The following is a 558931-nucleotide window of genomic DNA, read 5'->3' as shown; positions in this document are numbered from 1 at the left end:
AAGAAGATAACAGGTTTTCAGTCAGTACAAAGTGCTAGTTGCCATTAATCACAAAAAACAAACCAGAACAAAATAAAATTTCAAGCAATCATAGAATCATACAATAATTAAGGTTGGAAGAGGGCCTCCAGAGATCGTCTAATCCAACCCCGCTGACACTGTGTGAATGTATCAGACACTGTTACTGCTGACATACCATCAAGTGTTAGAATAACTCATTTAACATTTTCCTTCTGAAAACACCTTTGTGATGAACTTTCAAGGCAATGGGAAAGCAAACAGCTGCTACAGATAATACGCAACTCGGAATTTTTTTTAACCAAGTTGTTTATATAGCCTGGATCCAAGGTCCATCTAAACTGGGGTTTTTTTAGGCACTTGTGCATATAAAAAAAATTATCCCACAATTACACAAGTTTTCCATTGGTATCAGAATAGCACTGCATTTTGAGTCATGTGTCCCAGAGATAAACGATAACATATAAAATGGCTTGCAAAGCAGAGCCTGCAGCATACAGCTAACCGGCATCATGCTTGGAGTCCTCTTTGCTGTGCTGACTCTGGCAGCTGCAGGTACGTACCCAAATTCAGCATTAGTTTTAAAGGAAAAAGGAATTAAAATCTAACCGCAACTTTCCTTTTTTAGGGAAATTGGACATTCTGCAGCAAAGCAGAAAGAGATACAGCATAGGCAGTTAATGAAAAACTTCTCTCAAAACAGTAACTAGGTGCTGTGCTATTCTGTTCTTATTACAGGGGCTCGATTAGCGTTACTGCTTTTAGCCTTTAGCAAATTCAAAGTTATTTTATTTAGCTTGAATACACTGAAATACAGTTAATCCACATCAAATTGTTGCATTGGCTAAGAGCTGCATCTCAGCTGACACATAAGAATTTGGTTAAGCCAATTTGATTTGATTATCTGTCAGAAAAATGAAACCGTTCAAACAAACTTTATATAACATTGGTCAGTTTTGACTGATGGCTGTATCTTCACTTGTATCACATTAAATCGCAGTCTATATTTGTATTTTGCAATGTTCTGTACAAACACAGTCTATATTTAAAAAAAAAAACCCTCTCTTACAGACATTTTTTTAAACCTCCTACTTCTAAAACACACATCCTATTTTGTATGTCTCCTAGCCTTTGGCTGCGGGGTTCCTGCCTACCCACCCGCTGTGTCTAGAGTTGTTGGAGGGGAAGACGCAAGACCTTACAGCTGGCCCTGGCAGGTTAGTCATTTTGTGCTTTCCCTGGAACAGTTAGGGTTGCGCTACCCCCACACAACGTAGCTGAACCAGGCCTTATTTCATTTGATGCATCTTGCCTGTCATGCCTTAGGTTTTGAATATTACATTCCGATCAATCCCAAAGTTTCCAATCTTTTAAGAAAGCTCTGAATGTGCCAACTTTTGCTGGTTATGCAGGCTTTCATGTTCTTTCAGTAGTCTTGGGCACCATCCCATATTTAAGCAAAACAACTGAAATTCAGTGGAGCATACAATGCCTACTGGAGCATGGTTGTACATGCAGTGAAAAAATACATTTGTGAAGCAAATGAAGTGCTCTATTTGGGCCAGGCTTAGTGAGAGCTTTGGAAGAAACAACGTTAAAAAAAAAAAAAAATCAAGCTTTTGGATGATAGGGAAGGAGGGAAACCTTTTCTGTGGTCATGAGTTGGAAACTTCTTGCTTAAAAGCCTCCCACCATCTTCCAGCAGCAAGTTGCGTTCTGGGTGCAGGAAGAAAGTGCAACAATGGAAAATCAGTAAGCAAAAATCTGAGACTTACTTGACATGTTGATCCTAGGCCTCCCTTCAATACAGTTCAAATGGCAAATGGTATCACACCTGTGGAGGAACCCTCATTGCAACCAACTGGGTGATGACAGCTGCACACTGCATCAGGTAAATAATGGAGTTAAAGCCTGTACCCAGGGAGCAGTGCATGACCAGAGATAGATGAAGCAAAACCATATTAATGCCAGTTCTCCCTTTCCCAAGTAAGAGCTCCAAGTTTCACATTATATCTTTTGATTATAACTAATAGGTCAGAAGAAGAATGACACCTTTTCATTTTCTTAAAATAAAAGTAGAGGGGGGGAAAAACTCTCATACAATTACCTGAATTATATACTCTTCATTTTCTGTAAATAACTACAAACATCATTATGTTTTCAAGTTGCTATCAAAATTCAGCTGTGCTGCCTGTTCCTATAATATATGTGGCAGTGAGATCCACAGATTAACTAATCAATCCACTCCTTGAAGAAATAATCACAAATGCTTTGAATATACCAGTCATTTTCAATAAGCTCTTCCTAGTATGGGGCAGTATAACAAAGAAATGCTCAGGTACAGCTATGCCCTTTCATCATCAAAACTGTTTCCACAAAGACAACCCTATTTTGGTTTGGTAGCATATGTCCTTGAATATGTACTTACAGTTCTTGGTTATTATAACACTAAGTTGTAGAAAATGTTATAATATGAAATAAGAAGGATTGGCTACATGTTATTATTATAAATCCTATATATTATATCTATCGCACAGCTGTTTATCAGTGAAGCTGTTTATTGCTGTCAAAAAAGCAGTCCAAATTGTTTACTTCATTGAAGAATACGAGCGGAGTCCTGCAGGCATCTTGAGTTTGTTAATGAAGTCTTAAGCAGGAGTTGACAGGATGGCTCGGAGATGAAATGATTATTAAGCCTAGCACACAATGCTTTGTCCTGAGCAAATCAGTCAGACGTTGGTTCAGCTCCAGACAAATCATGCGTGTGATGGGAGATTACAGTCTTGCAGGTATTCTTACTGAATATCTCAGGTGGCAAAGATGCAGATGCCTAAGCAGCAAGCCAGCAGCTGCATAACTGAGTGTTATCCTTTTCTTGCCCAGTTCTTCTAAGAATTATCAAGTATTTCTTGGAAAATACAACCTAGCAGCTGTGGAAGAAGGATCAATTGCACTTCCTCCAGAAAAAATCATTGTCCATGAGAACTGGGATCCACAGAATGTTGCAAATGGGTAAGTTGGTGGCAAGTATTTTTTTAGTTATTAGATGCAGGGCAAAAATCAAACTGTCTGAATCCCACCCACCCTGAGTTGTGGCAGCTAAATGCATAAATGTTTAGAGCCTCCTGTTACAGTTTACAGTGGTACTTCTAAATGTTTGTTCATAGATGAGAGTTGAGTCTCCAGTTTGTACTGCTCCCCCTCAAGAGAAGATAAAGGTCTTTCAATATTAATTGCTTATTGATTAATTGTGTTTTCAGATGCCATTTTGCATGTTCATGCTTGGGTGGGAAGCTGTTCTATACAATGATTTCTTTCATATAGCGGAAGGGAATGAATTGATTTATACAACACTCTTTGAAGGCCCCTATGAACGGCATAAACACAGAATATTATTGATCAATGGTATTGATATCTTTGTTGCTGAAGGACGCCTATGTTCTGCTGCAAGTTAAGGGCATTAGCAAAGAAATCCCCTCAGTTTCCAGGTCCTTGGAGTTAGTCATAACACATGCTTCGTTTTGGTGAAAAGAACCTATAAAAGGCAATTTCCAGAAAGCTGCCAGCAGGAAAGTGGACAGTTCTGCAGGGAATAGTCTTCCAGTCCATGGACTTCCCCATTGCTTTGAAGGTGGAGGAATCTTTACTGCTTATGTACTGGCCTCTTCGCTCCCTTGCATCTCTTTTGAATAGGCCAAGTGCTGTATAACTGCTAAGTATTCATGCTACTGCGTCTTAATCCATTTGCAAACCTCTTCACCCCTTCCCTTTCTCCTCCCCACTCTCAAACATGTGCATATGACCACAGGTACGACATTGCTTTGATCAAACTCACTGAACACGTCACCTTAAGTAACCACATTAGGCTGGCCTGCCTCCCCCCTGCACAAAGCATCCTATCATCCGACACTGCCTGCTATGTGACAGGATGGGGAAGACTGCAGAGTAAGTACTTGGGCATTTGCAAAATCGTGGAACAAGATCTTTCAGTATTGCCTTCTCCTTTGAGATTGATTGGAAAATGGCTGTTGATGGTGCTCAAGATCCCCTCAACCTCAATGTAGTGAGGTAGTTTTTCAGGCCCCACTTCACTCGCACAGTATAATTTTTCCCTGCCTTTCAAGTTTATTTTGCTTGTAATGGGGCTAATAATGCACTAGAGGGCCCTGTACTAAGCTTTTAGAAGCTATTGTAACACAAATGTTAACAGTGAGGACTGGTGAATTTGCTAATCCTAACACACCCCGCTTAATAACTGAAAAGACACATAAGGGAATAGATGTAAAGTGAAGAAAATCTCAGAGACTTCAGCAGAAGTGTCAGCTTGGCTCAAGAGGCAATTGCTAGAGTGATAAGTAAATTGCAAACTCCTGAACAAAGAACAGCCTTTTATTTCTCTAACAATGAGACATTTTTAAATGGAATGCAAATTATTAGTAAGTTAAGGCCTTTTTTTTTTTAACACATATAAAAGAATGGAGCTAAGGAATGGATTGTACAGCTTCTCCTTTAATACAGCCCCTGTGGAGTTTCTTACCTGGAGGGATAGTACCCAGATCCTGGCAGAAACTTAACAATGCAGTTTTGTTCTTTCTTCAGTGCCAGCTGGCACCATGACTCCTTTGTTTCTATTCCCTCCCAGCAAACGGAGCTCTTCCAGATGACCTGCAGCAAGGCCTTTTGCTGGTGGTGGATTATGCAACTTGTTCCAAGCCTAGCTGGTGGGGAAGCACAGTGAAACCCACCATGGTTTGTGCTGGCGGGGACGGAGTCACCTCCAGTTGTAATGTGAGTCCAGAGAACACCGCTCCTAGGGCTTGGTTTCAGACACAAACAGGCCTGATGGGAAGGAAAGCTTAAAAAAAAACAAGGAGGAGCTATTCACACTATGACTGCCATTAACTGTGTTCCCCCTTCCTCCCAGGGGGACTCTGGTGGCCCACTGAACTGCAAAGGTGCTGACGGCAGGTGGGAAGTGCATGGTATCGTCAGCTTTGGCTCTGCTTTTAGCTGCAACTATTATCACAAGCCTTCTGTCTTCACTCGGGTCTCTGCTTACAATAGCTGGATCCAGCAGGTAAGGTTCTAGGTATTGCTGCTAAAGCAGACAGACACTTAGCTATTTCTGAGGTTCTCTCTGAGATTTCTGCCACCTACTCAGGGAGCTGTATCACTTTTGATCCAAATGCTACTTTACGTACAACTAACCCCTGTGGACAAAGCCCTTATCAGTGCAAAAGCAATCTCTGCAGCAAAAATGAAGTATCCTCCTCTTAAATAGTTATCCAAATTATTTTCACTTTTAAATAAGTCTCAATGTTTAGGAATGCATTCTCTCTTCATACTAGAGCTATATAAAATACTTAACGTCATTAAAATTTTACTGGTATGACTTCAGAAGTGCTTACTCAAATTTGTACTCATCAATAACACTGATTGTTGCAATTGCATCCTAGAAGGCAGTGCATACTGCTTAAGTCTGGAACATCAATTATTTTTTAATTTAATATAAACTTTAATTTAAAAAGTGACTGAGAAACAAAAATCTTATTTCAGTTATTTAAATCCTGCATCTTGGATGCATCATATACTATTCACAAATTCCTGGGTCTCATGAGCTGATTTTTCATTTGTTTTATGTTTTTGTAGGTTATAGAAACCAACTAAGCCAAAGAGAACTGGATGATGAATGCCAAGAAGGAAAACAGTTTGAATAAAGTCATAATCATGACACTTTTGATCACAAAGAGCCTGGAAACCATGCTTTTAACAACACAAGTATTATACCTACCCATACTGCAATAAATGCTATTTTTTGCAACATGAAAAAAAAAAAACGTGTCCCTCTCACTTCTTCCTGCGTATTGTCAGGACCAGAGCCCGTATTTAGTGATAATGCTGGAGACCTTTTATAGCCTTTCCCCTGCCTTGGGCTGGAGCTTGCTAACCTCACCTGGGGGAAGATGTGAGCCTGCTGTGAAGAGGCTGGGCAGTAGGAAGAGTTAGAGAGCCACAGAACAACTCCGGGGGGCAGGGGGTGAGGAAGCGAGGCGCTGGCAGGGCTGAAGGCAGCAGGCAGGCAGCTGTCGGACCCCTGAGTCTGCGAGCGGGACTCACCAGAGCAAGCAGTGGCAATGCCCAGCGGGAAGGCAGCACGGGCGCAAGCAGGTCCACGCAGGTGAGTGTGGGAGCGCTGCAAAATGCTTTTACAGAGAGGTTTTTAACATCTTGGGACTTAGCAAGGGGAAGGGTAAAATCCTGCAGTGAGTGCCGGCAGGACTCTGCAGAGCTACCTCCTTCACGTCGCCGTCGCTCGTTTTTAAGTCATTCAGATGCCAGGTGAAGACCTCTGAACTGTCACTGTCGGCTGGCACACAGACACAAATGGGGACTTTTTGCAAAGCACAAGCAGAATCACCACCTTTTAGCCTGGTACTACATTAAAGCCCCTATTTATATTTCTTTCATTGTAATAAAAGGCAGGCGGTATAAAATCAAGGTGGATTTTTGTTGTGTTTTTCTTCTCCCTCCTGCCACATATATTGGCGGATTCAAAAGTAAAATGATTGATTAAAAACCGAGGACAAGCGACTCAAAGGTAAACAGTAGATAGAATAAGGAAAAGATTGTAAGTTTGTTGTGAGAACAGAAATGCATCTGGGTTCAGAGACAAATTTTTCCAGGTTTGCGGTTCCGTTCAGTCAGACATTTTGCAGTTGTTACCTTTGGATTGAAAATAAATAAATAAATAAAATTTTAAACATAAATTGTATTAAATAAATAAGAGAAAACATGGCTGTTTATCATCTTTGGCGACTGTACTTTTATTCCTTTTCTTCTACTTTACAACCATTGACCACCATTCTGCTGCAAAGAGCCCAGCAGGAACTTGTTTTGCCTAATATCAGCCTCTGCTGAGAAATAGCAGGCTTTATTGGGTTTTTATTTATCTTATTAAAAATGTAATTTCACCTATCTGAAAGAGCAGGGGATCTGAGGAGGGCTTTTTTCAATCACCTCTACTATGTTCCGGGCGGGGGGGGAAAGACTGAGCTGAATAGACTGATCAACCCAGTCCCCTGGTTTGTTCTTTATCAGTGGAAATAAGGGTTGCCCAGCTATTCAGGAGTCACCAGCTTCAGCATAACATCCTGAGTTGTTTTCATGAGTATCATTAATGTAAAATTGTGAATGATTGATTAATAGTTCTGAAAATGAAAGTCGTTAGAGGTTACTTTTCTGTATGGAGCATGGATGTAAATTATGTGCAGCGTGAAAGAGAAGGACAGAAAAGGTAATCATGAAGCTCAAACAGTAAAAATTGGATATGTATATACTTCTGTAAAAACTGAAACAAACCAAATTTGATTCATTTTCCTTTTGAAATATTTAGACAATATTGTGGAAATGTCTAAGCTTATTTGAACGTATCAACACAAATTACCAATCATCTGGAAATTCCTATTAAGAACAAATTCTAAAAGTTTGACTAAAACAATTCAACAGTTCCAGTTGTGATCACTGAAATAAGTAAGGCGTCTTTTCATGGGCTTCTTTAAGATTTGGATAGAAGTACCACAGAGAATAAAACCTACAGCAAATGATTTTCTCAATCTTAATACTCTCAGAAAAACTGTATGATTTCATTCATATGTTTTTGCAGCTCTGAGTGTGTCATGGAAACAGTCTTTTTATTACACCTTTTAAAATAAAATGTCGGGTGGAACAAAATACAATAAAATATGTCTTTCAATAACATTCAGCTAATGCATGATCCCCGTACTCTGTTTCAGAACGTATGTGTATTGTTAAATAGCTCCAGTTATGTTTTCAGGAGCTGCAAGAAACACCCCTTTCTTCTTCCTTCCCTTTTTTTAGATGTTCTCCCCCGTCCAATGCTGGCAGTAGAAAAACAGTTCAAAGGATTTTGGCAGCATGCATGGTCTCCCTCTGCAGCCTCCTTGGGGCCATTTCTTTTGATTTGAGCAACAGCTTGGAAATATGGAGAAACACAGGAAAAGCCCTTCAGGAACTTGCCTCCTGTGAAAACCTTTGGGCTGTTCGCTTCATCTATCTCCTGCAGGAGGAAAGGCACAGCTGGCTCTTTCCAGCAGCAGACAAGAGGAAGAGATCGTTTCATGCTCAGCTATTGGGGAATTTAAACTCCCTCTGTAAGGCAAGTGAAGCAGAACTGTATTGTGAGAATTGCCGATGCAAGAAGGAGAAAATCTCCATTTGTAGATTTTACATCATTGATATGAGACAAAAATTAAATAGCACAGGGGATACTGAAGCCAGCCAGGTGCTATCCAGAGTGATCTCTGAACTGCTGGAGCATTTTAGTAGTCCCCACAAAGACCTCAAAGCTATGAGATACAATCCTGACTGGGCTGACATAGTAGCTTTTAAACTCATCCTTCAAATAAGAGAAGCCATGCTTAAAGCTCATTTAATGCCAGCATCTACAAGCTTTCAAACAACACTGCATCAATTTTTTGCCATTCTGAACTATGCTATCTTCTCATCAGAGAGCGTACGTAAGTGCTGGATGGATAACGTCAATCTATCACTTCATTTCACCCACTATGAAGGAATTTCTTTTTTCATCCCATTCCTGCGCTCAGATGAATTTGTGCCCATTGAAGCCTTGGTAAAGGGACTGCATTACGTACAGAGCTGCCTACTGCAGAAGGGACAGGAAAAGCTCATCAAGAAATCTAAAGAAATCCTGTCCACAATGAGCCTTAAGATTGGTCTGGTAGTGATAGCCTGCCTCATTTACCCCATAATCCTGACGTCCTTCAAGCAAATGACAGATTGGATACACAATTATGCCAGGAACCTCAAGGAAAAGACAGAGGACTTGAAAAGGGAGAGACGGCTAGCTGAGGATCTCTTACACCAGATGTTGCCAAAATCTGTGGCCAAGCAGCTACGGAAATGCCAAAAAGTTGAGGCAGAAAACTATGATCAGGTTAGCAAATAGAAAGGATGCTGTCACCAAGGATAGAAAAGTATTCACCTAAAAAAGCACCTACCTTGCCTCCATTTTGAGGAACCTGGTTTTGCACCCATAGTTGAGTGTGAATGGAAATCCAAATATTCACGATGGGTATTGGAAAGAGCTGTGCAATGTGCCATGAAGCACTTAGGCTGATGAGGAAGGAAGAAGAGCTGAAATTTCCAGAAGCGTAGCTTTAGATGTCAAAGATCCTATATTGGCAAGTTGTCTTCTTTGGGTATAAGAGCCTACTCATGAGAACCAGCCAGCATCGTTAGATCATGAGTACATACGAGCAAGAACCGAGTTTCCTCCTTGTAAAATGGGAAGAATCACGAAAAAAAAACGTAGGACAAATCCTGCCTGTACTTGTCAGTATGATTCCATAAACATAACTGAAAGGAGAACATGGGACTTAGAGAAGCATGAGAGGGATGGATGATCTCGTAGCCTCAAGGGCGTAACTGTAACGAAGCCTGTCGACATAAAAACAAGGGCAGAGTTTGGCCAGGCACCCATTTATTTGCAGCTCTGCCTCACAGCATGCATGCTGCTGTCAATGCTGAGTTTAGCAGCTGTGCTGCATAGCCCACAGCCAAAATCCTCGTGCTAAAGTAATTGCAATTCTATTCACTCTTTTTCCCCTCTGTTACTTTCAGCTGTGAAACACAATAATAAATGTTTGCATTTCATTTGTAGGTGTCATTATCGAAACAGCAACCTGTAATTGCACAATTAATTATAATTCACAATAGTCATGACATCAAAAGTAGCTGAACCAAGGCATGGAGTGAAAAGGTGGCTCTTCTGGATTAATTGGTATTACCAAGGATGAATAAAAGAACAATTTTCGTTTAAACACTGACAAAGTTCAGGCAGCACAGAGGAGAAACACTTAATTCTTTGCCAACAGCTATAACACGCATTTCCCTTCCTCAATTCAGTTATTAGGGTTTCTGTTGTTCTTTCTGTTATAAATCTGATTTTTTTTAAAAGCGAATTCTCTGTAAATTACTTGATCGTAACAAAGATCAATATCATTTGAAGAGAAACAAAATCCAGTTAATATTTCCTAATTCAACAAGAGCAGAGACAGCAGTTGAGTTTTTATTTTGCAGTTTGTTCAGATACCTAGTTTTGATCTCTAACACAGCTTAAATCGCTTTAAAAGAAAAATCAGGCCCTACTTCTATAAGAAGTCTGTTGATCACTGCTCGCAAGATTCAAAGCATTTGACTTGCAGTCTCCCATCTAGCACAAAGTATTCAGAGAAGCGCAGATGATAAACTTTGGAGATAAACTAATTTTATCTGTCAGAGTAATAGAGAACAATTCAGAACCAGAGCTTGTTAATTTAGGATTGTATCTATTCAGTTCTGCCACACTGGTTCTATGTGCAGCCTGTGCCTTAGGCTGTTCTGCTCAGAATTTCACAAATCCCTGAACTCTTGAAAGGCTCTGCCACTGTTGCCTGGAGACCTTAGCTTCACACTTTCCTTCTCCCTGTGACAGGTGACTATCTTTTTCTCGGACATCGTGGGGTTCACAAGCATTGCTGCCTCCTGTACTCCCTTGCAAGTTGTTGAGATGCTCAACAATCTGTACGTCTGCTTTGACAGCAGGATTGAGTCTTACGATGTTTACAAGGTGAGTACAAACCGGCGGGCAAGGAATCTGGAAGTCGCTTACTTACTTTGTTCCTTAATGAATATCAAATATACCAGGCCAGCTGGCCAAAAAGCCATGAAATCCAAGACCTGCCATTGCACAGGGACAACCGCAGCTTGGCAAGAGGGGGACAGCTAAGATATATTTTATTCTGATCTCCTTTTGAAAGAAAAGCTTGGTTCCTGCCAGTTAATGGTATGTGCCCCTTCCCATCAGGTGGAAACCATTGGTGATGCCTACATGGTAGTGAGCGGCCTGCCAGAGAGGAATGGCACCAAACATGCTGACGAGATTGCCAAAATGTCTCTGGATCTGGTGGCAGCAGTTCGTCAGGTTGTGATCCCTCATACGCCAATGGGCAAACTGCAGCTGCGGGCTGGGATACACACAGGTACATGGGCTGAGGTGGAGGCGTGAGGAAAAGAGAATAGGACCCACTCTAATTGTGTGAGGAGAAAAGAATTCGGCGTTTCTGAGCCATTGACTCTCCGCAGGCCCCCGGGATGAGTATTTCTCCTGGTTCCAGTAGTAACAGTGGGGTGAAATGACTTTTGCTTGCATCAGTGTGGAAAGGGCTCTGAAACAATTTAGTGTCAGCAAAGCGCATCTTCCCCTGATGCAGCAATTAGCTACAGCTAATCAAACTGTGACTTCTCTCCTTAAGTAAATACTGTGCAGCCAGGCCCTAGGTGCACTGAGTATTCCCAATTCCCATTGCCCTCTGAGGATCCGGAGTCACTGGCAAAGGTGTCTGCATTTGGCACCTCCCTGCACTTTTTCCACTTGTTTCTTATTGGGTTCTCTCTGCCTTGTATTTTCTCAGGACCCTGCGTAGCTGGAGTTGTGGGGTACAAAATGCCTCGGTATTGCCTTTTTGGGGACACTGTAAACACAGCCTCCCGCATGGAGTCCACCAGCTTGCGTAAGTGACTCGGGCACAATCTGTGCGTTCCCTACACACCAGTCAGGCTCACACCAGCACTCTACGTCTCTCAGGTACTGCAGTGAAAGGAAAACCCCCAACACCCCCTCACGTTGGGCATGGCCAAGTGTGAAATAAGGTTTGTACAGGAGAAGGAGCATTCTCTGCGGCACATCCCAGGCTAGAGAACTAATTACCACAGATCTAAAGAACCAGCACATGCATGACCTGAAGTCCCCACTATCCCAGTGCATACACTAGTTATCAAATAAGCAAGAGAAACTCTCGTATATTCACGTGGGCAGTTAGAGTCACATCCCTTATACCATTTCTGGAAAGCGATTGGAAATAAGAGGACAAAGAGGGTGACAAAAGCCAAATAGCACAAGGTAAGCAGAGCTTGATTTTAAGGACTTTAACACAAAGGCATTAGGTAGAAACACCATGACTACATAGAAGAGGGCAGTGCATGTTTTCTTGGTCCAGCCTTTTATGCTGCCTTTGCTACCAATACCACCTATTTTTACTGCTGTACAATGCCGTTGTGCAGACACCCAGTGCAGCACTGCACAGTCAGGTCAGTGGGCCAGTTAACCCGCTGAACTGCTGCTATGTTTTAGCCGATACCTGTGTACAGTGTCGCGGAGTCCTCAACTAAAATGTTTAAGGCGTCTTCTCCTTCTTTGTGCTTCTTCCTCAACCTGACATTTTCCAAAGAGGAGGTGGAAATACTGGGCTGATAAATGCAGGATGGCTGGTGTGTGGTCTCTGGCAATAGGGGAATCATTCATTTCTAATGCTCTGTTCTGAATCCTAGCGCAGAAGATCCATATCAGTTCTGCTACATATGATGCCCTTCTCACAGATGATGCATATGAAATTGAACTGAGAGGAGAAATTGAAGTCAAGGTAACAGCTTTTCTGTAACTTTGCAACAGTAAAGGAGTTTAATGAGATAGGAAGGAGATATGATAGATTTGGCCATTGATCTTCTGTGAATTGCAAGTCAATTTTTAACTGTGGCCCCAAGGTTCTTTTGCTAATTCAGTTGGAAGTGGCTACACATTACTCCTCCTAATCGACACAAAAGTGTTACTGCATGCTTTGAAATACAGCTGCTATGTCTGCACCTGCATGGAACCAAATGAATATGGGTGAAAGTGTTAGGACTCAGTTACAAAGACACACAGGTGTAATTTTAAATCCTTAGCAATACCGCCAGTGACCAGGAAGGCCTTTTTCTGAACTGAAAGAATTATTAGCACCCAAACTGCATATAAATTACAATTCTTTCCCAAAACATCAGCCACTTATGAGAGAAGGAGAGATAACAAATGCATTACAGGTAGTAGCCCTGGCCATAGCGATTCTCTGCTCTGCTTCATACTCCATGAAAATAGCTGTTTTCTGCTCTCTCCTTTTTCTTGTCCCAGGGCAAAGGGAAAATGAAAACCTACTGGCTTCTTGGTAACAAGAACTACAGTGTCCAAAATGACAGCTTGGTGTGTCACTGGAATCCAGCAACCTCCAAGAAAAAGCAGATGGAAAGTAGCCAGGGATCTGTCCAACAAGTAAGGAGGTGAACATTTAGCAGAGTGAGACTTCCTAGATAGTGAGCCATTCGCTGAGGGCCGAGACATGTAGAACTTGCATCTTTGGCCTACAAGTAGAGGGCTCTGCTGTGTACAAATACAAGCTCTAATGTGTGTTCCTCTCTGTCAATAGCGTAGTGCAGGCGCTGCGGGAGCAGCACTGGCTGAGCAGAGCCCTGCAATGCCCTGGGATGAGCTGAGCCCTGACAGTCACACTCAAGGGAATTCCAGACCAGCCTGGACCCCTGAGGGTGCCACCCATGGCACGAGCCAGAAGCAGAGGAATGGCTTTCACCAAAGCTCCCACCAGAGCCTCCAGGAGAACCTCACTTCCTTGGGCTCGCCTGCTTTGGGGGAAGGTGACAAAGGTACCAGTTTAGAACACAGGTCACAGCTTGGAGACTGTGTTATTAAAGCAATGCAGAAAAATGAGTTTCTCCCAGGTTTTGTAGATGAGGTGTGACAGGATAAGACGTGACTGGGACTGCCCCAGGCACAGACATTTCTTTTAAATAACATTCTTTTTGTTCTTAGCCATAATTCACATTTTTAAGTAGTATCTTTACTTGGGAAGCTAAAACACCAACAGAAATTTAGAAAGATGTCTCTAAACAAGGAGAAGCTATGAAAGTGCAGGTGGAGTTCCATCAGGAGCATGAATGGTAGATAAAAGATGTACAGCAAGGTGACTCCTTTCACTCCAGTAAAGCTATTCTAGATTTATATTTGTAGGTGACACAGAATCTAACTACCAAAGTCCAGACATATTGAGGATGCTTTCAGAACCTGAGCCAGCTAGCCTGTACATCTCTCCAGTAAACTACCGCTTGAAGGCATGTATAACTGTAGATAGTAGGAGAGGGAGTAGTGAGACCCTGATGGAGAAGAGAACAGGTAAATAACTCTTTTTGATCATTGTTTCAGAGATACAAATGAAGTGGGAACAATATTAAATTACTTCTATTAAGTCTCTGCAGCACTTTGTCTTTCCAGCTCCTCTCCACTACAAAGGAATCTCCTCTCCATATGTGTATTTTTTCCCTTATCTAATCACCAAGGGAGTAGATGGTGAGACAGAGATGCGGTCTAGCTGTATGGAAGACATTAGAAGGACAAGCTATTTCTCCCATCAAATTGTAATTTGCTTTTCTTTCCTTGTTGGAGGAAAAGACGCCTCTGCAGTGACGAGCAGAGGATACTAAATTCCTCTTCTACGTATGACTCAGAGAAATCAAACCAAACTGAATTACTTCCTGACATTGACAATTAGTAACTCTACACAGAGTTCAATTCATTTGTAAGTGGGCTGCACATACTATTAACCCTATCCTGCTAGACGCCTTCTTTGAGCAACTCCAGAGTGAGGGAACCATTCTGATGGGAACAGAAGCACAACTGTGGGGGAGAGGGTTTGGCCTGTCTCCTCTTCCAATGAACAGGTTCATGTAGAGCATTACTGCTGCATAAGAGAAAGATCTTAGCAGATTAAGGTTCTTTTTAAGGGAGACAAGGCAGTGCTTAATGGTTGCAAAAGGCAACAAAAATAAAGGTATGTATTTAAGAGGAAGTCAAGCTTGGAAAGCTGCAATGGTCTTTGGTTTTAATTTTTTTTTTTTTCTAAAATAAAAGTAGCTGTATGAACTTCAAAGGAAGCTGGTCAAGGTATCTCTTTGTCATTCACTTGGCTAATAAGAACAACTGAAAAACCTCATATAAGTTGTCTCCTTACACAATGAAAGCCAAGAGCTGCTCCTTTCAGTCAGCTCAGAGAAAGTCACTGTAGGAGTGTCTGTGTGCCTATATGTAAAGCAAGCTTAGCCTGAGGTGATGAGGTCAACTTGCTCTCAAGGGCTGGGGATCTCTGAAGGTCAGCTAAAGAACTATTTGGACTTGCAGATAAGTAAGCAAAAATTGGAGGCTGAAATATGCACGATAAATGTAATATGCATGTTTCTACATGAAAAGGAATGAACCACAGAACTAACTCTATCACTAGTATCTTATGAATCAACATCAGGTGTTGTTCTAAAAATATATTCACCAGTTCAAGCAAGAATTATTTCAAGCAAATTCAGTGGTTCTACTCATGCAGGGTTTTGCTTCAATCATCACAATGGTCACTCCTGTCTCACAACTTATAAAAACCTAACAAGATATTTTGCCCATCTCAAGCACAACTTCCCTTCCCACCTTCCCAGATCTCAGAACTTTTCTACATGGAATATTTACATGGGTGCAAATACAATTTCATTTCTGCTAAAAGATATCTGCCTGGGGTTAAGATTTTCCCATTAAGGTAGCTGGTAAGTTGCTCTGATACTTTCATACCAAAGAAAACAAATGTAAATCATATTACAGCAAACTATCATAGAAAGCCACGAGGAATACAAATCAAACACTTCAAAAAAATAACTCTTTTTAAAGTCAGCCTCTTGAACCCAAGGGGATGGTGGTGTGTTGTTTTTTTTAAATGCTTGACGATGGTATTACTGGAGATGTGTGGAAGCTGCACAGGCATGCTCACACAGCATTAAACAAACACACAATCACATGTACTCAAAAACACATGTATAAATCTAGGCTGATGCCCCGTGCGGATACTGAAAGGCTGGAATCCTTTCATCTGGTTCCTGTCAGTACTCAGCAAATGGGATCAAATGCAGAAAAAAAAACAGGAAAGGGAGGACAGAGATAAATGGGGTTGAAGAGTCATGACTTCCAAGTCAGTGAAGGAAAATGTCTCAGGTGCACATATCCCCTCACAAGCAGGCATGAAAGGAGCACCACCGGGGAGAGGGAGAGGGACAGCTGGGTACCGCAGGGCAGTTCAGAGCCACAGGAGCCCCACGCGGTCTCTAATTGTTATGAAAATCCTGGGTCAAGATCAGAGGCAAATTATTTGCATGGAAAATTGAGCCTGTTCTGATCTTCATCTCTTCAGAGGCTTCAGTGTGGATTTTTAATTTAGAAAATAGTAGAAAATGGCCCTGTGTGCTTGATGATAGACGGCAATTAGTGTTTATTAACGAGACATGCTTTGGTTCAACTCTGAACAATCCCTCTCCAGAGAGGAAGGAGGAAGTGATGAGCTGCTTTCTATGCATATGGCTGATGCTTTGATATGGTGGCTTGGTTTCCAAAGATTTTTGGGTTGTCTACGCTGAACATACAACAAAGCTTGGAGTGGATGAAGGCTGAGGCTGTACAGGTTGGCTGGCCTAACTCTGAGACTGACTTTTGGTAAGATGAAACATTTTCTGGACTGAAAACCTGGGTCTGGATCAGACTAACACAAAGTCTCAAGTTTACTCTATGATGGGGTAGTGGATTTCAACCTAGGCAAAGGCACAGAGATATACCTTCGACTAGACAAATCCTATAGGGATAAAACTAGTGTCCATTTTTGAGTTAGACACACGAAGTCAGTTTCTCTACAGCCTTCCCCGAGTATCACTCAAAGGTAACGCCTCATTTCCATAAATATCATAAAACAGTCAAACAGGATTGTTTTAGCCATCCTGCACCAGTCATACTGCTGAGTTACATGGGACGCAGAGTCTGGAAAATAAGCTGTCCCGGTCCTCTCAGCAAATCTAGAAACAAGAATCTCTGCTTCCCCCTTCAGCCAGCCTGTTTACATTCGAATTCTCACAAGGCCAGAGCAGGGCGGTACAATAATCAGCATTTTCCTAGACTGAACGCCAGGTGTCATTACAGGCCTGCCTGATAAATTGTGCATTCACGGTCCTTCAAGCATCCTTTTCGGCTGCTGAGAGAAGACTGGATCTAGTCCGACACACGCTTTGGCACAAGCAGTGAAAGGAGAAGAAGGGAATGTCATTGAGTTGCCACAGCATTTTCCTTTTGAGATGGAGAAGGCCAGAGAAGCTAGAAGGGCAAAACAAGTCTTTTAAGACAAGGCGTTAAATGGCAACATGCCCTTGAAACCAGAGAGCAGGTAAAAAGGGAGGCAAGATTAATAAGATGAAATAGAAAAGAGCACATATCCTGGAGTATTTGTCAGCTTCTAGCTGGTCCTGATTCCCAAACCCACCCTGGCAATGACTGTTCCCCACTCTCACATATTCCAGGACAGTTGGGATGATCTCTATGGCCCAGAAGCAGAAATGGAAACCAAAAAAATCAAGGCTGACTCTGCTAACAATTTGTTCAATGACCTCCAGTAAATTGCCTAACCTGTGGGCTCTGCACTGCTTTTCAGGGTGTTAAGAAGTTTGTTATTAAAGATGTGTCAAAATGAGAGGGTGGTGGGAAGCTGGAAACAAAAATAGTTAATTGAAATTAATCAGTTTGACAAAGTTCTTGCCAGCGACATTTCAAAGATCCTGGATGATACTGCTAGAGAAAGAGAGCAAAAGCTATCCCAGACTGTGCGGTAGTTGGGGTAATTCCAGTGCTCACCCAGAATGGAAAAGTCCTGTCCCCCAAGTCCCTTCTGTCCTTCCATTAATGTGCTGGCACACTCCAGCTCCTGCTGGGATGCTCAGCGTACAAAGCCCTACTGCCACTTTTGTCCCATCCATCAAAGCCCAGCCGGATCCAGGTGCCAGGCGCTCGGCCTTTAGAGTATTCAGTAACACCAGCCACTTTGCACTCACCTTACGTGAGCCAACAGTATTTTTAGGCCTCAGCTGAATGATGGCAAGCCGGGAAGCTCCCCTGGCTAATAGCCTCACACCCTGCAGAGGTTAGGCCATATACCCAATGACCCTGGCAAACCCCAGGGTAACAACTATTGTTCTTTGTCCTATGTGCCTGCTTTCAGTACTGCTCAGAAAAGGCCCCACGGACAAGTCAGCCTGGGATCCAGTTGGATTCCCAGGGGCTTTTTGCCTTTTCCTATTTATCCTTCAGGACATGGTGCATTGGAGGCTGCAGGGAGTCCATTAGCTGATCAACTGACCTGCAGATACAAGGAGCTGCTTAATTAGCAGGTCTAAAGGAACATAAGGGGGGCGTGTGTCATTCCCAACAGAGCGACATAAAGACAACAGCTGCCTGAAAACATTTCTTCCTTTCCTATTTAGAGAGTTCTTTAAAGATGTGGCTTTTTACTCCCTGCTAATTAAAAACAGCAGTTCAGGCTTGCATTGATTCTTCAGTACAACAGCTCACATATTGAAGCTCATGGAAAAAGCAAAAGGCAGGAATATAAAAGCCCAGTGATTTTGTAGAGTTTGTGCTCCTTTAATTCTTCTAGAAGTGCTTTTTACTTGTTCTCAAAGCAGGTCATGCTGCACATGCCCTTCAAGGATAGCACAGACAGATACGAACTGACTTTGCTATGGGATTAGAACCACAGTTTATTGACTCCCAGGCCAGTACTCATCTAGTTAGGCCCCAAAAAGAAAGGGTGGTGATTAGAGCACTTGTCCTAGGCAAACCACAGAGGACACCGAGTAAGTCCATTCACTATACTTCTAAATGTGATATCTGGCTGCAAACCAGTCCAGAAAACAAGAAGTTCTTTCTATTGCAAAGTCCTTGAAATACAGAACAACTCATCCAGATTGGATAAGATCCATACAACTCTGTGACGTGCCATCACCTGAGTTCCTGCCTCTCTGGAACATTCCTGTCCTTGCTCAGCTCAGTATGGGTCTAACAGTGACAGCAGTTTCCCCGCTGCACTGCTCAGTATTTCTTACTGCCCAAATTTAGGCTGACAGAGGCCTTAGCTGTGGACCCTAAGGACTAGGGATTTTGTTTTTAAACTCTCAAGAACATGCACAAGGCAGGAGAGAGTCAGAGTCTATTTCAGGAAGGTGTTTGTGGCAGTCAGGCTAAAATTAGACCATTTGTTCCTAAAAAGACCGTGTAGAACGACAAGGATTTGGCAAGAGGCTCTTCAGTTGGGAATGTGACACAGGAAGCGCCTACACGGCTGTTGGCAGTGATGTCACCCGGCTGCCCAACGGTGCCGCGCTGCGGGGTCCTGGGAAGCTCCGAGAGCGAGCACTGGAACTTGTTCAAGCCACTCTGTATCTGCAGGCGGCTGAATGCAGAGCAGGGCGCGAGGCAGAAGTGTCGACAGGCTCCACCGCTTAATGCTCCCAGATAAGGGAATCTGTAGCCATGACAGAGAACTGTTATTCTTGCACTATTCGTGATGGGCTCTTCAGCGAAGTATCAGTCCCCTCTTCCTGTCATGCCCCTCTCCTCTTGCTGCTCCAGGAATTCCTGCCTTCTGAACTTTCTGCCTTCCACACATGGCTCACCAACACTTGTGCTTAGCAGCCTCAAGCTGGCAGGATCATTAGGGAACGAATCGGTGGGCACTGGGCCTAGAAGCTCAGCCTGGAGGGACGGGACATTTTGTTGTCTCAATGAAGGTACTTGCTTTGAAGCTAAGTTAAGGGGTACCAAATCAAGCTCTCAGACCTGTATAAGTAGGGATCTGTTTTGAGGTTTAAAGTACAGTAGTATCATGATTAGGGATATGCAAAAAATAGCTCTGGAAAGCCACACAGTGTTACAGTTAGGAGGTATAGAAGTTTTAAATGCAGCCTCTCTCCTCCAGTAGAAGCTTTCTGGTCACCAGGCAATTACTGAGTATCTGCAAAAGCTCTCATTCATTCTTGCCTCTACAATTGCAAAGCTGCAGAGACAGCAACCTAGTTTCATAACACCCGTGTGAAACAGGGGAGCATCATACACACTTCATGCAGGGGGGAAATACAGAGACAAACAGTTGCTTAGACTGCAGACAAGACCATGAAAGTGATGCACATTTCCACTTCTCAAAGCAAGACTTTACTCACTGGCCAATCCTGTGCCCCATACAATTACAGAATAAAAGACCCATAAGCAGCTAAGTCTTAATCTAAATCATCCTGCTCTCAAAGCTTGACACAAGGAAACAAGGAGCGAGAACTACATAGAGAGAGAAATGTGCTCTAGCAATTTGGACAACAGATTATTTACAAAACCAGCAGCAAGACAGCATGACATCTGTCTGCGAGTCAAGCCTGTTTGGACTTTAATGAAGGCCTCCTGCGCTGTGGGCAAAAGGAGACTGACATCACCCAGTCCGAAGGTTTGTCTTGGCTCTGACTTCAGTGATAAGCCCCACGGCTGTTGGAATCTTGGACTAAAACAAGCCCTCAGCTTTGTAACCCACTGAGCAAGACCTCAGAGATAATTTACCTTACAAACTTCCTGCCCCCCCCGCCTTTTTTTTTTTTAACCTGACTAACCCCCTCTAGTTTACATCAGTTCAAAAATAGTGGAAACTATTCAGTTTATGAACCAACACTTATAGTAATTTCTTTTTGCAAAAAACATTAAATTTTCTAGAAAATGTAGTTTGCTGGTTTTCTCCTATTACCACCTTCCTTCCCTTCCACCCCCTCAAAACAGCCATAGCCATTAATATACATATGTGCCTTTCCTCACTGGTCGTTTTGATGTGTCTGGAGGGAATTATTGTTCCAGCTGTGGTTAGAGATTGGGACCCAGAATTAATTTTAAGCCTCCCAGAGTTAAAGAAAGGTCAGATTCGGAGCACTCTAGCTGTTGAGGTCCATATCCCCTTTACTCTTTATTGTCTAAGGGCAGCTCTGATTTATTAGCATGTCATCTAGTGGATTTGCACCCTAGTTCACCTCTGCCTCTCAAAAGCCATCTCTCTGCACTAAAATATCATCATGTGCTAAAGTGTCAAAGATCTCTTGGTCCTAGTACACTTGTCAGGTGCATCTGACCTATCTAGGCTAAAGAATGTTGCTGTATCATATCCCTTCTCTCCTCCATCCATTCTTCCCATGGCCAATATTTTAGGCCTTCTCGGTCATTTCCTGATCTGCTCTGGCCTGAGATATGATGTCATGGCTCACAATGGTCTTCACACTTCAACACTAGGCAAAAAATGTGCTGTTATCCTCAGGGAGGTGACATGGTAAAACAAATCCTCTTGGTCAAACAATGTAGAAGTTATGTGAAGAATCTCCAGCGGGCAAGGGACACTAAAAGGATTCTCTGCCTCCAAAGTTTTGTGGCATCTATCAGCTGTGCAAAGAGGAGCCGTACTAGCTTGTTGGTTTTAACTGATCACGGTTAAGGGTTTACAGCATGGACACCTGTTCACAAGATGAGTTTTTCAATGATGGGTTTTGAGTGCTCAAATGAAGACCCTTTGGAGGGTCCTCCCATGTTTCAGAAAGCACTATTTCCTGTAAAAAGGACTAGTAATGTGTCCAACTCAGACAGATCGTGTGGCTGTATTCTTATCCTACCTGTCTGTTACTGCTTACTATTGCATAGCTTTTCCATCTAGCTTTCAAAGCAGAGCAGACAGAGACCAGTCTTGGGGGAGAGAGTGAGTGGATACACAGAAGAAATTGCTCCCAGATCAGGAAGTTCAGATAGACACGGATCAAACTTACTCTTGGACATCCTACTTACTGCAGTGGGGCACAGCAATGTAAGCAGGGTGTTAAAGTTCAGGCTTAAAGGCGGCCTTTTAACAGGCCACGGAGCTAAATCACTGACAGGAAAGTGTGGCCAACATTTCCTATAGCCTATCAGGCGTGCACAGACATCTGCACAACCCCTCCATGTGCAGCTGCTACTCAAGCCTGACTGCTCCACTGAGTGCAAGCAAATTGTGTCAAAATGCTATTTGCTGACTGGCATACATGAAGCTGTCTGTGCACACATGGAGCTGTAAGCCAATTTTTTTTTATTTGTGAAAATGGCCCAAACCTTCCCTACATCAATAGAACTGTATCATTTATGAGAGTAAAGAATTTAGGCCTATATAGGTTGAAAATCCTTCAAGGTCTGGACTGAAACACCTAGAGGGAGAGAGAACTGAAGCTGTATCCGTCCAGCTGATCAACAGCGACCAGTTTCATGGCTTCTCAATCTGGTTGACAGTTATATTAATTAAGTAGTAACCTCGACTCTCCAATCACTTAGTGAACAGAGGATCTCTTCAGCTTGGTGAAAAATCCTGTTCATTTCCCCGTCCATATAAGCCCATCGGGTATGATACAACTTGCCTTTACAAGGAGCACTCTTTTGTGAGCTGAAGCTGACACCATCCATGTAGGAGGAAACCTTTGAACTCCATATTGTTCTCATCCTGAAGCTAGGTTTAAACTCTGTTTTTGCAGTGATTAAACTATTTTGGTTAGAGGAATGATTCTTTTACCCATTGGCACAGCCCCAAGGGTTTCAGCTTTCTAGCAGCATTCAGTTGCTTAACACAACTGTCTTTTGTCCCTGTAAATTAATTAAATGGAATCCTGTAATTCCAGAATAACTCTGTCCAGCCCATAGCCACTAAACATTTGACTCAAAATTAACTTTTACAGAGAGAGTAACCTGGAGTGAAATCATTGCTTTCCTCAGCATCCACAGGCAGATTTAACCGCCTTTCCCCAGGCAGTGCATTTGGTGTTTGCATTCACACGGGGAAGCAGCCCTGCTACTGTACATCCCCTAACTCACACCACAAGCCCTGACATATAGCTAGTCCACCCATTTCTCTTTTGTCCAGACAGCAATGGCTAGACAGTGCATCCCAAGGGGAAGTGGCTGAGTCCAAAGTTCAGGATGGCAATCCTCAGTGACAAATCTATTCCAATGCACAGTATTTCCTCTAGTCACCTCAATGTCACCACAAGGGCACACGGAGCAATGCAGCCCCTGGGGACTCTGCAGATGAAGGCACAGGGCCTGATACCCCTGAGCTGAGGCTTTGCAGCAAGTGACTAGTGGGAAAGGCAGGACCATGGGGTGCCTAATGTGACAGGGGAGGCGTGAATGTGGCGCCGACAGTGGAGTTTATCTCAAGCATGAACACAGGCTCCAACCCTGTAGCCTGAGCACCTTATCGTAGCTTTAGAAGTGTTACTTTTTGAAACGCTACTCGCCCATCTCACTGTGCTGACAAGCAACAGCTAAAATATCCTGCCGCTCTGGCCCACGGCCATGCCATCCTCCACCACAAAAGGATGGAGCTATTTCCAGAAGCTTGGCGAACACAGTGAGTATTTTCTGGGAAAACAAAGAAGAGTTGTCAAATCAAGAACAGTGGGTGATAAGAGTCACCATAGCTACACGGAGTTACTAAGAAAGAGCAGCTTAGCTAAGCTCTGGATGAGGCTGCATTCCTCCCACTGCGGCTCACCCACCCGAGGCAGGAAGGAGCTCTTCCTGTTCACACGTAGCCTGATGTGCATCCACTGCGGACTTCCAGGATGGTCTCCCCGGCACAACCAACCGCTTGCCACTCTGTGACATGCAGGATTTGCCTTCTAATCCTAGTGAGCAAGCGTGGGCACAGGCAAGTATCCAATTGTGCCTGAACTGATGAAAAGCATCAATGAAGAGGACTGAAAATGTAAGAAGGAGGAAGAATAATATGCACATGAATTATCTGCCAAACAAAAATTGAGACAGTTTACCTCCCTGTTCTCAAAAAGCAGGGACCTACCTACACAACTCTCTAGTCAAGGAAAGTCCATGGGTCTGAGATGTGTCAAAACTAATGGATAATTGGGATCCTGCTCTGGGAATACAAAATTGAGGTTATGCACAGCACCACTCTCTCACAGGCTGAAGAAAATCTACAGAGTGTTTAGTGGAGGACAGGCTTTATGTAATGGCTACATTTTTAGTTAGTCAAGTTATTCTTAGATTCATCACCAGTCCGTTACAGGAGGGAGAGGGGAAGTAAACAACCACGGCAACTTCTAGGACAGCTGCCATTTCATTCCAGTAGCTGTTTAGCCATTTCTAGAAATGGCTTCTCCTTCTGCACGCTCTATACTGACAAATGGCATGCAGCAATAAATAGCACAATGGGATAGTGTGACCTCTTGCCCCTTTATTTGGCTTCTTGGCTATCAAACCTTCTAGATCAATGGGCACTGTTGACACCACTCCGAGCTATTCCAGGATGCGCTAGGTTGCAAAGAAAAACCCAGCAAATGTTACCCCAGACAAAATGTTTAAGAAACGTCCTCCCCAGTCCCATCTCTTCTTACAGAAACTTACATTCTGCAAAATCCATTATAAGAGTCCAGATCAACACATCTAGTGGTGCATCTAAACTTAGCCACCCACCAGAACATCTGACACTCTGCTGTACGCACAGACTTTTAAATATCATGCACACACATTCATATATCACAGACATACCATGTGCCTTCCCAAGACATAACCACTCACACATTCTTATATGGCTACTAGAGTCTAAAGCCTGCAAAAGAGCCACTCAGCCCCTTCTCGTACTGTACGTATCATGTTCTTGAATCAAAGATTGAAGTGGTCATTTTATCAAAACTTCTCTCAGTGTCTGATCTGTTTTCATTTTTTTAACCAGAACTTGTTCTAACCGAACTTGGAATCATATTTTCTATTCACCAGGAGAGGTCACCACACACCTCATTAACGAGAAAGGCAGCCAACCCGAAGTAAAGAGGCTGGGTGGGATCTCACAGGAATGACTTTCTAGTTTTGCTGGGGAAATCTCTCTCAGCTCAAAACAATGGGGGATATGTAACCTCCGTGCTGCCCAGGAATGGTTCTCTTTCTTCCTCCCGTCAGAGGTTATCAACTGCAGACTAATGTAGCAGCCTTTCTGCTTTCACCCGCTAATTAGCTGAGGCCTGACCTAGCTCCCACTGAAAGTCCAATCTTTCTGTACTAAGGCAATAATATGTAGACCAGTTAGACCTCAGTCGAAATACCAAAGGTATCTAATACAACACAGAGAATGAAAGACTTGGATTCTGAACAGCTTAATGCGAGATCAGCCTACGAATTTCTGAGGACCAACTTAAAGATTGGGGAGAAGGAAGACTGGCTGCCACAGGATTAAAAAGACCTACATGGTTTAAAACCATGCACAGCTAATCCATGTTTTCAGTTGCATTTTCAGAATACCTACAATTTGCCTGTGTAGACATTCCCACCTTTGCAAACAACTGGGCAGCAAGATGGTGTTCACCTTGCTAGAGATGACGCTTAGCCAAAAATATAGTTTCAGGTGGGGATTTATGGAATGTGAGTACTTCTTTTATCCTCTGCCTTTCACCAGGCACTGACCAGAAGTCTTGTGCCATTGCTCCGAACACCTCAGCTTGACTCCTATTTGTTTCAGGATCCATTTTACTAGGGTCTCCAAAAATCCTCAATTATGTTTCAGCTGATCCTACAATGTTTGCCTAGCCTTCATTCCCCGCTTGCTTCTCACATTTGTCTAATACAAAACCCCGCCTTTCTTCCCATCATCCTGCCATGATTAATCCAAGAATCTTCCCCAGTACTACAGCCTGTAAAAGCCGTCTGTGTTTTTCATACCAGCTCTCCAGCAGTTTTCACATTTCATCTGCTTTACACTGCTCTACAATTATTATTTACATCTATAACTTGATCCATTCCCTCTCCATTTTTTCCTTTGAGAGCTGAGGATACCATTTGCTGAAGAGTGCTGAACCACAGGCAGTGGGACTCTGTGTGCTTAAAGTACCTTGGGAAAAGCAGCTTGCCTCTAGATGTCAAAAGAATTTACAGCAAAATTGTTATCAACATCAGCAAGACTAGCACAGAGCAAAGCCAGGGGTCTTTAGCACCAAACCACACAGCAGGACCACTGAAACTAAAAATGCCCTCATGCATGAAAAAAACGCTCCTTTGGGAGACGAATCATTGAAAGGGGGCCAGAAACACCCACCAATGAATCAGTGGATGTCGCACTTCTCTCCCTAATGCCATCCAAGTGCCAGCACTGAGGGATAATGAGAGAAGTCAGACTGATCTTGGCTGCTACTGGCCAAATGCAGAAGTCCCACGTGGCTTCTTTGTTTCCACCCCTGCTGCAGCAGAGATCAGAATTGGGCCCAACTCCTCTCCCAGCGAGCAACAGTGAGCCACAGAGCGTACCAAGACAGCCATTTGACTAGCACTGAGCACCATCTCCAGCTATTTCATCCCCGCCTTCACTGCTGCTTCCCTGCTGGGCTTCATTAGCGTCAGCGGAATGTGGTAAATGTGCCTGACAAACCTAATATTAAAATTTTGCCATCAAAACCCAATGCTCCAGAACCACCTACGACCTCCTACTAAATGCCAGCCTGCTGTCCTCCTTGTCCTCTGGTGGCCTATGCCCCTTCTTGTTCCAAAGGGCTATAGAGGAATATATTCCCTCTTCACCCCTATCAAAGAGATCAGTGAATATTAGTGAGAGCAGAACAGATCAGGCAAAGGCAAAAAGCATTCTTGAGACCCCAGAGAAGAGTGGCGACAGCACTGAATCTATCCTCTTACTGGCCTTTACAGTCCCACAGAAGGTGCTGTTGGACAGGAGGAGAAAGGAAATGTGTGCAATGGCCCACTGGGGGATGACCAGCCCACAAGAGAAGCTCCTTCTGAGTCCCCCAATAGCGAAAGTTTGGTTTATTCCCCACAGATGGGCTCTCACAGACACTAGGAGATCAGAGTTCCTCCCAGTACACAGTCCCAGCCATCCCTGAGGTAGGGACCAAATTCTTCTCTGGATTGTGCTGGTGCAGATCCAGTGGATACACGCCAGCTTTACACCAGGTAAGCGAACTCAGCAGTCTCTGTGCCAAGTCCCTTTTCTGTAGAGGGCTGCTGCTGCAGATCCCCCTGCACCCCCTCCTGCAATAAGGCCTTGCTGTCAGCACCTAACCTAAGGTGAAGGCAATAAAGTGCCAGAAGGGCAAGCAGAGCACCTGCAGCTGGGTAATTACGAGGCAAGCCTGGGCTCATGATGATGCTGTGCACTGAATCCTGCCTCAGCTCAGCCGCTAGACCACTCGGGAGAGGGCAAGGGAGGGGGACAACCGGGCAAATGCTTGGATATCACAGCTAAATGTTAATGTCTCATAATGAAGGGCCCCTGGTGCCAGCTTCCATCAAGGACTTGGCGATCCTACTTTGACGAAAGCGCTACAAACACGTCACTGCCCTTTCAGCCAGCTGCAGTGAGCCAGGAAATGCTGGCCTGAGCAATTGGGAAGGAGAGGGAGGCCGAAAGGGGTCACTGAGCTGGGAAGGAGAAGGATAATGAGTTACTGCGGCAGTGCTCTAATGGTACCTATCTAAGCATGCCACACGCTATCAACTTCCGAGCTCGGCTTCCTCGTGGCAGCCTGTAGAGATGAGGCAGGAATACTATGCCCTAACCCTACTCTTTTAATAAGAAATAAGCTCTCTGCTGGTACAGGAGGAATATCTCAGTAAGCTGGGAAACAATTTAATGTTGAAGATGAGCAACACACGCCAAGCTGCCTTCTTCTTGATAGTTCCTTCCACGCTATACGGAGGATTTGCCATACAAAGGAACACTCAAATCACTTCAGAAATGGGCACGAAGCCATTTCTTGTCTCCCAAATATTTTCTACTGTCTGCAGGGGTTCCTCCCTTCTTATAGACTGACGTTTGTTGATGAAGTCTCCATCTTAACAACCCAGAAAACCCTCAAAACCAAAAAACCCACCAAACACATATTCTGATCCTGCAGCTTTCTAATGTCCCTGTAACTGTACATGTGGTAAGAAAGATGTTGGAGCTGTGCTCCTTTCAGACTAATCTCAGATTTAATACAAATTGTGTATGCTAAACATGAGAAAGAACGCATAAAGGAAATGTTTCAAGCTGGATCCAGGGGAAAAGAGGAATTTATTTTTCAAGTCATATAGAAGCTTTCTGTGCATGTGTCAGCCTGGTTTCAGCCACACTCCCTGACACTCAGGCCAGTAATTAATGCAACTTACTTGCCATATTTTTAGGACTTGGATTTCCCTTCTTCTCCAAATCACACTCTTTTGTCTCATAGGTTACTAATGCCATATTATTATGTTAGGTAATAACACTTAGTTCTTACATAGCGTGTTTTATGAGACCCTTGTCCCTCTGATTTGGTACTTCACAGTGACAAAGGAGCCAGGTGAATGTGTAGTGGAAACAATTTGCTTCCTGTCTCACTTTCTACTTCTCTCACAATTATTTTTCTCTGGATGGAAAGGAAAGGTTTAGCAGTCAACCCAAGGAACACTGAGCTAAGCAAACTGACATATGTAAGTGGCACCAAGACAGCAGGCTGCAGATACCTTCAGATTCACAGCAACAGAATGATGCTGCATTGCCGAAGTGTAAAATGCTCCTTTTATTCGCCATCAGAAAAGAGAACTATTTCCTCCCTCCTCCTCCTGGGAGAATGAAAACAGATGAGAACCTCAAACCAATCCTTGCACTGGCAGGAACTCAAAAGGTAGACTTGGGAGGGGTTGGAGGAAGATATAAAGGCTGGTAGCTGGAGACACAGCAACACTGAACTGGAGAGACTCAAAGGGAGGAGGAATCAGAGACACCAAAACATGAAGATGAACGTGAAACTTCGTTTTTGCCCTGGATTCCTTCTGCTGCTTATTGTCAGTCAAAACCAGGCAAGGGCCAGGCCCATTTCCAGCTTACAGGTAAGTGACCGGCTGCTCGATAGAACTGAAAGAAGCTGATACTTCTTTAGGACTTAGACACTTCAGATTAGCTCCATTTCTTCCAACCCCAGCTAAAGCAGTAGGAGACACTCAAAGAGATCATGACAGCAGGAACCCTGAGTGGGCAGACACAGAGTTATTAAATGGAGGGAAACGAAAGTAATCGATTACTGGATTTAAATTTCTGATCACATGAGGCAATTGAAAGGAAAATGTTTTTTCCTGTGGAGCCAATTTGGGGATTGCAAATTTAGAGTAATCCTGTGACTAAGTGAAGCAGTAAACTTTTGGAGTAAAAGTAGTTTTCCTGGAAGGACTCTGATCTAGACCCCTAGAGCAGTCACCTGCATGCTCCTCCCTAATCTCCTGGTTTAAGCTGAAAAAAGAATTAATGGGATTAATGGGTTGTACCTGCATGATCTCCTCCTCAGCTCAGTAGTGCAGTAATGCAGTCCCTGCTTGAGGGTCCCAGAGGTAGAACGTGAGAAAAAGAGAAAGTGCATGTGTGTGTCTGTGTGTATTTGTGTGCGCAGGAATTCCAAGTCATTTTAGGAAAACACATTTCAGCTACCTGACTAGGGATCTGGTATTCCCAAATATGAAGTAACCTCCCAATCTGTACAGAAATATATAATCCTTCTAGCACCAATTTCAGCATGTCTCCTGTCATTGCATTGCATCGCTTCTCGTATTATTCCAAGGTATCAACAATTTTTTCCTGTTCCTTATTCACTCTTGACCAAGCCTCTTTCATAGTCTTTCACAATTTATCCTATACCCCAGATCCCCAGCTCCAGGAAAGACTTAACTGGCAGTTTGTCGGCTCAGAACTATAGAACACGGTAACAGCATAGAGCCTTAGAGCATTTTAAGACAGCATACAGTTTAGCTTAGAGCAGCTTGGTGAGCTAGAAGAAACTAAAGATAACCATCACCAGCTTCAGCAGTCACTTCAGTACTTTCATCTTTTGATAAACGTTCAAAATAAGTTTCTAGCACTGAGCATGGCTTAGACGAAAATAATGACAGAGTTCCCAGAACCCCTGCTTTTTCTCCTCTCCTCCCTCTCCACCATCTCCCTTTCCCTTTTTTCAGAGTCTGTCCAAACTGTTAGATGGGGACCTGGAGCATCCCCTGGTCTCCGAAGAGAGGGACCGTGAGCAAGACGACATGATCCCAACAGGTGCCTTCGATCAGCAAGATGCTGAATTCCGGTGGACCCGAAACACCAAGGATCAGCCTGAGAGCATGTCCATGGGTGACAGTGCTGTCCAGAGGTTCTTCAGTGACCTCTTAAGTTTACCCCGTAGATACCGAGGCAGAAGCAAAAAGGGCGTCTCCGGGGGCTGTTTTGGTGTCAAGCTGGACAGAATTGGGTCACTGAGTGGACTGGGATGCTAACTGCTTACTACGGTAAGAGAAAGCCAGAGGCAGGTGGTCTGTGCATTCATGTATAACTTGCATAAATATGCAGAAGAGCAGATTTAATTCAACTTTAAGGAAATGGTGCCTTAAAGTAACTTTTACCCTCCTCAGAATTCACTGTCATCAAATGCATACTTAAAACCTGTGAATGCCACATCTCTGCTTTACCTGCTTTCACTCCTTTCTTCAAGTCAGCTGTATGCATTTCATCTTGTCACAGAAGCCAGATCAGAGAGGTTTTCACCAGCTCCCCAGGGATGCTTGTGTCAATCCAAAGAAACTCTGAGCAGAACAGTGGAGCTGAACCTGGCCCTAGAACAGTAAGAAATCAGTTAATTTCCATGCGTGAAATCCTGTCCACTTCTCTTTCTTTTACTCATTCCTCTGCTTTCTTGACAGGACTGACTTTGTGGTTTCAAAGGACCTGTTGCCTTCCAGTGAGATATTCAGCCCTTATTCACATTGGCTCCACCAATCCATCTACTACATGATGTACTGAGCAAATTGCTCTCCACCTCTCCCCTGAATTACTTGGCCAATAGAATACACCATTGATGTGCTGCCTATTTGTATCATTTGTGCACATCTATCAGAAATTTAATTACAAAAAATACTTGTACTGTTTGTGTACTAAATGTATAAATAAACAAGTCTCATTATGTCACAGATAATAAACTGGTTTCCCATAATTTGGTGAATTTGCTTCAAGCCTTTGCTGTGATTCTTTCATGTATCATTCCTGAAACTGAAACAGTGCCCCAGTTTGCAGTTAGACACAATCCACTAGAATTCAGAAGCATTTCAGAGAGCTGCTTTCTGGCAAAAAGGACTTTTTAGCTGCTCTTAAAAAAAGAAAAAAAAAAAAAGACATGCAATCAAACAAGCCCTTCTTTTTACCAAAAGAACCTTTCTGAAGTTAAGATATTACTGTCTAAACATAAGTATAATGGTAACAAGACTGACATAGCCATCTTCACAAGAGAGTCATCAGAAACCAGGACACAAAGCCCCACATCTTTGACCACCACAATTTGAACTAAAAGGGTAGCTGTCTTAGCTGACATCAGTAGAAAGCTGTTACTCTGCATTTGGATCTGCCACTGACAGAGGAATGAGAGCTACATTTTACGAAAAAAACCCACAATTGTTTCTTACTAGTATATCTCATCTTGTCCAAAAAAAAAAAATGCTACCCTTCTTTAAAGAAAGTTCAAGGGCACCCTACTCTTCCATAGACAGATCCAGATATCGCAAAGCATTTTTCTAACAAAAAAGTAAAGTCAAGATTCTACAAAAAATGTATCTGACCAGTTCTATTTTTTAAGCAAACCAAGTATTCACTGAATCTAACTATGAGCAAATCAGAGAACAGCTACTTGGCAAAATCCTGAGCGAAAGGAATTCTGTATGAAGGCTGGTTTGCCAAGATCATGACTGTGCTATCCCGATGTTGATGAGAGCTGAACTCTGCAAGCAGCCCCACGGAAATCAGTAAGGCTGCTCACACAAATCTCTACACTGACGGTCACAAATGAAGGCACAGCTGTTCACTTCCAGCCTTTTGCTTGGAGCAGGCAGATGGGCTGTGCAGTTGTACTCCTCCCATTTTCTTGCCCACAAGACACAATCTCCTGGAAGAAAATATTCTGGTAATAAGCCTATTCCTAACAGGACCCCTGGGTATAAACTGCAACATGGACCACAAACATATATGCAGAGCAAGTTCATCAGCAACCCTCCAGCTGCATGTGCTCTGAATCTCTGGCAGTTCAGCTCTCATGAAGAAAGCCTGTTTGCATGGAGCAGCTAGAGGTCTAGTTTCTGGGCCTGCCTCAATCACTTAAACTCTATGATTTGGTCCTGCTCCTTCTAACCACAGTTCCCACAGGATGAAGGCAATCCAGGACTCACTGGAGAGCTATTCAGAGCCAAACTAGAGGAAACTTTGTTCTTCTCTCATGCTATTTTCAACATACAGTTTTCCACCCAGAAACTACAGACTTGCTCTAGGAAGGACATCAGTACAACAAGCTCATAAACATATGTTTCAACACTTAAGAGCTGACTATCAGAGACCAGAAAGCACAGAAGGATTTGTTAATGGAGATACAGCTTCTCTCTCTATTTTCTTGTAATCTTTTACACTTTCAATGTTTTCACATTTAGAAATTACCATTAATTCTATCTCTCTATGGCTATTCCATCCTCCAAATCTTACTCTCCTCAGACCAGTAGTTACGAAGTTATCAACACAAATCCCGAGCAGAAAATTCAACACATATCCTGAAGGCTTCTCTAGTTAACAGTTTTTGTTAGGCCTTATGCTGTTTGCTACTTACTCTGTTTAAGTTAACTTTTATAATAAAGCAGCAGCAACAGTGAAAATGCCCTAAACAGACGCTCGCTGGCAAGGAATGCTCTCATCACTTACATACACAGCCCTGAGTACAAGCTCTTGAGCAATGGAATAGTCCATATAATGAATTTATTGTACTCTGTGTTGCCTTTCCTAAGCAAAACAACAAGAAAATGAAGCATTTCACCAGTCAGATGAAGAATCAAAGTGGGGAATGGAGGATGAAAGAATAAATCAGTTTTCAGCATAATTCACATATCAATAGACAGGCTATGCATGTCTTAAAATTAATACTGTGGTTACTGATCAGCGTGAACACCTTTTCTAGATGGAGCCCCGTAGACTGCACAGTAATTCATGGGCAAATTCTCCTGGAGGTCTGGAGTCTTGTTGCGCCATACAGATAACACTCTCCCTTGCTGTAGCTTCCATCATACAAAGACCTCTGCCCTGCACAAACCCGAGCAAAGAGACTTCTGACTCATTTTTTTAACTTAACACACCTTCATACAGTCAGGAAGAGATTTTCACTTCTTTTCCCCCAATACACAACAACTTATGCTAAGAAGAAGCAGACATGCTTACTTGTGGGAACCTGACATGAAGCATTCAGCTTTCTTAAACAGAGTCCCTCTTCGGGTATGCTAGCCCTAGGGCTGGCCCAGGTGCAACCTATATGGTGGAAAGGTTAATCCACACAGCCCACGGACATTATGGTGTCAAACAATGAAAAGCTAGTATCTTGTGACAGTTGGTGCTAATGGGAAGGTTACAGCCTCCTTCCTAATAATCCTGGGTCTGATAGCTTGCTCCCAGCTCTCAGTAACCTTAGGAGCAGGCACATTCTCATAGGCATAAAAGCTTCCTGATGTTGAAATTTCAACACTGAAAATCCAATGAAGGGTAAGTGCTACTGGAGTTTGTTTCCTGGACATCCTCAGCCTGTTTCCAAACTCAGCTACTCTAACATAATCTTTGGGTGATTGAAATTATTTGTGGATAAAATAACAGAGGTCAGAGGAGGTTGAAGACTGAGCTGTGAGCACTTGTGAAGAGAACCCTACAGAAGATGAATAAGAAACAGATAAGAGCTCCAATTCCACAGAGGCTGAGCTGGTAATGTGCCATCCCATCACCTGGCATTTTGTGTGAACATTTTAAAAAGCCACTTTTAAGAAAGCAAGAACAATTTATTTCACATAAAAGGCTGCATAATTAGATCCGTAGGACTGAAGCCAGGTGTGTTTGTACTTTAGGTAATTTGCTGAGTTCTATTAGCATTTAAATAATCAAAGCTAACCTTTGAAGTTAGCATGCCAGTCAGATGGGGGAAGCTCATCTCTAGCTGTGTCATTTCCATCTCCACTAAGCAGCAGTGCATGAATTTACAGACTAGGATTACAGAAGTTGCCAAGAAGAAAAGCCTGCAATAAAATTATTTCTACGCAGAAAGAAACATACAGATATCTTTCTCAAATATGTCTGCTTTTGGGGTACCTGTTTATAAGTGATGTTAGGCAGCAATCAAGATTTGGTCTCATCCAAGACTCAAGTCTGCCTAGTTTATTATGAGAGGGCTAAGTTGTATTTATTTCCCTTGGTCATCACGCAGATTCTATATACTCTCACTGCTTTATCCCTTTCCACTCCCATCTGTCTTTACTACACACAAAATCGAGGATGATGCACATCCTCACCTTAGCTATCTGCCTTTATTCTGTATAAATATAACACTCCCACCTGATGCGAGCTTCCTTCATTCATGTACCGTACTTTCAAAACACGCACCTTATTTCTCTGCCAGATTCTTTGTTGCTGTGATGCTTTAAACAAAACCACTTGCCAACTGTTAAGACTGCTGGATGCAGAGATCATTGTCCTGCACCAGCTGATATTGCTAGCTTGCTTTCAATCTAAGATAAATTATGTCAGCCGTAGGTAGATTTGTGGAACAGAAGGACAAGAAAATGGGGGAAGGAGATGTAAAAAAATAATGTATATTGTTGCCTGTTCATACAGCACCTAGCAGTAATAAGTCCACAACAGCTTGGTTCAAAACCGTCTGAACTCAGACGAAAGGCTTTCTTTGGCTTTGCTGAGCTTTAGAATAGTCTCTGAAACAAAAGGCCAAGCAGAAATCACTGCATAACAAGTGAAATCAGAGAGATTTATGAGTGTGCTGGCTAAGCAAACGCAGAGGGCAGAAGGCAGAGACTTAGTGTAATTGCTTTAATATTACCCAGACGGTGATTGAAAGGACCCTGTCTGCTGCTCTACCCACTGGATAGCATGAGTTCTGCCTTTCATTCTCTAAGGATCTAACAGGGTCATCTTGATTTGCACCCCGGGACCAGTGGAAATTGTACTCATTTATAGCTGAAATTTGCCACTTACACAGGCGAGACGCCAAAAGTTTTACTGAAAGTTAATAAGAAACTGCTGTAAAGCTCTGAGGCAAAATAAGAGAAAGTTTCATACAAACAGGCTGCCTGTTACAGTCACCAAATTGGTAATTCAGACACTTTTATCTGAGAAGCCTAAATCCAAAGATCTACAAAATCTCTTTCTTCGGGTAAGGGCCCTGAGCTTTCTGGAAAGAACATTTGTTCCACAGAAATTTCTCACTCCCACCCAAGCTGTGGGGGACAGAACACACCATCATTTATGGGAAAGATGGTGGGATACGAGGAGAGGGTGGTGACTGATTTGCTGCCATAGCCAAGGCATGGCTGGAGAGCAAGTAACATTTATAGCAAAGTGGTCAGTTATATCATCGCTCAAGGCAGACATAAGCCACTAAAACGTTAGTGCCTCTTAGCTATAGAGGGAAGGGTTTGCCGACAATGCCAGAGGAAGGCAAGAACCATCATCACATGAATTTGCAAGGAAGGGAAATCTCCTAAACCCAAATCTCCAGATGTGGTCTATTCACATAGCACAAAAATATGTATACAGAGAACAAAAAGCTACTGGGAGCTGCTGCAGACAGAGGAAAATTTCCGATCCCCCCCACTTCTCTCCCCCATGGAGGAGAAATGATCCATCCCTCATCCCCTTGGAGAGAAAATCAACCCCCTGCTTGGGCCAGCTCACAGCTCCTGCGTGCCTGCAGATGTCAGGCAGAGCAAACAGGCAGAAAGTGCAAGGTCCTTTCACTGCATCAACTCCTACCTAACAGTGATGGAGAGTGGAAGGGGGAGGAAATCACTGGGAAAAAGGAGGGGAGGAGATGACTTGGGGCAGTTCTCTCCCTCTGGAGGATTTGCTCTGCTCAGAGTACCCTCCTCTCCTGGAGGGTCACCTGTGGGGCCAGTTGCAACCAGTTCCCTTATCGAAGCCGGGGGGCAGAGTGCGGCACTCTGGCTCCTGCGGGGATCTGGCAGGAGGCAGCTGAGCTCCCTCCGGGCACAAAGTGGGGATATAAGGAGAGGCATCCATGGGCAAAGCAGCGACACGGTGCCGAGCTGGGTTGGGATAGGATAGGATAGGATAGGATAGGATAGGATAGGATAGGATAGGATAGGATAGGATAGGATGCAGCTCTCGGCTCTGTGCTGCGGGGCCTCCCTGCTGCTGCTCGTCCTGCCGTGGGCAGGAGCGCAGCCGGCCGGCGGCGAGCACGGTGCGGAGCTGCGGTCCCTGCAGGTATCGGGGCCGGGGCGGGCCGGGGCTCCCGGGGCGCCCCATCCGGCCGGGGCGAAGCGGGCAGGAGCGGGGCTCCCCGTCCCCCCACCGCGACCGTCGTTCCTCTCCTCCCCTCTCCAGGACCTCCTGGAGGCGCTGGGGCAGCTCCGGGAGGAGGAAGGGGAACGGGGCCTGGAAGACGAGCCGGTGGCCGGGGCTGAGGACGGCGGCTCTGAGTGGGACCTCCCGGGGGCGGAGAGCGGCCCGCCGGCTGCCCCGCTCCCGGCGCCCAGCCCTCCCCAGCCGGCGGAGGGGCAGAGCCCGTGGAGGAGCCTCCTCTCCTCCTACAGACGGAGGCACTTCTCCGGCTGCTTTGGGACGAGGATGGAGAGGATCGGCGCGCAGACGGGGCTGGGATGCAACCAGTACAAAGCCCGTAGGTCCCGGGTCGGAGCCCGCGGCTCCCCGCGGCACAGAAAAGCGCGGGGGGCCGGAGCTTGCCCCTGCCCGCCCAAGCGGAGGCGGCCGGGGCAGCCGCTGAGAGCGGCCGCTGTCCCCGGCTGAAAGCCTCGGAGCGGCTCCCCCAGCAGCTCTCTGCCCTTCTCTCCCAGGTTTCTGGAGGAGAGGGAGAAGCTGAAGCCGGGACCGGCTCCCAAGCGCTTCCTGAGCCTCCAGGCCGGTGTCCAGCAGCCAGACATCAGGCTCCCCCCGGAGCCTCCGCGGGGGTGGGGTATGGAGCAATAAACTTTTGTACAAAGTCTGCATTGCCTTTTGTGGGTGTTTTTTCGGTCACGGCTTAGCACGCGGTCAGAAGATGCAGAAATGCCCTCCAGAGCGCTCCTCTCCCTCTGCCCTAAGAGCTCAGTCCCGACCCTGACCAGAGCATCCCACCGGGTCTGGACACGCCTTTGCCGGAGGGTTGCAGCAGGAGGTTGCATCCTTCCAGGACAATGATCAGTCCAGACGCTCCACGCTGCACTGGAGAGGAACTGACAGGCACTGATGCCAGCTCTGGGACCGTGGCCGTGAGCTGGGATGCCTTCCCCAACAGCTTCACGGCTGCTAGCTGTGAATCCTCCCAGGAGGTGGGCACTGGGCTTGGGGTTAATTCCAGTAGTGTCCCACATGCGTCCCTGTCCCATGGGCTAAGCCGCTGGTATCAGTGCCAAATTTGGCTCGGCGGACCGGCATGGGGTGCCACTAAGGACAGAAGGGCTACATCGCTTTAAAAATACCTTTGGCAGCGGCTGCTGAAGGGCAGCCGCTGCGGGCGACGGGCCGCGAGGCGTTCAGGACCCGGGACAGACGCCAGTCGCCCCGCAGGCCGAGCGCCGGCCCGCCGGGCTCCCGCCGCCTGCCCGGGGCTCCCGTCGCCTGCCCGGGGCTCCCCCCGCCTGCCCGGGGCTCGGCCCCGCGGCTCCCCCGCCGAGAAGCGCTGCCTCCCCCCTACCCGGGCCCGGAGCGCAGCCAAGCCCAGCTCAGCCGGCCCGGCGCAGCTCGCATGGGCGCTTTTCCCCAAGCTCACGTCACTGGGCTTCAGCGAAGCCCCCTCACTCTTCTGCCCGGGTTCTGTGCAAAGCCGCCTCCGGCCTCTCAAGACAAGGCTGTGAAGCACAGGGAGCCCGAAGCAGCTTATAAAAAGCATACTGTGACCAGTTTTAGGGTCATCAGCACATTTCCCCAGCATCCCAGCGTATGGGAATATCTCTGGACCCAGGTTACTGAATACAATCCTGGAATATTAGATTGTTTCACAGGGACAGGTCACTCAAAGCTAAATATTTCACACCTGTGACTGATATTGTGTTCCTTCGTTTCTTGCTGCTGGGTTTGTGCCCCAGAAGTTGCTTTGCAGATGTGCTAAGCTCTCGGGCAAAACTCAGATCAAACGACAGAATGTTTTTGCACAGAGACAGCACTAGAGAATACTTAGCGGGTCGGGGTGGGGGGGTGAAAGGAAAGAAACAAACAAAAAAACCAGTATCAGATCCTAGTTATCTTAAATTGGACACTCAATATTAATGAATAATTCTGGTTTATCTTCTCAAGCTTCCTCAGTTTAGAAAACGAAGTTATGCCCTGGCGCAAACACACACATACACACCCAAGAGCAGCAGTAAGAGATTACTTGTAACTAATTAGTGAATTATACAGACACTGCAGTACGGAGAGTTAATTAAAAAAAAAGCTATCAGGATCTTAGTTCTTTCTTAATAGCACAAAATAAGAATGTGTTGGGACACGCAATAATACAAAAAACAAGTACTGCCTCCATGTACTGAAAAAAGAAAGCGTTGGGGAAAAATAGGGAGTGCTCTTATAATAAAGGGCTTAATCAGAATACATGCAGAGTTGGGCTGACTTCAGGCTATATTAGGAAAAAGTAGCATTTGAGCTTGACTTCACAACCTTGAGAATGTCCTTTCTAGTATAATTTTGGTAGCTGATCATGTGAACAGTGTGTGCACATATTTGTACACAAACACCATATGAAGACATTTAAGACATGAGAAATATTTTATCATTCCATTATTATTTAGAAACTGTACTCACGAGATTCTTTCAAGATCTACATTCGTATTAAAAGTCAACAAATTATTACTAGACTGACATATTCAATATATTGCTCATATATTCAGTCTTGTTTCAATTTAGAATAACAAGAAACGTTAGGAAAATGCAGGATAAGTAATATGCTTCACGATTTAGAACTCTCCTGCAGTTCTGTTAAAAAAGATTAATTTTTAGTTGCGCTATACACACAGACAACGCTGAAAGAGGAATTTGCAGCAAATCTGCATTTTTGTAATTTCTCATTTAAGCATACACCGTTTTTAGCTAATCTTGAAAACTTCAGCTCTCAAAGAAACATATAAATACTTTTTGTTTTTAATATATTAAACTAAACATTTCATTTTAACCCCTCCCAAACACACATATACACAAATTCACTCATTCTTCCTTGGGGCCAGATTCTGATACCTTTGCTGAATAACACCGAAAGCCATCTATCTAAAGTTCTCGTTAGGCAAGTTGCTTTCTTGTATGACGGTACAAGAAGATTATTCCTGAATCTGACCATCTCTTCTTTAAATTTTATTGATGTAGGGTCAAGCCTTACCATTGACGTTTAAAGAAATCCCATTGATTTAAACATTTAGCTGTTAATAAAGACTAGTGTTTTTCAGTGGTGCCGAAGTCAGTTGTCGTGGGGGGCTGGAGGTACTCGGTGTCCCTGCAGAGTCAGTCTAGAGGTTATCGTCTGTATTGAGGCGCAGATCAGGGTGCCTCTGTTGGTGGCAACATACAAATACAAAGTCTCAACGGTGATATCACCTCAACAGCAATGGGAAAAGAGAAGTGGCCCAAACCTGGGATTTTCAGCACACTCCATGGTATGCGGTGGCTGTGCATATTCCATATATAGAAGGAAAGTGTGCACGATACTTTAGGTATCCTAAAAGTAGATTTGTCTTCAGCCTTTATTCTCCACCAAATACTCATCTGAAAAGCCTATTGTTTTCCCTGTAAAAGGTAATTTCCCTATGGAAACCTTCTGAGCAGAGTTTAGAGCAGTTTCAGGGTTGTTTCCCATCTGTGTAAATCTGACTATAGGGGTCTCTTGAAAGAAAATTGCTAAGAATTTCCAACTGGACTATGTAATCACAGCGCCTGGTATCAAGAGGAGGGGGAGTGACATGAAATCACTGACTTGTGACATACATTCCTCAGCAGCAGCAGCTGCTGCCTAATGACAGCTAATAAAGGGAATCTTCCCTTGACAGAGCTGCATGCCTGCAGTGGGACTGGAATGTGCCCCAGATAAATCCACTGATAACCTAGGAAGCAGAGATCACACCCAAAGAGTATAAAAGACAAGCTTCGGAAGAGAGAGGCTAGGACAAGGAAGAGAGAGACCTGAAGAGACATCTCAGAAGGAACAGCTTGAACTTCCCTATTCCCAACGAACCCAGCGCCATGGACACTAAAGGCTCATTTTCCTGTGGCTTCCTCTTGCTGCTGCTCATCCAACTCCAGTCCAGCAGAACCAACCCTATCTACAGCCTCAGCCCTGCCAAAGAACTGGCCAGCATGGAGGTGAGGACTCTCTCCTTTTGCAGGGTTAAACTTTTGGGGTGCTTAGCAGAGCATGAAGTGGTGTTTTTGCCTTTCTTTTGCACGATCGGATAGCCACATCAGTGATCACATGCCGGGGGACAAAGGCTCAGTTCTCCACAGGGGTTCAGAGAAGCTCTATAGAGCAATATCCTCCAGTGCTGGGTTCACTTGAGCTCCTGGGTAGCAGGGGGAAAATTCTTATGTTGTGGGATGTCTGCTTTGGGTTTTTGGTTCTTTTTCTCATAAAGATCCACTTTTCTGGGAGCAAAGTCCCAGAAACTGAAAAAAGCATCACAGTAGGTCTATAAGAACAAATAGAAAACTTTCAGGTGGGCTCCTGTTTATCCCACTAAATGGCAGGAACAGTGAAGCAGGACAGCCATACGGCTCTAGCTTTGTGGATTTAGGAGGCTGCATATGGATGGGAGATGAGGAGGAAGTGGAACATCCAAAGTCAAACTTTTAGAAAAGTTGCTAGAGAAATAGTATGATCATTTAGTGTGACTCGCCCAGAAAAGCTTCTAGAGCTATGAAATTACCAGGTGCATATTTTAATGAATGATAGAGAACATCCGTTGTGGCAGCACAATACAAGCTTAAGACTCAGTCTTGCAAGATGAAGTCTGAAAGCTCAAACCTTTCCTTGGACTGGTACCAGTGACCAGCTTCTCACAGCACCAGACCCTGAGAAAAACTCCCTAAGATGATTAGGACAGTGTCAGCCAAAGCTAAAACTGCCCCATGCCTCTAGGCTGTTTCCAGCAGCTAGCCGAGAAGAGTGGCTTCCAAATGCATTCACTGTCAAGCAAGCCATAAGGCTCACTCCTCTCCACTCTACTTCTAGAGATGGACAATTAGATTCCTCTAATTGGATGAGCTGCCCCTGAGGAGGTTATCTTATCCCTGTTATACAAAGCTTTAAAAATTGTAGAGAATGGCACCCAGGAAGAAGTCACATAGCAGACATAAATTTAGCATACAGGTATTTTCAGGGAGATGCATGTTACTTTAAGGAGCAGCAATCCTGTAACTCCTGGGGCAGAGATTAGTGAAAACACCAAGAGCTTCTCCAAGTGATGTCCATTGAAATAGCCAGGGGTGACAAGCAAACAAAAAAAAAAAAAGAAGAGAAAGCCAAGTGCTGGCAAGCAGCATTGCAGGCAACTTCTGAGAACAGGGGAGTGGACTATGGATTCAGAGGTACTTTGAGATTGTGTACCATTGGTGGGTTGAACAGTATCTCCCTGTGCAACTCAGACCTTGCTTTTTTTCTCTGCCAAGAGCTCTTCTAACCTTGCCACACTTTGGCGGCAAGCAGCTTCAATCAGCTCTCAGCTAGAGCTACCCATAGGTGGAATTAATGAACAGGGATTTACTGCAGTGGACAGAGCTCAAGTACCACCAGCAACCCTAGGATCCAACCTGACAGTCTCCCTAGGGCTGGCTATGGGACCATTGACGAATGCAGAATTGGATGACCGGAAGAGATAGCAAATGACCACAAAACTAGGAGTTTAATGAAATTAATCCTTCTCTTGTAGGCTCTGCTGGAGAGACTGGAGGATAAGTTTGCAATCATTGAAGCCCTGGAGTCCAATCCTGACCTGCAAGAACCCAAAACCCAGGAGGAAATCCCACCAGAACTCATAGATGACAGTGATGACCAGAAGGCTGAACCCAGGCTAGCACCCAGCACCCCTCTGTCCTACAGGAACCCCTTCCTCAAGAGACTGAGGGGGCTGCAGATGCCCAGGATGATGAGAGATTCTGGCTGCTTCGGGAGGAGAATTGATAGAATCGGCTCCCTGAGTGGAATGGGTTGCAACGGTGAGTCCTGCCTAAGACATTTAGCTGAATAGAGCAGACTGCATCTGTGTCATGCCACAAGGGAGGAGCAGGTTCTCATTTAAGTCTTTAATAAGACACAATTTGAGAGAGGAATTCATTTTAGCCTAATATTTAAGCTAGTATTGTTTTTTCAAAATAAATCCTGTGTCTATTAATTTGGTAGGTAAAAGCACTGCTGACAATGGTGGCATATACTGAGAGAGAAACAGATTCTAGTAACATTTATTTCATGTTTGGCTTGCAGGTTCCAGGAAGAATTAGGACAACCTCTCTATACCCTACTCTGAAGAATGCTTTACAGTACCCGTTCCTCCCAAGATGAAAGCCGGATGCTTTCTAAGGTCTTCAACAGAAAGTTATTCCTATTTTTATTTATTTATTTATTTATTTATTTGATGTTTTTTAAAGAACATTTCTTATTCTAGCACCAAAAGACCATCTTTAAATAAAACTAACACGCTAGACATCTATGCTGGACCTCTCTCCTGTCTGTTACATTAAAATTTCTTGTATTTTCCTAAAGTCAAAAGCCTATGTTTTATTGGTACTCTGGTACCCACAAGGCTGGATCTTTCTTACACAAGACGGAGAAAGTATGAACTTGGTAGAAAAAAAAATGAGTTATTCCCGCTGCACTAAGAAATTATAACAGATTAGCAGGAAAAAAAAAAAGCTTGCTCAACATTGAAAGACGAACATGAGTCCTCCTATAGACAGGGTTTCAGTAACAAAAGAGTCCTTTTGCTGGTATAGATTATTCAGTCAAGGGAACTGCCACTCCACTGCCACAAATCCCTCATGTAAGCAAAATTTACATTAAAAGAAATAAGAAAAATCGTACCACTCCACAAGTTTCAAGATAACCAGAGGGAGGAAAGGGAATTCATTGTATATGCTTTCTAGCACTGACCAAATAAAGGTTACAAGCGTCAACAGAAAGATACATCATTAACTGTGTCTTGTCTCACTCTGCATGTGGCTGAGGTGCTGATCCCCAGTGTTTCTTGATGGATCCTCAACGGGCTTGAATCATATCATGGTATTTCTCATGTGAGGGCAGGTGCGATCACTTCAATTACGAAGCAGCTAGTACATAACATTTATCATTTTTTGGGAATGGCCCCTCATAAAGTTGTTCTAAACGTGGCTAATGGAAACATTGCAAGTCTGATAAAGGTTTCATTTAAGCCTTTGTAGCTAGATTGTAGCTATGATCTGAACCCAAACCACACTCTCCCCCCCGCCCAAATAGGGTTATATTGCCAAGACCATATTCAGTTAGCACCCCAAGGACCAAATAGTTTGGATTCCCAAGTCAGCCACAGCAATGGCATTAGGCCCAGGCTCAACGTAACTGTCCTGTGATTGCACATACCACTAGAAGCTGCGTTATTTTCAGCATCTAATTTTGGGTCTCATTCCCAGCATCCGTTACTCGAGCATCCCGGAAAGCTCGTTCGGGGCCTAAGAACACAGCAGCACCAGGATGGACTCAACTGCAGAAGTCTAATTCTGACTTTGCTTATGCATATGCGCATAGGGAGAGGAACGACACTCCGTCAAGATAGGCAACGGGGAGGCAGATGTGCCAGAGCCATGACAGTTGCTGACAACAGCTCTCAGGAACCATAGCTACAGTGAAACTGTAAGTTTGAGTGGTGAATGGCACACCACTCCTGCACATGCCTGTTTACAGCTAAGGCTGCTGTACCACTTTAATAGTCACACATCACATCACATCACTTATGTCACACATCACATTTCTGACAAGCTGCCCTCCCAGTCACTCCCCGTACTGCTGACACGGCCTCTGAGAGGCACCTGCATGCTCCCTGCCACGCTGGGCCTTGTGATTCTTCCCTAGGGAAGAAGAGCAGAAGCCTACTCTGAGGCAATCACTTTGCTCCACTCCAATGGGAAACAACACCTAGTGTGATACAAATCACATGTCAGAGCCTCTGCTTCCAGCAGCACCAGCCAAAGATAAAATACTCCGTGCAATAGTGCCCAGATAGGTTTCCCTGGCAGGAGAACTGATTCCCAGGTCAAGACTCCCAGCAGCTACCATGAGACATCTCTGCAGCGAAAAGCTACAGTGACTTTGCATTTACTCAGAGGCAGTTTCACAAATCAAGGTGGTGTGAAGTCACCCTTTGGGAAGCCTCTGTGGGGACAATGGGGCTTTGTCTTCTCAAACAGCCTTTCCAAATACACCCCTGCAGCCACCTGTTTCCCACTGCAGCGAGATGGGAACACGCAGGTGGATCCCTCCACAGTAGCAACGGGCAACAGCCCGACTTCCCATGCGCTGCTATAAAGGAGAGTAAAAACAATCCTTGTACTCTAACAATAACAGCCTTTGCTGGAGCTGAGTTTTACCCAGTCAAGCGAAACCTGCATAGACACATCAAGGCCCTGTAAATTGTCCCTCCCTGTCATCCCCCCAAGGCACAAAACACTAATGAGTTCAGTGGAATGTGCTAAAAATGGCAAGAAGAGTTGGCACTCCCTGACCCAAAGCCAGGTGGGTCCAGTATTAACAGCAAGCCAGTTCCCGGTGGAACAAGTCTGTATTGGCTTGCAGACAGTATGTTAATAGACCCTGCGGTCTGGGAGAACCTAATTGAGAGTAGGCAATCTAGGAAAAAAGCATCTCCGTGGCTGGATTTTTACTGCTACTCCCATAAACACACTGAGCTGTAAAGCTCCCCCAGGGAAATCTCACAGTCAGGTCAGAATAGGACTGCACACAGAAACAAGCACTTGGAAAAGCTGAGTGAGAGAAACTTTGCCTGTAGAGCTGATCAGTGCTAAGAGCATCACCCCCAAGGACAAGCAAAGCTACCACTGTTGCTGTGAGAGCTGGATCAGAGAGAGCAGGGAACAGCCAGTCCCAAACAAGTTCACAGACAAAAGCAGCCCACTGCTTATGGAGAAAGGAAGGACATCTGAAAGCTAAACGTCTCTCTAGAGCTGTATTGATTGCTTTCTAAAGAGGGTACAGAAAGACTGTGGCCAAGAGGGTGCATACAGAAAGCGTAAAAGGCTCCACTAGGAACTTGCTTTCAGCGAGGCCAGGAATTTCAGCCTGTAGCTGCAGAAATGAAGGATCCTGGAGAGAGTTAGCAAGTGAATTAATCTATCATCTGTTTCACAGAACAGCCATATACACTGTGACCCAGCAGTATCAATGGCAAGTGTCACACCTCTGTTCTTCACCGAAGGTCAGCAGGCCGATCTTCACAGCAGGGGAAGAAAAGAGGCACAAGCAGCTACCACAGCATGGGATGCATGCTCTACCTTACTTTGCAGCAACTTGGACTTGTGTTGATGGCTCAAAGATTCAAAGGACAGTCCTGTCATCCCATATACACATCAGGTGCTAACCTCACAGCCTTTTATTTCTTCTGCTGCTGCTGTCACTGCAAGGGATTTGCACAGCTGCACGTTATCCATGAAAGGATGCAGGTATTCCTTTTAACTAGGCCTTGCTCTCTTCCAGCATTAGCCAGTTCTGCACAGACCCACGTCTAAATGTAAGGTAGCTTCCTTCCTTTGTAGCGGGTCCGCCCTTGGTGCCTGTAAATTTTGGAAACTAATCCTGGTAGAACTTTTTGGAGGAAAATAGGGATTGGACTGGAGGAGAAACAAGCAGTACCAGACTCTTGTGAGGGCATGAACTGAAGATATGTTAATCTTCAGTTCTACATTAATTCCTACTAAGTCTTCACACCTATCCAAGATACATCTCAAGTCTTCCAGAGAAACTTCCCCTAAGGGAAGGTAGGGTTGGTGACGTGTCAATAATAGTGTAGGAAAAAAGGCTAGTGGCCATGCAACCAAACAAGCACTTCAGAGTTTTGCTTTAGAAACTGTGCTGTGAGTTAGTCCCAAAACAGGGAATCAGTGTAGCTTGTAATTGTAAACAATGCAGAAACAGTCTAACCACAGGATGCCTTTGGGACAAAGCTATCACTGCAAAGCAAGAGCTGATGTCAAAAGCAGCTAAGGCAGGTTAGGTTCCAAGTAACTATTCAGCACTGAGCATGGGGCAGGGTCCTGAAATCCTGCCCTCCTCCACCCTATCAGGCACCAGAGTGCTTTATAAATCTTAATCAACCCCCCCACAACACAGCACCTAGGATGCATCCAAGTGCTACCATGCTCATTGTGCAAAGGAAGAAATATCCCAGTGGGATCAGAGAAGGACCAGGCTAACACCCTCCACCCAGCCTCTAATGACATTTGCCACCTCCTGCAATGCCAGACTTCATACTCACTTCCTAATAGCTTCTGGCAGTAACCCTGACTGGTAGTGCATAATTCAGCAGCTTTCTTTCCTTTGAACTTTGAAATACAGTAATTACACTAGCATGCTTCATGCACGCTATAAGGCATGAGCCTCATTTGGAAAAGTGGTCTGGTTCGCGTGGGGTTTTTTTGCAAATTAGATTTGAGGGTTTCTTTCCCCCTCAGACGCTGCACTATCCCTTTCCAGCTTCCCACTAGGTGAAATGTTTCACTGAAATCTCAATCTGCAGGCAAAAATGCCAAGAGGAACTGTCACCACTGCTTTGTTTCTCTAAGAAATCATGTGTGAAGTATAGGGTACACATCCTCCGCTGCTGCAGCAAGTGTGGAGCTGTGCCAATTTGCATAACAATCTGGCCATATCCAGCTTGCTTGATTTACTTTCACTGAAGCTTGGCCCCCTAAGGCCTTTGCTGATTGACATCTGCTTGATAAGTGTGTCCCAGTCATCCCAGGCAGCAACTCTTTACAGACGATAGTACGCTGGCACCATGCCCAAAGACAGAGGCTACCAGCAGTATGGTCATACAGTTCGGAATTTAGCAGAAAGCCTGTTGACAACTCTGCTGTGTTGAGAACAGCCTCTCCCCAAGTCTCTTCCTTACCCAGAAGTACAGCTCCCGTTAGACGGCTGGCACCCAGTTGTCCAACGCTTGTCTCAATTTTCACACCGAAGAAGGAAGAGTCCAGAGGCATTGCTGAGAGATAAAGGAAGGGGGATCTTTTCTGGTGCTTTTCTCATACCTTTGAAGTGTGAAACGTCTTGAAACAAATCAAGAACGTTTTTTGCAGCAGATGTCCCTGTGCTGTCATTCCCTGCTGGAGCTGAACCATTGCCACTCCAGTGACAACTGCTATGGACAAACAACTTTAAAAGGGAATCTTCTGCTGGCTCCACTCCCCAACCCTTTACTGGAGGAAGTGACAGAATGCAGTGGGCTTTGTTCTTTGAGTCTTATTCCTGCCATCATTGCAAGTATAAAGAGAAGAGGTCTCAAGATCAGTCTCACAGTGAGGAGAAGGAAAACACCAGAGTGAAACAAAAAGGCAGGAAGAAACTTTAAGACCACAGGATGGGCTCTTGTACCTCACTGCTGGCAACCAGAAAACAGCTGCTGCCTTTGGTCCTTTTCATTGATCACCTCTAACAGTTTCTGAGACCAGCCTTCCTATCATCCTACCTGAACAAAACAAAAGGAATTAGTATGGCTGGGCTTCCTAGTTCAAAGAATCCTGCGCATATCAGTTCCCCTCTCAACAGTACAACTCGCCCTTTGTAAACAGAAGGTTATATCATTTTGTTTTCCTAGGAGCAGATTCTATCCCTGAGTGATATACTTCCACAAAAAAGACAAAAATAAGGCTTACAGTTGTAATCACAGTTTGGTGTCTTTTATGTGGGAAGGAAGGAACGAGGATTTGTAAGACCTTCCCATCTCCTGAATGCTCTCTTGGAAAACCAGCAGAATCCCATATAGAAAAAGAAGCAGAGTTGGGAGGAGGGGAAGTTTTAAGAAAACAGAAGGTAGTGAGAAGGCAGCTAGGGTTAGGCCTGCTATGCTGGGAATTGGGAAGAAGCAAAAGAAAGATAAAATCAATGTGTAAAGTCAGCCATCCCACAGAGATATTCTCTAGTATAAGCATCAAGGAGCTGCTGGGGGAGTCAGCAAGGGTCTCAGGGTTGTCCTGTCTTCTGTTAGGGTCATGAGTTCTTCAACACAGTATTGTTTTCTATGTTCATCTATTCAAACTGGTATACAGGGGTTCCAGTCTCCTGCTTCTAGATGCTTAAGAATCACTAAGATGTGTGTTAAACCATACATGGCCCATATAGCGACTTGTGCTTTTATTTCTGCAATTTTGAAACAGCCTGGAGAAAGAGACATCCTGCTTATTTTTAAACAGTAATCTCAACATCTAAACCTCACAAACTGGTAGCCCTCACTTCCCAGACGGTGGTGGAACTCACTGCCATCTCATTCCAGCTATGAACAAGCTTTTTCACACGCTGCATTTGAAAAGCTACAGTGGATGCTGAAGAGGCTGAGTGCATCCCACTGCCGCTGAAAAGCGCTTCAGCACCCTGGACAGGAAGAGCAGCTTCATTCTCTCATCTTACACACAAGCGCAGCCAAAGCTCAGGGCGGCCATCCTCTGTTTCTTCCTGTGTGTGCTGCAGGATACACACCTGTATGTGTATGCACACATGCTAAAGTAGGCAGCTTGTATCCTGCCAGCAAAGCAAAGCAAAAATAAAAAAAAAAATCTCACCAAACACCACTAAATTCTTCTGCTAGATACACAGTTCACAGGTACAGGGATCATGACACATGGTTGGATTTAATGAGTCTATTAATCCTCTGTAGAAAAGGATTTTAATCTAAACGTGAAGTTGGTTGCTTTAAGCATAAATGTATTACACAGCTTTTCTAGTAACCACCTCTATCACCCGTGATAAAATGCAAGAGAAACCACCACTTATAACTGGTTTTGATCCCTCCTTCAGGCAAGAAACTTTACTGCATTTACTCTCAGCAATAGGCATCACCTTGCATACAATCTTGACACCCGAAGTAGCCCTAAAGCTGACAAAGGCTCTAACCAAGTGTCTCGTATCTGCATCAGTCCAGCTGACTGCTTTAGTAGGTTTGGCTGCAAGGAAGCTGCCATTACACCAAATTGTCAAGCTGTGTCTGTAAGCATGGACAGACACACCTCTCCCACCCCTTTTTTTCAGGGGCGGGAGGTGAGAAAGTAGACAAAAGACAGTCTATTTCCTCCTTTACTGTTATGCTAAAGTGGCAGTGGATGTACCTCAATTTTAGGAAGGAAATGCTTCTCTCATTCTCTCCTACATTACTGCATTTACGACTGAAGGCAGTAGCAGAGTTGAAGCAGAGTTCCCCCCACTCTTTTCTCCTGATGACTCTCTTCTACCCTGATTCCTTGCTAGGAGCACAGCTTAATTAAGACCACCATGGCACTTCTTATTTAGCTCCCAAACACAGATTTTCCGCCACTCCCTCCCAACAGATGTTTTTATCTATTTCAGGCTCTCCCTGTCATTACATACACACCAAGTGAGAGACTGAGGGTAGGAGCCAGATGAGCTGCCAGCTAACTTCGTATTAGAGTGCATCAGAGAGCTACTACGTGCATCCTGTACAACGCCGCTACCTGATCCAGGAAAACAGCACAAACATGGAAAGGCAGTGAGCTTTTGGGTCAGATATTTCTGCAGTGCTCAAAGACTGTACTTACTCACATTTTTGGCCTGCAAGTATGTGATAAAAGATCAAAAATTGTCACAAGTTCTTTTCTGTAAGGTAGACAGCAGGATAAAGCAGGAAAGATAGCCACAAACTAAATAAAGAGCTAAAGATGAAATTAAGATTTTTCACATCCTGGAGAAGCCACCTGTAAAACTAGAGATGCAACACTGCACTCTAAATGCCTTTCATTAGCTTACTGAGAGGAAGGTGGAAAGCAGGAGTTCTCAGGTAAGAAAAGCAGCAGTCGTCGCTAGCACAATGTGTACAATTCAGCTCCTTATCAAACATTTGGTAATTCCCCCCTTTTAAACAGCTGTTGTGAGAGAACATGGGACTAGAGTGACCGCAACCTAAAGGATTACACTAATTCCTACCTTTGCCCAGCCTCAGAGCACCTTCTGCACAACCTGTTAGATCCAGACAGCTCATAAATAGCAACTACTCATCTACCTCAAATCATGTTCTTGGATATTGCCATGTTCTACTAGTTTTATTATAATAAAGGGCAAAAATAAGACAACACTAGAAACATCAAAAGGCCTTGAAAGTGCTGAAGGAGACACACAAACATTTTACTCTCAGACATGTTATGGTTACATGAATACTTCCCAAGTGCCATAGTTCAAATAAAAATATATTCATACAAATTTAAAAAAAATACAATTTATATACACTGTGGAATTAGCTTACATCATTTCATAACAAAAAACAGTGCAAAAAAACCAAATGGAAAGGTAAGTTGCTACCATTGGAATGGCTCACAGTAAGTTAACAATTCAGAACCGCATAATTAACACTGCACAGGAAACCATGAGGCAGCGGAGAATGCCCCACACTACCCCCTAACTTTTGCCATCAATACTAATCCAGTTCTTGGTTACTATTCCTTTAGTGTTGCTCTGAGTAAAAGGTTACAGGCACCTATGTTAGAGTAAGTTTCTTGGTAAATCACTAAGCAACCAGAGCCAGAGTAGAAGCAGTTAGTGTGTTGTAAGAAAGGAATTAAGTGAGCAAAGTGTGAGAACAAGACTGATTCAACACAAGCCCCTTTGCATCAGTCCTTAGCAGAAGGGAAATGTTGCATCTCCAAATGTCAGATGAACTTGCAATTCCCTTTCTGCAGACTACATAACAGTGATTGCACACAGATATTTCCCTTTAAAGCAGCTGACAGGGTCACGCACCATCCTCATTTAAAACTTCTTTACTGAAGGAGTGAAAGGGGTGTGTTTTCCAGCTGAAACATTTGAATAAGACAGATGCATAGGCAGAGCAGACAGTGCTGACAGCAGGCTGAAGGCAAGTGGCCTTCTCATGGGGAAGCGCAGCTGGTGCTGAGACACATTGACAAGATTTTTCAGTCTGTCTTGTCTGGATTGCCTAACTCCAGGCCTCAGTAGCAATGACAAGACATCCTGCAGCAAAATATACTGCTGTAGTTTGTGTACAGAAATAAGACAGGACATGATCAGCTCAAGGCAAACAATCTAAGGAGCCCTATTCATGTGCAGGAAGAGAAGGAACCTACCACACACAATCACTCAACGTGAGCAAGAGGAAAAAGATTTGTCATGGAGAGACATAGGGCATTCCTGACAAGGTGCTCTGACAATACGGGATTGCTAATTCCACATTAGAGTGATCTGAAATCCCATCAAAACAGGATTCCTGTGATTCGTAACTGCCCACAAGCACAAATCTTTTGAATGAAAGGTAGGTTAACAGAAGCGTATTTCAAACCTACAGTCCAGCTTCAGGGAGTGCAAAAGGGTGCTGGAAATTTCTTGGGATAGCTCAGGGCAAGACCAGAGCTCAGGAAACACAAGCATTTTAGAAATCATCTGCAGAGACTATCCAGAGAGAACAAACATCCTTACTCTACTTACAGGGAAAGAACTTGCAAGTCAAGAGCAGTAGCCTATGCCAACTCATATGTTCTAAGGAACATGCCACACCTGTCCCAGCTAAGGAGTCCAGGCTGAAGGCACAAGATGGATACTGGCTGTAGGAAAACATCTTTGCTTTACTCTTGGAAGTTTAAGAGCTTGCATGCCTTATTTGAAATGGAGCTGAGATATTCAGAAGCCAGCAAAACTATTTTAGTGGAGGAGACAAGAGCTGTCGCTGCAAGTTGTCCCTGCTCACTGCAGGGGGGTTGGACTAGATGACCTTTAAAGGTCCCTTCCAACCCAAACTATTCTATGATTCTAAGTTGCAGACTAAGAAAGGGAAAAGAATGAACGTATTCCCTGCTTTCACTTCCCAAGCAGCCCTGGAGAGTGGCCATAATTAACAAAGGGTCCTGGGACACACGCAGCTTCCTTTGCAACAACTGCCATCACATGTACCACAGCCCACTCTTTCCTTTGTGGAAATGGTATAAATCCATTCTTGAAAACAAAGATCTACCCTTCCTCTCTTAATGAGGCAGCAGGTGGGAAAGAACACTAAGTGAAAAAAAGGCCTCCAGATGTGAATGGAGAGGAATAAAAATTAAGATCTAAGTGCTTACAGCTTTGCTAAAACCAAACTTTCCAGCTGAGCCATGCCATGCACTGTATGACAAGGACAAATTCTACCCTAAAACTTGGCCTCAGGAACCACTTGTAAGACCAAGTTTTCTCTCATCTGTTGGACAAAATTCAAGAGCCTCCCATGACTCAGCTGTCTTTACTGCAAGCACAGCCAGAGAATACATCTGTCTACCAACTATCTGGACTGCAAAGGCTCCATGAACATCTAAGAGTTCCAGTGACTTAAAAAGCCCTACATCAAGACCACGGCTGGTGACCTGGGCACAAAACCTCCTCCTAACCCTAACTGTAGTAAGGCTCAGGAGCCAGTAGTTTGCAGAGCAGTGCCCTGGAACAATCAGCTTCCACAAAGACAGTCAAAGAGGCTGTTTTAACAGATTTAGTGTTTTGACACACTTAAGGAAAGGGCACAACTTCTTCAGGTTTAGTCAGGAAAATCTTCAGCATAGATGAATTCCTGAATTCAGAAAATACAATAATGTCTGATTTCCTTCTGCCACAACTCTCATCTAGCTAGCTCCTTATGGCAGACAACAGGTTAACTGGAGTGCTCAGAGGCTGTGCAGAAGCTTTTCCGGGATACATTCCCCATGTTACTTGGCCCAGTCTCTTGGCTGGGAGAATGCTCTGTGCTTTATCAAGCCAATCAGCTCTGCAGCCCCTGGAGGCACAATGCTGGCTTCCCACTGAGTGTTATCTGTATGCAAAACTCAGGAGGGCAGGTGCCTGCTGGAACAATACAGGTGCTGGCCAGGATGGTACCTGCTAAAGCAGTGAACTGGCTGCAACTGGCTTCTAAGTGCTGATTTTACCCTTACAGATATTCAGCTGTTGCAGTTGCAAACATTATCCCAAGCATTTTTAGAGCACAGACAGCCCCACTTATCACTCTGCAGCAGATCCTGCCTGTTAGTCACCAGCACCAAGTATCCCTCCTGTATGGCAGCCTAAAGTTACACCAGCTCCTCTCATGACACAGAGAGAATTCAACCAACCCCCGAGACAGGGCATAGTTCTATTTGCCTCCAGAAAGCAACACTTCACCATGCTCTAAGGACGTGGGGTTCCCTGGTCTCCAACCCTAGCTGGAAAGGTGTCCCAGGCTCTCACTGTTGGATCAGTACAAAGACAAAGTGCCTACAAATGCCAAGAAATGCAGGAGTGTCAGGGTAGTGACAAAGTGGAGTGCCACAAGGTGCCTTAGAAGAGTCTCTTACAGGGAGATAATAGCAACAGCTAAGAAGGAAAAGAGATCTCCCTTCTCTGAGATGCTCTGCAAATGTATTAAATATTTATCATCCCAAACAGTAACTGGAATTGAACTGTTTTGAACTCCTGATTTACTGAGCTGCTCTCAAAAGTCAGCTGCTGTCAAAAACATCACAGCAGGAACGCTTCCCCATGAAAAAAGGAGAGAAATTAAGGAACAAATGAAGCTGGAGTGGAAAAACATGGGCAACTGGGAGCACCCGCAAAGAGAGGCGCATTTCCAAAGAGTTGGGTTTTTTAATACTGCTTTTGAGAAAACCCATCTTCCAGAGCAGCTATTTGATAACTGCAAACTTCAGTATCTCCTCTCAGCCTTGACAGGGACCCCCTTCTCACACAAATAAGGCAACAGTTGCAGGAACAAGGGAGGAAGAGGAAAAGGGAGACATACAGGCGGACAGGGAAAAGATGCTGCAGTTCTCTGCACAGGACACAGTGGAGCTAGATGGTTCTTTTTTCCAACCCTTAAAAAAGCCCAAACCAAAACAAAATAGCAGAACATACAGTGTCAGGACAACAAATGATGAAAGGAGATAACTGGGGCACAGGAAGAGAAAAAACCTGGATAAAGACTGGTCAAACCAAGTGCCTGAGACCAATCAACAGCTCTGGGCTCAGGCAGCTCCTCTAATTCTCTGGCTAGCAAGGTGTTTTCCAGCTCCCCAGGCTTGATATGCATGTGAGAAGCCAAACGGCAAGTCTTGGGCCTTGTGGGGTCCAAGCAGAATGCGAGCGCGTGTGCAGGCCTGGAAGTGGGAGGTAGCCACACCGACAGTGGGGCAGGGTGGGCAGGGGCATCAAATGGTCTGATAGTGTTGTCTCAGTCTTGCCTGCAGAAATTCGTGGGTCAGGTTGTGCCGAGTGATTATCCCAACAATCTTAAAGAGGAAGAAAAGAGGAAAAAAGATACAAGTCAGTATCACAGATGTGCCACTAAGACGTGCATGGTAGAGCTGTTGTTCTTTCCAACCCCCACAAAAGAGGGAACCTGCAAGCAGTTCTTGACCAATGCTGAATTAGAGTGGGTTCAAGTTCACATCTTGCCAAAACAACGCCCCTCCCTCTCCCAGCACTTATCTACAGGCAAGACACTGCTTTAACTATACCCAAACAGACAGCTTAACTGCTGCTATCGTGTCTGGACACAGCAGTAGTTACCCCTGCCTAGGAAGGGAAATCCTGTCCATGTTGGACAGCATACGGATGTAACTAAATCCTTTGGAAAGCGAAAACTGTAATGGGAAATAACAAAGCTGTCTCTTATGACTTCATTAGAGACATTTCTGGTATGCCACATGACATGACTGCAGATAGCTCGTATCAGATACATTCTAGGAAGCTCTAAAGACCAAAACAGAGAAATGGTAAAGACTAGCTAAGTGGTGACTGCACACTGGCCATCACTAGGTGGCAGGTCACAAAAGGGACCCTCTCCCAGCCTGCTGGGGAAACAGTCAAACCACACATTTCAGCTGATGAAACACCTCAGTGATTTTACACATTGAAAGAGTTTAGAACTAGGCTGCTCTCTAGTACTGCAAGAGCACCTTGTACTAAACATGGAACGCATCAACATCTCTTGTTTTCAACCAACAGGCTCTGCAGAGTAGCTATTACGAACCTCAAGAAGCAGAAAAAGCACTGCTGTCTCACAGGGACAGACCAGTTCAGGCTTAAGGGAAACAGTTTCTCATTATGTTTATAGGAAGTTACTGACACCTACTGACTATTCCTGAGCATTGTAGATGGCAAAGAGACAAGTACAGTGAATCAAGCATAAACGATTCAAAGAGTCCTTTATTTTGCTGTTCCTCTGAGTAGGAACAGAATGCAAGTTCCCTTCCAGCAGAAAAACCTCCTGCCCCAATACACAGGAAATTCTGCTCTTGGCCTTGAATAAAGCTGTCAAAGAGGAAGCCAAATTAGTGGCCTCTGATGAGCTCAAGGCCTCTCAACAGGTACAAGACTGTAAGAGCTTCCACATGCTGCCAACCTGAGACAGGAGAGAGACTGCATGTCCTGCCCTTTCCAGGGAAAGTGGGAAGCAGGCTTGGACACTAGAGATCGTAACAAAGTCACAGTAATCAACAATGCTTCAGGGCCTTGAGAAGATCACATTCTCATCTCTTAAAAGCATTTCTGTTTGATGTTAAAAGAGATCTTAATTCTCCCAAAGGTGGAAAGCATTGCAAAAAACACAGTGGCTTCCTTGCTCAGCCAAGACAAAATGGAGCTAAGGACTCACCTCTCCAACTGCGTTCACAACCGGTAAATGTCTGAGTCCCATTGTCCTAAAGAGGTTGAAGACTTGTGACACATGAGTGTTTGGAGAGACAGCAAAGGGTGATGGGTTCATGTACGGGGTGACATCCTAAGAAAGAAAAACAATTCTATTATTTACAAGAGGCTGGGAATCACTAACAAGCAACTCCTACAACTCCTCTAATGCACTGATCTCTGGACGGGGTATTGGACTGTGGGCATCTTCTATTTCTCCACAAATAGGAAATTATTTCAGAAACCTGAATTAGTCACAGTTTGTTTGAAGACTGTAACCCATGATCTTAAGAGGCCAATGCTGCAGAAAGCCTCTGAGCAGGACAAATGCAGGTCCATAAAAATAAGAATGTATATTAAAAAAAAGCACTTTGGCCTACACAGCAACCTTCCTGTCACAGAGACAATGATAGGCCTGCCACTGACGGAGCTGCCAGCACACAGAGTTCCAGATACCAGCAGTATGCCTGTCCAATTTCACTCAGGCAGGAGTCTAATCTAGAAGGAAGTTAAACTAGACAGGCAACATCTTATTCTGAAAGTAAAGCACCTGTGTGCAATGTTACCTCATAGCAGGTATCAGGATTGATTCCACATGCAGACAAGGCTGACTGAATGCACGAGAAGTACAGAATGTTGGTTACTGCAGCCAAGGGTGGACTTAAACATGCTCTCAGCTTTTTTTAAAGGCTTGGGACAGTCCTAAGCATGTATCAGGAAACACTGTCACACTGCCGTGCATCTCTTACCACTATCATGCGAGGGTTCAGCAACGTGAGGTCCAGGTCATGGATATCTGGATAGCGGGGGTAATCCTCTGACATCTCTGCATGGGACAGACGAGGCTGACTTGCACTCTGCAATTAAAATAAATCCCACTGAACCGATGTGTCACCATCCCAGACAGTACATGGGCTGCATGTACTGCACAGCAGCACAGCAAACAATGCCTCCCAATCGCTCACCCAGATCTCCTCCTCCCATGCCCACACATACAACTTCCGCAGAGGTGCTCCTAGCAGCTCATCTCAGAACGCAGCAGTGCAAGCCCAAACCTATACAGGCGTTTAGCTGAAAGCGCAACAGATCTGCTCGCCAACCTCTGACAGATCTACACTCAACGCTGGAGGGCAGCAACAAATCAGCCTTGTGGAAGACGGGCCTCAAACACAAATGCTCATACTGATCTCAGTGATACAGCTGACACACTCCTGGTACGACCTTGGCACGCAGCAGTAAAAACACACAGTATACACTGCTGGTTGCTCTATTTGTATTTAATATCTGCCCTCCATTCTCCAGTTCTGACAGGATTCCACCTGTATGCAACAAATGGGTCTGTTGGTTTATTTTTGAAACAGGAGCTGTCCTCTTTTCCTGCGGATGCTTAAACAGTAATTAAATTCTCTTTATTCTAGAGCTGCAAGGGAGAATTCACGTTATCCGTCTGCAGCTTTACAACACAGATGCATTCCTTAAAGTGTAAAAATAGGTAAATTCTTTTCGGCAGCCCATAAATACTGTTCCCAACCTTCTCAGCCAAGAAGGTAGGGATGTCTCTGCTACAATTCCTGATTAGGAAAACTCACCGACTGGCTCTCAGAGTAACAAACACCCCTGACAAGGAGGGTGACGAGCTGTGAGCGCAAGATCAAGCCATGGAAGGTCAAAGGTCTGAAGCGTTCCTCCATGGTCCACTCTTCACTGGGAGACTGGTCAGGGTACAGGTTGGGGTAGGGAGTATATCTGTGACAGATTTAACATGTTATAAGTTGCATGAACTTAAGGAGAGACACACACACCTGCCTCCAAAACAACAACAGCTACTTCAGCTCTTTGCAACCTTCTCCCGAATATTTCAGGGACTCCGAATGTCTAGAGACAAGCAAGTCTTTTCTCCACCAAACAAAATAGCAGAGAGGGGTCAAGAGCTGTTACCATGGGCAGAGTATGACAACAGCAGCAGAATGGAGACAGTCTCCTAACCCTCAATTTTAAATCACTTGCTACTAAAGCAACTTTCAGTGCCAAATTATTCAGATTCTAATAAAAGCTGAAGCATCTGGCAAAACACCAGGGGTCAGGACTCCACTCATAAGAGTCGCAATCACTAGGTTAGAAACTGATTCACTAAACTGGGCTTCTGCTGGGAAGCAATCGCAATACAAGTCTGGTGACTCAGCCCAGTTACCGGACAGGTGGTACCAGTATTATGGCACCAAGCCATTAGCTCCTTTCTTGGGAGAAGTGAGCTTTGCAGAGCCCTCAGGTTTTTGCAGACAAGAGGGCATCGATTTCTACAGACAAGATATTTCGCCAGGTATTCCATCCTCTCCAGGAAATATTTCTGCATAGGTGTTTAAAGGAAATTTAAGTTAACAGGTTGGACACCATCAAGCCAATAGCCTAGGACTCGGTCACAGGTGTGAGCCTCAGCACTGGCTGATGAGACCTGACCAGTCACTTCTCCTAAAACGTGGATACTAGCACTGTTTCCTCTGACATACGGAATGACCCGGACTGTATGAAGCATCACAACACATCTCAACATATGGAAACACTCTGTTTCCATACATTTGTGCCTACCAGGATCTCACCTTCTCTCTAGCATCTGTTGCAGCAGATCCTCCTTTTCTGGTGGCTCCTCCGTTGCTATGTGCTCATCACACATGTTGCGCAATTCACTTGAAGGGTAGGATTTCATGGACTGACTACGCTTGCGCTGCTCTCCAGCTCGGGTGAGGATGCTAGATTTCTGGATACAACAAACAATTTTCAGATACCCCCCTAAGCAGGTCAACAGTTATCCAAGAGCAACTATGAACTATTTGATCATAGCTTTATGTCACCAGAAAAGGTGTTCCTCAGTCAGTGCTGCTGCAGTACTTATAAGAATAGCCAATAGGACTGTACTCTCCTTGGACAGAGAACCTGGAGTTTAGGAAATCAGGCATCCTTTTTTGCTGGAGCATGAGCATGCCACAAGCACATTCACTATTCATTCTGACCTTAAATTTTAAGTTTCCCAAGAGACTAAAGCATCTGGCCCACTCCCCTCCTACAAAGGAGAGAAGCATTTAGGCACCTACTACTGAATTCAATTGTGGGTTCAGTACATCAGTGCCAAATCCAAACTTTTTCCATGTCTATCCTAAACAGGTTACTTAGTCCTCTTAACTTTTGCCTCTAGGAATGTAGCCCACTCTTCTGCCTTTACCATGACCCAGAGAATGGAATGAAATTGAGTCCTTGAAAATTTTGTAGTGTAGTAGGTGCTTATCTCTGACCTAAATTCTGCACTGACAAAAGCCTAGATAACAAAAGAAAAGGCCTTCCACCTGCAAAACAAAGCTCTTTACCCTTCAACTTATCAAACAAGCAACTTCTTACCTTGAATTTGATGTTGTTACTTATCAGTTGATTTCCCTTCATGAACTCCCTCTCATTGCCCCGGTTCTCAGTCACTACAGGGAAGGCATGATGGACAGTTGTGCGCAGGATGCTAACAAGGGACTGGATCCTGGTGTGTGGGTAGACATATGTCAAGTTGGGTTCCATGATGTCGCTGGCTCGTAGTCTGAAGAAACAGAAATCCAAGATTGCTGCATGCACCATGTCAGCGACAGAAGGCTGGTGATGGACAAACAAGGAAACAAACCAGTCCCAAAACGAGATCCTGAAGGAGTCTGCTGCCGTTTAGTTCTGTCAGCTCCTTGTACCTGTGTGCTCAGCTTCACTGAATTATTAGTCATGCTGGCACAATTGATTTTTTTAATTTTTTTTTTTTAACACAACATTGCATCAATGATCACTATAGGCAAGGAAAAAGGTTCCAACTTATAACATCGAAAGTGTTTAAATACTACTGGGAAAAGACGACAGGTGGGAAGAAGATGAAATTCTGCAAGAAGCAAAGCCCAGTGGAACATTTTCACAGAGCTCTTGGTGAACCTCGTAAATCTGCTCCTCAGATCTCCACCTGTCCACCCTCCTCAGAAAGGGCTCCAGCACCTCTTTCCTGCCACAGGCCTGATGCACAACTCCCAACTCCTCTCACAGCAGTCCTCACAGCTGCTCCTCTCAGAGCAGCCAGATTCATTGGAGATGAAGCATCATCCCCCCACATTACAGCATTCCTTTTTGAGCAAGAACCCTACCACAAACTCTAATCCACAGCCCTGCCAAGAGAAGCAGCCTTACTTATCCATTTCCACCTCTGTTTCCCACTCCAGAAGAGGCACCCCTCGCAAGTTCACATGGATGTCATAGATGCCTTTGTTGAAAAAGTCTCCTGTCCATTTGGCTACCTGCAGAGCAAACGGAAGGTCTACTGAGTTGTTGCTCCAAGTAAAAGACTCCTTGGCTTATCATAGCCCTGGAAGGAACAGAGATTCAGGGCCAGCACATGTTCAAGCAGTCTGCAAGAAGCCAGAGCTAAGACCCTGCACTCACCATGAGGGTGATCATTATTGGGAGCCCATAGGTGATCTCGTTGGTGGATTCAATCAGAATGACGGTCAGGCTAATTGTCATGCGGACCACTCCTCCCAGGAATGCTGCTGCCCCAATCAGTGCAAAGGTTCCTGAGTAGATGTGATCCAGGCCGATGTAGCTAGGGCAAAACACAGAGCCCGAGATTAGAATAACCTGACTGAGAGCTCAGCGTGCGTCTGGAGCACATCTCGCGCGCGCACACACACACTCAATGCACCTTTTGAGGAGGTTGGCGACCAGGCGTCCGAAGGCAGCCCCACAAAGCAGTGATGGCACAAAAAGACCACTGGGCACAGAGATCCCGTATGTCCAGCAGGAGAGTAAGAAATAGAGAAGGAAGAACAAGGACAGTGTGACTGGGCTGAAAGTACCTGCAACACAAGAAGAATCATGACTAAAGGGACACAGCTCTGTCAGACAAAGACAGAAGTCTTGCACCATCCACCCCTCAGCTCACAGCAGGCTCATCTCACAACAGCTACTTAGTCTCCCAGTCCAAACACAGACGAAGACAATGAATAAGTGAAAAAGAGGGGAAAAGCAGGCCTTTCTTCCCATGGAGGAGGCTTTCACCTGTTGTACTAGCAGTCCCCCAGAGCCATGACAGCCTGAGCCTTGTGGTTCTTATGACAAGGCTATTTCAAGCAAGATGAAGCTCTGAAGCCTAAGCATGGAATGGGGCACTGTCTCTTAGCTACTCACCGTCCTGGTGGAAAAGCTGCAAGATAGCGGACTCCTGAGGGTTGAAGAAGAGCGTGGCCATGTCATTGTAGGTTTCATTCGGGCAGAAAAAAGTTTTGATGCTTGAATTCACATCCTCTGACATACCCTAATGCAGGACACAAAAGACACGAACAGTTAAAATCCACTCTTTCCTACATTAGCCTTTGTGCAGAATGGGAGTAACCCTTCTGTATAGGGCTGCCAGCCCACACTTTGGGAAGCTCAGACCAAACATCAATAGTAGAGATGGGGCCTGCAACATCAATGGGCTCCCTGATTCACAGCTTGAGCTGCTTTGCCTAAGTACGAAAGCACAAAGGGCAGCTTTCGTTATTACCCTAAGCTCCTGCAACGGTCCGTAGGCTTTCACTGAAGTTCTGTATGTACTGCATGCTATCAAAAGCTCATTATGTGCCTGTGCTTCTCTGAAGGGTGAACAATATGATGGGGACATGTAATCTTCACATAAGATCTCTCACCTGCAGGCTCAGAGTGTCATTGCCACTATGACTGGTGGAAGACATCTGCCGGCACTCCCCCAGAACCATGGAGGCTACAAAGACCACGACTGTGGTAGTCAACGACAGCAGCAGGCTCTCCAAGACCCTGCAAGTACACAATAGAAACCATACACTGAAGCCACACTCAGCCCTGTAACCCAGTCCCAGCTTTGCACACAACTTTGATAAGGTTGCAAGAAGACGCAGTCACCACCGCCTAACATCAGAAGCAGGGGACTCTGCAAGTCAAGCTGAATTATGACTCGGTTGCCTTAACTCCCCTTTTTAATTGCCTGTCCCAAAAAGGAGCTATTTCTGCCCAGAGAACACATAGTAGTCATGTATAAAAAGCCACAGGGAAGGGTTCAGTGATGAGGCTGTTCACATGGGAACAATGTTCTGTAGATCCTTACAGGGTAAAAGTCTAGACAAGACTGGACAGGTTGATGCATAGTCTCTCATAATCTCTTTTCTTTTCTAACTGCTGAAGTACACTTTTTTTTTTAAACCTGGGCTTCTTATTTAGGAATTGTCTAGAGCAAACAAACAGCTATTTTCCAGAATTATATGGCAATTCCCTCTCTAAATAGCACAGATATTAGCTCAGTTGTGGATTTAATTAACCAAGATAATTATAACAAAAAAAAAAAAAAGAAAGAAAGAGTGGAATCAGCTATTCCTTCCACATCCGTTTGGACAAGACATAAAAAAATACTGCATGGAGACAAAGCTCTGGTTTGTTCAGCTACAGCCTTTATTATAAAGAGCTCCCTTCATAGCCCTTGTAAGAGGGGGTTGCCGCTCTCTCTGTACCACCAGAATAATTACAAAATGCAGAAGGACTGTAACATCTGATTTCTGGTGTTCACTTTTAAGTTCTATGGAGGCTTCATTTTGTGATTTCAAAAATAGTATGTCTGGGATTTCCTCCAATGCCTCTCACTGCGTCTTCTAGATTGATGCTTTTGCTTTGGGACACCAAATACAGATCAGAGATCCCTGCACAAACTCAAGAGAGCCCAGATACCTGACCAGCTTTGGCTTGGGATGCACATTCCGCATGCGGTACTTCGCAAGTCTCTTGTTCAGGCAGTTGAAGGTGGCTCCGAGAAGGCCTCCTACAATTCCCATCAGAATGAAGAAGCCCAAGTCCACAGCCGTCCAGAGGTGGCATTTCTTATCAGACTCAGAGCACTACGTGCAGAAAAGCATTAAAAAAGCATTAGATAAGTTGCTGCAGTTTTCTATCAACGCTTCTGTCTCCATAGCAGGAGATTTTCAGCAGCTATGACCAAAGGAAAACAATTCTGTCTTAGGCTATCAATGTATTGCAGCTAAATATCAACTGCCCTTCACTGAAATAAAAGCATGTATTGAAAAAAACAAAAGAAGCACTGAATTAACAAGAGACTGGAGTGGGGGGGCAGAAATAACAGCACTAAATCTTACCTTAAACTCCCCAAAGTTCAGCAGCCCAGGGAGCTGGAAAGATCCCCAACTTCCAAACTGAATCCCAGAGCGGAAAAAATTCAGGGTGAAGGTGGCAGCCATGGAACAGAAAAGCTGAGGAAGTAAAAAAAAAAAGGAAGAACTAAACACTCCCAAAACTAAGATTGGCACAGTCAGCTCTTCTTTCAGACTTATGCCTGGAGAAGGGAAACTCAGAGCCTTCTCAAGCTTTAGGAAAACAGTCCTACTGAGGTTTAACGCTCATTCCCTGCTGCAAAAGAGAATAGGGCTAGAATGCACTACTATAATCATCTGATTCGGTTTCCCACACAAGAAGTTGGGAATTTCACCTCGTAATTCTTGCAGCAAAAGCTTTTTTTTTGTCAAAGATGCTAATTTTCAGTTGCATCAATTACAAGGTACTAAGACAGCTTATTTAGAGTTGGAATTGAGGTCTTCATTCGCTCTGAGAGAGTTGCTATCCTGGCAAATCCCCTGGCTCCTTTTATCCCCACTGAAAAAGGGCAGACTAACTGAATCCCATCAACAGGACATTTGGCATAAAATACGCAAAACACATAATGAAATCCAATACATTTTTAGAATACTGTCAACTTCATGAAAGTAGACATTAGAGACCAAGAAATCGGCAACCTGAAGGCACATGGCATTGCTGCAATACAGCTCCCCGAGGCAGAGAAAAGCAGAAAGAAATCCAGCACCTGCCTACTCTGTCTGCTCCCACAGGATTGGGCTGCAAAGAGTCCAGGCACAAAAGCCTTTTCTCCCAGGTACAGTAAATCTGCTGCCTACAGACTCATCTCTGCTGTTGATCTGTAGCAATTTTGGAGCACTCAGAGCAGGCAATCTCTCTCCTGCCAGGAGAGCTCAGGAGGAGACACGGGATAATCCGAATGCTCTCACAGACAAGCCCTCCCCCAAAGGTCCAGCTCAAGGCAGAGACACACAGAAAGAGCCAAAGTCATTACTCACCACTTTCCATGTCAGTCCCTGATTCCAGAAGGAGGAACCTTCTTCCAAGCTGAAGAGAGTGCCTCCAATTGGGGCTCCAAAGGCAGCCGCAACCCCTGCAGCAGCTCCAGCAGATACAAAATCCCTTTTATCCCTGAAATGAAGAGGAAAACAATCTCAGTTTAACAAAGTAGAGCTCTGGAGGTGCTTAGGTTCTGCGAAGTACCTGACCATTCCCGTTTATGGATATAGCCCAGGGATACAGGAGTGACAGCTGGGAGAAGTGCTGGCCATGGCAGGCAACACCACTTATTCAGCAAGTCGTTGCAGCATCATACTCCTTCTCTAGAGCACCAATACAGAGCAAAACTCTGGCCCAGTATATGAGGAACCATCCCAAACCGTGGGGCTCCAGCATCACTTGAAAGAACTACAGAGAGGGAAGGACAAGATTTTGTTCGCATTCAGGTGGACCAGCCTTCTCTGGAGTATATCTTGGTCATAAGGGATGAGTAACTGAGCTTGTTCCCAACAACGAAGCCATTTAACCACTCAGATTAAAAGTTTTAAATGGATAGAGATTTGCTGAGTAGTACAAGAGAACATCATCGAACATGGAGACCAGAGCAGAGCAACATAGAAGAATCAAGTCCTGATGTTGTCTTGCTGCAGAATGAAACTGCAGGGCAGCAGACAGAAACTGAAAAACCAACTGACTGATTCATCCCAGCCTGCCACCCTTCTCCCAAGGAACTCTGCTCACTCATCCTCCTCTCCCCTTCTCCACATCCTGGGTACAGTACCTGTCACTGCGGAAATAGGGAAAGTTAAATTGGATCTTCCTCAAAGAGATGCTCTGGAACTACAAACAAAGTAAAGATTTAGAAACATAGGAGATGGAAACTTACTCCTTACAGTACTCTTACAAAGCAGAGGTGTGACCAGGTCAGCGACCCAGGCCAGCACTAACCTGTGGCAAACCCGCACCCACGACAGCACCACTGTGAATCATTGGACCCTCCTTCCCGACAAAAAGACCTGGAAAAACAGGACTGATGAGGCAACACACTCCCGCCGCCCCTCTCCCTTGCTGACAATGCCAGGAGAGATCATCTCACCGCTCCCATGCCATGGCACAGTCCCCTGTGCCAAGCCTGCAGCTCCTCCCTCTTCCCCCAAGGTGAAGGAAGGTGCTGACCCCTGCCCTCTCAAGTCCCCAAATGTTTGTGAAAACTTGCACAGACTTGGCAAGCCAAGCGGATGGAACCATTGAAAGACAGCTGATACAAGGGCTCTGAACTCTCCAAGTTACTCTGCCCTGCTGCCAAGAACACAGCCTCCTTCAGGCTGCTCTAGACAATGTGTTCTGGAGAATTCTCAGGTCTCCATCTTGGACTGAGCCACAAAAAGCCACTTCTGACTAGCCCACCCAGAATGTACCTGTTCCTACAATAGTCCTGATCCTTCTATTTTCTACTCTATATATGCATTCAGGGCTCATCACTTTGCTCCAGCCCATCAAAATAATTTTATTGGAAAGGCAGGAGAAGCCTTTTGTGCCCTATGTACAGCAGGGACAGCATTTTTCCCCCTTCAGTGATTCCTTACCCCAACAAGATCAAGACACCACATCCCTTCTTACCTCCTGCCACACTGAAGAGCACTCCCATAGCTTTGCACACCACCGTCCGGAGACGCACAACTCCTGGAACCTTTACCCCATTGAGGTAGCACTTAATTTCAGGAATTCCCGATCCAGCTGCTACAGGCTGCAGAAGAGAAACACTGATGCTGTGCTGCATCGATTTCATAGCTGACCAACAATATCTCACCAGAGAGCACAGCAAGGGACCAAGAGACTCTGCTTAGCTAAACCAATTAGCACTGTGAAGCTAGTTTGATGTCTTGGGGCAGAAAGTGCTTCCGGCAAGCAGGAAACTTCTTACCCAGGACCTGTGTGAGAGCAAAGGGAGGCTGTGTAAGGAGCAGTGGACCTAAGTCTTACTTGGATCAGGACCAGAAGACTGGCAAGAAAAACAAAGGTCAGGTTGAACCCCAACAGCTCCAGCAAGGACAAGGCAAGACAGCCTTTCTCAGTGCATTCTTCCACTGCTGCAGGGACGGTCAAGGAAAACAACAACGTTCCCTCCACCAACATACAATCATTTGGTACTGTCTCGGGGTCCCACTGGTATCAGAAGCCAAGCCTGCGCTTCCTCATCCAGCCAGGGCAGCTGACACAACCATCAGGAAGCCAGGGTTCCTTTTCAGAGCTCAAGACTGAGCTACAAGGAAGTGAAGCCACTCATTCTTTCAGGGATTAGCCTTTGCCTACGTACATGATACTGGAACCATTTCTTGGTTTCAAGGACTGAATTACATTAGCAGGTTGAAAACTTGATTAATCATCAACAACATGACTGATAGAAGTCTCAGTGTCAGCTGTTCTAAGCCAAACATGGCAACAGAAAGGAAAAGGTCACTTGAGTCTAACAGGAACCCACACACTAGGTAAAAGATACAGCTTTGTACCACCCGGAACTTGAGCTGAGTAAAGAGCCGTACGAAGAAATCCACAAAGAGGCCTACCTACGAAAAAAAAGACAGATCTGCCATCAGAAATTACTACATACAAGTAACAAAGACCACCCTCTAGGAAGTCCTACCAGAAGTATGGACACATGGGAGGATGAAGGCAGCAAAGGAAGCGTTGCTCAGAGTAAAGTAATTTCAGAAGCTCAGATTTGCTGCCTCCCTCGTTCTCACTGGGACAGATCCATCTTAGAATTATTCCTGAAGAGACACACTTCAGAGTACTAATCTGTAGCATTTTTAACAGCCACCAGGGTACAAAAGAAAGCTGGTGTTTAACTGAGGCATACAGTCAGCAAAGCTAATTTTCAAACACTCTGGAAAGTACATACAGTGAAGCTAGTACTGCCGAACGTTAAAAAAATACAGTTCAACTGTAAATGGGCATCCTTTTTTATTAAGTGCTCACTTAGGACAAGTTTTCCTGTATTAAAGGATTTGCCAGAATACTTTGCAAAGAGAGCACAGCAAGGTCTGAAAGAAAAAAAGGCTTCCTGGAAAATAATCTAGCAACAACATGCTATAATTCCCAAAAGACAACTCCCGCTACTAAGCTCTCCACTTCATGAAAGAGAATGTTTCCTCCTCTTTACTCCTCAGCCATTGACTTCTAAATTATTCCTCCTTAGTCTCCTGAATTTTCCTCATTCCCCAAACAGCATGACCCTTACCAGTCCTGTGCAGACTCCAATAGCAAAAACCATCACCCACTTCACTGCTTCGTATCTCTGGGCTTTCTGTTTAGGAATAAAATTAAAAAAAAAAAATAAGCCAAGTCAAAGCAACATAGAAATGGGGATCAGAAAAAGGCAGTTTTGGGCTCCACAGTTCAATTACAGCTAGAGTGATAAATCAACAGAAGATGGTGACAACAGCAAACTGAAAATAGGGAACTGAAAGTGCTGAACAACTTGCTCACTTTAGACCTGAGGATCAGAACAGATGCTGGGAACTATAATCTCCACACATATTTTTATTCTTTTCATAGAGAAACCAAGAGAGCACATAGAATTTCTTTCATAAAGAAGAAAAAAACCCACAAAACTTCCCACAGTGGAGACTTTAGAATCATAAAATGGTTTGTGTTGGAAGGGACCTTTAAAGGTCAGGTAGTCCAACCGCCCTGCCACAGGCAGGGACATCTTTCACTAGATCAGGTTGCTCAAAGCCCCATTCAACCTGACCTTGAATATTTCCAATAATGGCGCATCCACAACTTCTCTGGGCAAATTTCTCTGGGCAATTTCCAAGTTCTAGCTCCCAAGCTAGTGAAAAAGAAAGAACAAGGTCCTACCTTGTTGTCCATGCTCTCCAAAACTTCCAAGTATGGGTCATTGATACAGCGATCATAATCCAAGCTCTGAAAGAATGCCAAAAGGTCAATTTAAGAGAATCAGCTGCAACAAATTGTGCAAAAAACCTATGGATAGAAAACCTTGTTAAAAATTACAGAAGTCATCACCACCCCCGCAGTAGGTTCTGCAAACAACAGTAGCAGAAAAAAACTCCTGGAAACAACTTCATTTATATATTTCCAGCAGAGCCAGACCCTGAGGATCAGGAAGTGAAAGAACAGACCAATTTCACTGCCCAAGCTAAGGGAGATAGCGAACCAAACAGGAACACGACTGATTAATACAACTTAAAATTAAGGAAGTCACATTGTTCAGAGTTAGACTTTACTTCTTTAAGTGCCTCCAATTTGACAGTGCAGGGGATAACATCAGATCTTTCTATTTAACCTCTCACTACAACAGGAACACTAGATAGGAATTCCTCTCCAGATGAACAGCATCAATTCTTAAGCTTATCACAGCAGGGAGTTAAAAGCAATACAGAGTTGCCCAGTCGTACTCACAAAGTACCACTAGCTTCTATCTACATCAACTTCATCTCTTCAAGCCAAACAGGCTGAGCTGGTGACACCCATGCTGACAGCAACTGCTCTAAATAGCTCAGGGCCACCATACAGACATGCAAAAATCCCCTGTAAGAAGCAGGATCCGATAGCTGGGAAGATCTGCTGTGAGCCAGCACGACAACAGAGACAGCAGTAAGGCAACAGTGACCAAGAAGCTACAGATGCTTTCTACAGTCATAAGGAAACAAGACCACTAGAGCCTGTAAATTAAAAAAGCGCAACAATGCAGCAGACTCTGAAAATGAATTTTCTCAACAAGAGTCTGACTTGAGCAGCGGATGTTCAAGCTCTACTCACAGGGCTTTAACCCAGAAATGTATAAAGATGAAAAGCAGTTCTTTGCAAGCACAGCAACTCTTGGTATTTCTGCTGATACCAATGCAATCTAACTACTGATGCATTGTGAGTACCTGCCCCATTACAAACTCAAACAGATCGAAACTTGTCTGCACTTCTTTTCACATTAATTTCACAAGCTGCTATTTCCCACCTCATAATCTTTCCGTGGAAGGATCTCATCCTCCTCTTCATGAGTTTCTCCTAGGATTGTCTGCAAAACAAACGTGGGAAAGGAAAATCATCAGGGGAATGAATGCATGTACAGGTGCTCATGAACACTGGTAGCAAAGCCAAAATTAGGGAAGGCCTATGCCACTACTGCTTATAAAGACAGAGTATGGATTACCAGACCACCACTTAGTTTGGGGTAACCATATAGGGTCTTATTTAAAGCTTGCCCCTTCAGCAAGAATACACTACATTCCTTCTATATGGGAGGTCCCCGCAGCATAGTAAAGCAGAGCACTAAACCCACATCCCAGCTTCCTTCACAGCAACAGGTTACAGGGAAGCACAGGACAAGAAACTTGCACAGACAGCACCCTCCTACGCCGGGCAGCTGGAGAGAGCCCCTGCCCGAGCCACTCCCCTCTAATGGCTGCAAGGGGTGCCGTACCCGGGAGGAGCAGCAGCGCAGGCTGAGGCACCGGCCACAGGGGCTGGGATACCAGGCCCAGCCAAAGCAAACGTCGTCTGGGGTACCGGGACAGTGCGGGCCGACGCACTGGCAACAGCGGCTGAGGCACCAGGCCCGACACGAGGCAAAAGGGCGGGAAGGGGCTGAGGCGCCGGGCCGAGAGTCGGCGGAGCTGCCGGGCCCTGAGGTGCCAGCTGAGGTACCGGGCCCTGAGGCGCCGGACCGAGCGCGGGCTGAGGTACCCGGCCCTGAGGCGCCAGCACCTGGGGCGGAGGCACCCGGCCCAGCGCCATAGCAACGCTCAACGCCCCCAACAGCCGCCCGCCCTCAGGCACTCCCCAGAGCCGGCGGGGCCGGGCCGAGGCCCGGTGTCGGGGCGCCGCCGGCAGGAACGAGGCCGGGGGCGGCCGGGGGTGCGCGGGGCCGCGGCCGTACCAGCTCCTCGGGGGTGCGGCTCTCCCGCTCGCCGCAGCAGCGCGGGCAGCAGCAGCAGCACAGCCCGGACCCGCACCCCGCCATCTTCCGCCGCCGCCGCCCCTTGCCGGCCCCACCCGCCGCGCCGCGCGTGACCCCGCCGCCTGGCCCCGCCCCCCGCCGGCGCGGCGTGGGGGGAACTGAGGTCGCGGCGCCATGTCGGAGAAGGGAAAGCGCGGGGTACCACGTGACCCGCCTCGCCCCGCCCGGCCTTAAAGCGCCGCGGGCGGGGGCCGCCTGCGGTGCGCAGCGCCTGGCACCGCCGGCAGGTGAGCGGGGCCCTGGGAGGGAGGCCCGATCGCAGCCCCCGCCGCGGGGGGCTCCCCAGCCATACCGGGCTAGGCTGCCGCTGCGCCGCGGCCCGGTCTGCCCGCTGGCTGCTTCGGGCCGAACCGCGCTCCCGGCGGGTTGAGCTGAGGTGAAGGAGCGATCGGGCTGCGACTTGATCCCCGCTTGGCCCCGAGCCCGGCTGCGGCAGCCGGGACCCCCCGGCAGCCGGGACCCTGCTGGCGCGCCTTCTCCCCCGGCAGCCCGCGGGCGTACCGGGCTTCCCCCTGGCCGTTTCCCACCGGCCTTTCCGTGGCCGTGGCGCTGCCCCATCAGCTGCCCCGCCGGCCAGGCAGTAGAGCCAGCCGCGGGCCGCTTCTCTGCCCCGCAGGGCTGTCAGCTCGGTGCCGCGGCCCCGGACAAGTCCCCTGCAGGCGTGCGCGGCCCCTGTGAAGGGTACATCTGTGCAGCCGAGTTTAGCTTGGGTGGCAAAACTAAGCTTAGGAGTTTGCAGACCTCCACACTGCCTGTGTGGGTGTCAGCTCAGGCCTGGGAGCAGTAAAAATACCCTATAGCGAAGCAAACGGGCACGAGCAGCATCACATAAACACAACGGGCACGTGCACGTTGATCAGCATCAATGTGCTGGGCCACAGATCTTTGCTCTGAGCTCTGCAGCGCGGCAGAGACAGAGGAGCAGGAGTGCTGACCCAACAGAGCTGATGGGTGTTTAAGGTTGTCTTATTTTGCAACTGGTTTTGTTGTTTAGAAAATCTTTTTTCTCTTTGCAAGAATTGCAAGCTTCTGCAGCAGATCTGTGATGCATCTGATGGTAAGGAAACTGTTGCAAATGCTGCTTGTAGACAAAATTTAAAGGCCTTTCTCCTGTCTTTGTGGTTCTAGATTGCCAGAAAGATAAGAACCCTTTGTCAACAGCAATTTGCATCCTATAGAGACATCAATACATGAACCCTCCCCTTGTGATGGGTGTAAATCTCAAGCGGGAAAACAGAGGTCCTTTGATTTGCCTACAGTGCTGTGGCGTGCTTGGTAGAAGTGAGATATTGGGAGCTGACTGCACGTGATTTTGCGCTGCTAGCGTGATTACCAACATATGCTTTGGGATAATTCTCCCAGATTAGTGCCACGTGGATGTCAGGCAAAGTCCTGTGAGAGAGCTTGGGTAGGGCTGTTACTGTGTAGCCGGTTTCTTTTGCTTCACTTGTCAACAGATCTTTGCTGCTGATTTTTGCCATGGCCTGCTATGTTGGTACACAAGATTTAAGACTCCCAGTTCCTCTTGGCAGCAGAAGGCTGCTCGTATCTCCTGCCAGCTGGAGAAGTCCCCAGGTGGTAAAAGTAGACTTTCTCCCAAAGGGTTTTGCTTGATTGGCAACTCAGTGTAAACAGTAGAAGATGAGTTCAAAGTCTTCTTGGATGACCTAAACCCACAGAACTTATGATAAGGACAAAGCGCGTGCAACCATTTCCTCCAAACCAGGCTCCAATGTTATGTAATGCTCAGACAACATGCTGCTTCCCAGTGACAATTTTAAGTTTTGGCAGGTACATAAGCAAATAACGCAGATCCAAATTTTATGGTAGCTGTTCCGTAATTATCTGTAATCACTACCTAATTTTAAAGGCATAGGGTGAAACACTTTTGGGAGCTAAGTGGAGTTGGGCATCCTAGACCCACCTGTACCACTGACTTGCAGTGCTTGTTCTCCTTTCTGCGAAGCCAAGCAAGCGCAGCTGATCACGTTGCAAGGCAGGGAGAAGGGGATGGTCTCTGCTGACCTTGCTTCCAAGCAGCCACAGTTGGTGAGGAAAGGAACAGGAACAGCATGTCTGGTAAAGGGAAGAGCTGAGTGTGTGCAGTGGTATTGGCGCAGGGGACAGTTGTCTGTGGAGATGGTATGCCTTGTGGAAGAAGGCTAATGGTTAGAAATGCAACTGTCTGATGCCAGCAAAGACAAAACAAAGGATGGTATTTGTGGGGATGGCCTGATCAGAGGGGATTCTTCACTTTTTTTCTGCCATAGGAATAGTTTGTGCATTCTTGTGTACCTGTCCTCTTAGTATTTGCTCTCCTACCTACACTGTAAAGAAGCACTGCTGTTTGGGGAAAAAACAGAATAGAAACTCTGAAGATAGATACAGTCCAAGAAGCAGCTACTATAGGAAAAAAAAAAATCTCCTGCCACGCCCAAGGGAACAAGATCAAAGAGGCCCTCACTTGATGCACGGGGGTATCATGGCTTGCTAAATTGTAGTCGGGGCAAAAGTGATGTTGACCTGACTCTTCTGAGAGCCAAATTTGACCCAGCAGGCACAGAAGAGCTGCATCAAAGTGGCATGAAGCCATCTGCTGTGTTATTTCTCTCAACACTATCTAAATACGTGCTTTTTATTGTGTTTTCACAATCCCCCACTACAGCTTACAGTGAGGCCTGGCAAAAGGGACTGCTTGATGATGATTAATGTTGGGTCTTGGCACAGGCTTCTTTTTCATCATCTGCTGCCCACCCCAGCCGCAACCGATTCTTGCTGAGATCTGTGTCCTGTCTTGTATCCACTGTGCTCCTTCTGTTCCCCTCTTCCAGAGAGCTCACCATGGTCAATGAGACCCAGCATACCTGCAGTGCCAGCTCCAGCTCCAAGTCTGATGGTGGCAGCAGTAGTGGGAGCGAGAGCTCCAAGGACAGCTCACGCTGCTCCACCCCTGTCCTCGATGCTGACCGTCATGAGCGACTGCGGGAGAAGATGCGCCGACGGCAGGACTCTGGAGACAACTGGTTCTCCTTGGAGTTCTTCCCTCCACGCACAGCCAATGCTGCTGTCAATCTCATCTCCAGGTGAGGGCTGCAGGGTGGGAGAAGGGAGAGATGAAGTGTCTTTGGTGGAGGGCTGGGAAATAGCTAATGAGGCAGGCTCTGCCCCATGCTCTGTCTCCCCTTCCAGGTGACGAAGCAGGTAATGGGGCTGTGCTTTCCTGCTGAGGAGGGTAATGGACACCAGGTAACTTGTCTTCCTTGGAGGCCCTGAAGAGTTAAGTGTCATGGTGGGGTTACTGAGGCGGCCAGACTGTTTCCCCTCTCCCATGCTCTGTGAAGATGGAGCAACTCCACTGTCACGCTCTGGGGCTGAAGCAGAGTGCTGAGGGACAATAGAGCAGAAAAGTACCTATTAAAAGCAGAAAATATTACTTGATGGGCAGTGTGCCAAAGTCTCTGGAACAGAGACTCCCCCTTGCTTTCAGAATCATCCAGCCACTATGGCTTGTGCCTCTGTATTACTGAGGACTACAGTTTTAGCCTCTGAGATGGGTGTCCCCATCTACATGCTAAATGAAAGATGATAGTTCTCAGCAGAGCTAAAGGTTATCCTGGAGCCCAGTGGGGACCCCCAGGAGCTACCAAGTACTCACCTGGAGGAGAAGAGGGAGTTTCATAACTCTTTTTGTAACTGCTGTCTGCCTGTGCCAGGTTTACTTTAAAAAAAGGGCCTGTTCCAACCCAGAGCAGGAGAGAGACAAGTTAGGGGAGCCTTTGTCTCTTCTGTAAGGCACACTTGGGAACACAACAGAGATCCAGTCCACCTTTTCATATTTGTGGCCTCTACAGTCAAAGCTGGGAGCAGGGGGTTACAGCATAGTCTTCCATTTCAAAAGGAATGGGACTTGCATTGCTGTCTATCAGAAGACGTATCAGTCTCATAGAGCATGCTGGGAGGAAGTTTATTCTACACAGAACACTTAAGTTTCCTCCTCTTCAAAGAGATTGTAAGCTCTTCCTCGTACAGCCTTAAAGGATGACTTTCCTTATTTACATTGGCCACTTGCTAAACTCCTAGTTCAACACTTTTTTTGGTCTCTCCTGCTTCTGTCATCCAAGCTCTCTCTGCCTGTTGCTGGCATTCCAGCAGTGAGCAAGATATCCCAGTATAGAGAGGGGAGTTGGCTACATGGTAGGCTAACAGAGCTCTCAAATCCACAGGTTTGACCGCATGGGAGCAGGTGGTCCACTCTTCATCGATGTGACGTGGCACCCTGCAGGGGACCCAGGATCTGACAAGGAAACCTCTTCCATGATTATTGCCAACACTGCAGTCAACTACTGTGGCCTGGAGACCATCCTGCACATGACATGCTGCAATCAGACCAAGGACGACATCACAGGGCATCTGCAGAAAGCCAAGCGGCTTGGGTTGAAGAACATCATGGCACTGCGTGGAGGTGAATCCTTTTGTCCTATGACGTGTAGGGCTGAGGCTGTATTGCTATTGCGTTCAATTCCAGGGTAAAAATGGAGAAATAAGATTTAGAGGCTCCTTTCCGCTGAAAGTTGAGACTGTATTTCACCTAATCCCTTTGTTAGCAGTCCCTCCAGCTCAAGGGGTAGACAAAAGCAGTCCATGGGCGAAACTGCAAAATTGGGGGTTTCATCTTTGACTTACTTTTGATAGCAGGAGGCTTTTACAAACTAGCAGATCTGAGTCCAGCAAACAGTTGGAGAGAGCTGTGGGTTTATCCTCTTTTCAGATCCTGTCGGTGAGGAATGGGAAGAAGAAGTAGATGGTTTCAACTATGCTGTTGACCTGGTTAAGCACATTCGCAATGAATTTGATGATTACTTTGACATCTGTGTGGCAGGTAATTGTCTTTCATTGCAGAGTGTGGGGTAAGGTCTGACATAGCTCAGCGATCCCTCTCTGGACCTGGGCTGTAAGTGACAGTACAATCAGATTGGCTGCTTTCTAATTTCTAGTGTGTTGTCCTGACCATCAGAGTTTCACTTTTTTTCCCACCCCACCCCTCTCTTCCCCAAAGGCTACCCCAAAGGTCATCCTGACGCAGAGAGCTATGAGGCAGACCTGAGGTACCTGAAGGAGAAAGTCTCTGCTGGGGCAGACTTCATCATTACGCAGCTTTTCTTCCGATCAGAAACCTTTCTCAAGTTCATGAAGGACTGTCAAGCCATTGGCATCACCTGCCCCATTATTCCTGGCATCTTCCCCATACAGGTGAAATCCAGTAATTCTGGTTCGGGGAGGGAATAAGGATCCAGGATATTAGGTGTTTGTGGGTCAGGGCCTGAGAGAGATCTGTAAATATCTTCCACAAAATTTCTGGGAAGTGAGGGTGCTAAACGTGATAAATCTGTAGGTGGTTTGCCAAATTAAACTCTTAGGCATGTAATAATAAGCTTAAAAGGTTTGCTGTGCCCATATGGCATAAAGGACAATGGTCTACCAGTCCTAAGGCGTTAGTCATCACTGTGAGTATGCTGGGCTCAGGCAACAAGTAAAGAAACAGGAAGAAATCACCTAAAGTGACATGACCAGGACTGCGTTACCATCCTAGAGATGGGGCCTAGGAGTAGAATCCAGGAGCCCCAATTCTAAATTTCCTGCCACAAAATCGAGATCAAGTACCTGTGTTACTGGGATGTCAAAAAAGGGCCTTGGAAAAATGAAAATCCCCTGCATCCTCATCCAGGGTTACCACTCCCTGCGCCAGCTGGTGAAGCTCTCCAAGCTGGAAGTGCCTCAAGAAATCAAAGATGTGATTGAACCCATCAAGGACAATGATGCAGCTATCCGGAACTATGGGGTGGAGCTGGCAGCGTCCATGTGCCGGGAGCTGTTGGATAGCGGCATGGTGCATGGGCTCCACTTTTACACCCTCAATCGGGAAGTGGCTACTACCGAAGTCCTTAAGCGCCTGGGCATATGGAAGGAGGACCCCAGGTGAGCAGAATATTCTGGCTTCTGTTAGTTCCTCTTTCACACACATCCATCCCATCTACTGAAGGCTCAAGCAATGGATGGGTTGGCACCTCTCCTCTGCTGCTTTGTTCTTCTTTTTTTTTTTTAGCACCTTTCTGCATTTAGAAGTTCACCCTTCCTGCAGGTCTCTGACAAAAGCTGGGAGGAATAGAGGGGACAGCTGAAGGAGGAATTTATTTTAGTTGAGTGGCTTTAAAGTAGCCTGTTCTGGGACTTTAAAAATGTAAATTCCTAGAGCTGTCACTTGGAAGAAACACGTTTTTTGAGGTCTGTCACAACACCTTTTACAGGCTAGGTGCTATGTAAGCTCCCACTGTGGATTTCTAGGGTTCTCTGCAACTGATAAAGGGAATGTGGATTTCTCCCAGAGTCCACGGGCTTCAGCATAGACAAGAGGAAGCAAAGGAAAATGAATAGCTGTTTTTTCTTTGTCTTAAAAATAGCTTCACACAGTGCTTTTCTCTTACCTCATCCAATTTCAGGGGTCAGTCCTGTACTTAAAGATTTAATAGACACCTACTGAGCATCCTGTGAGGGAACTGAGTGGGAAAAGATTTTCCATAAAGGAAGAAGAGTTTTCTGTCCTACTTCTTGAGAAATAGAACTCTTCTCAGTCCCTGTTACTTGCTCTCCTCAGAGGCAAAGTTCTCCAGGGGAAGGGCTTCCAGCCTCTAGTGAAAAGTCAGCAGAGGAACTGTGTTAACGTCTGCTCCTCCCATGCAGGCGGCCTCTGCCCTGGGCAGTCAGCGCTCACCCCAAGAGAAGAGTTGAAGATGTTCGGCCAATCTTCTGGGCCTCTAGGCCAAAGAGTTACATCTATCGAACTCAAGAATGGGATGATTTCCCCAATGGCCGATGGTAAGCTGTCAGCCTGCAATGGTAGTGAGGTGGAGGTATGGTATGAAAGCCTGCTCCACAGTTGGTCTCTGTTGTTAGTGGGTGTCCTGGGCACACTCTGGGCTTGACAGAACAGGTGGCTTCTTAACAAAGTGGTCCCCAGTTGCTTGGATTTGAATGAGGTGAGGAGAACGGCACCAAGACATTGAGGCTTTTGGTCTCTAGGTGGATTTTGTTGGATGCTTCTCTTCCCGGGTGGCTGTCTTCCTGCATCACCAAATCACTCATCTTCCTCAGTGGCCTGTTAATCCTGTGTCTGCTCCCCTTACAGGGGTAACTCCTCCTCTCCAGCCTTTGGGGAACTGAAGGACTATTACCTCTTCTACCTGAAGAGCAAGTCTCCCCGTGAGGAGCTCTTGAAGATGTGGGGAGAAGAGCTGACTGGTGAGGAAAGCGTCTTCGAGGTGTTCACGTGTTACATCACTGGAGAACCCAACAAGAATGGGCACAAGGTGAGTGATGGCCCAGGAAGGGATGGTCAGTGTGGCACAGACAGTAGCGCATATTTCCTCTTGCTCCTGGTACTACATAGCTCTTCTAAACAAGAATTGGCACTTCCCTATCCAAAAGGACTTGCTGATATAGTGGCTGAAGGGAATTCAGCAGCCACAGCTAGGGCTCGACACAAAAGGAGAGCTGCTACAGTATGACAGGACCAGTACTGATAGACTTCAGCAGTCATCCTTAGAGTTGAGGATATCCTGCCCCTTGAACCAAACCTGGGAATTCTCTCCTGAAGCAGGTGTGTTTGAGACCATTAGGGTACTTCTGCGTTCCTTCAACATCCAGATGGTAACCAAAGGGTTGTTACATCCATTGTGAGCCATCCTTTCTCCTCATGGTAGGTTACGTGTATGCCTTGGAACGATGACCCTCTTGCTACTGAAACCAACCTTCTGAAGGAGCAGCTGGAGAAGGTTAACAGACGAGGAATCCTGACCATCAACTCCCAGCCAAACATCAATGGCAAACCATCCACAGACCCCATTGTAGGCTGGGGGCCCAGCGGGGGTTATGTTTTCCAAAAGGTACTGCACTACTCTGGGCTAGGCAGCAAAGAGTTATGACCCAATTTGGTCTCTTGTTGGGTAGGGCGGTCCTTGGCTTTCAGCCGGGTAATCCTTCTGCCTGCTCCTTATCTTAATGCCTTCTTGCTTAGATGAGGCAAAGCTCCTTTGGTGTCTTAAGAGACAGACTATGATGTCATCTTTATGGTTTACTTCATAGCTGTTTTCCCCCACCTCAAAAGGTCTATTGAACATCTATAGAGTTTCTTGTTTTTACTCTCAGCAAGTAATTATTGGTAACCTCTTTCTATAGGGCCATGAAGTTTAATACAAACATGTGCCTGCCCACTGCATCTGATCCCATTCAGTGATGCAGGAAGCACCTAGGTTTTTCATAAAACGGGAATCAATGAGGTCGTACCACCCAGCTTCTCATGGCAATAACTGCGCATTTAAAAATTCCCCTATCGGTCCTTCTCTAAGGCAGGGTTCTCCGCCAATTGCCCCCACCTCACAGCACTTCTGCTGTGCTGTTCAGACAGCTGCCAGGTTCCTTCTCTGGCCTGCAAGCAGTCTTCTCTGCCATGCCTGCTTCCTACTGTCGCGCATTTTCAGGCCCTAGAGCCTTGCCACAAATGGCTGTGATAGGAATCTCCCATCAAGGTAAATGCCAAGCAAGTGGCTTATACTAGGAAACAAAGCAGCCTTGTTCAAAAGGGATCCAAACCGCTAAAGCCATGAGACAAGCAGATGGCAAATGCAGTTATGTTTTCAAAGGAAGAAATTCCCCCGAGGTGAGGGGAAATCCATCATCTCACACAATAGCCAGGAAATGGGGGGAGGGGAAGCATTGTTGGGAGCAGCCAAGCACAGAGCTGCAGTAGATGGAGGAAGTACAGAATTAGTTTGTATAAGCACACGGGGAGAATTGTGAACAAAAGATGAGGACAGGGCATGGTAGGGTGCTTGGAAGAGCCCAGCTGAGACCCCCGACTTCTGCTCCCACCAGACTGGGCTGCCTTGGCAGGACACTGCTGTTCATAGGGTACCACGTAGAATAGAGGTCAAGCTCAGGCCTCTTCCAAGCACTCTACTCTGTCTGGCACAGACTGCTTCCCAGGCACAGCAGTTCTGGTTACACTGTCTGGAGCTTATTCCAGCCTGTCTTACGTGGGTGCAAACCAGGACGCTTGTAGCTTTCCTGAGGTGGCTGCTCCTAGGTCTTACTTCTGCTCTCACCAATTTTTTTCTTCCCCCCCCCCCCCCCCCCCCAGCTCTTTTAGTAATTTGCTCTGCCCTTTGCTCAAGCCTCCTCTGTAGTACATGTTTCTGGGAATGGACAGACAAGTCTTAGGCTGCCTGGTTTCCAAGCAGCCCAGACTCTACAGCTGTCCTCTTCATTGTCTGTATTTGTCCCAGCCCTGCCATGAGTTAAGGCTCTTACTCTTTCCCCTTCCCCATCCCTCCCTGTAGGCATACCTAGAGTTCTTCACCTCCAGTGAGATCGTCACGGCACTGCTCAAAGTGCTGAAGAAGTATGAGTTGCGAGTGAACTACCACATTGTCAATGTCAAGGTAGGCTGTTGTTTACAGGACACTTTACTTTCATCACCTTGAGAGAGAAACAAATATCAAAGATTCAGATATCACTATGAACAAAGTGGGACATGAAGGCTGACAAAGGGAAGGGAAAGTGAAGCAGGTCAGCTGTGATGTGCAGCAGCTGTCTGATCTCTTAACAAGGAGAGAGTAAATGTACTTGTTCCAACTCACTCAATCCCTCCTCCAGCAGTTGCCTGAGAAAGGTTTTCCTTCCTTTGGCAGGGCCAGAATATCACCAATGCTCCAGATCTGCAACCCAATGCTGTCACCTGGGGCATCTTCCCAGGCAGAGAGATCATCCAGCCCACTGTAGTGGATCCTGTAAGCTTCCTCTCCTGGAAGGTGAGTCCTCCCTCCTGCCGGATGCATTGCTGGGAAGTCCTGGAAGTTCAGAGTATCTGGTTTGTTTTTAGTCCGTGACACTTCTCGCAGTTGAGTACTGTTGTGATATTAGCTTGCAGAGGTCCAGATATTGCTCCTCCAGCTCCCTCAGTGCAAGGAGAACTTTGCTCTGGCAAGAGCTCTTCACAGACACCAAGAGCCCAGTAGCAGGAGGCTTGGGAGCTACCACGCTCACTGTACTGGCCCCCAGAGCTCTGGGCAGTAGCTCTCCCTCCCCTCTTACACGCACAGGGGCAGCATTGAGCCATTTTACTGCAAACGTGTCTCCTCTCAGCTCTGAACAGTTGTGTTCAGGGCACTTCCCACTGACTGGAAAGCACAAGGCTCCTTGCCCAGCTCTTGCAATTTTTACTGAGAAGAAACAGGCCACAGGCTGGCTAGGCATGTGTGACACTGGTTGTCCTAAATGAGGTAGTATGAAAATGCAGCTCTTTAACATGTGCATTACACCACTACAAACTCTTTTTTTTTTTTCCCCCCCCTTGGCAGGATGAGGCCTTTGCATTGTGGATCGAGCAATGGGCCAAGCTCTATGAAGAGGAGTCACCCTCTCGCATGATCATCCAGTACATCCATGACAACTACTACTTGGTCAACCTAGTGGACAATGACTTCCCACTTGAAAACTGCCTCTGGCAGGTTGTGGATGATACTTTTGAGCTGTTGAACTCTCCGACTCAGCAGTGAAAATTCCTCTTCTAACCTCTTATTTCCTCCTTCCGTCCGCTGACTGCTGGGAGAGAAAAAGCAGCTCCTGTGCTGATGGTGGACCACGCACTCCTAAACCTAGTGACCAGGCTAGCGCTCTGCTCTACCCACACTACATGTCTTCTATCCCCAACACAAAGGCTCCCTGACCCCTTCTCACTGAACAACAGCCAGAACTACCTGAACCTCTGAGCTGAGGCTCTAGACTGAGCTTGAAGGCCAGCTCTGCAGGATGAAGAGGTGCTAGTCATGGCTGTGTTGATTACAGTAACAGGACAACTCTTGTGCATCAATGTGATAAAGCTCTGTGGGATTCTGTAACTTTCTCACACCAGAAATGGTGCCTTGGGGACAGAAACACTCCTGTCAGCAGTGCCTATGCAAGGAGACTATTTCAGCAATTACCAACCCTGAAAAGAAGCTCAAGTTGCCTTTACATTGCACTCCTAAGATTTATTTCTTCATAAATGATCATATCAAGCTCTCTTTTGCACTCACTCCAGAAGGTGGTTCAAATTTTCTCCCTAACTTTTCTCCTTTTATTATATTTCCTGTTTTTAATAGGAACATGTGAATTTCACTTCTGGATGAGACTGAGTAGGAATTGCTCTATTTCTTAAATTAAGTACAATAAAATACACAAATACAAATGCCTCTTGTATTAGGCCATACTCTTGTAAGTAGCAAAGGCTCATGTTGTTTGCAAACTAATCAGCCTGGCACAAGGGAAAGCTTTACGGAAACCAATTGTTTAGGGGGCAGTTCTGCCTTCACTTTCAACACATGCCCTAAGTAAATTATGGACAAAGCTCCATGGTAAAGCAAAGAAAGCTTAAATCCTAGAATTTACCAAAAGCAACCAGCTACAACCTTTGACTCAGTTCTGCAAGGACAGAGGAGTTGTGGTGGTCCTTTTCCAGTGCCTATAGGGAAAGATAGCCATCCTTCCCGACCTAATGACTCTTAACAGCCTTAGGCCCCACAGCATTGAAATAAGGAGTTAGGGGAGCTATGGAGGCTGCTTTGTGTACTTAACAATCCTGCAAAGCTACCACAGGCTAGGAAAACAAGACCTTGGGGCAGTTCCCAGTGGGATTTTGAGATCCCTGCCACGCTGTGAGCATCTCTTTCAAACAAGCAAGGAAGAAAAGCCTTTTCCAGATTCTTCAGACCCTCTCATTACAGCTGTCTGAGATTGGGCTCATATATCCAGGGTAATTACAGGGCATCAATCACAGAAGCAAGTAATGGGAAGGTTGGAGGTCAGACACGCCTGTCTTGCCTCGGCAAAGCTTTTGGTGCTCAGCTGTTCCCAGCAGGTTTCTTCATCCCTAGCCCATTCAGCACAGAAAGGAACCAGCAGGAAGCAGTCAAGAGGTTGGCCACCCACTGAAAGGCTTAATGAAGAGCTGATGGACCTAGACAGGGGGAGGAGGTGGGAGCCATGAGGGAATCTGTCCCAGGGGAAAAGCCAAATCTGAAAATAAAGACCTGTGTTCACACCTACCAAGGACAGTCCAGACTTTGGAATCAACAGGATGTAGCGTTTGCGCACGCAGACTCCTGCTCATCACTCATCTCTTCAAGACGGAGGTATTTGCTTACTCCCCTAAACTAAACTTCTGTCCAGGGAAAAACACTGAGTAAAGGGAGAGCCTATAAGGTGTTTTTTTGACCTTTAATCAGAACTCCAGCAAAATCAGGGTCCAGAGGAGAAGGAAATGCAACCTCACAACAAAAGGGAATAACTTCTCAATTTGCGCTCTACAGAGGTAGCATATCAGTCCTTTAAAGAGGACCTTTCACTAGGTACCATATCTTCCTGGTTGTCCTTTGGCTATCGTGCTTCTGGCCTGCAGCACCGCTTTTATCACGTGAACAGTGTTCGCTTTCTTGATTGCGCAGGACCAGCTCTTTGTTGTGACAGCCAGCTGTATCCTCCACGTGTCCTGAAATGAGCAGCAGCTGCAGGCAGGCCCCCCACCATTCAGCAGCATCCTTTGTCCTTGAGCTGGAATGCTGTTAGCTGGCGCCACCTTCCAAAGGCCTTAAATAGTAAAGTGGACAAATCAAATACTCGGTTACCCTTGAGGGGTTGCAGCCACCCTCACAGTACCTGTAAACAAAGCTTTTCCTCTAGCAATGGCTATGCCAACTGCCTCAGCCTTCACTCAGAGCCCCTCCCTGTCTCCCCTATGTTCCTATGGCAAATAAGTGAAGTGCAGAGTACAAATCAATGTGAGAAAAAGACGACCAATGCCCCCTCTGCCCTCTAATTTCAGTACTTGCTCACATCTCATTAAAGGAGGACCTAATCCTGCATGGATCTTTGGGAGGCAGGCAGAGGAGCGAACTGGCTATTTGAGCTCTAAGGCTTTACCTGCTCACTCAAATTTACAGCAATTTGCCTGCCCCTGGGTGCACAGTCCTCCTCCACCAATGTGGAGCCTGTTTCTTCCCTGAGTGGGCTCCTGAGAGGCAGGGGATTAGTGGATTAACATCTCTGATAACGCTGGGGAAGGGGGCACACGTCAGGGAAATTGACTGCTGACACAAAGCTTTGAAAAACACCCAAAGATGAACCCATATAAAGCTGGAAGCTATTTCCCTTTGTTATGGGCAAGTCCCATTCCCTTCTCCCTAAGCAAGTGCTTTGCGCAGGGAGAGAGATACAGGAAGCACCAGTTGTCCCTTTGGGGTGCTTTTTGGTCCACTGAGGTCCAAAGAATTAAAGCAGTCATAAATGCTTACCTGAGCTAGTAGGCTCCTGGCTTCCTCCTCCAAAAAATTCTGCACAACACAGCTTTGCAAATGTCGTCGTCTCCACACCCTCCAGGCCTTTTCCATCAGCCGCTGCTGGTCCTGCCAGGAAAAGAGGCAGTGCACAGATTAGCTGGGCTCTGGCAGGCAAACTACCTCACTTCCCTCTAGTCCACCTTGCTTCCAGTTGCTTTCCCGGGTCTCTCTTGAATGACTTTGCATTGGTAACGAACAAAGCTAAGTACTAACAAAACTCCTGCTGAACTACTGTCTCCTGCAAATATTGTGGCTAATTAAGTCACAGTACCCTAGGGAAAGGGTGCCCCATCAGTGCTCCAGCACAGCTCCTCAGTGACAATGGATGCGCTTGCTATACATGCGTCCTCTGGGCAGGTCAGAGCACATCTCACACAGCTAATGCCCAGGACGCCAGACAGAACATGGGTTTGTTCCATAGATGGCTAGGGAGAGAGCAGAAGGGGAGGCCAAATGACAGCCCTTGGTAGGCCGTGGACACCAGAGGGATGCATCAGGAACACAGACAAGGACAGAGTGTAATACTTGCTGTGAACTTTTTGCACAGGGTACAGACAATCTATTCAAATCGCCCTGCCTCAGCTTCCTATCTGTAAGATGGGACAAAGCACAACTAAATATATGGATATGCCAGTCTGCCATGCTGGCATTTCAAAGAGAAAGATGGAAAAAGTAGCCACAGCAGCAAACCAGGATTTCTGGTGCACTCTGGTACTTGTTAAATCCCCGGGTCTCATCTCCCAGGATGTATGTGGGGCTGCAAGCAGAGCAGGCTTGCCCAGTAACACCCACGACTGCCACCCTGGTAGTAGTACCAGACACTCACCAACACCTGAGCCAGTATCACCACCCTGCTGGCTTCTTTCCACTGATGCCATCCCCTTGCCAGACAGCGCAGTCTCCTGTCACGCTGGCAGTGGCGAAGTATCACCCTGTGATGCCACCACCTCAGATACTTCCTCCTATAGGCAAGGGGGGAATATAAACTTTATCAGCCCAGCAGCCCTACAAGGGAGTCCTTCCCTGATGGCAGCAACAAGAGGAAGCCCAGAGCCCTCCACCCCACTTACCCAAGCCACTTCTCATTCCACTCCTCTGAGTCCACCTCTGCTTTGTTCTCCTGGATCCTTGCGTGTGCAGGAGAGGGTCCTACCAGACCAGGTCTCTCTACCAGGTGAGGGAGCAGCAGCTTTTCAGCCCTGTTTTGATTTCTGTAGATCACCAGCCAGCGGCGAATGGCACTGGGAAAAAGTCCAAGAGGGGCAGCTGGTGCTGAACCCTTTTCTCTGCCTCTTCTGCTTTCTAGGAAAGAAAAGAGGAATCACACAGGAGCTAATCTTGGAGCTAGAGAGGGAGAGATCAGAGCTGCCATGAGCTCTTAGTCCTTTGGCTCCTGAACACAGAAGCAACCCACAGTCAGAGTTTGACTGCCACGAGCACCTACTCCACAGCGGAATCCCAGTCATCTGGCTGGCAAACACTACTCCCCTTCCCTCCTCACTCACACTCCCCACATGGCCCCATGAAAGGAAGAAAGGAGGGGGCATCGTCTTACTCAGGGACCAAGACAGAGACATCTTCCTGCTCTTCCTAGCACCTATCAGGGTACTGCACTGCCGTAAGCACTGGGAAAAGGCAGCTGCTTTTGTCCAGTAGTTGCAGGCCTGCAAACAGAAATAACACAGCTGCAGCCAAGACTAAACACAATGTGCACAGACAGCACACACACGAACTAGCCTTAGAGATACATTTATGTTCATATCCCTGCAGGTAGTTTAATATGCTAGACCCCAGGCTGGAAGCTGCACAGATGAGATCCCAGCAGGACTGGCTCAGCCCTTCCAAATCAATCAACCTCTTTGTGGTTTGCTAGCTGTGAGTCTTTTGAAAAAAGTTGCAACTCTGACAGCTCGCTCTGCTCTGCAGGGACAGTGATTATCCCATCTCATCTTTGAGCAGAAAGGAAGGATTGCTCTCGTCTCTCTGGTTAAAATGTCCCCATTCCTTATTGCTGTGCTCCAGATGGTTGCTGCAATCAGTGCCAGCTAACGGTGATGAAGCTGCGTGCACAGTCAGTAAAGAATTTCAAGGCAGGGGCTAGGCAGTCACTACAAGTCAAACCAGGTTTTTATACAAGCCTGTCGCTGTATCTCAGTGCCTAGTGACCCAACTGGGGTCTTCACCTGAGAACAGGCAGTTAAGAATAACTGTCTCATAGGGACCTTCATCTTCTCTTACCTGTTTTACGGTTGCCACAGATCCTAGGCGCAGGGCTTGCTGTCCTCTTGAGGCCAATCGCCAGCGGTGACAGGCTTTACCCTGAGAGGGTCCCTGCCACTTGTGATTTCTCTCTCCCAGCACCCGCTGTTCAGCTCTCAAGAATTTCACCCTCCACTCAGTAAAGCTCATAAGTAGGAGATGGTGCTCTCTGACCCTTTTAAAGCAAGAGAGGGCTTCGTACTGCCTCAGCCTACAAGCAGTGACCTGGGCCCAGGTAACTAAGCACCTGAAAAACAATACAAGACCAGAAAAGTGGCAGATGCCTAAAGTCACATTTCCATGTCAGCACCGAACAGGCTATAGACCAAATTCCACCTTCTCACCCCACCCTGCAGTGTCACATATAAGTGGTCAAAGCAAGCGAAAGAGTATTCAACAAGAAAAAAAGGCTGTTCCTATTATTCCTTCTGCAGTCAACATTTATAGGTCTTTCTCCGTGTTACTTATTTTTCCAGTGCCTTGTATTTGGGAGGTGTAAGTTCAGACTCCTCACTATAGTTTCTTTCTGCTAAAAACTTGCCCTCATTTTACTTCAGATTCCCAGCACGTTACCTCTCAACTTCTCAAAGCCCAGGAGTATATTTGTTTCCTTCTGGTCATTTTAGCACTTCTTCCTCTTCAAAGGCCTCTACAAACTGAATGCAATGTTATACTATGTTTTTCCTCTGCCTACAAAACAAATGCTTTTCCTAGGCTGCCCTGCCACTACACATAGTGGATCCCTCAAAAGAAAGGAAGGAATTAAATTAGTCAGTCTCCAATCTTTCTCTGTGCCAGCAGCTGACCTTTAGGATGATGCCTGAGGAAGGCTTTTTCCTTATGGGATGAGAATAAAACTGCTAAAATCTCCTTCAGCATGGAACCAGCAGACTCCTTAAGTCTGCTTGCTGCAGAACCAGGCTGGATTTAAGACAGCACCTTGTCAAAATTCAGATTTTAATTTTTTTCTCGACTGTCACAAACTAAGGGCCTGCGTATATGGGATGTAAAACTAGAATAATACAGCATCTTTATGGAGACAATTTTATTAAAAAAAAATCACCGTTTACAGGAGTTAACAGCACTGTAAATCTGCACCCACAATAATCTCTCTATATCTTGCAGGCTGATGCACAGGAGGCCTGTCTTCGTCTGCTGCCCCAGAAGCCAATCTGCTTTTAACTCCTGGCTTATCCTTTTGGTTCCTTGTTCCACTTGGACTTTCATTATGCAAATCACCCCACTGCACCATAGGGCAGAGGTGAAAATATCCTCTGCCTGGCAGGCTTGTCTGAAGATCAAGAGATTCTATTGCAGGTTATCCTAGCATGAAAAATGCCCCCCTCAGAAGAGACAGGGCTCAGCCTGTACCATATCCAGGTGAGAAATTAGAAGCTCTCTCTCATCAAAGGAGAACTCAGAAGGAAGATTAATGGTGGAGACACACTCTACAGGAAGGAGCAACATTAAGGACTTCTCTCAAACACACTTCCCACTGGGGTGCCACCACACAGTTGATTTGCAGAAGAAAATGCAATTGGGTGGGGGGCGAGTGCAGCGCCTAAGCATCACAGCCACTAAGGTTTTACTGGGCTTTTAGTTGCTTCTTCCTCTGCAGATCTTTGTCTCCTCTCAGCCTGAACCTGCAATTCAAAAGGAAATCTGCTAGGGCCAAACCTGCAATTCTCATGCCTTAAATGAATTCTTGGCATAAGTAATCTTATTCATTCTTATCCTCCTGAATTATCTCAAAGAGAACCACCTGAACGATTCCTGGTTCACTGCAGCTGGACACTTTGCTGCATTTCAGACAGACAGTAGCCTCACACAACATAAACCACAAACAAAACAGATTTCAATGAGAAAGCCACTGAACAACAGCTAAGAGAGAAAAGAAGTTGTTAATGATTGGCAGCAGACACCTTGCTCTTCAGATTAAATTCTTGTGTTTTCAGGATCTGCACCGTAACGTAAGACTCAATTTTTCACATTAGTTTAAATTAAAATCAACATGCTGTGTCCCAAATCTAAAAGATTCAGGTTTGTAAACATCAGATCTCTGTAAGACTTCTGCCCAGTATTCCTTTCAGCAAATAATGAATAATTCGAGTGGAAACGAGGCTTTCACTTTTTTAAACTACACAAATTTGTTTGCATCTCCCTTGCTTAGTTTACAAATACCATGCTGCATAACTAAGACTGAACAGAAGTTCTGGAAAGAAAAGAAGTTCTGAACGAGAAGAACAAGATGGGGAGTGTGAGGCTATGGGTAACAGACCCCTTAATGTAGGAGCATCCCCAGGGGAGCACTCCTACAGAACTTCCATTTACATACAAGTTAGCTGTACTTTCAAACCCAAGCTTTGGTCTGAATACATTGGATTCTCTACTACGTAAATTGCTCTTCACTCAAAGCTTCCCTTGGAAATGCTTTGAGGGCAGGAAACAAACCTGTGCAGGAGAAGACGTTCCCAGAATAAAGCAGCGTATTTCTGCTTCCTTGTTTGGCAATACCATGTCCGCAGGACCAACCTCTTCTTCTCCTGGCAGCTGTGCTGAGCCCATTGCTGCTGCAGCTCTCTCACAGCACGATTCCCTGTGAGGGAACACAAGAGCTTGCTGAGCTGAGCCCAAGGATTTTTTTTGCACCACAGAGTCCAGAAAAGAGCAGAGAATACATCTGCTGCAAATACCAAACGGGACCAGCCTTCCTAAGATTTCCTGTCCTCTCTTTAGCAGCTGAAGAGACTTTTCAGTTCACCTCCTAGTTTTTTGTCTGCAAGGCAGTCAGACCTTCTTTTTTTTTTCCTGCCCTTCCCCAAGCAAGGGATCACAGATCACTTCCACTCTCATCTGCAAGGCAGTTTTCCATCAAAAATCGGGAGTGTTCCTTCCTTGGCACAGTGTAAGTAGTTAGCACTTAAAGCACTTGGAACCCCTTGAGGGACAGGATCAGGACTGTTAAGCATCCCCAAAAGACACACCCTGCTCCCACTGAAGCAAAGCCTGACTGTTGGGTCTGATGAGACATGTTCAAGCTGGGAATGCTGCATCTGAACTCCATTTAACTCCCCAGCTGCTAAAATGCACTGCTTGAACACTCCTTCGGTAGTGCAGGTAAAGTGAGATCCACCCTTTTTCCAATCAGCTGCCAAAGGAGCATCTCCCCTAGCATAAAGCACTACAAAACAGCAGGGCACGTGTCCTGCTTGTAACCACAAGAAGGCAGTGACACAGACGCTTACTGACCCCTGGACTAGTATGTGCCACTCCAGAGGAGCAGTGCACAGAGTTACAACCAGAAGCGGGACTTTCTCCATCCCAACCATTCCCACAGCATCCCTCTCCTACAGACACAAGTGCTGCTGTAGGATGTGGTAACTCACTTTGCCAGCAGGAATGCCAGCGCCGCAGAGCATCAGCAGTCATCTGGTGAATGTGACACCTGAATCTCTGGTCAGCTTCCATTTTCTGGGCCAGTCTCTTCTTCCACAGGCTGAAAGCCATCTGGCAGCAATGAATTTGATGTTTTAGTGCTGCTGCTGCTTTTCGGTTCTTATTTTCCACAACGCAGTGGCGCCAGCTGAGAAAGGCTCTGAGAAAGACAAAGGTCTTTGGACCAACGTAGGAGCAACTCACACAGATTCACACCCTTGTAACTGAAACCTTAACAATAAACATACACGTGAGGGAGTTCAGGAAATACATCTGATCTGTTAACATCCTTTCCCCATTAACTGTCAGGGGAAATGATGGACAGCCCAAGTTGTTGGGAGTAAGGTGTTCTGTCCTGGCTGTGCCAAGCCTGTTGTTCTCTTCAACTTCCCATTGAGTAGAGAGCAAGGCCAGTTCAGTGGACAGGAAGTTACAAGGGCTTATTATCAGCAGTGCTGGGCTTGCTCTAATTTGTGAGGCATCCCATCAAACCAGAAATTATTGTGTTCAGATAAAATAATTTTGAAGCAGGAAAAAAAAAACAAAATAATGGGCTGCAAAACTCCTACTAGAGACAGAAAAAGATAGCTAGAAGAAGAATTTTTTTTAAAAGCAAGTGTAGAGCTTCAAAACAGACAGCTTTAGGAAACTTCTGGAAAGCACAATACCTACCGAGACAGCTGAATGAGCCTGCAGTACTGCTGGGCCTTTACAAGTTGCTGAGTCCGAGCTGACCAGACAATGAAGTACCTCTGCAGGCAGCATTTCTCTGCTTGGTGCCAGCAACTCTTCACCTCCTTGTCAGAACTGCAGTCCTGTAATCCAGAAAAGCAAAAAAGGGCCTTGAACTGCTGCTGTAACACAGTCACTCCATGCAGCTCAGCGCTTTCTCCTTGCTGCTGTGACTTCTATGATTGCCTAATCCCCTGTTGCTAACCCACACACACCACATGAACACCCAGACATGAGGGTCTAACACATCCCTTTTACATCCTTGACACATGGCCGATTTCCAACTCAGCTGGCAAATGGCAGGGAAGAGTTACCCTGAGAAATGCCTCAATCTCCCAAACCTTCTGTCTGAGAGAGAAGAGAGAAGAACAAAGAACAGCAGTGAGACCTTCCATATGCTGATACTGAAACCCAAAGGCTCTTCGCTAAATTGGGCTATGCAGAAAACACTTGTACATTTACATGCATTGCACTGCTTTTCAGCCTTACCTCTTCCCACATAGAGTAACTGGTGAGAGGCTGGATGTTCTTGTCTGGACTCTGCAGTGCCAAACACTGTAACTGACCTCTCACAAACCAATTTCTTCTGCAAGACAAAAGCGTCAGGGGAAAAGAGAAAGAAAGAAGAGGATAAAGTATCCAGAAAGATGCTGTGAGATGACATGAGGAAATAGCCAGAAGGAAGGATTTCAGCCAGACCAAACAAGGGGCCAGTGCTACCAGCATCCCAAGGAACCAGTCTGCAACTCACCCAGATCCAGTACTCAGTGGAGGAAAGGAGGCCTGCAAGGACAGCTCCCCACCCAGCTCAGCTGGCAGCTCTGCGCATTGGTGCAGTTGCAGGAAAGAACTATAATACGGCATGGGAGTGACATCCTCAGAAGTCATAACGGAGGAGAAGCTCTGCTGGCTGCTGTCACTAAAACTGTATTCCTGCAGGTACGGAGGGAAGAACATGCTGTGAGGTAAGTGTCCTCACAAGGGAATCACTTAGCTAACAGTTCTGACCATGCCATTTACTCCTCTTTTTGGCAAGGATTCAGGGAAATCCAGGATGCATCCAAAGGAACTGCAGGCTAGCAAGCACAGCTCTGGAGTGCAAACATATAAGTGACGGGAAAGTTATTTCTATACTAGTTATTTCTATACTGAATAGTTATACAGTTATTTCTATATTGAGAAAAGGGCAAATGGGCATATGCACTTTCTCAGTGATGAGGCTCTTTGTACCTCATCCCTTCCACCTCACAGCCACAAACAGGAGCAAGTGCACAAGAGAACCTCATTAGCTCAGCACCTCCCCATATCACTAAATGATGAACCAGGAAGGGCACAGAGAGAAGCGACTTTACAGTGATTTCTGATTACATTTAAACTCCAGGACCCTACAGGCTCAGTGCACTTCATGCCTAAATACTAAGCACAGTTTGCTGATGACAGTATCATGTTAAAGCAGAAATTTTCCCCTGAAAAATCCCAGCAATTTAATACCTCAGGGCAGTCTGGGTGAATCAAGACCTCCTCACCTTTTCCAAAGAGCTTTGAGAGGCCAGAGTAGCTGGAGCACTGCTGTCAAAGCCAGAAGATGTTGAGAGGTCCTCAGAAAACTGCATGGCAAGAGGTTCTTCATAGACAGTCCTGTGCGAGTGCTTAGAACTTTGTTCAATTGTCTTCAGCATGAGACACTTTTGGTGCCATAATTTCAGAGCTTTTCTGAGTCTACACTGCTCCAAAGCCTGAGAGAAAGAACTGAGACAGAATATATTGAGACAGCAAAGTGACTGAAAAGGGATACCAGAGGGGGACACTGGTACAGATATGATGGATGATAGATGGTAAAAGGGGTTCTTCCAGAAAGACCAGAAAGGCAAGTGGACACTACTAATGAGGGCAGGGCTCCAGGAACTGGCTCTTCTTTACTCACTCAGCTCTGTGATGCTCGCACAGCCTTGCTTTCCACAGCACATATACTCTCTGGAGCTTCACCTTTTGGCAGAAGTCATCAAGACAGTAGCCTGTTTTCTCAGGAAACCGTCTCTCTGCAGTCCACAATGGTTGATCTTCATGCCTTTTTGTCGCAGTCTTGTCAGCTACGGAGCTTATAACTGGTCCTTAACCAGTTACAGAGAGTGACAAGAGACAATGTTTGTCAGAAGGCATTCTTAAGAAACTCAGCCCAGCCCAGCTCTCACACTGCTTCTTTTCAGCAAGGTTTAAGACTTTCTCCTAGGTTTATGAAGCAGAGCAACAAATCTCCCTGTAACTTCACAGACACGTCCAGAATAACTAGTCCTCTGCCCGCTCTGGTTTGTTCATACCGTGTATCATCTGAGCCTCTCTGTTATCAGGCTGTTTTCAGCTGTTTTTCTCCATATAAGAAGAGGAGGAAGGAGCCTAAGCACCTCCAAATCTTAGATTCTGCACAGGCCCCAAGCTGCTCACCATAATGCTGCCTCCATCGTAGGAGGAAGAAGTTCACCATTGCCTGCTTATCGCCTTCTCTGACCTGCAGCATCTGAACCCACTGCTGGAAGTATTTCCTCAGTGATACTGCTCTGAGACGGGACAGGTTGCACCTGTAAAGCACCTTCTGCTCAACAGTCTCCTTCCATGCACTGAAGCACCTGAGAAAACAAAGGAAAATAAAACCACATAGAAAACCATGTGAACAGTGTACAAGCTTGTGTCTCCTCCTGAGACTGGGCTTAGTTCAGGAAAGACAGACAGAAGCTGTCGTCTTCTGAGCTTCTATTCGTTTATTTCATTAAAAAGTCACTGTCCTGCTTAGAGCACAGCAGCACGGCGGGTGCTTTCAGGTTTGGTCTTTCAGGACACCAAAGGTCAGGACCGAAAAGCTTTGGCAGTGCACAGGAGGCAAGTCATAACATCTCTGGCCACAGTAGTTCCTTTTCATGTTTCTATCTCTACTTTCATCTTTATTAACTCGTAAAACAAAAGAATAGATGGCTTTAAGATGAAACAACACATCACTGCCTGGGTTGGCTCTGTCATTCCTTGGACTTTCACAGTGAACAGACTTTTCACATGAAAAATAGACCTCATCAACTTACCGAGAGACCAAGTTTCTTTGGATCCGAGTTGTCAGTGCTAAAATCTGTTCCCTTTCCAAGCATCGGGAACGCCACACCCAGAAAATGTTTCGTAGCTGCTTCTTCTTCAGCAGAGCACGGGCTTCCAAAAGTTTGGCTTCCTCTTTGCTCAGCAGCTCCTTCTGCAGGCGCCACAGTCTGAAAGCTGCTGTGTTGCAGGGCAGGAAGAGATTGACAGGAAGAAAAGTAACTTAGAAGAACTTCAAACAACTTAGTTTCACCCAACAAACATCCCCTGGCTGAATTCCAGCTGTCTGAGAAAGGGCACTTAAGGGAGGCAGCTCACAGTGCTGGAGCATCTGCTGCACCTGAATTAATACAAGGAACAAGGCAAAAGATGTATGACATGGTGAGTGGGCCACCCTCCACCATCACAGACACTGGCCCAGCTATTTGCAGGTTCAGGTTCTGAAAGAGTCTGGTCAAAGCAACAACTAGACACAAACCAAGAAAGATGGTGGACAGTGTTTACCTCCAAGCTGTGCAAAGCTACGGAATGCGTGCTTACCAGCTAGCTGTCTCATATCTCTGATTGCTTGAGCTCTCCAGCAGAACTCATCTCCCCTCTGCCTACGATGAAGCTGCGTCCACAGTCCTCTCTCCACCCTGAAAGAGTCACAAGCATGTTTTAGCATCCATTTGTCAAGAGAGGCACTCAGAAAGCAGAACCCAGAACCCTAGGTAGCTCTCTCTTTTTGTCTGGACTTGTTCTTCTGCCTTCAGAATCAGAACGCACAACAAAAGGTTTTTCTTTTGACACCTCTACTGTCCTGCTAGAGACTGTAGTATTGCCTCGCTCCAATCTCATTTACACCTGTATCACGTACGCAGGAGATAGCTGAACTCAAGAAATAGTACAGGAGTATTTCTGTCAGACACTCAGACTGAAAACACTAGTGCAAAGAAGCTCTGGAATAGGATTGTTTAGTTCTTAAAACTAAGTTACTAATTCTTGCAGTGCTTATCTGCAGCAATACATCCAAAGTCCTGGAAACAATTTTCCCACCATTTGAGAAAAACTCCTCCCTGTGTTTTTAAACCTCCACTTGTCCAAGACAACAGAAAGAGAATGCTCTCAGCTTACCTACAAGTCTCCTCAGCTTCCTTTGAGTAGCCTACTGTAAGCTGGTGCTGAGCTGAGGTTGTCATAGTTGCTAATCTTCCTACTCCAAAAAAACCCACCGATGAACTTTGGGTATAAGAATATGGCTCAGGCTGCCGAGCTTGCTTCTTGCTCCGTTTTGCCACAGCTTCCTTCCACTGAATGAGAAACCACATGATTAGAACAAACTGCAGGAAGAGTATCAGTATCAGGGTCCACATCACTGAATTTCACACAGGGTACCCCTTCCTCCTCCCTATGCAAATAGCATTTCTGCCTTCTCTGACTGCACAACAGAAGACTCATGGCACCACTTCTACTGTCCCTAGCCCATCCTCACCCTGCGGAAGCTGGCAGCTCGCAGAGCCGAGGCATGTCTCTGCTGGGCTACCTCCAGCCGCATCCTCCTCTGGTGCACAGCCCACTGCAAAGCACCAAGGCCCTTCCGAAGCAGTTGCTGTCTGTAATGCTGCCTGGCTGCAGCCGCTTTCCAGAGGACGTGTCCCCTCCAGGCTTGGAAACACCTAGTTAGCATTTGTCTGTCACACAAGGGCTGGAAACTTAAAGAGAAAAAACAAAAGTGAGCTCCAGTTAACAGAAGGGAAAGTTAAACACAGCCAGGAGGTGGCAATCAGAGTTCAGCCATCAAGCTGAAAAGAGGTATTTCAAATAATTCTCCCTAAAGAGTGAAAAACCTGCAGCCTCACACCAAATTAAGGTATCACTGTTACTAAATTGGTAGCAATCTCACACACATCTTATCCACAGGTCACAAATTTGAATCCCATTTCATGGATAAGCCCAGTTCTTGATCTTCGCTAACTATGCAGTGAGCATGTCGGAATTTGCTGCACTGAAAAGCAGCATACATGGTACCAATGCTTTTTCACTGCTAGCAACAACCAAGGTTGAATTTAGAAGCTAGAATCTGAAAGATACAGAAATTATTTTTTAGAGCATGCTCCATTCTAGATGGCAACCCTTTGAAAAGAAATGGATGCAGTCCCTGAGCCAATCATGGCAGAATAATGTAGGTTAAGCCTTAAAACCAAACGTTCCCAGGAACATGGCTCCTTAGCCACTTTCCAGCAGTTTTCCTCCCCTGTTAACTACCAGCACACTCACACATAAACAGAGCCTTTTTACCTTTGCTCATTCACCTTCAACAACCAGAAGCTTTTCTCCAAGAGCTGCAAACAGACAAAAGACAGTAACTCATATGATTATTGACACTACTCTACTCTGTTGAAGAATTTGTCTATGCCCAGCATGGCAAGTCATTTTGGATGCAGACCAGAACAGTGCTGCCTCAGGGTAGTGTATTATGTCAGATGCCTTTGACACTGCCCCCACCATTGCTCTGTGAATACTCTTACTCACTTCAGACACGGAAAAGCACAATAAAACTGAAATCTCAGGGCCCTGCAACTATGCACAGAGAAAAAAATCAGTTTAATGCTTTCCCTCTACATGTAGATCCAGAGAATATAAACAGGTGTTTACATTCCCAAGAACAACCAAGTTAACAAGCTGGTCTTTAGGAAGAAGCATGTGAGACAGAAAGATGCGTATGTTGGGATGGAACAGGACCATAAGAGAGGAGATTCTGGCCATTCAGTGCCAGAAAAAACTATAGGACAAGCATCCTCATCACTATTGTACCTCAACTTTGCACCTCTAGCAAGAAGCAGAAACAAGCACAAGCAGTATCTGTGAACAAGGATGCTACACAGTGAGCACACCCTCACCTCTCTGGACAGAGTTTCCTGTGGCTGGCTCCCTTCTTCACAGCACTGTGGTTCTTTGGCACTCCTCTCCATAGAAGGTTCTTCAGACTGGTCGAGATTGGCATCAGCTTCCCAATTCCTCCAGCTGCTTTGGTGAGAGTATTTGTTTCTCCTTCCTTTTCTGCTCACGTTCATACAATCCATGTCAGAATATTCACCAAAGCCTTCTTTAACCTGAATACCAAAAGGGCTGGACTGGCTGCTGCCCACCTCAGCCATTCCTTTGGCTGCTCTTGATCTAGAGTCACATACCTGTTCTGACTCTTTGCTGGACCTAACATGAGGTTCAGAGTTGTTGACTTCTACGGATTTAATACTAAGATGCTGGACTGGTCTAAACTCTTTATCTCCAGGAGGAGAAGTGACTCTCACGCACACTTCCCTTGGAGTCCCATACATGGCTACACCGACGTTCATCTGACACCCCCCCAAATCTGTCTCCAGTGACACCTGCAGACCCTCTGGATACAGACTGGCTGGAAGGTCTTTCTTCCAAGATACAGCACACAGGGATGCCCCATTAGATGTCTCTTCTCCTTTAAGAACCTTTTCAGGGGAATGACTTTTTGTGTGAACAGAAAGACTACCAATTTCCAGAGTTGGCTTTGCCTGTGACTGGCACCTGAAATAAGGGGAGCAATTGTAGGAGGAATCTGCTTCTGTATCCAACAGCCCGCCAGAGCCCACCCCAGAATCGAGGGCTTCTGGCTGGATGTCACCTGAAATTTTGGTTCTCCATGTCTTTGAATCAATGTATCCACATCTGTGAGAGACAGAGAGAGGTTCTGCACAACTGAAGTCCCTTGTCGCTGCACTAAGGCTCCAGTCTTTAGCAAATGGGACACCCCATTTCAATCTAGCCTGAGCAGCACTGGTCTTTACTCCAGCTAGCTGTTCTCCTGTGCTCAGGATACTGGGAGCTGAATCACCAGGAGCAAAGCATAAACTGCCACTGACTAGAGAAGACCTGGGCTCCAGAGGAAGGGATCCCCATATCCCCATCAAAGCACTTTCTTGCTTAAGCCTCTGGAGTGAACAGTACAAGCTAGCAGAAATCTGTGAGGATTGCAAAAGAGACTGAAGGGACTCCAAACTAGATGGATCGAGATCCCCCAAAGTCAGGGCCGAACTACGACAAGCGTTCACACTTTCACTTGACCTCCTTGAAGAGGGACACACTGCTAATTTGTGCCTAAGAGGGGAATCTACAGTACGAGATGACAAACGTGCATCGACCAGCGAAGGGTTCACAGGATCCATACAAGAAGCAGCAGGAGGCTGATGCTGTTGTTTTTCCACTGGATAGTCACTAGTCTTGTTCCTACTTTCTAAACAGCGATGGCGAGCAGTATGTATGGAGCAGCTACCAGCTGCCTTTGCTTCCTGACAGTGCTGTTGAGGAAAGTCAATACTCTCATTCCTTCTCCCTTCTAAACTATAAGCTTCAAGGCGTGAGTGCCTCTGAGGGAGATTCACAGCAGGGAGCACTGACAAAGCAAGATGGGGAATCCTATGAGCCACACACTTAGAGCTGTGCTGCTGCTGCTGCAGCCTAGAGCAGAGATTATTCTGCCGCAGGAAGCAGGAACTGGAAAACTGACTGGTGGTGTCCCGGAATGGCTGAGGAGGGCAGGAGAGATTAGTCTGTCTCAGACTGGGATCTCTCTTCCCGGCTGACAGAGGTGCAGTACGCAGCTGGTCTCGTTCTGCTCTCTGGCTGGGAGTTACACTGAATGCCGCAGCCTCAAGCCAGTGATGAGAAATCTCTACTCGACTTCTAGTGCCCAAATACAGATCAACATTCACGTTCTTCTTTGCTCTGAAGAAAAATAAGAAGAAATATAAACAAAGGAGCATACATATTTCTCTAGTTTGCCAAAGGCTTTGGGTACTTTCCTTACAAATTTATCTTCAATCCACCAGAGTCAGTTCTGAAAGTATTACAGACACTACTCTCTTCCTGTTTCTCAGCAGACAATCATGTCTGGCAGAGTAGGAATGATTGAAGGGGACAGACTCAGTTCTCAACAGAAAACCTGGAAAACAAAGACTTCCAACACTATGCATGCACCTGCAGCTTCAAAAAGAACTTGTTGCTAGCAAGGATGAATTATCCTCCTGCCAAGACAGGGTAATCTGTAGCTGCTTTTACAGAATGCTTTACAGTTCTACGTGACACCAAACAAGAACAGGTCTAAAAGAAAATGTTTTTACAGAAGTCAGAGCAACGCGGTTCCAGCTGGAGTACAATGCTTACCCCTCTTCATTGATTGGGAATCCAGCTCAGATCTCCTCCACACTTGTATTTTCTCCAGGGCTGGTAGGAGAGGTAGCGTCTCGACTTAAGGTACTGTTTAACTGCTTGACAAGTGAAAATTTGTTCATGTATCACGCTACAGCCCTGCAAAGGTTCAAGGCTATGCAGGCCATTTTCTTCTTGTCCACACTAAAGGATGAAACCATATTTACACATCCAGAGAATCTACATTGTCCCCTAACCTGGAAGAGTTACAGCATAGATGGAAGACCTAATTTGCAGTTTAGCCACTAAGTCAGATGGTTATACATATAAGTCTCATGCAGAGCACAGATTCGTAAGTTGCTCCTAACAGGTAAGTGCAATTCGATGGGACTGTGCTTTCATTCCCTCAAATTTTGAAAGCAAGCTGTCAATCACTCTGTCATTCTAATCACCATTCTTTTCCACTCCCCTTTTAAAAAATTAAAATGGTATTGTGAAAAGACACGCACACCTATATCATCTTAAAAAAACCCTAGTCAATCTGAAAAGATTGACACAGCACAGCCTATGAAATCAATGCCCATTGTCTTTTTCAAATACATTCAAATACCAGAAAGCCTCCTGTCAAATTGCACCCTGTTTCCAAACTATGTTTATCTCATTCTCTTCTAAGAAAGCACCTGAGCCTCAGTCATCCCTGCTTGCAAACAGCCCGCTCGTCCTTCTCACATGCAAACTCCTTCAGTAATCACCATAAACTGAGGAGTAAACTCAATTACTAAAGCAACAGGAGATAATCATGCAGTGTTGCAATTATCCTTGGGAACTGCCGTTACTGTCTTTCATACATCACCAAGCATTCCATGAACGGAAAGATCCTGTTATTTTTTCCAGACAAGTAGCAATTGGCAACTACAGAGTGAACAGACAAAGCATGGCTGCCTTCTTTAGGGTGCCTATCGCTGCATGAAGTATAACCACAGAATGCAGCGGACTGGTGTTCTGTAGAAGCACTCCTTATATGCCAGGAATATCCAGCTAACTATTAATGTATCATAAAAGGGTGTTATAAAGGATTTGAATTGTGAAAGGACATGAAACCATCATGTTTATCACTGCTGTTTTTCTCCATGAACACCTGCACTGGACTCCTTTTATGCTCAAGAACCTAGACATAATCAATTTGCTTGATAATTCATGAGACTTTTTTAGTTCTCCATTTCAGTTCTTTCTGCCAGGTACCAGGTTCTCAACACATTGCCACGATTATTTTAGGTGGTGTTCTTCACCTCACTCATTCCTAATTGCAGTCTCATTGAGATCAGGAAGAGATAGCACCCTTTAAAAATCATGTTTGCCTGCCTTCCCAAAATTGCCATTCAGGACTTTTAATGTAACCACTTTTAAGCAGTAGTTAATCTCACTCAAAAGACAAGAAGATTTTGTTGTTCTTCTCCAAAGATAGTATCTCTAAAAGAGATACTCAAGGCAAGCCACAGATTTTGCGAACTGCAAAATCCATGACCAATGGATTTCATATCAGTTTTGATGTTTCCAACTAAAACATTTAACGCATGCTTACTACATACACTTTGCAGCAACACACTAACGCATTAAAACCTGAAACAAATCCAATTAAGCAAACAAAAATTAAGCTGATCAATGTACTTCTGTTGTTATAAGCAAAAGGCAGTAAATAGCACAGTTCATGAAAAGTAAATCAAGCTCTTTCAAGTGAATGCCATTTTAGCATTACGATGACAATGACAGACCCATAATAAACACATAAGCACCACACAGACAATGCTAATTTTCCCATCCGTGCAGACCAAGGCTGATCCACTTCATGTTGCAAGCTGGGACCAATGACCGGTCCAAGATCATGCTTCGCGTGCCTTAGAAACAAAGCTTTTCCCCCACTGCTCAGTCTTACGGACCGAACCATCACTGTCATCGCATAAGCCTCTTGTGGCCCCTTCGAGATCGACAGGCACACACAAGTGCTCTTCCCTTAACCAGAGAGAGGGCAGTCACTGCTCCAGCAGCTGAGGAAGAGCCGCGCAGCAGCGCCCTTCGCATCTTGCCATCCAAGAACCAGCCGGTGTCCCAAGATGCGGTGGCGGGAGAGCCGTCACCCACAGCCCCAGCCATGGGGAGCCATTTCAGGCCTGCTCTCAGCCGGCACAGCCATGGCGCACGCCCCAGGCCCCCCGCTCAGCATCCCCGATGGCTCCCAGCACCTTCCGCGAGTGCGGAGGCCCCGCTCCTCGTAGGCACTTACTCACTCTGATGGCCACCACCAGACATGCCGCTGGGCCTCGCCAGCACCTCAGGGACGGGACACGCCTCTCCGTGCCTGCGCCTCCGAGCGCGGGGGCAAACCTGCAGCTTTGTCCCCCCTTAATGCCCAAACCTCGGCAGCGAGCGCGCTCCAGCTGGGTCGCTGTAAGCAGCTTATCCCCCGCGATTAGCAACGCCGCCTGTCACCGGGGCTGCAGATGGCCACGGGAAAGCCGCTTTGGCCCGCGGCTAATTAAAGCTGCGCCCTGAAGGCGGCCCAGAGGAGGCGGGGCCCGGCAGGCCGGGGCGGCTCACCCAGGGGAGGCGAGGCGTACCTGCCCGAGGCGCCGCTCACCTCCCCCGGGGCAGCGCCTCAGGAGAGGGGGCATGTTCTCCTCCTCCTCCGAGCCCGCGAGGTGCCCCGAGCCCGCCACGTCCCGGCCCCTGTCAGCAGCGCTGGGCGGCATCGCTGGGCCCCGCGGGCACCCCCAAGAGACCGTGGGCGAGCCCAGCCCGCGCTGGCGGCGGTGCCGCGGTGCGAGGCGGGGCGGGCAGGGCCGCCCCGTCGCTTGAGGCCGGCCGTTCGCCACGCGGGCAGGCCCCGCCCGCCCCCTCGGGCCGCCTGCGAGACGATGCCGCTGAGGGAGGCACCTGCACCGGCCAGGTTGTCGTCAATCCTAGAGAGCTGCTAGCTCATCACCAAAAAAAACCCGGCACATCAGGACCCGAGGATTAAAAAAAAAAACAAAAAAACCACCAAACAAAAACAAAGCAAAAAAACCTGAGTGGAGTATCACACCTGCTGCACGTCTGGCTGAGGAGACCCCGCTGACAAGCTACGAGGAGCCCCGCGGTGAAGCCAGGCTGCCGGGATCAGCAAGGCTGGGCTCCAGCACAACAGGCTCGATGAATCCCCCCGCGCCCTCCTAAACCAGGTATTGATCCAAGAGCGCGTTGGTGCTTACTGCAAGCACTGTCGAAACAAACGCCCCCCTCCTCAGAAGCCAGGAGAGGGGCCTCGTTTTTATCATCGCCTCTCTGATTTACTGCCCAAAATAGGTATCCTTGAGGCACAGTAAGCCTAGCATAACTCCTGCCTTGCTCTGCTCCCCTGAGCTCCCAGATGTGCCAAATTCTCCACAGAAAAGCGCACAGCAGGTCAGCTAGATGGGTATCAATAGATTTTGTGGCATCTTTCGCAATGGAGAATGGCTGTGAAGGCCTTGCCAGATGTAACTCTTTGTTCGTGCAAATACACAAAGCGCCTCGCATTTAAAATAGTTGCTTTCAGTCTGTGCTTCACAGGTCTAGGGAAGAAAAAACCTGAGCCTTTAAATGTGTTATTCAGGGATCCGTGCTGTCGCTGTACAGTTCTCAAGAGCTGAAAAAAACATTAACTGAATATAAAGGCCTGCTCTGCAGCTCCACAAGCCCCAGAAATTTCTGCCTACCTATTCTTTTTTCTTCCCCATCTGATCACAAGAGTAGACTGATTCCTATTCCTATGCTCTGTTGCATGGCAGCCTGCAAATGAATGCATAACACTCACCTTGGGAGATTAAACCAGACTATTGCACTTTTATGGCATTTACCATGTGCTTAGTCCAAGCAAAAACGATGATGGTCTAGGTGCAGCAGCAGGTCACCGTAGTGCTTGTGCAGGATAGTGGAAGAAGCATCTGCTTATGTTTAAAGTGATCAAACTTGGGAGAAAATTGCTTGGTTTTAAAAATACAAATGGCATGGTTCTAGAGGTTAGAGCAAAGTTAACAGGGCTCTTGGTCACTGAAGAATCAATGCAGCAGCAGGTCTTGTCAAGACAAATGCAATTGTAGAATAACAGATAGAAACTTTGAAAATTAAACTGCTTCAGAAAAACACAGATCTTCCTAGCACTACTATTTTCATTAGCTGACATACATACTCTTTTTCCTCTGAAAAAGAATCCTGTTGAACTTTTTTTTTTTTTTAGAATTTTACCTGAAAGCCACAGCAGGGCAGATTTATTGTGCATAAGGTTAGAGTTTAGTTTGTCACACCCCATAGAGCTCACCACTGCAGTGTAAATAAACCCATCTTTTCCTTTCCCCAATCCTCATTTATTAGCCCACCTTCCCACCCACACATTTACAAGCAGTACCCGCTACCTGTCTGAGTAAAGCTTAGGCTAAAAGCCATCGAAGCTCTGTAGACCTTCACCCATAATGACTCTCCCAGACTGTCTGGCTAGTCCCAAACCCTGAGGAATACCTACATTTTCAAATGAGACATAGGTGACCAGAGTAACTTTTTCTAACACAGAGAAACTGTGTTCATTTTATAGTTTTCTTAGAAAAATGTAACATTGCAAGTTCTGTTAAGATAGGCGGCTGAAGGCAAAAGGACATTTCAAGGCACAGAGTATCTATAACCTACGTTCAACACCCATTTTAAGGATCCTGAAGGACATTCAACTTGCATAAAAGCATCAGTAAATAAAACCCAAGACTAGATACTGGGAGCACAAGCGGCTCCCTGGCCCAGTAAGAGCATTTTATACCAACCCCAGCTTTGTGCAAACCACCACAGCTAGCATAGGGAGTTATGGTCATAAATCTTAGTTAAATAACACCATCAAAAATAGCCCGCAGGAACTCCCAGATGTTTCCTGGAAATGTATCTGCATAAAAACAGGCTAAACTGTCTTGTTTAAAGGCAGTCTGTAAGCCTTTTAAAGATAGCTTGTCCAGGAATATTTTGAGTGGTTCCCTTCCTTACAATAGAGAGGATGCACAATACAAGACTTGGAAGACTGCAGAAGGTGCATCCATTCACACATACAGAGGAGGGATTTAGGGGGAGGGAGTACTGGGATTACAGAGTCACAGTGCTTAACATGACATCGAGATCTTCTGGACTTACGGCAGGAACCCATCTGCCTAACCTTCAGGGAGGCAAAAGAAATGAAAAATCAGATCCTCTCCTGTTTGCTTAGTAGTAGGTCTTGCTCCATCAGAACGGACACGGGAAGAGCGGAAGGCTAGACTGGGCGAGGGAAGCGTCCGTTCTCTGTTGCAGAGAGGGCCTCAGTACGGCTGCTGGGCTGTCTTGCTCAAGTCAGGCCACTGTGGAGGGCCATCCTGTTGATCAATTGGCTCATAGGTGCTGCGATCCCGGCCTGCACGGGTGACACCTGAATGGAGATGGAAGAGAACAAGCTTGGGAAAAAAACAAAAGCACAAGAACTGAATCCCCTAGAAGAAACCAACAGCTCAGGAGCACACCACATTAGCTGCTCTACCAGCTCCCCAGCACTTGCGTTCTGTGATCCTCACTACACAGGCAGGAGGTAAGAAAACTCATCCTTCCAACAAAGGCAAAATAACTGAGACGCATTTGAACATGCGTCTTCATTCCCTGAGAACTGTTCTCTTAGTAGCCACATGGCTGTGTGGAAAGCAAGACCCACAGCACTGCATAGCAGCATAACAGGCTCCTGTAATAGCATATTTCAGCAAGATCAAGTTTATGAGATCTAGTAGAAAAATGAACAGACAAAACCAGAAGCAGCAGGAACCACAGCTAGCTGACAGCATAGATTTAAGGGCGTGATTCATCCATGAACCACTCTTCCCAACAACGCAGCTATGCCTCAAGTGTGCCACACCATGGCACTAAATTTGAATCCAGCAGTGCTCCCAATTGCACTATGAACAATTCGCCCGTGGTACAAGAATGTTACAAAATCATGTTACTGTCCAGGGGATGAGCAGGGAAAGGAGACAGACAGAGAATATGCATGGAAAGCTCTTTATCTATAGGTCAGGCATCTGCCATGGCTAGAAAGCAATCTGAATCAAAGGTGGGCACCAAACCATATCAGAGGCTTGTTCTATGCAGCAAGGATGCTGCCAAGCAACAACAACGGATTTTGTGTGGAAAGAAAACGAGACAGAGAAGACCAGGAAAAATGCAACACTGTTAGGTTCAAAAGGAAAATGCCAGACAGCAGGAAAATGAGAGAGGAAATTTGTCAACCACATTCGACAAAACAACAGCACACAGTTTGTGCTGAAAACCTTGTGAGAAAGACAGTTCAGGAGAGGATATGAAACGACAAAGTGTCTGAATTCCAGCCTGTGCCTGAGAGGAGACTGTGTTGCCTGTTCCTGTGTTGGGATAGTGTGGTTGAAAAGAAGGAGTGCTCCCAAATTCCAAGCAAAGGGATGAACTCCTCAATGATACCTACACTTCCCACGGGATACAACTGTCAAATCCCAGTTACAAGCACAGTGAGCAGCTAATAAAAATTGGCACAAATATGGCCCACAGCTAGGCAATGCAGTTGACTCACAGACCTTCTGACCCATTTAAGACAGATCTGTCTGGCATTTGCACAAGTAGCTGATGGAGAAGACATCGACATCCCACTAGCAGAGAGATGCAAATAGCACATAGCACCCCCAAACCATGGTTTCCTCCCATGGCCTCTCCTCCTCTGCAGGTATTCACCTCTTTTCACAGGAAGCGTTATCTTCTTTGCTAGCACCAAACCAGCACAAGCGACAGCTTTCAAACACTGTAATGTAGTTATACCATCCTTTGTCCTGCACAGCCTTCTTAGGAAGGCAAAAAGGTAACTGTGCCAGGCCGCTGGTTTTGCCAGGGTGAACTCCCACACAGCAAACAATCCCTGGCAGCTGCCCCAGCATCAACTAGCACCAGGCATGCTTGGCAAAGCTGACTGAGACCCAGAACATCCAGCCACAGCCCCTTCTCTCTGGCAAGGCTGCCACATTATCATTAGCAAGTACAACCAGGAGAAAAATGAGTGCCTCCAGGCAAAGTCGCAGGAGGTAAACACCAGTCCCATTTTCCAGTTGAGGAAATGGAGGTCCAAAGCAATCAAGGGAGGTAGGACATGAGGCCCAGAAAAAGCACGGAGTTAGAAATCCAGCTTCTTTCCCTCTCATGCATAATCCATCCCCAGAGGGGATGCTGCCTCTATTTCCCCCCAGAAGGAAAAGAAAAGGTTGGCAAAGAGAGAAGGACACCCAAAGGCTTCCAACAAGCACACACAAATGCAGGAGGAGGAAGAGAGGAAAAGCCTCTCAGTTATATTGAGTAAGAGAGACAGCAGTGGTATCAGTACCATTGTGGGCAAAATGGCTGTCAGACGAGGACTCCAGGTCTGCAAGGGAAGAGAGGAAGAATGTAAATTTAAGGCCTAAGACACACCAGAACCACAAAATGGGACAACAGACATGAACAAGAGAGAGACAGAGAGCACCCCCCTCCCTGGGAAGGGGGGCAGAATCCAGCTGCACAGAGCTGAGGCTGAAGGGTCCAAAGTGCAAGGCGGTCTCCCTAACACCAGAGGAGGTGGCCCACACTGACGTGAAGGCAGAGGAAGCATCCTACCTATGTTAAAGGTGTACTCTCCTCCACGCTCCCGATACATTCGATACACCAAATAGCAGGACACAGGTTTGAGGAGGAGGCTGAAGATGGCCATGCCTATACTGAAACGGTTCGCATCAGTGAGATAGTTGTTTGGAGGGTAGAAGATAGAGATGTGAATGATGTCTGTGAGGACTGTAAGCAGCAGGCCAGTCAGGAACTGGAAACAGAGAATGGGACATGAACTGAACAGGGGATTAACCACTAGGAGTAAGTCAGTTATAGCATCTATTTCCTGCAAGATCTGTGTTCACACAGTCATGCCTTCACCCCAGTATCACACATTACTAACCCTCGACACGGCTCCATGTAGACAGACATTCCTAAATGAACGATCTTGTATTTCGTGCATTTTCTTCACATCTGTCAGACACCTTCTCGTGATATGCTCCAGGATTGTTTATTTTTTCTTGCCAATCTCTTTAATGTTCAGAGAAGGGTTTTATAAAGCCCCTCCAACTCAAGCATATTAAACGCTTTGAGTCCTCCTCTGGCATTACAAGTCACAACAGCAGGTAAAAAAAGTAAGAATCGAGTATGCCTCACCTCTGAGAAGCAAAATAAGTGATAGTGAATGCTTCTCACCATGGTTTACAGTGCTTACAGATTTATGTGCGCTCTTAAAAAAAACCCAAAACAACTCAACAAACTGTTGAGTTGTACTGGGAACTGTTCACTGCTGTACTGGGAACAGCTGAAAATCATCACTGACTCAAAGAGGCAGTCTCTGCCCTCCACCCTCTCCCTGAGCAGCCTGATGGAGGCAAATACCCTCAAACTCACCATCATGACGGCATCAAGGGAATCTCGCTGCACAATGGCCCAGATCCCCACTGCCAGGACGCTGAAATTTCCCCAGGCATAGGAGGCTGGCAACATATAATTCATGCATCCCCTGCCAAACAAGACAAAAAAAACCCCAGTCGACATTCACAATAAGCCTGCAAAAGTTTGTTTGCATTCATCCCTGTTCCCATACAAACTCTTAGATTTAGGACCTTCTTACACGCAGACAGACACAAACAGGGAGTGCTGACTCCCCGAGAATGTCCCATTCCTAGTTTGAAGGAATACCCTCTTCTCACCCAGGCCAGGCCAGGCCAGTTACCACTCACTCACCACACTGTGAGCAGCCAGTGTACCAGAATGATGGCCTATGAAAAAAAAAACAGAGAGGAAGACAGGTTAGCAAGTTGGGAGAACTGTGGGAGGATCAACATGAAATGACACTATCTTGTTTCCAAGGGACGGGTGGAAGAGTGCCCTGGACCCATGAACCAGTGCAGAAAGCTGGTGCAGTAACTGGGACAGTGAAGACACAAACCCATTTTTCTCTGCTTCTCTTGCTGAGTATTTCCTGTGGAGCTACACTGCAGTCATTCATTATTGTTGTCATCTCTGCCGACAGTTGATTCAGGGCCCACTTAGTCTTTTCTAAATGGGTTATTGATTTTGGAACTCCAGAAGAGTTTCTACAGAAAGCCGAGCAATCTGATTCACACTATGCTAGCACAGTTTATACATGACCAATCTGGCATCCCATCACCAAGAAGTCCATGGAAAGTCATGCTTGCAGCTCCCAGCAATCTCACTCCAGTCCTCAGTAAATCCTTTTACCTCCTTCCTGTCTGTTCAGAGCAGTGGTTCAACCTCACTGCAATATTAACAGACCTGAAGGCATCTTCTAGGTACCTGAGAACCTGATTCTGCCAGTACACAGCTCTTTTCATTCCCAGTGAAGCCACCAGGACGCAATGCCAGCAGCGCCCTAAGTAGCAATAAGATAATGTTGTCACAGATTCTGTACTTTGCAAATGTCCTTAATGATCCTGATCCTTGTACTCAAGGGGACAAATCCAAGAAGAAAGCATCTTACTGTAACAAGTGACACAAGGATTCTCTTCACCAGCACCTGACATTCCTGTAACCAAGGAGACATACTCTACATGTTTAGTAAGACAGCAAATGGGAACAAGAATATACCACTTCAGTCTTTTTCCAGACATATATCCATGCGCTCACTTGCTTTTGAGCCTGCTGGCCAATCTCAACAAAGGGAGATCACTCATACTTACTCTCTAAACATTTATGAAAACAAGAATATGGAAGACAGACTCTGTTAGCAGCCTCATAAAAGAAAGGCTGAAGCTTGGACATATCAGAGGACCCATGGGAAACAGGCACTCTTCCATTTTTTCTAGGTGTGAGAAAGGCTCCAACTGGCATTTAGACTGACCTCGGTATTTAAAAAAAAAAAAAAAAAAATACCACCACCAAAATCCCTCTGAAGCACACTCCCCCAACATGCTCCCACAAAAAAAAAAAAAAAAAAGAAAAAGAAAATTGGGAAATGAGCAAGTAACAAAAGGCTAAATTACTCAGCGGACACAGGAAAGCTGAATGCAGATAGGAGCATTAAGACACTAAAAAAAAAAAGAATTAAGATCTACTGACATCCTGCTATGTTCACTGACTTAAAACATCTATCCATGCTCTAACTTAATACAAAACTAGCGGCTTGAGAAGAGAGTTAATAACCAATGAAGCTGTGACATGAGTGAAGCGCAGCGGGAAATCAGCAGGAGTGACGCATCTGCTGTGGCTCATACCGCTCTGCCAAGATAGCACAATGTAGATGTCTCATAAGACAGAGCTCTTGCTTCACTGCAGTATCCTAGCACATCTGTTGAGCATTCATCCTGAGTCGCCTAGACTTTGTCGTAACTTCAAACACCGCTTAAACAGATTTTTATTAATGATTTTTTTTTAATTGTTCATGAAAGCCTACAAAATGCTTCACCACCACCTCCCGCTTTCCCCTCTCCCCAGTTGTACCACGGAGAACAGGCAGAAACTGCTAATCAGTAAAATACAAGATGTTCTTGGATAAGAATGTAGACATGCAAATAGCATTTACTCGAGAGACTATCACAACATCAGGGAAATTCTTAATTAGGTAGTATTTAATTGCGAATTACATGCCCACAAGACCCCTCAAGGCTCACCAGTTAACATAAATAGGCAGGGTGGCTTTTTTTTTTTGCTGTCTAGATCAATATTGCAGTTATTAAATTACGAAGCAAGCTTAGTCATCAGCATAAAGTCAGGTAAACTAGGGCTGATAGTATGAGGGACTGCTGAAATAAAAACAAGGCATTCCCTTCCTCGTTATTAGTCCAATTTACCTGACAGTTCTTCAGGGCACTACAGAATTAGCTGGTGGTCTTAGTATGCTTTAACGTAGAAAATATAATGTTAATGAAAAACATTCTTTAAAGCTACACTCACTATGTGAGATTAGATAATTTGCAGGCAGTCTCCTGATGAGACAGCAGAAGAATTCAAATTTTTTCCATCTGTTCAAGGACTTAAGTCTGTACCTAAGAAAGGCATACATTTCTTCTTTTGAGAAAATAACTCCTCAGACTTGAACTAGTGCTGAAAGCAGAAAATAAGAAAGGTGGAACCTTGTCCCCATCCCTTCTGGGCAGAAGGATGACCATGTGATTAAAAGCATCCCATTGGAAATTGGGGAGAGCTAAGGGGAGTTCCTCACTCCTCTGCAAATCCCAGCATGTGATAGAACTAATTGCCAAGCATAAAAAGAGCCTGGGTCTGCCTTGGTCTTGTTAGATGGGAAACTCTTTGGAACAGGAACTCACTCCTTTAAATATGCTTCAGCACAGAACCTAGCACAAGGCTGAATTTTGAAGTTAAAAATTGCATGGTTCCAAATTACAATTATTTTCTTGTAGTATCTAACTTTTTAAATTTTACTTACTTTTCCCCCCTCCCCCTGAGTGAGCTCATCTACTCTGTGAGTGACATATTCACCTGAGGATATACTAACCAAAATATAGATCCAAGTGGGCACCTGTGAGTGAGCCACCTGTGAGGATGCTCCTCATTATTATAACAGAGTGATAATAATGACAGCAGTTAGGCAGTGGAACAGGCTATCCAGCAGGGCTCTCGTGGCTCTATCCTTAGAGCTTTTTAAAAGTCAGCTGAATTTTGAGTTGAGCTATTTGATCTAACTTTGAAGTTAGCTTTGCTTTGAGCAGGAAGTTGGACTAGAAGACATACAGAGGTCTCTTTTAATCTAACGTATTCTACGATTCTGTGACCTAGCATTTAAAAACGCCCAAGCACAAAACGTATGTTTCCAGGCACGTGGATTGTAGGGCATTGTCCAGGCTTGATCAAACTCAAACTTTGTATTTTGAGGCTCTGCATAGTTATTGCAGTAATCCTAGGTGTCAAGCATTCACTGCAAAAATATGGCTATGCTGCTTCCCACATGCTTTGCTGAGCATTACTATTAGAGCTGAGCCAGTAGATGCTGTTTCATGAGCGTGTTCCTCATCCACTCTAGGGCAAAGCCTGCTACATTAATTTTATAGCTCTGCAAGTAGCTTAAAGAGAGACCTCAAGGCTAAGACATTGCTATGTTCTGGCACAAACACAGCTCAGTCATGCAGTTTTCTTGGAGCTACTTCTATCACGAGGCTCATCTTTTTTAATCTCACAGAAACTGTAAGCAGATCATGCCAATGAATAGCAGTAGTGTGTGTTATTTCCAGTCCCTTTCTGAATAACACTTTCCCACCTTCGCGATATGTTTCAGGGAAGCGGGCCTTATAGCTTAGGAACAGTACAAAGATGCAGGTACAATTATCAGCTCCCTATTCCCCAGCTCTTCAGCCCCAGAGCTGTACTGGCAGACTTGACAACAAGGAATTTTTTAATGATGAAAACAGTTTGCCCAGGACAAGCTCACTCTTACCTAGGAAGAGATTTGGGAATGGTTGTCTGGAACCAGAGAAGAAAGGCAACATTTTAGTTGTGTTGTCATGGTGACTCATTCATTCAAGTAGTCTGTGTTTTTCAGCTCCCCTATCTCCACCTCCCGTGGTAGAACATGTATTTCATGTTGGCAAACTTATTTAATTAAATGTCCTTATTTGTCACTGTTGTTTTAGCGGGGGGGGGGGGGGGGGGGGGGGGGGGGGGCGGAAATCAAACCAAGTTGAAAAACAAAGCAGAAGGCAAGATCTTTTAATCTTCCTAGTGCCCTGGGAATCACGTAATAGTCCAAACTTGTCAGAGCAAAGTATCAGCTACTTTCCAGAATGTAATATAATCCACATGCCAGGCCTTGAAAAATCCATTTGCTTACTTGCCTCTAACAAGGGAAGTTGCTTTTCTTGGTGAACTAGTAAGAGAGGGAAACATCATGGCTGCTTTTACTTAGCACAGCCACATGAAAGCCTTCCTGTACAAAACTGAACTCGTAACGGTAGCTGAGATAATACTATCGTCCCACCCAGCCTGTAGGCAGCCTGCTCCAAGGCCACTGCTCACAGCTTTATGAATCAATAGCAGAAAAAAACTGATCAGTGATGCTTTCATTCTCTGGGCAAAGTTTTAACCACAGAAAGCACCTGAAACTTGCCGTACCAAACAAGATACGCAAAGTAGTGAAGCCAGAAAAAGCCACACACACCTTGGCATCTCAGGGCTCTGAAAATATGAAAGACAAAAAAATAGAGGAAAATTTCATCTGTCTGGGTATCAGGGAAGGCTTCAATATCAAACACCAACATCAAAAGCAAAAAAGTGATTTTAGCATCCTCCAGCTTCTCCCAAAGATGTGCTTCTTCCCAAAGGGAAAAGCATAACATAACTGTGATAAGTCCCTTATTTCTCATTTCTCTGGTTACCAGATACTCACCGAAATTTTCAAATTGCCCCCAGTTGAAGCCCCCCGCAACAGAGAAGCAATTTCAATTATCTACCAGATGATAACCCCAAAGTAAGTGGGATCATCTTTCCCAGACATTTTGCTTGATAAGCAAAAACTTTGCCTCTTCAGGACCTTGTGCAGTGTTTATCCTGGATTAGCTCTGGTCAGCTGAGCTGGAAACCTCCACGGACACAAGTTAATAACCAGCTGTTGTCCCAACCCAGTCCTTGGCCACTTCACCGACTGCCCTGAAGTAAGAGAGAACCTGGGAGTCATCGCCTGCCGGTCTGCATGACCAAGAGCTTTTGCAACGTTTGCCCACGCGATGAAGAAGGTTTAGAAACACCAGTCTTTCCTCCTCGGTGGCCTCCACATCTCCTGCCTAGGCCCGCAGCCAGGTCCTGGACCAGGCGCAAAGCTGGCCACCATGCGAGAGGAGAGGGCAGGCCGGGCCAAGCGCCCGCTCCCCGGGCCGCCACCCCGCCGCCTCACGCCTCTGCCTGCCCCGGGCCGCGGCCGAGGAAAAGCGCTGCCGCCCCGGCAGCAACCTCCTCACACCCCTCCCGCTCCTCACGGCGGGGCCTCGACCAGCGCCGCGGGCAACCTGCTCTCTCCGAGCCCGCTTCCCGCCGGGGAAGCCCGGGAGCGGGCTCGGCCCCGCGGCCCCTACCTTGAGGTTGACGGCAGGCAGCTCCATGGCAGCGGCCCACCCGCCCCGTGACTCCCGGCGGCGGGGCCGCCTTACGTGAGGCTGGGCCGGGCCCCGCCGCCGCCACGGGCTGGCCCCGGGCCGCCCAGGGGAGGGCGGCGGGGCGGGAGGAGCCGGGACACCGCCCCGCCGCGCCCCACGGGGGCGTCCCTCCGCGCCCGGCCGGCCCCGGCCCCGCGGCAGCCCCTCCGCCGCGGTGGGTCCTCGGGCGCTGGCGGCACGGCGTCGGGTCGGGAGCGGTGGGGAGGCTCGGCCCCTGCCCTGCACCGTGCCCTGCGCCACATCCCTTGATGCCCGGTGGTTCTGGAGTGAGCCTGTGTGGACTGAGCGGCAAGTGGCGGTTTCTTGTCAGGCGGCCGTATTCCAGACGAGGAGAGAGCCCGGGTACGTTAGCTGCCTGATGTGGATCGCACAGCGCCTGTTTCCAAAACAGAAAGCCACCACTAGGTTAAAAGTGTACCTGGATGAGTTGTTGACTCCAAATACCCGGCCAAACTGTTCTTCCTGTTACTTACACACGTAATGCAGCTGAGGGAAGGCTGGACAGGATACTTGGACTGTATTCAGACTCCAGGAAGGCTAATGCGTGTATACGACTTAGCAGCTTTCTGGAGGGAGAGAAAGCTTTTGTGCACACATCAGTACTGCGGCAAAAAGGTGAGGAGTGACAAAGAGACTCTTGATAAACACCAATAAAGAAGCAATTGCAAGGCGCTAGCTGGGCTCAGCTGTATCACACAATAACCGAGTCAAGTTCAGGTCAGTCTTTGTGGATGAGCGCTGGAGTCTCTAGCCACATAGCTAGGATGGCTTGCAGATACTTAGTTGTTTCCTTTGGCCCTAGATTTTTCCCTAGAACTAGATGACTGAAATCTTTGCCTAAAAGCCTGGTACAAATCATGAGTTCTTCATCTCTCATTCTGAAAGAAAGCTTCTCCCATTTTAGAGCTAGGGAAGTGATCAACCCAACTCCACACAGTACAGCTATAACTTCCCATTTCCTGTCCAGTTCATCATAGCAGCCTTCTCCCCAAGTATGGCAAATGAGCTAACAGAACCAAGAAGTCAGGATGACCCCCCTGAAACCCTCCTTTCCTTGCCCAATGTATGCTTTACCTGTCTGCAGTGTAAGACTACAATGTTTTACTGGGTCAGTTCCTTTATTGTCATCATTTATTCTTGCAGAAAAGATGGGGCATCTAAGGAATGAGCAAGGAGTCAGAAGTTCATTGCGGAAGCTGAATGTGGAAATGTATGAGTCATCCTTCAATCTTATTTCCAGTTCCAGGAGTGCAGTGCAAGGTTATGCATGAGAATCATGCAGTGCTGAACCTACACTCAGACATTCTCAGACAAGCCACAAATGTAGCCCTATCTAGCCTGTCCTTCACTGCTAATATGCAGCACGCTTGAAGATTTCCCAAGGCAAAGTATTAAATGCCAAAATGAAACAACCTAGAAAATGCTAACCAGAAGCGGCAGAACAAAACTGACTGGCTGCATAGCTTTAGAACAGCAGTAAAAAAAAAAGGCTGTGAAAGTCCCCCCCTGGAATCTCTGAATGTGCCACTTTACCAGATGAAAGATTGAAATATAACTCAGCTATTGCCACATACCACATCAGCTGTGACTTCATTTCTATTTCTGTGTCTTGCAGGGAAGCCCTGCCTCTGTTTGCAGGAGTAGTGGCATCAAATGGGATCAATGCTAGTGGTCCCAGTAATGTCAAGGGCTGGATTTTACCCTAAATAACAAAAAGATGTGACACCTGGGGTTGGGGGGGAAGATAAAGAGAGAGTTTGAATAGCCATATTGCTGGCTCAGTGTTTGGGTGCAAAGTGCAATAGGGATGCCCTTCCACCAGGATAGGTATCTATCAAAGGAGAACTGTTTCTTACAAAGACAAATTCCACTGTCCCAGTTTAAGTGTAAACACTGTTTAGATGCAGCAGTATGTGGGCGTCTTTGCTCCTTTAGGCGTTTTCACTCAGTCTGAATGAGACAGAGTCTCATTATCATTTATGCAGCATGAGCCATAATTTGGATTGATGTGACTGCTGTTTAATGCAAAGCATTCGTTTCCCCTTGTACAATAAAAGTGCTTTACTTCATTTTGTTCATCAATGTATCGTGCAATTAATTCAGCCCCGCTTATTATATCCTGGGCTTGCATGTCATGGGCTCAAGGGACTTAGAAATGTCTTAATGATCTCATGGATATGAAAACAATGAAAGCTATGATAGACATTATGCATTTGCACGTCTCTCACACCTATCTGGTCTGGGGCTTGGTTGTTTTTTATCTCTGCTTTGCTTGTACCTTGTAAATTGCCTGTCTGTATAACCTGCTGTCTCTGTTCCCTTCCCTAGGCTTGATAACTCAAAGCAACATAAACATGGTGAGAAAGATAAGCAGCAAGTTAAAGAATACCTGGAGGGAGAAGCAGACCCAGGAGACTAGAAACAGGATACGGAGATTTTCCTCACTAGAAGGCTGGTCCAGGTGAGTTCAGCTCACTGCAACTAATATCCAGCAATTAGCTGCTTTATGTCAAATATATTGGTAGTATGTTTTGTGCAAACTGAGTAAAAACCTAATACACAGCTGGCTCCCTTCCTGACAGCATAAGGCTAATAAGGCAGAAATGCTTTCCTTTGCATTTTCCGGATGCTGTACCCTTCGTCGGCAAGGTGATAGCAATTCTGTGGGGAAGTAGAGGAGCTAATACAATTGCTCCTGCTGTCCTTATCTGGCCCATTGGGATGGAGACATCACCCCTCATAGTTCTGCCCTTCTCGTCCCTCACTTGGGGTCTAGTCTGAAGGTAACTAAAGGCTGCAGCTGACACCCGTGTCTTTGAGTTGTGCCCCTGGCTGGGGAGCTGAGAGCAATGAAGGCATCAGCTCGGCACAAATGCATATATTATCAATAGAGCCTTTCTGAAAAAGCAGTGAGGAAGGGCATATAGAAGTTGTCCTAGCTCTACAAACTCTCTTTTAAATCCCAATGGGAAATCAGCAAGCAGAAACATTATTTGGATTGGAGGGGAACCTGAAGGCATTTTGTAATGCTGGTGGGGAGCCTCCTCCTGCAACTTCAGTGCAAAATAGTCTATGGCAAGATGATTTGAGGAGTGGAGAGGGTTACACTAATGTGGTATCTTGACAAGCACACTTGAAAGTCCTTTCCAATCTCAGCAAGGAAGAGCTGCTCCTATGTTTTTCTAAAATCTAACTAGAGCTTTGAGATATAATTGAGGGACTACTCTTCAAGATTCACTGGCACTCTAGGAAATGAAGTGACATACCAGAAATGGGTTTATGGGGTACATATGATCACTCAGAACATTCCAAGAAAACAGCAGCCCTCATTTTTTTCTGATAAAAAAATATGAAAGCAATGCTTTTTCCAGGCTTGATGTAGCAGAGAGTGACTGGCATGGACTTGAACAATTTAGTATAGCATGGGTTTGAAATTGAAGCACTTTCACATACTGTGGATTGACAACAGGGTAATTACTGGGGGGATGGGGGGAGGGAGGAGAGAGGGTTTCAATAAAACACCCCCAAGCTAAAATGAATGCAGACTATTAGAGACCTGAGACAGAATGATTCCCAAGTGTTTTAATTTGTGCTTCCACTCCTCATCTCCCTTACAGTCATCATTTTGGCAACTGCCAGCAACATCCCTGAGATTCAACAGCATTTGCAGAGCAGGCAGCTGCTGAGATGATTATGTCAAATCAGCACGCTGTCCTCTCTTTTCCATGTCTAATGATTCTCACCCTTGGAGAAGTGGTTTAAAATGATGCATACCCCTTGGATTCATTGTGAGGCTGCTAACAGCAGTAGTGGTAGAGCAGGAGTTTGGGTGGGACTGTGTCACTCACCTTTCTTGCTTGCATGCCCTGCAATTAACTTTAAAAATTACTCCACAGAGCCCTGCTATGGCTGGTTCGGGCCTGATCCAAAGTCCTTTCAAGAGAATAGAAAATCTTGCAAGAGCTCTGGCTTAAGCTCTCTGGGGGCAGCAGAAAAGCTGAGCTTGTGTGAATTCTTAATTTGAGTTTCTCAAACAATCAGTTGAGAAGAACATATAAATCAAGACTTGCTCGACATTTGTCTCCCTTTCTCTTGTTCAGACCTAATGCCCCCAAAGGCAGAACTGTCACCGACTGCACTGCGACTGGGAGATACTGGGAAGGAAGGGGAAAGTTGCTAAATGTAACCCAGTGATACTATTGCTCTGCAGCTGCTCCCATGCCCTTGAGACAGCACAGAGCGGCACTAAAAATCTTTGCTACACTCAGAAGTGGGTTCGACTTGTTGTACAAATGTTCCCCGGGGATTTTATATCAGAGACTGGTCTTGCATTCCACACCTTGGCATATTATTTACTCAACAGCTTTCCTTTGCACTGGAATTGTGAAGTCAGTAGTTGATCTGGCTGATACATGGAGCGGGTTGTCTGATGCATTTCACACTGCTGTGGCTGTGCAGCATGTGCCTGTGCCGCTGCTCACCCTTTCTGTGCAACATCACAGTTTGATTCAGAAAGAATGAGTCTCGGTCATGGGCTCTCTTTCTGAAACTCCAGTGTGAGCAATAAATCCAATAATCCTGTGACTTGATTTATAATAATTAATCAATTTTCACTGACCTTAGACATTTAACTAATCCCACCAGTTAAGAATAATCTGTCCTTTATATTCAGAGTTAATAGTAGACTGAAAGCTGAAAAAGCAAGAGCTGAAGAAGCAGGTCTGCTTTTGGAGTCTAAAAGCTCTGGCTTCAAATCCGGACTTGCTGTTTAAGCCTGCTTGTATTTCACATGATTTGCAAAACAGCCTTGTCCAAAATACTGCCCAGGATCCTCCAAGGATTCTGTATGTAGTATGGGGCAATTAATATCTTCTTTATCACCAAGGATAAAGACACCTGCAAAATTTCCTGCTTTCTTTCAATTGCACTGTTCCAACACAGATCTCAGCTCCTATATTGGAAAGCAGTGTGGTATCAAAACCTGGCTTTGATAATGGCTATATGCATGTGATTCTCATCGGTGTCACACAGATCAGGGTTTGAGAGCTCTGCAATTGACTGTGATCAATTAAGGGCTTTTTCCCTTTATGCTTTCACCGACAATAGCACTGGCAGCACCACCCACTATTCTGCATCTAGGCTGAGGGAGGGGCTGCATTTCACTCTCTGGGTTAACAAATTGCATCCCTGCTGCCGTGGCATAGAGCTGGCGCCAAACCACCTTTCTTTACTCCTGCCTTTTGGGCTAAGACTGTATGCTGTAAGCAGAAATCTAAATAAGCTACATCCAACTGAGTGGTAGGTTTTGCCTAAAAGCTCCTTTACAAATTCCTTCTTTAGCGTACCTCCTAGCAGCGCAGGTGCATGTGGGTCAGAACTAATATTGAATTTATAGCATATCTCTGTAGTCATGACTGGGCACTCATCATATTAGAGGTGTAAACTATTATGCTAGCAGCATTTGAGTGAATACACAATGCAGAGTGACACTACAACAGAAACAGGAGTGCAAAATGGAGATTTGCCTACCTAAATGAAACACAGGAGTGTTTAGGGAAGCAGCATAAAGAGGATTCTGACCACAGCACCAGGATTAATATTCCTATTCCTACAAGAAGTGCTGTACATCTTCAGGTTCTTGAATTTAACATTTAGAAGGTTTCAGAGCTGTCTCCCACCAGAAGCCAGGGTACTGGGATGTTAGCGGTAGAAAAGAACATCTTTACCAACTAACACTGCTCCTGTTTAACACAGGTAGCCTGTGGTGCTCCAACATATCACATAGTCAGTAACTAATAGTAATATAGAGAAGTTTTACACATCTGGATGGCCACACCAGGCAGAAACTGACTGTTATCTGCAATTTGAGTGAGGATACAGGGAAGCTTGGATCCCCAATTTGGGTAGAGAAATTTTTCTACCAAGTGGCACAATTGCTTTGTGTGATTACCTGAAGTCATCAGAGCTACCTGCTGGCCAGCTCCCTTATAGGCCTTTCTGGCTCCTGCCACATCCTTAGGTGCAGTCAAAGCAGCAGAAGAGTTGCACAAAGGATATCTATCATATCTTTATTTACATATCATGGAAACACACATGCAACATGTCACAGGATTTACTACAACGGAACAGCCTGTCCCTATCTCCTGTTACCAAAAACTTTATTTTTGGCTCACTAGGAAAACTATCACTTCCCCAGAAAGCTCCTAAAAATAATCATTAAAAATAACAGACTTGGCAGGATAACTAAATGAGTGAGAGCTGCAGGCTGGGACGTCTTGCCACATCCTTGCAGAAACCAGGTGGTTCTCTGGAAGCAAGGAAGGAAGGAAGGAAGGAGTGGGATTGGATGGTCCCAAAGAAGACAGGTAGGAAGTGGTAGTGTGTGTAACAGCTAGGGAATATCTGTCTATAGCAGCCAAGGGAGAGAGCAAGAGCTGTGTCAGAGGGTCCCCTCTCACCTAGGCAGCAGGCTTCCTGCTGATCCATTTCCCATCTTTGATTCCGCCTGGAGGTTACAAGCTTCCTATCCTCTAGGAAGCTCTGATCCTTAAGGAGGATCTACCTTTCTTCTCAAGCAATAGCTAAAGGGTAAAGTTTAAGCTCATATCCCCTTTGGCTTGAAGGATCTTTCATCTCTTGCCTCTGTTGAGAGGAGGAGATGAAACTGCAGAGCCTTTTCCTGTCAGGACCATCAGAACGGTAGTCATGATCATCTCTTACTAACCAGGAGAGGGGATCCAGCTCAATGGCAGGAATGTGCTGAGGGGAAGGAGGGGGAATGCAGTCCTGGTATGGAAAAGGCTGAGGCCACTCTATTTATAAGTAACATGAGCTTCAGTCTTGTTGGAACCTTGGCACGTTCAGAGCCTGCAGCTTCAGTCTTTTGCTTGACTTTTTCATCTAATTCCCATTGCTAGGTATAAACAGTTTGACCCCAGCTCCTGACCATCCAGGCAGGACTCCCACCCTCCTAAACATTAATGAATGATCCCTGCTCTCCGTTGGCCGATTCGGGCTCCACGCAGCGCCCTTTCCTCCGGGTCACTCTTCGGTTCCGGTGGAATTTGGCATAACAGCGTAGCCCTATGGAAAAGACATGCATAAGTGAGCAAGAGGGACCAGGGCTCACTACATCAAACAATTAGTTCTCGGCCTCAGTTCATGACAGAGCCTGCAGCAGTGGAGACAGTCCCAGGACTGGGAAGCCCAGGCTGTGTCAAATGAGGTGGCCGAGAAACGCCTCACATGGGCAGGGTGTATTGCTTTCTGGGCCCTGCTATTCTGTTTGGCTCACTGTTCTGGTTTGGGATTCATTGGCTCAGGCAGAAGGTTTCACTGGCTTCTTGAAATACCAATGAATTATCTTGATTGTTTCCAGTGATTTTATGGAAGCCCTGCTTGGTTTCCTCCTATTACTTCCCATTACTGTCTAAGTGATCTCTCCATTGGGAAATTACTGTAGACTTAATGTGCAGCAGCAATGGCTAGGGAGCTCTCCTTGCTATTTATTTCCCTGAAGCTTCAGGAGAGGAGGGAAGAGACTTAGAAGCATTATTACTGGGAGGTCTGATCCAAAGCTCGCTGCTGATCTCCTTCAGTTTCTCTGTTTTGGATGCTTGAAGTGCAGGGTCTGATGGAAGCTATCTGATACAGCATTGATTAATACTAAGCGGGGGGAAAAGGCATTTTGTTTGTCAAAAACATCAGTACATATTCTCCCATGGAAGTGAAAGGCAGTGGGAGCCTCTGGTCAGGGTAACTCATCGGTTTCTGGCACTGATAGATTTATCTTTTGGTGTCTATTGTCTTACTTTGTTACAACAGAACGTGTAGCTCATTGGGCCAGAGATGGTACAGCCTACATGTAAACAATTCTCATGAAAGCCCTGATTTTCAGTAGCCCAGGATCTGGTCATTGGGGTTAGCAGGAGCTGATTTGATCATCCTAGAAACTGCAACTCTTTTTACTTCCAGAGCAGGCAGCACATAGCAACAGTGCCAGCACCCCCAGAGTGGGAAAGGCTGAGGATTTATAGCTTTTATAATGAGTACTTGTCCAGGGGAGACGCAGATGATGTCACAGGTCACTGTGCAGCCTTTTGGAGTGTATGTCCCTGGGCTATGTTGAGACCAGCTACCTTCAAGTTGGGTTTCTGCTCCTCATTACCAATCCCCCCAGGGCAGTCTGGCCTCCCAGAAGGAGAGCACACAAGATCAGAGCTCTGCTCTTATCTAAGCATCTTGTCTATCTATCTGGACCTTACATCTCTGGGGATCTTTTTAATGCTACAGCGGATGCACATTTGGCATCAGCTTATAACTAGCTTAAGTATAAAGCAGGGCCAGGGGCAACCCTCAGTTAGGCTTGCGGAAACACTTTTCTAGGCTAATGTATCAGAACATCACCTCTGATGAGGACCTTCAAGTGTTACAGGACACACCCAAGGTGAAGACTATCATTTAACATTGCAAGTCCAGGAAAGCAGTGTGTTTAACTGGGTAAGAAGTAGGTGAATGACCTGGTCAAAGTCACTAGGTACCTAACACAGGTCACAAAATTTGGCAACCAGAGTTTTGTTCTGGCAGACAAGACCCAGTACCTGGAGCTGAGCCTGAACATGTTCAGACTAGAAGAGTGCCTTTCAACATCTTCGTAACACAACTATCTATTAAGGGCTGCTGTGGATTCTTCAGAAATAGTTTTAAGAAAGAAAAGTCTGTGTCCTGCCCACACCTACTAAATTGCAACAGGTTCAGTTGAAATTAACTCAGGAAAGCCATATTAGGCATAAGGTCATGTAAAACAAGGACAATAGTCTGTTTTTATAACCTGTGATACTTGAAAGCACCATTGAAGTGTTAATATATTGTGGCTTCTTCTGTTAGGTTTGTAGATATCAGGATTTTTGTTTTCAAGAGGGAAAACAAGATATCCTAGATGACTCAATGGTCACACTGTGAGTCAGTAGCAGAGAAAGGCTAAGAGCAGCAGAGCTTGGCTCCTATTTCCACATGCAAACCACCATTCCAAGTCAACGCAGCCAACTACGAAGCCAGCTGGAAGGGAGAGAGCAAAGAGCTGAACTCACCTTCAGTGCACATACAGTCATCATAACATTTGTTGTTAAGGCCTCGATTGTGTGGTTTGCAGAGGTGTTCACGCAAGTCGCAGCAAGAGCCTGCAACACAGGAACCAGGGTCAGCACAGCTCATTTATCCCCTTCCCTTGTAGGGCTACTGACACCCACGACAGCTCTATGGTACAGACATCATCTGTTCCCACAACACACCTGGAGAGCCTCTGCCCTTCCCTCTGCATACCACTTTCTATCAGTATTAAAAATCAGGATACTGGTATTAGAACTTGGGCTGGATTTCAAACAATCTCATGTTTGGAGAAATGACTCTACCAAGCTGATCCTGACCTGGGAGGCAGTCAAGGTGATGATCACATGGCTCTCCTTCAGCCGTCACGGTTTCATTTCCACTGTTAGGGCTCTTACTGCGGCGTTTCTCTATGGAAAAAAACAGATGCTGATACAAAATTTCATGCTAGTGTTTTTGTTTTGGAGACTGTATTGTTCCAGGGTAAAAACAGCCTCGGACTTCAAAAGTTTGAACTCTTAAACCTTCATAGTCCAATCTCCTCCCTATTTCTCAACCCTCCATCTATCATTTTTTCTCTGTCCTCAAACTATGCGTCCAAAATGAGAAACATTCTGAAACTGAGCACAAAACACAACCCACATTATGCTTTTTCTCTCTTTCCCCACCACTACGATCTCACATCCTTCAGCACATCTGTGAACACTAACCATGGGACAAGACTTACAGAATGACTTTTGGGAAAAAGGACAGGGAGGTTTAGCACCTTTCTTTTTAGCAGATGGCCACATTTCTGGTTTGAGATCCTCATAATCTGTCCAGTCAAAGAGTGCCATATCGAGGGTGGGCATCACATCCCCATCTTGCCTGAGGCGGGCCTGCAAACCACAAGAAATCACAAAGACAATGGATTACACTTCTGTAGCGACAATGAAGTCTTTGCAAATTTTCCTGGTTCTTTTAGACCTTAAAAAGGCTTTATGATTTCCCCCCCCCCCCGCCCTCCACCCCTGTCTTGTCCACTGGGGATTCTTGGCATCTCATTTTCAGAAGGGAAGAGCTTTCCCTTGTTGCAGCTGAAGCCAATAGGGAAGTTTCCACTGCTTCTATGTAAGGACAAAAGGTGAGCAAGGAGCATTAGGAATTGCTCCCTCTCCAGCCAAGTGCTCCTACTGCCTCTCTGGTCCTTGAAGCTGAATGAAGATAGCTAGCTAAGGGAGAGGTAGGGCAGGGAAGAGAAGCAGCTAAAGGAACTGTTTATGAAGAGGTGTTTAGATGTCTCCAAGACAGAGAGCTGCTTTTGAGGAAGGGCTTTGGTGTTAAGCAAGCACTTACCTCTAACTGAAAAAAAAGGAAACTGGACCTCAGCTGCAGATTTCTGTCTGCATCAGAGGTGCGGTGCAGTTACCAGCTAGCTCTTTACCTGTGACCGTGGTGATGTGGCTGGAAGAACAGGAGGCTCTTCTGTGGAAACAGCTAGTTCCAGTGCAGTGAAGAGAAGCACAGTGGGAGTCAGACTTGTAGCTTCCTCTGCCTGGAGGTTTTGAAACTGTTCTTCAAAGCTTTCAGGTTTCTTGTACAGGGAGCTTGGCCCAGCATCAGGAATCTTCCCTGCAGAGGGCAACAGGTACAGTAGCATTAGCTTTCTCATCCCTTTTCTCTCCATAGACTTGAGTCAAAGGAATTCAAATTTCATCCAGCCACTGGCCAGTGTTCTACCACCCTGAGCTGCTGTTTAGACCAGTGTAAAACAAAGTCATGTGCTATTAAGTGATAGATCAGGTCCAGAGTATATGCATCTTGGTTTTTACACACTTAAGTCATACACAATCACACCTTCTTGAAGATATGTCTATCTCTTGCTTAAGAAGCAAAAGGTTTCTTCTTCTGGTCTAAAGAGTACAAAATGTACCTGTTTAAGCATTTTTAAACCAATGGATTAAGCTGCTGCAAATACCTGTGGACGCATTCTTATTTGATTTTAATAGTGGGTTAATTTCAATTTAGCTCAACTCAGGACCTACCTAACTTGAAATAAGAATATCTTCACAGCCTGATCCCTGCTTTTTCTAAGTATTAATTTAAATATAGACCTTAAGTTAAACCAAAGAAACAAGGCCTGTTTTGTAGTCTGCAAATATTGCTTCAAACCAGCTTTGTGGCATACTCTTCTATACTGCTTGACATGAGTTGTTTAACCAGTCCCCCGAGAAAACAATAGAGCTCTTCTTACTGATGGAGGGACGAGTGATAGCTGGAACTCAGGGATACTGACACCCAGCTTGTCAAATAGTGTAGGTTGACATAAATTGCCTGGCTTTAAGAGAACTAAAGATTTACCACAGTGAGCACACCGTACCACAGAGACACATACCCACAACTTGACCTGCAAAGGAAAGTAGTCCCAGTCAAAAACAAGCAACATTTTAAAGTAATTAGTGCAATTTCACACAAGCAAAATTTATGCGTTTTGTAGTTCGGCATAAATATAGAAGAATACAAGCTCTGATGAGAAGAAACTGATCTTCAAGCTAAGTAGGGGTTTTATTTCTAGTTATCTTTCGAAGTCAGTGGAGAGATTGAGCATGGCTTGGACATGATTGTTCATAAATTGAACCATTTGCTAAAAAAGAAAAAAAACAAAGCAGGCCACTCCAAAACAACCCCTCAAGTCCTAGGAACTTTCTGAGCTCCCCCTGTAAGGCAAACCAGGTCATTTTCACCAAATTGCATCCAGCAGTAAAAACCTCTGGTTCTGGAGTTCCCCTTTTTTCTTGTGCCTCTTTTGTTTGGCAGATTTCTCCCCAGAGCAAGCACACATCCCACACCCTCCACATACCCATGTGGCTCAACCACAGCTGCATCTTCTTGCCCTTACACAAGTGACACTCATTTCCACTGACCCAACAGCCTCAGCTTCCCTTGGAGCTCAAATACCTCTGTGGTGTTTCAGTCTGTCCCTGCGGCTGTGTCGCCGATGCTCTCGGTTCTGTTTCTTTCCTCTCTCAGACCCAGGAGACTGGTTCTCCCTCTCAGGATATGGGAACTCAAAACCCAGGAACACATCCTTATTCTGTTTCAGGGCTGCTGGCTGTCCCTCTGCTGCCAGCTCTTCCACAGCTGGAGCTCCGCTACCCATTCTGAGGGCCTCTTCCCCAGCCGGCCGCCCTCTAGAAGGCATAGCATGGACCTTCTTGGCCAAGCCATGCTTGTGGTGGTGCCCACTTCTGGGCTGCTGCAGCCACATCTCTTGATTTTGAAGATGATTGTTGTTCTCTGGGACATTTTTGAGCTTTGTGGCAGGGTCCAGGGAGACTGCAAGACTGATGTCAGAAAGAACCAGCACGCACAGGAAAAGGAAGGGAGAGAAGAAGGTGGAAGAAATTGCCATAATGCTGGGTGCTTTGCCTCACCTGCAATTAAAAAAAAAAAAAAAAGAAAGAAAAAATAAGCAACAAACTTCTAGGAACTGTAAAGGCAAGCAAGATTCAGACCTAGGACACTTAGATGAAAACAGTTATGGTGTCCAGTGCTGGAAGTGATTTTTTTCCCCTCCTTGGTTACCTCCTCCTCTCCCAGCCCTGGTTACAGCAGCTGAGACACACGTGCAGGGCCTGCAGGGCTGAGAGGTCCCAGTTTCATGTGCAAATGAGGGCCATCAATCAGTAGGACATTTCCCTTTGATTCCTGACTAGCCCCCCTACCCTCCCATTCACAGCTTACCATCTGAGGGGCTGGGGAGGCTGGCTCCTGCAGGCCACAGCTCCCGAGCCGCCTGCACAGCACCAGCTGTCTGGCTAGGGCTGTTTGCTGCCAGGTTGGCATCCTGGGCCTGGCTGGCACTGGCCCCCCCTCACAGCTGGTTTCCTTGCAATGAAGATGTCAAGATGAGCAGAACTGGAGGCAGATGGTGGCCTCGCAGGACCAGCAACAGCCCTGAGTAGCTCAAGACAGAGGGACATGCACACACATGCTGCTTCAGGGTGGCTGAAAATGGTCAAGGGAAGAAAAAACACTGGAAATCTTATGCTGATACAGCATAGCAGAGAAACAAATCTTCTGCTGTCAGCAGAGCAGGGAATGCTGGTCTAAAGGGGATGCTGGGCTAAAGACCAAGGGGCAGGGAGGCAGACTGAGCTTTCTCCAGCTTGTCCCACTTTCCCTCCTTGACCCTGCATAGGTCACTTCACCTCACCCCACCAGGTGAGGCTGTCACTGGGAGGGTAATTTAAGTCCAAAGAACACTGAGACCGAGTCCCTCAGCACAGTGGCTGCAGAGTATTCTCATTCATTCTGCTTCACTGTAATATTTTTTTTTGAGGGTCTTCCTTCACCCCTGTGTTTGTGTTATGAGACATGGCTTTGGGGCATTGCACAAGTCGGACACTTCTCCAATTAGGTCATTCTCCCCTGTCCTTTCCCACAAAAGGGGGAAAGGGATTTTCAGCATTTCCAGTGCAGCCTTTCACTTTGGGGTAGCTTTCTCAGACTGTCCCTCTCAAGCTGGGCAGCATGAAGGCATGCTTAAAGCCGGAGTTCCCTGTGACACTGACTGTCAGAAAACCAGACCTATGCTTACATTTGTGAAATACTGTCACAAAGGTACAGCCACAGCTCTTCACTCAACCTCCTCCCCATCTTTCCTGCACCCCAGCCCCCAGCTGCATCTGATTTCCATCTGTCTGTTCATCAGGTGAACCACTTTGCTGCATAATTACAATGGCTTGTACTCCCTCCTCCAGATGCTTTGCTGCTTGACCAGCCAATGTCACCTGCGAAGGGCAGCAGGTAACATCCATTGAGGCCAATCTCAGTGCCTTTTTGTGGAGCTGACAGGAGGCACCCTAAGAATGGCCTTGGTTCCTCCTTTCCTCTTTTCTTTCAACCTATGAGACAGATGTGAAATGTTTTGAGTCAGTGAAACCTCTGCCATCATAGGAGCCCCAGCCTCATGGAGCATCTGGGGAGTTTAGAGGGAGATGTCTTCATCCTCTTAACTGAAAAGCCTGCTCACTCATTCACCAGCTGATTCTGCCTTTCCAAGATTCATCTCTGTTATTGCTCAGAGCCCGGGAGCAAATTTTCAGTTCAGACCTCCCCTGGAAAGAGGTAGGCAGCACAGGGGCCTTCTCTTTAATACAGTGTCTGAAAAGCTGATCTTTCTACTGGCCACAAAGGACAACAAACTGCTACTTGAGGACTGATTTAGGAGGTGCTGGGTAGTTCATTTGCTGAAGGCATAACACTATGAAACAGTATTTTATTGGCAGCTACCTGAGACAAAGGAAAACCAGACGAACAGCTAAATCTATTAACAAAGCACTTGAAGTCCTGCTTCAAAACCAGTGGAACAAATAGCAACCAAGCAAAACCCAAGCTCTGCATCCGCAGTCTTTGTTTTTTCCTAGGATTTTCTCTTTAAGAACCAGCGCAAATCAGCTGGATCAAGGCACCACTCAGAATAACTCAAAGAGCTGGAAACAGCATCTTACCTTTTCATCTGTAGGCAAAATGCCAAGAGGAGAGAACAAGTGCAAAGAGAATGCGAGGCAGGTGTCTCCAGTCTCACTCACACAGACATGGGCCCTTTGATGGTGAACCCGACAGCCACATTAGCTGCGGATTCTGGTTTTCAGCAGGAGCTAGAAAGCAGCTAAATGCTGCAGGGCAGTTAAAGAGAAGGTCTGCTTCAAAGTGTAGGGGGCATTTTTTAAGCTGCCCAGCTGTCTTGTTGGCATGACACAGGATGAAAGTGCAGCTAGAGCACATGGGTTGCCTCACCTCTGCACTGGCTGAGAGAGCAGGCTAAGATGCTGTGTTACTGTGTCACTGGGAATCTTGCACTGATAATGCAGATAAATACCTGTACTGCACTGTATCAGGGGAGGTCTGAGCTGTTTGCCAAACCAAAACAGTGCATGGACAGGTTTTGGTACCTTGGGTTAATGCAACACTGCTGTGCTAGAGGCACAGAAGTCCCAGCCTTCTCTTAACCACTTGTTTCCATGCCCTGATCTATCTTTAACTTCAGAAACCTCTTCCTACCTTCTCCATTTTTCTTACCCTACAGAAGCTGTAAAATTCAAACTTCCAAAAGGCAGCTAGAAAACACAACGGCATCCCTAATTCTCCTCAGTGCTCAGGTTCCTCAATGTCTGAGCACCAAAGTAAATTCCACCCTCTCCTCTGTCAGGAGCACAGCCCATAGAAGTCGTCTGTGCTAGACCCGGGCTTGTTGGTGTAGGTGACCGCAATGTTCTCACACTGCTGATGCACCTTTTCTGCCCTGAAAATATGCCAGGCAGAAAGAAGTCTGGTCTTGTAAGGAGATGCCTTTCCTGAATTGCTCTAAAACAAATACACGTTACAAGTCCAGAACTCATCCTCTTCTTAGGGTTTGCATATTAATAAAGGAAATAGCTAAAGTACTTGCCAAGTTAAGCTGCCCCTGGAGTTCTTCGCAACACCAGACCTACATCCTCCTTACTCCACCCGCTGCCTTGCACTTCCTTTATATACCCTCAGGATTACGAGCCACCTGCCTCTTGAGGTAGCAAATCTGCCTACTAACAAGAAAATGTGTAAAGCAAAGATAAGGCCTTAGAGCTACCCAGGGTGCAGGCTCAGGGCTGATGAATGAGTTGCAGTGCTGTCTCTCAGCCACTATTTTTGATCCATTTCGGGTTAGTAGTGAATGGTCACAACCCCGTAAGGGAAATTTTTCTGCATCTTGAGTAAGGGTTTTTTTTTGCATCTTGAGTAACTTTCCCTGTGGGCAGTCTCTCTCTCTGGACTCACCGATACCATTGCTATTACTCTGCTCTCTGCCTGTAATCCTGCAAGGCAGCCATGGACTGAGTAGGTACACAGAAACTCAGGCATGTTTTTCTCCTATAAATACAGCTATGTCACCGTGGTGGGGAAATAGGCTCTGAAACTGCCCCTGCTCTATTTGTTTTGTATTTGACAAAGCAGGAACATCAGATCATCTACGTTCATTCGCACATCTGACTTAAAACATGATACATGACAGTCCTAGCTTTAACTTTTCACATATGTTCTTCATGTCACAGCCAAGAGGAAAAAAAATCTTGAACCAAGAAGTAGAGAATATCAAGATCCTTTATTCACCCCAGACCACAAATGATGCAGTTTGTATGCTCAAGGGCTGAACCAAGATAGACCCAAGCACGTACTCTCGGCCAGATTTCTCTTTGGCTCTGATAAGCTCAGACTTTGGCAGGAGTGCGTAAAGATTTCCTGGACTCCAGACAATCCCAAGCTGCAGCAATAGACAAAGTGTATGTGCATCTACATGGGTGTTGTGTGTATGTGCATGTGTGGCAGGGATGATAGACAATAAACCCAGCTTCGTGTGCCAGGGTCCTTGTAAATAAGAAGCCATGGGGTGATGGATGGGCTTGGGAAGGCCTGGAGCAGAATGGACGGGGTAGACTCTATGGTAGCTGACATGCAGAGAGCTGGCTGGAGCCAGGAGAATGGTATTGTGCAGATAAATGAGATTTCACTTCCCTGCTGGGTGTCTTTCCATCTGTTTTTCTGTTTCTGGAGGCAAATGCTGGGAAGCTTCATATACAATCTGCCAAGAGACCTTCCCATTTCAAAGGGATCTCTCCCAGCTTTCTAGGGTCCCCAAAAGTAGACAGGCAATCTTATATGCACTCTTCTCTTTTCCTCCCCAGGGCAAAAGTAATAACATTTTTATTCTCTCCAACATTTCTTGCACACTCACTTTGTAAAGAATGTTTTTTTCGCTGCTGGCCCAGACATCCTTGGGATGACAGAGCAGCAGAGTCCCCTGCTCACAGATCTCTAGTCCTTTTGGGTCCCTCTTCGGAGCTGCCCTCCTCCTTTCTTAGGTTTGCTGTATCCATCCTCACCTTTCCTCCCTACCTTGCCTTTCATATATATCTGACTCCACAGTTTCCTTGTCCCTCATGACTGTGTTTGGTGTGAGAGATTTCCCCTCTGCAGATATTTAGGCTAGGATACTTGAATCCCATCACCACCCTTTGAAACATCTGCTTTCCTTTTGCTTGTGTTGTTTTCTCTCACTTTCTGCCCTCACCAAACAGCACTCCACTGTAGAAAGGGCCAAATTCACTAATCGCAGTAGTGGCACAAGAGACAGGACATAGAGATTCAGGCTTGCAGGGGGTTGACTAGTAGCTGTAGTTGCCCCTCTGCCTCCGCAAAGCATCCTCCTGGGGCAACTCGTATCCAGTGACCACTTGAAATGTGACTCATTCAACATCAGTTGAAGGGCTGGAACTGGGACTCTGTTCTTGCTGACCCACTGGGCCAGGCAATCCCTTCCCTTCGCCAGTCAGCTCTGGCTGACAGACTGCGCTCTGTCCCCCTAACCACTGAGGACAGAAGTGGCTTGTTCACACAGCGCGACCCAGCAAATACCCTCTCCTGCAGCCCAGACTTGTGAGTAAGCTGGCAGTTTTGTACTTGTCACTAAGTCACTGCTAAGCTGCAGCACCCTCGCTCTGATGAACACTGGACACCTTGCAAATCCTTCAAGTCACCGCGTGCCTCTCGCCTTCAGCCACAGCCCTTTCTCCTGTGCCTACCCTGACCTGCACAGAGAGCTTCGCTGCTCTCAGTGTCAGTGCACGAGCAGGGAGGGTGCAGCACCGACATCCTCCAGGGACAGAGCAGCCCAGCAAGTCACTGTATTGAAGTGGAAGAGGGACACATGAATGAATATGCAGTACCCTCTGCTCTGCTTCCCTCTGGGACTTCACGGAGTGGCTGACACAGCCATCATAGGCGACCTGCTATCAAACAGAGTCTACTCTACCCAATAATGAGATTAAAATAGCAATGAGTCTGAGATTAGCATCCAAGATACAGTCGCTTGCTGTCAGCACAGTAGAGAAGACTCTCCAGTTTAATGCACAATGCCTAGTGACAAACGAGACACAATCAATAGCAAAGGTCATCGCTCACCCTGCTGGAAAGCACCTGCCAGTGTGACAGGGAAGAATGGGGGCAGATTTGGCCCGATCTTCACTGGGGGCAGAAGTGGATCTGTCCTGACTGGCAGAACAGTTAGGGTGTGCTTTCAACATTTTTCCTTGCATGTCATTCTCACTTTGAACCAAAATGTGTAGGATTAATGCCTCCTTCTGCAAGGGAGAGGAGATGGGAACACAAAACCATTTCCATTAAACCCTCTGGTTGACGGAAGACTTCAGGTGTGAATTGGATAAATGTCACTTAAATCCTACATGATGAATTACTGGCTGTAATAAGCCATTAACTGATGCCAAATTGATTTAATTCAGAAATGAGATCTCACTTTTATCAACAGAGGAAGAGCAGAGAATAACCCGTGGGTACTCAGGGGCTCGGTGCTTGGCAGCGCACGGCTCTGCAAATACAATGACTCGGTGGGAAAAGCTTCCTTCACCCCTCGGCCACTTTCCACAGCAGCTCCGGCTCAGAGCTGGAACGTATACCCCTGGGGTGCGCAAGGGGCTCAGCAGCAACCTGCGAGAGGGCCGATGCCTCTGTCCGAGGTGACTTTGCTTCCAGGGAAGGGGAGAGCCATCTCGGGAAGGAGCTTGCAGTAGCCCCTGAAGTAGCAGGGACTTGCAGTAGGGTGGTGGGGCGCAAGCCCCAAAGCCCACGCTGCGCACCCCTGCAAGGTGCACGGCGCTGCACATCGCGCCGAGGGCGAGCCGGGTGGCAGAACCGCGGCGGGAGCGGGAGAGCCTGGAGCCTGCTCCCCGGCACGGGTGACAATAGGGCTGGCTGAAGGCACCGCGCACCGGCGCTGTCCAAGCTCGGTGCTCGGCTCCCACCACTCAGCGATGCCGCCGCGACCCGAGGCACCGCGCACCGAGCGCGTCCCGGTGGCGGCAGCCTAGAGGCGGCGGTGCTGGGGGTCCCCGTCCCCCCCAGCCTTTGTCTCCTCCGGGGCGCACGGAAAGTGGGAAAGTGCCCCCCACTCCTCCCCAATCCCTGCGAAAGCAGAAGGAAATCAGCTCGGAGGAGCATGCACCCCCGGTCCCCCCGCGGCCCGGCCCCGGGCTGCGTGCAGGGTGAGCGCGATGCGGGCAGCGCTGCCTACCTGTCCGCAGCTCCTCGGTGTGGGCTGAGCCCGGCAGGCAGGGCAGGGCAGCGGCTGTGCATGCAGCGGGAGGGGAGGCAGGTCTGCCGGGGGGGCAGAGGGGTGTTCAAACCCGAGAGGAGGAGGAGGAGGAGGAGGAGACAGGGGGAAGGCAGTGGGGGAATGTGGAGAGGAACTGGGGACGCCGGGAATCCCGGGGGACTGGGGTGCATGGTGCGGGGGGAGGTGGGGCTGGGAGGGGCTCAGGGTGTGCTGGGCGTGGGGGGTGCAGAGGGTGCTGAAGGGGGTGCACGGGGCGCATGGTGCGGGGGTGCCCGGTGCGAAGGAGGAGGAGGGGTGCGGGAGCGCAGGGTGTGCTGGTGGCAGGAGCATTCCCTGCCCGGGCCGGGGACCGGGGCAGACAAAGGACGGAGACAAAGGCGGGGCGGCCCGGCCCGGGAGGGGTGGCGGCCGGGCCCCCGCTCACCTGCACGGCATGCGGGGCGGGCCGGGCACGGTGCCCCCGCTCCCCGCAGGGGCTCCCCCGCGTTACGGTAACAGGGTGGGAAACCGGGCCGGGGGACCAGCGTCCCCCGCTGCAACGGAGGGAGCTGCGGCTGCGGCGCGGGGGGTGCCGGCCGGCAGCCCGCGGGGGGCGCGGGGGCTGCGGGCAGCGCCGAGGACCGTGGACCGGCCCCTCCCGCGCCTGCTCCTCCCGCCGCCGGGGGGCGCTCGGGGCGACCGCCGCCGCCCTGACGTCACACGCCCGCGCCGCCGCCCGGCCACCCGCGCTGGGCGCCGCGCCTGTGCGGCGGTGTCGGTCAGCGGCGGTCGGTGTGGTGCGGTGCGGACGGTGGTAAGGGGCACCGGGGGTCCCCGCGGGCCGGGGCGGGTGGGGGACGAGTCACAGGGTGTCCCCACGGGTGACGGTGGCGGTCACCGGCGGTCCTCTGGGCGGGCGGGAGCCTGGGCGGGCAGCGGGGGAATGGAGGGCTGTGCTGAGGGGGCTCTGCGGGGCCGGGAGCCCTGTTTCGGAAGGGAGCAGCGCTGAAGGCCTGGCAGCACGGGCTCGGAAATGCAGGCGGGAACACCGGAGCGAAGGCAGCGCTTGTCTGCTGAGGAGCGGCGGGAGCGGGGCACCCGCGCTCTCCCTGTCCCGAAAGCTGTGGTCTGTCCTTCCGTGTGTCCAGTCGTCAGAGAAACCGGCGTCTGAAGCGGCGAAGCAGCGCTTGGTGGTTCTCCTTTCTCTCCTTTGAAGCCGTGAGGCAGGCAGGGCGCAGGGCAGGCTGATGCGGGGGCCCTGTGCTCGTTATTCTGGGCTAGCCCAGGAGCCCATGTAGTAGACGTGAGCGCTTTGAAGATGATGGATTACAAATTACGTGATATCCCTGCCTCCTTTGCTTCCCTTTTCTTTTGAAATTTCTTCAGTAAGGGATTGGGTGCTTCCAGAAAGCACCACGAAGGAAGTGCAGGCTTTCTTCTTCCTGATGCCTGCTTCTCCTCGCTTCCCCCAGCCATCCCCCAGCGCTGTCTGTTGTGCTGGGAAGGTGGGATGACTTTTTCTGACCTCATACATATAGGACAGCAAATTGAAATGAATAGATGAAAGGCTATTAACTGCAGCATTGCTCCAATCAGTAACTCCAAAACCTTAAGCTGAGGGAGTATTAAATGTGTGGTTCTTAGGCGTAACCTTGTGACTGTGTTTAAGGGTGGGTCTCTTGGGATGCTGTTGCCTCACTGGGGCCTCGGTTTAATAAGGGGGGATGTTTAGGTGAGGATGTGAACCTAAACCTCTAAAAACACAGATTCTTTGTGCTACTCTGACACAGATCTTTTATACAAATTTGAGAGTCACTGCAGCTGGGGTGCTAAAGAGATGCTTAAGTATCTTAATTCTATTTATTGTAGCAGATCACTGATATTCCAGGGAGTCTTTGATACAATGGTGAGATTCTGATTTAAAAAGGGAGAGGAGTGTAGCTTCCTATTCTGTGAAGGTTGAAGTAATTCTTTGTAGGTCTGAAAAACATAGTTTGTTGCAGCTGAAGCAGCTTGAAAATCAGTGGCTAAGCAACTGATTGGAATGCCTGTGGGTTATCAGAGGTCTGTGTAAGACACCTGTGTTACTGGTGGAGCCACAGTGCTCCTGGAGGCATTTAGACACATACAGTTTATGAAAAATGGTGCTGCTGTTAGTGGTTAGAGTTTGCATGCATGCAAAGAGTATGGATAAAATAGTGAAACAAATTAAAATTTGCAACAGAAAATTGTGTACACTGTAGCTTAAAACTGTAAGGCACATACTCCACTATATAAGGAAAGCTGCTGGAAAGTTGAGCCCCAGCATCTGCTGTTTGGTTGTTGGTACATGGTATTCAATTTGGCAAATTTCAGGCTCTCAGGGAAGTGGTCATGGCACCAAGAGTTCAAGGAGCATCTGGATGATGCTCTTAGTCATATGGTTTAGTTTTAGGTAGTCCTGCAAGGAGCAGGGAGTTGGACTCCATGATCCATATGGGTCCCTTCCACCTTGAGATATTCTGTGATTCTGTGTGACAAATTCCATGTTAATTATGCAGCTCTGCAGGGTTTGGTTTCCTTGGGACTAGAGAGAGACAGACACTCTGAAGCTGTTGGTAGTGGACAGCAGATGAGTACCTGTGTTGTGTAGTGTCAATGGAAAATGCAGATCCTAGCCTGAACAAGCAATGTTTCATGGTGGTGTTGTGCGAATAAACCCATAAAACTGAAAAGTTCTTGTGTTATAATAGGATATAGGGGTTAGAAAAGAAAAGGGGTATGTTCTAGTATGTTACGACAACATTTGTGTGGCTTTAAAAAATAATAGTGTTCCTTGTGCTACTAAAAAGTGACTGTCTAAACTTTCCTGTGTCTTAGGAATCATGAATTCTCCAGTCCTAGCAAAATGCATCAAAAAGGGAGGGAGACAGCGAAGAACTGTGAATGGGACAGATATTTTTTTTTTTTTAATAAAACCCAATTAAAAAAATTATGAGTAATCTATCAATCTGCGGTGTGAGCCAGAACACAGCAATGATGCCGTCTTCGGTTTTTGCACCACTGGTGATTTCTGATGACATGTTATTGGTTATGGAGAGTGCTTAAACCTTTCATAGTGGGCCCTTGGATTTGTCGTGGCAGTGTTCATATGCTTGTGACTAAGCGCAGAGGACAGTTTGTTGGATCTGAGCTCAGCGGCACTAGGGAAGTGGATGGCTCCATGAGCTGACTATATTAATAATAATATAGGAGCCAGAGGATAAACATTCTTTTTGTGATTACTTCCAGGTTCTGAGAAAGATGACCACTCTCACACGGCAGGACCTTAACTTTGGGCAAGGTAATGTGTTGTGCTGCGCTGCAAACTGGTATGCTTGCAAGGCTTCTTGTTGGCACATGAGCTTGTGGAATTGCTGTTGGAAGGTTGCTCTATACCTAAACTTCCTGTAGCTAAGGGGAAGCAGGTGAAATTTATGCAGGGAAAAATACCTTTGAAAAATTTTCCTATGAATATATGGTATTGCTCTGCATGCTTCCCCACTCCCTACTTCAGCATCCTTTACTTTTGTTTTTCAGTTGTTGCGGATGTTCTTTCAGAATTTCTGGAAGTGGCTGTTCACCTTATCTTATATGTCAGAGAAGTTTACCCTATTGGCATCTTTCAGAAGAGGAAAAAATACAATGTACCTGTCCAGGTAGGAGATTTTCGTGGAAGCTGACAGCCACGTGGACAAGCAAAATAGCGGGTATCAGTCAACACTCACCAGAACAAACTAAATCACTTCCAGAGTTTGTTTTAATGTGCAAACTCATTTTTGAAGAGAACTTAGTTCCTGTCAAAAGGGAAAACAGCCCTGTAGCTGAGGATACAGCAGTACTCATGGAACAAGCAGGTCATGGACAACAGTAGTAGAAGGCTTCCCCAGCTATGTGCAGTAAGGTAACATGAAAGCATGCTTCCTAGGAAGTAGAGACAGTTGGAATATACTATTCCCAATATGCTATTGTGGGTATATATTCCCAATATACTACAGCTGTGTGGGTATAGTGATCTGCCTCAGCTAATTAACCCTTCCATGAAAGAATTACTGGTTTGAATTGGCAACTTAGTGGTGAAAAATTCTAGTTGAAGCATGACTCAAGTGCCTTGTAACGCATTGGTGCTTCTGTTTAAGTCTTCCCATTTAGCATTGTCCTGGTTCACATCAGAACACAGCTCTCACTATTCACTGTATTTGCTGCAGATGTCCTGCCACCCGGAGCTGAATCAGTATATCCAGGACACACTGCACTGCGTAAAGCCACTGCTTGAGAAGGTAGGATTGTATCGGGGACCTGCGAGTGGTTTTGATAGAAAGTAGGAGAACATAAATACTGTCTTCATTGCGAAATTTATTTACAAATTTACCATCCACAATACATTAGCTGATAAAGCTACTAACAAAAATAAACATCCATAACCTTTCCTTGCAGTTAAGGCCCAGCCTTGCTGCTGATCGTTGGCATTTAGTTACATCTAATGCATGCACATGGGGATATACAGCTATGTATTTTCAGTTACATCATCCTACACATTAACTTAACATTCTGCTTTTGAATACATTTAAGTTTAAGCACCTATCTGGCAGAAGAGTTTGAATGCTTTGCTGTAAGCCAGCAAGCAAAGGTAGGTTTGAACTCTAGGTTTTGTGAGAGAAAGGTGTGACCACATGAAACATTTCAGATGCTGGCAGATTTTGCATTGTCTGCTTTTTACAGACAACCTAATGCACATGTAGAGACTGGAAATAGGTCAGTTTTACATTGCAGTAGTACAAAGCTGCTATATTTGGCTAATGGTCTAAGCATATCTTAACTTCCTCATCACTGTCCTTTCCTGAGTGCTGCAATGAGATAGCTGTAATTTCCTCCTTTATTCCAAAACAGTATCTGCAGAAATGTACTATTTAGTGCACTTTATCCCCCTGGGCCTTAGCGATAAGCTATCAGTTTAATACCTAGGAAGAAATGGCTTTGCAAAAGCATTTTTTTCTGATTGGTAATAATAATCTGACAGCGCTCAAGCTTTGGATAACTGCTAGTGCTGGGAGCCACAACAAATATGCATACTCCCACTTTATCAGAAGTATGTGAAGCACACTGGGGGCAGAAGACAGCTTGTTTTGAGGAAGGGATTTTTCTATCTTTGTTCTTGCAGAATGATGTGGAGAAGGTTGTAGTTGTAATCCTGGATAAAGAGCACCACCCTGTGGAGAGATTTGTCTTTGAGATCACCCAGCCACCTCTTCTTTCCATTAGGTAAAGTTTCCATTTCTGGAAACTTATCCATACTCTTTGCATGCATCCAACACCTGCCCCCGCAGAGGTGTTCTGGAAGCAGCCCCAGGCCCCGGTACTTTGCTGCATGCCAGTAACAACAATCTCCTCAACAGCTCAGAGTCCCTGCTGTCCCATGTGGAGCAGTTGCTGCGTGCCTTCATCCTGAAGATCAGCGTGTGCGATGCTGTGCTTGACAACAATCCCCCAGGTAAAGACATCCATACAGCCTAACAGCATGGCATTGCTTGACTTGAGACGACAATAAGTAGTGTCCAATCCCTTGTTAGTTGTCCCCTGATCTGGAGCCTACCCTTTCTCTTGCAGGCTGCACCTTCACAGTTCTGGTTCACACACGGGAGGCTGCCACACGGAACATGGAAAAGATCCAGGTGATAAAGGTGAGTGATATCTTTGGCTACCTGATTGCGTGTGTGAGCAACCTGCAGAGCAAAGACTGGAAATTAAGGAGTTTTGGCATCTCTAAGGTTAAGGCTGCTAGATATTTTGAACATGTATGTTAGCTTTACATGACACACTTCACAACGTTGCTTTGAAAGTGTTAAAATGGTTTACCCCGGTGAGGTGACCAAGCACGTTCACCACACATCAGCCACAATTGCAGACAAAAGCTGCTTCAATGCCTGAATTAGATTGTAACAATACTTACACTGCATAAATGCTTGCTCAGTCACTTAAAAGTACTCTGACATAGAGAATAGGTACTTGAATTTAAGTAACAAAAAGCCCCCCTTCTCATCCCACATCCACTATGTGTGGATGACTGATTCTTTCTAAAAATAGCAAGGAAGACTAAGGTTCAAGTAACTAGTGGGTTTTGGGTGCACAAATACACTGTATCTTGCAGGAAAGCATGTGCATATCACTTTTTAAAGCAAGATTTTGCTTTTTTTTAAGAATCCTTGCGTAGGTACAGGGAAACTTTTTTCCCTCGAGCCAAGTTATTTTGGGTGTCCTAAGGCACAATAAATAAAGCTGGTGAAGTATAAAATTGTTTCAAAATGGAAGTCTGCTCTCTACTGCTTAGTAATGGAAACTGGTAGTATCGTAGGCCAACCGCTAGAACTTGCAAGGCAGGACAGCAATCCGTGCCCTGAGCATTTTGAAGTTGCAGTTAAATGCTGGTGTAACTAATACAATATGCTAGCTCAGGACAGCTAAGAATATATCTTTTAAAGAAGTGAGATGTCACCTTTGGAATAAGTAAAATGGGTTAACGTTATAGTTTGATGCTGGAATTGAAGATAATTACGCCAACTGTGTAAGCGTTACATTTTGCTGTTATGAAAGGTTTGAGTTACCTGTTTCCTCCCCCAGCCACTAGATCTCTCATTCACTTAATGCTGACCTAGTGCCGAGAAAGAGACCTTACCTTAGAGTCTGCCAGCCTCTCTGCAAATAAAGCACCTTGTGTTCCTGCCCCTAGGATTTCCCGTGGATCCTCGCTGATGAACAAGACGTGCACATGCATGACCCCCGGCTTATTCCCCTGAAAACTATGACATCTGATATCTTAAAGGTGAGCAGAGCATTCTGGCCCAAGAGGTGGCTGGAACTGCATGTAGTTCTAAGCTTTGTCTACCCTAATGCCAGCTCTGCAGTTTTCTATAGGATAGCAGTTTTAATATTGCTAAGCAGTATTATTGCTTAGTATTGCAGATGCCTGTGCCAGTCATGAAAACAGGGCAAGACTCCTCATAATAAAATAGGAAACCTGGTTATGGGGGAAGGTACAAACCCTTCCTATTTAGCCTGCTGCAGACTTTTTTTCCATTCACCTACCTGCATATCAAACAGAACTGATGCTTGTTTCTCTTCTCCAGATGCAGCTATATGTAGAAGAACGAGCCCACAAAGGCACCTGATTTCAAATCTTCCTTGCCTTCAAGCCTCATCTGATCTTCCAGTGGAATATCTCACAAACCATACCTTGATAACCGTCTCTTCAGCTGGCCTTCTGGGTGAATGTAGAGCAGCTGCTGCCTCTTTATTTCAAGTGCTCTTACCACTGTATATAGAACTGACTTGGAATGTGGAGCCAGAGCCTGTTCCCATGTACACTCGCGTGTGAGAGTGAGTACAGGTTTTGTTACAGCAAATCCCTGGGGGCAGGATATAGCCAACTGCAGTATGCAGTCAGCGCTTTGTACAAATCCAGTTCTCACCTTAACAGGGCATCGCCATTGCACATTGGTAGTGACACACAGCGATCTGTTACATGCTCCACTAGAGCAACGGACTCATAGCAAGGGTGAGTGAGGCCTTATGTAGTGTCTGTCCACTGTGACTGTCCCAAGTAGTCTTCAATAAATACTAAGTTTTACTCCAGTTGAACTAGGCCGAGTTCTGTCCAAACCAGCCTCCCCCCTTAAGTGAGGAAGTATTTTTATTTTGTATGGACCTTCGTATTTTATGTGGAGCTTCCACCACCTTTCCACGCCTTTTCTGGAGCATACTTGGGATATGTTAATTCCTATGAGAGGCTATACAACCTTGGTCTCTCCCCTTTCACCCGTGGGTGAAAGTGGGAGAGCTTTCACCCACAAGTGGCATTAGCAAGGTGGAATTTGTCCAGCAAGGACACTTGCCAAATGTCCTACTCCTAACAGAGAACAGACAAGGGAAACGGTGTTAATCCTACACCTATCAAAGGAGATGGAAGAAGGCCTTAGTATTGGCTCATGCATACAGGGGGAGAAGACACAGTTCATAGTATATGAGCTGAGCTTGTTGGTCAGACAATTTGATAAGACAGCCAGTGTAGTACCTCCCTGCTTCCTCCAAGTAAAAAGTGCAAGAATGCTATAGATCCAGGTTGTGCACTGCTTTAACATTTTATATAGGGTTAGACTGTTCAGTACAAACCAAGTACTTTGGTAGTACAAAGGTAGTATGGAAAAAGCCCGGCACAATCAAAAGGCACTTGGTGTTGTAAGGTAGCCACCTTAAGGGATTATCATCTCCTCTGTTTCTCTAGCTGTTTATTCAAACAATGATGGGCTGCATTTGGGCGGGGAAGGTATGTACCATTTTGATCATATACACTTACAGAAAGGGTAAGGAATTAAGTACTAGTGACACAGCATGTATGAAAAAGGGTTGACAGCTTCCTTATGCTATGAAAGGTCTGATGTGAAAGATAACAGGTTTTTATACATAATTAAACAGGGAAGTACTATACGAAACAAGTCTCTCTGTAGCACAGCCCTCGAGGACAGCATTGATAATCTGAAATGAAACATTTTAGCCTTATCTTTCAGAAGTTCCATAAACAAACAAGAAATGGTTTCTATTTAAGACAGCATTTGGCTGTAGCACAAGGACATATTAACTAGAAAAGACAGATGTCATATTTAATTGTCCTAGTCTTCCTCCCATGGAAGGGCACTAGTAATTGCAGTAACATCCACAGGAGTTGGATGAAAGACAAAGACAGAAGTCCCTCCAAAGGGCTGGGCCTGCAGCAGTTCTGCTGTGAACAAGGAGAACCAGCTGCTTGTATTTGAGATCAGCTGCACAAGACAAAGCCAGGACACTCACCCAGAGAGTACAGACAAATAAGTGCACCTGAGACCACCTGGTTACAGTCCTGAGGTAAAAGCAAATGCTTATATTGTGCCTTCATAACAATGTCAGGGGCCCAATGGTGATGCTGCTGTTTGTCACTCGGATGCCATACCATCCTGCCCAGAATTGGGTGTCTTGGCCTCCATGCTGAAACCAGATGTAACGAACTCCAGCTGGGTAATTCTGGAAGGTGTGAGAAATCTGGAGAAAGAATAAAATTCCTCTTAATTTGCTTAAATAAACCAGCACTGACCTAGAAGCTAGGACAACTACAGTATGCAAGTCTTGGTCTCGGGAAAAGCTCATTCTAAGATATCTTTCATTGAAAGTGCATCATACCCCTTTTTGAAGGACAGGGAAGAAAGCCTCCCTTATTCAGCCTTCTGCCCTGAAATCCTCTTGAAGTCAAACATAACATTAAGCTTGATTCTTAGGTATGTTTGTCATGTAAGCAACAACATAATGGGGAATCTACAGCCAATCAAACCAGTTAAACACGTTTAGCAGTTTAAGAAAAGTAAAGTCTGCAGTACTTTAAATTACATCCATGCAGTAGTTTTAAAACAAAGCATTTTGATCCCATAAAACTAAGAACTGCGCTCTTGTAACATAAGTTATTTAGACAAAAAACGTAAGTGAAAAACAGAAACAATTATTAAAGAGACTGAGCTAAAATAATACAGAAGCCCGGGGGATACTCTTTAGAAAATGCTGCACGCTTACAAACCAAACCTAGCTCTTTCATGGCACTACTGCTTCTTCAGCATTGTCAACAGCAAGGGCTTGCCTACCTTTTGTATTGAGTAGAGGAGGCTGAAGAGCAGAGAAAGTAGGTCCACTTGGGACTTTTGGCCAGGTAAGACTTGCAAGATTCAAGTGTCACAATACTGATGTAAAGCTACTGCCCACAGGGCTGCTGCTCACCTCTCTCCACACTGCATCATTCCACTGCTCTATAACCACTGGCTCAGGGCGGAACTCCTCAAGGACAATGTAGTCTTCGGAGAGCAGCCTCACTGTAAGTTCATAGCGACACCCACAGTCAAATCTGGCGGCATACCTAGAGAGGCAGGGAGTAATCAAGGAGCAGGGTTGTATATACAGCGTTCAGTTTTCTTTAGTGTTCAAAAACAATCTCCAAGGGGATCCCTGTCTGCAGAAGAAAAGGAATGTCATCCCCATAGCTATCAAGAAGTTCTAAAACTTCCAGCTATCCTGCTCTTCACAGGATTGTCACCTCCTTACAGCCCATTGAATAAACTGAGATTTAGCTTATGCTTTACTCAAGAGCTACACCTCCCAAAGGATAAAGAACTAATTTTATAGCACGAAAAGCTTCAGAGGCTTAGCTTATCTCTAGGCCAATACCAGAAATTCTAGTTTTCAGTGCATACACTTACCAGTCCTTGACTACAATTTCAGGCCGTTTCTCATCCATCAACTGATTCCAGTATCCTTCTTTCTGCAGGGTAATGAGTTGAGACTTGAAGCACGGCCTGCAACAGCAATAGAAATATTCACAACTTCACAAAACACAATCTCCTCCCTCTCAACATCCCCACTTTGCTGACAGCTTTATTCTTACTAAAAGCCCATCCAGACCTTGAAGGCCTGTAAGGCTGACGTGGCTAAGGCACGTCTTTTTCCATAGCCAGAACTAGACAAGGAAGTGAATTGATTAGCTTCACTCCCAGATAGAAGAAATAGTTACCTACAAGCTGGGTTAAGAGGGCTCCCTGTGTTTGTATAGCATATATTGGTAACAGGAAACTACTGTTTAATGGATGTAAAAGCAGCTAATCCTCCTCCGTTGACAGCTTTTTTGCAAGCTGTTAGCATGACAAATGCACCCACCACTCTTAGAAGTTACAGAGCTTTGACCCTGTCAGGCAAGTGCATCTGATTAGCTTGCCAAACCTTAACCTTTGCCCACCACTTCTGGTAGAAGAGAAGCAGAGATCCCATGTGGATTAGCATGACTATAAAAAAGTTACAGGAAATTCCTGGTAGGGACAGAGAAATTTAGCACATGCTGGGATTAATTCTCTCAGCAGTACACTTGTCTCCTTAGACTAACTAGTATAACCTTCCTTTTCCCACACATGGGCTAAGGGTCAGTGACCTGCCTCAAGCCTTCTAACCACAGTGCCTTTGCGGACAGACAGGAGGAAGCAGGTCTCCCAGCTCCAGATTACTGGAATCCAGTTCTTACCCATATGAAGTGACAAAGTATTTCTGTACTTCAGGGTCTGGCATCCCTTTTCCATGAGGTCCAGGCAGAACCTCAATCTTCCATTTATCTCCATCATTATTATCGAGTTTCCAGTGCTGAAAGTTCTCTAAAAACATAGGTATCAAAGATGAATGTTACGTTCATACAATTTATAGCGGTGTCTTCGCTTTTGTTAAAGAATCAGTTACAGAAGAATACTAGGAACCTACTTCGATGAGTTTTCAGATACACTGTATTTTTTTCTACAGCTGAAAGCGACTCCTGCCTTTACGTTGCCATGACTTTTAATGTGGGTGTCAGCAGCTAGGACGCTAGGTAGCAACTTCCTGACCACATCAGAAACTCATAATCAGAAATAAAGTAGAACTACCGTAGTCATATTAATCAAGTCTTCAACAACAAAAATTCCCCAGCTGCCCAAATGTTTAATCCCAATACCTGATAGTTTCATTACCACATTGTACTGGCTGTGCAAATTAACCATCACCATCCGCAGTGCTGGGGCCTTAGCGACTCCAGGTATTTTTCTGGTCGCAACCACAGGTGCATATTTACCAATGCTTTATCTACCCACGGTAGTTTGCTGATGTTTACTTGTGGATCTGACCCAGCAGAGATCCATCAGTAGCTGGACAGTCCCACGCCACCAGCAGTACTTGAGTAATGCAGGACACTGACTCATTCTGACTCTTGGGAAACTCTCAGCTCTCTACTATAAATAATTAAACAAACCTTCAGCACGGGGGTTTTTGATTAAGTTTCTCTTCAAGTTGCAGAGCATATAGAAGATCTTCCAGTCTGAGACGCTTCTGTCCAAACTCTGAACATAAAACCCCTCGCGCTGGCACTTGCGTTTCCACAGGGTGGTCAGATCCACCACGTACCGCCACTGCGTGCAGACCAGTCTGCAGGTGCGGATCAGCTCCCGGGCTGGCAGCAGCGAAAGCAGCTCCACCAGGACGTCTTCGGGGAGGTCGCAAATGGTTGTCATCACAGACCGACGGCGTCAGCGAGGGGCCGCAGGGCTACGCGATGGAAAATCCCCGAGCACCGCCAGCACAGCGCTTCGGGAAGCAAGCAGAGTTTTCACTAGTTACTGACAAACCGCCTGCCCCAGCCTGCCGGGGGCCCGGCCGGCACGGAGCCGCGGCCCCCGGCCCCGACGAGCCCCGGGACAGCGCGCTGCCCGCCGCGCCCCCCGCCCGGCCGCGGCCCCGGCCCCACCTGGGCTCCGCCCGCCTGCGCGCTCCGGACCCGGATGTGAGGCGGAGGCGGCGGCGGCCGCGGCCCTTCCGCAGCGGGCGGAGCGCGGGGCGGGCAGCGGGGCAGGGAGGCGGCGCCGAGCGGGGCCGCGGCCCCCCCGCCCCGCGGACACTGCCCTTTATCAGGGCGGCCCGGCCCGCCCCGGCCCGGCCCGCCACGGACCCAGCGCCTAAGGTAGGAGCGCCCGGCACCGCCGGCTGGCCTCCCCCGGGCCAGCCCTGCCGGGAGGGGGCACCCCGGGCCGCGGGGCAGCGCGCTGAGACCCCGCAGGTTTCTCCCAGGCTGTCTCCCAGCACGGGCGGGAGGGCGGAGGGGAAAGGGGGTTAGGTGGGGGCAGATGGGGAAGCAGGGCGCGCCCCAAGCACGGCAAGGGGTGGGAGCTGCCGCGGGGGGTCTGCCGCTGTCAGTCCAGTTTTAGGATACTGTGGGTCGGAGTGGAAAAGTCAGGCAGGGACCTGCACCCCTTCCCTGAGCGCGTGGGGAGTCCTTGCTAAGCAAGGAGAGCGGTGACGCTCCGTCACCAGGCAGAGCGGGCGAGGCACGTGAAATTCCTGCAGGAGATGAAACCAGCAGGATCCCTCTTTCTTCTTTTAAAAAAAAAAAAAAAAATTTACCCTTCAGGACTATGGTTGAGGGTCGGAAAGGGGGGGGGGGGGAAACCCAGGAAATCCCCAATGCTACCCCCATAAAAGCCAGGGAATTTTAAATGACAGTTTCCTCCTGCGGTCTGCAGTGCCGATAGAGGACACATGATAGCTCTGCACCTGGAGCATCTAGATCTAGGATGCTGTTACAGTAGTGACTCCTTATTTCTTCCCTCCCTCACCAGATCTGGCACTGCCACATTTCATCAAGTAGCATGTCAGGATATTTCACCTGCTTTGTTCCTAGTGCTCTCCTAGGCTTAATGACTCACTCCTGAGGAGTTTGGCTGCACCAGTGCAGTTCGCTGCAGTCTCAGCAGCTTCTCCAGCATCAGGACCCAGCTGAGATAAAAGCTGTGTCACAGCGCAACCCACACTGATGACATGGGGCTCTCAATCTGCACACTCATCTTTCCTTATTCCTGCAGCACCCGGCCCTAGAACTCGGGGCAGCAGAGAGCTGTTGGGAGTCAGAGTGCAGAATTAGCACATGAAGTTAAAGCACACACTTTGACTTAATTGCTCAGGTTATAAGGACATAGAAAAAGGAATATTAGAGAATATCAACTGGGTTATTTTCAGTTATCCTCAGACCTATACTTTCTACAGGCTCATGACTAAGGAGATTAAGTGCCAGCCCCTTGAGGGAAAGAAAGCCTTTCAGATATAGAGCGAACCACTACAAGTATGCTTGGCAAGATGCTCACCACTGATATTTAGGTACTGCTCTGCAGCATTTGTTACCAGTGATGTTCTTAAAGGCAGAACAAACACCCAGATGCTTCCCTCTGCAGAGAAGGTCATTACTAAGAAGCTGATTTTGGCAGCAGCAGAGATTTCTGGAAGGACTAATTCTAGCCTGGGAAACTGTCCGCAACTGCAATGTCAACTACTTACACTTGGAACATAAAATACTAATCTGCTCATATGCTTCAGGGTATTAACTTAATAGGGGACAGGAGGCCTTGAGGTTAGGAAGCAATCTATGCCCCCAAAATCATGCTTTCGGATAACATGCTTATTGTGCCTTTTTTCTAAAGCATCAGTGTTCGACATCACTGAGGGTGGGGAACCCCATGTCTGAAGGACCACTGTGTCACCACTCCTTTCCCCCTTCTTTCTCAGAAAGTTCCATCCAGCCTGGCCCAAGGATGGAGTCCCTCCCTGAAGCAGTCCTGATCAGAATCCTGGCTTCCATACCTGCGGTGGATTTGGTGCTGGCGTGCCGCCTGGTCTGCTGCCAGTGGAAGAACCTGATCGATGGAGCTGCGCTTTGGATCCTGAAGTGTCAGCAGGAAGGCCTCACTGGAGCAGAGTCACAGGAGAATGCAGAGAACTGGCAAAACTTCTACTTCCTGAGTAAGAAAAGGAAGAATCTCATCAAGAACCCATGTGGTGAAGGTGAGAGACAAGCATAACAAGCCCTAAGATTCAAAGAGATAACCAGTCACTGGGAAATGGCCATCTCCAGTCTTTGAAAAAAGATTTTAGTTGCCATCAGGTTGCAGCATTTTCTTCTTGCCGGGGTCAAATCATTTAATGCATGCAGTCAAATCATTCAAGGGGCATGAAGGCCTTTGAAAATCAGCCTTTGCAAAGGGCTCTACTTGACATCAACTTTATATAAGCCCCTGCAGGGATCAGAATCACATTTGAGAGACAAAAATGTCCTTTGCAGAACCCCTGTCCAGTGCAATAATGGTAGTGGCATCTGGGTTTCCAGATTGCTTCTTGCCAAACTATGACAGGAAAAAAATCAAGGCTTTCACCGCTCAGGAGCTAGTCTGCCCTTAGCTCACCAGGCACTTCAGCCTTCCTTCCTTGAAGCAGCTCAGGCAAATCTTGTTTGTACCCTCCTTACTACAGCCCACATTACAGAGCTGTTCACGTATCCCATTTGCTATTACTCTGATAATCTATGAACTTCGCTTGCCAAATCTACAAGATGCTTAGCAATAAGCAGCAGTAACCAAGCCTCATAACCCAAGCAGCAACAAGTACATTTCACACATCATAGACCAAAGCAATATCAACACAGCTTCTCCATTTTGTTTACAGATTATTTTTCTGCAAGCTTTTCCAACATCCACATTCCCTCTGGCTAAGACCAGAAAAGCCCAATGTTTAGGGCCATACTGCTTCTAGAAATACCACTTAGCAATTTGGAAAATTTAGAAATAAAGCAATCAGCATTTCTCCCTGGGCTGTTCCTATGTTATGACACTGAAAGTGCTGACACACAGTTCAGAATACTTAAATAATTTCACCGGAGTACTTTCTTAAACAAACCCACGTGTACATAGCCATTTTGGTGGGGAATGTTAAAGTTTGTTAATACTATGTTCAACCAGACTAAAGGTTTTTGCCTGACCTCTAGTTAACAAACATCTCCATAGTCTACATACAAAATCAGTGTTGCACCTAACAGCATACCTTTCACAAGCCAGAGAAAGGTTCCAGTGGGAGGAGGTCAGGTTCCCCAGGCCCACAGAAGTCAAAACTCATCCAAGTCTCTTTTCTGCCATTTGCAGAAGACTTGCAGCACTGGGGAGAGGTAGAGAATGGAGGTGATGGCTGGAAAATTGAAGAGCTCCCTGGGGACTTTGGAAAAGAATTCCCTAGTGAAGAAGTCCATAAATACTTTGTTACATCTTATGAGTAAGGCTGCTTTCTTCTCTTATTCAGGGAAGGGGACATTTTTAGTTCCCCCAGTCCCAGGAGAGACTGTGATACCAATTAACATCTCGCATTTCAGGTGGTGTCGAAAGGCTCAGGTCGTTGACCTTAGGGCTGAGGGCTACTGGGAAGAGCTGATGGACACAACCCAGCCTAAACTTGTGGTAAAAGACTGGTAAGTAGCAAGGGTGCCTCAGAAAGCAGGCAGAGTCAAGAAAGAGAAGGAAGGGCAGGGAGGGCTTATACCTGCACTGATGCCCTAGATGCGGAACAGGGCTCAGTCCCGGCTTACAGAGCCACCGGCAGCTCCCACAAGCTTCAAACTCTTGTTGCATACGGCCTCTAAAGACCAGGTTCCTGCTGTGAACGAGGGGAGGTGGTGGGTTGGGGTCAGAACCATTACATATTTCCACCTCAAACCACGGCCCCGGTAACTTGATGAGATTGGTCGAGCCCGCATTCAGCCAGATGCAGTTGCGTGCTCTGGCTGTTTGCCGAGTTCACACAGGTAAGACAAGCAGCTTGGATCTCCTTGCAGGTATGCAGGACGCAGTGATGCCGGCTGCCTCTATGAGCTCTGTGTGAAGCTGCTGTCAGAGAATGAGGATGTTCTGGCTGAGTACAGAAGTGAGACTATTGCCATCCCACAGGAAAACGACGCCAACTGGACTGAGGTGAGTTACAGCTGTGGACTCAGCAGGTGACACCCAACCTGCATGAATCGGGAATATTTTCAAGCAGAGAGAAGCAGGAGGGTTCTCCTGGAGGAGGAGGAGGCGGCTCTGTCATGTGTTCTGTGGAACCATGACCCTGTGATTGAACAAAGGGATTATACTGGAAGGTTACCTTACATAAAACTTGGAAACTTGCTGAGCCGCTACTGCAGGTGTAAGATGAAGGAGGTACCCGACTGGGAGAGGTTCAATGGCCTCTGAACAACAATGGGATCAAAGCTCCTCCCAGTAACTCCCACTGTAAATGTCCTCATTGTTACCCAACCTGGTAGGTATGACTCGGGCAGGTGGGGTTGAAGGCTCTGTGCACTAAAGAAGGGTGCATGGTGGTTTGATGCTTACCAACAACCGTTTTGTCTCTCGTCCCAAAGATCTCCCACACCTTTTCCAACTACGGGCCTGGGGTCCGCTTTGTCCGCTTCGAACACGGTGGCCAGGACACACTATTCTGGAAGGGATGGTATGGCGTACGTGTTACCAACAGCAGTGTGACAGTGGAGCCATAGCCTGAGCTGGGACCTGCATGCTGGAGCTGACTTCCCTCAGGGCATCCCATGGCCTTTGGATGGTTTCTGCATGGTGCTGCTTCCAGGCTGTAGAGCGTACCACCTTTTGTGTATGAATGTGTGTGCAAGATGCCAGGGGCCACCATCCATCTTTCCTCAAGGGGACTATGCAAAGAATGCGAATAGATTTGTGAATGCACCACATTAGACTCAGCCTCACCGCTTGCACCGATGTTCTCCGTCAGACATGAGATCACCTAAAAATCCTCCAGACCTTACTTCTCTCCTAAGCCACTAACCACTAGCACCCAGCCCAAGCTACACACCCCTCCTGCCTGCTTCCCAGACTTGGGCACCCCTTAACTTTAAGCGGTACTTTGGGCATATTTTCTGGAAGTTAGAGTGGAAAAAGAGGAAGAAAAGCGTAGACTTTGTGGCTGAGAACATACCAGGGAAACCCAGAGCCCTGTCACATCTCTGTCACCAACTGCTTCCATGTCCTGCAGTGAGAACCTTAGCTTCTCCCATTTACAAACAATAGATGTCATTGCTTGCCTCACAGGAGCTCTAGCTTGGCTGCCAAGTACTTAATTTTTAGTGACAATAATGCAAAGTAATAGGGATTGGATCCTTTTTTGTTACACTGTTCCCAGCATCCATTTATCAAAGAAGGTGTTGGGAGCTGAAACCTCTCTGGTGTCCAACCCTGGGACTTCATTTGGCTCCCTCAAACAGACAACAACTGAGAGTAATTGCTGGGAGAGAGATGACAAGGTCTTAGGGAAATGGGTTAGAAGCAAATTGAGGAGGGCGTCCAGGAACAAATGAAAACACACTCATGTACCCCTTCCTGGCCTCCGCACGCTTCATGCAACAAGCACCCTGGGCATCCAATACGACTCTGCAGGCAGGAGATATTCTTCACAGAGAAAGCTGTTGTTAGCCCACTTGATCTCAGTTCTTCCTGCTACTAACGCTGTCTGCAAAAAGTACATGTCTGCCTCCACTCCATATGCTCACTGACAAGGCAGCACTTGGTACGTACTCCCACTAGTGCCTCTCGATATCACTCAGGGCTGTGAGCCACCATCCTGAACAAAGACACCTAAGCTTCCCTGAGCCAAGCCTGTCCCTGCTAGTCAGTCCTCTCGGAAGAGCATCCCCTTCATTGAGCTGGTGTTGCTTAGAGAGATAGGCACTTACATTTTTGTGTCCGTCTGTCTTCCCTTCCTGGGCAGCCAGCGCATACATACTTGAATGCCACTTTGCATCAAAGTGCACCATTACAAATGCAGCGTACTACTATTACCTGTAGCCAAAGGAGAGAGCTTCTGAGCTACTTTGTGCACACTCTGCTTCATCGGGCTTTCTGCACTGCTGCACCTGGATGCCTGGGCACATTGGCCTTCCAAACCTCAGCCATGCCGAGCCAGAGTCCAGGCAAACATAATAAAATGACACAATTGTGTGTGGATCTTCCCTTGTGTGCTGGGTATTTGTGTCCTGTCCTTAAGCATGCTTTTTTGTTCAGTTATGTGGAGCAATGTCAACCAGTCCTATCCAAAAAACAGGAGTGATTGTGTCTTGTATAATACCACGAGTCTCCCAGAAAGAGGTACACGCTCTGTTCCCTGACCCAGCAGCCTGAACCTGTCAGAAGCACTTGATGGGCAGTGGGTTTGCAGAGCAGCAGCAGGCAGAGGTGCACTTAAAACATAGTGGGAATTCATACAAGGCACAGAGGAGGTCCAGGAAGGCTCCTACACAGCCCAGCCCTGACAGATCACCCTCCAGGTCATCTGTTACTGTAGCTCTGCTGTGAGCTCAGCCTTGGTTCTGACCCAGGAAAGACCAGAACCAGTTCAGAATTTAACTCTTTCCTCTCCATTACCTCTGCACACTGTCACACATGCAGCTTTATTCACCCCAGCCTTTAATGCAGCTGACAAAGTTGCTAGTTAACATTCGCTGCCAATTCTCTGCCCCACAGAAGAAACGAGGCCTCCATCTGTCCCTAAGGAATCAGTACGGCCAGGGGATCAATATTCCATATCGTGATACAATTGTTAAACTGAACCTTTCCTAAGTCACCATCTCCCAGTCAGGATAAACCCCAGGATTAAGCCTTCAGATATTGTGTCCCTTTTAAATACAGGATAGGGCCATGGTCCCCACTTTAGGCTTATCTAGGCTGAACACTAGATGCACACAGCCTCCCCAGCAGCTCTGTTACAAGGAGCTTTCCCGCTCCACACTTCTCCCCCTCATGCCAGCAGGCCTGATGTACACATCGGCTGTCAGAGGCATCCTGCAAAGCTGTCCTGACCTTCCCGCTCACCTCCACAAGGTGCCTTCCAAGACACTCAATGCCTGGCAGCTTCACTGCAGAGAATAGCTACCTTGCTCCACAGAGCTGCTTGCAAAAGCTGCTGCTGACCTCAGGGGAGCGATTACTCCTTGTGTGCAGCCACGTCAGTGCTAGAGTCCCAATGCAGGTGAGTGCCTGGGTACTTGGGGGGGGGGGGGGGGGGGAATCTTGCTCGCATTATATATATTTTGTTGCAAATGCCTTTTGAATTTTGATCAAATACCAGAAGTCTGAACACACTGAAATCTGCACCATACACATACATCCACTTCCAAGACTATGTCAATTCATCTGTCTGAGACGAACAGAGCGCGTGAGGTTAATGGGTTCTCACGTGTTACAGACTTCATGGAAATTGAGACAATGCAATTTCATAGGATTACAGAAAGGCAGTGCAACTGTGACAAAAGGATTTAGATGTATTAAAGCTCCCAGCCGCTGAAGGGCTCTATCACATACAGCTTCAAATGGGGGTTCCTTCTGCTTCCCGTTGTGCCAGCACCAGCAAGCAGCTGTGTGATACTACACAGTAGCTTTTGGGAACACTGATGACCAGCGCAGACGTGTGCTGTACAGACAGAGAGACATCTGTCCCCAAGTACTTTATAACAGATATTCTCATCACCCAGACTCACAGTATTTAGAAATCTGAGCATTAAAACACAAAAATGGAGTGTTGCTGGAGCAACAAAAAAAAAAAACCCAAACAAACAAACAAAAAAACCCAAAACCACACAAAAGGGTCTCCTCCCAGTCCTGAACACAGCAACAAGAGCTGTAGAAAGGGCTCCTATTTCCTTTGCACATCAAACCCACAGCGCGCCACAGCCATCTCTGGGGCAGAGCACCGCTGAGCTTAGCAGTGAGATACGCCCAACAAAGAATGGAGACGTCCTCCGAAACACCCCACACTGGAACAAAACAGCTGGATGATGAGAACTGGAGAGACAGAGAGAGTTTAAGGTGTGAACTACTCAGTTTTGGCAAAGACACCGGCATGAACACACCTCTTACCCTGGCAGCTTTTATACTCGGAGGCACTACGAGAAGCCCTAGATACAGCACTCCACACAGCCCTTTCCTGCTCTTTGCAGCTCGCATCCGATGTCCTGGGTAGCCAATTGCATCTTGGTGGCTGCAGTTGTACGAGATCCCACTGTAATTTTCTTTTCTACAAAGCCCACCACAGCCAGTCCTGGCTATAAATGCCATTATACTTACAAGGGTTTTTCTTTCCATAATAGCTTCTACAGCAAGTCTCTTGCAGAGGAACAGAACAGAGCAAGATGGAGCCCTGGCAAGGAAGCACTTGCATACATCTCTTGTCAAGTCTAATTGAATTTTTCTATATGAAACATCTATTATTACCCACCTGGGGGTTTGAGGACAGATGGAGGAGTTTGTTCCCCCACCAGGCATTCAAGACTGGGGATGGGAGGGATGGGGGAGGGGGGGGGGGAATCTATCTGACAATTCCCTGTTGCTTGCAGCCCAGCTGTTCTAGCCAGCTGTAAAAGGGAGGATAGTTTAGGAGATTGATTCCCCCTAAATCAAACAGCTTGTAGAGGCTGGGAATGGCACCTCCTGAAAGCCAGGATAGCAGGGCATCAACCACACCTCCAGCAGAGACTTCCAGCCTAAAGCTGCAGCCGAGATGAGTATGGTCACAAACGGGATGGAAAGCCAGTGACTTATCCTTGCATTTGGGCCCACAAGCCTGTCAGGAGTAGAAAACCTCCGAAGAACTGGAAAACACTGGGCTAGTGAAGAAAGATTCCCCGGGCACACACCTCCCTTTGCAGCTCTGACACAGCCATTCCCACACCTCCTTCATCGCTGCCCCACACCATACAGATATTTCAGGGAAAAACAAAGTCCACAGGTGAGCAGCGTTGGCACTGAGCTAACCAATTCCTGCTTCTCCTTCCATCCATCCAGTTCCTCCTGATGTCCTCAGGGCAGTGACCGCCCTGTCCTTCTCGTTCTCCTTACCCATTAGGAAAAAAAGGGCTTGAAGATGCTTTCCTGCTGGGGAGACACTTTGGAGTTAGAGAGAGAGCAGCTATAGTGAGTTCAACTGGGAAGTCTCATGGAAGCTGGAAAGCATATCTACTGCCTGAGACAGCTGCACGAGAGAGCTGAGCCCCTTACACAGCAGCCTGCATGTAAAGCAAAGGTACCCAGACAAACCAGAACAGGATAGACAAGGTACGTGGTCAAGATTGGCACGTAAGGAAGAGATGTCACAGGAACCGAAAAGCGTCATACAGCCAAGCAAGCACACAACATGCTTCTGGGCTGAGTGTCAGGCTCCCTCATTTCTCGAGGAAGAGTTTTGTCTCATGCAAAGAAAGACTGCAGCGGAGGTGCCCGACTGTCTCCTTTATCTTCCCAGCAGCTCTGGGCTCCAGCTAGCTGGCAGCATGCAAAGGATAGTGCTCTGAACGCAGCCCTGTTTGCGGTCCGTGCGGGGGCAATGTCAAAAGCCCCCTGTGACTATCGGCCCTGATCCCTCCCCGAGGAAGGGTGCACTCGCCCCCCGCGCTGCCGGGACCCCCAGCGCTCTCTGGAGCCGAAGCCGCTGCAGAGCCGCAGCGACATGGTTTAGTGGGCATGGTGGTGTTGGGTTGATGGCTGGACTTCATGATCTTGGAGGTCTTTTCCAACCTTAATGATTCTATGATTCTGTGACAGCAGAGGGCACTCGGGCTGCAGGCAGCGAGCCCCGGGGAGCCACGCCGGCCTCGGGTGTTTCTGGCTCCCGCTTTGGGAGCCCACGCCGAGATATAATGTGGAATAGTTGCAAGTGTACCACTCCAAGTGTTGCATTTGTGGGCCTATTTGTGCTCACTGCACCTTGTTTCTTCTGGGTGCAGCTAAGGTTCAAGTTAGTGTGTTCTCTTCTTCTTATCCTGTTTAAATGCCTGCTGTCGAGGTCTGCAGAGCAGCTTTTGCTATACAGACCCTAATGCTTATCCCTATCCGGGACACCCCATGCATTTTGGAAGTACAGTTCCCTCTTGGGCAACAGACACTCGCAGCATACTTGTCTTGGGTGCAGGCAGTCTTTTAAACTGTAATGCGCTAATCAGAGAGCAGTGAAAGCTTCCTTGAACACAGATCAAGACCTGCCTTTCAAATTTGATTGGAAGCAGCACAACTTGCCCAACACTACCCTAGGGCATTGATTTATTAAGAGTATCACTCAAATCAGTAACATTCCTTTCCCTGCAGAGTATCTTCTTACCTTAATCCAGCCCATGAGAATCAGAAGAATCGCACCGAGAGCAGTAGGGCTGTCTGCATCCCCATCTACATCGTGCCCAGATGCACGCAGCCACTTTGCTACCTTCCTTGCATGCAAAGTTCAAGAGCCCTCCCCAGCAAGGCAAGAGTCCCAGCTATATTACACCTGCCCTCGGCTAACCTCCCTTGCAGGCACTTAGAGCAACTCATCTGGAGCTGCTCTCTGCGCAGACCCATTAAGCACAGCGCAATCCGTGTTCCCAGAAAGGCAGAGAGGCCACAATAAAGTCTTAAGAGTGCTCGCTGGACTGATGGATCATGGGGGAACACACCTAACTGCAGCAGGAACAGGAGCTCAGCACTAACCAGGGAGGGGAGCAAGCTTTGGCGGCGAGATGCCTCCCGTGAGCGTGTGGCAGATGTAGGTACCATGTTCAGAAGAACCAGGGGAAAGGGAAGATGCTGTGAACTGCTCTGTGAGCCAGCTGCCTGGCAGGGACAGGGTAGAAGGGGAGCCTGGTTAGCGGGATGGGGTGTCTGAGCACTCACAGGTTAAGTGCACTGAAATGCATAGGGGTAGATAAACCCACAGGCATGTGCGCATGTCCACAGCCATGCGGAGCATTTCAGAAACCACCAATTTGGCCTTCCTGCACTGCCAGGACTGGGATGTCCTCACACACTGACCACCATAGGGAACTGGCATAGCCTGGCTTCAAACGAGCCCGCCTCTGGCTGGTACTGCCGTGGACCCCACAACATTTCCCTTCCCTTCTCCCATAGCTCTTTTCCACGTGTATACCCAGGGTTGCTATTGCATATGGAGCGAAGAGCATCATGGCCCACTGCCCTGCGGGAAGAGGCTAGTTTTCCTGAGCACAAAGCTGCTTCTCTGAGGAGGGGCAGGAGATGGGGGTAGAGGAAGGATAATATCAGAGCTCTGCTACTTGCAATCCTTCCAAAAGGTCCTGAAGTCAAGCAGTGCCATTTCCACCTCACCACACAGCTCCTCTCGTTAATATTGACACATGAAGCATTGCAAAACGAAGCAGATAAAATCCCGATCCAGATATGAGTAATGACTTTGCATTTTTTTGTAAATTAAACCTAATCTTGTGTTGACTGTGCTATACAAGGAGAAATAATGAAACAGATTAAGATGAGATCTTGTTCACTCTTGCTGAACAAAAGCCAATTAATTGTCAGCAGGATTATTGTGAAGTCTTTTTCGTCTTCGACAAATACAATCAGATAGAGTCTAGGTGCTGGTGGAGGAGCCCTGCTTATTGGAGCGATAACTCTGCCTGGACAGATGAATACAGTGCAAAGACTCAGTTAAACACATGGAAACTCCTGCCTTGCTATTTTCCCCAGTCTCTCTTGCCAATTTGCGCACAGGAGAGATGCTTTAAAATCAACACACCCCCCCTCTCCCCAACCACACAACCCAGGCTTGCCTACTGTAGGTCCTCTTCTCCTCTCTACGGCAGACCCCTCCCCACCTGTACATCACTCCTGACACAGATTCATCTAGGTTTTTTTCAAAGCTTTCTGGCTATGAAGGCTTTACCCCCTGCAAATCCTTTCTTACAGTCCTTCACCATGCTGAGATGTTTCCTCTCTGTTACCAAGCTAAATCTCTGCTGTAGTCTCTCTACTACTTGCCTGGTCCACTGCAGGGCCACCTTCTACCTATCTGTCTGCCATGATGACAAGCAAAGAGATCACTCCTGCCTCTTCTCATCCGTCCTGTTCCTGATATAAAGTAGAAATTTGGGAAAAAGCAGGGATTGTAGGAGAAGGATCCAATGTCATTGCTCTCCCAGGAAATTGAGAAAAGGCTTGGCACAAGGACTGACCTCGGGATTTGATGAAAGAACTTCAGCAGTGCAAGGCACATCACTTGGGAGAAATTAATGCACTGCTGGGTACATTCACCACCGTACGGGAGTCCTCAGCCACCACCAGCCTGTGGGACACAAGGAAAGGTGCCACAGATGTTATGGCACTGAAGGGTGGTGGTACATCACAAAAACAGTTGGCACGGAGAAGCAAATCCTAGTTCTAGCTGGGAAGCTTCAGGGTAGGAACAGAAGCCAACACCAGCATGCCTGGAAAAAGCGCAACAGCTGCCCCACTCCAACAGCAGAGTGAAGCTAAAAGCTACCCTACCCTGCCAGTTCATGACAATCCCCACTTTTCTGGCAGTACCGAGAGCTCCTCACATCCCACCAGGGAAGGAATCTGTAGTAACAGCTAGAAATAAAAAGCGTTGAGTGAATTTGTGGACAATTTACTTGCAGAAAATACTTCTTACTTTCATACCAGGTTAAAAAAAATAAAAAGTAAAATTAAACCCTGTCAAAGCCTGCAGCACTGGCATTGACAGACAAAAATGACTTAACAGGAAAAAAAAATGGGCAGGGAAAGCGATTTTCTTTGCCTGCATTGCCAGGGGAATTAAATCTTGTTTTTTTCCCCATCACCACCAAGTGGAATAATCCAATATATTAAAGCTAATGTGCTTCTTGTATTTATTGCTGTGTATTTGACCTAACAGAGTTTTATTCCTACATTAAGAATAAAACCATTCCGGAAGGCAAGCTGCAAAGCTCTAGATCAATTACTACCTTCTCCAACAGCTGAAAAGTGAGTTATTTCTTGTAAAGGGAAAAAAGTAGAAAATAATAATAAAAATAAAAAACCTCCTTTCCCCTTGTGCAATGAGTTCTGCACTGCAGATCTGGTGGAGTTAGGTAATATTGAGTTTGGTTTCTAGGCAACATTTTAAAAAAAAAAGAAAAAAATCAGGCAGCAGCCCCAGTCGCCCTTTTCAGATGCTTGTGTCCCCCACCCTGCACAGCGCAAACTCGCAGCCAGTGGAAACCAGGGCTGGGGAGAGAAGAGAGCACAGCTCCAGCCCACGCTTCCCACTGCGCCCTTGGGGACCGTGTCGGGTTCAAGTGCACCCAGCAGCGAGAGGATGCATAACAACCCCTACAAGGCAGCACTTGTTGGTAAGCAAACAAAACCGTGGGCACAAAGCCAAGAAACACAGCACTCAAGCGTGAGAGTGCTAGGTAGAAGCGGACAGAGGCAGGGGGATAAGTCACTGATCCAAAACCACTGCAACAAATATCAAAACGCTCCTTCTCGTATCCAGGCTTGGGGCGAGCCCGCAGTTGTGCCAGGCACAGGATGCCGCCCTCTCTGGGAGGGGTTCGGACCCGCACACACAGGGTGACCCTTCTTTCTTACTTGCAAGGCTCTGACACTTCGCTTGGGGCGATTAACTGGCACACCTGGTTCTGGGGATCCCCAGAGGCGACACCACCGCTCACAGAGGCACCGCTGGGGACTGCTCACTGGAATGTCTGAGCTGAGACCCCTCAAATCAGCCTTTCACAGAGAGCAAGGAACACGAGTACTTGCCGATGCCACTGTTTCTCATGGCATGGGCTACACTCAGGGCAGGCGGGGTGCTGAAAAGGTATCATGGTACATTTGAAGAAGCAGAGGACTTCTTTCTTTTCTAGAAGTTTTAATGGTAGCAGTGATTATGAGGAAAACCAGACAAACCAAAGAAAGTTACACTGATTTGTTGCCATTGAGTGTTTCAGCTCAAAGAAAGGAGAAGCTGCTGTACTTATGGTTTGACACACTCCTTACAGAAAAGGAGATGCTGCTGATGGACAATTATGAAGGTCAGTGCTTCTGTTCTTAGCAGAGAGTTTTGTATTCAGTATGGATGGAAAAGAGGCTTTGATACAGGGAGGCAAGCCTAAAAGGCAAGATCATCTTTACAAAAAAAAAAAAGCATGGGACGCATTAATTCCTGATCTGTATCTAGACCGTGCTTGCTCCAGGAATGAGAGCCATGATACACCTATGTGATTCTGAACTATCAGCACATTTTATTACCTTCCATGAGCTATTATCCCTATTTTAGCACAGGGATGGCAGAGGCATAAGCCTGCCTTAGCTAGGAGTCATACAGGAAGCCTGCGAGTACAGCCAGGAATTCCAAGCCCACAGCCCTGTTTTCTGAACGACGTTGCCTCCCCAGCCAAGCCTCATTCACGGCTTTGCACAGCCTCCAACACAGCACGTGCCATGCAGAATAAAAGTTTGGACGCAATCAGCGTACATTAAGAAAAAGCATTTGAATTGTTATGATTTCAGTAAGACAAAGCCATTCCTCTAAGTGGACAGGGCTATCTTAGGTTTTTTGTTCTCCCTTACGCTATCATGATATGGACAGAGTTTAAGGCAATTTGAATAGAACTATGAATTCCTATACAGGCGTAAGTTCCAGTTACATTTAACTGCAACCTTCGGCTCAAGTGCAACCCGTAAATCTGAACAAACTAGTCTTTTTAATAGCTTCTTGGAAGGTTTTTTTGCTGCTGCTTTTTTTTTTTTTTTAAAGCCTCAAATAACTGTTTTGTACATGCAGCCGTAACTCTCACTTGCCTGGGAATTTTTAAATTATTGATCAGGGCAAGAGCTCTCCTTTCACGCATACTCCATCTAATCCTTTCATTTACTGTGCTTTTTGCCTGCATGCAAAATGAATGGCATTTCATCTCATTTCCAAGCCCCGTCAGTGTCAAGGTCTACCTCACTCAATAACAATACCCAGTTGGTGTCAGGTGGGAATCCACACAAGCTCTCCCTCCCTGAGCACATCACTGCTGTACATCTGTGTGGCAGAAAGCAGCTGAAAGGGTCGTTATGTCCAGCAGGTAGAGAAACAGCCAGGAAATACCCCGGGGTGTCTGGAGAGTGTCCACCACGAGGCGAAAAAAGGGACCACACTGCCTCTTGTCAGAGCGTGGTGCAGTGCTGGGCAGTGACATCTGTCTTGCAAGACACTGGAAGCCTGTCCTGCCGAGCCCCTGGATGCCAGTGCCAACCAGTGACACCCCTGAGCCAAGAACTGCCAGGCTTCAGCAACTCTGGATCGCCTCCCTTACGGGTTACACTCGTTAGCTACAACCTTCCCCTACGCATACGCAAGGAGCAGCTGCCTGCAGAGACCTTTGAACTGCCTGAATAATTTAACCATGCCTACTTCCCATTTCCATCTCCCCACACTGCAGCCTGGCCAGACAGCCAGCCTGCATCTCCAGAGAGCGTTAGAGTTAACTGAGAGGCAGAGGTGCTGCTGTTTTCGTAATGACTTGTGTACTACGACCCAGAAAATCCAGCCAAGCTTTTCCAGGCTGCTTTCAAACCCTTCCTTTGCATTTGCTCCTTCATAAGTCTAATGATCTTGGATAGGAGAAGGTGGGAATAGCCAAGGTGGGAGCAATTCCTGTCCAGATGAACTGCTACCTTCCTTTGGACTGCGACTAATTATGAGTTTCATGCCTCAATTCACTTTGCTCCTCTGGTCTTTCAAACGTCTCCAGGAGGCTTTCCTAGGAACTAGAGTCCTGCTGAGTTGTGCACCTTACCAAGAGGCAGGCAGACCTTGCACAGCAAGCACAAGCAAAAGCAGACAGAGCACAACACAGGGGATATAACATACAACAGTCCAAGCGTGCCAACAGAAACCCATATGAAGAGCCACAGTGTCTTCTCGCTGTCCACAGTGTCCCAGAGAGAGGGGGCTTTGCTCCAGCTCCAGCCGACTGCCCTGCTTGCAAGAACGATGCTGCAGGGCCTGTTTCACAGCCACATCTGCACTGATGCCCGCTGTGTGATTCACACCCTCTGATCCATTCTTCCCCTGACACCAGCGATCACTCCCCTCTCTGGGTCTTACCTTCAGCTCTGCTCATAGCCCCCAAAGCCTGGCAGGCCCCCACAGAGAGCCTGCCTTCATCAACATGCACAGCAGCAATTCCCTGGCTCATCTGCACAGATAATCAGGAGTCTGAAGCTGGCCTCAGAGACCACATAGCCCAGTTAACTACTTTACACTATCACAGTCCCTCCTGGAAACAGACCTGGAGAAATTACCCCATGTGTATCTGCAAATCACTAGATAAGGATGAATAGCACCTTTAGAAAACAGCAAATGCCCCATAAAAAAAATAGGCAGAGCTTGCAACATCTGTTTGTACAAAGTGCTAGGGCTGAAGAAAAAGACAAAAAAGAGCAAAACTCCAGTGAGAAGCAAACTCAGCATGTCTCCTGGCACGCACAGGAATGTGTGTGAATGCCATCATGTGTGGGACTGTAGGTAGGAGCCGTGTCACTGTCTCATTCAGGCACCCAACCCCAGGACAGACAGGACATGCTGGCACAGACCAGCCTCTCTGATTATCAGAGAGCCCACGATGCAGAGGCGATAGGAACGTGACACAGATTTTGTCTGATGAACAAGGAGCGACACTTCTACAGGACATGGATCCCACATACCACAGCCTTGACCAAAAAAATCCAAAGGTATTACCCCAATATCCTTGGTCCTTTGGGGATTGGTAACCTCAAGAGACCTAGTCCCAGGCCAAACTGCTGGACTCCTTCCCAGCATAGTCACCAGGGCTTTTGTGCATCCCACTGCAGTCTTTTCATCCCATGGTCACAGCCAGGGAGGGAACCAAATGGTAGGCATCAAGGACAGCTTCGATATGAGATTAGACACCATCAGTCAATCACATCATGAGTCAATTGACACAGAGTCCACTGAGGCATTCATTTGCCACTTGGAAATCTTTTAACCACAGCTCTGAAGACTGTTTAATGACAGGGATGTTTCTTTACACTGTCTTTCTTAGGAATTAATTCTAGCAGCTTCATTATAAAGAATAAATAACAAAGGCACATGGCAAAGGACTCCTTGGAAGCCCAGGGGGACAAGCTTCTCCTGCTCCTAAAGAGATCCCAGAAAAAAAAAAAACAACCAGAAAAAAAAGAAAAAAGTGTAATGCTTCTGAAGAGATCAGTAAGTAATGAACAAGAAATCCTTTCCCCAGCACTAAGTCAGTGGAGTTCCATGAATAATTCACAGCTGCTCAGGGGGGGAAAAAAAAAAAAGGGAAAAAGAAAAGAATAGAAATGCATTCCCGCCTCCTGGGCTCTCCCTCCAGGACTAGCACAGCTGAGCTTGGAGGTTTCTCTCCTAGAAGTGAAGAAACTCCAGAGCATTCCTGAACACCTCTGTGCTGCTGGGTTCAACGCGTTGCTCTGCACGGTCTCCCTGCGTGGCTGTTGAACACATCACTTCATTTCCAAGGTCTCAGATGCCCACTTACAGACCTTGAGACAACTCTACCGCCTGATCCTATCCAGACCAAGCACTGGGGGAAATAAATCCATCCGAAGGGATGGTCATGGAGTACAGTGAGGGGTCCGGGGCAGACAGCTGGCTGCTGACATCTTTCTCCCACCGTGTGCCAGGCACCTCCTCTCTCCAGCTCAGCCAGCCAGGTCTTTTTAGTGAGAGCTCCCACCCTGTCAGATAGGTCTGAAAGCTCCATTTAACTGAGCTGCATCTCTCTGTGGTTTATTCTTAACGAACAACAACACGCTATCCTCTATAGCCCCTTTCATTCCCACAGCTCAGAATGGCTTAAGCTTCCCAACAAGCATAAATGAGGTAATTAAAACACAATGCTCCTTTGAGGTAAGAGAAGGATATTAGGAGATCCTTCAGACCCCACTGAAACGCGTCCACCTCTAGACAGTATTAGGAGCTGGGAGGGTAACACAAACCAGTTATGCAGACACATTTTGCTTCCTAGGACCCCTCTAAGATTTGACCCGGTCAGGATTTTCTCAAATTATGCTATTTGAAATTAAGTTTCCACCATAAATACTACAAACAATTTTTGTAATGCAGTTGCAGGAATTAGAACTCCTGGCTATTCTGACAGCAGGTAAAAGGAGACTTTCCAAGCCCTGGGGATTAGATTCACCAAAGCCCATAGATGTTAGCTGACAATGGAGCTGGTGTTCTCTCTTGGCAACTCTTAGGACAGCCTGGCTTCATATTCTTCATTTAATCACATGTCCCTATAGGTTAACTCATCCCTCCAAAGTTAAAAATCAAAGCAGTGCTCTTAGACATAGAACAATTTACCACTATCAGAAGTTGTTCAAATGCTTTTTCTACAGCAAGCTAGTTGCACAGGAATACGACGCATAGGGGCTAACTTTACAGTTTACTTCTGCTCCCCCGGCACCCTCGCCCACTCACGCTCCCAGCACGCCCCTGCGCACGCCAGCAGGCTGTAAGAGACCGATAGCCTCGGGCAGGCAGTGCCTCACCTTCCCTCATCACCACTCTCCGCTTTCTCCTGGAATGACTGCAGGCAAATCCGGCTCACCCTGCACCACAGACCAGAGCGCCGAGACCCAGGACAGACAGCAGGCAACAGGGATCTTCTGGAGTCCAGCTGCTAGGGTCAGCCCAGCCCCTGTGCCAGGGGAAGCATCAGCCTTTCAACACAAATGATCGACTGTGCAAAGCAGCTTCCACAGGGAAGGGGGAAATGAATTCCTCCCTGATCCCCCTCCTGAGCTCAGCTTATCCCTGAAGCATGAGATTCAATTACCCTTATCATTATTGTAGCTGGCCTCTCTAGAAATGTTATTAGCGGTGATGAAATTATCCAGCCCTGTTTTACACTGGAGAGAAACGCAGGAGGCTCCTGACGACAGCTGCGAGGAAGGCACTCTCCTCGGCGGGAGGGAAAGGCTCTTCTCCAAGCGCCACAGCAGCCCCCCCAAAGGAAGGCCTGGGACCGTGGCCTTAATTTATGCAACACACCTCTGTCGCCGAAGTCACCAGCTGAGGACCATAAGCCCACACAATGGCTGAGTCCTCCCGAGCTACACCCTCACACGAGCTGCGACTTCCAGGTCTTTGTAGCAACACAGCACGCAGAGCCAGCTATGGACATTGCAATTCCCAATCCCATCCCCTTTTTGAGCTCTGGCCCCAGCAGGACTTTCCCAAGTTGTACTACTTGAAATGAGTTTCCTTCATCAGTATCACAAGTAGTCCTTGACCTGTAATTGTGCTGGGCAGAACTCCAGCTGTTTCACCTGGGCACAGAGGTAACAGGAGACATTTCTGACCTAGGGGATCAGGAGCTCTGCCATGGAGGATTGGAAACACACATGCCTTAAGAAAAATCAGGCAGGATTTCATTCCTGGAGATCTGGAAGTGATCTGGAAGCAGACACCCTATAGCTTCGTCCTCTGAAAGCACCAGGTACCCAGACTGGCTGCCATAACGAGAGAGGAGAAAAGCAGGAGCTGAGCATGCAGGGCCACAAGGACCCGGAGACTCGTGCACTGCATGCAGAGGGACAGGCGAGGGCAAACACAGCCGACTTTCCAGGGCTGCTTACCAGGCATTATCTGTACCGAGTAAAGAGCAGCTGTGTCCACCTCACAAGCAAGGCAGCAGACTAGCTTCAGGCACACAGAAGTTGGGGTTGCCCCAGCTTCACCCCTGCCTCAATTAGAGAGCAATTTCCACGCAGGTATCATTCTGCCTGCAGGCCACTGAGATTCAGAGAGCCAAGCGACACAGGCTTTCGAGAGCCGCTGAACCCCAGCGGAACGACACAACCAGCATGCTGCTTCCCTCCCTTCACTGCTCCCTGCCTCCTCTTGGGAGAGACCTGGAGGCGCTTCTCAGCAGAGGCAGCCCCGAGCAACAGCAGCTCCCAGGCCCGTAAGGGCTTGCAAACCAAGCTCAGTGTGTCAGCAGCCAGCACATCCAGTAACTAATAAGGAAAGCAAGCCAGAGCCATCAGGGAGACAATTAAGTTTGAACCAAACCAATAATTCCCACCGTGCCCCTTAAGGTCTTCTCTTGTTAGGTTCAGGTTTAAGCAGAGCTGGAAACAGCCTCAGCCTTGCATGGAAGAAGAACAAACAGCGCAAGGGAAAGCTCATGTGTGTAAGTGGATTTGGGGTGCCCTGGTAAAATGGAAGCACACACGTGTAAAAAAGTATAAAGGACAGCTGTGGGCTGTAGGTGAAGGCAGCTGCGCATAGGCAGCTCCACAGGCTGCTGTGCTGTGGGACAGCGCATCACGCATGGGCAGAAGCAGGACAGCAGTGAAACACAGGTGGAATAACACTGCAGGAGCGCAGCACAGATGCAGAGGGGAGAACGGGGCTCCTGCCAGAGAAAGTGTCAGTGCACAGGCACAGATACCCGCTCCAGAGCTGGAGTGCAACCAGGCACAAGGCTGGCAACACCCTGCTGTACACACCAAGGTGCATGCAAATTGGTTATGTCAGCCAGGCATGTTTTCTAAGATCGCACATAAGGTATTGCCATCAGAAGGACGGTATGGAGCAGAGGAGTGAAAGCAGGCAGGCATGCGCGCAGGCACCTGATCAGCCACAGAATAGATGGGGTGCTCGAGTCCAGCTGTCGCTGCATTTGGAAGCATGGTGTTGTGACTGTGTATGCACACACGTAGGCACACAAAGTAACATTTGAGAAGAGCAGTGTGTCGGGGATCCTGTGCACACATCTGTGCTGGGAGAGTTGAATGTCTCATCTCCTCAGTCTCTGGCTTCCATTTGCACACTCAGCATCCCCTGAAGGGGCTTCCCCTTCGCCAGCCAACTCCAATCCCTCCTCAGCTCCTTATCCCTTTGGAGCAAGTTTTAAATTCATCACTGTTTTAAAGAAAGCACTTAAAGAACAGAGCAGAACTGATAGCTAAATTAAACCTGCTGAGAGTGCCTGTTTAATTGAAAATGCCATCTGTAATTTAAATGTCAGAGCTGGGATGGTTATTACAACCCTCCTTGATTACTGCGCCTCATTTCACAGTTTCAAAACAGACAAGAAAAAGCTGCAAATGGGCCATGTAACACAGCACCACCAAGCAATTAATAAGCCTCCCCGCCACACACCAGTGGGGGCCAGCTCAGTCCTGCCCCACAGCCATTGCTCCTTCTTTCCTTGGCCCCCACGGCAGGGCTGGCTCTTGTCTCTGCCCAGCGCCAAGGTGCCGGGAGAGCAGCAGATCCTCTTTTCTCTCGGAGGCTGCACGGCAGAGACAGGCAGAGCAGCTGGGGAATGCATTTCATCTCTGCCAGGCCCAGCAGGCAAGAAGCCCTCCGAACGCTGGGCAGAGCGGGGTCCCCTCCCGAGGTGCAGCTGCAGGCTGGAGTGGCAGCTCAGTCCCTGCGCTGGCTCTGCCCAGCTGGCAGACATGTGCTGCTTGCTGCCCGCTCCCCACTCCTGCCCGCAGCAAACCCACCGGCACCCACGGGGTGCTGCCCCGTTGTCACCGGCCATCCACCCATGGCTTTCCTGCTTCTGTGCGCAGTGCTCTCTGCCCTGTACGCAGCTCTTACCAAAGCAAGGGGGAGAGGTGGCGGCTCGTGGAGCAGGAGGAAAAGGGACAAGCTCATGCCCGTATCAAAGTCAAAGAAAAGAGTGCCTTATCCTCATCCCAGCTAGGTTACTACCAGCTCTGATGCAGAGGAGAGAAGAAAACAAAGCAGCAGCTGCTGAAGTAGCAGCACCGAAGGCAGGTTTGCATTAAACAAGCACCATCCATCATTCTAAGACCACAGTTAATAAACCACGGGGCCTCAGTAAATTACAGCAGGAGCCAGAGGAGCATGCAGGCCACCAGAAACACATGCTGCAAGTCGTCTCCTACCTGCTCCCCCTCTCCTGGGGCAGGACAGCAGCTGGCATCCCCCACTGCTCGCTGCCAGGGAGGAGGCTTGTAGCGGCGGAGCTGACTTCACAGATGCCCAGACAATCCCGACACCACCCTTGGGTACAACAGCACACCCGTCTCCTTGGCCACTGGTCAGGCTGGGAGTGCCCCAGTGTCATCAGGGCATCTGCATGCCGTGTAGACCCCCCTTTTCTGTATGGGTACCACGTGCAGTGGAGAGGCTTGTTAAATTAATCAGTACTGCAGTGGGGGCACTGGGAGCACAACTAATTAGTCACTAATGGTCATTGTGAGAGTTGGAGGAGACTTTAATGAGTACCTGGCCACAGCGCTATTGCCAGCTGCCTCTTTCCATCTCCCCTACTTGCTCACTTTACCATTAGGTTTAGTCTGGGGTGGTGGTGGGGGGTGAAATCCATCACTCCTCTAGCGTCCGGAGTGGAAAGAGATCAGGGAGCAGGCAAACCAGTGCCCAGAGCGCTACGCTCCGGCTCTGGATTTCCTGACGCAGGCTGCCACGTTCAGCTGCAGCAGTGCAGACCAACAGTGCAGAAAAGCAGTTGATGAGATTTTACATACAAGTCCCCCTGCCCCAAACCTTGACCTTCCTAGTTGTTTTTATTTTGTTCCTTAGCTTCACAATGCAAAGAACATAAAAAGAAATAATTAGGAAATTAGAAAATGCATCAAAAGACGAGCTAAGACAAAGGGTAATTAATATTGCCCCTCAGCTAACCCTATACACTGTAATTAGATGGTAAAGCACTCTCCTTTACGTAAAGAAAAAAGTAAGTGCAAACAGATTCATATTACAGAAAACTCAGCCCACATTAAAAAAATGCAGTAATTAAAACCGTAATAAGCTGTAACAATCAATGAAAATTTTCAACAACATCTTCAGGCTGTAACATTAGAAATGATAATTTTTAAAGGCAAACTTAACAGGATATTATAAAAGGAGAAAAAGATCACTGGGGAAGGATCTGGTGGCAGCCAGTGCCAGGAGCTGATCTCATCCATCGACGACTTGCCAGTCACCAGTGACGGTCAAACCTCTCAGCAGTCTCCCAGCGAGCACGAGGTGTGCAGGCAGCAAGATCCTCCAGGAGCTTGGCACACCAGTCTCACCAAAACAGACACCGAGCCCTTGCAAAGGCCATACCTGAACAGCCCGAGTACCGCCACGCTGGCAGAGCCCCAACTATAGCATCCCAAACACACAACCCCACGACTGCTTACACAGGGTTTAGAATCAGGCACTCAAAAGTAATTTCTCTGTATCAGAGCTTAGTGGGGGAGTACGAGAACCTTGTAAGAGAACTACAGCACTATCAACCTGGCTTAAAACAGAGCACCTACAGACAGGTATATTGTTTAGGAGAAAAAGGGCTGTCAGGGAGAAAGGAGGTACCTCCCCCTGCATGCTGATCTCTATTCTGCCCATGCTCAGATATTTGACCTTTTTTTTTTATTTTTAAACTTGGGGACTGTGGCTGGTGGCAACTTGTAACGTGCAGCATGTGCTCAGTCGCTCATGGATTTAATGAGAGTAGGGTTCACACAAGCTCAGCCTGGACTAGAAGCATGCAAAGTTCTTCCAAGGTACATGCAACCTTTCGGCTCTAGTATCTCTTGGTTTGTTGCACATCACATCAAAGCAGAGAGATAACTCAGCATCTCAGACAAAGGCTACCACATACACAGGATTCACCTGCAAATACTTGGGCTGAGGATACAACTTTCCTCCTGCTAGTTTGACAAGGAGCAACTTGCCATCTTCTGTGGCACATAGCAATTAATGAATCTGCAGGAAAATGGGCATGGGAGAAAAAAGTTTTGCCCCTTTTCTATGCATTTCTTGACTCATTGCTTTACAAAATATGCTCCCTTTGTTCTGAGTTAAAAAGTCCTTTCCCTTTCGGTAGGCAGACTATGGAGAGTTGTAGCCATAAAATCCCAGATTTCTTTCCACATCAGCTATTCCATGCAACATTAAATTAGGATAGTTGTTAACACTCCAGAATAATTGTCTCCTCCTTTCCAAGAAGTTAAATAGTGGCATGCAATGAAAGCAGAATAGATTCTATTAATAGGGCCAGGATAGGAGTCTGCAAGTTTTCCTAACTTGGCTTAGAGCTGAGAAAGGCTCACTTCCAGCTGTAATACTGAATATCCCCCTCCCCTGGCACCCAGTAATCTGGAGGAAGTGTATTCTGCGTAGCAGCAGGAGGATTTGAGAAGCAAGTTTGACTTTGAGTGTGATTGAGTGCCCTGGCATCAGTCCAATGAAGCACTTACAGCCCTGATTAACTGTAATCACAGGTATGTCCCAGAGACATACCCTAGTGTTATTTTAAGATTCACTACTAACATTTTCGAGTAGAAAAATGCTAAACTAAACACTCAAAACAGTAATAAATGCTAGGTTCTGCAGTCAGAGAAATTACAGTACGAGGCAGGAAACCAGAACTGCTTGTTCAAGGCTACCCGTGAGTCAGCATCAGAGCCAACGATGGGCACGCAAATCAGCCTCCTCCTGAGAGCCTACCAGACCCAACGCCTCCCCTAGACCAGAGGCAACTCATTCATTGCCATCATCTCTCCTGGCAGAGCGCAGAAGTGCTCACACGGAGGAAGAAAGGAAGGTCTGACCGACCAGGGGAACAGCCACAAACCCCAACCCTCACTGCAAGCCGCCCCGACAGCAGTTGCCTACAGACTCTCCTCCAGAGTCTGAACCCTCTCAAGTACCAACTTCCCCAACTGCAGAAACGCAGCAGAACTGGGCCAGTGGCACGCATCAGGCACCAGGCGTTTGGGGACTACAGGGAGGTCTACAGTGCTGACAAGAGTGCGCGTATCAGAGTCCAGTAAGACTCAGTAATTCCACAGCCAATATTCCCTGTCTAGCTCAAGGACCTGGATTTCTACCAGAGAAACCGAGGCACAGGAAAGTAGCAGTTTCCCCACAGTCATGCAGTACGTGACTTGCAGAGCTCAGATTAATAAAAAGGACTCAGGATTCACAATTTCTCCTCCAGGCCACAGCTGCCAACATGCACAAGATGACATTCCTCCTCCTATCTCGCCACCATCCGATTGCCATCTGGAGAGCCGCTTCTGCGGGTCAGCAGGCTGGTGAGCGCACCTCGCTTTACCTGCAACACGCCGAGCCTCACCTCAGACACTGAAGACTGGCTTCCTTCCCCACAGCTTGGCTTCAGGGTCGTGTGTCCCCCCACTGCCACCCCCCAGTCAGAGCACTGGGACAACTTCAGCCAGCCCAGCATCTTCAGAAAGTCTTTACTCCATGTTCCATGGCAAAACTAGAAGTGCAAAACTGGTTAAGTCTTACCAAAGGAGAAAAGAGACCAGATAGCAAGAAATTTCAGATTCAGGCATCTCAAACACCATTTCTTGTATCAGTAACTGAATTTTTTGGTTTTGTATTTGGAAGACACCCTTTTGGAAGATGTGCTCTTCAGACTCTGATCTCAGCAGCATAGGTGAGTTAGTCCTTAAGTTCTTTTAACATGAACCAAGTTGCAGAGATAAGAGAAAGACCCTGCTTGCCTGAGGAGCACCAGTATGCTTTTGATAAAGAAGAAACATCCATTAAGTGATCTGTGCATCGTATATAGTTAAATAACTTTTACTATCACTTTTGAGAGAAGCCAAGCTACCCAAGGAACATCCCCCTAATAATCCTAAAAAATACCCTAAGGATTTTTCCATTCTGCACCTGAGCATGTATTTACATGATGGAGTCATTACACCTCATTGAGTGAAGGATGGCGCATTTTTAAGAACACTTATAAATATGTATTCACCTGATAGACTGGAGGAACTAATCTAGGTTTGAAAAGGTCCATAATTATGAATTTACAAGCTCTTCTCTAATTGTCCCTAAGGGATGGGGTAGGGATGGAAGAAAAGAAAATGAGCATCTGGAGCTACAGGGGGATTGTACACAACATTAGAGATGCTTCTGCTTCTGAGCACAGCAGCTCAGTAGAAACACCAGGTTTTCAGAGTGTGTGGAAAGAGCCGCATTAATACAGGAATCGGGCCGATACTTTGGGCATAGAAATAGTCCACATGCATACAACAGATACAAATAAAACAACCCAAGTTTCCAAGACTGTTCCCTCCCTCCCTCTCCCCACCATCTCTGAGCAATGCCACCTTCTCCTAGAAACGACACAAACAAAACCACAGCCCAGCTCTCCTGCTAAGCAAGCCACATAATTAGCAGAGCATTTCTATACTTCTAAGTGTTCTCCCCCTAATTTGTTTTAATTAGAGATTCTGCTGCTGGCAGGGGATACCAGACTGACAGCCCTGAGACCAAGAAAAAAAGCCCGTTACACACAAGAGCATTGCACGTTTCTCCCAACCTGCCCCTTTTCAAAGGGGAGAGGGGATTTTGGCCCACTAGTCTCAGCTCTGTGTCTCCAAGGGGAGTTGCCCAGTTCTGCTCCTGCTTCCTTCCAAGCACCTCTCCCACATTTCACAAGCAGCTCACCAAAGGCAGACCAAGCAGATCAGTGCCGGGAGAAAGCTCCAGAGCTGTACGGCATTACCAGCAAAAGGGACTTCTTGCTCTTTCAGATCAGAAGCTGATCTGGCCATTCCTCTCCCTTTTTCCTTCTTGGAGCACACCCATCTATCTTTCTCTCCTGAGAGAAAGCAGTCAGGAGGTGGGGAAACACCCTGGATATCCAGCAACTCTACCTCCTGGCATGCTCCATGCTCCCTGCAGCGAGATCGTTAGCCTGCACACGAGGACTGGACCCTTAGGATCAAGCATTTTGAAATTTCTGCAGAAATTACATTACCCTTCCTTTTGATTTGTGCTTTATGTTTGTGCACCTCAGTCAAACCCAGATTTTCTTCCCTTCCAAATTTCCCTGAGATGCTGAAGTTTCTAATTAACCAGAAAGGCTTTTTATTCCTTACAACTCTCCAGTTATGAATAATGATACTAGCTCATAAATGAAAATTGTCTTTCTATTTAAATTCTGTAATTTTGGGTGGGTAAATGGGGAAAAAAGCAAGCATGAAGCAGTGGCCCTTGGGTCATTTGCAACTTATTAATTTCAAGCAGAGCTCTTAGCTAGCTTATTAACACTGAGTATACTACAGTGGAATTTAATGGCTAGGATATTAATTACCTCGTAGGCTTTCATATATAGAAAATGTTTTATTTTCATGTTACACAGCAGTAGTAGCAAAGGGATCATTCACCAACCTCAACTCTGGGTTGTGCTGGTCCTTCCAAGGCTGGTTCTAGCAACAATCAGATGGGGGATGCTCTGAGCCCTCAGCCTGGCCCTATGCCTAAGCAGGAACCCTGTGACACTGAATTGCCTCTGACGGGCTCGTCCTGGTGCCTTTTCCCAAACCAAGGCAGCCTGGAAGAAACCCACAGCTCCACACTTCAGAACTGAAGCTGGCATGGACATAAACCACACTTGACATGTCTATGGCAGTGCCTTCTGCCCCTGCTGAGAATCTGGAATCACTCTGCAGCGGAATACTGCAGATGCACAAGCTGTTCCGGTACAGAAACAGGACAACACGGGAGGGAGCCCTCAGGAGATACAGCCACTGCTGCATCTTCCACCCACACCAGCTCCGGTCCCAGAAGATCCTGGAGCGACAAGGTGCTTGTACGGGTGAGCATTAACAGCCACAGGGGCAGCTGCAGAGCATTTTTAAATGCCAGCGTACTTTGGGTATTATCTATTCACGTCAATTTTAACATAATTCACAATTCACATAAATGGGCCTTTCACCCATGCTTAGAGGAGGCACCTGGCTCTATCCCACATGCCGTTGACTCATTAAGCTCAAATCACATGGCTGTCTATGCAGAATGCAGGTCAGTCAATCGACTGTAAATGGAAGCAAATAAAATGCAACAGCACTTTACAGTCACTGCTCAGTGCTCTGCAGTAATAGCAAAGCTGTGATGTGGCTTGTCCTGGTATTTCTCTTGAGGAGGATTCCACCTGCTTTGGGATTCAATACAAGAGCAGCAGTAATTTGCATGTCTGTTAAAGCAGCCTGACCCCTTGCAAACCACGCTGCTGCCAAGTGACTACTTTCATAGCTGCACTTGCTATAAAAGCTAGTCACCCTCCTACATAGTCATTAAAAGAACTGATAAACAAAAGTAGAATTCGCCAACAGATCTCAATGGAGAAAACGGAACTATAAAATAATTTCTATATACAACCAAAGCACTGGAAAAGAAATGCAGTCTCACTGCTAAACCAGCAACTATTATCACAAGTGGGGTATTCATAGGTGCCCCCAAATCTAAGCACAGTCGCTCCTCTTCACCCATCGAAAGCCATAGCTATTTGCTTGGTAACGTAATGCATATTTTTTCAGATGGCATAAGCATCTGTTAAAGGATGGAGAGACAGACACGATTCCAAATGCTGGTATCTGACACACAACTTGGGGCCATCATCAGAGGAAAAGAGCACAAGGTGGAGACTGCATGATTATTCCAAATTATTCTGAACAAAGGAGGATGCATTAAAGGCACAATATTGAAGGTAAAAGGAGAGAAGTGAAGTCAGCAGAGGAACCATCTGCCTGTACCAAGGTCTTTGTCTAAACAACCTCTGTTGTGGGACCAGAGGGGACACCTCAAACACCACACAGTGCCTGCAATGTTTGTTCGCTCAAGGCTGAAGCAGAACCATCACAGCAAAGAGGTGGCTGAAGACCCATGGACCAAGAGGGATGGGAGAAAAAAAAAAAAACCAAAACCAAAACCCACAGAGGTAGCTACAGCTTTGTGCTGGCATGACCCATACACTAGGAACATAACAGCAAGGCCAGGTCTCCTCCCATGGCTGCACCTCACTCTTCGGCAGGGAATAAAAGGGAGGAGAGCAGAGGAGACAAAGCAGCATCATGCCCAAAGACTGCATTTAAGAGTGGGGGCAACAGCGAGAAAGCCTGAGGAGTCACAGCACAAGGAACTGCCTCTGGACTAGGAAAATGAATATGAAGAGGACAATTACAGGTTAAAATTGTGTTTCCCTTCCCTCCTCCCCTTTCTCTCTTGAATTTTTAAACCCTGCTACCCCCCCCTTCCCCCCAGCTTTTAAAATAAAAAACATTCTTTCATATGCTCAGTTCTTCAAAGAAGTTAAAGGATCTGGCACTCTCTCTCCCCTTTGTACCTTCTTCAGATGCATCTGTTGAATATGGAGGAGCACTCCTTTTATATTCACAGCTCAAAAGGATCAAAACAAGGATCTGGAGACTGGTGTCTGAATTGTTACTAGGGCAGAAACCCAAAAGCATTGATGCTAATCTGATCCTGCCTCTGTTCTCTCTCAGATACTCCCCAGCTCCTTCAGCCCTGTGCATCTGTCCTTATCTCCACTACTTCATTGGGGATGAGCGGGGAAATCATGACCAAGGTGGCTAGATATTTCTCCTCTGTTATTTTTCTTCAAGTGAAAAATGTCATTTCAGCTAAGCTAAAGTCTCAGAGATGGGGGAGGATTTTATTTTTAAAAAGAACCCATATATTTACTAGAGAAAGAAGGGGATGTGGATAAAAATCAAAGTTGTTCCAATGAAAAGAACATGTTCTGATTGTTATAGCTCCAAAGAAACCAAAGTTTCTCGTCCCACCTTAGGCGAATGTCTCTGCCTATACCCAGGTCTCTGCAAACTCCTTTTCCCCAGCTCTGCTGGAGCCTCCCCTCTCGGGCCCCAGGTCACAGCAGCTCACATTTGTGTTCAGGGAGGTGGGGACAGGTCTGGGGACCACGGGAAAGCCACGTGATACAGCACATCACACAGCACTGCCTTCATCCTCCTCCCCGCAGTCGGCTGGGAATTGAGGTGACGATTATCTTGGTTTAATGAGAGGTCATTAATTCCTCTAGGCAGAGATTCCCCAAGCAAGGACAACCCAAGGGTCAAAGTACTTTTTACACTGAAAACCATCAAAGCAAGACCATGTGGCTGAGTCTTCCCCAGTTTTAACGGCTGCTCACAGGGCATTTCAGGAGTCTCTTGTTTTGTGACATCTGGAATCACGGGCAGTTCTACTAAAAGGACCTTTTTATGGTACAGATAGATACTTTAATCTGTTTTAATGGCTTTTCCAGCAAAGCCTTTGACACATTCTCATTACAGTAATGCTTTAATGCAGAAAGCATTCATACGATTAGGATAAAGTCTTCAAGATCTCCTCTTTATGGAGGTTTGTTTTTTTATTATTTTATTTTTTATTTCAACAGTTTTTCGGCTCACACAGCAGGACCAGCTTTAAAAAGCTGCTTTGTACAGACCGAATTGGGCCAATGCCATCCTTTAACAAAAAAGCTACTTCCTAGTTACTATGTCAGCACCTCAGCTGGTATAAACACGCATCACCCTCCCCACAATCCAGGCCAAGTCAGAGAAGCGTGTTTTGCAGCCAAGGGGTGCCAGTTCAGGATATTATCCAGTTTCCATAGACAGCAAAATGCACTGTGCTCTTACCCAGGAGCGCGCTGAGCACAGAGCCCCTTGCTCCTGCACACACCCAGACCTCCGTCCCCTCCAGCTCTGAGGGGAGGACAGGGTAACGATTGCCTCATCGCATGCTAGTTACATGCCCAGACCCCCATTTCTTCCAGCTCCACCAGTTACCCAGAGGTAACCCCTGCCTCTTGCTGGGCATGACTGACAAACAGCACCTTTGGGTGCTAGCAAAGAAGGAAAAGCCTGTATAGCCCATATGACCAGTAAGCAGCTAATTCCCAGTCTCAGGGAACTGGTTTAAAGTGACAATGTAGCATAGAGCAAAGATGAGACAATTTTTCTGAGCTAAATCAGTTAACCACAAGGTCTTTGCTCTCCTGTCAGTGCCAAGGAGCATGAATGGATCAGAAACACAGTTTTCAAACCTGGGAAACTTCAACTCGGTGTTATTAGGAGGGGATAAGGGCTGGCCATCCCCACTGACCACAGCACATGCTGGGAAATCACCTTCTCTGCAGGTGGAGTGGTTTCCTTCAACACTGTTACATGAGCCCAAGAGTGGCTTGTGCGTGTGGGCCATGGGAGGCCACCTAGAAAGCCCGGGCTATGGCAGGTCTGACAGCACTGACCTGCTCCCTCAGGGTATGCCCTGGTCAGGCACAAATGGCAGATCTGGTTGCTGAGTGTCACTGTGCAGCACACCTAGCTCTGCAGAACCTCCATCCAGCAGAGGTGAGGCAGCGGAAAGACAAATTAGACATAATCTCTGGTTTTCTCGAGTCTAAGCCCTCAGCATCAGAGCAGGCAGCTGCTTCGGCCCGTACACCAGAGCCCATCAGAGTCAACCCAGGCGGGCTCTGCATTGCGTGGTGCAAGACTGAACAGTCAAAGAAAGAGCTGCCCGTGCCAGCCCAGACCAAATCACATCACCTCTGAGCCTTGCCCCGCGGAGGGCTCCACGGCATCACCCTCTCTTCGCTCAGGGCCACCTGAGCTGTGGGACAGAGACAACAACTGCATTACCGCTACGCACAGAGCAAAGGTCTTGCCATGGAACAGCCCCACGCTGCGAGATATAATTACATTTCTGGCTCTATTACCCTCTTCCTTCACCTATAAAACAGATCCAGTGAAAAGAAGCAAGCAGCTCCTCATTTAGAGAGGCTTGGAAGATTCTTTCATCTCACTGCCAAAGCAAGCTAAAAATAACCCGAAGGAATAAGGTATCTCAAATAAACTCTGAGATTCCAAAGTTTCTCTTAAAAAAAAAAAACCCTACACCCCAAACCCCAGCTTGTCACAGTGCAGAGGAGGAGGATGGGAAGTGCTCCCAGCTCAGACCTCATGCTGCTGGCTACCTCCCCCCTCAGCTAATGCACAAATTAGTCCAACCCCCAATCTCAAGGGCCCTTAGCTTAATTAGCAGAATAACCTTCTTCACTAAAACAGCAAAAAGAAAATTCTTTTGGAATTCTCAGCTAGTTTCTACGTTGAGTTCTAGCATCATCCGGCTGCCCCAGCCAAACAAAACTCCCACTGTCAGCAGCAGAGCTGAAATACAGCCAGTCCCAGGGGAGGGAGTCCCAGCAGCCCTGCACAGGCGACTCGGGAGCATTTCCCACCCCTTGCAGGAGGAACAGAAGGACAAGAGGGTGCTCAGCAAGCATGGCTTATTCTGCAGAGCAGGCAGTGATCCCACTTCAGACAGCACAGGCTCATTAAAGGATGTAAACAGGCTGTCTCAGAGGGCAGATTTATTCTTAATGGGAAAAGCAAGGAAAACCCTTGCCTCCTCATTTCACACTGATAATGATGTGAATGAATTTTATATTGGCTTGAAATAATATTTCAACTGGAGATGACTGCCAGTAGAGGGGGTCATGGGTTTTCTATTTGCCCTGCTGAGAATAAAGGGCTCTCGTGAAAGGCAGAGAGCAGGCAGCGACCCACTGTCAGCAACTTCTGCTCCAGGCCCAGGAAAACAGGCAGCACCTCAGCTCCACTGGAGCAAGGGAGACCTCTGTTCCCACAGCTGCTGAGGGAATGGTGCACCGTGATGGTGTGGAGGATGGGGTCTGGACAGAGCCTCAAGTCAGGGGCAAAGACCACTCTGATGGAAGTGAAGCGACAGCTCGCTACCCAGATGGCACAACGAGGGCAGCATATGTCTTTGCAGGGAGAGGCTCAGTGCCTCATGTCCACTTAGCTCTGATGGGAGACGGAGAAGTGCGGTTTCCTGGACATCCCTGTACTCCAGAGCCTGCTGAAGTCTCAGGTTTCCATGAACTTCAGTGGCTTGGCAGGAGACCCACCACTGCAGCAGTCCAGCTACCAACGCTGCAGAACTATGTTCTGCATCCAAGGGCAAAACGACCCCTGCCTGAATAGCATTTTCACCAGCACTGAGATTTAGTTGGACAGGTCAGGACCACCACATACACAGACAGCACACTCTGGCCGCACACAGAGGGAATACACTAAAAACCTACCAACTAGTAGATGAGACAAGCGGTGTGGCTGTGCTTAAGAGTGTGATTCCCCAGCTTGCAGCAGGGGCCAGTTCACTTATCTCTCCATGTTTGCCACGTCCCCATTGTGCTCACAGGCTGCACCCTCTGCCATCTGCAAGCGGTGACCTTTCCTCAGAAGCAACAAGAGCTCTTCACCCCACCTTTGGAGCACAGCAGCATTGCTATTACTCACTGGAAACTGGGGTCAAAGGGACCCATCTATGCCCCAGCCTCCTCCCAGCAGGGCAGAGCATCCTGATCTGCAGGGTCTGTGCAGTTTCCTGGCAGAAAGCAGTTGTTACTGTGTTAATTAGTTACTGCCAAGCATTAAGTTTGCAGCGTGACAGTGGGACATGAGTACGGAGCCAGCAGCGCATCTGCTTGAGGCAGCAGCACCATCCCGGTCTGGAGTCTCGCTCTTCCCTTCCCCATCACTGCTCAGCTCCCTGGTCCTGCAGCCACAAACACCAGTGTCTGTGCAGGGGTTTCCCCCCCAAACATTAGCTGATCAGAGGGCACCGCAGGAACAAGCCAAACCGGGTTCCCCAGGTTAATGGGAAATCTGTCACTTGAAATGTCACCAGTGATGTTGCAATGATTAAATCCCAGCCTGAAGTCCCCAGCCCATTTCTTATTGACTAAATCAAGTACCTTATATTGACAGGGCTTCTGTAAAACGTGCCAAGGCGCAGAGAAATCAATTCATTATTAGACTAGACAGGCCACGGAGGTAAATTTGAAAGGTTTCCTGATAAAAAACAAGAAATCTGGTGTTTTTCCAGCCATAACTCAACCCTCTCCTTCACATCTTACCCCCACCCTCAAAGGTCTGACGGCTGCTATTGACTGACAGGCACCGAGGAGAGGAGATGTGTTCGGGTCGGCTCCATCCCTACCCGCTGTCCCCAGCGCGTTGCCGCTCCGTGCCTGCCAGGGCTCTGCTCTCCGCAGCCTCGCTCCAGCCAGCACCCGCTGGGGCAAAAGAGGCAAAGCCTCTTCCCAAGCAACAGCACCCTGGGGAGCTTGAAGCCTCCGTCGGGGGAGTCAGACCTCAGCTCGAAGAAGGGGCCGGGAGGGGAGGACGCCACCGCGGCACCACGAGACAGGCATGCCAAACCCCAGATTACTTGGCCCTGGGGTAATTTGGCAGTGCTGGGAAGCACCCTATTGATAAAAAGGGAAAGAACTGAGACAAAACGAGCCAGCTCTACAACGCGACAGCCTAAGCTGACCAAATATCCATTTTCCTTAGACATCTCATTTTTTTTTAGTACTCAACTGCAGGTAACCAATGGTGCAATTATCAGATGCCCTAAGCCCCTGCATCTTCTACGAGAGCTCATGGGTGTCCAAAGCCTTACTATTGCCATCTCTATGTCACCCCCCATCTCCTCTAGAAGTGGGATCATCCAAAATTAAATGAGCATTTTTGGAGTGTGGGGCTGGACTAACAGGCATGTCTCATGCTAAATGGGACCGCAAAACTAACCCTATCGGAGGGGGGACGGGGGGACAGCAACATCCCTCTGAGACAGACTGCAAAAATATGGAGGGAAACAGCTATACAGCTGTGCAAAGTACTAAACTGTAGTTCTGCTCCCACCTTTTTTTTTTTTAAAGAAACAAACTAGTGTTATCCAACATACTGTGATAGCAAAATCAATTCCTTTGCACCAAATTACCTCTATTTAAATAGATTTATTTTACGCCGATTGCCAGAGAAATGCATCTTCTATTGGCAGTAAAGCAAGGCTCTTTGCTCCTTTTAAAAGGAAAGGAAGCTTTTCACAACGTGTTACCAGCAGGGAAGATGTTGAGGGGCTCTATTTTCTACTTAGTGCTCTCAGTAATATGCCTGCTTATGCAGCTTCAACAGAAGCAAGAGTTTTTACAGTTAAAGAGGTACAAGGAGCTTTGCAACATCAAACAGCCACCCCAACCAGCACATAGCCTACGGAATTGAGTGAAGGTTGCTCCTTGCTTTCCCAACCTGCCTGGGAACACTGAGTTTTGGGGAAAACTAGCCTAAAGCAAGTGCTCGCCTGCAGCACTGTCAGTGATTTAGACCTGCACTCCCTGGCTATCAGAGGGACACCAGCTGCTACGTCTGTGTCAGTCATGGTTATGCTCACCTTATGGGGCCAGAGTAAGGAGCTTAAGCCTCTAAATTTATCCAGCTTCCCTGGCAGCAGTCCCCTCATCACCTTCACTGCTCTCCCAGTCACAGGAGGATGCAAGAGATGCTGCTTGGCAGGGACGCTGCCATACAACCTCCGGAGCCAGTCTGAGGGATTGTTATTGGATCTCTGTACCATTAACTGCTTGTTAATGGGTGAAAGGAGCATTTGCAGGAATAACCTCTATTAGTCATCCCATGCTCAGCTGAAGGCAGGGCCAGAAGTGCTCAGCAGGGCTCCAGAGCCTTTCCTCTGGCAGGATCTAACCAGGCAGGACTTAACTCCTCCACCAAACACCTACTGACGGAATGACACTCCTCCCCATTGCACCCCAAAGAGCCGGGGTGCGGGGAGATGCATGGGAGACCCTGCTCAGCCCGTTGTGTTTCTCAGCACAGCCACCCTGCTCTGGGACAGGTGCTGATCGAGAGATTCGGCAATCCTCCCTGGCATCAGCAGGGCAGCAGAGGAAACACTGACCTTGAAAGGGGAGGACGAGGCCAAAATTTAACTGGGCTCCTCCCTAGAGCCTGCCGGGAGGATGGAAGAGACATGCAGGTGATCCATTTCCTCTAGCAGGATGCATACCACTGTTTTTCCCAATTAATCTCCAACTAAACACTGACATAGAGGAATCGGGAGAGCAAAATTAAGAAAAATGCTAGGATACAAATTCAGTTAGAGCCAAGTCAAGAGTACTTAAGTATCCACAAATAAACATGCCCGACATCCGGTTGGAAAATTACGCTTTCCGAGCCATTGTTCACAAGAACGAGTACTGAGCACTCGGCCACCCCATTCCTCCCTGCACTGAGGAAGTGCAAACCAGGCACATCCCTCCCCATCAGCAAGGGAGGTTTCCTCCCCAGTGAGGGCACAGAAGCTCGACCCAGACCCCAGGAAAAGGGAAGACTCCCAGGGAACAGCACCAGAGCGAGTCGCTCACGTTTTAGGTGCTTTTGCAATCGCTCATACTGCAGCCATGTCCGAAAGACCCTGTTTCAGCCCACGTTCCTCTCAGCACAAAGTGCTGTGCAAAGCAGGACTGAAAGGCGCTCCTTGCTTCAAGCAGCTTACAGTGTAAGCACACATCAGGAGGCAGCTGGCTTGTTCGGGCAACTCACCCACCCCATAGCCTCAGCCAGCACAGACAGGGCCTTGCTGACCTAGACGGGGGAGGTGAGACCATGGAAGACCCCCAGTTGGACCAGACTGGCTTGCAGAGCCATCTGCCCCTCGTAGAATAGCACCCCATAACATCTATTAGCTTCTGCCCGGGATATTAGTAATTATCAGATGAGACAGACTGAGCAGTGGAGACATGCGGGCAAGGGAGCACAGCCTGACTACGGTCACTACTAACAGCACCCAAGACTTCTTAGTACGGCTACATGAGTATTGGCCTGGCCAGATTGAGCTTACTTCACAGAGATGGCGAGGCAGATCCAAGAAAGCTTTTTCCAGCCCTGTAAAACACTGACTTACAAAACATGCCCTTGATTGCCTGGGCTGAGAAGGGTGGGAAAATACTGTATCCAGGAAAAGCATCTCAGAAAAAAGCCAAACAGGTCTACCCCATCCAACTCTCACGCTGCCAGGGAAGTTCACTGGAAGCAGCAGACAATAACTCAGCCCAGCAAATAGGAGCAATCTCATACTGCTGATCTCAGGCTGGGCAAAGCAGAAAATCAATGAGGCGCTTTGGATTTGTGTCAGAGTCAGGGAAAGTGTCAAAGACAAACCCAGTGGATTTTTTGCTGGTTGCTCTCATTGAGCTGAGAGCCTGCTCAGCTTATATTCCACCAAGAAATGAGCCTGAAGATTGAAATCCCCCTTTGTATCCTCCGAATTCCTCCTCTTGCTCTTTCTAGTGCCTGCCAGTGTCTCTGGCCTTTTGTGAATTTCCTTAACAAGTCTTCTCTCCAGCACAGAAGAGCTGCTCTTCAGCTGGATAATAAAGGGGCAATGTGCAGGGCCTCTGGTTCCCAGCAGCTCACAGGGCAGCTGAGAAATAGCACAGAGCGCTCAATTGGCAGATAAAGAACTAATCCAGACAGCAAATTGGTTTTCCATAATATTGTGTGTTCTGCAAAAGGAAGGAGAAAGGGGCACACAGCGATCTCGGTAGCCAGGCAAACATACAAGCACAATAACCTGTTTGCAAGGAGCTGATCTGCGAGCTCAGCCACCTGGACCTACAGCAGTCAGCAAGACCTAATCCAGGCGAGGGGACACCGCAGGAGCCTGGGACATTACTAGCTGGAGCAGAGCGCTGGTCTGCCTTCCCCGGCACCAACCCAGGACAAAAACAAGAGCAAGAAAAAGAAGAGCTAGAAACAGCAACCTAAGGACAGTCCCTCACTGAGGACCGTTTCATCCTAACCTCATTAAAACAGAAGGCTGATTTATACCCCAAACAGCGTATTCTTTCCAACATTTTTATTTTGCAGCCTTTGCTCTCAGTACTCCAACAGCACATCCACACACATGCCCACACGCCATAAGGGACGCTACGCACCTCTGAACTGCCGTGATGTATTTCGGCACAAGTTGCACAGCGTAATTTGTCCTTTGACATTGACCGGAGAGGCAGGGGAGTGAGCGAAGAGAAAAAATATTTCCTTCTTGTCACAGCTGAATCAGCAACAGCAGCTGTGGGATTACACAGCCTGGTTCCCTTCCCTCCCCGAATACTGGGTCAGGTCCCTCAGTCCTGCAAGCGAACAGTTGAACCGTGGGCCTGACGATTAACATGCAAGAGAGAGGAGGGAACCAGGGCTCATTTTCAACTTGTCAGGGCCCACAAAATAAATTACAGAATAAAATCCCAGAATGACAGAATAATGAGCAATTCATTTGAAATGTAAAATAAATAGGTAAATCTCTAGTGAGCTAGCAGAATAAATGGGATTCAGCTGACATTTGGTGATTAAATTAAACAGTAATGACCTCATGAATAATGGGCTACAGGATTGAATTTGGAGGGCAATATTTTCTTAAGTGGGGGCAGAGGGACAACATATAGGCAAGGTATACTTTTTGCATTATTTTTCACTGCTCTGCACAAACCCCCCCACTTCTGAAGAGCTGCACAGTCCTGAGGACACAGACCTCCTCTGCAGAGGCTAACCAAAGCCCTGTCGCCTCCAACAGCCTTAGACAAGGTCTTCATCAGCAAGAGGATTCGCAGCCCCGAACAGCTGGTAGTTCTGGCACAGAGTGGCCAAGGGGCAACCAAAGGGGATTCCTCCTCCTGGCAGGCAGCTGCAGCATTAGTTCAGGGCACAAGCAGGAGCACAACTCCCTTTGGGGTGGGGAAAAAGAAGTTAAAACCAACAACAAAATAATCATTGGGGCATGCAGCAGAGCATCTTTCCTAGCAAAGCCACCTCCTGTGCTCAGAGACTCCCACTTTCCCGTGTTGTGCTCCAGCCCTCCTGTGCCCCAGCACCTGGGCACACGTCCTCCTCTCCCACGCCACTCCACACCAAATGCAGGGCCAGGTTTTCTAGTTCCCCCCCCTCCCCTGCCAGTATTATGTTGGTATTATTAAAGGATTATGTTATCAGGGCTTCTAGGGTAATGACAGCTGCTGTTTCTTGACCTGCAGTTCTGAGCTTGTTCTTTTACGTATCAGCTACAGACAGAGCTGTCACTGACCCCTGCTGTTATTACGAGCTAAATTCACTGGTGTCCCAAGATGCCTCCCCAGCCTGCTGCTGGCCAGCCTCTTCTCTAAAAAGCAGGATCCCTGAGGATATGAGGCCAATCTCTCCTTTCCCAGCCAAAACCTTGGCAGCCTGGGGATGCAGTTGATTAAGGGAGTTCATTTGTTTGCTTTAACTTAGTCACTGACCAAGGAAGACGCGAGAAGTGAAATTTCACCTTGGCTCAAGTCCAGAAAATCCTGTTTTGTATCAAACAGAACAAAAACAAACACTTTGTTTCAAAACATACTTAAGTGTTTCAGAAAATCACTAATACTGAAACTTAAAATATTTATCTTCCTGCCTCACTTCACCCTCCAGTCACCAACTTTGACTCAAAATTCCATTTCGCAGCTCTGCTTGGAAAAGGTCTTCTCCAGCTCCTCAGACTTAGTAGCAGCAACCCCTCCCACCATGCAAGGACAGTAAGCGGCACTTAGCCACAGCAAAGCCACCGTCCCCTTCCTGCCTACAGCCCCCCACTGTCCACAACACCAGGGAGGTGAAGACACCAAAGGCAGCAGGGAACCCCAAATCCTGTGCCGTTTTTGTTGTGGCAGCCACTGCTGGGCTACAGGGTGTGCAGAGACAGATGCCTCCTGCCTTGTGAAGCTCAGCCCGAGGTCAGGCAAGCCAAGAGAGGCCCTGCTGTCACATTGGGGAAGGGAGATGTGGTACAACCGAGACCAGGCTGCAAATCTACAGTCTTAGTAGTTACTTGTGCAGACATCTGCTATGAAATGAAGTCCCCCTTGACTTCATACAGCCTGCCTGGATCTGCATCTCCTTGAGACCCAAGGCAGCCTTACAGCTGAGGCTGTATTTGAGAAAGGAGGGATAGCAAGACTGAAATATGCAATACTGAGGGACAGAGGCCATTCCAAGATGGGAAAGGAGAATAATTAACTCATCAAGATAACATCCAGTGCATCCAGTGTGATAAGTATTGCCATAGCAATGTTTCACTTAAAATCTGCAGCACAAAACAGAGATGATTTGGTTAAGAACTGGTCCCTTTGCTGATGCAGAACAAACTTGCTGGTCTAATAACTTTTTCCCCTCCTGCAAATCAAAGCTAAGCAGAAGTGTTGCCACAGGCCAATAGATTGAGAGCTGGGAAATAAATCAAGCTCTACAGAGATATAAAACCTAATAATTCTATTAAGACCAAGTTAAGACAATTAAATACTGGTGAGACATCAAAAAGCTAAGTAGCCTGGAGAAGTTGATTTTATAAATGAACCGATTCATTTAAATCTATGCCCTCATAAATCGCATTTCATTCCTGCTCCACATCTCAAGCCCCAAACCTCTCTTGCCGAGAGCCATACAGTCCCATGCCCTGCTAAGGGAGTCACCTGGGAGCCACGCTCCTCTCAGTTACTCTTCACCCAGTATCAGTAAGGAGTGAGCTGCACGTATGTGGGAAGTTTGTAAAGGCACAGATAATTCAGCATTTCTGATTGTCCTTCAGAGACAGAAGGAATTTAAGTTTCAAAATACTTTGCTGGTCTGTATTACCATTCTCCATGCATCTCTCCTCTTGACCTTAGCCTCTCTGTGCCACAAAGCTCCTGTCTATAAACTGGGGAATTATATTACTCCACAGGGATGTGACGAAAAAGGCAGGTAATTAAGGCTTGTAAAGGCTCTGGGACTTTGACATGGAAGATGCTATGCAGAGACAAAGGACTGTCAGGAGAAATACTAAGTTTGGTTAGAGCAAGCATCAATCCTGGGGGCACGGATGCCCCATTTGCCCTAAATACCAGCAGAGGTCTGATCCATCCCTGGATAACAATCATTTAGATGGAGTTTACATGCATGTAGACGAAGAAACTGGGCCTTGTGTTGCATGGCTGGTGCATTTCGCAGTGCTCAGTGACATCCCTCCAGATGTACACCAGGCAGGAAGCACTTGCGAGGCTGACTGAGCCCAGGATGTTTTCAGCTTTTATGTCCAGGCAATCCATCTCATCCCACTGGGCCACAGGCACAGCTCTGCCCCAGCAACTCAGTCAGGGTGCATGGTTGAGGAGCCTCAAAAGGCATCCCCCCATGTACCCACCTAGCCCACAGCCTCTGGACCTGCCAGGAACTGGAGACCAGTTCTTCCAGTTCAGATCCAGACCACCACCACTGGTTTTGGCACTAGGGTAAGCAGCTGCAAGCCCCCTTCCCCCTGCAGTCCGAATGCCTTCAGAATAACCAGCAAAGGCAGATGCATTAGCCCTCAACACCCTGCGAAGCAAAGGGCATTCCTCTCTCCTATCACACTAGGACCAGAGCTATCTCTAGCAGAAGAGAAAGTAACTCACATGAGCAGCACCAGTCATAAAGAAGCTGAAGAGGATTTAACTACACAGCTCTGTCCAAAGCAAAATCCCTGCAACATACTTGTCATAAAGCCTGAAACAGCCATGCAGCTGATCCCCACGCATCTCCTGCTCACTCTGGGTAATGCTAAAACTGTTGCCTTGCAGGTCTCTCAGTAAAGCTATTCCAAGCTAAACCCCAGCCACAGTGCAGTGGAAAATAAAATAATAAAAAAATCATATGGCTAAATCCCTGTACCTCATCTCCTGATGCTTCTTCTGGGAGATCAGCAAGTTTCTGCTGACCCAGTCTGTTCCAATTCACAAAAGCTTGGGAGAATAGGACAAATAACACAAATGAACAATGTGACATAACTCACCCTCTCCTAACCTCTCTCTCCCTTTCCACTTCCCTCCCACTACTCTTTCTTCAGCCTCCTTCTCTCTGCCTGACTAGCTGCATGCTCCTTCTCTCCTGTCTTTCCAGGTCTGTAGGTATATCTACACAGCCTCAGAGATTAAGACCCCTGACAAAGAACATCTCTCATCTTGATGACAAAAAGAAAACCTTTATCCAGCCAGCAGAATGAAACAGATGAAAAGCAAAGCCATTAGGAAATATTTGGGGTCAGCTCTATACCTTTCTGGGAGGCAATTCCAGGGGCGAGTCTGGGGTTTCCCAGAGCATCCTTCCCAGAGGCCCCACCATCTCCCACCCAGGCAGAGAGCCTACAAGCCACAGCCAAGGCGTAGGTAGTTAAAGATGCCCTGGGATTTCCAGCACGTGCTGGATTCGCTGGGGTTGCAGATGCCAGCGGAGAAGCAGAGCTTTTAAGACAGCCATGGCCTTGGCAAATGCCCAACAGCAGAGTCCCACACGTTCCCAAAGGTTAAGAGCAGGCAATGCTTTCAGAAGCCTTTCTGCCAAAATGTCAGCAAATTCTGCATTGCTAGCAGCCTCAACAACGGATAATAACCCTAATAAAATAAAGAGGCTAATACACCTGAACCAACATCTAGTAAAAAAAGGGAAATTTAATTGGAAATGTTGTCTGCAATTTAAATGTCAAAGGTGAAATCGCTCCTGTGCTCCCTGCTGTTCACAGCCATAAACCAGCAGTTTCAGTGGCTGAGGGGTGACAAGGAAACGTCAAGGAGGTGCTTGGTGTTTCACCTCCCTGCACTTACTGATCCCTGCTCTGTGGAGTGGACAGACGCTGCTCCGATAACCCTGTTCAAGTCTGCGTTCCCAGATACTCAGCCAACAGCGTTTTCCACAGGGTGACCAGAGTGCTGCCAAGGACAAAACCAGGCTGGGGGCTCCCAGCACGCGGTTTGCAGCACTCCAGCTCCTGGGCCTATCTATACCTCACTCCCGCCACGCTACTGGGCACATCACGCCTTTGCTCTAAATGCACAGCTTCACCCACAGCTCTTCTTCTCTGCAGACGGACTCTCAGTAGAGGCAACGCAGCCACGCGCTTCGAATTGCGTGCGGGGCCACAACATCCACAAGAACTTTCCAAAACCTGCAAAAACCTGACAGACCCCAGGAAGGGTGGATGCATGTGGAGGGAGCTGGGCAGAAGCAGAGCCAGCTCTGCAACGACTCACACAGCGGCCGCTTCCACAGCCAGCTCCAGCCAAGTCCCTTTCCCCGGGGACCCGTGTTCTGTGCTCACGCAAACATGCTGGAGCCAGCAAAGTTCAGGGCTGGGGCAGCTCCACTAACACAACCGTGTTCTGCTACTTAGTGAAGGTTAAATCAAAACATTGAGGTCCCCTTGAAGAAATGTCACATCCTGAGTGGTTTTTATTTACTTGCCTGGGAGCAATCCGTTGTTGAGACAGACACCCAGCTTCATTTGTTTACAGTGGTACAACCAGAGGCATATTTGTTTTGTACCGATGACTTAAGTTAAGCCTCTTATTTCTTGGACTTTCTCTTTTGTGTAAAGAAAATGACACTTGCTACATTAATACACAGAATGAATTCAATTTTGTGATCGCACAGAAGCACATTCCCCCTTCCTCCCCCCGCACCACTGTAAGACTCCCACGCAGCAATCGCAGCGACAGAGGAATAAGAGCCTTTTGTTCCCACAGACAAACTTCACAAAGGGGTTTGTACACTGGGCCCCAACTCAGAAAGCACCCGAACCACGCGCCCGAGGGCATGTATTTGAAAGCAACATGGCATGGAGATGAATGCTGGTGGAAAGGTTGGCTGCGCGATTACCAAGGTCACAGCACTGCATTTGTTTTTAAAGTGATTGACTTGCATTCATGCTCGTTCTTGAGGGCAACAGAACTGAATTGCCTGTTAAAAGTGAGTAACTCTTCAAATGCCCTGTTGAATGATCACATGTATTTCAACTTAGAAATGAGCTTAAATTGCATCCGTTTGGAACAGCTCCCACCCAAATCTACTGGAGATAAATGTTTTGATTAAACTGAAGGTTTGGGTGATTACTTTCATGGTGGAAGGGATTCATTTTTTAGGTTCTGTTCTAGAAAACCTGAGTTTCAAAAAAAAAAAAGAGATGATTTGAATTCATTTTGGAACAAGATCACTTAAAATACATGTCTCTGTTTCCTGTGAAATTCTCTTTCCCACTTTTGACCTACTTGAATTTGAACACCTTGCTGGCTTTGCTCACATTCACCCACACGCTGCCTGCAAATCCTTGTGCTCTATTTGAAATCTTTTGCCAGGAAAGCTAAATAGGTTACAGCTATTTAGCTGCAGATTTCAGCTGCAGGGGTACAGCAGTGGAAGTCTGAGGGGCCCTGGTGCAGCAGCAAGGGGGACCACACACAAATATAGCTCAGCCTACTCACAGTAACACTCAACATTTAGAGTAAGCTCACATTCAGTCCAGGAATAAAACCTGACTCCTTTAAATCACATCTGGGGTTGGAGGGGATGGACGAAGATTTTCTCCCCTTCGGGTCATTCTGACCGATTGCCAAGAGCCAGCATTACTGGGGGACCCCATCTCCCACCTGGCCTCTCCATACACTGAATTTTCACAGCAACACACACATGCTCTAGCCTGGTGACTGCAGCAGAGCACTGACTGAAGCCTTTGCCTCCCTCACCCCGTAACAGAGCAACCCGTGATCCAGCAGCAGAGACGAGGTGCTCCGGCTCCGCTCAGACAGGAGGTCAGGCCCCGGCTCCCCCAGCAGCAGAGCTGCCAGCCAGGTCCCCCTCCGAGAGAGCCACTCCTGTGCTCTGCTGTTGTTCTCACCCCTTTTCGCATCTGTTCCTCTTGAAGCAGGGTCAGACTCCACACCTCCCAGGGAGACCTTTCCTCTCCCCCTCCTGGAAGCGGTCACCGTTAGCCCTTCCAGGGCTGCCACACAAGGCTCCAGGCCACTGAAGGGAAAGAGCACATTGTCTACCTGAAAGCCTGGCTCAACCTTACAGCTTTTGATCACTTTCAACAGGCTACAGAGTTTTTCCCCCTTTAAAAGAGTAGCTGTTGCAATAGGAGTCACCTGAGCTGACTCCGAGCCAAATGAAGCAGGCGATGTGCTTAAAGGTCCGGTTCCCACCAGCCCCACTTCGCACCGTATCAGATCTCAGACTGGCTCTCCAGCAACACTCACTGTAGCACTAGGCATATGCCAACCTCGGCATTTACACCAAAGCTCCTTACAGTGCTCAGGTTCTTTCCAGGAGCTGGGCTTGGGCAAGAGACAGTGCTTTCCGTACGGCTCCCACCAGCCCTCTCCATGCGCTGAAGGGGAAGACCACAGGACAAACTTTCCCGTCCCTACCTGCTTCATCTTAGCACTCCAAGGAAGGGCCAAAAGCATTTTGATTATACAGAGCATTTACAAAGCTCAAAGCATTGTTATTACCTATAATTAAAGTGTCCCGTTCAGCCCACAAGGACATTCTCTTACACGCTTCTAACCAGTGAAAGTGTGTTTGTAGAGGTGTCTCTTACCCTACTAGATAAGGACCTTTTAAAAGCTGTTATTTGCCGAATTCTCAATCAGCACATCATTCCCTTCCAAAGCCTTGCTGGAGCAAAGCAAAGCCCAGTCCAAACAGTATATCAAGAGCTACCACAAACAACCTTTCCAGCTATTATAATGCAGGTTTACATTCTGCACATTCAGCAGAAACTGCATTTGCTGTGAAGGTTACAGTTATTAAAATACACATACATTGTCTATTTAGAGCCCTGAAAGCTACAGCCTTGACAATTCGCACGCAGTCAGATTCTTATCTCTGCTACACCAGCACCGTGCTGGTGCCACCCTAAATTTTAGTGGAAAGCTTCCCCGGTTTGCCCTGGAGTAACAGAGATCAGCCCCTCGTGAAGGGAGACAGAACAGACGCAGGTATTTTATTTATAAAGCCTCCCATTCTCTGCCTCCCTACAAATCACATATCCTGCCAAGTCACTGCACACTGAAGCCAGAATTAAAATACAATAAATTATCTTAAGAAAAAAGTGCTGAAACCTCATCCTCATAACATTTCCACAGATGAAGACAATTGAGTACAGAGGATCCAATTAAGAATAAAGTGAGAAAGGCTCAGAAGAACGATAGCACTCAGGGAAGCAAAGTGGCCTTTTAAAGGGCTACATTTGCACGCAGAGCATGGAACCTGCAGGACGGGGGAGCGGCCTCTGAAGGTGGGACTGTCACCACGAGAAGCAGCAGGTTTTGGCCGACCTACAAGTGCTGGGGCAAGGGGGAAAGGAGGGGAGCTTAAGCCTAGCTAGGGTCATTCCAGCAAAGCCTGGACATCTGGACATCCCCCAAGCAAACGGGGGAGTTGCTTCACCACTGACTTCCCTGGGTGCAGGATGAGACCACGCCAGGTCAGGGCTCTGGGCCAAGACTCCGGAGCAGCTCATTCCCAGCTCTTCCATCAATCCTCAGGACAAGCTCAAGACCAATGAAAGGCAGAAACCTTCTCAAGGCACCTCCTTATGGTGACAAATACCACATAACGGTATCTTGGCAAATTAACAAAGCAGATGCCCAGCATCTCGCTTCCCCTGCACAATGAGGTTTATACCTCTGTCCCCGGCCAGTCGCATCCACTTTGGGTGTAATCCTTCAAACCAACTGCATCCGTCCCCTTCACAAGGGCAGCGGGCGGCACAGGGGAGCCCTCAGCCCAGCCAGGCCAGAGGGGTTTCCAGAACAAGTAATAACACTGTAGTCACAAAGCATATTGCTCTAGCAGCAGATGAAACCCCACATTAAAAAACCTCTTGCCCAGAACCACACCAGGGGAACGTGAGTGCCCTTGAAAAGTCTGTGATCCACCTTGCACTTACATCGCTCTGGAAGGCTATTCCTCACCCAAGATAAATAGCCCTCTGCTCAGCAGGGCATCAGAGTGTTTACAGATTAATTTTTTTCCCTAAAGAACATCTACTCCATAAAACAACAATTAGCTGCACTCTGAATTTATGAGTGTAATTTGCAATGCTGTTAAAGCATGGGCAGCCATGGCTTTCACGCAACGGTAATTGTTTGCATTGCTGTGAAGGAGCCAGAACAAGGCACGCTGCTGGCTTTTTGGAGAGTTGCTGGAAAAAGGAGATTGTTGTCCTTCATAGGAGAAAACTTCCACCACCTTCACAGGGGCACAGGGCATGCACTGATACCATTATTGCCTGCAATGATGCAGTGACCACACCAAAAACATTTGATTTGATTTCCAACACAGAGAGTGGTGGGAAGGATTTTGTTGTGGGTTTTGGCTACCACATTAGTCAGCTTGGGTTCCATCAGCAAGAACCAGATGAGGCAACAAGGACCAAGCAAAGGTGGAAGCTAAACATTTCAGAGAAGCAATAATAATTAAAAGACTTCACATCATTTAGAAATGAAGGAAAAACATTACAAGCGGTGTCTCCCCCATCAAGCTACTTTAAGTAAAAGCCACCAGAGTCTGATAAAAAATTATTAGCTTAGAAACTTAGATGTCTCCAGGGGAAACACAGGTATTAAAAGAGATGAGCCTTGATGGAGTTAATGGTGTTTTCACATAGCCAAGATCCCTAATGAAAGTGAACTCATTTACATATCCAACCACTCAGCACTAGCCTGTGCCAACTAACCAGCAGCCTCCTACAAGAGGTAAAAAGAGCAGAAGCACCAAGTTTCCTTTCCATTTTTATCTCTCCCCCCGCCAGGTCTCCCAGCCATCGCTGCTCTGCCCGTGACCCGACCCAGTGCAGGCGACCACATGCAGCTGAGGGCCAGCTCCAGGGTACCAGCGGGTGGCTGGAGCGCTGGCAGATGAAAGAGGCAGTTTTAACATTAGCCAGAGAGCTTGTGAAGCCAAGAGGCTGTTTTCAAAAGGAAGGGAAAAAAGGCTTTCTAATTCATAGCTGCGAGGTATTTACCTTAATGTTAAATGACAATTGCTTGCAAAACAATATTGCAGAAACTCCCTGGAGGCATTAATCAGAGGTTGTATCTCCCACTCTCACTAAGCGTGGAGAGCGACAGATACTTGCAGATAGCACCGCGGGGCAGGGGCTTTCATTCACAGCAGCAAAAGCATCAAACTCCCATTTGGGTTCCTAAATTGGGAGTCTCAGGGCCTTTGTGGGTCTAGACCCAAAGCCTTTCCGTGGGTTTCTGAAGGCGATGACCAAGGCTCCAACCACTAGAAATCAGAGGGGTCTGTTATCAAAGCCCTTCCAAAGCTGGGCGCTCCCAGGTCTGTCCCCCGGGTCCCTGTATGCGTGGTCTGCCACGCCAGCAAAAGGCCCTGCAGCTGCTGAAGAAAACAGCACTGCCTGCCAGATCGCTCCCGTGACCAAGGGAGGGCTTCCGATGCAGAGAGGAAACAAGTCGCTCCTCCCAGCCTCTCCATCTGCGGGGAGAAATGATCAGTCTGACTCCACTACAGCTGCCCAGCGTAATGGCAGGGTTTTTTTGTTTGGTTGGTTTTTGGTTTTGTTTTTTTTTTTTCCCCATTTCAAAGTACCAAGACAGCAAGGAGGCATGGGGAACAGCAGCATATGGGAGCTGAAGCCCTCGTCCCCGGCCCCCACCACCCCTCCTGCCTGCCGGGAGGCTGCACCCACAGAAACAGATGGTCCCTGCAGGTCACGGCTCTTCCAGACTCAGTGTGCAGCCAAAGCCAAGAAGGCAGAAACAAATAGCGTGCAATTTAATGGGAAAAAAGAATTTCATGCAGAAGCAGCCAAGCCCCGTCTGGCCAGAGGAAACACCAACAAGTCATGGACTTGCTACAGCCAGCCTGCACCAATGTGCCTTTCTGCAAGGAGGGCTGGGGCTCCCTCCACGCCACGAGGGCAGCATTGTTGCTCCTTGCTTATAACGGACTTCTCCAGCAGCAGCACTAAGCCTGTGCTTAGAGTCCTGCATCCCTCCTGCCCCATGCACGATACACAGCACTGGTGGTGGCTACTTCAGGAAGATCACGTTCGCTGTGATGCCAAAGACCTCACCTTGAGATCTTTCCAGCCTCCTCCTGTCTTGCCACCCTCTCATCCCCACCGTTTTGGATCTCTACGTCGAGCTGCTGCTCGCCTCCGCTATCACCATCAGCCCGCTTCCCCTCTCATTTCCCACCCCCCATTCCACCTTCTCTCCCCAAACTCCTCTCAAGATGTGCCGCTGTCGGTGCTTTCCTGCAAAATATATACAAAATAAAGTGTATTCTACCAAGATGGGGCTTTAAATCCTTTTCCCCTTCATTGTACGCATCTTAAGGCATCATTTTTAAATGGTAGAAGCATATCTACAGATTTATGTGTGTCTTTAAGGTCTAATTTACATAAAAAACAAGCACAGAGTGGTTCTTAGCCCCAGGGCACAGCAGATACGAGGAGAACACCTAATGAATTAAAAAATGTTTGGATAAAACTTATATAAACTCTTACATACGCTAATAAGATGAAAGGCTATAATTATGAGCTGAATTGTGTACTGACACAAGTAGCTCTGTGCAATAAACGACAGAATTTCAGTGTCCTTGAATCCAAAATAACATATTGTGAGAAGACGCTTTCTCATAAATCTATCTCTGTAGGTTCTTTTCAACACCTCTGGAGCACAGGCGAAGCTAAGGGATGCAATAACAACTTCTCAATTGGCATAAATTTCATCTTTATAGGGATCACCCCCTATTTAAGAGCACCTTTCCACTTCCTAAAGAGCACTGATAGAAGGTAATTATAAACCTTATCTCGCATGATTTGGATCATCAGCTGGCATTCATAGGAAAGGTACATCTAAATGAGGTGTGTATGTGCATGGAGGGTGATATTCTCACCAAGTTTCAATATACTGATCTTTTCATCCAACATAAATTTTTAATGCAGGAGGAATTTAATTTTGCAATACAAAGCTTGGAAGCAATAGAGTTTGTGTAAACAGCCAGCCACAGGGAGACTGCACTCCACAAACATGTACTGCCAACAAAATCCATTTCCACAGCCGTTTAATTCATGAGTTACTGTCCGTCGTGCTCAAAACATAATCCTTCACGGCACTCAGCCTCCCCACCCGTGGCACCGAATAACAACGCCCAGGGCACCGCTCAGGGTGTTGCCAATTTAGACGGTAATCTCTGTACAGCGCTGTCCTGCCGCGATAGCCTCGTGCTGCAAAGCACAGCTGCGTAAAGCGGGGCTTGCAGAAAGCAGCACTGCATCAACAGGAGGGAAGCCCCTTCTTCCCTCTCATGACCTCGGGTGGGCATCTCTCCCCAACCCAGTTACTCCGCTGCAGGGGAGGGACGATAACTCCTCATCTCCCAGAGGACGAATTCATTAGCATTTCTTATGCCTCATGCATTAGGGTGATGAGACACAAAAAGCCCAGATCATCAAATTATTAATGCCAGTGCAAGCCTACAGAAATGCTAACCAAGCCAGTGGAGTTGCTCCAGATTTGCTCCAACATGACACCAGGCTGGACCTCCTGGCAACTAACAGTTGACCAAGCTAAGATATCAATTGCTGACCTTCTGCTAGCACCTCTGGGCACCAACCTTAGCTCCCTGTGCTAATATACACGAGCCAGTCAGGTCATCCCCTAAAGTATTTACAACCTTTGCAGGCAGGATGAAATGACAGAAAAAGAAAAACGAAGGGAAAGAAAGTCATGCAAAGACAGAAGCTGACACCAGAGCGGTGACAAGGCTGGAGACTGGCTCCCGGGCCAGGCTTGCAGCACGCAGCCCAGCCATCGCAGCAGCAACGGGAGCACCTCATACCCCCCTTGGGTTGGTCTCAGATGCCATGCAATCATCACCCCACTTTTAATCAATTTGGGGACATACTGTTCCCTTACAGCTATAATTAAAACTCAGCTGAATATTTTTTCCAGTACTATGAACTGCAAGGTCATTTAACAATACCAAACCAATCGGCTACCTTGACGTACCACCTGGAGTTAACGTGTACCAAAAGAAAGTTATTATACAAGAAATATGCAAAGACTGCAGTCTTTCCCAGAGTCCTTTCCCACCCCCTCTTTGCCACAGTGATGAAGACAGTCAGCACTTTTTTTGCAGATCAATACCGCACTTGAATGTGACCACCACTCCAATTATTGCCTCAATTACAGAGGCAGGAGTTTGCTCCTGCACACCTACCCCTTTATTGAAAAAGCACCATGCATATGCTGCCCATTGAAATGATACCTGTGGGAAATCATTAACCCACTAATTTGAAATCAATTTAAAGTCCATTTGCCTAATGACATGAGCATTGTAAATTATCTATAAATTGTTAATTTATGAGAAAATGACATCAGAATTTTTGTTTTATTAATTGGCTTTTCCAGATGCAAGTTATTTCTAAAGCTTTATAATCCATATCTCTTGGTGAGCAAACATTAAAACCCGCTTAATAAGATGCCTTTTATGCCAAGAAAAAGAGTAAAACGAGTAAACCCGCTCTCGTGAACACTTCAGTATAAGGGTTTATGCATTCATCCTAGCAATTAGAGAAGGAGAAGTCATGGGGAGAGTGAAAAAAGGTCCTTTGAGTGTCTGTTCACGTTCTTGAACAAAATTGGTTCCAACCACATTTGCATTTTTCAGAGGCAAAATTCCTCTGAGTGCAGAAACCAACACCAGCCCAGGTCACCTCTCCCATCATCCTTGTGCCTCCTTGGCAAGGGCTCAGCAGGCACAGACTGAGCCGAGAACCTCACCTCTCAGCAAATATTTGAGTGACAGACTCGCTGGCCAAAGCATTAGCAGGAAATGATTGTCAAAGTCTGCATCCAGGGACCGGGTTGTGATTTCTTTCCTGATAGGGAGGCATTAGAGACTACTCCTAACAACTTCAGTACATCTGCTTCTAGTGTGGGAGCGCAGACACCTTCTTCAGATTATTTTCTTGTAATATCATGTACCCAGGTCCACAAAAGTTAAGTATCTTGTCAATTAACTCCTATTTCAGACTCTCACTCCAGTTGGATCTGTATCCTTGATCTCTCATGCAACACTCCAGGTCCTGAATTTCCCTCCTACCCCATGCAGCTGCTTCAGAATTGCTTGCACACCCATCCGCAGCCACCCATGCAATTTCTCTACCCCATGGTAATTAGGCAACATGACTGTAATTTTCAAATATTGATATCTACCAACAAAGATACAAGTGTGAAGAAATCGGGGTTTGATCGACCCAAAGAGCAAACGGACCTGAGGAAACTGCAGCCTGCTCCCAGACAGTCACTGGGCACAGATTTATTGCAGATGAGTTTCTTGGTCCCAGCATTCACCTTTACTGAACAGTCAGAAATAAACTCTCCCAGTGCACCATGACCTTGACAGGAATAAGAAAGGGAGCACAACGATTTTGGCTGCAGTCTGATGTCCAGCAAATCTTTCAGCACTGGATTCCCCAGTTTCAGTACAATTTTAAGGGAAAAGACAGCACAGGAGCAAGGTGACGGGAGCTCAGCAGAGCTTTGCTTCAAAGCCCAAATTTCCACCTGGGGAGAAAGGCAAAGCCACGAGGTCTTTCCCAGATCAAGAGTCCAGCAGCAACTTGCAGGTCGCCAGGCCAGGCTGCTTTCAGTTATGTCTGGAGAAAGGCAAGCGAGCCCCAAGGCTGGCAGCAATACTGCTCATTCCACCATGGCGCACACACACAAGGCATGGGGTAAGTCAGCTCCACTCCCTCTTTTCTCCTCCTGATCTTTTTAGGACCTGATCCAAAAATCCCCCAAACAGCAAGGAGACTCTCAGGAGCGCTTGTGTGCACATAAATGAAAGCTCCTCCATGCAGGGACCAGCCAGCCCTGCGCTCGAGCGGCAGCCGGCACGCACAGAAAGCTCTGTTTTTGCCAAAATAGAAAGCTGCAATCTCAAACCTTCCCTCTTCCATTAATGCTCTATTTAAGTCTATCTTTGAATCTGTCTGGATTACAAACCCACCCCCTCTCAGCAAACCCCCTTCCCAGACAGCCCTCCCCTCTTCTCTGCTAAATATAAATATATACCGGGGAGAACTTTTTGGGAAAGAGAGGACTGGGATTTTTAAAAGCTTCCCCCTCCTTCATCTACTCCGCAAACACACACACCAAAACAGAGCTGCTTTGTTGTTTGCTTTCATGGCTCCCAACCAAGAGCTCGTCCCTCCGCCGCCATTCGTTGCCACAGCTCCTGCTGCAAGAGCGCGATGCTGGGAATACCCTTCCCTGGGGATACGCCGAGCCCCTCTGCTGCTCTTCCCCAGCAGATCCCAGCAACGCCCCGGCAGGTCAGGTGATGAAAGCAAGCGTGCTGAAAAAAAACCTGGCAGCTGAATGCTGGCCCTATTCCCCGATCCCCTAGTGAGACCAATCCAGTCGGAAGAATTCCTGCCTGCTGATATGCTAATATTTTAAATGAGCTTTAATTGGTTTCCCAACACTACCTGTGTCACTCGCACACCCATGCCAGTCCTCATTGCTGTCATCTGCACCCTGCACCCCCACCCATACTGCCCAAGGAGAGGAGACACTGGCTCCCATGGGTCTGTTCTGCTTGCCCCATTTCTGCTCTGAATATATTTATTCTGGTGTGAAATCGCAGCACCACCTGTTCTGATCATTTCAGAGTTCCCATTTAAAAGAAAACACCCTTAGGGTTGGGGAGAGCAGATACGAAAATCCCGCAGCCCTTGTGCGGGCTCCTCTTAGAAACAGCACGAGGGAAGGGTGCGTGGGTGAAGGTATGTGTAGGGGATTAGTGAGTCACACACCATCTTTAGCCAGCCAGCACTCCTCTGCAGCTCTTGCAGAGCTCGGTCCAAGAGTCCATTAATATCTCTGCCGCAACCCAGTTGTAGGTAACGTACCTGCGCAGGGTTGAGCTTTGCTGCTGCAGCTGCTCAGAAGCAGAGGTAGCTGATCAGACTAGCTCGCCTCCTTTCCGTCGAACACAATTCCTCCAATTTCATGCTGGCATTAAATAAGCATATCATTTGTTCCAGCTCTCTGCTCAGAGAGGCTATGGCTTACAGTCCTCGACGCAAGTCACTTGAAGCAGCAGGATGACGTGCCTGGCCCTCAGGAGGACCCTGTCCCCCCCGTAACCGTCATTTTCCTCCATGGCTCTTTGGAGGACCTTGTCCCACTTCCTCCCACCCCCCCTTCAAGCCATAAGCCCCCCCAATAAGAGAGCCCTGCTTCAGGCTGGAGCAAAATGATACTGTTCGACCCGTACTGCCTTGTAATCAGACAACAGGTAACATTACCAAGGACAAGAGCTCCGCAGTGTACCCAGGGAAGAGACCAGTTGTCTTCAGCTCTTGCTACCCCCCATGTTTTTGACCAGCACCTCCTCCTCTCTCTCTCTCTGCCTGAATTTTCTCCCCCAACCGCCACATCCCTCCCAGCTTACCCCTCCGGGAGAGAAGGCAGCATAACCTATAGTCTGATACAAAGGCTCTTGCAGTTAAGGCACCAGAGAACCTCAACGCTGTCTCTTCCCAGGTACAATGCGAGGCCCTGCCTAGATCCCTGGGAACCTCTTTGGTTTTATGTTTACTTTTCAGTGTGATCATCAAGCAAGACAGCAAAGAGACTCGTCACCATCCATCACTGGCTTCATTGTTTAGTAATAAGATGTATTGCCCCCTTGCAGCAAAATAACACTCCAGCCAGAGCTCCCATTTGTTATGATCTGGCTGACTGGGACAGCTGTTCGTGTCAATGCTGTAAACACTCCATTTGGAGCAGAGACAGCAAATTTTAAGTGCTAATAAATGGGACTGCAGGCTGCCGAGCGCAAGCGAGGTTAGCAGCTGGTCACCACCAGCCTTCCCCTGCCAGGATCCTTGAGCAGCTCTGGTCCAGCGCTGCCTGCCCACTCCAATCCCCTTCAAACGCAGCACAGGGAGCGTGGTCCTGCCTGTCGAGCAGTCCCAGCTCCGTCCCACGTGTCCCGTGCCCCCCACCCCAGCACCCAGTTAACCCTGCTGGGAGCTGCCACAGCACAGCTACCATTGCAGAGTGCCCCCAAAAACCAGCTGCGAGGTGGGCAGGGGGGGTTTGTTATCAGAGCCAGCGGGGCAAGGTGGCTTTCTCAGCTCAGCAGGAATGGGGTCAGAGCAGCAGGGCTGGAGGAAGAACTTACTTGTCTTTCTGTGTCAGGAGGGAGCTGAATCTGCTTTTCTGTAGTTAGCTTTATTAGAAACGGCCTCAGCAGATCAAAGAGCAGAGAGAGGGCTTTCTGGAGAGCACTGGTAGACTTTTCCGGTAGCACACGATGATAACCTGCGGAGGACAGTATTAATGCTTAGCTGAGTGTCTCTGACCTGGTGTCCTCTGTGTTCTTCAGGGTCAGAGGCATGCTCTTACTCAGGTTTATTACCAGCTGCACAGACTGCTCAGCCCTAAAGCTCCAAAGCAGCAAAGGGCCAGCAAAACTCAGCCTCTGGCATCAGCTATAAGATGATAACTGCGTACTGGGAGGTCAGAGATGATCTGTCACCACACCAGATGCCTAAACCCACACTGGGGCAGTTCAGAGCATGCTTTCTCTCCCCACATGAGCTCCACTATGGCCAGCGTAAGCCAGGCCCTGAGTAAACAGCAGCCCTCCTGTATTCCCAGCTAGCGGCAAGAGCCCCAGGACACTGGGAGGGTGCCTGCGCAACAGCCGGCTCAGCAAGAGCAGAGCCTCTGCAGAGCAGCCTTAGATGATGCATGAGGGCCTTCTGGCAGCATCCATCAGTGGATTTCACTGAGGTCACAGCCTCACACATTAGACACAGATGTCACTTCCATTTTTACATCAGGAAAAATAAAGCTTAAAGATATACAGACAAAAGCACTGGCAAGATTTCATGATTTATCATCACTGTCATTCCAGGCATTCACAACAGCCTGGGTTTACCCTTTGGCTCCCTTATAGCAGCTCCTCTGCGAGGTACATGAATACCAGAGGCAGGGGACAGGTCTGCTGCTCATTCACACCTATGTCTCTCACAAACTAGAACCCTCAGGAAGACTGCAAAGGTTTTAAAAAAAAATAAAAAATCAGCCCACCACCCTGAGAAACTGTCACCAGGAGCAGCTTACCCCCAAAGAGCACACAGTGGGAGCACTATGCACCATCCAGAGCTAGTCAACAGCACTTGCAGGAAAAATAAAAAGCTTGTCTAGTTTTCACAGAATTCAGTCAGACCCCCAGACTGTTTCAGCTGTCTGCAGGCAGCACTGCGTCACCGAGCCAGAGGGCATGGACTGAGTCTAAAGACAGGAACGGGTAAAGGCAGCAAACATGACCAAAGCAGCACCTCACCACTGCCTTCCCTTGAGCAGCCTTGCAGCTTAAGAGTGAGTTTCTCTTGCCAGAAACTTCCCCCTCTCCAAACAAAGAGCTGGAAAGAAAATCCCACAGGCAGCAGATCCTTCAGCACTCTTGGGCTGCGTCTCATTCAGGAAACAACCACAAGCCCAGGTGACAGTCAAGGAGATGAACCGCCACTGCTCACCCTCTAGTGACAAAACTATATTGTCCATCAAACAAAAACTCCTTGAAGCAAAGCGGAGTAGCTGTGGCAGGCAGCAACGAACTCATCATGCTCTTGAATGCCACCAAGGGACAGCTCACGGCTCTCATCACTCCCTATAGCACGGAGCTGTTCTGACAGGCAGTGCTCAATGCTGAGATAACAAACTTTGGTCCAGACGCAGCCAGCCATTTGTGGGCAATTAGCTTATGCACTGACTGCTTGATCAGCTCATGTCCTCATTTTTCCAACTCCTTTGTTAGTCTGAAAAAAGCTCAGGGGAAGCCCAGGCCATTACATCTTAGAAAAGGCTCCCAGGAGCCTGCACAAGACAATGGGTTTGGGAATGGGTTCAAGAGAACACTGAAGTCCTTGTTGCCTCTTCACATGCCTCTGTCCAACACAACACAGCCCTGGGAAGCTCAGCAGGACAGAGGCCACCAGCTAGAAAAGATTAAAAGTCCTAGTGCAGACGGGCAACCTTCCCTTGCAGTCACCTTACACTTTTCACCCAGCACCAAGAGATTCAATTGAAAAGGTTATTAAAGGTTAAGGAAAAAAAAAAAAAAGCACCTCCTCACAGCTGTTTTAAAAGCTCACCCTGAGTTTGTCCCACCCCAGGCTGTAAAGGGTCCCATCCCTTCTGCATCTGCACTCTCTGGGTTCAGTCTGGTTAGGGAAATAATCTCAGATCACCTCATTTCATGTGGGAACTTCTTAATCACCCAACACCCATCACCTGCAGTGCTCTGACAAGGCTGCAGAGCTCTTTGGTGATGGGGAATAAGACACCAGAGCCCACACCAATAGCTAAGATGAGCCTAACACAGAACATAAGCTAACAAGCATTAAAGTAAAGCAGTCATGAGGTAGCAAGAGCTGCTTGCTTTCCTGCCCAAACCAGCTGAGCCACAATGCTCTCAGTGCCACATTTCAGCTCACCCCTTCAGCGACTGGATGTCCTCACCCCCACACCTCACCCTCTGAGACTGCCACGTCTTCCACTGGAGGGGTACATGACCCAGCCTCCCTGCCCACACGCTACTAGATCAGCTACCCAAAGCAGCACCACAACCCTTCCTCCAAGACATACCCCCTCTTGGCTAGTCCACAGGCAGGAGTTACCCATACCACCTCCTCCTCCCTGCCCTTACTCACCCCTTAGCAGCCCTTATTGTTGCCTCACAACCTCCTTTTCCAGAAGCAGAACCTTTCACGTTTAAGATGGAGGACAATTCTACTGTCTGCCTAAATCACAACCTATTTGCAATGCAATTCAACCTCCTCCACTTCCCATCACAAGCGGTTGTTTACGGTGCTGTTTACCAGCTGCTGCCTTTCAGCCCAGCCATGCCCGCACTTCACTGGCAGATTAATCGATCCCCCCAGACTGACACACGCACAACCCCACCTGGCAAAATGGCTTCTCCGCTTCAAATCTGGGTTTGAAACCAAGTCTTTGGCAACCTTTCTCACCCCAGCCCAATGCACTTCAGGCCTTATTCCTGTCCAGGCTCCTTCACTGCTTTTCTCCCTGCCAAAATGCCCATCAAGGTGCTACCAAATTCCCTGGCCCTTCCTACTACTTGTTGCATGCAGCAGTCTGAAACATCTTTTTATGCTGAGCTCCTGGGGCAATAAACTTGCTCTAACTTGAAAGGGAAAAAAAAAAAGGCAACAAGAAATAGGCATCGTGGGCCAACACTCAGAGAAACGTGATCCACAAACCTTCCAAGTTCTCACTCTTTTGGGCTCACTTCAGCTCCTGCGCTGGCTTATAGCAAAGGAAAGCCTGGCACCCAGCCTCTCTGGCTTCTGCTCATCACCACCCTCAGGCCTTAGGGAGCACATAATAGCTGAATAAACAGCCACGAGGATAAAAAAAGAGCATCCCAGAGGCACAGCTCCCACAGGTCTGCCAGAGCTCTGTTCACCGCTTGACGAACCACTAAGTTGTGTCATCTGCAGGGTGACAAATTGCCAGGGAAGGGAAGAGAGTGAGTCATCCTCTTTGATTGACCTTTGTGTCAATCATCAGAGGGAGAAGACTGTTCCCGAGCTACTCAGAAATGGATAACGAGCCACGCGGGGCTGCACAGAAACCGGCCATGTGCCAAGCCCCAGCCCTGCTCAACACAGGGCAATGCCCCACCGGCACCGTGCACGGGGCAGGGCGCTCAGAGAGGGCAGGTGAGACGCAGCAAGCAAAAACCATGCTCAAGACTGTGAGGAAAAAAAAAAAATTAAAAACCCAGAAGAGCCTTGTTTTCATCAGCGTGGCTGAGTCAGACGTTTAAAAGGTTTAAAGGCTCCCTATTTCTGTGCTGAGCCGCCTGCAGCAGCGGGGAGGAGGGACGGGGGATGGCGTTAACGACGGAGCGGCGGGGACGGGACGGGGAGCGGGACCGGCGCCGCTCCGAGGCGGGGCGAGCTGGGCTGCCGCCCCCACCCCGCTCCCGGCATCGGCGGCTGAATCCCTCTCGTAAAGCGCCCCAGGGCAGCACCGAGAAGCCGAGGCCGCCCCGCAGCTCAGGGGCCCTGAGAGGACACACACCCCCCTCGCCCCCCGCCTGGCTCCCCAAGCACCGCTCAGCGCGGCCGCGGCCCCCCCACGCGGGAACCACTCACCGAGGGGACACCACGGCGCGTCCCGTCCCGCCGCGGCGGAGGCAGCCGGCTCCCCTCAGCGCCCCCCCCGCAGTTGCGTCTTAATGGCGCCCTGACGACGGAACGGCTGCACCTGGGCCCGCCCGCACCCGCGGCTCGTGCCAATGCCTCGTGCAACGGCCTCGTGCAACGGCGGGAGGGCCGCGTGCCGCCCCCGTGCACACACCCCGCCCCGGGAGTTTCACCCGTTTTAGCAGCTTCCCCCCACCGAAATAAGGGGCACTAACGAGCCCGGCCCCGCTGGCGCTAAAGGGGGGCACGTTTCCGTCTCCCCAAAAAGTCTCGCAGGGACGGGAGGCGATGGAGGGGCGAAGGTGCAGCGACAGCATCCTGCGTAAGCGGAAAGGGCAGGCTCTGACACACACTTTTTTCAGCGAGAAGGTGGCTTTTCCCTTTCAAAGCCACAAAATCGGGGCTCTGGGTTTGGTTTCGGAGTGGGAAGAAGCCTGTGGGAGAAGGGGCGCAGGGTGCACCTGCTGCAGCACCCCAGGGTGCACAGGCGGAGCCCCTAAATGCTGGTGGGGCGCCGGGGAGGCAATGGAGACCTCGCTGTGCCACTGCTTGACAGAAGACCGGGGGGAATTTGCTGCGTATAATGAAGACTTCACACCAGACTCACCTGGCAGGAGAGATGGGGCTCTGCCAAATCGCAGGCAGCAGGTTTCAGAGCGTGGACCATCCGTGTTAGCACAGGGGCTGAGCCAGCAGCCCTGCATGGACAGGCTCCCACAGACGGAAATGCAATTCCTTCCCGCCTCTGCCAGCTTGAAATGAATAGTGAGCAGCTGCCGCCCCGCGTAATTCATCCTCTGAGCCCCTTCCCCTGTCCCAAACCCTTCCCCAGCCCAGCAGCCGTTTTCTGAAGAGCTATGGAAACCCTGCCCTGCTGCCTGTGTCTGCAGCTGCTGTACCCCAGGGTACCCCTTTCCTGTGCCCCCATCCCCACATTTGGCAGTCCTGGGCACTCACCACTGCCAGGTGGTCCCACAATCCTGCAAACTCAGAGAAACACGTGCCTCTTCCGTGGTCCACAGTCTGCACGCAGCTCCCCGCCAGCATGCAAGGGAGAGCCCGTTGCGCCTGCTCTTGGGGCAAGGGGCTGAATTTGTAGCCAAAACCAACCCCCTTCCAGCCTTGCTTGGCAATTTCCCAGCAGCAGGATTGAGCATAAACCCTCCCCTACCTGCAATTCTCAACTTCTCATTAAAGGGACCACATTCCTCCTTCCTGTGGATACCGCATTTTTTTCTTATTCATCAGACTGTGACCTTGAGCCTTCCTGGTATCTATTACACCAGGGGTTTCACCAGTAACTTTGGCCTCATCCGTAGAAGTGAGGGCCTGAAAACACGGGAGGCTTCTGCTGCAATGCGCTGTTGGTGCTGTCCTTCCCAGCAGCGTCGTCACTGGGTGCAGCGTGAGCACACCCAAATGAGAGGGCGTGGGGAGCAAACCTCGCTCAGCACGGCTGCAAAGTCAGGTAAACGCCTGGGTCCTCCTCCTATCCTGCTGCTGGCCCCTGCGTGCATCGGTTCAGCGTGGTCCTGGGAGGTGCTGAGTAGCACTTTGCTGCTGCAGCACAGGACACACAGACAAAACCTTGACCAAAAGTTCATGCCAGGCGTTGTGAGAAACTGTGGTGCTGCAGGAGCGGGCAGATGGATCTCCTTCTTACGGGATCAGACAGAGGTGCTATCTTCATACACTGTGAGTAACACAGTACGGAGTGGAGGAGTAAAAAGCCTCCATAAAACTTGGATAAAGCTCCCACTCGAGCCAGCCCTCTAGCAGACCTGCGTGGGATCCTGAGCCAGCTTTTCTGGACTGTCAGCTTTTCTGGATGTGGTAAGTTGGTTTCAAGGGGCCTGATTTCAGCAATCCTGTGCACGTTGGGAACCAGTGCTGTGGCCTCATCCTCACTGCATTACTTACACACACAACACATAACATGTCAGTCCCACTCTGGCCAGCGCTACGCTTACATGCGACAGTGACACAGTGATGAGTTAAGGATCCAAAGGTGCGAATGTCAAAATTTTTTATTTACAAGTCTCCAAAAATCAAGGAACACTGAAAATAGTGAGGGTAGGAGACGACTTACAAAAGTAACACATGTACGTTACATCAGGAATTGTGCTACATCACTCTGAGAACCGACACTCTAAGGTCTGCACATGACGTGGTGAAACGGCAGTGCCCTCCCTCCTTGGGGTGCTCACACCTCTTCTTCCCTTGGCTTCTGAACCATCCTCCCTCCCCTTGTTCTCTTCTGCTTCCCCCTGCAAACCTTTCTGCTCATCTGCTTGTTGCTCTGCCTCTGCTCCTGGCCATTGCCCTCCCATCTCCTCCAGCAACTGCCCAAAGAAGGAGCGGAGGGGAGGATGTCAAACAGCCGAACAACTACGTCCTCAGGATGGAGACAGGCCTTGAAAGACTTTTAGCTCTGGGACCTGGGAACTAAGCCAGGGCACAGCAGTTAGCAGAGGCCTTTGAAAAAGCTAACCTGTGAACTATGGCTTGCGTGCTATCTGGGGCAAGGAGTGATTTCGGAAGAAATAACCAAGAGACTGTGAGTTTGTCCTGCCTGGCTGCAAATCAATCAGCACAGCTTCCTTGGTGGACAGCGTGGGAGGATTTATACATGTCACAGGGTTAAATAAAAAGCCTTTTATAACCTTCCAGGAGGGCAGGCTGCTCTGGTAAGAAAATTCAGTGCAGGACAAGCTAAAAGAATTAGATGCCATGACATAAAGCAACATCCCAGTTTGCTCCAGCAGAGACAAAGTCTCTGAAGACCATTGCATCCAGACTACTGTATCAGTGGTCTCAGTAACTCTGTAAGCATGCCACATGTCCTTCTCCTTGCGGATATTTCCCAGGCTGGCTTTGCTCTGGCATAGTTTCAGATCCAGCAGGGATCGAGAAACACAGCCCAGCTCAGCCACTCATCCCCTTTCAGCACCTGCAGGCTTTGAAATTGCCAAGCTCGGTGGCCAAACCTGATGCCCCAGTTGCCTGTACAGACCCCACACGAACCCAGCACCTCAAGAGGCACCGCGCCATAAGGAAACAGAGTGAGGAGACCTGGATCTATTCCTTCCGCTGACACTGATCTTTGCAAATCACATCAGCTCTGTTGCTCCTCGCTCCACAGCTGATTTTGACAGCGCTGTTGTGAGCAGAGACTCTCTCCCTGAGTGTCCACAGCCATGGAGAGCCTTAAGCTCACTCAGCAGCTCCACTGAAGGCAAGGAGCAGCAACACCAGCTCTGTGCATATATCACATATATCAACACCGGGGAGCAGTGCCCTTCTGTGACGGCCCTGGGCTGGCAGGGAGAGAGCTTCTGGTCAGGACAGGACCCACTCCATTTTCTAGGAGACTGCAGTTTCAGAATGACCCCCATCCTGAAACATTAACATCAACTTTTCAGAATGTAACCCTCAAAACAGGATTTACTAGAAATACAGGAGTGCGCAGTTAACAGAAATATTCCACTGCAGTGTGCTATAACTGAGAGCTCGTGTACATTTCTTTTTAATTGCAGCAAGATTGTTTTGAAATGGAAAATAGGAGCATTCTCTTCCAAGTAAGAATCATAGAATCGTTTAGGTTGGAAAAGACCTTTAAGATCATGGAGTCCAACCGTTAACCTAGCACTGCCAAGTCCACCACCAAACCATGTCCCTAAGCACCACGTCTACACGTCTTTTAAATACCTCCAGAGATGGTGACTCAACCACTTCCCTGGGCAGCCTGTTCCAATGCTTGACAACCCTTTCGGAGAAGAAGGCTGGTCTGCTCTGTTCTACTGTTTAAAAACATCAAAACTGACAGCTTCGTATGAAGCATTTTAACTCCCTAGCTTCCTCCGCCTGAGAAATTCTCCCTGAGACAATCTCCAGACACTTTTAGTCCAGACTCTGTGAGCACCTTAGGCACGAGCAGCTACCACAGAGAAGGCTGAACCTTGCTCAGCAAGATGACGGGGCCCAAGAGATGGTCTGGGAAACAGAGGAGTCATTAGAGAAAGAAGATAGGCAGAGATAGGGGAGGAATTAATTCAGGGCGAGCATCTGCTCCCGCAACAGCATCAGACAGGTGAGGTCTTGCTTTTTATTGCTACAAGCATCTGCCTCGGAGCACCGATTCCCAGCAGGGCTGTCAGCCCCACCTTCGCATTTGCTCAGATAAACCCATCCGTTTTCTTACCTCTATAATTTTATGAATATTTTCTAATCCCAGGGAGGACGCTGCCTACATGGAGATGGATGTACACAGCTGCTACTGATTTATTGTCTCCACAGACTCTTGTGGTGCTGTAAGCATTTTAGGGAAGGCTGGGCCCCACCTCTAAGCCTCTTTCACTCCACAGCACATAGAGAAAGCACCGGTCACCCTGACCACAGACCTGTGCAGGGTGAAATGGTGATGGGGCAAACATCTAGTTAGATCTTAAGTGTCATGACTATGTTTAATCAAGTTTTCAGCTTACCAACATCCAGTGGGTCCTTGCAGTGAAAAGCATTACCTAGGATCATCTCCTGGCTCTTCTGCCATCCTACTACCTCTAGAGTAAGTTCCTCCTCCTCTCCTTGCCTCAGTTTCCTTCTGGAAGAGCGCAATCTCCTCAATATGCCTTTGTGAATCATCTGCTACAGCTCTGCACTCATCTCGGTCTCTCATTTTCCTTTCTGAATCGCTTCAGCCATTGCTCTCCCAGTACCATGTCGGAAAAACAAGGGCAAAGTGATGCCCTGCTCCTGCTAGTGCCAGTCAGCCCTTCTGCACTGAGTGAGCCTGGGCTGGCCAGAGAGGAGGATGGAAAATGATAGCTTGTCCTTTCCCCTGCCTGCTTCAGAAAACAGGACAGATCCTGTCAGGTGCCAAGAACTCTGTTATTTTTGTCTGCAGATCAGACACTGCCAGATCAGACCCAAGAGACATAAAAAGGTTTTCCACTACTTTGAAATTAATCTTTGCCTTCCAAGAGTGGCTGAATGAATGGCCCCTGCATGGTGCGTCCAGAATCACTCTGGAGGTGGGGGGCTTACACAGCCTCTTTTTAGTGAGCACAAACATAGAACACATAGGCTTAAATGAGCTTTAAACATTGCAGGATTCAAAGCACATCTATGCCTTGTCTTAAAGACCTTTCAAGGTTTCTTCATGCTCGTAGAAGCTCAGCACCTTATTCTCAGCTGGTGATCTGGAAATATCCATCAGCTTTAATCACCCCAAGGAGTTCAAAGCATTAGCTAAATTCAGGTCAAGCCACCAGCCAGAGCATCCTTGGCAGCAGCACTAGGGCTACCTTGCTCTTCCCTGCAGCACCCACATGGGTCTCATGGGGCTGTATATCATCAGCACACTGCCCTCTCCGCTTGCTGCCACCTACGAGTGCTCAAGGCACCACTAGTAATTAAATTTGGAGAACAGACATAGGGAAAGGCATGGCTTACAGAACAATGTTGGGGCTGAACTGTGCACAGCAGCCATCAAAGCAGCACAGCGTAAGGACAGTCAAAAATCTTTTCCAGAACCACTTATTCATGGGCACAGTGTTCATTATGAAGGAACTGGTGCAGATCAGAAGTAGGTGCCAAGGAACATTTAACACTTTGCAGAAAGGGGTAACTCGGCTGCACCATGAGATGGCAAGGAAGAAACCAGGTCTGGTTCTGCTCATGCTTTCACCACCCTCACTGACTGCAGCAGGATTGCTCTGGATTTCCCCTGGCATCAGCAAGAGTCCTGTCCTGGCACTCCTCTCTCCAGCTGACACCTTGGGGAACCTACTTTAAGAACAAACATTTGATCCAGCTTCACAGGGATGACACGATGTGAAGGTGTAAGACTGGCAGGGATCAGAGCAGGGATACACTGAGCCAAGCAGAAGCAGCTGCTGGTCTGTCTCAGCAGCGCAGTCCCCAGAACTTGGCTGGCAATGGGGATGGGCTTCCTGGAATTTCCATCTTAAAAAGGGGGTCAATCCAGACAGAGAACACAAAACCACCAGGGACATGGTATCTGCAAACAAATGGAGTCAGGCTGCTTTCCGGCCACCCCCCTCTATTGGCATCCCTGTAAATAATGTTTAATGCATCTCCCAGTGGGCCCAACCCCTCCTCTTCTGCCGGGGACCAGATGTGCTGCATATCAATGCACACACTTAGCTATTTCAATTTTAAAAATATGATAGAATCAGTGATGCTTAAAATGTACTTGTTAATGGCACCAGTTTGCGATTTCATTTTACTTTAATATAAACCATCTGCTCTGAGCAGGCAGCAGCCGCAGGCTGAAGCTCCGCTGCCCTGGTGTCTCCACAAAGGAGGGCATCTCTAAGCTGCCACAGAGGATGCACCACTGTTTATTCGTGCATGCCACCAGGCATGGGCTCTACCTGGCCCCAGTAGTTAGCTTGTCCTCAGGCTAAGAGCTGACTGCCATGACCAAAAGGCTCTGCAGGGACCTCAAGGCTGTCTGTTTTCTCTCTGCCATGAAGAGTGGAGGCAGTGACTGGTGAGGTCACACACTGAGCCGGAGGTGGGACTGGGCATCGATACTGCCTTGGCCTCACTACTGCGATGAGGGAGAGGAGGGCAGGCCACTGAGGGCACCGATTGTGTTCCTGATGGCTGTTCACAGACCCAAGAGATCCCAGTGAAAGGTGCGCTGTCCCTTCAAAAAGAAGGGGAAAGCCATGCACCCTGATGCCCCCCGCGAGTGATGAAAGCAGGTCACTGCAGGTGGTGCCACCCAACATTTCTAGTTTGGATCCCCCAATAACACCCGTAAGAGCTCCTGTGCAGTGAGTTCACTGCTGGTCTAGCTTGGGCACAGGGCATGGCAAAGGGGTCCAGACAACGCTATTTCCAGGCCTGTCCAACAGCTCACTGCTGTTTTCAAAGGCTCAGGTAGTGAGGCACAGGCTTGGCATGGGGGTAGGACATCACCTCAAGAGCCATCGTTGCAATGTTGACCCTGGCCAAGGGGAGGGGAGGGCAGAGGGAAGGGTTTTGAAAGGAATCAGATGGCCTTCCCAGCTTCTCCCCTTTTAGCTTTGCGGTTCCAGAAAGCTGTGTTCATTTAAGGAAAAAAAAAAAAGGAAGAAAAAAGAAAAAGAAAAGCAGAAAGAAAATTGAGAGAAGGAGACCTCCTCCCCTCCTACTCACGGGCTGAGGTATTCCCTGGGCAGCCCTCACTGTCCGTCATCCATCCATCACTACCGAAATAAATACAAGTTTAGAGCAAAACCCATTAGAAAATAAAGTGCATCTGGAGTTGAAAAACTTCTGGAAAAAGGGGATTTTTTTCCTCTTTTTTTTTCTTACAAAAAATATCCTTTAAAAAAAAGAAAAAAAGAAAGGGAACAAGAGGACAGAGCATGTGGCTCTTGGTATAGGGTCTACAGGGCTGTCCCGTTAGGCAGAGGGATCTTAAATCCGCTCTTCAGCAGGGTGAGGCAGATGCATAGACCCAGCAGGCCGGCAAGAAGCACCCCCACCACAGCCTTGAGGCAGGAAGTCCTGCTGCGGATGAAGGTGCCAGGCCCCATGATGCTCAGCAGGGCTGTGCTCACAGTTAATGTGTACAGGATGGAGACTCCCGTGTTGAGGGCCACAATCTTCCCAAACTTGGCAAAAGGGGCAATGATGCAGAAGAACAGCGGGACGGTGGCAATCACTGTGGTGACGGCGCTCGAGACAATTGCCACACCCACGTGACGGACCGCTTCAATTGTCCTCCACTGGCGGCACGCTGTGGGGTCCTGGCAGAAGGGACAGCAGTGTTAAGGGGGAGTGGGGACAAGCACATGGGGCTGCACTAATGTTTTAGCCTTTGAGAGGGTGGCTTAGCTCATGGGGTCCTGGTCCAGGACAAAGATGTGCTGCGTGAGTGCAGATCGGACAGTTCATGCAGTCTCTGAGCGCACTGGGCAAACAGCCATGAGGTTTAAACCCAGTAGAGGCAAAATCTGCTCAATTTTGTGCCTCTTTTCAGCCACATCAGACAGACTGCTGGGCCTACACAAGAGAGGCACTGCATGCAGACACTATACCTGGGATCAGAGATCCCCAAGCTTTTGTGGTCTCCTTCTTCCCAAAGCGGGAAAAGATGTTAACAAGCCTGGAGAAGACCTGGAAGTCCAGCACAGCGCAGCAAAGCCATTTACAGGTTACAGAAAAAGTGAAGGACCATCCCAGCATAAGACTGTCTTCACTGGGGCATGAAAGGGGGTTGCTTTGGACACAGCTGTGGCCAGTAAGAAAGGGACAACCATGTGGGTTGGACCCTCAGCTGGGTTTACTGTATTCAGGTACACAACTCATGTCAGCTGGACAAGCAGCAAGCATCCCAGGCATGCTGTGAGGGTGGCAAGATGCATCCCCCCTTGCCCATCATCCCTTAGGTCCTGCATCACAGCCGAGTGGCACGGAGGGCATGAGGGGAATGGACACAAGGCTACTGGAAGGATAGAGCTCACCTCTGCCTGGTGTAGTGGCAGGTTTTCCCCTGCCAGCAGGTAGCCCTCCACCAAGTGCACGCAGTAATCGACAGAGGAGCCAACGAGGATGGAGAGGGAAATGGCTTCCACAGCTCCCATTTCCCAGCCAGACCAGTACATGATGGTCACCACCAAGCAGACCACCCCTGTGTGAAGAAGGTCATGTTAGGCAAATTTAAAGGACTCTGGGACTGCTGCCCAGGCCTACTGATACGAGTCAATCACTGGGGAGTTTGGGATCGTACCCCTGCAGATCTGCACGCTAGCCAGTCTGAATCTTGTACACACTCCCTCCTGCCCGCAGAGGAAAACACTTCCCTTACCTTCCGCTGGCCACAAGGACCATTCAATCAGGTAATCACACTTGCTGGGGACAGTGAAGCACCTGATTAAATATTAGTCAAACTGACAGACTGATGCCAATCTAGACTAATGCTTGCTAAATGAATCCAAGCCCAGGCAAGTGTGCCTGTGTGCACACATGCACTACAGGAAAGAGGACCCTTTGTTTTGGTTGCTGGAGCTACACACAGGCTGAGCGCATGCACAGGTTTTTCTTAAAGGCAAGAGTGATGTTTGTTTGTGAGTCATGTGTGGGAGACTAAGTGGTTTTAAAATGATAGATTTGATTTTTAAACTGAGAAGTTTAGCAAAACATAGTCCACAATATCATCAAATCACCAGCCAGGGAAAGGGAGCTATTTACAAATTTGCTTCAAATACTAACAAAACCACTAAAATATTCAGCTTTTAAAATCTCCCACTGCTTGGAAACAGCAGCCGTGGTGCAGATCCTTGGGAAGTAGTGCAATTGTTATTCAGAGCATGTGGGACTTAATCACATTATTATACATAACAGGCAGGGATGGCATTTGTGTAGCTAAAACCCTTATTTAAACAAATAGAAGGGATTGTGTAGATAAAACACACTGGGAATTAGACACACAAATCTACTTTCCCAATGAGGTTCCTGTGCATTTGTTGAGAGTTTCTCCCATTCACCTAGGTATATCAGGACTGGTTCCTGGAAAGCCAAAAGGGTTTACACACAGTAGGAGCAATTCAGTTCAAATCACCAGAGACTCAGCAGTGCCACAACTCACCCATTTCAGATAAAGGGAGAGCTTGACACATTGGAATGTTGGTTTTTTTTTTTTTTTTTTACCTAAAATGCTGAGCAGCACTGGCAGCAGGAGAAGGATGTGAGTGGTAAACACCGCCACTGCAGCCACACAAATAACCAGCGAGAGGACGAGACCGTACAGGGCACTCTGCACTCCTGGAAGAAAAGAACCAGCTAATTTGACTCCTGGAAGGTGACATCTGGGATGAGAAAGGCACTGTATCTCTGCTGGCAACAAGGCAGGCAGGGACTCACACTGGGGGAGACGGGAAGGGGAGGATGAAAGTGGAAAGCGGGTGATCAACTTCTTGCCTCTCACATCAGCAGGGCAGAGTCCCTTGCCTTCTCTATTTCCCTGGGCTCTGCTTAGGATTTTGACAGCATACACTGCTGGGGGCAGAAACAGGCTTTAGGAGTTTGCACAGCAATGGTAAGGGACTGACGATATAACACGTGCCCATCAGATGGGACAGAGTGTGCTGTGAAGATGCATCAGAGAGCGTGGGCTCCTCAGGGAGAGAAACACAGTAGTCACTTGCCTATAATCTCCATGAAGATCTGCTTCCAGTGCTCACAGGTCTGGAAACCATGCCGGAGAGCAGAGCCCTCTGGGAAGAGCTGGAGTTGCTGCTGCAGGAATGTCTCCCATTTCAGGTAGTCAGCGTATGTCTGGAAGGAAGATTTCCCTTTGTAGGTTGTCTGTAAGGAGATGAACATGTTATTCTCATGTCCTGCTCTTTGGGGCAGGGTATGCATGGCAAGGGAAGAGGTAGAACCAGCCAGCTGGATTTCCAGCACCAGGTAGAACTGGCAGCGGCAGATGGGCAAATCTGCCACCAGCTCTTTGCCTGAGCTCTCACAGTAAGAGCAAGTTGTGGCATAAGCAGCCATTTCTAGTAATTTGTGAGCACAAGGCATCTCTCTGCAACAAGGCACAAACACCAGCAAACACTGAATTATGGCTGCAAATGAAAGCGGCCAGTGCAGAAAGAGCAGAGCTAAACCCCCAGAAGTCTTGGCCTAGACAGGTACACTCTTCGCTGGGTAAAAAACTGGCTGGACGGCCGAGCCCAGAGAGTTGTGGTGAACGGAGTTAAATCCAGTTGGCGGCCGGTCACGAGCGGTGTTCCCCAGGGCTCAGTTTTGGGGCCAGTCCTGTTTAATCTCTTTTATCAGTGACCTGGATGAGGGGATCGAGTGCTCCCTCAGTAAATCTGCAGACGACACCAAGCTGGGCGGGAGTGTTGATCTGCTGGAGGGTAGGAAGGCTCTGCAGAGGGACCTGGACAGGCTGGATCGATGGGCCGAGGCCAACTGTATGAGGTTCAACAAGGCCAAGTGCCGGGTCCTGCACTTCAGCCACAACCACCTCATGCAACGCTACAGGCTTGGAGAGGAGTTGCTGGAAAGCTGCCCAGAGGAAAAGGACCTGGGGGTGCTGATTGACAGCCGGCTGAACATGAGCCGGCAGTGTGCCCAGGTGGCCAAGAAGGCCAACGGCATCCTGGCCTGTATCAGAACTAGTGTGGCCAGCAGGAGCAGGGAGGTGATCGTGCCCCTGTACTCGGCACTGGTGAGGCCGCACCTCGAATCCTGTGTTCAGTTTTGGGCCCCTTAGGACAAGAAGGACATTGAGGTGCTGGAGCGTGTCCAGAGGAGGGCAACGAAACTGGTGAAGGGCCTGGAGCACAAGTCTGATGGGGAGCGGCTGAGGGAACTGGGGGTGTTCAGCCTGGAGAAGAGGAGGCTGAGGGGAGACCTCATCGCGCTCTACAACTACCTGAAAGGAGGTTGTAGCGAGGTGGGGGTTGGTCTCTTCTCCCAAGTAAGAGCGATAGAACGAGAGGAAACGGCCTCAAGTTGCACCAGGGGAGGTTTAGACTGGACATTAGGAAAAATTTCTTTACTGAAAGAGTGATCAGGCCTTGGAACAGGCTGCCCAGGGAAGTGGTGGAGTCACCATCCCTGGAAGTATTTAAAAGACGTGTAGATGAGGCGCTTGGGGACATGGTGTAGTGGGCATGGTGGTGTTGGGTTGACGGTTGGACTCGATGATCTTAAAGGTCTTTTCCAACCTTAATGATTCTATGATTCTACGATTCTAAGTCACAAGAAGAAACTGTCACAAGGATAGACGACGATGCCATGTACTCACCGATTCAAATGCCATGGAGATCCACTGCACCTTTCCCTCCTTCACCCCCACTGCCCCATGAGAGAGCTGTCCAGGCAGCAGGTTTGGCTCAGGGATGTTCTTGCACTCAGGGTGCAACATCTGCAGAAAGGAGGAGATGCTGTAACCTGGAGAAAAAGAAAGAGCAAGGGATGGAGGACAGGACAGGGAAAGGAAGCACACTGGAGCAAGGGGGGGGAAAAAAAAACCAAGAGAAAGTTGCAGGCCCCATTTGTCAGCAGCTGCTTCCCCTTGCAACTCTGACTTGCCAAAGCCCTTGAGGTCTCAGCACCAGAGCCCTCAGCTGCTGCTAGCTTGAAAGGGCGCTCTGTGCCATCAGCACTGGACAGGACACTACCACTGCTGTTTGTTCCCAGCTGTCGGGAAGCAGTACAAACAGCAAGCACTGAGGAGCTGTCTGCCTGGCCTGGCAGGGATTTTCTCCAGGCATGAGACTGGCTTTTGGCCTGAAGCCAATATACACTTCCTAGACTCAGCTCCATAACCTTGTGACCTCTCAAGTTGGAAGAGACAGTCACTGGTTAGGTATGTGAAGCCACAGGGGCAGTGAGTAGCCTCATCACAACGAGATCAGGTGTGATTTGCTGGTTATTCAGGAGCTACTAAGAAGATATTTACTTGCCCAAAAGATTGAAAGTGTATCACAAGCAATACCCATGACTGGAAAGAATGGATGCAGTTCTGTTCTTATCTTCACCAGATTAAATCCCAAAGAATATGCCCAGTGTCTTATTTCTTTCTCATCTCCCAGAAAGCATGACCAGGGGCATGTTCTAAAAGGGTAAAGCTACCTTGGGAAGAAAAGGAGGCAGCAAGATGCAGCCACCCTTTCTGGTTTGCTGTTGAGGACCCCAGCTCAAACAAACACTGCTGCAAGTAGAGCTGCAGAACAGGAGTCTGATCTCGTCCCACTCGCTGTGTACTTCTCATCCCCAAAACAGCTGGCACAACACATGGAAGCATGAGGTGAATGGCCCATGGAGATGGAAGCTGCAGCTTAAGCCAGGTGGAAACAGGCCAAGCTGTGCTGCAGCCAGGTCAGGAGAGCTGACTGCTGAGAGACACCTCTCCTCCCTGCACTGCCTGCATTTATCATTGACTGGTACCTCCCTTTCCTTTCCCTGCTTCATCAAGCTGGGATCTCAAAGTTTAAAAGCCCCTAGCAGCCACACTCCTCAGACTGGAGGGTGAGAACCAGCCTCCACCCAGGGACCCAGGATCTCCCCAAGGACTCTGTGGCTGGCGTTAGTCCTACCTACCAGAGGGCAGGCACTGAGCCCCTCCTGGCTTCACCAGCTCGGTGTTGCTGGCGATGGCTTTGCAGAGGCGGCACAGATTGCCAATCTCTTTGAAGAGGTCGAAGCTGTCATCATAGATAACGCTGCCCTTTCACAAGGAGACACAACAATAAGAGCACCACACGTGAGGCATATACATAGCAAATGGCACAAGGAGGCAGAAGCTGAGTCTTCTCCTGGTACACAGCCTGGGACTAGCTTATACAGACCACAGGTTATATGGTGGAAAAACTCAGACATCTTTGCCTCACCAGATAACCCAGGAAGAAACTACGTGCCTCCCCACCCCTCCAAAAAAACAAAAGTCAGGCAGTATGACAGAACCACTGTTAAATAAATAGCCACCACGCCATGCCCAAACCCATTAGGGTCTGCCTAAGGAGCAGCTCGGAATCCCTAGCAGTGCCCAGCACGAAGCTGCAGCTTTCTGCCAACTCCACTGCCTGCATTTCGCACTGCCCCCTCCAGAGGAAACAGGCAAAAGCTGATTCTGCACAATGCCCCCAAATCGGAAGGCAGGAAGAACAGCAGAAAGCTGAAGTGCATCTGCCAAGTGATCAGAGCTAAGCGTAATTTTTCTAGGGAAAGGCTGTGAATGTATCAAGGTATCAGATCTGGGAGATAAGCTGCTCCTGGAAAAGTCACATTTAGTAACCTTTCCCCAGAGTAATTGATTTGTATTTTTTCATGTTAATATCTCATAACAAGATAAACAATTATAGAAAAATATCAGTTCCCTGGATCTTGAATTTGTAGTGAGATTTTCATACTGAGCTCAAGGTGGGTTTGCTTCTAAAATCCTCAGGAAAGCCAGATTCAGACTCAAAATTAGAAGGTTAGCTATTGCACTCAGAAAGGGATTTTCTGAAAAGTCATTTCAGTAAGGGCTTCCTGATCTCCATTATTTGTGAATTTGCTAAAACAGAAGTGTACTTTTGGCTCGTCACAATGCTACCATCTCTGCTATTCCATCTGTCTAGACCGCTGGACCACGCTGCCTGGGCTGTGGGGATTAACTAAACACCATCCAGGGAGACCGTCCCTCACTCATCAGCCCTGACTGTGCCTGTCCAGCATGCCAGAATGTGTGTACCATGTCTCCGATGACGTGGTTGTCCGGGCGTCTTGTGCGATTAACACCTCTGATACCAAACACTACAAACACCATGGCTCCCGTGTCTACCAGCGGCCGCACTGCTGGCTTTCCGCAGCCCGTGTTCATGCAAGGATTAAATCCAGAAGTGGCCGACAGCTTTGCTTTGGGTGCTGCTGTCAAATACAGAAGAAAGGTTGGTTACATCAGAAGGGGGCAAAAAAAGGTCTGACACTCTGGCGCAGACAGCCAGACATGGCTGAACAGGTCCTCATCAGCTTACCTTTCTCATTGGGAACATAAAGGATGCCTTTGGTGGGTCCATCTGGGCTAGAGCTGAGAAGACAGCCAGGAGGTGCTACACACACTCGGCCATGGTAAGGGGGCTTGTGCGACTGGGCAAAATACAGTTTCCTGTGCAGCAAAGAAAGTTTGTTATGGGGGACCAGAGGTAATAAAGATGTGTCCAATGCATTACACAGAAACAGATGTTCTCAGGGACAGAAGGAAAGGAAGAGGTGAGCAACTCCAGACCTGGATCCCTAGCTATTGCATATTCTGTGCTGCCTGTTCAGCCCAAGAGTTCAGATGCGTAAGGGCAAAACCAAGATCAGCAATGTCTTTTTGCCACCCAAAGAAGCCTCCAGTCACAGTCCTGCACCTGTCAAGCCTTTGGCACATTAATGATGCTATAGGCCTGCAAAATAACTTTGCAAAGATGGGGCACATTTGCAGCAAAGCAAGTCCTAGGGCCGTGGATGTCACCAACTGAGGGCAGGACTGGCACTGGACATTAGGCACCCCGTATCAGCCACTCAGCTGTGCTGGTTTTGCTGCCTGGCCCTGAGTGGGTTTTGGAAGGTTACCGTGTTCGCTGCTGCTCCTTGGCGGCCACGTAGAAACTGAAGTCGAACTTCCAGCCTCTCTTGGTGTCACAGGACAAGGTGGTCATCATCCACTTCCTGGGGCTCGTCTGCTTAAGCAGCCCTACTGTGGACACACAAGCTGTCAGCTTCCTGGTGAAGTTACCGAAAGGCACTCTATACACCTAAGCAATGGATTAATGAAAACAGACACTTAACTCCACAGGGTTGCAGCCTGTTGCACATTAGCATCACACACTCCCCTCCTCCCTGAGCACTGGCACAGCCGCACAGAATGAGCACTGCAGCCACAAACCCAGCCAGCCCCAGCCTGCCTCCTTCCCAGGGTTGGCCAGCGTGTGATGGGGCCCCTCACCACCCCCATTCTCTGTGGCCTGGGCTGAATGGTGGCTGCTCTGTCCAGGGTGAGGGACAGCTGAAAGCAAGTCCCCTTGGGGGTGTGTGTCCAATATGGCCTGTGCACAAGCACTGTTGCCTGCTCATCTGTGTCTGTGGATGGACAGAAGGAGGCAGTGGGAATCCAGCTGTCTCAGTAGCAGTTTCTACTAGAATGAGCTCAGCCGATGATGCCAGGCCTCATCTGATCTCCACAGACACCCACACTTCTGCTCCCATTGCTGACAGCAACAGAGAAGCATTGTGGCACTGCAAGACGTAATCTCTAACGATGCCAGGCACAATGCCCTCCGTGTTAGCTACGTTACTGCGATGCCCTGCAAATTTCACCCTGAGCTACTAAGACCCCGTGGAGAAACAGGAGGAGGCTCTTGTGCTCACCTGTTGAGTGCTGCACTCTTGATAGAGGGGTCCAACATCCCTGGACTGACTCACCTGGAATGAAGGCACCTCCCCGTCTCCCGGTGACACCATCTGCCAGGGGGCAGGGACACTGGCATTGAGTGAGAATCTGTAGATGGCTGGCCTTCCCTTGCTTCTGGACTTGGAGATATACACGGTCCCCTGGAGATCTGAAGAAAACAGAGGGCATAAGGGTTAGTGGTACTTCTCAATCTGCAAATCCTACAGACATGGGCAGCAGCAAAGGAGGGTTCTTCTGGTCTGCTGTCTCCTCTGGGGCAGCAGGCACAGTCTCTGCCTTCTAGCAGCACAGCACACCTTTCAAAGGTTTTCACAAATATATCCTGAGCTGCAGTAATTCCTGATGGCTTATTGATTCATGTCATCTCAGGACCTGGCCCAATAACTCTTTTATCCTCAAAATCCCTTGCAAAGCACGGTGAATTTACTCTCCTCACAGCCTGCCAACAAGGTTGTGACACAGGACCGGGATGCAAAAGCTCTGAGCTCCTAGCCCTGTACTCAGACCAGGCAGACCAGAGGGATTTGTCACTAGACTGTACTGTCACCTGGATTATGGGACCATGTCCTAGAGGACAGTAGGCATTCAGGGGAAGGGGGATTGTAATGATGCCCCTTACATCCAGCGCCAAGCTGGGGCTCAGTGGGGCAGCTGAAGAGAATTGTTCCCCATCCAGCTATTCAGAGATCATATGGTTTAGTTTTTATCTGAGAGAAGGCCCTGGACCCAAATGTGGTCAGAGTCATCATGGCCCACTTACCTTGCTGCCCTGTATCACTTATGCTCCCTTTGCTTCCCCAAGTTGACCCTGAGCCCCTCTTCTTTTTTTCCAAGGATGTTCGGATGTTGTTCTGCAAACTGTGGGGCTTTTCCTGAAACAAACCTGTCCCACAAGGTTAGTCAGGGAGGAAAGAGTGAATGGCATGACAAGAGACCCACCAGCCCTGCTATTGAACACCAAACCCTCAGCAGGGAACACAAAGCCACAGACCCCCAGCTGGTCACTGGCATGTGACCAGCACTTACGAGTAAAAGTAGTCAGTTTTCAGGGACTATAAAGGAATTGCGCCAGCAGAAACACTCAGGCAGTTCCTGGCTAAAGCAGGAAATACTTTTCAAAATACTCCACTCCTACAGGCAACTCAACCATCCCACTCCCAATGTGCGCCTCCCTTCAGTGGGGTCCCTCCAATGTCCAATGAGACATTTGAACAATGTCAGCCTCTACCTGACATTTCGGCTCCTCCAGCCCAGGGCTTAGGCCAGGCTGCACCCCCCGTGGTCTGGGGACCAGCACTCTCACCTGAGCAGGTAATGCAGGAGATGCCTTCAGCACTCAGGTTGTATTTCAGGTCTAGCAGCACCTGGATGTTAGTGTCTGGCCGGAACAAGACTGGAGCACGGCTAGCTGGATGGAGGCGGCTAGCAAAGAATACGGACAGGAGCAAAACAAGGAGAAAGAGCCCTGCAAGGAGAAGCCCAGGTAAGTGTGTGGGACCCTACATGCATCTTGCACTTAGGACTTAGTCAGACAGCAGGGGTGTGGCAGAAAGATGGTATTTTCAACAGGAAAAAGGAACAGCCCCAAAACCACACTGGCAGCTGGGCTTTCTTGTAATGACCCCCATGCCTGGATAACCCCATCAGGACTTGCCATTTCAGATCTCAGTGAAAGGAGAGGGATGGAAAAGTCTTAGAGTTCCTCATGCAGTTTCCTTAGGGACTGACTGTTCTGGCAACATCGAGTTAGAAGCCATCTATTATGTCCCTTTTCTCAATCTCTTGTCACTAAAAATCTGGGCTTGGGGACTGATTGAGATGCTGTCAAACCCTCTAAAATCCATGCAGATGGAATACCCACCCCTCCTTCCTTACCCACAATCACCCATCTGCTCTTCACTGCAGACCACAGCACCCAGTGTTCCAGCAGCTCCTGCAGATGAGTTATCAAGTGACCCCGGCTGCTCTTCTCTGCAGGGAGCTGCAGATTTTCTGGCATCACAGATACCAAGGGGACATCCCCCATTTCCAGGGAGACTAGAAAGAGAGAGAAATCAAAGGCAGTCTCAGTGCTGAGTGTCATGAGTGTCTCTCATAGTTTCTGCTCTCCTTTACAGAACCTGCAAGGTGCTGTACAACTCACTCAGGCTAAGGAGATGGAGTAAGACCCAGGTAGAGGCAGTGACTTGCCCAGAACGTCATAGAAAGCATCTTTTTCAAGTCACTGCCATGTGACAGCTACACTTCTAAATCCATAGTTCAGTCCAAAGCCTATGCTTCAGGCTATTCTTCCTCTGCCAGATCCCCCTAACATTGTCCATATGGTCACAGGGACACTGCATGCTTCTTGGGCCAAGCAAAATTTGTCCCTGTCCCACTAAGTATGGCTTGCAGCTAATTACACACAGCTGACTGCTTCCTGACTCCTATCTGATCTCTTTACCCCAGCTCAGGGATGCCTAGGGAACTGCCCTCTTGTCTACGGGTGAGAAGTGGGCACTTGCTGTAGCGGGGTCAAAGTGTGCCTGGCATGCTGTACAGCTGACCCACAAACCATGCTTGGTCACCAACTGGAACAAGCTGCTTTGCTTCTTCACAAGTTACCTGATGCCCAGGGGCCCCTGGAGAAAAGAATCCTGCTGTTTACTCTGCTCAAGGGAAGGGAAGGAGTTATTTCCATATATTACCATTGCATGTGGCTCTGGCATACTAAGGAGACAGCTCTTGCAGTGCCAAAGCTTAGTTGTCTGCCTATCAAAGGCAGGGAGGGGGCCTGCATACTGCTGTGGGATTGATGGGCTCTCAACCATTGATCCATTTGCCTCCAGCTCCAGTTTGCTGCTAGACCTGAAGGCTACTCACTTGCCCAGACCACTCCTGTTGTGGGTTTTAAAAGAAAGGAGATCCCAGCAAGTTTTAAAAGCCAAGTACAACAGAGCATGACCCCGTAAGCACCCTTATCTTTGATCAGGGCTAGAAGGATTATATCCTGCTAATAAGATATAGGGAATTTCTGGGCTCTTTTTCTAGATTGCTTATGTGGTCAAAGGCAAGTCATTGCCCTCTTCTTGCTGTGACAGAGGACATGATCTGAGGAGGCGATGCTGGAGAATAATAAAGTGTTCTCTCGCCTGCTTCCCAAAGGCAGCACTCTGAATGGCAGGGAAGAGGTGAAAACTCTTTACTCAAAGGTGAGCTGCCCCAGTGCTATGGATTAGATGTTTCATGCCTACATCCGTGTCACAATCAGTGATTCCAGCCAGAAAGTACAATCCACATTAGACCCAAGAGGATTAGCAAAGTAGTTAGAAAGCACTGAAGATCTCAAAGCAATTTACAACCATTAGTGAGTTCAGACTCCTACAACCTCCTGTGACAGCACCATCTCCAGCTTAAAAGTAGGGAAACTGAGGCATGAACCAGTGACAGGGACAGGAAGAACTGCAGGATGAACAGGGCAGTGTGGTCCCCCTGAAGGCACTACACAACAGGCACATACCGGGCTCCTCCTCCACACTGAGCAGTGGGATGTCATCATCGAGATAGGGCAGCGTCTCTCTGCCTGCTCTGGACGTGGCCTCCGAAGCAATGAAGAGGTCTTCAGCCAGGTGCAAGGCACTCTTTTTGGTGCACTTCTGACTACAGCTGGATTGGAGCAGGCAAGGAGACAAAGGCATGAGTTTTAAGCCACATACCCTGCAAAGAGTTACCAGTTGGCTCCTTCAGTGACAAGGAGAGCAGCAACAGCCTGCTCCAATTACTTGGAAAGACAACAGGCAGTGCCATGAGCAATTTCCATTGCTAAGTGCTGAGAGGTGAGGGGCTGAGCTGCTATGGCAAAGCAGTAGCAGGCTGGGCTGGGTACCCAGAGCAGGGCTGAGCCATGAAGACTGGGCGCTGAGTGATGGAACTTTCAGCAGTTCATCTCCCTGCTAATAAATTAAATCAGGCCAGGTCATCTGCACTGCTAAAGAGCAGGGGAAGGGGAAATATGCTGACTTTCAAATACAAATCTGCATGCACTGCTTGTGCTCACGGGCAGGAGCAATGTTGATTTGTCTGCCTTGCAGGGCCTGTGTCTCCACAGCTTGAGGATTTAGCTGTGCAGTAAGTGCTCTGAGGACACAAATGGCTCCAATACTCCGTGGGATTCAATGAAGAGGTATGACTAGCACTGCAGAGTCTGGCTCCTGGGAGGCACCTATGTGTACACCAGAGGGAATAAGACTGGGACCTGGCCCTTCCATTGTGTTCCAATCTGGAATGGCAGAAGTTAAATTTCCTTTCTGTTAGAGACTAACAGGGAATGGCGAAGCCAAGCTGCCTGAGGGGGATGAGGATAACTGAGAAGGATGAGGATAACTGAGAGGATAGGGCAGGGATTTGCACACTGCCTTGGCCATGAGTTCCACAACAACTTCGCACCCACACAAGGAGGCTCCAGGGCTCACCTGGTTTGGCAGGAGCTCTCTAGTGGGGACAAATAAAGGGTCCATATTCCAAGAGCAGCTGGCATGGTGAAGAGCACAGCTACCCAGCAGCAGGACACAATCAGCGACATGAAGAGTCCAAAGTCATGCACGGCTGGGATCTACATGAAGAGAGAGAACATGGAGTTGGGATCAACTGGGGCAGGAGACCTGAACAGACATCAAGAACAAGATATCTGGAGGAACCTGAGAATAACACATGCTGACCTCAGTCATGGTAGTCAGCAAACCTGGTAGGTATAGAGCTGAGCTAATCAGTGGCACAGGAAATATTGCCTTGGATGCTGATACAGGGAGAGCGTCCACTGCCTTAGATCAGGTAAGTGACAGCCCTCTAGGGCAAGCAAGTCCAGTATGCCACTGTGCTGGAGGAGAGGGCAGAAAGATGGTGCTGGCAGCTTCCCTCTCTATTAGGGCCTCTGGCAGAAACAGAAAGCCCCAAATCCCAAAGCTGCAGTATACCTGAGAGAAGATGTTGGCAGCATATGCTGCAGCTGTGGTCAGGGAAGTGAAGAAGGTGGCCTTCCCTGCTGTCTGGATAGTATGGATCATGCGAAGTCGCAGGTCCTTGAGGTGCGTGGCTTGGCGGTAGGTGTTGATGAAAACAAAGACATCATCAACCCCTGGGAAAAGAGGGAGAAGATTTTGATATTTTGCTCACAGTAGGGACACATGCTAAAAATCTAATTTCTCCTCAACATCTCACCTGCAAATATTTCACTTACAGGTAATGGAGGGAAAGGGCTTGAAAATTCAGTCTGCATTTGCCACCATCACCTTTTTCTCTCCTGCAGGCAGGAGTTATGGCAAGGCAGCACAGATAGGTTTTGAGTAAGGACGTGCTTACCAATCCCCACAATGACAAAGGCAGCCACACCATTGAGAATACCCAGGTACTGGATCCCAAATACGACGTGGTACAGGAACAGAGCCACCAGGCAGCTTAGCCCAATACTGGCAATGCCAAAGAATGACAGGAACACTACAGGAGGAAAGGAACATGGAAAAAATAGTACTGCTGGCTGCCCCCTGGGAAAACAGACACCTCCCACCCGCCCTGTCGGAATACTGGTTCCCAGGAGTGTGTTGGTGACAGAGAATAGCTCAGGGCTGCAAGAGTACTGCTTCCAGACCCCTTCCCATGAGGCCCATCCATGAAATTACATCAACTTTATATCAGCGTTAGTAAGATGGGAATTTGCATCTTATTCCTGTTCTTCTGTGAGCCTTCCCCCCATCCTGCCCACAGACCTCTGCTCTGGAGAATCAGACTTGCATGACCTTCTGCATGCTGCTGTGCCACAAAGTCAGGCTGGTGTCAGGGCATCAGAGCCTCTCCTGGGGCTTGCACAGACACAGGGAGTCACAGCATATTTGGCTTTGTGTGAGAGCAGGGCAGCCGTGACTGCAGCCTACCTGAGCAGGAGGTAAGGATGTAGACCAAGACAGCTATGCAGCTACTGCTGATGAAGGCCAGCAACATGTCATTGTTGAAGGTCCTCCTCACTTCGTAGTCAAACAAATCCGTCCCTCCATACAGCACCTGGACTTTGCTAGGGTGGGAAGATATGAGGGAAGGAAGAGGAGTAGGCAGAGTTGAGTGTAAAGGGAGCAGAGCCAGGGGATTTAACAAAGCAGGGGATTTAACAAAGCACAATGTCTCCCCCAGAGCCAAAGGGCGTCACTGCTCTAATAAACTTGGCAATTCTCTGAGGAAACAGCTCAGAGTGGTGGGAGCAGGTTCAACAAAGTTGCTGCTGGAGGTGAAGTTCACACAAGAAGGGAGAAAAATAAAAGAGCATGTCTAATATTTTTAAAATTCCTCCAGTACATGGTGGGTCTTTGGCACTAATAGACTTCTTGCTGTCAGCAAACAGCTCCTGAAGCCTCCAAAGCCAATTCCATCTGGAATCCTAATCATTGCTTATTATATTAAGCACAAAAGTAATAACCAGCAGATGCAGGCAGAGTGAGAGCTTATCAGAAACCGTATGACTTACCAGCTTCTGCTTCTGGAAGCAGGCTCTGAGCAGAAGTAATCCAAGATAATTTAACCAGGAGTACAATAACACTGCACCATAGGAGGCTATCAGGGATCCAAGCTTCAGAACCGAGCCTTGGCCGCAATTCCCTTTCAGCTTCCCATAACTGCAACCCACTCTGCCAGCCCATTGTGAGAACGCCCTGCGGCTGCCTGCTTTCGGGGCTGACAAGGGCTGGCTGCATTCCACTCTGCTTTTGACGACTGGTATCCCTTCATTCTGGGAGCTATTGAGATTCAGAGCAGTAGAGAGCTGGAGACTGAGAAGGTACACTGGGACTCAATGCCTTCCCTCAGCTGTCTGGATACTGGGCTACTCTTTTAGCCCTTTTCACTCTATTTTACCATCTCCCTCTCACCAGCACTGAGCAAAGCCCTATTCAACCAAAGTCATACAGACCTGGCAGTGAAAAAAGCCTGCATTTCCTGAAACTTATCCTGCCCTGAAACTCCCCTCCTCATCTCTCTGTACAAAGAGCAAACACTTCTGGAAGGAATTACACTGGCATGAGCAAAAGCAGAATCAGATGCACAGGTTGATGCCTTGAGTAAGGACCATTTCTCCCCCTGCATCAGACCAATTGGGGCCAAATTCAGACCAGGAAGGCAGAGCAGCAGCTCTGTTGGAGCCAGTGGAATTGGACTTGTGAGATGGAAGCAAACAGATCCAATGCCAGACAGGGGCTGAGTGGAAAGGCAGGCACTGGATTCAATCTTTGGCTCCCTTTCATTGTCTCTATTGATGTCTCTGGCGCCTTGCTGCAGTAGGAAGTGGCATTAAGGGGAAGCATATGAGTGGTTTTCTGCCATATGCTCCCCACCCTCATTCACAGCACTGTGCCTGAGCCCAACTTCAAAGGAGATGCTTTTTCTCCTTCGTCTGGAGCATTACGCCATGGCCACTGTTCGAGACTGACCAGCAGTCTGAGCTGGCACACCAAGCCTTCTGTGCCTTCCAGGTGAGACTGAATGCTGCAGGGCTATCCGAGCGGAGCAGGCATGTCTGCCCTGCGTAAACCTTAAGACAGAACTTTTACACCCTGAAGGGCCTATTCCATCTACTCCTTTAGTCCAACAGAAAGCACCATCCTCTCCAACCTCTGCCTTTCCCTGCTCTCGCCCACTCCCAGCAAGGCACCTGCCCTATCTGCACAGACCCTCACCTTGTGGATTGCTTGGCCAGCATGGCCACGTAGGTGATGACAAAGTTCTGGAACTTGCGGCGCTGTTCCTCCCAGCGATCCTCCACCGAGTAGTAGTTCGGCAGTGGTGCCCCAAAAAGGATTTCACTCCGCAGCAGGGAGCTTTTCATGTTCTCAGCAGACAAGCCCTCATCCACATACCAGTAGAATTCGGGGTGAGTCATGGCCAGCTCCAGGGACCCTGCAGGAGAAAGCAGCGCCACTTTTGTTAGGTCCTGCTTAGCTGACTTGGCAAGGCTCAGGGTCTAGCCTGACAAAGGGGAACTGGGAGTGATTCTGTCTTTCATCAGTGATGCTGACTGCTGCTGCCTTGCAGAGAGCATGGAGGGCTGGGGAGAGCTGAATTGCAAAGACTTACGTTCCACTTCTGCTCTGCGACTCTGCTTGCGATGTGGCCTACATGCAGTTCCCCATCAGGGACGCATCTTCCACCCAACTGTGATCTGAACTACAGCTCCCCCAAGCAGCAATGCACACAACATCCCCATCAATACTCCCGCTGCTGGGTGCACTTAGTTCTCGTACATTGGGCCAATATTTGCTCCATTACACTGGGAAGCACAAGAGCCAAACAATGCCCATGGAAGATGAGGAGTCCTGGCTCTGCTGTGACCTGGTATCTCTGCCACCCGACGGTGTGAGGGATGCAGAGATGAAGGCACTCAGCTAGTTCTGAGTAAGACACACGACCTGTCTACCCCCAAAATCCAAGTTCCCTTGAGTTCACACCAGAAAGACCCAGAAACTAGGCTTGTTCCTGTTTTGGTAGCAGAACTGTTACTCACACTGGAGCAGATGGAGTTAATTCTTTGCCTGCTCCCTCTATGGCTCCTGGACAACCATCATCTGCAGCCTGTGCTTGAGAGACAGATGGAGGCTTCATCCCGCACCCACAGACTCCTTATGATTCACCTCTTTTTCACCATCCAGAGCCTCTGCTCTGCCAGAGGGGCATAGTACAGGGTACAGAGCTGGGAGGAGGAGGCAGGGCCTTCCTCCTTCTCTCCATATAGAAGCCTTTCCAGTTGGTGACTCACAAGCTGCCTTTCAAGCTCCAGAGCAGCCCACAGACCTCTTTCATCTGCTCCGGGGTGCAGGGAAGCTCATCCCTACTCTCTGTCCAAGAGCTGACATTCCTCTAGTTAACCACAGTCTTTCACAGGGGACAAGGGTCAGTAGAAGGCATCCGTACAATGCAGAACTTCCCCTCATTTGTCCCCCTCGCTCGCCTGTTGGGGCCTGTGTGACCCACAACTGGGGTTGCAGAGGCTTTGCTGAAAGGGTAGAAGACTGAAAGGGTAGAAGAGTGGCCCTAGCGCAGAAAAGACGATTCCTCAAGGCACAACATGGCAGCATCTTCCTCTCTGCACAAGGCAGTCACCCCTCTTAGCTGCACACCAGTAAGTGACTGCCTGAACTTGCAGGAGATGCATGCCTTAAACATGCCAGCCCTTGCCCACGGCCCTCAGCTCACCTTGGATGTCAGCAAGGTCTTGTCCCATGCCGTCATAGTAAATCTTCCCTCCTCTCTCAGTGGGGAAAAAGTAGGTCATGAGGGAGCTGGGAGGGGAGCAGTAGGAGTAAGAGCCCAGAGGCAGGTCCTTCAAGACCTCGTGGGGCTTCCAGCAGAACTCCCGGAAGCGAGGGTGGTCCATGATCTTGCGCTCGACCTCATGGATGGTAACCAGGCGCTCAGTGGTGAAGATGTTGTTTTCAGAGTCGCCCCGAGCCAGAAAAATGAGCTCGATGCGCCAGTGGGCATGCGTCTGCGTGTTGGCACTGATGTAAGTGCTGGAGTAGTCCCAGCGTGGGGCACCCCTCCCAACTCGGGAAGTCCGGTTTCCTGGGTTCAGGTGGGCATGGGGCTTGGGGGAGCTCGTCCTGCCCTCCAGGGTGCTGCGTTTGACCCGCGTGCTGACCCCGAGATGGGAAGCATTGAGGTGAAGCTGCTGGAGCTGCTCAAAGATGAGCCTCTGCAGGGTTTCAGAGGTGAAGTCAGCCAGGTCCCGACGGTTCCTCCCCCATGACCCAAACTGGGACTTGAGGGCCAAGGCAAGCGCATCAAAGCGCTGAGAGGACTCGTGGTTGCGGATCTCAAAAGCATTGTAGGAGATGTCAATATCCAGGGCTGGGTAGTGGAGGAACATGACAACAGCAAGCACAGCTGGGATGGCACAGCCCAGGAAAAGGATTAAGCCAGCGCAGTACGGGTTGGTAAATACCCAGCCAACAATATTCCAGAAGCCAGATGTGGGCAGCGTGACACGCAGGGGCCTGACTCTGCATGGGCTTTTCCCACACAACAGAGCACCCTCCCGCCTCTTCCAGGAGCTGAAGGCTACCTCTTCATCTTCCTCATCTAGCCAGCCATCCTGTAACAAGGGGTCATCCTCTGTGTCCATGTCCAGCACCTGCACAAAGGGGTAGAGAAAAGCAGTCAGCAAGGCCCAGCACTGGGTGTCACCAGGCACAGCCATGATCCACAGCAGTTGCCAAAGGGTCTCACCAGCAGAGCCGGGGAGGGAGGCACACTCTAGCTCTCAGCCCTGTGCCCTCAGCAGCAAAGCATGACTCCTTTCAAACCCTACAGATTTGCTACAGCCACTGAAAGGACACGCTCGGCATGGGGTATCCCACACCCTGCCTGGCAGAGGAACCAGAGAGGGGAGAAGTTCAAACTACAGTCCCAGAGCTTAGTGCTCTAGCAGAAGGGGGCTCTGCATGGCTCCAGGAACACCAGGCATGGAGATGACAGGGGATTCACAGTATGCTGCTCAGACTGCAGCAGCAGGAACATTTAATTAGCTAACCTGGTTCTCATGTCCAGGAACAGTTCATGCTACCAGATGAAAAGTGCAAGGGACCATATCTTCCTCTCCTTAAAACTGACAATAGATTTTCCCCCAGCTATTTCCCCATGAAGCGTGCACGTGCGTGCACACGCAGAACCAGAAGCACATGCACCCATGCCTGCAGACAGACACATATACATGTACTTGCACATACCGACCCCCACAGAGAACTCACTGTAACCCTGCTCTACTCCCTGAAGAGCTATCCACCACCAGCGTGGGAAGGGAAAGGGCTGGACAGCCCTGCTTTCCTTCCACCCCTGCGGGATATTGTTTATGGAGTGAGTTTTCCCGGTTCCTATGGAAAAACCAGGAAGCAAAAGCAGTCACTGCTCCCATGGAATGACAAGGAGGAAACTCTCCCTGGTCAGCGCACAGTTGGGCAGGACAGAAGGAAAGGGAGACTCCCCAGGAGGTGTGCTCCGTTGCAGGGGGCTGCCAGCACACACAGGTTCTTGGACTTTCCCATGTGCCCCTCCTGGGTGTTGCATGAAAGCCTCTCAAGCCAGGAAGCCACAGGTGGTGGTCCCTGAGAGCAAAGCCCAGAAAGCCCAGACCCTATAAGTGTTACTCCCTTTCCCGGCTCCCAGCAGCAGAGCCTGCAGCACCCCCCCCCCACTGAATGAATGCACAGATTCAGTTCCTTGCTTGACCCTGATAGTTGCAAGCAATTTACACACAGGCCAGAAGCAATTTATAAGCTTTGCTCCCAACCAGTGTTTCTATTTTAACAGGACTTCTATCAGCAGGAAGATGAATTGCCAGCACCCCTTAACTCTAGGTCCTCGGAAGACCTGGGAGCTGCCTGAACTTGGACCAAGAGGAAAAGCAATGGGGCAGAAATGCTCCCTGGCAGAAGAGGGATATGCAAAGGAACAAGGGTCACAGCAATCTCCCTGGCTCTGGTCAGCCTGGGTGATGCCTGTGGGTTTGCCCACAGGGAGTTCATGGGAGCTACAGCAGCTCCCATGGGATTCACTCTGGTCTGGAGAGCATCTGTGCTGGCAGGCAGGGCAGAGCGCTCCCAGCGTTGCAGAGCCTGTGGAGAACAGGGAACCGCTGAGCTCCGGCCTCCCTGCTCCTGCCCACACCAATGAAAGCACAAATGTTGATCAGTGGTTTTAATCTGCAACTGATGTTGTCTCAAAACATCCCACCCTTCCTGTCAGCGTGAGAGCAGGGTCTCTCCCACTCCCTCGCCGTGGTTAGGCTCATGCAGCTGCCTCACCACCTCAGCCAGGCTGCAGAGACCTGTGCAGGAGGGCACGTGTAAGCCTGTGCTGAATCCTCCTCCGGCTCTGCAATTTCACAGTCCAAAAAACAGATGGGCACCACTGATGGCAGATGGCCACAGTCCCTCTTCTGCCAGACCTCCACATCCTCAGGAGGCTAAGAAATAGGATGAGGAGAGGGCGGCTCACAAAACTCTGCTGTGTTGTTTCCCCCTTCACATGCAGGGCTGTTAGACAGCAAGAACAAAGCAAAGAGAGAGTCTTTTCAAGTCTCTGGAAAGGTTGGGAGAAATCTAGCTGGTTTTAGTCTCCATTAAGATTTCTTTAATATTCAAGATGCATAATTCTAAACAGCCAGGGAGCATCTGAAAATTTCCGTGAACAGCCACGCATCACTGCGTGAGCCTTGGGCCCTGGGGCAAGGCCAAGAGCATACAAACAACACTGCCCAAGACAGCTACCTGCGCGCAGGTGGTCACCTGCCTCAACTTCACAGGCATGCATACCCACGTGCTCTTCCGTTGTTGCTTACGGAGAGCCTCACTTGCATCGTGACAGGGAGGAGGCTTTCCCAAGTCCCTGAACCTGCATATAAATCCTCTCCCAGCTGCTCCTTACTGCAGTTTTGCCTTCTCTCCCACACTCCCAAACTCTCCCCACAGAGCAGCCAAAATCCCATCAACGCTGACAAAGCAGTGGAGGGCAGCGACATCCCCCTATGTGTCCAAAGCCTGCTGGCACCAGCCCCCCCAAACACAGCACGGTGCCAGCCCCAGCTCACATGTTGCCCCACACTGCTCGCCTTTGCAGACAGACATCCTCAGCACATGCAAGCCCTTGGCCAGTGTACAACTCCCATCCGTCACTGGGCTGACAAGTACTATCACCCTTCTGCCTCTAAGAGACAACCAAGCTACAACTTCAGCTCACGTTAGCAGTGCAGGTTGGTGCTGCATGAACGTAGGTGCAAACCTCACTCATCCCATCTGGGCAGGTTGGTGTGTACATGCAATTACCTCCACTCCACCCAGCTCTCCTTTCTCCTGTTGGCCTGGGCTCTCCTTCAAGAGAATGGCGTTACTGCAAGACCTAATCAAGCATATGTATTGTCTCTTTAGAAAGAGAGGTAAAGAGCCATAATAATTTCCCATTTATTGAGCTACTGAAGAGAAAGAGGGAAAAGATTCTAATCGTGAAACAGAAGAGCCTGCACGTGACAAGAAAGGGAAACGAGAGAGACTGAGATAGTAATAAGCCAGCAGAAAAAGGATCATACCATCTCCTTTTTCAACCAAGAGCTAAATCCTCAACTTAAGGAAGGGATCAGACCTCAGGCATTTCCCTCTGGCTCTTCCATCCACTCTCATGGTGACTGCAAAATCCAGCTTATAACAGATGGGCACCCATAATGTATGAAGGCCAACGCATGCTACCCTCTAGCCAAAGACTAGTACAAACTCTGATGCTGGTCTAAACCCCAGCACAGCAAATGCTGGAAAAGCCCCAAAATTATATGCACTCGCACAAGAACTGAGTCAGGGAAGGCTCAAGATTTGGTCCAGGCAGAAGGGCAAGGGCAGGGAAGGAGGCACGTGGGTTGTGCTCTCCCTGACGGTGACAGCCTCCCTCTGCATGCAGGGTAAGCACACGCGTGCATCCTGCCCTAGTTCCACCACAGCTCTGAACTCCCTTCAAAAGAGAGTTTACATGATTCGGCTGCAAAGCCAGACACAGCTCACTTAGCATTGCCCTTGGGACTCGCCTGGCTTTACCGCCTTCGTCAGATCCTGCCTGGGTCAGGATGAAAGCTTATCCAACCCAAAACATGGCAAACTGAATCGGCGGGGGAGACAAACCCTGAAATCAGCCAGAAGGGGAGTGAAATGCATTTTTCCTGCTTGAATTCTACTTGGGGGCTGGCCTGTTTTCCCTCCACCACTTCCCATACTACCCAGGGACTCCCAGCATTGAAGCATGGCCCAGTTACTTTTTCAATTCCAGGATATGCACAGTGGACCTAATCCTGCAGCCCTAATCAAAGCTCTGCCTCACTTCTGTGAAAGCTTAGCCTGCTCCAGGTTGGAAGGAGCAGTGGATATGAGCACTCCTAGGAGCCCTGGATCCGTTTCTATGGAGAAGAGGCACCGATTCAGCCTGTTGAGGTAGGCATTCAGATTTCTTGGGCTTCCTTCTGCCCCTTCCAAGGCAAACAGGCTTCCTCCTGGTTCAAAACCAGTCAGGACTCTGCAGGGTGGCAGAACCTCCTGTAAATCTGCTCCTGGCTCAGATTTAAGGTGCTGCTACAGGCATAGTGTCCATTAAGTCAGAAAGGTAAAGGAAACTGCACGAAATATTTAGCAAATAAATACTTGAAGTGAAAACCTCCACCAACACCCCATGGCAGGTCTGCCTCACAAAATACCCTCTGCTTCCCAAGTTGCACGCTTGGCCACACGAAGCCAGATCTTGCAGGAACCTACAATGCCACATTACGGCCAGCCCTGATCCAGACTGCAAGCAGGAAGCAAGAGCCACAGCTGCAGTCACCACGGGGTGCCTCACGTCGGGGACCCCATCCCACTGTCCTGATGCTTTCAGGTTTCTCCACCAGGAACATACAAGCATTGAACAGACGCGTGGTGAGAAGGGCCTAGGCTGCCACCAGACACCCAGTGAAGGACAGACCCTGAACCAGCTGCTTGAGCAAAACGAGCTCCTCAAGCCTACCCACACAGCCTGCGGCAGCTCCTGTTTTCTGCACAGCCATGCAAGGGCAGACTGGGGCAGACTGTGCACACTGGACAGCCAGCTCACAGAGCAAGACAGGGGCAAAGCAAGGGGCAGGTCTCCCCACGGTACCCGACACAAGGAAGATGTGGGGTGTGGGGCCCTCTCCCTTCCCCACACTACCACGGTATGGATGAAGTTCAACAGCAGGGTTGCAGAGCTGTGCTGCATAGCTCTGCTCTGCAGAGCTGCTTACAGAGAGTATGCTGCAAAGTGGGGACAATCTCAAGCCTTTTGCCTAATGGCTGCAGAACCTGCATTCCTCTGGCAAAGCTGGCCTGCACAGTTCATGTCCAGCTCACCCACCCCCTAACCTGGCGTCGGCACACGTTCATCTGCGCTGCCTCGTTCATTCAGCCAGCCAAGAACCCCTCGGGGATGGGGAAAGGGGAAGGGGGGGAGGCAAGCAAGCTGCTGACTCAGCAGCACAGCTGAGCTTGGAGGGACCTTGTAGAAAACTAACTGAGCTGGAAAGGGAGGGTAGGAGGGGGATTCAAGAGGGGAAGGAAAGGAGGAGTCTGTAGTACAGTACATAAAAAACCCTCCTCCCTTCACATTCAGCCTTCAGATGCCAGGCAGTTTCAGCATCCTCCCAGGATGAAGATCCTTCCTGATCTGAAGATGTGAGTTCAGAAAATCCATCACAGCAGAGAGACATGTGGCCATGAAGAGACTCACATCTTCCAACCCTGTGCTGGTACAAAGACACACAGCTTTATGGAAGGTACCAATAATACCAGGATCCAGCTGATGATCAGATTTGCCTCTTCATGGCCATAGCAGCAGTGTGGAGACATGACTGGGGGGAAGACAAGGAAGGTCTCCTTGCCAAGGCTATTTTTTCAGTGTCAATGGGCACTTCTGTCTAGAGGAGCCTAGAGGCTACCTCACATCAGATCTGAGCCACCTCCCCAGCCCTGCACACCAGACAACCTGCAGCTGAACCTCAGCACCACAGCCATGAATGATACCAGAGCCCAATGGAAGAGGCTCACCCCTTTCCCCCCTGGATGACTGTCACAGATGAACCACTGACTGGCAGACTGGGCATCCAAGCCCCTTGATATCTGCAGCCCCATTCAGCAATTTAACCTGGGCATCCTCCATGTCTTGCTGTAACTTACCAGTCTGCCCTGAGTAATGAATTAAGCATTTAAAGCACTACAGGGCTATGGAGCACAGGGTAGGAATAATTATGACTCCTGTAAGCCTGATACACAGCAGAAAAGAAGGGACAAAGCCAAACCTAGGAGACCTTAAGATCAGCAAGAGTTTTGCCCTTGACTGCAGCAGGTGGGATCCAGCTCAGACCCCAATAGCCCTGCAGGTATTGTCACTCACTTGCACCCCAGGCAGGAAAAACACTGATGCAGCTCCCATGTGACAGAGTTCGTTCTTTTCGGTGAAATCTAGGATAGAAGAAAGTCATTGACAAGTTGGGGAGAGGCAGTGACAGATGAGGAAGCTAATTACACTCGACCTGACTAATTAATGCTGACTTTCAGATTAAAAAATCCTCACTAGTGTTCATTTCAATTACTCAGTTGTTCCTTCTTACAGCAGAAAGGAAGCCTTGTGCATCAGCAAGCTAGAAAGATAAAAGGAAAGAAAGCACAAGGCTAGAAGGGGAGGGAAAGACAATTTCTGTAATATGGAAGATTCCTATCGACAAAATAATTAAACTTCACATTTGTTTCTCCCATGGGCAAAGCTCTCGGAGCAGAGCTTGCAGTTTTGCGGTCCTATTTGTATTCCTGAAAAGTCTTGGAGTTGCTACCAAAGGCAGCTTTAGGCCTCTTTGTTAGCTATATAAAGTTCCTCTAAGAGGAAGAGAAATGGGCTTTGTGCTTGCAAAATCATTCTAAGAGCATCCAGCTCCTGCAAGAAGCCACCTCTGTAACGATGCAGAGTCGATAGCAGGGATGGACATGGTGCCTCCCAGGCCCCGTTACGCTGAAGAACACTGTACACAGCTCTGGCTGTGTAAAACAACTGGCAGGCATCATTAATGTCTACCCCCTCTAAAGCAGGGCTCCACAGTGACCCTGACACTCAGGACCAGAGTTTTGCTCTGCACTTGAATCACTGAGACCGGGTTAGAAGTATCATTTTAAAAAACAACCAAGAAGGGCTTTCTCAGGTCCCTGCTCTCCCTTTATCAACACCGCTGTAACTGAGTGCATGGAGTAAGCCGTGTGCTGCCCTTTGCCAGTGCAGACAAGTTTTACTACCTTTCACGAGTGGGAAAAATGAAAGAAGGAATTAGATAGAATTTCTGGGCCCCTAATTGGAGGTCTGACTTTCAGAGGTGCTGCACTCCTGGAAAAGCAAAGCAGGCCCAGGAAACCTCAGACTGGGCACCTGACCCTGAATCTCCTGAAATTCTTCCCAAAACACTGGCTTAATTCAGCCATTGACCAGAACCCATGCTTGAAGATACAACCCAGAATGTATTTCAGTGGAATATAAACCCAGAGATGCACATGGTGCTTAATGTCACTGATTTAAACTGCTGGCTGGGCTGGCTCCACCATTATTAATCAAGCAGGTCTACTTTCCCAGCTGTACAGCACAATGCAGAAACAAGGCTTTAATCTGTTTTCTTTCTGGGCCCTTTGCATTTCCCTTCCCACTTGCTTTAAATCCTTTTTTGGAAAGATGCACAAAAACATTGCCAGACCCCAGGCACTTTGCAGATCAGAATGACATCAAAACGCTCCAGCAGCACAGTGCTGTTGGAATTGCAGCACAATGATGTAAATATGTGCTTGCTGGGAAAAAAGTTCAACAAAATAATTTTAAAAATATATATATATATATATATATTTAAAGCTCTGTCGTCTGCAATTCCACTTACCCACGGAGGCAAGAAAATAGATAGGGCTGTATACAGGATGGAGGATTGTCTGATCTCCCAAGCTTTATGAAATCAAGTACATGCATGCACACTCACTCCTAACGGAGGAGTCCTCTTTCACTGCTGACTGTCCTACCCTTCTTTCCCCTTACAGGCACTTTTACACCTGTGTGTAAGGTGTAAGATAAGACCAGCTGGAAATGGAAGGAACCAGTCAGATCTATCGACCTGCTTTCAGAATGGACAAAGGCTGGTTGGAGCACTCTCAGCCTATGACATCGAGGATCTCCTGCTGCACCTGCCTGCTATTCCAGGTGTCTGACAAGCACTGATTAGATCTACTCATGATTGCATGCCAAAAACAGCATGGAAAGATTAGCTGCAAAGTCAAGCACTCACCAGTCAGGAAATGCCAAATTCAGGGCTGACACAGCATCCTTAATTTGCCCCCCTCCTGTAAATGCTTCGCAGTGCAGTTTTTCTTCCAAGCCCAGTGTACAAAGGCAAGGACTCTGGCCTCCACCAGTGCATGCGATGGATGATGCTCCCTGAACCCAGCAGCTATTCCCTACCTTGTTCTCTCCTCATTGTTCAGCATGTGGTCTCACGCCTCACTTCCTGCACGCTGCTCAGGCCTGGCAGAATTATTAATTTTCTCATGAGCTTTTCAACACTGCCTGTCATGACAGAGTCTGAGGGCTGAACAAACATGACTGAACTGAACCTTCTCCTAGCACTCTGAGAAGGAGGGGGTGGTGTAGTCCGCATCCGACAGATGCGGGAGCTCAGATCAGAAGGAAAAAATAGACACTTATTTTGGGTGCCTAGTTTAAGACACACAAGATACCCAATTTCTTAGAGTGCACAGAACAGCACAAATGGGGGCTGTATGCAACAAACTGCAAACTCCGCTCTGTTCTGTGAGCATAATTTGAGCTGCAACATCAAGCTATGCTATGTGAGAAGCCATACCTGCACACAGAACAGGCCAAGAAGAAAGTGGACAGAAGGACTAGGTAACCTTACAGCAGTGATCCACACAAAGATGTACAGCAAAAGCTTTTGCTTTTGTTTGTTGCTTTCAGAAATCGGCAGCTCTACTGTGTTTTGCTAGGAGTAATATGCTTGCAAATAAGAACTAGGCTCAGCCATCTGAGTTTCCTACTTTAACACAACACTTTTCCTGAATGTTTCCTTAATTAGGAAAAAGAGTGATCCCACAGCCTTGGATCAGAGGAGGCCTTCATATGGCACCAGTCTGGGAAATTGAGGCAGCCCCACCACGGCTCCAGCAGGTACCAGCTGTGAGGGTGCTACTTCCTAAGTGATTCCAGGAAGAATCTGTATCCTGACAGATTTAAAAAAAATCCAAAAGGACACAATAAATTGCCCCAAAATACTTGCTTCAAAGTCCTGACACTGGCACTTTTCAAAGAGAAAGGTCACCAGGATTTGTTGGCATCAAACCATGCATGTTTGGTGCCCTGCCATCCCAGGATTGCTGCAGAGGTAAATCTACACAAGAACTTTGCTAACATGCATGTCATTGCCAAAGAAATTAATTTCCTGATACAGTAATTTGCTCCTGGTTACTGTAACTAATGATTGTGGGTGTTGGAAGACAGCTCCTCGGTTATAATCTCACGAAACATGCCTTGCAGTCTTGCGCCATGTTTACCACTTGAGTTACTTGCTTGTGTTAATGATAAGGCCCCGCTGTCACTCAGGCATGTGGCACCTACACGTTTCTGCATACAGGCGCCAAGCAAGCTGAGACTCTGATATGCTTCAGAAATGACTTACCTAGCCACTACAAAAATTACTTAGATTTTGTCTGAGCCCCATCCACTTGCTGTTGCTAAGTAAAGGGTTTGCTTCTGGATCAGCTGTGTGCCTTTGGGTGCCTTGACACAGACTTCAAAAGCACCCTGTATCCCACCTACCAGGGGCCCAAGATAACAAGCTTGTTAAAGGTGTGTGGATTTCCACTCAGCAGTGTCTACCCCTGAGCACCTGGGTTCATAGCAAAGCCTTTACAGGTCATTAAATACAGATGGCTGCCACAAACCAGGGCCTTGTATTATTATCCCAAGAAGTGTCATTCACTCCAGGAACGAATCTCAGACCGCAGAGAAGATTCACCAATTCCTAAGCCCCTGGAATAAAGTCATCCCCAAAGCTTGTGTGCTGCTCTTTTATAGACAAACTCAAGCTTCCCACACCACTGTCACCCTGAAAAGGAAAGCCAAGTCTTGCTGTCAGCCCCTGCCAGTCATTTATTATTCCAGCCTGTGCTCAGGCTCCCCGGTTTACGTCACTGTGGGCACGGATACCACTCTAGGCTCAGCTGCATGATTCCCAGCTCTGACCCTGCTCCCCACACCTGCTCCTTGCAGCAGGAAGAAGTATGAAGACAAGGGCTGGCTGTGCACTCTCCTCCATCTGCAGCTCCCCAGCAATAGCCTGCTTGTGTGCACACTGTGCTTCTGGGACTAATCAAAACACCCTCTCCTAAAGGCCCCTCTCCAGAGTCTCCCCATAAGCTCCTAGTTCATTACTGAGAAGGAGGAGGGCAATTTCCTCCTCACCGTGCATGTGAGCTGCTTTCTCGCCTAAGTGGCAGTTTGTGCTGAGGGGACTTTGCTGGTTGTGGTTCTGGGTGCAACAATATGAAAGGTAACGCAGGAATGCCAACCTATGCTGCCAGTCCTTCTTGCCAACCACAGCACAGGCAGCTATTTCGTCTCCACTTCTTGCCACTCCAACATAAAAAGTACAATTAAAGTTAAAAGGAAATGTTGCGAGTAATCCCCTTCGCCCGAGGTGCCTGTATTCAGCCAGCTCTGCTCACCATGCTCTGACCTTCCAGGAAAAGGAGGTGCAGGTAGAAAGTCCCATCTGCACATGTGTTGGAGTCATATGGGTCAGAGTGTCTTACTCCAGATGCTACCTAGCCTCACCGTCATGGATCTAAAGGTCTTGCCTTTTTGCTGCTATAATTTACTGACATCAGAAAATGCCAGATTCACAACAGGAAGGCTGTAAGGACTGCAATCTGTGGTGGGGACATAGCTCCCACGGCATTTCAGTCATACTCAGTTCTTCAGCAGCGCTTTCCACATACCAGTATGAAAGAGGACCGGGTGATGCTGTAGTTCTCTCATAAATGAGGGAGCAGAAGACGTACCCAAGGTCATCCATGCACCATTCCAGCTCCATGCACCATTCCAGCTTCATGAGCTGAGCTCATCTGTGGCATAGACATGGCCTCTTATTTCTGAGAACGTGACGGCCTGAATTTTTGAGGAGAATTCATCCTGACAGTCCCTAGAGCTGAGTGGGAATAACTGCAGCAAACCATGCTCTATTGTCACCCATGGAAAACTTACTACTGGATCAGGAGGGAGTCACAAAGTAGCTTGTAGCTAAGTGGCTCTCAGCAGCCTATAAAGTGGGATCTGAGCAGGTATGTCTTTCTTACCTCCCACACTTCTCTCTCCCTGAAACATACGCAGCTAGCTGCTCTTCTCCCATGAAAACCTGGTGCTTCTGGAATTAGATTAATTAGCACTGCTTTTTCATGTTCCCAGGATCAGTGAGAAATCTGGAAGCAGAGGTGTAAAACCCAGAGGCTGGAGAGTCTCTAGTGCCACAGCTGACTGCTCCAGAGCAGAACCTGGGTGAACACAAGGTTTTTCAGAACAGAAGGAAAACTTCCTGAGGGGAAGGGGAGGGTGTGGAGACGAGACAAGATGCCTCAGTGCCTGAACAGCACGTCAGCAGATCCCCTGCCAGTACAAGGACTTAAAGCTTACTGCCAGCCGCACCAACCATGCAGAAACTCACATTAAATGTTACCACAGCTCAATGAGCACAGTCCTGCAGACTGTTAGCAGAGGAGTGGGCAGGGTCTCAGAATAAGCCAACAGGCTTTAATGACACATTAATCTCAGGGAGAGTCCAGGATGCGTCCTAATACAGACAAGAGCCACTAAGAGCTGGTTCCTGTTAGTCCCTGGGCAAGGGAGGGAAATGTTGCTGGCAGCAGCTCCCAGAAGCTCCCAGTGAAGCCATGTCTATAGGATACAGATTTAGGCCACCGGGACTGAGCTGAGACAGCAGCAGCGTCCCTTCTCTCTCTCCTCTCTTCTCTCTTCCAGCACAGATCCAGAGGACCATGATCTAAGCCTAGCACAGGAGCAGTTCAGTAAGAGGCACACACCACCCTTGTCCCTATTCCCCTTCTACCACCAGAGATTCAGAGATTATCAGCCACGCAAGCTGCAGGAGCTCAGGAGCTTGTGAATGGCAATCATCCAACCCAAGGGATACCAAGGGACTGCCATCTGGCAAAGGGTCAAGGCATTTCAGGCAATGGTTCCCAGTTCCTTACCGCATCCCACACTTCCCAGCCAGGCATTCACAGGCTGAGATGCTACTTGGGCTAACTGCAGTACCAAGTCCTGCAGTTAGAACACAAACAAAAGTGAAGGGAAGATTCGTGGCTCTGCTGTTAGTGTTTCTAGCTTTCCTGGGGCAAATCACATCGTCTGCTTCTGAACGGTTCTCATATTCTGGAGTCTGAGACCCCATCTTCCATCCTTTCACAACATGCTTTGTCCCAAAACCTCCTGGGATCCCCCTCCACAAGCAAACAGGCTATTCTTGCACAGACATTTGTAAACTGATTTTCAAAGGGACTTACTCCACTGCCCTATGCTGAACGGGAACTGTGTCTGGCCCTCTGGAAACCAGGCCCAGGTGGCTGAGTAAGGGAGCAAACTCACTGCAGGCACTCCCCAAATCAGCCAGAGGAATGGAAATGCAAACAGTACCAGGATCTGCAACATAGCCGAATAGATGGGAACGTAGGCAGGTGGTGTACATGCAGGAATGAATTTGGTCGCATGTGTGCCAAGATTGGGATCCAGAAGGAATGATCTCCCCCACAACACATCAGAAATACAGGAGAAATACAAGAAACAGCAAGAAGTCTGTAAAAGAAATGTCATCACAGTCTTAACTTAATCTGTCTCTGCTACTTACAGTATAGCTCTCTGTTATTGGAACCTAAATAAGGTCAAATGCTTTACTGTACCACTTACACAGAAACCTATGCTATGAACTCTGCAGTTAGTGTGAGGTAACTTCCACCAAGGAATTGGTTCCATGTAGCAGATTTACAGGAATGAAGCTTCTTTTCTTCAGCTTAAGCATTGCCACAAGGGATGAAACATTTACCTGCTGATATATCTTGTTTCCAGTTGTCATAGGCTGGCATGTTATAGCTCCCTATGATGCTGCGGCATTTCTACCATGCTCTGTGCACAAGTATTGACATCAGTGACAAAAATGAAAGGGACCAAAGAACACCAAAGACCACAGCTCAGTTGTCCAGTTGTTGCATGTCTCAAAGACCCCCATGTGAAGTGACAGAGCTGAGATGCAAGGGTTAGGATTGGGAGAAAGAGAAGGGGTGGCCTTGGAAGTAAAATTCAGTTTGGATGTGGAAAAAAATGGCTCGAAGCATATACATCAGATTCTGAGACACTCCATTTAAAAGCATGTCTATAGATTTGACACTCAGGCGAGTCCAAGGCACTGACAAGTGCTCAGTGGGTCCTGAAGAACCACAGCTTGCAGGCCTGGAATCTGGAAATTGCAACTGTGGGCAGGAAGCACCAGAAGGAGCAGCTTTCTGCATGGTTCAAGAACCAGCCCAAGCTTTCCAGCAAAATAGATTTAGCTTTCAAAACAAGCTGTTGTCTATATTGTCCAGACTCACAGCCCTCAGTTTAAAAGGAGCCCACTGTTTTATTGAGTCACTTTCATGCTCTTGTGGGCCTGTCCACCTTTCCATTTCAACTCAGCCATAAAAATTGGCTTGGAGATTAAACTTGGCGCATGAGTTGTTAGCTGGAGAGCAAGTAGGAGGGAGGACGTGGAAGGAAAGAGGTGGCAGAGGAAATATGAAGACAGAGGATTTGGTCAGGTTTGATTTACAAGCAGGAGCCAGGGTTGCTTTGGGCTTTTCTCAGACACATTTAAAATGCCCCTTTGGGCTCTAGTTCAAATCTGAGTTTGCAGCCTCATCTTCTTCAGGAATTCATTTGCCTTGTTAAAAGGAGGAAGAAAAAGACAAATTATTTGATTCAGGGAATCAAGTGTGCTGCATGTTCAGCAGTTCCCCAAGCAGCAGAAAGGATTAGGATTTTTTTTTTTCCCAAAATTGTCTCCACAGACCTTAATACAGCACTCAAAAGCAATTCATTCTCAGCTCCTGGGTGTAAAACAGAGCCAAGAAACAAGTCAACATATAGCACATCCCCCTAAGAGCAAAGAACACTTTGCATTTGTGCATCATATCAGCTTCTATCACAGACCACATAAACCCTCTGCAAACACCTACCAGATCCAATTCCCTTATTCCTCTAGGGAAATAGGTCGGATTACACGCAAGATTACAAATGAATTAAACAAGGCTCCACAGTCTAGCTTCAGCTCTGCTGGAATTCAGCCATTACTTTTGCTGACTTTAATAGAAGCTAACTAGAACAGAATCATAGAATCATTTAGGTTGGAAAAGACCTTTAAGATCATCAAGTCCAACCGTTAACCTAGCACTGCCAACTCCACCACTAAACCATGTCCCTAAGCACCACGTCTACACGTCTTTTAAATACCTCCAGGGATGGTGACTCAACCACTTCCCTGGGCAGCCTGTTCCAATGCTTGACAACCCTTTCGGTGAAGAAATTTTTCCTAATATCCAACCTAAACCTCCCCTGGTGCAACTCGAGGCCGTTTCCTCTCGTCTATCACTTGTTACTTGGCAGAAGAGACCAACCCCCACCTCGCTACAACCTCCTTTCAGGTAGTTGTAGAGCGCGATGAGGTCTCCCCTCAGCCTCCTCTTCTCCAGGCTAAACAACCCCAGTTCCCTCAACTGCCTCTCATCAGACTTGTGCTCCAGGCCCTTCACCAGTTTCGTTGCCCTTCTCTGGACATGCTCCAGCACCTCAGTGTCCTTCTTGTAGTGAGGGGCCCAAAACTGAACACAGTATTCCAGGCGTAGCTTCACCAGTGCATGTTACAACTAATAGCGTTAAGTGGACTCTGGGTTTAGTTGCAGTTTGGGGAGCAGCAGTGGTACCTACAAGTCCAGTTAACAGTGACACAAACTGGGTGCCCAGAAACTGAGGCATCCAAAACCCAGTCTTTTTTCCTACAGCGACCTTCCAGATCTGCTCAAAATCACAAGATCTGTGGCAGAGCAACAACAGGACCCAACTCTTCCCAATCCTCTGCTTTGATTACCAGATGCCCCAGATCCTCCCATGCTCAATATCATAAAGCAGAAAGAAGTTAATACCCAGCAGAAGCCTGTGATGCTAACACGGGAATTTCTTTCTCTGCTATTGGTCTGCAAACACACAAATCCGTTAAGAACATGGGAAGGCAGGGGGAAAACAGGGCTCCTATGATACATTTTTGTAGATAGACTGTGAAAGAAACAATGTATTGAGCCAAATGATCCTGGAAATGAAAGTGCCAATTTAATGCAGGGTGTTATTATTATTTATTAAATATATATCACCACATACAGATAAAGAAACAGAGACTCTGTGACTTGCTAGCCCAACATCAGACAGCCAAATGAGCTCAGAGTAAAACTAGAGATCTCCTAGAACCCTACTCTGTGTTCAAGTCAAAGAAATTACTGCTATGCAAAAGATGGGCAGAAAATCTGTGGCAGCATCAGACAGGGTGCCGTGAAGCTCGTACAAGCTCGTCCATGTAGTCATCTTAGCAGGTAGATCCTGAGCTCACATTCCCAGTAATAAATCCAAAGTGACTTCACTGACGTGACTGCATTTACACAGAGTGAGTGAGATCGCAGCTGCAGAACCAGGCCCCAGAAGCAATAGCATCCACATCCTGAAGTCCAGGCAGAAAATAAATGATTCTCACCTCTGACTCTCCCCCATAAAGAAGCAGAGAGTCAATACCAACAGCAGTTTAAGAACCAGACAACTGCCAGTATGTCTTTCACCCCCTGCAAACACATTGGCCTTTCCCCCTTCTCCACTATTTATGTAACATGAACAGCCTTCTATTCAGGAGGAGTTGTTCTCTATTAACAGAGCTTGGCAAAGATCAGGAATTAACTGTGCCAACTTTCAAGCCTGCTGCCTTAAGGCAGATGGCAGGGAAAGTATCCCAGCCTTGTTCTACAAACGTCTTCTCCCAGAAAGCAGAGATAACTCAAAACAGGAAAAAGGGTCAGGTATCTGTGAAACCCCAATTTCAGTGCAGGAGACAGCCTATGTCTGGGGTGCCCTGCTCTGCAATGGGCATGCTTGCCTCCCCACGGATGGGCAAAGCCTGCTGCACTGCCAGGGTCTGCAGGCTGAGAGCAAGGGCACAGGTTTCACTGGAAGTTTTATACTTCCAGAGTACAAGAAAGAGGAGACGCTCTGCCCCTCCAAGTCAATGATGCTGCTGTCATCAAAAAATCAGCACTGCTTATGACTAGCACTGAACTGTACCTTTATGGGAAAGCAAATCCCTCTGGGCCAGCTGGAGGGACAAGATTCCCACAGTTAGTGCAGACCCGCAGCACAAAACAAGAGCTGCGGGTGCAGAGCATCCTCTGCTTCCCATCAGCAGAAGAGAGCTGCTCTGCCATCCCCACCACAATGGGTCTCCCAGGAGAAGTTCCAGTGCCTGGGGGTTCAATCTACCCCCATGAAGGCGGATCGCACTCAGCCACTGGCAGGAATAGACACAAGTGGACTCCTGAGCTGTGAAGTGCTGAGTGTCCAGTTCTGGTGAAATCCATATGACATGAAAGTGCCTTGTTCTTGCACAAAGAGGGCATCATCCCCAGCTCTAAGCAACCAAAATTAAATCTTTGTAGCTTGTTTTGCCAAACTTTGTGTCTGTATTTTCTCCCGTTAATGGTGTGGCTCTCCAGTTATTAATCTTTTCTGTTTTTCAGTACTACAAAAGCATGACTCAATAGCAATGCTGAGACCTCAGAAAACTTCTCTCATGGTGCTGCAAAGGACAGTTCATGACAGTATGACAGGCAAGAGGATCGTAAATAATATTCTACTGGGTGCTAATTCAGACAGTGGTAGCTCATGCCTGAAGCACACTGCCATCAATGGGATGACTTACAAACTCACAGTTAAGCTCATGCTGAAACATATTCTGGACCGGGGTCAATGGAAAGTCTCTTGCTGACTTCACCTAGAGCTGGATTAAGCACTTAACTCATACACTATCTCCTCCATGTTCCTGAATTATTCATTAAGGGCCAGACACTGCAATCCATACTCATACTGTGCTTAATCTGTCCTTTAAATTGACTTGCATTAGTCTGAGTCACAGGCACCACAACACCTTACTCTTTAAACAGTCTCACTGAATGCAGCAGAGCTCTTCGTGAAATAAGGTACTCCTCTGCAAGAGGAAAGGAGGCAGGATCCAGCCCTTCGAAAAGGCATAAGTAAGGCTAGACCTCAGAGAAAATTCACCCTGGTAAAGCTGCATCAAGATGAATGAACTCAACTAAATCTGTGTGAAATCAATCATTTAAAGAGATAGCCTGTTCTGTGGTATCACAGGGGACACACAAGGGAGTGCTAGAAACTAATATTTCATTGTTCAACTTCATCACAAGGTCTGGAAACACATAAACGCATTCCCCTGCCCCTGGCCACACATTAACAGAGCCGAATGGCAGCTTGCGCACCACCTCGTGAGGACTGTTTTATCTCTCTATATAGAGATAAATATAGATATACAGGGAGGTGTGTGGAAAGGAGAAAGGCAAAGGACATGTTCCACTCCTCTTGACTGGCACAAAAGGAACAAAAAGTAAACGGGACTGCTTGTCACCAAGGAGGTAACAAATACCCGCACTTACCAGCAACTCCTTCCTCTGCCAACCTTGCAACTTCCAGTAACCAAGCCTCCCAGACCACATTACTGGCTCTGATCCTGAAATGCCCTGAGGCTACTTAAGCAGCAGATAAACTCACCTCACAGGAGAGCCAATTACCTTTCACCACTGAGCCCAAATCTGTAGTCGGATACTTTTAAACAAACAATGGATAAAAACATAAGGTAAGTGAAAGGAGAAATCCTGTGCACTACATTGAGAAATATAACAGGGTTTGATTTTTTAGAATGAATTAATCTGTTCAGTTCTCATTTATGTCAGTGCTTGATAAGATTAGAGGATTAAACCAACTGTATGCTAAATGCTTCGTGCTAAAGAGAGCCTTGCCAGGATTTACTGCATGTTGGCATGCACAGAGACCATGGCGGCATCACCCAGAGACCCGGGGACTCACAGTAGGACCTGTTCAAACTTCAGAAATGAAAATCACAGCTTATCCAGATTTTCCATATGCCGTCAGGGTATGAACTCCTATCCCTCTCCAGTTTCAGTCAAGCTTACTTATTAAGTACTTGTACCCAACAGGCAAGTCTTTGTATAAGCAGCACTTATCTCAGAGCAGTGGCATCACAAGAGGATTTCAGATGTGCTGTGGTTTTTTGAATGCAAAAAGTTAACACCGTATTCATACCCTCCCCCAGTATCATACCAAAATGCACACATCCTATCACTCTCATGCTATACAGTTACACATACATACACACACATCGCAGCTACCCCCATAAACTCCTGCACAATACAGCTTGTTAAAAACACTTCTCATTGACAGTTCAGAAATGACAGATACAGAAGTGGTCAAAGTTCTCCTGTAACTTAACCACTTTTTCTATTGGCCTGACAAAAGCACTTGTGATGTTTAATTCATTAATGCTGAAAAAGTACAAGATCTTGGGAGGCGTGGCCAAGGACATATTAGGTATTAAGAGAATTTTTAGCACCTAGCAAAGGCATTCTCCCAAAACACCTGAAAACTAACAGAGATTTCACCAGTGTGAAATCCCTCATTTCTGTGCCCCCAAATTACACAAAGCCAGTCAGATATTGTCACCTGGACTCCCTACAAGTGCCTTACTCCACTACTGTAAAGAGACAGTATGCACAACTGGGTATTTGTCAATATAGCTAAGAACACTAGAATATAGCCAGTGAGGTAAATCTAGATGGAGTGTCAGTGACTTCAGGTGGTGGGGTTTTTTTCACCCCTGAGGATGAATTTGGCCCTGTACGTTGCAGAAACTGAATCACAATCTTCACCACAGTGGGTGATTGGAACGATGCTGATGCTACTTCCCAAACGCTAGTCTGGTTCTCACATATTATACTCTTACATATTGCTCTGGGCCATTTGTCCCTTAGCTTTTCCCCTTGTGTGTCTAGGTGAAACAGTCACAAATACTGATGGCTAGTTTCCCCTTGAATCATTTTTCTATTAGATGGGCATTCTCCCTCCCTAGTGGAGTATTTTCCCCATGGGAATACAGCAGGTATTCACAGGGGCAGCAGGAAGAAAAGAGGAATGGATCTTTTATCGTATTAAGCATTTCCATTCCATCTTTGTTGTCTTTTTCACTAGCTCAGGTCTGTTTTATTCCAGGCTTAGGGAATCAAACTATAAGGCTCCAAAGGGGTAAAGAGATTGGCTTGATGAGTCTAACCTCTGAAGATGCATCCAGTGTGATAAAAAGAAGTGTAGCTATTGAAACATCTCCCTTCCATATAGTTATTGTGTTGCTAGGTTTCCATCTAGACACACAGCCTAAAAGAGCAATCAAAGGAAGCTGATGCTGTGAATAATATCTTTATCAACACTTCACAAGGTTGTTGGGGAGGAAGAGGGAAAAATATCATCCCCGAGCAAAGTTTTACTGGTGAGAATAGAAAGCTAATTTCAAAAGTTCACCCCAATCTTCATGGGAAAATTGTTTTAAAAAATTGAGCTTTTAGGGTAGCAGATTTTATGTGTATGCACATGTGGCTTTGTGAGCACAAAGTCTGTGTGTTTACTCTGTCATTTGAATTGTAAATACATCTTGCAATACATAAGTCCTCATCCCACTTACCTTGAGTCATGTCTTGCAGCCACAAAAGAGGGCATGCATCAGCCTTGTTTCAAAGGAACTTATTTGCTTGCATATTACATTAAACCCTAACAGACTCAGCACAGCTGTCAAAATACTATCCTAATAATTGCATAAGCTGAGGTTGCTAGCCAGCACCCTGCTGTGCCTGTGCACAAAACAAAAGTGGAAGCGACACAGGATGCAGTGGCAAAGGCAGATGCAAGGTCCTACAAATGCCTGAGGAACCTGCCACTTTCATCTTACTCCCCCTGTCCCGGTGGTTTTCAGTTCTACTCAACTCCCACCCACTCCCACCCTTATCAAGTGCTTTCAAATACCTGGGCAGGGGCAACCAACCCCAACTCTTTTGGTTTGATCATCACATCACCAAATAGGAAAAAACATGAAATAGTTCATTTTCTCCAGGACACAGGCTGTTTTGCTAGTGTGTCTTTGGAGACCACCTGCAATAGTAAGGGCCCAGGACTGGGCTGCAGCTGGGACTGTTGCTAAGCAATGTAATGCCCTTACTAAGTGACTTGGGGTTTTTTATGGAGGAAAAGCGAATTTCCACACAAGCCAGCATAAAACAGGAAGGTTACCTTACATGTACCAGGTACATGATTCTCTTTACATCTTCTAGACAAACATCTGACATCAGCTGCTGTCAGAGATAAGGATCCTGTCTGTCTGGACCTGCTAACATCCCTGAGCATGGAGAATGCCTCTGCTGGCTCTCCTCCTCCTGAGGGAGGCAGGCCAACCCTCTGTGAAGTCGGGGACACAAAGCTGCTCAGTTCTGGTGCCCAACTTTTCCCCCAGGAGAACAGCCCTGCTGCAGGCACAGCTCAATCAGCTCATTATAGAGGCAGCCTCCCCGGGAAACGCTCTCCTCTGTGCATATTCATGAACTCTCCAGAGCTTCCAGGGAGAGTTGGCTAAACACACAACCGAGGGATTTATCTGTTGTATTCGCAGCAAAAAAAATGAGGGGGGGAGAGAGAAGAGGGGGGTGGAGGGCTTAAAAAAAAAAGTAAACAGCGGAGCGCGGTGAGGGGGAGCGATTGCAAGCTGCGCTCTCCTGTAACCACCGCCTGCCACAGCGGGACCTGGGAGTCCGACCTACTCCGCTGGGCCACCTTCCCAGGCAGAGCCCGGCGCCTGGGGGCTGGCAGCGAGGAGACGGTACAACGGGAGATGGCTGTGCCCGGCAGCCCCCCCACATCCCCCCCCGGGGCCGCTTCGCGGAGCGGAGCGCAGCACTCACCTCCGCCCGACCGGGCGGCTGCAGCCGTGTGCTCGTAGCGATGCCGGGGCAGAGCCGGGTACCGCGGTATGGGATGCCCGCCCTGCAGCAGCGGCGGCGTGCACCGGTCCCGCAGCCCTCAGCCGGCCCCGCCGCCGGGTGCCAGCTCGGCGAGCCGCCGCCGCCGCCTTTTAATGCCGCTCCGCCGTGCGCCGCGGCCGACTCCTAGCACGGCCCGCCGGCCCCCCGGGGGCGGAGGGGCGGGCGGCCGCCAGCCCCCGCCGCTGCGGTGCGGAGCGGTGCGGTGCTCCGCGCCCGGGCGCGGCCGCTGCCCGCTGCCGCCGCCGCCCCGCCGGGCTGCGGGCGGCGCTGCGGCCGCGCTATAAACCCTGCCCCGTGCGCGGCCCCCGCCCGTGCCGAGCCCCGGTGCGGCGGCGCCGGGAAGGCAGCCCCGCCGAGGCAGACCCGCCGCGGGGCCCGGCCCCCAGCGGAAGGGCGCCCGCGGCATAGGGCGCTGGGGAGGGGTCCCCGGTGCGCGCCCTCCCCGTGCAACCCCTTACCGGAGAGGGCAGGTGACGGGAGAGGCCGCCGAGGCCAGGAGCTTAGGGTCCCTCCGGGGATGCGGGCCCGTCCCGGGATTGCCCTGCCCACCCTCAGAGGGAGCCTGTGGTTTACAGGCTGCCGTCTGAAGAGGGAAGGCAATGCCCTGCGTAGCTCCGGGCTAGGGGAGTGGGAATCCGGCTCTGCCAGGGCAGGCGATACTACCGCCCTGGTACCAGGCAGATCTTGGAACAGAAACTGCCAGGAACTTTCGCAGCAGCTGGCCAGTGCTGCGGGTCCACCCCGTGTGGACCAGGGCTCTGGGAAAGACTCACCTGGCTTCCTTGCTGGTACTCCCACCGCTAGACAAATGCTCCGTATAGGAGACATCTATACTCGTTCAGTGGCAGAGGTATGCAGCAACAATCCCTGAATTAAGTAGGAGTCATTAAATGGGAGGTGGCAAGGCTATTAACTAGGGTGGCAGAGAAAATCTTTTTTATGTTGATGCTTGCTCCTTAGGCATTCTGCACAGCTGGCCATCTGACTTGACCACGGACCCTTGCCTTGGCTTTCAGGAGTTGAAAGAATCCTGTTTATGATAAAGACATCCCTGAGTACAGGGGCTTTGCTTAGTGTTGACAGGAGTCTCTAATGACTGTGCTGGATACAGCGGTCTCGTATTTATTTATTGTGCGCTCTTCTGTGACTCACTGCAGTTTTGGAGGCAGGGAGAGAACAACATTCACCCCATCCTTGGCCTGTTTACTGGAGTGACCTGTTACTACCATGTGGACTCCTGCAAGAGCAGGATTATGTCAGTAAATTGCTGAACCACTACCTGATGGGAATGGCTTACAGAGGTGACCTAAGCATGCTTTTCCCAATATTCCTGTTTATTTTGGACATTAGGAGAAATTTCTTTACTGAAAGAGTGATCAGGCCTTGGAACAGGCTGCCCAGGGAAGTGGTGGAGTCACCAACCCTGGAAGTATTTAAAAGATGTGTAGATGAGGCCCTTAGGGACATGGTTTAGTGGACATGGTGTGTTGGGTTGACGGTTGGACACGATAATCTTAGAGGTCTTTTCCAACCTGTATGATTCTATGATTCTATGATTCTATGATTCTATTTGAGTGTTGATGGTGCCTAGGAAACATATCCCCCACCCCAGTTTTTAGATAGATTTGTCAAGTCAATAACAAATAGAGAGCAGCACAGTAAAATAGGCCCCTCACCTGAGTCTGTCTCCAGGCAGGCGGCTGTGTCAGAGACATTGCGCTCTTTCTGATGCATCACCCAAAGTGAATAGGAAGCCAGGCAGGCAAAGCCAGACCATCATCTTCCTTGTGGGGCTCCAAGGAATGTAAATTTAATGAGGCTCCCAAAATAAATTGCATTCCACCAGCTTTGCGTATTTCTGCCAGTGATGGAGGTTTCTGCAGAGAAGGTGATGGTGAGGGGTTAGCAATTTTGTGGAAAACTGCAAGTGTACAGCAAAGGGAAAAATCACTTTTTCTAACTTTGCCGGTGATGCGAGCGGAGCCCACACTGATGTGAGGGACAGCGCTCAATCAATCACACAGCAAACTGCAGGGAGTTATCAGTCAGCGCTGCGTACGAGCACTCAGACAATAACACAATTCTCCTTGGCAGCGTTTCCAACAGCCCTCCAGGCACAGACAGGCACACGCGTGTGAGCCCATCATTGGTCCCCTGCTCCCCTCTTCGCACAAGCGTGCAGTGCACCAAGTCCTGCAATGCACACACGGGCAAGCAGACACAAAGTGATGCTGACACACCTGCTCACGGACGAACTGTACCCATCTCCTCTCCGCACGCAGAAGTACATCAACTTGACAGCTTTAGCTTTTAAAACTTGTATGTGGTTTTCCAACAGCATGAACACACATGACACCTTCCTTTGCCACACACACGCCACAGAGCTATGCTAGCCCTTAGTTGAACTAGAAGTGTCTCTTGCTATGTTAGCACCTACAATATATACATGAAGAATATGCCGTTCCCTGTCAATACAGAGACACTCAGACTGCCACATTCATCTCTTAAATATCACTCCATGAACACACAAGGGTCTGCATAGCACTTGAAAAGCCCTGTAATGGAATACTCACATGGCTGGGAAGGGGTGACTGCAGGGTTGACAGTCCTGCTCCATGGCAACTTCTGTGATTTCAGTCTCTTTTCATTCTGCATTGGAAGGAAATAAAACATTTCAAATATTTGGGGATGGGAGGGGTAGGATAGTGCATAGTGGAAATCTTCACACATGGCTTAACATTTCCTTCCATGCCCCTCTGTGCTCAGAGCATCAGCCTCTGACTGCTATCATTTCCCTCCCTCAGGCCTCACAAAAGTGTTCAACAAAATAGCATATGTTGCCAAAATGAATAAATAGTTCATTACTAGTTTAAATCAGCAACACTGAGCATGTTTTAGTCAGACACAGGTTAGAACTGTCTACATAAGCAGCAATATCCGTACACATAAACTGTATCAAGCTGTAGCTACATTACTTGCACATGCCCATACACAAAGGTTTCAGTGCTTTATTGCAGACTCCGCTAACAATGCAAATGCGTCTACAAAGAATTAGCATTATTTGTGGCCTTTATTAACCCCACACGTGCACAGGCAAACAGCTAGCACGTAGGCTGATGTGCTGCACACTGCCGTTGTCCTCATTAACCACGCAGGTACACAAACACATGTGTGACACCATGAGACATTAGCACTGTACTGCAGTCTTCGTTAGTAAGCTGCTTATTCACAAACGCCTGGCCACATGCACAGAGGCACACAGTCACAAGCAGGCAGGAAAAGGATTGCTGCTGCACCTAAAGCCATTCCCGGCTAAAGGATGCCTTTTGGAGTTGGGAAGCTGAAGGAAAACATCTTCCCCTTTATTCATGCTCTCTAACCTTCTCACAGTCTCAGCACGAGCTGCCTTCCATGCCCAAATCAGGTACCATCAGCCATTCCACATGCTTGTATTTATGGCCCCTCTTTGAAATTCTGACTGCTCATCTATGCAGAATAAAACTACCCAAGCAATCTTTCCTGTTCAGGTGCTTATTACTAAAGCGTTAAATAATGCCAGGCGGGCTCTCTTAGGCCTTGTAAATTTTATCTAGGGGACTTTCAGCTTCCAGAAAGTCCTGCCTGATGGTCTGAAAGGCTTTCAAGTTTGTACCAGACAGCAAGCCATACAGCAGAGAAGGCTGGGTAGCAACTGAGCACTGAACTTCTATTGAACACCGTTGCTGGCATGGGAGCCAGGCTTGGGAAGGTGAAATGCATACATGTGAGTGCGTACGCATGAGTGCATGCAGAGTCTGCCAGCGTGTCCCTGGAGAATACACAAGGCTACCAGTGTTTGCGTAAATGAATGTGTGTGCTTGGTTGTTAGAGAGAAGCGTCTGCATCGAAGGGTGACACCGTGCATGAGTGAGTCCAAGATCGTGGGTGCACGAAAAAGGAGTGGACTTATGCCTGCGGGCCTGATCTCAGCTACACAAATGTCACTGCAGAGTAAGTGCTTAGGAGTCAGCGGGGTTTATGGCAGCACAGCTGAGAACAGAATCAGGCTCTGTGAGTTCAGACCTTTCCTATTTGAGCAGCTTTCTCCAAGTGCTTGCTGTTAGCCAGGGCTCAAAGCAAGGCTGTTTGAATACACCAGTAAGCTTAATGAAGTGGAGAGAAAATAATGGAGAAACCCAGGAAGAAAGGGCAATAGCAAAACCAAAAGCCAGAGCGATTCTGCTTCATCAGTTGCCAACTAAGTGTCCCAGGAGAATCTGCAGGTACATACAACACCCCTCAGCTCCTGGGGGCAATCCCTAAAGGATACTGAGCTGCAGATAAAGCATATTTTCAGAGGAAAAGAATGGGGAGTGGGGACAAAATGCTCTGTTTAGAAACATCCCTTAGCTTTTTTGAAGTTGTGCTCTGTTTCCTAGTGTCTTCCTGTCAGAGAACTCAGACCTTTCCTCCTCGTCTTTCCTAACCCAAACATCCTGCTTGACGGAACATCAAGTAAAGGGATATTTCCTATCTGTCCACAAAACTAACAAAGCCACGTCACAAGCTATTTCTATGTGCCGTGTATTTATAAACCTCAGCCCTGACCTGAACAAGCAAAACAGCTTCTAGTTACCACTGACTCAGACCTGAATTCAAGCTGCCAGCCCATTATTTCTTAGTCAGGCAACACTAGTACTCAAAAATTATGTTATGTTAAACATTTCCCAGACGCAGAAACAATCCCTTCCCCAAAGAGCACAGAGGTGAAGGCACACAGCCAGCCAGCCCCCTCTTTTATTGGATAACATTTCTCATATATTTCATGAGAGCCAGATGGCACCATCTGAACAGCAGTGAGGCTGGAAGCCTTCAGCCACACCAGCGAAAGGGAAGCGTGACCCAGCCCTGTGCGCAGAGCAGCTCAGCGCTGGAGCCCGCTCCGGCTCAGGCAGGGTGCAGCCGCAGGACCACGCTGCCTGCGGGCAGCTGCCTCCGTTCGAGCACAGGACAGCGCAGGAGGGGTAGGCTTTTTTGCATTCAGGCAACAGCGTAAATTTGCAGACTCTGGGGCTTACAGGTATAATCCTACACTTTTGAGGACAGGAGGAGTTTCCCCAGTCTTGAAGCTCTCTGGGAAAGAGAGGCCCATCCGCAGATTGCCTGAGAAAAAGAAACAGATGTAAAGAGAGACAGAGTGTATTCTAAACCCCCGCTGCATGTGGGGCCTTTTCCTTGCAATTAGGTGAAGCTAATGGAAGTTGTTTGTTCAAAAGGGCTTCACTGCACTGTTTAATGGAGTGTCACCAGCATTCCCCAAAGGCTTCCAGACTGCATTAGTATCCCACAGCTCACGTTCCTAACCAAACAAGCCTTCTCACCCTGACGACTCTACCCGGTATGTATGGAGTGTAAGAGTATCAGGGCTGCCATGCCTCCTGTGCTCGCCTTTCCACTGGAGTCTTGAAGCCCCAGGATGTCATGAATATTCATGACATAAGCATTAGCAATAAGTATTGTGCAATTTGGACAAAAAGATATTTTAGGCAAAAGAACTGCGAGAGAACAACTGAGAGAGAATCTTTACTCCCCAGCTCCGGGAACTACTGAATAGCATTTTCCTGAGCTGTAACTGGTGGTTTTAAAATGCAAATCAGTCTTGGGTTTTTGAGAGACATTGTAAAAAAAAAAAAGACCCATGCAGCAAAGCTTTATTGTATTGTAATGAATGCGGGATTTGCAGAGCTGCTTCGTGCCAGTGAATGCACAGTGGATGCAGGCCAGGGACTCAAGAAGCCCTGAGGCTTGTCCCCAGCTAGCTCTGCCACTGACTCACTATGCGACCTTGAACATGACATCCTTTCCTCTATTTCAGTGTTCTTATCAGAGGACATAGGGGAGGACAGAGAGATGAGGCCATTTCTGTGCCTCCTGGTGAGGTTAAACATTACAGGCCACTCTGAGGTGGAAGTCAGCAGAACAAATGTAGCAGCTGTCTCCCTGCAGGGACCGATGAACTGGGATAGCGTTGCCCTGTTCATAATGGTCTTCCTCTGGCAGATGTTGCTCAACCTCTCCTATTCCTATTCCTATTCCTATTCCTATTCCTATTCCATTGTTCATCTTTGGACCTTGTGTCTCCCTTGTGTTTTCTATAGAGCTGGTCCCCTCCTTGAGCCCCAGAAAGCCCTCTACAATTGTTCAACTCTTCTTTTTCACATCCACCTGTACAGCATCTGATACCATTTTACCTGCCCTCTAGTTAAAGAACTGTCCCTAAATAGACTCTACCACACAGATCGTGGTAGGAGTTGAACATAGAAGGGAAGACATAAGTGAACTGTTACTACAGATATATTTTCTTCAAATTATTCATGGTATAAACATAAATAATAACAATCTATAAAGAGGCAAGATGGTCTGAGGCACATCGCAGTCCAGAGGACCCTTCTATTCCTCTATTCCTGGACCCCCAGGGTCCACTCTGGGATCTTGAATAAGTCACTCTGCGTTATCTCTGCCTTGGCTTTCCGCTAGCCTTGTGCTCCCTTCTCTACAGCCTGGTGGTGGAAGAGGTTTGGGGTGTCATTTATTTGTCCACTGTTGCCTCTTCTGATCAGCTGCTTTCACCACACTCAGACCCCAGTGTTAGTGAACTCTGAAGGGTAAATTGGTGATTTCTAAACTTGCCCCTTCAACGCTGCACCCTCCACAGCCTGCACATACCTCCTCCCACCGCATCCTCTCTCCCATGTACAGCACTGAAGGAAGGCTGCTGAATCTGGCATTTAGAAACTAAGTTCACTCCACAAGGTCACATCAAAGAGGCCAAAAATCACAGTCAGCTGGCACTAGCCTTCACTTATTACTCACCGGGGAGAATATTAACTGGTAAAGCAGAGGCAAAGAGTGCCATATTCCATTACCAGTCCCCTGAGCCCCCCCGACACCACGGAGGGAGAGCTGTTAACTGAGCTCTTCAACTGCATTTTCACTGATGGAAATGCCTTAGCAGCTGCCTGACCTTCATGTAGCAGAAGTCTCAGGTCCTCTCAGCTGCTGTGTGTCACAGACAGAAATCACTCAGAGCCTTCTGTGTCCTGATGAATTTCAGAAATTATCTCTCTGATGAAGGCAAGATCCCAAAGGAGGAATACACCACAAGGAACAGCAGTCACACTGGGGAAAAGTCAGGGCATTCCAATAATAAAAAGCCAAGATGTTCAAATCCAGATGCCAAAAGGTGGTTTTCAAAACCGTATTTAAACCCCTAAGCATCAGACCTGAAGGTCTCATTACCTGTAACAGAATTTGTGAGCGCTCAAAGCTTTTCAAACCTGGCCATTTGTTTCCAAATAGGTAAATAGGAATAAAGAGCTTCTCAAAAAATGCGCTACTGTACCAGCAAAAAATTTCAGTTCCTCACAGGAAACACAAATCTTTAAGAGGCACTGTCTGGAACCAAAATATATTAGTTTAGCTGAAATATTTGGGGTTTCAGATATTCCTTTCTGAAGTAATAAAAATAAAATATGCTTACGCAAAGCTTCCTTTCTTACTTCTTCCCCAACAGCTATGCAGTGGGGACAATCAGAAGGTTTTGCATATTGGCAGTAGCAGTATTAAAGTGCTTCTGAGAATCAGGTGGGAGAAATGCCCGCTCCAGGAAGCCAGAACAGAATAAGAACCAGAAAAAAAGGAGGAGGACAAGAAATCAAACTAAACCATTCACGTGCTGAAACAAGGGTGCATACCCACTACTGCTGTGGAAACACCAGGAAATGTTACTAATCTCTTCAGCTACTGGAGAACCAGGAGAACTTGCAGAAGTGATTATGGGTCAGAAAATTACCAGAAAGCAAGGAATTCCTAAAAACAGAAAAGATTCCCAGAAAGGAAAAAAAAAAATTCTAGCAAGGTTCTAGCTCAAAAAATTCCTAGAAAACAAAAAATCCCTAGGAAGGTTCTAGGTCAGAAATTCCTAGCGAGCAAAAGGATTCCTCAAAATCAAACCTTCCTCTCCTGGTGTAAATCGCTGTGGGGAATGTTCCAGTGTGCACATAACAAACCCAGGGCACATTCTGGCCTAATGATTAAAGCAAGAGTAGATGTCATTCAAATGCCACACATTTATATCAGGTATTTTTCCTGTTAATGTTAATGTTATCATTGTGGAAAAAAAATTAAGTGTGGAGGGAAAACAGGGACCGAATTCATAGCTGCTATAAATCAATCCTGTTCCGTTTTGACCTCAGAAAGTTTGGCCCGTTCTTAGCAATGGAGCATATGACTCATTACCTCTCTATTCAAACACCCAGGGAGTGTAGTAGGGAGTTCTATATGGTATCCGCTTGGCAAATAAATCTTTTGTCCCCCCTCTAAAATAGCACACACAGAGTTATCTCAGCAACAGCTATTTAGATATTGGGAAACTAAGCAGCTAAACGTTCCTTTCATCTCTGGGTCCTTCCACCTAGCCAAGAAAAGCATCCTGCCTTAGATTATGAAACAGAATAAAAGCTTGTGCTGTTTTCATATCCCAAGCAAACAGGGAGCGCAATCAAAACCCTCCACCTATTGGCAGTGAGGCTTTGTATATTGCTTTGTCCAGACGTTTCCATCTGAGCATCAGCCTGCTTGAACTGCTGATGTGGGAGAAAGGCTGTTCCGGCCCATGGGTGAGGAAGCCAACGACTGGTCTGGTTCTCTCTGAATGAGCAAGAAAAGGAGCCACATGTGTGTCTGAGCACTTCAGCCCAGGCAGACAGGAGATGTGGATTGCCTTTTGCCAAAGAGGGTGGCTTCAGGCTCTGACAGGCCAGCTTGGACTGTTGTGGTGGCTCCAGACCATTCACTAGAGCCCTTCATACCAGTGTCAGTGGGTTTGTGTCCATACGGAAGGCTGTGAACCGCAGCCATGGCAGTGTGGGGACAGATCCAGCTGTGCTGCCTCCAGTGGTGATCTCCAGCGGAGGGCAGGGCACGTGGCTGTAACTGAGAACTAGAACCATCGCTGCAAAAGAGCCCCTGGTCTCTCAAAATGGAGAAAAGTGTCCCTTGGGAGGGGGGGCTGGAGAAATATCTTTTGCAGTGGCTTTTGGTGGCATGCCCCTATTTACCAACACAGCGTTATTAGTATAAAGATAAAGTGAGAAGTATAAACAGGCAAGCAGACAGACAAAACATAGCCATAGGAAAAAGCTAAACTGTACATAAACCCACATTGGCAGATTGATAAAATATTCTTAGGCAAGAAACAGACAGCATGAAAGACAGGAAGATGGAGAGAGAGATTTAGAACCGAACTTAATACTTTTGTGATTTATTTGCATTAAGCTCAAGCAGTGTGTGTGGCTTGGGTTTTACTTGTTTATTTTGCTTCCCAGACTGCCTCAGGTGCTGGCAGAGAATTGTTTTGTTGAAGTTGCAGTCCATGGGATGTTTTGGAAATTCATTGTCCCTGGGGAAAAATGAGGAGAGTTTCATAAACTTCTGGAAATGTTTTGCAAGTTCTGAAACTCAAAGGAAAAAGAGTTACACGTGAGGTAGTCTGGATCTCCTCCCTGTAGTGAAAGCCCAGCTTTGTCTCCTCAGAGCCAGAAGACCAGAAGCTATCAGCAGCCTTCTTACTGTGCTTTGCATGAGGACATTCTGCAAATTATGGAAATTTTGTCGATCCAGCCATCCTGCAACAGATGGCAAAGCAGTGAGAATGGCCAGAGCTGGTGGGTGGCATGGATGTGTTTACTTTAATAAGGCCCAGAGATTAAAGTTCCACCAGTGACCATCAGCAGTCTGTTACATTCATTCATTTATAATTATTTCCCATTTTTCCCCGCAGTTACATTTTAGAATTGTAGTTATTTGGATCTCTATAACCATACAATGTAGCTCACATGACCCTACCCCAAAACAGGTCATCCAGGATCCCTCCCAGGATCTCCCTTGTAACCCAAGCCCAGGCATCAATCTGTGGGACACTGAGCCCCTTTCAGCCCATGGAGATAGGACTGTGGTCTTGCAGAACCTCTTCTGCTGTGGCCAAGTTGTCCAAAAGAGCAAGAAGGAAAGTGAATAAGCAGGGGAATATGTGGGTACAGGAAGGAGAATAGACAAAAGAGAAAAAGAGTGAAGGAGACAGGTGAGGGGATTAAAAATGGTACAACAGAAGAGGAAAATTACAGCATAGGACTGGTACCTATAATCTCTGCTACAGAATTTGTGCAAGACGTATAGAAAAGTTGCAGAGGAGGAACTTTCTTATGTCTAGCATGAAACTCCAGGAAAAATTTTAATAGAAAGAAAAAGGAGAAAGTTAAAATAGGAGATAGAAAGTCACTGAAGTTGTGCAGTTAAAACTGCAGCAAGCCCACGTACATGAATGCTGGAGAAAGGGGAAGGGAGAGGTTGCTAATGGAGGAGCTTGTTTGAACATCATAAAAAATCAGTTGCTTCCAGACGTAATGTGCTCCATGCTGCCTGCAAAATCTTGGCTTGGAACACCATCCATTTCCTGGGCGCTCAAGCACCAGGGAGCTGCACTCTCTCAGGTGCTGTTTGCTTTTGATGAATGCTGCTGTGACAAGTGCATTAAACCCAGCGAAACAGAGCTTTATTAGACTCTGAAAACCAGGGTCCATTGCTGCTCAGACTACTTATAAAACAGTCTGGCTTGAGAGTGATACCAGCTTTCCCCAGGGCATGCAGGGAGGCATTGCTTATGCCAGCATGAGTCCTCCTACATACACTGTCCGCATCTATTCCACGCCCTGTAACAGAGAGCAAATTGGGTAGCTGCCACATCCCCTTCCTACAATTATTAGTGTTTTCTCTCAAGGATATTTGGTTTTACTGGCAGGTTATCATGAAAGCCTCAAGTGGGCTTCAGGAAATTGCATACCACCACTGGTCATCCAGTTTGCAGGAGATCCCTGTGGGTGGGACACAATGGAGTCTAACTATGTTTCTGACTTACAGGATTCAGATCATCACAAGAAGGGTCTACGTGTAAGCTGGGTCTCAGGACAGTGGTTTGATCTGCTCTGTGTTTTACTAAACCCACAGACTCATTATCCAGCTCCTGTTTCCAGGGAGCAGCAAGAGGGTGAGAGCTCTCCCTCACTGTGACTCCAGAACTCAGCCAAAGGCTGACAGACAGACTGAGTGTCACTGTGTCCCGCTGTGGCTGTGATTTATGACAACTCTTCGTTGGTGTTTAAGCCAAGGATGGTGCCAGCCCAGTTGTGACCTTCTCTGCCCCTGAGCCTGGATCCCCAAACGCTCCCTATCTCCAAGCATCTTTTGCAAAGAATCTCACTCTCTGCTCCTGTAATGAGTTGCACAGCACGATACGGAATTAACAGAATCTAAGTTATTAATTGTCTACAACAATTAGCCAGGACGCCTGGGCCTTCAGGCACCTTGGTTACATGTGGGAGCCAATTACAGTCTCATACATATTCATGCCACTTCATCCACAAAGTTGCTTCTCCAGCTCTCTCCCCATCTCCTTTACTCCGACTCACATCCAGCCCACCCTAAGCCAGCAAGGAGAAGTAGTTTCCTTTCCTTTCACGTCTCACTGAAATCAAATATTTGCTGTGGCCCCAACTGTTGTAATGGAAATGCAGAACTAGCACATTTGACAGGCAAGAACAGAAATGGCCTGGCCAAACCTCGCTGATGCTTTGCAAGAGGAGATGGAGAGATCTTGCTGGATCCCTCTCTCTGCAGTCACCTGCTCTATCAACGTACACCAATACATCATCCCGCTGAGCTTGATGAGAGATATTCTCACAGTCAGCAACCACCTCAACCCCATCTGAGACCACAATTTCCAAAATACCAGCTCTCATGGTGGAGATCAGTGTGGTCAGTGTATTGCCAGTGAATCTGATGGACTTAGACCAGTTTATACCCACTGAGGACCTTGACAGTAAGTGCTGAGTGAGACATTGGGCCGCACCAGGTAAGTCACTTAATGCCTGCATGTGTCTGATTCCCATAGGTATGCTAACGCTTCACTGCTTCCCGAGGTTGCTCTGAGGTTATATCTATAAATATCCACGTGCTGTGCTCCTAGAAAAATAGCAACCCTGTGAATACATCACTGAAACTACGCTTGACCCCAGCAGGAGTTGGAGCTGGCCCTGGGGTGAGTGCATGGGGCTGCAAGTGACCTCCACGGGAGTCTTCAGAGTGCCTTCACCACAGCAGGGTCAGAGCCTAACCGAGCAGGGACACGTGTGTCTTGAGAATCCATTGATCCACCAGAGTCCCCATTTAATATCCCTCTCACAGCAGCTATGCAGGAGCTAAAATGTTAAATCCATAACCCGCTCTCTAGATTTATTGTCCTGAAGGCCGTTACGACTTTCGTGAGCTTTGGAGTGCAAAATAATGTTAGAAACATACGTTATTTATCAGACACACTAGAGTGACTCCTCCTCAGCCATCACTGTCTGCTGTGGAAATAAATCCCTGCTCTGTTGTTTGGGAAACAAAGCTATTTCTGTCACATAGAAGACCAGCTGAAGCTTTTGAAAGAATCTGATTTTAATATTACTAATGTTTGCTTTTTGGTTTTGTGCACCCAAAAAACTTTCTGAAGGGGCCCAATTGATTTTGCCTTTCCAGTCATTTTTAATCATCCTCTGCTCAGGCTGGTAAGAAGCTGGTCACAATTTTCGAAAGTGACTTGTGATTTGGGCTGCTTCACTTCCGTTACAGACACCACTTCAGTAAAAATCAATAACAAATTAAATCACAGTAGGCAGTGTGACCAGTGAAAGAGTGGCTGTGGGCTGCGAGAGGGAAAGGGTTTGTATTTTTTTAAATTAGAGAGAAATTGAAAAAATATAACTTTGTGGCTTCATCAGAAGTACCCATGTTAGAAAGGTACTGGTATACAGAGAATGTACTTTAGCATCCTACATCATATTAACTTGTGACTAGGACACAGTATCGGCCACTGCTGGGAAGTGAAACACCTGTGTAGTACACTACACAGCCTGGTTCTCCCCCATTACTCCTGATTTATGCCATCTAACACCATTAACTTGAAGAAAGTTCCTTCTGAGTTAACACCCGTATGAGATCAAAACCAGATTCCTCATTCTGAGAAAGGGAAAAAGAGAGTGTAATGCAGTCTTCTGCTCGAGCCTCCTACAACATTTTCCAGTTCCTCTGAGTCTGTGAGGAACAAACCTGTGAGCTCTCCCAGGGCAGTGGGAGAGACACCATATACAGATTTTAGGTGTCCCCCATGTGCTTTTCAGTGTCTGTTTTGTTTTCCTACATACTCCCCTGAACGACGACAGCAGTGTGATTCGAATTACCTACAATAAGTTCTGGACTCTGCTGATCTCAGTGTCTTAAGTTATTGGATGATTTTATACAAAGGTTCCTAGCATGTTGTGATCTATGACTGGTAAATGCAAACATTTTATATCTCAACAACTTAATTTAACCTCTCAGCTATCTGCTGCTTTCTTTCTTCCGCTTTGCTTCCTAGTTCATAATTTTTCTCTTTTTATTGCGGAGATTCTGCCTGTTAGGGGAACTTTGCAGAAGGGAAAATAAACAGATCAGTATTTGATGTTATGCTTTCTGTTTAGAAGTTTGTTTCTCCTTCTTCTTCCATTGCATCAATATTAACATCTTGGTTCATAAGCAAAATAAAGCAAGCATATAAATATACCCTTCTTCTTCTTTTTGAATCATAAAGCTCAAAGTTATGGTTCCTACAGCAACTGTAACTCAACCTCAATGTGCACATACATTAAAAGCAGGGAAATTATCACCCAAGGCAGCAACTGAATATGCGTGAGGGGATCACGTTACTGACAGTGGAAGGACTGCGAAAGTTTGAAATCCCAGAGATGTGAAACATTTCAGGTCTGTCTGTGACAAGATGTCACACACAAAAAAAAAAAAGATCTCAGAGATCTTGATCTTTATGGACATAAATGGGATTCAACCTTGCAACATGCAGAACCACTTGACTGAGGTGGTGTTACCTTTATTGTTGAACTCCACTGGCCTCAAAGATGCTAAGGCACTCCAGAGCCAAAGATAGTGCCACTGAGCATACATGCATGTGCTTCGCCATCGTACAGAGCTGATGGGGTGACCCAGAACCACATCGAGTTGAAGGGTCTGACAGAAAGGCGACAGGCCCCCATGTTCCCCAGAACACGGCATGTACCATGTATCAGACCACAAAGCTAGAAGAGTCGTTAGAGGATCTACTGCATTCATGTACACAATCCGTCATCCATCCCACCTCTTCCAATCCTGTACGTCAGCCTTCTTTTCAGCTACTCTCTAAGAGAGGCGCAATTCTGAAATACAGCTTCTTAGAAAGGATTGGAGCCCACGGGGATACAGACGAAAGGCTGGCAGTGTCTACACACAAGAGGTCTCGGCCCTCCAGCTTTTCTGTACTCTGGATGCCAAAGTAGCCAGTCACTGAAGAGAGGTGTTTTAAGCACAAACTGCATCCCAGGGGACTTTGGCTAAGATATTCTAACTATTTGTACAATAAGATGAAAGAGTGATGTGTTCCCGTTTCATAAAGGCTTTAGCAAATAGGGTCCACCAGGTGCTGATGCTCCTTTGTGAGGCCTGAGAGCTGAGAACTAATTAGTCCTAAATTATACCCCTGACAAAGACACAGCAAGGAAGCAGAAAAGATGTACACATGCCAAACCACTACAACGTCCTTTCAAATGGCAGATCAAATAAGCACCACCACTTCAGAGGGCCACAGATGCCTCGAGCAACCGGTTGGTATTTACTTTAAACAGCAAGGAGAAAGGCAGAGGAGTGTAGGGGAAGAGAGACATAAAAAGGGCTGGCAGGACTTGCTCTCCTCAATCCTCCCTGTGCTGTTCCCATAGGAAAGGGGTTTCCCTTATGTTCAGGCCTTTGGGATCTGCACAAAGGCTCTCAGCACCATTTGCTGTCATTTTCCATTGGATGCACTTTTAAACAAGCTTCACGGTCAGCTCTTTTAAATAAACATGAAGGCAGCAGCTTAGAAGAATACAGCTAGAGTTTGCAGAGCATGTCGTTTGATGTGTTGCATGATGCAGGAGATTATGTGTGATCCTACAATTAAAGGCTGCATCACAGTCCAGCCCAGAAGGATTAACACAACTTTTGCTTTCATGTTTCCTGACTGTGCAGGGCAGTGCTGGGTGCTCCTTTCACTCCTGCACAGCCTTTCCTAAATCTCCCACCAGTGCTGCAAAGAGCAGACTCTCTTCTCACCTCCTTCCAAACCTTCAGAAGGGAAGAATCTACCAATAACCTGCTGCAGGGCAGAGAGGTATCCTGACCTCTTTATCAGCCAGTTAGCGGCATGCACAAAGCCAGTGCCAATCAAGGGAATGCCTGAGAGGAGATACAGGCATGATGCATTAGCCAAAGCAATTTCACACTGAGAGTGTCCTGCAAACAGTCCTCAGTGTTCCACCTGCACGACTTTATGTGATGAATGCTGTGCAGCGTACACGTCTTGTGCTTCCCTCTGAAGTATGTATCATTCTCCTTTTCCAGTGGCACGGTCCTGGATTAGACAGACCATCACTCTGTTACATTCTGGTAATCTTACAGTTAATCTCAGCTAGACTAGTACACATTCGAAGCAACTCCTCTGCTTGGATCTGAGCAACTCTAACTTTGCAGTGGCATGAATGACACCACTTTCAGATCACAAAAGTAGTGACAGCCCACAAAGAAGTCCTAAAGCTTATCCTAGAGCACAGGGCATCAAAAAGACTAAAATCAACCCTTAGCCCATTAATTCCATCCCACAACAAGGCATTTCATCAGGAAGCGCAGAAGCTGTGTCATAGCTGGGCCCAATTTTGGCCTGAGGAATCACACAGCAGTCCCTGGGGCAGCACCCAGCTAGTCGGGGAGCAGAGCTGGGTCCAGGGATCGGACAAACACCCAACATGTTCCTTAACAGCAACTCCTCTCTCCTTTCCTCCTTCTCTTTTCTCACACCTGTGATTCATTAATCATGGCATAACCTGCTGCTCACATCTGGACAACTCTCTGCTAAGAGGGAAGTTTTAAGTGCTCAGGGTAGCATGTTAATAACATCCAGGTCTCTGTTTACACTGAGGCACTGTACATTCGGGAATATGGTTTGCTCTGTTTCTAACTCAGGAGCAGCAATGTGGTGCTTAGCACAGGCAGACACATGGTGCAGGTATGCAGAGGCAGCACAACAGGCTCCTGCATCCACTGGCCAGAGCTAAAACACAAGGCCAGAGTTACTGTGGGCTGTTGGCACCTAATGATGCAGACACTCATGCAGCAAGACCCCAATAAGCATCCAAAGAGCTGAACGACGCCTTCCTATTCACAGTCAGACACCCAAACTGCTCAGGTGCTTTGTACATCTTGCTAGATGCGTTTCTCTTTCTATAGATGTCTCCATACCTTTGAACTTTTGTCCCAAACCAGAGTCAGTCAGGAATGCTACAGACTTCCTCACTGGAGGGTAGCTATTAAGTTATTTAATAGCAAAATTTGTGAGATGTAAGACTGGAAAAAGCCCAGTGCCTTTGCTGGCCCTTCCCTTCAGGATTTAACTAACCCATCTCATCACAGCTCCATTCTCCTTCCCGACCAGCACCTCATCCCTGGGAAAAGCAGGTTAAATACAAGTTGCTAAATCCCCTGAACTGTCCTCTCTTGTCCTAGCCATTTCCCTGATGTAAAGCAAACCTCTACGGCTGAATGCCACTGTGGCATGAATCATGTTTATCACAACAAGAAACAAAGAAGGAAGAGAACAAAGGAAAAGGGAAAGAGGAAAGAAAACAAGAAAGGAAAATACAAACAGAAGAGTGAAAGGGAGGGATATAGATAGACCCATTAATTTGCCTCTGTTTGCTCTGGGATTTAAACAACAAACTGCTATGTCTCTGGTTTATCTTGGTTCCTCAGCTGTGAAACGTGCTGTGCTCCAGCGTCTTCTGAGCTTTAGAGATTTGCCAGGGAGCTACGAATGAAGCAAGAGGCTCAGCAAACAGAGATAGCAGAGGTGGCTTCATACATCACACTCAGAGGAAATTCATTCCTTTCAGCGCTGCCCAGGGGTGAAATTACATTATATTCTGTTTGGATAATTGGATGTCAGATAACACCCGACTTGTTATAGGATGGCATTTCCTTCCCTAAAAAGGCTGCCTGCAGCATCCCAGGACAGGGAACACAAGGCATAGGTCCCATGAAGTATGGGGAAAAAAGTAAGGACACAGGGGTGTTGGCTCCGAGCAGTCCTGGTTACAAACTGGACCTCTCAGGGTCAGGTTAGTAATGGGGAGGGGGAAAATCAGGACAAGGCAAAGCATATGGAACAAGAAAGAGATGAAGAAAATGAAAGGGAAGGGAGCAAATCTAAAAGAGGAGAGAAAAGGAGAAGGAGAAGGTAGCAGAAGGAAGCTCGGTTTCAAAATGTGCTTTCTGTTTTTTATGAACATCTCTTTTAGTGCACAGACATCTCCAGGTGTCTCTTTACAGACCTAGCAGGACTGATGTGTAGGTCTCACATAGTAGATATTGGCACTGGTCTTCCAGCTACAGCTTTGGGGAAGAGCCTCCACATCTAAAGGGAGGACTGTTTTACCTGGAGGTTTTTCCCAGCACAAACACAAAGCATTTCCTTCTTAAATTGGGGGGTGGGATGCAGAGGTCTTTCAGCGAGAAATTCACTGGGTGGACAAACCTGTCCCACTGTGCAGGGGCAGGTCACATAACAGCTGCCTGTTAATCCTGTAGAAATACAGCAGTTTTCTTTGATCTGTGTCACTGAGGATCACAGAGGAATTCAGAGTCTCCCAGCCATGCCTTGCTGTATTTTATATTCACCGCTTACCTACATTTTGTCTAAAATGCCCTCAATTTCCCCCTCATTGTGTCCTTTCTTGCAACTCCTCACTCCAGTTCGTTGATGGCTTTTTAATAGCACAGTTAGAGTTGTCAACACAAGCCAGAGGACAATTTCATGTGTCATATTGTCCCAGTGCACCCTGGGAACTCCATCTGGCTCAAGCGAACTTATTTTATTGAAATAATCTCTCCTCCCTGCTAGTTATTGAATTGTCTTGGCTCAATGGCCTCGCTTAATATCAACTTTTCATGCTTAATAATTAGTGCTGGAGAAAAGAGTTTCATTGAATAAGTGTTTAATGTCACACATGATTAGGAGACGCAGAGATGACCTAAGTAGGCAATTCAATTTGGGGCTGCAACTGTTCAGATGAGGGACAATTAGGAACATGTTCTAGACTGTAGATGTATGCTAGTCAGTGCCTGCAAAGTTATTTATGGGAGCCATACCCTTTTCTTCCATCCCATATACTTTGATCTTGCTTCAAGGCCTAGAAACAGATGTTAGCCCTTATTTTTCCACCTGAGGTATGCTATTCCCCCATGCAATGTACTTCTTCAGAAATCTGTGTTGCTATCAGTCAATTGCAACAATTGCTGCAATTCTCCATCTAACTTGACAGTCACCAAGTTTGGAAGGAATTTCCAACCAAGCACAAACAGGCAAATACCTGATTTCACTCAAGCCTTTAAATGTCAGTGCCGACGACTGGGTCCCAAACCACATGCTCGTTTCCTGATGAGAGCAGAAATTCAGAAAGTGACTTGCAACAGTGAGTCTTCGATAAGCTATAGAAGCATACCATACAGCACATAGCGATTTTTTTGCCTGTCTGCTTGTCTCTATCTATCTACCTATCTATCTACCACTACCTACTTACCTATTTGTCCACCCAGTGCTGTCAGTCCTTCCAGCCAGGATGCTTGTGTACTCTGTTAATCGCTGATATATTTAGTGTCCAAAGGCTCTCTGCTAATATCCCCTATTACATGTATGGGAAAATGAGATTCAGATAAAAAAAAAGAGACAAACCAACAAATATATTTAGGAGTGAAGATGAGAGACAGCATCTAATTATTCTGGGGGATCTTCTAAATGATGTTCCCATGGCACTCTTAAAGTGAATTTTCTCAGTTCTGGGATTACTGTCCTGACTGATCAACCTTCCTTCCTCTGCTTATTTAACTAGTTACAAGCACTCTGCAAATGACTGTGCTCTCCATACTCACAGTGATTGAAATCCTGTCTTAAAGCATTTCCTACAAAAGTGATTTTTCCCACTTAAAATTCACTAACACACCAATTTACCACATCTTCATACATATCACACACTGCTCTCAGGAGTGATAATAAGAAAACTTGCTCAATGAAACCTACATTCCTCCCTTTCTCTAGCTCCCGCATCCCTCTTCTCACAGAGCCTTTCCCACAAATTCTTCAGTGCAACATTTTTAACAGGATTTGGAAAGCACTTGATAGCAGCTGTCACCCCTTTATACCTGCACACAGTCCGTACTCTGCTCTTCCCCATAAACGAGCACATCGATCTACCCTCTGCAAGATGTATTTTATTTTCCTGGAACTTCTGATCTGCCTGTTTGTCCCAGAAGAAAGAGTGACTAGATGAGAAATGTGTTCCCTGTTTATAGTGATATTTTATGTGCAAGAGATTGATTTGCCATGACAGCCACCAGCTTTCCTATCTGGAAACCCAGCAGTGCCCTGAGCAGCCACCTATTCCTACCTAAAAGATGCCTATAAATACAGAGCACTATGCCTCACCCTGGGGAATAAAACAGCAGAAAACCCAGCTCACCTCTGTGCCTGTTAGTTGGGTACAGCAGGACAGGGTTTTCCTCTGGGCTAAAGGCTGAGGGGCTGGATGTTTATTGAAAGGGACAAGGATGGACAAGCGGAGAAGCACAGACAGAATAACAGTAACCCGTTCCTGCTTTCTAAAAAACTGCAAGTCAAATTTTGAAAAAATGAGCATTGTTGCCACTTTAAGATGCTAAAGGTCTCAAATCTGCCCAGAGCGATGGAGTCACACAGGGGTTGTCAACGATGCTGCTGGAGCAAGGCAGTACCAGGCTGCCTGAAAGGCACCACTGTAGTGAGTGGAGATTTCCCTTGACTTCAGCGAGCCTTGCTCTGTGCCTGCTAACAGAAATGCTCTGCTCCCTGCAGTACAGTCATGTCTGGGGAGGAACACAACTCCTACTTAAACTGCGCATAACGATGTGACATGCAACGATGTCTGGACTGTGTGAATCTGCCCCTGCTGCGCTGAGGCGAGACAAGGTTTTGCCACTGAGAAGAGAGGAGCTGTGCCAGGCCCCCCACTGTAAGAGCCAGAAATGCAATGGAAAGAACAGGAAAGCACAGACAGGCAGGATGTAATTACATACACTGCAGTTGGACAAATCTCTGCAACTGATGAAAAACAATACTACAACTTTTTAACAGCTGGTCATGATAGAGAGGGTGTCTATCCTGCACATGTGCATTCTCCATAACCAAATGTCATGCTGGGCTTTAATTTCAAGCTGGCATGGATAGAGGAGCGCTACTGAGTCACCTCCATGCCTGGAGCTATGGATCACCCTTTGATCTATTAAAATAAATACATTATCTCCCTGAGATGCCACAGAGAGCTTCCATCTGACAAGTTAGCCTGCTTAGCTTTTTGAGGCTGATGTGATCACCGTTCAGGATAGCCTGCCTGAAACCAAAAGGACAATCAGACTAACATCTTGTTTCTTGGCTGCAGGAGGCTGCCACCAGCATACCCAGGGAATGCAATCTCTAAATTAAGAGGCAGTGATGCCAGTGTAAAACCATGGATCAGATGGTGCTCCTAACTCTGCGAGAAACGTGGAGGTCTTTGGGTCCCCCAAAGCACATGGTACCATACTTGGAAAGCAAGTTGGCCAAATTTAGGCTTGGACAGACACCGGGACATGGACATTATTGTTTTCACAGACCAAGACTATTCCCAAAGCCCATCACTGTAGGCTGAATGATTGCAGAGGGGAGGGCTGAGAAGAAGGCAAAGGTGATGGTCAAATTCTATCAGAAGAGAAATGGCCTTTTTAGTCACCCGGAGTTCTCCCCTACCAATTACAAAATAATGAGAGAAATCCATAGCCTGCAATGGTTTCCCTCAAGGCACCGTCAACCGGTGGAGACTGCCCTAAGCTGGTCTTCAGTTATTTGGCTATTTTGGTATTTTTCCTAGGTAACTCTGCTTTCAAAGTGATTACACAGGTGTTTCTATCAGTAAGCTAGTGGGGATCCGGACACTCAGCACCATCCTCCATCACCATGAATATTTAATTTCTAATTAAACACTTGGGAGTCTTTTTATTTTGCTAATTTCCTCTCAGTCCCAGTGCTGCTGCAGCAGCAGGAGGGAAGTAAGGGGCAGCAGAACACATCAGGACTACCACAGATTATCAAAGTGAGATTCAACTTCGTAAGAAACCCTGGCAGCAGGAACTTCTCTAGAAAAAAACCTCTTGATTTCTCAGCTGCTTTAGGGTCCCTGGCCAGAACTTCAGCAAATAAGAGTCTGCATCTTGAATATGATCATTTCAGGAAGACTTTAGTCAGCTGTTTCTTCTCCACTTCCTTTCTTCACTCTGTGTATTATTCATGCTAGGATGTGTACAGTAAAGCAAGATGGCTTCTTTCTTTCCAACCTGATCTTCACAGACAGACACAGTGAATAATTATGCATGCAGGCACTAAAAAGAAAAATCACTTGGATGAATTAGGGACTTTATTTCATTGTTTATTTTTTGGAGTGAGAAACTTATCCTGGATCAGACTGTATTGCAGAGAGTAATGAAACACAATTACCTATTCTTCTCCATCTCAGATGAGAACAAAGAAACCTGAAAATTCTTGGAAGGTGAAGGAGAGGGAATTAAAACCAAATTCAAAGCAAAAAGAGAAAAAGACCTTTGAAAGAAGTGGAGGCACTGGGAGCTTATTTTGCTTGTGAGATCTCTATTAAAATCAGACGTTATTTCAGAGGCTTCCAGCCCTAGCACATAATTAATGAAATTAAGGTGAGGATTTGATGCTAAATATTTGCTCATGCAACAGGGGAAAGAAACAGTGCCAAAAACACCTGGAATTTTAAGGGCAAATAAATCACGAAAGAGAGGTTTCTCAGCTACTCAGACTACAGAGAGGGAAGTACCTCTCTTTTCAACAGAGAGGTTTCAGTAATGGTAAAAATTCATAGCTTTTCAAGGAAGCCCACTGCCAGTGCCCAGCTTTGTTTTAAAATACTGGGACCATCTCGAAAGCACTCTGGGGCTGTGGATAATGTAATCAGAAAATAGCCAAAAGGCTGACATTTTCAGAGGTGCAAGTGGATTTGGATGCTGCACCTGGGAACGTGATTATGGGAACCTTGAACAACCTCTCTCTAAATTTTGCAGGAGTACAGGGCTAGATGAAGGCATCGTGACAATGGTTGTTAGGTAGGATTTTCTCAGTCTCTCACTCGTGACGTGATATGGGGTGTGTCGCACATGTAGCTCCCTTACTCTGCTGAGCTCCCTGGGCATTCACTTCTCTGATTCATTTCAACTTGTACGAAAGACGCGTTGTAGATTTTCCAGCTCTGGCAGTTTCTAAAATCAAAATTAGTAAGAGTCGTCCAAACTGAGGAGACAGGCAGCCTGGGTTAGTCTTTAGCTTGTGTTAGGCAGAAGGCCAGAGTGGGTGATCAAAATCTTGCTTCCAGCTTTTATGTTCATGACTGTGTACTTCATTGTGCTATTGGGTGTCAGTAATCACAGAGGCAAAGCTGTGCAGAGGCATAAATGTATGCCAGGTTTGGCCACTAAGGTGGACGCCCAAAAAACTAGTGACACCAACCACTAGTACATTTGGAAACTAATCCACAGGGTGCTTACAAGTAGACTTAGGCTTTCAAAAGGACTTGAATCCATACTAAGCAAGCTACAGGAGGGATGAGTTTAGCCCTTATTATAACACTCTTAAGCACAGAGTTAATTTAGGGACAGTCAGGCCAGCCTTAGGTGCTTTGACACTTTAGTCAAACTGAGAAATGCCTGCCCTTCAGCTCTGAGCTATTTGCACACTGAGCAACTATTAAACCTTTTACTGCCCTAAGCAGCCACTTGCCTGACAGAGATGGCCCCAGGGCCCAAAACAGCTGCAAGCTGGAAATGCCATCTGCATGAATGGCATGTGCAATTAAACTAACTAAGCTGCAGACAGAACACAAGGGTGATCAGCTGCCACCCTGCAGGCCACACACCATCATCAACTGGGGTGTGGGAGGAACATGCCTCAGACCACCCTTCCTCATGCCATGGGATTTACAACACAGTTAGTTAGGTACAGTACATCTTTTTTGATGCACCTATCACTAATCTGTGAGAGAGTAGAAGACAAAAGAGATTTCCAGTCTAGTCTTCCATGGCAATTCCCAGGTATGTGGGGATGAATGACGTACAGTAATAGCAGGTCATTACATTTGCACTGACAGGGCTAAAAAATGGGGTCAGCAGAGAATCCAGAGGTTTTCCAGGGGTCTTGCACTCAGCAAGCAGTTGCAGGTTAGTGTGTGATAGACTGAGAGGCCATACTGAGGAGACAGTTAATAAAAGCAGGACGAGAAGAATCGATGGGTTCTGACACACCAGTGACAGATTGGAGAGAGGGACAGATTTAATATCCTAGCATTATCCTTTCCCAGCCTAAGGGCCCTGAAATTGATTGAATAAATTAAAGCATTGCTGTGGATGACACTAGAGTTAAGGTCGTATCAGCACTTCCATCTTAACTCCCTATATCCTTTCCCCTGAGGTTTTCTTTTTCACATCTCGGTGCAGAAAGCTTACTACTGTGCTACAATTTGGCCAAGAAGATCTCAGCTCCCATGCAATTTTACTATTACAATTTTCAAGAAGAGGAAAAAAGGCAAGAAAAGGAGGGAATTACAGAAGGAGGACTAGACAGATAGTTCTATCTGGTGTGTTTTTGCAATCAAAGGATAAACAGGCCATGTCAGGCTACTCCTAAAACTACCATGTGCTCATTCTGTGTCATGGTCAATCTCTCTTTGCAAATAGTGAGCAGAAAAATAGACTTGAAAAGAAAAATGTACAGAGAACTCACAAAAAAATAAAGCTGTAGGCCAAATTAATCTCTGCGTAGCTTCACTTGCATGCAAAATTAGTCATTCTTTTGTTACTAAAAGCAACTAAGGTAATTGCAGATGAACACTCTTCTACTTTTGTTCTTTATTATCTCTTGGCAAGTCTCTCTCAGAGTCATCAATAGGATTTTATGTCACAACAAATCCAACTGATTAAATAGAGTCAGGTGCTATGACAGAATTGGGCCCTTCATTGAGTTGGTCTGATGATCAGTATTCCCAGGGTACCTCTCACCCACATATAGAAGAAGTGGGTCCTGGAAAACGCTCAGTATTTTCTTTAAAGCACTAGGCACATCCATCCAAGGGAAAAAACTAACCTCTGCACCTCAGAAATGGTGCCATGTCTCTTACAAAATGAGATTTAAAACTGTGCTGTTTCATTTTCATTTTTATAGGCTGTGTCATTGTCCAAACTCCTGTACCAGCCACCACTGGGTCACCAGCATCTCAAATATTACCAAAATGCTACCGAGACATCTGTTTACACGCAGCTGGCTAACAAATAAGGGGCCAGTAGACCATGCTCTGAAAGTTGTGTATTACACATAATAAAGATTGCGTAGAGCAAATGGCCTCTGTTGTGCAGTTCTTTGCATTAGTGCTTAACATCACACCCCCTAGGAGAATGTCAGCTCCAACAACAGGAACAACAAAAACTTGCTTTCTCTCATTTTTTAATTTCATTAAACTCACTGTGCACAAAGCTCCAATGCTAAAAAGTGTGAGCGCTTAGCACATTGCTCATTTTAGCAATTACCCATCTGACCCCAACTCCCTCCTTATCTTTTTAGCAGCGTCTACAGGGCATCAGGGAGCAGTTTCCACCTTCTCCCTTTGTGAAGAAGCAGGTGCTCAACAACTTCACGCAGCATAACATTTCACCAGACAACACAACAGGGAAATTCACCACCCTTCCCTGATTGGCAACTGCCAAAAACCAGAATGGTTCCCGATAGCTGCATCCCTTCATGCTTTGGGATAAATTTGCACATGAGAATGTAGTACGTGACTGCTGTTGTCTTTAATGAGAATCACATGGCTAAAGCCCCAAAGAGCTACTTGGAAAATTTTGAGGCTTGGTGTTTAAAAATGAGAAAAATGTATACGGAACGGTTCAGATCAGCATTCAACTGAGATACAAGGCAAAACAAGCTAGGACTTTCAAAGCAGGCACATTAGTGTGCACCCCACCTCTAGGCCAGCCAAACAATATGGGTTAAAGTCAAAGTATCTGAGTCACACCTGTATTAATCTGCATTTATACCATCAGTTTATGGGGGTAAACACACCAGTGATTCAGGCTCTCAGTGTCAGCCTCCATGGGGACTTCAATAGCTCTGTCAGCTTGTATCTCCGTCCACAGGCTGTTTGCCCATGAATTTAAATATAGATTGAACGTCAATGCCTCTTTCCACAAATCAAGGCTTCTCATTTAAAACACTGCACTTGCATGTTAAATAGAGACTAATTAGACACTCAAAGGGAGGACAAATCTAATTTGACTAGAAGGATATGGAGAAAATTAATGCAGTGCTGTGGCAGTATGGAAAAAAGCCTTTCACGTTGGTTAAAGTGGAAGCAGAATAGGACCTGTGACTTCTGTTCCTGCTCCTGATACTCGCTTCCTTGTATAAGTCCTTTACGCCCCACTGGTTTCACTGCTCTTTGGGTCATCATTTACATCAATATAAAAATAGCCACTCTGGTGCTCCAGCATCCTACACACATCGCTCGTTTGTGCAGGGGGACACAGACTTCACATCCGCTGTGCCTGTATTTGTTATTTTTTAAATCATCTGCCAGAGTGGTAGGAGTGAGCTTACTAGTCCTGCTTCCTGAGCAATGTAAATGATGGATTTAATCTACTATAACACAGCTATCACACCCAGAAAAATCACACACCTTTTTGTGAATAATGGGAGCCTTCTGATGGGTTGGCTAAGCAATCTTTGGAGGCTACTCTTTAAACATCAACAGCTCATAGCATCCTCAGGCAGTGGAAGTTTATGAATCTCTCTCTAGAAGCTAATGCGCTCATTAGTTTAGGCTGAGGGAGCAGATGGCAGCAGACTCGCCTTTCCTTGGACACAGGTGGTAGAGTCTGCACTGCCCTTCATTAACGGCTTTGAGACTGTTAAAGAAACTAGTAATTAATCTAAAGATCCATGTCAAAGGATTTCTCTCCTTCCATGAGGTCTGTGTTTCCCACCACACACAATATCACTACTAAGTAGCCAGCACAGCATAGAAGGTGAGAGAAAGAGGAAGGGAGGCAGGAGGAAAAACAAAAATCAGCTTCTTGGCTATGATTTTTACTAGAACCATGCAAAATGTTAATAATGACATCTCGAAATAGGAAAGCTCACATACTCTGGGGTACAACCTTATGTTTGAAATTCATCCCAGACTGAGCCAGAGGCTTGCCAAGACTTGCAAAATTTTGGAGTAAGCTTGGGTCCAGTGCAACATCATCCAAGGCCCAATTCCAAACAGAAAGTGGCAAATTTAAACCTGGCTTCAAGTCTGATCAGACCTCTGGGAATTCATTATTTCCCTTCAGAAGACTGGAAACAAGCCATTTTACAACTGCTGTTGCTAAGCCAGGTAGAATTGGCGATTTCAGTTAATTATCCGTGTGGCTATTTCTGTTTGCACTCAAAACAAAGATCAGGAGATCCTCAGCGAAGTGCAGCTGGAGGAGAACTGAAGGACCGTCACGTGCCCTGATCCTGATACACTCCAGCCATGAACTAGTCTAACCACACTGACTCCTGCTTTAATGCAGCATAACAGAAAACAGCCTCTAACCGGCACCTGATTTGGCTCTGATTCAAGCCTTCATCTGAAGCCTGCTAAGGACAACAAATCTTGACTGTTGATCAAGAAAATCCTCTGACACTATCTGGTTTTCAGGGCAGAACTTGGTTGAGTTCATGCATCCCCTGTGAAGAACGTTGGGGCATAAGCTTTTATCAATAGCAGCCTGTCTCCTCAACAACAGTTGGCATCCTCTTGCTGGGTGGTATCTACTGGGGACGCCTGCCGACGTAGGGACACACGAGGAATTCTTCCTCCCTGCTCCAGCTCACTGCCCTCCTCTCACCCAGCGTGCAGCTGTTATCTCAGAGACATGAGACTTCCAGAGGGTAATTGAACAGACTCGGTTTTAACTGAGGAACAAGTCAGTAGTGTTTAGCCAAACTCCCCTCACAGCCCACTCTCTTGATGCTTCTGGAGTTACACCAGCAGAAAACCTAACTTTTTTACTGGTGTTTCTGTAACAGATTGCCCTATTGTATTGCAAACAATAAAGTGTGTTTCAGAATGCCAAAAAGCATCTAAAATGGCCGGCTAGCTCTTCGTATCCTGGGAACGTAACTGCAGCTGCACAAACTGATTTGAAAATGTGTGATCCCAGGGTTCTTTTTTATAAAAGGTCTATAAAGAGGTTATGCTGGAGAAATAACTTGAAGAATAGTTAAACGGCAGGCTTGAAACATCAGACACTTGCTACTGTCACCACCTCAGCTACTTATTCCAGAGAGGTGAAGGCTAAGACTACAGACTCCTGATGCTGCCTTGGGTCAGGCCCTCAAAACACCGCTGTTTCTCCATCTGTACAACAGAGGTAATGACATCTAAGTTTTGCAAAGTTATTCTTTGGCTAAACTAACTGAATGCTGAGATCTCTGTATAAGTGTAAGTACAAAGAAATCTCAGTGGCCATTTAAAATCAGGCTTTAGGATTTAAAAACTCACCAGATTTTAGTAGCAGTATAAATGTTACCGTCATAGCCAAGGTCCCTTCCATACTCTGTGCCCAAATCCTGTAGTTCTAACAATCAAGGGGATGTTTAGTCTTCCAGCTGTAATATTTCTTGCCTTTTAGGATTCATCCCTGACAATAATTAAGTCTCATAAGGATGAAACTTAAATGAGCAGTAGCCTTTGGGGATGGTATTAGAGTGCTAACTGTGTTTGTGGTTTAAATATTAATGTCAAAGTGTAATTACCATCCGCCAAGTTTCAGGCTAGTGTTTGAAAACATATTTAGCTAAGCAGGAAGAATGAGCTGTACCAGTTGGAAGCTTCTGTACAGAAAGGATTAAAACTTAGAGCCGGAACAATTTCTCAACCAGCAAAGAGCACAAGGAGACATGCTTGGTGGGTGTTCTTCATGCAACCCCAGTGTGTGATGGCTTCCCACTGCTGGCTGACTCCAAGCAGAACTCCCAACTTCTTCACACAGTCTGGCGAGGCAGAAGCCCCAACAGTGGGAATGCTATAATATCTCATCTCAGTGGGGGTCATGGATGTTGTGTGTCTACCTTACAATTGCAATACGAGCTACAGCTGGGTTCCAGAGGAAAAAGCCTCATCAAATTGAATGCCAGTGTCATTTCCTTCTCATAGCCTCTTTCCTTATTCCCTGGAGTCTGGGCGAGGATCCCATTGAGTCCCCAAGATCCCTCTGGGTTTGAGTGAGGAAGCATATAAGTATTAATTCACTTATCACGTCTGGACTCCCCGTGCAGTCTTGTGCATTGCTGGCATTCTGAGGGAACATTCAACATCTGGCAGATTTCAGCTTGTGGAAGAAAAGTGTACAAAGCATCGGGATAGTAAGAGCAGAAAGGAAGGGGGTGGTGCATGCAAATTAGGTTTTGAATGGGAGAGAAGGATTCTGTGCATGCTAGCAATTGCCAGGGAAAAGCGGCGTTGCAGTAGAGCCACAAATTGTGAGCCAGACACAGTAACACTCTACTCTCCCTCAGGCCTTGAGCATAAAATAGGGAGAGGCTGTAAGTGATTTCACTTCATCTTTGTTCGTCTCAGACAAGTAGAGCAGAAAAGTCAAGGCAGAGAAAGTGGAAAGAGGGCATGAAATGGAGCTGACTTTGTAATGGCTCGGTTAGCCTGGCCACTGGTTACAAGCATTAATAACATATAAACTATTCCCACTACTCCCAAACCTTTGTGTGATGTTAAAAGTGTGGACAGGAGGAGAAAGCAAGAAAGTAGAGAGCTAACGCAAACAAATCTTGCAGAGCGTTGCCCAGAATTAATTCCTTTTTCCTACACACTGCTACTCTGTCCCTCCAGGGCCGGGTTCACACAAAAAGATCTCCCCTCTCCAGGGAAGACGGAGTCCCTGTTCAGGACTCCTTCCATTAGAAATTATCCTTGTGCCCTGGGTAGGATCCCTACACCTTTTCAGACCTTTGCACAATAGACGAAGGGTTAAAGATGATTCCTCCAATCTGCCCTATGCCTCTGGGGACAGCAGAGGTCTGAATGGCCATGCAGGCCTGGTGGGCCACAGATAAATCTTTCATTCAGCATCTGTTGTAAATCCCAAGGAATCTAATGGGATTTGATTCAATTTAATCCAGCCAGGGTTTAGATGATCAAAAGAATTTCTTCAAGTCAGCAGCACTTACGATGAAAGCTAGCCAAAATCGCAAAATACAGTCCCTCAGCAGGATGAAGCCATTATTCTTTCTTTTTGAGTTTATGTGTCTTCATTTTTATCATCTCTCTGAGAGGAGGGGGAGGAAAGAAGGAAAAGTAAAGTTTAAGAGCACGGATAAATTCTGCCTTGCTCAGCTTCTGTCCTGAGACACAGTTATCTCCAACCTCTCAGTGACACATTAGCCTTCAGAGAGATTGATCGATAGCTGGATTGCTGGGAAAGACTCATTGCCAGTGCCCTAATGACCAGACAAACCTGCCAGAGGAACTGCAGAATTAACTCTGGTTCTAAATAATTAAGGGCAAGGTGAATATTTTCTTCCATTAACTATTTCAGCTGGCACCCCAGCTGGCACCCCAGCTGCAGATTCCTCTCTGCCTTTGATGGAGGGACTGTACCTTCAGCTGCTTTGGGATGTGACACTGCACCTCCTGTTCAGGCAATCTGGTCTCCTGGGTTCTGTTTCTGGCTCTCTTCTGGTGACACGCAGGATCTCACACAAACCTGGTGCATGTTTTAGGAGGAAACGTAGTCATCCAAAACGGATAGCCTCGTTCGGAAACGGAGCCTTCCTCTCTCCCTGCCTCTGTTTCCCCTCCTGTAAAGTGGCTTCCTGCTCTTTGGAGAGTGCAGGGGATCTTTGCTGATGTTTGGTAAGGGGCCACGGAGCAGGAATGATAAATGATAGAGATTTCCTGCCTGCCCCCAGTCCCTGACTCTTTCACAAACCCTGAGCTGTGCCCTTATTGTTCTCTTTCACTATGGGTCAGATCCAGCATGGTACTAAGCATTTCCTGCCTCCATCCTAACCCTATCTGTAACTGTGGAGTGAGAATAATAAAAAAGTGATATAAATACTCAGTAAAAGCCACCTTAGCCACAGTCAACTGGGAGCTGAGGGCAGTTTATGCTTCTTAAAGGGAACTCAGTACAATATGAGGCCCTGTTTGCTTTTCTGTTCTCTAGTTCTTTCTGCCATTCTTTTTTCAACTTAGCCAGTCTCCCTCTCCCTTTCCAGGTTTCTTCCACAATGTCCCTTCTGTTCAAACTCTGTACTCTCCTCAGCTGGAAGGACAGTCCCGGACAAAGTATCACATTGCGAAGCAACGTGTACATTATCTGTCTGCCCTGCTCTAACTTTATGCTGGATCAGGTATTGCTTGTCCTCCCACAAGCAGTGTGTAAGATGACATAAAAGTGTAAACTGGCATAAACTCTGAGCTACGTGCATTCAGTAGAAATGCAGCCATGTGTAACAGAGTGCAAGAATCAAATTTGTCCTGCCAGAAGAACCGGGATTGTATTGATCTTGTACAATGATTGTGGAATCACAGCTGCAGATAGCATCTGGAGATGCTTGCAGAGAAGGCAGGGACTAAATATGGAATTAATCCTTCCTGCTACAGAACATCTATCCAGGACAGAGCTAAGACCTAGTTAAGAAGCTGCCTGCACTGAACTGACTCTGCACGTGTGCAGAAATGTTTGCTGATACTTCTAGAGGGCTAAATTCACACACAAAACAAAGAAACATACAGGAAGAATGAACTGAGTGAGCTTATAATAATAAAACAAGAATGAGGTATGGCCCTGCTCCCTTCCTAGCTATGACAGAACTAAACAATCACCAGGGCCCCTCCTGCTATCGCTTCTCTGGCAGGGAAAAAGACACAACAGCATCAACAAAACACTGATGTCCCAATAATCTGCTCCAGAAATTGCTGGGGGTAGGAGGTGTCTCACTGCCTGGCCTGTCTGATGATGAACGATGCATTTCCAAGGCTGCTTTCTCTTGCCTGTCAGCCAACACACTGAGTGGAACAGGCATGTTTTGGCAGGGAGATTGTTTTAATCCTTGTGCAGAACTGAATGTTTTAATAAAGCAGAGGTGTAGATAATGTCTCCTGAATTAGTGGTTAGCATTGCAGTTCAACCTCTCCTCAACTTCATGGAGGAGAAAGGAGAAAAGAAAAGAAGAAAAATTAATGGATTCTCCAAACTGCTAGGTTACACTAACTTGAGGCCACCTAAGAGTGCCATCCCCAGGTTATGTGAGCATCCCCTGGTCTTGCATGCATTTGTGCCTATAGAATCCTTCCAACTCCACTCAGAGAAGACCAACTCCAGTGAGACCAATGGAGCTAGAGCCAAATCATGCTTCTGATGAGATGGAAAAGGCTTTTCGATTTCAGTGGAAACCACTAACAGCATCTAACAGAGATCAGAATTTAGACCAACTCTCTCTGATTCTCGAAAACAGGAAAAAAAGCAGCACATCATTAAAACAAAATCTTCCCTAATAAGCAGAGCTCATTTGTCTGTTAGTGCAGGTGACAATCCATCAGGCTGTCATCTGCCTTGACAGCTGTCACCTCTCTGAGACTGACACGTTTAGAGAGTACAGTGTTTCCTGTGCTGCTCTCCCTTGTACTGCTCTCCCATGCTCATGTCCTCTTATGTGCCAGCTCTTATGTGCATTTGATATTCACATCTATCCATCTAGGTCTTTTGACTTCACCCTACAACATGCCTTTTGCTGCCAGTATTCACCTGAGATTGATTTGCAAGACAAATTTTTAATGCAACAGTCATTGGGGTGGAAGTTCTGGAACAGGTTCTCTTCTGATGTGATTTGGAAGAACTCCAGGTGCCCATCTGCATCACCTAATGCCCACCTCTGTCACTTCAATTTTCCACTGCATCTCTCCTCTCTTCTTCTTCCCGCCTCTTCCATACAAGTTGTAACCCTCCCTCCACACTTCTATTTGTTTATTCCTTTTACAACTTCTTTCTTTCAAATACAAATGCCCGATTACTACTCTCCCCAGACATAAAAGATGTTGCCTCCAACACTCGTGATGGAGTTACTCCTACATATACTAGAGCTGAACATAAAATCAAGAATTCCAATCAGGAAAGTGGCCACCATTGCTGAAGAGAAGGACAGAGTGTTTACCACTGGGCCAAGAAATGAAATCCCCAAACCCTGTACTAAAGAAAAGAAGGGCATCCTTAAGCCTGCAGAAAGGGAAGCTGCAATGCAGGGCTGTTTTAGTCATTAGAGTAAAGAAGGCCCTTGACATAAATCAGACACATTTTGCTTTCTTTTATTCTGGTACAAATCCAGGATCAACGCCATGATTTCACTGGGATTACTTCACATTCATGCTGATGCAAATATTATTAAAATTTGGTTTCTTACCGTTAGGGTGAGTACCCTGCTGCAGAACATACACTGTGCACCTGCTGCTGCTGTAGTTCCTAATTAGAAATAAGTTTATTGATCAGTATGGCATTTTATCAATTCTTTTTCCTTGTTCTCTCTGTCCCGCTCTCCAGGTCTCATTTATAGCCAAGGGAAGGGGAAAGAAACAGCATCAGCAATTTCTGTCTGCAATGAAATACAAACTTGTCTTCCCAAGCTGCCTTGTGAAGCAAACCCTGTCTAACTGGCTGCTTTCTCCCCTTTTCATGAGAGTGACAAACATCTTCCTGACTAGTGCATCAGACAGAGATATAAACTCTTGGCTGAAACTGATGAGCTAGTGTATCATTTTGGTGGTCCCAGAGCACTGCGGCTTGTGACGGTGACAGACACTCACTGGCCTTCAGTGTGGGCTCTGGAGGGAGTATCTTCGCACTGGAGCACATTCCAGCGCTCTGTTGAAACAGATGTGCGTGCTGCATACTGCAATTACTGTATAAATCACTGAGAGCAAAATCCAGAGTCCCAAGCCTTTTACTCCAAGAATACAGCCTCTGCAGCTTAAGCTAAAGCAAAATTTCTTGAGCTAACTGCCATAGTAATTCCTTTACCTTGCCTAATTTGGTAGGGACAGGTGGGTGGACATAGATATAGACACATACATACTGCTTTTCAGGTTTCCGCATATGACTCCTGAGCATCCCTATTGCTTTAGCAGATGTATCATAGGGAAGACCAAGATTTTCCTTAATTATCAGTTTCATATTATCACTCTTTTCTCCTGTGTTAGATCATCTGACACTCCTTCCCACTCTGTGGGATTCCCTGATATAATCTACTAAGTACAAACAGCTACAGCTACAACGTTAATTGGTATTTATGCTGCAAACACTGTGTAACTACATGGTCATTTGCAAGTTCCCTTAGATCAGTCATTAATGATATTTAACGTTGTCAAGTTATTACATCCATAATTGCTACACAATTCAGAGTGTTCAGGTCCCCTGATGAAAAAGCCAGAAAATTTAGTCTTCCCTATGCCTTGACATTATTCCAATTGAATGTGATTGTTGCAGAATTCCGCATTCCCTTATCCTGTAAAAATGAGTACTAGCAACTGATTTATCCTGTTACCTTCACCTGCAATGCAACTGGAGTCTGCCTGCACTGTGAGTACCTGAGCCAGCTTCAAAGAAGCACATAGTAGCAACAGAAACATAAATTTCAGTATGGGCTGCACACGCTTTCCAGATGTCCTGGGTGTGTATGGCTCACCTATGCTTACATCCATCCCATTGCTTCTTTCTGTGATTGCATTCCTATTGCAATGCATTGCTATTGTTACCTAGAAAAGCTAAATGAAAGACGCAAATGCTAGGTTCACTGTGATATAATGTCAATCCAAGACTTCAGATTAGACAAACCTTTTATCCTGCCCAAAGTCCTTTGGATGAACTGCACTTTCATCAACATGCTTCTCATAAATTTAGTTCTGTTTAGACTTTTACGGAATTGAAGACTAGACAAATTCTTGCAATGGTAGAAAGGAGAACAGATAGTTTTCATGCTTACCCCCTACAGACGTATACTACTTCTTCAGCTCCTTGCCTACAATATACTTGGCTACTAGGATGTTTTTCACAGGATTATTTAATTACCTCCCTAATTGTGTCTTGGGAACATCTTCTAAAGATGTGTCTTCAAACTGCAGCAGTTGGGGATGGCAATATTACATCTTCCCTGCCAACTCCCCCCTGCCTGCTCTCTCCATATTTGTCTCATCTCTAAGAATAAATGAGTATCTCCTATGCATTCAGTCACTTTGTGCCTGCTACCATCATTTTAGTGATAACGAGAATACTAGATCCCCAGAGATTCGAGGAAGGCGAAACTTTGTTAGAACAAGGCAGAATCTGTTTTCTTTTGTTGCTTCTGACTCTGCTGCATTTCTGGATTAGGAAAATGTATTTGGGGAGTCATTTCTTCATTTTTCAGGCCTGCAGTGAATTTACACAGTCCCATCAGAGACTCGCATGCCATTGTCAGTAACCGAGAGACACAACTTAATGCCTCAGAGAGCTCAGTGCAGTGCATGGAACCACTCTGGCTGCTGGCCATGATTCTGAAAGAATAATAATGAAAAAAATGTGCTTGCTACAGGACTGCAGACCTAAGGAAATCAAAATGCTATTGATCCCAGCCTATCCTGTTCTCATTACAATCTGCTCTGCTAGTGGCATCAGGAGTTTTGATGAAATCCATCATTACTAGCAGAGTAAATACGTCTTTAGGTGGCGTAAATCAGCAGCACTTGCTACACCAATTCATGCCAAGTGTGAATGTAGACCACTCTGGTATTTGAAATGTGCAGAGAAATAGTATATGGGGTCAATAGAGAAAACTCCAGTATGGCTGAGGCTTGCAAAGCATTTGTTTAACTAATCAGCTACACCACGCAATCAGTGTCTATTTTTCCTCTCATAAATAGGCATGCATGAGGGGAAAAAACGATTGTTAAATACTCATACAACAGGTTTTAGCAAACTGCAGATTTGAGAAGAAGAACACAAGTACAAATAAAGCTTCCCAGCTGCTTATGATTTTTTTCTTCCGGTTGAATAAATAATCACCTTTGGCTAATCGAGTAAATATAAAACTCCTCAGAAATGGCAACTCAAACAAAGCACCAAAGCAGCCCAGCACCTTCAGGAGGAATTCCCCAAGAAACAGCATATGCAGGAGGCAATGAATTAAATATTTCTCTCAGTTTCTCTAGATGTGAGAGGCAACTAAAAATCTGAAATAAGGAAGTAAAGAAAGAAATATTTAATTAATAAACTGAATGAATAGACAAGAGCATGGCAGAGGGAATGGTTTCCAGATGCTTCACCCTGGAGTCCTATATAAAAGATAAACAAACTGCAAGACATTACCCAATCATCTCCACAGTAGCTCAAGTTTTAAAGCAGGTCTGCATGCTACAGATTTACTAAAGTGCACTGAATAAAATACCAGAAATACCTTGGAGGGGGGAATTACCACAAGAGAGGGAAGGAAAAGGCAATATGACCTTGTTTTTTCACACACAGGGAAATAAAAACACATAAAGACATTGCATGGTTTGAAGCCACAGAGCTGAGCTGGTGGCAAAGTTGGCAGCTGGTGCATTTGCCATTAAACCACAGTGCCTTCTATTTCCAGCTCTGTTTCTTGTTTTTCTTAGGAACATCAAGCTTAAAACCATTGCCAGACTGGGAGTTGAGCTTATGAATCAAAGAAAGGATAGAGCGGTATAATCTTTTTCAAGCCATCTTCTTGTAAGGTGGTTTCTATTGGTTTAACATCCCTCCATGGTCTTTATTAGCAAACAAAATGTGAAGTACTTCACATGCTCTGTGTGAATTCTTATGAAGGAGGAGAACAGCAGCATAAGATAGATGTGTCAGCTGGGAGGTCTAAGAGATTGGCTATAAGAATTTCAAGGAGCTAATTTCAAGAAAACAGTAATCAAGGGAAGCTGAAAGGGTGGGAGAACGTCATAAAAAGAAGCAAGTTGCTTCTCTCAGCAGAAGGAACTGGGTTGATATGATTCTCTGAGGATCCCAGATTGGCTGCACCAATTCTATAAACTTTAGGTATTACAGCAAGCCAGCTACTAGGACGCTGCATTTTTAGAGATTATGATTGGCTCCAGATTAAGTACCCACATAAATCCTGTCAACTGGAAAATGGTTTGTTTGTTTTAAAAGAAAATTATGTAACCGAGAAAATCCAGTCTTTTCCTTTCTCCAGTTTCTTTCGTTACAACGTTTTAACAATGAAGCTGAGTTTTACCATGAATGCAAGAGACAGGCCAAAATGAGTAAGTTCTGCTAACATTAAAGCTGTAAAGGGATCAAACTATCCCCAAAGACCTGCTTCTCCATTATAGCAAAATCCAGTGAGCCTTCTGTACCTCCATCATTCCAGGATAGCAGAGCACTAGATAACACCTGGCACTCACATGAGCTCTCAGAAGATTTGTGTTCACGGCAAAGTTCATTTGTGTTATAGTTCCAGTGTACTCATTAATCTGACTCCCGTCCAGGCACAAAGTCCCATTGTTCCTGTATTGTGGTGTTAATAGCTCAAACCGATTAACAGAGAAAATGAGCACAGCTTGTCTTAAATAAAGGTAAGGAAGTTGAACAATATAATTCAGTTCTCTTGGCTTCCCTGAAAAAGGAAGGAAAATGTGAGGTTTTGGTCAAGAAGAATGAGTCTCTCAGCATGTTCTGGCTTCCAGCCATAGCAAGAATTAAAATAGACAGGTACAGTGAGTTAGGGAAGGAAATAAATCATAAATCAGGGCCCAACTGATGGTGAAATGTAACTCACATTGCACTTTCAAATCCACTGGCACAAATACTTGAAAATAATGATGTTGCATTTTGATAAAAAGGAAGAAGGTATGGTCTTCTGGACTATTTTGAGATGCCATCAGCTCTAAAAGTCCTGCAGTAATCTAGTCTGTGTAGGACAGCATGTAGCATTTCAGCCAGACATTGCTGCATAGAGTCCAAGAGCCTGTGGTTAGCTTAAAGTGTGCCTTTCAGAGAGACTGCTAAGCTGAAGCCCTGATTCTATTGAATCTGGTGCCAAAATGTTCAGTAATTTCAGTGGAAAACTTCCACTTGAGTCTTGATTTACTGACTCAAAGTAAAAGAATTTACCCTAGTTCTCGACTCTGCTAACTCCGGGATATATTCTGCATATTGACGTCAGTAAGGACAGCTCACCAGGGTGAGCACTGGGCAGATCAAAGCTTAAGGTTTCCTCATATCCTTGACAAAAAGACATGCCTCACCGTGCTCTGTTGAAGATGCACAAAGAGGGAACAAAGCTCATCCCATTCATTTTCTTGCCTCCATGCAAAAATTGGTAGTTCTCTCATCAGACATCTGTGTGTGTTGTTAAACAAGCCTCACAAACTCCCCTTAGGTGCCAGCTAAATGCTGAAGGGCCATTGTGCTCACATCTGCACTGCTCTGGAATTGTGAAGGTGCCCTTAGAAGATGCAACTTAATGTCTGTTAATATAGAATTGAAATCACAGGAAACCATCCCTTTCACCACTCTCTTTTCTATGCATCCTCCCCACTCTCCTCCTGTTCATACATCAATCTCAGTATCTCTCTCTGCTTTTCTGTCCTTTTTGGTGCTTAAAGGCTTTGCTCAGATGTTCTTCTTCCAGTCTCCGGAATGAAAGTCAATATAAAACAGCTCCTTATCTCCAGCTTTAGTTTTTTATACCTTCAAGGGTCTTTATTTTATTCCAGTAGCAAATTTTAACTGACAATTACAGCCACTGACGTGCATGCAAGATGCTTAAAACCTGTGTTACCACTGCATTAATCCAGGCGGAGACTGGAAGCTAGACAAAGGCTGCCAAAGAAGGCACCTGTCAATGCATTCAAAGAAGGAAGCTGGGGAGACCATGCACATAAGTATTAGCCATTCCCTGCAAAACGTGGCCTTTTTCTTCCTGTTCCCCCCTTTCCAGAGCTCCAGATTTAACAGCCACAGGTTAGAAAAACCACATACAGGATGTAAATCATGAAAGTACAGCTGAAGAGATTAAACCTGTCACAATTATGATGTGAAGCAGTGATGACTTTACAAAGAGAAAAGGATTTACAGACAAACAGCAAGTCGTCTTTGTTAAACTAAAACCAAACCTGATTTCCTGACAGATGGTGATGACGGTAAAAGGAGGCTTCTGCTATAAAGCAGGCAAAATTCTGCTGTTTGGAAATGTAGAAGATGAAGGTCTTTATTTTGCCTTGTGACATGGAAATTAAGAAGAGTAGAAGAGGATTGCTGAATGCAAATTCCTGAAGGGGGAAGAATCACTTGTCTCCAAGAATCTGTTCTGCTCAGCATCCTCTGGCAACAGAGGCAATGCCAGACGAATCAGGGGAATAGCAATGAAGGGAAAGCCTTTCTCTTTCAGGTAATGGTTCTAGTCAGCCAGCAGTGATCACTGCCCCAAGGTTTGCTGACGGTCTCAGGTCAGACAAATTGGCGGTCTCAGTCTTGTCTCATTCCACAAAGCTACAGAAAACCTCAGAAACAAGCGCACGTCAATAATTCCAGGGCTGTCCCTTCTAAAAGCACTTCTGGAGTTTTGACTCAAAAGAAACGTGACAGAGATCTGCGCTGCTCCACCCCTAGCTGAATGATCTCTGCATTACAACAGCCTGGCACTGGAGCAGGTGGGTGCAAACACTGACATAGCAGTTCCCATGTTCTCAGAAGAAAATGTTGATTAATGGTAAGGTAAAGGACAGACTGTATTCTGTCCAATTCTGGCATGTCACCCACCATGCATACTTTCCTCTCCTGGCCCAACATGAATGTTCAAGGGCCCTGGGACATTTATACCCACAAAATCTAGACAGGAGCCTGTAGGATGCTAAAGAGCACTGAAGAGTATGTGTCCCCCTCTCTGACGGCAAGTGGCTGCAGTGGCACCTGATCAAAGGCTATTCACACACACATGCACTCTGGCAATCAAACTAAGTCACCAGTTGCTGAGTTAACTGAATCAACATCGTGAGGTTGAATTAGCCACATGCTGGCACTGTAATTCTAATTGTTTTCAAATACACATTGTAATAAAAGTCGAATTAGCACACCTCTCCAAATGGGAGCTGATGGCACGTAGGATGGTTTTGCATTGGTGACACAAGTAATGAAGGATTGCATACATTCACCCGCTACCTCTGGGACACTTTTCTTCACACCATGTTTTGTTGGTTTTGTGGTAGAGGTTTTAAACAAATGCAGGAAAACAAGAAGGAAAAGTAGGCTGACAAACTCCATGAGATATAATCTATAGATCAGAACCTTGGGAATGCAATCCAGCAGAGAACATTTAAATAACATATGAGTACAGAGCTCTGAATCAAATCTGATCCCCACGTGCTAACAAGTGTGCAGTCATGTACTTGCTCACCAGTATAGCTGCTTATCCACAGTTTGCAGAAACATGCAGCCATTTGCAGACGTGCACACAGGTCTAGCCTGCAACGTGCATAAAGGCACAGACTCATGTGTATGAACCCACACATACGTACCTAAGCCTGCATGCAGTAATCCAATAACACACAGACGCCTCCAAACCCCAACACACACCATCAACCAAAGACACATTTGCTGCGACACTGCATCAGATGTCATGTCCACACTTCAGGCTCTTCTCAGCCCAGCTGTATGGGTCAGTGGTGGGGAGGGGTGTGACTGGCATCACAGAGTATCACTCAAAAGGTTGTTACAGGTTGCAGGGGAAAGACTGTAATGGGAGGGAGTCAGGCAACACTAGCCTTCTCCCAGCACAGGAAATACTGCCCCATGGAAGGCAGAACGTCAGCATGCTGGGGGATCCTAGAATTCTGTATATGCTGCTCCTCCTTCCAGTCCTACTGAATACAAGATACAGCAACCCCATGAACTATTGAGCTTGTGTGGTGACCTCTACAATTTGCAGCAGCCACTGTATACATTATTAATGCCGCTGCCTGTGCCAAGAACTGACCCTGCTCCCAGCCAGGGTCAAGGTCCATTAACTATGCATTGTGAATTACTCCAAACTGGGTGAACACAGAAACAGAATAATTTGCCATTGGGCCAGTGATCAGACCCCCTGAAGATGGAGTAACTTGTGGAAACATGAGCATATAATACCCTCATCACACACAGCACATGAATAAATGGTGAAGCACTTGCCAGCATAGCCATCTCCATTCACCCTGGAATCTGATTCATTATCGTGAAGGCAAACACAGCAGAAGCACAGTGTATGAAAGGGAGCATAGCCCCTGCCCAAACCTACCTGCCATTCCATTGCCATATTTGTCTGAGCCAGCCAGATCTATGTAAACAGAAGGGAGCCAATTAGCAGCTGATGGGAATGGTTCAGTGGAAAGTTATTATTTAAAAGCTAGTTAAGATAATTAGGGGGCAGTTTAATTAAAACATCAACTTAAACACAAAATGAATGCAGTAGCTTTCAAGCCCAGCAGGATGCACAGCTAGCAGATTCCCCTGGGAGGCTGCTAATTAGTGTTTGTAGTGACTGCAAATAATAAATAAAAATAATAATATTCCCATAAGCCTTAGAAATATTAGGAGCTTGGTTCCCTTCTGTCCAATGCATGCCCACTGCTCAATCCCTACTGCATGCCCATCCATTTGAATCAGAGCATCTGCTGGATATTAGAAGATTAGAAAGCTGTGGTAACTCAGCCTAAGTTTTGAAGGTCTTTGTTTTCATTTAATCTAACTGTTCGTGACAGCAGAGAGAACACCACTGGAATTCCCAAGAACCATGTCACCCAGCTGGCCACATTGCAGGTTTGCTGGTTTTTGCTGCTTGTCAGTTCTCATACAAGGACCACTGCCATGAACAGGTTGTTTATGATTAGAAATCGAAAGAAAGCCTTATTTTTTCTCACTCTGAAGTCAGAAGTGATATAGCCTAGGAAAAGTCATTCCTGGGTACACAGCTACAGAGTCCTGGTGCTCTGCTAAGAGGGATACAGAAACCTATGCAGAATTCAAGCCCGTCTCTGATACTGTGCACCAGATTCTCCATAGACGGATGCACCAGACTTTGTTCCCTTTTTAAAGTTCTGCAAAGCTCTTGCTGTAATATTGCAAAGGATCTGATTCCTATCTCAATGACACTGGTGTTGATCAGAAGCATCTCTTGCTCTTTCACTCTGCACACTGCTGCAGGCAACAATACTGAGAGTGAAATTATCAGGGGGGGAAGAGGTGAGACAGCTGCAGCATTGTGGGGGGCATGCAGGTGACTCGTCCATTTAAACAGCTAAAACCAGAATTCTCCAGCAACTACAACTACAGAAGGAGATGCTTCATCTCACACAGAAGGTAATTGCCAGGGCTCGCAACACAAGAAGGGAAGGTCTCTGCAGTAGAAGAGATGGTGCTCACAGTAGTATGTGCAGGGCCGTGAGGAACACAAATGCCCGTGTTTTCTCAGCTGAACGGAGCTGAGCTGTGTTATCTAATTCCTGAGCTATAGATTCTGAGTTGCCCAAGGGGAGGGGAATGCATTAATTACTTATGAATCAATTGATCTGCTGCTATTTCAGGTACATCTATCTAATAGCTCTGTAATAGAGATGATGCCCAAACAGCAGCTCCCTCACTTAACACAAGTCACCCCTCACGCCGCCTCCCCGAAGAAGAGCAGGGCAAGACCCTGCAGTACAAGAAACTCCCAGGATGCAGAGCAAACTCCTACCAGGTACTGGCCTTATCTGTTCTTCACCTTGTTCTTGTCTCCCAGTTTGTATCAGTTCAAAGCAGTTATGAACTGTCACCACTGAGAGTGAGACTGTGTTGCACCTATCTCACCCTGATAAAAATGGTCAAAGCAGGTAAAAAGCAATAAAGAAATGGGTCCAGGGGCTGCTCCCCTTGGTGGGATATATTCCAGAGTGGCATCATCAAAATTACAGGGAAGGAAGGTGATCTCTCCCTCTCTCTTTCTACTCACATACATGGAAAAATACACCAACTTCTGGTATGGAAAGAAGCAAGGACATAGAGCTTCATATTGCAACCAGCATACATTACAGAAGTCCTCAGCAGTTTCCCACTCAGTAGCGTGGCAGACAGCTGCAGGACTGGAGAAAACAAATATATGTTTTGCAACATTTTTGCAGCCCTGGAGTGTTCTAATGCTTTTGGCAGACCCTGCATTTGGCCCCTTGGATTTTACATTGGCAATAATATTCTATTTCGAAATGCATAAGCCAGTTTTTTTCCCATCAGAGTGCCCTGTGGCTTCCTCCTCGTTTCATCTCCCATATGACTTGCAAGTGCCTTAAAGTGTTGAGATTAAAATTTCTAAAAAAAATTATGTAAACAAGATTCTTGGCATGCAGTAGATGACGCTTTGCTCAGTAATGAGCCTGGACCACTATGACAGGGTATGAAATCACTCCTTCAGTTTTGTATAGACCGTCCCAAAAGCCACAGTTCAATCTGGGCAGTTGCTAGATTTCCTACTAATACAAAACATCTCATAAAGGACAAAAGTATATATTTTTTCAATTTATCACCCTAGACCTGATCCTTAGCAGCTGTAAGTCTGCACGTTAAAGATCAATGGCCCATTGCCAGTTTATATCCACGATAGCCTATGCACAATGGATCTGGTGGATCCTGAATGCTGGGCTCTGCATATTCTGTGTAGGAAGCATACACGGATTCCTTTCTGAGACATCACCATTGAAACATTTTGGCCCTGTAAGTGACCCTTTTCACCACTACAGAGTAATCAAAGCCTCCTTCTGTAAAGAGCTTGCCCCTGCTCCATTGAAGCCAACGATATGGCCTGAGAATCAGGTTGAGAATCAGGCCTACATCAGCATGAGGAATTGAGAAAGATCTGAGATGTTCTCTTGGACTACCTTACCTTGCACCTGCAAGACGCCAGGAATTGAACCATCAATTAATTAAAAGCTGTGTGCATATGGCCTGGAGATCCTAGTCTGGAAATTTAAGGCAGAAGTTTCCATTTTGCTTGGTACTTCTTTTCTAAAAGATGCTACAGCATTTCTGTCATTCTATGAAGGTATATCTCTGCTCTGAAAGAAGTTCAGAGGCAATTTAGTTTTACAGGAATAGCCTTCTTTTGTAGACACATTTAAGACAACAGGAATACCACTCGTCATGTCTTTCTGTTACTCTGTGTAACTGAAGTGCAATTTTCTACCAGCATACCATTCCTATTTTCCGCTTCTCTCCTAAATAATTAAGTTCTTTGTCAGTCATCAATTCTCTCAGCGTAAGCAGGGTCAAAAGGTAACCTGTGCTCAAGTAAGATTTGGGGGGTACATTTATAGGAAAGAATTTGCCCGTGATGTTCAAAATCTGCAAGGAATGCTTTCCAGTGGCTTTCTTGCTAATAACAATCTGTCAGCACTTATCAAACTTGTATCTAATCATCTCATCTGTAGTGTCTTTTATTTTAGCAAAACATCAAACTAGAGGATATTAAAGAAAATATCTAGTCTTGCACAGCTTTTTTCAACAAAAAATATTGAAGCTTTTTATGCAGAAAGTGTGTATCATTATAGCCATTTTATAAACAGGAAAATGAAAGCACAGAGAGATTAAACGACTTCAGCTATTACAGCAGATTACTGGCCAAGCCAGAAACAAACTCGAGTGCCTTGAGCGTCGCACCAATGCCCTGAGTGACACCAGGTAAAGATCAGCTCATTCACCACTGAACACAACCATTTGTCAGCTGAAACTGTGTGTTGGAGCACTGCATACTGACGTTACATGGCAATTTAGGGTAACTGTGACTTAGATGTTGTCTCTAATTTGTGTCATCCAATTCAAAATCCTATCCCACAGTACACAGCTGGTAAACACCTGAATTCAGATTTGATCAGGACAATAACATTATCTGATTGCTAGCAAAGCCTGTTTTGCCAAGATGCTGGGGTTTCTAGTTTACTCTCATCCATCCGTCAGGGCTCCCAGCAACACAACAGCTCCCAGCCAGGAACTGCATTAATCCGCCCTTGTGCTCAGTGAGCAGCAATGTTCAGAAAGCCCAGTTTGGAGAGGTAGGCAGGGGAGCAGCTGCAATAGAGGACAGCGGAGCGACAGGGCAAGCAGTTAGCACACATATAGCAGCTGAGGCTTCAGCCTAGGGAAGTGCTGCAGCTGCACACTAGCTAGGCGCTGAGGTAGCAAAGCACTGATTAGAGGGACTGAGGCAGAGGCTGAGAATAGCCATGGTTTGGGGCAAAGACAGAAGCTACAGAGCTGGTGGCAAGGAGTGAAAAGAAAGGGCTGGCCTTGATCTCTGTGCTGTCTGAAGTGCCCCTATAGGAAAGCTTCAGGCTTAAAGGGTTAATAAAAGCTCTGTGCCTTGTGGCCTACAGCTGTTGACTGAATTGATCCAGCTTTGCCCATAGTGACTTGCTGTGCAAGCACAAGGCATGCACGAAACATTGGTTCAACACTGCCCTAGAAGGCAGCATGCCAATTATTGTATCTAGCGACAGCCACGGCAGCAGCTCTTGTTCAAGAGGAGCAATGGCTGAAGGGGAAGCAAAGGAACTCATCACTGAGGATCTAAATGAATCCGAATTGCATTTGCATTTCATTTAGATTTAATAAGATAGTTATTGTTTGTTAATTACGTGCCAATTGATTACTGCAGCAACATATTTATTGAAGAGGAATAATTCAGCTGAAGATGCATATCCTACTCCTCTAAATTGAATTAAGCAGATTCAAAGCGATGCAGCGTCATGGAGCATACATCTCCAGTTTGATACATGCACTTTGGAAAAATTTCTACAATCTGGAAGAAAAGCTGCTCTGTTCCACAGCAGCCTGTGCCCAGGAGGAATATCACCCATGAAGGAAGGACTTGTGTGTAAGATGCTGGAAGCCTATGTATGAGCCTGCAGACCCTGAAAGCCACAAAGCTATGCTCTGCGAGGAGTTCTTGTAGTGCCATACAGCAACTTTTGCCAAGAAGAGATGTACACACAAACACAAACATGCAAACATACAAATAAATGGAAAAATACACAGAAACTCACTTCCAAAACTGGAAGATGAAATCATGAGAGCCATTGTCCCTGTCCCATCGATCTTTCCAATAAAAAGCAAGTTCTCACTTCTGCAAGACTCCACAGAGAGCTGAAAAAGCAGGAGGTCTGGCAAAGGTCACCCCTACAAAAGGTGAAGGAAAGGCAGAGTTCGCAGCTTGTGCCAATTCTGGAAAGGAGATGTGGGGTATGTGGGGTTGGGGGAAAATTAAATCCCATTTGATGAATATGAGAAACTAAATGATCCTCTTCATGATGGTCCTCGCACACAAGCAGCTGCAAATCAGAGGACTGCTCCAGCCGGGAAATGTCAATTGTATGGAAATGTCATCTTCATTGCAGAGCTCTCCTGGGGCTGCTGGAAACTGCAACTCAACTGCATTAATTTCCATCCCTCTCTCTGTCTCACTTTCTCTTTTATTTTTCAATCTTTTAACCTTTATAAAGAACTTAAAAAACAACCATCTTTTCTGCATTCAGTAAAATTTTGTAGCTATAATTGTGCAGAAAGGTTAAAGATTTCAATTACAAAGGTCACTCCAGGATCATTGTGCAGCTGGATTCACATGCTGCCTGCCGTTTAGAAAGTTAAAGATAGCACTGAATAGCTTCCTGTGCCAGGGCTGACACCTCCAGCTTTTTCAGTCCCACCAAAAATAAACTTTCAGTCCTTACTTTTCAAATAGTGCAAAGGCTCACAGATCTCAGGAGATTTTCAACCAGGAAAATTGAAGTTCAAATTGAAGACCAGCTCAAGAGAAAGAAAAGATGCATGCAGCCAAAGACAATTCCCAACAGAGAGGCCACTGCACTCTTGGAGGTGAGTGTCTCCAAACCGAGGAAACTGGCAATCTGGAGCTCATGACACCTCCAAAGCACCCACAGCATGAGAGTTCACATGTAGGCTTATCTAACCTCGCTGTCTAGGCTTCCATTTCCCACTTCCTGGATTCTCCAATTCTTTGCCCCTATCCTAGCTAAACTCTAACTTGTTTCATAGGAAAATAGATTAATGTATTCTCCAGTGTTGAAATGAGGGAGGAACAACAAGGTGCACAGGGGGGACAAGTGTATGGCTGGTCAGGAGAGAGGGATTACGCGAATTACAATTGATTTTCCACCGTTAATGAACCATGAAGTGCTTGTGATTGCATCTTGAAGAGATTTATAATTATTCATCAAATCTCAGAAGATAATTAAACTTCGTTAAACACAGACATGACAAGCTTGCATAGTAAAGAATAAATCCCAGAGCAGCTTCCTGATAGAAGAGGGAGATACGGTGTTGGGAGATGATAAGGAGAACCAGGGGAAATAAAAAAGGGGTTCTTCACTAAAAAGAGGTTTTGTCCAAACAAGAAATTGCTGCCCTCAGTGTGTTTTTTCACCTCTTTTTTTCTTTGTTTTTAAGGGTTCTTTCCTCTTCTTTCACACATCATAATCACACCACCGCCTTTGCCTGACATTAAGAGTGCCTTATATAATATACTTACCTATTCTGCAGCAATTGCTATGTGAAAATGTTCTAGTGTTTTAGAGCCAGTGGGGACTCGTCTTTTTGCATATTTATCAAAGTGGCTGTGATGTACAAAACACAGATTGTGGAAGGAGCTGGGGAATAGCAGGGAGATGCAGTTCGTCACCATATGGATCAGAATTCCCAAATAGTTCAGCATTTGAGAGATCAAGGGAGTGCTTACCTCTTTCAAATAGTCCGGCCTTAGCTTGTGACCATGTGAAAATTTAGCCCATATAGTCCATATTCTAGAGATTTATTAGGATATAATGGGACACATACTACAGGCTATGGTGTGTTCAACACTGGTGTAAATTATGCCCTAGTTGGATACAAAGCATTTGATACCAGATAAGCAGAATCTAAGAATATTTCAGGAAAGAAACTTATTCATCAAAGAAGGAACCCACTGGAGAAAGAAAAAGCTAACAATAAAGTGCACTGCTGAGGATCAAAGGAATCTTGGCCTGCTAGTAGTGGTAACTAAAGCCATTAATCCAGAATAGTATTTGTTTAAAATTTTATTACTGTGCTCTTGGGAGCTGTCAGTGATTACAGTGCCCCAACTCAGGTAAATGTCTGCATTTACAAATGCAGTCAAAGTAATCACTTACTGGAGTACTCTGTCTTCTGCTCTTACAAGGTATGCTGTTGGTAAGCCAAAAGCCCCTGCTGTCTTGGTTTAAGGTGATCTCACTGCCTTTTGCATTTACACTGAATTTCCTGAGATACATAGAATGAAGGACTGGTCCACCTTACATTTTCACAAGACTGTTGGGACACCACTAGTACTGCAGAGCCAGTATTTAGTGCTTACAAAGCAAGAACGGGGTGTATTTCCAGAAGTCGGTCTAGAGAAAAGGACAGAAATCTCAGACTTGCCCAGTGTACTTTTTCTTCCTCTCAAAGGGCTCTCTTTTCATTAGTGCCCTCTTAGAACTGAACATCAAGAGTTTTCAGTCCTGAGGCAATCTGATTTTATTAAGAATTGGAAACGTTGACATGAAGTTAAAAGGACCCAGAGAAGATGCTTCTCCCACCAGACTGACATAACTTTGCTGAGCACACATGCTCTGCAGAGCACAGTGCATAGGGGATGAGACAATGCAGTTTGCACTGTATTTCTAGCGTGAACATCTCTTTCCCATCCACACCCAGGGGAACAACTGAGCCCTACAGCTACATCTCTCTTATCTCTCCTTCATTTTCTATTCCTGTCTGACATAACACCTCCTCTTTCCCTCACCTCAGATAGATTTTAGAAATACAGGTCTTCCCTATCATACTGTAACTTAAATCAAATTGTTGTAGCTAGCATTTCATTTACAGTAACATTGCCAGAGATGCACAGTATATACAGACCAGCGCAATAATAGGTATAGACAAAATGAAGGATAAACAGGCAGACACACAAGTGGAAATTAATCAGCTGAGAACTGTTACTTATTTTTTCCCTTAGACAAAGTCTTTGTACAAAGCCCAGAGCCTCTGGCACTAAGAGAAGGATGCAGGTCTATCAGGCCTGATTTCTAATTGGTACAGTTTAATTAGTGAAAACTCCTTCATATAACTCCATCAGTTTAATCATTCTGTGAGCCAATTAAGCTAAACTGATTTAATAAAGGAGCAAACCAGTCTTGCTGTATATACCCAGAGTACTTGCTCCAATTTAACTGGATGAATTTAAAATCAGTTTAAGAAAATCTGTGCAGAGCTTGTAGAGGGATTTCTGGTTCTTTCAGAGAAGAGAAAGGCTGAAGGGAGACTGTCTCCACCCAAGACCCTTCCTGTCTTCCTTTGCAATGAATCACACATCCCAGCTTTGCAATGAATGAGGTTTCCGACGGCAGCGTTTACTCTGGCTCTCACCCCCGTGCTGTAGCACCATGTGTTTTACAGCATTGTCAAACATAATGATTCCTACCCTGGAGAGAAATTGGGTCCCGTTTTATATTTTATTGCCTCAGAAAGGACATTTTTTACTTTCCACAGTCCACAGTTGGCAGCAACAGCCCCATAAATCTTGCCAAATGCTTTTTGTTGATATATTGTCCAGCAAGAAGTCTGTGATGCTGGGGCCAGCATGGAGTAAACAAGTTAATGGCCTCCTGATCCATGTCCGAAGAGGGAGAGCAGCAGGGATAAGGAGTGCTGCAAAGTCACTGCAGACACCCACAGCAGCTGGTGGGTGAGCTAAGAGACTGGGAGTTTGTTTCCCACGCTTCATCCAGAATAACATGCAAGCTGCAATGCCTCCTGGCCCCCATGAAAGGGGGCCTTATACCAGAAAGCTCACCTAGCTGTGGTGCCAGCTTATTCTGCCAGTCCCTCGTGTTTGCTGCAAGAGCTCTGGCTGGTTCTGACAGGGCATGATAGTGGTGAAACCTGCGGGAGCCCCAGTGCATGCCAGCAGAACTCATGGAAACCAGCATAAAGGAAAATTGGAAGGAAGGGAAAAGCAACAACATACTTGTGCTGGTGAATGCATCTGTGTAGAAGCAGATTTCACAGCTGAAGGGACAGAATGCACTGGAGTGCACAGTGTGAGCACAGAGGAATGAATACAGGGGAGACACAAGTCCCTGACCATAGGGAGCAGTCTTGGTGCAGTTGCTGTGCATGCCCTCTGGTGGGAGGGTAAGCACATGTGAGATTGTTAGATGTAACTGTGTTGGACATGGTTGTAAGCAGTCTCTATAAAGCAGATGAACATGTTTGTAGATGCAAGAGCATGTTTTGGTACATGTGTTTCTAAATTTCAGTGGACGGTGATGGAAGGGAAGATGCTTGTTCTTGCATTATTGGAGAATCCAAGATGGGCACTGTATGTGTGTTAGTTGATCCAGAGGTAGGGGTGTATATAGGTGACATGCTCTACTTGTTATTAGCACATGTACATACTGATACACACAGCTGTCCTTGAGCCAAGCCCTAATTTCTAATAGACTTGTCCTTTGCAGGTGATGAAAGAGATGTTCAGCTTGATTCCTCTGGGCAGCTAATGAGCCGCTTCCCTCCTCTCCATCTTTGTCCCTGTGCTCCTCCCTGAGCTCCAACAGCACTTTGCGTGTAATGAAGAGATAATGCCATAATGACCTGATATGTTACACTCAGCCCAGTCATAATGCCTTGGAACAACTAACTGCCAGAGTGCAAGGGCTCTAGCAACTCAGCTGGTCATGTCCAGTTAATGCAAAGTCCTGTATGCGACTCTAGGCACAGGGCCCATTCAATGGACCTTCACTGTGCAAAACAGAACCAAATCTTGCAGTGCCAGATGTTCCAAGCTCTACTGCCCCACACTTTTCCCCCAGCCATGGGGCAGGAATGCAGTCCTACAGACACAACCTGTACCAGTCACTATGGTTGGCTGTGATTCCTTATGAGCTGAAAATTCTCCTGAGGCCTCAAGAATAAAAATACTGCTAACCCTGGCTGGAAGCATAATGAACAGGAAGAAAGATTGATTGCTATGGCTGTAATTAAGTGAGAGGCTTTGATAGCCTCATAAGCCGCAAGAGCCAAACCAGAGTCCTGATGTGGAATTAGAGTGCACCCCGCCACCTTCTCCTGTTAGGGACAGCACCTTAGGATTCTGAGCACGCAGCTGCCCTGCTCCAGGCTTTATAGGCTACAAGTCATTTTAAGGGGAAATGGAAGAAATGAGCTTCCCACAGATAAGCATGATAATAGGCTCAGGGACTGACTACATGTGGGAAGGAGCAGGAATTGGCAAGCTGCCTTCCACTCTGTGCCTCACCTCCCACCCTGTGCCTCACCTGATTATAAGGTGTCTCTCCACATTAAGCATAGCATTGCATCCATTTATAGTGTGTGAACAGTGTCTCATATCCAGGGCAGGAGGACATGGGGAATGGGGGTGGAAGAAGGAGGGAATAATTATCCACCAAGGACTTGAATCCAATGAGATTTACACCCTTCCTCAGCCATAAACATTGCTGAGAGCTCTAGAGATAAAAACACTGGCTCAGCAGAGGCAAATGCTGCCTGCCAGCCTACAGATGCTCAGCCTCCCCTGCATGCCAGTTCCCTAAGGATAACCCAATTCTCAAAGGGGATGCAGCTCTCTCTATCCCACTCCTCTCCCATTTGCACACCGAAGTGATGTCTTCATCGGATATCTCTTTCACAGTATGAGTCCCCAAGGGGGCCAAGACACGTTTTTTTCCCCTTAGTGTAACTAGTTGAGGCTAGCGCTCTGCCTGCCAGCCCCCTCCATTTTGCAGCACAGCCACACCAATATGTTCCCACATGATGGAATAGGACACCATACCATCCCTCTTCCCCAGCTCCTCCTCTCAGCCCAGCTTGCCACATGCAGTGCCTCTGTGCTTGAGTGGCTGCTTGTGACAGCAGAAAAACAGGATCCTCGCATACATATCAAAAGAAGACACTTCCAGGCAGCTTGGCAAAGATCTCAAAGATCATCACAGCAGCCTCCCTTATGAGCCTCTCTGCCCTCTCCCCCAGGTCCAATGTTCTGGCTCCAGTAATGCACAGCCCTTTCAGTAAACACTCTCTTGTAAACTGTAACCCATAATTTCCTGCAGCTCATGGGAAATGCATGGGTCATGGGAAACAAAATTTGTGCCAGCCCTTGAGCTTGCACTGAACTCAGGATAAACTCAAGACAGACAGAGCCTTTCCTATCCCTCTGAGTTTGCACTCAGCCTCACACCACCATTAATGTACCTTGCCCTCCTCCTCTGCTTCAATCCCACCCAGAAATAGAAAACTCCTCAGCCCATCCCACCCTTATCTCTTAGCACACAATTCCCTTTCCTCAGATTTGACCATAGCTACTGTCCTCTATTCCACTATAACATTTTTACCTACTATTTTCAGTATGTGCATGTTAAATGTTTTTTCTTCTTAGAAGTGATTCAAGAAATAACCAGGAATATCCTCCCACTTTGCAAGTTCCGTGAGAGGTGATAGCTCCTCACAATGAGGTGGGAGAACAGAGGAAATGAGAACTTCTTGATCCTGCTCCTAGCTCTAGCACTAGCATTTTCTGTATATCTAGTTACTTCCTAGGGCTGCCTCAGTTTCCCCACTGTTACTGCCTCACAGAGACACTGGGAGACTGAGTCATCTGACATATATAAAAACCGAGCTCTTCAGGTAAGAGGAGCTAGACAAGGGCACAATCATATTGTGACATGATGCCTTTGAGCTTCCTAGTAACCAGACAACAGCTCAACTAGCAAGATCCTATTGTAATTGATGCCTGAGCCAGACCGGAGGATTCGCCTGTATCATCTTAACTTCACAGTGCCTCTCCCCTGGTGTGTTTGCAGTACCCTTGACCAGGATGTCTGACCCCAGCACAACCCCACTTCAATCTTTGTCCATCACACATTGTTGGCCTTGAAACTCAGAGCACCAGGGGTGACAGACATATCCGGAGAGTGACAGACTACCAGAGTCGGCAGAATGCAGCCTGTTGCCATGGAAATTCAAGCCCCCTTTTCAAGCATCTGTGCAGCTCAGGGGAATGTGGCCAGCTCCCACTGTGAAAAATCTTTGCAAAGAGTCCCGTAGAGAGTTGGTTTTGTATCCCACAATTGCTCTTTGCTCCCCAGCCCAATTATGTGTTCTAGCAGGAAACGACGGACCACAGCTTGGCTCAGGATGTATGACGTCAAGGTGCATTGTCTAACAGATGAGCCTGCAACCAAGGACACGATTTTCTAGTACAAAAACTCTGCAGGAAAATTTCAGATTTTTTTTTAAATATTGGAAGAGATCAATTTTCACTGCTATGCCACAGGGCAACACCAGGTGACGCCATTCAGAAGTGTGCTTGTGGGAGATCTGCTTATCTGAACGTGCATAAGTGAGATCTTGGAGGCTTATTTATTTGTCCACTACATTGATAGGCTTTTTTTAGATGTTGACAAAGGCATTGGCACAGGTGTGATACACAAATAAATACGTAAAATAAAACCAAACACTAGGACAGAGGGGTGCTGATGGGAAATTCCAGCAAACAAACCAACATTTTTGGCTACAGCATATTTTGTAACTGCAGAAAATGCAAGCAGGGCATGGGAGTTATTAACTATTTCTCTATCACCTCCAAGCTTCTGTCATGTGTGCGCATCACCACTTACACACATATGGGCAGTATTACGCAGTATTATGATCAAGAATATTTCTTTATATGCACAAGTTCATGATATTGCATATCAGCTGTGTATACTGCATATACATTGTCATGCGCTCAGACAAACGTGCATGCCACTGTTTCTATATATGCACACGTAGTACTCATCGGGATACAGACACGATGCTCGTGAAAGGAGATTACATTCCCTTCAAAGGTGTATTGCCTTATGAAAAAATTTTGTCAAGCCTAATTACCTGCACTGTTTTCCCCATTAAATGACTTTGTATCTCCAAGCTTACTTTCCCAATTGCATTGATACTTTTGATTCTTATGAAATAATAGGTATTTAAGCGAGGCGGCTGCTGGTGGAGGCTCCTTCTGTAGGAGCCAGGTAATGAGCACTAGGAGCATGTTTGGGCTTTCAAAGCTCCAGACAGCTTCATTAGCGAAACAAAGGCCACACGTCCAGAGCTGTACAAAGAGGCAGGGGATGTGATGTAGAAGAGCTCTAGCCTGAGACTGAAGGCAACAGTTCTTCATTACATTATTGTACATGTGGCCCTCTGGGAGCGGCCAGTTGTTCAAGGAGTTGTGATAATAAGCTCTCCAAGGATGCCAGCTTTGTGATGTCCAAAGCACAGACATTTGAGATCCTCCCCCAACAAAAGCCCATGACAAAACACCCTTGAGACTTTTCCTTTCAGGCTTCATTCCAGAAGCTCTGAAAGACACTTAAAAGTCTAGTTCAACATGCCTGGTTTCTCATGCAGTTTCTTACATCACAGTTAAGCAACTGTCAAATGCTGCTGTAAAGGATGACTGATGCCTTTTCATCATCAGTGGCCCAAAGCCCTTCCCAAAGGAGAGGGCGCTGCACCCAAGAGATACACAACTATTTGTTAAGGATGCCTCCATAAATCCACAGTTTATGCTATAAAATTCCCCTGCCTAGCAGTTCGAAAAGTTTCTTCTAAACTTAGCCATGGAACTCTCTCACAATCCAAACAGCCTCCCCCCAGAAGAAAGAGATTACTTCCTGCTTGTCTTTCCTGAAGTCTTTTTCCACTGAACTTCAATGACAATAAACATGACAGGCACTGTAAAACCCAGCAAGTGCACTATTTCTTTTCCTCTTCCCACCATTGGCAGTATAAATATCACCCTGAGTCCTGGGGGCTAAGTGCCAAGTTAAAATAATGCTCTTTTTGGGCTGGGGATCTGGGTTCTCCAGAGATCACAAGAAATCTGTGGTGGTGGGTAAAAAGGAGGGAGGGAGGGAGTTAGATCCAGGGACACCAACAGGAAATATTTTCACACTAAATTTCACACCCCCTCCCATGGATTCCAGTGAACAGTTATTATGATGCACCCTAGAGGGACACCATAATGACAGATCATCCCATCCCACTCTCTTGAACATCTCTGTAGCTCTCAAGGCTGTATATCAGGGGGAAACCTTGCTTGTTCTGCTTTCCCTCATTCCCACCCCTCTCTGCTGCAGTGCTTTTCTGTGTAATCCCAGGGGAAATAATTCTGGAAAAGAGGCCAGAAATTTAATCAAAAGCTGCATCAGTGAAAAATTTGTTTCAGTGGGAGCCAGGATGAGACTTGGGCAGATGGGAACAGAGGCACGGAGCTGAGGGACAAGCAGTACTAAGGGGAATGCTCAGGATTCATATGCAAGTCTCAGCCCCGTGCACACAGCATTTTTCTAAGTGTCCTGGGCCTGCTGTTGGGTGGGTGAATTGAGCTCCCAAGCTTTGGCTACATGGGTACAGTTTTTGTGCCAACAAAGACTTTTGGTCTGAGTTCAAGTGCAGCAAGTGGAGTGGATTCAATACTGGACACCAAAGCCCTAGGCAGCCCACACCCAGACACAGCGGAGCTAACCTGAGATGGAAGCCAGAGAATGTAAATCTTGACAAACAGTAATTTCCATCCTGAAACCAGATGGAAAATCAAATACCACACAAATCCTCCTGAACCTAAACTCCCTGCCTAAAAAAATTCAAGTTGGGTCAATCAATAGGTTTCTTTGCAATAATTTTAAAACACTCTGCTATGGGAAGGGATCTGGGGTCTCCAAACCTCCATGCCAACCCTCCTGCAGTTCTCAGAGGATGTGAATCTATGTCACTTTGTAGGCATGCAGGCAGGGACACAATGGTTTAATCTCATAATTTTCTTCCCCCAAAGAGCTTCGAGCATGGGACTCTGCTCATAGGTTTTCATACAGTTAGGGCTAAGCACCCCTAAAAGACCTGCAGTCTTTCCTACCACAACAGAGAAACTCCACACAAGCAGTTTCTCTCTCGTGACCTTTCTCTTAGCATCCCGGACTCCAATCCAAACACCTGCATCTCCATGAAATTGCTTCAAGATTAACACAAACTCATCTCCAGCCTCATTTTCCTTTTCCTCTTTTTCTCCCTGATTGTGAGGCCTTACCTATATGACAGCTTCATTACAAGTGACCTTCAGCACCGGCTTTGTTGGGAAAGTGATTTAGAACCAAATTACTGATCTATTTCTTTCACCTCCTCCCTCTTACTGGAAGCAGCAATAGCAGCACTGGAGAGGCTGAATGAATGAGACAGAGCAGAAAGCCATTCTCCACCACAGTCCAACATGAAGGGGCCAAACTCTTGTTGCAGAAATGCCAAAACAATTGTACGATTTATTCCAAGGGTATGGATAAGTCTGATTTAAACCAGTCAGGAAACAGCTCTTAAGGACTTGGAGACTCTACTGAGAACAGTCGGAGACAGCTGGAAAAAACAGGGGGCCAGTGGCTGCTTGGAAGACAGGATCACTCTCGCACATGGGCAAAGCAGAAGGCAGTTGGCAATATGGACCTCGTTGTTACGGGTTAGGTTAAATCTCATTGGAACCAGTGAGTCAGCTGTCTCTGATTCAAGCTAAATCAAAGAACATTTATATGTCTCTTTGTTTGGTATAAACTGAAGCAATGGAGGTTACCGTTCAAAACACAAGGACAAGGGTTGATCTGAGTTGAGCTACGACACAGAGCTGTGAGCTTTACTGTAGACTAATGGTTGAAGGGGCATTTGTGTGTGTGTGTATGAAAGAAAAAGAGAAATGAGAAGAAGATGAAGAATTAAAAATAACCAGAGCTGGAGCAGATCACCAAGAACAGTCAGAATAAGCAAGGGAAACCTGAAAAGAATCAGAGAGAGATGGTACTGGAGAAAGGGTGATTAAAGAGTCCTCTGCCTCCCAAGTGGCACTAATAGCCAGAGAGAGTTAAAAGCAGAGTAAGTGGGGAAGCAGGAGTGGGGAGTCCCTGCTCTCACTGAGCGAAGTCTTTTCAACCATTATAGCATAACACGTAACAGGGTGCACCAGCAGCAGGCCCTTGCATGAGTGTCCAGATCAATGACCAGAAAAACTGGACCCACTCATGAGGCTCTCATTCTCCTTCTTTTCAGCAGTGGCATCCCCATTAGCCAACACTTCCTGAGCAAGAGACAAGCACTTACAGAGGAGCATTGCTGAGATTTTAGTGCCCAAGATGCAGAACTCCAATTGACTCTCTTGGACTGTCATAACACTGACAAGAAGCAGCAGTCAGTGACCTCAGGAACAGCTCAGAGCTGAATTCTCAGCCTGGGAACTTACAGTGCCTTATATGATCTGCTTGCTATATGATGAACACATAGAAGAGAATTTATGTGATTCTTAATCCACCTAAGCTCAGGAAGAGAGGCTAGAGACACACTAAACCATTCAAGGGAATGAAACTGGTAGCAGGCTGTTTCATAAAACCACTTCAGCACAGTGACTTACCAGTTGAGAAGAATTTAATTTCCAAACAGAAAACATAAAAGGAAAGTCAAGACTGTAAGCAAAGCAATAACAGAAGAGCCCAGTAATGAGGGACTCACACAAGAGGTGATTGGCTGATCCATGTGGTAAAGAGCAGCACAAAGTGTCTACAGGGAAATAGCAGGAAGAGATTAACTGCTGACACTGAAGTGCTATTTCCAGCTGACATTTATCTCTGCCTTGGAATTCCCAGTTGGAGAGAAGAGGTGACAACAAACAGGAGAAATTTACACTGGCCACTTTATGCAAATCTAACCTTTCTGCACCTGCCAGGTGGGGAGCATTTATTTACTTTCTGGCTGCCTGGCTAAATTGGCAGGAGGAGTGAATCCAAACAGAATACGGTGAAGGTCAAAGGAATATGGCTCATGACTGTAATTTCAGGACCTGCTACAGGCATTGCAATTTTAACGTGTATACACCCTAGGCAAATGAACTGGCAGAAGACATGTGCATGTGCCAGTGTCTTCTTCCACATGAGGATTTCATCGCCCTCTGATGGGCACATTCAGAGATGCCAATCTCTGTTGCAGTCCTTACCTGTGTCTTGCTTATAAAGGACCTCAGCAAATTCCTTTAGCTCATGTATGAAGAGTGATTAATTTTGGACCAGGCAGATCTGAGTTCAATCAGTCACAATGACTTTTCAAGATGCAAAGATGTGAAGCTGAGCAGTAACTGTGAGATGTCTGGGGGTGAATTTGTCACAATTTAAAATAGAAAGATAGAACTTATATATACACTTTTAAATTAACGAGTTCATACTGCACTCTAACAAGTGAAAACAAATTCCTGCCACCCCAGAATAAGACTGCCTTTTTTTTTTGCATGCTAAATAATATGTTTTGCAATATATAGTCATGTTCAGCTTTTTACATTAAAAAGTCTTTTTTTGTCCATGTAAATAAAATGCAGCCATCTCTTCAATAGAAAACAGCCCAAGAGCCCTTGGTACAAAAGACCAGGAAAAAAGTAAAGACCCACATATCTGGCTAAAAGTACAGGGGAAGACTTCAGATGGGCTGCCAATGCCTTCGCACTGTATTGAACCATGGTCACAACACAAGAAATTAAAAACAGTGCCCTAAAAGTAAAAATGCCCTGAGATCTCTGATCTTCCAGGTCAAGAATGCAGTTGCACAGCCCTGCTAACAGTGTGCTCCAGATGCACAAGAGCTTCCAAGAGCCTGCTAGGGCACTGCTTCAGTCTAGGCACAAAGGATAATGTCACATTTTCCAGCTCAGTTTGTATTAGCCTACACAGCATCCTCCAAAATCCCAATGGCACTAGCACTCGTACAGTCAGCATAAAGCCCGATTTTTCAAACATGATTAACAATTCAGGATCCAACTGACAAATGCCTTCAAGGGATTTGTTTCTAGAAAGTACTCAGATCTCCCTGCCTCTTTACCAATGTCTGGGAACCCAAGATCACTAGATAAATATGGGCAAGAGGGCTGCTGGCAGCCAGCATTTTTTAGAAGTTCTTTAAGTCCCTTGAATTCAAATCTAAGTCAGACACTTTATAACTCATCAGATTGGCTTATCAAACAGGATACTTTTATAAATAAGTGCTCTCTTTTGCTTTCCGGCTTCTGAGTCTTTAGGTCGCACCTGGGTCAAACATTCAAGCTTTTCACTGCAACTGTGAAAGACTGGAATTGACTTCTGAACACAACAAAATATCTTGTGACATCTTGTTCCTCTAGGATCTCCAGGGTTGAAAAAAGAAGATGAAATAATGCTAATTTCACAGTAAATACCATGGAAATGGGCAACATGTGAGCAAAATCACTGGTTCCTCAACTGATTCCCCATACCAAGTGGCAACATTAGGACCAAACCAAACCAATTGGTGTTATAATTAAGGGCTTGTGCAGACAAAGCCAACAGGTTCCCAACACTGTCTTCTATAAAATTCAGGTTTCTTTTAGCATCTGTCATCCAGCCTAATTTTGCTTAGCATGCAAGAACTGACAACAGCCTGAGGTGATCTGGCTGCAGGGCATGCCAGGGGCCTGTTTCTGAACCAGGCATGCCCTCACATTGCCCCTGCCCTGCATCTCTGTCTGGCTGGTTTTGTGCAAGAGTGGGGGAAAAAAGAGGATTTATGAAGGGTCAGAGGAAAAAGGCAAAGAAAGAAAAATCCCATAGGACAAAAGAGATGAGAAATTCAAGGTAGTTTTAAATCAGTTAGTGAAGTCAAGAGCCCAAGCTGACCTGAAGTCACAGCAGTGAGAAAGTAAATGGACTTTTAAGGACTTAGGCTGAGATTTTCAAAGCCTTTTCAACAACTTGGATGTTCATTTCCATTTATTTTATTGGATTGTTTCCAAGAAAATCCTGTGGGCTGCTCTGATTCTGGAGGTTTGAATTCGGAAAAAAGGAGCTAGACTTTGCTTTGCTTTTTATCTTTTTTATATATATAGACCTATATAAAGAATCAGCAAAAACAGCCAATCATTTCCTTCACCATCAGAGAGCCTGAAGGGTCAAGAACTGCAGGCTACAGAGGAATCATTGCAGGGTACAAAAGGGAGTTACAAAGAGACTCCAGAACAGCAGAAGGGCTGCTGACATTCATGGTCTTGTAGCTCTATTGCTTACCCCTCCTTTTTACCATAAAATGAATAGGGTCAGATCAGGTTTCCCCTAACTTAGTAGAGTCACTGCAGCATTGGGTGGAAAAAACAGAGGATTATGCTGTCCTAAGAATCTTCCATTCCATCCCTTTCACATCATTATTTCATTATCTGACAATGCCTTCGTCTGCTCTGCAGTGTGAGACTCTGGAGGCAGTATCCAGCTTCAGACACACTGTACAGGACAGGACTGGCGGCTCCTCCATGGGACTACATGCTGAGAACTGCCTGTCACATAAGTCCATAGCGTTTTGTAGGATTTCTCATATTCCATAGGCTCATGGACTTCTCCCATCCCAATTCCAGACACCAGAAAAAGCCCACCCATATGAGCCATGTGGGTTGTTTCCCTTTCCAGTAGGAAACAGCAGTAGTGGAAATTAGTTTCTACTGTTTTCCAGCTCTCATGAACTCTAGGTAAGAAGACTTGGGGCTTCAGTTCTGTCAGACTATCGACTGCCCAGCAGGTAAAGAAAGCAATAAGTGGCAAGTAATTGATAGCAGCAGGTAGCTCCAATAAGTTTCTCAATCAATACAATTTAAAGCAGAGACAGCTCCAAACACCGAAGTAGGGAAGCCCAGCTTAATGTGTTTATAACCTTTCTCATTTCGTTTTGCTCATTTTTCCTTCCCTATTTCTTTCAGCAGTGTTCTTTTGGGAACTGATTTCTCCATGGACGTAACAAGCTCAAGCTTCATTCACCATTATCTTACAAACTCCTTGTAAATTGAATTACCTGTATGGCAAAGGAGAACTCCCTTAGTTCTCCAGGACAGAGTGGAGCTCAGACACATGGCCTTGTTCTTAGCAGAAAGTAATTTTTTTTTTTTCTGTTATTGGATTTAAAGTGAGGATAAATGAGTGGAAAGCAAATAAAAAAGGCCCCCTCCCTAAAAGGGCGATAGAGAGGAAATGGCCATTAAAACAAATAGTTTTCAAGAATAACTGGTTCCTTAATCTCCAGAATGTGGAGAGGGAAGGATGACTTTAGCATTTATGATGTCAGGGGACTTGTACATGGATTTCTCGCATGTATCTTGTGTAGATTTTCTTGCCTTAATTTCCCCACTCATAAACCAGGGATAAAACATATCATTCCCTTACAGTAAAGGGTTTATTTACTTCACGCACATTGAGATCATGCAACAGGAAGTACTCATTATTAAAAGATACACTCTCTCTGTGCTAAGAAACACCACTTGCAACTGTTCTGACAGGTGACATAAAATACATCAAGCAATTATGGCTTTCTGACAATGATCAAAGAGTGCATCAAGAAAGATGGGAGACCCTTCCAGTTTTCCTGATGGATCCAAGTTTAAATAGTTTGCTGCTGAGAACTAACCGTTTCAGCTGACTATGCCAAGGACCCTTCAGATATCCTGCCAGTATTGTTATTGCATGGACACACACACATAGTTCTGAATTGTGACAGTCTCTTCTGCCAAGGTTTTTGTGTGTGTGTGTTAATGAACATGGTAAGAGGAGCCTCGAGGAGACAGATTTGAAAGGCAGGTAGGCAAGGGTAGCTCTAGGTGTTATAAGGATGTTTCTAATGTTTTTGCATAGACAGATTAGGATGCAGTAAGGAATTAACAGACATTTTCCCCATGGCACAGCACAAACCAAACCACCATACAATCCCAGAAACACATGTGCTATGTGTTGTATCTCCTACCTGAAAGCCACTGGAATATAAGGAGGTTCTTTTCCTCATCCTTCTCCAGTGATATGGGTACAGAATCTTTCTCCTTCTCAGCAACTTCTGCTTCCCAATATTATTCCTCTGGAAAAAGATGAGCATCAAATTGGTTACATGGAGAAAGTGGCTACAGAGGAATTTTCTCTGTATCAAGATAATTTTTATTCTTCCTTATTAGCTGAGATGGGAAATGGAAGAGCTGAATTTCAGTTCTTTCAAAACTTTTCACAGAACCATGACCAATATTTGTCAATACACAAACAAAAACATGTTTTAGCCTGAAAAGGTCTGTTTTGGTAAATATAAAAAACTGATTATTATTCCAAATAACCAGATGGAGAATACTACAGAATCATGAAAAGTCCATATTTGTCGATTACCAACACTCTTCAGGAACGTTTTAATTAAAGGCCGTTTTCCAGTGGGTAGAAACCCCACACTTCTCAGCAAGCTGTGAAAAATACCGAGAAAGAGTCTCAGGTGAAATTTTTGGCAAGATGGGTAAACCTCAGTAGAAAGCCTGTTCCATGGGAGATGTCTAATTCCACTCCAGTGACCCAGCAGCCTCAGACATGCTTACAAGCTGCTAGATGTTTTTCCAGGACTATTATATAAACTTTTCCTTCTTCAAGAAACCTTTTACTATATAAGATGGTTTAGGAAAAAAAAATATTCAAAGCTTCAGTCAGTTCCAACTGAGGAATCCAAAACAAGGACATTAGAATTTAAGGTATCAGAAACTATCACTTGTCCTCATATACAGACTAGGAAGCAGCAAGAAGGCAATCTCTAAAAAGTCGGATTCCCTGCTCCTGCACGATAGAGGTACTGTCGAGATAGATGCAATAGATGATTGCTTCTGAAGCTTTCTCAGAAGAGATCACTTCAGTCTTTTTTCTGTGAGAACCATGGCCTTCTCAAGCTCACTGTGAGGAGGTTTTCTTTGTGGAGGGGACAACTTTCATGGGACAGGTCTTCCTAGGGGGATAAAAGCCTTCAGTGAGGACCCCAGAGAGGAGTTAAAATTCTCCCATGTGCAAAGATCCAGCCCAGAAAGGCCTAGGTGCACTCAAAGCCCCCTTGACAAGCCCTCAGGAGGATGCTGAGAAACATTTGAGCCTGTTCCCAAACCTTGAGCAGGGAGATTTGTCTTCTGCCCTGGGAGCAGTGCAGAAGTGCTATGTCAGCCATCAGAGAGCTGCAGAAGGTCCTGGGACCCTGGTGGGGAACTGTCCATACTTCATGCTACGTGTCAGAACAGGACTCTTCAAGCAATTCCCAACTGCAGCAATGCCAGGAAGAGATACTGTATCAGGGAGACAATTTCCCTTTCTTTTTAAGACATTTTAAGCGAATGAATAATTCATCCTGAATGACTTTGAGCCGAGGCGACTCTCCATGTTACCACCTGATTATATGTTCCATAAAAAGACATGACAGCAATTTATCTCTTTTCTCTTGCCGGGTGGGCTGGTGGGGGGATAAATATGCTGCCACCAAACTGGAGTGATGAATCATCCCTCAGAGCAACCAACGACACTTTTACTGATTTGGTGTTTAGTGCTTCCCAGTGGGAGCGGTAGGGAGAGGGACATCAGCGTAAGCGTTCAGGAAAGGAGGGAAGACCATGGGCAATGGAGGGCTGTTCTCTCTGTTCATCCCCATAGAATTACTCATTGCTGAGTACCCAGCAAAGGCATCTGGGCAGAAGAGCCTTTCTCCTGAAAGCAGTGGAGTCTGCAAAGATCAGGTGCTCACATTGCTGTCTAGGGATAAGGAAAGCAGCTATTAAGTCTTATTCTGCTTTATTATTGACTGAACAGTGGGGTTAGGCTGGAGGAGAGGAACTCCATTAAACATTCCCCAGAATCATGCTTCTTTGTTCAGCTGGGAAATGGGAGCGAAAGAGATTTGTCCTGGGAATTAAAGCACAAGGTTTACTTAAAGGAGAGGGGACTGCAAGCAAGTGCTCCTCTGGCTAGAGGGAAAGCCCACTGCCCTGTCCTTTACCTATGCCCACTTAGGCAATCCTGAGCCTTTCCAAAGAGGGAACCATTATCTCTGCCAATGTGGGACTTTTTGGATGATCTGAAACCACCAAGCACGGATCAATTAGGGCCAAGTCTGAGAAGAGAGGGCTTCCTTTCCTTAAACAACTTAGTGCCCTGCTATTACCACAGTCCATTATGGGGATATCCCATACATTTATGGCCATATAGACAGCTGCTGTCAAGCTACCCCCAAGCCAAAGGCAGCCAAGTGCTTGATCTTCTTGCTCACAAGCAACACGTCCTGGCTGAAAGTTTTCTCCCCTTGCTGCAATCCCTCTGCATGTACTCCCACCTCTGCCCTCAAAACCACATATGCTTCATGCAACACCAAAAGTCCTCTGTGGCCAGGTGCACCCACAAGCTCTGGAGCAAATGAAACATTTCCTTGAGCAATGTCGTGCCGTGCACATCCACACCTCCAGTGCCTTCACCGGCACACTTTGTTCTGCCACCTCTGTCCTCCCCACCGCTCCCAGCATGCGAGGGGCTGATACAGCATGTGAATGTGCTACAAAGACACATCCTCCCCGCCCCCGTGCTGGCTATGGGGGAACATAAAACACAGCGGAGATTGCTGCTATTTTATTATTTATGAAGCTTTGGTTATTTCGTATATAAATAATCCATGACTGCAAAGTGTTGCTGGCACTGTAATTGAATATTCATGAGGTACTTTTGTTGAGAATTTTCACCATCATTTCAAACCCAGACACAAAAATAAAAATCATCATAATAAAAATTTCATCTGTCATTTCAGTTTCAACCTCCGAGAAACAAAATCTCTCTCCCATCCTGAGGGCTTTCCGTGCAGGGGGGGGAACAAAACAGTAGGGTTAATCTGGAAGGCAGATTCATGCTGCATTGGAAAGAAGCAGGAACATGCTGCATATAGCTCTGCCTGCTGTCTCTTAACATTGTCAGGATGCTTCATCTGGGCATGTATGCTGTCTGCATGGAGTACATGCAACTCCCCCCTCTCCCTCCTAGAAACATTTCTCTTTTCAGGTTTAATCCCAGCCAGAACCTTGACAGAGAAGCACCCAAGTGGGATCACTCAGCATGGAAAATGGAAGCATGTTGCTGCCACCCTGTGGAAAATGGTGGCCCCCAATTGTAGGGGACCACTCTAGAGGTTCACAAAGCTATAGCTGGCATGGTGGTTAAAGAGATCTGTGAAGTTGTCGTTACCCTGATGAGACCCAGGGGTAAAGAAACTGAGGAATTTCCATTAAATAATTGCAGGATTTGCAAGGAAGATGTTCGGATGCTTTGCAGGAATGATTGATGGTGTCTGTGTATACCCATGGTGCACATGCATCAAGAGGATGAAGTACTATTGCTGCAGAGGCTCCCAAAGACAACTTTGGCAAACTCCTGGACACATGCAATGATCAAGTGTTTCTTGCATCCTGGGATAGTCTACTGTGCAGCTTCACCTGCTTGCCTTGCTGAGATTCCCCTTTTTTTCTCCCAAGGCTCTTTCTTCACTGTGCCCTTCAGCTCCTTCTATTCCACACATAAAAAGGCAAGGGAGGACTAACCAAAAGATAGCAGCACTATCAAAACTCTTCCCTTCCCCTACTTTCTATCCACAGCTTCTGTGAGGAGGCTCTGTGGCTGCCTGCATGGTCCATTACTCCTGCCTCCTTATCATCCACTGTCCCAGTTCTCCTCTACACTTTCCTCAGATCACAGCTCCTTCCTTTTTCAATTCTGTGAAGCACTGTGTATCCACAGAAAGGAAACAGCAGTAGGAGAGACAGTATGTTCCCAGCCTTTCCAACCCAGCCTCTGCAAAACCAAAGAGGGGCGTATGAGAGCCTGGCAGTCAGATCTGAGATCCTCATCCACCCCAATCTGCCACAGTCCACGTGCAAGTGGTGTACGTGAGGCTATGTCACATCAGCACACCACAAACGGGGCCAGAGCTCTCAGAGCACCTTGCCTTCCAAGAGTGATTTATGGGCCCTGTCAATCCAGCAGACTGAACTGCAGAGACAGCTGGAGTGTGCAGCAAAGAGAGCAGCAATCCATCACCACCGGGTGGGAGTCACCCAGGAATCCATCAAGAGCTTCATCATGGTGACATCTTTGCAGAGGCAGAAAGAGAAACAAAGGAAAAAGATGGAGACAGAGGGAGTGAGCTAAGAGTGGAAAATCCACCCAGGATTTCTCAGAACTTCAGAGCTACAGAAGTAAAACAAAATGACAGACACAAAAAATATTTTTTGTGTTTGTAGTGATTCAGGTGGTCCTGCTTTAAAGGCACAAATTACAATGCCTCACACAGCTGAGCAGGGCTTTCTGGTGTCAGCCATACCAGCAGCAATCAGAAATTGCTTTCCCATTTGCTAGCTACAGAGCTTTCTGGTACGTATTAATCACTTCCAGGTATGATGACTGCATGGTTGTGACGACAAGGGCATTTTATTTTTAGGGAGCTGCCACTGGCAAAAGGAATCAACCCCAGCTCCGCTACAGAGGAGAAAGGTGATGCCCTGTACTTGAAGAAACACAAAGCAAACTGCAGCATTTTACTATATGGCACTAGAGTTTGTACTCTAACCTAATGCTGACTCCTCAGCAGGAGCCAACCTGCTCCTTCAAAAAGCGCAGGCACACCGAGACATGTATCCCAGACCACCAAGGACGTAGGCATGCACCAAGTCACAAGAACACACAAGATACCTACACAAGGCCCATATATATGCCCAAGTCCAGAAAAATGCACACAGAAAGGAAAGGGGCACACACACGGATATAAGTGTGCATGGAACCTACAAGTATTGCAGGAATATAGAAGGTAAACTCAAAGATGCAGACACACATTCCCCTGTGCAGTGCTACGATCAGTACAAGAGCATACGTTGTCTGTCTTTGATCTACAACTCAATAATAAGAGATATGTCAAGTTCTCCAGTAACATAACTTCTCTCCATCCCCAAACCCCATAAAAAACCCAGAGAATGTGATTTCTCCTAAATCTGTGTTAGACACCAGGGAGAGAGGTAAAGAAAAGAAGTGAGCATCTGCTCTTGGATGAAAGAAAAGCAATTTACCTTTGAATAGCGAGCAGCAGAACAAAGCACTTATTTCTTTCTGCTCCAGGGAAAGACACCAATGTTGTTTTGAGTCATGCTGATTACAGGTTAAGCATGTCCTCCCAAAGCTCAGGAAAGATGGAGAATGTGTTGGGACCTCTCGGAACAGTATAAATCAGCTGAAAATTTGGCAAAAAAAAAAAAAATCAAATGAACAAAGGGATTCAGAAGCTGGGAGTAAGGGCAACTACGTATTTGGGCATCACAAGGTGGATAAGACTCCAGCACGAGTAGGTGCCAGAGAGATGGGGGTGTGGGTCAGGCAGAGCCTCGTGGGAGGAAAGCAGAGGTGGGCATGAGCTGGAGCAGCCAGAAGGACTGCACAGGAGGCTGAGGGTAGGTACACCTGGGCTGGAGAAAAGTGAGTACCTGGGACTGTGAAGGAGGGGTTAGAGACTTCCTGACCTGGGTTTATTTCTGATATATGTCTCTTCTGGGGTCCTTTACTTGTCTCCAGAAGACCCTCTCCCCAGCTAAGACATCCATGCAGACAGTATATATCCACCTGAGAAGACATGAAGGTATGGGGACAATATGATTTTTCAGTGTCACAGGAACTGCTTTTACAGCACAAGGCAGGCTGAGTTGTATCTAGCTTACCTCCAGCAGATTCTCTGGTGCCGTCTGAGTCACATGGACTATGTGGAGCCATTTGAGTTTATGATCCTTTTATCTCTCTGACCAAGGGATCATACGCTGCTTCCCCCAAGAAGAATAATGAAGCCTCATACATTACACATCCCCCAAAGGACTTAATTTCCCTTAATCTAAGGGGAGGATTTGCCTCCAGTCTCCAGCCCTTTTATTATCCATTTGTTGCTCCATCTGCAGCACAGATCATAAAGGAATTTTTTATTTTTTAAGTCAACCTTTGCTTGGGCCTCATTAAGGCCTTACACAAAGTCCCAGGCTGCTCACAGCTCAGAGAAATAGAATGAGACAGAGGCACTGAAGCCTGGAAGGCCTTGTCCTCCCTCTTAACAGTGCACAGCAAGGACAGGGGTATGTCTGGCTCATACCCAGAAAAATCAAGTGATGGGTCAAGAGAAATGCAGCACTGACACTTACCCTTCCCTCAGACCCATGCTTGCTCTGAAATATGATGTTCCGACATACAAGAATGGTTCTTGGTGAAATACTGCTATTAACACTGTGGTAGCAGCAGGAGCATCAGCCAATGAGCCAAGACTGCTCCGTGCTACACAAGGTGCAAAGATATACCAAGAAGATTGCCCCTGTCCCAGAGAACACATCCACCCTTCTCAGCTTGTTTTAAAGCTGTGAGGCACACGCAGTCAATTATTATGGTGGGCTGTGGCTACTGAATTCTGTTCATGGCTCTTTCATTGGTCCACAGCCTGGCCTTGAGCATATTTCCTCACTTGTGTTTGCTTCTCTTTCCTCATCTGCAAATTGGAGTCTTACAATTCAGTATAGTGGATTATTTTAAAGGGTCTAGGTGTCATAATGGTACAACTCAGCGTGTAAAGGGGGCTCTAAAGGGTTAAACAAGACACTGCTTTCTCTGCTTTTGTAACAGCTGCGTGCTAGCAAGAGGGAATACATGCCCAGGGAAGCATGCAACCTTCGGTGCAGTTGCCCCAACTCCTTTACCAGCTATGCGTATACACATATACCTGTATGTTGTGTTGCTTCCTAAAGTGCTGCTCCTTTATTTTCTCCCCTTGCTGTTCTCACTGGGCTAGAAACTGGCACTGAACTGAAAATAATTTCCTTTCATTTTAAATAAATAATAATTTAACAATGTATGCTGCTGAATTCATTCTTGCATCAAAGGGGAGATGATTGCACTTCCCAGTCCGGAAAGACAGAGAGGGGAGGAAGACACGGCTTTATAATTAAATTTGCTTTTCCTCCTTTCACTGTGCATCTCATTAAAAAAAAAAGAGTAAAAAAAAGAGAAAAGAGAAAAGCACACACAGAGCCTTGTGTCTCAGCCCCAGCAAAAAGGAAAAACTCCCTCTTGTTTGTCTGTTGCTTCTACTTCCATATGACCACATGGATAACACAGGTAAGGGGACCCTTTCAGTTCTGCGTGAGTGCCCAGCACAGTAGGAAAAAGCAGAGCCATTTCAGTTGCTGCCTGGGAAAAGAGCAGAGAGCTGAAACCTTAAGAAGTTGCTAGGCATTTTCTTTGACATCTCAAACACGTAATATGCTATTAGGGGCACTATTCACATGTGGTAGAGCCAAAGTGCCACAGCAAAGGGCACTGCGACATGCTTAGGATTATTAGGCAATTCACCAGCTAGCTGTGCTGATGCGGCAGCTGCTCTCCCTGCCTGCTCTCTGCCTGGGGGCTGTTTTATATACCCAGGCTGATCAGAAGCCCCCCCATTCGGAGAAACTCGAGTACAAATGACTTTGGCATTGAACCCCATTGCACTGTGACCTCTCTAAACCCAGGCACTGACATTTGCTGTAAGCAGAGTTGTACAAGCATCCTTGCAGCTCTGACCAGCCTCCCCAAGTTCTGGCCCAGTGTGCACTGGAGCTGGGGCCTTGGAAGCCAGCCTGAATCCTGCACTGTCTGCCCGAAGGGAACATCCTCAGGGACTGGAGATTACTCACCTTTAGAGAAACTCACTGCATCAGGGAACAGCAGGAAACGCTCTCATTCAATCAGTGCAAACAAGCACATTGCAACCCTCTCCATAATGAGCCTACGCTCACAGCCATCTTTCCCTGTGGAAGAATAACTGATTCAGTATGAGGAGGCTTTGCTAAGTATAGTTTATGAGAACGACAAAAATGTTTTCCTTAATAAAAGAAAAGCTGTTGAAACTATAGTACTTAGATATTGCCCAGGTTAACTCCTTCAGAACAACCTTTGATCTCTACTCAGGGTGATCTCTTTCTCCTTGCCTGAGTGCTGCACAGGCTTACATTCTCTGCACTGCGTCCACACTTGCTTTAATCCCATGCATGGACATCCTTTGATCTTGAAGGCAGCTCACTGTCAGCACAGACTTTGGTCCAAGAACTGTCTGAATTCTGTGAATCTCTCTTCCCCTGCCCCTTCTCCCTTTGTATAGGGAAGGTTTTTCTCTTTGCACCTTCACTATTTGGTATGGCAGAAGGGGAGGAGGAAATCACCTTAGCTTTCCTCGCCATCTGCATTCCAATTGCTCCAGTGGGATTTGGGCTGCATTCCAAGTTGTGTCATTTGCAGTGGATCTGGGGCCGAGGGAGGACAAGCTGACTGTGACACGTCTCAGCGGATAAGATTTCAGGGCAGCTAGCTTCTGGGACCTTTCTGTTCTGGCTACTCTAGTTATGGCTGTCTAGGGCTGCTGAGCACCCTGCCTCATATAGCACTCCGATTTACCTGCCAATCTGCAGCATGGCCTACTAAAAGCAAACAGCTCTCCTACAGACAAAATTTAAACACAAGGAAATAATAAAAAATACAAAGGTGGCATTATTGTGCATTATAAAATAATGAAACCGTTTTTTTCAATTTGTTTCTACTCCAGATAGTGGCCATGATCAGCACTTTACAAAAGATGCTTCTTCCACATCCTGGCATATGTTATTACTGTTATTAATAGCAAGCCATTCCCAGGGGCAGCACTCTGTACAGGTACATTTATTTCCTTCACAGCCCTGTCACCCCCTTGCTGGTGCTCCAGCTCCCTACAGCACACCCCACTAGGAGACAAGGGAGGCAGATGGAAAGTTAGGTACCACTCTGCCACGCTCCAGACACTGTTCAGCCTCGTTCTGTCACTCAGGATGTGCCTGTTGTTAGTTTTATATCACCGTAATTGCATTACCTGTGTCTCATACCACAGTTATTTCCTGTTCCTTCTTCCTAAATCAAAACTGCCCTTAGGAGAGAGAAATACTTGGACACTACCTCCTTCCCTCTGAGCCAGCAGGAATGCGAGTTATCAACAACTTGCTACTCAGTAATAAGGCAAACTTTTTCCTAGTTTGTTTTTCTGCTTCCAGGTGCTGACTCATACCTTCTGCCCTCTGAACGGGATCTGACATGTCCCTTTCATGGGACAACGGCTATTTCTCAGGAGGGCTGCAATAAACAGGTACATGCTTGAGCATTACTATGACCACATCACCAGCCTCAGGTTCCCAGTCACTCCCTCACAGCAAGCCCTGGCATTCAGACACGTGAGCAAGTAATGAACTGGGGCTTAACAATATAATGTGCAACAGCTGAGCTGGAATAACTACCCTCTGGCCAACCAAGGTGAGATAAAATGAACAAGCAAGTCAGTGTATGCTTCTGTTTCTCCACTTGTCCACTGTCTATCTCAACCGCAAGCTCTCTGGGGAAGCGACAATGTCTCTCAGCATCTAATAGAGCAGGAACCTGCCCTTTGGGACTCCATGTAATGTCACAGTAGAAATCATAGCGATAACCCAGCCTCAAATCCTGGCAAAAAAAGAGCAAGGGAAGCATCTTCAGAGAAACTCCCCACCTTAGGGAGTTCTTAGGCTGGATTCAAAATACACAAGGTACATTCTCTCCTGGGACAGATGTTGTGCTGAGCCTAATTTGTAGCAACTTCTGTGGGTCACATTTGCCTTCCCTAGGTGTGATGAGGCTCTGGGCAGTCACTAATGTGCTAAATCAACTCTCTGTCAGCAATGCAATCCAGAATTTGTGAGCACTAGAGAAATCAATACAATTGGGAAGCTTAGCTCCTCTTTGCCCACTGGCCATGTTCGTCACCAGCACAAGGTAACAATGTAGAGCCATTTAATAACACAGCTCATTAGGCTTCTGACAACAGGAGATGATGGAACTAAGGCCTCAAACATACAGCCTCATGAGTCTATTTGTATGTGCAGTTTCAGGCTGGGTATGTTATACTTCACAGCACGTGCGGAATGCATGTCTGGCACAAGATCCAGAGGCAAATTCCCTGGGAAAATCAGGTAGGAATCCCCCTGAGGGAGCAAGACGGAATGCTCAGAAAAGTGCTTGGAAAATAGTTTACATAAAGCAGGTTGAAATGACCTGGAGGAGACAGCTCCTTCGGCTTCCCAACGTCAAGAAAGCAGACAGAGCTCAGTTTTGTCAGGGAAACTTCAGAACAACCAATTCTAGCTGATCTATTCTAGATTACAACTTCTCTCTCCTTGCCCCAGGATCTTGACTCCAGGCTTCTCTGTTGCTTCAAATACTAACATTCAGTGAGAAACAGAGCCATAATGGACAGCCAGAGTCCAGTTAGGGACACCCTGCAGTTGCATTGAAAGAGTGTCACTAGCTGCAAACTTAGAAGTCGTTTTCACATGGGGAAAGACCAGTCCCTGCAACCAGCCAGCAGAAGAGAACAAGTAGTATCAGGACCTACAAGGCACAGCTCTCCTGGTGGGACCATTGCGCCATAGACAAAGGCTGGAGGAACCAAAGCTGCCAATAAAACAACAAGGAGTAAAATCCTTATCCCCTTGAAGTCAGCGACCAACCCACCTTTGATTTTAATGAGCTGTGGGACATTATCCACAGCCTCTCTATACACCCTTTATAATGCTCTAAGAAGGTAGATGTGATATGAAAGCAAGAGCATGGCTCCTAGCTGTTATAGCCAAAAGGAAACATCTTGATCATTAACCTGCATAACACAGTCTCTTACCTGGCGCAAGCTAGAAAACAGACCACCCCATTTCTGCAACAAGTCTAGCCACCTAAGATATCATACGCTTTTTGGAAAAACACGTAGCCTGATTCAAAGACTTCTACTAACAGACAATCTACCACAATCCTAGGCAAGCTGTTCCAATACCTAATTATTGCGTTGTTTAAATTTTATTTCCAGCCTAAGTGAGTCAGACTAGACACACTTCCAGCTATTCAGCTTCCAGGCACTGAATCTCACTGTGGCCACTGTCTGCTAGATTAATGAGCCTTCTATTATCAGAAATCTTTTCCTTGTACTTAAAGACTCTGATCAAGTCACCTCTTTAGCTTCCTTTGTGTAAACCAGATGCAGCTCCTTGGCACTGTCACATTTCACAGAGTTGTATAAGGATAAATATGCACGAGTTGTGATTCTACCATGATGGAAAACAGAATTTCCAGAAGTGTAGTCATTATTCAGAGCTGTTCACTGAGTCTATCTGCACTGGACATGAAATTTTGATAAAAATTCACTGGCTTGAGCAGCTATTGCTTTGCTGTTGGCCAGGTAAGTCAGAACAGTTTCAACTGAAGAGCACAGAAGTGTGTAAATGTTCATGTTGACTCCTCTCAGTGCTTGTGCATGCAGCTTCAAATTACTTCAAAAAAACTCTGTATCAGCAAATGCACCTGCTTAAATATTTGGGAAAATAAGTACCAAGGGCAAACTAAGAGTCAGGTTTCCCCTAACATTCTTCTGCTTCTAGCAGGAGGGGCAATATGATTTTGGCAGAACATGCAAATAGACTCAGTGCCCACAACAGGCTTCATATTTTCAACAGAGCGCAGCACCTGGGTGAATCCAGGCTACTCTTTGGAAAACCATGCATTAGCAAGTTAGCTGAAATCATGCAGTTTAATCATAGTGCTTGTTTGCAATATGCAGCCTGCTATTCCATTCTCATTCCAGCTCTTTGGCTGTTGCCACAGCTTTCATTTTATTATTCATATGTTTTCCCCTTGACATCCTTTAGGAATGTGGTGACTTATTTCTTTTCTTCCTCCACCTCATGAGAGCTCATAAAGCAGCATGACGTGCAAAAGATCTGAAATACATTAACAAACATAGCAACGCAGCTGAACCAGAAGAATCACAATTAACTCGGTTTGGTTCTTGCCTGGCCAGTTCTAGCTTTCTTATTCTCAACACAAACACACTTCCCCCAGCTTGAAATTAGCATTCCTTTTAAATGTTTTCACATTCTAAAATTGTTCCTAAATGTGCATATTAGGTGGTGAAACAACTTACTAAGTTAATCTACGCAAGCCAACATTCATCTCAGCAAAAGCCTATTATACTTAATATGCCTTCTCCTTCAGTTCTCAGGATCATAAAACTCAGAAGCACTAATGAAACCAGCATACTGACTCTTTACCCAGAGCTAGAGAGATCAGGGTGTCAAAGACAGGAAAAAAGCATACATTTTAGTTGTAGAAGCACATTTGTGCAAGAGACATTTGTGCAAGTTTAGCAAGACCTCTATGTCCATGCTCTTCTCAATGGCTCAAACGGCACTATAACATTTCCCTAGGAAAAGGTGGAGAGATCTGCTTCCATACAGCTTTCCACACCAAACAATGTTTGGAGGGAGAACTGTGAAAACAATATTTGCTCGATCTGAAAAAGCAAGTTGAAAAAAATGATGTTTTGAGGAAAGTTTTGAATATAACTGCACCCAAAAAAAGCCAAGCCTGTCACGCTGGGCCTCACCTGAGGACCAGTCTGGAGACTCTAATAGACCTTGCTGTCAGTCATAGAGTTTAACAGGGCAACACCTTGGGTCTCCAGGACACTTCTGATGGTGACAGAGCAGGTCACCTTCCATGTGCAGGGAAGACAACAGCGCTCCAACCTTTGCCAAGGCTCCTGGAGGGTACAGTGCTTGCCCTAACCATTGGAAGGAATTCAGTGCTGCTACAGTCAAACCACCTGCAAAAGCAACACAAGGTGCACTAACTCTTTTGCAGGTGTCAGTAGTATCTGTACAGAAGAAAATCATGAGACCTTCGTACATCCCTGTCCATTCAGGTTTTTTCACACCCCTTGCTGGTATGGCTATCTGGTAAAACATTACTTTTAGATCTGGGGCAGAATACAAAGTGACTTTCAATTGCATATCTGTCAAGGACACAGAACAATGATAGGCAGGAATTGGAAAGCACTCAGCTGCAAAATGGGAAGGGGGGTGATTTTAGTCATTACTTTAATCCATATCTGAGACAGAATTGGGTCAGACTCCTGGGAAGATGCACACACAGCATTGGCCAGGGAGGAGGGAGCCGGTAGCCCTTGTCTTGCCCACTTAGGGAGAGGGCAGGTTTCAAAAGGGTTTGGACAGCTGAAAGGTAGGTAGGTGTGCTTGGGACACTTTTGGGATGCTAGGGATTGGGTTGGGATTACGTTCCAGGCTGGATATGCACATATTGGGGACTGGGGACTGCTGGTGGGCTGCTGCCTCAGTGGTGGCAATGAGACAGTCTGAATAGTGGGGGAGCCCAGCTGGCAGCCTCTGTCACCAAGGGGAGCACAGGATGCTCCGTGTGGGACACACAGCACTAGAACCATGTGTATCCTACTCTACAGATCACTGCTGCTACTCCACAGGAGGGAAGGGCTTGGGGAGAAAGCTTCAAGCCACGCCTCTGCATTGCAGTAAGTGTGCAGAGCCCCAGCACCTCGCAGAAGGGGAAGGGATGAATGTGTCTGGCCCCACCCCAGTCCCACCCATCTTCTCCAAAACCACAGCTCAGAAATGCAGTCTAGCTGGCAAGTCACTCCCTTCCTCCTCTCCTCTTTCTACCTACATGTTTGCCAGGGGTGGTGTAACAGGGGCAGAGAATAAATCAGGTGCTATATCAGAGTATTCTATCCCTGACTGTGTAAAGAGCAGGTTTTGTGACTTCCTGATGTGATTTACCATACGACAACCTTTAATGTCCACCAGTGTTATAATCCACTTTATCTTAATACAATCTTCCACTGCTGAACCCTCCAGAGTCTTAACAGCTATTTTCAATTGAGTTTTTTTTATTATTATGACTTGATACTGTGATTACTGTCGCACTCCTGGTCTTTGTGGAAGGGGAAATTAATAAGTTTTTTCTTAAGCACTTTGCACCAGAGCTGAATACCAATCAGCCCCCAAGCTGGGTTCCTGCACCTGCTGGATTCAATTATGAACCTTTGCTCTGACTTTCCAAGACACAGCAGTTTTCAGATCAACAGCATGTCAGTACACAAGACCCTGTTCCACTTCCCAAAGGCTCTCATTGTGGGGAGGAAAGGTGACAGGCACCGAGTGGGGGAATATGTAGCTTTTCCTCTATTCTCCTATGGCTGCCCCATTTGTAGTTATCTTCACAGGCATCTCCCTGTATCAGGGCATTCGGACTCATCATGCCTTGGAGAGGAGGGTTAAAGCACTGCCATTTATATTAATTACCCTGCTCCTTTGCCATCCTTGCTCAGTCTCCCCACCTCGTCTCAGAGCTCCCTGCACCTTCTCTTCTCTTCAGGAAATCATTGCACTAGGCTATACCACATCTCACTGCTCAAATAGTGACGACATTGCACTCTTCCCCCAGTGCCTAACACATTCCACTTGATGAGGGTCAGGCCACACAATCTTTACACGTTACTGAGCCCCGCCAGGTAAATTCTAACACAGACGGAAGAGGTTCTCTCTCTGCACACAGAAGCTGTTTCTGTCTTCTGCCTTTCTTGGTCTCCACAAGCTAGCAGCGACCCATTCCATTTGTATAAACAAGCAGTGAAAGGAGGGCTTAGGCACGAGGTGCCTCTTCTACCATGATGTCTATTTCTTCCACTGCTAAGGGTGCGTTTGGTCTGCCACTGAAGTACTTCACTGCTAAAGATGGCTGGCTGGCTGGCACAATTCCCCTGCAACACACTGCAATGACTGAAAAACAGAGAGAGTGATATTGTATCCGTGCCTTGGGTTAGGCTGTTCCCACTTCGCACCTTATCACATTGCTAGCTACAATGCAAAATGATTCCTTTCTGCTAGGTAGCATTTCACACCTTATTTGGACAAGTATAATTGAGCACATAAGGATGAGGATATGAAAGAGAATACACTTGGGCTCTCATTTTTTATTTTTTTCTTCTAAACGTAGGCCTGAAACGCAGGAGCTGGGCCAGTGGACCCAGCCTCCTGCAACGGGGGATGCGCATGGAACAGATGTTTAACCCAGAAGGCTCCACAAAATACATACCCAGCCTGCCTAAATACCACCAACTCCCTGTAAAAAGCACTGATGGTACAAAAGTCTAGATTCCACTAGCTGTAAAATACTGCAGGAAGAGATCAGGGCACAATCTGGGCATTGCCTGTGCCTATGCTTTGGCGATGATACTATAGCATTTGTCTGTCCCTTTCCTGTTCCTTCAGGACTATCAGGCCCTCATCATCTCCCAACTAGCTGACTGCTAAGGGAGCAGGATAAGCACTGGCTGCGTGAGCAGCCAGGCTCGGAGTCCAAGCTGCAGAGCTAGTGCCAGTATTGATTAGGAAAACGGAAAAAAGTAAACAAAATCTTTGTAATTACTCAACCTGACGGATGCCACTAGGTTTGTTTGCTTCCCGCAAAGATGCCGATAGCCTAACAGAGCAAACATTGCCATTATGTAATAAAACCATACAGGTAATTAAAAATTCCTGGTAGGACTACAAACAAGAACATTATCTATTAACTGTTTCAGTGGAAAGGATACTGAATGGATACTGAAGTTTCTGCTTCATTTGAGAGGAGACAGATTTAATGGATAGTTGAATAAGAGCTGAGCCAGTAAGGAATCACATACAGTTCAACATTTTTTCTGCCACAAAATGTCGCTGTGGATACTACAGCATTCTCAAAGATCTCAAATGAAATTAGGGCCCCTCTGCACTCTGTGTTTGTTCTATATCAACACCTCAGAGACTTTATCTAAAAACAGAGGAAAACATGGTGAGAAAAGGCGGCTTGTCCTAATTTGCAAATGAGAAGTGGAGACACAGGAGTTGCCCTCTGTCTCGCCAGTCACTTCCTGAAGTGCAGAGAAACCTGTCCTTCCGATGTCTAATCCAATGCTCTGCCAGCTCAAGAGTGGCGTGGAGGCTGCATCTGAGCATTACGACAGATAAACTCTTGGAGAGAAAGCAAACAACAGTAGTCAGTGCCAGGCTTTGCTGGCTATCTCAGATTTATCTGACTTGGAGCTATGAGGAAGAGAAGGGGCAGTGATGGAATAAACAGTCTAAAACTGCAGGCTAAGCACAAGGTTCAGTGAGGATCTTGCACCGTCTCCTCTACTGCACACACTAGTAGCAAAAAGCCCACTCAAAAGCAAGGATAGAAAATAGAGGAAAAGAGGGAAAGTGCATAAGGTGAGAGACAGACTGCTAGAGAGCTCCCTGTCGCAATGGCCTGTGGGTGGCTTTGGATTCCCTTTTTATGGCTAGAGCCAGCAGCCAAAGAGGCAGCTGAAGAATTAAACAAGCTTTCTGGCAAGCTTGGGTATGTTCCTTGGGTACGTAAGCCCAGCAGCATGCAATACAGGTTGGTACAGAAGAGGGCACACAGCACAGGCTCTGCAGAGAAGCAGTACTCTTCCTGGGGTGCCCCAGCAGCACAACGCTCAGCAAGGACAAGGCAGGCTGCCCAGGTCGTGATTCTTAAGATATTCATAACTGGAGCAATATGCTTTCTTTCTACAAGGGCTTTTCTCCAAAAGCACTGACTCTCCAGGTGCCTTGCAGAGTACATCAGACACCTTTTTGCTCATTACTGATACGCAGCCTCCACCTCAATAAGCCTCTGATACTGGTCCACTGACAGGGGCAGGAAGCAGACCGCAACATATCCTATTTAAATGCATTAAGCACCTCGCCACACCAGTGGCTGGCAGTGTAATAGCTTCATACAACTCTCGTTGAAGCCAGAAAAATCTAAGTACAGGCTTCAATGAGACTTGGATTTGGCTGGAAAAATCATAGATTTCTGACAACTCCTTGTTAAATATTGTAAATCACTCAGATTTCCGTCCTCTAGTGTACCTGAAAAATATCATCTTCGTATCAAGGATCATGAGCAAGCAACTGTGACCTTCATGTGCATCAATATTAAAGGGCAACTGCTCCGGTCAGCAGCTTAAAAGGAGATTTTGGAAGAAAGGTCGAACACCTATACCATGTGCAGCACAGATTAGACAAGATTTAAGTTAGAAAGCAGCATTCAATGGCTAAGGGGGCATAGCTACATCCTGCTATTCCTATCTGTCAATAATCAGTTGGGAGGCCTTGGGTGACCTTTCCCTGCCTCAGTTTCCCCTCAGTCACAGAGCAATTAATTTGTTAATGCTTCTGCAGCATTAAGGCTTAACAGACAGTGCTATGGGCATGTGAGCTATTTCTTTCCCAGACACAGACACTGATGGAAAGTACTGACATAAGCATAGATCACAACAAAATGTGATACTGGATAAGTAATGGGAAGAGGCAGAGATACACAGATTAAAGCTGTGTCAATTGGGTGACTCACTAGAATCATAATAGTCACTAGGGCTTAAGCACAGTTTATTTATAGCTGCTGTGAGCACAGTGTCACTAGATCTCAGAATTACAGCTGGGAGAGGAAATGTGGATTTTTTTATTATTTTACCTCTGAGGAATGTTGTTTCCTCACAGAAAGAGATAATTAAATCAACAATTAAAGCTATAAAGATTCCTGAATCACAGACAATGGTGCATTGTATCTGACCTCTTCTGCCTTGCTTACAGAGCGCAGAAGTGATCTTGCTGATCTAAGAAACTTAACTGTCTGGTGCATGGAAGTCACAGCCAGACAAACCTGGGCAGTGGGAAGAAACCAGAAAAGCAGCCAGGCTGTCCTAGAGAGATACGGGGTGTGCAGGGACTGTACCACCTTTGAATCAGCTCAACTGGGACCCTGATCATCTTTGGAGGCTTTGACACTACAAAAAATTGTAATGATTTTTTCAAACTGCACATGGACAGGAATAGCATGAAACTACCTTGATGTAAGCAATCCCTTCCAGTACTGCTCCTTCGAGCTTAGGAGACAGGCAGATCTGCAATAGGCAGTACCAGTTAGCATGGGAGCTAGAAAACACAGCACTCCAGGGCCTGTCCAGCCCGCAGCCTCAAATGGAATAATACCATTCATATTCTTTATCATCAAGAGCTATCTCTCATCTATCACTACATAAAACCAGCAGACTCCTTTACCTCCACACAACAGGTAATAAATATTTCTTACTGTTTATAAAAGCATCATTAAAGAAAACTTTAAGCACAGGAAAGAAAAAGTAAGGCAGAATTTCTCCTAATAGCCTTTTTGGTGGCAAAGCAGCCTTATCAGTGGATAGGAAAATTCCCAAGGCAGCTTGTATTCTAAAACATGTTGGAAATAACATCTCTCCATGACTTTTCTCCAACACAAAAGGGTTTGTAACAACACTGCTGACAGGATCTGAATCTGGAACTCCAGATTTTCAGCTTTGACAATGGAATTATTGCACATTATTCTTTCTAAGTAAATTAAACCCATTAATCATCATAATTAGTAATGCTCTGTGTCAGTGATATGATAACACAGCTAGTCATTATACTGTGCTATTAAGAAACTAAAGAATGACACTACAGCCACTACATGCTGCTGCTGTCACTGGCTGGCTGCGGAGGAGTACGTTAATGCCGAAGGCTTAAGAAGGACTCCAACTTCCACAAGATATGAGGGCAGCAAGAGATACCATCTCTCCCATGGTGGCTTTAAAGCGCTGGGGATGCTGAGAGATAGCAGAAGAGAACAAATTCATCTTAGTATGATTCTGCTTGAGCCAGTTCAAGCATGGCAGAAATTATTTTGGCCCACGAGGTTTCCCTCTTGATTTATACCTAGAAAAGCCAGTACCATTTAAGTGTGAAGACAACTCCAGTCACGGGTCCCTGGGGATGGGTTGGGTTGCATGTGGACTCCATCAGGATGCTGAGCTTTGGCGCAATTGCCCTGGTGCTGCTTTCATCAACATTTCATCACCATGTATCTTGGAACTGTATTAATAATGTGGTTACCAAACATTAAAGATCTACCCATTAATAAATGACTGGCAGATTTTGATAAATATTTATCATGATGCAAGTGCCTTATACCAACCCCTAACATGTAATACTTGGACACTAGAGACGTGTTGAGCCTTTACAGCCTATTTATGAAGTACCTTAATCTGGTAGTCCACTTTTATTTGTTTGAATTTAGTTATATGAATAGGCCACAAGTGGCAGAGGGTAGCCCATGTGCTAGGTGCGATATAACCACAGAAAAAAAGACCCCTGATGATCCCTGTCCCAAAAAGCTTACTAGCCAGGTAAATCACAACAAATAATTTTCTCAACAAGTTTTTCTTCCTTCTTTTGCAAAATGTCTCTGGAGAGAGGGAGATTTTTTTTACCTAACAGATTTGTTACTTGAAATCAGTTACTAAAATGTTTCATTAATTTCATTTTCTATACCACTCACTCGTCAGGCTAGGTTGCTTAGTTACAATTGTCATTTGGAATTATTTTTGCTCCATGACTCGACAAACGATGAGTTCCTTGACTGATTCTGATGTTGATGCTGACAGCAATGGAATTTAAAATTTCCTTCCCTCCTGCCTAGTATGATTGGATGGTATGAATGATATAGAAAGTGAACACAAAGGAATCAATCTAGACACCTCCCTCACACAGAAAGTATGTTCCTCCCAGTGATGTCAGTGAGACAACTTGCCTGGGGTGTGAGAAAAGCTGAAACAAACTGATGCAAATGGATGACTATTTGTCCTTTTATTCTGTGATGTGCATATGCCTGTGGAGACAATGTGCCCACATACACCTGTGCTTGATAAAATGCCATCGTTCTGTAGTAATTGTCCTTATCAGTTATACTTCCACAACATGCTCTTAGGACAGGTGCCCAAACCATCCACAGATATGGGGTACAGCAGATCCTCACAGAACAATGTGTCTCACTGAATTGCAGCTTAAATGTTCACCCCAAAGCAACGGCTCTCAACTTCGTGCTTCCTCATACCCCATTCTCTGCTGCTTCCTCACCCCCCTTTCTTTAACACATGCTCCACTCCATTCTCTTCACTTTGCATCTTTCCCCCACTTGTTAGTTTGCCACCCCTCCCACACCAGCTTCTTCTAAAACAGCCAACTTAGTCAAATACACAGCATTTGGCTCTTCTAAGTCAAGTATTATTTCTTATGTTGTGAGCTCCATCTAGTGATGTAACTGAAGCCTTATCTCCAGCTGATCTTGACATTGCATCCAAGGTATTTTGTGCTGGACACAAGGGATCTGGGATTGAACAGCACTGGGATAAAAAGCCTTTCTGCCTGATGAAATTTCTCTGAAGACATAAGTAACTACAGCGTATCAACATCTAAGAGTTGCTGTGTGGCATAGGCAGTGCAGTCAGCTGGGGAGCTAGGTAGAAAGCTAGAGGAAATCAGGGTGAAACATAGCCCAGTAGCTTCAGAGAGGACAGCCTTTACATTCGTCATAGACTGGTCTTGGCAATTCTCTGCAATGAGACAGATCTCCCACCCCAGTTTCCTACTACGGCTGTCAGTAGCTAATCCTTTTTTAGCAGTGCCTTTTCAGTAGTCACACACTGAATGGGCCGGACTCCTGGTGTTGCGGAATGGTGCTTGCGTATTTGGTTAAACCACACTGACTGCGCAGCCTGAGGGAAACAGTGTTACTGCTAACCATCTTCTGTAGCAGCAGAGCACTTGAGCTTCCTACGCTGCCAGCCCAAAGCTTTCTATCAGCACTGGTTAAAATTGAGCAACGGAGTCCAATAAAAAGATGTCAGAGAAGAATAAAGCATTTTTTTCCCCTGCATATCTGGCTGCCTTCATAACTGCATGTAACATAGATTGTGCAAAGCACAGCATCATGGGTGAGAGGACAATTCCAGTGAGACTAGGCTTTGGTGGAAGCTCTCAAACTGATGAGGGTGCCATCCCATTTCTCTGCAAGGTCAATGCAGCATCTAGCTGCTTGCCTGCACAGAAGCAGAGAAAGCCACAGTTTTCTCACTCAAAGACAAGTTTCTTCAGCTGTGAGTTCTCTCTTCCCAGAGGTTCTATCAAGTATACTGCAAAGTATCTTCATTCTTCTAACCAGACGTCCCGAAAAAGTTTCACAGTAGAAGGATGCTAAGTGCTTTCTTAGCCTCCAGAGCTCTCACAGTGCAGTCTGCTCATAGTACTCTGTAGAGCAACCGGAGAACCTGAAGCTTCAAGCAGAGAGGAAAATGTTGCCTACAGAAGAAATGGGCATAAGATGTTACTACTTGGGCTTTCAAATACCCATACCAACCACTAAACTTCACTGTATTTTAGAGACAGTGAAGATAGATGGGTCTTGAGGTACTATTTATGGAGGGAACAGACACAAAAATGGTATGGAGGCTAGGGAAGGGAATGAGGATCCTTTATACAGATCCTCAAATCTTTCCAATTCCAGGCACAGCATCTCTAGACACAAGGCCAAGGAAGTCCCTAGCTTATTTCTCTCTCATTGCCTGGTCCGAAAGCATTTGCTGCCCTATCATATTTCATTCTGATTTTTGACCTCTTGCTCCCACACACTACTAACAAGCTGGCATTGAGACTGACACACTTTTGCAATCACAGGCAAAGCTCTGAAGATCAAGGAGGATTAGATTCCCAGCAGGGGATGAAATATAGCTACTTGGAATAAGACAGAACTTTCTTGTAAGCCTGCAAATCTCCAAATTGCCTCCTTTCCTCAATGGCCCTTCTCCACTAAACCCTCAGCCTGCAGTTTCCCCTGAGTTATCCTGTACTGCTTGGTTGCCTCTCCTCTCTTTTTGAACCTTCTAGGTGGATTTTTGGAGAAGAGTGGGCTTTACCTCCTGTCTAATCCTCTGTTAGCACCACAGAGTATAGGTCATGCAACATAAAATAGGGTGTGCCACGTCTCAGCGTTCCTGGGCACAGTGTGGCTGCCTCAGGCTGTTGGCCAGGTCCCAATCCATCAGAAGGTCTCAGTTCTGAGCATAGACTTCAGTGAGATCTGGCTCAGACCCCTTTACAATGACAATTGTAATATAAGAATGCAGATACAAAGAGAAATGCACATTACGCATCCTCCAGCTGCTCTTCCCAGGTCTCTCCCTCTCTGGGAGACTGGCAAATTTGGTTTCCTGGAGACATTTTACTGGGCCATCAGCAGAGAATAAGGGGCACAAATCAGATTATTTACTGCAAGCTGAAATCACAGAGGTTCCACAATAAATTGGAGTGCAATCTCGTTTACCTTCTTTATCCCATTCCTGTTTTGGAGTAACAATTTCACAGTCAAATCTGTTGTTTAATATTTAAAATGTTCTCCCTCTCCATTCCCTCTATTGAGGGAGATCACAATACTCTGAGACAAAGTATTCAATAGATTCTCAGACTGCGGAAAAATAATATAAACCCAAACCAGACAGTTCCTTAATTTCAAAAGATAATAATTTACCAATATATTCTCAGGCAAAAGAAATATATCTATATCTCTCTCTGTATCTATCTACAGTGTTTAGGATTTCATCCCTCATTTTTGTAAAATTCATGAAAGATTTATGAGTTATTCAGCTACTCTGAGTTCCTGGGATATTGCTAATAAACCTTCCCCTTACTCCTATTGTTACATCTCATCAGCCCCTCAGCCATTGCAGGCTTTTGAAGCATACAGAGATTCTTTTTTGTTGAAAATTTTAATATCTGCTTCCCTATGATGAACATTAAGTTTTGCTAGTCTGTCAAATCCATCATTTTCCACTCTCCCATCATAACTTAGAAGCCAGGCAAACGACACATTAATCCCTTGTTAAGACAGGAGTGGAGTTAGATGAGAGGAACCTCTGAAACCAGATAATGAATCTCTACAAGTGCTTCAGCCCATAAAGAATTAAGCAAAGGTAGTTTTTCCTGAAAGTAAATTCAGGACTATTATTGCCACAAAGGACATACTGATACACTGCCAGCATTCAGCTCTGCCAAATAGAAGTCTTCAAAGGCCTTTGAGGACCCATCCAAGTATAAGTCTTGTGCAGCAAAAAGAATGCTGAGATTTTTATTTTGTTGTCTATTCCCCAAGAGGCGGTTCTCTTCCTGGACCTATTTCCATGCCCTCCCTTCCCCCTGCCACCACTCATTCTCAATTCCTGAGCAACCCATACCATTAATTTCAAGGAAATCTCTCAATGACTGTGGATAAGCCACAAACTCCATCCTTGGCAGACCACAGGTTCCCCTCTTCTGCAGACTCTCAGAGCTGAGACGTAGTGCTTGGTCTAAGTCCTACTCACTTCCCAAAGGTGAGCTGACATAAGAAGTATGTAGCTGCCTGCATTCAGCCACAAGACATGCTTGTGATCAGTCTGCAATGTTCAAGATATTTTCAAAAGAAACCAAAAAACAAATCAGAGAAACTTTTGTCATGGCTTCCCCAGGAAAGAAAACAAAGTTAACGCCATCAAATACACTCTATTTCCCAGGACCTAGATTTTCCAGTTTAAGCTTCCAGCTCTCCATGCCGTATCTTCAAGGTCCCCTCCAGGCTATGGTCTGATGAAACTGATGTCTAGGTGCTGTCCAAGGTCTAGGAACAGAGCCACTCAGCCTTAATAATAGAGACAGAGAGACATTCTCCTTGTCAGAACTAATATAGAGATATATGCAGCTTCTCCAAGAGGCTTCAGTTTGAGCAGATTCTCCAGAGCACACAGTGGATGAGCCCTTTAGATTTTAATCCTTTTGCTTTTTAATCTTTTTTTCTTCACAGTCTTATCATGCACTGCAGAGTTTCCAGTGATTAAGCCCACAACAGAAGGCGGTAAAATTTCCCTATAGATAAGAGCAGAATAAAAGAAAGGAAGTCCTGATTCAGCCTCTTGTCAGCAAGCTCTTCCCCAGAACCAGGCCTGGGGAGATCACCTAGAAAAACATCTAAATTTCCATCTTAATTACTGACAAAGCTTTCATCACAACAGTATCTATGTACCTGAGAGTCTTAACAGATGTCTCATGACAATGCTCTGGTAAGATGAGAACAATTATCCCTATTTTACAGATGAGGAACTGAGACCAGGAAAGGGAAGCATCTGATCCACTGTCAGACACAAAAACTGTTACTGAGCAAAGAATTTAACATGAGCCTGCAAGCTGCAAACTAATGTCTTAACTACTAGCTGCTTTTATAATTTACTTCCTAAACATAAAACTCAGTATGAAGCAAACCTTTTTCTCCCTCGAGTTACACTTTGCCCCTCTTCCCAGGACAGATCACTGCAGTGGGCATAGACTTGCACTGAGTTTTACTGTTTGAGTCTCTCAGTGCTAAGAATCCTCTCCCACAACATATCAGTGTAGTTTTTACTGGTGGTAGCAACATTCAGAGCATCAGCCAAGCAGACCATGCATCATTACAGATTGACCCCACAGCCTCATAATTCCTGTCTTCTCTGCACCCAAGTGATCCAGTTTGGGGCTATCCAAACGTGTATTTATGCAGCGTGAGAAAGCACACCTGTATGTCAGAGCATGTATGCACAGCACAATCTGCTCATTGATCTTCCTGTCTGATGTTCATGTGACACAAGCATAGCAAGAGTTCATGAAAGCAGGGGGACTTCAAGCAGAACATAGCCTGGGGATTAAGGAGCCAGCTTTCCACAAACTTGTCAGAAATCATGAGAATTAAGAATGCTTGGGATTTCACTTTCTTTTTACCCAGAAAGCATTCTGTTCTTAATTACAGTTGGCAGCCACAGTGACCACCTCATTTGGCTTTGTCAGGGTTGAATTCAATTACATTCAGAAGGGGAAACAACATGCCTTCCTTAAGTCCAAATCACCTTGGACACATGTCCAAAGCAACTCTGGACAGCTGCTTCCATTGTGAGGAGTTCCAAGGAATAGGAACAGTGCAGTGGCAAACTCCTTTGGGCTTAGAGATTTCTCTGTGCATTTTGGCAAAGAATGATCCTTTATTGCTCTCCTTACCTCTAAGCCCATCTTCCCTCCTCCATGAAATGAATAAGAAACAAAAAAAGTAAAGGACTAGCAAATAGTTTCACTTCCTGGTCTTATATCTGTGTGGCCTCGAGCAGGCTGCTTCAGCACACTGCTCCTCAATTTCCCCGCTGGCTAAGTGGAGATGTGTAGTAAAGCTGAGAGGCTGCAGGCAAACCGTTATCCTCCGCCGGAGAGAATCAGAACTAGTCAACCCATGTATTACAAGTACATTTATAGTGGCATTTAAGAGAGATTCTCCTGGATGTTTTAAGAGCTGGAAGAACTGAATTTTACATCTCTTGCCAGACGTAACACATTCACAGTCTAGAAATCCTGTTTTTACAGTCTTATCGATTCTTCCCAGTTAGGCAATACAGAGAGAGAGAAATACACCTACACATGAGACAGAGATCAAATTTGGGAGCTCTCAGCTGCTTTTCTTCATGGCACCGCAGTACTTCCTTTCCATCATTTAAACGTAGCCATACCATAGGTTGTCTCTGCCTGAGTCTAGGATTTTACTGAGCACTTGTGAAAAAATTTAGTTAAATCTGAACCTTGACTAAGATCACCCCTTTGTATCTCAAAAAGGTATGTCCCACATTGTTTCATTCTGGATGTTATTTTCTTCTTTCATAGCAGATTATGCACAGTAAAGCTTTGGAAAGCCTGCCTCTGCTCATTGCCCACCAGCATATTGGATACCTTTAGCATGGGATCTCTGAAACAACCACTATCAGACAAGTCTCATAGTGCATCCAACCCAGCTGTAATTTCAAAGCCTGCAAATAGAGAACCTGAGAATCTTTGCTAGAGCAGTCTGGAAACTGTGAAAAGTCTGGGTCCCTTTCTTGCTAAGCAGACTGTAGCAGAAAGATGCTCCTTAGATCTCTTGCTAGCAATAGGATCTGGCTAATACAAAGAAAGGCACTGAAAGTTTAAGGACCCTTGCAGAAAACTTGAGGATAACACAACCTAGAGGAGATAACCAGGACTTGCCCTGTAGAAATTCTCCTAAAAAAAATTTAGATTTGCAAATTGGGACCTCTAGGCTATAGAAGCAGCTATATAGAGGTTATCTAGGCAGCTCAAGAACCAGCAGAGTCCAGCTCTGGGGGCATTCGAGGTCTGGCCTATTTCTCTGACTCTCATCCCTGTAGTTGTCTGCCTGTCAGAAGGGGGAACATTTTACCATTCTCTTCCAGAATTTTCCAACACAACCAAGATTTTGACACATTGAGATGGAAAGAAAAGAACCTGCACCAAATCTTTAGAGAGAAAACACCAAACAAATTTAGTGTCACTCTCTCTATAGCATCTCCCTTTATTCCCCTTTCGACAGCCCTGGGAGCTGCTGGGATTTTAAGCACTCAGCATACTTAAATGTAGATTGGAGGATGGGAGGACATATGAAGCACAACAGCAAGAAGAGAGAGGTTGTCAAGAAAAGCAAGAGGGATGCAGGTGTTCTGAGTACACAAAGTTTATGGATGACTTATTCAGTAATATACCATCAATTATACTGATGCTATCTTAGCTGGATTAACTCCTGGCGGACAGGAGGCAGTTGGGGAGATGGATTCGCTTTTCTGTCAGTCATGATCAAGACCAGCATTCCCCACTCATTCAAGCAGGTACATGTGCACTCTGTTCTGCAGAGGAGTTACTGACAGCTTCACTAATTTCTGCAGGAATCTGACGGCCATCTGCTGCCTTCCTACCTGATTTTTTGGCAGGTCAGTGTAAGGAAGCTAGCACCACTGGTTCACCCTCAGTGCCATAATACTACTGCTGGTCTGGCACAAACTCTTCATGCTCAGTGAGCATAATTGCAGACCGCTCCCTAACTCAGAGGAAGATGGGAGCTCAAGTCTTTCGAATGTTTTAAACAGCTACCTAGAATCCACTGCACTGCGAGATGAGCAGCCTCCCTTCTGTCTACAAAGAGCTTTAAGACCCCTGGAGGGAAGGATTCTCACAGGGCATAGTGTTTATCACAAGCACAGCACCACACGCAATATGAATCATCACATACCAATGTCACAGCCCTTACAATAAGTTCCTAAGCATAAAGTACAAAAAGCAAAAAATGATGCCTGTCTGTTTTCTCTTCAGCCCTCCTAGCTGGTCTGTGTCATCACTTGTTTGCTGTTTGCGAAGGGAGTTTTTGTGCTTGTGGATTTCTTTTCCTACCTCTGGATCTACCATAATCCCATAATTGTGATGCCAAGCAGCGCCTGAAGACAATTTTATCACAGTCTGTATAATGTGTAAATACCATTAAGTTAGACGGATTTTCTCATTAATTCTCCGTCCCAGTGACAAGCCAGGAATTAACACAATTGATTTTCCAGTCCCTGCTCATTATCAATCATCCAAGAACTTAGTCACATCTCATCTGTTCCACCTGGGTCCCAGCATTTATTTGTAGACTTCAACACATATTAAACTAATAAAAAACAATGGCCATAGCGACCTCTGTGCTCAAAACTCAGACAAGAACAAACAATGTATGTTCTACACAGTGGTGGGAGATTTTCCACTATGTACCACTATCCTACAGAGAACATCCAGTGGGCAGGTTAAGAAACAGTCCATTTTGTACGCTGCCTGTTGCGCTAATATTTTCCATCTTGCAAACAAAATATATGCACACCTCTGTGTTGCTCTCTAAAAACTTAAAGGAAACAACAATTCATAGGGTGCTTGTTTCCTGGAGGTGCTCCATTTGAAATTAATAGAAGCCACATAGTGCTTGCAAGGGACCTCCACAATTCAACCCAAATTCTCCCCATTACTCCCCCTGAAATGCTTCTAACTTTGCCACTTGTATCTACTGACTGCAGTGGGAGTGCTGCCCTTCAGTCCCTCAGCAAGGGGAAAGACATGCATTATCTGACTCAAGAGATTAAGAGAAGAAAGTGAAAACTTAGGAAAAAATGTGTAAGGCCAAAATGAAAAAGCAGTAAATACAGCATAAAACTCTTTTCAGCTCTAGAACAGGTTCTGTAAGGCTGCAAATGGAGAGGAATCACAAGCAGTGGTGCTGAAGGGAATAATCTCTGTGTCTTACAGTTCTTCTGTTCCTGTGGTTCCCACCATGTCTGTTCTGCTGTCAGACCAAACAAGTAGAAGGAAACATTCCCATGGCATGCTGGAATTTTGCACTCTTGAGCTTTCCTGATCTCCTTCACTATCATGTCTTGGACGAGGATTGGAAGCCTGGTTCATACAGAATTTTCTGCAGAAATCTACAGGTAAGGCAGGTACTTAAATAGCAGTCTGGCAAACGCAAGCCCTCTGTTATGAAACAGATGTGCTTTCAGTCCACACAATGCTCACTGGGCCTCTGTATAAACCAGAGACTTTTTCGGATCACATCTTATACTCTCACTCCCTTACCTGTATCCTCAATCCCTCAAGTATTCTCTTGCTTGTTCCATATCATACCACTCCACTGGATTATATCCTGTCTAAATCTATCCATTCATCTATCTGTAGTTCACCCAAGAAACAGGAAACCCAGAGAGCCACACGCTTTTTCTGTAAACAGGAACAAGTAGATTGCTGTAGACAATAAGTAGTTCTGCATCCCCCTTACTGAGAGCATCTGTTCTTCTGGCATATGCAGTCAGAAGGGGATGCATAGACCAAAATCATCTCTCTCATCCATTGCAGAAAGAGATGTTCGCTCTGGCTGTTACAGGTTGATAACGATGAGTGCTGAATGCTTTTGTTGTGCTAAACTGTGGAGGCAAACCTCTTCTTGACCCAATAATCATTTTAAACCTTGCGAGACAAGTGCTTATTCAGATGCTCGCTAATATAAATATAATGAAGCAGCTGCCTTTTATCTGCAAACCCGTCTTCAGTTTTGTTCTTGTAGATAGTTCTCAGTCCTGTCATGCAGTGGTGAGTTCCATAAATCAATCAAACATGAATACTGGGGACAAAAGAGGAAAGTCTCCTCCTAGGCATCTGAAGTGCACAGTTAGTCCCACAAGCTCTCTGCCTCACCTAGAGGGCCTGTAAATAAGTGCAGTCTTTTAAAGCCGTCCGCTCTCTTTGGCTCATCTGGATCCAGAAAGCACTCAAGACAGGCTCAGAGATGGAATTATAACTAGATAATAATAATCTTTATGGAAGATATTTAAGGGTAATTCTAATCTTTTTTATTAGGTGACTTTTGAAACTTCCAGTGCAGGGAGATGGTATGGGTTTGGAATATTAAGCAATAAGAGGTTAGAAAGGACATTTCAATCCGGTGGCTGTTTCTCCAGATAATTGGATTCCTAATCCCTGAAAGGTTATGATCTCGGTTTACTCTGCTGGGACAGAAGGTATCCAATTAGTCTTTTATCACGTGATCCAGTGCAGGCTCCGGCATTGCCTGCAAGAAAGAGGTAACAATTTGCAAATCATCACAGCAGGGGAAAAATAAAGCTGTTGCAGATACAGGGAAGTCAGGCTCTGATAGATCAGTTTCTGTTGTGTTTCTCACTGGAACAGAGAGTGGGATACGCCTTTCTCCCAGCTGCTGTAAAACAACAGCTCACAACATCCACAAACACAAAGGATGATAAAGTCCATTCACTAACGGGTGCTGGCTGGCTAGCTCGTATGCAAAAGCCTGAACCTGTCTAAACAGAGCTGGATAAACACATCTCCAGCCCAGATCTGGCAGCTCACCATGAAGTGCTCAGAAGATAAGTTGTCTAGGTAGTATTGCTGCTGTGCTGTCAGCTTTTTTCAAGGTTATGGCACTGAAAGGCAATAGCAGTAGCAGAAAAGCATGGGGGATGGGGAGGTGTTCTATTCTTTACAGACAACCCATATTAAATCACAAAATAATCTCTCAAGGACTGTAAAGAGTTTGGTGGCAGCACAGAGGAGCTTGTAAATACAGTGGAACCAAGCTAGCCCTTGTAAAACATCTTTACAAATGCAGAACAAAACACTGAGAGCAAGTCAAACAAAGCAGGAAATAAACAGAAAACATTGATGGGCTTAAATCTAGTCCTAAACAAAAAAAAAATTAGGAGTCAAAATCAGCAATGGTGTGTAAGGATCACTTCACAGAAGCTAATGAAGTTCATAGTCCAGATTATATCTGGTGTCTTCTTAGTAGTATTACTGCTATCAACCACCACTGAATGTTTCATGCAAGGACTCTACCAATGAATAAGGAGAAGGAATGTGCCTCCGGAAAAGAAAGCATCCTCAAAGAACTGCTCATTTCTGAATGATACACTAGACAAAGACTGGTGTCAAAAGAGGAATAAAGATCATGGACAACCAGACAAAATTATGTCACCTTCCAGTACCTGAAGCAGTTGCAGTAGCACAAGGAGCATTGCAAAAAGAAAATTCAACCCTCGTGGTTCCTGGAGATGAATCAAACCCACTGGTTTGTTAATATGGGTAAGGCTTACTGTACACAGATGATTTTGCAAGTTAACTACTCCTTTTGAGCAGCCAGGGATATTGTCTGAATCCTCTCACACACCAGGGATGTCTCAGGGATGACATTTTTCTGTTTTTTTTCCAATTCACTACAGACCATAATGGTGTGCACTACATTAGGTAAAAAGAATTTCTAATAAGTGTGCTAACAGCCTGCATGAGAAAAATATGGAGACTTTTTAAGGTTATAGTGAGAATAAAACAAACAAAAAAATCTGTCAAAACCCAAGACTTTCTCCTTTATCAATGGCTGAGCTCATTTCCCCCCGCAGCCTGGTAAATACATCCATTCGCCTGTAACTAGTTTTATGGCAGATTTCAGACTGGAACAGATTTTTATAGTCCAACCTTGAACTCTAGCAAGCACAGAATCCCAATTGGTGAGGCAGTAACATAAGCTGCAGCACCAGCCGCAGAGCCTTGCTCCAGGACAAAGCACAGGGACTAACATTAGGTGATGCAGTGAGCTAGCAGGGCATCAGGGGCAGGGGCCGAGCACAGCGGATTGCTGCCAGCCAGCTCCCACACGATCAGAAGGACTCCTGACACATCCCAGCAAGTGCTAGACAGCTCTTCTAGGCCTAGGACTATACAAAGCTCTGCCAAATCCCCTCAGCCCTGTTTTATTTCCAACCTTGGTTCCCCATATACAGCTCTTCCAGCTCACTTCAGTCCTGCCTTGCAACCACATATATATGCTATTCTGCCCATCCAGGATGTCTACAGTGAGCACTGATTGAAATTATATTCATGGGCTAGGCAACAAGCCAGGGGAATCCCTCTACTGTCACTCACTTGGCAGTGACCGGAACAATTTATAGCAAATTGAAGTGTAAGGACTTGATAATGAAACTATTTCATTGTCTTCTCTGATTCAGCTGCCACCTGTAAAACCACAGCCAGGAATGGGCTCTGGAAATGCATTATAAGACCATTAGACTTCCACCAGGCACCGCCTTCATCTTTATGCCTTCACTACCGTGCCCACCCACATCAGCTTTGTTATTGTAAACGACTCCTCCTCTAGCTGGTCCCTGATCAGGGACCCCAGACTGATTTACTACCACAAGGACAAAGAATAATGCAGTTGTCTGCATCTTTTACAGACAGGTATCACGTGCAGAGTTCAAAGCTCCCAGCACACAAATGTCCTTTCCTGTCCAAGTGGGCTGTCACCCCAGCAAAGGGGAAGCAGTGCCTGCTGGAACACCATAGTCTCTTTGGACAGCTGTTTCACATCAAGGACAAAAAATGGGGCACAGACTGTGTTTGGCCACTGACACTTTACAAATGCCTGTGCTAGTATTGTGAGCAGCCCTCCTGCCACAGGAGCCAGTTTCTGACATTCACACCTGAACTGGCACCATTTGATGGTGGCCCTTTCCATCAGTGTCAGCCCCATCCCCAAGGTGCTTTATGCTATATTTCAGCCAAATTGTTCAAAGCTACACAAGTTCCACATGCAACATTTCTACATACACCACCATAGCCTGACAATTTGGGTCATTTTTACTGTTAAAGCTCGTTTGGCAGATGAAAATGGAATAGTCTATTTCCACTATTCCCATTGCAGGATAGACATTTCTACTGCACTACCTCCCTGGGACTCAAACTATTCCCTGTCCCTTCCCCATACACAAACCGGGCCTCACAGAATTTCAATTTTTCCCAAAAAATTGTTAGCAAGAGAGTGGTGACTAGGATGGCTAAGTTTTCAGTGTAAGAGAAAGAATCTACAGCAAATTCAGTTTTCCCTAGAAAGTATGAAGCCTTGCTGAAGTAAATGCTGAAAACATTTCTTCCCTTTAACTTTTCTTCCATAAGATGCTTTTTACACAAGTCAGAAGGAAACACACATTCTCTCCCACACAAAAAAGCATACAGATCTCTAGAAAACAATCATTTTTTTACTCCTGTGGGTTAGCTTGCTAGAGAGATTGATATTCTTCTTTTTATGTCTCAATCCTCAGGAGACATTCAGGGCCCCTAAATTACTTAGATGCATTTCTTCACCATCTGGAGATGAGTTAACTCTCAATGGGAATGCGCATCACTTTCATGCATGTACATGCATTCAACCCTTCCTGGTGCTGCTGCCTTCAGCCCAGTACTCTTCTGTCGAGAGGTGTATCTCACGTGTATCTACTGATCAGAGAATGCAGAAAGGGACAGAGGAATTTAGGATTTGGCTGTTTCTGGCTATGAACATTGTTCAAAACTGGAGACTCCTATATACACATACACTGGGAACAGACCAATTTCCTGTTCAATGGTTTCCCAGGACATAGTTCTGCAGCAGACAAGGAGTAGGCCAGTAGACAAATACATAGGACTTGTAATCTCAGAAGGCACATGCAAAGTTCACACACCGGGGCAAATCACCTCCCTTTTCCAAATCCCAGACTCTTCAGTCGTAAGAGTCACACCATCATCTCTGTGAAAATGCTGAGTATCTCTGGATGAAGCAGCACTATATAAAAATGCTAAAATTCCCTAAATATAAGAGATATTTTTTTTTTCTCTAGAACACCCGAATTTCTGTGTATCCACTTCTTATGCAGGGATACTGACAGAACCACTAAAAACCTGGAATAGTTTAGGTTCAGCTTCCCTGGCTCAGCCTTTCTCTTGCATTTGAACAAGTTAAAATCCTAGGATCCAATGACCTTGAAAACGAGGTAATTTGGGATACGGATTTTAGAAGTTAGGCTATCACTGCTGAAAGGAGGACAGAGGCAGGGAAGCTCTGTGCGCCACACTATTGCTTTCAGAATGGCATGTGATTCCTGCCTTGTGAGGTAGTGGGAATAAAAAGAAAAATTTTTTGGCACAAAGTAAGACAGGATTTCAGCTTCTGAAGTTCATCAGTACATAACCATCCTCTCCAACTCCCTTCTTTATCTTTCCCCTTAATCCTCCTCTCCCCATCCATGTGCAACTGTTGGTCCACCTTTTCCTGGAAACCTCGACTGCAAAGGTTTGAAGAAGCAGGGATGCTGCAGGGGATTAATGCAGAAAGGACCTTTTTAGAAAGCCTTCAGCACATCACTGGGGAAGAAACTTTGTGTTTCTGGGTGGCTAATTAACTTCTACTTAAGAACTAATTTAAGGAAGAAGAAAGACCAGATGAAGAATGGTATGGCACAGCACCAAGTATACTCTTAAGACTTTATTGAGCTCTAGAACACACAAAGCAGCACACATGAATCTCTAGCATGTTATTCTCAACCTCTCCTTTATTTATATTGACCGGACCTGACGTTTATACAGTAGTAGAGCTATCCCTCACAGGTTAAAATATGACTCAACTGTGGCATACAGTGGCCTTATGCCATACTGAAAGTAATTTATGATCTATCTGAAGTAATTTCATCAACCCTTGGGACAATGGCTAACAAGATTGGGAAGATGGTTTATTAGACCTTCTTTCCATTAGGTCAAAGTCTGAGAAACTGCTTATTTCCCATAGCGTGATGATGTTTCACGGCCTTATTTGCAAACACTGCGTGAGATGCAAATTGCCTGAATTTGCCCCTCATATGGAATAGGCATTCGGTTTATTCCTTTACCACTAGTAAGTCAATCGATTCAGGGAGCAGGCCTTCTTTTTTGGCTTACTGGGAAACCTGAAAATATGCATCATCTTTATTCTTTGTGCTAAATCAGTGACAAGGCACTGTTTCCCACACAAATCAAACCACTGCCTAAAAGAACTTTCCATTCTACCCTAAAAGAAGAGGAGGAAAGACGACTCTAGCCTTTCTTAAAATTGCTGGGCTATTCTGTATTTCCCAGTCAACAAACTGGCTGCTGATCTAGCATTAGAACAAAAAGCAGATCCCAGGATCTCCCACCTCAAATAACACCTAAAATCACTGCCAGAATAGCAGAGCTGCCCAGTACTAGTCTAGGCTAGGACAGGACATCTGAAAGGTGCCAACCAAGAGTTACTGTAGGAGGCAGAGCCTAACCTCTTCTCCTGTTGCTGAGCTCTCATCACTTTCAAGCTCCTAGAGCAGCATGCCAGATCCTGTGTTTTAGTGAGGTTCTCACTGCTTTCCTTGCTCCCTGACAAACTGCCTATGTTACACATCTCTCAGCTAGCACGTTCATCTTGATTCATTATTGACAGAGCCATGTGATTAATGAGCAGATTCTCCTCCTTGTTGTTTTCACAAAAAAGCAGCACAATGGTGCCATAGATTTTTAACTCTTCAAACCACTCTGGCCTTGGCAGCCTGATGAGAAGTCAGCAGAGGACAGTCAGGGGTTATAGTTTTGTTTGGATTTGTTCTGTTTTTAAAAAACATTTGGGTCTTCATGTGCAGAGGTTGTGAACTCCGGTGTGAACTTCTCTCCCAAGACAGTGCACACATAAACTCTGGGACAGATGCCCAAGCATAGGTTTCCTTCCAAAGGAATAGATACACTTGGTCGGTAACGCACTGTGCCTGCAGATCAGTGAGACTTGAATGTTGAAGCAAGTCACACTCTCTCAGCTGACCCCAAAGGAATGCTGAACTATGTCCTTCAAGTATTTCTCATTCAGACAAATCCATGTGGCCATTGAAACATCTGGAATAGAACATGGGCTTTCCTGTCTAACTATATAGAAAGGCAACTATATAGAAAGGATAAGCAATGACAGTATTAAGAGTTATCATCATCAGAAGGTGTAAAAGAAAACTTGATAAACGTGTTCATTTTGGGTCTTACTGAGTTACACAGAAGAGCAAAAACCTTATTTCAGACAGTAAAGCATGGGTATTATTCTATGCAGTGCTGGGCCTGTTTCCTTTAGACATACAGCTGCAATGAGCCAGCCGTGCTGAGTTTTTTTAAAACTTACACATTTTTTAGCAGGTCTGGGAGCTATAGATTTTAACTTGGCTAGATATTTAGGTCCACCTTAAAATGAAAAATAGCTTTAAAAATCCAGAGCAGCATTTCATTCCTTAAATACGTAATTCAGCAGGCACAAAACTCCAATTATAAAGCAACCAAAGGTGATTTAAATAAAAATAATCTACCAGTGACCTAAAAGACAAACCAATATGTGAGGGGAAAGGCCTATTTATTAAGGTATCAGACTGGAAAGAAGAACTCTTATGTACTCTCCTCCAAGGAGCATGACCTTGATTAAGCAGCAGTGATGCAGTCTACTCACCCAAGAAATGGGAAGAATATAGTCCAAGCTCCTAAAAACACTATAAAAGTATTAAGATTTTCCAACAGCAATTCAAGATGTGTTAAAAGCAATTGACTGAGCAGAAGTACATCTCAGAGTGTGCAGACACTGCATTTTTTCCCCACACGAGTGTACTACCCATGATGCACAGCTTGCCCACACTCTTTTGAAAGCTCAGCCCTCAGCATCTGACCAGAATAAGCATATTAAGACATCAGCAAATGCTTTAAAAATGTAAAGTAGAGCTAACCGGCGTTCTTCAAATGCCTGTTTCTGCCATTACCTGCCTGGGCCAGAAGCATCTGTCGAGACATAATCTGCACATTGGAAATTCATCTGCAGCCATTTACCTTCCAAGTTTCCTTACACCAGAGGAGACCCAATGAAGTACAGCCAAACACTAAAAAAGTCTCGCAAACACATCTAACATAAATTCCTGTAGAGACAAAAAAATGAGGTAGTTTTAAGTACATATTTGGAAAGTTTCCTTTCTCCATTGTCCTGAAGATTTTTGATCCACTGGCTGTAGGGGGAAAAAACCCCAAAGAAATTCCTAGCTGTCATGGCTGCAAAAAAAATCCTCCCAAATAAGAAGGAAGTGCTGACCAATGCAGTGCCCTGAGCCCGCACAATCCCTAAAACCATAAATGCAGGAGGGACACCCCTCCTGCCTCCTCCAATAACAATACAGTCTGCTGCATAAAACACTTTGCCACTGATTAAAAAGTGGACCTAGGATTCTGGATCAACCCCTTAGAACAGCAGAGGAGCAGCAATCTGGTCCACTTCTTTCACGGGGGAATCAGGGTTTTTCAGACTGTGGAACAAGGTCAAAGGTATCAGGACAATCCTGGTGCTCTGCAGTGGCCCTTGTTGTCTGCCTGGCAGAGGATCTCTCAGTCTAGGGCACAGGTACCACAGGGTGCTACAGCAGTGATGGAAGAGCAATGCTGCCATCTGCGGACAATCAGAACTACAGCCTCCACCTAGACAGGCACGGGACAACAGGGTGTTCAATGCTGCATGACTTCCAAATCTCTAAACATACTCTATTAGAGGTCCAGTTCCTTTAAAATGAATTTAAGCTGACTGCTAACAGACTCTGCCTGCTACCAGATAAAGCATTAGAGTGTGTTTTAAGAGCAAGTGCAGAACAATTACAGTATTAACAAAACACCCAACATCCTGTCTTGCTAAAGGGCACGAGCAGACTGGTTTCTGCAGATTCAGAAAAAGAGCTTTATCATATTTCTTTGGGACGATCCTTGAGTACAGCCCATGTGTATCTGGATGCCATGCTATTCTGCATTTTATCCTCCAAAATTATGTCCAAATGGGACCTTGAGACTCTGCACCTCAGAAAGGCTGAAAAATATTTCCCAGGCCTACCTGTCTTAGAGTCATATAACGTCCTGCAAACCCAAACAGGAAATCACTTCAAAGCAGACAGTGATAGTAAGACAGTGTTGCAGGTAAAAGCATTAGCTCCACAATGGTTTATAATCACTAAACTTTACTGCAAGAACTTCTTTCATTCTCTCCTACTCAGATGGTTTTTAATCTAGAAGCAAAAACGGAAATCATCATGTTTCACAAATCCCCCACACATCAAGTCATCTTTGTATCTGTTTTCAGCTATGTGCATCACAGACAATAGAGGCGGCAGAGCCAAGAGGTTTCTCCAGACTGTTCAAACGACTTTCACCGCATATGAAAAAAAGAGAGCCAGAAACCATGTAAGACAAATAAGACTTCTTAGTCTCCTTAAGCTAATTGTACAGGCATTTGTATAGTAGGTTGCACCAGTGGCCAAGACAGGAAAATTTCAGACCATGCTTTAGGTTCATTTATGACACACATGGGAGAGGCATTATGCTGTCACAGTCCTATGGAGCAAGTAAAATCATTACAAGTCAGGAGCAGAGACCATGGCACTGGAAGAATGGCAGACCACACACGTGAGGATGAAAAAGTCCATCTTTATTAAAAAGATTAAAAGTTCAGCTGAAACCTCCTTACAAATGCCAAACAGTACATGGCACTGAAAATGGCATCAAATAAAATTCTGATCGTTGATGAAAATGCTAGAACTACTCTGAAGTCTGCCATTAGTAGGAGATGATCACTGCTACTGAACTTTTTACCTGATGATATAGAAGGACAGGACTATGTGATTCATAAAAGGACTCTTACACAAAAAGAAGTATGATCTTTCATGCACTTATACTATAAACATGGCAGACAAAGACCCTCCTCCTTCCGGGAAGATGCTCTAATACGTGTGCAAAAATACAACTGGAGTGATATAAAATAATCAAACACAGCATAATTAACAGAATAACATTCAGACACTTTATTGGGTAAGAAGAAAGGCCAGGAGGTGCTTTAGGACGCATTAACAGATGGGCTACAGATCTGTTCATCTACCAGTGTAGACTCATTACATTGCAACACAGCTCGTCAAGAGAGACCTGAAAGAAGTTTAAAAAGTTTATATTCAGGGAAAGTAGCATCGGACAGGGAGGAGAGGGGTAGGAAAGAGACCCAGCATTCTCATCACAAAACAAACCAATAAAGGAACCTCTCTCACCACTCAATGTCTATGTGGAGATTATTTTGGTCTACTTACATTGGTTAAGTCACCTGTTAGATTAGTTCGTACCTAAAATGTTTTCTAGTACTAACATGCTTTTGGAAAGCACACAGAGATAAAGCACTTTTTACTTTCAAAGCCCTCTATGACAATGATGTCGGCTCAGCATTCCTGCGAGGTAGGCAAAAATTAGCTGTTTTCTGAGACACAGAGAAGTTAAATGACTTCCTCAAAGCCATGGTGAAGAATGTGTTATTTACTACTAATATCCTTAAGAACCTGGAATGATACTGTTTTTCGCAGACAGGGAACTGGAGGCAACCAGCATCTGCTAGTAAGGAATTAGCGAATTTTCATCTCATTCTTACTATTAAAAAGCTTTGAATCCCCCCACCTTGAAAAGTGTTCCACAAACATACACATGCACTAATCAGCACTTCCTTCATCTCCGTAACAAAAAGCACTGGTCCTTTCCAGCAGTAAGCAGACATCCTACACAGGGGGCTTTTCTCTGCTAGTAAAGGGTAGCCTAGATACAACTAGAGTTACATACACTACTCCACCAATGATCATATCCTAGATCTTTCCACCATTAAATTACAGTTATTAAAGATATGAGCCAAGTATTAGTTACTTTAAGGAATTTAGCTTAAGTAATCTAGTTTATGTAAAAGGAGTAGAAAAAGATAACTATCTGTTCTTTTAAACTGATAGCTATACAAGAACAAGCTATCATAAAACAAAGCACACAGCTGCTGCAAAGGGTAGCAACAAAGCCATGCCGGGATTAACCTAATAAACCCACATATCCCCAACTGCAAGGTTAACAGATTCACCAGCTCAGTCCATATCCCCAGAAAAGCTTTTGCTTTGCAGAAAAGTGAAGTGGGTCTCGGAGCCAGGCTCTTCTTTATTCTGTAGGTCCACAAAGAAGTAACAGTAGATACTGTGTTTTGTATGTCTATATTGAAAATAGTTTCCAAACCACCTAGATATCTCCCTCCATTCAGCTGAGCTGAACTTTTGCATTTTCTCCTCATGCTTTTAATCTAAACAAGTATTTTGCTGTAGAAAGCAGCACGCAGTTCCTGAAGTCCATCTCCTCTTGTCTTGTGCCTATTCGGATTAGAGAGATCATTTGCCCAATTTTAATAAAAGATGAAACTGTGGCTCATAAAATACGCCTGCAAAGAATCCTTCCCGTTGACTACTGTGCAGCTGTAAAGCAGGAGACCAACAGCTGGGTAACCCTGGATAAACATGACGCTATAAAAACACTCACTTAACTGTCTATACCATCAACTCAGCTTTACTACTGTCAGTACACTCCACTAATATAACACTCAGCACTTTCAGATGAACACTGCAAGGGGGTAACTTACCTATGACAGATGCAGGATAACACCATGCTAGTTTATTGCTAGTTTATTGCTCATGTTTAAAAGCCCTTCATATAGTGGCTAGCACGCTCCCACTTGGTTCAAAAGCAAGGTTGTGCTCCAGGCACTAGCAGCTCTAGGTCAACACCTCTATCAATTCCTCTGAAGCTTTCCACAACTCCTGTAAACAAACTTTTCACCAAAACCCTGCAAACAGGAAACGAACACTTTTTCTTCAACTCAGCCGAGAATTGAGTTGCCACTGAGTAACATGGTATGGATCAAACTCATGTTTGCACTGATAGTCACACTTTTTCCCACTTGTGTTTGGCATGTTTTTCACACTGCTACACAATTGCCGAAACAGTCAGTTCTCCAAGTGGCCACATGAATATCAAGTGGCAAGATCTGCAGGAGAAAACAGAACACCACCGTAAGGTGTAGGGGGACGGGGAAAGAGGTGGGGAACTTCACTTCAGAGCTAACTTAATACTTAAATGTGATTCAGTCACACAAACTCTGGACTCTATTAGGAAAAATCTTGTTAACAAAAATGGCTTCTTCCTGTTTCCAGTTCTAATTTTTATGCAGAGCCAATGCAATAACCCCGATTTCTTTTTTCTAACCCTGTACCTTTCTCCTTTGCTCAACTGGGCTTCTTTTGGGGCTTCTTATTATAAGACATTTGACTACAATACTCCGGGCCTCTAAATAAACAGAGAATGACAATTGAAAAAAATTTTTCTTTTAAACTAAGAATTTATTCTTCCACTCATGTAACCATTAATACATATCCAGCCAGGGAAATCTGGCACTCTGTCTGTCGGCTCCCCCTTAACTCCATGACTGTCATTTCAGAGACTAAATTCTAAGCAAATGCAAAAATGGAAATCACTTGGTTTTCTATGTATTGAGGGCTTTTCAGTTGCGTGTTTTGCATTCACTGCTTCAGCTTTCATAGCAGAATATAAATTCACTGGTTTTGGCTTAAAGTTTGTGCAGTGGGCTATTCATGCTCCATTTTAGCACGAACATCCCACAAAGGTACCTAACTTTGAAATTTCTAGACTATAAGGACCAAGCAGAAGCAACAGTTAATGAATTAGTATCTAGTGCATTTCAGGGGGCTTGGAAATAAAAGCTCAAAATTTAACTAGGAAAAAAAAACCAACAAAAATTAAAACATACAACAGATGAAGATGAACTATGCTCACAAGGGAGTGAAGTAATAGCACCTACATCGTTGTGATGCTAAACATTTGGCAGTGTTTTCTGTTTACCACACAGGAGCCACTGGACTCCTTGACCATGGTAAGAAAAGGAGTCGTAAGAGCAATCACCGTGCTTGGGAAGGGAACAGAGAGTTTGTATTTGAGGCTCAACCTTACTTTCATTGAGTTGACAGTGAAAGAATTCAATGGCAGAAGGATGAGGTTCTTTAGACGTTTCCTTGTCCTCATGTCGCCTTGCTCCTCTGAAGCAAAGCTGCACAGTTCACCCCTTCTGAAGAACTGACAAATCTCTTTTAAAAAGTCTGTTGTACAAGCTAACCAAGACCAGAAATTATAAAATTCACACACAATCAACAGCTCACGACAGTCTCTCCATTCTTTCCACTGTCCATAATGGGTCACCTATCCACATCATCCACTGTTAAGTCTGCATTAATACTGAATTGTGACCGACTCTACAGTTCTTGTTACAGTTTGGGCAGAGCACCAGCTGGTGCTAGCGTAATACCAAAAACATAGAAAAGCCCCAAGAGGAGATTGAGTTTGGCTGTCCGCTGAGGAATTTTGTTGAAGCTCTGACTCCGAAACTGCCTCTCCAGTGAAAATGCCATCGGGATGGTGAGTAGCGGCAATGCCATGCTGATGGTATAGCGTGTGGCCAGCACACAGAAAATCAGGTAGGGCAAGAAGAGCAGCACGGTGTAGAGAACATAGGAGAACGCGGGGCCGATGAGGATAGCCAAGGTGACAATACCCGCCTGCTGGTCAGACTCCATGTCTCGTGTGTTGTTGCTGTGCAGGATGGCCTCAGTACTGAGAGCTAGTGGGATAGCGTAGAGCAGTGGTGAGACAGACAGATAACCAACCTGCACAGCATGGGCAAACATGACTGCCAGGGGCCCAAAGGTGATCAGGATCACCACGTCTCCAAGTGCAACATATTTAAATCCAATTCCTGTGGCAAGACACAAGAATGAAATGAAGCATCGTCAAACAACTCAAATGACAGAAGAGAATAGATAATAAAACAGATCAGCCCTTCCCACAGAAATATTGTAAAACGACCAATGCGCACGTAGCTATGGCTGAGAAGCATATTTTCTCTTTTTTCTAGAGATAATAAAGGAAATGCAGCTTCTGAACTTCTCCAGTCAAACAATGTAGCAGAAACTAAAGCCCAGGTTCTAATACCCGTCTTCACATCTAGAAGTACCTATTTCTGCAAAAATCTATAGAAATAAGGTACTCTTCAGCGTGATCATGCATACTAGAACCTGATTCTGAAGAAATACATAAAATGCTCAGAAAAAAAAAGCAAAACTGAGAAGGTTCTTTCAAGGAAACTAACATAACTGTTTAAAAGTTTGACAGTTTGAAACCGAGTTTGTTTTTCTTTTCCTAATAATTATGTTTGTATCTACCCAGCACAGGAAGACAATAAAAATATCCTCCTCTTATGAAGAACAAACACAAACTGTTCTACATTCACAATGAAACTCCATCTAGAGAATAACAACAAAACATTCCAAAACAAAGTTATAGATTCCACCAATGGCAAAGAACATATGCAGTGAGCCATACTGCTGAGGGATACGAGATACACATCACAAAAAATTTCAGCAAGAATTCTGATGAGCATCTAAAGCCATATACGTAAATAACAATGTCTCAACACCACTTTCCAACTGAAGAATTTAGTGTGGCTCTTGTCACACCTTCCCCAACAATCAGTGGCAAAGAATACAAGTTTATGCACCAGTACTCCAGGAATTACCACCAAATGTTTTTATGGCGGGTAACTAGATAGATCACATGCGTCTTCTAGAAACCCTTGACAAGTCAGCTAATTCTGTCACGTTTACATTCAGATTGACAGGAAACGGGATACAGCGCTTACCTCCAGTATAAAGGAAGGAGCTGGAAAGTCCTCCAAAGTAAATCAGGGCCAGGTGCTCCAGCTTGAGCGTTGAGGCAGCGTAGAGCCCAGCAGCACAGATACAGCCCACAGTATAAAGGAAGACTCCAAACCGGACTACGTCCTGAGGCTCCAGAATCTGGTCCACCAAAGTCCTGTCATCACTCTTCTTGTGATCGATGCCTTTGGAGAAGTCGTAGTAGGTATTCACCAAGTTGCCGGCTCCGTGCACAGCCAGGACGGTCACGGCGCTTCCCACTAACAGCCCTGGGTGCAGCGCTCCCTCGGCCCGGTACGCCAGAGCGCTGCCGAGGGCCACGGGGGTGAGGGAGGCACTGAAACTCCAAGGTCTGAGCGCCAGCACATAGGCCGCACACTTCTGCCTCCAGGTGCCGGGGGGGACCCTCTCAGCGCCGGCCAGCGCGGCACCGGCGTCGTTCCTCTCGCTCCCCCGGGGGCTCTCAGCGCTAATGCTGATCTTCTGCACCAGGTCTCCCGGCCCCATGCTCTCCCCGCCGCCCCGTCTCACAGCAGCAGCACCTAGAAGGGGAAGGGCCTCGCATTAGCCTGGCCGCCGCTGCGGGGCCCAGCGGGGAGGGAGCGCCGCCGCCATGGCCGGGCGGGCAGCGCCTGAGGGGAAGGCGCGCGCCGCCCTTACCCGCTTGACGGGCGCCCGCCCCGTCGCGCGCGCGCGCGCGCGCGTTCCCCAACCGCCAGCGCCCCGCGCGCCCCTACCGCCGGCCTGCCGCGCGCCTGCGCCCAACGGCCGCTCCCGCCCCTCCTCACCACCCCCGCGCTGCCACTGCCTCGCGCAGGAGGTTCCGCGGAGGGTCCTGTACCAGAGCAGCGCCCGAGCGACCCGCCAGCACCTCCCGCCCGGTGTAAACATTAAACGGTCCACGTCGTCACGCGTGGCTGCGAGAGGTCACGCTGAAGCACATCCCACCGCTGCTATACGCGCCATGATGACAACGGAGCGCCTACAGCCCGGCGCCGCCCCGGTTGCCCTTGGTCCTGTCATGGGCAGCCGGACACATTTCAGCGTCGCACACCGGGCGCGGCACCGCAGCGCGCTACTCCTCGACGCATGCGCACACAGCGCACAGGCTTTACAGGAGGGCGGAAGCCAGCCGCCGTCTGGAAGGTGGGTCTAGCGTGGACTTTTCACCAATCGAGCACGTCCAGCCTTTCCATTGGTCAGTTCTACTGCCACTCCCTCCTGGCTGGCTTGATGATTGGCCGAGAGGCGACAGTCTCGCCTTGCGGTTCCATGGGAGAGGGGGCGGAGCTACGAGCGCTCCTTCCCTTTTGCTCTTTTTCTACTGGTCAGAGACGGTGCCTATCAAAGTCCTTCTGGGAGGCTATTGGTCAGCAGCGGCTAGCCGGTCCGGCAGGCGCGGGGGAGGGGAGGGCGCGGGGCCCGGAGTGGGGGAGCCGGCGGCGGTCGGGGCGGAGGCGGTGAGTGCGGCTCGGGAGCCTCCCCTCAGCATCGCCTTCCCCTTCCCCTCACCTCCCGTCACGGCCCCGCCGTCACGGCTCTCCCCGCGCGCTCCCGCCTCACCGCCCGCCGGGCTGGCGCCCTGCGCCCTGTCAGCGGCACCGGCGCTCCCGCCGGCGCCTCGGCCCCGCGCCGCGGCTTCCCGCCTGGACCAGCCTGCCCGAGCCCCCCGCCCCCGCGGCGTTGCCGCTAGAGGCCCCGCTTCTGCCCCGGCGGCGGTGCCCGCCCTGCCCTGCCTCATCCCTCCCTCACTCCCGGCCTCTGGAACGCCGGCTGTGGGATCCCCCGCGGGCTCGGGCCTGTCGGCTCCTGCCCGCCGGCTCCTGCCCGCCGGCTGTCGCGTCCCTCTGCGAGTGCGGCTGCGGGGGAGCCCCCGCGCAGGGGCACCCCGGCCGGCGGTGATGGGGCCGCAGCCATAGGCTGCTCTCTGTGTCCGGGGGAGCTTCGCCTGGCTCCCAGCCGCGGGGAAGCCCTGAAGCCGCCTCACGCTGTAATCTCGGAGGATCTCTGTTACCGCGTGGGGGTATTTGAGGAAAAAGAAGTTGAAGTTTTGGTGCCTTGTGTCGCTGTGGGCCTGTCTGTCAAGTGCTCCGTTTGTGCTTATGTAATCTGAAAATCGGGGGGGTTCAAACCTCTAAAATATGTTCCACATAAAGAAAGACTCATGAGAAAGTTTGGTTACATGTTATGATAGTAAACATCCTGTTGCAATGATTGGTGTTGCTATAAGTAGAGTTCCCATCTCTAAATATCTACTGGAGAATGTAATACTTGGTAGGCCCCTTGTGTTGGCACAACACTAGAATTTCTGTGGAGAAACTTGAATGAAAGTGTTCAAGGAGGAGTCAGCTATGATAATGATATAATCATGGGAATGATTGTGTCTACTTATTATAGGGTAATTGTAAACTCTAATCTGACCTTGCTATTTTTCAGCTATTGCATGACCCTTGGCTTAGAATTAGATCACCATGGGGTTGGGCACCTGACCTACTAGAGCATATTTTGGTATTTGAGGAACTAGAGAGTAAATAGGCTGGGGGTCAAGATATTATGTGATGATACAGTTTTATCACAGGGTTGTAAGGCCTAAGGAATATAGTCGTTACTTGTAATTTTATGCTCTACTGGCACAGCATCCTTGCACGCAATGGGATGTGTGTTTTGGAAACAGGCAGCAGGGGCAGCATTAAGAAGGAAGTTCAGAGATTTCAGTAGCTGAAAGCAGTAAAAAAAAGTGTCTCTCTGAAGAACTTACAGGACTTGATGCCCCCGAGCCCCAACATACCACCATCATGTCGGGCACTGTGTCCATTCTCCAACAATTTGCCAATGGCTTGAAGAGTCGCAGTGAAGAGACAAGGGCGAAAGCTGCCAAGGACTTGCAGCATTATGTCACCATGGAGCTCCGCGAAGTGAGTGCTGCAAATGAGATAATTTATCCTTGTTTATTGTATGAGTGTAGGGCATTGGCTGAGTAGTTTGGGGATGGAGATTTCTGGAATAGGGAAGCTGGCCTTGAGAGGAGGTGGGGCATAGCAGGGACCTTACCTTTGCCCCAGCATGTAGGAGAGGTGAGTGAATTGGTGACACAGATGGGTGGTCAAGCACCAGAATAAATAAACTTGACACATCTAGGGCACAAAGAAGAAATACTGTTTTGTGTTTGTAATGTATGGTTGATTTAATTTCTTTCTGTTTAAGTGACCTAACAAGCATTGTCTTTATGGAGGTTTTGGGGGCAGGAAGGAAGGAAAGAATGCTGAAAGCTGATTTGAACTTTTTCCTTTTACAGATGAGTCAGGAAGAATCCACCAGGTTTTATGATCAGCTGAACCATCACATATTTGAGCTGGTCTCTAGCTCTGATGCAAATGAAAGGAAGGGTGGCATTCTGGCTATAGGTGAGTGAAAGTGCTTAATGCCTCTGGTGAGTTTTCTTTTCATGCATCTATCTTTAGGGACAGATTTTCAAAAGGAATGAGCTTTTATAATTGGGGCCTTACGTCTGACTGCTCAGTACGCTGGGTGCGTGCTAGTTGCTGCGCTCTGAAAATCTGTCTGTAAGTGTCAGCATGGGAGCTGCTGAGCGCTGAGAGTGGCTGAAAACCTGGTGCTTAATGGGCCCTGAGCTCTTCTGGGAGTCGAGCATCAAATGTGAGTGCTGAGCACGTGGAAATTCTGTTCTTGAGCTCAGCTGAGAACAGTTTGTGCTGTCCATTTATATGTATCAGGATGGGCTGACTCTCTCAACTCTCTTCTGTCTGAGGAGATTGATTCTTGTTATTTAAATTTACTTGGCTCAATAACAGCAGCTTCCATCCCTGGGAGGAGCTCACATAGCTTCTGCTTTGATTCTGATCAGCTGCTCCATCAGTTGCTCTGGTTGTGCTTTGGCTGTGACATGGCAGAGCTGCCTGCATTTTAACTCTTAGGGAAATCAGCTTGCATAAATACTTTGCCTTCCAAACAAGTAGCCTGTATTGTAGCAATTACTTCTTTAATAACCAAATAGGAGGTGCTTATGGTGTAGGCTCACAGACATAATCATCCAATCCCACCGTGTTTGAAGACAGCGGAAGTCCCTTAGCTAGAGAAATCTTTGTTGACAACATCTGATTTTAAGCTGACAGTATCACTTTAAAATTGTTTCTGTGAATTTAGTGCTGTTGAAAGGTGCCGGCTTGACAACCCTGGACACTGATGGCCTCTTTATCTACAGAGCAGGTACAACCCAGGCACCGGCAGTGAAAGCTTCTGCCACACTGCCACCTGCCAAGGTGCCTCCACCCTGGCCGGGAGAGACCATCTCTAGGGCTGAGGGGGACAGCAGTTTCCTTGGTCCATTCAGTCTTTGACTTCTCTACTGAGGCGGACCAGCCGTCGTAGTTGCATGTGGATGGATGCCTTTCTATTGGGAATGGGTCTGTGATCCCAGGGTGGATTTTTTTTTTCCTTTTCTTTTTAAACTAAAAATGGGGAAAATTTATGAAGCTACTGGATGCATTTTCCTGCCCACTTAACAAGTTCAGGTTCAAAAGAATGGTGGCCCTTTCCTATTGCTTGATTATTTTTTTTTTTCCTGTGGATTTTCAGTTTAGGAGGAGTTAATGGGAATCTTTAAGGAATGGATAGGGAATACTAACTCTCATCCAGGGATTACCTACTGTCTGCCTAACTGACTCTTAGGGGAACCTACAGCATTGCTCCCTTTCTCTACAGCAAGCCTTATCGGTGTTGAAGGAGGTAACGCCACCCGTATCGGCAGGTTTGCCAACTACTTGAGGAACCTCTTGCCATCCAATGACCCTGTTGTAATGGAGATGGCCTCCAAGGCTATCGGGCGGCTTGCGATGGCTGGTGACACCTTCACAGCTGAGTATGTGGAGTTTGAGGTGAAACGAGCTCTGGAATGGCTGGGAGCTGACAGGAATGAAGGTCGAAGACATGCAGCTGTAAGTGATCTTTTTTTTGTCTTCACCTGTCTTGGAACGGGATGGTTAGGATTAGTTAACAGCGCTAGGACATGTGCACAGAAAGTTGCGGAAAAGCTCTGATCAGGATCAGAATGGCTGCCAGTCCGTGTCTGAGAATCTGTGATGGCAGATATAGTGCTGCTTCATTGCTTCTAGCTTAGCCCAGTGACTAAAGAAGATTGAGACACCATTGTGCTAGGAACTGTAAGAGTATGGAGCTGGAAACAGCTCAGGCTAAACAAATGGTACTACAGTCTAGAAATTATGAGGTTTGTCTATGTGTGCTCATCCTCACAGATTGTTACTGTTTCTCTCCCCACCTCCAGGTTCTTGTCCTGCGTGAGCTGGCAATCAGCGTGCCTACCTTCTTCTTCCAACAAGTGCAGCCATTCTTTGACAATATATTTGTGGCTGTGTGGGATCCCAAACAGGCCATCCGAGAGGGAGCTGTTTCTGCCTTAAGAGCCTGCCTTATCCTCACCACTCAACGGGAGCCAAAAGAGATGCAGAAGCCCCAGTGGTACAGAGTAAGAAAATAACTTTGTATGAAGCAGCTCCTCATAATGCAATGCAAATGATCAAGTGCCATTTTTTAAAAGAGCTGTCTAAGGAAGAATCTGTGTCACCTTTGTCAGTATGTCTTATTGTCAGTAGAAAACTGCCTCCCCTTGAAACGGTTGAAAGTATAATGGCTGACAAAACGAGTAGTTCCTTTAGCCCACTGTAAAAGTAAGCAAGAGACTTAATTGCATCAAGAATCCATTGCTCTATCTGCAGCTCATTTTCAGCTGTTGAGCCTGACCTAGTTTTACAGCCATGCAATCATCTATCTATTGTCATCTCTTACTAGCAGATGGTTTTATTAATTTAGATAAAACATGAGTGAAAAAGGTAAAGATTTTTTTGCCTGAACCTTAGCTTTGCTGCCATTGTCGCATGAATTCAAGCTTCATAATAAGGCTTGGACAGTGCAGTCAAATGGGAACTTGGATTCCTCATAGTCAAATATGTGATGCAGATATTGATGAAGTTTATACCATGGCATGGTTGACTGGCTGTTTGATTAGTGCTGTTGAAAATGCTCTGCAGCAGAGTCTACAACTTCTGGGTGAATCTGAATTTTGTGGTGTTATACTCTGTTATTACGCAGTTGATGTTTGTGGCTGCTCTTGGAAAATTACAGGATATCAGTAACTCCTGACTGGTGGTATTACTTTATTTCCACAGGCTTTGTTTCTGCATGATCACTGAGATTTTTTTTTTTTCTTTTCCCCCAAGCATACATATGAAGAGGCTGAGAAGGGCTTTGATGAGACTTTGGCCAAAGAGAAAGGAATGAACCGTGATGACCGAATCCATGGTGCCTTACTGATCCTCAATGAGCTAGTGAGAATCAGCAGTATGGAGGGAGAGGTGAGCAAATGAACAACATGGGGATTATGGTTTTTGGTTGCCAAGTTGATTGACAATGTGTAGCAACTCAGCAAACTGTGGAAATACCCCATTGTGTTTGAAATGGGCTTGGGCTGAAAAGTCATCTGAACATGGAGTCAGAGCATTGATTATTACAAATTGAAGTGTGTCAGAGAAATAACAGCAACAACTTTGGGCTGAGTAGGTATTAAGGTCTGATGGAAAGTGCAATTAACCGGATTAATTACAATGAAAAAGATTTTTTATAGAGAATGAGGACTCTCTGTTGCATGTTTTGCTGGATTTTGCTTAGTTGATGTTTTACAGCCATTTGTATATCAGTTATACAGGATGCTGCTCAGGAGATTTGGGTAGCACTGTGTTGGGAATCTCTTATTCAGCTACTTTTTTTTTTTTAAAAAAACATGCTTTTCTACTTTGTCCAGCGCCTTAGAGAGGAGATGGAAGAGATCACTCAGCAGCAGCTTGTGCATGACAAGTACTGCAAAGACCTGATGGGCTTCAGTACCAAACCTCGCCACATCACTCCCTTCACTAGCTTCCAGTCCCTTCAGCCCTCTCAGTCAAATGCTTTGGCTGGTCTTCTGGGGTACAGTGCCCACCAAGGAATCATGGGTTTCGCAACCTCACCTGTCCCAGCAAAGTCTACATTGGTAGAAAGTCGATGCTGCAGGGATCTAATGGAAGAGAAGTTTGATCAAGTAAGCGTTTGGTCTTCAACTTGTCTACCAACATTCACAACACCAGTTCTTGTAGAGCAATTGTCCTCCATGTCCTTACTTAGCAGGCAATACTGCCTAGTATTGAATTGAGGCATCAAAACTCATTAATTATATGTATCGTGGCTTTGTCGCTGTCTCTCTCAGAGCAAGTGTTTTACTTTCTTTGGAAGCAGTCTTAATTACCCATCTTTCTGATGGACTCTGAAGCTAAATGTCAGTAGAATGTCTTACATCACCCAGGTAATAAACATTCATGCATTACTGCCAATGGCCATCTTTCAAAGCCCAATCTATCTCCTTTCAGGTGTGCCAGTGGGTTCTCAAGTGCAGAACCAGCAAAAATTCTTTGATCCAGATGACGGTTCTCAATCTGCTACCACGGTTGGCAGCTTTCCGTCCTTCAGCATTCACAGGTGACAAGACAGATGGTTGGATGTTAGAAGTGTTGCTGAAATTGGGCTGGAAGTTATCCAGCTCTCTTTGGTCCAGATAAGCTTGTGCAGGCAATGCAGCAGTACAAATGTGGTGCTTGTAAGATGAGCAAATTCCTCTGTGGGAGGAGTCTTTTTTTTTCTGAATAAGTGTGACTTGATATCTGATGCCAAAATGTTGCTCTGATGAAGAAAATGGATTGAGAACTGTTGACTGAATTCTGTGATCAATACCATAAGAGATAGAACCTCCTTTTTGGTTTTTTCCTCAGTATGTCAGACTTAGGATTGAACTCTGCTCTCCTGCTCCCACGCAATGTATCCCAAATATTACCAGCAGAGCTGTCTTCCTTTTTCTCTGTTGCATGTGCCAGGAAATATCAAGTAAAAATGGGAAATACCTGCCAGGTTTAAAGCAGTTCAATTGACTTATCAAGCAAGCTTAGGAGAGCATCAGAGTTAGAGGCAAGTCACCAAGCTACTCTAAGTGGGTTGGAACAAACTTTGTGTTATTATTCCAAATTTCCAATCAATCACTATAAAAACAAGATGCTTGGATCTTATTTGTGTATAGAACAATAACACCATTTGTGTTGCAATGTTTTTTTTTCTCATAGCTATTTTATTTTGGTGATTTTTTTATTTTTTTTTTTTTTTTAAAAAAAGAAAGCCTTCTGGGCTTTGAAAATTTTATTATATGGTGACATGTATTTGCCACTGCTCATGTCAGCAAATTTTATATGGCTGTGTCTATTCCCTATTTTTATACTTGTAAAGGTTTAGTTGCAAATGTGATGCAACTGTATAAACCTAAACGAGTTCCAATATATGTTTTGTTCTCTCTTGTGGGCAGCTGATCAGTATCTTCCAGACACCATGAATCATGTTCTCAGCTGTGTGAAGAAGGAGAAGGAGCGAACAGCAGCCTTCCAGGCCTTAGGTTTGCTTTCTGTGGCTGTGAGGTCTGAGTTTCAAGCTTACCTGCCAAAAGTCCTTGAAATCATAAAAGCAGCTCTTCCACCAAAGGACTTTGCCCACAAGTAAGTACGTGAAGGTTAGAGGAAGAAACTAAAGCACCTGTTCTTTGTATAATTTTTGTGATGTGGGATCAAATTATTGTATTAAAATCAGAGGTATTTCTGTAAGACTGGTAACACAGAAGTGGGATGAGGAAAGAGGTTTGAAAAATAGCAGCTCCTCTTAATTAACTTTTCTGTGGTCCCTTTCCAGGAGGCAGAAGTCTGTGCAGGTTGATGCCACAGTCTTCACCTGCATTAGTATGCTGGCACGAGCCATGGGACCCAGTATCCAGCAGGACATCAAAGAGCTTTTGGAACCTATGCTGGCTGTGGGCCTGAGGTAAGTACAAGGCATGGGAGCATATTTTTCTGTTAGCCACTGGATGGCATTGTTGGCCATATAGAATGAGACCTTGAAAGTCTTCAGACTGAGGAGGAAGATTATTGCTTTTAAATGATCTTTCAGAAGATCAGTACAGCTCTTTCAGAAGAATAATGCTTTAGGTGTTAATGTGTTTGTTGAGTTACTTAAGAGCATTGGTCTCTGTATAAAGAAATCTTTTTGTAGAACAACTAGGGAACTCAAAAGCAATCTCCTTTGCTTTCCACTATTCAAACACTTTTGGCAACAGCCTGCAAAAATTTAGAAGGCCTCTGAAGACCAGCAGATTTCTGCCATATCAAATTGGCAGGGAAGGAGAATTGAAGCGCTGAATATTTGCTCCTAGCTTCTTTCACCTTTGGAGCTGACAGTTCCTATTGGAAATTTCCTAGCTCCTAAAGCTGTTAGTATGGGAGGGTATGGAGAAAGTATCCAGATAGCACAAAGCTGTTTAGATTAGATTAATGTTACCATCTGGATGTGATTTTAATTGCCTTTGTGTCTAAAAGGCACAAGTATAAGGAATCACTTAGATTTGTAACAGTATTCTAGCAATATTGCCTAATGTAGCAATGTGTGCTGCGGGTCCCAGCAGTTTGCTCACCAAGTTCATACAAGAAGGTCATCTCATGTGCCTGAGTTCACACAAGGATCCTGTGCTCTGCTGGCAGGTGTTGCTGTGATGTGTGAATGCCCACAATTATCTTCTGAGGGCAAAGGCATAAACAAAAGGGTGAAATATGCACCTTATTGTTTCTGTTCTAATGACTATCTACCTGCTTCTTGCCCTCAGCCCTGCTCTAACAGCTGTGCTGTATGACTTGAGTCGTCAGATCCCCCAGCTAAAGAAGGATATCCAGGATGGGCTGCTGAAAATGCTCTCTCTTGTTCTAATGCACAAGCCTCTGCGACATCCAGGCATGCCAAAGGGCCTTGCCCACCAGCTTGCCTCCCCTAGCCTCACCAACATCCCAGAGGCCAGTGATGTGGGTAGCATCACCCTTGCCCTTCGTACACTGGGTAGCTTTGAGTTTGAAGGTAAGATGAAATAAGGAAGCAGGGGGCCAAGGGGTATGGGATATAAACACTACTGCATTGGAGTAGGTTGCAAGTAGCAGGAAAATTCTGAGAGCACTTTCTTTAAACTCCTCTTCCCTGGTAAGACCAGTAATTGAGATGTAAACCTGTGTTAAACTCCCCATCTTCTTCTTTCTAGGCCACTCTCTGACTCAGTTTGTTCGCCACTGTGCAGACCACTTTCTGAACAGCGAACACAAGGAGATTCGGATGGAAGCAGCCCGCACTTGCTCTCGCTTGCTCACACCTTCCATCCACTTGATCAGTGGTCATGCTCATGTGGTCAGTCAGACGGCAGTGCAGGTTGTGGCTGACGTTCTCAGCAAACTGCTTGTGGTTGGAATAACCGACCCAGGTTAGTGTGGGGTTCAGAGAAAAGGGTTCTCCTACCACATGTTAATGTTAGCACATCAGCAGGTCATGATATTAAGGTTCTGGTAGAATTTGAACATATTTGCCACTAACTTAAGCTGTCATTCTTCGCAAATTAAAAAGGTCTCCCAATTTCTCTTTCCAGATCTTGATTTTTGAGATATTAATAGAACACTAGTGCAAAATGCTCAAACTGTGCCCTTGGTAATCCTTTGAATTAGGTAGATCCCTGAGACTTCTTTTGCTGCTGTTCTGGGTCGTGGCCTTCAACTTTGTAGGGAGGGGCTTGGTCCCTTCTGTTGAATCTTCCTACTTGATTTTTTTTATTCTTTCAGTTGCAATATGGTACCCTGAGATGTGTTCATTTTCTGCACACTGCCTCCAAATGTGCCGCTTGTAGGTGCAAGAGGTTGGCATTGTACTGATCTGGGTATTGGGGCAGTACTGAGCAGCACTGAATCTGTTGGACTGACCTACCCTGTTTCTCATGTGTAAAACACTGATGTATAGTGTCTCATGCTGGAGAAGCTCTTAGCATTTCCCTGAGGTTGTGAACAATTTTTGAGGCCAGTTTGTGAATAAGGGCAATAATAAGAACAGGAGTTTATTGCATTTAAAGAGAAACAAATGTGTCGTTGCAGACCCTGATATACGTTTCTGTGTGTTGGCTTCTCTGGATGAGCGATTTGATGCTCACCTTGCCCAGGCGGAAAATTTGCAAGCTCTTTTTGTGGCCCTGAATGATCAAGTATTTGAAATCCGAGAGCTGGCCATCTGTACTGTGGGTCGGCTGAGCAGCATGAACCCTGCTTTTGTCATGCCTTTCCTGCGCAAGATGTTAATCCAGGTAATGAAGAGGAATGCCTGCAGTGAAAATATAGTACTTGGTATTGAGATTAAGATGGTATTAAAGAACTGGGCTATCTAGCTGTAGTGAATGCGTGGGAGAGTGAGGGAATATCTCCCTCTTGGAAAATATTTATTACCCAGCTTAGTAGGTTTCAGGAAGTCTTTTTAGTGATAGATGTTTGGACTGAAGCTCTAAGGATGTATTAGAAAGGAAAGGATAGCAGTCATCATTTCACCCCACATTCATTATGCTGGGGTGCTTTCCATCTGTATTGAGGAAGAACGTTCTGTGCTTCTTTTAGGTGAATGGATGGCACCACTTCATAAACGTAGATGGTTTTGGAGCCATCTATTCAGTTTTATGCTAATTAATTTTAGCTTCATTTAGACATAAATGGCTGGATGGAGTGTAAATGTAGAACACCCTTTACAAGTGCTGAGATTGTTTTGTCTTTCTGTTGTCATTGCACAGGAGAGGAGGAAATCCAAAGAATTTTTGCCTAACTTTATTTTCCCTGTTCTCATGCTTCCATTGTCTTTTCTGCAGATTCTCACAGAGCTGGAACACAGTGGTGTTGGCAGGATTAAAGAGCAAAGTGCCAGGATGTTGGGTCACCTGGTTTCTAATGCTCCACGCCTCATTCGTCCATATATGGAGCCTATTCTTAAGGTAGAGTCTCTGTACATTTCCTGGTGACTTTGGAGCGAGATGATACAGCAAGTGGATACATGACTGTCAGGAGCTGCAGTTCTTTTGCTTCATCATAGCAGGAAAAAATCACATTGGTGTGGATGTTACCCACAGTAATGCATGTATGCGACAGTGTAGCCTAACTTGATTCTGGATTTGCATAAAGTTTGTGAAACAAAAGATTCATTTATTGTTGAAATGCTCACCGTGATGCAATCTGAGCCCCTATGGAATCAATTTCAGGTGTAAACAAAAGGAAAGATCAATTTGAGTGTTGTATGTAGGGCAAGGAGTCTTCTCAACACATTCTAATTTGTTCCTCTGTCACCTACCAGGCACTGATTGTGAAACTGAAAGATCCTGATCCAGATCCAAATCCAGGGGTGATTAACAATGTCCTAGCTACCATAGGGGAGCTTGCACAGGTAAGGAGCTTGCACTGCAGGTACCTCTTCGCTACGCTTGTCAGTTGTTAAGCTTTTGGCAATGCTAGATGAAGGACTTTTTGTCTTTCAATAGGTCAGTGGGCTGGAGATGAGGAAGTGGGTAGATGAGCTCTTCATTATAATTATGGACATGCTACAGGACTCCTCCCTGCTGGCTAAAAGACAAGTAAGTGTTTGACAACTGCACTAAACTTACCATCTGCTGTGACCAAAGCTGTAGTGAAATATCTCTGTGTCCCATCTTAGCTGCTAAAATGAACCTTTAAATCACTCAAGTCTCTCTTGTGGAGCGTATGGTCACAGGTGGCACACAGGTCAGGGATTGTAGGGCCTGTCTGTTGTGACATAGTACAGAATTGTGAAAAGAAAAGAAGAAGGAAAAAAAAAAGGAGTTTTTATTGGAAGGCTTGGACTCGCTGAATTGAATGCCTATTTGAAGTGTATCTCTGAGGGAGGGCAATTATGGCAGAGTCTAACAAATTGTTGATTATCACTTTCTTTACTATTGCTTATGAAAAAACACTCTTTATAGAGGCTTTCAAACCATGGACTGTGGTTTGCAGTGTGATCCTAAAATGCTCAAAAAAACTTTAAAGAAATTGAATGACTGATGGATCAGGAGATTCCCTGGTCAAAACTAATCTTCTCTGGGCTTGATCTTACCAGGTGGCTCTTTGGACACTGGGACAGCTTGTGGCCAGCACTGGTTATGTGGTGGAACCATACAGGAAGTACCCCACTTTGCTGGAGGTGCTTCTGAACTTCCTGAAGACTGAGCAGAACCAGGGCACCCGTAGAGAGGTATGAACATGAAGCTATCACGTGACCATTTCTAAAAGTTTTTTGGGGAGAGAGAGCTGTCAAATAAATCTGTCTGCATAGACTGGGGGGACGGGGACGGGGAGGGAGGCAAAAGATCATTGTTGTGGCTGATAGAAGTACAATAAGCAGAATTAAGAGGGTGAACGTGTTGAGTCAGTGAAATGGCCTCCAGCCATTGAATGGAAAGCACTGATGTTTTTTCCAGGCAGTCATTTTAGTTCCAGATCTTCTCTCTTTAGTCCTCAGCAGCTTTCCAAACATGTGGGTTCATGTGTTGAGTTTTGTTTTGCTGATGAAGTTCTGATGAATTTTCTTTTTCTTTCTGTCTTATCAGGCTATTCGTGTGTTAGGGTTGCTGGGTGCTTTGGACCCTTACAAACACAAAGTGAACATTGGCATGATTGATCAGTCACGAGATGCTTCAGCCGTCAGCCTCTCGGAGTCCAAATCCAGCCAGGATTCTTGTAAGCATCTGAATTTCTTTTAAGTGAATAGCTTTATAATCTACAAACAGGTCTTGATTTTTTTTTTATTTTTTGTTGTTGTTGTTTTGTTGTTACCAGTTTGTCTCCTCTTCTTAATAAATTATTAGTGTAGATGTTTTCACCTAATACTCGGGTGCTCCTGAGTGCACCTAATACTAGGGTGCTTCAATACCATTTAATACGTAGCTTGTGACACCACCTTCTTTTTCCTAGCGGACTACAGTACCAGTGAGATGTTGGTGAACATGGGAAACCTCCCTCTGGATGAGTTCTATCCAGCTGTCTCTATGGTGGCACTGATGAGAATTTTCCGAGACCAATCCTTGTCCCAACACCACACTATGGTAGTTCAGGCCATCACCTTTATTTTCAAATCTCTTGGGCTGAAGTGTGTGCAGTTCCTGCCCCAGGTCATGCCAACGTTCCTTAATGTAATACGGGTTTGTGATGGTGCCATCCGAGAGGTGAGTGTACTAGGGACCACTCCTCCTTCCTTCCTGTTCCACTGCCCTAACATAAGAATCCATTTTTTAAAAGAGAATGTGACTGGCTTTGGGCATTGCTGTGCTATGTGTTGCTGCCAAGCATGCTGCAGAAGTGAGGTTCAGCTTTGCTTTTTCTCTCCTGTGAGCATTTGGTAGAATATCCAGTGGAAACAATTTTTCTGCTTCTTATTGGAACAGCTGCTTCTGAGCAAAATCCTTAGAAGGCCAATATTTGATTCTGTTTTTTTTATCAAGCTGGTCTTGTTCAGGAAAACAGCCTGTGCAACTTCCAGAGCTTTCAGTGATCTCTGCATTAATGTACTGTTGCAAACAGTATTATTAAATAATAGAGGTAGATTCTTTAAATTTCTGATGCAACCATGTACTTTGGCTCATCTCTGAGAAGGAAAATTCAATTTGCTACAGTCTGCTAACATTCAGAGCAGCGTGGGTGGTGATTCCACAGCAGTGCTTTCTCTTCCTTCCCACTTAAGTTACAGTTTTAGAAGGAAATGAGAATTGTGTGAAGATAATAATGGGCTTAAAGTTCACTTAACCAGAGATGGCTGCTGTTTGCCAAGCCTTTTCCTCAGGCAGCTGAAAATAATCTCTGGGGTGGGAAGGGCAGTTTGTACTAGTTATTGGTACTGTGTTTTATAGGTGGGATGGGTGCTCCCTTAGCAGAATCCCAACCCTGCTATAGAACCACTGTTTTCTCCCAGACTGAACTACTACTCAGATTGGAAGGAAAACATCTCACACGCCTGGGTTGGCCGAACTCCTAGACCTGACTGATCTAACTTGCTTGAAAGCTATGCAGTTGTGCACACTCTGTTTAAAAATTTTCAGGTAAAAGAAGATGGTGAAAGTGTACTGGGGAGAAGAGCTGAGGTGGGTACGCGTGACACTAAAGCCTAAAGGAGACAGGTCCTTGTCCTATATGTAAGCATCCTCTCACTACACCAAAAAAAAGGCACAGTACAGGAGCTCAGGGTTTATTTTTGGTAAATGTAGGTGTACTGCTTTCACTAAAGTAGCTGATGTTATTTCTTACTTAGTTTTCACAAAAATTTGTTGTCTCTTTTTCTGAGCTCCCCTGTGTATTTTGTCACTATAGTCTTCAAATACTGCATGAAGAAATGAAATTTAATGTATGATAACTTACATCTTCCTATTTTCCTAGATGAAAAAAAGACTATATACAATTATTTTGTGGACAAAGTGATTTAACCCACATTATTTCACACCAATCTCAAAAGTAAATTCATTGTCATGAGTGAGTGCATAAGATTGTATTGGGGCAAAAGGAATTGCAAAACTGTCATAGTATATCCGAATAAAATTGTCTCAGTCAAAATTCTTCTATGGTACAATCAACTATCTTTCAAAAAAATGTGATATTTCTGGCAAGGACCAAACTCTCTTCCCAGTAACTTTTCACCAATATATCTTGGTGGGGATGGGAAAGAGTGCAGAAGGAGTATCTTAAAATGTGTGCTAGTTTGGTTTACAGGCAGGGGGAAAAGATTAGGGGCTAAATTTTTGGAAGCATCTTCCAAACCTAAATTACAGAGGTCTGTAGTTGAGGTGTTTGTGCTTGCAAGTCTGTTCTGACACTTTATAAATTTGCTGACACATTATAAACCCCTATTTCTATGCTTGACTGTCTAAGGCTTTGAGCTCATAAAATGTTTGATGCAAGTTGGAGGAAAGAGGGAAAACCAACCAAAAAACCCAAAACTACTGCCCTCCTCCCCCACACCCCCACCCAAAAACCCAAATCACTGAGCTGAAGCTGCCAAGAATTTAGCCCCAGATTTTTCAGCATATAGGAGCTATGCATGCTATTTGTTTGGTAAATGAGCTTGCAACTGGCCTGTGAAACGCCGTTTACCCAGCGTCGCATTGATGTTTGAATAAGCTACACTGATCACTACACATTTCTTCCTACTAGTTCCTCTTCCAGCAGCTAGGGATGTTGGTGTCCTTTGTGAGAAGTCATATTCGGCCCTATATGGATGAGATTGTCACCCTGATGAGAGTGAGTACAATCTTTAAGCCAGCATTTTACTGTCAGAAAAGGTGGATAGTGTTTCTGTCGTTATCAAATGTATCAATTACTTCATAAATTCATATGAAGTGCAGAATTCCATGCATTTGAAGTAATAATTGTATTTTGAAATAACATGTATTTGAAACAATAATATACATTATTACTAGTAACTGCAATAAGAACAGCTCCTAGGTTCTGCTAGTGCCCGAGTTCTTTTGAGCGCTTGGATTTTGTGCACTTATTACTTTCAGAAACATAGTTTTAGCAAGAGGTGTTCAGAGTTCATAAATAGGTGGCATTTCACTTCATTTTCACTTAGTGTTTGCAAACACTTAGAAGGATTAGGAAAAATCAGTTGCCTAGAGATTGTTTTTAACAGCTATAAACATACTGAAGGCGCAGCGTGTTTTAAAAACAGACCAAAACTGCCAATTTATATTAGTCTATAGGGGAAGTATAGTCCCTCCCTGCAATCTTGAATTTATCTAGAGACTGTCTCCTACAGTTTGATTTTCTTATAATTGGTACAGCTCAGTTGAAGAACTGTTTAATTTTTTCCCATTTTTTTTTCTTCTGTAGGACTTCTGGGTCATGAACAACTCCATACAGAGCACAATTATCCTACTTATTGAGCAAATTGTGGTAGCTCTAGGAGGCGAATTCAAACTTTATCTGCCTCAGCTCATTCCTCACATGTTACGGGTCTTCATGCACGACAATAGTCAGAGTCGCATTGTCTCTGTCAAGGTGAGTGGGAAGCTGCAGCAGCTGGGTTGATTTGGGTATTGCCAAGGCAGGTGCATGCCCAGTGTGCCATGCTCCAGCAGGGCTTCTGCTGCTTGCGTGTTGCAAGCAAATGAGATAGGTGCAGTTCAGCAGTGGCTTGCTGTGAAATGATGCAGACAGTACTTACGTTAACAGTGCAGGATTGAAGCAACTTTTCACTGGATACTGACTTATTTAAAATGCATCTCTTTCATGACTTTGAGTCACATTGAGTCATTTTTCCCTCCAGCTATTGAATGCGATCCAGCTCTTTGGAGCTAACTTGGATGACTACCTTCATTTGTTACTACCTCCCATTGTAAAGCTATTTGATGCCCCAGATGTTCCAGTGGTGGCTCGCAAGTAAGTGTTGGTGGCTTTGCAGTCTCTTTTTTTTGTCTGTGATATCCAAGTTCTGCAATGGCTGCCCTAGCCATATGTAGAATGAAATACCGCTTAGTTCCTTCCACAGGTTTTCTCTGTGTCAAAACATTATGGAAGGTTATTTTTGGTTGGACGTCACAGCACTGTTACTAGCTTTTCTTGGGTATAGACTATTACTTTCTGGTTCTCACCTGCCAGTGTTTTAGTCACTGCAACTTGCAAGCTGTCCTGCAAGTACTAGCTGCATTAACAGAGTTCTGGTGACATGTTTTTCCTATTACTCTTGATGCCTAGGAGGACTGCACGTGAATCACTTACGTATTTTTACATCTCATTTCTCCTGTCTTATACCATGAGAGATAAGTCCTCCCTTCTTTCTGCTCTGACTTTAGAGCTGCTCTAGAAACAGTGGACCGCTTGACAGAGTCCCTGGATTTCACTGATTATGCTTCACGGATTATTCATCCCATCGTGCGAACACTAGACCAGAGCCCTGAGCTACGAACAACTGCAATGGACACCCTCTCCTCTCTGGTGTTCCAGCTGGGAAAGAAGGTAATATTCTTCTTAGGCTTGAAAGCTCATAGAAGGAGGGACTGTCCCAAAGATCAAGGCTTTAAAGTTGAATATTTGTAATGGACTCATTCTGGATTTTAAAGAAAACAGATTTTTCTTCTCTTAGTTGTTTCTGGAATTGGGAGTTACTGAAATCAAACTTTCAGAATTGGTTTCTTATAAGATCAATGAAACAAAGGTGGAATTTTACTGTTCTTGGTGAGACTGAGTAACTAGCTTTTGATGCGTTCCTCTCTACAGTACCAGATTTTTATCCCGATGGTGAACAAAGTTCTGGTGCGACACAAAATTAACCATCAACGCTATGATGTTCTTATCTGCAGAATTGTAAAGGTGAGTTGACAAGTATATAGTTGATAGTGTAAGTGCACTTTGGGGATGTTTTCGTGTTGAAACAGATGTACCTGGAAACTTCACTTTGAGTTACTCATAAAATGAAAAGTGGTTGTTGCTGTATTTGTGTGTTACATACAGCTTTTCAAGCAGACTTTGAGATTGCGTTGGGAAAATTATTGTCAACTGGTATCAATTATTTCCTCTAGAAAAATCACTGCAAGATCTAGGTAAGAACTTAGACTTGTAGCCAGTGTCATTATTTTTTTCTCGGTAATTCTTAATGTGGATTTACCCTACTTTTTCCACAGTTTCAGGACTTAAGGAGACATCTCAGTATTTTCCGTAGGATGTCCCACATTTCAAAAACTCAGTAACTGCTTTGCAATTTGATTAGTGTGGAACAAGCAGCACACTGCTGCTGCCGCCTTACTATTGAGTCAAATAGGAAAGAGTGCTTGTGTTAAGGTGTATTATTTTGGCTTTTAATGCTACGAGTTAAGATTTCTTAACAGTTACCTTGAATGGAAAAGGGATATCATTCAAGTTCTCTGGTTAATAAGGTGTAATCATTATAATGAAACACAGTTGTTTGCTGCACAAATTTTGCTGTGAGATTGGATAGTGCTCTGACTTTATCATCCATTTGGCTTGTAGAAAATTGCTTTTGTATGTGTGGGAGTGATCTTCATTGTAAGCCATTTATTGTAGGGCTATACTCTTGCTGATGAAGAAGAGGATCCGCTGATTTATCAGCACCGAATGTTGAGAAGTAACCAGGGAGAAACTTTGGCCAGTGGTCCTGTGGAAACAGGTCCCATGAAGAAATTACACGTTAGCACCATCAACCTGCAGAAGGTAAGACTGGAGCACTGCACAGCATGAGTTTGCTACTGAAGGGAGGAGCTATTGTGTCACATCTAAGGAGTTTGTCCAGTGCATCTAAACATTTATTTACATCTCTTCTGTGGCCAGCTCTGTGCAAAACTGAGGTCAAAGTAGTGTCTGAGACTCTCTTTAGAATTAGAAGGTGCTAAGCAACTTTAAAGATAGGAATAGCTGAATTATGAGACTATTAATGGCCATGAAGTAATCTTGGCACTTTCTTGTTATGTGAAGTATGAACAAAACTTCCTAGATCACAAGGAACCATCTGTAGCTTCTAGAGACATCTGTTTCAGATCCTCTGCCGTTTTTCATCAGCCACTTCTCTTATATATTAGTGCTATATTCTCTTGAAGCCAGTATAGAACTTAATAGCTAAGCACTGGCTAATTTGAACGGTTTTTGCATGTAGCACTCAGTTCAGTAGTGGGATGGATTGGTTTGAAAATGCTGGTCTTAAAAATGTAATTCTAAACACATTAAGTATTTTTAAGCTAATGTTTCAACAGCGGCTTCAGCTATTGATGTATTTTTGTAGGGAAAGAATTATTCATGTTAAATACTTGGCATGTCATGACAGCAATACATTTAGGGAAGATTTCTTAGAAATGTGGCTGAAGTACTGCAAGTTATCTGGTAAAGGTAACGGATTTCAGGGAATCTCAGCAATGTGATTTGGAGCTGTAAAGAAGTAATGCTGCCTGCTGGTGGATTTCTTCTGCTTTTGGATAGTGCTTTATTTGATAGTTGAATTGTCTTGGTTTGTATTGCAGGCCTGGGGAGCAGCAAGAAGAGTTTCCAAAGATGACTGGTTGGAATGGTTAAGAAGACTGAGTTTAGAGCTACTGAAAGATTCCTCCTCACCATCCTTGCGCTCATGCTGGGCCCTGGCTCAGGCATATAATCCCATGGCTCGGTAGAGTAATTCTGGTTTTTTTCGGATCACTTGAAATTGCAGATGCAAGCCAGATATTATAAGGAAAAAGAAAGTTACTTAAAAGCTCTTAGGTTCCATAAATAGAGAGAGTTCCTGCTTTGGGACAAATCAAGTAGCTGGCAACTTGATTTCATTTCCACCCTTCCCAGTTGGCTACTTCATGATGTGCACAAAATCTTTCAGTGGAATTCTGTATATTAGTCTAGAAATAACATAAGGCACATAAAAGTGAAGCTGGAAAAACAGCGGAGTATGAAATAGTTTTGAGGATCTACTGTGGGTGAATAAAAATGCCTCTGAGTGGAATGAGCCACGGTGCTTTATTTCTTTTGCAACCAGTATATTTGGAGAAACTTTGAGTTTCTGTAAGCAGTTGCCTGTTTCTCTCTTCTTGATGTTATACACTTGTCATCTCAGTGCATATGAATCTGACTACTGCTGTTAGAAAAATGTTCATTCCTGGTTTAATTTTGTCTTAATGTGAGTTTTATCATGTTTGAAATAGAAGGGCAAACAACATGATGAAAAGTCAGCAATTCCTAGGTAGGCAGAGGTAATGCTAGCGTCCTCCATGTATACTCCATGCATCTCAAACCTATCCCACAGTATTTCTCCACAGTACTAGCAGTGACAAGGGCTGTCACTGTATCTGTTTTTTCATCACCTTTCCTCCTTCTCAAGCTTTGCCGCTAATGCAAACTCCAGCTATTGCAGTCCTCTAGCGAGCGCAGAAAACACAAGTGTTGCGGCATGTGTGCCCAGAGAAATGTACAATCATCTTTTTCACTACATTCACTTGTGATCTAAGACAGACTAGGCTTGGTTCTTCATAGCGGAAAAGAAGAGTATCCTTGCTGCTATGAAGAGTTTCTTCTAGCCCAAAATATTTGCTAGCATATGATAGTACAATACTTCTACTATTGTAGTATATCATCCTATTATATATTTTTAAAATGTGGGTTTCACTAAGTATTTGGTACAGAAGTTAGCTTTATAAAAACGAATCACTATTTATTGCAGGTAGACATATAAATGCATTTTGTAGCTCTTTGAATAAGAAGGCAAATCCACTGTCAAATAGACTTTTTCTCATGAATAATGAATCACCACTTCTCTCTTTTGTTTTCCTCCTCAGAGATCTCTTCAATGCTGCTTTCGTTTCATGCTGGTCTGAACTGAATGAAGACCAGCAGGATGAGCTGATCCGAAGCATTGAATTGGCCTTGACTTCTCAGGACATTGCAGAAGTCACTCAGACACTGCTGAACTTGGCAGAATTCATGGAACACAGTGACAAGGTAGACATGCTGTTAGGCAACTCTTTTCTAATGTTGGCTGGCTAATGTCTAGGCTATGGAAAGGGTGTGAAGAGTTCATGCATACTTTCTTCTTCTTTTATACTCATCCTGCTTTTGATGTATGTGCTTCTACCCAGGGTCCACTGCCTTTGAGAGATGATAATGGCATTGTCCTCCTGGGGGAAAGAGCTGCAAAATGTCGAGCATATGCCAAGGCTCTTCACTACAAGGAGCTAGAATTTCAAAAGGGTCCCACCCCAGCCATTCTAGAGTCTCTCATCAGGTAGGACCACAACTGATGAGACTTCTGCTCTTGCATCAGTACCCAATTTAGGATACCATCAGGATGAATCTAGACAATTCTTAAGATTTCACTCTCTGCCACAAGACGTTGTTGTAGGCTTACTAACTAGCTTGCAGATGTACACTCCTAGCTGCTGAGTTCTGCCCTTCTATTATGCAGTTAAAATTATGATAGAAGCCGTGGGAAGTTGTGCAGGAAAAAGTGGAGTCTTCTGATTTCCACTGCTCACCCTTCAAGTTCAATATGGGATGTCATGGAGTGGCTGTAAGTTAGATGAGAGAGATTTCTACACCTACATATAAATAAGCCAGAAAAGCTGCAGTTCTTAATTAAGACTTCTCATCAGATTCTGCTCATCCAGCTTAGATAGGTCTCATTCTTCATATATCAAATAGAAGATACTATAACAGGAGTGTATTGTTTCCTGAGCTGTGTCAACGCGAAAGATGTTAGCCTGAAATACCTGCAAAGGATTTGGTACTAAACAACATGTTTTAAAACATGATTCTCAATTTCGTATCACAGAAACGTTAACTCTGCCATTTGAGATGGACAAATTGATTTTGGTTGAGCAGTAACTTAGCTTTGTCTGTATGCAGTGAATTTTCCAACCCTCCTACTTCCTTGGAGTTGTGCTTTCCTGTTTTTTTCCCCTCTTTTATTCTTTCATCCTTTGTCTTCTCTTGTTTTTCTGAGGAAAATACAGAATTCAGTGTATTCCCTTTCCTGGCCTCAATCACTTGTGCAGCTGTTTCTTTGTGTATCAAAAAGCAAGTTAAGGAGCCAAGACTTGAAGTAAAGCAGGATTAAAAATGAAAGAAAATTTATTAGAAATGAAAAAGTTTAGAAACTTTTAAAAATTCATTTTATAGACCACAGTTAAAATAGTTCCAACTAGAGTTCCACACAGTTGAAATTTACAGTATGAATAGTCAAACGTATGTAAGGCAATTCCCGAGACACCTTTATCTCCCATTTCACACAAGACTGAACAATTTAAATTAGATTCAAACTCTCTTTAAGGTGAATAAAAATAGATATCTTAACTATAAGTATCTTTTCCAACATACTCAAACAACAGTATGGCTACAGGAGGAGTCTCTTTTTTAGCTGTTATTTTTAACACTGTGTTATGTAAGGGAGAAACATACTGATTTTTGCCATAACATCTCTAGATAACTTGTAATTGGAGTAGTTTTCAGAAGAGATTTTAATATTCCGTAGCGCAGCATACTAGCAAACATTCCCTTACGTTTGAATACCTTTTGGCACTTACGGATTCTCTGGTGTGTACTAGTGTTTTGCTCATGGATACAGTGGTTTTAAGTGTTGGAGTGGAGTTTTTTGGCAGGGTGGCTGGGTCTGGATTTTTTTGCTAACCTGCTGTTCTCTCTTAGTCTTACTGACTATATGTCACACTTGCGTTCTAACCTGAACATAATTTGGTGGCAGCTCAGAAAGTTGCTTTCTAGTTTATCAACCTTTAGGTGATCTGTGGATAGGAATAAACATCACAGAGCATATGGGACAAATCCTTCCTCCAGGGTTATTCTCTGCTGGGTGCAGCCCTCTATGGGGACTTATTTGAGGCAGCAGCAGTTGATGGCAGTAAAACTTCAGGAGAGAACCTGGGCGATACTAATCCAAAATTTTTGAGCTTCATTTTTCCTGCTGTGGGAATGTAAGCTGCTTACTATACACTAAAGAAAGGTGCATCAGGGACACTTGTGATTGATTCCTCTGGCTTGAAACAAGTATGTCATTTTTGTGATTTGAGTCCCTCTTGGAAGGAGTTACTCAGCAATGCTTACTCTAGACACTGAAGGAAAGGCAAGGAGGCTTTCTTCTTTCAGTCCCTGCCTGGCTGGTTAATACTAAGGCAACTCACTAGTCATAATGCTAGTGAAAACACACCAGTAGGTTTTCTGAAGGTGCTGTAAGTGCATTCTGTTCTAACCTATTCTAACACGGTATTTTTCCCTTTGGAAAGAGCCTGAAGAGGAGGAAATAAGTCTGAGCCCTGATAACACTAGTGGCTGGTGCTTAATGTGCCGTAGTGTTTGTGTGTGTACATAGCCAGTATGTAGCTGTTGCACATATTAGATGAAATGAACAATTATTTGGCTGATTTTGAGCTGTCTGTTGCCCACCTTCTGTGCAGTGGCATCGTGTAGCTGTACAATCAAATATTGTTTCCCTCTATGGTTTGAAATCCTCTGGCCGGATCTTCATCTCAACTCTCTTCAATGAATAGGTTGATCCGTGCCATCCATACCAGGTGATGCCATCCATGTTCTTGGTGTGTTCTCCTTTGCGGTAGTAAACCCCATTCAGATTGGAATCTGTACAGCAGTTGTACCAATATCCACCTTTTCAGAAAACAAATTAATAGATTCATGGTAAGCCATTTACTTAAAACAGGTATGTTTTGTATTAATAATAAGAATTATTGCTCTTTCCTGAGAAGAGTGACCAGAATGCAGCATTTAATCCCTGGAGCCTATGGCCCTAGTAGCTGGGATTGCAGGTAAATTCAAAACTTAACATAGATACTAAATACATAAAGGCTTTACAGTTACATAGTCAAATTAGTCCAGTAGCTTTTCATTTAGTTGCTCATTCCTCTTAGAATATTTCCTTGACGTGTTTCTGTCTCTGACTCTGAGAGTTAGTATAGGAAACAAATTTGGGTTCTTATCTTGGGCATCTCAAGGTGTTGAAAAGGTTTCTGGACTCTGCGAGTAAGCTGCACTATTTTATTGAGACTGATACCTACAATTTTATTTGCATGTCACATGGGGGCACAATGGGGAAATTAAAAATAAAGGGCAAGATATAGTGAAGACAATTATCTTTGTGACAGACCTCATATAAAGATAATAAATTAAATGAAGAGAGTAACCTCATTAGAGGCTCTTAATAGAGTAGGAATAAAGATTAGAATTCAGGTTGAACCTTGAGGTGTGTGTAGGGTAATAATATAGGAGAATAATTACAAGTCCCTAATACTAGAACTTGAAACCTCATAAAAAATATAAGAAAAAATAAAAACCTTCTAGATATACAGGAATAACTTCCTGCATCACTGAATTGCATCAACATCTGAGATAGTCTGGCAGATTGGCAGATACACATAATGGGCTGGATAACAGTATGCGTAGGTGAGAGCATACACTAAATCATTTGAAGAGTACTGATGTCTATAACATACAGTCTGGCTCTGTGTAAATCAGCTTTAACTGCCAGATTTCCCACGTAACCTATAAGTGTGTATTGCAGAATTGGTCACCTCTCCAGCCAGGTGCTACTTACTAGTTACTTGGAAAGAGGGAGTCTTGGGCTCTCTACAAATTACCCAGGCAGCTCTCTTGGGACAGGAGGGTGTTTATGTGTGTTTTACCTTTACGGAACCGGGCACAGTCATCCACACATTTGTCATTGTCCTTGTCCTTCGTGCTGAAGGCTGTGTTGTTGTGGTACCTTAGGGAATCGCGCCCTGTGTTGCCAGTGTAGTTCCCCACAAAGAGACGATAGCTATTTATTTCATTGCTCAGGGTGAATTGCTTATATTGTGCATAGCGTATGTTGCCTTCCCAGTCCTGCCACAGAACAATGAAGAAGAAATAGGTCCTATTAGAATAGTTATGAACTGCACCATCTATGGTTATATACAGAGCATGTTGTGTATCTTTTCTCAGTCCTAGATTTTTCACGAGTTTTCTTCTGTCTCAGACTGCAGAAACTTATCTGTTAAGGCAAAGAAACTTTCCAGAGCAAAGCTTCATATTTCCAAGTCTTATCTGCACTGATATTAAACAACATTTATGGAAACCTGGCGCGCAGCTCTTGCATTCAACATCCTTGTCTTATAGTGTGCTGCCTCAAGTAGTTTATTTTCCTCTCTGAAACAGTGACTTTTAGATATAAAGCCTTTCAGCTCACTTTTTCCGTTATACATATCCCATCCCTCAAAGCCATTGTACCCACTATAAACTAGTCTAAGTCAAACCCAAACCTTTAGTAGACTGTAGGGTAATACAATGCAAACTCCTTTGTACACAGGCTGGAAGGAAGTGCTGCGAAAGGAAAAGACTGAGAGTCTTTAAATCTTTATGGGACATCTCTGTGAATCTTTAAATCTCAGGTGGTCAGCAATTTGATGTCTGTCTGCAGTGGGTTCTGCAGGATTCTCTAGAGCCCCACATGTTCCCTAACACAATCTGTACGCAGACAGAAGGTTGTCCTACTGACTTTGCCTGGTGGAGAACATAATTCTGTCTTGTCCTTGAATATATCACTAGGTTTATCCCATCTTGTTCTCCTGTAATTAAAGCATGCAAATTTTCTGGGCCTTCTATAGAGATAGGAGATGGTATCTGCTACTAGACAATCACTTTGTACAAACAACCTTTTGCTGCTGAAATTAAGAGCTTATTAATTACCTCCAACTCCACTCGCAGAACAGTGGGACGTCTTGAAAGTCGATAGATATTTTCATTTCCCAACCAAAAATCTCCCCGAATATTGCCAAATCCTTCCCTGTATTGTTTCCAGTCTCTATTGAAAGATGTCAAACCAACTTTACGTCTTTGGATGATAGTCCAGCCACCTCCATCTGTCTCCATGTCACAGAACACCTAGTACAGGAAAATAGACAGTGTTTACTTGTCAGTAGACTTAGGAAGGTTCAGTTCTCTTAACACAAGAAAAGACATTGTTCCAGATTTCACAACTTGAAGAAATTCCTATTTTGTTTAAAAGTCATGGAAGAAATTTATTAAATTAACTCTTTCTGTTTTCTCTCTTAAATGTACACTGTTTCCTTCCTTGAAGTTTGCCTATATAAAGACGCTGATTCGAAGTGCAGGGTATCATAACTCAGTCTGTGCTCTTTTCATCTCTGTGGTAGATAAGTATTTCTTGATTATATTTGAAAAGACATGTAATATACATTGTGTACTTGACATCCTTACCTCCAGATCTGGACTCCCCAAAAATTCATCAGGAGGTAGCTTGTAAACACCAGAGATTCGGTAGTTCCTCTGATAAAGTGATGAGCAGTCATAGACAGCATCTACTTGAATCAGAACCAGAAAGTAAGAATCTGAACAGTAAGAAGAACTCCCCTGTAAGTGTGGTTTCTGTAAAGCTTAGTTTGTAGTACAAGGAGTAATTATGTGAAGACGACTTCCCACAAGTCTAATGTTTTCCTGAAATGGTTTAGTTTTGATCAGTGCATGCATTGGAAAAAGAGGTTGTAGCACTGGGACTTTGGTGGGTTTTGTGGGTTTTGGGTTTTTTTGGTGGTTGTTGTGGGGTTTTTTGAGTTTTTTTTTGGGGGGGGGTGTTTTTTGTTTTTGTTTTTGTTTTTTTTTAAAAAACCTCTGCTATCCAGAGAGACATCTCTGCTTTCTCTTCATATTGCTACCATGTGTGTCAGTGCTGGAAGGTAAAAAGGTATATATTTGCTATCCCCCTCCCAAATAATAAAGGCTTATCTAGTAGAATGGCTAGGCCTGCTGCCAGATTCCTGTTTTGACTGTGTGCTTGAACAGGTTAGCCAAGTTTGTGGATGAGGCATATTTGCTCAGCACTTTTTGCACTGGAGCCTGTGACAGAGATGGTGGCTTTTAGCTGCAGTCAATCTGTCAGTCTCTGCAAGCTTCCTTTCCTCCCGGTGCAGGACCTGACTTGAAGATGGTAAAATACACAGCTGTTCTTCTGAGGAAGATAAACTAGCTGAAACAAGGCTTTATCCATTCTGACAGTGTTTAATTTAGTACAGACTACATGTCTCTTACCTGCTGAGGTGAGATACATCTGTTTTAAAAAACTTCTGGGCCAGTTTCTTCTGTGTGTTACTGTGTTTTTTCCAAACCTTTACTACAGCTCCAAAGAGATTCGTTATGGTGTAATTTTTGGTTAACACCTATTGTAAACAATGGTGTGTCAAAACTAGCCAAGTGGAACTTTTTGTAGGAAGAATTTAGTAAATAGATTTAGAAGTTTTTCCTTTGCATTTAAAAAAAAAAAAATCCAAATGAAGTCTTTTGGCAAACCCAGGCATCCCAGACAATAGCAGTTTCTTTTTAAAGAAGTTTTAAGCTTGTTGCAGTGATTTTTATTTTAAGAGAAAAGTCAACAAAAATGACACTTTCCTCTAGAATTGGCTTTACAGGTAGCTGACCTAAAAAATGCACCTGCATTCCACGTTTAGTACAGGCCTGTGCAATCACTGTGTGCAGTGAAATTTTCCCTCAGGGAAGAGAGAATTTTGAACAATTTAACTGTGTTCTGGCTAGGCTTATATCACAGTTTGCATCTTGCATCATCTACAGCCTTGAATTTTTGAGAATTATCATTCAAATAATGAATCACTCTTTTACTCTGGTTCAGAGATAGTCATAAAGATACAATTACAAATCTCCAGTAATGCTTGGAGAGCATTTCTAATTGTTTTACCAACTTCTAGTTCCCTGTCAGCACTGTGAACTCAGAAGATATTGCTGTCAGAGCCATTCCCTGACAAAGCCAGCTCCCTTTCTTTTTGGACTGTTGTGCTCAGAAAATGAAATATTAGACTGAGTTCCTCACTGTACAAATACAGTTTTTCCACTCCCTGATAACAGACATACAGATACTAAAATACAGCTGGATCTTTGGACTTTTGACAGATAAATTCAAACTAGTTTTCTCAGGATCACCTGCCTACAGAACTACTTTAAGCAGAAGTATTCAGTATGCATAGTTGCTAATCACATTAGTGGGACATGCTAGCATTAAGAACTAGTCATTAGTTCATTTTGTGCATTAAGAGGTGTATCTGGGAGCTTGGCGACTCCCTTCTTACCAGCTGACGTTTGTGTCACCGTCTGAGCTGCCTGGAGTTGCATGATATCTATCTGGTTGTTCATTTCGGAGTATTTGCTCTCAGCATCAATGAGGCGGGACTCCATCTGCTTGGTGCTCCCTTCCAGCTCCATCACCTGCATGACCACGTTCACCCAGTCACCTTCCTGCTTCTTGCTCAGCTCCTGCAGCATTCTGCTCAGGTTGGCTACTTGCAACTTGAGCTCCTTAATCTCATTGCAGCAGCCTGTCATCTTGGACTGTGCGTTCCCATTGATTGTTCTCCTTTTTGGAGGCTTCTGCAGCAGTGCTGGATAGATTGCCACAGACACAGTGACAATGCAGAGCCATGCCAGCTGAGCAGTGGATCTTGCTGGCATTTTTGCTTACAGCAACAGAAAACTTCCAGCTGACTGCGGGTAGTCTGAATGCAGCTGGGGTAGGTATGGAACTTTCTGCAAGTGCTACAGCAGACTGGTACCTAGCTTTCTTCCAATGAAGTGAGTCTCTGAAGGTGGAGCCTGAAGAAGTAGCTTTTTTCCAGACCCCTCCTGTGAGAGTCTATGCACTTTGGAAGTCTGTCTCAAAGCATCTTATATACTATTTTTCTGTTTACCTCCACCCCCTGAAGCTATGAAGAGCTTTCTGGCCCCTCCCAGTTCATCTGTTCATATCAGGTGTTTACAGGGTGAAATAAGAACAGGTTTCAGCCAAGAAAGATTGGGGAGAGCCGGAGAGACTTCACTCAGTTCTGTCTCGAAGGGGTATGGGAGGGGGCTAGGAAACAAGGAGAGTTTCCAGCAATTATTGCCTATTGGATTGTAGCCCTCTTGGTGACTAGTTCTGGCACTTCAATAACATAAGAGTATTAGAGGTCCAGAATGTGAAAAAGCTGTCCAAACAGGATGAGTTTATAAAAGTTCAAGAAAGGTAACTCCCTAGCAGGTAGCCAGCCCTAGCAGCTACAAGTCCTACTAATATATTCCCCAGAAGTTGTGGGGGGTAACTCTATGCTTGCAGTATTTCTTAATTTAGATAGTATTTTAGTAAATTCATCAGTTGAGCATCTAATCCTCTCTCTGGACTTTGGTGTCTCTGCACTATTTGTTTTGTAGAATTCGGTGCTCTTCTTTTTAGAGATGGGATATCTGAGGGTGAGATGGAAAGAAGTCTGCAAAATATGTAAGTCAAAACCCATGCCTCTGTTTACGCATAGTGGACAAGTGAAAGAACATTAAGTAATGCTGAAAGACTGTCTACTTAAAATTGACAAGAGATGGGTTTTTTACAGGCAGTGTGATCGATCTAACTCCAGTATTATGGAGGCCAGTTTATTAACAGGATTTTAAGAGAGGAGAATCTATGGGTAATTAAAATGTCCACAGTTACATAAAGTGTAGGTTTAAGCGTAAATCTTAAATCTTTAGACATTCAGAGTATAGGTTGAGTATCAGCTGGCTGAGATAGTGACTTCCAGTCTCCTCGTCTATATCTTTTAACAGTTCAAAAGTTGGTTATAGCTGTTTGCTCCCAAAGTAGAACTGTTTCAGCAATGGTGCAGCCTTTTGCAAAAGATCTGCAACTTTTGTTCTAGATCCTTACGGATAAGTTGTTTCTCCACAGGCCAGCTGTTCTGTAATTGCCCGACATGTGGGTTCTTGCATCTTCCTGCAAAGTTTCTGATTGTGATAACTGGCAGAGACAAGCTGCAAATGAAGGAGTAAATGGCTCATGTATCTGCTCCTGGGGTAAATGCTGTTAAAGCTTCTCGGTGTCCAAGAAAACAAAAGAAAGCTAATCTTGCTCCTTTAACAAAGAAAATGAGGACAAACCCAACTGAGACATGCTATCCCATCTAGACTTCTTTTCCTGATCCAAAGTGGCTGCAGGATTTCTGCTTAATTAGAAAAGATTAGAAAAGCCTTGCTGATCTGACATCCACTTTTAGAGAAATAGGAAGCCCAATGTCTTGTTGGTGCAATTTCTCTTCCTCCTTAGCTTTGTTGCACTTGTTGCTAGATGCTTTGTTTCTGCCTCTGATTTGCACCACAGCTGGCTAATAGTTTTTCTGCATAACAGTAATGAGAGACTCCACAGGATGCAAAGAGTTAGAAAGATGAAAGCATCAAAGTACGGAAGGGGTGGAATATGAATACAGATGTTTCATAAACCTGAATTTTCTTAGAGGAGGAAGGGGGGATCTTTTGGAGGAGGTCAGAATTAGACCTCTCCAAACAGGCAGTGTGAGTGTCTTAAGTTTCTTTGCGAGTGACTGCCTGTGTGCTGTACTTCAGGCCGAAACCACTGTAGTCTGTAGTATCAGCTGGTGAGGCTACTGTGTGGTATTGGTGACCTGAGATATTGCCAGAGATACGCAAGTACAATTTGATTAAAGTACTGAGGACACCTCCACAGCAGGCCGTAGGCTTCAGTCACATTTTTGTCATGGACATTCCAGAAACCTTCCATAGCAAAATTGCTTTTTATACTTCAGACCAGAAAGTGCCACTGCACACGGATGAAAGCCTGACCTTTTTGTTCTGCCTCTAATCCTGTCTGAGCCCTCTTCCAGCTGGAGCTTCTGTCATTCCCAGGGGCAAATTCTTCTCAGGCTTCCTGTGATGAGAAACGTGTTTTGTCGATGTTGGAACAAAGAATAGGACAGGCCAGACTCTGGCTTCTCCGCCCCAAAAAGCCACCCTGCTAACACCCCTATTGTGTTACATAGGACTTCAATCCATTCTGCTGCTGCTCTCGCTCACCGTAACTCTTCTGTGTCTTGTACAGTCTGAATTTCACACACACTCACATCATGAGGGGCAGATGTGGAAGAGGGGAGCCACTTGTAGGTCCATGCATTCCCTCTTGATACAAATTTTGGAAGGATCCAGGATTCAGCCAAACTCTCTGTTGCACACAGATGTTACAAAAAAGTGCAGAAAGGCCTCTGAATCCCCTTTCTAAACTGGAGTATTTAATTGGAAATGAGACAGCCAGGGGTTTATTTTGGGTTCAGCTTCTGATTTGTCTATCCTAATGCAAGCCATCTTTCTTTTGTATACTTTGATTTACCTGTTTTAAAACAGAGATAATCCTTCTTTGTTCTCTCACTTTGTTCTGTGTAAGGGAGTGACAACAGACATATTGTGCAGGAATGGAAAAGAGCACAAATCTTCCCGTCTGTCATGACTTTTGAGGAAGCATTAAGAGAGATTTGGGCAGACAGATCTGTCTTGGCAGAGACCTTAGCCTTAATGGAATTTGACTTCTTTGAGTATTTGAAAGATGAATCTTTCTCTGATGCATGGAGAACTGAGTTACCACTTAGGCAGCAATAGCTACTCATGCTAGTCATTCCCAGATTAGATCACCTGTAGAAGTTGACAGTCTGTAGGAAACTGTTCCACTGTTATGTACTGGTGTACTTACAGCTTGAATATCCTCTTATATTTTGGAAAGAGGCATAGTTTTGGGCATAGCTAGGGCGAGACTAGTTCCGTGATTACTGAGTGGGTCCTTTCCCCCAATACTGATAGAGAAATTGAGTATCATTTGGTCTGAAATCCATCGCCCTAGTTTTCTTCCATTATATTTTGTACATGGAAGTATTCTGCTACAGGGTAGCTAAAAAGATGAGATCCTAAAATCTAGGATATGAGGCAAATCCTTTTTGACTTCGTTAATCATGTAGATTTGAAGTGGTTGGGAGAATTGAATCTAAACATGGTTGCAGTTAGTATGCACCCCATGCTTATGATGTTGGTTGATGTTACCAAATTCAAGTATATCAGTATTACTTCTTTAGGACCAGATATCTCTTGTCCCTGGAGGGCCAGATTAAATCAGAGGTGGGTTTAAATGACTGCCTTCTCTGAGAAGCTGTTCTGGCAGGTGTATGTGAAGCTGAGACAAGAAGAAAAGCTCAGTGCCCTGTGGCTATTTATTTGGTAGCCAGTCATTGCAAAACCTTTAATATGCATCCAGCAAATGCTTAGAATCTAGCATTCCTGGTGCTTGCTGAGATGGCAAAGGCTCTCATTAGCTCTCTGCTGGCAGATCGCAGGAGTCCACACTTTGTCGAAGCTCTGTGGAATACTGCTTTCCCCTCCCAGAAGTGTGAAACTGTTCACCTCTGGCTTTGGAGACGCTTATAAATGTTCTAACATTGACTCTGCTATAGCTTTACAGTAATGACTAAATCCCTAGTAAAGTCAAATAAAATTGTTGTCTACTGCAAATAATTACTGTAAATCTCTGAAGTTATGTAGGAACAAGTAGGAGGGCCTGATGAGAAACAAAACACTGATACTTCCTATAATCATTTGTGATTTCTTTTTTATTTAATGTATCCTTTCTTTGCATAACCAATACACAAAGACTCTGGCTCTGTGTTTCACCTTTTTCTGCTAAATACCTTCCTTGGCAATTTTCTTTCTTCTCTGCCTTCACTGAATCTGGTTCATAAAGAATAGGTGACACAAAACCTTTTGCAGCCTGAGCAGCAGGGCTAGCTAAGAATTTTATTGTAACGATTTTCACTGCATTTCTATTCAAAGCTCGTGAATGTTTTTATTTAATTTGCAAGCATTTATATCAAGATTGGGAATTTGGCCCATTTTAATGCCTGTGAGCAATGTGGTGCACCCTTGCTGTGAAAAGCTGAAGGGACTGCTACTCTGGCCTGTAAGCAGTCAATCATCACAACAGTTTATTGAAAACAGCTCTTTGCTGGTATTGGTTTCTCAAACATATTTGTTCCCAGCACGGGAATATTTTTAGTGGCAAGATGGAAATGCATTTGGTTTTGGAGTTGTTTGGGGAGCAATTGGTTGTTTTCTGAGGTTTGCTGAATCAAGGACTCAGGGATGCCTGAACACAAATAAACTGTAGAATTGGGGAAACTGGCCAACAAAGCCAATTCCTTGTGCCAGAGGATTATCTGTTCCCCAAAGTATCCACAAAGTAGCAGTGCCTTCCACTTCTAATCCCAGAAGCATGCTCTCAGCACTTCTTCAGAAAGAAAAACAAGGTTGACTTAGGTTGGTAGAATCTGTCACATAGAGGAGCTTTTTAAACAGACTTGGGGAGACTAAAAAAAATAATTTGGCTTCTTGTCTAGACTTTGCACACAAGCTGCTTTATTGCGAAAATAGGGTTTCTCTACCAAGTTTTGAGATGCTTTCTGGCAATAGGAAATCTGTGTGTTCCCTCACATATAGGCTTGGGACCTCCTGAAAAGGCTCTGTTAAAAGAAAGTTTTTCATTTTTATGGGAAGATAGGAGAGGGTCCAGTCTCTTACTTCTGAGTTCTTGAAAATTTAATATATTTTGAGTGACAGAGAATATTGTTAGAGACCCTCAAAGATAATGGAAGACTGGAAAGCTCCCATGACTGTATAAAAGAGAATATTTCTTGTAAACATTAGACATTTATGCCTGGGGTTTGTGGAGGAGAAAAGTCCATCATTTGAGTGCTCTTCCTGCTGAAGACAGTAAAGTTGTTTTTCATTCCCAGTTCATGTCTGGTTTCTGTTTAAATAGCCTTTATAACATACAAGCAACAGGAGGATATTTCTCTTAAATAGTGTTCTTTTTTTATGATTCTAGCTCAGCGTTCTACATTTTAGTCCTTTGCACATCTAAGATCTACATTTTTATTTGATATCTTAATAATCAAACAGTAGGTTTATGTAACCTTTCACTACTCATGAAATTCAAAGATTTAAGGTTTTTGTCCAAGATTTTTATATCAGGGAGTTTGCCAAGGGTAGTCACTTTTTCCAATTACTATGTCATTCCATCCCTACAAAATTTTTTTCATCAGAAGGCTGGTCACATTTTACTATCCCACTCATCATGATCAAGTGCTACAAATAGGTTAGGGTTGGACAGGAGGATTGGATATGATCCTGGCTACAGTACAGATATTGATTAATAAACAGGGGGGGAAAAATTATCTATAATCTTTGATTTAACTGTCTTCTCACAAAGCTTTCTGTGCCAGTCTCATTTCCTTATCCAGCTGCCCCTTACAGCTGCTGAAGATTGTGCACTTGGAACATAGGGATTAATGCTTTTGTTATTGTGATTGACATCAATTTTAATTCTACTGTGCTGCATTATGTAATTATGCAGTGAGTCCAGGTAAGCCAAACTCATACAAAACTTCACTGATGAAAATCAGTTTTGCAACTAATTAATCCTCATTTTGAAGGAAAGTATACAGATCTTAATGTTGTTTTTTTGTTTCTTCTAATCACTTTGTTCATTGCATAAAATGTGAAATCAAATGGTGAGTATTAAACAGTGAAATTAGTACATTAGTTCAAACTATATCAGAATCTTGTTGATATGACTTCGGCAATCTTGTTATTTCTGTGGATTCCCATTTTAATAGTTGAGGACAGCTCTATCTTGAAATAGTTTCAGAAGATTTTATGTATGTACATGTGGCATTTAAAATATATAATTTTTAAATATTTTACTTGAGCATTAATACTGGAAGACTCTGCCAGTCTATACCAGGCAGATAGCTGAATACTTAAGCCTTTCCTGAAAGATGACATGTGGTATGATCTACCAAACCTATACCTAAAAAGTTCCAAGTAAGAAGATACGGTAGTCATCTTTTATGGCCTGCTGCCAAGCCATCAAGTAAAGTAGATGGTAGTGGTGGCTTTTTTCTAGCTTCTACACAAAAATGAACAGATGAATATGTTCTATCCTCAGTGGATATGGAGAACAATTGATCTTCACCTTAATACTAAACTTAATGTTATCCTGAATTAGGAACAACTGCAAGGACACCACCCAGTAAACAAAGACTTAAGTTACTGTCTGCTGAGCTATCCAGCAGCATTTTTTCTATCAAGAGATGTTTTCCCACCTTCTCCTTTAATCCAGAAAGATTTTGTAGTTATCTTTTTCCAGATACAAGGAGAAATCTATCCCCCTGATCCTAATCCGGTAAACTGCCCTGATTTCCAGCAGCAACACTGTGACTAAAACCCCCTGGCAGTTCTGCCTGGCTGGAATATTAGCCCTTCGGGGCCTCTTCTGTGTGCCTGGATGCTTTTCTGTCGTGTTGTTCATTCTGTCTGGTCTCCAGCACAATAACTAGAAAACAGCTCTCTAGTGCTTTGAGAGTGTTACAAAATCTAAGAAAATTCTGCCTGAGTGCAGACCTTATCAGATCTGCAGGGAGAGGGGCAATGCCTTAATGGTAGGAAGGTGAAGGGGTAGAGAAGCACAGAATGCCATGATTTCTAAACGTGTATTTTGAATGTGTTAACAGGACTCCATGTGGAAATGCTTTTCCAAGAGAAATACCATCTGCAGGCCCACTCTCGGAGAATTTGTATGCAGAGAGTTGTGGGTCTGTTGAAAACACATTCCAGTCAGCTGTGGTAGTAGTGATTTTGGGGAACTGTCAATATACTTCCAACACTCAGAGCACACTGAATCTGGTGGATGAGAAGAAGCAGAAATCCGAGGTCTTTCAAAACAAACAAAAAAAACCCGCCGAAACACAAGATCCACACACAACTGTGTTTCCCTTAGCCTGTAAAACTGAATAGCAAAACAATGCAGTGATTACCAAGGTTTTATTACTCTGAAAAAATAAGTCAGAGAATGTTCAGCCTGTTAATAAAGCCCACTTTGATGTGTGAGTCTTGCTTTGAAGGGATTTTTGTATTCTTCCTGACAGTTGTACTTCTCTGGTTTTAGGTCCATTTCTGCCAAAGCAGTGAATCTTGTTGCTCCCTGCTTATCCCCCCGTTTTGTGTATACACTATTTTAACGTGATACATCAAAACATGAAATAATTGACAGGAGATTTCCCAGTCAGTGGCTTATCCTAGTCCACAAAATTACCTATGTTTACTCACTGTGTGGGCTAGATCATTTGTTACAAGAGAGTAATTTATGATTAATAATGACAACACAGGATTATATCTACTGACTGTGTATTCATTTAAATCAAAGTCTTTCTCCTTCCCCTTCCCTTCTTTCCCCTCCCTTTGCCTAAACCTAGGCATAGACAGCTTTGAAACGTTTAATTCTACTTCGGACAGCCAAGAAAGTAAGAAACAAAAAAAAGAGTAATTGAGTGCACCAGGGAGCATCAGCAAAAGAGCAGTGCTAATTGTTGAAGAATAAAAGATAACAGCCAATTTTGTCAGGAAGCGTTGACAAGAAAGATAAGTTGGAAGTAATTAACTGTCTGACATGCTGGAAGTGATGTGTCTGCCAATGGCTCTTTAAATCATCAGGATATGAAATGTGACAGCCATTTATCACTTTTATGAGACACTGCTGCCTAGCTTTCCCTTGGGAAGCGTGGAGGTAGTATGTTCTTTGACTATCTTGCTAAAAAAAAGCATGGATGTATTTCAAGTGCTTCCTATTTTTGGGTGCCTTTCTTCTTGAACTGTGATTATGGTGCATTTTTAGCCTGACTAAATCTGATTTGAGCTCAAGCCATTCTGAGGTCCTATTTCCAAGAGTATTTTACTTGACCTTCCCCTATGTCCAGAGTGTGTCTAGGAGCTTGGTTCTTCAGTTGTCAGGAAAGGAAGCTTCCACAGACAGAAGAAATATAGCACTCATTTGAAAATTTCCCCTGTTTTGTCTGTTCAAAGTACTCCCTTTAATGCTATAGGTTTCCTTGTCTCTTACTGATCAACAGGCCTCTCATAGGGGGGAAAGTCAGCAGGTATGTTCCTGGTGATATTTGTGAACGGTTCTAATGATGCAGATTGTTTCCTGGAGCATTAAAATCTCTACTCTGGTTTCTAAAGGAGTTGGTGGTCTGTTTAAGAGAAAGGGGGAAAAAATCAGAACTGTAAAGCTCTTAATAAGTGCAGCTGTTTGAGAAATTATGCCTTTCAAACTATTGGCAACTATTCTTCTCCCCATACAGGCTGCTATTTAGAATTGATAATCATATACAATGTGTAACAAGTCTTGAGAATATGTGCAAAGAATATTCATGCACCTATTGTTTTGCAAATATGTAGTCATTTTGTGTCTTATGTAGTCTAATCATTCACTTGAAAGTTTTAAAGAAAAAGGAGGGTGTTCCATTGGTATTTCTAAATGATGGAGCTTGGTATTATCCAGCAGAAGCTCATACCAGCCCCTAATAATTGCCAACTGTGCAAAATGGTCTTTCTCTTCCTACCTTTTCAGCATTAACAATAAACTGCAACAGCCAGAAGCAGCTGCTGGGGTACTGGAATATGCCATGAAGCACTTTGGGGAGCTGGTGAGTCCTGCTGGATAACTCTCTTCTTCATGTCTTATGTTTTCATGTTTTTTCTAGGGTTTTTTTTTTTTTGTGGGTGGGTGGTGGTGGTAGTGGTGGTGTTGTGTTTTTTCAATCAATCACATAGAGGTTCTATCCCCGCTTATAATATTGCCTCGTTCATACTGAAGGTGCTTTGCTGCCTATGGGGATGTATACTGTGTATTTAGCTGCATACTAACAAACACTGCATATAGGTAAGATTGCTGGGGAAGGCTGCAAGAACTTGTGCAAGAACCTGATTTGGAAGAGAATTTAGCAGCTATCACTGACACTAAATGCAGCTGTTGGGAACTAGCAACTTGACAAAAGAAGTCATTTTATGTAGAAGAAGGTGGGAAGGGAGGGAGGAAGTTCCTGTTCCAAGCTTTAAATGCTTGAGGGTTTTTGAGAAACTGCATCAATACCTTCCAGGTAAGTATTTAATGGAAGTTGTGCCTATAGTCTCTCTCATCCACGGGGCACGTGAACCTGTCAGAGAGTTCACAGATATTATTTAGAACAGCAGATAAGCCAGTCCCTTAAAATTTTGACTGCTCACAGAAATAAAATAACCCCATTCGGTATTTGTTCTGTGTCTTTCTCTGCACAACTTACTTTTTTTTTTTTCTTTCTCTCTTCTTTTTTATAAGAATTTAATTTGTGTTCATGGACTGAAGCATCTATGCTCTCCTGGCAGTTCTACTCTGTTAAAAAGATGATTTTGCAGTGATAATTCTTGCAGTGCTTTAGGGTGATTGGGAAAAGGAAGGCAGCCCTGGAAGGACAGTAGACTAGCCTCTTTCATTAGGAACCACTAGAAAGTGGGATCAGGTATAAGCACAAAATGGTGGAATTCCTCTGGTGTAGGATTATGTGTGGTTTTGACCTAGACTGGAAAAGAAGTCATTTCTTGGAGAAATACAGACTTCAGAACATCTTTGCAGCTTCTTATGATTCCTTGGGTTGGCTGAGCAAAGCTCTACGTTATCTAATTCTGACCTCACTCTTTAGCAGTAATGTAGTCCTAGCAGTAAATGTAGTTCAAAACACAAGAGTTTGCCAGAATAGGCAGTGAAAAGAAACTAAGAGGGACTGTGAGCTCTACTTTCAGGAGCTTACTTGAAATATTATGACTGAGCTGAAAGGTTAAAGGGCTGGTATATAAACATCCTAAGTGGAAGACCTGGCATGCAGAGCATGGTTTATACTGACCCTGCCCACAGGGCTGGGAAAAGAATCTATTCTGTAGCCTATGTCAAGACATGAGCTGCCAAGGACTTGAGCAGAAAAACATTGGCAGAGATAAGTATGGAAAAAATACTAAGGCATTTTATTTCTTGAAAATTAGAAACAAAATCTAGAAACAAAGACTGAAGAAAAGTTTGTGCAGCTGATAAGGATCACAGCTTGGCTTACTTTTAGTGTCTTTGTTACAAACCACAGCCTTTCCCTGTGAGGACTATGATTAGACCCCAACATCATACTATATGCTGAATTAAAAAATGGCCTAGCAGTAGTCAAATGCTCAGTGTGCTTTTTGGGTTTGGGATTTTTTTCCAGTTAGTCACTCCATTCCTGAACACAGGACTGTTGTTCTTGTTTGAATGCAAGCATGTGCAACAATGGGAAGTGGGATATTTTATAGATTTACTCTTTTTCCTATTCCACTCACTCCCCCTCTCCAAAAAGAAAAACGCCAGCTACTGAGCTAGTATTTCAGTGGCGCTGAATAGGGGGATGATGTTGGATTGATCCCTCTGGTAAACCTGAATTCATTTCTGTGCAGGTTAAGCAATACTCAGGATTCCTGTTTTCGCACTAGCTCAAGGCTTTTCTCTGTATCGTAGAAGTCCATGAGGATATTTAGAATGAAAAAAGGGCTAAGTCACTGCCATAGACACAGAACTTTTCAGGAAAAGCGGTGGTAGTTAATATAGAATGGTGAATATTAATCCCACTATTTATTCTGATTTTTCCCCTTAGGAAATTCAAGCTACCTGGTATGAAAAGCTTCATGAATGGGAAGATGCTCTGGTGGCCTATGACAAAAAGATGGACACAAACAAAGATGATCCTGAGCTGATGCTAGGACGGATGCGTTGCTTGGAAGCACTTGGTGAATGGTAAGAGGGGAATGCCTGAAGACTGAGGAAAATGGTGCCTTTAAAAATGGTGCCTAACTCTTCTCTGGATGCTGTCACCCAGGTGAAATTTTTTGCCTGAATTCCTATTTACTCCTGCTTACTTAACAGTTTGAATATTTCCAGTGATTTCTCACTTTGTTCATTGAAGTCAGAATTGGTAATAACATCTCTAAGCCTTTTGGATGGACCATCTGATAAGTTAAGGTCTCTCTGGAAGAGAATCTGCAGTCTGATGATCAGATCAACCCCTTTTGTAACAGAGAAAGAAATTGTAAATAGAGGGGACCTCTCAGGAAACATTAATGGGCAGCACTTGTCAAAAACAATCATAAAAGGAGCTCGTTGTGGTATTCCTTTTTAAACTCATGAGAGATTTCTGTATTTATTCATTATCAGATCTATGCTTATCCAGAATGCATAATCTTTTGCACTGCTTCCCAATAGTCACCTGGGTGTAAGATTATGCCAAATAAATTACTCGCACTTTATAACCCTTTTGCCCATCTTGTAGATGGCTGAGTTTTTCATTAATACTGTTTTTAGCATTCATTAAGCATTGTCTTTGTGGACAACTGGTATTTCAAACCCTGTGTTAAATGCATATTGTCAACATGTAACTGATTAGAGTCAGTTTTTGTTAGAGGGTGAGCTAGTAGTGACTTATAGCTTGCTAGTTAGCGGGGGGCTTCTGTTTTTTCTCCCTATTCACTTCAATTCAAAGAAGATAATTGGAGAAGGCATCCTGTGCACTGTAGCATGCAGTTCTACCCAGGGGCATATGTGATTTGGTCCAGGTTCCGCCTTTCTACTGAACTTTTCATGTCACTAGAGCTCTCTCCTGATGGGTCCTGACGTGAACCCATGGGATGACACACAGTAAGGAGATTCCTCTTCACTAAAGTCATTTTACTGTTAGAGAAACAGAGCTGTTTGAGAAACCTAATTTTGACAGCATTTTTCTGCCCTTTTTGTTTCTAGATGAGGGCGAGGCATATTGGGCATAGCTTTTTCAGTAGGAAAAATAGATTCTCTTACTGAGCATTTCTCAATCATCTTTTCTAGGAGTAGGCAGTTCCCACCAGGGGTTTATGGAATTCCTCCCTCCTGCAGGACATGTATTTGTGTAAAGTGTCCTCTCTGAACCTCCTGCTTCTTCACATATTGGTGACAAATATATTACAAAAGGATGCTTTTCTTCTGTTGGAGCTAGATATCGTGCATCTATTGATAGTCTGTAGTGATGAGAGCAATCACAATCTCACAAAAATTTGTGTGCTTGCTGCACTCCATCTCTATGCAGATGTTTTTTACCGTTCAGAAGTGCCTTTGCAAAGTGCTCTCTGCTATCTTGCAACTGACTATAGAGACATCATCCTGAGACTGAGAATTCCATGGTTTGGCTGCTGCTCTTCTTCCGTAGTCTTCAGCTTGACTATTTGTGCTGCTGGAGTCTACTTGGCAGAATATGACAGTTAATCTAGAACTGATACTACGCAGCATCATTATTTCAGTACTCGGTGCTGTGATGTTTTGAAAGTACAGCCAAAATATTCTTAGCCATTTGTCCCCTGATGTGGTCATGTCTGCAAGAGCCATACTCCTTTATTAGCATCTGTGAGGTCCTGATTTTCTGCTGTTGCTAGGTTTGGCTTGGTTTTTCTTTTTTCTTTTTTTTTTTTTTTTGTTTGGTTGGGGGTTTTTGGGGTTTTTTTTGTTGTTGTTGGTTAAGCCACTGACAGCCATTAAGCTGTCAGAATTACTATCTTGCCTGTGGCAGCCCATCGGTTCTGTTTGACTAACTCATCTTCCTTTTCGGGAGGGGAGAGGATGACAGTAGAGAAGGCAAGTTGGCCTCCCTCACAGTTGGTGGCTATTCCACTGCTACAGAGAATCCAGCCTGAGAAGTTCTCGAACTGCAACACCCACAGTAATTGGTTTGATTAATGGAGCATTCACAGTTGATTTAAAAGAAATAATATAAAAAATCCTGATGCTTCCTCTCCACTGGAGATGAAAGATTCAGATCCCCTCTGAGATCTTGCCATGACAAGTCTTCATACTAGGTTACAACAGCATTGATTCTCTAGCCTCTGTCTTCAAACTTTGTGATGTGTTTATCCAAAATGTTTGATAGCAGAAGCCATGCACAAGCTATTCAGATCATGTGCTCCTTGTATTGACACTTGCAAAAAATTTTAAGCATCCCTTGTTTGGTTGTGGTTTGTTTTTTTTCTCGGAAATGTTTTTTTTTTTTCTGTATTTGTAGGCCGGAGTTGACAGTTTGGTTCGTAAAGTAGGCATTACTAACTGCTGAGGAACAAATGCAAACTTTTTTCTGGATTCAAAGCATAGTGTGCCTTTAAATTATTTTCTGATGATGGGCTATTTGTCATCAGACTACCGTGCCTGAGTTGGCCAGAGGAGAAGAATCCTATTCATCACCCTACATAAAAAGAACGATGGGGCTGGTTGTCGTCTTATCGGTGGAAAGTGGTTGTTTAACAAGGCAAAATTCTTAGAAGAGACTTTTTGCTGATCAGAAATTGTGGATTCTTCTTAGGGGGCAGCTCCACCAGCAGTGCTGTGAAAAGTGGACACAGGTCAATGATGAAACTCAAGCTAAGATGGCTAGGATGGCTGCTGCTGCTGCCTGGGGTCTAGGTAATGTATCCACGTGTGGTAGTATATGAGAACCCACAATGCGGAAGCACAGATAGTTTTAACTTACTTCAGAACTACAAAATATAAGAAACAGCAAAATCAAAGAACAAAATTATTTACATTGGGATATGAAGTAAATGTCGTTCAACATTGAAGCCCTTTGGAAAACCTACATTTACAAAAGGTGTCCCAGTGTGGTCTCAGGTACGAAAGAGACTGCTTTATTGGTCTGAGCAGATGATCAGTTGCTTAACTGGTCCCTTGTACTTAGTTTTACATTGAATATAGCTTAGACTTGAAATGACATTAATGGAATTTCTCAGATTTGTGGCAGACTCTTATTTACAAACTAGAACAATACCTGTTGAGCATTCTGATAGGTTGTGTCTGCTGAGTAGACAATCTTAAGTGGAATAAAACTATAAATGGTCCAAATATCAGTTATCCTGATAACCAGCTATTTACTAGAGAAGCTTATAAATCACTTGCTGTCTGCAGGCCTTTGCTGAGAAAAATTAATCTTTTGCTTTTTTGGACACTAATTCATTCAAATGTTTTGGAAATGTCAGCATTTCAACTTTTTCATCACAAGGAATGCAAGAACCTTTTCCATGAGGATAACAATTTGCCTGGAAGAAAAATGCCTATGTTTTTGCTAGTCTATAACTCTTCTGTGTATGTATATATACAGTTTCTGTATATAACACAGACTGTCCCTGCCAAAGACAGGCTGTTGGAGAGCTGACTTAAATGTAGAAGTACCACACAGCATTCAGGCCTAGTTGCTGATGTCTAAGCACTGTAGCATCATTATGTTCTTATCTTGCAGAGAAGGCTGTTGTATTACTGAGGATATCTGTGTCTCTGCAGGTCAGTGGGATAGCATGGAAGAATATACCTGCATGATCCCAAGGGACACCCATGATGGTGCTTTCTACAGGGCTGTACTGGCTCTTCATCAGGACCTTTTCTCACTGGCTCAGCAGGTAATTATCTTCCTTGTTGGCTTTCCCAAAACCTAGTTTACGATGAACTAGGCTGTATTGCTGCATGGAAAGAGATGCTGTTTTAAAGCAGCCGGCTATAACCTATGAATTGCCCAATAACCTTTTTCTCCATTGATGTATTAGACCTTGGTGCTTGAGCTTATCTTGTATTTCTGGAAACACAGCAGTGAATATATGTACAGATGGTAGTGGTCCAGTGCTGTAGAGTGGAAGAACGCCTTAGTCATTCTTAGGCTTCTTTACCTTTATGTCTGTTTTCTAGACAGACAGTGCACAAGGGTTATCTCAGCAGAGGTTCCATTCTACAAAGCACTGCTTGGTAAAAGGCATTCATGGCATAAGACACATATAAGAGTCTTCATGGATGTTCTGTGAACTTCTGTCTATTGCAGCTTTTTCAGAGAAGTGCTCATATATATCATGTACCAGAACTTTTCCTCTAATTTTTCTGGTAGCAGTGATAAATCTTAAATCTTAGATTGAGATGACAAATCAAGGCAAGGAATGAGTCTATTAGTCAGAGTCATTCTTGGTATGCTTGTTTGTCATAGAGGAGATGTGCAGAGCGACTTTTTCCCCTCTGTAGATGTGAAGCATGTTGTTTACTTTCTAAGGAAGCTCAAGTACCATTTCTCAGAATTCTCTGCTGGCTTGCGAACTTAGATAAAGGAGTAATTCAGTCTGCTCTGTTGAAACCCGTACATAGATTTTTTGGGTGATGTGCACAGTAAAATTAGCCAGGCATTCAAAGGGGTAGAGTGAATAACCTTTAACATTTTGAACAGGAAAAACTATAGATGAAAGATTATATAATGACTGGAACCAGAGCAGGATTTATTTCATGCTTGAAGAGTGTGTCTTAGTTGGAGGAAGAGAAATGGAATTTGCTGTCCTGTAAAATTCACAAAAACCTGTTGGGTTACATAAAACAGCGAAAGCTATTTTATTTCATTGTATATTATCAAGAGACATTTCTTGAGGCTTTTTTTTTAACTGACTCTTGCACTAAAATGTGAAGTTCTCTTTTCCTCTATAAATGTTATTAATGATGATCTCTGCTATGACAGTAGGATTAGAAATACTGCAAACTTTGATTTGGTAAAAAGACAAATTTCAGACTGTGCAGGTGATAAATGAAGCCTCCTTGACTTCCCCTATACCTGACCCTGGACACTGTTTTCCTGTCAATTTTTTCTATTGATAACATCCTTTCCTGTTTCGTGTTGGAGAATGGGAACAATGCCAGCTTTGTTCATGAGATGGAACAGATGAATAGCAGTTCCAACAGTTGACTCTAGATAAAACATATCACCTTTGCCCCAATATCTTGTTCTATTTCAGTGCATTGACAAAGCCAGAGATCTGCTAGATGCTGAGCTGACTGCCATGGCAGGAGAGAGCTACAGTCGAGCCTATGGGGTAAGTGTCTAACTCTCAGCCTTCATTCTCCTCATTGCTGCTTCAGACTGTCTCTACAAGTTGCATAAAACTTCTGAGTAGTGCTTGTATCAAACATAAGACCTGTGTAGGCCCACAAGCTAAATGGCTCTTGTCAGATAAAAAATACAACTTTGTAGGAGCAGCTTTGGGACAAATTAAACAGTGAAGTGAGCTTCCCCCCGCCTCAAAAGAAATAAGAATTGACATTTAGAAAGTTTGAATCAGCAGATCGTCGGTATATAGCAGTCAGTCCTTTACCTGTTGGGCAGCATAGGTACTTGAGATTTTGATGCCAAAATACTATTCCTTAATAATAGATTTGTTCTGTAGTGATTGGGATGGAATGTGATTGTTTCCTTCAGGCTATGGTATCCTGCCAGATGCTGTCAGAGCTGGAAGAGGTTATCCAGTATAAACTTGTACCAGAACGCCGTGAGATCATCCGCCAGATCTGGTGGGAAAGACTGCAGGTACATCTATGTAAAGATCAAGGATGGAGATGCTGATGTGCTGGCATGAACAGCTTCCTTTCGAATCAGTGTGATGGCTCAGCAAATCTTTCCATTTCTCTTTCTATCCCAATAGCATATATGCTTACACGGTTGCATGCTTTCTGTCTCCGTTGTGTTTGTCCTGGTTGGTTGGGCTTTTTTTTTTTTAATTAATGTTCCTGAGGTGTCTACTGATGTGACACTTCAGTAGGGTGATTTAAGCCTTGAAATAGATGTGTACAGCATGGAGATGCTAGTAACATCTCCAAGGCTGCTTATCTCAGTGTTGGATTGCACCTGGAAATAATGGTTTGGATAAGGCTGATCTGAACTTTTTACCTGGCTGGCTGCATTTTAAGGAGAAGTGAATTCTCTCACAATGCTGGAAAACTGGACAGAAAATTCACATACTTATAAAAGATTGTCCTGTTCCTTTTTGACCTCTTACAAGAACATTTCCAATTGATTGGCGGTACTTAGGGACATGGTTTAGTGGTGGGCTTGGCAGTGTTAGGTTTATGGTTGGCCTCGATGATCTTCAAGGTCTTTTCCAACCTAAATGATTCTATGATTCTGTGATTAGCCTTGTCCTCTTAGAAGAGACCTTTAGCAATGCTGCTTTTCCTGTATTTAAAGAGAAGTTTGTGCCTTTCTTACTCTAAACAGCAAAAATCCAAAGCACCTCTGAAGATTTAAATCAACCAAATATTTTGAGACTATTTCCTTACAAGAGGCATCCCTACAGTGAAAATGAACATCATCAAATGAAGTAGTACATACAGGAATACTGTTTAAAGAGGTGATTCCTGCAAGGGAAGGGGGAAAAAAAAAGCATAATTAGGGTAAAATGCTCTCATACCGAATTTTGATACACTGCCTGGGGGAAGAATTTCTTCCTATGTGGAGTTCTTCACTGTGACTGCTATATCTGCCTCGTTATGAAAGACTGTTGCTGCTACATATTTTTTAGCTGTTTGGGAAACTGTGACAAAGCTTTTAGTCTCCCATCTGCATTGCTGTCTGGAAAAGCTCAGGAGCATTCCACTGGGGTGGAGAAACTGAGAGTGACAGGAAGTGTAATGTCTGAATACAGCTGTTTATAGTCCTGAAAGCAGTACATACAGTTCTTGCACATTTTATAGCTGCTTTTTAATAATTTTAAAATGCCTATTGGATGAGGTTTATTTGGATGTTAGGGAACAAGCTTTGTCTAACTTCCCAGCCCTCAACTTTGGGGAAAAAGAAAAAGGGAAAGAAATAGATGCTTTGGTGCTAAGGTCCTTGCTACCACTGGAAATTCTTTTGTTTACCTCAAAACTAAGTCTAAGTCGTTTCTGGATCAATACGAAATTCAGAGCATCACTGTTACCCTGAAGTACTTAGCCGTTACAGCAAGCACCATGTATTTGGTTGTTACTGTCCCTTCCACAATTCTACTTCTCTGTAGCATCCTTGAACGTTTGAAATACAGATTCATCCTGCTCTGACTGACAATGATGTGTGTCTCCCTTCAGACGGACAAGAACCAGAAAATGCTTGCACAAGCAGCATAGTAGTTGGAACTGCAGTTTCTGGCAGAATATCAGTTCAGTCATGCCAGCCTCTAAAAGCAACACATGCAAGGAGAAGAAAAAGGGCAATAATAAAAATATCTTTGCAACCATTTGGTCTTGTACCATCTCCATATTGAAATTTGTCACTGTTTAAACCAAAAATAGGCTTTCAAACTAGGTTGAGAAGGGTTATAAAACTCTGGACTCGTTTTGGAATTGCACAAAGAGCTTTCCTGATTTTTGGATGGATTTCTGCTTTAGAAGCTTTTCTCCCTTTTCCATTAGAGGATATCATTAGACTGCAAACACTGAGCTGGCTGCAGAGAATGAGAGTCAAGGACTTAACCTTCTTCACACATTGCAGTATTAAAGAAATAGCCAGCTAGTTTGTGATGTCGGCTTGCTGTGAATTATGGGTACTGAAGTCTCTCCATCTTGGGAAAAGTCCCTTCAGATTCTGAATTAAGGCCCTGTGGAGTAGATTGGAGATAAAACACTAACAAGTTCTCTCTTTCTTTTTCTCTCAGGGCTGTCAACGAATTGTGGAAGACTGGCAAAGAATATTGATGGTCCGATCTCTTGTTGTGAATCCTCATGAGGACATGAGAACTTGGCTCAAGTATGCCAGCTTGTGTGGCAAGAGTGGGAGGCTGGTGAGCATTATCAAGCTCTACCCTTTACAGCAGGTTTTTAGATGCTTGGCTTTGTCATGCTGCTTCAACCTTGAGCATTTCCAAATACTTTCATTGCCCAAGTGGGATGGGCTCTCCTCTGAGGAGGAGGCTGGTCAGAAATTGTTGAAATGCTAAAATTATAACCAGTGTAGAATTCATGCTTGTAGCCAATATTATTTTTGTGGAACAGGTATTATACCTGAGAGCCTCAGAGCCAATTTTTTGTTGCACGCTATACCTGAAAGTCCTTATGCAGCACTGGTAATTATTAATAATAGCTCTCTCCGCTAAAGCACTCTTTATCAAACCTAGAATGTGATGTTCTTATTGTTGAACATTATAATCCTATTTCAACATTCACCACAAGATTTATTCCCAAAAATAGTTGAAACTGAGACTTCACACTCTCTACTGGCTTCTGAAATGAGAATCTAATGCTCTGATCCCAATGAAGACATATGATTTATCATGCGGTATTCTTATGAGTCCAGGGAGTGGTAATAAGGTTGCTATGTCTGTGTTTTACCTGGAGGGTCAGAGGTATTTTTTAGTGGCGGGCAATTCTGTGGTCAATATGAGATGGCGGTAAGAATGAGCTTATTTTAACCTGCTTTTTCTCTTTGCAACTTTCTCCAGGCTTTGGCCCATAAGACACTTGTCCTGCTCTTGGGAGTAGATCCATCTCGACAGCTGGATCATCCGCTGCCAACAGTACATCCCCAAGTGACTTATGCATACATGAAACACATGTGGAAGAGCGCCCGTAAGGTACAAAAGAACATAGTACTCTCTGCGTTTCATTGCTTGGGTTTTGTGCGGTGGCGTGCATGTTAGCTCTTCATAATCCCCACAGAACAAAGTCAAGGCTGAAGGTTTTATTTTTGCTCACCTAAAAAAGAGTAACTAATCCCTTTCCTTATTGTTATTCAGAAGATAAGCTTTTGAAATTTTCCTTTTAAAACTCTGTAGTGAGAGAAGGCCTAGCCTTAATTTTATTTCCTACGTGGAAAGATTATTTTTGCTAAACCAGTATCGGGTACCCAAGGGATGCAGCAAAGATTAATGGTCAATAGTAGCTCTTCTGTCTTCACCGGAATTTTACTGTGTAGGCTTGGTACTTGACTTTTCGTCCATTGTTCTGATTGCCAGGTCTCCACACTATACCTATCGTCAGGGTTACATGCTGAAAGAGTAAGGTTTTTTATTACCAGTTTTAGAAAAATATCCTGAACAGTTTGTACTTAGTTGCTGACCAGAACTGACTTTTATGAAGGACATTATTGAAAATTTCTAACTGAAAGACAGCTGAAAAGTACATAGGGTTTTGTCATGGGAACAATTTGACTCCAAAGAGCCTAGGGTGAATGTTTTTGACATTGCAACACAGGGAGAATTTACATAATCAAATCCAATAAGCTCCAGACTGGATAACTTATCTTTTTTTTAATATACATTAAAGCCTCCGTTTATTCTCCATTTATTGCCACATCTTTTTTATTTTTCCTGTCTTTGGGATTGCCAGCACTGGAGCAGAGCCATTCCTATGGGAACATTGCCATGACCTGACTATTCTTTATTTGAATTTAAAAAACAGAAGGAGCTGATGATGAGGCCCTGTTCTATTGGCTTTGTAAACCAGTGTAATGGTCTCTTACTTTCTTCAGTAAATGACCCAAGAAGTATATGGGTCTTCTCTGCCTGCCTCTCTGAGTGAAACTGGACTTTTCTGTCTTTGACCTGTGATAAAGAAATAGGCAAGATGCAAGAAACTGGTGCAGTTGTAGAAAGAATGAAAGCAGGCACAAAGGTTAAGGGGATGGGGCAAGAGAATGTATCTAAAATAAACTGATGCAAGAATATGTAGAGCCCATGGAGAAGGGAAAAAAAAAGATTAGAAAAGCAGCAAAGATGAGAAGGAGGAACAGATGTGGTTAGAATCACCTCCTCTTGCTCGTTGAATGATTTCCTATTTAAATACAGTACATAAGGTCTGTGCTTAGGGGCTTTTTTTTTTTAATCTTCTTTCTAACACATTAAAACTGGGTGTTGTTTACAGTGCTGAGGGAGAAATACTTTACCCAAGGTAGCACTAATCCTAGACCTGCATGCAAGTCTCGACCCTTTCTCTGAGCACTCTTCTGCTGGAAGGGCTGACTCAATGATTCAGTCCTTTGTGGCACTTGGAAAGGAGATGCTTATTTTTGAAATTCATGGTTAAACATGCAGCTCTGTGGCAGAAGAAGCTATGTTAGGGTACAATAAGTTTGCAGTCTGGAGTGAGACTTAAGTGTTTGTTTATACCAAACACTGAAAGTGTTTAGGGAATTCTCCTGGTACCAGGAGCATTACATGGTTGGGTGTATCCTTATGTCCTATTTGAGTGACCGTCATTAACTAAATAGTTATACCTGGTGATGTGTGTAGACCAGAGTTTTATATAACTGTGTGTGTTCACTCGATTTGGTATCCTAAGTAATAAGCTACTGAGGTAAGCTGGTATGATAGAAAATGACCATTTTCTCTAGCTGAGGAGTTTAAGGTTGCCTGGTTGACCTAAAATGTTTTCCTTACTGCCATTTTGGCACTTGCCAGATCCAGCAGGAAAAAAACTGGCATCTAGATGGAAACCAGCTGCATAGCACTTGGAGAGCTGCACAACAATCTTTTCTTAAACAGATAAAAAGATGGATAAATAAACCCTACTGCATTTCTTCTAACGAGGACCTTTGCCAGCAGCTGTATTCTACAGATGTATACCGTAACAAGGCTGCATACAAACTTAGGAGTTCAGTTGTTAAAGAAGACATATTGCTTTCAGTCTTAAGTGCTCTGCCTGTCAGTTTATGGTGATCAGTTTTCATTATTAATGGAAACTGAAGAGCAGATTGTCAGCTGTGTCTAGATATGAGAGGGGCACATAACTGTTCAGCAATATCTTTTTGTCTATTTTTCACAAATGTCTGGCATAACAGCATAACTATTTTATTTCCCCCCCTGCCCCTTTCTAACCAAGTATCTAGGTTCAAGCTGTGGAATGCTCCCTGTTAATGTTAATAGTGTGATACTTTCTTTTATTTCACCCTGGGCTAATACCCTTTTTCCTGACAATTGACCTGTGCACGCTGACATTTGAATGGGATAGAGGAGGAATTTCAGCTCAGGTGATTCTTGTCTCACTCTAAAGTAGCTCATTCCTGTAGATGGAACAGAAGTAAATTGGATCTTAATAGCATATTCTGCAGTTTCTGACCTGAAAGGACCTTGCAGATTGCAAGAGCTTTACTCTAATTGTTTCCAGTGAAGCGTGCATACTTTTTTTCTTAAATCTTTAATTTCAGGTTTTCTTACCCTGTAATTCTTTCCAAGGAATTTCAAAAAGAATCTTCCCTCAAAATTTGGTAGTGCAAGTTGCTTTAGCACTACTGCCTTATGTAATCTGCTGGCAAAGGAGCAATGTACATTTGTACTTCTTAAACAACCTGAGGAGAGATCTAGACTTTAATTTATTGAAACAACTCAAAGCTTATGTCCCATGGTATGTTCTGTAAGCCTAGCCAAAGCTGAGGGGTTAGGAGGGAAGATCAGGAAGCTGCAAGTTTTCCTTCAGGCATTATTTTCTCAAATTGTTGTTGTTTTTTTTTTTTTTCAGGCCGTAGCATATTATAGGCAGGCTTCTCTGGATTTGTGATCCTGTCTATTATGATAGTGACCTAGTCAGATACAGTTTGTAAGCTATGAACATTTGCTTGATTGTTGGAATTGCTGGGCTGTCTTCCATGTGCATGCCCAATTGCAAATGAGACATCTCTTTATCATTACTAGAATCTCACTCTGCGTGAGCAGTAACAGGACATTCTCCGCTGCTGGAGTTTTCTTCTCATACAGGTGACCTGGCCACTTTGCCAGAGTTGAGTTCTTGCACATCAGAACATAATGTTGGCTTATGTTATGGTCAGTCATGCATTTCACTGTATGTATGACATAACAGTACATGTGTGAAGGTGTGCCTAGCATTGGAAGGATGCAATTATTTGTTCCTCAGTGTAGCAATTCAGTGGCCAAATTTGAGACATCAAGAATCTCTAACCTCTTCATTTATTTGGTGCTACATATGTGGAGTATAAACTGATTTTAGAGGGATGTAAATGGCTAAAAAGCTTTGAAAGAAAACAAAACTGTATTTTTTGCTTTCAGTGAAAATTTATTTCCACACTGTCTTCCTCTCTTGTGAAGTTGTATTTAACCCCTGTGGTCCTTACTGCAACCATCATCCAATTACAGATTGATGCGTTCCAGCACATGCAGCACTTCGTGCAGACAATGCAGCAGCAGGCACAGCATGCTATTGCAACTGAGGACCAGCAGCACAAGCAGGAACTCCACAAGCTCATGGCACGGTCAGCACCTGGTCCTTGGACACCCTTTAGCTATATAGTGAAACTGATGTCTTTCCTGAGGTTGCAGGGTCCATGCAGATGACACGTTTCAGATAAGGCCCATGCTTTGATTAAAAGGAACAGGGGATTTCTCATTTAGCTGGTAGAGACCTGTTTGGTATTACGTTCTTACCTATCATATAATTTTCAGTAGATGTTGCTGTGACACATCAGTGTAAACAAGCGTGTATTTGTCGCTGGCGGCTGGTTGTATTTTTCCAGCACTGTGGCTCGCTGGCAGAAGACAGAGCTCTCAGCATGGCTATTTCTTTGGTTTTCAGGAGATCCAGTCAGTACGAAAGAAACACTTCCACGTGCCTGGCACATCTGTGCTTGGCAGCATGTGCCCTTAATACAACAGCAGTGCTTTGGGCAATAGGTGTCCAGCACATGATGGCCTCTTAAAATGTTGTTGCATTAAAACCACATCTTATAATTTCCATTTTCCTCTGGGGATCTGGAGGTGCCAGATCTGTTGTTTCCAATTTTAAGAAGAAATTGCATAGTGCTTACTATTGAAGGTTTGCTTTTTTTTTAAAGGGAGGCATGCACTTAATTTGCTTTTATGAGAATGGGAACTTGATAACACCATTGTCTTATTTTTTTCAGGGTGACTGTCATGGAAGACAAATTAGTAATGAGTTGCATACAGTATTTTTCTTGCACAATGCTTTCTGGAAAACTCAAAATATAGAAAGGACAGCTGTGTAACTGTGGTATTTAAAGCCTGCTGAGGGAGCAAAGTATTAAGCTTTGCACAAACTTTCACAGCCCCACCCTGCTGCAATAAAAATACGTTGTTTTTCCTTTTCTTCAGGCGGGCATGACTTAATGGGGTTCTGGCTTGGGGGAAGAGTAGTTGCTCTGTGTTTCCACTGTTTGTCGCAGTGTTCTCTCCAGAAGGCTAGTTCGTATGTTGATAAGTATAGCTAGGCAGCCCATATGCTGTGTGCATTTTAGCAATATTGATGAAGTCTTTTGATGCTACTGTTAGCTACTTCTTACGTTTATTTTATAACTGATAGAAATGAGGAACAAAGTTTGACCCTTGCCTTTCCCCCTAAAAATTAAACCATTAACTAGTTAGCTCCACACTTACAGTCAGGATGTAGGTGTTTTGAACCTTACGTGTTAACACATATACTCCCAGTCTGCAGAAGAGGCTTGCTGAGTGGGTTTACCATGTGAAATGTCCTTCAGACTTCAGATAAGAAGTCTGGCTCTTAATCCAGCAGGCTTCATTTTTATTCCAGGTTCTGAGTCAATAATCCCTTTGCTTAACCAGGTGTTTCCTGAAACTGGGCGAGTGGCAGCTGAACCTGCAAGGCATCAACGAGAGTACCATCCCCAAAGTCTTGCAATACTACAGTGCTGCAACAGAGCATGATCGCAACTGGTACAAGGTCAGTAAGGAAAAGGTTCCAGGCACCATTGCAGAGAGATCAGTAAATTTGGTCACATCCCATGCCACAGGAAAGGAAGGTGCTCATAGGAAGATCTCTTATAACTATATGCCTTGTTACTGTGAGTAGGATTAAAAAAAACAGAGAAAGCAGCCCAAGGTAACCATGAGATTCTTGTTTAGAATTTTATCTGGCTGGTAAAACTAGGCCACAATTCACTTTCTATTCTTGCGTTTGGGACTTTTTCTCCTGTCAGTTAGCAGTGAAGGAGGAAGGATAATCTAAATGGAAAAAGTTTAACTTGTTCTCACTCAGCATACTTGAACTAGGAAAGTAGCCTTGTTGCTAATTCTCTAAAGAGCCTTTGATTTCAGGGTTGTGAAATTTCAATTAATATTTGGTGCCAGATCTTCTCTGGGAAAGTAATCTCCTGCATTTCTTCCTGTTATACCTTCCCTAGACCTAACATTAATCTCCATTTTAAGTTTTGAAAAATTAAGGTGTATGTGAATGGAATGCGATTTAATTTTTGCTACAGAGCTCCTTTGCTTTAATATCCAACAGGGAGCTCCTGGCCAAGAACTCATCATAACGTTGTTTAAGATAATAAGCCAGTCAAAACTACAAGTAATTAGAGAAAGCAAAGCATTGTGTTGTCTGCAGGGTATTACTTACTACTGTTGTCTGTGGACTCAGGAAGGTTGGATTGTTATCTCTAATAATTAGAAAGTACAGGTTGCAGAAAGGGTTCATCTTCCTTCTGACTTTTGTTCTCTCTTGTTGGCAGGCCTGGCATGCCTGGGCAGTGATGAACTTTGAAGCAGTGCTTCACTACAAACATCAAAACCAGGCCAGAGATGAGAAGAAGAAACTACGTCATGCCAGTGGAGCCAGCATCACCAGTGCTAACACCGAGGGCAGCAATAGTGAGAGTGATGCAGAGAGCACAGAGAACAGTCCCATACCATCTCCAGTGCAGAAAAAAGTCACTGAGGTACCCTTCTTCCCTGTTTATATTGGGGGATTGGTACTTATTGCTTAGACACAGGAAAACTTTGTGGCAGGGAACAAGCTACTATGCGTACCTGGCTTGTGGAAGTTGTCTCTGTGTGTGTATATATATACGCGTGCTCATAGCTTACAGCAAAAGTGCGGAAGTTCAGGTTAACTCAGTCTTAAGGGAAGCGGACTAAATGCAACTGATTGTAAGTTAGTTGTGAGCTAAAGCAAAGGCATGGATGGCTATCATAGGTGATACAATGTCCATTAGCAAGTTCTGCTGCTTTAAGCCCTTCATGAAAGACTTGAGGAATCTCTTTTACTTACCAGTTATAGTAGGGTTGTAGTTTTTAGGGTGCTTTGCTGTCCATAGTTCTGCCAACAAAGTATAAAAACACTTCACAGTATGTTCCCTGCCAGGATGAAAGACCTATGTGTAGTCAAGCAGAACATAAATTCCAGGAGCAACATGTCCTGTGAGGAGTATGAGCAGAAGTCAACTACAATGTGGATTAGAACTATGTTTCCACATATTTCTCCCTCTTTCCACTTGCTAAGTTTAGGATTCATGTGGACTGATGCGCTTGTGTAGAACTAATGCAGCAATTTTCATTCCAAAAGGATTTATCCAAGACTCTCTTGATGTACACAGTCCCTGCTGTCCAGGGTTTTTTCCGATCCATATCTCTGTCTCGAGGAAACAACCTACAAGACACTCTAAGGTACATAATAAAGCACATAATAAATGAAATCCAGCTGATAAGGGCAGATGGTTTAAGATTAGGTAGAACCTACATCTGCTGTTTTGTTATGGTTAAACTAAGTGAATGCTTCAGTCCAAGCTAATTTATGTTAGGTGGATTAGCCCTTATCCTACTATCTCTAGGTTTTGGGGTGTGAAGGTATTTAACTGGAATGGTGTGGTTTGGCGTTTTTTTTTTGTTTCATTCCTAACAAATGTATTTCTCTTTTTAAGAGTCCTTACTCTGTGGTTTGACTATGGTCACTGGCCTGATGTGAATGAGGCTTTGGTAGAAGGAGTCAAGGCAATCCAAATAGACACTTGGCTGCAGGTAAGGCACACAAAGGGCTGAGACAAATCTCAGTTCTGGGGGGAGCTTGGGGATTTGTTACCTGATATCCATGATGATCCTTTGCTAAACAATTCTCTGTAGGTGAGTGGTGAGAACAGTGTACAGCACAATTTGTAACTGATTTAACAAGCATCTTGAACAGAGACGTGAGAAACATTCTTGCATGCATTTCTGTATTTATATGCACATTAGTCATAATTAGTCATTTCTCAAATGAATGAGAAGGAATGAAAATTTTAAAATTGAAGATGACATGCATTCAGTGGTGATCAAGTATAAACACCACTGTGCTGCTCTGATGTAATTCTGTCTGAATTCTGTCTGTCAGTCTATTTCAGGATTGCTTTGTAGAATGACTCTTGTAAATAAATAAAAAAAGGCTTTATTGAGCATTACACTTCAAGACACATCTTACTCTTTCCATAAGAGGATCCTGTAACAGTTTTGCGCAGAACACTTGTGATCTAACTGAGCTGTTCTGTGTTTCTGACACTGTTTGGAATTTCGTGTTACCCTCTGACCATCTCAAAAATGAGTGGTGGGCTTCTCTGTCTCCTTTAGAGACTGTGAGGTCTTTAGCAGAGGGCAGAACAGCTTGTGACCTCAATACATAAGGGGATGTTTATTTTACTTATCCTTACTACTAGGTTATCCCTCAGCTCATTGCAAGAATTGACACCCCTCGACCATTAGTAGGACGTCTCATTCATCAGCTCCTCACAGATATTGGACGGTACCATCCCCAGGTAAGCTTTGCCTTAAAGGAGGAATTTCCATAGACTGATAGCCAATTAAGACATTTTCTATGTTCCGTTTCACCTAGTCTAGATGCCTGCACTGGAAGTCACAGCAAGTGAGGATAGTGAGAATGGGGACTATTTCTGCTGCTGCTTCTCTCACCTCAGCACTGTTCACATAAAAATGGAAAGAAGAGGTGGATGAGCCATGCAGCAGAGGAAGTTCTCTCCATCTAATAGAATACTGGATAGTGCAAATCACCTTCTTAAATCTCATTAAGTGACTACTAAGAGGCTACCTCACAGACATTTTATCTGAATTTCTTCCTACAGTGTGGAAAATCACAAAATGCTAAAAACAATTTTCTGTTCTTCCAGTTTGATACAGGCTCTCAAAGTCATTCTGCTACTCAGTGAATTAAAGTCTTGTAAGCTTTTCAGGTTGGAAAACTTTGAATAGCAAATTCCTATCACCTTTTTCCAGAAGCAAGCTTGCTTTCTGTTGTCTAGCCCTAAGGCTGCCACTTATTAATGCTTTGCTAATCTTTCAATTTATGTAGCTCTTCTGTGTGGTTCTAAAATATTATTGGTTGATGTCGCTTGTAGGCTTTGATCTATCCTTTAACTGTGGCTTCTAAATCTACAACCACCGCTCGCCACAATGCTGCAAATAAGATCTTGAAAAACATGTGTGAGCACAGTAACACTCTGGTGCAGCAGGCAATGATGGTGAGTACTTAGTGTCCATAAAGTGTATTGTGTTTCAGGAATGGATGTACCACAGGTATTATAACACAGAATGACTATTCATTGTTAATTTTGTTCAAGTACAATACATTTGGGTTTTTGCATTTGGAAGAAGTTACAGTATTAGTATAATTTCAAGAGAATGCTTTAATTTAAAAAGGACCATAACGTTCAAACACTGAGTTCTTGTGTCTCCTTATGAATAAATTTAGAGAAGAAATAAATGAAGAATATTGTTCCATAAAGAGATATTTTTGCTTAATGAAGAGTGGAAACAAAACCTACCAAGCATAGCATGGAAAGTGTGATTTAATTCATTTGCTAAAGATTTTTATGAATAAAAAGTAGTGCTTTCAGGCCAAGCTACACAACTATAGAGAAAATTTCAAAAGCAACGAATAAGGTGAGAAAAGCCCGATCAGCTTCTTGCAGAAAACGGTGTAACAGAACTGTGGGAATTCTTGTGGCTCCCTCTAGCTGCCAGCAACAAATATTTCATAATCATTAGAGAAGAAAGTAGTTTTGCATTTGTAAGTCCGTATACAGTCATACTGTTTTTCTTTAGGTGTTTAATCTTTTTTACTGTCCTAAAACAGGTGAGTGAAGAGCTAATCCGTGTAGCCATCCTATGGCATGAGATGTGGCATGAAGGGTTGGAAGAAGCATCTCGTCTATACTTTGGAGAAAGGAATGTGAAGGGAATGTTTGAGGTGCTGGAACCACTGCATGCAATGATGGAGCGTGGGCCTCAGACGTTAAAAGAGACATCCTTCAATCAGGTATCAGCAAATGGCCAAGAGCATAACCTTCTGCATGCCCTCAAAAACAGGCAGGACAGCCACCTGCCCCAGACGTGTTACAAGGGCCTTTGCAATTTAACGCACAGAGTAAATCTCTTGGGACTCATTATGTTAGTTGCAGTCTTCATTATGGACATTTATCATCAGATCTGTATCACTTTTGGTGACTACAGTACTACAGGGGCCGTGGTAGTGCAGATTGCCCTGGAGTCTTATATCGGCTGGGTGTCTGATAGGGTCTGGAAAACATACAACTGCTCTGCAGTTAATTCTTCTAACTCCAGTCTGCTTTGCTTCACGGTAACCACTAGTAGAGATGACCTTTCTCAAGCCAGCAAAAGGAATCAATTTGAGTTTGTGAGCCTGCTGTTAAAGGGTGATTGTATTCATTCTGTGCCTCCTATCGTGAAGTCTATTTGTGAGCAACGTTGTCTAATAAACTCACTGCATGTCTTGGATCCAGGAATTTCTGGATCTTTAATTCCGATATGCTATAAAAATGTGAGATCAAGTATTTGTCATGCAATTTGAAAATAGACTGTGATGCTCTTTGTAAGTATTAAGTGGTCTCCACCTGTTCCATTATAGTCCGTAGAAACGTTTTTCTTCTGTTGTTTCTCACTTCCTCCCTAGGCCTATGGCAGAGATCTAATGGAAGCTCAGGAATGGTGCAGGAAGTACATGAAATCAGGAAATGTCAAAGACCTAACTCAGGCTTGGGATCTCTATTACCATGTGTTCCGGCGTATCTCAAAGCAGCTGCCTCAGGTGGGGGGAGAGGTACAGTTCTGTTGTGGGTCTTACAGTGCAAGTTGTCAATACCAGTCTTTGTTTCATGTTTTCGGTTATTCAAAATGTTCAAATTCAGTATTCTGGAAACACCTGCATATGATTTGCTGCAAGTTTGCTGCTTATGCAACACTTCCTGCAAGCATCTGAAGTATTGACAACTGACTAAACTGTTCTAGGTCCCTCGACAGCATGAACTCTTCAGATGTTTCAGTGAGATTTAACTGAAATGCTGGGGGGTTGTATTTCTTTTGGTTTTGGTAGCTCACTTCTTTGGAACTGCAGTACGTGTCACCAAAACTCTTAATGTGCCGGGACCTGGAATTGGCAGTGCCAGGAACGTACGATCCCAACCAGCCCATCATACGCATTCAGTCCATTGCACCCTCACTGCAGGTCATCACCTCCAAGCAGCGGCCCAGGAAGTTAACATTAATGGGTAAGAGAGAGCAGTTTTCACTTAACTATTCTAATGTTTAAACAGTCATTGCTTTTAGGTCAAACTGCATATTTACCAGGTAAAACCTCTCCAACATTTCCTTTCAGGTGAGGTATTTCTTAATGGTCTGGTCAGTCTGACTGCCACACTTTCCAGTTCTTGAGTGCACGTGTATTTATTCTTGTCTATTTGTTCAGCAAGAGTAAACTTTTGTGTATTAATTTTTTCGCAGGAAGCAATGGGCATGAGTTTGTGTTCCTTCTGAAAGGTCACGAAGACCTTCGCCAAGATGAAAGAGTGATGCAGCTTTTTGGGCTGGTCAACACTCTGCTAGCAAATGACCCAACTTCTCTTCGTAAAAACCTCAGGTATGTGTTGTGGATAGTCACTGAATGTGCTTATGCAGAAGTGACACCCTATGTAAGTGCAGTTTCCAAGAAACCCTTGGCACAACCAGCTGGTTTGTGAGGAAATGATGACTCTTGGAACTAAGTTAATTTAATTTTTTTAAAAAAAGAGAGAGAGAGAGAAAGCAAAAAACATTCAAGAATTCAAACTTGGAGGAAATGTATCCTGAGGGCATCATTTGTTTTACTTAATTGAAGTCTCATCTCGTAAATAGTTATGGTCTTTGAGGCAACCCCTATTTCAAGATAGCTTGAGTGCCTGAGAACAGGTTTTTTTGTCAAGGATTTTTTATTATAGTCACTAAATAGCTTGCTGAATAGTCACAGCCTGCAAGTCTGTACAGTGTCTTTCAAGCATGAACATATCAAATGTCATGTGCAAATAATAGATCATCGTGGGTGACATAACATGTACCTTCTGAAAGCAGTCTTTCAATGAAAACCACGTAAGCTTTGAGAATGTCTGTAGATTATCTGGCAGCAATCTATCCAAATGGATGTTTTAGCTCTGTTTGAAAAGAAGAAAAGCAGGGCAACTACTGAAGAGACAATTTGGATCAGAATCAGATTTAATAGTAGTTATTTTAAGCATGTCAAACTGTAATAATTCACAACATACAACAATTTGAGCTCTGATTCTCCATTTTTTTCCTGTAGCATTCAGAGATATGCTGTTATTCCACTGTCTACAAATTCAGGCTTGATTGGTTGGGTCCCCCACTGTGACACACTGCATGCGCTCATCCGAGACTACAGAGAGAAGAAAAAGATCCTGCTCAACATTGAACATCGCATCATGCTGAGGGTAAAGGGGAAAGCTGGCAGAGTTTTTGGTACATTCTTTTAGGTCTCCAGTGTCTTAATGGAGAATAAAGGGGCGTAGCTTGTTCTTCCTTTCTGATTGTTATTGGTACCAGTAATAAATGCAAAAATATCAGATAAGAGTTATAAAGTGCTACCAAGAGGTAAAATTGGCCATATGTTTATTTGTTTCTCCTTTCCTGTTTTAGCAGCGACCACAAGTTGTTACCATCTGGTGACTAAAACGTGCTTGGAGTTTTGCATGACAATGATGTGCCTTGTACAAGGTGCCGTGCTGCTGGCATTTACAAACATTGTGTCTAAGCAACAGGGCCAAAATTAGACAGACTGGAGAAACTGAACAATACTAGAAAAGTTGGAATTGCTTGCCAAAAAGGAAGGCGTGTGCCAACCCGGAAGAATTATTTGGATAATGTTTTTTGAAACATAGTTACCTTCACAGTATTTTAATTAAATATGGCTATGGACTACTTTGTGGATGCTAAATCATTTGCTATCCCATTTAAAATGAATTCTTCACTGTTGGGTAGTCATCTCACTGTGTTTGGGAACATACTGGTCAGTCTACAAATAATTTCAATATAAACTTGATATGAAATTATTTGTGATTACTGTGTTTCTCATAGTACAACTAGGCATTATTTGAAGTAGTTTTTTTTTAAGTTGCTGAGTGTCACTTCTCAAATTATAGATGGCTCCAGATTATGACCACCTGACTCTGATGCAGAAAGTAGAAGTATTTGAACATGCTGTCAATAACACAGCTGGTGATGACCTTGCCAAACTGCTATGGTTGAAAAGTCCAAGCTCGGAGGTGAGTTCAGCACATGTAACGGCTTGTGTTTGGCAATCAGCATAATGTGGAATTGCCTTCTCTGCAGAAGGAGTGAGAGATGGTGTTTATTCATCATAAACTGCAGATGAATCACTGCAGAACATGTATCTACACGTGGTATCCCCTCACAAGGGGCCTTATAAGGCTCAGATCACAGTGGCTGCCAGAGTGCAGTCCAAAGCACAAGACTGGAGACTGAAGCTCCATATACTGTGCCTGAGGAGAGAAAAGCAGGAACCTCAGAATATATTCTCTTGATGGTTTAGACATCTAATTCAAGGCCATAGGATGTTTGAACGCCCTCCTCAGGCTATGGAGTGTATTGAACCCAAGCATATCACAGTTCCACTTTGTGCAAAATGCAAGTAATGTGTAAATTAAAACATAAGCAATGTGCAACATGCCTGCCTGACTTTTTCTATTTGTCTCTGCTTGTAGGTGTGGTTTGACAGAAGAACAAACTACACTCGTTCACTAGCTGTAATGTCAATGGTTGGATACATTTTGGGCCTTGGGGACAGGTAAGTGAAATTGTAAAGGTTTCTTTTAAATAAAAGCACAGACTGTGTAGGCCTATCAATTCATTCCTTGGATCTGTTCTTATGATAACATCTTTCATTGTGGTTATTGCTGAGTTGTAACGATACCATCTTTCAGGACCTAATTGTGCTGCCATTATTTTCAGGACTGCAAGCATAAGATGTAGGGTTTGTGTATCTTGAGTACAAGTAAGAATTTCTTCCATATTGAAAGGAGTACGCACAGAATTACATCAAGGACCACAAGTTCTAATTTTGTCCTTTCACTAACAGAATGGGAAATCTTTCTACATCCATTCTATATGAGGAAGTGGCCTCAAGTTGCAGCAGGGGAGGTTTAGGTTGGATATTAGGAAAAATTTCTTCACCGAAAGGGTTGTCAAGCGTTGGAACAGGCTGGCCAGGGAAGTGGTTGAGTCACCATCCCTGGAGGTATTTAAAAGACGTGTAGACGTGGTGCTTAGGGACATGGTTTAGTGGTGGAGTTGGCAGTGCTAGGTTAACGGTTGGACTTGATGATCTTAAAGGTGTTTTCCAACCTAAGCGATTCTATGATTCTATAAAACAGAAATATTGTTGACTTCTGCACCAATCTGTGTGCTTGCATGTGCTTCATGCATATGAGATGGCAATTTTTTTGTCAAGTCTGTTAGGACTGTACACGTACATCCAGCTTTTTGGGGAAGAAAGAAGTGCCATGATCGAGCATCAGTTTTTGTTCCCTGAAGTAGCAAAAAGAAATCCAGAAGGTATTTAGTGGCAGAGGTCTCCTGATTCTCCCTCCAAACAAGTTCAGTAACACTACTTATTTTGCATATTTTTTTGCCTGGTGGATATTTATTCTATGAAGCAGGAACCTCTGGTATGTATGTTCACAGCAGTTGTCAGAGAGACACATGAATTCCCCATAAATACTGCTCAAAGACTGCTCTAGACTTAAAGCAAATGAAAGTTAATGCTGGTTTAACTATTACTTAACATGGTGCTTTTTCTGATCTGCAATGCAGACATGTTTTGGAGGGAGGTATGTACAATCCAAATGGATTGAGCAAATAATGAGAAAAAAAAGATCAAATGAACAAATACTTGATTTAGTATATGGCTTACTGTCAAAAGGGGACGCCATAACTTCCAAAATACTTTTGAAGACAATAGATTTTAGATTAAAGGTCTGTAATGCAAAACCAGCTAAACCCTTAAATGTTTTCATAATAAAAGCTTTTATTCCTGAACTTAAAGGTCTTTATAATGAAATTATAAACCTTTGAAAACTGAACTAAAACAAAAATGGAACAAGTCAGCATGAATAGCAGCATCGTGGTTTTCCTAGTCTGAATTGATTCTCTTCTCTTCTGGTCGTAATCCAATTTGCATTACTTCACCTGTAGCATAATTCATTACATTTTTCTCTACTGAAAAAATGAAAAAGCATAAAACAAGTAGAAGAATTTATTCTAACTGAAAAATAAATGTTCATATCCAAGAAATGTACTGATGGCTCTGGTCCAATAGGTTGTTTATCTTTCAAGGTGAGAAGTTCTCTAACCCCTGAGAGGTAATTACAAAAATAATGTGATAGATGCACTGTCAGGAAGCTATTCTGTACATCCTGAGATGGAAGATCTCAGACAGGCAAGCTGTCACTGGCTGTTCTTGTTCATGAAGATAAATATCTTTTCAGACCGGAGCTGCTGTGATTTACATTGGGTTTTTATAATGGTCTGTCACTCTGTTTTTTCTCCTACTCCTTCATCAAAGACACCCCTCCAATCTGATGTTAGACAGACTGAGTGGAAAGATCCTGCATATCGACTTCGGGGACTGTTTCGAGGTAAATCTTTGTATTTGGACGTTAAATTTTCTGTAATATTTCACATTTTCTGGTGGAACAGAAATGAATCTATAAGCCAGGACAAACTGACCTTGGAGTGTGATCCTAAGCAAGCCCTTTGGCTCTCTTTTGGGCTTCACTTTAGCTACAGGCAAGATGAAAATAATAGATACTTTATCTCAGAGGCATGTCTTGGGGATTAGCTGATCACTGGAACAGGCAAAGAAGTGCTAACATCACTTTTCCATAAAATTTCTTGGAGCAATTTAAGCTGCTGATGGGCAGTCTGTGTAATTTGACACTAGCAACTGGGCACACACTTGAGTTTTCCCTCTGTTACGGAGTTAATTATCTAGCTTGTCCCAAAAATTTCTGGAAACTGAGGAACATAAAGCTGGGACTTTATTTCCTATTTGGAATACAACCTTCAAGGTTGTAGCAAAAAAACCGCAGTACTTATTAACTCTTAAATAACAAGTTAGCTATTAATTTACTAATTCTCCATCATCATGTGTTTAGGTTGCAATGACAAGAGAAAAGTTCCCTGAGAAGATTCCATTTAGGTTAACAAGGATGCTGACAAATGCTATGGAGGTAAGCATCCCCTCTTTAATATGAAGAGGGTTGTTCCTAGGGAAAATGGCATCAATTTCTCAGTTTTTCCTGTGTTTTCTGTTGTGGCTAAACCTCTCCACTCCTGTGAGAACCAGGGATGTTAAGATTTCAGCTGCATTTTCTGTAGGTTAAAATATCTCCTGTGATCTTTACAATACATTACAGTGGAAAGCAATTTTTTCATTGATTCAGAAACCCCTGAAATTCCTCCAATTTCTTAGGCCTTCCTTAATTTCCTCATTTTAAATAGCTGTTTGCATCAACCGGACACAGCCAATGGCATGGTACTTCGCAAAGATCATCTTAATGGCAGAAGGGAGCTTCTTAGTTTGTAATGAACATCTATCTTGTTCTCTTAACGAACAAAGCATAGTGGAAGTGAATTCCAGTTTAAAGTACCAGCCAATTCCTGCTTCCTGAATGTTAGGGTTGGAGTTGCATAGTGAACAAAGCAGCATAGTTGATTTGTTTCTTTCTCTTCTGAAGGTGACGGGCCTTGATGGCAATTACAGAATCACCTGTCACACAGTGATGGAAGTCCTGCGCGAACATAAGGACAGTGTCATGGCTGTGCTTGAAGCCTTTGTGTATGATCCATTGTTGAATTGGCGGCTGATGGACAGTAAGTGATTTTGATAAAACAGTGACAGCAAGAGAGTAATCGGTCTGATTTCATACAAGAAACCCAGAAGCCTAAAATCCAATGTCTGTTTGAAGACAATCTGATGAAATTGTTGGTTTGCAAGTGCTATTTTTGTGCGTACATGGTTTTAGGGATTGTAATGTGAAATTACCACAGTGGTTAAAACCCTTTTGCCCTTAAACACAGACACCGAACTAAGCTACATGCAAAATTATTTGGGTTGGTTTTGTATTAGTTGTCATCAGGACACTGAAAGCTATTTTCAGGTGACATAAAATTTGGAGAAGGAGAAAAGCAGTGAAATCTGTATTGTTTGTGGACAAATTTGCTATGAAACGCTGAAACTCCAGTACATGCTTTTCAACTCCGTATTTTCTTGCAGCAAATACGAAGGGCAATAAGCGCTCCCGAACAAGAACAGATTCCTACTCAGCTAGTCAGTCAGTAGGTAAGTAGAAAAGATGGTGTATGTCATGAATGTTTGGAGCATGTTTTTTTTTTAGCAGTGCACAAGACTGGGTAAATATTTTCAAATATTCATCTTCTCAAAAGTGGACAGATAAACAGCTTATTATCATTAGCTTTAGAACTGGAAGTACTTTGGCTCAAAAAGCAGATGCTCCTTTACAGTTACATTAACACCCTTCTGGAGCACACACAAACTGATGTAATCCAAGGTATAATTTATATATGATAATTATGTACTTAGCTACCAAATATTAGTGTACAAAACCTGGCAAGTAGTCATCTGACTGAATGTTGAGAGCTTTGCGTTGAATCGTAGCAGTTGTTTGCTATTACGCTGCAGAATGGGGACAGCGTTTCATATGAAGAGTTCTACAAATAAATATACTTATTTAAAATTTTAGGTTAATTGTACATAATTTCAAAATGTCTTTCAATTACACTTCTATACAAAATGTTCCTACAAGTTGGATAAGGCCTGTAAGTATGTTAGCAGGGGAAAAATAATGTTTGCTCTGGTGATATTCTTAGTGATAGAGATGTGTGGTACACTTGGTCACAGTTAAGTATGCTTTTCAAATGAGCTGATTAAGTTTTGTTAATGTTTCCAGAAGAATATTGTTTTATCTGCTTTTCAGCTTCACATTTATGCTTTTATGTTTTCATGTTTTTTTTTCAATAGAAATGCTGGACAGTGTGGAATTGGGTGAGACAGCCCATAAGAAAACTGGGACCACAGTGCCTGAATCCATCCATTCCTTCAGTAAGTTTCATTGTTTTTTCTATACTGATGCAGAAATTTGTTTTTAGATCAGAAAATTTAATCATGATCCAGACACAATTACATGAGATGGGACAGATGCAATTCCTTGTCAGCATGAATGAGGAATATAATTATTTCTGTTCTCAACTCCAAAAAAAAGGTGACAGAAAATGTACTGGTATCTGGGTTTGTTTGCTCTCAAAATGGTATTTGTGGTGTTTGGGAAGGGCAGATGTAACAGCAGTACAAATGTTTTTATTGTTCAGATGAAGTCCTAATTCTCTTTCCTACTTCTGTCTTTTAGTAGGAGATGGTCTAGTGAAGCCAGAAGCTCTAAATAAGAAGGCAATTCAAATCATCAACAGGGTTCGAGATAAGCTCACTGGTGAGCATGTTTTTTATGTTTATTTAAGATGAACATAAAATCTGATGAGATGGATCAGCACTACTTTCAGTGTTTGTATTTTGTGTTAATCCTAGAATTTAACATATTCTGATTAAGTGGATGAGGCCATTTTCCTGTTTTTGACTAACACCTAAGTACTGGTGCCTGCATTTAGATACAAAGGAGCCTGATTTGAAAAGTACAGAGGTGATTGTAACTAAACAGACTTCATATTTCGCATGTCTTAGCTTGTTAGTGGAAGTGAATTTCTACTGTCCTGGCTTTATAGTTTGCAGCATTTAGTTGCAAAATTTTATGCTTTTAAAGTTTGTAAGAAACTACCCCCAACCTGCCAAATAATGTATTTGAAGGGATTAGGATCAGGATTCAGCTACTAGAAAATTATCTATTGTTGGTTTATCCATTATTTGGAGAAGATAAAAGGAAGAAACCATAATAGGGAGAACAGAGTTCTGGGCTCTGTATGACTTTAGAGGTTCTCCATGTTGGAAAATTTTGCGTTTTATATACTGTAAGGGCAGGGTAGTTAAAAGTCCTATCAGTCCTTAGCTTGCCACCCAGAAGCAAGTTATGTTCTATGATTTGTGACTTCCATTTATGGTTTTTTCCATCCTTTAATTTCAAAGGTCGAGACTTCTCTCATGACGAAACTCTTGATGTACCCACACAAGTAGAATTGCTCATTAAGCAAGCTACTTCTCATGAGAATCTGTGCCAGTGCTACATTGGATGGTGAGTTTGTCATTCAGCTAACCTTGCAAAATTCTTCTCTGAATAATCTGAGCAGAGAACAGCTAAGGAAAATGTCACTTACGTAGTTAGTTATATGTAAGAGCCTTAGCACATGTTGCATCTGCTCTGGTAAATTTTGCAAGCCTATGACAGCGATCCCATAAACAGTCCTCTGTAAGAAAGTTGTTCTTTTAAGTGGTGACAGGGATTTTAGAACATTAAAACTGCAATCAGCCTCAACATTTTAAGTGTTTGAAATAAGGCATGTGGTGGTCACTGATTTCAGTTACAGTAAAGAACCACATGTTCTAAAGTAAACAAAGACGATTTACTGGCATTTTGAGAGTCAGCTAACTTTAGACTATGCTTGGGGAAGTAGGTATTTTTTGCATTTTTAAACATTAGTTAGCTGGGAAGAAGCATGGGGATTACCTGTCAACTTTTCCTGTACTAAAATGGTGCCTAGTTAGCACTGGAATCTCAGTGCTTCTCAGTGTTGCTTTTGTGAAACAATATGCAAGTCAGCATTACTACAATATCTTTGTTTTCTTCAGGTGTCCTTTCTGGTAACAGAAGATTCCAAAGTATCCACAGCCTTTTATTCTGGAGGCTTTTGCACTCCAAACTTGCTCTTCTACAAACACAAACTGAACGTTGGGCTGAAATACAGCCTTTGTCAAATATTTTGAAATGTAAATGAAAAGAGTTATTGTATATTAAAAGTTGGTTTAAGCCAATGTATAGCTGCTGTTGGAAAAACACAAACTGTCTGAAACACAACACTTGATTTGGGTTTCCAGGACAGTGAAGACTGATTGTACCACAGACGTCTATGGTTCCACTTGGTCTTTGGGGAACTGGGGATCCATCGAAAATAACTATATACGGGTTTTGACTTACTTTGCAATGTAACTAAGTCATTTGCAGATTAATTACTGCCCTGGTCAGTCCTCTTGGTGTGGCTGCAGTGAGCTCAATGCGCCTGTGCAGGAGGCTTCATTTAGGTTTGGGAGTGAGCTGGATAACTGGAAAGAAAGAGAAGCAGAATTTTACCATTGTTTCATCCTATTATCTTGTTTTCAAACTTGATTCTTGCCCCAAAATTGGAAACTGTATATCCGCTCATTACACTAGTGCAGGAGTCGTGTTTCAGATTAGATCAGGATATCAGAGCAGATCCGAGAATTGAAGACCTTGAGCTGAGCAAAGTCAGGTGCCCCTATGCGGATTGATCGGTGGCAAACTGGATGCAGGGTAGAAATGAAATACCACTTGGGAGCTTCCCGCAGTGTCTGGATTAAAAAGCAGTATTGGGAAATAACTAGGGAAAGTTAACACTTGGCATAGGAGGCAGACGTGGGGAGAACTGGTCATAACTTGAAACAGAAAATAATGGATATTAAACATGAGGGTGAAGATAAAGTTATGATTTATGAATTAAACATATTAAAAACAATGCACAAAATACAACAGAGTAGCCATGTTTAGATGCCATGTTGTATTTGAATATTTTTGTGCCAATAAATTACACCAAAATGTAAACATTTTGACTGTGTTCTTGTTTATTCCTAAATAATTCTTAGGAAGAGACAGGGAAACAGATTAAGATTTTTTTTTTTTTTAAGTTTCCTGTTGCCATGGATTTGACTTGTCTTTTTCTGCGTCAGTTCAGGTGGTTGGCTATATTTTCTTTTTGATAGCAGCTGGAGGCAAAATTACCAAGACTGAATGATGTCTGTCACTTGTATAAAAGAAACTTGACACGCAACCCCCAAATTTTAGTTTCCAGCCCATGCGATGTCATCCGTGCGGTAAGAACATCAGCTTTCTTGGTCTCAGGGTCACAGCCACAGCTCGAGGGACAGCGTGGGGTGCATCACTGTCCCGGCTGGGGGCTCCGTGGGCTTCCCCAGCTTGTGCTGCACCCCAAAAATGGGAAATAGGGAGGTGGCAGTCAGGGGCTTTGGGCGACATGCCCCTGGCCCCTTTCCAGGCCCTGGTGTGGCTGTTATGGGGACTGTGGGCAGGCCCTGGGCCCCACTGGTGGGTGCCTGTGGGGGAAGAGTGCCGGGGGTCTCGCCGCTGTTAAGCCCTGAGGGGTGTCCCTCAGCGCCCCCCACCTCGGGGGCCCCCCTTTCTTCCCAGCCAGGGGCCTGTTCCGCCACGCCGCCTGGGGGCGCCAGAGGGCAGCCCTGGCGCCCTCTCCCCGTGCGCATGCGTCCCCGCCGGCCCCCCACCGTCTCTCGACGGCTGCGTTCTCGCGAGAGCGTCTAAGCGTCGCGTGGCTGGGGAGGCAACATGGCGGCCGCCGGCGGTGGGGGGAGCGGCAGCGCGGCAGCGGAGAGCCCCGCGGGGCAGGAGGGGTGCCGCGGAGCGGCGGGGCGCCCTGCGGAGACGGAGGGGGGCAGCGCGGCGGCGGCGCTGCCTGGCTTCGACGACGCTGACGCCTTCGTCAAGGTGCGCGGCGGCGGGGCTGGGGGAATTGGGGCGGGCGCCGTGCACTACCGCTCCCGGCGTGCCGTGCGCGGCTCGGGGCATGCCGGGAGCTGTAGTTCTTACCCGTGGGGGCCGCCTGAGGACCCCCGCTTAAGTAGGTGCCACCCGTGAGGGAGCCCCCCGTGGGCGCCCCCCGCCATAGGCGGCAGGGAGGGTACGGGCCGCTCCCACGGGTGCCGGGGACCAGAGCGGCGCGTTGGGGCCCGTTACCGCCCCGGGCTCTGGCCTCTTCTCCGGAGCACGGTCTCGTAAGCGCACCGTCCCTGGATGGGGGTTTGCCGCCTCCCTTACGCGAGTCCGTGATACGCAGAGGAACCGGGACCCTCGTGAGGGCCGTTGCTGGACGTGTGGCGATGGGCATTGCCGCTTGGCTTACAGATCTCGGCATCAGCTACGTTGTGTTTCACCTGTGCACGCTGCTGCTTCCGAGAGAGGCAACGCCTACCGTTCTCAAGCAGGAAGCGTTGCAGGGAGTCGTCTTTGTTAAAATAATAAAGTAGTTATCTGCATTCCTACTGGTTTAATAAGCTTTCTTTCAGACCTTAAATACTAGACTGAGTTTTAAGTCCTGTTCTTGTTATTAGACTTTCATTATTTTAAAGGTCTCTAAATAGACAATGTCAACTAAATGACTGTAAACTTACTCATGTTAAAAAGCCCCATGATATTGCATATTAGAACCACGCAATTCAAACAAGCTAGGCAAAATGCATTTCTACCACATAGTATCCTGGGTAAATGGAGGAACAAAATGCTGAAAAAATGCTAATAACATGCTATTCTTGCACAGTATGCTCTTGGCACAGTGGTAGCTGCGACAAAGGCATCTAATGGGCTTCCTCAGCCTGGCGATGAGTACGACTTCTACCGAAGCTTCCCTGGCTTCCGGGCGTACTGTGAAACACAGGGTGACCGTCTCCTTCACTGGTAAGGATGTATTTGCGTCTCTGGGCCGTTGCTAATAGCTTCCAATCCAAAACAGAAGGTAGCACCCTTCTTTGGAGACTCCAAACTTGCTGTAGGTAAAATGATGTTTTATTTCACATACTAATTTTAGCTACTTTTCTAGCACTTGACAGTTTAAGTAACAGGTTTTAAGAGGGCCTTTCATAATGATTTGGATAAAGAGCTGTGCAGGGAGCAGAGCTGATATAAAATGCATTAGGCTGTCTATTTAAAAAGTTACCTGGTTCATAAGAAATTAATTCTAACAATTAATACTGTATAGGTGTTTTGTCTATTCACTGCCCATGCGATGTTATCTATAGGTACTGCATTTAATTTATTTTCAAACTTTGAAGATATAGAAGGTTGAAGAGAATTGGATGGTTTAGTGTTCAGCATGCCTGTTTTCAAATTGCTGATAGCTGTACTGTTCTCTTGGAAGCATGAGCAAGGTGATGCAATACCATGGCTGCCGTAGCCACATTAAAGATCGCAGCAAAGTGACAGAGCTGGAAGATAAATTTGATATGCTGGTTGACTCCAATGACATCATTCTTGAAAGAGTGGTAAGCAAATTATTTCTGGATGTTGTTCTTATAAACTGTTCAGTTGCCACAATTTTTTTTTCTTTGCAAGAATTTCAGTGGTAGTGTTTTCACAGTTACATTTAATGTTTCCTCAATCTGGTTTTCCTTTTTATTCTAAAAACATTTCCATGTGCTAGGCCAGTGATTACAGCAGCTAAGGCAGATGGATTATGGCCCAAAGGGAAGGAAGGTAACATGAGGAAACTAAATACAGTTTGGCACAAGAACCTCATAACCTGAGAACAGGTCTGTAAATTCATAGAGCTGCTTCTCTGAGGAAACTCTTCCTACCCCTAATGTTCAACATATTCCTCCCACATTTGTCTATCTCATGTTGCACAGAATTCAGAGGAAATGGCTGTGGAGGTATTTATACCTGTGTGACTTTCTTTACTCAGTCTGACTAGAGTGGCTGAGCATGATAATTTAACAGGTGCTTGGTTTTCACCTCACTTTTCTGGAATTTAGGGTATTTTATTGGATGAAGCAGCAGGAGTGAACAAAAACCAGCAACCAGTCCTCCCTGCTGGGTTACAGCCCCCACAGACGATCATTTCCAGCTGGAACCGCAAGGTGAGGCCTCTGCACTCAGTTTGCTGTGTTACCTTAGCTTTTTTCCCAGCATTGGCGCTACTGATTTACCAGTGGAGTTGAGCAGTTAAACGTTCCATCACATTTTTTTACATGTCCTAACTCCCTCCCTCTTTTTTCCTTTTCCTATTTATTCAAACTGGATTCTGTGTGTTTTCCATTTGCTATTTCAGTTTCATGTACACAACAGCCTTTCTTCTACTTATTCACATGAATTCAGGATCCTGATTCAGAGAACTTTCATTCTTAGGTGCTGGACTCACTGCAAAAGAGGGACTCACTTTTGAGTTTGGGGTATAACTTTATTCCTATATATATAACTATATATTCCTATATATATATATATATTCCTATATATAACGATATTCCTATATATATAACTATATTGGGTCAGGCTGAGTAAAAAAAACTCTGAACGTTTGTTAAGTCATGTGAGTTTTAGCTGTGGTTTACCTTCTTTTAAACAGGCAGGAGAATCTCACAAGAGGGCTCAATCTGAAACCTTCCGACTGCTTCATGCCAAGAATATCTCTCGACCACAGCTTAAGTTTCGGGAAAAGATTGACAATTCCAACACTCCCTTTGTACCTAAACTTTTTATCAAGCCAAATGCTTTGAAACCTTTGCCTGAAGGTAAGGGGTTTATTTTTTGTTGGGTAACCTATTGAGAGTATTTGACACAAATCTGTCCTCACAGTCTAGAGGAGAAATTATTGACTGTAAAAACAAGTAACAGCAGGAGATGTTGACCTTGTAGGTGCGGTAAGCTCTGTGACGCTGTTGTTTACATATGTGCAATGTGAGGGTAGGTCAGCATACAGCATCTTCTTGTTGGTATACCGTAAATAATCTGTTCCAAACAGATATTCTGCTGCTTCTCTTTACCACCATTGAATGTGCATGATGAGAGTCGCTCTGGCACCAGAAGTGGTCTTGACTAGTCTAGTTGGTTTTACAGATACTTCTTTCTAATTAGTTAGGAGCGCCAGGTATAAGGTTAGACCTACCTTTGCTTGGGTGCTTTATCAAAGCCACCAGCATAACATCCTGTCTCAGCAACATGTCATTCTGCTGCTGCTGATTCATCCTTAGTCTGCGCGGTTGTACTTTTAGTAACTGGGAATGATTGAAAGATTTTTCTGAAGATTTTTCAATCTCCTTCCAAGTTCTTGAGCAGAACCTCCTTGCGTCTTGCTTAACAACAGCCTGGTAAAACCTAGTAACTGAGTTGTCAACTGAGAGGTGCAGGCAGAAATCTTGCTGACAGCAAAAGCTGCAGATCTAAATTGTTAAGATTTTTGATACTTTATGATTTTAATAGGATCTTGTGGTGGGTGGAGGGGAGAGAGTAGTAGGCTGAGAACATGTTGTGTGTGGGACCCAGTCCAGTTGTTCCATATTGGTTGTCCAGCCCTCACAAAAAGTGGACGGGAACGAAAGGAGCGCCCTGAAGACTTGGATGTACCAGCTGCTTTGGCAGACTTCATACACCAGCAGAGGACGCAGCAAACTGAGCAAGACATGTAAGAAATTAAACTGACAGCAAGGTGCTTGGAGTATCGTTGGTGAACATGCACTTGTATGGTCCGCTGTGCTGATGCTATTCATGTGTAACAGCTCTGCATGTGTTTGTGTCTGCACACTACGTTGTGTGTGATTTGCTTTAGACATCTGCAGTTATTTTAAACCTATGCTTAGTAAGAGACAAAATTTCTACTCAGTAGGGAAACTGCCATAGCTCTCGAAGTCTCTGTGCTCTGGCTTCATAAGGATGACTGAAATTTAGTCTGTGCCTGTCTTCCTAATTTCCACAGGTTTGCTCACCCTTACCAGTATGAACTGGAGCATTTTTCTCCACCAGATGGAGTTCTCAATAAACCAGAACCCCAGGTTGGTGCCCACATTAATTTAAACTTACCGCAGATGCACTAAGTTTACAGCCAGCCATACTTGACGAATTTCAGAATTGAGGGTGGGGGTCAGGGGTGAGAATTGACAGAGAACATACCATGCCTAATAATTTGCTCTGCCAGATGTACAGGCCCATCAAGGAAACACCCTGTCATTTTATCACCACATTGGATGAGCTGGTAGAACTAAATGAAAAGCTTATGAACTGTAAAGAATTTGCCCTGGACTTAGAGGTAATCAAATTGCCTTTTCTGTTTAAAAGTTACATGTGTACTGTTAGTACCTAGTAGACCATTATATTCTTCTAGTTGTTTTGTAGTCTTCTCTTTCTCCTGCTTTTTGTACTTTCTGACGTGAAAAGATAGTTCATGACCCTGACCTGTCAGATATTATCTAGAAGTTTGAATTAAACTGTGTGAATATTCTAAGTTTTCCAACTTACAGTACTGGTTGCATACTTCATACTGAATTTGATCTTCTTTCAATTCATCCCATGTTTTTTTATGTTATGTTAGTGACTGCAAAGAGAAAGCTTGCTCATCCAGTTGTCTTTTTCTTTAAGAAGTCCTCTGTTACTTTTTCTTTCTTCATTTGGGGTGCTGTTTGTTTTATAGTATTACTTCTGTAATGGATCCTAGCTTACGTCTCTCTTCCATGTGTTTCAGCACCATTCCTACAGGAGCTTCCTGGGCTTGACATGCCTGATGCAGATTTCCACCCGAACAGAAGACTTCATTATTGATACACTGGAATTGCGCAGCGACATGAACATTCTCAACGAGACCTTCACAGACCCTGCAATTGTGAAGGTCAGCTGCCAAATTCACCAATTCACCACCAGAATTCCTTCCCGCCTCCTTAGTTTAAGCTTTATTATAGTTAAAAGCACACTGTGCTCTGTCTTGGTCACTTGGCTTTGCTTTCATTGTAATTTGTTCATGTGCCTGTTTCCTTGATGTAAGTGGGGAGTTACTTGCCAAGTGCACTCATTTAGTAGTTCTGCATTTAACAGTGAAGGACAGAGAGAAAAGAAATCTGGTCCTAGACACAGGAATATGAAACGCAGCACTGCCAGCCTGAGTAGAAATGTTCTTCCTAGGATTCTCAATTTTTTTTTGCTTTTCAAGGTCCTTCATGGTGCTGATTCAGATGTGGAATGGCTGCAAAAAGACTTTGGTCTGTACTTGGTGAACATGTTTGATACTCATCAGGCTGCTCGTCTCCTCAATCTTGGCAGGCATTCTTTGGACCACTTGCTAAAGCTGTATTGCAGTGTGGATGCTGACAAGCAGTACCAGCTGGCTGACTGGAGGATACGGTAAAAACTGACCCCTTAAATGGGCTGGAGCTGCAAGGTAGCGCTTATCCTTGTTTGTATTGTTCCTAGTTGCAAGCCCCGTAGTTGTAGGTTACTCTCAAAGTGAACGAGCACAGTATTTACCTGGCTGTGCTTTAAGTTCTTTCATGAGTGTTACATTTTCCCATGTTTCTTTAGAAAATGTGTTCTTTTGGGAAGATCAGGGAAGAGTAAGTAATGAAAAGCTCCTGGAAGCTCAATTCTTAGCAACAGCGCTTAACCATTGCAGTGTTATGGAGAAAGTCAGTATTTGCTCCTCCAGAGCCCCCACAAAAACGTTCAGTCGCCCGCACTAGGTAGAGGAGTATGCTGTTGGAGCAATGAGCTTGGCTATGCAGATGGACCCTGCACACCACAGAGATCCCAGGCCTACTTTATGTAGGCTCTGGGGAGAGAGAAGAGTTACGACAAATACCATAGCAAGCAGTTTTGCCATCTGACTTAGCTACACAGCAGTCCCGCTCTCTGGCGTGTGAACAAGATGCCATCTGAATTGGAGAGTGCACAGCGTGTTACTGCTGTTGCCCAACAAATCCTTCAGTAAGGAAACAGAAGAATTTCCGTATTAGTTCTTGGCGTGTTTTATGTGCAGTTTGCCCTAATATACCTTGCAAGAGGAAAGTGACAGTTTGGCGGGGCAACTGAAACTAGCGTATTAGTGTAATTTTGGCTCTTTTTCTAGCCCTTTACCAGAAGAAATGATTCAGTATGCCCGTGATGACACTCACTACTTGCTCTACATCTACGATAAAGTGAGGGAGGCGCTGTGGGAGAGAGGGAACGAGCAGCCCACTCAGCTGCAGGTTGTGTGGCAACGCAGCAAGGACATCTGCCTGAAGGTAAAGCTTCACCTGGTTGGATTACCTGGATCAGAGTATGGGCTTAGTAGGACAGAAAGTCCTTTGCCTATTCTACATCTGTTGCATAGATGCAGGTTTTTTTCCTCTTTGTGTGTCTGAAAACAGCTGTATAAAGTCTGACTCAGTTGTGTGCAGTCACTTGTTTCACTAGCTAAAATCCTTAGATTCAGATGCCCTCTTCCTGTTTTTTGAGTGCTGGCACTCCTTGGCCTCCTGATGCTTTCAGGTGTGTCTTTCCCAAGAGAGAGGTTACACTTCCAGTTCTACTGGACATTCCTAGAAGTTCAAAGCCTAGCTGGAGTTGCATTATGAGTTAATTATATTGTGCCTGTGGAAAACGCTCTCTGTGAAAGTAGACCTTGTCTAATGTAGTAATGCGTGAAGATACGATATGTCTAAAGCTGTTCCTGGAATTGGTGAGGCTGGTTTTCCCCTAAAAATGGATGAGGTGTATGTTTTTCAGGGATAGGCTCCTACCAATAGTTTAGGGTAAAAGCTCCAAGACGCATTGTACCTGAGTTTATTGAGTTCCCTTATGTCTGTGTGAGATTCTGTCTGTCTCAGTGAAGCAAGGCAAACTAGAGAGCACAAATCTGATACTGATCATCTTTTTTTCCTGCCCAGAAATACATCAAGCCCCTCTTTTCAGATGAATCCTACCTTGAGCTCTACAGGAGGCAGAAAAAACATCTCAACACACAGCAGCTAGCAGCATTTAGGTTGCTGTTTGCATGGAGAGACAAGATGGCGCGTCAAGAGGATGAGAGTACAGGGTAGGAAGTCTTTTGTTACAGACACTGGCTTAATACTTCAATGAGTCTCTTGGATTGTGCCCCTCTCCTCCTCCCTGAGGTGGAATCACTTTGTTACCTGTAGAAATTAGTGTACTACCTCAGGCTGCTTTTTACACAGAAGTCCTGTTATGTTAGCAGTAAATTCTTGCAGGTATCTAAATCAGCCCTACTTAATTTCTTTTTAACTGATTTCATCTTTTCAGACCTTGTAATTGGGGTAGACTTGTGCACTTTGAATGTATTTTTAAGGATTTTTAACATTCTGTTACATTTACACCACCTCTTTGTGTTGTAGATATGTGCTACCAAATCATATGCTATTGAAGATAGCAGAGGAGCTGCCCAAGTAAGTTTTGTTCACCCTTGAGGAGTCTCATTTGATTTTAATATCCAGCAAGTCGTTTCCTAGTGTGTCATTATTTCTGCAGCTGTCAATACTGCTTTTCTCTATAGTTCTTCAGTTTGGAAAGGAAATAAATAGCAATACTCCTTCACAAGCCTCCAAACTTCTTCTGGGATACATCTCTATCTGATTTTGTTCCACTAACAAAACATTCCTTTGCATTGCTATACGTCACATATCCCCCTTGAGATTCCTACAGTATTATAGAGCAAGAGAGAGATGAGTTCCCCATAATATTTATTTGGGGTTTTTTTCAGTTCTTAAAGGGGTTGGGGGCAGGGAGAGAAGGGGCAGATCCCTTAAAACACCCAATTTATACATTTTCCTCAAACACTTGGCACTCATCATCTAACATCCATACTTGAGAATAATAAAAATGCATCTTTAAACGCGAGTCTGCTGCTGGGTTCAACTTCCATAGACAAATACTGAACAAGGAATGAAATGAAGAAGGGGACAGACAGACAGACCACAGAAAAGATAAGTGAGAGGAGAGCTGAGTTAATGGTTTCTCCTTACCTGCACAAACCTGGTATAGAAGAATTTTTCATCACAGAGAATAAACTCTGACAGATTAATCTGACTTGTCTTATTCTGTCACAGTCAGGACCGTGGTTATATCTGGTTGCACGTCCTCTGAATGCAAATGCCTAACATACTGGCCATAAATACAGCACACTGTATTTTTCTCATCTCTCTTTAGAGAACCCCAGGGCATCATTGCTTGCTGTAATCCAGTCCCACCACTAGTTCGCCAGCAGATTAATGAATTGCATCTTCTCACTCAGCAGGCCCGGGAGATGCCTCTTCTCAAGGTAGGAGTAGCTCGTACGACGCAAGAGACTCATCACTTGCTTTCCATAAGCCAGGCACTGGAGCTAAATGGTGACCTAAGATGATGTGTATGCTGAAGTTTGCTTTTTGAACACTGTGAATATAGTGTTCTGTAGTACAGCTGAAAGATATATTGCAACTTCTTCTGGCCTGTCTATTGTCTGCTGTGTACTGGCTTACACACCGTGTGGTTTCCTGGAGAACTAGAGCAGTAAAAGAACACACTACTTGAACAGGGTGCAGTTGTCTGTCTCACATTGCACATCATGTTTGCCTGTGTGAGGAAGAACTGGACCTTGTAGAATTTGTTGGCCAAATAAATGGATTCATAAATCTTTTACAGCTCTGGTGAAGCAAAAAAAAAACCCAGGTGTAAGAGGTTCATTAGTTAAAATATATTGTCAACATGTTGATATTAATACAGTCTTCCTCTTCTAGTGAAACAAAACCATTTGTGAGCCTGACGGTGTCCTTTCTGTGTGAGGTGTTTAAATGTATCCATATGCAAACACTGCGGGAGAAGAAGAAAGAATGTAATTTTATTAACATGCTAGCTTGTAATAAACGTGTTGAAAACATTGATAAGGAGGCCAACCTAGAAGAAATAGGGCAGGTGCATTTAAGTGACTTTTCTTTCTCTCCCATTCCAGTCGGAGATTGCTGTGGCAGTCAAGAAGAAAGCACCTCTATACAACCCTGAGGTACTGTTTACATAATGTTTGTTACCTAATGTCTTAAGCCTTAAACTCAGAAACAAATGTAGCAAAATTCTAGCTTCTAGTAAATTGTTTGTTCTCATCCATTTTACAGGTCTCTCCGCTTTAGCTTAATGTTACTTTTCTGTGCTAGGCTTATAACATTACCAGCTGTAAATTGGTATTTTACAAACCACCATAATAGCAGCACTTAAGGCTTCATCAGCAAACACTCTAGGTTCATGTGTGTTAGTCTGTATTGACTGACCTGTGAGAAGTTTCGGATGAGTTTCTAAGGCTGACTCGTTTACTCTCCTCGCCCGTATGAATTAAAGCATCTCCATTAGCCAGTGTTTGCACAGATATCCTTCTGATGCCAGATGCAATGTGGTCTGGCAGGTGAGCTATATTAAGAATATTCAGTCTCTGAATTTCACACTTTTATTTGAATTTTTATTAATGTTTCTCTGCAATATGTGAAAACATACACAGATTCATAGAGTAGTGTATTAATGGTGTTTGTAATTTGAATCTGTCTGCAGAGGCTGGAGAATACCTTCTTTGGACCACATGACAGTTCCCGGATTCCTGTGGATGATTTTCAGAACAACTCTGCCTTAGGTAATTTGGACTTAACCTAAAAACTGTGCTAATAATGACATGATGTGGCTTTGACATGAGGAAATAAGCAGCCCTGAAGAAACTTTCAGTGAAATCTCATTACACAAAATAGCAGTGAAATATACAAGTACCTAATAAAAATTTTGTCTCCTTTTCATATAGAGCCTGCACCAATTTTGGAACACGGTTGTCTCTTTTCAGACAGTGAAAAGACAATGAATATTCAGGGTGTTCTGCCAGAGTCAACATGTCTTGTCGCTACTGCCACTGTCAGCATATTCAGTGTAAGCAACATGTTTGTGGTAGTGTCAGTATTTAAGTATTAGAAAACATACTTCGTAATCTGATAAAAATGTGTAAGTATTAGAAAACATACTTCGTAATCTGATAAAAATGTGTGAAAGTGTTGCAAGAAATAGTAAGGTGGGACGTGCATGGAAATGATATTGGCTTCCTGTCAAGCATATGGCATAACCAAGACAACTAGGTTAGGAGGCCAGCAAGTTAATTACATCTGTCTGGATGGTTACTGCCATCAGTGGAATTTCAGATAGAGTGAGAAATAATATGCATGAAATGGCAGTAGCCAAAACCAAAAATTACTAATGTTAATATTTCTTCCTTTTTTTTTTTTTTTTTTAAGGAATGTGATGAAGATGAAGGAAATGAGAAGGCTTTAACCACTGCACAACAGAAGGCTCAGCGTATAATGGAGTCCTTTGAAAATCCATTTAGAATGGTAAAAACTCCCAATACATATTTGTAGTGGGACTCATGAACTACCTAGTGTAGATGATGCTCTGAGCTGTTTTTCCAGGCCTCTCTGAAAAAGCTTGATACAGCATCAGCTGCTGCTCTCTTACTGGAATCAAGAGATTGTCCTTCTTGCAAAGCACGCACGTGTGGACTTGTTTTCAAAACACATTGAAATGCCTCTTAGATATATGTCTTTCTACATAGTAAACAGACCTCTCACTGTTGTTTTTTTTAATCAAGTTTGAGGTTTTTTTAATTTGCATCACATTTTCATCTCTACTTTATGGCTAGAGTTAGTGAGCTGATTTTACTCTTGTAATGAATCAGAAGAACAATAGAATGCTTTGTTATAGATTTGGAGTGGCAAATTACTAGGAAATAATATCAAAACAACTTTGGTGTGTGGTTGGGGGTTGTTTTTTTGGGCTTTTTGTTTGTTTTTTCTTTAACATTTCTCTTGGCCATAGCTGTGGTAACTTTTCTTTTTCCAAAAGGTGATCTATCTGTAGAATGTTTCTTAAATATGAACTTTTTGATTTGGAACATTTTAAGTAGCATTTTAGCAATGAGCTAAATATCATGTGTTGTGTTTAAGACAAAATGGTTTTTTCCTCTCTGCAGTACCTACCTTCGGAACAGAATCCTGCCTATGTCTCACAATCTGCAAAGTTTGACCCATCATCAAAAATTTATGAAGTAAGACTCGTGCTAAAATTTCCTGCCAAGTAGTACAAAAGAAACAAGTAGATTATTTTCCTTTGAGAACCTCAGCAATATAGGAATTTTCTTTTCTCCTTGGATTCTCATTAGAAAAAGAATCCAAGTTTTGAGAAACTTGACATGTTTCTGAATCTGTAGTTCATTGTTTCTGTAGCATTCGTATCCTTCGAAGAACCAGGGATTGGAGACATTCTACTGTATATTCCCTGTCTGTCAAAGCTACAAACTACTACTGAAGTCTGTATCTCCCTTTGTTCTCATGGCTTGTTTGTAGCTCAGAACTTCTAAAGCACATGGTTTTACTTTACCTGGTGCAGCAGATCTTAATCTCTTTTACAATCCAATTTGATCTTTTGTACTCTTAATGAAGACCAGCATGTAGTAGCAAGCTTATAAACTCCCTTTTGCTGTAAAACTTCAAAGAAAGTGATCCCGGGTAATTTTTTCATTGCAGATCAGCAATCGATGGAAGTTGATGAGTCAGACACAAGTACAGAAGGAGTCCAAGGATGAAACCAAAAAGAAAGCAGCCCAGCAGTCAGGTACAGCCATTCTTTCCTTCCTCAATGTGTCGGCCAGCATGCTTTTCCCAATGCACATAGGTTGTTTCCCAGTTACAAGAAAACTTTAGATAATCTCATTCCTGATGGATGAGATTGTTTGACAACAGTTGTACTCTATTTAGTTTGAAACTTGCTACGAGCTGGTTCGCTTGCTTTTTCTAAGCTCCTGGGTAACTGACTCCTGCTTTTTACGGTAATGCTTGTTTGTTTCCATAGCTGCTCGTGACCAGGCACAGAAGGTGTATAAAGAGGCAACAGAAAATATTGTGTCTGTTCGTCAGCAAGCTATGGTATGTCATTGAATTCCCTACTTCCAGCCTTTGCCCGTTTTGACCTTTATAACATATTTCAGAATGAAACCCTGAGCCCTCTAACTCTGAAATACCTGTATGACAGTCTTTTGGTAGTGGTTTTTCTGTGGTTCTGCCCTGTGTGTAGCAACAGGCCCCTAGGAACTGTGCTGTGCAAATCCTCACATCCCTCCATATCTTCGGCAGGGAATGTTTTCCACTGCTGCACCTCTCTGCTCCTCACTTGCCTAGGTTTCCCCAAATCTGCCTGTAGAGCCACAGCAGATCTCAGCCTCTAGTATCCTGTGAAATGACAACTTGGCTTTTAATCTGAGAAGTCCCTGTTATGAGGAAAAAAAAAAAGCCGTTTAGGCCCAAAAAACATCACACCGCTTTCTCCCCTCACTATTATTGCTGCAGGCAATAGCTGTCACTGGGGCCTAGGTCCACTGGGCAGTTCATCTGCATGCTGGTGTTCATGCCTACACAGAGATGTTTCATTCTCCTCTCCTGAACTTGTCCTTGTTTCTGTTCTGTGGGTTGCTTTCACAGCAGGAACAAGCTAATAAGAAGAGGGAGAGAGTCATGAGTGAAACGGGAACAGAGTTGCCAAAACAAGAGAAGAAACGGCCAAAAGCCTCCCAGCAACCAGAGAAGCTGGAAGCACCGAAGCAGTTTACCCCCTTTGATTACAGCAAGTCCAACTTCAAAGTGTTTGCGGGTAAGATCTGGATCTCTTGCTAGAGTGCTGCAGGCTGTGGAAAATGTTGCCAGCTGAGCTCTGAGAAGGCTGTGTGTGAATGTAGGTGCCAAGGCAGTATAAACTGTTATAATGCACTTACCTTACAGTGGGGAAATACTATAAGAAATTAACTTGGGGAACGTACAGCTTAGCATCCCTTTGCTGATTTGGAAACAAAATCCTGAAACCGTTGGCCAAGGGGATTGTGGATTCGTATTTTGCTTCTTTTCTCTGTAGAGAAAGTCATCTGTTTAATTGGACCCCAGAAACTAGGAGGTGAAGAAGATTTGACTCCTTTGTAACAAGTATCTATTGAAAAGCATCTCCTGCCCTTAAGAGACTGTTGTGGTTTTTAGCATGTGGGAGACTGCAGTGAAACCTCCTTATCATTAGAGGAACACTGTGGATGTACTGTTCTTTCTGGAAAATTTTATTGACAGCTTCTCTCCTCTCTCCCGTAGGAAGCAGCAAATCGAAGCAATCGCCACAATTTGATCCTGCCAAGCAAGCTTACGCAGGCAAGGTACGGACATGTCATGAAAGAAGGAACAGAAATGATCTGCAGAATGTTCCCTAACAGCACTTGGTACTGAGGTGCAGCTTCCAATCACGAGTTCATACGTTGTATTATAGCTTCTTCCCATTCAGGAGGAGTTTTCTGGGGGCTCCTCAGACTCTTTTGGTGTTTGCCACCTCTTCATACATTGTTCACACCTATGCCTCCATACATCACAGGCGTGACATTTAGACCACAGCACACCACCACAAATTCCCAATACCAGTTCAAGGCACTTTCAGAAATCTCAAAGTCAGTCCAGTTATTCCAGGCTATGGCAGGTTTGCGTGTTGCCCGCATTCTCCACCAAGTACTGTCATTAGGAAAACAGTCTCAGCTCAGAGAATTTTTACTTAATTCATTGCTAATTGAGATTGAGAGATTGAAGAGAAGAAAGAAAACATAAACAGTCAAACACATACTTAGGAAAACGTGTGACCAGCACAGGGCAGTTCCTGGGCTGTCGTCATCCCCCACCCCAGGTCACCCCTGCAGACCCGGGTTACCTAAAACCCCCCATGTATACCCTGCATAGTGCTCATGCGTGGAGCGTTTGGGTGCTGATGCGTGACGTCAGTGGGCCTTCAGGCGTGAAGTAATAGGGTGCCTATGCGTAAACTCATTGGGCACTTGAGCATTAATTTCAAGTTCTGAAGGTCTTGTCTTGCATTTCAGCATCTTTCCTGTGCATGCTGCCTTCCTGCATACTTAACTGGAGGACAAATGGTACCAGGGAGCATCTTAGATATTCATTAAAAATCGTATTTTAGAAGCTGAACAAGTTTATGCCCGATAGTGTAGGAAACAGTTTCCTGTGCAATCCCTTTTCTGTGTTAGTTGAAACTTGTTTCAGGAGAAAAAAAGAAACCAATTGGTGAATTTGGGACACCCTGTACAGATCTTTCTGTCTAGATGGGTAAAATCTGTCATCAGTGGGGTATTGTGCCTCACATGTCAAGGTTAGACCAGTAGAACAGCACTTACTCAGATGAATTCAGCGCATATGCATGTAAAGAAGTCCTAAAACATAAAGGTCACAGTGTAAATGAGCAGTGTTCTTGAAGTGGGAGGGACCTGACAGCACACGAATCTCATGGAATATACTGTATTTGGCAGGTACCTCACGGTGGTGGTGGTGTGTTTTTTTTTCTTCTGTGCAGAAATTTGCTGGAGCTAACAAACTTCAACAATCTGGAAACCGAAGCATGTCCTACCTGGCGGGGAAAGCTGATAGGTGTGTTGTCAGCCTGCTCTCATCCCAGCGGTGGAGTGTTTTCACGCCTGTGCCCCGGAGCTATGGGCAAAGCATAACTATTGTCCTCTATTGCTGTGGGAGCTTAAGCACATTTTTAATGGAAGAGGTTGCGTAACATCTACTCGCGTTCATTTCACAGCTTGACGTCAGTTTAAAGGAAAAAAGGAACAAAAAAAAAAGGCTTAGTCAGGATTAATACAATCAAAGACAATTCTGGGTGGAAGGTTTGAAATGCTGAGGTAAAAGTTTGTGTTAATAGATGTGGGAGTCGCTTTCTTTGGCCACAAAGATAGGTAGAGGTGGGAAGAACATTTGCCTAGCTTGGGAGGAAGATAAATAACAGTACTGCCAAATACGAACATTCTTGTTCAGAATAGATACTTAATGTATAGCTTACCAGGCTTGATCCTTGGTAATATTATTATTTATATTATTTAGTCATAAAAGAGCAACACTACGTAAGGGCAGCATTGGAGGGAGAAAGGTTCTGTCTGCGTCATGACCCTTTCTCAGCAGAATCATTGTAATCGTAGGTTTTTAATCTTGAGTGAATTTAGAGCAAGAGTTAAAGTCTCTCTGTAACTGTCGTCTTTTGCAGGGGTTCCAGGCACCACTGGCCAAAGAGATAGTCCTTGTTACAGGACCTGTGGGAGTTGCTGCTGAACAAAACAATAGTCAGAAGTATTGTCACCATGGGAAGGCAAATACCGGTCATTGAGCAGTTTTTGTACAGAAATGTTTTTAAACCCATTAAAATCCTTTTTTTCCAAAAGGAAAAACATCTTAATTGATTTCACTTTTATTATATTCACATTGGGTTTTTTTCTAATTATACTCACAATGTTGCTTTGTTTCTAATTTTGAAAATTTATCCTGTGTTCTCAAACACAGTAAGGCTAAACTTGTCACTTCTTGGAGTTGCTTGAAGTCCAGAACCAGCATGTCAGTGGAGTATGAGAGGAACCTCTTGGCATCTCTAAAGCCAGCACAAAAATAATAGAGAGATTCAGTAGATGTGACTCAAACTCCAGCAGTCCAGAGGAGGAAATAAGGCCAGACTGTCTTTTATGTTAGACCTTGCTTACAAATTGAACTACACAGCTCATCTCTTACAGGACAAGGTAATATGAAAAATGAGTGTGTTTACCTGGCCGTGTTTGTGTATTTTTGAGCAAAGACTTTAAGGGGAAAAAAGAGTTAGGGTACTTTTTGGATCCAGTGGTTTCATCATCAAGTTACAGAGTGGAAGTTTTTCACCATAGAGTGAAAGCAGTAGCATTGGGTAGAAAGTAAAAACACAGTGCAATATTGGGTTGGGGAAAGCCAGTGAGGTTCTGTGCTGCAACTGCATGTCGGTACAGCTATACTAACATTTCATAGTTCTAAATGCCCACAGTGAGTTATCCTGAAGTCTTTGTAGAAAGAGTATCAGCCCACAATAGGATGGATGGATGGCAGAGCTTACTCTAAATGCTGACAACTGGAGGCTGGTAATGCTGTTGTGAAAGAGGTAAGCAACATTACAGTTTAACGGTCGGGAGTACCGAAGGGTAGGGCTGGTGTGACTTTGCTTGAAGCCACATTAAATCAGTGGCAGAGCTGCTTCCTGGGTTATGGGTCGCTGCGCTGACCAACGGATCTTGCTCCCTTTCCCAAAGGCCTTGGCTTTACTCTATGATTTCCTTTTCTGACTAAGGATTTTCCATTTCATGCTCACCAGTTTTGGCAATGTAGAATTTACTTCTCTGACTGTTAGGCTAGGTGCAAGGACTGAGCAGGTAGTGGTAAAAAATTTCCCTCTCTGTTCCTAAACCGAGGGCTTTATTTTACAAAGACTGTGAGGAGGTTTGGGATTTTGTTTGTTTGTTTTCAATCTTTTCCCATATTTCTGGGCAGTAGGGAGTGAAAGGAACAGAGGAGGGTTTTTCCTCCTTAGGTATTTTAGTATGAACAGTGGTGTGACCAAGCGGCATTGTAATGGTAGAACAGAGTCCCTTTCTGCTCATAAAATCTGCTTGCATGGCTGAATATTGGAGAATGTTTTTGAAAAGAGGCAGTTAAATAGCAATTGTCTCTAAGTGCATTGGCAGGGGCTGCCAATTCCCCTTCTTGTCAGCTTTACCACGTCTGATACTTCTGTAACTTGAAGAATGAGTTAACTCTTGCCAAAGGCCCTGTTGGCTGCAGAGGTACTAAAATTTCTATACTTTCTTTAAGTCCTCTACTTTAAATTCCATGCAAGGTGACATTTCAAGGATTTTAGTCTTTTTCTGTTTTCCCTTTATGAGTTGCAGCTTACTGCCATAGGTTCTAAAAATGTCTTTAATGGACGTGACTAGCAAATCCACGCATGCTTTATTCACCTGGTTACACCTAGGAATCGGATGGACTCGTAGCACTAGGATCCGCCATCCGAGGCTGTTCTGCTGCCGTGCAGCAGTCGTTCAAGGTCTTTGCGTAACCTGGCTGGAGAACTACTCGGTGTAACCTCGGTGAATCCCTCCCGCAGCCTGCTCTTCGCAGGGTGCACCGCGTTTTGTAACGCTGCCGAGTGCGCGCCGGGGCACACGAACGCGAGAAAGGAATCTGCTTTCGTAACATCTAACCCTTAAAACATCCAAATGAGGCTTTTTTTTTTTTTTTTTTTTTCCCTTCCCCGAAAATTGTTAGTCACTCGCGTTTCTGCAGGCGGTGGAGCTCTGCCGAGCGCTCGGGCAGCGCCCCGTCTTCCGCCCGCCCGCGGCGGTGCCCGCCGCCCGGGCTCTGCCTTTGTGGCGAGGCGGGGGGGGGGACCGGCCGCCCGGGCAGCCCCAGCGCGGGGGGGGGACGCGCCCTTTCACCGCCGGGGCGGGGGCGGCTCCGCGCCGGGCGCGCCGCCCCACGTGGCCCCGGGGCGCCGGCCGTCCTACCCTGCTGGCGCCGGCGTCACCGCCGGCCTGGGCCAATGGGGGCGCGGCGGCGCGCGGCCAGCCAATGGGGCCGCGGCGGCGCGCGCGCTGGCAGCCGGGGGCGGGGCGGCGCGTGGGCCCCTCTGCTCGGCTCCCGCGCCGGCGGGGTCAGGCGGCGGCGCGCAGGTGCCCGGCGGCGGCGCGGGGCGGCGGGGGCGGCCGGGCCGGGATGGAGCGCGGCGCGGCGGCGCTGATCCGCGAGGGCTGGTTCCGCGAGACCTGCCGGCTGTGGCCGGGGCAGGCCATGTCGCTGCAGGTGGAGGAGCTCCTGCACCACCAGCGCTCCCGCTACCAGGAGATACTCGTCTTCCGCAGGTGCGGCGCGGCCGGGCGGGCGCCCCGGGGCGGGGGGACGCGGGGCGCAGCGCCATGCGGTGGGGCCTGGCGGCGCTGGGAGGCGGCGGGGGAGCGCGGCCCCGGGGCGCGGGCCGGCTCCAACCCCGCTTCCCCGCTCTGCCCAGCACCACCTACGGCAACGTCCTGGTCCTGGACGGGGTGATCCAGTGCACGGAGCGGGACGAGTTCTCCTACCAGGAAATGATCGCCAACCTGCCCCTCTGCAGCCACCCCGACCCCCGCAAGGTGAGTCGCCCCCGGCCCCCTCCGCGGGGTCTCCCCAGCCGGGGCCCGCGAGCCGGCCCCGGGGCCCGCAGACCGGCCCCCGTCCTCCCAGCCGGCCCCCTCAGGGCTGCCGCGGCGAGAGGCTGGCGTGGGCCGTCGCTTCAGGCGCACCTACGCTCGGCGCTTGACAGAGCGTGGCAGGCAGCCCTCGTGGGCCCCCGGAGCACACCTCCAAGCGCCGGGGCAGGACGAGCCCGGGGGGCTGCTGGGTTTCAAGCCGTTCTCTTTAGGCCGTGCTGTCAAAGTTCCCCCGTGAGCCGACCCCGCTGATGGCCGGTTTTCTGCCCTTTCCTCTCCCAGGTGCTGATCATCGGTGGTGGCGACGGGGGAGTGCTGCGAGAGGTGGTGAAACACCCGACCGTGGAGTCTGTGGTGCAGTGTGAAATCGATGAGGTGCGTTGGGCTCCCGGCTGCGTGGAGGTGCCCCGGGGCTTTGGTCAGACCGGGCAGGCTGCCCAACAGAAAGCAGCCCTACTTCACAGCATCCACGGGAGCTGCTGCTTCACCTGCTGTCCCTTGTCAGTAGCGAGTGCATTTGCTGCCGCTTTTGCTGGCGTGACACTGACAGCGCCACCTCTTTGCCTTACGAGTCATCTACGTGGCAGCTGGCTGCCTCTTTCATGTGATTTCTTTCACACACGTATGGTAGAGGCCCTTCCAGGCCGGCGTGGGCCAAGCGTGGGATCTGGAGAAGGAGAGCTCTGGCTTTGTGAAGGTGCTGCTTTTCCCTCTCCCCCAATGCAGAACAGAGCGCTGCTCCTGCCAGAGGAGGATGGTCACTTTGTTAAGCAGTCTCCTGCGACTGAAAGCAGGAAATAAGCAGGGGATATTTGTTTCCGTGATAGATGGGCTGGACCTCCTCCTCTCTTCCAGTTTGTTCTGATATTTTACTGTCTTAGAAAGTTTTCCTGTGTCCTCAAGGCGAGGCTTGAGAATGAGAAACACTGCTATGTGAGACTGTGTACCCTGTCTGCCGAGCTAAGTAGGCATATGTGCCTGGTTCTGAACAAGCACTGCCTGACACCAGCATATTTTTTTGTTTCTGCCAGCTGTGAGAAGCTGGTAGTGTTCAGTACAATTGCTGGGCCTAGGGCAGTGGCTGTCTAACCATTGTAGCCGTTTTAGAGAGAAAACTGTATCTTATGAGGGGATTAATATAATGACTGTAGAGCACAGGTGGGGATATTTCTCGTCTTCCATCCAGAAACCTGCTGGCATGGTTTTATTTAGGAAGGAAAAAAAAAAAAAAAGGTCTTTAGTTGAGATCACCTCTGCAAGCAATGTCTGCAGGGAGAAGGAGCACAGAGCAGTCAAATCTGTAATCATATTCTCTTAGTTCCTCGGGGAGCTTTTGAAGCTCCAAGTTCTTCTTGTTGAGTTTGGCAAGGACAGACCAACAGTGTCACTGAACCCTGAGGCCATAGGAAAGGGCTGAGTGTAGCTTGTTGGCTGAAGATGCTGACAGCTCTTGAGGATCTAGCTAGCGAGTCGGATTTGTGCTGAAGGCATGGAAGGAAATGACTCATTGTGCTGTTCTTTCAGCTGCAGCTGCACAGTAGCCTGAGAAGTAGCTCCTTGTAGTGCCCGCTGACCCACTTGTGCTCTCTGTGTTGCAGGATGTGATCCAGGTATCTAAGAAATACCTCCCAGGGATGGCAGTGGGGTATTCCAGCGCTAAGCTGACCTTGCATGTGGGAGATGGTTTTGAGTTCATGAAACAAAATCAAGAAGCCTTTGATGTGATTATCACGGACTCGTCTGACCCCATGGGTAAGAAGGGCCATAGAAGGGTACTGCTTTCCACACCCCTCCTCCTTTTCTCTTCTGCCTGCCTCCTGGAAGTAATGCCAGCCTGTCCAGGCTCCTTTCAAGTGAAAAGACTCACTGACTTGGTTCTTTTGGTAGAGAAAGGGAAGGATGAAGACCAGAAAATTGTATTAGCAAGGCTTCAAGCCAGCTGTCATGTTTCTGTCCTCAAAATTCAACTCCAGCAGCTATCGCTTCTGGCAGAGAGTTGATCCTCGAGTCCAGTAATTCCATGGGGCATACAGCACCATGCTGGCAAAGACAGCTTTGCACATGTGCCTGCTAATGAAGCAGCGGCTCACATGCTGTTGGTGTAGCTACCTAGCCTAGAGATGGCTATAGTGAGGTTGCTGTATTTCTGAAGGGGAAAACCAAGGTAGAGAGAGACCAAATGTAGTTATGGTGCCTCATTTTAGGGACCTAAAGACAAGTGCCTGAGTCACTTTCACTCTTGCTGTAGTTAAGACAGAGAGAGGCGTCTCTAAAAGGCAGTTTGGAGCAGGAGTTCAGTTTAAAAAATGCTCACTGAAGCAAGAGGCAGCTGCCAGGCCCTTCTTTGATAAAGGTCCTGGGCTTGCTCTTGAGCAAAGCTAAAATCCTGATGGTTCTGCTGTGCTAGGCGCAGGCTGGGGTTCACCCAGGGTCAAAACTTCTTGCTTCCAGATTATCTGCAACACTTGTGATCACTGAAAAGCCATTTGAAATGTGTGTTTTTCCAGTGCAGTCCCTGTGGAGCCTGGGCATTTGGAAAACTCTCAGAAGCCTACCATCTTAGTCTCTCTCTAGACATATCTCTTCACTTACTTTTCTCCCAGGTCCTGCAGAAAGCTTATTCAAAGAATCCTACTACCAGCTGATGAAGACAGCCCTGCGAGAAGATGGGATTCTTTGCTGCCAAGGTGAGGATGCTGTCTCTGGGCAGAGGCTGATGCCAGATCATTGCATGCAAAGTGTGAGGCACAAAGGGGACTCTCCTCCTGGGGAGACATGACGCAGGGAGTGAAATTCATTTCAGCTCCCAGGTACAGGAGCGTTTTTGATCTGTATACGTCAACTCGTTAACTGCCGGACTGCGCTTAGTAGAACTGGCGTAAGGGTCTTATCTTGCCTTTGAAACCACATGAGCTGTGCGGAGTAGAGCAGGTTTGGACTTGGAATCACTGTTAACCTGGCACAGGCCTGTGCAGAGAAGAGGGGCAGCTCTCACCTTGCATCCTGTCTTCCTTTCTCCCTGTAGGTGAGTGCCAGTGGCTGCACCTGGATCTCATTAAGGAGATGCGTCAGTTCTGCAAGTCTCTGTTCCCTGTTGTGGAATACGCCTATTGCACCATCCCCACATATCCCAGCGGGCAGATTGGCTTCATGCTCTGCAGCAAGAACCCGGTGAGTTTCAGGCACCTGAAGTGCCCTTTTCCACTCTGTGAAAGCACCTGCGGAGCCTGCCTCAGGCTGTCCCTCACAGAGCTTGAGCTTGAGCTGTGGCACTGAGCTCTCCCAGCTGTGGCACTGAGCTCTCCCAGCTGTGGGGCCTCTAAACTCATGCTGGGCCCCGGCTCTGCCAGCCCAGGGCCCCAGAGCTGCAATGCAGCTTGCTCAGTGCTGAATGAAGTGCAGAATTTACCAGTAATGCAACCAGTTGCCTTAGAAAAGGACATGGTTTTCTCTCTAGTACAACAAACTTGGAAGGGAGGAAGGCACTACCAATTTCCAGAGCCTGTTAAGGCTTTGGCTTATTGATGCTGGCTGTTATAAAGTGGGCACCTGCTTGATAACTATCAGCTTGTGACTGGTATTCTGCTTGTTCAGAGGCCTCCAAGTGAGAGTCAGTGTTAGGATGTGGGCTGGTAACTGTGTCAGACCACTGAGGTCTGCTCTCTTCCCAATCTGCTGCGTTACAGCAAGCCTGTAATGCAACTGTCGCATTGGTTTAGTGAGCCAGCAGCACTTCTGCTGCTGTATTTTATTTATCTGGGGCACTGGCAGCCTGCACTGTGCCTGACTTAACGCAGATGTGGATTCTGCTCTGAAGAGCAAAAGCCTTGCTTCTTAGATGCTCGGGCACAATCTGACAGCTTCATCTGGCACATGGCTCACATGCAGTCTGACCTCATACGCTGACATCTGTGAATAAGGGCTAGTCACGCGAGGTACGGAGTGTAAACTCCAGCCCTTGGGGCTGGAGCTGTGCAGAACCTTTGACCTCATACTAGAACAGAAAGTAATCTGTTTTCCTGTGAGTCCTCTTGGTTCTCTGCCATGAATCAGGATGCCTGTCACACAGCCTTTTGCTTGTTACCCAAACACTACAAAGCTACCTGGCTTCTTTATTGCAGAACACAAATTTCCGGGAGCCTGTGCAGCAGCTCTCACAGCAACAAGTAGAGGAGAGGAGTCTGAAATACTACAACTCTGACATTCATCGGGCAGCTTTCATTCTGCCAGAGTTTGCACGGAAGGTAAGCAAGGCTGCGCTGCTGTTCCTCCATCAAGGACGAGGTATGACTTTTCTTCAGCAGGAGTGGGAGTATACAGGACTGAGGATTTCCTGCAGCCCTAAAGGCTTCTGTGAGCAAGTCGGAGCAGGACAGTATTTTGTATGACATAGCAGAGTATGAGTCAGTCTGGGAAGACTGGAGTTCAGTTTGGAACTGTTCTTTGGGTTGATGTCCCATGCCTTCATGGCAGATCACTCTTACTTCACCGACCAAAACTAAGTCCAAGAGCCTGCAGAACTGGTGTTTCTTATTGGAAAGCTCCAAAAGTCTTAGATAAAATGTGGTTGCGGTTTCTAGCGCAAACCAGAGGGTAAAGAAAGGATCCTCTAGCGTGGTCTGCCTTCTTGTAGGATAGTCTATTTCTGCATCATTCTGTTATCTCCTAACTGGGTTGCAATTGCAGGTTCCAGAAAAAACCTCCTCAGAGTGTCCTAGAGATGAAGGGAAGTGCCATGGTTGTGTTTCAGAGCCATATTTCTGTTGAGGACTGGTAGAGCTGCAGCAGGTCCATCCTGACACGTTTTTGTCTTTGGCTGTCTCCAGGCCCTGAGCGATGTGTGAGCCCGAGAAGCTGCTTCCTTCCTTCAAGTTGGACTCTGAGATCGTCAGTGATGTGGTGGGGACCTTCCCAGCAGGCTGCAGATTTGCTCTCCACTGTGTGGGATTGTTTAACCCTTTGCCAGCCAACATTCCTTTTGATGATGTGTTAAAGATGATGGGGCATAAGCCAGATAAGACTATTGAAAAGGTCCAGTGACTTATTGCGTGAGGTCAAAACTGTTCTTTCCCGTGCTGGAAGCGTAAGATGTCTTTTTCCTATCTCTCCTCCCTGCACCCATTCTAAATTCTCCCCTCCCTGTGCCCCCCTCCCACTCCACATCCTCCAACTGACATGATATATTTATAACTGACGCGTATTTCTGTCTGGTGATCTTCTGAAACCTGGGAAGAGTCCAGAAGAGTCACTGACTCAGCCTTAAGCACAGAGAGCGAGTGCTTTGTGCGCAAAGTTAGCTTGCTCTCTCCTAATAGGAGCTCCCTGCTGCTGAGACGTTTTGACTGGTAACGGGTCTGAGCCTTCATGTCCCACTGCCCTTCTGCGACACCTGCACTGTTCTGCAGCACAGTTGGAGCAGTCACAGTGCAAACTGTTGCCATTCATAATAGGTCTCCCTCCAACCCTGATGGAGTAGCAGTATTAAACACCAGCCAGGCAGGCTGGCAGCAAGTCTTGTGGCTTTTTTTTTTTTTTTTTTAAAAATTGGTTGGAAACAGAAGTGCTGAGGTATTAACAGGCTGACTCCTGTTCTTACCTCTGCCGTCAGAGTGGTTCCAAAGAATGTTTATCAATATGGTGATAGGCGCTTTATATATATAAATATAAATATATATATATATATAAAAAACAAACCTTAGATCCATTGCCTGCTGTTAAGTACTGATGTTGGGGAGTCAGTTGTGCTGACAAATCTCTCATCTCAGTCATGCTGAGATGCCTCAGGCCTGGGTATTTGCTAGTCCTTAGGAGGCATCATTATTTCTAATGCTGCCCCCAGAATCCTCAGACGCATAAGTTGTTTTTCGTTGTACTCTGTTGTAAGATGGATCTGCCTCTACTTTGTTACTTTTGTTTTAAAGACTCCGTACCACCGCTGTGCAGTGGGTATCTTCCCAGCACAACCACTGTGCGGTTGTCACTCCCTTGCAATCAATTAAACACTCGGCTCTGGTTAAGGTGACATCAGTGTGGGTCGGTGTGCTTCTTTGGGGAGAGAGTGGGGGTGGAAACAGCGATCCTGGAAGTTTGCTGTGCTTGTCAGAAGACATCCAGGGGCACTCTGTAGTTGGTCTGACTTCCTCTCTCCCTTGTCTCTAGGGATGACAAGTTACCATCAAAAATAAGCTCTGAAGAGTGATCCCATTGCATGTTCTGTATTGTAACCTGACTGCATAATAGCTCCAGCTTCTGTCATCCTCTATGCCGCAGAAGTCAGCACCTTCTATCCAAGCTATTCACTAGTCCAAATGCTACCTCTGGTACAGCTTTCCAAGCTGTTCTGTAGCTGCCCATCTCCCTGCTCGCATCACGTAATGCCTGTCAATCGCTGGCCCCACTCAGTTGCACCATCCTTTCCTCTGCAAAAATTGCGGTGGCTTAGTGGCTCCGAGGGCCTGAACCAAGTATTGAACTCAAGCTGAACAGCTGGGAACAGTCGCTAGGTGGCATCAGGAGAAGATAAAAAAGCTGCTTCTCAGGGAGGCGTTTTGGCTTGATAAGAGAAAACTAGAAGGAGCAGACTTCTGCAAAGGTTGGGGTTGGGCTTTACCACAATTCTGACCCTACAAATAGCATAGGTGGTGCAGCCACTGCGTGCCTACAGCGAGGGACTTCTGTGGTGTCAGCATCAACCCTCCCACTTTCTCCCTTTTCTGATGAGACGTACCACTTCTCTCCCAATGCCCCCTTCTACTATCAGTACAGGGTCTTTGTGGTCATAAGCATTTGCAAAGCATTGCTAAGCTGCAGAGCTGAGTCTGGATCTCCTTTGTATTCTTGTGTTGAGAAGATTACACCCATTTTGTCTCTTAATTGTCTGGATAGCTGTCTCCTTTCTCCCACAGCTACTGATCAGTTAGGGCTACTGAGGCATTTTCATTGCTCAACTCTTGTATTTTTACTATAAACAACAGCAGACCAGTAATGGAAGCTGGTTCTAGCTACTCCTGTTTAAATTGCTGTGGGACCTGAACCCCATTCAGCCTTTCATCGTTGGCAGAAAACTACCTCTGGCACTTTCTCTCCCCTGGAATGGGAATCAAGACCAGGACTGTAGTCCAGGAAGGCCTTAGAGCAGCTGCCAACTAGTAACAAGTTCAAGCCTTCCACCCACCCTTGGTGAGTACAACAATGCCCAGGAGGGAAAGAGCTTCCTCAAACCTGTTACTAGCCTCCACGCAGCTAATTACTCCTTCTGTTTCTCTGAGCTCTCTCCAAATTTGTAAGTTCAGTGAGTGGCCAGTGATGAGAGCAGGAAGACAAGGCTGTTTGCCATCTAAGTCGCACATACTTTGTCCATAGGGTTTATATAGTTTCCCAGTCACTCCAAATCACTGTTCTTTACAGGCAGTTTCAAATACTTCAGTGCCTTGCAATAGATGAAGACAGAGATCAGTGCCTGAATCAAGCACTCGTTAACAATGCAGCAAGAGAGGCAGCAAGAGTTTGTGCATCTACAGCTAGTTCCATCTGAGCAGCTCTGAGCGCTTTATGACTGTTAGTCACCCCTGTGCTGAGAGCTGCCACAAGGTCTACAGGCCGTTTAAGCTGTTAGAATGGTATTTGGCATGGCAGTCATCTCTCAGGCAATTGTGTCTACAGATTGATTATCCCTTCCACGAATGTATGAGGTCTGAGCTGTTATGCTGCAGGCTGCTGTGGCCAAGGACGCTGGGGATTGAAAAGAGACTGGCAATTTGGGTAATGCCCCACAGGAGGAAGCTAATGGGGCCTCATAGAATTGAGCACTGAACACTCGAAAGCAATCTTTGCAGTGTCTCCAGGTGGGCAACTAAAATACTTGAGTAACTTTTTCGGAGATTTAGCTGGCTTTTGCCCAAGGCTAGTCAAGCAAGGCTGTTCATAAGCAAAAATCCACAAAGATGTTGTTTGTCTAGACATGCTGCAGTCACGTTCCAGCATCTTATTAAACTAGGAGCATATGAACAGGGATAGGCTTTGTCCCAAGTAACGTACAATGTAATATCAGTCAGAGCAGGTGGAGACAAGCGAGGGAGCAGAGCCTGATGGGCTTTAGCACATCAATTGCTTAAGCCTCTTGGTGCCTTTTGAACTGTGTCAGACTCCCTGCTCTGTGCTTTACTCATTGAACTAACTCAATTTTTAGAAGTTCAGAAAAGAGCTTAAAAAAACTAAGAGAAATCTCTTGCCTGTATCTCTTGAGCCCTTTCAGCCAGTTAATTGGCCTGAGTGTCATATTCATCCAGAGCTAATATTATTGAGGCCTGGCGGAATTGCTGATGGAGCTTGGCTGGAGCAAGAGACTGCTGAAGTAAGAATGACAATTCATCTTTCATCAAACAGCAGCCTCAGTAAGCAAACAGTCAAAAAAGTAGTAACAAGTGCCACCAAGTTCAGGGAGAGGAAAGTTCCTTTAATGAAGTGGTGTGGGAAGAAGAGGGAAAAGTGTGGCAAAAGCGTGAAACAGCAGCTCAGCTCTAGCAAAAAAGTAAGACAAAATGTTGTTAAAAAGTAAGATGAGAAATTTAACCAAGTTAAATACTGAGAAGTCTAGGTGATGCTCTTTCCTGGTCATGTATAGGATGGAGTTAAGTGCTTTTAAAACATGCAAAAGGTGGGGAATTAGAGCCAGGGAATCTCAATTACAGCAGTGTGATGTGTAAAGCAGATAAAGGCGGGGGGGGGGCGGTTATTATGAATGCTAGGGATCTCAGCAGCAGGTCTTTCAAGGACGCCAGTTGCGGGGTTAATGGGGTTTGAAGTGCCGGTGGTGAGGACGGAGGGCCGGCCGGAGCAGGGACCCCGCAGGAGGGGGCTGCCCTCTCCTTGGTACTGAACGGCTGCTGCAGCAGCCCACGGCTGGGCATCTTCGGGAAGGAGTTTAATAAAGCTAATTCTGTGTGCCAGGGTTAAGGGCAAGATGATGTATGTGATGACCCTGCATGTGTTTCATCCCCCTTCAGCTGTAGGAGAGGAGTAACCAGAACCCCACACTACGTGGAGTGCGTGAATTCCTGTTTAAAGCTCTCCCAGCCGAGCGGTCCCTTCTGCGGTGCTGGCATTCTTGCAGTCCTGCACGTTAACGTCCCTGGTGAGCTCTTTCTGACTGAGTTCCCACAAGGCGCAGTGCGTGTGTGATCCCTCAGGAAATCCAAATGGTAAAGAAACATTTCCATCCAAGTCTTGTCCAGCCAGTCTTGCCAGCAACGGGACGAGTTTGGTGTAACAGAGGTCAGTTCATATGTCAGTAGGTGGTAACCCCAGGCGTCCTCAGCCTGCTTCACAGCCTGAAAGGCCGCCTGCTTGCAGCCGAGCAAAACATTTTCAGTGGAAAACAGAGGTATTTTGAAATAGAAACGTTTCATAGCACGTAGTTATTTTTGAAGAAGATTTTTGGTGGAATAACCGAAATGTTTAACTTTACATGCATTTTAAAATAACAAAAGGTTTTGAGCATACCACTGAAGCGTTACACTCTCCCTCCCTTCATCCTCCTGCAGTCCCTTTGGGGTCGACGGACAGAGAAGGTAGTACAACTCCCCCCCTCCACCTCCCCAGAGAGCTGTAGCAGGCTTGTAGTCGTGCGTGCTCTGACAGCGGCATCCCTGCGGTACTCCCCTCCTCCTCCCTGCACCTGCTCTGCCGCTCTTATCAGGGATGAGTGGGAGCAGTAGGCTCAGCCCACACTCACGCAGTCTGTTCCTTCGGTTTGTTAGATTAGTGCCGATGAAAAGCCGTGGCTGGAACGGCCACCTGCATGCTTCTCGGAGGCCCCTGGGGAGCGCAGTGCGAGGGAATACTGCAAGCCTGGCCTGATAAATGAGCTGTGATTTCAGGGCCATGAACAAATTGGTTTCCCCTTCCAGGAAGGCTCACAACTGTCAGATGACTATTGCTTTATTTATTGCATTGGCCTTTGCAACTAGGGACTCTTGAGGGCAGAGAGAAAGGGTTCCAATGACAGGAAAGCAGAAGCATTTGAACCCTTCCTTCAGCTGCAGCTGAGTGCCTCACCTTTGGGAGCCAGACTTTGTTCTGGAAGCCTGATGTAATTCTGCTACGTGCTTCAAGACATGGTAATCTGAACCCAGACCAGGCACCAAACGGGCAGAAGACGGCAAATATCCAGGCCATAGAAGAAAGCAATTGAGAAATTACCTCATTCCTTAATGTGGCATTTGGTGCCAGACATAGTCTTAGCTTTTGTATTCCAGCAATGCCCAGTCTTCGCTGCTGTACAGATGCGCTGAGGAGAGGTCAGGGACCTCGTTCTTGAAAGAGAAAACCTCTCCCATTGCATATGGCTTGTGCACCCTGAATCACAAAAAGATGGAGGTTGTCCTATGTGATTGTGAAAGCATATTCTGCTGTACTTCTGAACCCACGCTGCATCTCTGCTGAAGCCACGCTAACCGTGAACCAAAATCCTTGGATAGCCAGGCATTTTCAAGTTACTGTATGCTGAACTTCCTCCTGGAGCATCCCCACCCTTACCAGGTTGCCATGGATGTGTTCACAGGTGTGCTGATTTCAGATAGATCTACCCTCACTGTAAAGTGGTAGAAACCCACTCAGGAAACTGCAACTCCAGCCAGAAGAGAGCATCAAGGAAGAAGACTTCTAAAGGGGTGAGTCAGATGACAGAGAGAGAAAGTGGTAAGAGAAAATCAAGGAAAGAATTGTCAGAAATGTTTATTCCTCCAAGGGAAGACCTTTAACCTTCCTTGTACAAAGTGATAAGCATTTAAGGGTTGGCAAAAAAAATAATTGGGGCCTTCTTAAAGGTCAGACAGCCAATGCGACAGGGAATAGGGAACAGTAGGAATGGAGAACAATCCTGGTACTATATGTTGAACTCCTTCCAGTTACTAAAAAAGAGCATATTTTATCACCACAGAGTTATTTTACTTCCTTTGGAAAAGAAGATGGTGCTATAGCTATATTGAGGGATGCTGTAACAGAGCCCGGAGGGAACTCGTTTGGATTTAGAAATCCAGTCCTACTGTGGGCACTACAGTGTAAGTGCTTTGGAGTGTCCCTCTTCCCCTCCCTCCCAGCTGGGAAGAGACACCCAGCCTTGCCCAGGCTAGAAGTACAGGTTTTGGCTGCGCTGTCCTCATCAGCAGGGCCACAGGTTTGGTGCTGGCAGAAAGTCTCTCCAAAACCAACCCCCTCAAGAGGTAACAATTATTTTATTACTGCCCTTTAATCCCAGGACAGATTCACGGCAGCCTGGTCACTGTTTTCATCCCTGTGGGCCTCCCCAGAAGCTGATCTCTGGCTCAGCACATCATCCTTTTTTTGGTAGAAGAGCATTGTCATATTTGTGACCCCATTCGCTCAATGAAGCTTTACAGAAAACAGCCCATTCAGAAGGCAAAGCTGCAAACAAAACCATATTTATTAGAACAAGCAGTTTGGTTAGACCAGATGGCCCCCAGCATGGAGACCTGGTTGCACTGCTTCTGCTGTCTGTCTAGCTTTTTGGCTAGTAGGCCCACGCGGTTTAGTCCTGCCTCACAACCAATAGAACGGGATTCACCTTCTGCCTGCCTGTCAGCCCAGGCACATCTCACACTCACAGGTACCTGCCCTTCCTTCCTCTTGAGCAACCAAGTGCGCTTTCTCCATTTGCTATTCTCCCACTTTTACCTCTCCTGGAGCAAATCGGCTGCGGGTCATTTGGCAAGTCTCTGTGATTTGTCTGCTTGCTGGAGCCTGGTACTTCACTGCTCTCTGTCTCGAGCCCCAGACTGGCTGGGAAGTGTTTGACAGAATCCATTACGAAGGGCTAACACAGCAATTCTGATAAACTAGAAAGATCAGTTTAAAAGGAAACAGATAATATTTCAGCTGAAACTGGTGCGTGGAAGCCAGCTCTCACAAGGCGGGGCTGAGAAACAATGAGGTTTCAAAGTTTCCTGACGAAAACTCATTTCTAGAAATTGCTAGATTATCACTTTTCCCCACAAGTCCATATGACGCAGAAAAAGTTTTTTCTTTGTATCTTTCAGTGAGGGAATTCAGCATTTCTTTTCAAATATGTATGGAAGTGATGGCATCTTTTCCTTCAAGAGTATCCAGGGGTGGTGTAACTGGGATTAGGAGCTGGATTATTTGCAGGCAAAGCTTCATCATGCTGTTTCAGGAGCTAATGCTGGTAAGCAGTAGAAGTGGGGAACAGGTTTTTCTGCCTTCTGTTCTTAGTCTGCCACAGCATCCCCTTGGCCAAGTCACTTCCCCGTGGGTTTTTTTTATGTGCTAAATTAGGATAACAATTTACCTTTTGACTGTCATTTGTTGTTAGGGTCAGAAGAGGGCTTGCCCTGAGGCAAGTGCTTCTGGAGAAAGGGCTAGTGGTGAGACGGGATCTTAGCTCTCTCTATATCTCACAGCCATGTGACAGTGGATGCCATCCCCGCATGATGGAGACGATGCAAAGCAGATAGCAGTGCTTAATAGCACCTTCTGCTGGCCCACAAACCAATCTCACTAGTAGGACAGCATTTTGGGCAAAGGGAGAAGCATAGCCAACCAGAGATCAGAAACGTTAGGAACCTACTCCAAGCAGGCTGCGGTCAGTGCCAGCATACCATGAGCCTTTTTCTGAAGCCTCACTGAGCAGAGCGGCTCCAGCTCTGACCAGCCTTTCAGTACTTTGTTTTCCCTTTAATACATTTAAACCCAACATCTGCAAGTCAGGATTCACTGTGTTGACTTATACTTCTGGGATAAGTTCAAGACGTATTGAAACAATACTAGGAACAAAACCCAGTAACCTCCTACTGGCTTCCAGGTAGTCTTATGTACACGTGCAAGACATTATATTACTGCATAGCTGCAGCCTGTGTCCCCATGTTACCATAAAGGGAAAGCCAGGCATATTGGCGTTCCACAGTGAGATGCATCACTGGCTGCAGAGATCCAGATCCAAATACCCCTAGAGTCTGGAGCTGTTTGGACACACAGGCTGAGGGTCCAAGCCCATATCTAAGAACTGGTGGCCAGAAGTTTTACCTCTTCCCTCTGAATCATCCAGCATTGGCCAGAGGTTTGTGCAAGCTGGTGGCCTATTCTATCCAACATTATGTTCCCAAGCAGAATTCAGCTAACTAGGAGAGGCACAGATAGTGCCTACAATTTCTCGGGGCGAAGAAACAGCATGTTACTGGAGAGTCCCAAACCTTTGCTTCCTCAGTCTCTGCAGGTCTGGCACGTGGAAAGCCCAGAGGCACTGAAGTATCCCACTCAAGCAGCCAAGTGTTAACAACCTCTCCAAAGTCTAATTTGCCTTTGATATAGACTTAATTGTTTGCGTCACCCACTGGGCTAGGGGGAGGGCTATAAAAGGGGCTGCAGCCATTGTCTGAGGCAGAAGAGAGCCCAGAAACAGCTCCCTCTCCCAGTCTTCCTAATTCAGCACAGTAGTCACAGCCTGTACATCATGCAGCTGGTGGCCAGCCTGGTGTCCGTTCTGCTGCTGGTGTGGAGCGTGAGAGCCACTGCACTGCCCGGAGAAGAGAGACTCGCAATACAGAACAGTAGGGTGAGTATAATGCACCCTGTGCAGGAGCTGGGTGAGGTGGGAGCACGCAGAAGCAGGCTAGAGCCAGGGGAGGGGTAATAAGGGCAATTAGGCTTTACCTGATGCAAACAACTCTTCCACCCCTCTGTGTTCCAAGGCACTACAGCTTCATGCACTGCTGAAGCACGGGCTATTTCTACAGCTTACTAGCCAGTTTATTTAGGAAAGGTACCAGGGCAGATGCCAGAGAGCTGCAAAAGTGAAGTCTGAGCTAAGCAAAAACTGGCAAAAAGAACAGAGCAGAGAGGAGAGGGAAAAGGAGAAAATAATATCGCTGAAAGAGTGCAGCATGAGAGAATAAAGCAAAGTATTAGGGAGGGAGAGAAAAGATACATAATTGGTAAAATGATCAAGGGAGATGATATTTTAAATAGGACTCATGGGAAGGACAAATGTTTAAAAGATGGGTTCAGTAGGAAAGTAACAGAGGAATAATAAATGAAGTAATTATATCAGAATAAAATTGCTTTTTTCCAGGGTAGTATTCACAAGGGGAGTTATACTGACATAGTTCTGCTAGAATAATTACACTCTGAACCAGCACAGCTCTATGCAGTGGCAGAACTTATTATAGCAATATAATTATCCTACCAACTGGCAAAACTCTAATACTATAATGGCTACAGCACTATAATAACTTTGTTTTGCTGGACTATTTCCCTAAGACGCCAAAGAGGTAGGAAGCAATAGCATAACGTAATCACAAGCAAGTGCTCTGTTCTGCTTGCCCTCGCCCCACAGTTTTCTCACCTGCATGTTCCTTGCCACCCCCGAGGTTCCTGTGAGCTGTGGTCAGTCACCCCGCACTCTGCCCGTCCAGTTCACAGCTGTATCCATAAGGCTGCTGTTATTTCAGTCCTGCAGAGGAGCTACCCAGAGAAGTGAAGGATCCCAACGTTGGTTTCAAAGGCACTAACTTCCCCTTTGTGCGTATCCACATCGTTTTTTCTGTCTTAGCGTTGGCTCCAGCTCATCCATCAGTGTCTTACTGCTTCGGGAGTGGGCTCACATCCCATTAACAATAAAACTGGCTGTGAGAAAGAAACATATACAGTGTGAGGTGCTAGGGCTAGCATTCTGTAAGAGATCAGGGCTTCTGCAGCTGGCTGGGATTAACCCTTCTGGGGATAACTGTAAACTTTCAGCTGTACATTCTTGCAATAACAAATCCAGTACTTAAAAAGTAAACTCTTTCTGGTGCAAATCCTAGCTGCTGGGGAAAAAAGAAACAAGTTGTAGGGAATAAATCGGTAAATAAGGCTTTGGTAAAAATGAATTCAGCTGTAATGACTCTTAGTCTTCTACACGCTGTTGCTTACAAAATAATGATATAATAGATATAATGATTCTCTTTAGAGCATTCTACAAAGTGAAAAACTGTTAGATGCTGATGAATCAATCCTTACAGTCACCACTGCTGTAACTCAGACAAATGTTTTAAGTATGAAGAATATTGGGATTTTACATATAAACCACCATAAAATGCGTAACAATGCAAGAGAAAGATCTGTGCATTCTGACGCACTGGTGGATGTACTACAGGGAATGGAGCAGCTACCCAAAGGTGTGCCTCAATCCACCCATGCTAGGATCTCTAGCTGCTGCCCAAGAGTCTTGATCTCTTGCAGCTTGGGAAAAGCTATAAGCAGAAAGGATGTTAGCAATAGATTAGTGCAAGGGAAGAGCTGCCTAGTTTCACTAACAGCCACAGCCGATCATGCGTAAGGAATATCCCCTAACAGCAGGCTGAGCTTTGCCTTCCCCATCCCTGAGTCTGAAGCTGCTGGCTCTGCTTGGAGCAGGTTATTTCAAAACATAGCACTTCCAGCTAGGAGAGAAGCTTACGAGGAAGACATGACCCAGGAGACACATTTAGTTGGGTTCCCCAGTCCCAGTCCATCTCCCAAAGGCTCAAGCCATTTCTGTACTTGCAGCACAGGAGTAGGAATCAGGATGGGCACAAGCTGGCTTTTATCTTTTCTTCTGCTACAAACATAGCATGTAATTTTTCTTTGCCTCAGTTTCTCTTGTGTGGAAGCAGGGTTAGTTAATAGAGCTAAGAAAGTGATTAAAAATATCCATAAACATTCTGTAACGTAAACTCAAAATAATTGCTATCCATCTTTTGAGTTGCTCACCAAGTGGTCCTCAGCAAATCCTGGTGCTGACAGAGCCAGCAGATAGATACAGCAGTCCCAGCAGTAAACATGGCATTTGTGAGAAGTGACGTGGAAATGTGCTTCCAAGATTCCCATCTACATGGGAAACAGGATCTGTTCCTGTCAAACCATCTATCCCAGTTTGGCCAGTACCAGCTGTCTCCGCTAATGAGTCACAGAGACCAGGAATACTCAGGCAAGAGGTAATTCCTCAGATTTGCTGGATGTAAAGTTAAGAGAAACAAGATAATTCACAGCTTGTTACTGATGGAAATCCTTCAAGACCCAAACCACACGCTACGCTCTTTTGTATACTGTTATGGCAAAGGGATGGAGCTCCACAACTCCTCTTTCATTCTGCCTTCCCCCAAGGTCAGGCTATTGAAGTACGGGTTCTTGTTCTTGAAATACAAGCTGCCTGTCTCCACTGATCAAATATTTTCATAAAATCATACAATAGTTTGGGTTGGAAGGGACCTTTAAAGGTCACCTAGTCCAACTCCCCTGCTGTGGGCAGGGACATCTTCAGCTAAATCAGGTTGCTCAGAGCCCCGTCCAACCTGACCTGGAATATTTCCAGGGATGGGGCATCTACTTTGCTCCAGATACTTAGGGCTCCTCTCTTCCCACCAACCCAGCCCTCTCCTTTGTTACGTTTCATTCTCAGCATTTTACAGTGGGTTGCAGCCCCCCTTACGCTTAATTTAATATTGCTCAGGACTCTGTGCCTCTTCCCCGACCTTCCTACAGCAGATGCTGGGCAGTCAGAGCAGTGAAGGGAGCACGGGCTTACTAGGAGAGAAGGCAGTTTGGCATTCAATGAAATTTAATTAGTGCAGGCAGCAAGAGACTTTACAGCCAATTCATGCCTATTTGTGAGCAGCTCTTTTCCAGTTAAAACATGGCACATGTGCCTCTCCCTGTCCAGCCGACTGAGCTGGACATGGGACGGAAGGGAGGAGTGACTTCTGCAGCCACAGATTCCTCAGCTCCAGCACAGCTCTGCCGACGGTAAAAGTATCAGCTCCGAGGACAGGGCACCAGGGGAGGCAGGGAAACGAGAAGGGACCCCACGGGGGATGTTCGCACCCTGCAACAACCCTCTGCCTCGACGGCTGTGGGGGACAGGGCCTCCGTCCATCACTTTCCCCTTCTCTCTGCCCGCAGGAACAGAGCACAGTCCGGAAAGACGCCATCCTGAAGATGCTGGCGGGCTTGCTGGACAGCGTGGATGCGGGGCGCGAGGTGGCCTCCCCGGACATGGAAGAGGAGGGCAAGCTGGAGGAGGAACGGGCGGTGCTGGGGCGGCTCGCCCAGCTATCGCAGCGGGACCGCAAGGCTCCCTGCAAAAACTTCTTCTGGAAAACCTTCACCTCCTGCTAGCCCGGCGGGGCCAGGCCGGGCAGCACTGCCTGCCCGCGAACACCCTCCTCCCCCCCGCCCCTCGGCTGCCCCGTCCCCCGAGCTCCCTTCCTTTTCTTCTCCACCCCTGAGAATAAAGCATGGCGCCTCGGGGACTCGTGTCTGCCTCTCTGCAATCCGCCGGGCCGGGCCGGGGTGGTGCGGAAGGCGGGCGGGCCCGGCCGCGCGGGGGCCGTCGGGAGCCGTTGGAGGCGGCGGCCATCTTGGGGGCGGCCATAGTAGGGGGCGGCCATTTTGGAAAGTGGCTTCGCAGCGGCGAGGAACTGAGGGAGTGCAGTGGGACTGGGGCTCTCTCCCCCGCCAGGAGGAGCCCCGCGGTGGGAGCAGGGGCGCAGCCATCCTTAGAGCTGCTGCAGCTGCCCCTTCGGCCTCTGAGGGTCCAGGTGGGTGTGCGCATCCCCTCTATGCTAGGGCGGGCAGGGTGAGGCCCCAGGCGCTGGGCAGTAGGGGTTGTGCACCACGGGGAGGGCCCTCTGTGCGACCCCCCCGGTCAGGATAAGGTGTCATGCTGCGATCTGCAGAGGATGGTTTGGTTCCAGGCATGTGGGAGAGCAGCCCCCTGTGCTCCTTACCACGCTGGCTGTGACTTGGGGGTGGCTGAGTGAAGCACCCAGGCAGTGCTCTGCAGGTCGGGGGCGCAGGGGCATTGTCTGGGGGTTGCTGGGGATGTGGGAGGGGGAGACGTGCCCAGAGCCTAGCCCTGGCCCACTTTTGGTATGACAGCAGGTATCTCCATAGCAGTTCCCCGGGTGCTGTGGGGCTGCATGTGCTCTGAAATGCTGGGCTCTGCATCTGAAACTTATTGAAATAAAACAGTTGTGATCCCGGGGCCAACAGCTCTGACTCTGCTCTGGTTCTCTCATGGTTTCTTGGTGTCTTGTTATCTTGCTTAAACAAAAACAAAAACGAAACACCTGATTTCTCTTACTCATCTTCTTGGGTGCCGTTTGCTGTCTGGAGAGTAGTAGGGCCTGTTATTTTGGGTTTTTTGGCTTGCTGAGGAGCTTTTTTTTTGAACCTTAGTTTTAGAACTGACAGGTAGTGTAGAGATAAGAAAGGTAGATATGTTTGAGTTCAGCACAGATATTTCTCTCTAAAGGAGACTGCTGAGGCCTTGGTCTCGCATGCTGGCAAAAAAAAGGTACGAAATTCAGTTGCTCCATTTGCTTTAATTCTTAGCATTAACAAGTTGCGTTTCAGATCTATATTACATTGCTGGGAATGACTACGCAAAATAGTAGACCTCAGCTGTATGTTACTGAGCCTGTCTCCAAGGCCTGACTGGCCACTGGTGAGAACTAGAAGGTAGTTATTTGTAGTGGCTTGCTTTTGAACCTTTACATTTTGTTTCTGGAGGCCAGTGACCATGAGGTCTCTCATCTCAACAGCAGCATTTTGGATTAATCAGCAGCCAGCCTGTTTTCTTACAGCTGAAGTAGCGCTTCCAACTCCCCCGCTCTCCCTGAATAATGAGTGATACAACCACTCCGGCACCTAGATGGGCTGGCTTGCTGCTGCCACTTTGCTCTGTGTCAGGCTGCATTTTCACTGCGTCGTTTGCCATAGAACTTTCTGGCTGTGTGTCTCTGGCTTGTAGGAGGAGTTGGAGCCCTGTGGCTTGTTTTATTTTTCACTTCGTAATGAAAAATAAGATCCTTGCTGGGGCAACTCAGCGACTCAGTATATAGGTAATGGGATATGGAGCTTTCCAACTGTGTTCCCTGGAGCACTCAGCTAGGATGCGGGAGACCTGGTTTTATGCCTCACTTTGCTGCTGGCATTTGCATTTTATCATTACCTCCCTTTCAATACCTCAGTTTCCCTGTCTTTACAATGGGGTGTTAGCACTTGTTTCCTTTTATAATTTTTCTTAAGATATGGGTGACAAGTGCTGTATAAGAGCTAATTATAGCCATTATTGTTACTGAGACCTGTGTAGCAGTATGAGACCAACCAGGATGCTAGTATCTTAGAAGTATTCTCATAAGAATTGCCTTATTATCGACCATTAAATCTTGTCTGTGATAATAATGTTCAAGACAATGTGTAGTGAAAAGGAGAAACCCCACAGCACATGTATGTAGAGATTGCCCCTAAAAGAGACTGCATGTTCAGCAAACTATGTATGCTGTATTATGTAGTGGTTCCTGGAGGGGAGAGAAGTCCAGCTACTCTCAAGGTTGGAAGTAAATTTGGAAGTTGAACTCGTCTTTCATCCCTACAGATGGTTCCTGCTGGTGTAGGCTGAGGCACACTGGCTGAGCACCAAGCAGGAAGTCTGCACCGCCAGTGCACGTGCTGTGGATAGGGGCCAACACAGTTGAGGCAGCTTCTTTCATCAGTGCTGAAATCAGTGTTTGAGTTGGATTTAATTTTGCAGTTTCCTTGGTAAGTCAATGTACTGAGGCTGAAGCAATTGAGATCCTGCCTAATGACGGCATTTAATATTAGGGAGTGTAGCATGATAAATCAGATTGAGTGGGAGGGGCTTAACGAAGGGTTAGAAATAACGTGTCATATATGGGCATTTTCTATTAAATTTTCACAAGAGAATTTTGAGTCTTACAACGGTATATGTCAAGTAGAAGGGAGCAAGAGTATGTTATTTCTTTTTTAGATGCCATAGCCAAGCATTTTAAAATCTTGCCACAGCTCACAATAATTGTGTGTGTGCATGAGCAAGTGGATAATACGTATAAGTTGTCTCCAGATTTTTTTAAAAAGTGAAAAAGACACATTAAAAAGTAAAAAATATGCCAGAAAGCAAACATTTAAAGTCAGCTAGCACACACAGTGCTGACCTCACCTAATTCAATGCACAGTCCAGTGGTATTCACTGTATTTTTTTTTATTATTATTATTTTATTTTTTTAGCCTCAGGTTAGCTCATGCTTATGCATCAAGCTGCAGGCAAGTGAAGAAATTATCATGGGGACAAGCTCAGCTGTGAACCTACAACGTATTCAATACCCAGGGGTAGCTCTGTGTGTGCATATCCTATCCCATGATAAATGTGAAGTAGTCCAAGGTAGCTTATTCCTTGATGAAAACAGGGTAAATCTCATTTACACTGAGATCAAAGCATGTGCATATGTGGACCGATACGACAGAGGAACTAGGGAGGTATTAATTTGAAATTTAGTATCCTCCATGGTGACTTGTTAGTACGTGCTTTTAGTAGTGAAGATCTTGTTTTAATATATGCTGGCGGGGAATCAATACTTCACTGTGTGCATTTTCAGCCTCGGACAAAGGAGAGAGTTGCAATCTGACCAGACTTCACAAAGATACTGTCTGTCTGCAGGTAGCTGGCAAATGGATTTAAATTTGGTGGGAGCACAACAGTACTGCTAGTCTGGTGGTCCTGTATCTGTCATTCTCAAACAATGTGTGGCCTGTGAGGCACCTTTAGCATTGATTACAGCTACAGAAAATTAAGGTTAAACCTATTATTGCAGGGAGAATGACGCATAAGGTTGCACAGGGTGTCTTTTGTCTTACATTGTTATCATATTTGGCTGTGCTCAGAAACACTAAACATGTGTTTGAAAAGCAGTGAATCCATTTATTTAAAAACAAAAATCTGTTTTGAGGTTGATGGCATATAAGCAGTCAGATGCAAGTGTTATAAGCAGTCAGATACAAACTGGGAAAAGAGTAACTGGGTTTGCACTAAAGGGCAATCTTTTCTCCACTGAGTCGAGTGAATTCTGCTGTTGCTCTTGGTCATAGAGTAATGTAGTGGCTCACAGAATGTGTTCTGACGGAATGCTTGTTTTTGACGACCTTCATCTGGTGAGTTGGTGGTTTAGATAGCAACAAACTCGGCAACATCCCAGTGACACAGAAGTGCTGCTTTTATTTATTTTCCTTGGCAGTATGGGCTGGGAGATTTGCCTTATGCCTTGGGCTTGGTGATGGGAGATACTGACCCAAGAGTCATTGCCCTGTGTCTTGTTTTAACCATGGTGCCGCATGTACCTCTGCCTGTGGCTCTGCTGACTTTCCTGCCCCACTAGGTTTTGTTGAATGGAAGAGTAACACAGGTCAAATACGGCATTTGTTCACTGTCTTATTTGTTACTCACTGTAAATAGTTTGTTCAGTGACCTTGTTCTCTGAGCTCTGAAAGCCTCTCTTACTTGTGAAGTGGGCTTTGAAGATTTAACTTCAGTTACTTCTCTGAGCTCCTGTATTCACAAAACCTTCAGCAACAGCAGGCTGTAAATGCATTTTACATTCCATGAAGACTGCTCAGTGAGAGAAGCTATTACCTTGACCGTTCAGAATGTAGTGTAGCTTCATGTAAGGCATGTGCAACATGGGAAATCCTGAGTACAAATGACCTCCTGGTGAATTGGGAGGAGGTCTTACACAGTGGATTTTTCCTGTCTTTGCTGAACCCTGATAGAACTTGCAGGGATTTGAGAGGAGAATGCTAGGGAGCGAGAGGGAGTTGCCAGAGCACTGTAGTTTTTGTAGACTAGGTCAGAAGGGCAGGCAGTGTTAATGTGTTGTGCTTTTTGGTGAAACTGTAGTGTGAAGGCCTGAATGCTGTAAATGCTTGAGAGATAGGAAGTCAGAAGGTGCTCTCTACTGTTCCAACAAGGATTTAAGAGATGTAGCTTTTCTTCAGAGATTCATAAGGAGTTACAGTCAGAGTTACCACTAAGGCGGTAGATGATGAAATGCAAGTAGGTAAAAATCAGTTATCCAGAGACACACTGCAAACTGGGACTTGTCAGCATAGGGTGATCTTTCAGAATGAAGATTCTGACAGAGCGTTACTGCAGAATGCTGGTTATGGTTAAAGTTGCTTTTTATTTCATAATAATCACCGAGCCTTTAAAGCAGGAAATAATTGGGAGTCAAAGGGCCTGTGTCGTGTAAGCGAGACAGGAGCCAATGGAGAACAGCACACTGCTGTTAATCAGCTTGTGTGCGTAAGCCCTTTGCAGAAGCCTGGGAATACAACCAGGGGCTCTAGAAGCTATCAGCCTGTAACCCAGACTGCTGAGGAGCAGCTGTACCCTGTGCAAAGGGAGATCAGTTTAACTGCCTGCGCTGAGCCCGTGAGCCTTCTTGTAACAGACATGTCTGACCTGTGTATTCCTCTTTGCTGACTCTAGCACCTTTGGAGCTGACTGAGCTCTCACTCTTAGATTTGTATTTCGTTTTGCAGCCTTGGGAGGGAGGTACCAGATGAAAAAAAGTCAGCGTTTCAGTCCCTTAAGGTAGGAGCTGTGGAGGGAAAAGCCAGCATTTCAGTGCCTTGAGATAGGAGCTTTGGAGAGAGCTGTTTGAATCTAGATGCAAACCTTCCAGCATGTCTGCTTCCCACCTATTAAAATTATGTAGGGCTCATAGAAAGTCTCAGAGGAAGCATTTGGAAGGTGAAGGAAATCTGAACAATTCAAATCCATGTCTTCTACCTCCCCAGAGAATGTTTTACTCTTAAGTGGTAGGCTGGGCTGGATAAAGGTTGTTGTCTAGCAGAACCACAGCGCACAAGGGAATAAGTAGCCGTGCCAGAGGAGAGAGCAGACTGTTTCCCTGAGCTTGGGGAGTTCAGCTGGGAATGAGGAATTTCTGTTATAGCAGTACCTTGGGGACCTGGAGGACTCTTGTTTTAAACCAATTAACGTTTTGGGGGGGGGAGTGAGGGAAGCAATCTTTATAGCTGGGACCTTTTTGAATTTGGCTTGAAGTCAGGCCAACTTCCTATTGTAAGATTGTTTGCTAGTTAGGTAAGTCTGCTGTTAAAAACGTCTTCAATTTCACTGGGCCGTGCTTGGCTGGTGTATTTTAGTCTCTTCTTGACGGAGAGGAAGAAGCCAAGGATTTATGGCTGTGGAAAGCTGCCCACTCCTGGCTTGTGCATTCCAGAAATTGTCTAGGAGACTTTTGGTCCCTTAGATGATGATTTTAGACACATTGTAGCTTCAGTCACTGTTGCATAGAAGGAAGAGTCTTCAAATCTGGTTGATTTCTCTGTGACTTTATTTATGTATCTGAACAAGGGCAGATTGTCTAGATAGCACTGGGTGCATTGGTCTGCTGAACCTAGCACAGGCAGCGGCTTAATTAATAGAGAAAGGGAAAGGAGCGTATTTCTGTGATAACATTTTATGCAGAGCTTTTAACTCTTTCAGCTGGGGAGTCCCCTGCTCAGAGTGAAAGCCAGAGGTCAGGACATGTCTCCACGCAAGCCTTTTTTGCTCCGAGAGCTCTGCCTCTGTCCTTGGCCTTGTGCTGCTAATCTAGTCAGAGGTAAATCAGTCCCATGGTGAGAGGTATCCTGCCAGAAGCTTAAGTGCAGGTGTACAGACAGGGAGCTGCAGCTGCCTAAAGAGCCATGGATTTACACTTTAGGAGCCCAGAACCACGGGGAGCAAACAGTCTTTGTGCTGTAAAATATTGGCTTGCAAACAATGCTCATCTTCGTCTGTGAACTGATGAATTTACCCACTGCTGGGAGCCAGCGGGCTGGAAAGTGCCCTATGATTGCTCTTCCGAAAAGGATAACTGTTCAGTGCTGGAAGGCAGCTTGTCATGCCATGGGACAGAGTGGGCTAGAAGCAGAATAACTGAGAAGAAATGCCACTGGTGACCTTTTGCTCCATTCCAGAATAAAAATGGGAATGTCTCCATATTGCAAAGCTGTCTAAATAGCGTGTGACTCAGAAGCTGCGCGAGAGGGTACATAAGCCCAGCAGAGTGAGGTAAGGGAATGTCCTCCCTCCCGTTAACCATTTGGTCACAGGCAGGCTTGCATTTTGTCAATCTTCTTATGTTATTACTGTGGCTTGGTATAAAATAGGAAATTACTGAGTGTAACTGCTGCAGGGAGAAAGTGGTTGTGCATGTCTGTATTTGTGTATTCTTCTTTTCAGCTAAGTAGTTGCTTCCATTTTTATTTAACTAGCAGTTTTCATGACGGAGTCTTCGTGAGATGATCCACCTTTGCCAACATTCTTGTGCATCAAACAAGAATATCATTCCTATTTAACAAGGGATAAACCAAAGTACCAGCCAATGTGTCAAAGATCCTGCAGGAAGCAAGCAGGAGGGTGCGGACCACAATCCAGGAAATCTCTCTCTTGGGGCACAAGATATGGCTATGTCCAAATTCCTGCAGCTGGGGGATGTTCATGTGGTTCTGGGTGTCTCCACCTTTTAACAGTCACAGCCCCAAGCAATGCTCTCGGTGGAAGTAATGTGCCAAGAACAGCCCATCTTTGTCAGCTCCTGTATCAGTTGCGGGATCTAGGCACGCGGAGAGACAGGTTAATATGTTTCCTGTTTCTCTAAGCCCTGTTCTGACAGCTGGTCAGTTCTGGCTGCAGGCCCTCATAGCCTCTGAATGGCAGGCCTTAAATCAGAGCTGGCACTTAAAAGAAGAATTGTAATGAAGGCTGAGAGATTTCAAGAGAATTGTTTTCCTGAGTCCCATCCCATTTTCACACGTGCACGTACAGACGCTTGCCCTGTCCCTCAGAAACGTTTAACTAGGCTTCACCTCTCTGGGAAGATAGACTGCCTGATAAATGAGATGTCATGGGCAAACACTGCCCTAGCATTAAGGGGATTATTTCCAAATTATTTGAAAAGACTTAGCACGAGGGCAGAAACCATAAATAACAAGGAGCGCTTTGGAAAGTTGGAGGCAGCCTCTTGAGCCCTTGGGAACTTCCCAGTGTAGAGTACAGATGCAGAACGCAAGGGAACTCCATCTCCTAGAGGGTGTACCGCAGAACAAGTGGGTCACCAAAGCAGTCAGCAAAGGGGATTTCGTTCTGTGTGGCTTCCCAGATCACTGTGCCAATGCAGGCTGCAACCCAGTCCTGTCTAGTCTGCATGGAATTGAGTATGAGATGCGCCAGGCTGGCCACCAAGAGCAAGTTAGCATGAGAGTATGTTTGCAAAACACTACTGGGCTATAGGCTTGCAATGGCAATTTAAAGCACAGGGCACTTGGCTCAAGATACAGATGGCTCCCCTCTTGCAGCAGGTGTTTGCCTACTGCGTACCTTAATTCTGCACATTTGTTGGTGAGCGTATGGTACTACACCGGTGTAATCTAAAAGATGAGCTTTATTTTCCCACAAATTATGTGGAAGTGTTTGACTCTTCTCTGGCATTTGGACTCTCCTTGTGCCCATTTGTTCTTGGAATACAAATATTATTAACCAGAAGAATAACTTGAAGAATGAGGAGTCCTGCTGGTAGATGACCCTTGATTGCCATGTCCATTGCACAGTCCCCTCAGTCATGTGTTCTCACGTGTGGCTGTGGGTGTCCTTTTGCTACGTCTGCACAAGGCTTTCATAATAGTAAAACGGTAGTTTAATTTCTCATTACTACCTGTCTTGCAGGAGGCAGTACAGCCCCTCAGCTGAGGCTGGTTCGACAGCCTGTCAGGCCTACTTTTAACAGAAAGTCTGCCCCCAAAAATGCTGCTTTTCATGCTGATATTTCAGTACGAGTAGAAGAGGTGAGATAGGAGAGGAGGAAAGTGAGAGAACATGCAAGTGACTGTCAAGGCCGTCAGCAGAATAGTAGTACTAGAATAGGACATTGGTCTGTAGACTTCCAGATCCAGTTAAAGTTGACTTTGAATTCCTCACCTGTCTGAAGATTGCACTGTGTTAGGGGGGAATATTACAGTGATACAAGAAAAAAACCTCACAGGCTTTGGAGACTTTTAAAAATGAAAATATGTTTCAAAGCGAAAAACCATTTAGTCCATCTGTGTCCCATTACCAAGCTGGGGCCATCATCCATTTTCATTAGGCAGGGCCTGAGCCTGTGGGTGGGGACAGAGGCCCAGGCAGCTGCCCTGGACACCAAACTAAAAAGCACCATATGGAAAAGCCTAATGTATGTTAACAGGCATCAGAGACCAAAATTGAAAGAGTAATGGCCCATCCGCATGCAGTAGCCTCAATGAGACAAACTCTCAGCACCAATCTGTCAGCTGCAATTTTGGGTCATTACAGTGCTGCTAAGCAGAGGCTAACAGACAAGTTAGAGTAATCTGACTTCAGCAAGAGTAATTCTTCCAGCCATGCTAGCACTCTGGCTGAGTTTCCTTCTTGCTAACATATATCAAACAAAATATCTTCCTTTCTTCAGCGATTCTTCCTACTGGGCCTCAGGGGATCCCAGCCAAACATTTAAATTACATGCAATGATCTTTTAATTTGCTGGCTGCATGGTGGCTCTGTATTGCTCCTGCCACTTCAGATAAACACGTGCTATAGCAAGACTGTTTCCCTTTTGCCTGCCCCACAGAGGTGTACCTGAAGTATTTTCATTTTGACCCCCCAGAGTTTCTTCTTTTAGTTTTAATTGTTAGCTAAGGAGGCTCAGAGCTTGACTAAAACCATTAAGTACTCTGTGCTGTGAGTGCCTTGGCATTCAGGTTGGAATCCAGGTTAGATCCAATATCCTTGTACCAAGTTAACTCTGCATATAGCCAAATGATTTTGTTTGCCTTTCCAGTAGAGCTGAGCATTGCTGGAGCAAAGTAAGCTCTTGCAGCTGTTTGGTGGCTAGCAGAAGTCACTGGCAGATATTATGGCAGGGGCAATTTGGGATATACTTTCATAGACTCTGTGCCTAATTTTAAATTAGAGGGCTATAGCATCCATCAAGTCTCCACTTGCCAGCAGGACCAATGCCTCCAGGGTATGTCAACAATTTCTAGTGGGCTTTTTTTGCATACAGCTTTGAGGCTCAACAGGTGGGCCTCCTGTTAGTAGGTAAAAACAGGTGGCAATATGTCCAGCAGGTGTGAAAAAGTCACCTATGTAATCACTTATGCTCAGCAGTCTGGTATCCTCTTGATCTAAGGAGTATTTGAATACCAACACCTGAGCATTTGTTTTTGTACAGCCAGGTTATAGCTCTGCTTATCTCTGAAATGCAGATTTTTCTGAGACTCAGCACTGAGAGTACAGTGCTGTGTTGGCACGAGCTCACTCCTACTTTGTAATGCTTCTGTTTAATTGTGTTTTGTTGAAAACTGTATTTAAATGCTCTTATTTTCTTTCTGCAGATTCCGTCTATTGTTCAAGCTTTAGTCATGACTCCTGCAGAAACTTCAGTGTTGTGGATTTCACTAACCGTGTTGAAAAGTGAGGAGCAGGAGGCCCAGGTAAGTGTCCCACTCATTAAAAGTTAAATTAAACTTGAAAGTTAAAAGTTAACTTTTAACTTGAAAGTTAAAAGTCAAATTTCTCTATGAAACAATAGCAATCTCATCTCAAATCCAAGTGTTTGATATCGCCCAAAAGAAAAACATGCAGTTTTGCTGGTTATCGCTTTGTGAAGATTTCTGTGAGAGAAGCAAAAATGAGCAAAGAAGCTGAGGAGTAAAGTGTCCGTGCAGCACAGAACTCTTGCCCTGCATTTTGGTGGGCTTGGGTTTTTTTTCCCTGGGGCAAGAAACAAGAGCTTTAGGGTGCAATTCTGGCAAAAGTGAGCTTAGATCTAGACTGAAAGACACTGTTCAGTTTGAACACTTCCAGTTCTTTTGGGCAGAAACAGATTTAACATTCCTGCCTTAAAAATAAGATAGATGAGGCCAGTCTTTGTAAAAGGCAATGCATCTACAAGGTACCTTGCTTATCCCTAGTTTCTCCTCCAAAGAGAGGAGAACAATCAGGGATCTGAAATGTCTTTGAAGGGGGATCAATTAGAAATAGTTGGGAAAGGCATATTACTCCATTGAGGTGGTAAGCAAAAGTTCAGCACAGCTGGTTGCTTAGTAGGTTTGATTTTTTTCCTGGAGTTCTACAGACGTTTTAATATACGGGTTCTGATTGATGCGACTGTTGGCTCTGACATGGCCTTCAATCTATTTTCTCCAAGGCAGGAATGAGGTTGTGTGTATTCAGTGAGGGATCTAGCCGGAGGGAAGATTTGTCCATGTCAGTGTATCATACTAACTCTTTAATGTCTGAGCAGTAGCTCTTATTTTGGGAGTGCTTTGAGCTGGCTCTACTGTTTATTTAGATTAGTGAGGTAATAGCCTCTTTGTTAGAAAAAATTGAGGTTATGGACAATTGCAGAGGAAGAGAAATGATGAAAAATGTTTTCGTTTTGAACAGGGATGAGTAAATGCATTTGGATGTATATATGGACAAGGAGCCTGTTGGAAGTGGGTTTGATGAATTTGCCAGTCCCAATGCTGTTGAAACCTATTCTTCAGCACGTTTCTCAGCTTCTCCCTCTTCCTGAGGGGGGAGGGAGCCTCAGGAATTTACTGTCTCTTCCAGTCTTAGCAAGTAATACATTTGTGAGGTAAATGCAGTTCTTCACAGTGTTAATTGTTGCATGTAGAGGAAGAGCAGTCATGAAAGAAGAAGGAAGAAATGAAAGGGAGATGGAAATAGAGACAAGCAGCCAAGCTCTGACTTCCAAAGGCAGATCTTGTGCTCTCAGCTGAGAGCAACTTGTCTGCTGTGGTTTTGATGTGGGAGATGAAGAATGGGTTCCCGTTCTTTGAAAAACAAGGGCTTCATCCCAAACTTAGTGGTGGTCACTGAACGCTACAGAGTCTGGTTCTGCAGATAGGAAAGAGTTTAAGCTTTATTTAAGAAAGGATGTAACAGTGGAGGATTATATGGAAACTCTAGCAGGAGATGGATATGGTTCTTCTGCTGAGGTTGCTTTTCAGGACTCCCTTGACAGAGAATGATTTTGGAGAGAGGCTACTGCTCAAGTGGATCCTCTTGGTGGAGACTGTGCACCGGAGGGAATGGCACATGCTAGTAGCCTTTTCTAAGCTGGCAAGTGGCTTTCCAGGCCTTCCAGGCGTTATGGCAGGTGTGTCACCCCAAACTACTCTCTCTAAATGAGATTGTCATTCCTGGATGCTGTTCTGGGAGCTGAAGAGTCTCCTAATTAATTTGCAAGGGCAAGCTGCTTGCTGAATGAGGCTATGGTAGGTTCAGGGGAGGCTTTTGATTAGCCTCAGTCTATTCACAATAGGGAGTTCCTGATGGGCTCATCCTCGGTTGGTCTTTGTGTCCTCTAGTGCAGAGATTTGTCATATTTTTCTTGCTTTTCTTTGTTGTCTGTCTTCCCTGCTTTGAGACTTCATGTTGGACGCGTGTTAGACGTGTGTTATTCCCCCGTCCCCTTTGTTCCTCTTAGCTGTTTGGAGGCAGGCTTACCCAAGGAAAGTGTGTTGGCTGTGCCTGTAACATGCATAGCATCTTTGCTTGGAGAGAAGACAGCACTGTATTTTGTAGCTTTGGCTCTAGCTGTATCTGAATTGTAACCAAATTCTCTTCCCAGCACAAACAGCTGCTCCAGTGAAGTCACAGACTTGGAGCCAGCCCAGCAGACATGCTGCAGCTACCAAGGATGTGGGCGGGAGCGAGACAGTAGCTTTGTGAGCTAGTTCAATTTTTGAAAGCCAGGCTAATGGGTCTGGGGAGAGAGGCGAGGGGAAAAGAGATTCTGACCTACACAATTCTTATTCTGTCTTCCCCGTGGCAGAGTGGGAGTTTTTTCCAGGAGAAGGCAGAGTAATGTGACCAGCATCTGTTAGTTGTGTGCTGTCATATTCTCTCGCCAAGGGGATGAGTGTGTGCAGTGCAGGGGTTTGCCCTGGAATTTGTATAGTCACGTGCGTAAATACATACACTTACATCCGTGCAGTCGTTGAAATGGGCTGGCATATGCAAAAATGACGTGTTGGATTCTGCAACTGTGTAGTTGAACAGAAGTTACACAGGTATTTGCACATTATCATTTTGATTGTGTACACATACATAATGTATAAATTGTGTGTGCGTGGTCTCTAACATGTGCATGTGCTCACACACACAGACACACATGTTCAGAGACGTGCTTTGCACGCAGAGCTTCGTGGTGCTCCTGGAGTGGTCATATTTCACAGCCTGAGACCAGCCCCACACAGATGACGGTTACCCTTGGTTTTGAGAGCTCTGTTCATGCCAGAGGAGCAAAGCTGTCGACCAGTATCTTTACCCCAGACCTTTTGTTGATCTTCCTAGACAATTTGAGCTCAGATCCGAGTGCTTTCAGATGAGGATGTCGCTGTAGAATTGCATTGGCTGTCCTTTGGAAGTCACTGCTGGAGAAATGTGCCTTACCACTCTGTAGCAGCTGGAGTCCATGTTTGCAAACAGAATATAAAACAATCAGGTAGGAGTAAAGAGCGTGGGAAGGAGGAAAGCATGCCCTAACTGAAGTGAGAAAGTATCTTGCCCCATTGCATGAGCTTTCTCTGCTATTTTTGCCCTGACAAGGTTTTTTTTTTCCCGTTTCACAGCAGCCAGGCTCTTCCCCCTGCCCCACTCCATGCTCTGCTTGCCCCATCTGTTTGCTTGTCTTGATGTCAGTCACGCTATTTGATTTGTAATGAGGAAACAGAATGCCTTTTCCTTTGCTGCGTCCTCCCTCCAGTCCTCTGAACCCCTCAATGCAGGAGGATTGGATTTAGCCACGGAACAGCAAGCATCCAAGCAATCTCTTAGGGCTCTGCAGAGGCAGCTGGCATTTGAGAAGTAAGGGGCAGTGGGGAGCAATGTCTTTGGGGATCACAGCAAGCAGCTATTACGCTCATTTGCTCTCCTGGTTTGTGATGCAAGGATAGCCACTGCTATGTTAGATGACTGCACTGTCTCATCTTAGAAGCTGGGAAGACCTGTGCATGCTTTTCCTCCATTCATTAACCAGCCTCTTGCTTTGGCACTCTACCTGTGTTTTGGATCTGGAGTCACGTTCAGATGTTCGCTGTCCTGTTTATTACAGCTGAAACACCTAGTCCTGACTGTGATCAGTCACTGCAGTGCTTTTCGTGGAATTGCTGTCAGAACGCAGGAGCTGTCTTTCAAAGGCCCAGAGATGGTTTTCTCCCCCGGCACAAGCTGATTTTCTGAGGCAGTGTGTGGGTTTGCATGGTCCACTTGAGAATAGAGCTGTCTGGGACTTTTTTGATTAAGTGGATGTGGGGCTGTATTGACTTCTTTTTTACAGGATCTCAGAGTTTGTCACAGCTGAAGCTCTTTCTGTAGGAACATAGCTTTGGCAGAATTTACCTCAGGTAACATTTTTCCAGTTTCAAAACTTGGGGTCAGAGGGAAATCCGAACTGAAGAGCTAACCCAGGACTTAGCCTGGATCTCACACAACTTTGATGAAGGCCCTAGCTGCACAGCTGCTTTCCAGCCTTCTCATCTTTTCAGTTGGTTCCTGCTGCTGTCTGGTTTTGCAGGGAAAGTGGACACCAGGTCTCTGGATCTTAGTGGTACCAGCCTGTGTTGGCTGAGCAGCTCTGCTCTTGCTGATTTATTCATGTGTCTGGCCTTGCTGTCTGCACTTACGGTTGCCACAGGAGGGATTTGAAACCTTTCCTTGACAGACCTCAGTGTCAAGTAGTAAAAGCATATTTTGAGAGCCTGTACAGGGTCTGAGGGAGAGTATGGGCTCATACGAGGTCTCTCCAGTATCTCTGTGTCATTCCATATTCCTCCATTCCACAGAAGGTTGTTTTTTTTTTTCAAGGGGAAGTCCTTTCTCTGAACCTTGGCTTTCACACATGGTGGTGGTTCTCTTGAAAATGATGACTTGCCTTTGTGCTACCTCAACCCTCAAGCATGGAAGGAGACAGAGGCACAAAAAGACAGCTGGGCAGACTTCTCAAGAGGCATCTGTCATTTCAGATAACACCCAGGCTTCCTAAAATGCATCAGTAACTCGGCAAGTTACAGACAGCTGGAAACTGCAGTGACATGGATGAAGTCCACTCAGCCTTCAGGCTGGCTTAGTCCTGCACAGACAAAAGGGAAATTGTGGGCAAGAGGAGCATCTGTGGGGCCTGAGGTTAGCTATCACAGTGCTCTCAAGATACTGCTGCACCTGGCTAGCTGATGCCCAGCAGCCTTTTGGAGATGGAAGGTTTCTGGGCAAAGAAACAGGGACAACATTTTTGGCATTGTTCGCGTCGGGTGCTGAGGACTAAAATCACAGCAGTCTTGTCTCTCCACAGACCATGCCAAAGGAAAGCCAATATGTGAACCAAGCATGCAGATTTTTGGTCTCCAGGATTACAATTTATTAAATCAACTTTCTTATTTCAGTGCTAGGCGGCAACCATCAGCTTCAGGGGCCTCATCAAATTCTGGGGCTGTGAGAAACTTTTCAGACCTAAGATCAGAATTGACTCTCTGTGCCTCTGCTACTGAACTGATCAGGAAGACTAATGTGGGACGCTTCTGGAAGTATTTATGTCTGTGGGAATCAAGCACCAGTTCAGTTAGGCACAGATTGATTCTTTGCAAAATTTTCTTTCTCTTTGCAGTATAAAGTCCACATCTTGCATATGTTGATAGGATCATTTTAGCAGCTAGTGGGCCTTGGGAAAAGCTAGTCCCCTCTGGCTTCTTGTCCGTTAACCACGTTTGTAGATACTGCTGCTACGCAATTAATTATTACTGCTACTGGTTTCTCCTTCACTTTTATTAAATGGTGTTTTCTGTTTGCAGTCTGCTAAATGGTTTGTTGGCTTTAGTTTTGTTCATGCAGCAACTCCTGCTTTCCTGCCAGCACCAACTTTACTGCCTGGGGTAATGATTTTTTGGCTGTTCAAAAATGAGTATGAAAAGGTGTCCATTTAATTATAGGATATCTCAGTATAAATTTCCTGCATGTGCAGTGCGGTAGTCTGTTCCCTGCTGCAAATCAGTTTTCCTCCTCTCTGTCCGTTTTAGTCAGGGAAGAGGTGGGACCTAGGTTCTGCATTAACATATCTGGCTTTTCACCCTCTATTAATTTAGGCCTATCTCCATATGCGCTGGAGTAGGAGTTTTGTGGGAAACCTAAAGGCGGACTTGGAAGGAAGCAGTCTGCAAGCAGTGGAATTAATGAAGCTTTATGTTCTATAGCGTTTGCTCTCCCAGTTGAATTCCATGGGATTTCATAGTGGTATGAAATCCCTGTGTGGATTCACAAATGTTTAAAAGAAATTTGAGTTCATTTTTCAGTTTTTTCCTCAGAGAATCCCCAGTAATAGGAATTCAGTTTTTTATCCATCCGCCTATTTCCATTGCACTGATATCCTTGAAAGTTCTTGTCTGCTGCCAAATTGGTAGAAATTGACCATTGGGCTTTTAAAGTTAGTAGCTAGGTTACACAGGCAGATGTGAGCACAGAGGAATTTTGTCTTGTTTCTGTAGCAAGCCAGGTTCAAAAGACATAATTTATTAAGTAATCCTTTTTACCTTATTGGTGTTCCAGGGTGGATGGGATAAAAAGCAATCCATGCCTATAAACAAGGCATGGAGCAGGTTTCAGTCAACACAAGCTTGCACTGGATTAAAATGTCCAGCTGAGAACTGGAAGACTTTGGCATCTCTTAAACTTGTGCCTGTATGCGCTGTAGTGTTGTGTCGCCCCAGTATTCCTGTCCCATTACACAGAACCATCTAACCAGACTCACTCACTATTCTGAAATCCTGTAATGTGCCCCATTATTTTGTTTTCAACACCTTCCTGCTCTTAACAACGGAAGACACTGTACTTCCAGTAACATGCTGTTTGCATTAATAGTAATTGTAGATCAGTTGGTTAGAGGGAAAGAGCTTTGCCCAGCTCCCCTCACTCCCCCGTGCAGACACTGTCTGGACCACTCTGTACCTCCTCCCACTGCCTGCCTTCCCGCAGAGCTGTGGTACTACGGCTCCCTCCAAGAGCCTGCAGCGTTCCTAATCCATCCGCTCCATCTCTGTCTGCCTCTCCCTGTCATTGACTGAGGCCTCATGTGCTGAACACAAGCCTGGTTTTTAGTAATGGCTGTTCCCAGAACTCAGCAGGCTGAAGGGGGTGGAAGGGAGATAAACATCAGAGTTCAACATCCAGACAAACACAGCAGAGCACACACAATAAATACATCCGCCCCCAAATGCAAATACATCAGAAGAGGTTCCTTCCCCAGGGCTCAGAGCAGAGCAGGCTCAGACAGGAGAGCAGCACGATGAGGTGAGTGCAGTCACAGGGACCTCCCCAGCTCCTCTGGCCGCTTGGCTTTGTGCAGGCCTTAGAAGGCACGAGTGTGATTCTCATCTTGTTTAGTTGTTACTACAGTATGACTCCACTGATACCTCCTGATTTCTTCCATTGACAAGTGAGAAAGGTGTTGGGCATGATGATTTCAGCTAGTGCTGAGATATCTGTGATTTGGTACTGAGACTGGCAACTTGGATGTGTGGCTTTTGGGGTATGATCTGAGTTCATCCTCACTCTTTCTCCCTTAATCTCTGTTCCTTTGACACAGGCTGTTTGTCTTACTAGCTATGCTTTACAGTGGAGTAAGCAGCAGCATTGTACTGCAGAAAATGTATGGGAGGATCACGTCCCCCAACTTCCCAAATGTCTACCCAAATCACAAGGAGAGAATCTGGAATATTACTGTTCCCGCGGGATATTCTGTCCGCATTTACTTCACGCATTTCAACCTGGAGCTGTCCTACCTGTGTGAATATGATTATGTGAAGGTACGTGTAGGGGTGGCGTGTAGCAGGCTAAGTTGTTAAAAACTCTGTATATGTGATCCTGGACACATGCAGGACCAACATAACTGTTGTAAGCACTTGCTTCTAGTCTGCTAGTAAAGCTCAGGCTCAGCTGATTTGTGAATGATGTGTTTATTGAGGCCCATGGGACCAGGAAGTAGAACTGGTTGTCATGTTGGAACATCTGAAACTTCAGTTGTTTGTGCTCAGAAAATTCTGATGTTCCCCTCTCGTGAAGCAGAAGGTTTGAAATTTTGCCCAAAACAACATTTGAGCTTCGTTTTGCGGAAGTTACAATGTGTGTTTTAAATTAACAGGTAGTGCTTTACACAGAGTATAATGGGAGACCGTAAAAGTGTAAGCGATAGTCTAAACAAGATACTGTCAGCTTGTCTAAACGTGCACTTGCAACGCTCGCTATTGTGTGTTTGCTAGCTAATGTGAGAAACAACCTCAGGAAAAGAAACAAAGATACTGTCTTCAGGAAGCGTTTGGGTTATCAGCGGCGTCCCTGAAAGGTTTGTACTCCATGTGCTAGCATGTGCTCTAGTCTAGGCGGCCCTGTCGCTGATTTGAGGCCGTGCTACCTTTGCACTCGTTTGGTTGTTTGCATGGGCCTGGTATACATTAAAGAGGGAGTTGTATACACAGGGAATATGCAAAACCAACGCATCAGCAGTACTTTTGAATCTGATGGAACCAAATCAGACCGCCTTGTTCCCATTTAGGAAGATATAATTTCCATGGTTTTATATGGCAAGTTGCTTCCATTCCACAAATCCGTGTTGTTCTTCGTGTAATTTCCTTTGGGCCGGACATTTCTGGTAGGTCTGTAATACACAGTTCTATCACTACCATGTACAACATGAGCCCCATTTATCAGAACATTCTCTTGTATTAAAAACACAAGATAAATGAAGAGCTGGAACTGTAATAAGTGAATCATAGAGCAAGTGAGTCACTAGTTTAAAGAGACCTTTTACTATACATTTGAATTTGTCAGTGTATGAAACCTTTTTACCCCAGTTGTCTCTGGCTTTGCCAAGATCCGATTGTCACTGAGAGCATCAAGTTAACAAGAGCATATAAACAAAGCATGGTGCTGATAGCCTAGGCTGGCATCACAGCTTTGTGTGGGCCTCTGAAAGGAAAAAGGGAGACAAAATTATGGGCTTAAGTCACAGAGAATAGGGGAAATCTTCTCTGATCTGTCCCTGGGTCTGGACTGACCTCCAGAAGCACCTTTTGAAAGCATCCAAGTCTCCTTTCTCACACCATTAAACACATGCTTTCCAAGCCATGGCAGCAGGTTGGGAAGAGCAAAGCTCTGTGCTCATCTGGTAGATTTATCTGCCTCTGCCCATTTTGCAGCTGAGCTCTGGTGGGAGGACGTTGGCTACGCTGTGTGGAAAGAATAGTACAGACACTGAGGAGGCTCCGGGCAACAAGACATACGTCTCCATTGACAACAACCTCATGGTGGTGTTTCGATCTGACTACTCCAATGAGAAACCATTCACAGGCTTTGAAGCCTTTTATGCTGCTGAAGGTAAGAGACCAGCCCCTCTCGTAGATGAAAGAGACACGGCTATGGTGGGGTTGGTGCTTCCCTTTGCTCTCATAGGCTGTGGCTGCTGGTGAGAGGTGGGAGAAGGCATTGTACAGAGGTAGATGCAAAAAAGCAAAGCAACCAAATGCAAACAAGCCAGCCTCACAAAACACAGAGTGGCTCAGATCAAGACAAAGTGTTGTTGAAGGGTGTTGGTTGCCTAATTATGTGCTTCACCCATTAGATGTCGATGAGTGCAAACAGCTGTTTGATGGTGAACCCCTCTGCAATCATCACTGTCACAACTACGTGGGGGGCTACTATTGCAGCTGTCGGATTGGCTACACACTGCATGAAAACAAGAGGACATGCACAGGTGAGCTCTTGCTAGGTCAGGAGGTACTTCCCTACCTACAACATCCACTTAAATCCAGTCTCGAAACTAGCATCGAGATGAAAGCTGTGGGTTTTTGTTGTTTTCAGTATTCCCTTTGCACCTGGTGCGGAAGGTACAGGGGGTTAGTCAGGGCTGTGAGCGGAGGCCCTGGTTCGCAGAGTGACTGTGGGCTAATTGCTGCCATTAGGGACAGCAATATTGTGTCGCAGTAAAATGGTGCACTGGCAGTCGGTTTTGGTTACTGCTTAGGCAGCATCCATCTGTGTTCAGCTTTAGACAGATGGAATGGAGAAGCAAGAAGCTTGTCTTACACTGGCCGCTGCAGACACTTTCAGTCTTCATGGCTGCCAGTGCAGCGACCCTTGCAAAACTGAGTATATCTTGCTCCCTGGGTACCGAGATACTGAATATTCTGGACCTGAGTTAGTAGATGTGTTGGGAAAACTAACAATTGAGTTGTGAAGTCTAGTGGAGAAATAGTTTGCTTACTCTTCTTGGAAGGACACAGGCCAAGAAACGGCACAGTCCACATATCACTGACACCAGATAAAATGATCCACTCATTAGATGGGAGACAAGGACAAGGCCAGGCACAGATCTCTTGCTCAGAAGGGCATACAGCATGAGGTTTACCTCGCTGACTTCTGCCTGGTTCTGCTTCTCAGCTCACAACTAGGGAAACCTTATGTGTCGTCAGGCAGCAAAATGTCTGAATCAGCGCAGTGATCGGCACCTCAGGATTCACTTTGCAGTGAAGTGTGTGCGTGGTGTCAGATTCATCCTTTGTGGATGCAGCTTTGCCCACCTGGAGCTGAATCCCGTCTGGAAAGAACCAGCACACAAACTGCTCACTAAATATTGTCGTAGATGGGAGGATAGTTTCTTTGAACTCCCCAGTGCTGAAATGCAGAATTGGATCTAACTTCCAATGCTTAAGGCCACCTTGGCATTTAGCTTCCCAACTCCAGCTATTACAAACCCTCTCTAGCCATTGCTGCCTGGGTCTGATTCAAGATTCACACTCCTTATATCTGCAGTGTATTGGAACAGACCTATTCATTCAACCTCCCCTTCCTATAGTGATGGCTTTTAGCACAAGTATATGGATTTACTTACGCTATAAAGCATGTGCCTAGTCTTAATGTGAAGGTGCAAAATGAATAGCTGTGAACTGTCAGACTAGCAGCTTTGCGTTGACCATTCACGTACGCACACTTATGCCTCCCCCTTGAATGTAACGCTAGCAGAGGGAGCTTATCAGCAATATTGAAGGGCTGGGCTACTCTGATGGGTGGAGACGTGCGCATTGGGAATTACTATGGTACAGCTGATGTGCTGGAACCTGTTCATATTTCAGAAGCTTTTAGATGCAAGCACTGAAGCCACTCCAGCCACTGGGCTGGGCTGCAAAGCAAAGGTCTCTGTGGATCACCTTCATGAGATGAGGGCAAAAGCTGCCCCTTTGATGTTTGGGCTCCTGTCTGAGCAGGCTGATATTGACAGGCTCTTTTTTCTCCTTTATTTTCCAGCGTGAGATAATTAAGCTTCTCCTCGCTTAGGCAGAGATGGAGACAGATGTGCTGGGAAGAGCTGATTTGCCCTCCCTCCTGACCTACCTGTTGCAGTCCACCCAAGGGCTGCAGGCTTCTCTTGCTGGGTGACTTGTATGTCTTGGTTCCTTGCCTTTCAGACCTGCCTCCTGCAGACAATAAAGAGGCTGTTCCTTGTTGAAAGCTGATGGCAGCCTCTGGGGCATTCATTTTCTTGCATTTCCCATGTGTCACTATGGAACAAGGTGGTAGATGAGGCAGGAGCTGGTAAGAGAGAAGCCATTGTGAAAGGCCCCTGAGCATCACAGCTACCTGAAGACTCTTGAATTTCTTGTCCAACTCTTGTTGCTTGACCTTCCATGGTTCTTAAACTGCAACAAGACCGGAACCACACATTTGTTCCCTAATGTTCCTTTTAGATGTGCTCTTGTCTGCACCCAGGCTTGTAGATTGAAACTGTATTCAGAGCCCATTCACTCTTTGGAAAGGTTTGATTTTTTTTTTTTTTTTTTTTTAAAATCCAAATTATGTGACTCTGGCCATATCTCCCATTGGGAACCTGGCCTTATGGCTGAAATGTGTTCAGGTGAGCAAAGCCTCAGAGTTCCAGGAGTTTGGTAAAGTAATATGAATGTCACCAGAGCAGCTTACATGTCTTGCCTTCATACAAGGGAAGGCAACAGTGCCCTCCCCACAGCAGATGCGACACAAGGAATGCTGTTTTTCAGCGCAGTTGCTTGTGGCGTTGATTGATACCGTCTCAGTCCCTCACAGTGCCTCTCACTGCTCCACATTAATACCCATTTGTTGTCCTTTTAGACTGTACCCTCTTTGGGCAGGGACCGTCTTGAAACGTGTTGGAGAAATGCCGTGCTCTGTACTTGTCAGTGACTAGAACTCCCCAACTCTGTGGAGGAAACGTGATGATTATTACAAGACGTTAACAAGTCAGAGCTGAGCAGCTGTAGGTGGACTGCTGAAGATAAGACAACGCTTTGTTTAAAAACCTTGAGGGATTAAGGAGCATTAATCGACCAACATTTCCTTATTTCTGCAATTTAGCAGGAGTTGCTTTTACTTGTTATTTATAAGGCCCAGTTTCTCCAACCCCATCTCTGCTCTTTAGTGCCTGGAGTAAACAGGGGACGAATCCTTTTCCAAGTGAGCGTGGGAGGGACAGAGAGTCTTTTAGATGAGACACTTGACTCATTTCAGGTCACTGCATTTGCAGACTTGTGTGTCATCTTGGGCAGGTCACTTGATACCAGCTTTGAACATCCATCTGCAAAATGAGAGGTAACGTCACTGCCTTGACTTACTGGGAAGATGCTTAGTAAGTGTTGTAGAAGGTAGATGCTGCAGAGAACTGATTTGGGAGTAGAATGGCTGTGCAAGAAGGCGGCTTACTTCTGCTGTATTTAATCTTGTTCAGAAGCTGTTTCATAGTCACAGTGAATTGTGATCAAAGCAGCTTGAAATTTTGTCATGGCTCAGCGATACAATTTATGACCCGCCTTTCATTGGAGACCTAATGAGCCAATGACAATGGACTTGCAAGTTTTGAGGGGGTCATTTTTCAGAGTTTAAGCCTCTGGCAAACAGCTCACTGTGATTCTAATAAAAATATGGCCTAAGCATAATTGAGCACTCTCTGGACAGCTCTAAAGCTTGGACTGAGAAGTCAAGGGACAGCATTTTTGCTGGCAGATGTTAAAAAATTATTTGATCCTTTTCGTGCTGGCTAGTTTATGACTTTCTTGCTTGCAGACTTATGGAAAAAAAATACTGCCTTGACAAAGGAAACTCCCAGCGGCCACATCCAGGAGATATCAGGAGAAAAGTAAGGTCCAATCTAAGCCTTTTCATCTTCAAGCTGCAAATTCCCTTGGACTAGCGGAGTATCTTCTGTTGGGTCAGCTAGTTTTGGCTACCCATGTGAGCACAAGTCAAGAGAGTTTATTGGTGATGACTCGCATTGTTCCAAACTGTATTATGAAAATCTCACATCAAAATTGGGAAACTGAGTTTAAAGGAGACAGATGTAATGAAGCATGAAGAACTATTACTCTCTATCTTTCTCCTCCTTTAGTCCTTCAAACCAAGATGAAGGCCAGTTTTCTGAACTACTAGGGTATTAATGGGGCACTGTTCTTATTTGTTCTATAACAGCGTATGGGGATCCCAGCTCTGTGCAGGGGCATGGTGCTATTTTTTGCTACATGAACACAGAGTGATCACTGCCCTGAAGAGCCTCTCAACTAGCACCTGGGCAGCTCAGAGCAATTCTGGAATATGCATTGCTAGAATGGATCCAGGCTAAGGATCCCTCGAGTCCAGTCTCCTGCCTTTGATACTGGCCAGCATCTTATGTTTCAGTGGAAGATACGGGTCAGTAAGTGATTTTTAAAGTATATTCCCATACAGAAATGTAATCCTGTGCAATAGAGCCTGTGTTGTCTGCATGCTACTTAGCTTAAGCTGAACTTATGGCACTAGCATATAAAAGTTTGCCTTAAATTTCATATGACAGCATGTTGCACAGATTAATTATATGCTATTTCTTAATCCTGTTTTTGTATCAGATTTGTGGTTTTCGGCCTTTAATTTCATCATGTGTCCCTTTGCCCTTTTATTACTGGAGAAAGTGAACAGCCTTCAGAAACTATAGTGTTTGGTTATATGCAGTGTTTTTCTGTCTCTACATGATATATGTGTGTGTGCGTGTGCGTTACCACCCAGTGGTCTTTTCTCCACCATTTCTCTCTTACATGTTTTCATGCTGAGCTTTAGTCTAATAACATTCCTTTAAACATACTTTAAGGAAGGAAGATGACATGATCATTACAGTAAAGAGAAACCAAGGTGTTGCTACCTTCTAGTTCTGAGGTTCTTGTAAGAGAGAATTTAACCTTACGAACCTGAATATCCCTTCTTTACGCAGTAGATCCCATGCCTGGGGAAAAATGGTTTTGTAGGTACTAGGAAAGGATTCTGATGCAGAACTAGCGGAAGATTTGAGATTCTAACTTCCTAATGATTTCAGAAGGGAGTTAGGGGTGTAAAGATAGTACTCATTATATTGTGGCTTGTATGCTTAGGGTAAGACTTCACACTGAGTCTTTTTTCACACCCAAGGATTTCATATTTTCATTCCTATCTCTTCCTATAATTGCCTCCAGACTACTCCTGTAGGGGCTGTAGAGCTGGGACAGATATTAGCAGCATGAGGAAATTTCAGTTTTTAAAGAGAAGCAGATTTTTTTGCGCTTACATGGCTGTGAGCAGTATACTGCTAAAGCTGCATATCAAGTAGGTTTTGGGGTGTTTCTTAACCTGGGCTTGCAGCAGATGGAAGGAAGCATTATAGTGGGACCTTAAAGCCTGGGGAGAGGCAGTGAACTCTGTGTCACTGGCAGTATTGTAAGCAGCACCTGCAGCAGCTCCGGAGAGTGTGCTGGAAAACATGCTTTATTCTTACATAGCCATCAAACGCTTCTGTAGTTTGAGGCACAATCAGTGGAATTACAGAAACGTGCATTTAGCTGGGAAGAATGAGGTAATAACAATTAAGGAAAAAACCCACTTGCTGATAATCCTCTACAAGTATAGCATGAAAGGAAAAGATTTAATTCCCATTGTAGCTCGGTGGATTTCTGCTGCTGCAAAGCAGTGTGCTGCTAGGCTAGATTCAGAGGCAGCCAGAACTTCCAGGTGAATTAGTTAAGCTTTCTCTGCTTCTTTGGACCAAGAGAGGCATTTCAAACAGGATTTAAAAAGTAGAAGAGTGCTCAGTTTTAACAGAATAGGCATTTCTATTAATTTATTAACTGTTTTACTCTGTGTATTTGTTAGCTGTGTTTGAAAACCTAGGACAATGAATTCAGAGTAGAGCACACAGAGATGCTCAGTCACTGTGGTGATGGATAGATTTATGTCAAAGAAAAGCAGCTGCTCATAACTTTCTGGGGAGATGGACAGAGAAAGATTGTTCTGAATTTACAGCTTGTGCTAAAAGAAACACTTGGTACCCAAGTGCATCATTGCTTGTGGTATTGTAGTTGTGCTAAGAGCCACACAAACATACAACAAAAAGATTATCCTTTTACCCATTCCTGCTTTCCTTTCCAAGTAAACGCTTGTATCCGAATACTTCCTGTAGCAGCAAGTAGGGCTGTTGCATAGGTATAGGTTGGAAGCAGGTTTCATTCGCTGAAGTAAAAGGAGGTTAGAATCTTGGCTAATGAAATCCATGGTTAGTTAAGGGACAATAATGTTCATTTTCTCATTCACAACTTGGTCCCCTTCCATTAAAATGATAACCTTAAACTGTGCGGTCTATTTTAGATGGTAATCTGTAATTAATGATTGGATAATGGCATTTTTGTTGGTGGAGGTTAGCATGATGTGTTTGAGGATACAATTCAAAGTCAAACAATTCCCCTCTTACAATTAATTCAGTGTCACAGTGGTGCAAAACTATGCTGGTGTTATCAGCCAGTCCAGCATTCCTCATCAATTAAAGGATTGCTCATACAGCTTTTGCAGCACATCATAAAGCCTTTGTTCCCAGCTGATCAAAGCAGCACTTCACAGTGATCAGATGCTGTCAACAAGCAGAGATCCTCGGGGCACTTGTGGCTGTTCCTCCTTGCTTCTCTTCAGCAGGGAGCATTTGTGGCTCCAATTGTGTTGGCAAGAGGCACAGCTGGTTTTGCTCAGAGAATACAATTACATTCTAAATGTCTGGCAACAAAGGCATTAGAAAGAAAGAGCTGCATTCAGAGGCTTCTGGAATTGAGGAGCTGATAGCTATCCTACCACCCTGCACACTCCGGTGCAGCAGACAAGCTGCAAATTTAACACCTCAGAATGTTTCTGACGAGGTTCCAGCTATCACACTTATTTCTGACCTCCAGCCCTGTGACTGTCTAAGTGGTGCTTTCCCGGTGTCCTTCCCTGCACAACTTCTGAGGTAGGAGTGCGGGATAATGCTCATGCCCTGGTCCTACTACAACAGAGAGAGAGAGGGCAATTTTCTCGACAGTGACAGATGCCCGCTGGTGAAATGTGTGAGACTAGCTTCATTTCATAGGTAGTTAGATACGTGGCTCTGAAACCTTCTCGAAGGGATAGACTAGTGTAGAAAAAGATCCACTACCTTTACCCAGTACGGCTGAACTGAGTTAATACAACTATGATCATCATTTTCTCTTTTGTTTTTTCCCTAGCCCACTGTCAGCATCAGGTTTTTACTGAAAGAATTGGAGAAATCACCAGCCCTGACTGTCCAACACCTTATCCCCCACTCAGCTCCTGCAGCTACAGTATCCAGGTAGAAGATGGCTTCCTGATCACGCTGGAATTCATGGAGACCTTTAATGTGGAGACACACCCAGAAGTGTTGTGCTGCTATGATGTCCTTAAAGTAAGTTCAGTTTTATTGCATTTTGTCGACAGCTTTTGTGAAGCAGGCCTAGTTCTTTTACTGCATTTTTTTCAGCCTGTGTCTCGCCATGTTAATTTACAGTTCCGTCTCCCTGTATCTCTCCTTGTTCATTTCTTCTTCTCACCCCTTCAGTTTTGCTGGATTTTTTTCTTTCAACACCTTCCTCTTTTGGGAAGTTCACCAAAACCAAAACCAAGCACACGTATGTGTGATGACTTGAAAGATTTAATCACAACCTCTGCCCTTATCACAGACCAGTGATGCCGGGGGAGTCAGTTAAATCTTTTGCATTCGGTTTATTTATCTATAAAATGGACCCAGTGATCGCTTCCCAGGAATTCCACAGCACTTAGGATGCTTGGAGAAAAGGCGCTCTGAGTTACAGAGTGACGAGCCATCACTCTAACCACCTGCCTGTTTTTTTTAAACTTTGCAAGAAAGGACCGTTCAAGTTCAAGGAGTAATTGTATTAAAATCTTTCTTTGTTCTTTTTCAGGTTAAAACACCCAAAAAGCAATTTGACCCATTCTGTGGAAAGACTTTGCCTGCAAAGATTGAGACACAGGCTAGTGTTGTGAATATTACTTTCGTAACCGGTATCTCAGGAGCACACACTTGATGGAAGATGAAATACACGGCAGCAGGTGGGTAGGAGACCTCTGTTTAGTTCTCAAGTCCAAACTATTCCCAGAACTTCATTCTGGAAAGGCCTGAATAGCAACCAAATAGTGGTGCTTTGAAACAGTGGTTTCATGCTTAGTTTTCATAGCATACCTCTTAAACAATGTAACTACTAAGCAGTTTACTTTGAAGTAAAGTTTTAAGAGAACTCCAGAATTCCAGCTGATCTTACAGTTCAACTTGGGTCCAAGCATATGATTTTATTTGAGGGAACAATTTTCCCAACTTATCAAGAGTTACAAGGTGCGTGTTTAGGCAACAGACGTACTGGGCTACTCCTGTCAGTGCAGCCTGGCTCCATGCAGGTCGCTGCACCTTTGATGTGAGAGCATCATAGTAAGTCAGTCAGTTTTTCCTTTTATTCTCAGTAATTGTAGATCTGCGTCCATGTGAGTGAAACAGTGTAGAGAAAGGAAGGGTGGTTTTTTTCCCTAAGAGCCTTTAGCAGTAACGAATTTGCTCTTAAGGGGAATATTCTGTTTTCTGATCCTCTGCAGGTTTGCCATGTCCCAGTCCTGAAGCACCACCCCATGGTCACATCGCACCAGTGCAAGCGCAGTACGTTCTGGGTGACCGCTGTGCTCTCTCTTGTGACATCGGAGATGTGCTACTTGAAGTAGGTGAACCATGGTGCTATCAGTCCTATTGGACTTAATTTCTCAGGGATTAAACATGTAGGTGCCTTTTCTTATGAACAATTTCTGTTGCTCACATTATGAGGTGTATTCAGTACACTGAATTTGTTAGCAATTGTCCCTTCTTCGATATCCTCCCCAAAGAATTATGTTTCTGTGTATGCCTGTGTGTACGTATGCCCATGCTGATGCTCTTTGAACACTGCTGCTTAGAAACTTGCTTGTAATTGTGTTGGAAGAAAAGAATGATTTTACGAAAGATTTTAGAAGATCAGTGTAGCGAGAATTTTTAATGTTCTTTCATTTGTTACTGCATCTCTCCAGGGCAGTTAAAACTGGAATACTTGGTCATTCCTGCTGAATGCTGCATTTCAGACTTAGTTCTTCATAACATCCTGCTTCTCAGCAGGCAGTTTCGGAAGATACTCCAGTCCTTGTATGCTTACAGCAAAATTTTAAAATCACAGTTAGGTGGTTGTGTTTTAGGAAGGCACAGGCTTACCTCAACAGTTACTCTATAGTCTGTCTGATTTGATAGTTGCACACGTTTACTGTTTATGTAGAAGCCCAGAATAATTGAACTGATGTGAGGGTTAGTGTTCAACACAAATAGTAGGAAAGCTGGGTGTGCATGGAAATAGATAAATGAAGGCGCTATTCTGTGCTGTCCTTGAAACGCACTGACCAGCTGTGTGCCATCACGGCTGGTGACAAGGCAGGTTAAGTGGTGGAACTGCTGCACAACAAATGCAAATTGGCCTCCAGATTCCAGAAAGGGTAACCCTCCCTCACATTCACAGCCATCCACTATGGCCTTTATTAGCACCCACGCTTAGATATATATGATGATGGTATAAGAATTATTTACCTTTTCCTACTCTGAAAGTAGTGCAGCAAACAAATACATTCAGTAAAGCCATTTTAAGGAAATAAAAATCTAGTTACTGTTTTTCCCTTATGAATGAGCAAATAAATGTGTAACTGATGTTGTTTTTTCCGTAATTAACCCTGTTTGATGTGGAATTAATTTGACCTTTTATTTCTATTCATGCTTCTTGGATAATTAAAATGTGAAGTCTTTTGTAGTGGAATGTTAAAAAGATGCTTCTTGAAACAAACCAATGGCAAAGTGCATCAGTCAGTGCTAATATTTGCGAACTTGAAGATTTCTGTGTAAATATTTATATTTAAAACATCGGTTTTGTAAAGAATGATAGAACTTGCAGTATGAGAAACATTTTCTTCTTCTTACATGTTTAAAGGAACAGGTAACTGTTCCTTTTCTTGTCAAAGTGCATTTTGTATTTGTAAATTGGAAGATGTTTCAATTTCTGCCATTCTTTAAAATCTCTAAAAGCACTGATGGTTATTTAAAAAAAAAGGTAAAAAAAAAGAAGTGTGGTAGTGTCCTTTGAAATAGTGTACAATCTCCCAACAGTTTTATGTAACTAGCAAAACCATCATCATCATAGGAGAAAAATACAGTACCTGTACTCTTAGGTACCCCAGGTAGGCTTAATTCAGTAGCAGTTGGGAGCTTAACACATTCTTATCATTCCCCAATTAGTGGCGTTTAATAGTATTAGATCCTGCAAATAGCCAGAGGGGAGTAAGTGCTGCGGAGTCACCTTCTCAAGAGTCTGCAGTAAACTCAAAGGAGACCTAAAATACGATGTCTGACACTGCCTCTAGAGTGTCACTTCTGCGCTGCTTTAAAACGATGCGCAGCTGTTTTATTCACTTGTTCCTACTTTTGTTGTCTCTGTGAGATGCAGGTAAATATATATGCAGTGATGATGGATACTAGAAAAACTCCAAAGGAGAAGTAACCCCTCCCGTCTGTGAACCAGGTAATGCATGAATGCACAAAATAGCTGGAATTAGCAGTTACTGCAAAATCATTAACAAGCTCTCAGCTAGTACTGACTGTTGCTGGTCCGTGGTCACGCTTTGTTACAGACAGCGAGGCAGGCTGTACGTAGGTCGATACTGAAGGACACAGCTTTGGAGCAATGCGCTGATGTGCACCTGAGGTGGAACCTCAGAGTGTTTCCTGAAACGAAGGGGCTCAGCTCCATTCGGTGATGCTTGTTCCCAAATACCAGCCTGCACTGAGCTACAGACGCTGGGCTGTTAACAAGTTACTCAGCTAAGGTATTCCGTTGTTCATGAAGAGAGTTCAGAAGCAGGTATCATAGCATGGCTTTCTTAGATTTTCTTTTAGTACATTTAAGTTCATGAGGCAGAACCACCTCATTGTAGAATGTTCATTTTAAAAATCAGATTACGACCTTTGTGTTACTCTGATTTTCAAAATGGCAAGTGCTACAATTGCTGTTTAACAGGGAGGAACAATAACAAAACTAAAAACGTTATGATAACTACCCGGTGTGACTGGCACTCCCTGTAGTTATTAATATTGACCTTATATTTATCTGTTAAATTGTTTTCTATTTTAACATGCCTTGGTCTTGCCTGAGGCTCGCTATTGCTGCTAGCATTGTAGATTAATGCCAGCAACTCAGTTCAGTTCTCCTTGAAGAGAGTAAAAAGCTGAACCTTCGGTTTATTCCAGCTCTCTTTTGGAGAATGCAGTTTCATAAATAACTAAATTGTTGTTGCTTTTAAATTGCTTGGCATTGTTTCTGACAGGAAAATTGAACCACGCTCCAGAAGCGTTTGTGAGGGGGAAAAGCCACTGAATGCCCTTACTGCAGAGTACAGGGGTTTTTAATTTTTTGTTTTTTTTTTTTTTAAATGCTTGAACTGCTACATTAGTTACTCTGTAAAATTACTCAAGATCTAAGACTGAGTTTTCAGAGAAACATTTTACAATGTAAAAGCATAATTGTTCCTCTTATCTTTTAGATTAGAATATCCATATATTCCAATTACCTTAATTTACATTCAGAACAAATACACTTATTTCTCTGTGCCCAAATTCGTAAGCAAAACTCTTCTGATTACAGAACTTTTCCAAAGGATGTATGCAATACTAATGAAAATTGTACTCTAAATCAAATACTCATTTGCAAGCAATTGTACCATTACAAAACAATCTAGAAATTACATTTAGAATCATCAACTTAATTTAATCCATACAAGCATAATAATTCAGTGTCCAGATCTTAAAATGTTTAACATTTATTGCTGCATTCATTGTTTTGCAGTTTGTGGAATGTGGAGAAGCGGAACTGTGGAGTGTATGTATGGAGGAAGGCGAGCCAAGCCTGGAGAATTTCCCTGGCAAGTGATGTTAATTACAGAGCAAGGAGGATTAGAAGGTGATTCACTTCTGAATGACAACTGGGTTCTGACAGCTGCTGGTGGTGTAGTTGATCAAAAAAAAACCCCAGCTTTGAGGATTAAGTTGGGGGTTTTGAACAAATGCTCATTTTGCTATGAAGAAGCCCGGGCAGAAAAAATTTTTCTTCATGAAGGTTATAAACATGATCTGTCAACTTTGACAATGATACTGCATTGGTTAGACTGGAGCATGAAGTCTCAGTACCGATGTCACACCCATTTGTTTACCAGGAAAAGAAGATGGATTTCAAAAGAGAGCAAACAGTCGGGCAGAACTGAGACGAGGAGCTCCTCTGTTCTGCTGCTGCATACTGAGCTGGTAGTCATCACCCAGAAAGAACATACAGATGTGCACGCAAATAAACCATTTAATGGAAAAGCCCTCCTTAACAGAAAACACGCTATGTGCTGGAGCTGGGGGGGGCAGAGGTCCTGTTGGGGGACAGTGGAGGACCACCGGTGCCCTTAGGTGCTCAGGCCAGCAAATGGTTTATTGCTGGCATTGTGTCCGGGGGTTTAGGCTGTGCTCTCGCGGGGCAGTACGGGGTCTATACAGGAGTCCCAGTTACATCCCATGGTTTGAAAGCATTATTTTAAATAATTCTTAAAAGACTTTTATTTGTAATTCCTACCAGCTATTACTTAGATTACATTAATAGCTACGGTATTTAAATACTTAGAAAACAACACTAAATCCTTAATGTTTATTAGGCTTAACAGTTCTGTTTAAAAAAAAAAAAAACCGAACTTGAGTATCCAAACACAACGTTAATTTCTGTTTTCTGTCCCAGCAGCTGTTAAAAGACCTTTAGATTTACAAAATTGCTACCTGCCTAAAGAAGACGTGACTCTGTACTTAAGTATATTTTGATTTCTTTTAAATAGTGCTGTGGATCCTTGTAAGACTGCAGCTTTTGAATGAGCAGACGTCCAGTGAAAGCATGCAGAGCATCAAGGTACCTTCACCGCTCCCTCGTGTATACTGGTAGTTGAAGAATCCCAGCAGTACCAGCTGCACGCCGAATTTGGGGGGCATTTAGGTACCATGCTGTACACTTCCAAGTACTTCTATACCAGGTACCTGCTGTACACAGTGCAGGGACAGCTGTACAGCCCTTGCCTTAAAGAAGTTCGTTCCTGCTGTCAGCTGCAAAAACTGTGTTTTTCTGAACATAGTTTGTATAAAGAATAAACTTTCACATTCAGATTTATAACTTCAGAACATGTTCGGCTGACAACAGATTCTCAGAACTAATTAGAATCAATGTTACAAAAAACTGGTTTGACTGCAATATACATTCCCTTAAAGTTACATAAACTTCCTCTTTCTTGCGTCTCACATTCTGTCATTAGTATTTCACTTTCTAGAGTAACTGAAAATGAAGTATCTTTAAAAAAAAAAACACAAGACTCCAAACACTTCAGTATGTTTTCAACAGTAGTTTATTTACTCACTTATAAACACTAGAGTATGCAAAGCAGTTAGAAAATACTACTAAAACTTGAAAATCATTCTAAAATTTTCAGGGATTTTGTTTGAGGGTGAAGGAAGGCTAAAATTATTAGCAAAGACTACTCAGTGCTGCCAACCAGCCTGTTAAAACCTAAACCTGGACAATTTAAACAAAATCAAAGCCATGCTAGTTACAAAAACTTACCATGAAGTTCCTTGCAGGGGGGTCACAGTTAGTCTTTGGAGATCCAAGAATACCATTTTTAAGTGTTACTCAGCAGAAGTAGCTGGTAATAGTGCAAGTGCTAAAATGCAAAATTCACAGATGGTACAGAGTTTGGAGATAGAATGACTTAGGTGCAGGAAAAAAAAAATCTTAAGCGTTTTGCAGTGGGATATGAACAACAAAAGCATGGGATTACTTTTCAGCCTGAGTGTTTAGAGCCCCTCTTTAAACCTTTTAAGATGTACGTTGAGACCCAGCTGATTTTTTAATACTGCAAGTGGAAAACTACCAGTAGTGCAGTTTTGTCCGCCATTTAGATGGTCTTCTATCCCCAAGCCTCACTATAATACGCAGTAATGAAGATATAACTGGAAAAGTTAAATAGGTTAAAAACTGTCTAAATATCCATATTCACAACGTTCATAGCTACAGCATAGTAGTATGCTGTATAAAAAATATGGGTCAAGCTTTAGTAGTTTTCAAGCACAAGTTGATTAAACAATTCCTCAAGCTCCTACTGCCAGTGGAAATAATCTTCCACCAGTTTCTGCTGAAACATCCTGCTTTTTGTTAAGAAGCTGCCTCTTAGTTGACACTTCTGCACCTGTAATAAACTTAGTTTTCCAGATTAAGACTTCTGTCAAAGTCTATCTACATTTACTAATGCTTTATTCAGCTGGAAGGTCTTCCCTGTGACTCATTTTAAACACGAGTTTATAGCTTTCTCTGGGCTGAAAGTGTTGCAGAACCCTACTTCCCACGAGTGGACTGGTCTAAACACAAGTTAAAAACATACATCCCCGAAGGAGATGCTGTGGACAGAAAGACATCTTGACAGTGTTTGTCTCCCCCAACCCACTTCTGATGAGGAACTCCTAAAAGAATAAGTAAGTAACGTTCCTTGGTAGAGATGCAGTGTGGAGGGAACTGCTTACCATTCTAGGTGTGGACACCCAAACGTGTGGGAACTGGATTTTAGATATATACGTATCACTGAACAGTGCAAAAATACAGTGGATTAAAGTTGGGTGTCAGGTATCGATACATGATGAGCGGTGGCTCCGTTTGACTTGCCAACTTTTAGAGCATGCTTATCTGAAACAAACCGAATTACTGCAAAAAAGCTTTACAGAAGTTCATCTCAAAAGGGAAAATTAATTAACTGCTATGAATTCTTTGCATTCAGGGCTGCAAAACAAAGACACATATTACTTAAATCAGTTTTATTTAAGAATTTCCTACAGTGACAAATCTTATAAAAAGCATCCAAACACGAAACTGCAGCAAACAGCATTCTTATGGATATCTTACAGACAGTGGAACTTCCACCCTGGAGAGGCACACTGAGCTCGCTAGTGATCTCTGCTACAAGAGCTACTGCAAAGCACACCACAAGCTCAATGTTCTCATCACAAACCCCATCATCTTCAATTCACATTACCACACTTACAGATCATTAACAGAAAAAAAAAACCACACACCATACAGCATTCACAGCAGTTGACATAAGGGAAAAAAAATACAAATATTCATTTCACATAACACATTCAACTAATTGATTAACTAGGTATAAAACCCACTTAAAGTCCTCCACATATGGATGTCCTTTGAATGCAATAAACACTCGTACTTTATTTGCTATCATTGCTCTCCGCACACTCTCTCACCAAAGCCACAGGATTGAGAGACATCTCGCCAAGTAAAATAAAATCCCATAATGCACCACCAGGTCTCTGCATGCGCTCTCTCCTTTATCTCGCACATACCAGCCCTCTCATGCCTCGGCACCACCATCAATCCCACACAAGGTTTCAAAAGTTCAAACAGCCTTCTGGTTCCATCTCACAGCCTTGCGTTCACAGCGTTGATACGACTCCATGAAATAAAGAGTAGCGGATAAAAATGGAACACCCACCGTCTAAGACGCAGCATGTGCAGTGTGATGAAGTATTCTTGGATGAGAAAGCATGTAGACAGAAGTATTCCTAAGGCAGAATATTTACAGCACTGCTTTCAATGAAGTGCTTCTTCCATACACATTTGAAATGAGATGAACTGCAGAGATTAAATGAAGCCTTCATATCGTACTTTAGTATGGAGGGGAGACAGTGTTAAAAAAAAACACAAACGAAACAAAAACGACACCGTGTTCTCCAACTGGGGCACTTGGAGAGTCTTATGGTGGGATCAAATTAAAAACAAGAGGGAGAGAATGCTGTTTCTGACCAATGGTTTCCATTTTGAACATGCAAAGAATTCAGGTAGCCAGGAAACAAGGGATAAAGTATTACAGGAGAAACCTTTCCTATCGACTGTAGTGTTAGTTTACCTATCAGGCAAACAGCAGTCCACTTCCAAACATTCAGTATTCCAACAAGATATGTAACAAAACTTAGAAAATTCCTTTTACCTTTCTTTTTTCTTTCTTTTTTTTTTTTTAAAAAAAGAAAAATGTCAAAAATACTGCTGAATATACTGCACACTGAACAAACGGATTTGGAAAATTTTAGTATATATGTAATTTACAGTATACTTACCATGAGTTAGAAAAATTTGATTTCCCACCATAGAGTCAGTATCAGAGCCCACTGCGTCTACATTCCCCAGCCTGACGATTTGGAATCCATGCTTGAACCAAAGCCTCCGTTAAACCCACTGCTGGAGCCCGCGTTCGAGGCCGAACCCCAGCCTATCGCTGCCCCCGAGTTGGAACCGCCGTAGGAGTTATTTCCTGAACTAAAGCCCTGGTTCTGCTCCCGCTGCATGTTGCCTTGAGGCTGGTTGTTTCCCGACGGCCCCGACTGGTTCTGCTGACTAGCCAGCATGCCCATCATCCCCCAGCTGCTCTGCAGGGCTGCCTGCGCTGCTGCCATCATGGCAGGGTTGATGCTAAAGGCTCCAAAGTTCATACCTCCACCCATGTTACTGCCCTGGTTGTTACCCAGTCCTCCCCCACCTCCTCTGCTGTTGCCAAAGCCCCCTTGATTCCCAAAGCCTCCCGGATTACCACCAAATCTTCCACCTCTCTCTAACTGTCTATTGCTATTGTGCTTAGGTTCAGCATTGGATATATGTACGCTGATTCCTTTAATGATCAAGTCCTCTCCACAAAGAGATTGGGCAACCTATAAGAAATAAGGGATTGATTAAATGTATGTTAGACTTCTTTTTTTTAAATGTTAGTAGTAAAGACAAAAAAAACCCACGATTTTGAGCAGATATTTAACCTGCAAAGGAAGCATATGCATATACTTCATCCGATTTGAAGTGTTTTATCTTTGCATTCACTACTACACTAACTGCAGTATAAAAACCCATCTGTACAACAGCATATGAAAAGTGTAACCTTAGACAATTCAATAACTCAAATCAAGCTAATTCCACTGGCATTCTCAAGACAGTGGATAAGTAAGTGTTCCAGGTGTAGTTCCAGAAACAATGCTTTATCAAGCTACTGAAATGTAGGCTGTCTAAATATGAAGTTAAAACATTTTAAGACGTACCTGATCATCTGCAAATGTAACAAAAGCAAAAGCTCGGAAGGGTTTAGGAATGAAGACATCTACCACTTCTCCATACTGGGCAAAGAACTCTCGGAGTTCATCTGCCGTCATGTCATCGGTGCAGCGCCCAACAAACACTTTTCTGCTACGCAAAGGTTCGTCAGGACTTTGCTGGAGAGAATTGAAGAGGAAAAAAAAAAAATTAAAAAATCACAACTATCCTTGAGAACCGACTTACATTATGATAAAGGCCCCTTTTAATCTCGCCTGTTCTGAGGACTGAAGATCAAGAAAGTTTGAGACTGTAAGTTAAAGACTGAAAAAAAAAAAGTAAAGTTCTGTTCAGAGTACATGCTTACACCTTGGTACAGATGGAGAAGAGTCACAAGAAAATGAAGACGAGAGCAATAGACCACAACAGGACAAGGCCACTGCAGAAGGAAGCTTGGTTTTTTTTTTTTTATGCAATAACTGCATATATACACACAGGAAGTAAACAGACGGAAGCATTAGGTTCAGCTTTGAATTCAAAGACTCATTCTGATCTTCCCTAGGTTAGTTATTCTGCCTGCTTTATTCTGCATTTATTCATGTAGCAGACAAGTTAAGCAGGTACTGCTGGATGTTAAAACACTTTATTTTCAGATTTCCATCTGTACTTAATTCCCCCACATAACTAGCTATTTTCCCAACACTTCTTGTTCACTTCCTGCTCACCCACCTCCTCCCTGTTTTCCTTCGTTGCTCTCACTTGTCCTGTCCCTTCACAGATGAAAAGCCGCATCCAAGGGTGGATTATTAATCTGTTCACCTGCTCACCTAACACAGTTGCTAAAGTGCACTTCGAGTGTTCGGTAAAAATAAAACTAGCGATAAATACGAAAGTACCTTAGAATTGGGAAGTTTACAGTCACACCATCTTCCATCTATCATGTGCCGCTGAGACATTACTTTCACCTGGGTTTCATAATCCGTAAACCGAACAAAACCAAAACCTTTTGAGTGGCCAGTTTTAATATCCTTCTTAACCTAAGACAAAAAAAAGCAGACTTTTAAAAAGATCACAGAAACACAAACACAGCATGCCTGTATTTGTGACTTAATGACATGCTATTTACCAGTCATCTCATCTCCTGGATCAACCTTGATACTAAGATCACCAAAAAAGCATACAGAAAGTTTTGGTTATCTCACTGTATATGCCTATCTTTTCTTAAAAAAATTACTGAAATATAATACAATCAAAGCAGGGGCCTGTGACACTTACAAATTAAAATTACTAGCTTGCCTTGAGCCCAAGCATAACCAAAAATGGGATATAAATATTTTGTAATATTGTGATGGCATAGCCAGACCCGCTGTACAAGCAACATGACCAGCAAAGGGGCAAACCCGTGTAGCTGCGCACAGGAGGCATGCAAGTAGCCAAAGATAAAGAACAAGCCAAGTGTGTCAGGATGAGGCGAGATCCCCGTTCTGTGAGGATGAAAACGTCACACATGAAGACAGAACTGATGCAGGTTTGTCTTCTGTCTTCTGCCACCGAAGACCCCTCGTGCCTGGCCAGGCCAGCTAGGCAGCTAAGGCCATCGAGGGCCCAGGCACCCACGCTAACCAAGCAGCACCAGGTCCACGGTACCATGTGCACGCAGCTGATGCAGGATACGTGCGTCACAGAGTAACAGTCTGGTGTAGGCAGTGGTAATACAGAAGTAACCGCTAGTAAGAAGCCTGCTGTTACTGAATTAATTTAGTAAAGTTCTGTTTGAGAGTGTATCAGTCTTGTAAACACTCCCATCACAGCAATCTCTAATTCCTTAACACACACTCATAAACACACACATATTCAGCTGCAACAATTAATAACAGTAATATAAATTAAAAAGCTCTTAAAAACACTGCACCCATTAAGCTGATCTGCATGAATTACTACTCCCAAATGTCCCTGACCATCTGTACCTATACAAGCCTGCAGCAACAAAGCTCGGGGAACAAAATACCACCTAGGAACAGAGACACACAGCTTCAAACCTTCTCTGAGTTTATACAGCTCTGTTTGTTTCTACTGGCTTCACCAGAAGACTGACTTCTACCTAATGTCCCTCCTTACTTGGGCTGCAAAAGCATTTTACCTGCACCATCAGAACTTCTCCAAATGTACTGAAATACTCCTTTAAGTCTTGTTCAGTGGTTTTCCAGGGAAGACCCAAGACTATTAAATCCGAAGTCTTCTGTACTGCTCGTTTCACTTTCACGGCTGATGATGCGTCTGTTTCATCCATTTTTCTCTTATTATCTGAAAAGAAAGAGGTGCATTAGACATCATCCTCAATTCTGGAAATTGCTTCCACTGATTATGAACTGCATGGTATAAAATCATAGACTATGCTGAGAAAAAGTACAGACTACAAAGGAACACATGCCAGCTGCTGGGAGCTTGTTATTATAATAGTTTACTGAAGTAGTATCCAGTAACATTCACAGTCCTATAAGGATGTGGAGAAGACAGGAATTTTTAACAAGAATATTTCATTAGCAATTTACTTCCTTCCCCTTTTTTTTGGGGGGGTGGGGCAGGGTGGTCAGGCTCATCTTTTCCTGAGCATTTCTTTTAAACAGTACCTCTGACCAAACCATGGCTTGAGGAGAAGCATCTGTGAGTACACAGAGATCCCGTTACACCACAGTCTTCAAAGGTCTATATAAGGCTGTAAACCCTCCAAGGATAATGCAAGACTTTGTCATTAAAGTGCTTGTTTGGGTAGAGAGTTAAAAATCTTACTGCACATCTGAAAACTCAGTGGGGTCAAATCTGCTCTGCAGGACAGATACACAGGTTCAACGGGTAATATTGTAGCCACATTAAACTGACAGTGACTCACTCGGACCTCGACTGAAAAAGCACGCTTATATAAAAAAGCCAAAGGAACGAAGACAAACCTTTGGGATAATTAACAACATAGACCAGGTTTCCCCATCCGGCTTCCGGCGCATGCAGAATGCCTTCCACCAGCCGGACCCCCCTCATGCACTGCGACACCGGGTTCCTGTAGCGCAGCCCGCACGCCCCGGGGAACTGGGCGGTGACGGTGGACAGCAGCACCGTGCCGTCGTCCTCCGAGGGGATCTCGATGGGCTCATCGTTCTCGTCCTCCGTCACCCGGATATACTCCGACATCTCTGCTGGAAGTTACTAAAGTGTAGGAGAGGGGGGGGAAAGCGGGCATAAACCATCGCTTTGTTTTCCTTAATTTGGTTTTCATCTTTCTAACCTTCAGGCATAAGCCCATCTGTATTTATTACACAACACGGTACACCGAAACGCGTTATTCGTTGACGTTAACGCCTCAGGCCCTGCCGTACCGACAGACACACGGACCAACACCTCGGCCCGTCGCCGACCCCGAGGAGAGACCAACAGCAACGACTCCCCGAGGCACGGAGGAATTTCCCAGGGCCGCCGCAGCCTCCCCCAGTGGGGCCGGGACCGGTGACGGGTTAGGGGGCACAGCCCCCCTCGGCCGCACCGCCTGCCTGGGCCCACCCAAACCTGCGACCTCCGGGCGCGGCGCGGCCCCCCACCGCCGGCGGTCCCGGCCCGAGCGGACCCCGAGTGCGCCCGTCGCGCCCTGCTCACCGGCCAGGGAAGGGAGCGGCGTCTCCGGGAGACCCTCACCGCCTCCGCCGCGCACCAGCCCGCCACCCTCCGCTGGCGCCGCACAAAATGGCGGCCGCGGCTCCCCTCAGAGGCCGGGCCGCGGGGTGAACCATTCCTAGCGGCGGGGAGGGGTTGCAGCGGTGCGCGTCCGGCCGCGGGGAGCGCGGTGGGCCCCGGCCGCTCTCCAGCGACGCGTCACCCGTGCCCCGCCGGAGCCGCAGGCCGTATTCCCGGGACGGGGGCGGCGGCAGCGGCTGGCGAAGAGACCGCTCCTTGCCCCGCTCCCCCCCAGCGGCGGGGCTGGTGGTGCGGCCCTGTCCGCGCCTGCGCGAAGCGCGCTGCGAGCGCGGGAGCTGCCGGGAAGGGGCGGTGGCGGAGCGGCTCCGGTGCTCTGTGCGTGCCAGGGGGGCTACCCGGGCAGGGGGGCGGGGTTCCCCCACACTCACACACGTGGGGACGGCAGGTCCCGTCCGGACCCGGGCCGAGGTCCCCCGTAACGCCGCCCCGCGGGCCGGGGTGGCTGTTCCCGGTAGACGACGGCGATAACGGCAGAGCCCCAAACCCGCACTGCAGCCCGGGCCGAGCGGCCCAGACTGAGGCGGGTGCCGCCAGCGCCAGGCTGGCGTTGGGAACGGCGGCGCGCAAAGCCGCAGCGGTGTAAGGACCCGCTTTCCCGGTAGCGGCCGTCGCTCGAGGTAAACGCAGTAGGTGGTAAGGGAGCCCACGAACCGCGTGGTGACCCACGGAGGCCGGCCAGGTCCCGCTCTCGCGGGAGAGGGGACGCAGGGCTGCGTGCGAACACTGGCCGCGGTCTCGGCCCCGCCTTCGGAGCCCGGCGCTTCCCGGGGCAGGCGGCCCTGGGAAACGTCTGGTAAGGGATCTGCGGAGACGGAGGAGCATGCGGGGAACGGAGGCTTCCCGCTGTGCAAAGAAGTCTTACCAAAGGGCGGCGATCCCTCCCTCTCCCATCTCCGCTATCAGAAGGACAAGAATGAGTCCACTTAATTTGTGGCCAAAAAAAGACTTAAGGTTAAAAACAACCAACCAACCCACCCACCAAAACGCACACACTTTCTAACAAGTTCTAACCAATGAAGCAGTTTACTCAGGGAAAATGAGGGGTCTCCACTAGAGAGAAGTCTGGTGTGAGTGATTTTGGGTGTACCGAGAGCTCTTTCAGTTGGGCAGGAAGAGGCCGCGTGCACTTTAAGATCCCTTTTTCACAGAACATGATGGTAACAGATGCCGAGTATGGCAATCTCTGCAGTACCTGCAGCCTGGAAGTGCCTGCGTTTAAGGTTATCTGTAACGTTCACACAGGAGGCAAACCCTCTTGCCAAAAGACATGAATGAGCAATACCGGCTGAGGCACGTTGCCACTTGAATAGCATCATTCTGCGCTTGGTAGGAAGGGTTGATCCGACATGCCTCTGTCTGCAGATCTCCTGCAGGCATTCCCTGAGGATCTTGGGAAGAACTAGATTAACCAGGCTGACTAATGCAGACAGTTTCATGGCAGCTCAATTCTGTATATCATATTTAGTGTCTTAGTCTGACACTCACCCCCCTTCCCCAACAACTGGTTCATCATTCAGAACTGATGTCTTCATTAATTCCTCCAGATGTTTGGGGAGGGGGGGGTGCCTCTCTCCCCCATTCACTGTCCTGCTCTGACCTTGTATAAAACAATTTTATAGGATTGCTAAAAGTTAAAAAAGCTAGTAGTTCTAGCCCTGTCCTTTAATACATAGTAAGTGTTTGCTATAACACTTAATCCCCTCTAGACCCAATCTCCCCTTACTTGATGGTTAAATGTCACTATACAGTATTACAAACTTCGGAACTCCAAAGCCATTATGGCTAAGGGACACTCATGTTCTTGCCACCACTTTTCTGACTCTTAAAAAAAAAAGTGCAGAGGAGCCCATCTACATAGGTTTTCCTAAGCTGCAGTCATAGGAAAGACTGCTAGCTAGGCTACCATGCTGAGCCTTCTCTGCTCATGTAGCTTACACAAGTCTGTGTGCAAAAGAACCACGCATGGGAGAAAAACAATGGTGGCAGGAGCATGGTATTTTCTACCTGGTCTGGTTCTTTTTATAAGGTTAATCGTCTGCTTTCAGTAGCATAACCCTCTAGATAAGCACTCCAGGTTTTTTTACTTTACAGCAATAATACTATAAAGCTATAAATTAGTAACTGTTCTACAGCTTTAATCAATCATTTTGTATCTGGATAATTGCCATTCCACATATCCAAGTTATTTTATTCTGATACTTTAATAATAAGCTTATCTGGTCCATCAATCACAGTCACATTAGTTGCAAGTCGCACCAGAGACATCTGTAACACAATCAGTTTTCATTACAAGATATATATGAACAGGAAGCCACACAGAGTTGTCATTAGCAGAGCTGTGAAGTCCTGCCTGCCATCGTCATAAAGAAGTGCACTGCAGAGCTTTCTCTTAACCAGCTCAGCTCTGTGACTTAACAAGTGGACTGGACCACGCTATTATAAGGAAAACAATTCTACTACCTTCTTCCCCTTCCTTTCTCCTCATCTGTTCCTTTGTGACACTTATCCAGTCCACATGTGGACCATGTTCCCAGTGCCCATCTAGCTTGACCTTCTTTGCATCAGTCTCCTAAAAAGAAGTAAAAAATAAGACTTATTAGTAAGGAAAGATGACCCTACTGCTAGGACAGGCTAATCCAGACCCTTGCATTGTCTTCTGCTGAGTATTTAAGACTCCCACTCAAGATTTCTTCATTTGCAAAAATTGGCTCCCAGCACCACTGAAACCTAGCCCATCTATGCCCGTGTAACTTTAGACTCAGCCTTATCATTTAATTACCATTTTTCAACAGAGTTCTGAGAGGACCTGACTAGACACAGGCTAACGAGATAAGCTAATGCTCCATGTAGGCGTTCTCCTAAAATTCCTACATTTTCTAGTCATCCACAATATACATCCCAAATCCAGTTCTGGTGTTGCCAAGTCAGCACTGAGGTAGTCAGTGTTGTTTGAACATGCTGTGAGGACTGAGTGGTAATTGCAGCATGTCAACATTACCTACTGCACCGTTTCGAGTCAAAGCTATAGTTTAGCAATCATGGTATTTGAAGAGGTTGTCATGGCATTCAGCCAGAGTGACCTCTATCTAACAAAGCATCTGGTAGTAATTTCACTAATGAGCAGAGTAAGCATCAACCCTGAACTAGATTTCATGCAGGTAAAAGCTTGGAGAGAGCAATGAGCTCAATGGAGCTTGCTGGCTGTAAAACAGACAGGGAAAGAAGGGCAATTATTCAAAACAGAGGCTTCTGCCCCAAGAGCTTGTTCCTCAGTTTTTGCAACAAACAAGCTTAGAATTAAACAAATGTTACTATCCATTTTCTGTAAGAACTGGGATTCTTGCAGCGCTTTCCTTCTGTTATTTTGCATTACGATTAGATTTAAGTTAAGCAATTAACAGTAGTATTGCTCTTGAAGTAACTACACCAGTGGGCATACAGCTAGTTAATTCACCAGTTCCCTCACACTGGCAATTTGGAGTGCCCATGGGTGTAGACAAATGCAATACTGTGGTACTAGCCATCATGTATATTGACTTAAGTGTGCCCACAGGCACAAAACAAAATGCAATACAATAACTATTTGCTGCTGTAGGTTAAGTGTGCTCATGGGTACTGGCAAACTCAGTGTAATGATCAGCTGTTCACACTCCCAAAAGCACTCGGGATGAAAAACATCATCAATGGGCATCTAAATATAACCTCATGATAAAAAACCCACACAACTGTGGATACTGAAAAACATGGAGTGCTTGGGCCTATTTCTAATCATAGAGCAGTAAAAAGCAGGAGGATTTAACGAATGATGGCATTTCGGTGTAGTCAGAATCTGGCCTGATTTTGCCAATAGTTAATAAATCCTACCTCTCACCCTTACTCAGTGGAAGCCTTTTTTTGCAACATCAAGTTTTTCCTGCTTTATTCTGAGTGTGAGGAGGATGAACAGTTTCCCCTCTCTGGACATGAAACAAGTGTTCTCTGCAGAAAAGTCTGAGCAAACAGAAACATTAGATTTTCTGTGCTGGTTCTCATTCTAAATACATTTAGCAAGGGGCCGGGGGGGAAGCACCTTATCACTGTATCCGTAGGACTGTGCCCTTAAGTAGTCTGCATCCTTTCGATCAGCCTTACCCTACTCCTTCATACCTAAGCACAATCTTCTCTACCACGTGCACCAAATAAAGCCCACCTTGAACGCAGCTGCCTGAAAGAGCAGGAGACCTTTCAGTTTGTTTATTTCTTTGTAATTTAAAGCCATTTGAGCCTCTAATTAAACAGATGCTATATCAGAGAAAAAGAGGCACTGTTCCCTTGAAGGAACAAGATCAGTAGTATTTCTTTTTTTCTAGCTACAATTGAAAATCCATGCACACACAATAGTAGTAGTGTTTTACAATACTTACTTCCCCCACCCCCCCCTTTGTCTTTGAAGGAGCTTTCACCACAACCACAGGGACATTTGCAATAATTACTTCTTCCCCTCCCCAGAAATACCTACCATAAATAAAGCTTTCCATACACAAGCAAGTTATCAACATAAAAATTTACTAATACCTAGCAGCCTAGAAACAACTACTAGAGAAAAGCTTCCCTTAAACAAAATAAGCAGCTTCCACCCATGTAAAGTACCTGGAAAGAGCACTTAGTCCATGGTTCTCACAGTAATACTCCTCCTAATCCCCTCTAGTCGAAACAGCATCTAAGACTTCATTATAGTGCCTGAAATATTTCAGGCAATTTTCCCATGATCCTATAAAGCCATGATTTCAATTACCTCATTTTTAATCCACCTGAGATGGTTTAGTCCTGTTTCTTAAAGGGGCAGAGTTTCCGCGTTCCTTTCGGTTCATGTCCTTATTTACTTAACTCTTCCAAAACTGATTAGAACAGGTGATATGTTTTTTAATCTCTCAGCAAACATAATCAAAGTGAGATTTTTTACATGCTTGGCTCTTGTAAAGATCCGGAAGGACTCAGTGCCCATCGGTCTGGGTCCTTTCAGCCCTAGTAGCTGTTTTGAAAAAAAACTTTGGCCATATTTCCCTAACTGACACACTACAAAGAATCACTGCTGCTACTTGTTTTACCACCAGACAGATGTTGAGTGTTAGTGGGACAAGAAACAATCAGAATAGGCAATTAACTTATTTGAGAGCAAGGCTGATTAGATTGCATGTCTTTGAAACAGCTGGGGTCAGCCATCCAGGTGTGGTGGTGTCCTGGCTGCTACTCAGCAAACTCAGCCCCATCAGACAAAAGGACCAGCCTGGGTGGGAGCTCTTTTAGGAACTGAAAATGTTATGTAGTAATTGGAAACACAACAATGGTGACAAAAGGCCCTTCTGAGCTCCACAGCTACTGCTGGCAATGGGGTGCTCACTGCTACCTTTGTTTCTGAGCTGTGAACCAGGGTTCAAAGCACAACGGTGCCTAGTATCTGACATCTCCACCCTCTGGTTTGATTGGTACCTGTGGGAACTGTCAAATGTTTGCATCTTGTACGCAGAGAATGCAAAATTAACTTGATTCTGTTTTGTTTGGCAGAATCACATCAAACCATCTGCAAGTCACCTCCCTCGCCTTTCTGGACCATCCACAGCAGAGCCTGGGAAGAATTTCTGCCTGTGATTCTCAGAGGTATCTAGTCAGTTCCCAGAGCTAAGTTCCTGGTGAAGATGTGCCAGGCATCTTCCAAAGGAATTTGTTGCTTCTTACAGTGTATTGAAGCTGGGATTCAGAGACTTTTTTTGCTAGATTGTGTAGTAACTCCCAGCACAGAAGAGCATAAACTTCTGTCAGTACAGATTGTCATAACCAAAGGACAAAATCCCCAGACTGGGAACTGTGCTAGAGAGCTAGCTTCAGGTCTATAAAATTGCAAGTGTTGGTGTGTGACAGATCCTAAATACTGAATACAAACATCAGTATTTACACGGGAGGTTGGAAATAGACTCCTTCAAAGGCAAAGCCACAGGTGGCTTGGGTAAGATGTAGCAAGTATTCCTGTAAGACCTGGAATAGTGTGAAGGACAACTTTGGCAGGATCTGTTCAAAAGCTGTTTTGTCTAATTTTCCTTCTTTGTTTTTTTTTTTCTTTTCTTTCAAGGAGTGGGCAGACAGGCTGGGGTAGTTTTTTGCTGTTTTTGAATGATGCGCACTGAAGCAGGAGCGCAAGTATAAAACAAAGGCTGTTTTTAAAATGGTTAGGTTTTACTGCCTGGTGATATTTTTTCGAAGTACATTTACTGAAGATTTATGTAAAATCTATCTTTTGTCTACTTAAAATATGTCAAATGGATGTACAGGGCAAAATTTAATGCATATGGGTTTTCATTATTTTAATCATTTGCAATATAAATGATTTACTATGACATCAGACATTTGTTCTTTGGCTGTCCACCATAAATGGAGGCCCACCCAAATTTCCAGTCTTAGCTATATTTCTGCATTCCCTCCCCCAGTATCTATAATTTCAGTTCTGTGATTCTTCATGTAAATGACTTTCAACACAGAAAGGAAGAGAACACATAATTTCCCTTAATACAGGTAATTTTGAAAGAGGAGCAAGACCTTTACATGAGAAATAGTTGACAGCCGTGGAAAGGGGAGAACTAACGCTCGTAGAACAGAAAGTCATTCTTGATGAGAGTGGGGAGAGCTACTGATCAACCAGATGTGACCAAATGGACTTTTTGTGCAGTTGAAACTGTCAGAGGTGATAGACTTCTATCTTTCTCTTTCTGAATTTTTTCATGTCTTTTTAGTGCCCTTACATTTATAATGCAATTATCCAACTCTGGCCAGTTAATGTTGTAGGCAACCGTTTGGAAAACTGAGGTATTGGGGTAAGCCAGGTTCCCCAAGGTCATTCTGAAAGTCCATAGTGAAAAACTGGTGATACCTGACACCCAGAATTGTGCTTTCATGCCAGACTTTCTCCTAACAGCTATAAAAATCTTGAAACACTCAGACTTTTTGAAAGACCTTGTGGAAAACTGCATTCATTATCATATTTGCTGGTTGTCTCATAACAGTTAATGGGATACAGACCTTTGGACCCATCAATACCCTATAGTTGAAGCCTTCCCAGCTCAGTAGTTACTGAAAATTGTTGCTACCCAATAGCTCTTCCAGTGGGCCTACACTACAAGAATTAAACACCTGAACTCAGCCCAGTTTCTCACCCAGGGATGTCATCTCAAAACCTACTAGTCAACAGACTCTGCTGAGGCTCTAATTTCTACTCACGAAATTGAAAGACAGTTAAGTCTGAACCAAACACTGTATTTTTGCAAACTTCCCCCATCCACACCACATATCTCAATCTTGACACAACTCCCTTCCCGCTCTGTCAGAGGATTTCACTGTTTTCACAATTTCATGCATTATTGCTCGTGCATGTAGTTTTAAGAATACATCCCAAATTTGACCTGTCTAAATATTTGTAGCAATTCCAAGCAATGTCATAAACTACAGCAACATCCTAAGGGGAATCTTCCTTCTGACATCGAGGCTATCTGTCCAATCCTATAGCTACAAGTGTGTCTGACAATGCCCATTTATCTCTATTTGCTATCTTTCCCACAGTGCTAGTCCTAAACCAAAAAACAGCACTGCCAACAATCTTAAGCCTGAAATCAGAGTAGGGTTAGATGATGTGGTGGGCCTGCATGTGCTTGCCTTCATTCTAGCTTCCAGTGGCTCTACCACGATGAGATCCAATTGAGAAAATCTCAGTGTAGTTCTGATTTATGTGCAAAAGTGCAGAGGAGAGCAGAAGCTTTTAGTATCTTGGGAAGTAGCTAGGAATTAAGGACAAAGAAAGGACAGTCTTGTCAATTACATCCTAAAAAAAGAAAACTTAAGTGAAAGTCCTGGCTCCTGAACTGTTTCTGGGCTGGCAGATGTTCACAGTTCTCTTGGCAGGTACTGTAGAAAGCTAATGGGCCCATTTGGATCCCCTCCCTTACACAATGGCATCGGTTTTACAATTTTGAGGGAGGCCTGGTGGGGCTGTGATATTTCAGCATTTTTCCTGAAATGAAATTAGGGAATGCATTTAATATTTTAAGATCTCCGATGATCTCTTGTCAGGAATCTCCACTGAACCCGGCACTTCACTGCAGATGTGGCTTAGGAAAGAAAATCTCATGCGAAGTGCAAGGCTGACACCTGGAGGGGACTGCTGAGATGCAGCCAGGGGAGTCAGGAGGAGTTAGAGGGGGATTCTGCCACACACAGCTTGCGTTAGGAAAGCTCAGAGCGGGTGGCAAGATCCCAGGTTTTGGAACTGCTCTTTTCTAGTGACGGAGTGCTTTACATATTCTTCCCTGTCCCCTTTTCCAACAATAAAGAAAAACCCAGATTTCTATTTCAGATTTTCCATGTCTGTTTTTAGGAGTGCAGAAGAACAGAGAAGCAAACTCTGTGTCATCTAGTTATTCACTTCCATGTTCAGGAATATTTGGATCAAAACTTATCTTGCTCAATAAGCTGCTACAAATAACGCAAGGCTATTCCTTCAGTTGGTTAGTCTAATGTATTTGAATTGCTGCGTATCAGACTTCCTCCTGCTTTACCATTTGTGTCACTCTGTGCTATGAGTTTCTGGAGTACAGACTTGCAGGGCAATTCTTACTGTCAAAGCTGCAGCTGGAAGATTTGGCATTAGGTAAAGCTTGTTCTTTTCATGTCTGGCTCTGCCAGCACCCACGGTGAGGCTTTTCTTGAAGCTGATCCTAATCAAGGAATGCAAGGCAGCTTCTGGGACAAAGTCTTCATGCTTTTGGAAGTTTGCTTCCCAGCCTGGCAATCACCCATTCATAGCACTTACTCAAACCTTTTCAGTAATCTCTCTTCTCTGCCAGGAATTGTCTCAGTATTTGTGAATGCTGTTTTCGCTTGATCTAATTTTAGAATATGTTAATAACTGAGTTATTTACTGTGCTGGCATTACCATACACTTAGTATCTCACGAACCCAAAGATTATATGTCCATTACATCTCCTTAATTCTCTTTGTCATTGCCAGTGTGGTTCCAATCATCATAAATTTTGCTTAGCAGTGAATAGTTGTTTATGGAAATGAAAAAAAACCCAACAGTTATTTTCAGAACTCTTATATGCAATTCTACTAATCCACCTGCAGTACACCTCCCCTCCAAGTCTCCATATGTCTTCACTGGTGTACCTCAATCCTGATTGACTGCATATCTTTCCCTTCTAGCCTTCAGACTCCTAAAAATATCACCAATATTCAGTTCATCCTGATGAGCATACTAAACTACTCCATACATTCCCCACCTAGACCAGCTTAATGGCTGAGCCATGAAAATACTTGCTCTGGTCTGGGGAGTAGGATAGAGGCATGTTGCCAACTTCAGCAGCACAAGACATTCGGTGTGCTGGAGGTGCTTCTTTTCAGCCCAAAGACCTGGGAAGTCTAGTGCTATCTCTGTGGCTGTTGTTTCTTCAGCGCGTCTCATTAACTGTGGCATGACTCTAAAGAGGCAGTAACATCTTTCCCCCTCCTCCACCCCAACAATATTGCCGACGCTGGATTGTCAGTTATGCTGAATTATACTGGATCACTTGTGGTTATTCAGTGATGTAGACAAATACCATTCAAGATCAAGGGTGAACCCTAGCCACTAAACTTGTTTCACTTGTGACTCATTCCAGACTTAAAATCTGGCTCTTGCTGACATTTTATTAACCCAATTTGTCATCCTCCTAACCCCCATTATCCAACCCAGGCAGATTATTTACTTTGAAAAGATGTGTAGATAGCTTCCATGCGAATCATAAGTAGATCCAGGTGTCATAGCTAGATTCCAGAGGGAGCTATAGTCATGAGATACACGTGCTGGTAAAAAACTCTATCCTACATACTTCGAAACTCAGTGACATTCTCCCTGTTTAGATATTGTCTGGACTCTCATTCCTGCAAAGCAGCTTGGCACCAATATGGTAAAAGGCCTAAGTACATACCTTCAGGCCTGTGTGTGGTCCCAAAGAGGTTAGCAAAGGTAAATTTAAGCATGTATTTAAAGTTAAGCACATGCTAAAATATACTCTTGCTTTGGAGTCAGAATCAGTGACTACCCCCTCCTAAGCAACTCCCTTTGAATCTTTGCATTTATTCCAAAATAAAGCATTCAAGTCAAGAATTAGCTTGCTGCCTTCCAGAGAATTCGTCATTTCCAGTTTGCAAGCTTGAGGAGAGAAATCCAGGAAGCATCAATAAATCCAGTTTGACAGCAGAGTAAAGAGCTGCAAAAGGAGTAACCTGTCAGGGTAATGTGACTTAATTTCTCAGAGAAAGATCCTTTTTATAGATGAAATAAAAATGCCAGCAAAGTCAAATAGCAGGAAGTGTCACACTTCATTGTCTCTCAGTAGGACAAAAAATAAATAAAAAGAAGGCAAGGTAAATGACATGGTTTTACATTTAGCAAGGGAAGTAATAACATATACTGAGAATAATAACATACACTGAGAATCTATGCATAGCAACCTGAGTATGACAAAGGTATGTGTTCCCACATAAACATGCATTTAATTTACACGTTTTTACTTCACCAAAACGAAGGTTATGCGCCAGCGAGTTTAAAGATTTGGTGAGATTCACAGATTGGACATGAGGGGGCAGTCTTACCTGCAGTTTATTGATGGCAAACTCTGCTGTGTAATATCGAGGCAGGGTCATTACAAGCAGTTTGGTTTGGCCTCCCAAGTTGCAATGTCAAGATCTGCAGCTTTGCCCCTTTCTAAAAAAGGGACCCACCCAAGTTTTTCAGATTTCCTTATTCAAAGGGTGAGCACTGTCCCTTTAAATAAGCACAGAGATCTCAGTCCAAATGGGGAATGAAGCCCAGGCTACCAACAGTTATGAAACCTCCCTTTTAGAGCTTGCAGGCTTAGGGGCCGCTGCTACACTCCGAGGTTAATAATCAGTTTTAATATTCACTTAGGGGGCTGTAAAAAAAGAATGAAAATTTCGTAATTTGAAAATGGACTTGATTGGCAGCTTTATTATCTCTGTAAGGTGCGTGGCATTCCACACAATCAAGTCGTTTTTTTAAATAATCTCACTGCTTAAGTCGTACACGCTGCTAATTGCATTTTAATAAGTCTCTTTAAAATCTTTCCATATTTTTTAATATCCTAATATTAGATAAGTGATTGCTGGGGACACTGGAGGGCACTGAAGTTTATAGAAAGAGGAACACCATAATGAAGCTTTATTGGGATGGCATCACCAAACAATTGCTGTGATAGCAACACTCCCAAGCTTGGAAAAGTGCCAGACATTCCCCCCCTGGAACTGACTCAGACACTAGCCTCTCTGGCTCAGGACTGATGCAGAAAATGGATGCTTTCTGGCTCATAAAATGGCCTCTTTCCGGCTTGGAAATGACTGAGGAACTGTCCACTTTTGATTTGGAAAGGACTTGGGAACTGCTCTTTCTCCATTGAACAATGACTTCGAAATGCACCTTTTTTTTGCTTGTTTCTGGCTTGAAACTATAAAAGTGTTTTTTTAAATTTGGCCAAGACTAGACAGAAAGAAGAAAGATTTTTTTACCAGCTCTACACAATAGCAGAGGTTGTGAAAGGCTTCAATGGGAATTAGAAAACCAAGGTTGCAAGTAGAATAGATTAACTTTCCATCTCAAAGATCAAACCCAGTTAAGATGAGAGGGTATTTGGAAAAAATCTGCTATGGTGTGGGGTTATTGGGTGTCTATATCTCACACAGGGGACATGGAGCATTATCCAAGAATACCAATAGCAATCCAGATTTAATCACTCTAAAATTAAAAACCAACCAAACAAAAAAACCACCAAAAACCTCAAATGACAGTGGGACTGAACTGACAAACTCCAGATTGAAGCACCCCAGACTACAGAGAATTTCAAACTCAGATTCAAACTGGATCCTGCCTGTGCATCCACAGGGTCAGCTATTGCAGCAGTTACAAGCCAGTGGTGCAAGAAGGTGCCCCACAACATTTCATGTGCAGAGTCCAACGTTTTCTGTTGGAAGTCTGCCTTTAGATTCAGTGCTGTGCTCCCTATATATTTCACTAATCCCAAATTAGTGTGTAACTGGCTTCTGGAGAACTTGACTGGGATAAAGGGACGTTTTTTGCCAAACAGAATGGCAATGCTAAATTTTACATTATATTGCATTTTGTCCTCTGCAATTCGTGTATTGGGACCTGAGATCAGAAAGTTATTTTGAGAACAATAGTGACTTTAATGTATTGCCTGCTCTTATATGTTTTTTTCCTTAAGTCTCATCTTCTGAAATCATACTGTAATAAATCACAATGTCAGCTTTGGTTTAAAAAAAATCAAGCTTCTAGCAGTTCACTATTAGTAAAGAAACCCAGAAAAAATATTGTATCTTCTTAAAGATTCAAAACCTAGGAAACAAATACAGAGAATCTGTAACTGATTTTTTTTTTCTTTCAAGTCTTATAATATTTAAGTAAAATTGTTTTTTGGAACCCAACTATGAGTTTTAATACTTGAAATGGGCAATACTGATATAAACATCTTGCATTAGTTTGTTTGAAAGTGAGCCATTTTCTGACTAACTGAAGATCTGTTTGTCTATCCATGTGTTTCTTCTGTACATCATCAGAGAATCCTTGGACTCGGTCCATCATATCTTTAGGTCTGATCTTATTCCCACTAAAATCCAAAGGGGTTCTGCCACTTACTCCCAGTTAAAAATGGATCAAGCCCCCTTTTACCATACAGTATGAATAAGAATAGTTTGTCTATTAATACTAAATTTCGTATTACTAGTTGTGTATCTTTCTGGTTTTAAGGTGTATGAGATGCCACTGTAAAGAAATGAACGTCTCTGACATTAGCCATGGGATAGAAAAGAGTTGTCAGTTTACAAAATTTCCTGTCTTCCTCTCTTTTTTTTTTCCCTTCCTTCTGAAAAGTAAGAGCAGAAGGTCTTGTTTCGCACTGACAGGCTGGGAGGCACATGTTCAGCGAACTTCTGCACAGGAAGTAAATGTCCAGGTCATATTTATCCCTTTTCATGTGGTTCTTTTAATCCCCCAGATTGGGTTTCAGAAGAGTTTTACAGTTTCAGTTTTACAAAGCAAACCTTCCTTTAATGTTGGCATTTTAAAGAAAAAGCTTCAGTCAAAACATGTGTGTTTTACATCAGCCAGATGTGACGTTTGGGGGAGCAGGCCACAATGTGGCAGCCAGCTCCGCTGCAAGAGCTGGCTGGGTTGGTGTTGGACATCTAATGGGAGCTACTGGTCCCAGGCTGGGGATCAGCCTCCTGGCTCTCTCACCCAGTGCAAAAAATTATAAAAATAATAATAATAATAAAAAAAAAGTTCCTGAGCAAATTAAAGATCAGAGCATGGCCAGCATTGCTATGACTTGCATCCCAGTAGCCCACATGGCCACATTAGAGAGCACAGCCCTGCTGTGCACAGTCCTGTACACCCAAAAATACGTTCTTGCCTAAAAACGGTTAGGTTAAAGTGAAGTAAGAGGTGTTAAAGGCAGTAGAGGCACACCAACATGTCCAAGACTGCACCAGCAGTCAGTGGCTACTCCAAAAATAAAACCTGTCTCTGCATAACTTCTATTGAACATCACTGTTCCTGTAACCTGCTGCTGTTTCCCGGACCTCGTTTTTGTCATTTTAATTGAAAAATAAACAAACAATGAAACACACTCAGAAATCTGTTACCTTTCCCCAGGGCTTACCAGACGGCCATGCCAGGTGGGGCAGGTCCTGTTTTCAGCTGTCGTCTCTAAATTGGTGCCAGCTGTGACAGGGTGGGGGCTTTTCTTCTACCTTCAAAAGCCCTTCCTGGCAGTGTTGCCTTAGTACAGCTGGATTTTATACCAGAGAGGTGGTTTTCAGCAGCTAGTGCTGTGTCTGCTAGGTCAAGGCTCGTGTCTGTGTGAGGCTGAGGCGCCTGTTTGGGCGGGCCCCCTAGGCAGCCACCGTTTCCCTCCATTTTTGCCAGTCCAGCAGGCCAGTGCCACAGCACAAGCAAGTGCCAGTCTCCTGCCATGGGTGCCTTGCCCCGTCGTCCATGCGGCAATACCTGGCCTTGTCATCTATGTGGTGCCACACTGGTACCTCAGTAAGTTGGGAATGGGGCACCCTCTTCCCCGCTGGTTGCCATTTTGTGACTGTGAGAGCCTCCTGAGTGGCTTCTCAAGGATTGTTGCTGCTCTGAGCTGGGGCAGTTAAGGAAGAGCTGAGGCAGAACTGAGAAATCCTAGGCCTGAAAATTCATCTTATCAGTGTGTGTGGCCTCCAGACCCCTCAGAAAATGGATGTCTTGCCTCTGCCGCGCCATCTCCTCACAGGTCTCCTCTTCACCTTTCCTTGGGCAGAAGGCCCCTGAGGGAGTTCCTTCTGGAGACAGCCCGTGGAAAGCTCACCACAGTGTCACTTTGGGACAACCTGTGGAGAGACTTCTTCCAGAAACACCACTGCTGGTGTCACACCACAGCTGGTGACATCAGGGACAGCCTTGGGGAGGTTCAACTGCCACCAAGGACCTGCCTGTGTAGCACAGGCAGCCATTGGGGTGTCCTGGGGAAGCAGCTCTGTGCCTCTGCTCCTACACCAGCAACGGGTGAGTATTTGCTCTATTTCCAAAAAATGCATCCCCACTTAAGCACCTTTTCTGGATCAGTAAGCTGCAGGGCCGGCTTTTGAATCCTCTGAAATAACAGCTGTGGTCTCTTGAGTTGACACCATTAATTTTTTCCTTTAAGTTTTGTGTCAATCCAAGGTCACTGGCCTCCAGGCCTGGGTTCTCCATTGATCTCCTTGAGTGATATAAATAGGTTTTCAACAGAGTTGCCTGCTTTCCTGCTGTAGCTAGGTATAGATTTTGTCTTAACTGTGGCTAAATGGTATGGTCAGATGGCTTGCAGTAAATTTGGCAGGGGGGTAATTTAATGTCCTGGAGTCTGTGTGACTAGATGGAGTTGGGCTGGAGTATGTTGTTTCTCTGGAGTGAATCTGAAGCAGCTATATATTATAAGCTATCCTGTACAATATATCTCTTCATAATATGCTTGAGAAGAGCCTATAAGACAGGCTTATTCCTTCATAAGGAGCTGGGTTGAGCAGGATGGTGTTTGGGCATTGGGATTACCTGGATGGTGCACTGCGCTGGAACAACTGGCTGCCTCTTTTCCTGGGAGCAGGTGAAATGCCATAAAGACAAGGAAATCTAGGTAAATTATATGCTTTGACTGGATTAGTATAAGCTTTTTGGACTGACCATGCCAAGGCTGAAGTGTCTTTTAGAGGATTTAGCAGGTACTTTATTTGGTGGAAACAGATTTTGCTCTCAGAGTTGGTTGGATTTATGTAAGCATGCTACAATTTTTTTACTCAACCCATGTGCCCCCATTTCTCTTTGGCTGGTAAATCTCTTGATAGATAACACAAAGAAATAAATATAAACATACGTAGTTGTGTTTTTTCTTTTGAAGTGCGTGAGTATCGAGAACCTGACTTATTTATCCTTGGCTGTTCCTCTTATCCCCACTCCAGGTTTTTCTATCTTGTTAATTGACATTGTTGCTATCAGGTTCTGCCTAGTGTTTTTTAAGGCCCTCTGACAGAAGTTAAACTTGAGTTGATACAAGCAGCAGGGCTTTGTGAAGCTATTTTTTGGAAGTACTAATTACCAGCAGTTTTCTCTGATATCACTTGCATGTATAGCTCTTTACCATCTCTGTAAATTGATCCTGAAAATAAGGAACAGCAGGCTAAACTTTTTCCTGACATCATCCTGTTAAAGCTAGAGCATTCACTGTGGATAACTGGATTAACATCTGACCAAATTCTTGGCAGAAAACTACTGTATCAGGTGAAAGAAACAAAACCAAAAATGTTATGATAGGAAATAGCCTAACGCACAACAAACATTGACTCCCTTTTCACTTGCTCCTTATGTAGTAGGAAGACAGCCACAGTGTGACTGACCAATGTAGGAAGAAGGAAAGGTGGCTTTCCCTCATGCCTTCAGATCACAAAATTCATATGACTAGGAGGAAAGTCTAATGGATGTGGCAGAAATTTAGGAAATAAAGGATTAGTCCTGACTTTACCACATATTCTCTATGTGACTGGGTCCATTTCATATAATTTGCCATTTGCCTTACTTTCCTGTGCAACAATCCTACAATGCAAAAAGGTAATAGAAAAAAAAAAAATCCATCAGTAGCTGTGAGGCACTCGGCTGCTGTGGTCAGATAAGTACCACAGTGAAGGAAACTCCTCTAAGTATCTATTAAGGACAGCACTTCACAGGGCTATTGCCCCTTCTATCCAAGGTGCATGAAGCATTCCATCAATGCTACTCATACTCCGTCAATACCCCTGAGAAGCAACGCATTATAAATCCCATTTTACAGATGGGCGAACTGACTTTTCCCCAAGTCCCAGAGTGGTTCAGTGACAGAGCTGGGAATTGAACCATTAGACATTTTCCTCTTCATGACAGCTCTGTACAATCCCAGGACTCATTTATTTTCCCTATTAAAAAAGAAGTAAACAAGTGTTTTCTTTCTGAGACCCGTTGAGGATGGGGGATTGGGGAAAAAATGGAAGTAAAATTAAAAATAAAATGACATAAGTCCCCACTGGCCCCGAGTTGTCCAGTCTCCTTTACGTTCACACTTCTCTTTGTTATGTTTCCTTGAAGTTGAACCTCCCTAGAGAAGGGAACCTCAGAGTTTCTGGTGCTGGGGAAGAAATGCTTCAAGAAAAAGAAAAATAATTGCAGCTGCAATGTTAAAAATAAGAAGCTAATCAAAGGCAGCCCATGTGGGCGCCACTTTCATCTCTCATCTTCAAAGAGGTGCAAACAAACATTGTCGGCGTGCCAAGCAGCAGCCTCAGCGGCTGATGATCCCATTACTCCTCCAGCGTCCACCCTCCCCTTCCATGCTGCTGAGCCTGTAGGCATGGGACTCCAGGATCACTGCCAAGGTGGGAACCTCTAGTCACCAGAGGGGAAGCCACATATGGAATTCCTCTGTGGATCCAAATTATTTCATAACAAACATACTTGCGCCCTATAGATCATTCCTTGTACTATTGCCTTTAGAGCCTTTCTAGTAGCAATAATAGAATCTCTCATTCCCTAGGATGCTGAAAAGTCTCTAGATCAGAGGTTTTGTTCTGGTGTTCTGGGGCGGTTTGTTTTCCAAAGATTTGGTTATTTTTAAAAATAACATCTAGGCTCTGATGAAATCCAGATGTACTTAGTGCAGTAGAAGAGTGTGGGTTAGTAGTTAAAGTGATGGCACTTGGGGAATTTGCACTACTGGTTCTTGTCCCAACACTCTTGAGAACTTGCCTTGACGTCAATGCAGCTAATGTATTTGTGCCTCAGTTTACCTGAGTTTACTTGCCTTGACATAAGCCTGGCTGTTCCTGCACGCCCTAATGCAGTCCATGTAATAATAAGCTAACTATCTCTGAACAAGCCAGTTAAAGTACCAAAATCAACATATAGTGTGATGCTCTGCCTGGGCTAATACAACTTATTCATGGCAGAGTAATCTTAAATGTGGTAATACTGCTACCTTGCTCCTACTTCCAGAACGGGAGCATTCAAAGAAAACTTGGGTCTCTGAATATGTATTGTATGGTGCAACATAGGGTAATCTATCTCAGATTAAGAGGCCAAAGGATAAATAAGGTAAGGGGACTGAACTCTTCCCCAATACTGAGATTTTCAGTGGATGAGTGACAGTGAAAAAAGATAATTTGTTCTGTTTATATTGCCCTGCCTTGTTCAGAGCATGAGTGAAACATTGCTCATGGATACGGAGCTCCTACAGAGAGTATCCTATGGGACAAGGATGTAAGAGACGCATTCAACTCCTGGGCTCTGCCACTGCTCTTGTGAGAACTCTTAGGCTACTTCACCAGCTGCAAAACTCTGATGTTTTAGATAAATGACTTTGAAAGCCATAGATTAAAAGAACTAGGTATTATTTCTCGGAACTAAACTGCATCTTGATGCTGCCAGAATCTTGGCAGAGAAGGTGCCTTTACCACCTTGTACCTGTCTGGGGCTTTCCTGCTCTGTTAACCTCATGAGCAACATTACAGTAGCTGCAAGAACAGTTCACTGGTGCGGTCATCCACCCACATAAGCTCTGTGGGGCCTGCCCTGTGTTCACAAGGAAAGACTGGGAGATGGAGGGGAGGGAGTAGAATTGGATCCAGTTCATCATAATGAGGAAAGCCTGTCCCAGCCAGGGAAGGATTCAATTAGGAGGCCGGAGGAATATGGATGATACAGGGAGGGCACCAGGACATCTGGGGCTGCCACTGCTAGCAAGAATAAAGGTGCTTTGCATAAGAACAGGATGCAATCATAGGGGAAGAGAAATCTGCTCCCAAGTAGCACTGATTCCCCCTCCCCTCTACAGTGCACAACAAGGTACAGATTAGACCATTACACCCAGGGGAAGCCACAGAGTCGCACTCTCTTTTTCATGGACAGTAGCAGGAAATCGGTGGATTGGAACCAAATGAGAAGCCTGACTCAAAACAGATGTGACCCCAGGGAGATCAGAAATGCAGAGATGTTTTTGCTTTGACATATCCGCCAGTGTTGAGGGTGGGGGAAGGCAGAGGGTGGCAGCAGCAGATTAGATGCTGCTGGATTATATCATGCTGGTAACAGGCCGGCTGGGTTTCAACACAAAAAATTATAGACCATTCTACTGCTACGTAGTCAAAACCATGAATGTATCCCAAATTTTAGCTGGCTCATCACCTGCTTCAGCAGCAAGACTTTGATCTGGGACCTTCACAGCCACACTGCTTGAGTTAACCACATCTGTAGGCTACAGCCTCTCTTGTGATCAAGCACTGCTGACCAAAGGTACGCTCTATTTCCATTTAGCCTACTTCATAAAATAACTTGAGTCTGTTTGGATGGGGAAACGGGGAAATTAAAGCATAGAAATATGGTGACATGTGCTGTGAAGTCCATTTTAAGTACCAACACCAAAACACCACTCTGTGTGGCTGGATTTTAACTTAGCTCTTCTGTGTCTAATTCTGACCCCTTGCTTAATGGTAATTTATTTTCAAACCTCAGGAGACAGTGATGAGAGTAGAATTGAACTGGGTGGACATTTGGCTTAAAGACCCAGCTGTGGAGTCTATGATTAGGTGAGATTTTTTTTTTTTACTTGCATGAGTCAAAGGCAAGTTCTGACATCAATAATCTCCAAAAGAAGTCTGAAATTCTATCGCTGTAAAGGCTCTGAAGTCAAGTCAGTACAAAGTAATCCAATGTATTCATTCATTTTCAGATCTCATGATTATAAAAGCCTGATGCGTGAGTTTTTTGCTTATTTGATTCTGGTAATAATGAAATGAAATGACGGGAAATCAGTTTCTACTCTGGCGCTCTCACTCTGTCTCTTCCTTCATCCTCTCTGTCTAAACAAGGAGTCCAGAATTAACTTCAGCTAGCATTAAATTCTTTCAGAGGCCTTGGAGACAGTGATCAGTGTGTCCTTTATTTTGTGCCAGGCCACAGGACATTTGTAACAGAAAGGCAAAATCCCTTTTCTTCCCTGCTGCTGCCTTAGATGGAACAGTTAGTTAGTGAATTACCCTGAGTGAGGAAAAGCCTGCAGGAGATCAGTGTGTTTCACAAGGAACCACTGAGTCACGGGGGCCTTCTCTTGTTCCAATACCAGCACAGACTGTTGCTCCTCAGGGGACTGCCTACCCTTATGCAAATACTATTGTCAGATTTCATCTGTTAATTATGAGTATTTCTGCGGGTGAAGCTGTTGCTCTTCTACTATTCTTAGGGAGCCTGCACCTAGTCACTGTCTGCTGAAATCCATCACAGTTTTTCTGCTGACTTTTGTAGACTTTGGGACAGGAGGTTTTTGCTTAGCCTAGCAAATAATTCTGTCCTGTTGTATCTGCCTCACCAGCTGGAGGGGCTGGCAAATCAAGAAGGGCTTATCAGTAAGAGCAGGAAGAAGACAAATCCTTTCTTGCTTTGTGCCATCTAAACATCAGGCATCTGAAGTACAAATGCTGCACTGTTTTGACTGGGTAGAGTTTTGCACTGTCTTAGCATGGGTGTAAATGTGAAGTTTAGGGGGAGGATTTGGGCAGACTGGAATTAGGTGAACTGGAAAGAAGCCTGTGTCTGCCTGCAGAATGTCTCTGGCATCAGAATGAACCTAGGCATCATCCAGGAGGAGTCTGAGATTCAGTGAATATGGACCTAATGATACAACAGGAGCATGTTGCTGGAGACTCTGTCAGCACTCTTACGCTTTACAACTATATCTGACCCCTCCCGGGGATGGAGGGTGAGTTTCTGGTTTACATTAGCCCAGATGAGATGCAGTGCTGACAGGACTCAGCAAGGTTTGCAGTGGAGTTTTGTTAGCTGGCCACCCCAAGCAGTAACAGAGCCACACATGGGAGAGTGTTGCCAACTGGGTACCTTATAAAGTAGGCCAGGGGTGCAGCGTCTTGAATGATGGAGCAGAACCTCCTCCTCCCCCTTTCCCAGATGCTTCAATGATCGTAGCCCACAAAACCAAAATAGCTGTCAAAGAATAAGCTGGATTTCATTTTGCTGGTGGTGGTGTCTGCATGGTGTTTCATTCCCCAATGTGAAGGGCAGAAAGTCCCCAGTTTGTTGTCTCGGTCCCAAAAGGAATGAGTTTATAGGCGTAAGAGTCACAGAAATTCCTATCTGCAGCAGAGAATACTTCCCAGTGCGTAAGTGAGGCAGTAGGAAGCACTGCAGACTTGTAAAGAGTGTTTCCTTGCTGGAAGGTGCAGTGGGACAGGAGAGAGTGGTCTCTGAAAATGTGTATTCCATGTTGTTAGCTCACTTACCCCTGAAGGTAAGCAAGTTTCTCCGGGCTGGATCTATTTGACTCCTTGTTAAGTCACAGATGAAAAAAATCTGAACACTGGGACGTGGTCTTACCCTTTATGTTCCTAACACCCTGGCAGAGTTCGAGCTGCACTAGAAATAGGCGATGTTTCTGAAGTTAGTCTTTCACGCCTGAGGACGAACAGGGTCTGAAGTTGAGAAAAGACTAAATAATCTGCAAAGCAGTGCACTAAAGAGAAAAAACATTTTACTTTCCTGAAGAAAATCAAAATTGGCCTCTCAGTGCGGCACTTTCCAACCAGTTTGCATAACCCTTGCTTGGAAACTAAACAGAATTGACCAACTTGTGATTTATGACAACTTCCTTTGGCATGTGCTCTGGTCTGTTTGCACCATTGCCATGGCAGCAAAGGAACTATTTATTCGTCCAGCTACCTCGCCACATCCTGGCCTTCCATTGGAGACAAGGGCGGACCTGATTCAAAATGGCAAGGAAAGCTACTTAACACTCGGGAAATTGGAGGTCAAATGTAATCTTTTCCTATTCTTCTGCCTCTTGCACATTATCATTTCAGACTGAGAAGGAAAAGCTGTGCAGAATCCCTCTTTACGTTTAGAAAGCTGCGTTTATCTGCAGGTCTTAAGAGCTTCATAAAGCACAACCTCACACCATTGTTTATCCATAGATACTGTGCAAAGGTATAAAGTCATGGACTTGCTCTGAAGAATTTACAGTCTAAAAAACCAAATTTTAGGATCTATTAATATGAGGTGTCAGTCATCACAGTTACATTAAGAGTAAAAGTCCACATCCTAGAGTATGGGTTTCTTACTAAATTGGCATGGTAGCCTACTGTGCTTGTTTGGACAAGGACCATGGCAATGCTTACTTGGACCCTCCGTGCTCAACCTGGTTTTGAGATATTCCTAACAGCCTTCCTGAAGCTCCATGTCTTTTTCATAGTAGTAAGGGAAGCATAAGGTTTTCCACTGCTTTTTCATGGCCCTAGTCCACTCTCATAGTTGTGCCCCCAGAACATTTGTGGGACTACAGGGTAGGCCAATTCAGTTATCTAAGCTAAAGTAAACCCATTTTTGGGAAACAGGTTATTTCTGATGAGTTTATTGATGCGGTTTACTGTGTGGTCTCATAAGCAGTGTTTTGGCAAAATTGAGGCAGCAGTAGAAGGCATTTGATGAGCTTGGTGAACATTGTGTTATGGCCACAATATATTCAGTAAAACTGCCTTCTTGATGTCAACGCTGTAGACAGTGAGTGTATCTAAAGTAGCCCATGATAACTCCAGAATAAGTCAGTGACCAGAATGAGCAACTGGACAGTGAGATGGGAATCCTGTAAAAGAATCAAAAGGGCCAAGACCAGATTTTCAAGAACAGGTAAGTAAATTAATGTATCCTGCATATTGGTTGTATTTACATGCGTGATTATCTAATTAGTGTATAAATGCATCTTCTTGATGTGTTCCAGCCAGTGGGTAGGGGTTAGAGATTCTGTGTCTAGTGTTGTGTTGCAATGGGTTGATTATGAAATAATTATCTCAACAGAGATATATATATATATATAGTGAGGTCCTGCTGTTCTTAAAGGCTAGATAGATGCCTCCTAAGAGTTTTTGCTGAGAATGCAGCCCTCTTTTTGTCAAATGTAAGCTATGCATTTAGTATAAAGCAATATGTGGATGTTTAGTAAAGGGTCAATGTATAGGGTATGGCTGCTGTGAGATGAGATCCCAGCAGGTCTGGCCAAAAAAAAAATTTCTGCTTCCAAGTCTGTGTTGTCTTGTTTTGCTGCTACATTTATAAATGCAGTAAGCTTCAGTAGCCATGTTGGTAATGTTTACCTCAGGACTAACATATTCCTGGCTAAGTAGCATCAATGTACATTTGTTAAGGATATATACCTTGATCTTCTGTAGACCCCTTCCAACCTTTCCCTTTCTCTCTTCTCCCTTCTCCCTGCAACAAGTACCCACACGCAGGGCCCTTAACAGGACTGTGGGTCATGCTTTCTGGATCCATAATCCTATCCTGCTCATTGTTTGCTCGGGGCTGCATAGATCTTCTTTTTTTAATCTCTTCACATAAAGCTGTGGTGAAAGTTTCTGGGTTTCTCTGGCCCGTGTGGTCTGAGCATGATGGATTTTCTGTTTATGCACAGCCAGCCACTGTTAAATGAGCAGCATGAATTCAAGAGAGTGAAAAAGGGTATGAGAAGTCGGAACTGATTTTAAGCGAGTAGATGGAGTGAGCTGCAAAGCCAGGGAGTGTTCATTCTCCAAAACAACGGGTCTCTTCCTTTTCTCTAATGTGGGATTGAAGAAAGACAGAGAGGGGTGTGACGTGCTAAACACTAAGAATGAAATTCAGGACTAGCTCTTGAATCCCTGTATACAAGCACACAATGGCTAATATGTGATAAAAGTGGGGTTTGCATATGTCCAGGAGTTTCAAGTTTATTTGAGGCTTCATCTGTTTTTAAAAACCTCATTCCTCTGAAATAATAGCTTTTGTTCAATGGCTCTCATTTTATCCTTTGGGGTCAAACCCTTGCTTGAGTGTACTGAATTTACTTATGTGATCAGGCCTTTTATTACGGTTCTTGACTATTGGCATAAAGCCTTCGGGATCAAAATGAAGCAAGCCCTCCTTACCAGATGTGGTCCAAGCTCTCACATGAGCCAGAAGCTGCTGTTCAAACAGTGATAATGGGATACCTGGCTTTTCCATAATGTATTAACACCATGAATGAATTACTAGGAGCAACAATTTCAGAGCAAATGGCTCTGTGGTTCCCAGCTGTTATTGCAGGCATGGATTTTAGAGTGGAATGGGTTAACTCAGGGATTCTCAACTGTTTTTGACAGGCAGCCAGTGTGCTGGGATAAAAAAAAGCAAGCTGAGTTGGGATGCTCCTTGAAATAGGCAGACCAGGCATCCTTGGGGAAGAGTTGATGATGGGGTCAGATAATCCACTCTTTGTGTTAATTCTTCTCTTCGGAGCCAAGGAACAAGTCTGTTAAAATGTTTGCCCAATACTTTGGGGCCGGCAGTTTACATAATTACACTTATTCTAATATGCTTCCATACACTTGGTGACTCATTGATGCAAATCTATTTGACTACTTCCAGAGGGGTTTGCAGCAGAGGGTGGCAGAGGAGGAGACAATCTAATCTCTGGGTTTGAGCCCAAGGCTGAGATTTCTGCTCCTTTACATATCCTTGCAACTGTGATGGACTTCAGTGGGGAGCCTGGATTTTGCTTTTGGTTTAGCTGCGGCTCTTCAGCAAGGCCTGACCGAAGTTCTTCACTGAGACAATGTAATTGGGACATAAGTGAATTCCAGTCAGTTCGGGAAACACATCCTTTCAGTTCCTGAAAACATGCTATTATTAATTAACGAGCGCAAATACTAAGGGGGCCGCACGCCTTTCCTTCGTTGGTCTCAGACTTGTGTCTCTCCATTCGTCTCTTCTTGCTAAATTTTTCAGTGTTTTTAACATCAGACTGATGTTACGTATAATTACCAACTTTGCACCAAAATTATATTTGACATGGCTTGTGTGGGAAATTAGAGCATTTCAGAGACTACAAATTCACCTGGGAAGATGAGCCAGGCAAGACAAGGCAGCGCAGAGTGGAAGTAATTTGAATATTACATGTGCCCTCCTGAAAATGCCAAAATCATTTAAATTGCTAGAAAGGATATTTTCCCTAATTAGCTGTGTGTGCTGGAGGGTTCATAATAATGCACTGGATGTGGAAGAATGGACTGGCAGAATAGAGGCTGCCTGTGCACCGCAGGGGGCAGTGAAGAACTGGCGGTAGGAAGAGTCCCCCCTTTACTCTCTGAAAGCCTGAAGATATTTATCATCCCTGCAGCTGTTTGCAACAACACCTCTCTTTTTAGATATATAAAGAATGTGCCCAGTTACCTGGTCATCCATGGTGTTAGCTACTGAGGGAAAGCAGGAGTGTTGCTAGCTGGGAGGCTGTGCTCTAAACCCCGATCCTTCGCTATTTGCTGTTTCAGGAGGATCTAACTGCCTTAGCTCTGCTCCACCCTCAGGCATCACTGTGCTGTTCTCTGACACTTCTTCAGCTTCACAGGGTCCCACAAATACAGTCTCCATTCCTCTCACTTTGCTCTTTACTCCCTGGGGCCCTGCTGGTATGTTCTCACTTCCTTCCACAATTACAGTGATAGCCCCAGTTAGGCCAAGCCAAGTCTGTCTTTTTTTTTTTTTTCCCCTCTCTAAATTACCCTGATTCTGGAGAGATGTATGCAGGGAGAGCAAGAGGCGGACACACTCTCACAGATCTTCTCTCTTCCTGACATCGATTGTTTAAGCACTAAACCATTCGCTGACTCTTGTGACTCTAAATGATGTGGGGCTTTTTCGAGGTTTTCCTCCCCACAGCTATAGAAACCGCACTGGAGCACTAGTCTCTCTAATGTGAGGGCTTCCACCTGTGACTGTGGAGTGAGGCTGCTGCTGGTTCCATCTCCTTTTCTGCCATCACCGTTCCTGTGGTTTCTGCTTAGTTACATATTCATTTTTATAATGCAATTATCATCTTGTGGGATAAAGGAGGGGAAGACACCCTAATTAGCTGCTTAAAGCACTTTAAAACTGCATGTGTCCATGTCTTTAAAGGAGACAGGACTGCAGAATGGATGCTGTTGCACTGTGCTGCATGTTTCCAGTGTTGAGCATTGCAGGTAACAGGATTGTACCCGCATTGCCTGATCCACTGCCATGACAGTGATTTCCCATTTAACTGTCACAAGGTCTGGATCTCTATTGCTTCCTTGCACCACAAGGGTATCATTTGCACCCTAGCAAAGCGAATGTAAATCATTACCCTGTTGTGCAAGCGAGGAGTTTTGGCTTGGGAGCTTTTCAGAACTGCTTTATATGGAATAAACAATAACACGAATTTCAAGACAGGGTAGAAATGGGCTTTAAGCTCTCCCACACCCATTTGCCTGTCAGAGATCCTGAAGCACTGTAGTCAAGGTTCAGAGTTAGAGACATCTTATTCCCAATGAAATTGGAATTAGGCACCTACCTTCCCCCGGGGATCTGACTGTTAACTGCATGGAAAGGCTGCTTTGTAACAGCAAGGAGGAACGTAAACATTGGCCGAGGATGCCAAAGCTAACACCTGCTTTTTGGGAAACTGCCCTGGCATCTTTAGTGTCCAAAGAGTGGCTGGGCCCTGTGGTTAAGGTTTCAGCATGGTCCTTGGCTTGCTTCCCTTAGAAAGACGAAGAGCTGAGTTGATTTGAGAACATTACTCCTGGATAGTTCATTGATTCCTTCCCTTGCTTTCCGAGGACTGCAGGCAGGAGTGATGCTTGTAGTCTTCCAAAGCACACATGCCCCAATTTGTCAACATCACAAGCCAGTAGCCTTTTCCAGGTGATAACTTTCTTGGAGGTTCAGTACTAGGGCTCAGTATCGCTGCAGTTCCATGTGCCTGGTGGTGATGGCTACGTTCAGGAACGATGAAAGATGATGTGCCTGGCCAGGAAGGGAGGTGGCTCCAGGAAAACTTGAAAACCAAGCAGCATTGTTTTGTTTTAAATGCTGATTGTTTTGTGTAACTTGGGCAACTGTTTACTATTCTTGCTGTACAGGAGAGGAGGGAAGTGGATGAGTAATGCACCCTGATGAATGACTTTCCTTTGCTCATAAAGTGATAGTTACACCCTCTGTCAGATCCATTTTCATACAGTCTATGGCCTTGATATTACCTTATGTCGTCTTCCATATTCCTTTAACGCAACTTCATTTCCAGCTCAGGGTTTCGGGATTCCTTGGAGGATTCCAGATTTTGGCATGTGCTCTGGAAGCCATCATTGGCCATCCCACTGCTGTCTGCAGGGCAGTAGGGAAGGTATGCACCATTGGCATGTACGGCCCTGCCTGTAGTACCAAAGCTGCCACTAAGAACAGCAGGTAATGCCCTCCATGTAGATTCCATAACACCTTCCCTATATAATGTAGCATCTCCTCTAGCTTGTTTGCTACAAGGAAGAATCCGCTGTACAAAGAGCATCTGGACATGGCAAGCATTTACTTTGGCCTCCTTGTGCTAGCAGAGCTGCCCCTACTACCCAAGCAGATTCTCCAAGTTTTCTTCAAGCGCCTCTCCTCTCCAGCATGATTTCCGTAGTCTCTTTTCTTGGCACTAGATGGTGCCAAGAACCCTCGTGCAGTTGCAATGAGTATGAGGCCTTTACTTGCTTTGTACCTCAAAGAGAAGATGCCTCTGGCTTGGTATGCAGGCTTTTCAGGAACTGTTTCCCCCAGGGGCTGTTTCCCAGATCTGCCTCTCAATCAAGGAAGGGATTTATGAAGTGGAAAGATGTCACAGAGACGAGCTGGCATGAGGGGAGGGAGGGGAAAATTATCTTCTGGGCTGTGGGCAGAATTTTCACAAGCTGTGCAATTCATAATTTCTTCTGTGGGATTTCCTTTTTTTCTTTCTGTTTTTCTTTAAACAGTATAATTTTTACTGAGAGGAAGGAGACTGCAAGGGCTATCCAAACAGGTGCACAATGAGCTCTTCTCTGCACAGCTCTCCATGCCCTTCAGACCTGACCTGAAGCAGCTTCTCATAAAGCAGTCCTGTCCAGCAACGTGGCTGCTTACCTAGTTCCATCAGTGTATCTTTGCTCTGATTTACCACCCACAGTTCTCTCCCAAGCAGAGGATTCTAGCATGCATGCAATTATTTTCGTTTTAGGAACTAGCATCCTCTAAGACTACCTGAAATCAGCAAATTGCATATACCTGTGCCTGTATGAAAGATAAACACACTACTGAGTCCCACTAATGCTGGTCATCTCCAGAGTCCTCATTTTAAGAGAGAGATCCTTGGTGAAGCCGTTAAGCATTGTAGCTAATCTCAGGTGCTGAGAAGTGAAGCAAGTAACATAGCTGGGGATGAAACCCAACTTTAGATGTTAACTCCTCTCCAATTCTCAAGAGCAAGTCCTCCAGAACTGTAGAACTCCTTAATTCATCAATTTCTGATGCATATTGCCTCCATAAGGGACTTCTAAACTTTGGTTGTCAATAATTCCTGGTTCCTGGAGCAGACCCTTGTTTTCCAGATCATTTGAAATGAGCAAATAGAGCAAGTTTGATTTCTTTTTTTTAACACCCCTGTTTTTGCTTTGTTTTGTGGTAGGTATGGTTTGCCCCACTTACTTTTGCAGAGTAAATGGGACAAGTTCTGGCAGATATATACATCTGATTTACTGTGACAGGCAGTTAAAAAGCCAGATCGTTGCATTTCTACTTCCTATTTTCCCTAATCTTGTTCCATTCCTGAACTTGCTTGTCTTTTATTTATTTTCTGCCTATCTCATTTCTTACTCGCCTCCTCCCAGCCCTCTGACCAATCTGCCTCCCCTATCCTCTTTTCCTGTCCTCCAAATGAGTGCCCATTCAGGCCCAGCAGTCACATCCTCTTGATACCATCCCATCAGCAAACTGTGGCTGTGCCACATTAGCGTGCATATGTTGTGACAAAAGCAGTACAACCAGATAGGGAAACAGGGGGATCAAGTACCCCCTGAGGCCTTCAGAGAATCGCAGGGAACAGAGGGAAAAGCTGTTTTGGTGTTGTGTGTTTTTTTTTTTTACAGAGGAGGATCTTGTTGTTCTGGGGGTGTTAGATCCAGCTGTCAGCTGAAATATTTAAAGGGGATATTTTCTGTATTCAAAATCCCCTTCATTCCCCCAAGCATTGCCCTTGCAATGCTGCTTCATTGCATCTCACCTGCACTTTTCACTGTTACTCACATGGTGTTCTTTGCATTCCTGACTTTAGTGACTGCTCTCAGAAGCAGGTGTGGCTCTAGAAACTTCCTAAGAGAAAAGGAGTTCCCTCTTCCTGGTGAGCAGATAGTGTTGGAACCAGGAAGCTGAACAAGGCAGGTGGGGGCAGCTGTGAAGTTTGCATGGCGTAGGAGACTAAGCAGTGGCAGGACTGAGCCCTGTCAGTGAAGCTGTGGGGATGGAAAGCAGGGCAGCAATAGAGTGTAGCTAACATGAGGTAGGAAAGCAACCCACTGAATACAGGACAGTCTCTGCTGGAAGCTGACTCTAAGATATAAGCCCTGTGAGTAGACAGATACCTGAAGGAAACAGTAGGACTGATTCAAACACCCAATATGCAGGAAAAGGAATTTGACAAGTGGAATCTGTGGAAGGGAGGGTCCTTGCTGCAGCAGGACCCCTCCTTCCCCCCAGTAGTCCCATCAAGCAAGACAGATGGCATGTGCATTGCTTACTTCTGTGCCAGGCAGTTATTATAAAGCTTATTTATTTAAGTTATGGCAGTGACAAAAGATGCTGGATTTAGACTCCGAGGTTTAGGTGTGCTGTGCAGAGACTAAGAGAGCTAACTCTAAAAAAGCAGAAGTCAACATAGATAAGGCAAGCACAACAGAAAAGTAATGGTTGAAAAGGGCTAGCTGGAAAACACAAGTGACTCCTTATTTCTGCATCTTTCTTCTCTCTCTCTCTCTCTCTCCCCCCCTACCCTTTCACTCCTTCTAAAATGTGCACAAATGTACAAAACCCATTTTCTTTACTAGTCATTCAAAAGTATGGAGTTTATTTCCCTAAATATCATCTCATCTTTAGAGTTGGAGTAAACTCCCACCCAACCTAAAAATTGACCCCATGATTTCTTTGAATGAGCTTCCACAGCCACCTTGTAATGAGAATAGTGGTAAACTGCTGAGGAGTCCTTTGTGGTACCCTGTTCCATCAGCTGCTCTAATACCTTTTTGATTATCTCAGTGGACACAGATATAAATGCTGCGCCTTGGATCCCTCACTTGCAAGCTATCTCCATATTTTTTTTGCATTTTCTTTTTAAAATAAAAATGACTGCTGATGTTTATGCCCCTGTAATACATTATGTATTATTTTGTTTTAAGCGCTGCCTTTTGCATCCTGACAGTAACAATAAAATGTGAGTATGGGATTCCTAATACAGACAGACTAATGTTTCCACTGCTAGCCTTCCCTATCTCTTCTTTTTTTCTTTCTGCTCTCTAAGCACTTTTCTAAAGGCTCCTTTTATATTCCTAATAAAATTAGAGCAAAATACATCGATTTACTGGAAAAGAGGGTTTGGTTTTTTTTCTTTGGTGATAGCACTTTCTTCACACCCCTCCCTCCCCCCCCTTAAAAATGCTGGTGAATATTCCATGTCAAAGACCTCCAGTTTCTTCTTGGGGTTTTCTTATCAGTTCCCCGATGAATGATTCCCTCCCCCCCCCCCCCTTGGCTCTGCTTGAGAATACTCTGCTTGTTGCCCCCACTACAGACCATTTTGTCTATGCTGATCTTCTGAGGTAATTATCTTTCATTAATGCATTTTAGTCATATCTCCAAATACCAGTAAATGGCTGGTCTGCACATATTGGGAACTGATCTGGATGGGACCTTTTTACTCCTTTTCCATCTATAGATTGTACAATCCATATCCTGATGTCTGGCTTCCATTTTAGTGTAATGGATCCCCCCCTTGCCCCACTCCTTCTGTTGCCTCTTAAACCAAGTTGAGCCAGCTGTAAATTATCAGACCAAACTTGGTGGTAGTGTTACACTGATGTAGATAATCTTACCTGAGAAATTAGTCTTGTTGTGGTCATACTGCTGAATCTCATGGTCTTAAGTTGTGCATTGGGTTCTTTATCTCCTGTTGAGATTTGGGTTGATCCCTTTTTTTTTTTTGAGCTCTCTCACAGCAGCCTGCATGTAGTTACAATAAGGGGAGGGAACGATCGAAGCCCATCGAGTTTGTTCATACTCTGCACCACTGGAAAGCTTTCAGAACCCGTCACTGTGCTTTGGGGATTTAAAATTTCCGAGATATTCACTTAGTTATGGAATAGGCTAAAATCTGTCATGCTGATTTAATGAGAGAGTAGGGGAGGGAGGAGACAGAGACACACAAAAAAAAGCAATTTTCCTTGTAACGGTTGTGTTAAAATATTGATACAGATGCATAGTGGAAAAACTTAACGAGTTGTTAGTGTTAGAAATAATGCCAGCATTAGACATCTCTTGTGTGCAGAGTTTCCAAGATGGTGTTCAGCATTTCTGGGAAAGACATCTCATGAGAAACGTGGAATTGCTGTACCTGGGTCAGACCAGTGACACTTCAGTCTGGTGTCCTCTCCCAAGGCATCTAAACTGTCCTGTCCTCAACCACAGAAGGTAGCACTGATGGAAGCCATAGTGCGGTTAAGACCTGACTATTTTTACCAAAAGCTTGGAGTAAGGTTGTGTGCTGAATGTTCCTGAGTGCCCTTTATACTGCATCTCTTACCAAGGGTATATTTTGAGTTCAGAACCACGATCTTGTGGTTAAGGTAGTACGCTGGCACATGTGCTACCCAATCTTGATTCCAAACCCTGTTGCAAACTTTATGTACCTTGGGCACATCACTTGTTCTGTGCATTACACTTACGCATTTTTTTTCCTTTTTTTCCATGTAGCACCCTTTGGTTCTGCAGGGTTGCAAACATGATAGAAAGGGAGATGTCCGTCTCGTACATTTTTTCTGTTTTCAGTATTGTGATTCCCTGATTTTGATCAAGGCTTCGGCTTCTGACATCCAGTTGCTATTGCTGCCTGGGTTCCTTGTCGAACTGAGAGGTCTTGAATCTTTCAGACGGTAAGCTTTCCTTGGGGCTATGTGGTCCCTGGAATCCTACAGCTTCACTTTGGGTTTAACAAAGAGATGATACCATGTGGATGCATGTGGTAATAGGGACTTCACTGAGTGACCCACAAAGTCTTTTCCAATGCTGTCCCCTAGTTTTGGGCTCTTCCACTAGTTCTTACTCCTGGAAAAGTCACTGAATTAATCCATTCTGCAGAGCATAAACCAAGTCAAACTGGGTATGCTGGGCTCTGTTAATGCAGACCTCTATCCATCAGAGACTCAGCTGAGACCACTAAATCTGAGCATTCCTTTTAAGATGAAAATGAGAAAGGAATTAATTTTAATGAGTGATGTTTTTGCTGCTGCTTGCCCTGTCGTGTGTGGCCCCTGCGTATGCAGTGTTATCTGCCATCATGTCAGCGCTCCATGATCAAACCCTTTCCAAGAGGGGATACTTTACATGGGTTTCTGTGTCAATTCCAGTCCCTGAAGAACGTTGCCAATCCATTAAGAGCCTGGCAGCCTGTACTGGGAAATGCTAGCATGAGCAGAGGAGAGAGAGGCAAGTGTGAGAATAAGGAGGAAAGAAAAATTAATCTGAGCAGAAATTCTGCATCCGAAAAGGACTTCCAGGGATGTATTGTCTTCAGTTTGTGCTTTGCAGCACGTTGTTCACTTTGCTGAAGGGCTTACCAAGACAACTTCCTAGCAGAAGAGATTTCCGTTAGGACTGCAGCTCCGTTCCTGTACTGCGCGGTTTGCTTGGCATCCCTGGTTCTTGCTTGCCAACACCTGTTTTTTTAGAGACCTGAGAAAATGATGAGTATGTTGGGGCTGTGCTCTTTGACAATTTGCTTCAAATGAAATGCTTGAGCTCTCTTAAGTACTAACCCTTTGAATATCTGGCCCTTGGTATTACTGAAGGCAGTATGGCTTTGCACTGGATTCAGTAAGTATTGGTTCCTGTTCATGGTCAGAAATTAAAGACAAAAATGAATGATGTTTCTCTTTGATCAGACTATTTTTCTTTCTGTATCAGTCTCTACAGAGAGCAAAGTCTAGGAAAAGCCTGCTGCCATGGCATCTATTGCTGCCCCTTGTGGGCTTCTGACAATGGACTGGACTGAGAGCTACCAAAATTGTTTTGTCTTATTCTAACTTAAGTTAAAATAAGGACACTTGGAGGTATACGGCTCCCAAGCAGAAAGGATAGCCCTTTCTATTGGGAGTGATGCCAGGATAGGAGTGTTTTATACTAAAGGAGGAAAGTGGGGTGAGTGTCTCCTCCTGTGGGCTGCATAGTATTTTGAACCAAGGCTGGACTCAAAGGAGGATGCACAATACAGCATGTGGAGGGCTCAGTCCAGATTCCTGTCAATAGCAAATAAATCTTCAAAACTCTTCTCGCACTTGAAATGAATTGGTGGGGGAGGAAGGGCAGGAGCTTTTAATATATATCACTTATCTGTAGACAGATCTGCACAAACCCCTCCTCTGTGTCCCCTTATGTCAAGGCTTTAGTCTGAATTATTCCTCTTCCCCTCACCATTACCAAAAAGGCTTCTGTCTTCCACAGTTGAAATCTCTGATCATTTAAGCAGGAGGGAGTGATAGCTCCATGGAAAACCTACCAGGTCTCCACAGGTGGCAATGGTGATAGAACAGCAATGTCTGAATTGAAAGGACAAGGAGTCAGTGAAGCAGGGGGATTGCTGCAGTGCTACCATTAAATGATCATGGATAAATGAGTGGCACCAAATGCCAAGCTTTCAAAAGCTGTCTTTCTCTTTCCTGGGGAAGTTCCAACTTGATTACCGAGTGTCCTACTTGAGATACTAACATGTTAAAAAGGAAGCAGGCAAAATATAGGAAGCGGTTTTTTTAAGAAGATACAGGGGGATGATTTCTAGCCAGTTTCCCCATCTTTGCATCATTTTGAGTGGAAAAGTGCTTGAGGTACATTGAGCAATGTTGCACATTGCTTATGAATAGAGACCCCCAGCCTGTTTCCATTCTCTTTGTTGGCATTACATTTATGAAGGGAAGTGGGGCATCCTTTTCTACTTGACCTACCAGCCAATCTGAGCACAAATTACCACCAGAATCTTTTAACAAGAATACTTCTGACTGGTGTTGCCTTCTGGGATCCCGGTGCAACTGACCCAGCACTGCTGAGTCGGACAGCAGTTGTGGGTTGTTGGTACAGACTGATATATTTGGTTCCTTTCTGGCTGGGACCCTGGCTACACCCTGTGCTTGTGGGCTGTTCTCTCTTTGCCAGCTTCCCCTCAGAGAACCAAAGTGCCCCCACAAACCACACGCCCAGAGCACTCCATTCAGGTTTGTCTGTCTTCAAATCCCAGTTTGCCTGGTCCCTGAAGCAGGCTCGGAGAGCAATCAAAGCCACTGCAGTGCAATTTCCGACAGAGAATTTCCTTCCTATTTCTGAGTGTGTGTGTGTGTGTATTTACGTGTTTCAAAAAAAAAAAAAAGAAAAAAAACATTTTGGTTTTGTGCACTAAGCACTTTTGAGGGCGATATGGGGCCCTGTAATACGGAGGTTTATAACCTCCTTAGCTAATGCTCTCTGACACTCTGTTTTGATATCATTACTACATTATACTCACAATTTTTGAGTGAAAAAATACAGTACTTAGAAAGTCGAAATTCATAAATAAATTCATGTCAAACCGCACTTAATATTGATTTTGTTAGTGTTCAGATTCAATAATAAGGTACTGCGTGCATGAATATTTAAATATAATCATCATTTCTGCATCTCCTAATGGCCTCTGCTCTTCTACACTCAATTTAAACACAATTTAAAAACTATAATGTATTGAAAAATACTAGGATTTAGCAATAAATCACCATTGGGATACTCCAAGCCTTTTATAGGATGGCTCAATATCTGCTTCTCAAGGGACAGCACAATTAGATTCATGTTTTTAAACTTCTCAATTATCCATATACCATAATTTTATGTGAAAGTTTGTTTCTCTTCCTCCCCCCTCCACCCTTACTCCCCCTCCTCACCCCCCACCAGATACTCTCCCAGTAGAAAGCGGAGAAATCGCTAAGTGTTCTCTTAGCTGGGTTAGTATAGTAAAAAGGAGTCAAAGGTCACAGTCCTCAAACTGAATTAAATCCAGAGGCTGTCAGGGAAAGCAGAACGCTGACTCACTTAATCACATTATTTGGGGAAAAATCTAGGGGGAGGAAAGAGATAAAATGACTCAAAATGAACTCGCCAAGGAGGAAGCGGAGTTTTTATATTTATTTAAAAAGCAATATTCGTCTTTATCAAATAGACGCAGGATGGTTCGATGAGGATGGAGCTGGCTGGACATTTGCGCAGTCGCAGGCAGGAGAGCTCTGGCAAGCAGTTTTCTCCTTAGCAGGATCAGTGAGGGGAGGATGCGGTGCCCTCGGTTCCTTCAGTGCCAGGCTGGGTTATTTATTGGTAGGGGGTGTTTCTGTAGTGCTGGTCGCTAACCCATCTGAAAACCACACCCTCTGAGGTAGGTCATTATCATTATCCTCATTTTACAGATGGGGAAACTGAGGCACTGGTGGGTGAAGTAATTACGGCAGAGCCACAGTGGCAGAGCTGGGAGCTGGTCCTTGGGTTTCTAATGCTAGAGCCTCTGCCCAAGCTGTATGGCCATTTTCTCTCTCCTACCAGCATCCTCAGAGCCTGTGATGGAGAGGGAGATAAAAAGGGTCTAGCATTGGAATCTAAAATAATAGCACTAACGTCTTATGAGAGCAGTAGATCTTGATGGCATTGGTATGGTATTGACTCTGCTGGTACTGAGAGTGGCTCGCCAGTTTTGTTGAACGTGTTGCTATCAGGTGTGAGGAAATGGTCAATAGATGAGGAGAGGAGTGGCAGTCTGGTGTCTAATGGAGAGGACATAGCCATGTCACTAGGTGACGCTGGCAGTGTCACGCAGAGCGCCCTTACAATGCTATATAAACTGCCACGCGGGGATGGGAGTTGCAGTTGGCAAGAGATCAAAGTGTGGCATGACTAATGGTGTACACCCTGACGGTGGAAGGAGGGCAGAGGTTTGCCGAGATGAGCAGGGACTGCTAACCTTTATGATTCCTAATCAAGTGTCCAGAACTCCTTCAGGCCACAGTAGATCTGACTGGGTTTTTACTTATATTCTATATTTCACCTAAATTCTTTAGAACTGTTTTCTAAAGAAGTTTACCATGTTGCATTGGAACTGGTTTTTTATCTCATTCATCTGGCAAAGCATCAGCTCCTACTGCCTCAGGGTCACAAGCAAAGCTGTAAAGTCCTATGAGTGGATAAACCAGAAGTAATCAATAGTAGAAAAGTCTAACCAAGATGTCATGTAGCTGTTCTGTGTGCCAGGCCGTTGTGATTTGAAGGTCTGCTCACTCACTTCTGTGGGAAGAGAAGACAGACATTCCTTCCCTTACTAGGCAGGAATCACTTTCACCTCTCCTCTTAAGAGTTCTAGAGCTCCCTTGTCTTGCTCTTACACGGGTCTGCAAAATATGTTTGTAATCCTGATACAAAATATTGTCCATCTTCTGTTTAATAGTGAGGGAAGGAAGGGGTAGCAAATTTCTCTTTAAGAAACAGGGAGGGAAGGGAAGACTATTGCGACAATTTTGTGGGTGCTTCTGGAGTTTTAAGGATTTTTCTATAAATTGAGTGTTTCTGAGCTTCTCCAAAGTGTCAGAGTAGAAGCAAAGTCCTAGCTGAAGGGAACAGTGTGTGTATGGCAAATGCAAGTTCATCACATGGATTTCACCAGTTTTTCTGTGGATTCCTTCTTCAAATGTTAGAAAACAGCATTAGGAAGCACCTGGATCTGAGCATCTGGGAATGGAGTATTGGCACTGTTGGGAGACCACTGGCATACAGCACTTCAGCTTAGTGGAAGCTGTTGGTGAATGCACACGTCGATGAGTGGCAGACGTGTACTTGCAGATGGAGGTGCAAACTCCAGAAGAGCCCCAGCAGCTCTCCGAGAGGCGTGAGAAGAGGCAGTCAGGTAGCCAGGGAAAAAAAAGGCAGCTAAAAGCATTGAAGCTTTTGCACGTTTGCCCACTCGCAGACCCTGCTTAGCCACATGTGACACAGCAGCAGGAATTTCCTGTCCTGCCTAATGTGGTTATGCCTTTCCATTTATTTTTCGGTGTCCACAAAGTACCTGATGCTGCTCGCACTGTAGACCTATGGTTCTATTTTTGGGACCATCCTCCTGTTGCAGTAGATGGCGGGGGCGAGTTTAGCGCTCAGGTTTTTGTTCTTTCGAACCACCGGCCAGTCGGGCCGCCGTCCCGGCGTGGCACGCTTGCCCTGGGGATGGCGGCGGCCGAGCCGCAGGCCAGGCCGCTGGGAAGCTTGGCTCGCCGGGGCGGAGCCCTCGCCCACGGGCGGAGCGGGGCCGGCGGGGCGCGGCGAGCGGAGCGCCCGCCGCCTGCAGGTGGCGCCCTGGCCTTGCGGCGGGCGGGGGGCGCGGGCGAGCGCCGGGCGGCCCCACCGTGGGGTGCGGACGGTCGCAGCGTGCGGGGTCAGCCCAGCGCTGGCGGTACCAGCTGGGCATTGTTTAAAACAAGTGCGCGCGGTGAAAAGCCACTGGTATCTGTGGACCGTCCCAACAGATGTCACCAACAGACCTGTATTGATTGCCGAGGTTGGTGCCTTGGCGGTGGTGGAGGCAGATGGCACGTTGCTAATAAGCAATGAGCACTGCTGGCAGAGTAGTGAGGAGTGTTTGGACCAGTGGGATAGCGGAGTGGCACGATGCCATGGGCAAGCGAGGGGCATCTTTGACCATCTTTGTCCTCGCCGCATTCATTCCCTTTTTTTTCTGGCTGTGTGAAGTCTGAGTTTCTTCATCCACCCCCCCCCACCCCCCGAACCTTTGCTTTCCTTCTGATTTCCTGTGCCAGCCCCACTCTGTTTTGTCTCATTTCTATCTGCTGCTTCTAGCCCTTTTTTTCTTATTTGATGCTCATGCTTTTGCCTGGAATGTTTTTGGCTACCAATAGCAACCCCTTCATGTTTATACCTCACTGGATCATGTTGGGTAGGAGAGAGAGTGAAGACTGAGGCCATTCCCGCTGGCTGTGATAGAAGAGGGTGGGGGTTACACTAGACCTGAGAAAACGGCTATGGATCACCTCGGATAAACATCTTGGATTCCAAACGTGGTGATAGAGACTCATCACTACTCAACAGATTGTATTTTTGAATGTTATCAGACTGTTGCTTCAGTTATCAGAACAGGAGACAACATGCAGCACTACCATACAGAGGATTGCATGGACTGATGTATGAGCTGCAATAGCAGTGAGCACATGCATCCAAGCACATAAATGCTTTAGTTCTAAGGAGTGCTAGGTGCATTAGTAAGTGCTTATATGCACTAGGAATTCTATTTATACATCAGGAACACTGAAGAATGGCTACTCATTTCCCAGCTTCCCACAATGTACAGGTACATATGAATGAATCAAATGTTCATTATTGTATGTATATATTTTTTTCTTTTTTTTTTTTTTTTTTTTTTAACTATCTGTTGTGTGGCAACCTCGATGCAACAGTAGGCTGTGAAATACCCAATTTTTTAATGGCAAGCAACTGGAGAGTATGGCTAAACCAAGAAGACACTCTGGCATGGTTGCTTTGCTGGTGATTTTTTTGTTACTTACATGGACCGGCTGCATTTCCAGGTGCCAGATTACATTGTGCCTAAATTCCTCTTACGAAGGAAGATCCCTTTCCTGTTTCCTGCAAAAAGTGACCCAAGTTCATCATCTCCAGCTTCATTTAGTGACGTCACGTGTCACAAGACACCATCCACAGCAGTGCAGAAGCTGGAGTTATGTTCTTTAACCATGTGTCCAACAGCTGGAGACCACCGTTATAGCTCCCAGTGCTACCTGCTGCCATTTTTCTTGTTGATCTGTCTGAATTGAATTTGATGATCAGAAGAAATATGGCCAAAGAAATACACTGAAAGTGTGAAGTGTAGGTCCCTTAGTCTTTCAGTTGTGATCCAATAATTTTTTGCTATTTAAAGGTAACGAACAGTTGTGAGTTCCCTTTCCTATGATAAGGGCTTTTGACTTCTACCTAAGCTGCAGCTCTCCTTGTTATTGTAATTTCTGGATTAGGGAAATAGGTTGTTTTTCTTTCAGAGCCTGACTATGATAGCCAAAAATCTGGACTGAGGTGCAGCTTCAGGGAATCTGTTTGCAAAGGGGAGAAACCCCTGAGTGCCTGTAGAAGCCGGCTCTGCATTTGCCCTGAAAGCTTCTATTTTCCAAAAAAGGAAAGGGCAAAAAAGCCTTGAACACTGATTCTTTGAAAGCTGTGAAACTTAGAACAGGTGTGAGCACAGGCAGCTGCCGGGGCGCTGTGTGCAGATATTCCTACTAATGCCTCCTTAGAACTTAATCTCTGAAACCATCTGCTTATGGTGAGCACATGTCCCGGGGGAGGGGGGCCAGAAGCAAATCTAGCAGCCCCGCAACTTCTTCCACTGTAGCCTGAGTAAGAATTTTGAACAGCAGAGTAAGCTCGAGTTGTGTGTCAAGAGGCTTTATTCTCAGCTTTTATGAAGCAGGAAAACTCTAGTGTCGTTCCCCAACTTCAGGGTGGTTACTGTTAAGTCTCAGAGATCAAGATCTGGCTCATGACCATCTGAACAAAAACAACACACAAGACAGGTTTTGGAACTGCCATCAGCAGAACCTTTTGTCCCTACAAATACATGGGATCAATTTTTCTTATTCAGGGTCTCAGTCTGAACAAGATCAGCTACAACCTCCAGCAGAATGCCTGACTTGCATTACTCTGGTTTTCCAGTCTGAAGTCACTGGGAAGTTGAGTAAGTCTTTTGGGTTGTCACCTTTAGTGCAGCTATCCTGATAATCTCCAATGGAGCCTCCAACAGTTATCTCCGAGTAAATCACTTGTCTTCCTCATGCCTTTTTTTCTCCTCCTGTTTCTTTGCTTTTTGACTTTGGGAGAGACAGCCTCTACTGCAGGGTCTCTTGTTAGTTATTCAGCACAACGTATCTGAGGATCATAGATGTTACTGTGCTCATAAGGGAATCAAACCCACCCACTGCTGTTTGCTGTGCTGCTTGCTTTTTACCTGTGTACGCTTGTTTGCAGAGGCCAAATTGCTCTCAGCCACTGACCTATTAATGAAAAGCTAGTTTATCAACTTTGGCAAAAGAAGAAAGCAGTATTAGCCACTGTTGCCCTGTGACTGCCAGAAGCAGTATGGTGACAGGAATGGGTCATACTTCAGCCCATGACTGAAGGGTCCCCGGCTTCAGAAAGACATTCAGGGACTTCCCCTGCATTTGGTGCTGGCCATAAAAAATTGATCATCCTTTGTTACAGCTTCACTTCTGTCACTTTCCATCCCAGAGTCTGTTTTTTACAGAAAACAAGCTACATTCATCAAAAATGACAGAACACAGACTTAATGTAATCATGTATGGGAACATGAATTGCAAATGCAGAACACAAGCAGTAAAATGTATTTTCCATTACCGCCACAAAATGAAATAATCATGAACATTTTCCCCAAGAATGAGAACACATGTAGAGTACACTGACACCTCAAAATCTGCTGCCGTGCCCTGGCCTCAGGTGCAGGTAGGCTTTGTGTCTATCAGCAGGGCAGAGATCGCCTAGTATCAGAAGAGGTGGCTATCTTATAATCCTCACCATGGAAACTTGTATTGGTTATTAGTTACAGCAGCTTCTGCAGGCTCATTTGGGTGACCTTCTGGTCATCTCTGGTTGTTAAAGATCTCATGGTACTCTTAAGCATAACTGAGCAGAGGTGCTGGAAAAATAGACAGTGCTGTGTTGCTCCTTAATTCTAGATTCTACTTCTAACTACTGTTGGATCACTTGCTGATAACCTCAAACAAGTCCTCTCACCCTTACCCTGCTTTCATACGTAAGCTGCAAAAATACAGATATGCCTATTTTAAAAAAAATCTGTTAACTGATTTAGAACTGGTACAGGACAACATGTTAATCAAATTCTTCCTTTCCTTGCAGATGCACTGGAGCACAGTTTTGCCATGCTCTGTTGAACATCTGCTGTACTGCACTCCAGATGTGGCTGCGTTTCACAGACAGGTAAGGTTATACCTGCCTTTATATCTGATTCCTTTATTTGTTTGTAACTTGCTTTAGTATCAGAAATGTAAGTGACTGGATTACCTCTGTTGATCAGGGTGTCAGGAGAGGCAATGAAGAAGGGTAATAGAATTGGGAATAACCAATCTGTAAACTAAACTAAATCCAGTACTTGCTCAGTTATTTAGATTATATTAAACATATGCAAGTTCTCATCCAGCCTGTACTTGCCACAATTCTGCAAATACAAAGCCACTAATAAGGGGTGTTGGAGCCTGCCCTGCTGAAGGATAGTTGGATATGGATCATGATGATGTCTGGAAGGGAAACTACTAGTTTGATCAAGGCCTTGTACTCAGACAGCACTGAGTGCTGATGGAATGATATAGAGAGAATAAGGCAGAAAGACAGTGGCTGGTTTACATCTCATTCAGCAGAAGCTGTTATGAGGGACTTATTGATCTCTGATTCAGCCACAGGCCGTGGGTTAAATGATGGGATATATTTGAAGAGACCAGTCTAACTGCACCCAACAGGAGGTGCTGAAGAGAACAGCATGCTGTGCTGGGGCGGACTTTTTTCCCCCAAAGAAGACGTGACCCTGTCATAAAGGGAAGAGGGAGAGATTTTGTTCTAAATGAATTAAAATTATGTCTTTGCATGAGAGCAATTCAGATTATAAAAAATACATAAAACAAATCAACTCAGCAGCTGTAGAATCCAAGAGAAAAATCTGGATTTGGAAGAGATCCTTAACTTTTTTGTACTGTGACAGTAAGAAAAAACATTTGGTCTTATGCATCTTTCCAGCTGTTTACACATAGTCTGTGTCCTCTCTGACAACTTTGCTTAAGGACCTTCATAGACATGTTCATATGGTCATATAAATGCAATTTCCTTATATATACGCACATATCTCCACATTCTTTTACATTTGACATACTTTATGTGCATGTACATCATCTCATCAAAATGAACTTCCTCTTTGAATTAATGTGCTTATATGCATATACATCAGTATGTCCCAAGGTGCATATCTTTGTTCATATTCCCATATATGCATGAGGTGATCAACATAGTCAAATTGAAAAACTAAGTTATTCCAAATCTGTGTTATTTCTCATTTTGTTCCCAAGGGGTAAATGGACCCATTCCAAATGAAAGGTAATCTTGGGACCTGAAGTTTTACGTTTCAGCGTATAGTGTGGTTTTAACACTCTGATCATAGACTGTAAGCTCTTCAGGGCAGTTAGTAGCTTCCCTTCCTTGTTTATGCAACAAAGGCAACGTCAGATTGTTTAAGACTTTAGGTGCTAGGACAGTGCAAATACTTAATAACAATGGTCAGATTTTATGGAAAGATGAGATGAGCTGGGCAGGAAGGACCCTCAAAGAACCTACAAAGCCATCCATGTAAACTTGTCACTGTTTTTTCCACTGGGTTGGAATACTTTCCCTACAGCTTTGAACACAGACCCATTTCAGTGTTGTCTTTGTGTGGCTCATAAAATCTAGCACACATGGACATCACATACCCTTCTCTAGAGCTAGTATACATATGCATATGTAGTAAAAAGCCCAAACTTTCAGAAATAACTAATAAACATTCACGTAATACGTCAAACTTGTAATCATTGCAGGTAACCATCTACGTACAGCATATGCGTGGCATTGGAAAGATGTGTGTCATATGTACATAAGTCTGTGTAAACGTATACAGATTTTTATGCTTGTGTATATTTAGCCAGGAGTATATGTACATGTATTCATACAAGCACTGAATCAAGTAGTCCAGTGGAGATAATATGTACGCACCTTCCAGAAGAGGGCATCTGTCTCCCGATGCAGGCAGCCTTTCTTAACCAATGGCCCCCAGCCTCTTGCACCTGGGCACTCGCATCTTGCTTGCCAATTTGAGGTTAACAGTGCCAGCACAGAGTGAAATATTAAGGCAGCCGCTTGAAATTCAAAGTGTTTCTTTTAATTAATGGGTGGATGCCACAAGTTGATCCAATCCAGCTCTTAAATTAATCTTAATTACATGGATTTTGTAACTTTGGCATTAGCCAGCCACACAAAATATGTATTTCATAATCCTAGAAACGGGTGAAAAAGACTGCTGCTGAGCTGAGAAGTCAGCTGATGATGTTATCAGCCTCTGTGGCTGTGGGTGTAAGTGTCATTGGGGTGTGTCTGAGATCTTATCGGGAATACCAAATTAATTCACTCCTGCAAATATCAAAACAAGCTTTTTTGCCGGCAAGTAGGGAATAGGCAAGAGATTTCTGAGCTGCTATGTTTGGAGTTTCTATGCCATCCAGTGCTGATACAATAAAGAATAGAAGCATCAGGGAAGGGAAGTTGGTGATCTATCCTGTTTGGTAATGAGTTTTGAGTGCTACCCAAAGAGTGCTACTCAAGCCTTTAGCTGTTCACATTATACTTGTTAATTTGGAGTGGGATTTAGGAATCCTGCCTTTGTAGCTCTGCCATTGGCTTGCTGTGTGGTCAAGGGGACGGAAGCTTTGTATCCCTGCGCTTCTGTTTTCCCTCTCTGCACGTTTGTTCGTTCAAACTTCTCTCTTTCTCTGGATAGGAGCTGCCTCTTAGTATGTGTCCATTCAGCATGATATGGCATCTAGGTGCTACTCTGCTACAGATGATGATAATGGATAAATTGAATTATCTCAGGAGAATTGATATTGGTACTCTGTTAGGGATGAGCATCCAGGATCTCTCTGAGCATCCATCATGCCAACTTTAAATAGAAAACAGAACTGGGAATAGATGGTCAGGGATATTCATAGGAAATGCAGACACACAATTTGCCTAACCAGTCACTGCATATTCTTTAAACAGCAAGCAGGGCCTTGGCTATCCCAACGGATTGGTGTTCCCTTGGGATTAACATTGCTGCTCACTGGATTACACTCCTGCTTTTGCAGATGAGACTTGAAAAACGATGGCTAAAACTGGGAGTAAGCACAATTGGAAGCTGTTCTTTAGTCTTCTTTCTCTAAATCTGAGTCAGGATGAGAGCAGAGTCTGTATATAGCCCAGAATGACTAGTTGTGAAGTTGTAAAGTGCATTTGCAAGCCTTTTTTCTGTCACCACTGCAAACCCAGGGGGTGGAGAAAGAGTAATGAGAAAGAGCAGAAGATCTGTTTGTGTGTAAGCACGTTCACCTGTGGAGAAACATTCTGCTGTACACAGATGTACATACGTGCACACTTGTGCACACCTGTACCTTTTATTTGTGCCTCCATAAGCATCCTTTTTTTCATCTACTCTACAATATAGACACCTAAAATCTTTGTAGAAATAACGTTTCTCTAGAATGGGCTTGTGAATGCTAATCTTATGTCTGACCTGTGAGCTCTCTCAGGGCCTGTCTGTGTGATATACTTTGTTTGAAGACAGTCCCTCCTTATTCTTACAAACTTTTTTATATTTGACTGATCTTCTACTGCTGATAATACTTCTGTCTTTCTGGTTAACAATTTTACCTTCTAAAGCTTTTCTTGAAGTTGCTTTACAGGGCAAGGTTAGTTTGGATATCAATTTGAGGGGTTGTTTTCATAGTACTTTTAGAAACGTAAGTGGGAAAATGTTAAACCTCATGTCAATTTGCCTAATTGATGGGAAACTTGATTGTGGCCAGGGAGGAGTGGATTTCCCTGCTTCAGTCTTATGAATAATTTGTTCATCTGAAAAGAGAGAAAATCCAGTAAATCCTGGCAGCCTCTATTCTCATAGGTTGAGATTCTCTCAAAATACAGAGAAAAACCAGGGAAATTATGTGCCTGACTCCCTTGGGACACTTTGTATGCTGAACCTGTGTATTTTATTTGTTTTGGTTGGAGCTGATGGAGTCTTCTGTGGAGTCAAATTATTTTGACTCCAGTTTTGTCAGGTTTCTTGTGCTTTTCTCCAAAGCACTTGTTTCTCAAGTAATGGTAATGGAATCTGGATTAGATAGACTGCTCCTGAAATACTGTATAATTTCTGTGTTCTTGAGATACTAGAACATGCTCACTTTTGCAATTTTTAGTCTCCAAGGGCTTACTGGAGTTGGTGTGACTTGAATAGGAATGATACAGAACTTCCTTGGTTTTCAACTTTGAAAACCTTTAGATGTCTGAACTCATCCAGCAATGGGGAGGAAGCCAGCAGGCAAATGGAGAAACTTTTCCAGCTTTCAGTGTAGGTAGGAAACAGAATGAGTTAATGTTGGCCCAAAGGGCCACAATAAATAGTGAGAGCTCTTCCAAGTATATCGGGGGGAAAGAAATACGAGAGAGAAGGTAAGCCCATTAATAAATTAGGAGAGAGCTGGAATCAATGGTGATTCTAAAATGGCTGAGCTACTTAACTTTTTTTTTTAATTGGTCTTTAAGAAGAAAAATATAGAAATGGAATATGGACCATTAGGAAGTAATGAGCATCTTGGCACCCTAGCTGTTGATGTAAAGCAGATAAGGGAACACTTGAAAGAATGGATAGCAACAAATCAGCAAGTCCAGCTGATGAGCATCCTGGGATGTTTGGCTGCTGAATTCACTGAACTGCTGGCAGGTATTTTGAAAAGTTGTGGATTAAACAGGCAGGTCCTTCATGGTAAGTCCATCTCAGTAGTTCTGGAACAAAGACCAGCCTTCTTACAAAGCTATTGGGAGTGATCCCTGCAATTACCACTTTACACAGCCCATTGTATTCTCAGTTTGAACCGGTGCTAAGCCACGGAGTACGTGACTTTCAAGAAGCGTAAGTTCAGAAATTGGCCAGTCTGACAATAAAACTAGATAGTTCCTTTGCTTCACACAATTAAAATTATCACTTTTGTCGTCTCAGTGAACTTGCACAATTTGACTGGAGCTGATCCAACTGTGCCAGGGAAAACCCACCTAATAAATTTACCTAATGGTTTGTGGATTTCAGTTGAGCTTAACGTTCAAAAATGCAGCTCCTTCAGAACGGTCTACCAGATGGATCTCTACTGGTGTAAGCTTTCTGCTGTAAGACTTCAGGTTGCTCTGATTTTTCCTCCAAATGAATTTTTCGATATTTCAACCCACCTTGTACTGCTGCTGAGCTGAACTTGGTCTTTTGTACCTGTTGCTAAAGTTGCTCCTTTGAGGTGAAGTACAATAGCATAGGCTAAACAGGTCAGGTACGTTTTAGACTGTCAAAATGACAGGCTCTCTGTGCTGATCCAGAAGGGCTAAATCCATTCTTTGAGTATGGGAGCACTCAATAGGCATGCCACCTCTCTATAGGCATAGGTCTGTAAACAGGAGTGGTATCTTTCCTTTAAAAACCTGTGGGATTTCCAAGTCTGCAGAGAGGATCCTAGTTCTTTCTCCTGATTCTTTGCCAGAACTTATGGAGAAAATCGGTAAGCAGCATGTAATGAGTGGTATCACTGGATAATATTCCCATTACAAAAGGATGTGCCCTGTAAAAATGTCTGTGAAAGGGCAATGCTTGCCAAGATGGAGGAATCGGCACTCTAAATACAGTGACGGCTAGTGGAAAGCAGTGTATGAGCACTTTTCAAGATGGAAGATCCTGCTGAGCTGCCATGTAAGATGGTGTAGCATATCATAGGGTGGTGCTCTCCTCAGCCTAGAACTACTCAGTCATTTTTTTATCAACAGAAAGAAATATGACGCACTTACATAGATGGATAATTTACTTATGGTCTTATTCATGCCTTTCTCTGAAGTTTACTGAATAAACCATCCAGCAATACAGAGCTTCCCCAGATGATATTATTTCAGGTGAATGAATTTTTGTTTCCCACATTTTCCTAACAATTGAGGTAATTTACAGGCTTTTGCCTGAAGTTATCTTTGCAGTTAAAAGAATAGAGCTGGATTTTATGCTGTAGTAAGACCTGTTCCTTTTCTAATTTTCGTCCAGAGGAACTCATTCTGATTTGGTATATGGTTTTACAGAATTCTGAGTTAGCCCTGAATGCCCATGCTCAGGCAAGACCTATGTAACAGCGCAGCTGCAATTTGGAGCTTGTTAGGAGCTCCTGGTCACTGACCTCAGGGATCAATGAATGTCCAGCCAGGATGGCTTGCTAACTGCATCCACCCCTCTCTTCAGTTCTGACAGGGACAGTGCACTGTGTGCGACGTCCTTCAGAGCGTATAGCTGAGATACGCAGTGGAGGATAACTCTCCCCAGGTATTTGTGTAGAGTCTCTTCCATTTGCAAATAATGCAACTGAGATTCTCCAGCAGTTACATTTCAATTGTCTGTCTGTCTTTCTAACTTCTCCTCCTACGCACCTTCTTTATACCCCCCAGTGATGTAGAAAGCTTAGACATAAATGATTTCAGTGGGTGAGAGGCAGGAGGTGGGGAAGGAACTAATATGAAAATTACTTTAATTTAACAGTCTGTCATTCACACTGGCCCAAAGGAGCTCTAAGACTATTATCAGTGACCCTACTAGCCACCCTGCTTCTCCTTTCCTCAAGCATAAACTCGAACTATTCTACACACTTATGCGTGAGAGCATATTTTTTTCCCTACCTGCATGTTAAGAGGTAAAATAGGGAAATGTTTGTTGATGGAGGTTGAGAACACTATGAATATGAAGTCTCAACTTACCCTTGCACAGTAAGTGCTCAGAGGACTTGATAGCATTGGTGAAGTCCAGGTTTAGCTTACATTTAAAACAGGGGTCCCAGAGGAAAAAATCATCCCTGTTTGTGGTCACTGAGGAAGCAGTTCTGGGCTATCGTTATTTATTAATATATCTCTTGTGATAACGCCCAGGGACCCAAACGCTGGTGTATTAGAGAAGGCTCTGTAGCAGAGGTTGAATAGGGACACTCAGCTGTCTCATCTCTTCAGTAATGGAGCCCTGGTTCAAGACTAAGGTTCCTAGATCTCACAGTAATGAACGTCATTAGTTCTAATAATGGGTGAGGTGATACTGTCAAATGAGAGACGGGAAGGTTCAGCTGGGTTCTTAGGGCCCTGTTCTTGTTTATGCAAAGGTTCTTTTACACAGTCTGGCAGTGCAAAGAGGCCTGAAAGATGAAGTGAAAAGTTAGGAGGCTACCCTATGGGTCTCTGGCAGTAACATCCATCTCTGCTCATCTGACAGAGCTGGAGGGAATCAAATACCAAGCAAATACAGTGGACTAAAATCTCCATTGGTGTAAATCAGTATCACTCCTTTGATTGCAATGAAGCTATGCTGATCAAGGCCAGCTGAGGACTTGATCCAGGGAATAAATTATTTTTGTCCTTAGTCTGTAAGTCCAAAGTCAAGTCCTTCACATGTCATGTCCCATTCAGTGTTAGAGAAGGTCATATTTCGCCTCCTTGTCTCCACCCAGGCTGTCCCCTCTCTTCTGGATAAACAGTATTTCCCCATTGCATTCCCAGTCCCTCACGCTTCACCAGAATTAAATTCATCATTCATTTTTTATGGTTTATACATAGCAGTAATTTATGTTTTCAAATATATTGAGGTCACACTTTAGCAGAAAAAGAGTGTTTCACATTTAAATTGAAGGCATGTTCGTTCCATTAAACGGAGATGTTTTGGATAATTTTAAAAGGCTAAAAGTAGTAGAAAGTAACATTAAAATAAAATTTGAGAGATGTAATTACACCTAATCGTACCATAAAATAATCAATACTGCATTACATTATTTCTGACTTCCCCAGTTATAGCCTTTTTTTGTTAAGCTTTTGAATATTGATGAGGTCAGTGGGGTCGCAGTCGACTCTCTTGAGGTCTAATGGAGGTGGAATTAAGGTGATGTCCTCTCCTATTATATCTGCATGGGGAGGTGAGCTCTCTACTTTCTCAAACTGGGGAGATAACATGGCATCAGAAGCCAATACCTCGGCAACATTTCTTGAGCTGAGATTAGGCTGTCGGTAACTGCTGACTGGGAAGCTGGCAGTGCTGTCTCCCCATCACAGACCCACTCAATTACACACGCCAGGACGCAGAGGAAATGATGTTCACGTCAACAGAGATCATTAACAGCTGGAGACCAGTGTGTGTGAGGCGACAAGAACCAGTTCCTTCCAGTTCAGCCAGGGCTTTCTGTGTTGTCTCTGTTCTCTGTGGGAGACTGAAAAGGGGGTTTGTTGTGGCTGTTTGCTTCCCTTCTCCTTCTCTGCCCCTTTGGTCGGACCCCTCCACCTGACACATACCTCACTGTTAAAACAACAGCCCCCTCTGACCAGATTGCAAAGCATTCATCCTTCACCAGCCTTTATGTGTGTGGACATGCAACATATCAGAAAAAGCTGGGCAGCTGCTGGGATTCAGTACAGGTGTTTGGGGTGGGACCTTATTTCCACCTGTTTGTCCCAGAAGGTACAGGTCTGACTGCATCTGAGTGAATGTGTCTCTGTCACCATAGAGCTCTCGGTTCGAAAGGGATCTGCTTTTGTCCTGGTCAGTACTGTTCTTCATTTAGGGACCTTGTAGCCATCCGTGGATTTATGTTTGGGAATTCTTTCTTATGTAAAGAAAAAAATTACCTTCTGGGAGATAATGATCTGTATTTTCCCTTGGTTCAGTGTGTACTCCTCTTTCATACTTTGGGTTAGGGCAGTCTTTAGCATTTAAAGCAAGAGATGAAATACTGGGTGGCCTGTGTTCTGCACCCAAATTTCTCATAATGTACTGTTTTGTGCCTTCCTACAAATGGTTTAGAATTTAACCTAGGGAAAGGGCTAGGATCTGAAGAGACATTCAGCAATGATGTTAGGATTTGTATTTTGCCTTCTGTGCCTCTGTTTCTCCATCCATACAATGAGTATAAGGTTCTTTTTATTGAAGTCTGTTTTGCATAATGGAGGCAAGAAAAAAGTTTTTTTGCTTTTGATAAACCCTTTGGAAAAGGCAACAAAATGCCATTTTTCTGGGTTCTGATCATAAATATCAAGAAGGATGGAACTTTAAAACAGAACGAAATCAAGCAGTACCACTGCAACCACTGCATTATCCATTTCACATTGCCACAGCATCCTCTGATTACAGTGCTCATAACAAAAGGAAAGATAACGAGCAGGCCCCTATCATTACCATTAATAATAAAAACGATATAATGTATTTTTAAAACTTTCCTTAATGCAACACCAGCCCAGTCATCCCAACACTCAAATTATCACATCTTCCCAAATATATATATAAATACATAGATGAAAGTGTCAGCAAGGGAACTTACAAAATACAATTCAGATGCTGGATCTCCCCCTATCAACTGTGTTCCTACAGAGGGGCCAGTCTCCTCCAGAGGGACCAGTCTTCTCCCACTACCCTTTCCACACAAGACCAGCCACTTCCCAGGCTTGCCGGTTGCCTATTAAGGTATTCCTTCCCTTACAGCCAGCGCTGTCCCTGGGGTCTGGCTATGTGTGTGCCCCTCCACCCTCATCAATCCTGCTGTGCCAATTGCTAAGGTATTTTCCTGATACCTATTCCCATGTACGCCAAACTCTCTACTTTCCCCTTTTCCCACCCCCTTCTTTTTACTCCACGCACCCCATTTTGTTTCTGCTCTGAAATCCGATTGTTAAAACTCGTTGTAGAAGGTAGATATTTGCCCAAAAGCAAACTAGCAGTGGCTCTCCCTCTATTGCAGACACAAGACAGCCTCGCTTTTCTGATTAGACTGAATTGCTTTCAATTGACTAACATAACAAGCTACTGCTGCTTTTTCTTTTTTTTTTAAATTTGAAAATGGAAGGGACACTATTAGGAAATTTACATTTGCGAATATGATATTTAATTAGCAATATTAATAAATTAATAGAAGTAAAGAACCTTGTCGAGACTCCAGATTAATAAAACATGCTCTAGCTGAGTAAATGAGGTGAGCCAGGGATGTGATGCCCATAGAGGATACAGGGGAAATCTCATTCCCTAAATACCCCTTAAACAAAGGATGAGGGGCAATATTGAATTGGGGCAAAGCTTTTTCTGTCTTATAGTACCTCTCACACTTACACACTAGCCCTTTCCCTGTCCTTCCACAATGCTTATACAGGAAATTAAGTATAGCTTTTCTGCCCATCTTCCCTTTTGCCCTGCCAAGAAGCTGAATGAGTCGGGTTGGGGAGTGAAGGAGAACCAGTGCTTGCAGGCGTGAGGTGACAGAAAGGACAGAGGCAGGGCAAATGCTTAGAAATGGTTGGTCAGATCCATAGAAAGCAATAAAGGGGACTTCTAACATTTTCTGATCTGATCCTCTGCCGAACATGGAGCACAGACTCTCTCTTAGCTATGACTGTATCCAGCTTGGTCTCTCCAGGGCACCTGGAGGGTTTTGCCTCAGAGGGACCCTCAGTCTGTGGCATATAGAGCAGGTCCACGCAGGAGGTGATGTCTCAGCTCAGGATCAAGAAGGGAAGCAGTACAGTAATGTCAGTGTGGGCTCAGCTGAGAAGAATGACCACATTAAGCAAAGGTCTGACACAGCATGAGATGAACTGCTGCGAGGTTCACAGAGGTTAGTCCCAGCTAGATGTCCCCGGTCTAAATGTGCATCTATCACTGCTTTGAATCTTGGGTGCTAACCCAAACTGGGGGCCAGTCGTCTGCCACTCACTGATCCACCAGTCTGCAAGGCACTCCAGCATATGCTTCAATTTAGGCATACCTGATTTGGGGGCAATGTTTCTGTGCCTCATCTGTCCTGGAAAAAAACTCCTTTCTTTCCTGGACTCAGCAGGACAGTGAATGCAGAAGAATGTGGTACGATCCTTTCCCATACTGCTGCATTAGTGCAGGCAATGGTTCAGAGGAGACTGGGGCATCAGGACTCCAGAGATCCAGTCAAGTAGGAGGCTGCAGTGCCAGGTGTCTTCAGTGACTTAAGCTGTTGTGAAGCCTGGGACAGAAAGGGGAGAATGTGGCTCTCTGTAGCATCTAGATATGTGTGGAGAAGCCTTTGCAGTGTGATGGCAGACAATCCTCAGCCATATGGAGATATCTTAGCTGGTGAAGTACTTCTATGTCTGTGTGCAACAACCAGTACAGCCTCTTACCTTGATCCCTGGCTCAGGAGGGAAAGCAAAGGAGAAGCAGCCCCTTGGGAACCGAGCTAGCAGTCAAAGCGGTAGCTCTCCTAGGGCCTGTGTGACATTCACACACATCACTGTGAAGTCACGCTCTCCTGCAGAGCATGGGAGAGGTGATTATTTATTAATGTACTGAGCACTGTCCCCATGCATCACTCTGCTTTGCTCTGCTACAGCCTCAGCAATGAAGTACTGGGACACCACAGACCTGTGGCCCTCCCTATGCATACCAAGGGAAGATGTCTCAGCACCTAGGAGGAACCCCAGAGAAGGACAATGATGCTGGAGGAAGAGAAGGCAAACACATGAATTGTCTGGCATAATGTTGAGTTTTTTGTAATGCTTTCTGTGTGCTCAGCTCTCATGGATCAGCACTAGACTCAAAACCAGCCAGCCTGATGCTCCCTGTGCCTGCTCTAGGAGCCCAGGGTGCTTTTCAGCTCTGACGTTAATGCTTAGTGGGCAAATCTCCCTGTCTCAGTGTTCTCCTCTATGTATTGGGGACAGTAGCACGTGTGGGACATTCATGATTGATCCTGCACTGTCATTCCTTCCTTCTGTGCAAAGTGTGTGGAAAACTCTCTCGGTGTAGGCCTTTACTCCAGGAGAAGGAGAAGCACTTTGGTGTGAAGGACAACAAGGAGGACAGGCAGGGTGCAACCAGTTTCTTTCTAAAATTGAACAAAGGGGGATAATGAGAGGGATGTGACTACCTTGCCTGATCCTACAGTGGCTCAGCTGCTCTACTCCCTTCTCCAGGGATGGCTTGTCCCTACTGTGTGATTTGTGTTACGCTCCTGATGCCGACACCTCCACTAATTGTGGGAAAGTTTGCTATTGGAATGGTGTGTACACAGGCCTTCTGGGAGAGGTGGAGTTCCAGTAACAATTAGGAAATGGCAGAGATACTTGGGGACTCTGGCTTGCAATGCCACTCTTGGTATAGCGACAAGTATATGATAGGTGTGTCTGAAGAAGAAAAAGGAGAAAAGTTGGCTTGGGTGGGGTAGAGGGAGCAGAGACGGGTGAGGAAGGCATGAGCTCATAGATGTAGGCAGGAATGGAGCTCGGCAGCATGTGGATGTGAAATATGCATTGGGATCATCTTGGGATAAAGGAGAAGTCCTAGTGTAGGCAGTCATTAATCTCAGAGATGTGGGCCATGATGAGGCATTCTGAAGCTTAGCCCCAAGGTGGGGCTGCCTTTGATGGCAGCGAGCTCATACCCAGGCTTTGGGGCCGTGCCTCCAGCGAACGAGGGCAGCTGCCTGGGAACCACCTCCTGAACCACCCTGGGTGGTGGGCACTTACTGGGCCTTCCAGGGACTTTGGCTGTGGACAGTAAGGCTGCCTTGCTAAAGGTCTGCAAGGTCAACTACGTGGTCTGCAGGGGGAAGGATGGTGCTGCAGAAAAGCTTCCAGACCACAGTTGGGGTTTTTTTTGTTACTATAGGCCATTTTTTGCCTGCATATTGCAGATTCATAGCCCTTGGGTCTTGAGCTATGGAGGCCCAAGGCCTTTGTAAAATGTTCTCTATCTGCAATTGTTGATCTTGCCTCTCTTCCCTCCCTCTCATCCATGGCTTATGAAGGAAATAGCAATAGCAAATTTGAAATACCTGGACTGGGTCTTTGCGTTCAGAGCCCATTTCTGTGCCTGGCAAGAATCCTGAGAAAGAAATCCTGAGCCCTGCACGCTGCCCCAGGCGTTGCTCCTTATCACCCTCTGTGTGGGCCTGACGCATCCCAGAAGCTGGCATGCACCATCTAAGCTCCCACAGACATGCTGCTCTGCCACTGCATCTCCTTCCTGACCTGCTCTTCCTGTCCCGGCTCTTTCTGTAGCTCAGGTTGCCAGACAGGGTGCTGATTTTCTGAAGAGTATAGGCTACTCCAAAGCCATCTTCCTCTGTGACCCAGACCCAAGGTTGCTCATGTGAAAGACTAGGATCATAACCTTTCCACCACTATCCTGTTTAATCCCCTGCTTCTAGTGACAGACACTTGGTGCAAGCCTGAAGGAGCGTCTGGGCTTGTTCATTAGCTGGAGCTCTGTCCTGCCCCTGGTACTTGGAACTGACGCCCATGTAAATGACAGGGAAGGAAATTGCAGGCAGAGGAGAGACAGTGAGGAGGGCATTTCCTTGTGCAGTACTGGAAGGACTGGGGGAACCATCTCCACATCCCTGAGCGTGACTCTTGAGACCATGGTGCTCAAAGGGTCACTTCAGAGTTTGTCCTGTGAGCGGTTTGAGGCATAGCCCCTGTACAAAGTCCCAACTGGAGCACACTGCGGGCCCACCTGAAGCCCTGTGCTTGCACTGCTGTTGCCGTGCAGCTGGTGGGGGCTTATGGCGTGATTGACTGAAAACCTCTGTCCTTCTGAGGGTGTAGTCCCCACATAGTTTCCCAGTGGTCTTATGTATTGCATTGGGGTATATGGAGAGCAGCAGGGAAAGCGCTAATTCCTGTCTTTTTCTGCCTGGAGGAAGCACTGCAGTTGCGTGCCCTGAGCACAGGGATTTGCAAGGTAGTAGGGGCAGACGAGCTGCAGGGAATTAATTTCTCCCATTCAGGACACTATCCAAACTCTGAATCTGGCAAAAAAAGTCAGTCTGGGGATGCTGCATCTGTGGAGAAAGCGCTGGGGCTGATGTGGCTGGGGAGTCCTTAGACCTGTAGGTTTACCTATAGGAAAAGCTGTATTGTGCATATTCGGTCCTTGAACGGGTGGTAAATTCTGTACTAAATTGTTTTGGCCATTGTAACTTTTCACATACATGCATGGGGCTGACTTAATCCAGGCTGAGGTACTCTCCACTGAAATCTTGCAGTATCCTCTCCTCTATACAAGGACTTCAGATTCTGGTGGGCTTAATTAAATCATCTCTTAATAACTGCTCTTTTAAAACAGCCCTGCCTCCATCTCTCGCTTAGCCTAGGATGTGCCACCGCGGCGAGAGCTCCCGGGGAGCCCGCCCGGGAAGCACGGCAGGGCCAGACGCGAACCGAAACCCGCACACGGCCCCGCTCCGGGCTGTCGCCTGCCGCGCTACCGAGAGCCCCTCTCCTCCCGCCAGCCCCCCAGGCGCTCCCGGGACCCGGCTCTCCGGCAGCCCGGGGCCGGCGGGCAGCAGGGGGCGCCCGGGGCACGCCGGAGCCGCCGGCTCGGCTCGGCTCGGCCCGGCGCGGCCGCCGCTGCCCGCGGGCTGCCAGGCAGCGCCGGCACAAGCCGTCACAATATTTTGGCAGCTCGGTGGAGTGGTAGTTTAAGCGAACGCGGAGGGTGTTCAACCGCGCAAGGGCTGAGCGATGAGGCGCGCACAAAGGCAGACTTTGTCGCTCCCGGCCGCGGTGGGGGCTGCTGGCTCCCCCGGCACACGCCGGTTCGGCGGCCTCCCGCCGTGAGCCGGCCCCGGCCCCCGGCTCGCCCCACTGCGCGACGGCCAGGCAGCACGATGCTGCAGGTACCGGAACTGCTGCTCCTGCCCCCGAGGTTTCTACAAAGCCCGGTTATATAAAGTTTAATTATAATACTTGGCTCTCGTATAACGCTTTCTATCTGCAGATCTCAAAGTGCTTTCTAAGCATTAAACAAGCCTCACAATGCCCTCTCCCGTCTTCATGTGGGAGGGTTTGCTACACCCTTTCTTTATTTATTTTAAGTGCTGTCAGGAGAAACTGAGGTGCAGAGATGGGAAAAGGCTTGCCCAAGATCATCCAGCAGGTCAGGGGCAGAGCTGGATGTAGAACTGAGAAATCTCCTTGATACGTTCCTGTCTTTAGTTCCCCGGGAATGCTGCTTTCCTCCGGGAACAGCTGTGCCTGGAATCAACTGGGTTTGGGGATCTGCCTGGCCTCTGTGCTGATATGCATTGAAATGACTCAGTGACCTACACACAGTTCACAGCAGGGCTGTTCTCCTTTTGGGAGCTATTCCCTCATCCCCACTCAGAAAGTTCGGGCCCAAGCCTGCCCATTGCCTGTGGTGGCTTTTCTTGACTTAATTTTATGAACTGCTGGTGAGGAAGGAGTGGGACCTCAGCTCAAGGTCTCACTATCAGAGGCTGGGGAACCAATTTTGGCTCTAGTGTGTTTGTACCTCAGAAGGGACCATTCCCTGGCATCTCCTTCTCCTTCCCCATCCCCCCTCATGAAAGGTCAAGGAAATGAATGGGACAGCGAGATGTGCAAGCCTGTAAATATTTAGCAAGCCACTCGCTTTTACATTGCAGATTTTGCTCTATGGGCATGGCTGTTAATATCAGTGAGACATTAGCTCCAAAAAGCACCCGTCACACTGTTAACACTAAAAGTGCTCCGTCAAAGCGACTTGCCGTGAATTACGGGACTCGAGCTTTCTTTATTAGCCTGGAGTTTGTACAGCAGAAACATCAACCTCAGACCCACAGCGGAGGGAGAAAAACCCTAGTAGCAAATTAAAAGGAAAGAGCTTTACCTGCAAAAGTGATAATGCCCTGCCAAGAGCTGGGGCAGAGAGCAACCTTTATCTTATATGGGGAGATCTTGCCTTGAGAGACTACTAAAAGTAGCCCTGATCTGTTCCACCTTTATCAGAAACCACATTACGTAAAGAGTGATTTCAGGGGGGCAGAAGCATTTCCTTAGGCTCTTTGACTGTGTTTGCAGAGATTTTTTTTGTGTCAGAGTAGGGATGGTGAATTTTTGGTGCTGGGGGAACCTCTCGTCCGCAGCCCCCCAGTTGCAGCCAATCTGCGGTTATGTGTTGGACTCAGGGTCACAATTTGACTCAGATTTCGTTTCATTTGCACAAAGACTCATTGACGCCCGGGCCTAATGAACATCAATATTCTTAATGACAAGGAAAAGATCTGTTTTATGGGACTCCAGACAGGCAGCGTCTCCGTGCTCCTTCTGCAGAATCACAGGAAAATAGCCCCAATCTCACACACATTTGGGTTACCACTGTTACAAAGTTCAAACCCCAACCTCAGAGGAAGCTCCCCAGATAAGAGCATCTTTCTTGGGAATCTCTGTCAAAGTTTTGCAGAATTAAGTGCTGTACTGTCTTCTCAGCCTGGCTTCTGTGTTTCCAATAAGCAATCCAATTACACACATTCTTTCTTTAGAGTTGTGATGATACTGTTAGTTTTCCTGCCAAAAGATTCATAAAAACATGATGGGAATTTTTGTTGCTTTCTGATTTTTTTTTGTTTTTTTTTTGTTTTTCCCCCAAACTAAGAATTCAAAGAGAAGTATTCTGGAAAAAAAAAATGCTGCAACTGAAACATGAGATTGAATGGGTTGCATTTGTCGGCTTCACTTGCACTTCTGTTGTGTTTTGGGGGGTTAGGTTATGGGTTTTTTTCCATATAATTTTGCATTTCTACCCTCAGCCTTTTGCATCTTTGGCTACCAGATGTGTCCCACATTGAAGAATTATTTCTCCTCCCTAGAGTGAAATAAATGCAATCAATATGAGTATTGCTCTCAGGGCCTTGAAATATTACATTAATGTTCCATGTGGTGACATTTTAGCTGGAATTTTCAAATACATTATGATGGTTCAAATTAATATTTATCAGATCAGCTTTTATATTTTGCAAAAGAGAGAGAGGGAGAGAGAGAGAGTAAGCATTATTAAAATACAAAATGCAGATGAATTCCAAAATCGATGGTCCATTTTACCAGCACTTTCAAGGGGCTGTGTTTTGCTTTCTGGTTTTGTTTTTAAATTTATTAGTTTTACAGGCAAATCTATTTATCTTCCTTCATTTATTTTTTTCACCCATTCAGGGTTTTTCAGTTGTTTCTTTCTTTCACTCTTCTTTATTATCCCAAAATGTAAATTATGACGTTAGCTGGGTTTTTTCTTTTTTTCTTTTCAGTGATTAAATCTGCTACATGACATCTTTGTCCTTTCTATAAATTAAATCATCTTTGCTTTCCACCTTTAGCCACTGCCAGCAGCAATACTCTGATTGCCAGCAATAAAAGTCCTCACTTTACGGTCTTTATTTCCTACACAAAGCAAACCCCCCCTCCTTCTTTCCCCTGTGCTTGTGGTGGGTTTTTTTGTTTTTGGTGGGTGTTTTTTTTTTTTTTTTTGCTAAGGGGGTGGTGGGACTAACTCCTGTTTTCAGTGTTTCTCCGTAAACAAGGAATTTGTAGAGAGAGATTGCAGAGGAAAAAAAATCCAAACCACATTCCACTTTATTTCAGTCATTCCTAAACAGATTGTTCTATGAGGTGGAAAATCCAGGCAGATTAATGGTGTCATTTGTTTTGCTTTTTTTTATATTTCTGTCTTCCCCCCCCGCCCCCCTCCTGCCACTTTGGTTTGGTGAAAATGTTTGAAAAGTACCTTTTTTAGACTAAACGCAGCTTTAAAGATTTGTGGATTATCAGCGGAATTTATTTTGTTGAAACAATGCTCCTTGCAGAATAACCCTCCTTTCCCCCCACATGGAAAAATGTAGGAACTGTCTGGGATCTTACAGCATTTCCTTAAAAGCTTTTGCAATTCCTAGAGGAGAATTTTTGGAAGGGTTAATATTCCGGTTTAGAACTGAACAGTACATCCAAACTTTTCCCACTTCCCAGCTTTTTTTCCTGTCTCTGAAATAGTTTTACTGGAAGAACATCTCATGGGTTTGTGGCATACAGATAGCCACAGGAAAAAACACGTATGTATGTGTGTGCACGTGTGTGTGAGTATATATATATAAAAACATCTTTATATATGCTCACATACGCACACTCGCGTGCTCTCTCTTTCTGTCTCTGGGTGTATAGATGTACATACTCCAGGCTGCCCTTCCTATTTTCCTTCAATGCTGATCTGGGCAAAAGAACGACAGGAAACTTAAAAAAGAAAAGGAGGAGGAATCGATTGTTCGACCCGCACTTGAACTCTCCTGAAAGAGATAAAGCAGAATTTTCAATAGGTCCCCTGCCCTTTTCACCAGGAGGGAAAGAGGAGAAGAAAAACAAGAGATATTTATATGACAGCAGCTGCTGAAAATAGCATTTCAGAGCAATAAAAAAAAAGGCAAAAGAGATTCAATGGTAAAAAAAAAAAAAAACCAAAACCCACAACAACGGAGAAACTCTTTTTCTTGTGCTCCCCAACAGGCGCATGAGCGGCTCGTCCTGGAAATGCATGCATGCCTCCTATAGATCTGTTTGAAATTATAGTTGTCATTGAGAGTGAATTTATGCTTCTATTGATCTGCAAAAGGAAAATATTAAATGGTTTGGTTTTGATCTTTAGCTGACCTCAGGGTCAAGGGTAGCCTAAGATTAGTATTCATAGAATTCATCACCAAATTGTAGTCTGCATCTACTTTATGCAAACATAGGGAAAACATTGAAAGATAAATACAAAGCAAAATGACAAACAATTTCACCACCACCCACCCCATCAAAAAAACCCCAACCCTTAGACAATAAAAACAGGGAGATACATACATGCACAAACCCAGGTAACTGCATGCAGCATAGACGGGGAAACGGAAAGAAAATACAGAGAAGCACACAGACAGAGCCAGTGAATTACACACACGGGAAAAGACACACGACTCGGAACAAATATCAATGCACAACTATACTGAAACATGCCCGCATGAACACTCCAACACAAGTGCAAGGGAACATAGGAAGAGCAAAACAAATATAAAAAAGACACTTCTTTTTTATATATATATATATATATATAAAAAAATACACACACCTACCCAGGAAAAAAGGCGCACTTCTGGGGTGAAAAACATGAAAAACATGAAAAAGGAAAAGAACATGTTCACATGTTACACAAAGCCAAAAAAAAAGAGCAAGCACAAATACAGTTAAACAGGTGCACATACTGATATATGCTGACAAACATAGTGATACAGTTGTAAACATGTCATGACACATACACAAATGCAGACATTTCTTGTATTAGGCATTGTGGACCTCCCTTGTTTTCCGTAAGCACGACAAAAAGTTAGTGAAATAATAGAGAAAGAAATATACTCAGGTATGAGTAAAACATGCTTGCAAAAGTCCTCCACTAAGTCAGCCCAGTTGTCAGAAATTCAGGGCAGAATGCTCGTAAGAGCAGCAAAGCAATTTCACTTACTGATGGACATTCAAAGGCACAGGGAGATCTGTTTACTCACAAGGAGAGTGAAGTCTACTCACAAGCATTAACAGTCCAGGCTATAGAAAAAACACTCCTGCATGAACGTACCGCGTGCCATTTGTGCACAAAGGAAGTATCTACTGAGAAATGAAAACAAACTCAAAGAGCAGAAGGCCCTGCTTATGTAGTCAGCCCAGAGACAGAGGAAAACATCTGTAACTGTGTGAACAAAACCACAACTGCCCAGAAACTCAGTTGGGCACCACAGGATGCTCATCGGCACAGTGAGAAACTTAAGTAAAAGAAACTTGGTACTTTCCAGGCAGACACAGCAAATACTCAAATAGGCGAGCAGGGTAAAAGATGGTTTCTTAGCTGTTTCCAAGCTGTATCGCATGTAGTCTGGCAGCTGATAGCCAATGGAGCTGGTTTGCACTTAGTCTCTGCTTCTGTAGTCTCAGTGTCACAGAATACGTGCAAGAAAGTATGGAGCACTTGTAAGTGGGCAAAAACGTGTGGTGCAGAACAAAAGCATTGATATTTATTTTTATAATCAGTTTTCCCCCAAATATAGCTTTTTTGACTAAAGCAAGTGTTGTTAAAAATCTTATTTAAAAAAAATTTATT

At 45.4% G+C, this 558931-nt stretch overlaps 20 protein-coding genes across 52 annotated transcripts; 12 read left to right on the top strand and 8 right to left on the bottom strand.

Moving 5' to 3' along the window:
- Positions 1 to 530: 530 nt before the first annotated feature.
- Positions 531 to 6088, top strand: LOC142092190 (chymotrypsin-like elastase family member 2A). The gene is made up of 8 exons (XM_075171910.1): positions 531 to 573; positions 1147 to 1235; positions 1812 to 1909; positions 2902 to 3030; positions 3827 to 3963; positions 4661 to 4806; positions 4943 to 5095; positions 5668 to 6088. The coding sequence occupies exons 1-8, from the start codon at positions 531 to 533 to the stop codon at positions 5683 to 5685; spliced, it is 813 nt and encodes a 270-aa protein (XP_075028011.1). The 3' UTR covers positions 5686 to 6088.
- CLCN6 (chloride voltage-gated channel 6) lies at positions 1318 to 69894 on the bottom strand. Of its 3 annotated transcripts, XR_012677075.1 has the most exons (24): positions 69794 to 69893; positions 68873 to 68932; positions 67756 to 67821; positions 67133 to 67198; positions 66392 to 66458; positions 65875 to 65981; positions 65512 to 65638; positions 64840 to 64907; positions 64673 to 64731; positions 63891 to 64023; positions 62898 to 63011; positions 62476 to 62642; positions 61428 to 61554; positions 60928 to 61054; positions 60443 to 60596; positions 60184 to 60343; positions 59932 to 60038; positions 59122 to 59308; positions 58329 to 58486; positions 57321 to 57477; positions 56481 to 56588; positions 55700 to 55825; positions 30290 to 30433; positions 1318 to 1900 (listed from the first exon to the last, which is right to left on the bottom strand). XR_012677075.1 is itself a non-coding variant. In XM_075172514.1 (23 exons), exons 3-23 carry the CDS (start codon positions 67765 to 67767, stop codon positions 54252 to 54254), a joined length of 2412 nt encoding a protein of 803 aa, XP_075028615.1. In that variant the 5' UTR covers positions 67768 to 67821; positions 68873 to 68932; positions 69338 to 69894; the 3' UTR covers positions 50121 to 54251. The 3 variants fall into 3 exon arrangements, 2 of the variants coding, with proteins under 2 accessions (XP_075028615.1, XP_075028614.1); XM_075172514.1 differs by lacking the exons at positions 1318 to 1900; positions 30290 to 30433 and adding an exon at positions 50121 to 54332 and having other exon boundaries at positions 69338 to 69894; XM_075172513.1 differs by lacking the exons at positions 1318 to 1900; positions 30290 to 30433 and adding an exon at positions 50121 to 54332.
- On the top strand, positions 28369 to 30109 carry LOC142092450 (C-type natriuretic peptide 1-like). The gene is made up of 2 exons (XM_075172515.1): positions 28369 to 28675; positions 29792 to 30109. Exons 1-2 carry the CDS (start codon positions 28577 to 28579, stop codon positions 30095 to 30097), a joined length of 405 nt encoding a protein of 134 aa, XP_075028616.1. The 5' UTR covers positions 28369 to 28576; the 3' UTR covers positions 30098 to 30109.
- On the top strand, positions 36010 to 36863 carry LOC142092196 (natriuretic peptides A-like). Its single transcript, XM_075171915.1, has 3 exons — positions 36010 to 36122; positions 36243 to 36537; positions 36713 to 36863. Exons 1-3 carry the CDS (start codon positions 36012 to 36014, stop codon positions 36736 to 36738), a joined length of 432 nt encoding a protein of 143 aa, XP_075028016.1. The 5' UTR covers positions 36010 to 36011; the 3' UTR covers positions 36739 to 36863.
- On the top strand, positions 39891 to 43017 carry LOC142092448 (natriuretic peptides A). 2 transcript variants are annotated; one of them, XM_075172512.1, is made up of 3 exons: positions 39891 to 40199; positions 41762 to 42047; positions 42313 to 43017. In XM_075172512.1, exons 1-3 carry the CDS (start codon positions 40080 to 40082, stop codon positions 42327 to 42329), a joined length of 423 nt encoding a protein of 140 aa, XP_075028613.1. In that variant the 5' UTR covers positions 39891 to 40079; the 3' UTR covers positions 42330 to 43017. The 2 variants fall into 2 exon arrangements, with proteins under 2 accessions (XP_075028613.1, XP_075028612.1); XM_075172511.1 differs by lacking the exon at positions 42313 to 43017 and having other exon boundaries at positions 40006 to 40199; positions 41762 to 42146.
- A 100-nt stretch (positions 69895 to 69994) lies between the features above and the next one.
- On the top strand, positions 69995 to 82010 carry MTHFR (methylenetetrahydrofolate reductase). 5 transcript variants are annotated; one of them, XM_075172509.1, is made up of 13 exons: positions 70037 to 70101; positions 72706 to 72957; positions 73064 to 73120; positions 74098 to 74336; positions 74643 to 74753; positions 74931 to 75124; positions 75600 to 75850; positions 76613 to 76747; positions 77058 to 77238; positions 77632 to 77814; positions 79267 to 79368; positions 79618 to 79737; positions 80287 to 82010. In XM_075172509.1, exons 3-13 carry the CDS (start codon positions 73110 to 73112, stop codon positions 80482 to 80484), a joined length of 1725 nt encoding a protein of 574 aa, XP_075028610.1. In that variant the 5' UTR covers positions 70037 to 70101; positions 72706 to 72957; positions 73064 to 73109; the 3' UTR covers positions 80485 to 82010. The 5 variants fall into 5 exon arrangements, with proteins under 5 accessions (XP_075028606.1, XP_075028610.1, XP_075028607.1 ...); XM_075172505.1 differs by lacking the exon at positions 73064 to 73120 and having other exon boundaries at positions 69995 to 70101; XM_075172506.1 differs by lacking the exons at positions 70037 to 70101; positions 73064 to 73120 and adding an exon at positions 70177 to 70250.
- C23H1orf167 (chromosome 23 C1orf167 homolog) lies at positions 79693 to 99421 on the bottom strand. Of its 2 annotated transcripts, XM_075172504.1 has the most exons (21): positions 95688 to 99421; positions 95086 to 95129; positions 94280 to 94499; positions 93922 to 94097; positions 93346 to 93443; positions 92799 to 92985; positions 92170 to 92351; positions 91652 to 91838; positions 91254 to 91476; positions 90479 to 90660; positions 90217 to 90313; positions 89668 to 89810; positions 88947 to 89155; positions 88012 to 88156; positions 85540 to 85807; positions 84857 to 84965; positions 84372 to 84603; positions 84128 to 84263; positions 83257 to 83367; positions 82013 to 82552; positions 79693 to 79776 (listed from the first exon to the last, which is right to left on the bottom strand). In XM_075172504.1, exons 1-20 carry the CDS (start codon positions 97581 to 97583, stop codon positions 82493 to 82495), a joined length of 4905 nt encoding a protein of 1634 aa, XP_075028605.1. In that variant the 5' UTR covers positions 97584 to 99421; the 3' UTR covers positions 79693 to 79776; positions 82013 to 82492. The 2 variants fall into 2 exon arrangements, with proteins under 2 accessions (XP_075028605.1, XP_075028604.1); XM_075172503.1 differs by lacking the exon at positions 79693 to 79776 and having other exon boundaries at positions 81984 to 82552; positions 84128 to 84287.
- A 3113-nt stretch (positions 99422 to 102534) lies between these two features.
- Positions 102535 to 112215, bottom strand: AGTRAP (angiotensin II receptor associated protein). Of its 5 annotated transcripts, none has more exons than XM_075172498.1 (6): positions 112104 to 112215; positions 106807 to 106841; positions 106471 to 106582; positions 105649 to 105847; positions 105380 to 105418; positions 102535 to 103420 (listed from the first exon to the last, which is right to left on the bottom strand). In XM_075172498.1, the coding sequence occupies exons 1-6, from the start codon at positions 112128 to 112130 to the stop codon at positions 103314 to 103316; spliced, it is 519 nt and encodes a 172-aa protein (XP_075028599.1). In that variant the 5' UTR covers positions 112131 to 112215; the 3' UTR covers positions 102535 to 103313. The 5 variants fall into 5 exon arrangements, with proteins under 5 accessions (XP_075028599.1, XP_075028601.1, XP_075028600.1 ...); XM_075172500.1 differs by lacking the exon at positions 112104 to 112215 and adding an exon at positions 111566 to 111645; XM_075172499.1 differs by lacking the exon at positions 105380 to 105418 and having other exon boundaries at positions 112104 to 112213.
- A 228-nt stretch (positions 112216 to 112443) lies between these two features.
- On the top strand, positions 112444 to 139543 carry MAD2L2 (mitotic arrest deficient 2 like 2). Of its 2 annotated transcripts, none has more exons than XM_075172496.1 (9): positions 112444 to 112450; positions 134694 to 134737; positions 134974 to 135092; positions 135642 to 135713; positions 136595 to 136695; positions 136830 to 136924; positions 137041 to 137114; positions 138161 to 138253; positions 138558 to 139061. In XM_075172496.1, the coding sequence occupies exons 2-9, from the start codon at positions 134698 to 134700 to the stop codon at positions 138597 to 138599; spliced, it is 636 nt and encodes a 211-aa protein (XP_075028597.1). In that variant the 5' UTR covers positions 112444 to 112450; positions 134694 to 134697; the 3' UTR covers positions 138600 to 139061. The 2 variants fall into 2 exon arrangements, with proteins under 2 accessions (XP_075028597.1, XP_075028596.1); XM_075172495.1 differs by lacking the exon at positions 112444 to 112450 and adding an exon at positions 132150 to 132229 and having other exon boundaries at positions 134686 to 134737; positions 138558 to 139543.
- On the bottom strand, positions 118240 to 124822 carry DRAXIN (dorsal inhibitory axon guidance protein). The gene is made up of 6 exons (XM_075172490.1): positions 124227 to 124822; positions 122713 to 122900; positions 122056 to 122167; positions 121610 to 121699; positions 121274 to 121363; positions 118240 to 119267 (listed from the first exon to the last, which is right to left on the bottom strand). The coding sequence occupies exons 1-6, from the start codon at positions 124678 to 124680 to the stop codon at positions 119155 to 119157; spliced, it is 1047 nt and encodes a 348-aa protein (XP_075028591.1). The 5' UTR covers positions 124681 to 124822; the 3' UTR covers positions 118240 to 119154.
- Positions 139544 to 143830, bottom strand: LOC142092443 (F-box only protein 6-like). 2 transcript variants are annotated; one of them, XM_075172494.1, is made up of 6 exons: positions 143759 to 143830; positions 143267 to 143598; positions 142514 to 142640; positions 141702 to 141797; positions 141226 to 141361; positions 139544 to 140502 (listed from the first exon to the last, which is right to left on the bottom strand). In XM_075172494.1, the coding sequence occupies exons 2-6, from the start codon at positions 143523 to 143525 to the stop codon at positions 140356 to 140358; spliced, it is 765 nt and encodes a 254-aa protein (XP_075028595.1). In that variant the 5' UTR covers positions 143526 to 143598; positions 143759 to 143830; the 3' UTR covers positions 139544 to 140355. The 2 variants fall into 2 exon arrangements, with proteins under 2 accessions (XP_075028595.1, XP_075028594.1); XM_075172493.1 differs by lacking the exon at positions 143759 to 143830 and having other exon boundaries at positions 143267 to 143750.
- A 27-nt stretch (positions 143831 to 143857) lies between these two features.
- FBXO2 (F-box protein 2) lies at positions 143858 to 149836 on the top strand. 2 transcript variants are annotated; one of them, XM_075172492.1, is made up of 6 exons: positions 143858 to 143971; positions 145567 to 145842; positions 146973 to 147099; positions 147197 to 147292; positions 147656 to 147791; positions 148223 to 149836. In XM_075172492.1, exons 2-6 carry the CDS (start codon positions 145593 to 145595, stop codon positions 148355 to 148357), a joined length of 744 nt encoding a protein of 247 aa, XP_075028593.1. In that variant the 5' UTR covers positions 143858 to 143971; positions 145567 to 145592; the 3' UTR covers positions 148358 to 149836. The 2 variants fall into 2 exon arrangements, with proteins under 2 accessions (XP_075028593.1, XP_075028592.1); XM_075172491.1 differs by lacking the exon at positions 143858 to 143971 and having other exon boundaries at positions 145548 to 145842.
- A 54637-nt stretch (positions 149837 to 204473) lies between these two features.
- Positions 204474 to 354269, bottom strand: LOC142092440 (protein dispatched homolog 3). Of its 6 annotated transcripts, XM_075172487.1 has the most exons (26): positions 353839 to 353896; positions 353163 to 353720; positions 352132 to 352220; positions 310459 to 310566; positions 251790 to 251865; positions 234323 to 234390; positions 227585 to 228521; positions 226072 to 226291; positions 224284 to 224420; positions 223715 to 223849; positions 223330 to 223490; positions 222829 to 222968; positions 221877 to 222073; positions 220253 to 220414; positions 219681 to 219842; positions 219138 to 219260; positions 218389 to 218525; positions 217540 to 217721; positions 216957 to 217087; positions 216674 to 216849; positions 215542 to 215668; positions 214244 to 214389; positions 212628 to 212787; positions 212131 to 212244; positions 210945 to 211111; positions 204474 to 210227 (listed from the first exon to the last, which is right to left on the bottom strand). In XM_075172487.1, the coding sequence occupies exons 2-26, from the start codon at positions 353683 to 353685 to the stop codon at positions 209865 to 209867; spliced, it is 4941 nt and encodes a 1646-aa protein (XP_075028588.1). In that variant the 5' UTR covers positions 353686 to 353720; positions 353839 to 353896; the 3' UTR covers positions 204474 to 209864. The 6 variants fall into 6 exon arrangements, 2 of the variants coding, with proteins under 2 accessions (XP_075028588.1, XP_075028589.1); XR_012677072.1 differs by lacking the exons at positions 204474 to 210227; positions 210945 to 211111; positions 212131 to 212244; ... (19 more) ...; positions 310459 to 310566; positions 353839 to 353896 and adding exons at positions 348391 to 349770; positions 353967 to 354269 and having other exon boundaries at positions 350037 to 352220; XR_012677073.1 differs by lacking the exons at positions 204474 to 210227; positions 210945 to 211111; positions 212131 to 212244; ... (19 more) ...; positions 310459 to 310566; positions 353839 to 353896 and adding exons at positions 348391 to 348532; positions 353967 to 354269 and having other exon boundaries at positions 350037 to 352220.
- Positions 354270 to 354554: 285 nt separating this feature from the next.
- Positions 354555 to 422056, top strand: MTOR (mechanistic target of rapamycin kinase). Of its 5 annotated transcripts, XM_075172480.1 has the most exons (60): positions 354555 to 354638; positions 355930 to 356093; positions 356474 to 356582; positions 357343 to 357405; positions 357901 to 358133; positions 358481 to 358681; positions 359433 to 359567; positions 360014 to 360289; positions 360615 to 360723; positions 361595 to 361781; positions 361972 to 362100; positions 362936 to 363180; positions 363359 to 363574; positions 364233 to 364438; positions 364988 to 365110; positions 365467 to 365556; positions 365651 to 365743; positions 366244 to 366378; positions 366734 to 366863; positions 367098 to 367348; positions 368219 to 368260; positions 369324 to 369410; positions 370002 to 370169; positions 370438 to 370550; positions 370964 to 371126; positions 371388 to 371480; positions 372192 to 372338; positions 373139 to 373281; positions 374438 to 374600; positions 374738 to 374883; positions 390946 to 391021; positions 393026 to 393165; positions 395747 to 395847; positions 396718 to 396833; positions 398196 to 398273; positions 398657 to 398764; positions 400866 to 400991; positions 401649 to 401780; positions 405294 to 405409; positions 406734 to 406851; positions 407639 to 407845; positions 408472 to 408572; positions 408827 to 408923; positions 409592 to 409690; positions 410288 to 410410; positions 411025 to 411207; positions 411862 to 411996; positions 412282 to 412456; positions 412689 to 412824; positions 413521 to 413668; positions 414377 to 414499; positions 414959 to 415041; positions 416818 to 416890; positions 417410 to 417484; positions 417992 to 418127; positions 418531 to 418596; positions 419296 to 419376; positions 419681 to 419761; positions 420409 to 420514; positions 421069 to 422056. In XM_075172480.1, exons 2-60 carry the CDS (start codon positions 355974 to 355976, stop codon positions 421082 to 421084), a joined length of 7671 nt encoding a protein of 2556 aa, XP_075028581.1. In that variant the 5' UTR covers positions 354555 to 354638; positions 355930 to 355973; the 3' UTR covers positions 421085 to 422056. The 5 variants fall into 5 exon arrangements, with proteins under 5 accessions (XP_075028581.1, XP_075028583.1, XP_075028585.1 ...); XM_075172482.1 differs by lacking the exon at positions 354555 to 354638 and having other exon boundaries at positions 354964 to 356093; positions 419684 to 419761; XM_075172484.1 differs by lacking the exons at positions 354555 to 354638; positions 357343 to 357405 and having other exon boundaries at positions 354965 to 356093.
- ANGPTL7 (angiopoietin like 7) lies at positions 377104 to 382133 on the bottom strand. Its single transcript, XM_075172486.1, has 5 exons — positions 381755 to 382133; positions 379878 to 379981; positions 379347 to 379541; positions 378305 to 378503; positions 377104 to 377273 (listed from the first exon to the last, which is right to left on the bottom strand). Exons 1-5 carry the CDS (start codon positions 382131 to 382133, stop codon positions 377104 to 377106), a joined length of 1047 nt encoding a protein of 348 aa, XP_075028587.1.
- A 749-nt stretch (positions 422057 to 422805) lies between the features above and the next one.
- Positions 422806 to 439705, top strand: EXOSC10 (exosome component 10). Of its 7 annotated transcripts, none has more exons than XM_075172472.1 (26): positions 422806 to 422971; positions 423801 to 423937; positions 424398 to 424521; positions 425011 to 425115; positions 425601 to 425766; positions 426518 to 426656; positions 426948 to 427023; positions 427167 to 427277; positions 427710 to 427853; positions 428172 to 428362; positions 429084 to 429240; positions 429886 to 430034; positions 430351 to 430401; positions 431162 to 431273; positions 431943 to 431993; positions 432530 to 432608; positions 432810 to 432892; positions 433252 to 433347; positions 433986 to 434060; positions 434539 to 434626; positions 434864 to 434937; positions 435490 to 435658; positions 436141 to 436202; positions 437396 to 437469; positions 438089 to 438611; positions 438871 to 439702. In XM_075172472.1, exons 1-25 carry the CDS (start codon positions 422813 to 422815, stop codon positions 438117 to 438119), a joined length of 2703 nt encoding a protein of 900 aa, XP_075028573.1. In that variant the 5' UTR covers positions 422806 to 422812; the 3' UTR covers positions 438120 to 438611; positions 438871 to 439702. The 7 variants fall into 7 exon arrangements, with proteins under 7 accessions (XP_075028573.1, XP_075028571.1, XP_075028569.1 ...); XM_075172470.1 differs by having other exon boundaries at positions 432771 to 432892; positions 438887 to 439699; XM_075172468.1 differs by having other exon boundaries at positions 432771 to 432892; positions 438871 to 439699.
- Positions 439706 to 440582: 877 nt separating this feature from the next.
- On the top strand, positions 440583 to 447099 carry SRM (spermidine synthase). Its single transcript, XM_075172478.1, has 8 exons — positions 440583 to 440753; positions 440900 to 441020; positions 441360 to 441452; positions 442676 to 442829; positions 443681 to 443764; positions 444103 to 444248; positions 445199 to 445321; positions 445904 to 447099. Exons 1-8 carry the CDS (start codon positions 440608 to 440610, stop codon positions 445919 to 445921), a joined length of 885 nt encoding a protein of 294 aa, XP_075028579.1. The 5' UTR covers positions 440583 to 440607; the 3' UTR covers positions 445922 to 447099.
- Positions 446112 to 458246, top strand: CORT (cortistatin). Its single transcript, XM_075172479.1, has 6 exons — positions 446112 to 446160; positions 448138 to 448256; positions 450083 to 450277; positions 451639 to 451747; positions 453134 to 454665; positions 458031 to 458246. The coding sequence occupies exons 5-6, from the start codon at positions 454564 to 454566 to the stop codon at positions 458244 to 458246; spliced, it is 318 nt and encodes a 105-aa protein (XP_075028580.1). The 5' UTR covers positions 446112 to 446160; positions 448138 to 448256; positions 450083 to 450277; positions 451639 to 451747; positions 453134 to 454563.
- A 119-nt stretch (positions 458247 to 458365) lies between these two features.
- Positions 458366 to 490696, top strand: MASP2 (MBL associated serine protease 2). The gene is made up of 10 exons (XM_075172477.1): positions 458366 to 458668; positions 468345 to 468443; positions 477204 to 477381; positions 477626 to 477757; positions 484557 to 484753; positions 485271 to 485418; positions 485953 to 486071; positions 487860 to 487940; positions 489261 to 489374; positions 490282 to 490696. The coding sequence occupies exons 1-6, from the start codon at positions 458366 to 458368 to the stop codon at positions 485391 to 485393; spliced, it is 1032 nt and encodes a 343-aa protein (XP_075028578.1). The 3' UTR covers positions 485394 to 485418; positions 485953 to 486071; positions 487860 to 487940; positions 489261 to 489374; positions 490282 to 490696.
- A 1587-nt stretch (positions 490697 to 492283) lies between these two features.
- On the bottom strand, positions 492284 to 498533 carry TARDBP (TAR DNA binding protein). 3 transcript variants are annotated; one of them, XR_012677069.1, is made up of 7 exons: positions 498216 to 498533; positions 497519 to 497771; positions 496711 to 496874; positions 495467 to 495607; positions 494579 to 494749; positions 493613 to 494200; positions 492284 to 493130 (listed from the first exon to the last, which is right to left on the bottom strand). XR_012677069.1 is itself a non-coding variant. In XM_075172476.1 (6 exons), the coding sequence occupies exons 2-6, from the start codon at positions 497754 to 497756 to the stop codon at positions 493670 to 493672; spliced, it is 1245 nt and encodes a 414-aa protein (XP_075028577.1). In that variant the 5' UTR covers positions 497757 to 497771; positions 498216 to 498533; the 3' UTR covers positions 492284 to 493669. The 3 variants fall into 3 exon arrangements, 1 of the variants encoding a protein (XP_075028577.1); XR_012677070.1 differs by having other exon boundaries at positions 492284 to 493060; XM_075172476.1 differs by having other exon boundaries at positions 492284 to 494200.
- Positions 498534 to 558931: the final 60398 nt, after the last annotated feature.

Source organism: Calonectris borealis, chromosome 23 (assembly GCF_964195595.1).
Source record: "Calonectris borealis chromosome 23, bCalBor7.hap1.2, whole genome shotgun sequence".
Classification (NCBI taxonomy): Eukaryota; Metazoa; Chordata; class Aves; order Procellariiformes; family Procellariidae; genus Calonectris; species Calonectris borealis.
This window is presented reverse-complemented; position numbering and strand designations above follow the sequence as displayed.

What these genes read in the sequence shown, in the direction of transcription:
- LOC142092190 (XM_075171910.1), top strand. Translation starts at nt 531, where the DNA reads ATGCTTGGAGTCCTCTTTGCTGTGCTGACTCTGGCAGCTGCAG. An exon ending in CCACAGAATGTTGCAAATGG is followed by an intron (nt 3,031 to 3,826) that starts GTAAGTTGGTGG and finishes ATATGACCACAG; the next exon opens with GTACGACATTGCTTTGATCA. An exon ending in AGGATGGGGAAGACTGCAGA is followed by an intron (nt 3,964 to 4,660) that starts GTAAGTACTTGG and finishes ATTCCCTCCCAG; the next exon opens with CAAACGGAGCTCTTCCAGAT.
- LOC142092450 (XM_075172515.1), top strand. Translation starts at nt 28,577, where the DNA reads ATGAAGATGAACGTGAAACTTCGTTTTTGCCCTGGATTCCTTCTGCTG. An exon ending in GGCCCATTTCCAGCTTACAG is followed by an intron (nt 28,676 to 29,791) that starts GTAAGTGACCGG and finishes CCCTTTTTTCAG; the next exon opens with AGTCTGTCCAAACTGTTAGA.
- LOC142092196 (XM_075171915.1), top strand. Translation starts at nt 36,012, where the DNA reads ATGCAGCTCTCGGCTCTGTGCTGCGGGGCCTCCCTGCTGCTGCTCGTC. An exon ending in CGGAGCTGCGGTCCCTGCAG is followed by an intron (nt 36,123 to 36,242) that starts GTATCGGGGCCG and finishes TCCCCTCTCCAG; the next exon opens with GACCTCCTGGAGGCGCTGGG. An exon ending in ATGCAACCAGTACAAAGCCC is followed by an intron (nt 36,538 to 36,712) that starts GTAGGTCCCGGG and finishes CTTCTCTCCCAG; the next exon opens with GTTTCTGGAGGAGAGGGAGA.
- LOC142092448 (XM_075172511.1), top strand. Translation starts at nt 40,080, where the DNA reads ATGGACACTAAAGGCTCATTTTCCTGTGGCTTCCTCTTGCTGCTGCTC. An exon ending in AAGAACTGGCCAGCATGGAG is followed by an intron (nt 40,200 to 41,761) that starts GTGAGGACTCTC and finishes CTTCTCTTGTAG; the next exon opens with GCTCTGCTGGAGAGACTGGA.
- CLCN6 (XM_075172513.1), bottom strand. Translation starts at nt 69,877, where the DNA reads ATGGCGGGGTGCGGGTCCGGGCTGTGCTGCTGCTGCTGCCCGCGCTGC. An exon ending in AGGGACTGACATGGAAAGTG is followed by an intron (nt 63,012 to 63,890) that starts GTGAGTAATGAC and finishes TTACTTCCTCAG; the next exon opens with CTTTTCTGTTCCATGGCTGC. An exon ending in TTGTGAACGCAGTTGGAGAG is followed by an intron (nt 54,333 to 55,699) that starts GTGAGTCCTTAG and finishes TTCCTCTTTAAG; the next exon opens with ATTGTTGGGATAATCACTCG.
- MTHFR (XM_075172505.1), top strand. Translation starts at nt 72,716, where the DNA reads ATGGTCAATGAGACCCAGCATACCTGCAGTGCCAGCTCCAGCTCCAAG. An exon ending in CTTTGACATCTGTGTGGCAG is followed by an intron (nt 74,754 to 74,930) that starts GTAATTGTCTTT and finishes TCTTCCCCAAAG; the next exon opens with GCTACCCCAAAGGTCATCCT. An exon ending in GGGGTTATGTTTTCCAAAAG is followed by an intron (nt 77,815 to 79,266) that starts GTACTGCACTAC and finishes CCCTCCCTGTAG; the next exon opens with GCATACCTAGAGTTCTTCAC.
- C23H1orf167 (XM_075172503.1), bottom strand. Translation starts at nt 97,583, where the DNA reads ATGCTCCTTTGTTTATATTTCTTCTTATTTTTCTTCAGAGCAAAGAAG. An exon ending in CAAAGAAACTTGGTCTCTCG is followed by an intron (nt 92,352 to 92,798) that starts GTAAGTTGATGA and finishes TTGTTTTCTCAG; the next exon opens with GTGCTTCAGTGCATGGAAGG. An exon ending in TGATACTGGCTCAGGTGTTG is followed by an intron (nt 83,368 to 84,127) that starts GTGAGTGTCTGG and finishes TTTTCCTGGCAG; the next exon opens with GACCAGCAGCGGCTGATGGA.
- AGTRAP (XM_075172498.1), bottom strand. Translation starts at nt 112,130, where the DNA reads ATGGAGCTGCCTGCCGTCAACCTCAAG. An exon ending in CCCTTGATGCCGTCATGATG is followed by an intron (nt 105,848 to 106,470) that starts GTGAGTTTGAGG and finishes CTCTGTTTCCAG; the next exon opens with TTCCTGACTGGCCTGCTGCT. An exon ending in CAGCCATTTTGCCCACAATG is followed by an intron (nt 103,421 to 105,379) that starts GTACTGATACCA and finishes ATCTCCATTCAG; the next exon opens with GTGTCACCCGTGCAGGCCGG.
- DRAXIN (XM_075172490.1), bottom strand. Translation starts at nt 124,680, where the DNA reads ATGGCAATTTCTTCCACCTTCTTCTCTCCCTTCCTTTTCCTGTGCGTG. An exon ending in CCACATCACCACGGTCACAG is followed by an intron (nt 122,168 to 122,712) that starts GTAAAGAGCTAG and finishes TGTGGTTTGCAG; the next exon opens with GCCCGCCTCAGGCAAGATGG. An exon ending in TCACCTTGACTGCCTCCCAG is followed by an intron (nt 121,364 to 121,609) that starts GTCAGGATCAGC and finishes CCTGTGTTGCAG; the next exon opens with GCTCTTGCTGCGACTTGCGT.
- MAD2L2 (XM_075172495.1), top strand. Translation starts at nt 134,698, where the DNA reads ATGACCACTCTCACACGGCAGGACCTTAACTTTGGGCAAG. An exon ending in GGACCTTAACTTTGGGCAAG is followed by an intron (nt 134,738 to 134,973) that starts GTAATGTGTTGT and finishes TTTGTTTTTCAG; the next exon opens with TTGTTGCGGATGTTCTTTCA. An exon ending in TGACATCTGATATCTTAAAG is followed by an intron (nt 138,254 to 138,557) that starts GTGAGCAGAGCA and finishes TCTCTTCTCCAG; the next exon opens with ATGCAGCTATATGTAGAAGA.
- LOC142092443 (XM_075172494.1), bottom strand. Translation starts at nt 143,525, where the DNA reads ATGACAACCATTTGCGACCTCCCCGAAGACGTCCTGGTGGAGCTGCTT. An exon ending in TACTTTGTCACTTCATATGG is followed by an intron (nt 141,798 to 142,513) that starts GTAAGAACTGGA and finishes TTGCTGTTGCAG; the next exon opens with GCCGTGCTTCAAGTCTCAAC. An exon ending in GAAATTGTAGTCAAGGACTG is followed by an intron (nt 141,362 to 141,701) that starts GTAAGTGTATGC and finishes CTGCCTCTCTAG; the next exon opens with GTATGCCGCCAGATTTGACT.
- FBXO2 (XM_075172492.1), top strand. Translation starts at nt 145,593, where the DNA reads ATGGAGTCCCTCCCTGAAGCAGTCCTGATCAGAATCCTGGCTTCCATA. An exon ending in TACTTTGTTACATCTTATGA is followed by an intron (nt 147,100 to 147,196) that starts GTAAGGCTGCTT and finishes CTCGCATTTCAG; the next exon opens with GTGGTGTCGAAAGGCTCAGG. An exon ending in ACGACGCCAACTGGACTGAG is followed by an intron (nt 147,792 to 148,222) that starts GTGAGTTACAGC and finishes CTCGTCCCAAAG; the next exon opens with ATCTCCCACACCTTTTCCAA.
- LOC142092440 (XM_075172487.1), bottom strand. Translation starts at nt 353,685, where the DNA reads ATGGGGCCGGGAGACCTGGTGCAGAAGATCAGCATTAGCGCTGAGAGC. An exon ending in CTTTGTCATTGTGGGGATTG is followed by an intron (nt 223,491 to 223,714) that starts GTAAGCACGTCC and finishes CTCTTTTCCCAG; the next exon opens with GGGTTGATGATGTCTTTGTT. An exon ending in ACCACGTCATCGGAGACATG is followed by an intron (nt 215,669 to 216,673) that starts GTACACACATTC and finishes TCCTTGTGAAAG; the next exon opens with GGCAGCGTTATCTATGATGA.
- MTOR (XM_075172480.1), top strand. Translation starts at nt 355,974, where the DNA reads ATGTCGGGCACTGTGTCCATTCTCCAACAATTTGCCAATGGCTTGAAG. An exon ending in TCTGGTGGGAAAGACTGCAG is followed by an intron (nt 398,765 to 400,865) that starts GTACATCTATGT and finishes TTTTTCTCTCAG; the next exon opens with GGCTGTCAACGAATTGTGGA. An exon ending in ATTTTGGGCCTTGGGGACAG is followed by an intron (nt 415,042 to 416,817) that starts GTAAGTGAAATT and finishes CCTTCATCAAAG; the next exon opens with ACACCCCTCCAATCTGATGT.
- ANGPTL7 (XM_075172486.1), bottom strand. Translation starts at nt 382,133, where the DNA reads ATGCCAGCAAGATCCACTGCTCAGCTGGCATGGCTCTGCATTGTCACT. An exon ending in TTCTGCGAGTGGAGTTGGAG is followed by an intron (nt 378,504 to 379,346) that starts GTAATTAATAAG and finishes GTTCTGTGGCAG; the next exon opens with GACTGGGAAGGCAACATACG. An exon ending in CTGTGCCCGGTTCCGTAAAG is followed by an intron (nt 377,274 to 378,304) that starts GTAAAACACACA and finishes TTTTCTGAAAAG; the next exon opens with GTGGATATTGGTACAACTGC.
- EXOSC10 (XM_075172469.1), top strand. Translation starts at nt 422,813, where the DNA reads ATGGCGGCCGCCGGCGGTGGGGGGAGCGGCAGCGCGGCAGCGGAGAGC. An exon ending in CACCTCTATACAACCCTGAG is followed by an intron (nt 431,994 to 432,529) that starts GTACTGTTTACA and finishes ATCTGTCTGCAG; the next exon opens with AGGCTGGAGAATACCTTCTT. An exon ending in AGCAAGCTTACGCAGGCAAG is followed by an intron (nt 436,203 to 437,395) that starts GTACGGACATGT and finishes TCTTCTGTGCAG; the next exon opens with AAATTTGCTGGAGCTAACAA.
- SRM (XM_075172478.1), top strand. Translation starts at nt 440,608, where the DNA reads ATGGAGCGCGGCGCGGCGGCGCTGATCCGCGAGGGCTGGTTCCGCGAG. An exon ending in GAGATACTCGTCTTCCGCAG is followed by an intron (nt 440,754 to 440,899) that starts GTGCGGCGCGGC and finishes CGCTCTGCCCAG; the next exon opens with CACCACCTACGGCAACGTCC. An exon ending in TGCTCTGCAGCAAGAACCCG is followed by an intron (nt 444,249 to 445,198) that starts GTGAGTTTCAGG and finishes TCTTTATTGCAG; the next exon opens with AACACAAATTTCCGGGAGCC.
- CORT (XM_075172479.1), top strand. Translation starts at nt 454,564, where the DNA reads ATGCAGCTGGTGGCCAGCCTGGTGTCCGTTCTGCTGCTGGTGTGGAGC. An exon ending in TCGCAATACAGAACAGTAGG is followed by an intron (nt 454,666 to 458,030) that starts GTGAGTATAATG and finishes CTCTGCCCGCAG; the next exon opens with GAACAGAGCACAGTCCGGAA.
- MASP2 (XM_075172477.1), top strand. Translation starts at nt 458,366, where the DNA reads ATGGCGCCTCGGGGACTCGTGTCTGCCTCTCTGCAATCCGCCGGGCCG. An exon ending in AGCCTTTTATGCTGCTGAAG is followed by an intron (nt 477,382 to 477,625) that starts GTAAGAGACCAG and finishes TTCACCCATTAG; the next exon opens with ATGTCGATGAGTGCAAACAG. An exon ending in AAACAAGAGGACATGCACAG is followed by an intron (nt 477,758 to 484,556) that starts GTGAGCTCTTGC and finishes TTTTTTCCCTAG; the next exon opens with CCCACTGTCAGCATCAGGTT.
- TARDBP (XM_075172476.1), bottom strand. Translation starts at nt 497,756, where the DNA reads ATGTCGGAGTATATCCGGGTGACGGAGGACGAGAACGATGAGCCCATC. An exon ending in GAGAAGTTCTGATGGTGCAG is followed by an intron (nt 495,608 to 496,710) that starts GTAAAATGCTTT and finishes TTTTTGTCTTAG; the next exon opens with GTTAAGAAGGATATTAAAAC. An exon ending in TTACATTTGCAGATGATCAG is followed by an intron (nt 494,201 to 494,578) that starts GTACGTCTTAAA and finishes TATTTCTTATAG; the next exon opens with GTTGCCCAATCTCTTTGTGG.